The sequence below is a fragment of the Corvus moneduloides genome, chromosome 17 (genome assembly GCF_009650955.1).
Source record: "Corvus moneduloides isolate bCorMon1 chromosome 17, bCorMon1.pri, whole genome shotgun sequence".
Classification (NCBI taxonomy): Eukaryota; Metazoa; Chordata; class Aves; order Passeriformes; family Corvidae; genus Corvus; species Corvus moneduloides.
Window position 1 is genome coordinate 3,454,771 of NC_045492.1, and position 576,716 is coordinate 4,031,486.

At 43.6% G+C, this 576,716-nt stretch overlaps 1 protein-coding gene and 1 long non-coding RNA gene across 10 annotated transcripts; both read left to right on the forward strand.

Moving 5' to 3' along the window:
• The first annotated feature begins 6,578 nt into the window (after positions 1–6,578).
• PTPRT (protein tyrosine phosphatase receptor type T) lies at positions 6,579–438,190 on the forward strand. Of its 9 annotated transcripts, none has more exons than XM_032126644.1 (35): positions 6,579–6,817; positions 117,225–117,350; positions 164,449–164,720; positions 170,579–170,660; positions 173,791–173,906; positions 175,819–175,993; positions 214,787–215,080; positions 282,445–282,741; positions 284,004–284,113; positions 317,416–317,617; positions 320,966–321,068; positions 338,963–339,236; positions 347,659–347,695; positions 352,159–352,212; positions 361,292–361,427; positions 366,567–366,596; positions 374,589–374,636; positions 378,633–378,781; positions 384,703–384,780; positions 384,981–385,016; positions 394,345–394,532; positions 400,078–400,165; positions 408,852–408,928; positions 409,810–409,846; positions 410,795–410,892; positions 412,636–412,752; positions 414,052–414,206; positions 416,405–416,540; positions 417,730–417,879; positions 420,973–421,146; positions 424,150–424,281; positions 428,089–428,214; positions 429,536–429,699; positions 430,553–430,688; positions 431,385–438,190. In XM_032126644.1, the coding sequence occupies exons 1-35, from the start codon at positions 6,748–6,750 to the stop codon at positions 431,436–431,438; spliced, it is 4,521 nt and encodes a 1,506-aa protein (XP_031982535.1). In that variant the 5' UTR covers positions 6,579–6,747; the 3' UTR covers positions 431,439–438,190. The 9 variants fall into 9 exon arrangements, with proteins under 9 accessions (XP_031982535.1, XP_031982539.1, XP_031982541.1 ...); XM_032126645.1 differs by having other exon boundaries at positions 6,581–6,817; positions 352,156–352,212; positions 408,855–408,928; XM_032126643.1 differs by having other exon boundaries at positions 6,582–6,817; positions 352,156–352,212.
• A 130,629-nt stretch (positions 438,191–568,819) lies between these two features.
• On the forward strand, positions 568,820–572,675 carry LOC116452266. Its single transcript, XR_004243450.1, has 2 exons — positions 568,820–570,649; positions 572,427–572,675. It is a non-coding gene; the product is annotated as an uncharacterized LOC116452266 (long non-coding RNA).
• Positions 572,676–576,716: the final 4,041 nt, after the last annotated feature.

A 576,716-nucleotide genomic window follows, 5' to 3' on the forward strand; every position in this document is an offset into this window, starting at 1 on the left:
CAGCACCACCATGTCCTAACTAATCCCTGTCCTCAGTGCCACAGCCACAGGCTTTTTGGAACACTTGCTGGGATGGTGGTTCCACCACTTCCTGGGCAGCCCATTCTGATGCTTGGCTACCCTATCCATGTAGAAATTTTTCCTGCTTATCTCTGTTCTGCACTTCTGGGGTACAACCATGTAGTGATAGATTCTGCTTTTATACCTGCAGAATGGAAGTGAAAAACCTGCTGTGGGTTCGTGTGTGTGAAGGGCTGAAGGTTTCTGGCTTTCCCTTCCTGATAAACTGTGCTTTTCAAAGTTTCACCAGTTGGAGTGGTTGAGGCAACTCTGACTGCCATTTTTCATTGATTAACCTAAATGGCTTCTACTGGATTTTTTTTTTTTTTGTGTAACATGTACCTTGTAGAACCTTAGCTTCCAAATCAGGATTCTGCATTTTCTGGGAGGGAAGACAGAGTGAGGCAGTGGAAGAAGTGGCTGTAATTTGTTGTACTGAGCTTGATGTATTTTGGGGGGGAGAAATGACTTTCAGATATGCTAGCTGGAGTTAAACTTGTCACTGTTGTTTGTTCTTCCTTCTAGCCCAAAAAAAAAGTAAAAATATTTCTAAAAATTTTTAGAATTAGTCATTTTTTTCATTCATGCTATTGCCTGTTCCACAAAGTGGGCTTGGAGTAATCTTTAACTGGAATTCTCCCTTCATAGCAAATACTACTGTCAAATACAGTAGTTATTTCTGAATCCCAATAGATACAAAGATATAATATCACTTTTAGATGTTTTGCTGAGGTTTCCTATTGCAATTGGAATCTCTGAGTTGTCTGAGTTGGGTAGCAACAAATTTGTCCCCTACCTGGAGGAGCTGTTCTGTTTCTTGTGGCTGATGAGCAGGCACTTGCTACCCCATTTAATGGCAGCATCCTCTGGAAGGCTGTGCAGAACACCTGCTTGATGATCCAGCTGTAATCCAGATCTAATTCACGTTAATTTTATATCAAGCAAAACTTGTGTGGACACTTTCAATGAGAAAAGTGAGCAGCATCAAGTACTAGAACTTGAAATGTATCATGGTACACGATGGAACTCGGGTAAAACCGGAGTTTTACCTGCTCAGTGCTTTGGAAACCATTAAAAAGAATAGGATTAGCGGGAAAATATTCCATGCAGGGAAATGCACTTGAGGTCTCAGTGAGTCAGAAGGTGGCAGCAATGACACTGACATACCTCTGTTGTGCTTTGCCCTGACAATAACTTAAAGCTGGCACTGCAAGAGCTGCAAACTTTGGATAATAGTAAGAGCTCAGAGTGATCTGAAAAATATTGAATAAAATTAAGAGGTTGGCTAAGCAATCTGCCTGTGCCCATTCTGTTCCTCCAGAGTCAGCCTGTCCTCTCATCGAACAGTGCAGTGGCTTCCTGCAAATGCTGCACCAGCTATTCCTGGTGCTCAGAAAAGCCTTGCTGTTCCCTCCAAGGCCTGGCTGTGCATCTGCACTGCTGCTGATCTGGGCTCCCTTTAGCCTGGCTCTGATTTCTGTCCCTGCCGTCTCAGCCTGCACATGAGAGCTTTCCCCATTGAGCACGATCAGGTGTTTTCCAACAGGAATATCCCCTCTCCCAGTGCAGGTTCCACCCACCCTGAGTCTGCAGCCAGCACAAGGAGCCAGGTGCTGCCCCTTCTGCTGTTCAGCCATGTGTAGTAGAGCCAGGCAAACCAGACATTGTGTGTTACAGCTGTCTCTGCAGTTCCATTAATTGTGATCTATAAATTGAGGTACACCCAGGAAAAGTTGCACTTTCTTTTAGAAATATGCTTATCAGGGTCTTCTGACCCCTCATTCTATTATATGGGAAGACAAACAGTTTAAATTCAAAACTTGCTGCTATGGAGAACAACTGCTGGGGTGTTTGACATTTTCAGGCTATTCTGATGTTGCCTCCTTACTGTACCTTTCTATTTACTTGTGTCTGCCTATGGTATTAATATATTGCTTTTCCATGATCCAGCATTGTTGAGATAAACTGCTAGATCCAGGTCCTTTTGGCATTTCCCAGAAAGTGTCATTGTGTTCGTGTCTAAAGGTGAACTTGTATTTCTGAATAATTGATGGCTGGTAGTTAATTTCCTTATCTTCAGAAAGGAAGAAACTTATTAATAAGGATAATGCATGAGAGATCAATGCCAATGTGTGTGACATCGATTAATGATTTCAACTTGTACCCAGGTTGAAAAAAGCAGCTGGGCTCTGTATTTGAGCACATAATTATCTGTAATTGTGTTGACAACTTGGTGGGAGTGGAAAAACAGGTAAGGCACCACTTAAAGGGTACAGACAACTGGGCAGAGGTCTCCTCCCTGATACTCACTGAGCTGGCTTATTATTAACTCCTCAGTGGTTAAGGTGATGCACAAATGTGGTGTGGGCTTATTTTTTCTGTAGGGATGGCATTTCTGTATGTGCACATAGATATCTATAAAATATGGGTGGATCTGCGCAAAGAAGTGAAGCCAGTGTTGGAGAGACAGTTTTGTTTTTAATAATAAAAAACTGCAATCAGGAAGGCAGATGGTGAAGTTGCAAATGGTATCAGGAGAATGGCCTGAGGTGTTGAGTTTCCTTTCTTTAACACCCCCACATACCCATGACGACAAAAGCTCAACAGATCATGCTCTAGACCCAAACTTTCAGTTTAATCTAACCTTTGAAGTTCAACTAAAACTTTCACCCATCAATCCTGTTTTTAAACCAGGATGCTGCATAACAGGAAGCTCTGTAATGAAAGAAGTTGTGTGTATTTATTTGTAAGTACATCTTTACTGCTTGCCTTAGGGGAGAAAAAAGTTTCCTATCTTGAGCAGGCTGATCTTGGTGTGTATTGAACTTCTCAAAGCTGAGGTTCTCTTTACTGAATTTGTGGAATGAAGCTTCTCCTGTACCTCTAGGACTCTGCCTATAGCCAGAGACTTGAGTGGCAGTTGTGATTTGTGCACCTTCAAAGAATTCTGTAGAACTGCAAAAAGGTGTTTTCCTAACCCTCAGAAGCAGCACATGGGCTGTGGAGTACTTGTTTTCAGGAAGAGGAGCTGTGATGTCTGCAGCAGAGGCAGCCTGGCTGTGGTCTGTGAGTCAGCTTTGCTGGAGCTGTGAGATGTTCTACACACTGCAGGGGCTGGAGGAGTTCCTCCACCTTCCCATTCTAGCCTGGTAGTAGGATTGGATATTTACATACTAACATTTCTGTTAAATCCTTCAAAACCATACATACAGATTCAATTTTGTGAGCTGATCTTGTCTAATATATCTCCTTGATTAAATGCATCTGTTGTCCTCATGTGACAGTGCCTTCAGTTGTTTAGCACTTCATTCCTCACCCACAACGATACAGCTTGTCCCTGGAAAACAAAGAATTAAACTTTTTACCTCTCATCTTGACACAGTGAGGGAACAGTTTTACAGAGTCAAGAAGCCTCAAGCGACAGGCTCAAGAAAACTTCAGAACTTATGTCAATGTTTTCTTTTTTAAGCCACTTGAGAGTTATCAGTAACAGAAAAATAAGCTGTGGTGTTGTACACCAGGATGGGCTCAGACTTAGAACTTTTCTTTGCCATTTTTAGAAAATAATATCATGTAACACCTACTAGCCCTGAATTGTAGAAGTCTGGCAAGACCATTTTGTAGAGGTTTTAATTCTTCATGCCAGCTCCAAACCACTGATTATAAAAACCTCTGTGTGTGTTATTGCTTGGTGAGCACCAGGGTTTTGGAGCACAACTTGTCCCTGTCTTGCTTGATGGTTTATGAACCAACATTATGGCCCTGTTTGAATTTTAGGAGTTCCCTGAGCTGTAAATGAGTTATACTGATGGCATGTCTCTTTATTTTTAAATTACACATTCCTTATCTGCAGCATGTTTTCTCATTTCCCTTCTTCAGCCTTACAACTTCTTTTAATAGCTGGATTTCATCCCACCACTATATATCTAGTCCTCAAAGACGCTGCTGTTGTCTGGAAGGCTATTTCAATCCTCCTGGGTTTACAAATATCTATTGACTTTGTCATTAACTGAAATAATTTCAGACTTTGGGATTTTGTGCTTGTATCTGCCTAATTTCAGTTTATGCTGCTCTTGCTGCACTCATCCTGCATCTTATATTCTATTTTTTTTCCTTTCTCACAGACTTTGAGTTCTGACAATCCTTCTTAAGGTTTTTAGCATAATTTTAGTTCAGCCTAATGTTTGCACTATTTGATGTCCAAGACAGTTGTCTCTTGTCCATTTTTTCCTAGGTTCTTGTAGACAATTTATTTCTAAACTTCCTTCTCTATCCAGATCTTCCCTCTCACCCCTCTTCACCTTGCTTACGATTCAGACTTCTTGGGTTGAAAATCTTTCTTGGAAGAAATATTAAACTTCTCTCCTTTTCACTCCCTGAGCTTCTTGGACCTCAGGAAGTCACTTAGTTTACCAATTTTTTGTCATTCTGAACATGACTGCCAGATTTCTGTTTCTTTTTTATTGAGTTAATATGAAAACAACTTTTAGTTTGTTTTTATACAGCTGTTCTTTGCTACTGTTTTATTCACTTCTTACCAGCACCATCTCTGTTTCAATATTTTCTGTTCTTATTGCCTAGGCAATTTGCACTGATCTAAAAATTATTCCAGTGGTTTCCATGTCTATTTTGCTGGCTGGATCGTTTCTGCTGCCTAGCAGACTTAGTGAGGTTTCCTTCTTGTTCCGTTTTCTGCTCTCCCTTTATCTCCAGGTGTACTTGTTTGTGATTGTCCTTGTGCTGCATGAGAAGCATGCCTTAATCTCTGAAGTGATGCTGACACCTAAAGAGAGGGCCACACTTCATTGATTGGAGAGGGTTTTAGGACTGGGCATAGGATCTGATTGCTCAGAGAAGCTGTGGCTGCACCATGCCTGGAAGTGTCCAAGGCCAGGTTGGACAGGGCTTGGAACACCTGGGATAGTGGAAGGTGTCCTTGCCCGTGGCATGGGGTGGGACTGGGTGATCTCTAAGGTCCCTTCCAACCCAAACCATTCTATGTTGAGATACAGGGACCTCTCAAGCTCATCTCTGGCTAGAGCTCTGAACAGCTCAGGGGGCAGTATCAGCTGCAAACTGATGCTGTCTCTGTTGGCTCTCAGGGTGGTGCTCTTGCTTGACCAGGCAAGGATTGCAACGTGCAATTCTTCAGTGGCTACTCCGGAATCATAGAATAGTTCAGCTTGGAAAGGGCCTTTAAGATCATTGACCCAGCAGTGCCAAGCCCACCACCACCTCACGCCCCAAGTGCCACATCCACGTGCCTTTTAAACCTCCCCAAGGCAACCTCTTCTAGTGCTTGATCACCCTTACAGTGAAGAATTTTTTTCTGCTTATCCCACCAGGGCTGAGTCCCGAGGAGATCCCGGCCCTTAAGAAAATTCCATACTCCGGTAATTTTAACTCTCCGGAGCTCTCGTAGTATTTAGTGCCAAACGCAAACCGGTTGTTTTAAACACACATTTAGCGCCTTCGCGTCCGTGGCTTTGTTCCTCTCGCGGTTCGGGGCGGGAGCGGGGCCTGCCCGGGGCACCCCCGCGCTGCCCGGAGCCGCCGCCGGTCCAACACCGCCCCCTTCGGGCCCGGCAGCGGCGGAGCCGCAGGCACACGGGCTGCGGGGGAACCACAGTGGCTAACAAACGCGGCGAGCAGCGCAGGGCCGGCAGGGAACGGGGCCCTGCTACAGCTGCGCGCAACAGCGCGCCCGCCACCGCTGCAATGCCCGCTGGCAGCTGGGTGAATGCCCGAAGCTGGCCCCGCTGTGCTGGTGGCCGCGCAGGTGCTCTGCCCGCGTGGTTATTGCTCTCCTCCTGTGTGAATTCCAGCTCAGGTGACTGATCCATGTTGATCTGTTCCCTATTCAGGGCCCTGGTTCACCCACCCCCCCTCCCGTAGGACAGCCATGAATTTTGGGTCAAGAAGTTACCTGTGGACAGCAATTCTTAGAATTGTGCCTGGAATTGTCTCCCTGCCTGTGGCCAAGCCCTAGGGGAGTGCCCATTGCGCGGTGTGACTCGGTGTTCAGCAGCGAACTCTCGAAAGTAAAGTGAATAAGGATGGAAATTGCTATTTTCAGCTGTAGGTGCCTGTGAACTGCTCGAAGCAGCCGCCCCATCAAAGGCCCCCCGAGCCCCTGCCGTGTCTCCTCCTTGGCTCCAGCAGAGGGTCGCTCCCTCCATCCCATCCCCGCACCGCTCCCGGCCCCAATCCCACCCCCAATCCCAGCCCTCCGTTTAACGCCAGCCCCTTCGCTGCCTCGCCATCCCCGCTGCAAACAGGGCAGGAGCAGCAAACCTGGCTGCGCCGCGCGATGCTGTGCTCCAGCCGCTACCGCGGGGCGCTGTGCGTGTGCGCAGCCGGGCTTGAATAGGGATTCAGACCTCCCAAAGCCAGCCCTCCCCACCGGCCGCGGAGGCAGCCGCTCCCGGGGGAGGGGACCGGCCGTGCCCCCGCCGCGGCGGGGCAGCGATCCGGCTCTGCGCGGGCGCGGCCGGCGCCGGGCTCGGGGGGCACCTCCCGCCCGCCCCGCTGCGCTCCCCGCCCGCCGCCACTCCGGCGGCTCCGCCGAGCAGCACCGCGGCTCCGGCTGTCGGGGCCGCCGCTGCGCAGAGCCACCAATGCGGGGGATACTGGCGGGGAGGCAGCGGCTCCGCGGCAGCGGGGAGGGCAGGTGAACTCCGGGGAAGGATGACCGGCGTCGCCGCGATCGTCTTTCTTCTGCAGCTCTTGCCCAGGGTGAACGGACAGGTCTTCCCAGGTGAGTGGTGCCCGCCCGGCCGGTGCCCCGCTCCTCCATCCCCCGGGTGCCCCCGTCGCGGGCAGCTCTGCTGGCAGCCCGAACTCTTCGTTTCGTCCCTGCCTTCAGCCCCGCGGCCTCGCAGGGAGCTCTCGGTGCCATTCGGGGAGCGGCAGGGGATGGAGGCGCCTCGGAAGGCGCTGGCCAGCGGCAGCGAGCAGCCTCGGTACCCGCCGGTTCCGAGGGCGCCGGGGATGCGAGGGGCTCTGCCCGGCTGTGCGGGGCTCCGCGGGGTCCCGCCGGGAAGGGGACAGCGCCGGGGCTGGGGGCCAGGGGAGCTCGCTTCTCCGAAAGTTGCGTGTGGCAAGACGTGAAAGCATCGCCTTTATTCTGGGATTCACGATATGTGAGGCGTTTTTTGGTGATAAAGAGCGTTCGCGAGCCCAGGGCAGGAGTTGGCTGCTGCGGGATGTGCGGCGCGGGGGGAGCCCTGCCTTTTCCCTCCGGTCAGGGGAAGGGCTCTGGGCTTGGGCTGGGAAGTTTAGGGGCAGCTGTTTCACCACTTGCGTGTCCCAGCTCTAGGAACTTTCTCGGGGGGCTCAGTCACTCGGATCGGCTCCTTCCCAGTTGTCACTTTCTCCGCCGCTGATGTTAAGGAGTACTTTGCTCCCTGGCACGTGTACAGTAATAGTAGCTGGCTATTTTCCTACTCCTACGAGTTTCTTTAGGCATGGTTTGAATTACTTGAAGATGACAGGTGCTTATAGAGCTGCCTTTCTCCTCCTGTGCTATTTTGTAGGTAATCCAAAGCTACGTTGGTCTTGTTTTTCTCTTGGCTCTTGCGATACATTAATTTTCTCACTGCGGTTTGTGCTCATGCTAAGAATTAAACAGTTATAGTTTTCTTCTCTCGATTTAGTTTTAAAATTCTTTTTTTTTTTTTTACCTATCTGTACACTTAAGACGAGTAAAATTTCCCTGTGTTATGTTGCTTAGGGAACATAGGGATACATCTCACTGCTTGTGATTTAGGCGCGCTGGAGGCACGAAACTAAGTTGAGTTAATCTCAAACACAAGCAGGTTTTTGTTAGGTAAGACCGAGAGCTCTGATGACTGTCTCGCTGCTTTAAAGCAGCAGTAGCGGCGTGTTGGAGATGATGAACACCGTGTCCACCTTCCCCCGAGCCCTTGGGTGCAGGCTGGGCTCAGAGACAAGGCTGGCTGGAAGGGCCGGGCAGACCCTCGGTGGAGGAGATGTCATCAATCCGGCTCGCTTTGACACCAGCAGGATCTTGTTTACATTGCTAGGCAACTGCACAAAGCACAGATTTATTAGAGAGGCTGGGAAATCTAACCTAGTTAAATAGCTGCTTCCTTGAGTAAGCAATATGTGGAGCTATTTATTCCCCCCCCCCCCCCTTTTCTCTCCCTTCAACTGTTTTTGTGTTCTTGACACTTGTCATATCAATTGAGATCAGATCCTGGGCTTTTGATGAATCATTTAGCCAGATGCTTGGAAAGAAGAGTGTTCTGTGAAAATAGCAAAGTTTTAAGGGGGCAGAATACACTTTGTGTTTGAGGGAGATAATGTAATATGAGCTAAACGCATGAAAATGTAACATATTTCAATTATTTATAGGAAAGCCATGAAATATTGTTTTAATTATCAGTTCAGTTAGTTGGAAATAGTGACTGTGAGGTTTTTTTTAATGATTAGTATCCCTTTTTCTCTTATTTGAGTGTGCTTTCTACCATCCAAAGTAAGAGGCACTGATTTTAATAACTAATGTTTTCTGAGCTGCTTGTAGTACTGAAGTTAGAAGAAAGTTTTCTGCTCTTAAACTAAATATCTAGTGTGAAGTGTATTAGTCTGGCCTGTATCCCTATAGCTGTTGGTTTGATTTTTTTTTTTTTTTTTTAATGGTAAAAAGCAAAGTTTAGCAGGTGCACTTTGTCCCCGGAAATTCGGTGAAGTTTGGAGCTGCTCCAGCCATCGGCGTCTTTCCGCAGCTTCCATCAGGTGGTGCTCTCTCCATAACTTTTAGGAAGCAAATACCTTCCATCTCCGATTATTTTTCAAAGCCTACTGCGTTTATACAGCCGCCTTTTGTTAAACATCCCGAAAAATCACTCTGCAAGTTGTTGGCTGGGGTTTGGTTTTTTTTTTATTTATTAAGTGATCGCTGGACTAGGAATTAGGAAAGGCACAAGTGAAGATGAAATGTATTCTGTTCCTACGTGATTTGTCCCCACTGTAAAATTAGGAATACTACAAAGAGATAGCAGAACGCTCATGGCTTCTCCCTGGAATACCTCGTTTCCTACTGAGGGAGCTGGCTAGCACTCATTTCTTTATGTAATTTCTCTATGACTCTATTTATAACTCTTTTCGCCAGTAATTACTTCCACTTCCCTGCAGTCTCTGTATGTATTTGTAACTGAGCATATGCTTTTCGAGGTTCTAAACTTTTTGTCAGCTCTAGGGTCAGCTACTAATTTAAATGCTTTACTTTTCCATGCGAGACACAGAAGTAGCACCAGGTAATGATAGTTGTTCCCAGTTCTTTCAGGATTTTGGAGCTGAAGGAGCATTACTTACAGGGAAGTTCTTCTCCTGAAAGTACGTGTGCAGTTTTTCTGCCACCGAAGCATGTGGGGTATTCTTGTAGTTGCTGCACACTTTACTATTGTCTGTTTTGTGAAGGTTTTTAACACAACGGGGGGATAAATACAGAGATTTGTTATTTGCAGCTGTGAAAAAGCATTCGGGGCAGAAAGTAGGACAGAGGGTTTACATGGGGGCTGTTGACCTGAACACCAGATTATTTAATGCTTGTTTTTCTTCTTATGTGGGTGCTTGTTTTAATTTTTGCCCCTATCCTGCTCCTTGTCTTGCTGGCGGAGCTCCCGAGCGCTTGGATGTGTAGCTGGCTGTTTCCAAAGGCTGCTGCCACATCGTAAAGTTATGGCAGCTGAGAGTTCATTACACAGTGTTCGTCCAGAGAGGAGAGAAGATGAAAAGGGAGCAAACTGCAAGGAAATTTTTGGGGAAGCTTTAATTTAGTAGGAGTTCATTTGCTCAGGTTTTGCTGTCAGCAAATTGGCGGTGAAAAACGGGCCTTTCTGAGGGAGCTGCTCTGTGTGGCAATTGTTAACAATGCAGCCATTTAACTCAATAATCACTTTTCTCTCCCTCTGGGGAGCTGTTAGTGCCACAATTCCACTTTATTTTTATCCCCGGCTGGCTCGATTTGTTTTCTAATACGTAAACAATTAATCCTAAGAAGGTGATGATGTGAAGCTGCCTCTTTCGACGGTGGCAGCGAAAGGTCACTGTGTGTATAAAGGCGTTTGTGAATCTCTGAGGGATAATCCTTCTCTTTTACAAATGCAGAGCCCTTTCAACCATCCACCCTCCTGCAAGTCCCTGAGCTCCGCTTTTCTTGTTTCATTGTACTTTTAAAGTCTGTTGTGCTCTGCGTGGAGGCCCACGTGCTCTAGTTTTCATTAATATTACGAGAATGATTTGGGGCACTTACTGTAGAATATTAAAGTATATTTTTTTTCAGGAGGCACCATCATCTGTTGCCATGGAAACCTGAACAGTAGTAAAGATGTAGGTCTGAGGCTTTGAACCTCGAAAGCCACGGACAAGGGTTGTTTCTTATAGGAACAATTTCTTTTGTATATGAAATCCAGTTAAGTGGAGAGAAGAAAGGGAAATAAATTGATCTGTTCAGCATTGCTCTGACAATCCTCTTGAATAACATTCAGCACAGAAGGATCAGTGTCTCTGATTCTCTCTGTGTGTATAGTATGGGTTTTTTTTAAGCTCATTATTTATCATAATAGTTATTTTATGCCTCTGGTAATTTTCATTGTGATTTTATAAGTGAGGTGCACGATGTGTATTGGCAAGTATTGTTCTTTGCTTGAATGGAAAGTGCTGAATGTACAATGGAGAGGTGTGCATTGGAGCTTAAATATTTTGGCAATGGGCAAATTTGAGACTGATTTAATGTGGCCGTAATTAAAAAAAAAAGAATAAAAATAGCAGATGTTGTCTGAAATCCGCCTACCAAAATCTGATTGACGTATACATGGGTTTGCTCACTGACGAGAGCTTGCCACAGAAATCCTGCAGCCTGGTGAACATCTCCACAAACTCTTCTGGTGTTTGGGTGACAAGCAGCAGGATGTGTGTGTGCATTGCTATATAAAGCCCTCTGTCTTTTTAGAGAGACATTCCTTAATTTTTTATGGCAACTGCTTCAGTCTGTTTCCTCGGTGCCTCGTAATGCACAGATTAAATATGTGACTGAGCTTCCAAAATATGCTCGTAGGTACATTGATAGATGAGACTTTCCTTAGATGTATTTTAAAAAGCAGCAGCATACAGGGGTCACCTGCTGCTAGGAACAAGTTGTAGTCCAGGTCTCCATCTGTGATGCAGGAAAGCTTCTGTGCCTCCCATTGCCTCAGTACCAGAGGGCTCCACTTCCTTGAGGATGGGTTTGTGGGTTGACATTTCTTGGCTCTCTGTTCATATCCTTGATAAGAAGATGGTATATGGCTCTTACGGTATTTCTTGAATGTTTTATGGAGCAGCATTACTTGGCTCATTTAAGCCAATATATTTGGCCTGGAGTCACTTTTTTATCCACTCACATTTCCCAGTTTTATTTGTTGCTTTAGCTGGTGCTCTCCCTGTTTGTGCTGGATGGTACTACTTGGATGTACCTTCACGTAGATGGTCTCTGCTTTTTTGGAGACATCCTTACCTGCATCTTACCCTACCACCTTCCTGGCCTGGTGTTGTCTCAACTTTGAATGCCATTCCAGGCAAAGCCAGAGAAAGAGAACAGGCACACAAAGGTGGTGGATGTTGTTGATGGCATCAGTGAGGACTTCTCACAGCCTGGTCCTATCTTTCATTACGTAACAAGCAATTCCCTCTGGGACTCATTATTGTGAGCCCTAAAGATCATACATCTTTATGGTAAAGGAGACAATTACCGTGTCTTAATTGGACTATGCATCATTTAATCAGTCCTGCTTGTTTTCTAATATCCAATAAATACATCCTATCTATCACTGCAGCTCAGAGATGCCAAATACTTTGTACACTGGATGACAGGACATTGTATGTTCCAGAGGAAAATGCTGATAAGTCAGCTAAAGAAACCAAGGACCTCTGGAGAAAAGAAGGCTGTTAAGGTGTTGTTCAATGCCCCAGTTAAAGATGATATATTTCTGGGAAGTGTATCCACCTGGTAAAACAGGACGAGAAACCCCAGGAAGAAAGAACCTACTTAGTGCTTGGTCTCCTCTGATTTTCTTGTTTTCTTTTAACTAGTGCTTGTAAATCAATCCAAGGCCAGTTGCTTGATTTCTTTTCTCCAGCAGAATCCCCCTGGGACTGCAGCCTTGGGAATTCAAACTGACTTGGTGAATTCTGCTGCCGTTCGAAGTGGTGCAGCTCATGTGGTTGAAGAGTGATTGAGCTGCTTATGAATTTTGGGAGGATGGGACCTGGCTCTTGTTCATTGGTATTTTTGAGTTCATCTCTCAGGAAAGGCTGTGGGGTTTGACAGCTGATGATGTTGTGTGGGCACAGATCAGTGCTGCAGCCTGAGCACACTCCAGTTATGCAAAGCTCTTTGTGCAGCCATGCTGTTCCCTTTGTGCTGGAAGTGCTCAAAGTAAGTGTCCCATATCTCAAGTTTTCTTAGCTGAAACGGCTTCAGATCTGGCTTTACACAGGAAACAGAGTTTATCACTTTTTTTTTTTTCCACATACATCCCTGTCAATCTCAGCTTCGTTCCTGGTAGTGACTGTGTTGAATCACTGGGAAAGCAGCTCCTGGCTGTGAATTCTGCTGTAGAGTGAAGGAGGGCTGCTCCACTCTTGTCCTCTGCAGTGCTGTAAAGAACAACAAAATCAAGAGCGTTACCACTTAAGCCAGAGTTTATCCATTTCTGTGTTGAGGATCAATCCTTCCCTTTTTGAATTTGAAGAAAGCATCATTACCTGTGTGAGCAGAAGTAGGGCTTCATGCTGGGCTGGGGATATTATTGGAATATCTTGCTTTTGACTTCAGTACTGCTGAATTTGTTGCTGTTACCTTAATCTGAACATGTGTGGATCTTCATTCCCTTAGTACTGACTCAAAGCTCAGCCGTCAGTAGCAGAGGGGAGAAAAAAAACATCCTAAAGAGGCTAATAAAACAACTTTGTGAAGTGGATCTCTTTCAGGATCTCTTTTTTTAAGGGAAAAGTGTGGAGTTGGGGATGGTAATGGTGCCATGTGGTTTTCTTCTTTTTAAGAAGATAATGATGATTTGTAGAAGTGAAAAATGTGTGTGGTTGTGACCAACTAGTAGAAGTAGGGTACAAAGCAGGGGAGGAAGAAGGCAATTAAAGCAGTCTGGCTGCTCTATAGATGGGCCTTTCCTTCCTTTAGACATATTTACTGGAATTGTGGCAGCATTTGCTGGATAAGCAGAAGAGCACTTCTGTCAGCAAGATGAGAAGCTGCTGAGCTTGATGGTTCGTTTCTCCAGAAAAGGGATTTGCTGTCAACGTGTACCCACTTATGTGCAGGCAGCCCAAATCTCATTCTGCATTTCTAGGTGGGAATTCAGTGCTCTAATGGAAACAGTTGTTGCTGAAACCGTAAAGTGTAGTGCATTTCTACCACAGTCAGTCATTTCTCAGGGAAATATTTCATGGCTTTGATGTTGCTGCAGAGGTGTGTGGCTGAGAGGTAGGTTTAAAAACCACCAAACAGCTGAGCCAAGAGGTTGTGTGCATGTAACTCCTCACCACTGCTTTGGGTTATTATCAAGAAGTTTTATTAATTTTTTCTTTTTTCTGTAGAAAAGCACAAAGATACAAGTTAATGAGCTATTTCTGGTGTTTTCCATGCGTGTGGAGGTGTTGAAAAGAGGTTTATCTATATAAAAATCTGTTCTTTGCTTTGTCTGGCCTTTAGCTTGGGTGTGTTTGTCAAGTGGCTGAGCAAAAGTGCTTGGTACTTCTCATTCTGGACTCGAGAGGAAATTGCCAGCTTTTAATGGTCCCAACTCATCTCTCCTAATGAGCCTCTTTAATAGAAACTCCCTTTTGCCTCTTAATTGTTTATTAAACCAGAAGGGATAGCTTTGTTGTGTAGTAACTTTGAAACACTTGAGGAGCCGACTGCTGAATGCTTTAGAGGCACAAATTACTGGGGTTTTTTGATATCCTGAAGAATGTTTTCTTTGCAGTTGTATTAGAGAGAAACAGAAGTCGCAGCAGAAACATGAGCAGTGCCATAGTCAAGCAGCGAGGGTGGCAGCTGACAGGATCCTGGTGTTTGGGTGGGGGTTAGTGATGGAGAATGCGATGGGAAGGACAATATGGTAAATTTACAGCAGTAGGAAGAGAGCAGGTATGAAGAGAGATGGGAAGGGGGACTTTGCTGGAATAGAAACAGTGAGGAAGCAGACATAAAATAAAGCTCTGAAGTGGCTGGTGGATGCTCTCAGGCTGGGAAGGGTGGCCGGCACTGATAGAATCTCCCTTTATTTAAGCTAACTGTCCACCAGAGTCATTGTGAGAAAGCTCATGGCTGTAAATTTTGCTCCTTAGGCTGAAACCTGGGATGCAACACCTACTTCTTGCCTTTAATTTCACACTGATTGAGCATCATCTCTTCCCAAACCAAACTGGCTGGATATATTGAATTTACCAGCAGCCTATTCTAGGTTTGCTTAGAAAAGTGTATGTTTATCTGTTATATTTGCTTGTTGCTAATATTTTAAGAGCCTTAACCATGCCAGCAGTAGTTCTCCCTGTTGTTCTTCCAGCTCAGCTGGTGTTTCATAGCTCTGCTGATGTGTTCGCATGACAGTTGCACACTGTTTATTTCAGTAATGGAAAGGAATAAGCACGTGAAAGGAAAAGCCTGATAGATTTATGCTCTGAAGAACACTGCTGCCTGTATCAGGGTAGCTGATCAGGATATTCTGGGTACCTCAGTGCATCACTGGGCCTGGGTCACAGCTTGTGCCAGGCAGCCAGATGTGGCTCAATTGGTGCAGCAGCCAAACCTAATTAAACATCCAGAAGTCGTCACCCACCTAAAATCAGTCGCTCATCTTTGCTTCTTCCCTTCAAAGAATTGTTTTTGAGCCTTTCACTGTTGAGGCAGACTTTTTGTATAGCTCTGACTGCACAGGGTGCAGTCATCTGATGAATTTGACTTTCAGATGGGTGGCTTGAGCTCTCTGGGCCCCTGTGGTCTGGCTGCTGCTGCCAGCACTGACTCATTCTCTCTCTGGAAGGTGCCCTGAGGCCGCTGCTGCTGTCCTGCCTGGCAAGGAAGGTAAAGAGAGAGAGGGCTGGGTTGCTGCCAGCATCCCACTTATTCCGTGGCACTCCTGTGCACAAACACGTGCATTTTGTACTTGACAGAGATGCTGCCTGCTTGAACTGCACCCACGATTTCATTTGGGGAGGTGGAAATTTATTCATTTGTATAAGTTAAATCTAGGCCCACTTGAAAAGTTTTCCCCAAATATGATCTGAAGAATAGTTTTGTTGAAAAAGAGCTGCTCTAAACCGAGGGCTTCCCTGCAGTTCTTGAGGTTCAGACATTCCAGTGTGAATTGGGGAAGATAAATCCATATGATCTAGTGAAAAATAATAGGTTTTTTTAAAAAAAAATCATTTTAAAAGGATTTTTTTGCTATGCAAATGTTGGTTAAAACATTTCCCCAGCTTCCTGAATAAATTTTTTGTTGGCAATAGGGTTTCCTATGCAAACAGTAAATATTTTTATGATTAAAACATGGGAGATGGTGTATGTACTAACAGCTATCAGCACGTGGTAGGAATGATCAGAGAAGTGGAAAGCTTGGAAATAAACACAGTGTCTCTGTTGGCACAGGGATAACCCTGGAGACTGCCAAGGCCAGAGCCTGTGAAAATAAGAAAGTATAATTAATTGTCCTTAAATGAACTTACCAAGAAAAAATAACCCATTTAAAGTAATCACTCAACTTTGCATCTTTTATTATAAAGCTTTTCCATGTGCCAAAGATTTTAATGTTCTATAGTGCATTTATTAATATTCCTGTACATAGTTATTGTAAAAAAATTAACATACAGGGTATAGCTGCACTGGGCATCTGCTTTACCCTTGCACTTTGATTTCCTAGTAATACAAAACTATTTCTGATAATGGCTGGGAAGTAATGTTTGGAGTGTTACTTGGTTGTTTTTGAAGGTCACTTGGCAGTTGCCTATATTGAATCACTCCTGGGTTTTGGTGTGATTTTTGGTGTGGGTTTTTTTTGGTGGTTGATTTGTTTGCTTGAGTTTTTTAAGAGGTTTTTCTTCCATGCTGATGAGCTGTTACTGCTAACAGAATATTTAATAAAGGAGTGTTTAGGTGAAAGAAATACTAAATTAGTGTATATATAATACATATTAGTGTAATTCCCAGTGGTTACTGACTTCAGGGTGACTTGCAGGTATTGAAAACCTGAAACAACATGAACCCCAAACTTTTATCATCCTGCTTGCCAAGTGTAATTCATGCTAAAATTGCCAGAGAGTGTACAGGAGAGGGTTTGGGTTATCCTGTTTGGGTTCCCCATAGAGCTCTTCCTTGTGTAGGGGGTGGCATAAGGATCACTCATCAGATTCAGACTTCAGATGCAATTTCCATTGAAGTTAAGGAGAAAATGTAGAAGTAGATCCTTTTTAAGTTTTTTCTTAGTGATGGTAAACTTTCGCGTTTCCAGTTCTTTAAAAAATGCCAGAGTTGAGAATCTCAAGCAGAAATTTAGCACCAATCTTGAATAATGTTGCAATGTAGATCCAGAGTGAAGGTGTACACAGAGTGATTTTTGAGTGGATGAGGGAAATCTGGGAGTGATTAATGCTGAGATTTTTGAGAGGACTTACTGACAATTGATGGCATATTTGCATCAAACAGAACATGGAAAAGCAGTAACTGCACTCAGGGCAGAATATGCCACCTGCTGTGTTTGTATTTTAAAAAGTATATGTCAGGATGTTTTTTTCTGCCTGGAATATTCCTCCCGAGCATCATCTTATTTCCAGGAGTGACAAATTAAAACACTGAGAGTACACAAAAGCAACAGCAGTTTCTCTTCTTTTGAGCAAAGATTTACAGTATCTAAATACATTTAATTTCTGGATCTGTAACTGAGAATGGAGCTGTGAAGGGGAGAGTACCTCAGAGGAAAGGAAGGGGACTAAAGTCGAAATATTTAATGTACAGTGAAAGGAATAGAGTGAGATAAAGACAAGAAAAGAATTACTCTGGGCATTAAGAAAATCTTACTGCAGATCCATGAGGCTGTGGAATTGTCTCCCAGAGGAAATGGTGGAAACTGTCTGAGCCACTTTAATTTAGACAGGACAAAATAATTGACAATTTTTTTTTTTTTTTAGAGGGGTGAAAAAGTGGTGCATTCTATAAGAAAGCAAATTGAATAATAATCCACTGCTGGCTTTTTTTCCTCTAAATTTCTAACTTTCTTATAGTGCTGTTGAAGAGGGAAAAGAAGAGGAGGTATATTGAGAAAAAAAGATGCTGCTCTATTTAGCATAAGTGTAAGTGATAACAAGTACTAATGCTTCTCTGCTGTTCTTTAATTAATCTGATTATCTGTTGCCTATCTGTTAAATATCAATAGCATCATGGTGAAGGCAAGATTGCATCATCTGCCCCTCCAAATCCCCCTCACCCCCAAATCTGTATTCAGACTTTATCTAACCTGCAGGCAAATAGTGAGCGTGGGATTAAAAAGCCCCCAACCAGCTCAGCACACCACAAAGAAAACCCACAAAAAACCTCAGGCAAAACCCCCGAGCAAACAGAAAAGCAACCCAAACAAAACAACAGAGCCCAATTATAAGTGCAGGATATGGTTTGTAGGTGCTAAAGAGCACATAACGTACCAGTCAGAGAGAGGAGGAGTGTTAAGCATGTGATGTCTTATTTCTGTATCAGAATTCATGAGTGCTCGTGGGAGAGCTGTTGGAGAGCTGTGGCAGAACATCAGCTTTTACCCTGTGGGGGGATGAGCTGAGGCCCCCAAAAGGGAGTTAGATGTCACAGCTGCAGTCAGGGCTGCTGTGTTGGTTGTGCGTGGGGTTGATGCAGAATCCTGAAAATCCCTGAGCTGCAAATGGGGAATGTGATGTTAGCATGGGTTAATCCTTAATCTTTGAGTGCTCAAAAGGACAGGGTTGAACACAGAGCTCTGAGGTGGGGTGATGAGTGTGTCTGAATGCTGGTGGAAGCCCAGAAATTCTATAGCTGTGGAGAAACCTGAGAGGAAATTAGTAATTCTCTCCGTAGAGCTCAGTTTGCATAGCGTGCTGTAAATAATGCATGGGCCCACGGAGCTAACAGGAAGAATAAAACAAAATATTGAGTAGTTGCTCCTCCAGTCAGGGCCATCCATTTTTTGCATAAACATCAAAAGGTCCTGTGGCAGAAGTGTGTGATAGGGTGGTTTTTTTTCAGTCAGACCTGCAAGAGGATTGGTACAGGGTTTTTTGGATAACCTTCTATTAGTGCAACTAATACCCTTGAGAAAGCTTGATTATTTATTGATGTTAATATTCCTTTTTTCTTCGTGTTCCTTTGTGGTAGGGAAGCCCATCACCTGAGCTGGTCAGGAATTTGTGGGCTTCTCTTTTGGCTGCATGAATGTACTGTGGGGCTTTTGCTGCTGCTTTGCAATCAGGAGCTGCTGTGTGTAACACTGCAACACCCTTGCTCTCATCACTTTGTCATTACCCCAGAATTGATAAAGCAGGGATATGAACAGAAGTTTGCCTGTTTGGGCAGAGTAAAAGTGCTTTTCAGGTCTAAACAATTGTATGATTCTATGTCGTGAAAGGGAGCTCATGACAAGCCACAAAAGTTTAAGGGGAGTGTGTTGGAATCAATAGATTTGCTTTTTGCTGTCATAGATTTGGATTTCACTGGCATCTAATTCATGCAGGAGGACAAAGCTGTTGCTTCTCAGCCTCTGTGTCAGGATGGTGACTTAGTTAGTTAATTGTTCAGAACTAAATGGCACTTGAAATTCCTTCTTTTATGAGAATTTAGGATAGAAGTCTGGAAACTTAACCCGTAGTTTATTGGTGGTACATGTCTGTGGAGCTGTGCAGGCAGCTCCTCTCCGAGGTGATCATGAAGGGCTGCCAGGAATTTTATTGTGGCTTAGGAGGCAGTTGGACCACAATGAATTGGGATTTGAGGCTTTATGGTTTTAAATTCGTGTTTACTGCATGGTGCACTTGTACTTTTTGTCTGAATCAAAATCAGCATCATGTACACAATTAAGGTCATCCTGTGCTCTGCTCACTGACTGGAGTAGGAGAAAGCTGGGTGGGGAAACTAATGCTATTGCAATTAAATTGAATCATTTGAATCCCATTAAAGAAAAAAGGAGGAGAGAAAATACTGTTATTTATCAGTCAACTTGAGGGAATTAATGTCTTCTGAAAATCAGCTTCAATTCTATTTGTTTGCTATTGTTCTCAGCATTTATATTACTGTAGTCTTAAAGAGAACAAATTATAATGAGTTTCTTCAAAACTTTCTCCTTTTTCTTTATGCCCTCAGGCTTCCAATCCATTTTGCTGACTGCTCTCTCCTTTTGCAAGGCATTTAGTGGCTGTTCATTCCTGCTGTGTTCCTGCAATGCCCATTTATGTTAAATGAAAATCTAGGAGCTGACTGTGGCACAGCAGCAGGTGTTTGTGTGCTCACAGAGTGTGCCCAGTAAATCTGCAGATCAGCTCCTGTTCTGAGGCTGCCAGGGTGACTGGAGTTATTTAGGAAACCTCTAAACTTTCCCCTGTAACAACTCTGTTAAGAGAAGTAAAAAATATCAGCGGTTAAAAATGTTTTAGCAGATTTTTTTTTTTTTTTTTTAGCCTTTGGTCTTGAAAGTTTGACTTTTGTACATGTTTGATGGAGGGAAGACAGGAGAGTGGTGGTTCATGCCAAGCTGTTGGTACAAGGAGGGAAGCCCTGCTGGAGGGGGTCTCCTTGTGTTGCTGGGCTGCCAGCAGCTCATGGACTTTGTTCTTCTCCTCCTTGGGCTCATCCCAACCAGCCACGAGTGCATCACGTCAGGCCTGCCAGAGGCTGCTGCCTGTTAGGGAATTCTGTTGAGAATGCACACCAAGGATCTTGAAATCTCTGAAAAACCCCAGCAGGACCAGGGCAGTGACTGTCCCCGTGTGCTGGGCACTGGTGAAGACCCCACCTCGAATCCTGGGGACAGCTCTGGGCCCCATGACACGATATTGAGGGGCTGGAGTGTGTCCAGGGAAGGGAACGGAGCTGGGAAGGGGCTGGAGCCCAAGGAGCAGCTGAGGGAGCTGGAAAGGGGCTCAGGCTGGAGCAAAGGAGGCTCAGGGGGGACCTTGTGGCTCTGCACAAGTCCCTGACAGGAGGGGGCAGCCGGGGGGGTCGGGCTCTGCTGCCAGGGAACAGGGACAGGAGGAGAGGGAACGGCCTCAGGCTGGGCCAGGGGAGGTTTAGATTGGAGATTAGGGCAAATTTTTTCCTGGAAAAGGTTGTCAAACATTGGCACAGCTGCCCAGGGCAGTGGTGGAGTCCCTGTCCCTGGAGGGACTTAAAAAGGTGTGTGGATGTGGCGCTTGGGGACATGGGTTGAAGGTGGCTTGGTCAGTGCTGGATTAAGAGTCTGACTCGATGATTTTAGAGGTATTTTCCAGCCTAAACAATTCCATGACTCCGTGTTGTGGAAGAAGCCTGTGGCGAGTTGCAAAAATGTGGGAGAAACATGGTGGGATTAAGAAATTTGTTTTTTGCTGTCATGGAGAGAGACTCTACTGGCATCTAATTCATGCAGGAAGACAGGGCTGCCAATTCTTAGCCTGTCTGTCAGAATGGGAATTTGGTTAATTGTTCAGAAATTGATGGAACTTGGAACTTTTCTTTTATGGGAACTCAGTACGAGACAAAAACCTGGAAACTTAAACTGCAGTTTCCTGGCAGTACATGTCCATAGGACACAGTAATGAAATAGAGCAAAGTAATGGGAGCAGGAATTGCATCTCCAAGCTAAATATTTATGTATGAATTGACCTTGGCTCTTTGTACTCTCTTCCTTGCCCTTTAATAATTTAAAGAGGAAGTAAATGAAAAATTACTTGTTGTATTGAATACTGTTCCCCTGGATACCTCTCATTAGATGATAACTTTGATTCCAAAGATATTAGGGAGGAGGAAAATGTTTATGTTGCTGTTTTACAGCAAGGCAAATCGAGTACAAGAACATTATCTGTAATATATGTGTAATTGCACAAGGAAATGATTTAAAGAAAATGTATTTAAAGATGAGCATGAATCAAGGTTCCCCTCCCCCAGCCCCTTATGATACTTCACTGTTAATTAATTCTTTCAGACTTAAGGATATTGCAGCTCTCTGACTGCTCCTGCTTCTCCAGGAAAATCAAAGTACTGAGTCACCATGCTTGTATTTGGTAATCTCACAGGTGAGAATGGAATCTTGCCTTTTTTAGCTCACTTTAGCTCTCCTTGGTGGCAAAGCAGCCCGTTGAATGTTGCACTGAAATCACGCAGTTTGTGAGGCAAGTGTGCTCCCTTCACAGCACTTTGCACACTCCCAGGAATTTCTGCCTTGTGTGGATGCTCCATCAGGGAGCAGGTGAATCTTTGGTCCTGTGCTTAGATCAGGGATTTGGAGGCTCAGGTTCCCTGTTCCGAACTCTATCCCCACCTTGTTTTATAACTTAAGGCAAGTTAATTTTTTCCATGTCTCATGTAAGCCTACTGTAACTTCATCCTTGTTTCTTTTCTATCTCTCAGGAGTTTGGGGGTGCTTAATGAGCACTTGTGAAATATTTGAAGATCTCCTGGTGAAAGGTGATGTGAGGGCAGTGTGTTTTCAGGTTGGATCCTATTTCTCAATAGTATCAAATGATAACTTCTCAAGAAGGTTTGTTTAGATGTTAGCTGTCATCCATGAACACGTGTTGAATAAAATCAGTGGAGCTACTTCTTTTTCACCTTCCAAAAATCTCATGAACACTGAGTGGTGTCAGTTCTTTGTTGTAGAAGGAGATCACAGAATCACGGAGTGGCTTGGGTTGGAAGGGACCTTAAAGACCTTGTTCCACCCTTGCCATGGGCAGGGACACCTTCCACTAGCCCAGGTTGCTCCAAGCCCCATCCAGCCTGGCCTTGGACACTTCCAGGAGTGGGGCAGCCACAGCTTCTCTGGGCAATCTCCTTTATTCCTTCCCATGGACATGGATAAGATCCACATGAACCTTCCTGAGGCTGAGCTTTCCCAGCCTTTCCTTGTGTGTCAGGTGCTCTGATCCCTTCATTATTGTTGCCTTTTGCTGGGTTTGTACCAGGACATCCATGTCTGTCGTGTAGTGCTTGTGTCTGTTTTAATCCTGTGTGCACAGATGAACCCTAACACAAAACTGGTTTGTACTCTCACATGTGTGTATTTTATACATATATGTATATTTTAGGATTTATTTGGAGGTAGATGATGAATGGGGCAGGATTTCCCAGGTGATTCTTGCTTGATTAAATTTCAGTGTGTGCTTCCTCAAACATTTGGCTATGCTGAATAAATTGGTGTATTATGTTCATCCTGATTTACTGTCTCAGTGCTGTCCACTCGGTACAGAGAGCTAATAATCAGTGTGTCAGTAGCTGTTATATTTTCATTTAAGGGAAAGCATACTAATTCTTTTGTTGAGACAATACACAAGAGGAGAGATTTATTTTTTTTTATGGAACTACTTGCTTTTCTAGAATGTTTTTTTGCTGGAAGCTAAGGTTTTTTTTTTTTTTTTTTTTTTCAAGGCTTCTTGAACAATTTGTCTCTTTTTAAGAGCTGAAAATGCTTCTAATACTTTGCTGCATTGAAGTGTGGAGATACCCCTGCTGTCCTGGTGGCTTGGACACTAGGGCTAAACGTAGCTTAGAACCAAGCTTAGTGTGTTTTAAAGTTTGTAAATTGAAAAAAACCAAGTCAGTTTTGTCTCCTTTGCTGTGTTGAATGGGTTGGGGCTGTTTGTGGTGTAACTCACTGAACACATTTAGAGGGAGTGGTGCTACCAAGTGTAGTACTGCGTATTTGACACCTCCAAAGTCCTTTTTCTGCCAGCACTCTCTTTGAATCTTATTTTTGCTTTTGATCACATCTTAATATAGCATAGCAGTCTTTGTAGGAAAAAGAGGGTGGTTGTTTTTTTTTCATTGATGGAGCTGAACTAGAGGGAACTCTCAGTGGAGGCAGATTCCTGTTGTGTGCTGTGGATAGGGGCTGTCTGCCCAAACCATCCTTGTTAGCCTGGCCTAGGATGGTTTGCTCCTTTGGCTCTGTGTGTGGCTCCACTGGCACCTCTAGTTCCCATTGCAGGTTTGACAGTGCTGCTGTCTGTCTGCTTGGACCAATCTCGTTAAATTTAACGATTTTTGAAATATTACCCTGCCTGTAGTAGTGTGTGAACTGCAAGCACTGTAAGTATTCCTGGAAACAGGTTTAAGAGCATTTTAAATGTGTGCATTAACCAGGGTAAGAGAGAGCTCCTGTGCTCAGAACTCCCCCTGCTTTAGTGAGGAAAGGTGTGGGCATTGATCTGGACTTGTACATGTCCATGAGCTCGGTGGCATGGTTGGCGTAGTTCTCATCTTGCCTGAGTCTGAAGGAACTCCTGGTTTAGGATGAGGAGTTTAGGATCTTTGCTGGCTGAGCTGATTGCTGAGGCTGTGCAGGCTCCCCTGGCTGCACAGAGGCTTTGGTTTGTGTTGGAGGGCTAGCAAGGGAGCAGCCACAGTCGTGTCTGTAGCTGAGCTCAGGCACTGTGCAAATGGGGGCAAAAATAGCTCATTTACCTTGTTTTCAGCAGGGTTGGGAAGACAGGAAGAACATGTGTCAGTTTTCACTGTGTTCTTGCAGCACTGTTTACTTTTTCTGCAAAACTTTCAAGTTTTATATTACAGGAGGTAGGAATTGAAGTTGAGTATTTTACTGATGAGCAAAATCGGAATCGATACTCCAACACTTGTTGAGGAGCTATCTTTAGCAGAAAGCTTGGAGAAACCCTTTGCTTCAATTCAGAACAAAACATTACTTTGGAATGAACAATTAAAATCTATTGATTTTTAACTTGGAGGTATTAAAGTAAGGAAGTTTAGTGTCAGCTGCTAAATTGCTTTTTCTTAGCACTGTTTTGTCATATGGATAAAGCCTTGCATGTAGAGCTGACTGCTTTTTTTTTTTTCCTTTCCCCTGGCACCTTCTTCCAAATCTTTCTGCATCTGTGCTGAGCTGTGGATAAGCACAGGCTGAAAACTGTCAGAAATACCAATGGGTGTAGAAATACCAATGGGTGTAGTAAGAGAAGTGCTTCTGTGAAATCCCTGCTGGCTTTGGGAACCAGGTGAACTTTGGCAGGAGGTTTTGTCAGGTTTCCCTGCTCTGTGTGCATCCCATCCCTGCCCTGGGTATTTTGTACTGGGGGAAAAACACGAAGTTGTGAATTTTCTCCCAAATCAGATGATGAGTCAAATGATGCTCTTGGGGTTTTTCTTTGGGCTAAGGGATATCAGTCTGCACAAAATCTTTCCACACAAGATGGTGATTCTGAGCACAGATGGGAATAACCCCATTGCTCCCACAAAGCTATGTGGCAAGTATTTTACCACCTCAAAATAAGAAACTATATGAACAAATTTTGCATCTTGGGGTTGATTTTATTCCCCTACCCCCATAGTTTTAGGATTTAAAACTTAAAGTAGTTGCCTGTAATTCAGTCTGCTCTGCACTCTTGTATTTGGCTGAATGCTGCATGTTATTTTTGTCTTCATTTTGCAGCCCTAAAGGTTCAAGAATGTGCACACACACTTGTGCACAGTCCAATACAGAAGAGGTGACAGGCTTCTTGGGACTTGAAGAGAGCTCTGTTAATTCTAATGAAGCTGGAAAGTTGATTAGTAATCCCATAAGTATATGTTGTGATTTTGTTTGAATTTCTGTGCCGTTAATTATTAAAGGTAAATTAGTGTTTAAAAAAAAAAGGTTTGTGGAAAGATTGTAATTTGCATATATGGCCCAAAGTCTTTTTGGGTGTGGTAATTTCCAGTATAGCAAGAAGGGTGCTTAAGAAAAGGCTTGGGGAGGAAATAAATTTTTAGATTTGAAAAGAAAAAAATTCGGCTTTCTGATGTTGTCTGACTTTTGTTGTTGTTGCTCACAGAGGAAATGTAAGCAGCTAAACTTTGCCTGTGGTTTCAGCCATGTAGAGGAGACATTGAAGCATTCTTTGAATTTATGTGTAAAGGTTTATGCATTAATGACTGAGCAGCTGTGCTTAAGGATCTGCTTCAAAGCCCACATGTGGAAAAGTTCTGGTCACTTGTTGGAGCTGACCCACAGCCATCTCCTCCCTCCAGCTCTCTTGGACCAGATGACTCCCAGCAGTTTTAAGTGATCTTTCTTCTTGTGATAGTCTCCTGTGAGCATGCTCTCTCTGTTTGCAGACCTCTGACAGGATTTTTATTACCCACATTTCACCTGGCAGATGGTTCCCTTTGAGGAGGAGGGGAAGGGGCTCAGTTCAAGCCCCAGCAGGGATAGGGACCTTGCTCTGCTTTGATTGTGGATCCTCGTGCTCTGTCAATATTTGGTGGCTCTAATTCTCATCTGTTGGAATATTGGCCTTCTCAGGAGAGCAAACATTTGCTCTTCCCTCATTTCAATATTGGGCTGTGAGAGAAAGGTGGTGATTACTGCTTCATACCAAGGGTCTAAAAGGCATCTAAGTGCTGCTGATTTGTTTTTCTTAAATGCCAACTTGTTTTTCTGCTTGGATTGCTGAAAACAGTGTGTGTAGCTGCTCTGTAACATGTGCAGATGGAGGCCCTGACTAACTGTGAGGTTTGGGGAGTATCTTGGCCCTGAATTAGGAGGATTAATCACATGTAGGAAGTTATTCCTATAGTTTCACTTTTTCCAAATGTAAAGCTTCTCTGGTACATGCAATATATCATATTTGGGCTGATGGCCAAAAATAAAAAAAATGGTCAATAACAATTGCCCGTTACTCTGGCAAGGAACCAATTATACCATTCTGTTTCCATCCCTCTGTGCACATGTCAATAAATAATCACTCACCCATGATCCCAATCAACACTCTGATTAAGCATATGTGTGCTGAAAGCTTCAAAGCTCTTAAGTGGTAGCAACTATCAAAATGCCTTTACTTGTCTGGATTTCTTTCCATCTGTTAAAATACCTATTGAGGCCTTAAATTGTTTGATTGCACTTAAAGCTGGCTGTGGAAAATTGGTTACATATTGCATGGACTGATCCGTATTGACACTGAAATACCCATGCACTGTATGAACTGTGTAATAGCACTGGGAAAGTGTCTCAGTGTTGAATAAATGCAGTGCTGTGCTGCAGTAATGGGATTTCTGTCCATTTTAGAGCTGCTCAACTTTGAAAGTTGTACAAAGTGACTTTGTAGTTGTCCTTGTTTGCAAGAAGATTTATAACATGCTGTTCTGTGTGCCAATTATGCAGGCTCGAGACTTTCAGATAAATCCAAGATTAAAAGAATTATTTTATAAACAGTCAATAGATATAGTAATGGATTTTGATAGAGATGATTTTTGAGGCTGGAGTGGTTTTAGTGGTAGTTGTGTGGACAGCATGTTGCCAGCATTGTCTGTGCATTCCCCAGCTTATAATCATGCTCCAGAGTAATGCTGACTGCATCACTTTGGTCCATATCACCTGCAGCAGGCAGCATCAGATGGGTCCCAGGGCTCTGGAAAAGAGAGGAGCTGTTGGCTGTATGACTTCCAAACAAAAGTGGTATTTGTTTTTCCATGTGCATGCCCTGCACTGCATGGAAATATAGAGGAGCAGTGGTGACAACAGTGTGGGTGCTCCTGGGGAGCCCTTGTCCTTGTTCACCACTGCTGTACCCATTAGGACATCAAGCACTGTGCCACGCAGCTTTCATTTTGATGACAAGTTTTCCTTGGAGCGTTCAGGAGCAGATGTCCTTTCAGTTTAGGAGTTTAACATGTGGATGTTGGGAGAGCTGCTGGAGTACGAGGCTGAGGTTCTGTAGGCTGAGCCTGAAGTTTGCCAGGAGCAGAGTTTTATGTTAAATGTAAATGCAGGGCTGCAGATGGCATCCTCGGGTTCCAGGCATATGAATTCAAGCTGCTGCTGAGCTGGGTTTGAGTTATCTTCCACTGTGGAAAAGCTGAAGCTGCACGAATTGGACCTTGGGTTTGTCTTTGTTGGGAGGAGAACAGATTGCTCATTTTATGACTGACAGCACTTTGCACTGAAAAAACCAAGTTCTCACAAAGTTCCAGGTGCAAAGTGCCTGGGATGTGACAGATTTTTCCTGTCTCATTGCTTTGTTTACCTGATTGGAACCATGTTGTATTTCATGCATCAGTAATCGTTTAATTTGTAATGATCCTGCACTTCCATGAACTTTCTGTGTGCAACCAGACAAAATTTGTCTCCTTTTTAAAAGAGACTTCAGCTTTCTAGTGATTCTCTCAGGAAAAAAAAAAAGGGCTGTAAATAGTAGTATTCTACCTATTTGCATTGAGTTATGTCTGTTGGATGTGTTGGTTTTTTCAGTCCTTCCTCCAAATGGTTGCTGGGCAGCATTACCAGCTGTTCCTCCTGGCATATGCTGTTTAGTACAGTAGGATGCTATCAATTTAGTAAGCCTTTTATTGGGATAAATAAAAATGTTAAATGTGAAAGTTATGATATCTTGATTTGATGCTGTCTTGAATTTAGTAAAATTCTTGTTTGTGCTGTACAAAACTTTAGCTGTTGATGTTTGTTTTGCTCTTTTTAGTGCTCATATAATTGAGATATATTCACATAAATCAATTAGTTGAGATTCTGTGGTTTAAAAATGGGGAGGAGGGGGAAGATAAGGCTCCTATGGCAGAATTCCTAGCCTAAACTCCTAGGATCTATGTTGTGCTGCTATTCAGAGATCATTTCTTACAATCTACAGCTGTGTTTAGACCCTGACCTCAATGTTAAGGTAGTTCTGCTCTTAAGATCAGCCTACTTGACTTCAGTAGGAGTGAGTTTGAATATTTATCAAATGGCTTATTCAAGGATCATTTTTCTCTGTGTACGGGGCTTCCCCTGATGCTATTTTGGGGGCTTCCATGTTTCTTCCTCTCTCAGTTCATCTGGAGCTCTTGCCTGTGGTAGAACTTGATGTTATTTAGGAATAGCCTGGCTGCTTGCAGATGCTCTCTGCAAACTGGTCCAGTCAGTAGCTTTGACTGAGCTGCAGGACCTTTTTGATCACATATATTCTGTATGGCACAGCCCAGGTCAGGACACACTTGTTCACTCCTCTGTGAAGCTGCAGAACATTGACTCAAACCTTGCCCTGCTGTGCTGCCACAGCTGTGGGAGGGACCTGGATTGGATCCCCATGAAGGAACCCTACTCCCAGCACCTCTGTGCAGTCAAGACGCAGCTGAATTCCACCAAGGAAGAAAGAATGCATTTAAACTAAATATTCTTGTAAAGAATAATCCATTTTCAATGCCTGGAGTCTGAGAACTGGTGTTCAGGTTAGATTTCATCACAGGGCACAGTTGTTTCCCCTCTGGTACAAGGGATGTGTAAGGGAACAAACATCAGGCAATGAGTGTCGGTTCCTTAGTACACCAAAAACCTGCTTAGTTACTGCTGTGTTGTTCCTACAGTAAAAACCTTCCACACAACAGAAGCAGAGAAAAATAACTTGTAGAAGCAATTTTCTTTTATTGGAAGAAGCTTGAGTGGAAGTTGGATTTGTAGTTTTGTTGTGTAACTCCCTGAAAGTAGTTCAGGAGTTCAGCAGGAGTTATTTCTAAATTAAGGTTAAACAAGATGCGTAAATGGTTCTTAAAGCCCCCTCTGTGCTTCATAAAAGCATAAAACATTTTCATGTGTTGTCATTTGGCTCCTGAATTTTACAAACCAGCTCCTCTTTTGGGCTGCTGTGTTTGGGAGAGAGTTCACTGGCCATCCTGTGAGACTGGACAAATTGCTGCAGTTGACAAGATGTCCCCAATCTAAACAGGCAGATGCCACAGTAAAAATGATTTGTGTGTGAAAGAATGTGTGTCCAGAGGGTAATGTACAAAACAGTCAAGAAGTTTAACTTTGGGCCAAGTTAGGGGCAGATGTCACCGTGCTGAGTGTGGCAAATTGCATGATGTGAATGTACTCTGTGCCAGAGGAAACTTGATGGGGCTGTAGATGACATGATCAATAGAAAAAGAAATATGAACAGATCAATAACTTTAGATAGCTCTTCTAATTCAGAGAGAGGCATAGCATTGATTTGTAAAATAAGAGTATGGATGCAGCAGTTAAAGCACCCCATGTGTACATGTACTGGGTAGTAAAATAATGTGTAATGCCCTCAGCCTCAATCAAAGGCAGAGAGTAAATCATCAAATGTGTGTCCCCTTTGAAGCAGGAGGCTGTGGAGCATGTAAATGAACAAAATGCCTCTGAGAGAGGGAAAACTACACCCACAGAGGATGTTCATCAGGAAGATGAACAGTCCTTGCTCCACGTTGTGCAGTTGTCCTGCATGATTCCATGAGTGAATTAGAAGTGTCTAGAGGATCACACACACAAAAATCAGCGTTTGTTATTGTGGATGTCTCCAGATCTCTCACATGCAAATGCAGGCAGCTGTTTTGGGAGCTACTTAATATATTAAGTCAGGAAAATTCAGTTTTCTCTCCTGATCCTCCTGCTTCTTGCCCGTGTAGATATGCAAAGAGGAGTGCTGACTTTAACTGGGACTCACTGATGTGCCAGAATTTTAAAGTTTATTTTGTTCTTAGACTTCTGCTTATGGCTGAAGGGCTGTGACCTTTCCCAGCCTCAGTTTCCTAAGTGGTTACCTGATTTTTAGGGACAGATGTCGCACATGGGTCCCCTGGTAGGAGTGTCTGAAGTGGGGGAATCCAGCAAGGTTGCAGACACGGGTTTGGTCTGAGGTGAACAGCAGAAAGGTCCTCACCTGGATAAGAAAAAGTTATCACTGAGCAAAAATTACTGTCAGAAGAATCTTAGTACTACAAAAATACAGCTGCTTGTGTTCTATGGCACTTCAGTGCCCCTTCCACACACACTTTTACCACTGACTTTTCCTGTTGCTGTGCTTGTAGATGAGCATATCAGCTCTAACATGTGGTAAGTTACATTACTCCAGCTTTGGGTGTGTGTTAAGCTAAAGTAGATGGGGTTTGTCTGTGCTATGGGTATGTGCAAAGGTGAGTTATGAACTGCCTTTATAAGTTTCCTGCTCTGAACACCTGATTAAAATTGGGTATCTGAGGCCTGTGTGACACAGAATTGCTCAGAATTTAATATTGCAGCTTTTCTGGCAGTTCTCATTTCAGGTAGGGAGTGGCAATTAATTATTAAGAACAATACATTAAGTTGTGGTCTTTAATAACATTAAAGTTTCTTTATTTGGTGGTTTTTGAACATGGGCAGTTCTCCTGCCAAGAGCTCCTCTGTGTGTTGAACTGTGTTCTTCACTTGCCTTAGGGAAAATTTTATAATATTAGCGAGAATGAAAAGCTGCAGCTTTCTAGCTGTGTTCAGGGCCTTTGCTGCAGTGGTGCAGGGAGTAACTGTCCTTGAAAGGGTGGATTTTGCCAAACTCTTTATTTTCTGTCAGAAATGCTGCAAGGTGAGTGACTGAGTGTTTGTGCTATACAGGTGTAGGTTTTGTCTGTGTACTGGGAGGGGAAAGCCTGCAGATACTGAAATCAAATGGACATAAAGCTTTTCTTGTCCAACCATGTAGGACCAGCCTGTATTTAGGCTCAAAGGTCACACAATGTAAGTACTGTTGTTGTGGTTGTAACTTCACATAACAGAACAAGCCAAGCCCCACATGGCTCTGCTGAGTTGGGCTCCTTTGTGCAGACAGGGATGGCTTCCTGACCCTTTGCAAAGGTGGTAAACACTCGGTTCCTGCAGGCTTTGCAAAACAAACACTCCTGTGAAACTCCTGTGAGACTTCCCTGAGCAGAAACTACTTGAGGAGTTGCAACCTTCTATGCTCATGTTGGGATTGGGGAAGCCTAAAGCAAATAATCCTTCCAGAACAACTTCTAAATAAGCAGCTTTAGTTATTCAGCCTTCCCATGCATCTAAATGATGTGTTGTCGGAGATGGTGTAGAGAGATGCTGGAGTATTATAAAAACGTTATCGAATTAAAATGTGAGCACGATCCAGCCCAAGCCATTCTATAAATATCTTACTATGAAGGGCTCAGAGATGTTTCTCTTAGCAAATTTAAAATAATCATTAGAATCCTTCAGCAGATTGCTGTTAATTGGATTGAGAATTAAACAGCTTTGTATGAGTGCAAAGTTAATTAATAGCTCATTACTTTTTAATAAGGCAAATTCATTTGGAAATAAAAGAGGTGCCATGGAGTTTACCATAGATTTGAGATGAGATTGGGAGTATCAGCTATTCTTTGTGGGAGAAAAGATTTATAATTAAGTTGCCGAGGTTGGCTGGTGATGAGGGAGATGGAAGGGAACAGAATTGATTTTTGACTTCTCCACGAGCTGGAGCCCTTGAGAGGTCCCTTGGGATGCCCTGTGCTGTGGTGGAGCACCAGGCACAGCCTCCTGACCCTCCACCTCTGGGAAGCTGTGGAGAAGGGAGGCACTGTGGAGCAAGAATGGGGATCTAAGATGCCCCAGAGCATTGTGTAGTTAAATGTCTGGGAAAAAAAAGAATTCAGAAGTGCCTCCTACATAATAAAATGTTTGTGGCTTTTTTCCTTCCTTTGACAAGTATTTACCTCTCCCAGTCTCTTCACTAAAATCAGAACCAGCTCTTGACTTTCCCTATTGCTCCCTCCTGTCTCATGTCCCACATCCTCTCCCTGCTTCCATCTGCAGATTGACTCTTGCTTCCCTCACTTTTCCATGTCCATTAAACACTCTGGAGACCTCTCACATCTCAGCTGTGCTGGTTTATCTTTGCACCAGCAAACTGGGGGGTTAAGGAGCTGCACCTCCTCTTTGGCTCCTCGTGTGTGTGCCTTGGCAGCTGTGCCGAGGGAATGTTTTGTGCCAATGATCCTAAAGGAGGACTGGAAAGCCAAAATTGCTGAATATTGGAGAGGGAGAGGATGCCTTCCCCACGAAGGAAATGGGGGAGTGGTCCCTGCTCTGGGTTGTTGAAGCAGCTGGTGAATTGAGCAGGTGCCACCTCATGCCAAGGGAAATGCTCTGTGGAAGTTTGAAGTAACCTTGTCAATGCTTCCCCTTATTTAAGTAGTCTTTATGGAAGGGATCCTGTTAATATATCAAGGGCTTTTACTTCAGTCAACATGGATTTATGGATGAATTGCATTAGTTTAATTCTTTATTAATTGATTTCTGTATCAGCTATTCAGTTATTTTACCTGGGGCTGATGCCAAGCTGACAACTCTGTAGTTGCTTAGGTCATTTAATTTTTCCTCTAAAACACAAAAATAAAAATATGTTAACTGCACATCTCCTCCATCTTCTTCAGGCTAAGTCGTAATATTTGTTTTTTACTCAGTACATAGAAGTAAATCACATAATTACTTTATTTTTTTTTTTCCTCTGCAAACACACCAAAGATTTTGGAACTTCCTGTGTTCTAGAGCTGTGTTTCTCCCCCATTCCCCATTTGCACAGGCAGCAGGGATCTTCCCATTCAGTGGATGGATTGAAAAGTCTCACTTTTCTGTATGCATAAACCCAGAACTCTGTTTTGTCACCTTCCTCTTTATTTTCCTGTTTGGCTGCAGTTAGCAAAGCATCTTCCAGTCGTGTTGAAATAAGATGATATTTTGTACCACTTATTAAACCAGCTTAGTTTTGAAAATCAGTTTTTTTCCCCTTTCCCCTCTGAAGTCAGAGTCTCCATCTCTCCTCCCTTCCACCTTTTCTTCCTCCCCTATAAAATACAACTGTAAACCTTGGCCAGGTGAGAGTCTGTTATCATGGCTACAAAGAAATCTTTGTTTCCTGATACTTTGGAGGGAAGGAGATGCCCTTTGTGTCACTGTGCCATGGCCAGTCCTGCAGGCTCCTGAGCCAGAGCAGCCCCATGCTCAACAAGGTGCTTGTACAAGCAAGAACTGGAAATGAATCAAGAGCAGAAGCTGATTAGTTTTGTGGCTTCCTGAACTATGACTTTTGGGATGAGGTGGGAGATTTGATCTAGATTAAAAAAACCCAAAGATGGTTCCAAGTCTGGGGTGGCCTCACATGGAATCTTTAGGGAATGTTACAGCTCCTGATAAAAGCTGAGCATTAACAGGAGCTATTTTTAGAGTAAGAACAAGGAAAGCAATTTAAATATTAAGAAGCAGTTTTGTTCCTGAATGAAAGGAAGCTTCCTAGAACCCCCCCTGTGAACTGGTGTGTCAGGTAAGGAGTTCTGCCCACTGGGAAATACCTGACTGGGTGTTTCTGGCTGCATCCTTTTCTTCAAATCTTCAGCGCTTGCTGTGCCAAGGGATGTCCCTTGCAGATGGACCCATCTGTGCACTGACCCCACAGGTCTCCAGCGATCAGTGATTTGTCACTTGAAATCTCTGCTTAAAAAAAGTCAGAGAATACTCAGACACTTGGTCATCCCATCCCTCAGTTGATCTGTTACTAATGTTTGGAGGAGAGTTATTGAAATTACTGGGTTAAAAATGTAGCTGAGGATTTCCAGTATTACCTGGAGAGAAGGGAGGGGGGAAATACCCCAACCCCCTCTAGGCTTATTTAGGAATAATTAGGTCAGAACAAATGCCTGAAATATACAGCTGATTTTTCAGCTGTTTCTAGGCTATATTCTCAGCTGTATCCAGACTTATTTCCAGGACAGAGCACCCTGTTCCTGGGAGTTCTCTAAACTGATGTGGAGTGTACAGGTGAAGTGATGGTCACTGTAGTGGTGATCAAGTGTCCAGGGCCAGGTTGGGTGGGGCTTAGAGCAACCTGGTCTAGTGGAAGGTGTCCCTGCCCATGGCAGGGGGCGGCATGAGATGAGCTTTAAGGTCCTTTCCAGCCCAGACCATTCTGTGATTCCATGATCCAAGCCAAAACTTTCAAGTACTTTGAGTGGAGAAGTTCTCCCATTGAACCTGCATCCTTGCAGGTAGCAAATCATCTTGACCTAGATGGCAGCAGGATTGGGGGTTTTGCCTTTGATATTGGAATTTCACCTATCTGTGCAGGAGAAATCCCACATGCCTTTTCCATTAGTGCTCCCAGCATTTATCACTGCCCACTGTGCAGCCAGGGGAGAGCAGCACTAAATCCTGAGGTGATGATCCACAGCTCTGTAATTGCCATCCAAGGCAGGCACTTCTGGTTTTACCTATTAACATTGTTGTTTTGCTCCAGTGGTGGGAGAGATGACAGTGCAAAGATTGAGGATGCACCTTCGGGTGTGATGGTCTAATTAGAGCAGGAGGGAGTGGAGGAGCTGCACCTCGGGATTAAAGAAGCCCTGTTTGAGTGCTAGAGGCACTGAGAAGGTGCTTAATGCAGCTTTTACCACTTAATCAAGAAAAAGACATTGTCTGGGCATCAGTCTCACTTGTGGGCTCTCAGAGGCATCAAAGCTGGGCATTCTCTAAGCATTTTTTTTTTTATTTCAAGATCTTTTTGAAATAAGAGGAGCTGATGTTTTTAATTCAGATGTTGCATCCCAAGCTGTAGTGAAGGAGTGGCTTTAAAAGAGCCCGAAATAAGGATGTGTTTATTCTTGTGATATGGTGAGAAAAATGTCTGGCTCTTTAAGGCCTTCCTACACCTGAAGACACAGAATTTTTTTTAATGTAAGAAAACTATGAAATAAAAGTCCGTGAAAACTTATGTCTGAAGCTGTTTGTTATCAATTATTTTCTGACTTTCCAGAGAAAAAGGTTTTTGTGTGAGCATCAGGAGTAGTGAAAAAAACCAGGTCTGAACTAGCCTGGGCTTTCTTTGGCAGAACAGCCTGTGATTAAAAATTTGGGTTGCCATCCAAATAATCTCTCAATTTAGAGGTCAATGAGGTTTTTTCCTTGGTGATGTGTTTAAAAACCTGGTGAAGCCCCAATTAATGAAATTGCTTCCTCTCCTTATGTGTAGAGTATTTGTTGTAGAATTGGGTTTTGTCTGGCTTTTTGGAACATGTTTATTTTCTTTTGTGGGTTTGTCATAAATGTTAATGATAAATTGGGCTCATTTTTGTGTTTTGCAAACTCTCCATTGCAATTCTTACTAATGGTAGTAGGTACTTAATGCAGGTAAACTCTCTGAAGATCTCAGATTGTAACTGTTACTGTAAACAAAACCATTGCTCACCCTACAAGCAAATGAATAGGAATTGAAATAGCTGATGGTTCCGACAAGGAAGAAGATAAAAGTTCTTTTGATTTTAGTTTTTTGAAGTTTCCGTAGTTTTTGTTACACTTTTAATACATGCACCAAGCACGAGTTGTCCATATAAAATGTGTTTTGCGTTGGTGTGCAGATAACAACGCTGCCTTTATTAACTTTATTTTTGGAAAATGAAACCATCCTGGAATGTTTTTCAAGAGGAATCAGTGACAAATTTGCAATATGTCTCTCTGCCCAAAGCAAGTGTCTTCTGAGGTGATGAATAGCTGGCAAGATGAAATTTGCACCTTCTGCAGACTGTTTGCTGCCACTTACTTCCAGATGTGTATAAATCTTCTATTATTTCCCCCTCCAGCCTTGCTGTGAGACACCTCGGGTTTTTTATCTGGCATTTTCATCGTGCTCTGGGAATGCTGGAGAATAATTGTATTTTATCCTGGTGAACGTAGCTGGAAGATGGGCTTGGTTCCTTCATGGGTCAGCCTTGTCTGCTGCGTTTCTGATCTTTTCCATAAAATGCCAGCTTTCATTCCCTTAAATCTGTGTTAAGAAAAATCTGCTTTCATGGATCCCCAGGTCACAAATTGCTTTTATTTTAGGTGGCCGGTCCTAAACTGATACTCCAGTTGCAAGACCCAGTCATCCCTATGGAGGTGCAGGTGCTGTTGGATGTCAGTTTGGCTTGTCCATAATTTTGGTGGGTTGTGTGTCAGGGTGCCCACCATGGGCTTCAGTTCCACAACTTTTTTTTTTTTTTTTTTTTTTACAGCTTGAAGAAGGTAAATAACAATCACTGGTGATGAGTAATATTTGTGGTCTGAAGTTGGCACTTGAGATGAATTAGGTAATAGGAGCTTAAAGGCATAGAATCTTAAAATATGTCATGTTGGCAGGTAAAGGAGGCTTACCTGTGCCATAGGATGGTCAAAGGCAGCCCAAATTTGGCCATAAACAGTTGTCTTCTCATTAGAGCTGAGCAAGTGACCACAAACACCATGTGATTGGCACCCAGCTGACAGATGCTCCTAAATCCCAGTCTGCTTCCAGGGCTGAGCCACAAGGTGATGTGTAGGACAGAGCTGTAGAACGGGGGAGAGGCAGGGAGTTAAATGAAGGCTTGGGATCTGTTCTTGCCTTCCCATCAAGCCTCCTTTCCAAAAGAGAGAAATAAGATGAATGCTGCTTTCAGAGAGAATGATGGTGCTGGGGAAGAGATGTTTTGCCTCAAGGAAATACATTTGAATAGGTGCTGGCTTAAGCAAGTGAATAATTTATTTTGAGAATAAGGCATAATTTTGTGTGTTTCGAGTGTATAATTTTAGTCTTTCTCTTATTTGCTTGAGCAGTTGTAAATTTTATTTTTAAGGAATTAAAGGCAACATTAAGGGTTTGTCTGTTGGGTAATGCAGGGCTAGTTGTCAAAAGGTTTAATTGATTTCTACTCTGTATTTATTAGCTAAGATTTTTTTCACACATGGGCATTTAAAGAAGGAAGCACAAGATAGGTACCTACATGTAGTATGGGGCTTCAGTTCCTGATTTAACTATCTGGGCCAGCCAATTACTTTTTCTCTTTTGAGACACTTCCATGTCAAACACTTGGGCCTGTGTGAAGTCTTGGTGTGTGAGTTTCAGTTCTGTGTTTTTAAGGATGTGTATTTAAATAAAATAATGGTTTTCTTGTATCTTTTTTTAGTGTGTTTTGGAGAGGCAGAATGCAAGTCCCTTGAAAGCTGCACCAAAAGAGCAATAGAATCCCCCCAGCTAATCTGATTCAAAATCAGTGTTTCTCAGGATCAGTTTTCCTGAGGCCCCTGGGATTTTGGGTGAGGCATGGTTTGTGCTTGTGGTTAGTTTTTGTAGGGACAGGGAGTTAAGTCCCAAGTTGAGTGCTTTGTGAATTAATTTTGAACAAATAAGTGTCTCCTGTGATGCCTGTAACTGCTGCAGGTGCATTTGAATGCAGCAGGAATACAGAGACAGATTTGGGGGATAATTCCAGATATAAATGAACTTTACCTGTGTGCTGGCAGAGCTGCTCCTCTGCTGTGCAGGGCTTCTCCCACTTCACTTCTGGAATGCTGAACCATGCAGCAGCAGCTGGGATACAGGGATGCTTCAGACCAAGCAGCTGTCATTGCTTTTTTATTATTTTAATTTTGCTGGGCAGGGCAGATAATTGGTGATTCACAGGTCAGAGACGTTGCCCTCAAATTTTAAAACAGAAAGATCAAGAGTCAAGGGGCTTATTAAATTTTGCTCTAGGATTGAGTAGAGATGCTCCACGAGAAACTTGCATAACTAAACAGTTGGTTTTTTTAAACCAAGGGTTTGGATTCAAAACGTGCAAGGACAAACAGGAGGCGTTGTCCAGATTGAGAAGGAATGCCAGCCCCCTCCTGTGTGACTCTGTGCCCAGATGTGCTGTTTGATATCACGTGTCCTTCTGTCTGTCTCAGTTTCTGCCTCTGTGTGGTGACTTTTTTTTTAAGATGCATTTGGGCATTCAAGGCTGTGAACAAAACAGATGCTGAACTTATCCCATCTGGAAGGGGAGCTGCTCCCTCCTCTTTCTCCCTCACTGAGCTCCCCCCAGTGCTGTCTCTGCCTGGCTGAACATATCCATTTATACCTATTTAGCACCACTGACGAGGGCTGACCTGCCTTTGATAGATTTCTGGCACTCCCCACTCCATGGCATCTTTATTTCTTCTCTGTCGAAGCCTTTAACCGTTTAAAGGACTTGATCTACCTTTCCTTTCTGTGCTGAGCAGCTTTATCAGGACTGCTGAAGCTCTCTATGTTCTTGTAAATGGCAACTGTGGTGCCAAATGCCACAGATCCACTGGCTGATGCAAGGCAGGGTGGCTGTGGTGGTTGTATTTGCTAATAGCATCTTAGAGAAGTACTGACTATTACAGCAGGTTTGATCTGATGATTCTTAAATAAACTGCCTTGGCCATGCTGCTGCTGTGAATCCTCTCTCAGCTTTGTAGCTACTTCGGAGAGGGGAGCAGAATCTCTTAGTCCTAATTTTGCTCTGCAACCCACTCAAATGCCTCATGTGCTGTGTGCCAGATCTTCCCAAGAAAAAGAGCTGCTGGATCCTCTCCTGTGGATGAAATGAAGGACATGAGAGCTGAGCAGGATACCTGGGAGGGCAAACTTTCCTCAGGACTGTGGTCCTTGCCTGAAAACAGCAGCCCAGCCCATCATCTATCCTGCCTCTCCTCTCCCCCCAACACCGTTCTCCTCCCTATCCTAGCCTGGAATTATTCCTGGGAGCAAAACAAAAGCTCTGCCACAGGAAACGCCTCACTGCCATTTGCTGTGGATAACGCAGGAGGGGATACTCTGCTGAACAGGCTTGTAATGTTCCTTCTCAAATAGCATTTACTGGTTTTGCTTGCACTGGTAAAAGAACCATGAAAAGATTTACCACAGAGAGCTTGCTGGTGTGTATTGGGGGGCAGGGATTAAATTAATGATCCTGAATTTAAGGATGCTACTTATCTTTCTGCTTCTATTGCAGTCTTCAAATAAATGAAATTCATGAGGTTTATTGGCTCATAGTTATAAAGCATCAATAACATTCTCCTCGGCAGGCTTTTATGTGTGTGTGTGGTGAATAGAGGGAAGTGTAATCTGAGTTATCAAACTGTTTTACAGTGTTCTTCTGAACTGCAGAAACCCTTGGGAATATTTATGCCTCTCCTGGGTCTTATTACTGCAAAAATTATATGTGTATTTTATGGGATAGGAAATATATTGTACTCCTTTCTGATAATAAACAAAATAGAAATATGAGCTTTTACACACAAAAAATGTAGTGGATGCTTTTGGGCTGGTTTCAGTTTTTACATCTGTGATGCTTTTCCCTTGGTTCTGACACCCCTGAGTTGGTTCTTGGGTTAATTTGCTTTCTCCCCTTTTAATTACATGGTGTGAGCTGGATGTTTCTGCTCATCATCCCTCATCAGAGCTGCTCCCCAGGCTGGGCGAGCACAGGCAGCTACCCCAGACCCCCGAAGGAAAGTCGGGAGTGAACAGACACACAAAACCAAATGCTGATTTGAATTTTACTTTTCCCCCAACTAAACTGGTACAGCAGCATGGGAAGAGTTTGCAGATCCCCTGGACTTCCCTGGGAAGGGGACAACTTATTGGGATGCAAGATCAAGCAGTTCTGCCATGTGGTTTTTTTTCCTCTGGGCTCTTCCTTGGGTTGTGTTTATCCTGCCTCTGCCTGCGAAAGGATTGTTTAATATGTGAGGCTGCACTGCAGAATGGGCTTCATGTGCCCTTTTTTACCAGCTTATTGCCCCATCTTGGGTAACTGAGGACTCTTGGATCTTGGAAATGTGTCTGCGTTTAGGCACCTGCTTATCCTGGCAAAGCTGAGCTGTGGCTCTTGTGATCTATTTGCACGTGTCCCCTCAGGATATAAGTTCTCTCTTGTCCAAGGTTCCAAGCAAATTAATAAAAAGACTTGATGTACCCAGAAGCTACAGAAAAGGGGCTACATAATTAGTGTAGGTGTAACATCCTGTTGGAATGCCAGGTGACTCTGAGGGCCAGCATTTGGACATTTGAATTTTATCCATGTGAGTTAAATCCAGTGTGAGGAGTGAGGGCAGTGTAAAATAAACCTCCTCAAGTGGTTCCTCTCGATCTGCTACAGGTCTTGTCAGATGTGTGACCACAAAAAAGCAGTGGAGTTTGATTTCTCTGTAAGTGACAAATATGAGTATGTGAAAGGAGCCTTCAAAAACAATATTCTTTTTAAAACTGTATTTGACCTGAAATCTTCCTGTTCAGCAAAACTTAGAGGATTGTTCTCTCAAGATTATACTTATTGCTTGCTTTCAAGACTTGCACTCACTTGGAGATTGGGATGAAGTGGAAAAATCCTCTACTGGGCTGCTGATGTTGAGGGAACTCAGCTGGGGGGGAGTAGGAAATGTTACAGTTGTAGGAACATGAGAATTTGCCCCTTGTTTTTTGCTTTTATATAAAATAAACGTAAGAGCTTCACGTCCTTTCTTTAAAATGAAAGCTGGTACCTACAAATCAGGGAATAGGTTGTATTCATCTGCTGGATGTGCTCGTGAGTGACTCTTACTGCACCAAAGGCTGTGCTCACCTCATTGCTGATGATTTCTCCAGTTGATTCAATATTTTTCAACTTCTTTTTTTGGTGAATGCTGAATTGAAAAGGGGGAAAAAAACCTCAACAAAAACTGGACCATTCCTTGCCAGAACACAAAATCACAATGTAGCCTGGCCTGTGGTCTCCTGGTAACACACATGTGCTGTTCTCTTTGTGGGAGTAAAGCTGATGAGGTAAATTTGCTTTAAATGAACCTTTTATTAAGGAGGTCGCTTAGTTTCTGTGTGATACTCTGCCACTGCCAGCACTTAAAGGACTGTTCTGGCAGTAAGGGCTGCTCTTTTTTTTTTTTTTAAATCTAGCTCAGTTTCTCTATAAATATTGTTCCAAGTTCTTTCTTCTCAAGAGACCCTAATTATTTTTAGAAATTGCTCAGTACTTTCTACACTCTTTACTGTGGAAGTGCAGCTTCACAGAGTGTGAAGTGCAGTTCTTGCTCTGTCAGTGTAGAGCTACTCTGTTTCTACACTTGCTCCCACTGCTTTTGGGTTCTCCAGCCAGCTCTGGGTTGTTCCCTGTGGTGCTGGAAGGTGCTGTGCCAGCAATCCTAATTAGCAGTGCCGTGAGCCACAGTGAGGAACAGAGCAGCTAACTAGGACAAACAAATGTGCGAGTGACAGTGTAATTGAAGTTTCAGGGGGGGAGTGGAGCAGGAACAGTTTGCAAATGTCAATGAGAAATTCAGCAAGGGCACAGGGGAGAACTGTTACTCTCAATTTGCTGGAGGAGTTTTCTCAATGACCATGGGAAAGGCAGGACGTTTCTTTCGTGAGTTTTGAATTTGCTTTTCCCTTCTGATGGCTCCTGCATCCTCTTCTGACTTTCCTTTTTATCCCAGCTGCTGTGCTGGCTGCCCTGACCCTCTGGTGTCCCCAGCTGTCCCCACAGTCCCATGAGCTGCATGGCCCACAGGTGCTTGTTGGTGTGGGTGAGGTGGATGCAAGTCTGGGCATTCAGCACTAATTAAGCTCTCCTGGACATGAACTGCTTCACCAACTCTGCTTAGAGGATTTGTCTAATTGACTGAGGAAACAGTTTGAAGTGGAGGAACATTTCTTTCCATTAATGTTCAAATGAACTGCAAACGACTGAACTTCGAAGCCTCCATATTTCCTGAAGATAAAAGCTTCTTCAAAAATGGAATCGAACTTTGTTTTAAATCAGTAACAGATGTATTTATATTGGGGGGTGTTTTAAGTCATTTTCTGCATGAATAATTTGAAAGCTGCTAATGACTGGTGAAGATGGGCTGTGACATTTCCCAGTCTCAGACTGGACTATATATATATTTTTTTGTTTTATAGAGTGGGAACTCATTGGGAGAGAGCAAAGAAATTCCCTAGGCTTAGCAAATACCTCGTCATCTGAGCTGACTCTGGTATGGAGTTATTCCCTTTATGTAGTTGCCAATGTTCACAGTCTCTAGGATGTACTTTGCTATCATCCTGGAGTTGCAAAATTAAGGTGGGAATTGCAGAACCAAGATGTTTTTCTTATGGGATGGATTATCAGAAGAGGCTCAGAGTGGGAGGGAGGAGGGGGCAGAAGTACCAGACTAAGCATTTGACATGAAAACAGAGGCAGGTGGGTGCTGTAGAGTGAGTCACGGACTGATGCAAGAGGAGACCACCATCAGAACAGGCTCACTTTCTTTTCCGTGACCTTTTTGCTTCGTGATGAGTTAACTCTTGAAAAAGCCCACAAAAACTACTGCTGTTTTACCATATTTCCCTTTATTAAAATTCAGATACACATGGAACATTTTACGGGTAAATGTTGCTGCTCTCCAATAGAGGAACCTTAAGATCGATTTGATGGCTTCTTTAAATTTCCAGAGGCTGCAGCACCCTAGAAACCCCTCCCTGCTCTGGTGTAATTATATAAGGAACAGAATTGTTCCTTACAATGTGGGTTTGTCCTAATAATATCCTTGTATTGTTTTCCCCATCTGTTCTGCAGCCATTATATTCCAGTGCAGAGCTATGGAGGAGGAGCAGAGTCTTTATGCACAGCTAATGTGGATACTCTCGGGGGATATAAATATCATGGCTCTTTCTCTGGAAAGGGGAGCAGATGGCACCTAGCCACGTACACACTGGAATTTTCTGCAGGCTGCTTTGACGCTATCCCAGGGGGAAAGGGGAAAAAAATGAAGTTGAATTTTCAGCTGTTCTTGCTGCCCTCAGCAGCCAGGGGTGGTGCTGAGCTCCATGAGCAGGATCAGGGAGGACAGGGAGGTCCCTGCACACTTTTATCTCCGGGAGAGAGGGTGCCCTCACAGCTCTGGTCCTCTCAGGACTCCATCAGCTCGTCCCCATCCCTGAAACAAAGATAAAAGGTGTTTCCTGGGGAGAACAGTGATGCAATATTTACTCAGAAGATGGAGAGGCAGATAAAAGGAGCCGCTTTGTTCTTCCCCTGCACTGTGTGATGATGCTTTGTCTTGAAGAATGGTAAAAGAAACTCGCTGTTCAAAACAAAGCCTAAGGAAAAAAAGATAATAGGGATTGGCTTCTGGGGGGGCTTTATTCAGCTTCATAGCTCTGCATCTCCTTTTTATTATGGAGAAATAATCCCTGGTTTAGATGAAGCTAATGTAGATCTACACTGTGTTAGCTTAATTCTAATTTAAAGCACATATTTGATCTATCTTTCGAAGTATTTCACTTCTTGTGATGCTAATTCAGGTTTATAACCCTGTTTTTAACTCTGAACGTGGACGGTGAGCATTGATCTTTGACCCCAGAGTGGTGTTGGTGGGAGCTGTTGGAATGGAGTGAACACCTGTGGGCCATCACTCATTAACTGTATTTCACATGTGAAAGAAATTCTGTACATACTAAAGAAATTCACTTTTGAGATTATATTTTGAGTGTTCTGAGCATTGAGTAATTCCAGGTAACTGCCATTACTTAAGTTCATCTTCTCTATTTTTTTTTCTTTTCCCCCAGTGTCTGTTTGACCATTCCCTACACCAGGTTCTGCCCCTGTGCTTAGGATGGGTTTTGTTTGGTTAGGCAGCAATTACAGTTCTCAAAAGCCCTTGCCTGACTCTGTAATGAGAACCTGGGAGCCTCAGAGCTATAGGAGAAGCCCGTCAGCACAACAGCACAGATTTTATGTGTATATAGTGCTTAGCAGAGGTAGTTTTAGAGGCTTTTATCATTTGTCAAGGAAGAGTTAGGAAGGGAAAAAAAGATCAGAATGGATGGGTACTGTCAGAAATTTCTCTGGCTCTGTGTAGTGAGGAGGATGTGTTCAGTATTCCCTGCCATGTAGGTTCAGCATGATCTGGGATGTTTTTCCCTGGGCAAAAATGATCCCAGGATTATGAGGTGGTCTGAGAGAGGTATGTGAGGGAGGAGCTGTGTGGGAGCATTCTCCTGTCAAACCGAGCTGCTGGACAGACCCCAGATGGAAACAGAGCTCTGTGGGGGGAACGCAGCTTCGGGTGCTGGGGCTGGGCTTTAGTAGCACCGTGGGCTCTGACAGCTTTGAGCTGTGAGGTTCAAGTCACTAAACCAGTCTCTGACTCTGCTGAAGACTGGGAATTACGGTTTTTATTTAGGGGCATGCCTGAGGTGTTGTGTATGAGCATCACTTGGCTAAGAGCAGAGGGAAAAGTGGCGGTAGGAGCTGTGGATGGGAGCCCTTGTGTGGCTGGGGGTGTGCAGGGTAGTCCTGCAGGGCAAGATCCAGGAGCCAGAACCAGAGAGTTTCAGCTTGAGGAAGGGATCCTGTGTCTGCTCTCTGGGGCTGAAGCACAGCTGAGAGCCCTCAGAGGGTCAGACCCAGCCCTTGTTGACCATTAGTAGGGGAAGGTGCCACCAGCTCTGCTGTGGAAACTTCTCTTGAAGACTTTTGGGCAGCTCCTACAGCTCCAGAGGTTACCCACCCAGCTGGAACATAAAGTATAGGTAGCACTCTATTGAAAATTAGTTTTTTTCATGCCCAATGTCCTCAGTTCACTCATCTGTTGAAAGGAAATGATTGCAATAGCAGCTCTAAACGCCTGTAAGAGACTTTTTGTAGTTCCCGTGTAGTCACACACATCTCTCATTTTCCCCTCAAGGCTGCTGAGGAAAAGCCTAAATGACAAATCTGTGAAGACAAGTAATGGGAAAGTATATTGATTGTTTTTTCAGAGTGTTGCTTTTAATGCCAGTGGTCTGTGTGTCAGCTGCTCACATGCAGGTTGGGGGGTTTATTTTTTTAAACAGGTTCTGTTGAGGGGCCTTAGGGATGTTTGGAATGATGGCAGGCAGTGCAGAGAGTTGGTAGGAGCTTGTTTTAATTGACTTTAAATGCCATGTTTGTGAGAAGTAACAGATGATTCCAATTCCTGAGTGTCTCATTTCTGCCTGTTAAGTATCTCCAGTGTAAGGGTTTTTTTCTGGCCCTATGAGGACAACTTTTAGCACTCCTGATTTCAGTCTTTTGTGTTGATGGAAGGAATATTTTTCTGATGAGCATCTCCTGCACAGACAAAGCTGTGATATCCAGCCAAACAGTACAACTGTGAGGTAGATTCAGCTGAAAAACTTCAGCTTTTTTCCATGTCGCTGTGGCTCTTGCATAACACTGACTCCAGCAGGGTGGGCCCAAGGCTCTCTCTGAAATTTAGCCTTTGTCAATATGTCACAGTCCTCAGCATGAACACTTGGCTTCCAGAATAAGTGTAAAAGCTGGAAGTTTGGTTGCAGCAATAGCAAATTCCTGGCTTGCAAAGGAATGAAAATAAAACCATATTATGCCTTAATAACCCCACTAAATCTCTTCTCAGGATTTTCCAGCTTACTTTGCCATCCTCAGCAACTCAGGAGCAGTGGGGTGTGTTTCTGATGACAGCAAGCAGCTAAGTTGGCTCTCAAGCCTGGCTCGACTGCATTGGTGTTCACAGGTGCCCTTACAGCTTTTCCTGTGTGTCTCTAACCCAGCTGGGTATTGCCTTCCCCTAAATTCATGTTCAGCAGCCTTGATCTACTTTAGATGCAACCACAATATCAGTAGTAATTGGCCCTTGGCTGTACCTTGTTGCTGCCTGTGTACCAGAAGTTCCCTGATTTTCCCAACCCTTTCTCAGAGAGTTTCCCAAAGTGCTCAAGAAAGCATTGTGCTATTGCACAATTAGCATGAATGTGTACAGGTCTCCTGGAATAGAAATCCTACATCTACTTGCAGTGGAATAAAAATGATGATGCTTGTTGCCATGGGCTGCCCAGAGAGGTTAAATCTCTTACTGGGACTCCTGAGGAGAGATCACGGAGCACTTTTTTGGCTCCTTGAAATGTTGTCTTTAAAGAGCCCTGTCCCATAACTCCAGATGATGTGCTGTACAGCCACCAGCACTGAAAAGTTGGTGGTACTTCACAGCCTCAGATGTTTATCTTGAACATATGTTGTGAGAAAGGAAGAAAAGCCATTGCAGGGAAGAAACAGTTGAGGCTGTGCTGGGTGGGCTGAAGATGTCAGCTTGGTTTCACGTTGGGAAGTGTCAGAAGCGTTGCCTGAGTGTGGGAGAAATCACAATATTTGGTACAGGGTTTTGAGGTGCTTTTTTTTTTTTTTTTTTTTTCTCCTTGAAATCTTTTTTCTCTTTACCATGTGTTTTTGTGAAAGTGTCAACTGATGTTATTACACTTGGCATCCTGAGCCCTAAGGTTGCTAAAAAAGAAATGTGAAGCGTGCATTTGTTTTCCCTTCAATAAAGCAGAGTTTTTTGATGTTGTAGGCTCTTTGGGGCAGGTTCAGCAGTGTTTGCACACTGCCTGGTACAGGCAGTGCTGCAGCCTTTTCTCTGCCACCCAAATACAAATCCACCACCAGCAGCAGATTATTCTGAAGGGGAAAGAAAATATCAGTCTAGTCTCATGGCTTCTCACGTCTTTGACCCTTTGCAGGAGCAGTTTAATTTCTGGTGTCACCTTTTTCCTGTACTTTGAGATGTGGTCTCAGTCCCAGTTTATTCTGTCATGTATGGCAGTCTGGGTCAGGGCTCAGGGTTGGCATCCACAGCAGCCCTGGGGCTGTGGCACCCTGTTCTCTTGGCTCATGCAGGAGACATTCTCTTTGTGCTGGAATAGGCTGGATACTTGGTGCAGGGAGTGGGGAAAATGAAAAATGGAGAAGGGTCTGGAGGGGCACTACACGAGGAGTGGTCACAGTCACTTTTCTGGTTCAGCTGGAGAAGAGGAGACTGAGATCAGATCCCATCAGGGGCTGCAACTCCTCCTGAGGGACAGCTCTGATCCCTGCTCCTTGTGACCAGGGACAGCACCCAGGGAACGGCTGGAGCTGTGCCAGGGCAGATTTAGGCTGGATATCAGGGAAAGGTTCTTCCCTCAGAGGGTGCTGGGCACTGCCCAGGCTCCCCAGGGAATGGGCACGGCCCCGAGGCTGCCAGAGCTCCAGGAGCGTTTGGACAGCGCTGCCAGGGATGCCCAGGGTGGGGTTGTTGGGGTGTCAGTGCAGGGCTGGGAGCTGGACTGGATGATCCTGTGGGTCTCTTCCAGCTCAGGATATTCTGTGATCCTGTGAGGCTACAACAGTCCACAACCCGTACAGTTTGTGAGTGTGCGTGCTCCTGTCTTTACTCATTTACAGCAAAATCTCGTCTGTAAGAGCAGATTAAGTTTCAGGGTAACAAATGGGTGAATGTTGAACATTTAAAAACAAATTAAAAATGTCTAATTCCCTTAAAACCCAGTCAACCCAGTAAATTAAAAGCAAAGGTGCCCTGGAGAACTGCAGTGTGAAGATGTTGTGTACTTGCAGTTGCCTGCCCTGGAGCTGGGTGCTGCATCTGGACGAGATGGGATGGGAGGCAGCGTGAGAGCCCAAGTGTTCCCCACCAGGCTGCCCAGACAGGCAGGCTGTGTTCCCAGCTCCAGCTGCTCAATGCCAGGATTGTTGTGGAGGAGCACTGGCAGTGGCAGGGATCCACAGGAAACCTTCCTGGGGCTGCCAGAGATGCTGGGGTGGCTCCTGCCAGCCTCCTGAGTGCAGCTGGAGGTCACTGGGGGCTCCTTGCTGTGCCCCGAGGGTTGTGTGTGCAGTTTCCATGGGCTGCTGTCGGTTTGGGGTAAATGTTCTCATCCTGATTAGATGCAGCATTTCTGCTACCAGAGTTTAATGGTGTATTGTGTTTGCTTGTGGTCATTTGGTAGGGATTTGTTTCTTTTCCTCTTGCCTTGAAACTTCATAACCTTGCTTTTTGTTATGTGGTAGTCCAACCCCCTCTTTCATTTAAAGCTATGAACATAACAAAGCAATTATAATCTGTTTTATCCCATTATAGATTTGTGAATGCTACGGTAATGGTGCAGAGTGTACTTTCAATCTCTTGTTTAAAGTTGGAGCTAATCTTTTATTTATGTATGTACAGACTCAAAAACCCTAAGCTACTTCAACACCCCTCTCTCTGCAGCAAGCACTACTGAATTCCTTTCTGCATGCGGTGTGTGTAGCTGCATATCTGTGTGATCATCACTGCCAAGCAGCTAAATGACTTAAGGGAGATTTCCTGCTTCAGAAACGTGGGTTTACCTTGTGTGCTTAATAAAGAGAGTGTCTGCCAGCCCTTGCAGTGTTTTATGGCTTCTTGTCATGGTGTAACTCCACATAGCAATCAAGTCCCACGCAGAATGCTCACTGAGCCACCACTGGCATGGGGGAGAGGGTCAGAATGGGAACAATGACAGCTTTGAGGTAACATGAAGGCAGTTACCTTCAAAGCAAAAGATGTACACACAAAGCCAACAAGGAGTTCATTCCCTGCTTCCCATGGCTGGGCAGGTGTTCAACCATCCCCACGGGAGCAGGGTTCCAACACACTCAGTGGTGACTCCAAATGTCCTCCTCTTCTTCTTCCCCCACTTTATTTACTGAGTATGATCTCACATGGTCTGGAATATCCCTGGGGTCAGCTGTGGTCACTTGTCCTGGCTGTGTCCCCCCCCCAGCCTCCCGCACACCCCCAGCCCCTCCCCAGCGTGGCTGCACGAGGGGCAGAGGAGGCCTTGGCTCTGTGCAAACTCAGTAACAACAAAAACATCTGTATTATCAACCCTGTGTTCAGCACAAACCCAAAGCAGAGCCCCAAACCAGCTGCTGGGAAGGGAATTAACTCTACCCCAGCTGAGACCAGCACACTTGAGTGTATAAATGCATTCAGTGACTATGAGCAAGGTGTTAAACCAGCGATGCTGTTAAAATTTGTGCTTTAACAGGTGCTTTTCTTTCTGCAAAGATCTGGGCAGTGTGTGCTGTGCACCTGGGTAAGGGGGTATTTCAGCAGCTTGGGCTTTGGGGTGCTGTTCTATCTCGTGCTGTAGGATTGCTGTGCCACTGTTCCAGTTTATTTGTAGTGGAAACTATAAAATGAGAGTGGGAAAAGATACTGAGAATAGGCTGGGGAGAGGAAGGAATCTTTGAAGGCAAGGAGAGCCTGCAGGAAGAAGTCAGAAATGTTTCCCTGATAAGTTGGCAGTTAGAGGAGTGTGCAGGTGTGCTGTTGTACATCTGCTGTGCCTCTCAGTCAAGCTGAAGAATTAGAAACCAGCAGAGCTGTAGGTGATAATTTTTTAGCTGACCTGTGCAGTCACTGGTTTTATACCCAGCTTTTGGAACCATGAGAGAGAAATTCATAGCAGAGATTGTAGCCTGTGAATGGTTAATCTCATCTCCTCTTAAACTTGAACTTTAAAATTGAAACGGACTGTAATAATGCTGATATTGGGCTCTGCTGAGTTTATAGCCAAAGTAAGTTAATGATGTAGTCCTTTTCTGCCTCCTCATCACCGCCTTCATTCCCAGAACACTTCATCTGCCTGTTTTGATTTTCTTTCAAAATCAAAGACATCCATACTGGGAGGCACTATGAAGTCTCCATAATAAACAACCACTAAGGGATGACACAAAGTCATTTTCTTCAGTGAGAAAAGTCAAGGTCTATAGTAACCTTGCGACAAAAGCAAATCTGGCATCAGATATTCAATTTAGCAACAGCCAGCAAATTGGAAATGTGCAACAAAAAAAGGCAACTGACTCTGCCAAGGAGGGTGGCAGCACAGGAGTAAGTGGCAAATGTGAGGAGCTGCTGTATTGACAAGCATGGAGTGGCCTCTGTGTTCCTGGGGATTGTGCTGGTGCCTTTGGAAGTGATGCTTTCCAAAGCTGTGGCAGATTCCTGGTGGGATCACCAAGCCAGAAGAGGAGAGGAGATGGGAATTTTGTAGCCATGCAACAGAGAGGGGCACAGGGACTGTGAGCCTTCCCCCAGTTACACTGGGAAAGCTCCTGGTTGAAATACTGGTTTGAGTGGAAGTAAACATTTCTGAACAAGCAAATCTTGCTGTCTGAGGGGAACTTATCACAAGCTTTCTTCACTGTAATCGGGTTATTAATGTTCAGTGGATCCTGACACATCAAAGGGACTTGTGTGTCTGAATGCATCTTGGTGCAAAGCCTTTCCGAGGAAAACTCAACAGGGAAGTTCTTCAAAAGGGGGAACGTAAGCCCAGGTCAGCCTGTCACAAGGCAGCCAAGGGTGTTACAGCTTTTCCAGTCAAGTCTTGGGCTCAAATTTTAGGACTTGCATTTCTGCTCTGGCTCAATCCCCATCAGTGCTGTCGCACGAGGATGAGTCTGTAATATTAATGATGTTAAGGATCTTTCCTTAAAAAAGTCCTCATTATTCCCTTCCCTTCCCTTTGTTGGAGTGGCTGTGTTGGTCATCTTGGGATGGCCCCTGTGGGAGTGTGCCAGGAGCTGGGGGAGGCTGCACTGCCCAGCTGCTCTGTTGGTCTGGAACCTCCCTATTGCAGGTGCTCCCAAAAGTCACTCTGCAAGTCCTAGGAGGAAGCACTCTGTGAAAAGGTTTAATGAGACGGGAGTGAGAGGACAAATGATCCTTTTATGCAAGTGGTTTAGTGGCCAGCTCCCTGGGGAGCTCAGAAGTTGGGTACCAGGGTCTTGTCCTGGGGGGAATTGGTGGGAATACCTCACTTTGAGTGGCTTTATGGTCTTTAGGATAGAAAAAGTGGGGCCCCATAGTCCTTGTGTGCTGGAATGGGGTTTTTTAGTTGGGCTTTTTTTATTATTAATAGTTGGCATTTCTAGGAGAAGGGTTAACAGGAGGTAATTTGAGCTTTATTTTCAAAGATAGAGAAATCTCGTGTCCCATGCAGAACAAGTGCAGGGAGGATGGACAGAAAGATTTAGAAAAGCTCTCACAGCATTAACGTCTGATACATCTATTTATTATGCTTATTACTCGATTATGTCAAATGGCAAAGACAGTAAAAATTCTTTATCAAGCATTTCCAGCACACCATTAACTTCTTCAGACCTTGCGAGTGTTGTACAGCACTTATGGCAGAGAGACTCTGTAAATCACCATAAAAAGAGTACCAAGTCTGGAGGTGGATAAGCGTGATTATTCAAATAGGAAATCATTTTGGTCAAGGAAAATGCTAACTTTTTTTCTTTTTAAGAAACAAATTCTCTAGAGAATATTCTGTCGTATAAATTCAGCAGAGAAGATTATCAGTTGATTTGTCTCTGCCTCATACTTAAGTATGCAAAGCTGCTAAAGAGTTTTTGCCTTAAACTTCCCTGGGCTTTTTAGTCCTAATTTATTCTGTATTTCCAATTAAGATGTATGTTGCTTAAAAATAAAAGAAGTTATGTATTTTTCCTTTTTTGTTCTGAAAAATAAGTTTCTTTTCTAGTTGAATAAATCCCTAATGGAAGCTTCCTGCAGCCTTTATTAAGACAAAATTACAGTAGTTTTTCTGGAAGATCAAAATTGTATTTTTCACTCTGGAGTTAATGTGGTCTTTGCAGAAGTCAAAGATACACACTTGATGTGATTATTATAGCATTCTTTAGCCTAAAAATTTAAATGTGGAACACTTAAAAGAGTTTATAGTGTAAGAAAACAGTGTATTTAGGCTTTATTTTAAATTTGGGGGGGTAATTTCACCGCAGTTAAGCACAGCTGCAGCAATGGGTGCTGGGATCAGGATGTAGGTGGTTTTCCTCTTGTCAGGAATGACTGAAGGGTTGTTTTGGGGCCCAGGGATGGTGCTGTCCCTCAGGTGTGATGCTGCTCTGCAGGATTTCAAGATCTCTGTTCATTTGTTGGGTTTTTTTTCCTCAACCTGCCGTTGACACCACAATTGCAGGAGCTGAGAAATCACCTTTGAAGTATCTTTATTGCTGATCGCTAGGGCTGAAGTGGTGGCTGTAAGGGTTAATTGTGCATCCGTGTAATTGAGGAGAAAGTGGTGGTGGACAGGGCTGAGCTGTGGGCTATGGCAGAGGGGGAGGGCTCAAGTTGTGCTTGAACTGCTGAGGAGTTTTGCAATACCAGATAGGGGCTTGTTCATGTTCCCCTCCAGGTATAGGACTTCTTTAGCTCCCAGGTGTGGGTATTTCCCATAAACCTGCAGTTGATATATACCTGGAATGGTAAAGCCAAGGAGCTCATCTCTTAGAAGAAAGTAGGAAAATGGCTCTTTTTGAATGCAAATTCTGAGTTGGGCCTGCAGTGCCTGGGGTGGGAGGATGCTGAGATTAAACCTTTCCTTCAAGGTCTGTGCCCCAGGATATTTTCCTCACCGTGGGACTTCTGTCTGTTCTGTCCCAAGCTCTGTGTAGCCCTGGCAGAAGCTGCATCATTCTCAGTGTGATGTCCCTACCTGGGTGCCCCTGGGGACTCTGTGGAGCCACGAGTACCTCAAGGTAACCAGAATTTCCCTGTTATTATTGACTACTTGGATTTTTAGACTTTCAGGCTGTAACTTTTGAGTTGCTTGGCCTCAATGAGGGTTTATTGAGAATAAAATAATTGGAAAAGCAGGGCTGCAGTTTCAGGTGTTGGCATTATCAGACTTTTTTCCTAAAGCCGACTTTAAAGACAGGTAAGGACACTGCGTTTCTGTGTTCATGCAACTTCTCAATGTTAAGATTCTTTCAGGAGTGTGACACTAGATATATTTTATTAGATATATGTAGCAAATACTCAGTGATTTGCATATTGCTATCAATCATCAGTATACAGAGGAAAATTACTGCACAAGCACTTACAGGCAAAGGCAGGGCCCTTTCCTGATAATTACAGTATCAGTGCAGAGTAAATACATCGGTCTCCATCTGACAATGTAATTTCTGGCATGTCTGGAGCAGTTTGACTGCTGTACTTTTGTTCCCAGAACGATTTTCTAGGTGGTGCTGAGCAGCTGTGGCTCCTCGTTGCTGGAACTGGAGCTGTTTGCTCAATGCCCCTGGAAATCACACCAGCAGTACCTGCAGTTTGTGTTTGATTCTACTTGATTGATGAGTTGCTGAATTTTGGGAGTTGGGGATAAAACAAATTGGTTTATTTTCTTTTTTGAAACTCCCTGCTTGACTGAGAGAAAGAGGGAGAAATCCAGAAATAAAGATCCCTAGCGCAAACTTCTGGTGCCAGGTTTTTGACAGGTTAGTCACAAAAGTCGTAAATTTGAACATTCTGGCAGAACCTCTCCTGAAGACACACAGCTTTAGCCTTTCTGCTCTGACAGCGTGTGCTGTGAGGATTAAGTGTGTTACTGAAGGAACAGGGTGTCTCTGTTTTGGTTGTCCACCCTCTGTTTTCTGGCTGATGCAGTGTTGAGTTTTGCAGCTCCTGAAGATTTTACCACCCTGTCCCATTGGTGGTCATCAGCCTTTGGCCATCAAAGCAATATTGAGAACTTAGTGATTGCTTCAGTGCTTAGAACACAAGAAAATAGTGAATTAAAAAAATTCCAAACTAATGGGACATTACTTTTGCCTTTCCAGTAGCTCTCGTGTCTCTGGATTGGTGACACTCTGGAGTGTTTTGGACAAACTTCCATGTTTCATAGTGGTGGCTCTTGGGGAGTTACTTTGGTTAATTTAATTCTCTGTTTTTATAACCCCCACTTTTCTGCTCCTGTTTGTCAGGGACATTACTAACTAAAATGATTCCAACCAAACAAAAAATTCCCCACAAACCACACTTTATATGCTTTGTTGGTCAAATCTGTGAAATTTTAAAGTCATGGGACTATTAATTAGTGCCATTAAGATTCTGTAGTCTCATCATATTTAAAGCTAAGCCTCAGGTAATAGTTAATGGTGCTGCAAAGTATATTAATAAAATTACTTGTAGTAATTAAGGGAGAAAAGGAGGAGTGTGAGAGAAGTTTGGAGTGTTAGGTTAGGAAGGAATGGGAATGCAGCCCAAGGGGTTTCTGGCTGCTTGTCTCATCCTCCCCACCGCATGTGGCCGATCGTGGGGGGACACTCAGCTTCTGGAGCTGTGGGAGAGCATCCTCTGCTCCTCACTGCCTGTGCTGGGCACTTGTGTTGGCACAGAGGCAGCTCAACAGTGCTTTGATCCCTAAGTGTAAAGTAAGAAAGGATGGCTTTAATTCTCTTCATTTGCTCAGAAGAATTGGTCATGGATCATTTGCAATCGTTTTGCTGCTGTAGAGAAGCAGTGTCAAGACCTGCAGATTGATTCCTGCTGCTGCTTTTTGGGAAGCATCTCAAGGAGTTGTGTTGCCAAAGTAGCTCCAGATTTGGATGTTTTCTGTTATCAGCAACCTCTGGCACCTCTAGTCAGACATGTATGAACTTTGATTTGAGCACAGCTGACTGCCACTGGTCTCTTCTGTGTCCATTCTTCCTTCTGTGCATGTAATTGGGTGCTCATTTACAGCTAATCACTAAAATCAAGGGGGTTTTGTTAACCATATAAGGGCTGCCCATCTTGCCTGTTTGTTTATATAATTGATTATATAATCTATAACTTATTGTATCAGCCAAGCATGGAATTTGGCAGAGTGGAGATGAAAAGACACCTCTGTCCCATGCTGCTTTCCCTTGTGAAGCCCAAAGTGTTCCCTCCCAGCCCTGGTGGTCATTTCTGCCCCTTACAAACATCATTGCACCTGCTCATCCTTCACTCACCTGCCGTGATTGCTGTAAACAAGAAAAGGTGGTACCTGTATTGTGCTTTTCTTTCCCTGGCTTCAAACTGTGGCACTACTCACATTCCTGTAATTAAATGTTAATAGAAAAGATATAATATTTTCTTTGGCACTCTCTTTTTGAGAGAAAAGGAGAATTGAGCGGTAGTTAATGACTTGAGATGCTGCATGGCCTCTTTGCAATCCCATGCCATGCACAGCACTGTGCTAAATACCAAAACCTCAGCAATGGCAGTATTTTACATTCCTTTTGGAAGCTTCCTCCCTGTATTTGAATGAATTTTATCTTTCCTCTTGATACAATACCAACACTGAATAAAAGCACGTCTCCCTGACAGTACATGAATATCTCTGCTTGCTGAATTTCCAAACCATGTTTCTGTGTTCTGGCATTGCTTGTTGGTATTTGTAGCTTCCTCAGATGTTTTTGTTGGGAGTTTTTTTTTGCTGGCTGCTTCAGAACAGACAGGGGAAAAAAAGGCAATTGGAAGATTAATAACAATTGTAATTAATTCTAGTGGCCCATCAACCACTACTCAGCCTTAAAGGAACACTGAAGGGAAAAGAAGCTTCAATGAACAGTTCAAATATGAATTAATTCACAGTTTTAAATAAAAACTGTTTGGGAATTATTAATCATAATTATTTTGTGGTAGAAAGTGTTATCTTCTAAGTTTCTCAGTGGAAATTTGAAGGCAAGTTTGAAGACAAGCAAGCAACACTTCCCTCTTGCACTTTAAAGGAAACAGAGGATGCTTTTTTCATGGTCCATACAAAAATATTGCTTCTCGGATAAGTGTCTGAACTGTCTTCCAGTGGTCTCCTTTTGAACTGGAGAAATTGTCTGTGGCTTTGGTTTGCTCTGAGCTCTTCCCTGCCTGAGACTCGTGAAGCTGCTGAGAGCCACATCTCCTGCAGAAACATTCCCGAATTCTGATGGATCACCAGTGCTGGAATGGGATCTCCACAAAGGGCTGGTCCTGCCAGGAGAGGGGAGCTCAGGAGGAAAACTTTCCTTCATACCAGGCTGACTTGCAGCTTTGAGGAGTCAGAGAAGCGATTCTGAAATAACAAAATGTGTCATTTTGATTAAAAAAACCAATCAAAACAGAGTCTGACAAGTCCTGTTTCAGAGGTTAAAAGAAATTCAGCTCCTTACTCTGATTTGGAATGCAAATATTTTCATGTTTGAATTTTTTTTCTGACTCAGAAATTTTGAGCTTAATTCAGCTTCTATTACAGCTTGGCAAAAATCTCCAGTGCCTTTGATTCTTCTGTTCATTACAGAGACATGTTAAATTAAAATGAGAATGGCTTTGGTTTATCCAAATGAGAAATTTTCATCAAAGTTTGCTCTCAGAGCAAACCATCAATGTGAGGGCTTTCCAATATAGATCTATTGCCTCTTTGAAAATGCAGTTAGACTAAAAAACATAATCCAGATTGTGTTACCCTTCCCCTGCAGCAGCCTGGGAGGAGAGCGTGGCTGTTCAGCAGGCAGAGGAGCAGCAGATGGAGAGGCTCTGGGCTGTGTATTCAGTTGAGTGCTCGTCTGTCTTACGGCTTTTGGGCAAATAAATCACTGCTCCTTTCTTCATTTGCAGAGTGCAAGTAGTAGACCTTAACTCTGAGGAGGGTTTAATGTACTGATCTTTCTGCAGACATCCGCTCCTGCCACAGAAACAAAATGATAATAATGTGCAAAGCCAGATTTCAGCTTGTTTTGTTTAAGCTTGTTAATTTTAGGGTGGGATTTAAAATCTACTTGGTGTGGTTTAGGTTTTATTCCCCCATGCAAGCCTGTGCCAGCTGCATCCCAACTGGAGATGAACTTTGCTGGTTAGGAATCTCCCAAGCTTAATTTGCTTTAGTTACATCAGTGGAAAAAAAAGGTATTTAACAAGTAAACACTAGAAGATAGATAGCTTCCTTTTGATGTTTCCAATAGTATTATGTAGTAATAGGTTTCTAAATAATTATTACTCCCCTTTCTCTTGGGCTGACTTGGGCAGCAGTGGAAGATCTATGCTGCCTGGAAGGATATTGCTGTCTGGGAATCTTAGCAGCTGATACAATATTCATGGCACTGGGAGAAACATCCATTGTGCTTCCTGCAGTTGATACAGGGAGCATGGGAAAGCTGGCCCAGACAGAGCTTCCTCAGAGCCCCTGAGTTCACAGGGATTTGTCTGAGATCAGCAGAGAGATGGAAAAAAATTACAGGTGTGGTGAATGGAGGGATCATCTCTTGCTCTCTGCTCTGCCCTCAACTTGAGATGCTGCTCTTGCTGGGCAGAATAAAGTTTGGGATGAGGTTTTTATCAGGAAGGTTAGAAAAATGCCAGTTAGCTGTGTCTCTTCAAAGTGACTGCTGTGGATCATAAAGGATGTAAAGCCTTCATTCCTGCTGCCAATGCTGCTCCACATGCAGCACCACTCTGGATAGAGGAGAGGGCTTTTGGCTTTTAAATTCTAAGTTGCTGTTTTGATGCTGGGTAGCCTCTGAAAGGCCCTGCTCTCTGACAGCTCTCCTGTGGCCTGTGTGGGAATGATTTATTGGCTCCTGTATCCTCATTTTAAAATAAACACATTTGTTTAGTTCTGCTCTGCATTCAGTTCAGCTCTGACCTGGGATTTTACCTCTCTATGTGGTTTTTTTTTTGCTTTTTAAAGTATGTTTTCCACCTTAATTTCCTGTTGTTCCTGTTCTACAGATGGATAGCTGTGCTCAGCACAGGCACATTCTGCTTCTGGAACCTCATGGAAGTCTCTGCCTGGGGTTGCCTTTGGTGCCTGCCACGCAGCAGGTGAAAGTCTATTACAGCTCTGGCCAGGGAGTTGCAGATGGCTTTGTGTTGCTGTTTTTCCTTCAGGTGAAACAAAAGCCAGCTCAAGCAGGGAGAAAGGCATTTTTCCTTGTATGCAGAACCCTAATGCAAACAAGTGGCTGTGTCATGAGAGTGAACAGGAATCATCAGTCTTGGGGAGATGTGGGCTGAGAGAACTGAGCTGAGCTCTATGTGTAGCTTGGATGAGGTGTGAGGTAGAAATATGTCTGTAATGCACCATAGGAAGCTTCCTGTTGCAGCTTGGGAATTCTTCCTTGGATTATTTGGAAGAGGACTAATCTGGGCACTGCTCATTCCAGCCACTTCTGAGCCCTGAATTCCATTCCAGAGCCTAAAACAACCTTGTGTTTCCTTGAAAACACTGCCCTGTGCTGAATGGGAATTCACTCCCTCACTAGCATCTCACCAGCTGCCATCAGAAAAATCAGGTTTCAGACACAGGGAATGCCTGCTCTATATTCTACTTGCACTTCCAAGAACTTCCCCCTTTTAATGGCCAGCTTGGGCATTATGAGCTCCATATGCTTATGTAGACTGTCTAGAAGCTTTTAGACTTGTGAGGAGGCACTCATGAGCTAAATTTGGAGCCATGAAACCACAGCTCTTTTCCTGAGAGAAGTTTTCCTGAAACAAAAATGGGATTTGATCAAGATGTTCCTGTTTGCATTGCAGCTTTCATTCTCGGGGGGGTTATTTCATTAGCATGTGACATTCGCTGTGGGTTTGGAGAGGTGATCTGGAAAATGGAGGTAAAGGAAATAGGGGCAGATATAACATTCCTGTATTGGCTGGGAAGGAATGGGGCATTAAAGGGATGGGGCTCTAAAAGATGGAGAGGAGCTTAGTGGGCTTATAGTGAGAGAGAGCAGTTTGGGTTTGGAGAGTCCTATACCTTAAAGGTGTCTTGAATCCTTTCCTCTGATTTTGGGACATTGAATTGAGTGGAGCTGATTCTTGAGGGGTCCAAGGTCTTTTCCTTCGCAGATGGGAAATTATTGAATAATAGAATTGTTGGTTACATGGTGTCTCTAGAGATCCTTAAATATCTTTTCTGCCCTTAAAGCAGGGTCACTTGGAGCAGGTTGTTCTGGGCCTTGTCTAATTTTAAATATCTCCAAGGATGGAAGCTCCACAGCTTTTATGGGAAAATCTGTTTTAGTGTCCAATTAAGGTTGTGCTAAAAATTAATTCTTATGTTTAAATGGGAATAACAGCATTTCACCTTCTCCTTCTCTTGTCCTTTCAGTGGACACCAGTGAGGAGAGTGTTCCTCCATCACCTCTGTTCCCTCCTCCAGGTGAGTCAGCTGTACCTGTGACACTGCTCACAACAGTCCCTTTAGCACAACTTCTTGGTGTCTTTATCCCCTCTTGATATTTTGGCTAAATCTCTCTTTTCTTCCACTTACCTGTTGTCACACTCATGGGCTCTCAGACTTTCTCTCACCATTAGCTCACCTTTGATTTCTTTTACCCTGCTGTTGGCTCAGGTCTGAAACCAGACTCTTGTGTCTCCCTCATGAACATCTGCTTCATTTTTGTCACGCTGGTGGTCAAATTGAAAACAGATATAAGTAAATCTGGGGCAATTTTTGTGTTAATGCATGGAAGTGTGGGTGGGGATCAGTCACAGCTAGATGAAAATCTGGAGCCAGTTTATAATGGGAATTAAAGGCCATTTAAATGCTATAACAATAATCAGAGCAGATCCTAGAGCTCATCCTTCAGGGAGGTAGGAGAGAGTTCCCACAGAAGAATTTCTGCTTTATCTTCTCCACCCTTTCCCTAATAAAATTTTCTTTATTAGCATCTATGTTAAAAGGTTAAAGTTACATTTTAAATACTAATCAAAATTCAAATCTTTATTTCCTTTAAAAGCACTGTCTAAATAAACCTGGGTATTTTTGAGCTGTGACATTACTTAAGAGCTTTGGGTGCATTATCTTGGTAACCTTTGTGAGCTGTTATTAACAGAGCTGCACAGATTCCCAGAGGAGCAGTTGCAGTTTAGGAGGAGAGGGTTAGGATGAGGACACAAATGACAGAGCTCAGTCAAAATAGGTGGAGATATTTAAAGAGGAATTGGTAAATAAAATAACTGCTCAGAATAAATAAGGAGGGGGAAAGCTCTCCCATCCTTATCTTTACTATAAAGTGCAAAATAACTGCTTTCTTGCATGTCACAGTACATCAAAAGTATCTGAGAATGATTAACCCTTGCTGTCCGTGGCAGGTCAGAAGGCTCAGGAACGTTTCCTGCAGCTGGCAAAGGCAGGTTCACACCTCTGACCTGGCCGATTTAACCTGGGAAAAAGCCCGCAAATGGCAGAAGTGATGCTCATCTGTAGATCCCTTCCTGTGTATTATGCAGTTACTCCCTGAAAAATCTGCTTCTGGTCTTCTGTCCTTCACTAGGATAAATAAGTTGGGGGTAGAGTCATTTTTATTGGCCAGATGTGCCCAAACAGCTGGAGCTGCCTCACTGCTGCTATGTCAATGCCTTTCCCACTGATTGGGGTTTTTTTCCCCTTTAATATTCCCATTATGGCATATTTTCAGCTTAAGTAGCAGCAATCCTTAATCTGCCTTTTTTTTTTTTGCTTGGCATTTGGCGGCTGCAGGAGAGGCACTGGGGAGGGTAATGGGTCTCTTTCCAACTTCAGCACAGTTGGTAGTGCTGAGTTGATACTGAAGACCCATGGAAACTAACTCTGTAAATGATGCCCTTTGCTTCTCAGGGTTGGCTTTTCCCATTTTCCAGGTGTTTTCTCAGTTGTACACAACCTGTGAACTTCTGGAGTCAGGAACAGCAAAGCCAGCAGACTCCATCTTTGATAAAATAAACCTAAATCAAAGACATTGTGTTTTCTATCATGATTTACAGCAGTTATCTGTCATCCTTAGTGCCTTGTTTCCAGCTGTGTCTAACACTCAGTCCTTAAGAGAAAGGCACCAAGCTCCTCCCAGCAAGGCAATCCTTTGGATAAAATAATCCTGTCATGATCTGCCTCCTACAAGTGCAAATCTGAGTGTGAATCTGTATTTTCCTGTCTATATACTATGAGGAAAAAATGACATTTATGCCATTCTACTTTCAGTGTTAGGTGCAACCAATTATTTCAGCTGATGGATCTACTTAGTCTCTGGGAACTGTAGCTCTTTGATATCTAGTGGAAGTATTTGCCACTTTGAGTGCTTTACATCTTCAAAGTGCTGTAAACACTTAATTTAGTACAAACCCGCTAGGGAAGGTAAATAAATGAAGAATGTACAAACTTCGGCTTAGAGGACTAAAAGGCCTTTCAGGGAGTTGATGGAAAGTTACTCTTGCTTTATACAGCGTGTAATTTATGCCAGTGCTGGTTTGTACCTGGATATTGCCTGCAAGGGACACCTCTGGTCAGATGATGACATTAAAACCTCATCCACCCTCCTTCACCTTATTTTCAGCCATTCCTTTTATCCATGTGAAACACCTCACTTGATCCCCTGATAAACACCGTGGATATTCCAGGAAGGGCATTTGTTGGCCCACAAATTTCCAGCTGAAGCAAGCAAAGCAGTTGGACTTGGTGCTTTTAAAGGCTCTTTCCAACCTAAATGATTTTGTGATTCAATGAAAAGCGAAAGTTTCATCTTAAAAAATTTCACTGCTGATCTTGTGCCCAGTTTGTGTCCTGAGTAACCTTTAGCTGGTATTGTCAGTTCCAAGGTGTCTGGTTCATGGTGTTTCGTTACTGTGCTGAATGAAAGGTCCTAAGGAGCCTGTGGCTTATTTCCAGTGTAGAGCAAATACATTTTCAGAGTCAGATCTGAGAGCAAGTCCAGGCATCTGGAATAACAGTTCTTCTCTCCTGTACCTGCTTGCCTCTCCTTTGCCTTCAGTCGGTGTTCCCAGCTTTTTCTCAACATCAGTCTGTTCTACCCAAAAGAGTGTTTATTCCAGCTTCAAATAAAGGAGGGGCGATGAGTGAGCTTAATTTGTTGCAATTATAACTGCTGGTTCCCTGCCAGTTATGGGGGGACTGGAAGTATTAAACTAACTCCCACTGAACTTCCAGAGAGTTTCTTTTCTCGTAATCCAAGCAGAGACATGGAGAGAGGGATCTGTCTTCCAAGGCCCAGGATATTTTGTATGGTGCTCTCTGCTGTGTTTTGCAGATTACTCTATTTCTCTGCTGTAACTTCCAGTAAATAAATACCTATGGAGGCACAATTAGAGATGGGGCTCTGAGTGGTCACTGCTGGCTCCCAGGGCTTCAGCACAGGTTTTGGTGTGAGCTGGGCTGCCCAGGGATGGCACTCAGAGTCCTGTGAGGTGAAACTCATCAGTGCCTTTCTGCCACTGTCCAAAGGCAGCACTGGTAGCTGCTGTGCATATTCAGCTCCCAACCACACAGCTGTACTTTAAATCAATGAAAGGCTCAGAGCAAACAACTTTGAGCTCATGCCCAACAGACAGTGATACACAGTGGGATATATTTTTGCTGTATGACATTTGATTCTCAGAGGTGCTTCCATCCTCCTGCCAGTGCTGGGTTTGATGTGGTTTAGACATTAGTGCCTCCAAGCAGCTGTTTCCCATAGCTGTGCTCTGAATCCCTCATGGGTTTTGTAGTAAAAATCTAACACGAATTATCTTGCTAATCTATCTTTTGTAAATACCACCGCAAAAGAGGCAAACTTTGTATTCGTGCATCCTTTCATTATTATGATAATTAATTTCAATTTATAACTAATTAATGCTATTCTATGTCTAACCTGCCCCCTATTAGTAGTAGTAAGTGGGAATCAGTGAGTGTGTGAATTGCAGATGCTGGGCTGTGCACAAAAAGGAAAACTCCCTGGCAGCAGCCCCTTTGCAGGGGCAAGGATCCTGCAAGGAGCTGCCTCTTCTCTTCCCTCCTGTCCCACTTCCCAGCGCTGTAAACCACGATGGATGCATTGGGCTTTCATGGCTGTGAGGAGGAAGGTGAGAAGTGGGAATGCTTTGTAATTAAAAGTAACAATTTAGCTTGACAGTGTGATCAGAAATACAAACCTGCCTGGTGGAGCAAAGAAAGGGGAGGAGGAACTCAAAATCTTTCTGTGCACAAGGGCTCTTTGATCTCAGCTCTAATTCAGAGCAGCCCAGTCCTGCTGCAGGTGGCATTAGATAAGAGGATGAATTCCCTGGATAGATTTTGCTGGCACTCTGAAGCAATTAGCTTTTGCTTGTTTGTAAAGTGAACATAACCAGATATTCCCCCTCTCTTCCCAAAAGAGGGTTTGAGACATCCCCATCTCCCAAGTGGATTAATTATGGTTTCATTTTCCTCCTGGATCAATTATAGAAGTCTATGCTACTGGGTTTGCTAGGGGGGTTTCTTGTTCCCTTTCTTTCTTTCTTTCTCTCTTTTTTTTCTTTTCTCCCCTGAAAGGTGCTCCTGAACTGAAACCTCTCTTAATGGGTGTAAAGCAAAAAGTTCAGAAACTCTGTAACATTAAACTGAGACTCTGTTTCAGTTCAAGGGCCAGGAAGTTCCTCATTGGCATATGATGACATTCCTGAAGGTGGAGGAGGAATGGGGGAAGATAGGAGAGTGCCTTGGGGAAGCAGAGCTGCTGTTCAGGGCTGGGATGCTGCACACCCTGCTCAGTGAGACACCATGATTTTCCAGACTGTCTTTATAGTGGAATACAAATCCATGGGGCTGCTCTTCTGCTTTGTCCTAACTTTGTGCCAAACGACTCCTGCAAAGAATAATGATGTGTATTAGGAGCTGCAGCTGGGCTCCTGCAGCTGCAGGAAGCTGCTCTGGCTCTGTAGAGCAGGTGAGGCAGGTATGACACTGCTCAGGAAGTCAAACCTGCAACCCTGTGCTAAAGCCTCACTTGAACAGGTATTTTCTTGTTGGTGATCTGTAGGCTTGACCGAACACAGCCTGGGAGGCAGAGGAGAGGTCTCAGTTTGGGGGAGACGTGTGTTGCTCCATCAGCTCCTAGGGCTGGAGGAAATCTCCTGTTGCAGCTTAGAAAATGCACATTTTAAACAAACCTCCTTTCTCTGTGAAGACATTAATAGCTAAAGAGAGGTGAGAGTTCAGGTCACTTTCCTCATCTATTTTAGCCTTATTTTGTACATTCTGCAAGGCAGGTCCAAGGACTCTTCTGCAGAGTGCCTTAGGAAGCGCTGGGATTGCACTGGAGCCATGGCTCACCCGAGTTCTTACCTCCAGCAATTAGTTTAACAAATCAGCTTTCTCAAGATCCTCAGCCAGTTGCTGCCTCACAGTGTAATTGTGTGTGACTGTTCCTCGTTAGACAGAAATATTTACCTCCAGGGAATGAGGATTTCAGCCTGGGATGAATCAAACTTTGGCAAATGTCACTGCTTTTGTCAGGACTGAAATAAATGAGCCGGGCTCGAGTGCGCACGGCTTTCAGCACCTGGGTATTGTGTCACTGGCTGCCAGGGGGGAGGCAGGGAAGCTCTGACAAAGCTGATGCTTGGAAACCCTGTTCCTTTCCCATGGAGCAGGAATTCAGAGCCTGAGCAACGCTGGAGAGTGTTTTATTGTGCGCAGTTGGGTTCCACTGGGGACCAGTTGGCAGGGAAGCCTCATTTGTACCAACACTGCACAGGCTGCCAAACTTGTTAGCAGTTGTGTTTTAGGATATGCACATCTGTGATCCTGACTGGGATCCAAGCTATTTAGCCTATTTGTGCAGGAATGCAAGAGGTAAATTCCAGCTTTGAGCCTGAAGGTCGCAGTTCTCCCTTAGGTTCAGCTCTGCAGGGGAAGGTGGGAATCCTCCTCTGTTTAGGGTTTTAACTGAAGGGGGGTAAAGCCCTGCTTTGCTCGCTTAATCATGTCTTATGTTATCATTTTGTCTTTTGTTGCATTCACGCAAATCTGTTCCAGACAGTGGATTCTTATCTCCAGGGTCCGAGTGCAAGAAGTTAATGAACCGTTTGAACTCCAGTAACCACTGATCTCTGTAAACTGAACAACCCAGGCTGTAGCTGCCTGAGCTCCCCTGAGTGCTGCAGAGGGATTGAGGGGGGTGGCAGGGAGAGGAGGAATAGAGGAGTTCAGAGAAACAAACTGGTCTATTTTTTTTTTTTTTGACTTATTTTACCAGTAGTTCAAACTTCAGGGTTGGTGCTCTCCATTGAGGCATAACAGGAAAAGTAGGAAGGGCCCTGTGTAGGTAATTTGTCCCTACAAAGGGAGTTTGTTTCTTTTGGGCTTGGAGGGTATTTATCAGGAGATGTCAGAATATGGCTGAGGCTGCCTGGTGGCTGCTTGAATTTTTTCTGTAAATCTCTGGATGTGCTTTGTGGCTGGATAAGGGATTGGAGTTTCCATGCCTCAGCCTGGATGCTCCCTGCACCTGTGTGCTCCTGAGGATGCCTGCTGTTGGGATCAGGCCAACAGAACCACTGCCTTCTAAAGCCCTGATTTTTTTCAGAGTTTGCTGCAATTCTCATGTCATTCTCTGCTGTTTTACATTATCACTATTAAACAATAAATGGATTTTTCCTCATGGACTGGAGGTTTCCAAACACAGAAAAGAGCAGATAGGTATTTCTGTTAGGATACCAAGTGGCTCAGCCTGCCCTCCTCACTGGTAGAACATGGGACAGTGAAAATCTTCAACTCAGCTGTGGTTATGAACTAAAAAACCCAAACAAAACACACCAAAACAAAAGGAAAAAGGCAACAATGAAAACATCAAAACTGAAAGGTACTGAAAAGACTATTTACAACAGCATGGCTACCCACTGCCAGAGGGCAGGGTTAGATGGGATATTGGGAAGAAATTGTTCCCTGTGAGGGTGGGCAGGCCCTGGCACAGGGTGCCCAGAGAAGCTGTGGCTGCCCCTGGATCCCTGGAAGTGTCCAAGATTGGAGGGGGCTTGGAGCAACCTGGGACAGTGGAAGGTGTCCCTGCCCATGGCAGGGGGTGGGACTGGATGGGCTTTAAGGTCCCTCCAACCCAAACCATTCTATGATTCTAATGGAGCTCTCTTAGTTCAGGATGACCAGGTAAAGGGAGTCTGGTCATGGCTGTTCTAAGAATTGAGCTGGTGCTATCAAACTTTTTGCCAAATTTCAGCAGATGGGTAAGGCTTCTGACCCCTGAAGAGTGAGATCCATCTCTGTGAGGTGTCTGTGTCATGGGCAGCTGTCCTGGAGTGATTTCTCAGCTCCTTTTAGAGCCCCTGGAGAGGAATAGGTGTTCTCAAGGATGATCCATCTCACCAGGACCTCTCCAGGAGGATGGGATGGCATTCAGAATAAAAGTATCAGTTTTCTTCACTACCTGCAAAAAGAGCACAGGTGATGTGGGTATCTGTTATAAACATCTGAGACCTGGATAAATCCCACCTGATGTGATTTCTGTTCCTTGCTGAAGCTGGTGGGATTTTAAACCATTCAGTTTGATGTGAGGGATGTTCATCTTCACCAAATCAAGCTTGAACTGCCTGTGTCAGATGTGGAAGCTGTGCCACTTTTGTCCTAAACTTCTCTGGATGGCAAATGCGTCGCTTTTACGTGTCAGGTGAAAAATCACTGCTGTTTGAATTATGGCAGTAAGAAAAAAAACTCACTCTTTTGGTCTCTACAATAAAACAGGATGTGGAGATTTGGAAGGAGCCTCTGTCCAGTGGTATTTGAGCACAGTGTATCAGCTTATTAAAAGCTGGATAGATGCAGATATTCAGAATTCTCAAAGATCTTACTTTGTTACACTCATTTTAATGCTTTTCCAGGGCACCACAGTTCATTCTCTTCCTTGCATTTCACATGAAAAGCATCCGGTTTAAATACAAATTAGTCTGAAAACAATCCTCTTTTTCCTTTAAATTTTAAAAGCTTGGATTTAGCTTTTAGGCTCATTAATATTCGCAAACACTGCTTAGTTAAGCTTGCTTTAATTTCTCTGTGTGCTTTGTTAACAGGGATTATAGTGATGTTTGCATTTGCATGTGAGACTTTTAGTATTTTGCAAATTTTGGTCATTATTATGGAAAAAATGTTGAAAATCTGCCTCAGACTCTCCTGTAGTTTTTCTAGCTCTTGTACTTTTTGATAGCTTTGTGAGAGTGTTTCTTTCCATATTTATTAGGTGGGTTTTGCATTTCTCTTTGAAAGGTATTTGAGAGTTTTGGAACCCCAGAGGAGAAGGCAGGCTTTTGGTCTCCAGGTACGCCTTTGGCACTCAGCATCGACAGGGGAATGCTCCCCTTCAAATTTGGAAAGCACATCAGCCTTGGAACAGTCCCAACTTAGCACAGCCTTTCCCTCAGCCTGTAGGACACTGTCAGCGTTTGTCACCAGCCTTGGCCAAGTGAGCTGGAAAGCACAGCAGCGTTTTCATAATGATGATGTGGAGCCAAAGCCTGCTCCCAGCTAAACACCTGGATCTGCAGGCAGTGCCTGGCTGCTGAGACTCTGGAGTGTTTACAGAGGGATAATCCTATGCTGCTTTTTTCCCTGCTTAACTCCAGACACGTTCAGGGTTGTTGGAAAGCAGCAGATGAGTGGCTCCAGCAGCTCCAGCCCTCCCTGTCCTGGGAGATGCTCAGCCTGAGCAGTGCTGGCTGCTCCCTGGGAAACCCAGGGCTGTATGACAGCCCTGTCCTGCTGCAGGGATGGGGGCAGAGCTTCTCCGTCCCTGGCTGGGGAGGCAGTGAGTGCCCAGCTCATGGGGCACTGAAGAGCTGAGACCAAGATTGATGCCACCAACTCATCTCAGGGCAGCAACCATTGCTGTTGTTGGGTTGGGATGGTTGGGATCACCTTCTGAAGAATGGGAAGATTTGATTTAATTTTCTTTTCTTCTTTTTCCTGAATCACAGCTTTACTGTAGGAACTTTAGGTTTGGTTGTTGGGTTTTGTAAGAATACCAACATTTCCAAGGCGCATATTGATGCCTTAAGAGGCCTCCCAGAAACAGAGACTAGACCCAGAACTAAAGGAATAAAAGTAGGTATTTATTTGAAAGGTCTTCAAAGGTACCCCCTGGGGACTCTGAAGCTATTCTCAAAATGGACCCCAAGATGGACCCACAAGTTCTTCACTCTTTTATAGGTTTGGTTCATTTGCATAACAGGGTTAATTCTCCAATTAAAGCTTCAGGTTTCCCCACAGCTTGCCCCCCCTTAGTGGCTCTTTGGTTTATACTTTTGCCCTAGGACAGGCTTGGTGTCCTTGGAGAGCAGGGCCAGAGAGGCTTTGTTATGTCTACCCAGCACGAGAGAGCAGAAATGAACAGGCTACAAGAAACTTCAGAGTCATACACCAGGCAGTGCAGGATTTGAAAAATATAAAAGTTAAAACCTAAGGCATCAATATGGCTGTCACTGTAGTGCCTTCTTAATGCTTATTTTTGAAGTTCATTTCACCTCCCTAAGCCAAGTCTTAATTTCTGTTAGGTGCCACTGGCACCTTGATCCTTTACTCCTGGGGGAAAGGACAGCTCAAACTGGCTGGTTTTTTATAGGAACTCGGTGAAAAAAGACTTTGCAGCTGAGGCAGAATCTTGAATATGTGTCACAGCTGCCCAGGCTGCTGGGTGTGACAGCCCCTCCACCTGGGGAAAACTCACCACTCCTCTGTTGGAGTTGTGTCCTTGACAATGTCAGTGACAGGAGGGAGGTGCTATAAACCTGCTCTTCTGAATCTTGCAGGGTTTTTTGCCTGCCTGTTCTTGTACTGTAGCACAGTTTTATTTGCCTCCCCTGTCCCGTCAGCCTGACTTAGAGCAGCGCTGTAACATGGCTTTCCTGATAACTTTGGCCTCGATCTTGTAGAGAATCGGTTTTTGGCAGAAGTTGTCCACAGAGACTTCTCTCTCCTATATTAATGACATAGACAGCTCTGTCAGTCTTTGGAGGATCTCAGGTTATGGGGTTTTTTGTCACATCTTTGCTAGTAGGAACATCCAGGTGTGTGTCTGACTAACATTAACATGGGCTGCTTCTGTTCTAAGCTGTACAGGGAAATCACTGCCTGAGCAGAGGTTGTGCCAGAGCACCAGGGCAAAGCTTGAGCTGAGCAAAGCTGCTCTGCCTTTCTCTGGGCTTTTTAGCTTGAACTTGGTGCAAGTGGCTCTTGGAAAGTGGGAGAGATGGGGGAAGGGAGAGAATAATTGGCCGTGTCCTACTACAGGCAACTTCCCTTGTAGATGAAGAGTAGCAGGATACAGATCTCTGCATGATGCTGTGGCTGATCAAGAGGAGCAGGTCTCCAGTGTGTGTCATTTAGGATTAAGTTTCTTCTCCCTGCAAAGACAGCAGAGATCTGTCTTTTTACCTCCCGAGGTAAACCAGGAGATTATTTTGCTTGAGATGTTACTGATGCTTGTCTGAGCCCTGGGTTTGCCACTGGAGCTCAGAGTGAGTATTCCCTTTCCTCTCCTCCTCTCCCTGCCTAAAATATTCCAACTCACAAATCAGCAGCCAAGTGAAATGTGTACATCCAGGAACTTGCCATGCAAAGGGAATGTCTTTTTCTGACTTGTTTTGACTGCATCTTGCATATTGCACCTTCCCTTGGAATCTTTGAGAGCTTGTTCCCCTTAGTCTGTAATTTCATGCATCCCTGTAATTTACCACTTGTACAGTTTTGGCTTGTGTAGCAAGAGATGCAGCAGAATCCATAAATCAGATAAAACATTCCTGTGCTCACACAATAAGTGAAACCTTCATCTCATATATCTTCAGTGGCTCTTGGGTGTTACTTCTTGAGGGGTGCAAGGTGTTAAGGGGAAAAAATGCAATGGAATTCTCTGAGAGACCACCTTTTGGATTTGGCAGGAAATAATTCATTAATTGAGTACCAACTGTGTGCCCAGTCCCATTGTTGTGGAGTTCATCACAGGAGCGTGGAAAAAACAGCAGAGGAAAGTGCTGGTGTAGCTCTTAGGGATGTTCTCTTTCCCACTTTAGCTAGAAAGGTGCAGAAGGTTAGTGTGTCTTAGGATTTGTTTATTTATTTCTTGAAATTCAATCTGATGGATTTAGAGTTTTCCATTATCCATGTCAGTGTCTAATCCTTAGTTGACTCAGTAGCAGGATGCAGTTCTTTGTTTGCTCCAATTTAATAAATCGTGGGAAATGTTGGCAGGGGCAATAATAGTTTCTGTACCTTTTTGACTTAGAGTGCTTTATCTAAAGTCTCATTAAACTAATCTGTCCTGCTCAGAAAGAGGTGGGAACCTGAAGGCAACCAAAAAAATCTAGCAGAGAACGTAAATAATCCCTTTATTTAATAGAAATACCAATTAAAACTTAGGTGCATGACAGTCCCATTTGTAGTTTTGGGCACTGTTCTGAATTTGTGAAGGAGATGCATGTATGTTTTTCTTGCTCTTGCCTATTTACCTGCTCTATGAAGTCAAGTTGTGGTGAATACTGGGAAAGTCTTGTAAATTTGTGTGATATCTGTCCCTTTAAGTGAAGATTGTAAACTTGGGAGGTGCAGCTTGAAAACTATTGATTGCTATCTCTTATTCTCTGTTAAATTGCTTCCTGAGGATTCACTTTTCTACTTTTACTCTGTATTTATTCCTTTTGTACTGCAGTTCCTGCTGACCCTGAACCCAACTCTGGTCACTGATGTATTTTATTAGGTCTCTGTGGAGCCCTAGTGACTGTATTCCTACAGGTCAGCATGGAATGGTTTGGGTTAGAAAGGATCTTAAAGATCATCCAGTCCCACTCCTGCCATGGGCAGGGACACCTTCCACTGTCCCAGGCTGCTCCAAGCCCCGTCCAACCTGGCCTTGGGCACTGCCAGGGATCCAGGGGCAGCCACAGCTTCTCTGGGCACCCTGTGCCAGGGCCTCCCCATCCTCACAGGGAAGGATTTCCTCCTCATACCTAATCTAAATCTCTTCCCTTTTAGTTTAAAACCATTCCCCCTTGTGCTGTCACTATCTGTGCCTGTCAGAAGTCACTCTCCAGCTTTCTTATAAGCTCCCTTTAAGTACTGACAGGCCTCAATGTGGTGTGCCTGGAACTTTCCCTTCTCTGCATGTGTCATACGGAGTAGATTTTGGGTTGGGATTTGTGTATTCAAGCGAATAAACAGACGAAAAACCCGATTCTCTTGTATTCCAAACTGTCAAAGCTTTTGGGGAAAATATTGCACTAAAAAAATCATTGCTGGCTTTATTGTTGGAGTTTCTGGCTTTCAGATACTGATTCATTTGGGGTTTTTGTTGTTTAATTTTGGAGTTTGAGTAGCTCCAGCAGAGTAGTGGTTTGAGATCAGTGCTGACGCTTTACCCTGTCAAATATATGCATTTGTGTTTTTGAGTCCTGCTGACTCAGATCAGAGTGCTTGAGATGACGTAAAGGAATATCAGTAGAGCTTAAAAGGCCTGAATTAAAATACAGAATTTGTCATTCCAAGATAAAGTTAAAATAATGATGTTTTGAGATTTAAACTTCAACAAAATAAGGCGGTTGGAAGTGCAAAATCATAGAGGATCACCTGTACGGAAGTAACGAAAGAGGCAGAATCATTAAATCTTGCACAATTTGTTTTGGTGCAGCAAGCCCTGCCTTGATGGATCAAACTGAAATAAAGGATGATCTGAGAAATGGCTGTTGAGGCTGTGAAAAGACCTTTTTCATATGTGCTCCCTTCTCTTTCCCTGTGCACCCATAAAAGCTGTTCATACATCTTACCTAAATAGAAATTAATCATTGAATAACTGATAGAAATGTTAACTATCTTTTATTTAGAATCAGTGAGTCTTTACTGTGGATAGTTTTTGTTGTGGTATTACGGGGTGAAAAAAACCACCCATATAGTCCCAGTAGTAAGGGATTAAATACCTGAAACTTCACTGCTGCAGAGATTTTCTTTGTTTTGATTTAAGCATTTAAGTTTTATCAAAGCCACAAGGTATTATTTGCATCCAGAACATCTGAGCATGGGAATGATTTTGAGCCTGAGGCTTAAGGGATGTTTGTGCTTCTGTGTGAGGCTTAACGTAGCATCAAGGTTTAAGAATTGCTGTGTATGTGACATATCAATTTATTATTGTGAGAGAAAAGAAGGAATCTAAGAAGAGAATAAAGCTCCCAGAAGAACAGTGAAAACGTCCAGTTGCACAGATGCGTAAACTGCAAAGCTTAGCTCTGGTAAAGATGGGATTACTGGTTCTGAAAACATGTTGCAGTTAGGCACTCTGCTTTGGAGACCGTAAGTCCTTTCATACACTTTCTCATTTTGAGATGAAAACTGCTAAGCAACAGTGCCCTAACAGGATTTCTCTGATTACATAGAAAGGTAATTGCAAAATCAGGTTTTCTTTTTCAAAGGAACAACAACAGAACCTGCTTCCAAAGCAAAATCACTGTTTTCTAGAATTAATAAATTCTGAAATATTTTTCTCTAGTTAAATCTTTTCATTTGTGTGGTTTAGATCTTCGGATTTATGGTATCCCATGCAGGGATAACTGTTGCCAGACTTGCTCTTATGAACCTATGGTAACTCTGAAGAAGGGAAGATTTAGATATTTAGAAGAAATTTTTCCCCATGAGCCCCTAGCACAGGGTGCTCAGAGTAGCTGTGGCTGCCCCTGGATCCCTGGCAGTGTCCAAGGCCAGGCTGGACGGGGCTTGGAGCAGCCTTGGGACAGTGGAAGGTGTCCCTGCCCATGGCTGGGGGTGGGACTGGATGGGCTTTAAGGTCTCTTCCAACCCAAACCATTTTATATTTCTGCTTTGAACTGGTTTTCATAAGACAGCTGGGAAAACTGGCTGGGTTAGAAATACAAACCTTCAAGCCTGAGTTGAACTGGAAATGAGACTCCTGTGTGGATTGTGGTGAAATCTGGAGCACTGAGACTGAAATGTTTATCTTTTTTTCCTTGTCTTTGAGCTGAGTAAAATTCTTACAGCTCAGGACATTTGAAATCTTGTAGAGCAGCCAGAGAAGATTAACCATTTTATTGAATCCTCTTTGTTTTTGCTATAGTAATCACTTTTACTTGAAACAAAGCAATAGTTCAAACTATGGATTATTATACTATCATAAGAAAATGCTTGTCAAGAATGAAAGAATTATGTTATCTACAGTAAGACCATTTTAATATTCCATGGCTCTGTAGGCTTGAAATCTTAAGTTATTGCCTTAAAATCCTCTCACATAAAATCCATAAGCTCAGTGAAGAAAGGGTTCTTGTCTCAGTTTTTTCAGAAGTAGGTGCCCTATTCTGCTCCCCTTCAGCTTGTCACCACCCTAAGGAAAACCTCATGGAGTGTATTATGGGATGGGCTATGTCACACCTCTGGGACCTCACTTTTCTAAGCAGAAGAAGTTTTTGCAAAATTGTGTGTGAGAATAGTCCTTAAAACTCAAGTCACAGGAATTAGGCCCAGGAGGGGCCATCCAGGGGTACTGCACTTTGTGGTCCAAACCACTGGTTTTTGCTTATCTTCCCTCACTCAGAGCCAGAAAAGCACTGTAGCTCTCACCAAACCTAGCTTTGTCTAAACATGTCTTTTGGAAGCTTTTCACCTCAAACATTGAGATACATCAGTTCTAGTCCTTCTCTTTGCCCTTTGCCCCAGTGGTTAATCACCCATATACTGTAAAAAATGTCTCCCTTTTTCCTAGTTTGAAGTTGTCTGAGACTCCGTGGAACAGCAGCTGCAGATCTGACAGAACAGTGTTTCATGATCTTTCCCTGAAGTGATCTAATAATATTTAACATCTGTGGACCACTCGGGTTGCCAAGATTTTTAAAAGCCTGCAGTGAGAGTTTGCATTACAAAGGACACCCCACTTTTGTGCTGCTCTCATACATGGAAATTTGATGACTTTTTTAGAAATTAGGTAATATTTTGGTGTCCTTGCAGGTTTGCTGGACATTTACTGAGCTCTGCAGTATCAGTGTAAACATGTATTTGTTGTGTATCTTCATCTTCTCTCCCTGGATTCATTCTACGTTCTCTGTGCTGTCCTAGAAAAAAAACCTATCTTGGGCAGAAATAGTAACTAGGTTTGAGCAAACGTTGCAAGTGTTTTTCAGTCCTAGAAAACTCAGAATTAAAACCTGGATGGTGCACTAGTTTGTGCTTGAATTCAGGACTGATTTAAAAAACCCCAAACAAAGGAACAAATAAAATAGAGTCTTGTACTCTGAACAAAGGTTTGCAGCAGGTATGCCCATGCTGGTTTATTTTGCTTGTCACAAATAAGAGTTTTGGTGGTACTGGAAGTCAGAGCTTGTTGTTTACTGAGGCACATGTATTTGGTGGCAGGATAGAGGATTTCTGCCTGGAGGTTCCATGTTGTGTCTTCCTGGGTTCGTGTGATGCCCCAAAGAGCCTGGGAGGCAGGATGGTGCCAGCAGAGCTCCTGAGAGAGGAGAGTGGCTTTGGGGAAGTGCAGAGGGATGTGAGCTGTGTCTGAGCTCATCAGCATTAAAACCATGTGAGCCCCAGAGCTCTGTCAGGGGTGGTACTGCTGGAGAACAAACCTGGAGGAGAGAGCAGGGGGTGAGGGGATGAGAGCAGGGGGTACCTGAGCCCACTGCAAAGGCAAATGGGGCTGCTGGTTTGTGTGTTAACCAAATTAATTTCCTTTTTGTGGGGCTTTGCTCTGCTCTGGCAAAGTGTCACATACTGAGGGGATTGTTTGTGTGGGTGACAGCACAAGCTGCTTCAGAACACCTAAGAGCTATGTTGCTTGTGCTGGAAGCTGCAGAGCACTGTGCTCTCTGTTTGCCTCCTAGGACCCTTCTGGGGGAGTGGTGTGATCCCTTTGGGTCTATTGTGACAACTGTAGGAATATACTGATGGCTGGAAATGAGAGAAGGGTCTTTGTCCTGGAATTTTACTACTTGAGAAATCCAGTATCTTTGCTACTCCTAGGATTTCCACTTGCAAAGCAACTTCTTCTCTACAGGCTTAGCTTCTCTAGGGCTTTTGTGTCAGTGGCACGGTGGGGCTGGAACCAGATGATGGAAAGGTCCCTTCCAACCCAAACCATTCTGTGGTTCCATGAAATGCTGAGTATTTGTACTGTGTTGAGCCATCCTCGTGCAGCTGGGTGTCAAGGCTATGATCCAGCACTCATCTCATCTTCTCCAGGCGTTTTGGGACAAGAACAAATTACCTGCTGGTAGAGAGACTGGGTTTAAAGTGTCCAGATTCAGCTCTTTGATGTCCTCCGGAGGTTTTGTGCAAGTTTGATATAAATTTCCATGGTGTTAAGGACATGGGAGCTATACAGGAGTTTAATTCCTGTTTAAAAAAGGTGTTAAGTGATTAGTTCCCACTGGTTTTCAGTAGGAGTTATGTGCCTGGCTGCTGCTTTCAACCTTGCTAATTGCCATCTTACAGCTTTAGGCACATTTGCTACACATAAAAGTGTGTCTTGTGGTGCTTATATGACAGTTTTTCGCTCACACAATAGGGACAACGTTTCTTCGTTTCACTATAGTGACAAGGGAGAGCATGTGAGAAATTATGTTCCTGAATTGTGTGGAATCATGGGCTAAACATTTAAACTAATCCTTGGAACAGCACTTGATCATAAGCAGTTCACTGCTCATAACCTCAGTTGGCTTCATTTTCTCAGCAACACCTGAAAGATTTTGTTTCTCATTTGAAAGCTGAGTTTTGTATGAAAAAAAGCCAAGTTTTGTCCTCAGCTTGCCTCTGGAGCAAGGGGCTCTGAGCACAAAACACTGGGGGCAGAGGGAATGTCAGGGAGCTACAGTTGACACAGAGGATATTAAGAGGGGAGGGGTTGCTTGAATTAATTTCCTCTTGTTCCAGAATACTCAACAGTTCTGTTCTGAATCGCTGCAATCCCACTGTGCTTCCAGTGGCTTTGGAAGGGATGGGATTAGAGGAGCAGTGATTAAGATTATCCTTTCTTTTTAATGCTTGTGTTGTGTCTGCATTGGAATAGTCACTGTGATTATCCCCATACCCTGAGATGGATTTCTTGTCCTCAGATGATGGAGAAGGAGTGTGGCTTTTATGCAAACATATTGTGAGTGTCAAACAAACTCAATATTGGTTCTGAGCTTAGAGGATCTTTCTCTAGGCAGTGGTGTGATATAAAATCTTCTTGTATTTTGCCTTTACATGAAAAATCTGCCTCTGGCCTTCAAATACAATATTTTGGTCCATTCCTGCTCTTGGCCTCCTGTGATGTTTCTTGAAGTGGAATCAGTTTTTTACAGATTTGAAGTGCTGTTGTGTCGGATACCAGTCTGTAACGCATTTAGCTTCAAATTATGTTATATTAAAGTTCAGTGAAGCTGTTTTTATTTCTCTGCCAGTCAAATCAATATCCTTCATCAATTTGCCAATGGGAGGCAGAAAAAAAAGAATGGCTTATGTGGGTGGCAGTGCCTTGATTGGCACACGAGAGGAACAAACAGGAGCAGATAAATTGTTTTCTATTTTTTATGTTTCTTTGTTTTCCAAGTTCCAGGTTTTTTTCAGTAGGGTCTTAAGCGGTTCTCAAAATGATGGAATTTCAACTTCTGAGGAACACATGCTCTGTCAGTGTAGGGTTTGTTGTCAGCTGTTCCTTAGTGAAATCACTGAGGACCACTTGCTGCTGCAGGTGGCCCTTGTGCTGCTGGCACAGTCGATTTCCCTGCTGACACCTGGATCCTCACTAAAAGGTTGAGTTTACTTGGAAAGAAAAACATGAATATGGCCCACAGCTTAAACCTATTCCTGCCTAGAAGAAATGCTAAGAAAGCCTCTTCCGTTTTTAAAATGAGAGACCTGTAGCATTTTGTTATTGCTCTTTTAGAGTCAATTAAAGCTGAAATGCTGCTTCAGAAGGCTGTGATCAGAGAGTAGAAATTAGGATGGAGCTGTAACATGAGTGGTGACTGCAGCCATGGCACCCAGTGGAAGTATTTTAGTTGGAGGTTAAGGATTTCAGGAATATGCCCATGGTGCCAATTCTGTCGAGGTCAGTGGGGAGAGGCTCCCTGACATCACTGAGAGCCAATGTGAGCTAATGAAGAGCACTTTGACAGCTCCATCCATGGAAGAACTGCTGGCTGCTCTTGAGTCCTAACATCTCCGAGGTGAGAGGACACCTGACATCTCTTGTGCTCAGCCAGCTCTGGAGTGCCTTGACCTCTAAGTTTTAATTCAACATTTCAGTTTCTAATGATGACTGTAAAGCTGGCAAGCAGGATGTAGCCTTGTTTTGCTTTTCTACCTGGTTATTTTCCCAGGTAAGATTCTCAATGGATGATAAATCCATTGAAAGCTTAATTCAGGGTATATTCTTAGAGCTGAGTTTAGCAATGTTTAAGCTATAAACACTTACTTAAGCAGGTTTACAGATGGATGTAGATATGGGTTCTTGGTTTACTGTATGTTTCCGTTGCTGGATGAATCGAGTGTTATTTCCATTAGATTTGGTTGTTACTTTTGATTTGTCTGTGTGCATTTGAATTGAAATTGGGAAAAAATGGTGTTTCAGGATGATTAAGTACATAAAGCAGTTAAACTTACTGTCCGAAGAAGGAGAAAATAAGCTCATAAGATTTTTTTTTACATTAAAATTGATTTACTAAAGTAACTTGCTAGATATAAAGTTGAAATAGATGTAATATGATCCCTGCAGAAACTTTCCATTTATTTTCTTGAGTGTAACTTAAAAGCAATGGGGTTGTTTCTGGCTCTGTGGGTGGGAGAAGATCAAGAACGAGCAGGGAACTGTTGAGGATTCCAGTGCTGGGCATACTCCTGCCCTGCCTGGTACAGGTAATTTCCTTGGGCCAAGGAGCTTCATCCTGCTCTGGGATCAAGGGCTGCTCTCCTTTCCAATTCTCTCTCAAGTCAGTAAGCTTTTTCCTGGCAAACCATAATACCTTGCTAGTCGTCTTTAAAATGTTCTTTTGGGTGAATGCACACTCCAGACTTTTACTTAATTCCCACGTTTTCTCTCTGCTGGCCTCCTGATCACTGCAAATCCTCTTTATCCTGGCGAATTGTGAATATGGAAAGCTTCTTTTAAATAATGCTCCGTATGAGCAGGAGATAATTATGTTTATCTATGTCGTGCAAGCCCAGCTTTCACACCACATTAAGTCTGAGAAGTCAAGCATTTAGAAAAGAGCAGCATCACAGCTGAGCAGCAAATCTATGGGCTGTTACCACCACTTGAGAAGGATGCTTCTGCTAGCTCCCCCTCTTCCTTGTTTCTTCCTGTGATTTTGGTCAGCAGAATTCCTGCAAGGGTGGGATGAAAACTGGAAACTCTCTTTTCCAGCAGGGGCAACGTTGGCTTCTTTTATTGCAGTATCTGGACTCTTTGCATTGTTTGGATTCACCTCTTGGGGCTTTTTAAGAGCTGGGGAGTGGGGCTTGCTAGCAGTTTACTTTCCAAATCTCTATTTCTGCCTGACTTTGTGGAAATTGCACTTTTTTTCATTCTGGGTAGTCACAGACCTTCATCAGACAGAAATTATCTATTGGTGAACTCGGCTACCGATCAGGAACAAAATTTATGTGCTTTTTTTTGTTAACACAAGGCTTAAGATTGCAGCTGCCATCCCCTAAATTTTAAGTAAGGCTGCCGAAGTGGATTATTTTATACTTTGTGGAACAGCATAGAATGCAAACGCTTAACAAGATTGGGCCCAGCAGACACATCAGGCAGCAGCTTTACAGAGCTGGCGTGCACACACTGAAGCAAACATCAACATGGAAAGGCCAGATGTGCTTTTGAGACACATAAACCAGTACTGACTCGCAAAATAGGTGCCTTCAAGTGTTGAGATGAGCATCCAGACAGGTGTAGCTGTCCTTGATGAAGAACAGAGAGGGGTTTTGCCCTTTCGTTGATAAATATGTTTTTAATAACTCAGGCTCACTTCTGCTCCAGAAATCAATCATGAGGCTTTTACTCAGCCCTTTTGGTGACTTCCTACTCCTTAATGAGCAAGGTAGCTCTCCTCTCAGGCCTGGATTGTAACTCTGGGTGAGTATCCTCTCTAGCAGGGTTGGTTTCCACCTGTTCCATGTGGTAACAATTCGTAAAGGTAAATTCTGCTGTGTGTGATACAAACACAGCCAAGAGAATCTGTGCCCCGGGGTGTAACTTAAGGTGGGGAGAGCCTGTGGATTCTGATGCTGTGCGGAAGGATGCCTTGGACCCAGTGCTGCTTTTGTGTTGTCTTGGAGGGAGGAATGTGGGGATTGGGATGCTCTGTTGCTGTCAACAGGTCAAGTTTCTCCTGCTGTTTGTACAGATACAAAATCACTGCTTAATAAATAAATAAAGGGACTTGCATTTGTGCTGCTGTAACAAAGTAGAACCTTCCTCTCTGGGTATAGTTCCTGTGCACTGAACGGATAGTCTCAAACACTTTAAATACTGAAATTGTAGTACTTTTTTTGAGATGCTCATTTGCCAAAAACTAACCAGGAAAATGTGGGGAATGGTTACTGCCTTTCCATGCATCACCAGGGGAGAGAATCCATCCTTAGGCAAGCGGAGCACTGAACAGCTCAGCTGGAGACTTAGGAGCTCTAATAGAATGTGTCCCTTTCCAAGGACTGTCACCCAGCTGTGGGAAAAAACCTCCTCTGGACTGGCAGCAGTTTTGTAACTCCTACTCCTGAAGTCCAAGACTGAGAGCTGCTGGTGTTTCTGAGATATTTTCGAAATCTTGCCTCACATTTTGGTTTGATCTGATGCACTCAGTTCCCTCCTCTCAAACATTGCATTATCCACAAAGAAATAAAGCAGAGTTTGCATTGTGTGCTTTGTCTGCTGTTGGGTTTATTGGAACTCATAATCTAAATTGTGTATTATAAAAAATGGTAAATGTTGATACAGCATTTTCCCTTTTTAATTTCCTGCCTTTTCCCAGGACCTCAGCATCAATTGGTTGTTTTTTCAGCTACTGCCACAGTAGCCTTGACCCGAAGACCATTCCAAATGATGTTCCCTCTGTTCTGCCAAGTCAATATTTTCTGTCTGCTATTCTGTAAATACCTCATGTTATTAAGTCCCTGTCCTTTATTATGTCTCACTGTGGCCTCCCTCCTGGGATAGGACAAATATTTGCCTCCTTGGAAATGGAGAGAGAGTCAAATACAAAGAACGATCTGAGTAAGGGATACAAAGTGCTTTTTCCTTGTGCCTAATTAAGGTGGCTATTTGTATGTGTGTTTTAAAGCAGCCTAATTGGCCATATCATCCTGCACAACATCAGTCTTTCTTTAATTGTGCAGTTCACTCCTGTGCTGTTGGAGAGGTGTCCTCTTTGTCAGTGCGTTCTTTCTGTGTCTGCCTGGTGATGGGCATTTTTTGGTTGTGTCTGAGTAGTTTAGGGGTATCACAGCTCCAGAGAGAGCACTCGGGCTCAGTTTTGAGAATATGTGTGTTGTTTGGCATTTCCAGGGTGTATTCCTGCCCTGAAGATGGACACTGTGAGGATCAGCCCAGGCTAGGTCTTTTATTTACTGGAAGCAGAAGACAGTAGAAAAACAGCAGACACAGCTCTGTAGTAGTGCTAATGCCATGAAATTACTGCTCCCCACGTCCCTGTTCTGCAGCTTGACCTCTGCTTCCCAACGTGAAATAATTAGAAAGAAATTAAGTGTTTGGTTCTTTAAAATGTCAATGCTACTGAAATCTCAGCTCTGAGATCGGAGGACACTCGAGTGGGTTCTGTCATTTTAAGTGGCTTTGTTACCAGGATGCTGAGAACAAACCTTCATCTTCACTAGACGGTCTCAGCAGGGATTGGATCAGGCACATCCTTTATGGTGTGACCTACCTGAGCATCTCAAAGATCATTCACTGTGAACCACTATGTGTTTTATGTGTCTTGGGTGTGTGACAGATTTCTCTGCTGCTCTCCCCAAATCCAGGTATCCTCCTGGGGATTTGTTGTATTTTTGCCTTGATCACAAAGTCTGCTCCTTTCTTTTAACTGACGAAGTCTTTGACTTCCTCTGCCTTTCTTCAGTTATTTTCTGTGCACTCCAAACACAGAGCAAGGGAGGAAAAAGTTAATTTACAAACTTCTCAACAAACTTTGAAACCATATCCAAAGTTAAAAATGCAGTAGTTAACAATTAGGAATAAACACTGTGTGGCACCTTCTTTCAGAGTAGCTTTGCTGCTGAAGATGTGTTGGGCAATGAGTTGCTTGGCTCCCTGACTCTAGTGCACAGATAAGGGGATTAAAGTTGAAAATGGACTTACGGCTATTCTTTAAAGCTTGGTGCATCTAAAGCTGGTTCAAAAGGAATTATTAATGTCTACGTGGAGTGAGAGGACTGATCTTTTTTATTTTCTTTTTTTTTTTTTTTTTTTTAAACATAATTCCTATTACCCCTTTTGAAAACCTCAGTATAACTCAGAGGTCAAGATCAAAATTCCAGCATCAGAAAGACAAAGTATTTCCTATGGGCAGGCCCTAAGGCTCTCCCACTCTTGTTGGTTGGAATTGTCAGCTGCTAAGAGTGGAAGAGACTTCAGGCATTAAAATGCTTTCATATTATTGGATGTGTGGAACATCAGCTGAGAGAAATTTGCATATGCATAAAGTTTTACCTTCTGTTTCTTGTGTAGTTTGTGAGTTTCAGAACTTGAACTGTGTTTTTTCTTGTGTTTTTCAGCCCATGTTGGTAAGTTTGGTTTGATCGTGGTTGCTTTGCTGGTTGCTTTGCAGCTCTTCAGGTAACAAGTCTGAACCTTTTGGCAGCATCCTAAAGCAGATCTGTAATCAAAACCATAAAGGATTTCCCTGCATCTGAGGACACAGAGCTGGGGTCAGGCCACGGGCTTAGAGAGGGAAAATGATTTTTCACTCACTGTTAGCACTTATGATTTCCTTTAGATGATTTTTTTTTTTTTAGTGGCAGACAGGGCACCCATGACAAAGTCCCACTGTACATGGGCTGGTCAAGAGGAGAGAGGCAGAGAGAGTTCACGTGGCATTGAATCAGTGTGGAGAGAAAAGAGCTGCAGGGAGTTCTGCTGTGCCTTTGTGTTCTGGGGAGAAGAGTCTCACAAAGGAGAGGTGGATGTGGAGAAACAGTAATGAAATAAAATGTCACCTGTGAAAATCAGCATTGTCTTCCTGTGCTCTGTGGTAAAGAACTCCCAGCAGTGTTGGATGGATGGCAACTCCCCTGTTAAGTGGAAGAGGGAACAGGGGGCTTGTTTCAACCTGTTAATTATACACAGGACACAAAAATGTTGTATTCTCACCCGTAACTAAAGAACTTGGGGTTTTTTTTATCCTCCTTGTTCTGTCTCAAGTGAGATTGCACACATCAGCAACTCGTATGTCAATTTTCATACCTCTCATATTTGAATTACAATCATGTCTCTCTTTCCTGGACATGTTTTTGCAGGAACAATTTATTACAAACTACTTGAATTTGATATTCTGTGAGTTTAAAACTCAGAAGACACTGTGTATTTCTGTGAGATATCCATTCTATTTATAGTTACCACCCTTCGTTGTTTTTCCCTCACTTGAGTGCTGGGCGTGAGCTGCAAATCTAAACTCCAGCAAGAGCCCTCCTCGGTCCTGAGCCAGTGGAGGCCATTCTTGGTCAGCTTCTCAGTGCTGAATTTCAATGAACATGAGCACTGGGGCTTCTAAACTTTTACCTTAGTGGTCTCACATTTAAATATTTATTGTTCACTTTCTTAAGCTCTCTGGCTCTTTCCTGATATTAATATAAAACCAAAATGCTGTCCTAGGCAAAATGCGCTCCAAGGTGAAGATGAAAAAACAAAACTCAAGTGACAGATGTCAAGAGATAGTTAATCATGACATGGAATAATTTACTGGAAACCGAGCACTGATGAGGGCTGCATGAGAACCCCCAACTGCTGATATTCTTCTCCTGATCACAGAGGGCTGAATGAGTGTGCAAGGTAATTAATGTCAGTAGAGTGGCTCTACTCTCATTTACACTGACATTATTGAGCTAAAAAACATGCCCTTAATCATATTTGAAGTCTGGCAAACTGAAAACTTTTCTTGCAGATTGTAGTTGTAACATTTGAAGTAAAATCATAAGTTTTTCTTGCCCCTGCTGCTCTTGCTGCCCTGTCCTTTCAGGTTTCTTAGGGGCCTGAGGGGGCCCCTTTCATCTCCTAATTGAGGTAAAGGGGGATACTTTTTCTGCTGAATTCTGCTTTTACTTGCTTAAAAGCTCTTCCTTCAGGCAAAAGGCTGTGCAACACTCCATTAATGCCAAGTGGCAGGGGTTTTCCTCCAGAAAGAAGAAAATGAGCAACTTCTGTAAAACTCTGGAAGTAGATGATAACTTTTCCATTTTCATCTAAGCCTAGTATGCATGCAGGAGTTTCAGAAAAGTTAGTGTTCTTTCTCTAAGTTACAGAGAATTCCAGGGAGTTCTGGAGCTGGATGCATCCCTGTGGAGTGGATTTTGTTGTGCCTTATATGTACGTGTCTCTGCTGCTCTCTCAAGGTGTCAGCAGAGAAACTATGCAGTTTTAGCTGTTCCCAGGAGATAACTCTAGTTTTCCTTTAAGCAGGAAAAATTGCTTTGGTTTTCTTTTCCTAAAACTGTGGAGCTGCAGACTTTAATTTACGGAAGTTACTTTGTTGGAATAAAATGAGTTGAAATCTATTAATTTTACAGAACTTGGGGAAGTCATAGTGCAGCAATAAAACAACTGCCCTGAGTTGAAAAAGTTTGAATTGACAGGACCAGTGAGCAGGTTGTCTGTAGAATTTTTGGGTTCTGGTATTTTTGGAATGGAATAATTTAGCAGCATGGAGCATGTTCATGTTGGAAGTGCCTTGCACACGTTCCCTGCTGAATCCCTTTTTGCCGCTTCAGAAATGTGCGGAAGAATTTTTCTCGTTGTAGATGGGGAAATGGGGTCGCAGAATTGCTTGTTTAAAATTGTGAGGAACAGGTTTACAGGTAATTCAAAACATGAGTATTTAAAAATTCACTGACCTTTGCTTAGATTTCAGAAAGCAAGTCTAGTCTGAAGGGATGTCAGGCATTCTGTCTTGAACTTCATTGTAAATGCTATTGTTGATGTCAATGAATTTTGCATCAGGTCGAAAGGGTTATGTGATGGAATAAATTGAATTTTCATTAGTTTTGCTTCTTAAAATGTATTCTAGAGATGCACAAATCTTTTGTGTCTGTCTAGAAAGGAATTTTTATGTGTAATATTTTCTTGGAAGTTATCTCAGGTAACATTTGTATTAGGAAGCAGTTTGGGTTTGCAGTGTTGATTGTGAGAGCAATTTTGCACAGATCAGGCCTCGGACATTTATTGTAACTTGGTTGTTTGCCGTTACCTAAATAAGGGGGGGAAAAACCAAGGATTTTTCTCCCATGGAGGACAGTGGGATTTTTCAAGATCTTAACAATAAAAAGATCTTAGCACTCTGATCCCTTCTTGTAACAGTGGTGTCATAACCAAACAGAAGATTTCCACTGGTGTGCTGCAGATATTTGTATTCACTTTTACTGCCTGTTCATCATCTTTGGATCCTGTTCCCAGTCTCAGTAGAAGAACTATGAGAAAAAGTCATTTTGTGATCTACAAGTGTCCTACCACATCCCTGTCTACCTTCCTGTGCTCCTTGTGTTCACCAAGCATCCTCTCTTCCCTGGTTCTCCTTTCCAAGCCAATTTCTTCTGTGCTTTTTTTACAGTGCACTTGATTGATTAACTAATCTAGAAGGAAATGCAAGTCAGTAATCTTTAATTTTTGTGTCTTATAAAGTATACAAAAATCCATCAGAGAGAATGCAGCATCTGTGCAGTTCTTTTTAGCAGCTATTTGCCACTCTGGTAATGTGGGAACAAAAGGACATCCAAGAAATTTAGAAGGTAATGTATTTAAAATGGAATAAAAAGGAGCACACATTTTACTTGTGCCATTCTGTCTCGAGGCATTTCAGGAAAATAACTTAGCGGGCTTGGCAAAAGATTAGACACTTACTTGAAAATCTACAGCTAAATTATGTAGGATGAAGTTTTAGAAGAGAGAGAAAGCTGTCTGCTTGAAGATATGAGCCAAGCACTCACTGCCTGGGGTTAGGCACTGCCTTCCTCCCCAGGAGCCTTGTTACTGCCTATAATGATCCTTTCTGCTGCTTGCTTACACCTTCTGTCGGAGCCCGAGCGCTGGACAAGCTGCTGCCTTGTTCCAATCCAATATGTTCCTCTTACTTGAGTTTACCTCACTACACCAATTAATTGGTCATAAAGTCGGTCAGGCTTTTCATTAATAGGCAACGTGAGTGATTTACGAGGCCCAGGAATAACGTGCCAGGGCTGGGCTGTGGGGCTCGGGCTGGCTGCGCTCTCGAAGGCGCTGCATGGTTACACCACTTGCATAGCAAAGAGCTGAGTGCAGCCATTGGTATTCAAGGAGCATTGCCCAAAGGGAATTTAAGAAAAAAATAATTGTGGTGTTTTATCCTTTTCTTCCCCTCTTCCCATAGCATTTGCCTCCTTGATGGTTTTGAGGGGTGGCACAGGGTTCCTTCCCCCTTCTTGATATGCTTGGGCTGATTGTTGCTGCAGCAAAGGGAGGCTGGGGCTGTGACAGGGAAGGAGGTTACCACATCAGAGCCCTCATAAATACCCGACGAAAGCAGTGGGAAGGAGTTTAGATTGGGAGTAAATGACACAAAGCCCTGTGTTGGTTGTACACGTGTGAGGGGAAACCTAAACAATCAATCTCTCTGTGCTGACAATCGAATATTTCTTCCTTTTGCTTTACTATGGTGTTTCTGTTTCTATGGCAACCAGGGGTTTTTCTAGGCTGGCAAACTCTCCCACAGCAAATCCAAGGAAACAGATGTTGGCCAAAGCTTTTAGTTTTTCCAGCTATAGTCCCCAGAGGGGGACTTGGCCTCAGGTCTGCAGGGTGCTGCTTGCCAGGGATGCTGTGCCACTGCATCCCCATGGTCAGCGCAGCTCACAGTCTGTTGTTTTTAGGCTGAAGGTGGAAATCTTTATCAGGACTGCAGTTTTAGAGTATAAGGCAAACATACAGAAAGGATCAGAAAGCTCTGACTTGTCTTTCGTGCACACAATCTTGTTGTGTTGTGGTGTTTTAAGAAGCTGCTGTTTCTCCTTGAGATTAAATGTGGTCACTGAAGTTGCAAGTTCAGTCACCTTGTCACCTTCTGTCCAGGTGGTTTCATTGATCCACGTTGTTCCTAATAAGCTGCAGCAATACTCGGCACACATTACGTTTGGATGCTAAGGAGTGTAAAATTTGGCTTAATAAATTAGATCCAGAAATTGCCTCAGGAATCAAGAGTCTTGGCGAGTAAAGTCAGAACTGTGCTATTCCCTTTCTACATATTTTCTGATAAGAAAAGCAGAGAAATGTAAGCTTTTCTTAATCCTGTAGGCAGCCAGAGAGATCTCGTACCAGGGGAAGGAAAACTGTAAAATCAGGCCTGTGAACTTGTATCTCTAAAGGGCTTTGAGGTTTCTTTGTCTCTGTCACGTGTTGGTAAGAAGCTATATTGTACTTATTGCTACGACTGTAGTATTCTGCTCTCCGCATGATTTCCCTACTGCTGGATGTGCTGCTGAATGAGGGGAATTGGTTGAAAGAATCTTCTTTTTCTCAGTGTGTCTGTTGCATTGACAGCAAGAAGCGAGGTGTAAAGTAGTCACTAAAGAAAAGGTTGGTTTGGTACAACACGATGCACTTTTCTTGCTGATGAAAGAAGGCAGGATGAAACAACTAGGGATTGGAAATGGTTTGTTTTCCTCCCACAACGTTCAGTAATGTGAAGGTGTGAACTGTAAAGCATGAACTGCGGTGTGTAATGTTCAGGGAAAGCTGGCTATTGATGGCAGCAGACTTGCCTCCCCCATCTGCTATCCCCTGTAAAGTGGCTTTGGAGAGACAGGTGAAATTAAGAAATACTGATCTTTAGTGAAGTGTACGAATTGCTAATGTGTACCTAAATCTCTGCAGGGTTGGTCTAGGAGTGTCACTGGCTTATCAGGCTGTTGTGTCAGGACTGAATATGCTCTGAACAACCCTAACTGGTGAATTTGTACATATCTGTTTCAGCTCCTAGGTAGGCTCTGGAGGCAGAGGCCAAGATTTGGAGGAAATAAAGAAATTTGAGCTCTAAGGTGTTCGGTAGCAGCTTAGATGTGTGTGTTCTGTGTTTATGCCTCATGGAAAGAAGAAGCCAAATCTCAAACTACCCAACTACAAATGTGCTTTGCAAACAAATGTAATGGGGTCTTTATTGAACCCCTTTATGAAAAACTTTTCTCTCAGAATGGTTGGAATTGTGAATAGTTTGTACGTTCCGTGGATGGCTTTCAAGAAGTGCAGCTGTCTGTTTCCCGTGGCGTTGGAGCGTTTATTTCTGCTAGGCCTGAGGGCTGGCCTGGGTGAAGCGGCAGGGTAGAACCCCCAGCACTGGGAGCTGAGCTCTTTCAAGCAGGGGTGATTTGATTATGACCCTTCTGGATGTTGTCATTCTGTGGAACAGAGGGATTCAACCAAATACAACTTAGATAAAATGCCTTGCAAATAGTGGGGGGATTGGAAACACCTCTCCTGTTTCAGCACTGGCACAGGTTTCATGAATAAACATTTCTCTCTTACTGATTGCAGTTTAATTTTCTTGGGTTCCTTCCAGAACAAGCCTGTCCCCTCTGATTCTGGCTCCACCTCATCCTTGTAGGAGAAGAGAGCACCTAATTAAATTTCATGTTCCTATCTAGGAGCAACCTCTGCTTTTGGCTGCCACTTCACAAAACCACAGCAAGAGGGTGAGGGGGAGATGAGAGAATATAGCGATTCAGGAAGATGTTACAACTTTAAAAAGAGGAGGGGAGAAATGGGAACACATTATTTTCTCTAATTATTGCAGCAGTGCTTAATAGCTCACTTTTCTGGGGGGCATGCAGCAAGCTCTGGGGTACTTGGGACTTTGATTTCAGGTTAAAGATGAACATCCTTATTCTCAGGAGTGTAGAGCTCTCCGTGCCTTCTCAAAGCAGAGAAGGGATAGATGCAGAAAATTTAGAGCTAAAGGCAGAACACTTCAGACTGCTTGAGGAGATGGAAGGTATTCAGCTCTATTTTCGCCTTTTCCTTCACATAATATTCCCGGTGTGCTCTTTGATCCTCTGGCAGCTGGGAAGTACAGCCATTGCTCCCTGTTAAAAGTGACATCTTGGTAGAATTACAGGAAATTCATTTCAGTTCTTGGCTGAGAAATAATGAACAGTGAGTTTAGGGAAAACCTGAGTAATAAGAGACCTTAAGCAATGTGGGTTTTTAAAGCTGTGTTATGTACCTTTAATCTTTCCGAAGATTATAGGGTGACAGGATTTTCTAGAAATGGGCAGGCTTGTTAAAACAGTGTGTGGAGATCAGCTGTGAAATAACTACTTCTATCATAACCCCTCAAAGAGATCTCTCTTCATGCAGTTGGGAGATAAGCGTAGGCTGTACCTGGGAAGTTATAATAAATGCTAATTGTGTTTAAGAACTACTTCTAAAACTGCTGCTTTTTCTATTTCATGGGAGGAAAGAAGGGGAAGAGGGTAGGATGGTGACTCCTTTGAATGGTGACTGAGCTAATTGACAAAACATGTTATTAGACTCTGTGTGTAAAAATATTTTTCTGTGCTTTGTAATAGATTCCTCGAGTTTACAGAAATGCTCTTTGTTTAGGAACAGCTATGGTTACAGTAGAACTTGCTTTACCCACCCACAAGGCTGAAAACACAAATATACTATAGTGAGGAAAAGTACCATCATTCTCCATTTCTAGCTGTTTTCACCATACCTGCTGAGGTACAGGTTCCCTTTGCTGGAAGCAGACACCAAACCCCAAATGTGGCCCCTGCTGCCGCCCCATATGCACAGTTTCCACAGGTCTGCAGTGAGTGATGTTGTTCTGGCACGGGGCCGAGATGTTTTCTCTCAACTGACGGTGCAGGTTTGTAGATGTCTCATGGTGGCATCTCAGAATTTTCCTGCTTTTTAGTTTGGATCTGGGCAACAAACATGAGTCTTCTGGCTGACTAGTTGAGGTTTGGTGCCTGTGAAGCTTTGTCCTCTCTGTAGGTGTGATGGATACAGAGGGTATGTAGACAGACTTAAGAAAGGCATTATAAAGAGTAAAAGGCTGGGTCACCTTGTGATATGAGAGGTCAAAGATGAAGAAAATGGCTTGTGGACAAATTCTGCCCATCTATAAGGTTTGCAGGACAGTAGCCTCACAAGGGTGGCCTGAAGTGCTTTGTCTCAAGCCTGATGTCTTGAACTAAACTTGCTGACACAATCCAGAGAAATGTTTGCAGTTCTTATCCCAGGTCCTGGGCTGGGACAGAACACATCCTCCCTTTCCTAGAACCGAGGTGAGTTTGTCCTTTCCAATGTGTAACTGAATCTGTTACATCTTTGGGACCCTCAGAGCGTTATGTTGGAGCCGTATTTTTGCTGCCTTTTGCTTCCTTTACCTTGTAATTAATTCTGATCATCAGACATGCAGTGCCACAACAGAGTATTCAGAATGTAGGTTAGCATTAAGCTATTGGGAAATTGATCCCCCTCCTCTCGGTTTTGGAGGCTGGATGGATGTGCCTGCCAAGGAACTCTGTGCAAATTCTTCCCTCTGGATTGTGTGGCTTTCCCAGGAGCAGGTTTTGCTCCTGTTTGTGCTTTCCCATCCTGGGTGGAGGGAAGGAGACGGCACACTGAAGCCTGTTTTTGATGAAAGGAGAAGCATCTATGACAGCTAAATGTTCCCTGTGGGCCTTTCCAACTGTCAGGGAGAAAACTGTGTGTTTTCTCACAAAAATTCTACTGCAAGCACGTGCAACATCAACGGTGCTCCTGCTCCTGTCCCTCCCCTGTGTCACTTCGCCGTCTGAGGAGCTTAATGAGGCTCAAGTAAGTGGGAGGCTGAGAGATGTGGCTGTCAGTATCCCCAAAGGTGGAGCAGTGAGCTCTTGTGCCAGCAGCGACGGCAGGAAAGGGGAGCACTGCCTGTTTAACTTCCTATTTGGTGGTTTATGCGCACATACCCTGGGCTCTGCGGTTCTTTTTCCCTGCAAGCTGTCCATAACACCTTTGCTCCCAACACTCTGAACCCCTCCCCAGGTCTCGGTGTCTGCAGGAGCAGTGTTGCCCGCAGAAGGTGAGAGCTGATGCCTGCCTTTGACCTACTTGCAAAACTTGTGTTTGGAAATCCATCCCATAGTACTCATTCCCCTGGAGCAGACTTCAAGCAGAACGTCACTGTGCATAAAGCAGCTGCCGGGGAAGGCAGGAAATATCGAGTAGCTGATGCTAATGCATGATGCAAAGTGCCATGTGCCACAGAAATTTCAGTGTTCGGTGTGGGGACTGCGTTCTGTGCTCCCAGGCACAGCAGCAGCAGCTGGGGTTGGAGGAGCTGGGTGATTTTGTAGGGAATAATCCATGCCAGGCTGGATAGGGAGGCTGGAAACTAGAAAGGGAAAACTGCTGGTGGTGTGGAAGGCTTGAATTTTGCTTTGTGGGAACAAAGAAGGAATTTCTTGATCGGAAAACTTTATTGACTGAAAAAATATGGAAAAGTGGAAGTGTTTAGCACTTGTGGAGGAAAGGGAATGTTCAAATGGTAGGACAGCTTCATATTGTGTCTTCTGAACTTGTGCCAGATAGAGAGATGAAATCCTGCACCGATAAGAATGACTTTATTGTTAGTTTGTTACAGGACTGTTGTTTGGGGTCCTCCTCTGGGCAGTTCACTGGCAGAATGTCAGCAGTTAATTACTGCAGAGGTATCACACCTTTTATACTTCAGAAACTATGAAAATCGTAACCATTAAGCCTTATCTGTTGTAACCTGCCAATTCTTTGGTATAGGGACATTAACGCTGTGTGATCCTTTGGGCTTCTGTCTTCTATACTAAGGTCTTCATGGGGAAAAAACCAAAACCAACTAACCAAACCAGCAAAAAATTGCAGCTGATGGAAACAGCCACGTTTAACTGGGATTTTTTTGAGGCAAAAAGAAAAAAAAAGTTGTTTGCAAGGTGTAATAAGCACGTTCTTTTGATGCACTGGCTTAGAGTTTATTTGAGCTTTTTTATGTCATTATAGTAGAAATCCTGAGCAGCCCTGACTCTACAACAGGAAACTACTCATGACTAGAAGGAGCATAGAAATACAGCAGGTAATTTCTCTCAGGTCTTGAGAGAAAGATAAGTGGCTTGCAGAGAACGGGAGAGAGAGGGAAGTCCAATTTTCCTGTTTTTCTCTCCTCCCTGTCCATGTGAAGCAAATAATAGGGCAAAATTCTTCAGATGTAATTCTCAGTGGGCGGGTGTGCTCTGCTGTACAGAGGGCAGCTGCAACTATGGGACGGACCAAAAATGGGCTTTTGAAGCTTAGAACCCTTCCAATATAAAAAGGAAGATCTGAGACTTCTACATACTTGTATTTTGGATGCAGGATGTAGAAATAATTTGCAGTTTCACACTTCAAAATTCCATCCGTTTCAGACCGCAAGACAATGAGAACTACGGCTGTGTTTTGTATTTATGTAATCCCACAAAAGCTTGCTGCCCCCACTCCTAGCCTAGGACAAGCAGGGAGCCGTGTGCTGCTCTGTGGTGCCTTTTGAAGTTTCAGAGAATTTGGAGCAGCTCTGCAGACGTTTTTAGCTGGCCAGATCAGTTCTCTGTGACCTACTTGTCATCATGTGAGAACAGGTTCTTATCCGCATGGAGCCTGTGATCTGCCACTCCCGTTTGCAGCTGCTGAAGGATAGCTGACAGGAATGATGTAAGGCATTTTCAGTCCTAAACTTCGCTTCCAGGGCAAGTTATCTTTACCAGCTGTTCTCGGTTCCTTTTCCCTGATTGCTTTTTTTGAAGCAAATAACCAAGTTGAGCTGAATTCCAAATAGGATTTAGTCTTGGGTGGCATTTTGCAGTGGTGAAGGGGGAAGTAGGTAGGCAGTAGTGCCAAATTTTGGGTGTAGGTGCCAAATTAGTGGGCACCCAGCTGTGTTCAGTTCTGCTCTGCCTGGCTTAGGTCAGTGTTGCAGGAGGGAATGGGGAGGTTCTGTAATGAGGTTGTGAGGAGATAAAAGGAACAGCACTTTAGAGAGTTTATTTCTGCTGAAACTCATGTCAGGGTCTTGGTGATGGATTTTTGCTGTTTTGGTGTGTTTTAGTGATGCCATTCATTCCTATTAATTAACTTTACTTCACAAAACTTTATTGTTTTATTATTTCTAACAGCCATTTCACTAAGGCCCTCTTTTGGCAGCAATCTCGTGGTTCAGCAGCCATGGGGTGTGCATTTGTGCTCTTCTATTTCTGTACGTGTTCAATTTTAAAGGCTGGGAAGATTTTTGCCCTGTCTGGTTTGAAGTCTTAGGTGGCAAATGCTTTTTTGCCAAACTCCAGAAGTTTAGCTCTAAAACTACTTTTATGTTTATGTCCTTTCAAATTAGCTCTGTATTTAAGCACTAATTAGCATTCCATAAAAAATGCAGATGTTTGACTTCATCTCTGCAGAGGGTTTGAGCAGAACACACTCATCCTCACGATGGCTTCTACCCAACTGCTCCAAAAGTTCATTTTGACTCCACACTTCAGGTTGAAATTGCTGGTTGTGAGTGTGTGGAACCAGCAATTTATAACTCAAGGGCTTTTGAATCTTCCCAGGATGGAGACCCCCAGCCTGGCTCTGGCTTCCTGATCAAGTAATGCTTGTCTTGAGCTGTGATTCCTTATTTAAGGCCACTAAAGTTAATGCTGTTGTTAAATTTTCATAGCTGCTGCTTCTCTGAAGTCCTCTTGCCCCACCTTAGTATTTGGCATCAGCCAAACGGGAAAAATGGTAAAGAAGTCACAAGAGACTTCTGTTCTTTATTATGTGCTGTTCAACTCCCAGCTTCAGCCTGGTGAAGTCTGCTTGAAGGTGATATTTTTTCAATGGCTTCAGTGAACTATTGCAAGAGATTTTTACTTTTCTCTCATCTGAGCGGAACTGGCTTATCATCTCTTTAAGTAGTTTTGTACCTCTTTGTTAGAATGCAGGACTGCTAATGCTGCTTTGATTTCTGAGGTATGGCTTGCCTCTAATAACGTGTTTTAAAGAGACAAAACACAACACGAATCAACCCCCTGAGCCTCTTTTCCTGTCTCCTTTCCACACACAAAACAAAACCAAAAAACCAAATAAGCAAAACAAAAAAAACCCAGCCAAAAACCAACCCAAAGAGGTAGTTCCACCTTGAGTTGAGTGTTCTGTGGGTCTCATTAGCCTTTTGCCTGTACACTTTTGTGTGTGCGTGGTTAGAGACACCTAAATGAGGAGAGAACAGCTCTGCTTTGACAGCCACACGCTTTGGAACAAATCTGGTTATTACTTCTGCATTTTTAGCTGTAGTTGTCCTACAGTATTTTTGCTTCAGAATATATGTATGTTTCCAATCTTGTGCTTATTGCAATCCTAGATTTGTAAACAACTGATTATTTCCTACCTGGTTAAAAATCATCCCAGGCAGTACTACAGATGTAATATTTCTTATTGCAAGACAGCGTGCATCTGTAAAGATATTTTCAGCGAATATTTGTACACAGAGTTTAATGTTTTCTTTTTACAGAGAGTGTGCCAGGAATGACTGTATTTAAAAAATTATACACCTGGCATTGGTGTGATTAGATTGCTTCCCAGTGTTTGAAGGAATTTTCACTGTTTGCTGACTTGTTGCCATGGTGGCCGTAGTTTTGTTTCTGGAAATTTAGAATGTGTCTTTTTTGTGAAGGCCTATTGGTGCTATATTGACTGCTTAGAGTGCAGATTGGTTAAATTCCCATCGGTTAAACACGTAAATCCAAAGCTCTTGTACGTAAAACTGTACGTAACAGTTGTAGATAAATGTTTAAATGATTTGCCAGAAAATTACTACACCTGGTTTGAAGTTAATGGTTCAAAATAGTATTATTTTTTATTCTAGGTTTTTTTTGTTTTTGTTTTTTTTAAATTCAAACAAGTGAGGGTAATGAGTGAAGGTCATTTGAAGGAGCAGAGAGCTGTCTGCAGTGTTCTTTCTTCTTGTTCTGCACGAGTGTTAGGCAATAAAGAAAGCAAGAAATTGTTCTCTCCATCCTTTCTGCCCTGCTCCTTTCAGGAGCTGCATCATTTGACTGAAATGGGCCATGTGTCTCCTGAAGGTAAATCATCTCCTGGTTATAGCTATTATGGAGGAGGTGTTGGGGCAGCTGAGAAGTTCTGGATGAGTTGAAGGGTGTGGAGTCAGCGCAGTGAGAAGCAAATGTGCACGTGGCTGCTCAGCCCACTGATAACGCATTTAGGAGATTGGGTTTGTGACAGTGGGTGAGGGGTGGCAGAGCTTGGCTTTGTGTAAAACCTCCACACAGAAAGTGCTAATTTCTGCCTCATTTTTGCTGTGCTAATGATAAGCAGTGCTTTTGCTCTGTTCTGCTGTCATCCGAGTCTGGAAATCAAGGTTCCCTGCGTCGATGACGTTTTCTGCAGCACTGGGAGAAATGTTCTCCTTCCTACTGGCTGTGCCTCAGGGTCTGCTCAGGTGTTCAGAGCTTGAGGGCTTGGCTTGATTTGCTGTGTGCAAAACAGGTCAGGAAAACAGCTGAAGGTACTGATCTGTGCTTGTTGCACTGGTGAATAGGAAGAAGAACGTTTGTAATGAGACCTCCTCTCCTGTGGAGGATGTCTGAGCACTACAGTTTCCATGAAGGAGAAGCAATTTTCGTTGCTCGACTGCAGTTGTTTTTCCTTCTGTGTGTCTTTCTTCATGTAGATAAACGTGAGGAGAAAATAAAAGGATCCAAAGTAACAATTTAGGATTTTTTCTTTTTTAGCTAATATAGAAGTACTTTGTGCTTCCAGTAAAACATTTTTCCAATACTAAGGCTTGCAGCACTGATTTATAAGCGGGAAAGGAAGGGACAGAAATCCCAAGTGTCACAAACATCCAAATGCTCTTTGTTTCTAGGAGTTAATCCTGCAAATACATCTAGTTTGCCTTGTGATTTAAGACAAACTTCAGATTTCCCACACTTTAGATTTTGAGAACCTAAGTATTTTTATTGCTACTTGGATTCAGTACATGAACCAGCGGATCCTAATTCCCTCCCTTTGCTTTCCTAACTTGAAGCTGCAGGAGGTTTTACTAGCTTGAAGCTGCAGGAGGTTTGAATGGTGATTTTTCTGAATATTGACAAGTTCTCTAAGTGTTTCGGAGCAGAGAAACAATAGATTTTATGACTCCTGAGTTTAGCAAAGCTTTACTGGCTTTAGAGGCTTTGGAAAAATCATTAAGAATTAGGATTTGATCTGCACTTCCATTTGCAGGGTCACAGCTATGAGTACAAAACTGTCAAAGTTCAACGTGCGCAGAGCTCGGAGCATTCAGCAGTTATTTATTGTTTGCTGGTTGTTTCTCTCTTGCACTGTTGCTTCTTCACATGCAGTAATGTGATCTTAAGTGTGCTGGGGAGGTTTAGGAAAAGTTTCCTTGTGGAAAGGGTTGTCCAGCCCTGGCACAGCTGCCCAGGGCAGTGGTGGGGTCACCTCCCTGGCGGGAGTTAAGAGGTGTGTAGAGGTGGCATTTGGGGACATGGTTACTGGTGGCCGTGGCAGTGCTTGGGTGATGGTTGGATTCAATCATCTTGGAGGTTTTTTCCAACCTAAATGATTCCACGAATTTTAGAGATGGAACATAACTTAGCACTTCAACATGGCGACGCTTGGATTTGTGGGAATCATTAGAAAAATGGAGACTTTTCCATTTCCATGCTACTTGGAATTTCAGCCCAGGAAACAGTCACAGCAATCTCTGTCTGTGGTGTAACAGACTCATATCTAGCTCATTCTCCGAGGGGAACTGATGCCGTTTAATTTGAAAGATATTTCAAACTCACTTGTGTTCCTCTAGAACGATCAAATACTCTCTGAGGAATTCCCAAATTACAAGATCATGCCATTGCTTGAGTGCACTGAGCACGAGGATATTCTTTGAGGAGCAAAAGCTGCTTGGATTCCTCTGTTATGTAAATGCAGAAGAAATCCTGGCTCTCCTAAGTGCAGCTCAGAGAAAGTGATCTGTGCTCCTGATGGCCACGGCTTCTCTATGCCTGTGGTGGCTGGAGGAATGGCTGTGGTTGTTTCCCACCTCATTTTCTTTTCTAGATGATGCTCAGAGCTGCAGGTGGTGGTGGCATACGGGAAGCTCCAGTGCAAACTGCAGCAAAGCAAATGAATTTTGCTGCCCTGCTGTTTCCTTCCCTCCTAGTATCCCGTGGTGGTCTGTCTCCAGAGTGCTGCTTGTGAACAGCAGCTGCTGGCTGGAATTTTTATCAGGCTTTTGGTACTTTAAATTCAAGAATCTTCAGTTATTTGAGATCTGTTCATAAGGAAAAAAAACGTACAAAAACAACAAACCAAAGAAACCACAAAAAACCCAACCCAAACATGCCAAAACTCAGGAATACCAGATGCTTAATGCAGGATGGAATGTGGAGAAAAGAGCATAGGAATTTTAAGTAAACAAATGCCATGTATTTAACAAATATCACAGGATCATGGAATGGTTTGACTGGGAAGGGACCTTAAAAATCATTGATTTTCAGGGCAGGGACACCTTCCACTATCCCAGGTTGCTCCAAGCCCCATCCATCCTGGCCTTGGACACTTCCAGGGATCCAGGGGCAGCCACAGCTTCTCTGGGCACCCTGTGCCAGGGCCTCCCCACCCTCACAGGGAAGAATTTCTTCTTAATATCTAATATATGTTTGGAGGCAGCAGTATGAGGCTTCTTCAGGACATTCATAATTCTATTCCCCTGCAGCCCCAAAGTTTCCATAGTCAGCCCTTGAATGCACAGCAGGGAGGGCTTTGTGGGACAACTGTGTTCAGAGTGGCAGCTCTGTTTTTAAGCTACTCCTCAGCAGGGTTAATGTGAAGTTTTTGTGGGCAGGTGCACAAGCAAAATCTTTCCACTGTGTTCAGGTTTTTGCATCTAAATGAGCTCTGCCATTTAAATTGTGTTTGTGGGAAAGGTTATTGCTGTTCCACTGCATGCCAGCATCAGGAAAGGGATAAAAACACCAGGAGATTGTGTAACACTGGCAGAACGGGATGAAATTGAGTTTGGCACTTCTGTGTTCTCTTTCATGAAGTTGGTAACTGTCTGATATCTTCCTTGGAGTGCTGGAGAGCTCTCCATACTTAGCAATCTTTTTAAAAGCAATTTACCAAGGGATTAAATGACATTTCTGCTTGTGGAACTGGATTAAAACCGGGGACTTGCAGGGGTTCTTGTGCAATGCCATGACAAGTTCAAGTTCCAACATCTCATCAAGTCTGCTGCATGACAGTAATTGGAACCAGGGGGCATTTTCTTACACAGTCATGAAAAAATTGCTGTTTTTTGGTTTATTTTGTTTTGGTTCAATCCCTCTCCCCCACCCCAAGATATTTGTAATTTCTCAGGAAGATCAAGTGGTCTCTTGGAAGAAGAAGGGAAAGGATCTACACAAGAAAAAGCAGCATGTTAGGTTTGGGTGTGTGAACAGCCCTCATGAACACTTGAATGGATCAGCAGTGTCGGTGGAAAGGGTGAAAAAGCTTGTGAGAGCTCTGGGATGCTTTGATAAGAGCAGGTAGCAAGGGAAGGAGAGGGGAAGCTCACACTGTAGTATTTTGCTTTTTAAGTACCAGCTGTCCTTTCTGCAGCCCTAGAAGATTTATCAAATTAACTCCCTTCTCTCCCCATGCTTAGTTTTAATATGTCCACTTGTACCACTGAAAAAATGCAATTAAACCCTTGCTTTCACTCTGGCATCTGTACAGTGAGAACATTTTCTCATTTACAGCAGTGGCAAGGTCATGAGCTGCACACTTACTTCAATCTAATTTTTGTGATTCTGTAGTTGACTTCTTAACTGAGATTTTCAGCTCCATTAATTAAATTTAAGCAGTCATTTATTTTTTTTCTACCTAGGATTATCAGTTAAAAGGGAAAGTGAGCAGGGAGAGCACAAACGTTGCTCTCTGTTCCTACATCTTGATTTGAACTCTGTGCTGCTACTCCCAGAAGAAAACATGAAAGAGTCTGAAAGGTGAAACCCAGAGCTGCTGGTGACAAAGGAGTGGGGGTCATACAGCTCGTGGTCAGTTTAGTAAAGCAGGGCTAGAAAGGAGAGACAATCCAGTTGTGTCAGAGGAAGACAATCTTTTCAAGCAGTATTAATTCAACTCAGAGTTCTAAAAGTAGTATTGAAATTGTTCTTCAGAAAATCCATTATCAGAGGCCATTACTGGAGCTAAACCACACTTCCCTAATACACTGAGCAGTTGTCAAATGAGGTCTTCAAACTCTTTTCTCTTCATGTGTGTGTCCTGCTCCTACTTTCATTTACTTGGCTGACTAACTCTTCCTGGTGTGTGATGTTAGGGAGGTCTGCAAACAAGCCCAAATTGAAAGTCTCTCAGTATTTAAGTTTCTCACAGCTAAGTGAAAAGCACTTAGTAAAAGTAATGCAGCATTATCCTTAATGCCAGAAATTTCTGTTAAAAGGTCTATAAAGTAAGACTTGGAAGACTTTTTCACATAATCTAAACTGATGGTAAGTACTGACCAATAAAACATTGTCTTTTCCAGAAATACTGCTTTTTCTGGAAAAGAAATACTATTACTCTTCTATTTAGCTTTATTTTCCAAGGTAGAATTTGAAAGGGAAATGCCTGACCTGCTACTTGATAGATCATATCCATTATTTTAATGTAGTCACATCAGGAGGCATTTGAATTGTTTGTTGATGTGTCTGTCCCATGATTCCACATTGTAAGAGTGTTTCCAACACTGTTTGTCTTTCAGGGAATTTTAAACCTAAATTGTATGTGAAGGCTTTCTAGTCCCAGGCACTGTGTGCTCACTTGTGAATGTGACAGCAGCGTGCGCCTGGGAATTACAGCCTGGGATGGGGAGCGAGCTGCTGCTGCTCTCCCTGTGCTCAGTGGGAGCAGGACTGTGTTCTCCAGACCAGGGTGTGTGTGCATGGAGCCAGAGGAGCTGTTGGTATCCATCCAGGGCAGGTTGGGCTCTTGGTGGGAGCCCAGAGAGGCCATGAACTGCTGACCCTTTGCACGACAAAGGGCAGAGGGACCTGTGGCACGGCCAGGGGAGGGATGCTCAGATCCCCAGGCCACCAAGTTGATTACAGGGCTGGAATGTCTCTTATAAAGACAAGCTATGAGACTGGGGTTTGTTCAGCCTGAACAAGAAAAGCCTCTATGGAGGCCTTAGAGCACCTTCCAGTGCCTAAAGTGGCTCCAGGAGGGCTGGAGAGGGACTTGGGACACGGGGTGGAGGGACAGGACAAGTGGAATGACTTCAAACTGAAAACAGAGTGTTTTAGATTAGATATTAGATGGAAATGCCTCCCTGTGAGGGTGATGAGGCCCTGGCACAGGGTGCCCAGAGGAGCTGTGGCTGCCCCTGGATCCCTGGCAGTGTCCAAGGCCAGGCTGGATGGGGCTTGGAGCAGCCTGGGATAGTGGAAGGTGTCACTGCCCATGGCAGGGGGTGGAATGAGATGATTTTTAAGGTCCCTTCCCAGTCAAACCATTCCATGATTCTGGGATTAACTGCCAGGAAGCTTTAGAGCCTGCAAAAATGCTTACAGGGGCAAATCCATGCTCTCTCTTTTGGTGCAAACAAGCCTGTTTGAAATAAAAGTAAATGAATGATACAGGATCAGAGCATTTGATTTATTTGAATGCAATGTTTCATACCTCAGGGAGGGAAAAAAGAAACAGTAACTTTTTTTCCTAAAAGGTAGAGTTTTGATTGAAAATGAGGTTTGAATTTTATGTTGAAGATCTGAGATCTCAGAAGAAGTTAGTGATCCATTACTTTGTTGTTTTCCAGGAGCTGCAGCACAAGACTAAACCATCGTTCCCATAGCCTGTCTCTCTTTATAGGGGTTAAGGTGAAGCTGATGGTGGTTCAGACTTTCAGTCCGGTTTTTGTTAAGGCTTTTTGATCTTTCAGGCAGAGCAAGCATAATATTTGGGTGAGAACAGCAATGTGGCTGTTTCGAGGAGTAATGAAAACACCTGATGACCTGAATTAAGTAAAGACTGTGTGGTCTGTGTGGGGACAGGAAAGGGACAAATCTTCAGACTTGAATTCCTCTTTATTTTTCCTAATCTATAGTTGTCAGTGCCTGCAATCTGCCTTCCAGTGCCATGAAATGACAGTCAAGTCAGAAGGAATCAAAGCAAACAGCTGGAACCTTGAATTTAAAAGCCTGTGACACCTTCCTGAATGAGACTGGCTTGCTGGTCAGAATTGGGTGAATTGATGGCAACTGCTTCTTTACCTGCCTAGGAACAGTGGGTGTAAACTTGGGGGGTTCTCAAATGGGGAATTAAGGTACCAGCCAGGGGCTTGGCTGTTAAAAGCAGGGTGTGGATTACTTTTCTGAATGTATCCTACCAGCCTAAATATTTCATACTGGGGTGGAACTGCAAGAAAGAGGTGCTCTGACATTCATATATGATGCCTGGTTCCCAGAGACCTCTTTTCCAGGGATGTAACCTAAAAGGGAAAGCAAAGTTATGTCTAAATGCCTTGGGCATCATTATTGTCCAGTGCAGCTTCTAAACCGTGTTTGAGAAAACAAATTATAGCAGAAGTAAGATGGTTTATAATCCTTCCACTTCCCCCTCCAAAATGTCCCCCTGTCCCAAGGATTGCTGGAGTGGCCTTTTGCTCAGACCCAGGAAAGCAAAGTCTCAGCAGATAAATCAGTGTTCGCAGCAAATCTTTGCCTGGTATTTGGGTTCCTTGCATTAATCCTAAACTCTTGCTCTCCCAGCACACTGCCAGCATCTCATCCATCCAGGGAATCCATTACCAAGTCTCACTATGGACTTGATAGTGTAGAGTGTAATAGAGATTCCAAAGAAATAAAGAGTTTTAGCTCAATAACCTGCATTTGATCACATTCTTGCCATCATTTAGGTCTCTGGGGTGCTATGATAATACAGGTAATGGAAAGTTGCATATTCAGCTGGGTATATAGTTTTCATCTCTGGCATAAGGAAAAAGGATGAATATCCATTGCAGGGGACATTTTTGGAAAAGGCCTGTGATTGATATCTTAGCCAGAAAGATTTTAAACTCTTAGAAAACACTTTATAATTGCCTTAAAATGCTGGTACTGAGTGACAGCAATTTTAATAATTTAAAGATTAAAATAAGAATATTATAATTTAATAAAGTCTCTTTATATGCTTGTGGTGTGTGGGGTTTCAAGCAGATCACAGGTTTTTAAAAGTCACATAGAAAACGAACATAGTTTAAAAACTTAATAATAAGTAAAAAATGGGTTGTTCAGTAGACTGCTTCACGTATTTCCTAGGAACCTTTTCCTGTTTTTCAGTGTATAGAGTATCTTAAGAGTAGACAAAGCTCACAAAACTCATTAGAAACCAATAGAGGTTTTTTAGGCTGTTGTAGAAAATCATGGGTTAATGGATAAAATCACGTGACCTTTGTAAGGGTCTAGAAATTTGCTGAGCTAACTGAAGAATCTTACAATATATTAAATAAACTAAATTCCCTGGTAGACAGGGAATTTATCTGCCCAGAGCAGCTGTGGCTGCCCCTGGATCCCTGGCAGTGTCCAAGGCCAGGTTGGACAGGGCTTGGAGCAGCCTGGGACAGTGGAAGGTGTCCCTGCCCATGGCAGGAGGTGGAACTGGATGGGCTTTAAGGTGCCTTCCAACCCAAACTCTTTTGTGTTTCTATGATTGTCATGTGTTCAAATCTCTTCTTTTTGAGAGTGAGTAATGGTAGTACAAAAAGATGTGGGGTTGGTGTTTGTTGGTTGGTTTTTTTTTTTTCTCTGAGCAGTCTCTTAGGAAATTTTAAGTTTGTTGCTGTAGGTGACATTTCTTCCACTGAAATATAAACGCACTGTGCACCAGTAGAGGGAAACAGATATTGTACATAATTTATACTCCTCATTGCCACATCCCTGTTCAATTAGTAATAAGTTTATGATAGTCTGGTCCACTGGGATTCATCCAAATCACTTTAAAAAGGACTTGAAACATGTTTCTGTGCTTTGACAGTTTTTTTCATCATATACCAAAGATTGTACCTCACCACCTTGTTAGTCTATAAAACAAGTGACAGACCTAATGCTTTCACTAAGTTTCCAGGGCTTGTTTCCTGGCCAGGCACTCTCAGCTGCTGTCCTCAGTGAGTTGCCTGTTGCCTGCATGTTTGTACACGGGTTTTTTCACACCATGAAGGAAAATAACAATTGGTACCAGGTGTAATGCAGATTGACTCCCTGAGTTTTGCAGTCAGCAGAAAGAGGACAGGATCCTTCACTAGTCTGTAGATGAAGATACTTGTTTTATGTATATAAAAATTAAACTTGTAAAGCCAGGGTAACAACCAGCATTTCTGCTCAGAGTGTGCATCAGCAATATTGTGGAATTCTCCCAAAATTCAATGAGGCAGAAATCTAACTTTGTAGTAACTAGTAAAGGTACTTGTGCGTTACTGATTCTAGATTATTGATGCTTCATATCAAAAAAGTAACCACAAGTTTGAGGAAATCAAGAGGAGCTTGTTAAATGAAGGGTTTTAGAGCAACTCTGCTTGTTCTTATGTTTCTCATCACCTTCTCACCTGTGAAACACTGTCAGTTTGCCAGGACTGAAAATCAGGTTCTATTTTATAATTGCCCGCTTTAATTAGTACCAGCATGTTAGTGCACTGACTTTATCTAAGACATTAAATCAAATAATTGACACTTTCAATATCATAAAGTGTGGAACTGAATCGTGGAAGATTGGTCTAACAGAGTATAAATTTTTTCATTCGCTACTGAATCTTTTGATGTTGGTTGCTGAACTGGAGAGATTTAATTTAAAGTTTAGGTTTTTGGAAATACTGACAATAGATCCTAAAAGACAGACTTTACAAGGGAATTGGTACATGGACACACTGCTTACCTGGATGATACTGAAAAATTGTTTGTGTGCTTGAAATGCAGTGCCCAGGGATGGGCAAACCAGCCTAGTGGAAGGTGTCCCTGCCCATGGCAGGGTGTTGGAACTGGATGATCTTTAAGGTCCCTTCCAGCCTAAACCATCCCATGATTCTATGACTGGTTTGGAAAATCTAGCGTAGTAAATTTAACTCCAATTTAATAGCATTGTTGTAGACAAATGTATTAAATGTGTGAGTCTAGGACTACCCCTGGGCATTGTAAGCTTTTTCTGTACCTTTCTACTGGACCAGACTGGAGGAATCCTAACTGACATTAAAGGATAATTCTTGAAATCTAAGTTTATTTTACTGCTGCTCCACACATAAAAACAAGGAACATGCTGTTGTAGGTAGTCCCTCACATACAGCTGGAGGAGGATAAAATTATCAGACAGGAGGAATTAGGATTTTGAAATGTGATGAAATAAAAAAAAAATGGGATGTAATTTAGCATCACAGAATGCAAGGTCATGCATCTCAGGACTAATTGGTTTTTTTTGTTTAAGATTTGAGATCAGTTGGATGTGACAAGAAGCTGTTGGAGCATTAATATCAGGAGACTGAGACGAGTCTGAGATGTGCTTCTGAAAAGAGAATGTCTTTCTGTAAGGCAAGATGGCAAAATAGGAATGTGTTCTATAGATCAGAAATTATTTTATCTGGAGTGTTCTGGAAGGTGATTCCATGTGGACTGCACAGGTACTCCTTCAGAAGAATGATGAATTCAGCACATTGCAGATGTAAAGAAGGGCTGTGAGGAGACTGGGCATAATTGAGAATTTTTGCCGTGGGGAGACTGGAGTGTGTAGCTTCCTTAATGCAGCAAAACAGGAGGTGCAGTGAAGGAAAGCATGGAGTGCTCCAGCCACTCCAGCTTGGAAAAAGAATGGATTGGCCAGGCCTTCACTGACTGTGAAGATCCAGCAATGTCATCATAGGACTTCTAGTTCCCAAAGAACAAGTAACAGATGTCCAGGAACAGGGGGCAGTGGTTAGTAGCTGCCTTAGCACCATCCTCAGACCGTGTGGTTTGGATGAGATGTCTTTACTGTGGGAACCTCACTCTAGAACAATCAAGCTTTTGCTGCAGTGGAACTATGGCTTTCCAAACTGCTGGTGCACAAAATTGGTGTCCAAACTCCTTCAGAATGCAATTATTTTCTTTTCCTAAATAGCAATGAAGACTGCCTCACTTTCCTCAGCACGGTGTCTTCCAACCGTCCCAAGAAAGCTCTGGTGACATTGGCAAGAAAATAGCATTCCTTGTCATTGGTCATTTTTCTGTTGAGTACACCCCATTTATTGCCTTCATCATTCAAGGTAGGTTAAAAAAAGAATATCAGATCATTTAGCTGGGGATCTCCTAATAACTGTTGTAATTTTGACTCGAGGCACCCAGCCCGTGCTGTCACCATGAGTTCAGTCTTCCCAGGGGCTGCTGTCAGCGCTGAGGAAAGAGGTCACTTGTTAATAGCTCGTGTTTTCATTTCCTTGTTTTCAGCTCAGAGTGCCATCAACTTCCATGTTTGTGGTAGGTAATTACTCCATTATAGAAGTGTTGTGGCAATTAGCTCTGGATAGGTGAGAAATCTCACAGTGCAGCTGGCTCTGAGCTCTGCTGGTTGTGTGAGGAGCAGGGTCACGAGTGCAACTGTTTGAAAAGTTGGTGCTGTGACTGGAATTCAGGTCGAGTGTGCTCAGAAAAGTCACTGTTCACCCCTGTCCTGCAGCTGGATGCAGATGCTCTGTGGTTGTGTCATCTCTGCCTCTGAGGAAAGAGAACATTAAACCAAAACCTGGCTTACACAACTCTGGTATAATCTTTATATCTGAAACCACATCCACTGACTTGGATTCTGTTTAGTTTCTGGGCTAATAAAATTATAACTGCTGGTTAAATAATGCCTTTTTTTTTTTTTTTTTAAAGTCCATATTAATTGTAGTCTCTGTTCTGGGAAATTCTATTAGTTTTTGCCACAGATGAGTGTTTTCAGATAAACAACATCTTTATTCCAGCTGGGACTTCATCATCAAGTTTATCTTAATTATCTAATCCTAAAATAGTCTTAAACTGCTAGAAATGCCGCAGTATAGTCAAGTATCACAATTATTTCCTTCCCGTGAGACAGTGCTTTAGAATTAGAAAAAACCTAAACAAACCAAAGCTGATACTGATAGTCTGGTGAGAAGTCTGTCTTGTATGAAGTGCAGAATGTGATGGAAAGCAGTTGTGCCTCCTGGGTACAGCCTGCCAGGCACAGTCATTTCCATGGAAAAGCGATACACAGTAGTGCCTGTCTCATCCCTGGGCTGCTGGTTCAGCAGGTGGCAGATGCTCTCTCTGCAGTGCCACTGTCCCAGTGTGTGGCAGGCGGGCAAAAACCACCCCTGTCCCCTCTGTTTCCAGCTAACCCCGTGAAGGGGACAGCCAGAAGCTGTCAGGGTGTGGCAAAGGTGTAGAAGTTATCCTGGGAGTTTTATTCTGGAAGTGCACAGAGACTCTGAAAATGTTTGAGTATCAGTGAGGCTTGTCCTTGGAATCACAAAATATCCTGAGTTGGGAGAGAACCACAGGGATCACCCAGCCCAGCTCTGGGCCCTGCACAGACACCCCAACAACCCCACCCTGGCCATCCCTGGCAGCGCTGTCCAAACGCTCCTGGAGCTCTGGCAGCCTCGGGGCCGTGCCCATTCCCTGGGGAGCCTGGGCAGTGCCCAGCACCTGGAAGGTGGGAAGGTTCAAGGCTGGGAATGTGTTTTGCAGAAGATTCAGTGTGAATTTGTCCTGTTCATGAGTTTTCCAAGTAACATCTGGCAGGTGTCTGACCTGATCCAGCTGTCCTGCTGGTTTTAAGCTGACTGTGTGGAATTCCCTGTTGTCTTTCGCTTTGACAGTATATGCTGCTGAGGGGATTGTGAGAGGACTCTGGAGTAAAAAACAGTGGTCTGATGCCATAATTGTTATAATAGGATAAGAGTGCTTAGATAACAAACAGAGATACCTAATTAGTTTATTTTATTATTACTTTTGTCTTTATGCAGTGTGTTAAGGCTTGTACCTGAAGGGTTAAAGATTAAGGGAAGGACCATAGGACAGAGTCATAGAATGGGTTGGGTTGGGAGGGACCTCTTTCCACCCCCCTGCCACGGGCAGGGACACCGTCTTCTATCCCAGGCTGCTCCAAGCCCCGTCCAGCCTGGCCCTGGGCACTGTCAGGGATCCAGGGGCAGCCACAGCTTCTCTGGGCACCCTGTGCCAGGGTCTCTGTTCATCTGAGTAAAGAATTTCCTCTCAAATTCTAATCTGAATCTCTTCTCTTTTATTTTAAAAATGTGCTTCCAAACACTCTTTCACTTCATCTCTCTTACATTTTTGGCTGCAATGCCTAATGTGTAGTTAGCTCAAGTATCAGTATAATTGCACTGTGGTTATAATTGGATAAGTATATTTAATACCAATTCAGTTGATCAGAAACTGAATCTAATTTCTGAATGACTTAATGTCATGATCGTAATCTTTTGAAGAATCGCATATTTAATAAATCAGATTTTCACACAGACATCTTAAAATTTAAATGACTTGTATGAAAATGGACAATGAATTTATTAGAAATTTTATACCTAGTTAAGCTGCAGAGCTGAAACCTTGAGGAGGACACTTATTAAAAATCTTTGCTTCTGAGTATCTGCACTTTCACCTGGGGCTCTGGGAATGCATTACATTTTAATGGAGTTTCCTGGGCTGTTAAATACTGTATGCAGCTATACTCATAAATACCCTTTCATCTACCAGCATCAAGTGGAATGGTGCTTTATAGGGCTTGGCGAGGATGTGGATAAAGCAATATCATATACAAGGCATTTGTCTAATTTCTGGAGATGGCGTCATTCTACTTCAAGTGTAAAGAGAAGTCTTGAAAGCAAAGGCAATTATCTTCTTAGACTGCTGGTAAGACCTTATTTCTGGATGTAAATGTCCAGTAAATGAGCTTTTTGTGCATCTGAATTGTACTTACAATCTTTGACTATTTCAGTACAAGAGCAGCAATAAAGTTTGTCTGCAGTATTACCGAAGGTGTGGGGTTTTATACATGTTTTACACGATCCTCCAAGATTACTGAAGGGAGGAATTGAGGTACTGTCAGTGAAATGGCTTTGAAGCCTGTTTCAAATTTAGATTTTCAGGATCTGCCCTTTACTGGGCCATCTCTGCTGCATGTCCATCCTGACTGCAACACCAAGGGCAGGCGAGGTTGGGATAAAAAGCCCGGAGTACCTGGTTCACATGTCTCAATGGACCAAGGGTTAAAAGATGACTGAAACCACGGTTTATATGACAGAAAAGGGCTTCTTATTCCAAGCTGGTCATTCAGTGTCCTGAGAAGTGATTGCTTTTAGATTCTTTCACCTTATGCCTTTCAAGTCTTAGAAAGAAATGTTTTAAGCATTTAATGCTTCCTGGCAGAGTTCAGGCTTGATGCTGCTTAAAAGGAATAAGAACTGTGGAGTTCAGAAAACCTGTCTTGAAAAATATTTTCCCTTGGAAATGTATTATTCTAAGTTTCAGCCTTAAACTGGGGGTTATCTATTGCAAAGATAGGAGAGAGGCCTTAGATGATGGAATAAGAATATTTTTCTGTATGTTCATTGCCAAGCTGGTTTTGTATAACAAGGATAGTACTGCCTGAAACCGTTTCAAGGTGAAGTGCAGAGTGAAAATAAGATGTTGAAATTTTGTCCATTTTAAAGTTTGGAATTCCTCTAAAATCAAGAGCCTCAGCAGAAACTGACCTGTTCACATCCTGTCTTTAAAAAATCATTTTCCCCCATCAATGGATGGAGACTGGAGTGGCTCATGGGGACTCCTTCAGCAACACGTGGCTGATGAGCCGTTTTTGAGCCCACCTGGGACTTGTCACTGGCTGCAGGTGGCCAAGGATGTGTGACAGGGTGACACCAGGGGATGAGAGAGGCTCTGATGTCCCCTTAAAATCTGAACCCTCTGTAGAGATAACTGCACTTGCGCTGAAGTTACTCTGGATTTTTCTCCTCATTTCCATGCTGTCCCTCATTAATACGGAGTTTGGAATGCTGCAGCTCTGCTAAATGCACGCTCTGGGTCAGGGACTGCAAGAGGAAGATTCATGGCTGTAATTAGAGAGGCACTTTGCACGTATGCTTCTGTAGTAGTAGGAAATTTGGTTAAACAGAAGAGCAGCTCTATATATTTTCAAGAACTCACAAGTGCTGTTAGACAGAGACCTATTTATTCCTGGCACGTATTTACTCTGTGTTTTGCTCTTTGGGCAATGAATTTATACAGAGGAGTCTGGAGGATAAAAACAAGCGAATCTTCCCCTGGTTCTTATAGTTCCAGTGTGCTGCAGAAGACAGAGGGGTTTCCAGGGCTTGGTGTTTGCCCCACTGCCCTGGGATTCTGCACAGCGCCCTGGGTATTGCAGTGCAAGCGGTGCATCAAGGGAGAATATGTGTATGAAAGTGCAGGGACAGAATAAATGAACTGAAAAAAACCAATTAAAAGTCAGGTAAAAAAATGACTAAAATTCAAATCTGTAGCTGACTGTCAGTGCCTCAGCCATCAGACAAATGATTGAGCTTCACAAGAGCCCTTGCAGAGTCCAGGATTTGCCCTCCTGTTCCCAGTCTGACTCCAGGGCACCCGGAAGCAGAGCAGCTGGAGAGCCACTGTCACTTCTGGGGCTGACTTGCTCCTGACACATTGAATGAAGATCATGGTTTAACTGAAAACAATTTAAAATACGTGTCTTTAAATATCCTTGACATTGCACTTTAAATGTAATGTGAAACAGTAACTGTCAGCAACGAGTGAAAGGGCATTTGCAAGAGATAACCTTGATCTGAGATATGTATAAAGTTGAGGCTATAGGAATTGTTAGAACTCAATAAAAGTTATTTATACAGCCATTCTCTGGGAGTAGCTTCCAACAACAAAGTTATTAAATTTAGCATGATATGCCAGCTCAACACTCATTGCAAGTTATTACCATTGTATTATTAGCCAATTAGATTTTATTTGCTGATACTCAATAACAGATGATAGCTATCCTTTTATCTAAATCTGATATTTAACCACTGTGAAGCTGAACTAATACTTGTCAAACATGATAGCTCAAATATCAAGGAGTTTTTGGAGTCCTGCACAGTGCTGGATCTTTAATTGCATGTGTTCAGAAGCAATTTAAACAAAATATTTGTATTGTTTACCAAGAATCAACCCACCTCATTAGGGTCTTCTCCAGGAAAACATTTAAACTATTGCTAATTCTTTTTAACTGCTTAGAACCCAGGGGATGTGTGTGTACACATGGACATTTTTGTCCTCGTGCAGACTGTGGGTAGTGTTCTGGGAGTGCAAAAGTAAGATGCATTTTGGGAGTTCAGCACTGAGTTAATTTACTTCCCTTGGCCTCATTTGGGAAGACTGTTCAGTTAATGGAATGATTATGAAAATGCCAGGCCAGTAGGAACTTAAGTTCTTCTCTGAAAATGATACGTCTGTTCTAGTTGCATTTGATTGCAATCAGATTGTGTTTAATTTTATTCTGTGTTTGGTGGTGTGGCAAAAAACCAGACTTCCTACCCTTACTTAACTTAATCCTTGTGTTTTATGACCATCAACTTCCAAGAAAATATCTTAGCCACAAGGAGATCTTCCTCCAAAACAGGAGCCTGAACAGCAGAACAGGGAAAGGAGAAAGATTGGAAGATTTGTGGTTGCTGTTGGAATTCCTGAAATGGTGTCTGTTGAGACAATATTTTATTCATCACCAAAGATAATGTGAGTCAGTCAACGGCTGCTTCTTGCTTAAAGTTCAAACACATTAATTTGAAGTTTGTATAAAAGCTTATTGAGAAAGAGAGGCTTGCTAATGGAATATAAAATAAGTGAGAAACAGCTACTTCCAGACAGGTTTTTCTGCCTTGGTTGATAGAGTAAAACAAGGATGTAATTTAAGTAAGTGTGCAGCTTGAACAGTTATCCATGTGACAGGATAAAACACTGAAATGAAGCAAGTCAATAGAGAGCTGGGACTGATCAAGGCTCCAATGCAGCAGCCGAAGTAGAATTTAGTGAAAATGCACTACAAATACAATGTTAGACAAGCCTGTTAAGATCCACTGAATAATTAGCCTCAAGAATTTTCAGGGGCTGGAAGGAAAGAAAAGCAATGTTCCCTTTTTTTTTTAAGAAACAAATGAATACCCACAAATAGTTTCTACTGACAGATATAACTAAGCACATCTTCAACAATCATGGCTAATAATTTAAGGTGAATTTTTGGAATACAAAACAGGATTATTTTAGGGAACAAACACATTGTCCTGTGACTTAAGAAATGAATTGAAACAAAGTAAGGCTTTTTTTTTTTATTCTTAGTCTATAGTTATAGCAGCAAGTGTGTGCTACAAGTCTGTGTTTTTAAAAAGAAATCTTCATTCTGTCATACTGTGACTAAAACAGGAGTCTGCTTCAGTGGTGGAAAGCCATTAAATTTATACATTAAAAGATTATTAGTTAGAATCTTGAGAAAAATTGGTGGGGAATGTCTGTTTAAGAATCTTTCATGGCTTTGATAACCTGTGTTAATTTTACAAATTTCATTACCTTGGGACAGACAAGTCTGAAAATTCTTAGCATAAATCTTGGTGTGTTGCAGCAAACTGGAACTAACTGAACTTGGAAAATTGGGGTTCTTTGAAAAGGTGCGGGGTATTAACTGACTTTTTTTGTAGTGTGAAAGAAGAAACTAAATCAGATTAGAGATATGTACATATCTCTAATATTAACTTATGCTTAAAGCAATAAAATGTTCATATTGAGCTATTGAAATAGTGACAGCTCAGCTGTCAGGAGCAAAAATATATTCTTGGTATTAAATAAAGGACATACATTTTTGCAAGGCAAGTTAGATGAGTCATCCTTGATTTGGACATATACATTGAAACAAATGTCATTTAGTGCTAGTTTTAGTCCTAGGATACTTCAAAGTGGCTTCACTGATCCGTGGTGGATTATGAGGTACAGAATTAGTAATGAATGTCTGAGCTGGTCTAGGGCTCAAATGATGAGACGTGGAGGCAAGATTCAGCAAAGAGAAACCTGTAATGATGAATTTGAGAAAGAGAACTCAGCTTAAAATGACAAGTTCGGGGTATGGATCTTAAACACTTATTCCATGCATATCCACAATGCTTGCTCTGCTCTGTGGGATTAGGAGCAGAACTGATGAACTCTGTCAGGCTCTGGTGCACGTTTGGGACCAACACTTTCTGCAGGGAAGTGCTGGGAGAAGAACTTGTTATTACTGGGAGGGCACTTGAGAGTGTTTCACCTCACAAACCTTCACCTGTCTCTTACTGGTGATGTTCACCATGGACACCACACGTGATCTCACTCAGGGGAAGCAATCTTTTGATTGTAGCAAGGTTCCTATATACGGAGCAGCCAACTACTGATTTTATCCATGCATGTGGGACAGGTGTGCATGCAAACTGTGCTCACAGCTGCTTCAAAACATGTGGGAATAGATACGTAACACTGAACCTGCAAAGGTAGCAAGGTCACAGGGCATATAATTGGAAAAAGATTTAGCAAATATATCTATATATACACACTGGTAGTATGAGTGTCTTCCTTAATGGGTTGATAGCACTTGAAATCACAATTCCAGTTTTAAACCAAGAAGAGCTTTTTTAAACTGCATTCAGGATTTTCAAGGATTACATCGATTTAGGGAAAGAAATTCCCCAAAACCAATACATACATATTTTATTTCTAAAGAGGAATAATTTTCATTGCTGTTTTTAAAAATAAAGACAAGCTTTCTGTATGCTCTCCCTCTAATCTGGGTAGCCAGGACATGTAAAAGGAATGAAATTTAATCAAATCTAACAAGAATCCTTTAAACCTTGGCCAGGTAATTGTTACTGGTATCTCAGAGGATTGGCACCTTCCAGAGCGTAGATAAAACTGTCTCTGCTCACACGTAAATTTAGCAAGACTATGTCAAGAGTGAGATGGCAGGACAAGAAACAGAACTGTCCTGTGGTGGAGGAGTCATTCCTCGACCATGAGGACTGACACTTGCAGCAGAAACCAAACCACATGCAGGGATGTGTTTGAGGCACTGGAGAAATCACTGATGTTTGTTTCTAAACCCCAAACATCTGGATGCCTCAAGAGAAGCTCTTCTGTGAGCAGCAGCAGCTGAGTAGCCTGGGATTTGTGTTTAATGGTTGAGTGACTCACCTGAATTTGTGCAAGGTCTGAGCTCAGTTCTTAAACAACTGACATCAGAAAAAGAAGTTATGAATGCTTTACTTCAGAGTTTATTCCACACTGGAGAATCTATTCCCCAGCTTCTCCTGGTGTAGATCCTCTGTTAGCTAATGAGGTGTAAAAAATGATCAAAGCTTTCCCTGCAGTTTGAGGAGTCAGAGTATCTTTGTCTCCCTTGTAGAGTCTGAGTTTAAACACACCCTGAACACATGGTGCCCTTTGACTCAGTAAAGATGACTTTTCTCTCTGCAGAAACCTGTTCTTTGAAAATCTGTGGTTAGAGAACAAACATTTGGTTAGAATAATAAAAGTACTCATTGAAATTGGCCAGTTGCAAGAGCAGGTTGATGTGCACATGTCTGATGTCTTCTGCCTTCATCTTTCTAGATGAAGGAAGGACTAGAAAGCACTTTAAGGACTTACTACTCTTCCTGAGTGAGGAAATTCCAATGTTCCTTGATTTATCCCATCTTAAAGCAACTCAGCACAAGCTTTACATGAACATTTTCATTCTTTACCCTTTCCCACTTCCGTAAGAATATCCAACAAGATTTCTCAGGAATTTGCTATTTGAATTCTACAGTCTGAAAAAAAAGTTACGAATGGATTTTTATACAATAAATCCCACACTAGGTGTTACCTTAATGAGCCAAATGCATCTTTTCTAGCCCTTGTAAATGAAAATGTCTTTGGAAGGGATAAGAATGAATGATCAGAAACAGTGGTGAGTTAATTTGTGGAATTTTATGGTTCATAAGCACTGCCTCATCCTAACAGTGTTTGTTTCTTCCTTTACTTGCTTTGCATTTTGTGCGTTTAAGATAAAAATTGATAGACTAAATCTCAGCTCTCATGAACGTTTCAAAAGGGGTGTTTCCTGAAAAGTGTTCATGCTTTCTGAACTTTTGCCCATTTTGTTGTTGTTTGGGGATTGTTGTTGTTTTTGTTTGGTTTTTTTTTAGCAAATGAGAGAAGTAATGACTTCTTTTAGGAAGAACGGTGGAGTGGATCAATGAGACTGATGTTCTCATTGTCTCTAGCCCTTTCCCATTTTGAGATTGCTGTAAATGCCTGATCAAATTATATCTGCTGCTCTATTTCCTGTGTGTGTTTAGAACCATGGGATAACTGATGAGGCTTCTCACATCAGTGTTTCTTTATCCCTTTTTAGGAGTATTGTGTTTTTTATCTGGTGAGTCTGTGAGAGTTTGACATTGGATGACTTTATAAAACATTCAACTAATTGGATTTGTTAAAATAAATAAATCAAACACTAATTGGAATGTGCCTTGCCATTATTTTTGCTTACTGAATTAGATATTATGGCGTGAAGTTCTTTTTATCATATTTGTGCACTTATTTAAACACCCCCCTGGCGCACACTTCTGCAAATTCAATTATATATTCAAAGGAGCCATTCAATTTATGCAAGGCTGGTTTACATTTAATCCAGGGGCAAGTCTCAGTAACTGATGATAGGTCTGCTCAAGATTAATTAGCATCACTCGGATGAGCAGTGGCATTGTTACAAGCCCGCAGTGTAAAACAAGGGATATTTTATCCTTCTTATGTGAGGCATTATTTGCTTCAATATGACCCTTTTCAGGAAGGGAACAGCTTTCTTGTAGATTTCATTTTGAGAAAAGGGTTCAACACCACCTGTGTTATCCAGCACCATCAAAGCCATCTCCATTCCCTCTTTGCTCCCACTGAGCAACTGCATTTGTTTAATTTTTAGCCAAGCAGGAAAAAGGCTCCAAAAATCCCAATTTATTTTCCAGAAATCCTCATTCTTGTTAACAATTTATGAAGATCCAGAACTCCATTTTGGTGATGGTGTAAATGATGTCATTTTCCTCAAGCTACTCTATGATGTGTGGCTGAAATGATAACATGCAAACCTGGTAACTAAATTCATCCAGGGGTCTTCTTTTTCCTTCAACTTGAGGATTATTTTCTCAGTGTTAATGAATAGCCCAGTTCTCCCTCCAAGCAGTCAGATTTCAGCCACGGATGATTTTCTGTGGGGATGGATCTAACCTCTTCCTGCCTTTATGTTCCATCACGTTTGTGTGTAGCTCATATCTGAGTATCTGCATGGGTGGGGTGTTTTGGGAAATGTTGATATTAAGCTTATGCTGACATCAGTGAAAATAACATCTTTGCTTGTTACTATTCCTACTTCAGTGAAATCCTGAAATCTCTTAATTTTCTGAATCTGGGTGCTTGTAAGTGAAGCTGCAATGCCACATCTGCCAACTTCTGCAGAAAAGAAGGGCCACCACTGATGTCCTTGCTTGGCAGATATGGACACAAGTCACTGTGGCCAAGTGGCTTTACCAAAGGTTGGATATAAGGAAGAATTTTTTTTACTGTGAGGGTGGGGAGGCCCTGGCACAGGGTGCCCAGAGAAGCTGTGGCTGTCCCTGGATCCCTGGCAGTGCCCAAGGCCAGGTTGGACGGGGCTTGGAGCAACCTGGGATAGTGGAAGGTGTCCCTGCCCATGGCAGGGGTGGGACTGGCTGGGCTTTTAGATCCCTTCCCACCCAAACCATTCTGTGGCTCTGTGACAGTTAAAGTAACCCCAAAATCTGTGATATTCTGATACATTGTACTACTTTCACTTTCTGAGGTTTCTTTCCTGATCCATAATCCAATATGCACTGCATATTCACAGTGTGGAGAGAGGAGCTGTTGGCTTTTTGGCTCACCAGTCACTGTGGCTCTGGCTCCCAGCTGAGCCTTTGCTTTAGTTTTAATTCTGCTCTCAGCTGACACACCAGAGCAAGAAACCAGTGGGCACTGCCCCCCTCTTGTACCCAGGATTTACAAAGCCAGCTTGCTCATCTGAGCCTTTAAAATTGATTCCAGCTTTTTCTCCTTGTCCTCATTTCTTGCAAATTCACCTCCACATTCTAATTCTGCTGCCTTTAGTAAATTAATCCTTCTGGCTTATTGCCCTGTCACTCTGTGTTTGGAGGTTTTTGCATGAACCTTTTCTCTGAAGTGTAGGTGTCTTGCTGCTACTTTTAAGTCCCTCCATGGTTTATCCTTTCCTTTCCTGTTCAGCTGTGCTACAGGGTTAGCTTTGACTTTCAGGCAAGGCACTTTAATGCTTCCTCAGGTGTTGTCTTGTACTCCCAATTAATTTCCACAAGTTCTCACTGTGTCCCTTTTTCAGCTCCTCACACCCCACCTTCCTCAGCGAGGATAAAATCATCTCTTTAGCTGATTATGCCAAGCTATTGACAATTACATTCCCAGTTCAATGAGCACTGCTACCCCATATTTTGCCACTATTGTTTGTTTTGCTTCTGGGACTTTGTAGCGGCTCCTGTGCAATTTTCTCTGTGTACAGGACACCTCATACAGCAGCTGGGCTCGAGCAGAGAACGTGTTTACAATGCCTTCAAAGTAATAGCTCCCAGACAGCCCCATGCCTGTGTGCTGAGCAGAGGGAGGGTGGGCATGGTTTGTGTCTGAAGTTGTGTTATTAAAGGGAATCTGTCAAAAAGAGAATGCCCCGTGTGGAGGCTGAGAGCAGAGGATTTGATTTTGCCTCTCACTCCTGCTTGCTGGGATAAAGGTCACTTTCAGCTGCACTGCTCGCTCCCACACAGTCCAGGATGCCTGGATCTTCCCTTAGGTTTTTTAATGAGCCTGTTCAATATTGTAATTTTGAACTTTTTCACCTTAATTAGTTTAAAAAAAAAAAAGGGAAACAGTTTAAGTGTAATCCTGCTTGTTTTGACAGCGGGGAAGGCTTCATGAGTGCAGTAAATTAAAGGCAAGGATTATTATAATGTTATAAAATCATGACAGCTCAGAAATATTTGCAGAAACTACTGAAACAAGCAAGCTTTTAAGGGACATAAAATCTATTAACAGATCTATTTATAATGAAAATATGTAATATATAAATTTTTTAATTTTTTTGGGAAAGCTTGATCTTGTTAAACTTTTCTTTAGCAACAGGGTATTTTGAGGTGTCAGGTACTCTACCCAACAAATCTTTCTAGACTATAATTGACTAGAAATTTTTGGTGAAGTTTTGTAGAACCACTTAGATAATCAGCTGTAATCGGAGTGGGCGTACAATCACTTAACAGAATAAGGATTGGTAAAAAGGACTGGTAAATATTAATGACATGAAATATATTTGTAATTTGTGAGGAATTCCACAGGAACTGAGAGTTTAGAAAGTTTGGGCTTTCTAAGGAGATAGGGAATATGGGTGAAAACTAAAGAAGGCTTTAATGTCTGCATGGTTGGGTGATCCTTTATTGTGAAGGAACCACAGGTCAGTGATGTATGGGCTATTTGTTGTGTGAGTGTGGGCGGTGCAGCCTGTGGGGAGGAGTCAGGAACACCTCTGTCCATACAGCTCTGATTGGTGTCAGGAGCCATTGGCAGCTTGATGGCAGAGCAGGGGAGTGTTGCCCTGAGCATTGTGCAGCCCTGGCATGTTAGATGTGCCCAGTTGTCTTTGGAGGACTGGGATCTGCAGAGAAAAATGATCCTTTCTTCCCTAAGAGAAAACCAAAGCTTTATAGACACACTCTGGGCATGATTCGAGTCTAAAGTCAGGGACCCAGATCCCCTGATCCAGTGGATCCAGTATGAAATACTTTGCCAGACTAAGTTGGGTGGAGGTGAAGAGGATGGTGCACGAGGTCATAAGGGACATCAGTGTGGGAACATCCTAGGGAATAAACTGTCTCAGTTTCTCTGTGTGGCCCAAGTTTCAAAGATCTGCACTGCAATACAAAATTTCATTCCACAGTTCCGGGATTTCCCTTGATTCACAAGTGTTCAGACAGCTGCCAAGTTATTTATGAGAGTTAACTTCTTCCAAGTATTTCAGGAATTGCAGTGAAGATCTTGCAGTCAACAGTCTGGAAGGTGTGAATGCGAGTCGACATCTGCTGCTTCTCATTCTCTTGTTCAGAAACTGCAGGGCCATGCTCAAAAGTATTGACTTGAAAGACTTTGAGGAAGCTCCACGTGATGTTTAAGAGATGGTTAAAGCCAGGTTAAAGAAGATCAAAGCTTAAAAGTAAAAAGAAGTGAGGGTTCACTGTAGGAACAGTAATTCTGTGCTTGTTTGCCATTCACACGCCTCCTTCTATTTTCCTTTATTTTTGTTAATACCTTGGAGTTTCATGGAAATATTCCTGCATGGGGGTATCCTATGCAATTTTCCTTGAAAATAGCAGGTTGAAATAAAGGGGACTGATCTAAGAAACAGTAGTGTGGAGGGAAGGAAACAAGGGCTTCCAGCAGATATAAAACACAGAAAATACAAAGATATTTTTTGGACATCACCTTTGGTGCTGCATGAAAAGTAATGTTCAAGAAATTAATTTTATTTATTTTTATTTCCTGTGTGAGCTTGGGTACAAAATATCTAAGTAAATGGCCTGCCACAAAGAGCGAAATAATCCAGACATACTTTCATTTTTCTTTGCTTTTAGGTGGTTGTTCGTTTGATGAGCACTACAGCAATTGTGGTTATAGCGTCGCCTTGGGAACCAATGGATTTACCTGGGAGCAGATCAATACTTGGGAAAAGCCAACAATGGATCCTGCTGTCCCAACTGGTGAGTAAGGAGCCTCATCAACAATGGTGAGATGCATTTCTTGGAGAGAATCAGCTGTTGCTCCTATGTATGTGTGTACTGGCTCTGGGTACACACAACAGGGGAGGAGGATTTTACTCAGCGATAAAATGTTAATTTTGTGTTCAAAATAATCTGACAAAAGAATTCAGAGATGTGAGATGGCTTTTTGCAACATTTGCCATGGGCTATCCTTGCAGAATTGTTTTACATTTTTTATTCTTATTTTATTTCTTATTAAACAGAGAGGAAATGTTTTGGATATAAAACTCATAACGTTTGGCCAGCTTTTGGCATGTTTCTGGATGAGAGAGGTATCGGGGGAGGTTCATGTTGGACAGGACAGAAGAAGTAAAGCTTTGAAATGTGTGGAAATATTGGACATTCTAGTTACCATTTAGCTCATAACTGATTGCTTTAAATTCCAATTTTGAGAAAGACAAGAAGGTTCCTAGAGAATTAGTTGTGGTAGCTAATGCTTGATTAGGCTGGGACTCCAGACAGTAGAATTTTCATACGTGAGAAAAACATTTCCAGCAGAGAGAACTACTAGAGTTTCTAATTTATTGATGGGTACTGAGTATAGTGTAGACTTCCATGTGATAGTTAGAATATTCTTAGAAGAGCTCACAGTGGTGTTAATTTCCAAGTTTTGCTTTTCATTGAAAGTTACCATTACGCTTCATATGGGAGTGAATTCTCTAGCCTTAACATGCTGTGGAATGTTTTGTTCACATTGAAAAAGAACTTGATTTAAGAAAACACTTTAAGGTTCACTAAAAATCCTACTTTGTCCATGTTGGTTGCCACCTAAAATAGCAATACAAGTCTCTTTCAGGCACACAGTGGCAAACAAACCTCACTAGCCAGTTAAGACTTTGTTTTCGCTCCTAAAAATAGAATTATTTGTTCTGGTTAGTGCATTGCACTATGAGAGCATGAGCTACTTGGAAGAAATGGAGTATAATGATGTTCAAGACATTCTTATGCCTGTAATTATTGGGATAAGAGACTTGTAATTGCTTGCTGCCTGGCAAGGACACGGTGAGGAGCTGAGACAGCAATAGCTCCCTGCCACAGCCACTGACAGACAGCCCAGAATTCAGCCCTGGGTGCTTGTCAGTAAAAAACCAGCACAGGAGACACCAGCCTGGCTGGGCTTCCTCCAGCACTGAAAGCTGTTCTGTGGATTTGAAATCATTTCATCATTGGAAATTGTTCAGAACAGGAACCTTCAAAGTGTGTCACACCTGGTACCTCTTGGTTTGGCTGCGGCATCCCCAAAGGAGTTAATTGTGGAAGCTGCAGATTTTTGGTCCTGTCTGTAAGAGAGCATTTCATGATTCTGGATGTTGTTGTGTTTTAAGTGATGACAATTTTATCTCTGGAGCTCCTCAGCATTGGGTTCGTTGTTGTGTCCTTGGCAAACACCAAAGTAGAGAGACATGGCAGATCTCTGAGTTAACTGATCCCAGAGTGAAGGAGTAGGAATTTACACAGTTTTGATGCAGTTGGGAATCTGGAACAAATGGGAAGGTTTATATGCTTGCACTGGATGATTTCAATACTTTGTCAACTCTAAATGTTAAAGTAAACCTTTCCTGGCCTCCTTATGAAGGTGTATTGTCATCTGAAATGCCCTGGAACCATGGAGAGATCAACAGAAATCACAGAGCTGGAAAAGAGCTCGGAGGTTATTGACTCCAACCATTATCCCATCCCTAAGCCCTGCTCCCACATCTGTGTGTTTTATGGCCCCATGTACCACATCTCCTCATTTTATGAACACTTCAGGGGTGGTGACTCCGCCACTTCCCTGGGCAGCTGTTCCAGTGCTTGACAACCCTTTCAACCAAGAAATTCTTCCTAATGTCCAATCTAAACAACAATAGACAAGCAACAGTCTGGAATGGCATGATTAAAAAAAATCCAAACCAACAAACCAACCCAAAAAAAACCCCAAAACAAACAACTCCATATACACAAGAAACTACATGCCAACCCCAGAACATCACAATGTAATTTCTCCAAATACTTGTGGTTTTCCCCTTTCCACGATATCTGGAATCACGAAAAAATATCTAGACATACTCCAGCAGCTGCAAATTTAATTAAGGTTAGACCTCAAACAAAAAAATGCAGAGAACTTTATTGAAGGAAGAGGCAAAGGTAAAGCAGCCATCGTGGGAATGTGCTCATAAATAAGATGTAAAAAGGTTTTAAGGAGCATGAGAGGAAATGAGTCAGTTCCTGATGGGACTGATTGATGTTACAGGACTGTTCCCAGAGAACAAAAGGCAAAATCAGTAGGTGGAAGATCATTCACCGCGACAAATGGGTACAGAAGGGCCTGGTGTAACAAACCCTATGTTTTGAAGAGCTGTCCAAGTCATGCTAACCTTGGAGTAAATTACAGTGTTCAGTCAGACTGCCTGAAGCTGGTGGAGATTTTTGGAGCTATTATTGAGAGTCTATTGCTGGCTACAATTATGGTGCTTGTGTTGGTTACTCTTTGATAAGCTCTTTGGTGGGAATAAAAGTTGTTTACTTAAAATTCATGTCGCGGCAAAGCCAGGTGGATAAACTGATGAACAGCATGTTCCACTCCTACAAGCAGGGACGTCTTTAAAGCTGGAGTCCTAGAACATGTGATGACTGACTTTCCATTCCACTGAATTTCTCCATAGCAGCTGAGAGCAGCAGGGTGTAAATCCAGTGACCTGCAGGGTGTAAGAGGTGGTAACAAAGATGTGTTCATGAAATAAGCATCCAGAGGCACGACAGAGCGTGGAGAGTGGTGGCAGGAGTGCCAGCAGGGCTCTGGGAATGCACCAGTAATGCAGATTTTCTTTGTTGGGATGGTATTTTAAAAACTGGTCGGTTAAAATACCACATTGTGCAAAAGGTAAAAACAAAGAGCGAGCAGGAATGAGGTTGGTTCAGTGATACTGAGCCACTCTGCAGTGCTGGAAGCATGGCCAGCCCCCAGCTGCTTGGCCCTTTCCTCTGGAAAACGTTTTGGCTTTTGTAAGTACCAGCAGGTCCTTTTGAATTCAACCAAGCCCCAGAACTGTGTCCTCCTGAATGCTAATGATGCTCTCTAGCACTTCTTAAAGTCCTTTTCACTGCTGGATCTCAGAGTGCTCTTCAAAGGAGGTCAGTACCATGAATGAGAGCCCAAGTCCCCAGACCTGTGTGATTCTCTGCTGACACACTGCTATGAAGGTCTCTGCCCAGGGATGTCTTTCCAGTCTTTATTTTTTTAATTAAAATGTAAAAAAAAAAAAAAAAAAAAAGGCGATTAAACTGCTCCATTAGCAATGTAGAAGTTTGTAGGCAATTTGTTTTTCTCCATTGCCGTCAAATAAACTGTTTCCGTGAATTCTGTGATTAATTCCTTAGGGCTGGAAACAGTGTTAATTGGGGGATTAAGAACCAGATGTTTGTTGTTCTGAATAAGTGTTTCAAAAACGTGGAACACATGAATTGTAGGTATCCAACCCCCAGACTTCAGTGGGACTTTCGTTCCACCTCCTTGCACAATCACAGGAGTGATTATAACAAAATATTTAACAGATGGGTGTTTACTTAAGCCTGAATACCCTCAGTGATGAGTATTCTGCAGCTTTTGGGCTGCTTGTTCCACTCTTTGAATTATAAAGGTTCTCAAACCTTCATTTTCCTTCCTGCGGCTTCAAGTCATTATATATTTTTTTTTTTTCCTTTTTGAATAGGGAGAATAATCAGTTGTTGCTCTCTTACAACCTCTCTCGTACAGTTGTATGCAGTTAAATCTTTATTCTGCAGGACTAAATGTGGCCCAGTCCTTTTAACCTTTCTTAATTATCTTGTTTTCTTTCCTGTGCCTTCAGTCATTATTTTCATACCTTTTGGGGGCTGTTTGTCTGAAGTTGTGCTACAAGTGAGGATTCAGCACTCTGCATGGCAGTGCTGGCAAGAGACAAGACCAAAACCAGTCTGGGATTCTATGAAAGTAGGACTTGAGCTCTTTTGTGTGTTTTTTGTTTTTTGGGGTTTTTTTTGAGGCAAATGCTTGGTTAGCACCACAAAGAAATGTGTTTAAATCAACCAGGCAAAAATACTACTTTTACTTTCCATGTCACGACATTGCAGCATTCCAAGGAACCAGGACCTGGCTGCTCTTGCAGTAGTTGCAGGAATAATATTAATAATGAAAGTATTTAACATTTAAAGTTCAAAGCATTTTACTATCATTTGCTAATTAACTCCAATGGAGACTTAACCAGGGCTGACTAGACTGAAATAATTACTTTAATTGTATTAAATATGGTTCCATCTGAATGCAAAGGCATCGTGTCTTGTGCACGTGTGCAGCTGCATTCTTTGCTGTTAGATTTTAATCCCACATTTACTTTGTGAAGTTTCCCTGTTCCAGCTTAGCAGATAAATAGTCACACAGAGCCTGAAGATCTGGCCCCACCTGCCTGACTGCTCACTTCCTTTCATCTCTGTGGCACTTAAAGCAAGTGCTACTTTGCTTTCACAGAAATAAACAATAATTCTTCTCAAACAAATGGAGTACATGTGCATATAAAGATAGATCTGCATCTCTGCATGCTCCATATCACTGCTGCTTCTTGCTCAATTGCTTTCCAACTGGATGTTGTTCGTCTAGGAAACAGAAGTGTAGGTGTGGAGAATAAATGGATTAGCACAATGTTTGGAATAAATGGTAGTGTTCAGAATGACATCACTTGTATGTTAGCAAGTGCAAATGGCTTCACTTTGCATCCTTAGTCCACAGAGTCCAAACGTTTTCTGCTAAGAGCAACAGGACCTGTTGTTTTTGAAGGGTGATTTTGTGGTAGAAATTGGTGCATTTTTATCTCACAAGGAATCATTCATTTAGGCTGGAAAAGCCCTCTAAGATCATCAAGTCCAACCATTAACCCAGCACTGCTAAGGCCACCTGTAAGGCATGTCCCCAAGCGCTACATGACATGCTTTCTGGTTGTTTGCAGGGGTGATGCCCTGGACAGCCTGTTCCAGTGCCTGACCACCCTTTCGGTGAAGAAATTTTTCCTGATAACCAATCTAAACCTCCATCTAAATGGTGGAGGTTTTGAGATTGTATTTTCAGGCACAAATGAGTGCTGAGTGTGGCCTTGTGAGTCTGCATCCTGTGGCCCAGTGAAACGAACCCAGCTCAAGAGCTGTTGAGGGTGTGCAGTGTTCACCTCCCTTGGATGCACGGCACCACCCCACTGAGCAACCGTAGCAGAATTTCTGTCTTTCCTCTTGCAGCAGAGATAAGGCATGGGAGACCCTTCCCACACCTAAATGAGCGTGTTCCTTTGTTCCAGGAGCTGGAGGAGTCTCTGAGCTTCTCACTGGAAGAACAGAAGGGTCATCATCATTAATGCTGCTCTATGAAATACTCATTTAGCAGGCAAGCATCGAGATGTATCCAGGAATTCCAGATGGCCAAATTCCACTTGGGCTCCACTGAACTGAGGGTAGTTTTATGGGAGTCTAATAGGCCAAATGCTTTCCTGTGTCACCTTTCTCTTTTTGTGAGTGGCACCATGGAGTGACAGCAGGAATGAATAATTCTCAAATAGCTTTCCTTCTGGAAGGAGATAACCCTCACTGGCTGGGCAGGATCCTTTAATTCTGTTCAGGAGATGAGAGATGTGAAGCTACTGCTGACCTCTAGAAAGGCCAGAGACCCTCTGTGCATAGGCCAGACATTTGTCTCTTTTCCCTGCAGGCCAGAATGGTGCCAGCAGGAGTTAGACCCAACATTTGTAAACTTGAAAGGCAAGGCAGTAAAATTAACATTTTCCCCGTGTCTGAGTGTATTAATTCTTGCTTACAAGAAAATACAAAAAGAAACTTGTTAAAGGAATAAATTAGAATTCATCTGTGTATATGATGAATCATGATCCAGTTTTGTCTGAGAGGAAGAAAAAAATTTGGCTTAGCTGCCTGTATATTTTTTTTTCTCCAAAAATATTTTATGCAGGGGAAATTACTAAGAATGAGTCAAATATGTTTCTCCCCACTCTTTCACTTCCATACAAGTAAATAGATTAGTCTGTGGCTTGTTAATGAACTCCAAGTAATTTCTCAGCTGTTAAGGTCTAAAGAGAGAGGGATCTCTGGGAGGTTTCCCCAATGTGGTTTTTTTTGCTATTTACTCTGCAGCCTCCTGTCTGAGTTTTGGGATTCTTTCTTATAGTTGTAAGTAATTCTTCCCCATTTCCAGAACTCCATCCCTGTTTGATGCTAACCTGAGTTTTTTGGGATTGATTGCAGGTGTTGGGTTTACTGTAGTGGATGCCCATGCCAATGTTGAGGTTTCCAGGAAAGTGCACTGTTTTGACCTATTTATGAACGTAGCTTTGGGAAGAATGGAACCTCGCAAGCAACAACAGGGATTTTTCTTCTGCAGTTACAGCCTTCAACTGCTCTGTTTTACTCTCTCCAGACCCTAAAACATTCCTATAACTCATTCTGTAATGGCTGCTCACAGCCCAGCAGCAGGATTCAGCTGTCCTTTAGAACAATGTGTTGCCACCCATATCTTTTTTACTATCTCATGTTCAGGCTGGGTTGTCAGTAACTAAATCCTACCTCTATGTGCAGACAATTCTGCTTATTCAGCAATGAAGACCATGAGTTCTTCTGCACAGAACTGATTTCATACAGGTAGCAATTTAAACCCATTTGTTTTAAGAGTGATTCTTACCAAATATTTTCTCTGTCTCATGTTCCTTGGTGTTCTAACACCAAGTAAAAGCTTTCTTTTGGGATGAGGTGTACTAGTTTTGGATGGAATAGAAATGGGGAGGGACTGGTTGACCTAAGTTTGTGGGGAAATTGCAGGCCTGTAAATTAAGTATACCACTCTTAGCTGAGTACTTGCTTTTATTCAGTGATTTTAAAAGTTGATTCAATTAAGAACATCCATCTGTCTAGAAGACTTCTGCTGAAAGGAAGTTATATCCCAGTTTTTAATTCTGTGTCATTCACATTGAAAGGTGAGATAGAATTTCTTCTCGTGCTGTTGTCAGAGGTCAGCAGAACCATCCTTCCACTTAGAGGGGGTGTTTTGGTACTGAAATCAATCTTAGCAAGGATGTGCAGCCTTCAGAGCTCACATGGTATAAAGAAATGAAATTAAAGATCTGAATGGCTTCTAGGAAGTGTTTTAATGACCCTGAAGGGATTGCTGTCTGCTGGGAACACATGTAGTTCCTGCACCTTGATGTGTTAAATGGTACATTTGAACTGTTGTCAGGCTCTCTCTGACCCTTTCCTGCGAGAGCTTCCACAAACAGAGCTGTTTGTGAGTGTCAGGACCTTTCCATTATCACCATTAGTGGGACCACGACACTTTTAAAGCACTGCCACAACATCACTCAGCATCACCCTGGGAGGAAGGACAAGAAAGCTGCTGCTGTACTCATTTCTCCTGCATGGTTTCAGCACTGGAGCATTAATTTTTCTCAGCACCTGTTGGCTCTAGCAGGAACTGATGCCTTTCAGCATCTGAGTATGCAGCCTGTATTTTTTATAATGTGTTATTTTGAGCTCTGGTAGGACATGCTGTCCAGATGCCAATGTGTTAAAACTGGTTTTTGTTTGAGGGGTAAGTTAGGGAATTTTATAGCTACACCAGTGGAAAAATATTTCTTATGCACAGCTTCAAAATCTTCAGGAGTGGGGAAATAGAAGAAAGAGAGATTTCTTCCAAATAGATGAAATTTAATTTAAATTCTATTGAAATAAATGTGGTTGCAGGAGTAAACAAGGTGCATATGTAGAATGAGGGATGGGGAAGGTCTTTCTGACAAAAATGAAATACCAAAATTGATAAATATGAACTTAGTGGATATTAAGGAATACAGGAAAAGCAGTGAGTAAATAGGAACAGAAGTTTTAGGAGGAATAGATAATTTGTAGTGCTTTTGAAGGAACTGACAGGATTAGGGAATACTGCAGGTCTAGTGAGGGCTAAGAGATTTGTAACAATATTGGAAGAGTGAATTTTTGAGTAGACAGAATTCTGACTTTGGGGGTTTTTTCCCTCCCCTTAAACTGTGTACCTGCTCTGCACTGGGTACTTTTCCTTTTTCCTGGAAGGTTTGTTATCAGGCTAGGGATGGACAGGTCAACAGGAAAGAAGTTCCAAAAGAAGAGTGACCTGAGAACCTGCATGGGGCAGATGGCCAAAGTCAAGACAGACCTGCTGTGAAAGAGGGAAGGAGAAGGCCATGAATGAGCACACAAATACTGACAGAAGGATTTGCAAAAGGAAATGCTGGGGAAATCAGAGGAAAAATTACTGCTCAGCATGATCCAAGAAAGCAACTGAGGTGTTAAACAGGGATTCGAGGCACAGGGAGGGCAGAACGCAGGAAAGACAAGAAATGTCATTCAGGTTGTTGCTCAGCCCCTTGTGAGCCCTGGTAGCTCTAAGTGAATTTTCAGCTTTTTGCAGTTGTTTAACGTAGAGTCAGTGGAATTCTCCTGAAATCCCTTAAATTCAGTGGGAGCTGGGTGTAATCTCTTAGAGGGACTCTGTGCTGCAGTGCATTGTCTGGCTAATGTACTTTTTTTCCCCCCCCATTTGTCTCTTTTGCCCAATGAACTCTCCTATTTCATCTTTCTTACTTTTTTTCTTTGATTTTTTACTTCTGTCATAAACCATCACACCACTTAACAGATTCCCAGAACCTGAGTACAGAGCTATGGAAGAGTATGCAAGATTCCAGTGTCAAGAATTATTTAACTAATGCACTTTCTTTACCACAAACCCTATTCAGTGTGTAGTGAACTAACTGCAAGTTTTTCTGCCAGCTTCGAAATAAACAGGATGGAGACTCATAATGAGCAGATTTTCAGATGCTTTACTATTTAATTAGAAGGATACAGATTGTTTGATGGAATGATAATAACAACCTCTGATCACTGGTTCCAGTGAGAACTGTTGCTATTGAGAATTTGTGGGAGAGAGAGAGTTTATTTTTCATGCTTAGGAAATATTAGCATTTGCTATTGCCAGTATCAGATATTTAGTGCGTGTAATTTGGCACATGAAAAATGCTGGCTTTTAAATCTCTTTTCCAAAAGTCATTTATATATGTACAAAAGCAAGTTGATAGCAACAATATTAATATATTCTCATAGGAAAAAAATAACGTAGGCATCTCCTGCATAGGCAATCCGTGTCATTCACCTCCTTTAGAAGGGACTGGAAACTGTTGTGCTTGTATTCCTTTGAGATGTAAAGTTGTTATATTACAAATTATCACTTGTTTTCAGTATTGACTAGATAAATGAATGCAATTATGTTTATCAATGTTGAAAATTAAGCAACAGAAAGCAATTGTGTGTGTTTGAGGATCTTTTCAAATGAAAAGCTGTATTCACTGAATTCTCATCGGCTCTTTTTCTCCCTGACATGTTTCATGATGTGAGCTCTCAACTGAATGAACAGCTGCAGTAAAAATGGCACCGGCCAAGTCACAGGGAATTCACAGGAAATTGAGATGTTTCAGGCTGCAACACAAGCCATTTGGGCCCTCATTTACCTTGAGAAATGCTTGGCTTTTTGTTAGTGCAATGTCTATAAACACAGAAAGGTGTCAAGCCTTTTGGATGGGTAGAGAAAAGACACTTTGCTGGGAGGGTTTATCTTTCTGAAGGTGGAAAAAGCTTTTTCTTCTAGTCTTCTACTTTGGATTTACTTACAGTGCATGCATGAGGGGGTAATATGAAGGAAATGTCAGTGTTGGTCAGAAGCATGCGGTAAGGGAAGCAGGGTAAGATGCCTGCATCACGGCTCAGATGTCTTCAGAACCTCCTTGGTTCACCTCATTCTTCTAAAACAAGATCATTCTTCTGAATAAAGATCTGAACACATCCCTTAGAACTTTGGAAATACCATCTATTGCCTCTCATGGATGCTGGCAGAGTCAGGACGTTTTCTCCCAGCTTCCTAGCCAGCCCTGGCACACACCAAAGATGTGGCAGCACGAGGAAAGAACCACAACTTGGAGGCAGCAAGTGGCCCACTGTCTTCAGAGCTATGAAACAGCAGAGCTGTTTCTGATTAATCTTAAATGCTTTAGAACAAATGTTTTATGTCCTGAAAGCTTATGCAGTGCTCCCATTTTTAAATTTACTTCTGTGCCACTTTTGTTTAGCACCCAAGTTAGCAAAGCTTTAAGCAGCATGATGGACATTGTCATGAGATCACTGTTCCTGATGCTTCCTCACGAGCCAGTCTACCCCATAAACTCACCATTCATGGGAACATAAACCCTCCAGAAGTTTCCTTTCGCTTCATCCCTCTTGTTTTCCATGTATGTGAGACTTTTTGTATTTCTTTTTTTCCTGCAATGCTATCTTCATCTTACAATCTCCTCTAGTTATGGTAGTGAAGATCAAGCTGTGAAGAAATTTGGCAATAAACCCCAAATCACCTCCTCCATCATCCCCAGCCTAATAGGAAATAATCAAAGTATTAAAAAACAAACAAACAAACTATAAGCTAAATTAACTTCTTGCTAAATTTGTTGCAGTCTAGGGTGACTGAGTGAAGATATGAGTGGATATTGCCGCGCTTTCTCATGGCCAGTTTTACTACTCCATCTGTCCACAGCAGAAGAATCTCTTTCCCCATTTCAGTTTTATCGGTTTGAGTTGTTTAGCAGTATAGTTATGGGAATATTCAAAGGAGGAATCATAACCAGAGAAAAGTGGTTTAGCTTAGTTGTCATTAGCTGTTCATCTAGAACAGATTGCCTAGGATGGACTTCTGGAGTGTGTCTGATTGCTGCAGCATGGCGACTTAATGGGGACACATTTTTATCAGCTTGTTTAAGTGTGCCCGTGGCCAACTGACCTCACAGCTTGGTGTGCAGTGAATGAGCTCTAGAAACTATGGTTTCAGTCTAGGATCTCATTTGTATGTCCTCCTTTGAACTTCATTTGCTGTTGTGTATTTGTTTGGTTTGAATTTGGCATCTGGCATTGCTGATCTGAACTAAACCTCTGCCATCCATCCATAAACATTTGTTGTTCTTCAATCCAGCTTTCTAGTCCAAAAAATCCTAGTCCCTACATTTTTTCTCCTGTTTACTTAGCTCGGAACCTTTTTTCCCATGTAACATTCATGTTCCTGATTCTGCTTTGTCTAAGAACTAGGTTTTACTCTTTTACTCAGAAGTGTTTTTATATAGCAACAAACCAAGAAGCTTTCAAGCCTCACTACTGCAGCTTTAATTACATCATCAAGGCCAGGTTGGACAGGCCTTGGAGCAACCTTGTCTGGTGGAAGTGTCCCTGTCCATGGCAGGGAGTGGAATGAGATGAGCTTTAAGGTCCCTTCCAACCCAAACCTTTCTGTGATTCCATGACTTCTGCGTGTTTTGATTCTCAAGACTTTGTGTCCATTACCTTTCCTCCTTTGTTCCCTTCTTTGGCTTCGCCCCTCAGGATCTGTCACTCGCAGCCTCAAGCCCAGGGAGAGACAAATCGGTAAAAGTCTCTCCTTCAGCTTGCCAGGAAAACAGCACAAACACACTCTTGCAGCTGAGCTGAATTTGTATAGAAAGCATTGCTCAGCCTTGTAGCCTTTAAGTGAGAAACAGGATTTCAAAAGCTAATTTGCTTGTTTTCGTAGCACAATCTTAATTCTACAAGGGAGAGAAGATGATCTAATCTAATTTAATTTTGCTCTTTGAGAAGGGAGATCACTTGGCCAGCTGCTGCTCTGAGCAAACACAGGCTACGAGTCTGCACAAGGAGCGTGCAGGCTACAAGATAAGCTTTGAACTTTATCAAGTCTCTCGGCAGTATATGCTAATGTGTGCTGTTGGGAGAGTTCTGAAACTTTTGCTTCTGATTGTATTAATTAGTTTGCTGCTCTAAATGAGCCGTATCTCACTGTAAAATAAAGAGCTGTTACACATCAAGCTTTCCCTGTCTCTGAAGCTTTAGTGTTTGGGCAGAGTGGACTGTGATTTCACAGATCAGGCCAAAGCCACATCCTCACAGTACTGCTGCTGTTTTGATTTCTGAAACTTTAGGGATAATGTATTCAAGCTGTTGATTTATTACAAGAGGGAAAAGTGTGGTATCTAATCCTGTGTTTGAAGAGGAAGACTTTTTCTCTGCAAACATTTTAACTTTTAACACCTAAGGCAAGGAAGCATCTGAGAGCTTCTGTGGTCATACTGTCTAGATAGTGACAAACTCCTTCAGAAACTAAAGCCACTGTGGTTTAGGGCCACAAGGTTCTTAAAGTCAATCCTATCACTGAGGTGGATTTGTTGCATTCTTAAATCCTGTAGTTTCTAGATGAGGTAAATTCACCAACACGATGAGATGCGCTTTCGTGTCTGTCACTTTTACAGCAGCCTGATACCTCCCACCAGCAGGCAGTGCCTCAGACTCTCCAGACCTTCCACTGACTGGAGAGTGCCACCTCTGCTTCCACCCCTGCTGTGCATTCCCAGCGTGAGATCTGGCTTCCCATGAGATCTGTAGGGTTGTATTACAAGGTGCCGAGGGTTGGCAGGTGTGTGTTTGAGACACGCACAGTCATTGAAAAGTCATATATCCTTTGGAAAAAAAATTGGAGTTTTGTTGTGGTTATCATCTTGGCTCTTCTTGCTGATGAGCTCATCGAGGTAATTAATAGTGTGCCCTGACTCTGCATATCTTTGATCCTCTTCCATGCAGTGTTGTCGCAGGCTGCTTGACAGAGCTATCCCTGTCTTCAGGCAAATAAAGCTAACCAGGGGTTAAGTTTCAGGACTTCTGTGCTACATTTCTTAGAGGTAAGCAGAAGTCCATGACTGTTCCAAGAGAAGTCAGGGTTCCAGTGCTTGGGAGACTTTGCTGCAGCCTGGGTAAGCTGGGTGAGAACCAACACCCTGCGAGGTGACACAGTGGGGTCTCAGTGCGCAGAACCCCAAAACTGCTTACCCAGGGTGGGAGGCTGTGAATGTCTGAGGCTGGTAACTCCAGTCTGTCTCACTCCCTGTATTCCAGAGGTTCTTCTGTCTGCGTGGTCAATTTGGCAGATTTGCAGTCTGTTAGGACAAAAAGCTTAACTTTCTCTTCATTATATCAGCTTAAGGATGATATAATTGCCTTATATGTGGGGTTTAAATCAAATAACTGACTTTTTCATAATTTTTTTTTGTGAGCAAGCACAGGTCCAGCCTACAGCTTCACAGCTAGGCTGGCCTGTTGCTAAACTTGATACACCAAATGCCTGCAGGGTTTACGTTGTGCTCAGACCCCTTGGCCTCTCTAAGCAAAGAGATTGAAACATTTGGTTAAAATCAGAGTTTTGGCTCAAAGATAAGTGTGAACTGTTCAGAAATGCTCATTTGGATCCAGGCACTACTCTGTGAGAGCCTTTCCAACAGAGGTAACATGCTGGGAATAATTTTGGCTTTCTTATTCTACCAGTTATCTCTTCAGATTTCTTTTTCCATTTGTCTGAGGAAGACTTAAGAAGTAGATGAATTACCAACATCCTTCTTGTGAAATAGGGAGTTCATACCTTCTGTGTTAAAGATAAAACTTCATCTCAAGTCCTTCATAAAGACTTCATTCCGTCTCCATATTTTTGTGGAAAAAGAGAAGATCCTGACATTTCTATCTGAAATTAACTCTTTGCCTAAATTGCAGTCAGCCCAGTGATTTTCCCTTACTACTCTTAATTAAAGGAATGTGACCAACAGTAGGGGTTTTTTTAAGGCAGATTAAAGCTCTCTGCTTGCCTTTGCATTTCTTTTTTTTTAGCTCATGAGATAGCAGACTTAATACTCCCACCTGCTTTTCCTGAATACTTTTTCATTATTCTAAGAGCAAAGGCAATAAGCATTGTCTCACTTGATGATAGTTATATTTAAAGCTTTCTTAAACTGAGGTCAGATAAGAAGTCTGAGCAGCATAAACTGGGGATGTGAATGCACAGTGCAGCAGCCTGGACAGAACTCGGTGGGTTATGGCAAATCTTCTACAAGCACCAATCCTATTCTGTGTATTTGGTGTGTGTATTCACATACCTGTACTTGAGCTTAGAGAAAGTGATAAAACCTGTCAAACTTTAGGTTGGATGGGGCTTGGAACAACCTGGTCTAGTGGGAGGTGTCCCTGCCCGTGGGAGGAATGGAACTGGATGGTCTTTAAGGCCCCTTCCAACCCAAACCATTCTGTGATTCTATAAACATTAACGTCCATTCCATATTTTATCTCATAGGGGGTTTGGGGTAGTAACTGCAGCATTTTCATTTACTTTGTATATATTTATTCCTGGAAGTTGGTTGACTGTGTAGGTGTCTCCTTGTTCGAGTGGAGGGATGGAGCTCTTCCCCTCTGTCCCTCCCTCTGCCAGGTGCTTGGAGCAAGGCTAAGACCCTTGTCCACCTCTGTCCAAGTGTGTTTCTGCAGTGGGATGGGCCTGTCAAATGTGTGCCTAATTTGCTGTTAAATGTTTTTTTTCCTGTCATTACCTTATCTTCCAGCCTGTGATCCAAACCCCAACCTGCATTTTCCCCTTGCTTGTTTACATCCCTGCAACTAATAACGCTTTCACAAACCAATTACGCTTTCACAAACTGATTATGCTTTTATAAATACATGCATAATCATTTATTGTCCCTAATTGAAAGTTTGCTGCGAAGGCTCCATTATCTAGGCCAGTGTAACAATTTCTGTCGGGTTTGTTGTGCTGAGCTGGGATTGCTGAGGCAATCCAGCAGTGCTGTGCTGCCCTCTGCTACACCAGCATCGAGGTGATCTCAGGAAATCCCTGCACACAAGTAATAAATTCTGCAATCCTTTCATGTCAACAGAGCTACAGCTGTGCTAAGAGAGGGCAAGTGTTCAGGGGCATAGGTGAAAGCTGTAGGCTTGGATAACATCTTTGCTAATTAGTTCAGGCATGTAAGATAATTCTGCTAATTTTTGATTAGTTAAAAGTAAGTGGAGAATGGTGCAGAAGGGAAGGAAATTATTTCAGCTTCAGTTAACACACAGTAAACTACCTTTTCCAGCTTTTTCACTGCAGACTTCCTTGAGAATATTAACAGTTCAAAGTACTTAGCTCGAAAAATCTCAATGAACATTAGAATTATTTTTATTTCAGGATACTGGTCTAACTGCAGCAGCAGTTCAATCAACCTTACAGTAGAGCAATCTTATTGAATTTCTGCCAGGAATGTAAATGAGAAGCCATTCTGCTTTAAAAGCTTCAGCTAATATAATTAATTGCATTCATTTTCAAGGTGATGTCTTGCTTGTTTGGGCCAGTGAGCAGTAGGGGATAAAACAAATGGAAATTTCATCAGTGGTTACAAAAGCGATAGTGATTTACTAATTGCCTTTCACCTTTTCCTGACAGTTTGTATCTCTTACCAATCTGCCTCCAGTCACTGGAAACAGTTGTGTGGTGTGAGATTAGGGTAAATACACTGCGAGGAATTCTTTAGTGGTGAATTTGTTTTTCCTTCGTTGGTAAACTAAATTTGGCTCCTGTGCTTTGTAGGAAGTGCAGCCGTTCACCCTGGGCCCCCATGCTTTAGGTTAAAATGTGTTCCAGCAAAGAGAACTGTAGTTGGGAACAATCTTCCTGTGGACCTTGTTGGTAGCTGTGTCTCGTGTTTTCAGCTCCAGGAAACATAAAATAAATAGTGATTTACATCAGCTCACCAAGGTGCCATGGGATGCTGCGGATTCTGCCCATTTCCTCATAAAACTCCCACTAATTAAGTGACCACAATCAGCCTCCACAATCGGAGGTGGGTGTTGGATATCTAGCAGCTCACCTGCTGGGATGACTCCTGGTCCCTTTATTTCTTTGCTGCTGTGGAATTTCAGTGTGCCTGTGCTGGGGCAATGTATGAGCTGCTCACAGGTGTGAAGAAGCAGATGTTTTCCTTGGAATCCATGAGTGATGCACATTTAAGGAAACATTGCCCTTACAGGAATGTAAATGCAGCTGGATTTCCCCCGCCCCACTTCACAGCTGGGAAACTGGCTTAGATTTTGCCAGAAAGAAATTAAAAAGGAAAAGCTTCAGAGTCAGAGAACCCTAAGAAACAGGCATGATAGCACATTCAGGAAACTTTTCAAAGCTATTTAAGCTTTGATGCAAAATACATTTATACCTCTGATAGTTGTACTTCTTACTCTTCCATTTAAATGTCAGATTTTTCGTATCTACAGGAAACTCCCAGTGATATGGCTCAGTAGTGTCAGTGAACCACCCACACAGGCAAAGAGCACGAGAGTTTCATTTGAATCTCACCTGTGTTAGGGAAGGTTTGAACCATCACACACTGGCTTTGCCAGGGCAGTGGGGTTCAGAGGCTCTGTGTTTCCCAGTTCTAGACATCGAGATGAGAGGGGGCACTCCCAGCTGTTTCTTTACTTCTGGGGAAAGGCAACCAGACCAAAGGGAAGCCATGGGATGCTCCAGGGGTGCTCAAAGGCATCTTAGTCTCTCAGCAGAAATAGAGCTTCTGTGATCAAGTGTTTAACAACAGTTTCAACTATCCTCCTCTGCTCTTAATTTGCAGTAGTAATTTAGAAAGATTAAAAAATACCAGAATTTGGAAAGATTTTTCTGATCTCCTTTGCTATTATCTATTTGTTTTGCTAAAAGCAAGATTAGAGCTTGTTCCAGCCCAGAGTTTGGGACAACACAAGGTTTGGGAGTTCCAGATAAATGGGATTTCATGTGTTAGGGGACTGCAGCTGGGCCATGTGCTGAATCAGGGCAGTGGTTGCTGCAACCTCCCTTCTCTGCACTCTGGTCCACCCTCACTGGCAGCACGCAGATAACTCATTAAATCAATCTGTGTAACGAGATGTGTTTGGCTCTGTTTAATTTTGTAGAAAAGTGTATTGAATGTAGATGGAAGCAGGGAAGTGCCTTTGCAGACAAATGTCTGGGGTGTGCTGGGGTTCCTTCGGGCGTTTCCAGGTTTCACTTGCCTGGAGAGAAGGTGACAGCTTTGACCCGAGGGAATTGGCAGATCCAAATCCATCAGCCCGTGGGTCCAGTGAGGCAGAGCCCCTGCTGATGCTAGCAACATCCCAGCTCCAGGGGTTTAACAAACCACAACTGGAGCCTCTAAAGACTATCAGTAGATAAACAGAAAGTATCAGAAGCTGAATAAACACTGAAGGGTTGGACGGCGTAGTGAAAAAGATCACAAACAATGTTTACTGCTTCACTGAGGCTTAAATAATGTCCCTGTAGCCAGTTCTATATGGAAATGAATAAGTAAATACTTTGTACTGCAAGAATGGTTGCTTCTCTACGAAAAACAAGTTGACAGTTGTTTTTGTTTTTTTCCTGAAATACTTTTTTTCTGGGTAAAATCAATGCAAAAGAGCAGATAAATCTAGAAGTAACAAGGTGTTGAAGGTCTGCCTCTCCTACTGTTGTAAATATAATATGATTCTATGACATTTTCTCTTGGTTCTGCAGTTATCCTGAAGTACTTTGCAAGCTCGTTCTGGTGTAAATTTGCTTTGTTTTCTCCTGGTTCATCTGCTCTTCTTCTTGAGGGTAAAGTGGGCCAGGAAGGAGTGAAATGGAGCTCTCCTGCTGCTTGTGGAGTGTCCCTGTCCCTGCAGTTCCAGGCTTGTGCATTGCCCGTGTAGCCTTAAATGGTGGCAGAAATCTTAAAATACTTAAGACACTCATTAAACTCTGAATTCAGCATTTACTCGTTTCCACCCCAGCAGCTGTTCCTGACATTCAAAGCCCCTGGGCCCAGTTGAGTTAACCGTGGTGGCTATCGCCCAGTTGTTCTTCTTCCCTGCCTAACTGAGATGTCTCCCCTGAAAATAACACAGGTCTGGCATGCAGGTGGCACAGCTTTCAAATGTTAAAGCAGACAGCAATTATCCTGAGCTAGTCACTCATTTGCAATATCCCTAGGTTTTGGAGTTGGATTTCTTTTTTCTTAAAGCAGTAAAATGGTTGCTGTTTGGTATTTAAAGACCTGCTTGCTTTTACCTGGTTGCTGAAGTTGTGGACTATTCACATATATGGGGAAGGCTCCTGGGCCAGCCCAGAGAGACAGAGGGATAGAGGAACTTGGCTGCTTCTCATCTCTGGAATGGTCCAGCATATAACAGGGCACTCTGACCTGTTCCCACTCAGAAAATGAACACTATTTCCATTCAAATGCTGTATTTGCCACATACCACATTTCTCTGGTTTTGGAGCTTTTTAAAAGAAAGGCCTTTAAACCTGTAACTTAGAACACAAATCAAGGCAGGACACTCTCCACAAGGCCTGAAGATGGTTTGTGGAGCCTCTTGGCTCTGGAAATGGCCATCAGAAAGCTTTGGTCTCTCTCCCTCCTCCAGACGGGAGACACAGTTCTTGTAGCAGATGCAGAACAACTTTATTTTCATTTTATGGGATTTTAAAACAAAATAGTTCTGGATCAGTCCAGAGGAGTAATGTGGATTTTAAAAATGTGAGTACTGATTTCTGAAATTTAAAAATCTGATAATATTGTATAATTTCTCTGCAACAAAGGAAATCATCTCATCTGGAACAGGAAAATGTAGAAGAACTTTGCCGCCTCCACAGAATCATTCTGCCTTCTGTAGTTGCTCTTTGATCAGTGTGGAGTGTGGACTGCAAAATGAAAAAGAAGTGGGCAGGATTGTTTCATTTCAGTACCTTCAGGAAGATTTTTTCCAGTCTGTAAAACACACGGACACTTCTTTGGACATTCTGATTTGTAAACTCAGTTTATGTTTAATGTCCTGGCACAACCCTTAAGAATCCAGTTGGACTATGTAGCCAGTGGAAATAAAAAGTGCATTATTTCAGGTGTAGAAGTGATAAAAGAATAATGAGTGCAAACTGAAGCTGGAGAAGGAATTGCATCATCCTCTGGAATTAAGGCAGATGATTTTATACATTAAATAAACTCAGTAGAAATATTTATGGAGGAGGAACCTATCAAAGATCTGAAATCTGTGTTTGAGCTGGGCTTAAGTACACAGTTTGTCCCTTTACTAGGTAGTAGATCATCAGAATAAAAAACTCCTAGAAGTGGTTGTGGAATTTCTTACAGGAATATGAGTGGGAAGTCTGTAGTAAGATGTGCAAAATACAAACTTTAGGTTTTGTGTAAAGGTTACTTATAATCAAAGGAATAAAAAAATAATAGAACTTGCTCTAGCCCAGGGGTTAAGGCAACCTTTGGTGTGGGAGTTACAGGAAAACATAAGGAATTAGGCTGTAAAAGCTGAAGAGAAGGGAAATATAAGTAATTGTACAGTTAAAAGCAAAAAAAAAAAGGCGGTAGTAGAGGAAAGGGTTATAAAGGATAGAGCTGATGCTTTAATGCATAGCTCAGCAGCATTAAAATCACAATAAAAAGCAAACAAATTCTGGACTGAATGGGCAGAGTGAGGGAAAATTACAGCTGTCTCGTCAGGGCTGCTGGGCTGAGTGGAGCCCCTCTGTTATGGAAGGGCTGTTACAAAAGAGATGAGGGCACAGCAGAGGCCAAACTGGGATGATCTGGGGTTCTGAGTGTGAAAAAGTATTAAGGGATGTTTGAAAAACAGGAGTTTAATAGCCTTGGCAAAATAGAGGTGGGAAAAGGATTAACGGGGGCTCACTGATTGATGAAGAGGTTCTGCTGGGAGTAAAATGGGGCAGATGCTCCAGGAATGTCTGAGCTGGTGGGACATGCAAGGACAAGGCACTGGGAACTGGTGTGAGAAAGGGCTGTGCACATGATCATAATTCCTTGGAATAAAGAGAAATACACCAAATAGAGGCTTTCAGGGAGAAGCGTGGGGTGAATGCTCTAAGTACTTTTAAAGCACTGGCTAAGCTCTAACTCAGTGTGAGGAGGAAAAGGGAAGCAGTTTTCCACCAGACTTTCTTTGCAAGAGTGTTCATGCATCTAAACTCTGCGTTTTGTTGGAATGGTGCTGGAGAGCAGAGATGATGAAGTTCATGTGGCTACTGGGATCATTGTTGAAAATCCAGGCTGAAGAGGGGAGAGAGGCTCTGTCAATTGGGCACTGATGTGATTTAGCTGTTAAAATGAACCTCCCCCAAAGTGTGTGGCAGTTCTAGAGGCGTAGCGTTCTTACATGAATTTATTTCATTATATATGGCATCATCTATGGCACTACTGTGGTTTTCTATTCTCTTTTATCTTGTGGATTGACTGCTTTAATTATACATTAATCATCATTTAGACTACAGTCATAGTCAAAACAATGTGGTTTTAAATACTGTGTTTTCTAAACGTGACATTTGGCCAGGCTCTGTGTTTTACCGGTGGACGAGTATTTCATGGATTTTCAGTGCTAGTTTTAAGAGACATTCTGTTTATTAACTTGTCTAGATGCTTATTGTTTATATGTCAAACTTATCAACACTTCACTTGTACTGATGATGTTTTTCTGGCTGTGAAGAAGTTGCTTTGTCCTGAAGGAATGATTGTTGTTTGTCTTGGTGGATAAGAGTTAACATAAGTATCGTCGTAAACAGTAAATAAAACAAAGCCATAAATATTGATTCTTTTATTACAGAAATGTTTATTTTTTTTCTTTTTACACTGTTTCCAACCTAGTTCTTGCAGGCAAAAAGGAAACATTTAAGCATTATTTTTGTTCATGAACGTGTACATTTTCCCAGAATGTGGGCTTCAGGTTCCTGGGTTGATTTTGACATCTGTACCTAAGAATGCAATTACTACAGTGTAAAATTGTTGTGATATTGGAGAGCAGAGAAAAACAGCCCTATGACGCTGTTCTTTGGACACTAATAATGGGAATCCTTTTCCATCTGTTTGTCCTGCCTCATCCATATATGACTGGATATTTTTGCAATTCCCATGAAATGCTGCCAGTGGCAAACATTCCAGCTTTTCTCATAGGAAGTCAACTTCACTGTGAGAAAACATCATGCATTATCCACCACTTGTATTTATTGGGTTAGTTGTATCTCTTTGGAAGACTGTTCTACTCTAGGAAAAGAAAATAAATCTCTTATCTTGAGTGATTGTTTTCTTAATGATATTTACAAATGTGGGGGGTGGCTGCTGTTACCTCGAGCTGTGGTGGTAAAAGAGAGTAGAAGAGCCTCAGTTTGGAAAAGTCTCTTTGTCTCTCAGTGTGTTTTCACCTGGCCTCCAAAAGTGTGTTGTGAGGAGTGACCTGCCGCCTGGTCCCTTGGAGACCTTGTTCCCATGGGCTGTTTCCTCTTCCAGCAAGGAATCCCCTTAGGAAAGGTGGAGATGGTCATCCAGAAACTCTTGGGCATCAGTAAAGAACTGGCTTTGGTGGGTCTTGGTGAAATCCAGGATAATATGTGAGCCTTGGGATAATTTTTAAGGAAGGATGGGTTGTTCACTGTCTTAGGACAATCCTATCACAAACTTTGCTGTGTCTCTTTGCCATATGAGAGCTTAAATTCTGCTAGCAAGGAAGGAATTACACTTGAGAAATGTCAAAGATCTGTGCTCATTTTATCATCTTTGCAAATAACAAAATCACCATTGTCTCCTCGTGCTGAACTAAAGCCAAATGGACCTCTGTGAGCTTTTCTGTTTGGTTTTTGGGGTTTTTGGTTTGGCATTTCTCTTTCCCATTCCCACATGGTGGTTTCAGTACATCTCTTACCTCTCAGCTTTCTTGGAGTTGGAGCTTGGCCAGTTTGCAACAGTTGAGGATTTAATATTTTTCTTGAAGGTCTCTCTATCAATTGCAGTTGTTTTCCCGGGGGAAAAAAAAAAAAGATATCTTTTCCCATTCTGCAACCTGTCTTTCTCATTCCCAGTGCTTTTCAAAGGTCATAATATCTTTGCACATGCTAAATGTCGAAAAGGATTTAAATAACTTCAACATATGGAGTGGATCAGCTGTGAATTCCACTACAAACACCAGGAGCAGAAAGCAAACTGCACAAGGAAGGCAAGGCAGAAAGTAAATTAGGTGGGAAAAATTTAAAAATGTGGAGTTAGTGGAACAATGAGATAAATCAATACACCCATTTTAAATATTTGGCTAAAATAATATGCTTGAAATCAAGGAGAAATTACTGACTTGGCTTGTCTACGTCCACATTTATTTAATGTTTTCTGCCTACTTGTAACGTCCTTTTAAAAAATAATTATTATCTGTCCACATTTGACATAATTTTAAGTATTGACAGAAATGGGGACTTGCAATTTAAAAGTAATTGTCTTTATTAATTAGGATCCAGAGATGAGCCAGGTTGAACTCTTTTGTGGTCAGACAAGGTCCATAGACAACTAGTGAAGGAAGGAACATTTCCTTTTGTGGCCCCAGAAAACCCTGTGAAACACAAACTATTTGTTGAGGTAATCGAGGTCAGAGGGTGACCTGCTATTTAATGGTGTTTTGTGGAAATTTTTTCTTGCAGTTATTTCCAGTTGATGAAGTGTTCCATTATGCCTCAGTGTACAGTGAGTATATATATAGATATTGTGTGTATGTGCAGTCTTTGTACACTTATGAATAAAATATACACGTGTGCATACATATAGGCATTTTCTGCTGAGGAAGGATGGAACAGGCAAGTCTATATTAATGAATTTCCATGGAGGTTGTTCTGAATTCCACTTTTCCTGTTGACTCTTTCCGTGGCAATGTGTGACTCCAGCCTCCCTCAGCTGACCTGGTGTAACTGAGCGTCCAGAATCTCCAGTGCCACTCTGAAGGGTGTAGCTCTACATTCCCAGTCTGCCCTACTCTTGACACGTGGCTGGATGCCTTTCCAGAGTTGCAAGGAGATTGTTTTAAACACAAATTTCTGTATCTCAAAATAGGAAAAAAGCAGCTGAAGTGCCCGGGAATAGCATTGAGAAAACTTGTGGAGGTAACTTGTCAGAGGTTAATTCTTCTCCACTTCTAACTTAACTCTTAGAATCATTGAATGGTTTGGGTTGGAAGGGACCTTAAAGTTCATCTCATTCCAACCCCCTGCCATGGCAGGGACACCTCCCACTGTCCCAGGCTGCTCCAAGCCCCAATGTCCAACCTGGCCTTGGACACTGCCAGGGATCCAGGGGCAGCCACAGCTGCTCTGGGCACCCTGTGCCAGGGCCTGCCCACCCTCACAAAAAATTTCTTTTTCCTGATATCCAATCTGACCCTGCCTTCTGTCAATTTGAAGTCATTCCCCCTTGTCCTGTCCCTCCATCCCTTGGAAACACTCTCTCTCCATCTTTCTTGTCAGTTCCTTCAGGGACTGGAAGGCCACAATTAGCTCACTCTGAAGCCTTTTCTTGTCCAGGCAGAAGAATCCCAGCTCTCCCAGCCTTTCCTCCCATCCTGCTCCATCCCTCTGCTCATCCTGGTGCCTCTCTGGACTCTCTCTAACAGCTTCACATCCCTCCTGTGCTGGGCCCCAGGGCTGGGGCAGCTCTGCAGGTGGGGTCTCACCTGAGCGGGGCAGAGGGGAAGAATCCCCCCTTTTCCTGCTGCCCATGCTGGGGATCAGCCCAGGACATGGTTTCTTCCTTCTAAAATTTCTTCTTGCAGAGCATTCTGCATAGGTATGTGAGAGATAAAGCTTACTTTATTGTGTCACCTGGACTCTCTCACCTCGTGTTTGGTGGAAAATCACTGTCCCACTGAGGGCTTTTTTATCTCATTGAGTGTTTCTGGTGCAGTGAGTCATGGAGAAAAGGGAATGGCAGGGAATTGTTCTCTGGGATTCTTACATTCCAGTGAAAATGGTTTCATTTAACTTGTGACTTTTCCTTCCACTCAGGACTGAGCAATGTTCACTTGTTTGGTTTTGCACAAAAGGCAGAAATACTGTGGGTAGTTTGTCTCAATCACCTCTGGTTTTGACTTCAGCCCGTTGGAGCAGACCCTCAGAGGCTGAGTTCCTCTGGAAGCAGCAGGAGTTGGGGCTCTTTGGAGTTTATCCCATGCATGTACAATACATTTTACTTCACTTAATCTGGATTTTCCTACGTTTAACTGATCCGAGATGCTCTTGAAGGTGTTTGCTACCGGTGGGTCTCACTTTATTGGTTATCCAAAACAGAGAAGTTAAAGGGCAAATTAAAACTGAGTGAAAAACTGCTGAAAAACAAAGTGCAATAGGAGGCAGATATCACTGTATGTTTTACAGAAACAGACCTGTCAGAGGTGTTTGGGACTTACAGCTGAAACTGAATTTTCTAAACCATGTCAAAAACTTAAAAAATGACAGAGTGTAAAGACTTAAAGATGTAGATAAGCACAGAGCTTCTGTGTGGAAGCACAGAGAGGCTCTGTGGTAATTGTAGGAATAAATCCCCTCATGTGCGTGACAAACGTAACTCTAAAAGTCCCCTCATGGGTGACGTGTGTAACTCTAATAGCCTTGTCTTTTTCCTGTCCTCAGCTGTGTTCTCTGTCGAGGCACAGGCTGCACCACAGTCCTGGAGATTTGAACAGCTATTTAGAAGTGTGTTAGAATTTAAAAAAAACCAAACAATCTTGAGATCCCCATGTTCTGAAACAGCATCTGCAATATGGGCTGGCACTTGTTTCCAAATAGCTGTTACAGAAAACTTTTGTATGCGTTTCCCATGCCTGGGCACTCCTTTGTGAGCTGACAGCACAAGTGTTTCTCATGTCTGTGTGAGATTGGTGATGTGGAGACCTTGCAGTGCAGACCTGCTGCTGTCCCAGATCCCCATGGACAGCGAGGCACGGCCGATTGTCCCCTTTACAGACCCCCAGGGTGACGATTTGTGAGCACATTTGTGTGGGATGCGTGAGCTATTCTGTGTTATTGCAGTGATATTGGGCATGTTCCTGTTCCAGTGAGTTCAAGAGCACGTCTTCTGAGGGGGGAAAAAAAGACACAGAATGGGAAGCAGGACTTGTGCACCTTTGGGTGATGCCAGGGGCTGTGTTGGTGAAAAAGGGTCCGAATAGAACGAAAAGCTGAAGGAGTTCCTGAGAGGAGCACAGGGCTCAGTTGAGGCCCCCGCTAAAACATTCCTTAAAATAAGCTTGGAATTGGGCATTAAATTAAAGATTTGTTATCAATGGCATTGAAATCCACAGTTCCCACCCCCTGCCATGGGCAGGGACACCTTCCACTAGCCCAGGCTGCTCCAAGCCCTGTCCAGCCTGGCCTTGGACACTTGCAGGGATCCAGGGGCAGCCACAGCTTCTCTGGGCACCCTGTGCCAGATTTTTTCTTTTTTCTTTGTATTTCAGACCCCCAATCCATTAAAAGACAAATACTTTTAAGCTGATTGATACTGCATCTTCCAAATGCAAAATATGAAAAAGTAAAATAAAATGTTACTTTTATTAGAGTTGTTTTTTTGGTTTGTTTTTTTTTTTTTAAATTAAAGCTCTTGCAGGACTTTGCTTTTCCCACACTGTGTTAGGAATGTTTCGGTTGTAGTGTCTTTCTTCCCATGCATCCATCAGTGGTTACAGGTTTTTTTCAGTTTAGTTCTATCACTAAGACCAGGTTGGTGTTTCTTTCTGCCACTGAAGGACAAGGCTGGTTCAGCAATTGGAAAATCAGGTTTTTTTCTGTAAATACTTCCCCAGCCCCCAAAGCTGCTCAGTCCATTCAAAATCAGTTTGTGTGCTCCCTCTGGCACCCTTCTGACCCTGCTGAGGCTGATGGTTCTCATGCCTTTCTGAGGATGTTCATCTTATTCTCTTGATCAAGGACAAATAAAAATCAAATTGGACAGAGCAGGAGAGATATTGGGAAATCAATCTCAGTGTGAGTAGGTTTGGGGTTTTAGGAGATGGGAAGCTAAGAAATTTGGGCAAGTGGCTATTACTGACAATTTCAGAGTCTGCCTGAAAAAAATTCATCTGATATTTGCTGTTTGTTGTGGGAACAGTTGTTCCTCACTTGTAAAAGGCTCAGTGATCCAATCCTGGAATAGAAGCAGTGCTTTTGTTGCTTGGAGGCACATGTTGTGATGAGCAGAACTGAATAGTGAGTAACCCATCCACTGAAAAATGCCACATACAGGATTTAGGCTATTACAGAGCCCAAACAATTTCCAAGGTGTCAAGCTGGGTTGGTGAATAATTCATAAATGAGAGAATTGTCCATGTTACTGAGTAAAGCACTTGTACAGGGTTTTGCTGAGCCCCTTCTCATGGTGGTGACTTATGAGCTTGTGTAATCCTCTCTGCACCCCCACTACAAACCTTTTTTATTTCGTTTATTTCATAGCTGGGCCAGGAATTCAACTGGCATCCCAACCCTTCTGCCAGAATTTCCCAGGGACCTCAGCCATTGCCCTCCATGGCCTTTTCTTCAACAGATGGCCTGATGGGCTAAAAAAACCCCTAATTTACACCAGGGTGGCCACTTCCATGACTTCCCCAAGATCCTGCTCCTGTGTGAGCAGAACGAGTAATGCAAAGCATGTGCTGTCACATTCCTTCCAGGGGTTTGTAGAGCAGCATGGCATGGAAAGCTGATCCCGCATGCAGTGCTGGTGTGAAGAGCTGGGTGTTTGCAATGCTTTCACATTTTTCCTGTGGATTTTTTCCCATCTCTGAGAGATGCTTCATACCAAGAAAGTATGAGAATATTGGTGATTTATTCATTTTGCTGAGCATAACATCACCTTTGCTGAGATTAAATCTTCCAGGGAGTTACAGTTTCATGTTTGTTTGGTTTTTGATGTTGTAGCAATAAGCAGGAAAACTCTGGCCTTAAGGCGTGAGGAAAGCAGCTGGCCCATGAATGGCAGAAGCAGCTGAATCCCTGAGATATCTGAATAATTTCCAGTGTATTATCACCTCCTTTCTCGTTACTGCATTAGAGTTCATTAAAAAGACGGGGTCTTTGAACTGGCTGACACGGTGTTCTCTGAAATCTTTTGCCCAGCTCCCACCACTGGCTTGCATGTTAATAAGTGGAGCTCAAAGTCTGACCCTTGGTTTTGAAATCCTCTGGTAGCATGTCAGGACTGGGGAATAGGCTTGTAATTGGATTTTTAACAGATATTGAGTGTGTTTTAAGTCCTCCTTGAGCTCTGTGAGTAGAACTGATGGAACATGCCAGTAAATAGGGAAGAGGCAAGTAAAGACAGGATTTGGAGCACAGAGATCACTCTGTAGCCCTTAATTTCTCAAGGAATCTCTGGGATGCTCTTCCAGCAAGTGCAAATAACAAAGGTCAAACAGCTGCTGTGAATAATACTGGTGGCCAGTTCAAATGAAGATTCAAGTGAGACAGAAAGTTATTCTGGGTTTTTTTTTCTTTTCTATTTCATTATTCAGCATAGAAAATCAATGTATGTATGTATGCTGCATGCATAAACGAGGTGTTATTTGTAGCACCTGGATGCCTCAAGAGGAAAAAGCCCTGAAGGAAACAAAAAATAAAACTTATGAGTTATTATATTGAGATTTGACAACATCAGCCTTGAAAGGGCTTGTTATTAGTGGAGTAGGGCTTGGCTACTGTTATCCTAATGACTTATTCATTAAAGAGAAAAAAAATCTATATGGAAATAACAAGAGAAATCCATGTTTCTTCACAAACATATGCATCAGCACAGACTCCAGCAAGTGCTGTCAAAGTGTGTACTCTTCCCTGTGCCTGTCGTAAGGGACTGAATTATGCTGCCACACTCTGTGATGGAGTAATAGATTTGAGCAATTCTGACTTTGGAATGCTAAGGACATGTCTCTCCATTAATTAGGGAGCACATTCTGTTGTGTTTGCCTTTATTCAGGGAAGCAGTGCTGGTTGGACTCTTTGGGGAAGAAGGACAGATTCTTTTCCTTTCCTACTTTTTGTATCTGCTTTCAAATTTGCGACATTTTTGGGGCAGAAAGGGGCAACTCCCCAATGAAGCTGCGATATCAGGACAATGAAACATCAGGAATGTGTGTATTGATATAGGAAAGAAAGGCAGTTCTGAATTTTATGGTGTTGGAGATGACCTTCAGATCCTTGGCTTATTTAAAATTTGTCTTAGCAACGAATTCTCTGGTAGCACATCTTTGAGCAGTAGCAACTCTGCTGTGATTCTAAGTAGCTGAATAGAATTTCTTTCTCTTGTGATTTTTCCCTGTATAATAAGCCTAAAACATCTTCAGTTTGAAGGTTTCAAGGTTGCTAACTAATTACCCAGCCTTAGAAGGCTTTCTCTGAAAGGTATTGTACTGCAACTGTTCAGTATACGATTTCTTGTACTATTTTATTTGAAAGCATAGCTGAATCTAAAGAGAAAATACCAGACTAATTAGTTGCTTATCAAGTGGGATCTATCAATTTTTATATTCTTTATCTGAGGTAAAACCTACAGTTTCACATAGTTGGAATATAAAACAATAGGACTAATTTCAGGTTGACCTCAATGTTCACTCTGTCTTTGCTTTGAAGGAAAAACCGCTCTCCCAATATTTACATTTATTAGGAAAGTGTTGATTTTTAAGGAGTTTCTGGGAGATTTGAAGGACGAGGCAGCAACAGAACTGATTTCGTGGCTTCAGTCCTGCCTTAGCCATCAGAGCCACTCCTGGCTGAGCACTGACAGGCTCGAGGCTAAAGCCAGGTGGGGTTTATTCTGTGGCCCTCTTGGCTGTGTAAATGGCATTTCACACCTCCTATCTGGCTGTGATAAATGTGAGGACTGAGCCCTAAGAACCCTGCTCTGGCTCAGGGTACCTTGGCTCAGGGAGCCTTTGGCTCTGGTTTCACTGGGAGCTTTAGCAAGAGCATGGTCTGAGCTGGGACAGCTGAGAAGTTCAGTGAAAAAGTGGAATAAAATATATTTCTCCTGTGACTTGTCCCTGTATAATAAACCTAAAACTTTTTCAGCTCTACTTTGTTGTCAGTGTTACCAGCTTTCAGTGCTGCCACAGTGTTGGTCAGAATACTTGGAATTCGATATGTGTGGTTTGAATGTTTACGAAGGCTTGGTTTTTTTGGGAGGTGTTTGGCATGGGAAAGATGAGTGAGCAGGTGCTCCCCAACTGCCCAGCAGCTCCCTGGAATTGGCTGTGCAGCCCTGAGCATCCTTGTCTGGAAATTCCCCTGGCACGCTGCACGTGGTGCTTGGGAGCACCACGCTGAGGAGGGAAACCCAGAGATTGTGGCTTGACTTTTGCCCATGGAACATCTTAGACATCAAAGCAGTAATAACAACATTTCTGAGGGCTTAATGAGTAATTAAACCCATTTCAAAGTTACAGGTAAGCAGTGCTTCATATTTTAACACATCCTATAAGACTTTGGCTGTAAAATTGTGTGGTTGAGTACATGAAATCTTAGAATCATAGAAAAGCTTGGTTTGGAAGGGACCTTAAGGATCATCTAGCCTCAAAAAAAACCCAAAAGCCCACAAAATACTTCAGAATTTGGTGTTATGTGGAATTTTAGATGCTTGATTTCTAGCACCATTGTGTATGAAGGAGACTTGTTCAGTAGTTTCCTAAATAACTGATGGTTAAAACAATCTTTTACACTGAAGGGTAAGAAAACTATGTTAGGGAAAAATAAGTATTTCAGTGACTCAGAGAATGCCAGGGGGGTTAAGGATGTACTCTTTAGAAATACAGCTCTTAAAAAATGGATAGGGAAATGGTTACGTGCTGAGTGTGCCTGATTCTGGAAACGGGAAGAAATTACACTCCACCGTTCTTCCAAATTAGTCCCCTTGATAAAGGCTGTGTGAGTACAAAATAGAAACTGAGCCAAATGGGGCAAATTATCTTAATTCTTGTTGATTTGTTTATGCATTGTCACAATACATTGACTGAAAAAAAAACATGGAATGTGTAAAATAGTGCAATAATAGATCCAGTATTTTAGAAGAAAAGTAGGATAAGATTCTTAAAGATGATTTATTTTTTTTGAGGAAGGATTACATTTAGCATGTGGTACCTACAGCAGTATGAAACCAAAATTTCATAAAGATCTGCATTGCAAAAGTAAATCTAGGGCATGTTACCAGTTTGTAGTGGAATATGCTGAGCCTTCGCCTTACAAGGGTGAAACACATTTGTGTCTCAGGAAAGCACAAGCTACAAGTGGTATGTGCTCCAAATGGGAAGGTGTGTTTTAAATGGACTGCCTGGAGATTCAGAAATTGGATTCTTCCTTCTAGCATAACTAGGCAAACCTGCAGAGCGTCTGTCAGCTGGCAGGACTGCTCCAACTCGGCTCCTGTGGTGGAGCTCCGTGTTAGAGAGCACTGAACAAATGGAAAGGAGCTCTGCTTTTCCACAGGTACTTTCTGCATTTGCATTCCAATCAGAAGTGATCCATCTCAGCACATTTTTTACTCAGCCACTGAAAGTGGTGTTTGCAGAGCTGGTTTGAGCAGAGCATTAAGAGAGGGACTATCTCAAGATTTTTACTGTTCTTGTAAGCAAAGTGTTTGTTTTAATGCAGTATCTTGTCCCTTATGCCTTAGAGTTGAGAGGGGAACAGTTCTGTGTGTGGTTACAGCATCACTGTCCTCTGAGTTATCACAGTTCACTGACACAATTAAGATGCCAGACTTGAAGGATCAGTGCATCTCAGGGCTTTTATCAAATAACAAGAGGAGGCAAGCTAAATGCCCTTGCTTTTTTTTTTGGGGGGCGGTTTGAGAAATGTTGGTAGCTTGACAAATACTCAAGTTGTCCAGCATCTGATATAATTGCTTCTGACAAATTGATTATCCTGGCAATACAGTTGGCTACCTGTATGTGCTCTCTGATTTAAAGGAAAATATTATGGGTTTCATGAGGTTACTCCTCACAGTGAGTTTATTATGGCAGCGATCTCTGTGAATGACAAAGGCATGAGCAATTTATGCCGGTTACTCTGATGGCGTGTCAGCAGAACCTCCAAGGTAAAAACTGCTGCTGCCAACCTGTCATGGCCAAGGAGGTTGGAATTAGATGATCCTTAACGTCTCTTCCAACTCAGCCTATTTTGTGATTCTGTGATAAATATGGAGATCATTTCAACAGTTGTTTTTCAGGAGTATAAACTTTCTAATTCAGCCTTTGTTGGAGTTTGATCTGTGACTGGAGTGTCATTCTAGCATCTGTGTGTGAAGGATGTGTGCTGACCCTGCTCTGGTGCTCATGGAGTTAACACCAGTAGTAGCCAAGCTGTGGAAGGCTCCTCTGGAAGGGGAACTGTAAAAGATCTGTCCTATGTTTTTGCTGTTAACACTGCTGCATTTTTAACCACCTACTTCATGGACTGTGCTGCAAGCTTAAGTTATGTTAATAAACAAGATTTTGTAATGATCCTCTTTATGTTGTATTGAACTATTGGAGGAAGAAAACTTACTCAGTTATGCATTTGAAGGTGTTTTCTTATTTCTCCTGTGATTTTTGCTCCAAAGCTGTCTGGTCGAGTGCGATCTGAAAAACTACAGGGGCACTCAGTTTTCTTTTGGAGTTGCCTTCTTAAGCCAAGATGGTTTAGGTTCAAGTATCCTGCTGATTCTCATGCTACCTGTGTTCTGCACAGATCAGAAAAGAGTTCTTAACATTTATTTGACAAACACTTTGAAGATTTGGGGGATGTATCTATAAAAGATAAAGTTACCAGGGTAGTTTTCCTGCATGAAGAGATCTGAGAGCTTTAACCACTTCAGGGAAATACCAGCAACTTGTAACGATGACATGCAGAGGCACACGTGTTTATCAAGGGGTATTGCTGTATTTTCTTACAAGCCAGGCATCTCTTTGATGCTTAGTGTGGTATTGTGAAGACAACCAAAGGAATAAGTGATACCAAGTGGCGTTTCTAGTGCCAGAAGTACAGTGAATATCTGTCACACAGAGTATGATTTGGGTGAATCTAATGTACATCCCAAATTACAGTATTATTGTCAGTGCATTAAAAACTCTCACGTCCAGAGGCTGACAGGAACCTGGGGTGTGTGTTTGTGTGTCTGTATGTGAATGATAGCATCCAAATTTTATTGCTTCAACTCTTAGTTGGAATTTACCAGTGAAAAGCTGAATGAAAATGGTCCTGGTTTGCTCAAACTGTTTTAACCGGGTTCTGAAAATGAGCAGGATGCGGATGCTGGGAAGATCTCCATCCCCAAGTCCATGCCAGAACAATGTTGATGGTTGGAGCTGTCTAGAACAAAACTCTTCAGTAAGGGTAGAATTTGGTATACTAATCTGAGAGGAGTAGGAAGATGATTCTGGATTTAATGGGAAAACTGAAAGCTTAACTGCATCTGCATGCTTAGAAGGTCAGGCTGTTTGTAGGAATTTGAGCTAACTCAGTGTAAATCCTACATAAATGGCTTGTTTGTTTGCAGGGCTGTGAGGAGTAATTATTTTTCAGGGATAGATAATCCTACTGAGAAAATGCTTGTTAATAATTTGGTACTGATGCTGATCATGCTGAGTTCAGGGGGGAGGGTCATTTGTCTGGGTCATTTAAAGCAGGATCAGAACCCCAGAGAACTGCTCAAGTGTATTTTAATTTGAGTTCCTTCTACTCAAGGTGTTTACAGCCTGTTTCAACCTCAAAGTGTTGGAATTGTAGGATAAGCCTTGCCTATGGAAAAATCTTTGTTCCCTTTTGAAGTCCTGCCAGTGCTGAAGCTGCATTCAGGTTCTAAAACACGACACAAGTTTCTACCTTACCTCTTGGCCATCTGAAATGCTCTGCTGTAACATCCAATCAAGCCTCAGTGTTTTATATTGTTCCAAGACATTTAATTTAGAATTTTAGTTTTTATTCCTATTTATGCCAGGAAGATCTCCCTGTATTCTTTGTCTGCTAATGAGCAAAATGTGTAATCCCCACAAATATTTTACACCTGTTTAAATTACAGCAATTTTGATAAATAAAATTAGTGAATTGAAAGTGTGTCAGAGAGCTGCTCTTTTACTGAAGTACAGGCAAATCTTGCCACTGCTTCCAGTGGAAGAATTAAGATGAGTCTGCACACATGAAATTACTGCCAGTTGGAGTATGGATCTGGATGTGTATCAAACACAGAATCGTGGAAGAGACCCCAAAGACCTTGTTCCACCCCTCTGCCATGGGCAGGGACATCTTCCACTAGCCCAGGTTGCTCCAAGCCCCGTCCAACCTGGCCTTGGGCACTGCCAGGGATCCAGGGGCAGCCACAGCTTCTCTGGGTGCCCTGTGCCAGGGCCTCCCCACCCTCACAGGGAGGAATTTCTTCCTGAAATCCCATCTAACTCTGCTTTCTGACAGTTTAAAACTATTCCCCCTTGTCCTGGCACTCCAGGCCATTTTCACATGTCTCTCTCCAGCTCTCTTGGAGCCCCTTTAGGTTCTGAAAGGGGCTCTCACGTCTACCCAGGACCTTCTCTTCTCCAGGCTGAGTAGCCTCAAATCTCTCAGCCTTTCAAATAAATGTAAACTTTGAGGATAAAAATGGCATTCAACTTTCCAAAATGAAAAGGACTCTACTAAGAATAATTTCAAACTGTAGTGTAGAGAATTGAAATTGGGGTGAAGGGAGAAGCTCAGAATAAGAATAGGAGATTCTAGGTTTACTTAAATCTCCTAGTTGCAGGAAATGAGAACTGGTGAGTCAGGGAGAATAGCAGTAATTAGCTGCTTCACTTAGAGAAAAATGCACGCTTCAGAGGGTCTAAATGATTACTTTGCACTAGTTTTAATTCTAGAAATTACTGTGTCTTTTTATGGATCTTTCTCATGGATGTCAGACCGAGGAAGTGTTGGGCAAACGACCAGTTATCATTTTGGTGAGGAACAACAAGTCTTTGATCATCTGAGGAAATTTTGAAGTGAAGTGGCTGTTTTGCCAGTGTGTTTCTTTCATAGCTGTTTAATTGACCAGTAAATAGAAAAGCGGTGGGATATTTTTTCTTTGAAGAAAAGAAAATGGGGATGATTCCAGGAAGCTTGCAGGAAAAAGGATTGAAACAATAACAAATAGATGAATCCACTTAGGATGAGTCCAGCATGGCAGACTCATCACCAGAACCTTTGCAGAGGAAAATTATGGCTTTCTATTGTGCAGAAATTACTGTGCCAGTGTAATAACGGATTTAGACTGGATTTACCAGGTATTTCAGAGCTTTTGAAATACCTTTGCAGAGTTCATTATATAAAGTAATCCTCAGGTGGAAACAAAATTCCCTGTGGGTTTTGAAGACTAGTGGAGAGAGCAAATAGTCAAATGTGGCAGAGGATTAACAACTGATGGCCCAAATGCCCTTTCAAATAAAGCATTAAATTCCATTCTGTGAGAGAATATGGACAATTGCATAAGTAGAGTGGCACTGAGAGAAAAATTTGTGGGGAGCTGTGAGGAACTCAAGACAAGCTTACAGCTCATCAGCTTGGGGTAGGCTGGGGGCAGTTTCTCATGTAGAACATCTGATTTGTGGTGAACTCTATGAACTCTGCAAACTCGGTGTATTCCTGGCCATATAAACCAATCATTTTGCTGTGGCAGGAACCATGGGAAAAAGGTGGATTTAGATGGATCAAGGAAGTCAGCAGTTACAATATTTGAAGTTCCCATCCAAGCAGTGGTGTCAGGTCCATCTGCCACTGCCTGCAGAGCTCAGAATGGCTCTGGTAGTATCCTGCCTTGTTGGTTTTCAGCAGGAGGATCTGGACCAGAAAATGTGATTCAGTAAATACCATTAATTTCTAATAAAACTTAAACAACATGCATATAACAATCTTTATTTCTAAATGAACTGCAGTCCACAGGAAATAAATTTCTCTGTACTTTTGGGCAATTTAGTAAAAAATATTTACACAGGTATCCAGCTCAAAAAGCACATGGGAGTAACAGCCTTTGTAGATACTGGTAATCCTCTTTCTGCCTAATATCAAAAAGACCAAGAAGTGAAACATGATAAAATATTGCAAAATATGTGTCCTTTGATGGTACTTGAGCCTATTTGATTAAAACAGGGGCACATATAGAGTGGCTCAAAGGCAGCATGTTTCAAGCCACTAAAAAAGCTGCTTTGTTGCTGAACACAACTGTCAAGTTATTTCAGCAAAAATACTTGCCAAGTTTTGGTCAGAATCAGATGTTTCCTTGAACAATGATTAGGCTTTGGTGTAATGATGGATATAGTTTAATGATCTTGGATTATAACTTGTTTTGGATTTCTTTAAGCACAGATACTGTGTTGTAGTGTGAATCAGTCACCAAATTAATAATTTGATGGAGAAATAGCTGCTATTTGGCTTAAATTAATCTTTTATCACAGAGACTGGGGCACCTTCTCTGAACACCAGGACCAGCCACCGTTGGCAACTGAGCTGCTTCAAGGTGGCATTTCCTTTTCTCTTTTGAAATCTAAGTCAGAAACTTTCAGCTGGAAAACATCTCCCTGAATTGTACAATACCCTGGAAAAGAGGGTGCTGGTAGTAGCCCCCCTGTTAAGGTTGCTGCAGTTATAACAGGAGTTAAGATAGACAAACAAACACTGGGTTTAGAAGAAAAATCTGCTGTAATTTAGTTCCCATGAGAATGAGCAAATGACAGTGATCACAGCTGGGAAAGCCGTGGGTTGGAATGACTGAGGCTCCTTCCCCCTGTGCCAACACGCCTCCACTGGGGTCTGCACTAGCCTCTGCTTCAGCACTTTGGAGCTGCTCCTTTTGGGAAATTGTTGTGCTGCCATACTCTGTGGTGGCTTGTGAGATGGCCTTAATTATTTTGGAATCCACTCTGCCAAATTCCATCCTTGGCTATGCCGCAGCGCTCCCAGAATAGCAGCAGTGACTTCAGCAGCACCCAGTGCTCAGAAACTGGGCTCAGAAAGTTGAAAATTTGGTGCAAAAATATCTCAGCCTCTGACCTTTAACATATTCTGAGTTTCGAACTGTAGTGTTGATTTCTGAGATGTACACAGAAGTGACCATATGGTCAGAGCAGAGTTACGCAAAAACAAACTGTTGAAGACACAGTTCCTCTTCAGACATCATTTGCTCTGGTTGCCTTTTGGCGTTACATTTAATGTGTCACAAATAGAAAAGGTAATAATCCCTCTGCAGTTTCCTAGAAAATGTTACATATACAAAACATACGGAAATTTTACCCGAGTTGCAGAGACCATAAATGTTGGCTGGCAGTGGAGCTGCACGCCTGCTAATGAGACATTTAATTCTGGCTGACATGTAAACTGCTCCTAATACTCTAGAATTACGTAATAAAATATATTTAGCTATTTGTCTTTAATGATTAAGCAAACAAAGAGCCCAATGTATTGAAAATAAATATGTGCCTGAACCGTGGAGCTCAGTGTTTCCCAGGAAAGCGATGTTTGCACCAAAGTACTTCTGGCAGCTGCCTGGCTGATGCCAAAGGCAGTTCTAGAGTGGCTTCCATAAAGCCCTCATTGGTTCAACCTTTAGGGTCTAACTGGCCCAGCAATTTAGATTTGATGTCAGTTTTAATTAACCACAGCAGCAAGAAGATAAGCACAGTTTATTAGCTTACCACGAGCAGGAAGCTCTGGCTAGAGCTGTCTCAGCTGATGGTCTTGTGAGGCTTTGGAGACACAGAGGCTTTTTTTAGACACAGTAGACTGGAGCCTAGGAACCTTGAACAACACCACAGTAACCACCTGACAGCATTCAACCTCAGTGGCTTTAGAGCAGCCAAATTAAACCAAATTAAATGATGAATTATTATTATAATTGTAATTCCTTCTTGTGAACCTGGAGCCATTCGTCCACGCACCTCTCACAAATGAGGCTGCATACAACAGCTGCTGCATCTCTGGGAAAGGAGAAGGAGGCAGAATGGAGTTTGTAGTCTGTGCTTTATCTTCTAAAATGTTGTTAGAGAAGAGGATTAGGCAAAAATGAGAAGATGCGTTCAGAGAAAAACCAGAGTTGGAAAATAGGATCAACACAAAATAGAAGTTGAGAACTAAGGCTGCCCTGGCAAAGGACTGTTGTTAAATTTGTAATGGTTTAATTGATCAGCCATTACATCTGGGTAATGCAGAGCAGGCTATGAGGATGATCAGGTGTTATTAGAAGTTGTTTTCTGTGTCTCTTCACCATTATATATCTCAGACATTCATGGGATAGAGAGCACTGGAGACCTGGTTTTTTAATTCAGATTTTGTGCATGTTGTGTACATTTAGCATATCAAATCCTCTTTCTGGAGAGAGGTTTTACATTGGGAAACAACAGACTTTTTTGGCTCAGTCTTGCTGCCCCCTCCAAGGAGAGCTGATTTTGCAGTGGCTGAGATGAAGTGATTTAATTATTCAGTTGCTTGTAGTCACCAACCTAAAACATATTTTCTTTGCATCTGTATCTACCTAGATGGAGAGATGTTTATTTTTAGCCATAGGATTTTAACAGGATACAGAATTTAATTTTTAAAATAAGCACCATATTTGAACACAAAGCTGAGGCATACAGAATAAGTAGCAATTACTTGTTCAAAAAGTACTGACCATTACCTCTGAACTCCTTTCTTGTTGGTATTGAGAGAGAGAGAGGTGAATTTGGCAGCAGATTATGCCACAGGTTAAATCAGGTGAGGAGGAAATTGTGTTCTGCTGAATCCTGAGCCTTCTTGAGCAATATCTGTGTGAGCGCCTTTGAGCAGAGGTTGTGACTCACATCCCCACAACTCCTTTCTGTGGTCCTTCACTTTCAGGGTTCCGCTGCAATAAAGCTCTTGGGTGCTAAGAACAGGAATTTTGATGTCATTAAATGAAGATATTATGTTGAATTATGGCCATTCCCCCTATTTTTTTTTTATTTGCCCATTTAATTACATAAACATTATTAACTGTTTAAATCAGTTGCCTACATTTTACCAAAGTGGTAAGTTAGTGATTGGTAGGATAAGTAGTTGTTAGGCTATTGGAATTAAAAAGCAAATAGACCTATTCAGTTTGCAGGGTTCAGTGTACATTTTCTTCAGTTTGGAAAGATAATCATGTAACAAACTTAAATTTGCAGAGAATTCTTGACTATTGTTTACAGAGAATTGTATGTTTTTTATTATAAATGCCTTTACCTGATGGACTGGTGTAACTCCATTGCTAATAGACCCTTTTTTTTTTTTAATAGCACTGCCAAACAATTTATACTATGTTTATAAATAATAGAATAAGGACACTGTTGAAGGATGCTACTGCAGTGACCTTAGCAACATTGAATGCTGGCAATGAGTCTATTAACAGGATTTTTCACTGCTGAGATTTATAGAATTGTTTCTGATTCTACAGCCCACATAGGTTTTTGCTTCTCAGTGAATCCAGGCTCTCAGCCATGGCAATTGGGCTTTTATTAAAGAAAAGTTTATAAAATGTGGGAGGAACAGTCTAGAAATAGCTGTGGACTCTAGAGATAAGCATGAGAAATGTGCACATGGACACCCCATCCCTGGAAGGGTCCAAGGCCAGGTTGGACAGGGCTTGGGGCAACCTGGGCTAGTGGAAGGTGTCCCTGCCCACGGCAGGGATGTGGAATTAAATGTCTTTTAAGGTTCCTTCAAACCCAAATCATTCTGGGTTTCTCTGGTACACAGAACAGCTGCCACATGGCTGTAACTGTAGAGCAAAGGTGCTCGCCTGAATTCTCATGGACAATGAGTTGTGTTGTAAATAAAAATTTGAGTTTGTTGCTGAAGAGGAAAATGTGAGTGGAGTGCTGATGCTGTTCCAGCAGCAGTTCTCCATGGTGATTTTTAAGGAGGAAAGGACTGTGCTCTGGAGATGCAGGTGGAGAGCGATGCTGGATCACCTTGCACCACTGAAGTGAGAAATTTTCTCATGAATCTTTGTGATAAACTGTGCAGTTCTTGATATAGACTAGAAATGTTAGATGTCAGTGCCTTCAGGAGCAAACTGACTCAACAAAGGTCTTTAAAACAAACCTCTTGAAGTGTAGTGAAGTATCATTGCTGGGTTTGTATCCACAGAGATGAGAATTCATTATTTTGTGCTGATTTTCCACACTGGATCAACAGGTTCTTATATTGAGTACAGACTACTGGAGAACACTCTGGCCTGTAGCTGATGCCAGAAACAGACAGTAGAGAAAGGGCTAATTTTTTTCCTGCCTTTTCATTTCTGTGGTGTTACAGTCAGTTTTCTTGCAGTTCTAGATCATGCCTAGGTGAAAAACTGAGGCAATAAGTCCGTCCTGTGCTTAAAAGTGTCTTGTCTCTACAGTGTTGGCCACTCTTGTTCTCCCAAGTGCTGCTTTTCATTGCTATTTTTAAGAGTTGTCTTCATGTTTCAGTTGAATTTTCTTCAGTGCAGTGAAGAATAAAAACATCTGTCACTGAGGAAATGATGAAGTCAGAACCTGAGTCCTGAGTGTTATCTTTATATTGCAAATCTCTCAGTCTCTGTCGTTGGCTGTCCTTGTCAAGGCCACAGATGATGTGGCCAGAGTTGCACGTAATGTTACAGTGCAAGAAGAGTGCTTTTAACAGCATTCAGGGCAGGAGCTATTTTTATTATTGATTTAAATATTCTTGCAAGGTTAAAAGAGGATCCCATTAACAAATGGAGTCCTTCCCAGGACCCTGCTTCACAGCCTCTTGCAGAAATGCCATTATCCCCCTTAAAGCTCTCTGCTAATTAGGAACTTGTTGGCTTATTTGTCACTTGATCACTTCCCATATGGATTTTGTAGTTGAAGAGGGTTTGGTGACTCTGATCCACCAGCAAACCATTAAAATGGGATTTTTTTTCTTTTTTCTTTGTAATCCATGATGTATTTTTGTCTTGTTTGTTCTGTCAGGGGTAGTTTAATCTTTCCCATCCAGGTTGGTGAAGCTTCTGCAGTAGATGTTCCTTTCTTCAGCATTAACTACAGGGGTGGATAAAGAGAAGCTGCCTCTTGGCTGGAGACAATTCCTGGGTTATGAGAGCTTTCAGTGTCTGTGGGTCACTGTGATTCAGGCTTTGGAAAACATTTGTAAAAGGAGTGTAGTTTGATAACAAAGCACTTGTGTTTTATGGGTAGCAGTGTCTGGATATGCACTGGAAATGCAGCAGTCACTCGTGGCTCAGTCAGTGGAATCAGTGGGAAAGGCTGCAGCTGGCAGTTATGGACCTGTGGGAAACCTGGTTTTCCTAATTCTGAGTATGGTCCCATAATGATTTGATTTTATTTATAAAGCAAAAGGGTTGCAAGCTTCTCCTCTGCCAAGGCCTTTTGGAAGTGGGCAAACCAGACTCAGTTTTGTCACACACTTCATCTCTAAGGGAGGACTGGGGAAGTGTTTATGTCACAACCTACCCTTTAAATAATTACAGCAAATATTTGAAGTAATATGAGATCAGTCTTGTTCAGAAAAGATTTTTATTACAAAAATCCTCCAACAAAATAATTCTTTTTCATAACATTCATTTCCAGAAGAAAAGCTTTTTACAGATAGTAGACTGTCTCTTTAAAAAATTCTTCCCTATTATCGAACAATTTCCCAAGTGAATGAATTGTCCTCATGAATGATACTGAACTTGCCATTTATATTCATATTTATCAGTGAATCAAACACTTAATTTCACTGGTAGATTAATTCAGTATGACTCACATTTGAGAAATAAACCCCATGGGTCTGATTTTGCCCTAATACTTGGAAAAAATATGTGGTTATGAGATACAGAAATTCTGGGTTTGTACAAATGCTGCTGTCTGTAGTACATCAGCGAGGGAAAGAGATTTCTGAGCCTTGTTCCATTGTTATACACACACAGGGATGTAAAAATGTGGGAAGTGTGGAGCAGGTAGGTAATCGTAAATTTCATAAAAGAGGAACTACAAATTACGTGACAGAAGCTTAAAGTGAGTGGAAATATTTATTTTCCCCAGCACAATGTATAATTAAACTCTAGAGCTTGTTGAGTCTTATTCCTGACTCAACAAAAATGATGGGAGAAAGATCATTCTGCGGCTAATTAATGAGAGGGATAGATGCAGCTTTTGACTTAAAAAAAATCTTTATATTGCTGATTGTCAGAAGATTGAAATGGTAAATTCTGCTTCACAGCAACCTGATTCTCATGTTCTGCTTAAAATGGCTGCTTTGCCACTGCTGGAAACCAAGCGTTGAGGTAGATGGGCTTTTTGTTATATTGTCCATAAACGTATTTTGTCATACTTAACATAGAGAGTGTTCAAAGACTGTTCTATGGCCTTCAGGTTGACTTGAAGGTATTTCAGAGAGACCCTTTGCTTTGATCTGTCCCTCTGCAGCCATCCCTGTGATAAAGGGCTTCCAGGTCAGTGTACGAGGTAGTGAAGTGACCCTAGTGCTATCCACTGGGCATGGAACACTGGGGAAGGGTCAGAGCACTCCTGCAAAGCAAAGTCATGCCTCACAAATCTCTTCCTACAAGGAGGTTATCAGGAATACCGAGTTAGTTTTTACCACAGCAGGTGCCTGGAGGATGAGAGACAAAGGATCTAACTGGAAATGAGAGGTTTTGGGCTGAATAAAAGGGGAAAAAAATATGAGGGCAGTCAAGCAGTGGAAGAGGTTTTCCAGAGGGGATGGGCAATCCTCCTGGGAGGTGTGGAAGACTCAGTGATAAGCTCAGGCTTGATCCTGCTTTGAGCAGGGGCTTGGCCTGAGGCCCCTTCAGCCCAAATTATCCCATGTTGCTTTGTTCTGCCTTAACAAGGACAGGTCAGACTCACCTTCTTGGAGATGAGTTGTTTTTTGGCAATAAACAAAACTGCGTCTAAAAACACGCTGGTGCACCTGCTGGAAACCCGCTTCTTTATGTCGGGAAGAGTTCGCTCTTTAAAACAACACTGTATTACCTGAGTTTGGTTTTCAAGGTTTCAGAAGCCTCATTTTGCAGCTGAGCATTTTGACAGCTTTCTTTTCAAGTCTTTAATGGTTGCTGTAATTTGGCTTTTGAAGCAGCGCAGCTCTTCAAAGTCAGCAGTGAGACAGCACCAGCCAAGGTCTGCCGGGTGCTGCCGGCGGGTTCTCGGTGCCTCGTTCCTTCAGCTGTCATTTGTCAGAACACACTCATGTAATCTTAATGAACAATGTGCAAAGCCATTAAAAACTCAGTTACGGCCTTCTCTTTACTGCAGACGTGAGAGAAGGCAAACATAAAGTGCTGATGTGTAAACACAATAGCCACCATCTGCTGCAGAGCGCCGTTTCGGCTCCAGAAAGAGGAGCTATGTTGCAGATGCATCAATAATAGGACGCTTATCAAGGCATCATTATCCACCAAGCAGGGGAAAAATTGAAATTTATGGCCAACTAGAGAGCACTTCAAGGTTTAATTCCCCAATTTTCAGTGGTATGTTCAATAACTAGGAGAGAGTGGCGTTTTATGTTCCTGCCATTGGAAAGGATTTCTGAAAATGAATTTATTTACTGTCTCCCCATCCTCCTTGCTTCTGACTGATCTGAGCACAACACATCCATTTTTACGTATTCGGGATAAAAACAGCGAGATATTAATTAATTCAACCTGTTAATCCAAGAACACCATGTTTAATTGACCTTATACTCAATTTTCTTTAATGAGCTCATACTTCTCTGTTGAATAAACATAAAAAAGAACTTTTACCCAGAATAGATAATTTCTCCTCTCCCCCCCAAAATTCTTTTTTTCCAATTTATTGTAGACTTGGAATTTTGAACTTTCTGGAAGGAAGTAAACAAAACAATGAAACTCAATGATATTTTTGTTTCTTTTTTCCCCAGTTGGATATGCAACAATCTAAATAAGAGTTTCTCCAAGATACCTTTTGTTTTATTCATATTCTTGCCTGTAGACATTCAGGTGGCTTTCAGTCATCTGTTGATCAATAATTTCCATTTGTGACATGTTAATTCATTCCTTAGTCCTTTGTATGAGTGGAAAACGTGACAGGTAATTTGTTGGTGGCAGACCAGATTGTATCTCTTTTATTTGCACATATAGGCCCATAAATTGAGAATAAGTCCCATCAGCTTCAGCTCTGTGCTCAGCCTAAAGAATCTGTGAGACCCTGAATCACAGTATGTCAATTCTTATTAAGGATAATGAGGGAAACCACATTTGTCTTTAAAAGGCTGGCTTGTTTTTCATTTATTTTCTCCTGGTGGGAGCTGTTTTCATGATCTCTCACCTACCCCTCAGTGATGAACCTTGCCCACACCAGTTCCATGGACGTGGACATTTGTAACAGGACAGTGCATCTCATCTGTTGATCTTGGAGCGTACAGAGCAACCTCGTGGAAGTTCTGGAGGACAGGATACACGTTCAAGTTCACACTGTGAAAATAAAAATAAAACTCTGTGTGTTTGGGGCCAATTTATAGGATACAGGGTATCATTTATTCACAGCTGAATTCTATAGAATGAATATTTTATGAATTTTGTTCGTGTGCCTGACGTCAATGATTGTCTTGATGGGACTACAAGTTTTCAGACCCTAGGATGGCCAGGCTCGAGGTGTCTCTCTGGGATCCTGTGGGGTGGGCTGTGCCTGGGGTATCCCAGGGAAGGGTTTGTGGGGGAAGCTGCCACTCCAAAGCTCTGTGGAAACAAAGGCCTGTGGTAGAGCTCCTAGAGAACAAATTCCTTTAAACAAGGTGTGAGTTCTTTTCTCTGGCAGAGATGCATCTGTAAGTGGAAATTTTTCATCTTTTCCACCGTGATAAAATAATTCCTCTCATCAGGACTTTTCTTGAGAAAGTTGTGTTTCTTGTAGTATTTCCTCCTGTACCTCTAGACACATTGTGTAAAAAATCATATGCTACAAATAGGAAGCTGTGAATAATTTATCCATGGCGATTGTTTGGAAGGCTATTTCTTTAGCAATTAAGACTAATTATTTTGCTAAGTGCTTTTTGGTGGATGGGTATTCTTCTTGTTGGTGTTGTCAGTCGCTGGATTCAGGCTCCCCACCCTCCCCAGAATTGTCAGCAGTTGCACAAAGGCTGTTGTCACCACAAATAGCTTGTGATTCATTTTTTTGTGGGTGGCAAAAAATAAAATTGTAATTATTGCTTGGAACTTTTTATAAAAGCTGATGTTTTTTCTCCCAGAGGAAAGCTCATTATTTTTATATATGGATCTGTAAAAGTGAAATACTCCCTAACTTCTGGTGTCATTGAAGTTCTTACCTCCCCCAGCGCAGTTCAGGGCGGTACTGTGTTAGACAAAGCACAGCTTCAGAGTAGTCCTTTAGGGCAGGATAATCTACATATTACCCAAATTGAAAAGAGAGAAGTTGAGAGGCATGCCCAGAAGTGGAATGCTGAGCCAGGTGCAGTGCAGTCGATTATGGTGTAAAAATCCCTGTTCCTGGGTTCCTCCCCAGTGTAGGAGGCGCTTGGTCAAGAACCTTGTGAAGGAACAGGAGCTCTGCTGCTCTTGGAGGGATTCACTGGGCTGCACCAGCCTCCTCCATGGGAGAACTGGCAAATGGAGAACTCGTCTTCATTGTGCTCAGGTGGCTCTGAAATGCTTCAGGCAGAGCATTTCACAGCAGCTGCTGAGCTCCTCCAGACCATGCTGCCCTTGCTCAGCAGTTTTACAGTGCCTTCCCTCCCAAATTCTCTGCAGAAGAGTGGCTCTTGCAACTGTGTAATGCCAGAGATCCTAGAATCCCAGAATGGTTTGGATTGGAAGGGACCTTAAAGCCCATCCAGTGCCACCTCCTGCCATGGGCAGGGACACCTTCAACTATCCCAGGTTGCTCCAAGCCCCGTCCAACCTGGCCTTGGACACTGCCGGGGATCCAGGGGCAGCCACAGCTGCGCTGGGCACCCTGTGCCAGGGCCTCCCCACCCTCACAGGGAACAATTCCTTCCCAATATCCTATCTAAATCTACACTCCTTCAGCTTAAAGCCATTTCCTGTCATCCTATCACTCCAGGCCCTTGTCTGAAGGCCCTCTCCAGTTCTCCTGGAGCCACTTTAGGCCCTGGAAGGGGCTCTAAGATCTCCCCAGAGCCGTCTCTTCTCCAGGTGAATGCCCCCAGCTCTCCCAGCCTGGCTGCAGGCCAGAGGGGCTCCAGCCCTCATGGAACTGGGTGTCATCATCAGCCTTCCCACACCTGGCTGTGTCAGGTTTCCAGCCTGCTGCCTCAGCTGACAGGCTGCGCTGCCTCCCCAAGCCTGCTGGCAACTGTGCCTTCTGATAATAAATTTTCTCAGGTCGTAGAGACAGAACCCAAATTTCAGTTTCTCAAAAGTTTAGTTTATATGAGTAGATTTTTAAGAGTAGTGTGTATATGTTACATGTTGAAGAATGGGATTGCATGGTTGACTGTGAACAGAGTTACATCAGCAGTGGACATTTTTCAGGATCCTGATTTTTAGAGAGAAACTGGAAGGTTTGGATTCAGCACTAACATTTCTCCAAGTCCTTGCTGTGAATCTGGAATTCCTTGATTTGGGACCATTTTGGTTTTTGTTTTTCCTTCATTTCCACTGAAAGGTAGCATTGCCAGAGGCCATCTTGCCTATAAATTTTCTTGGAGTCTTTTCCTCTTCCCCAGCTGTGCTTGCATTGCACTTGAATTTTCCAAGGTCTTTAGAGTATGTAACCTTTTTTTTTGAAAGATTGACTTCCTCCTGTCAATCTTTTACAAAATGCATATCTATCATATAAACACAGAGAAAAAAACCCACAGTTTTGTGAGAGAAAGTTGTTTGTAGCTGCTATAAATTTATAATATGTGACTGTTCACTGCGCGGAATTGATCCAAATGTTTGCCTGGCTCATCTGAATCACCTGCTATGGTGAGGAAGAGGGAAAGTCAATAGGTCAGAAGTGAGGCAGGGCTTTTCAAACTCAGTCTTCTGTGAACTGCAAGAGGCCAGCAGACAAATACATTTGTAGCATGGCTTGGCAGCAGCATCAGAGCCAGGAGTGTCAAGAGGGCTGTGTTTGATTAAAAATTGTCATGCCTGGCTGCTGACACAAAGATTCCCCCTGCCCCAGTCCCGGTGTTTTCTTTAGCTCTTTCTGAGTGTCTGCACCCACATAAAGGAGATCCTTTCAGCAGAATTGAATCGAGTAACTCTCATCATGTTCTCCCTTACTGCTGGCATTCGTCACCTTGATGGATCTGTGAGGAGATGAGTGGAGACACAATGTGCTATAAAATAACTGCCTGATGAATCCAAATGTGAGTTCAACATCAAGTGCCACGGTTAATATGATGCAGACTTCCAGGTTAACAAACTCATAAATTGCATCAGTATACATTTCCTTCCTGAAATTCAGCCTACCCTTCCCTCCCACAAGAATTATTGTCCTGTTGCATTATTACGAGTCAAGATGTTGCTGTTCTGTAAACAAGCCTCAGTTGTTTGGGCTCTGAAAATTGGGGTTTTCTTAACGTGACCTTCAAAAGTTTCGAGTGCCAGGGTTCACAGGTATGGATTGGGATGAAGAGTGTTGGGGCCATGTGGGCAAATATCAGCTGAGAGCTTGGTCTGTTGTTTTTGTGTTGAATCATAAAACTGTGATGGAAAGGACCTTTATAGATCATCAAGTCCAGCCATCAACCCAGCCACCAGCTCCATGCTCACCACTAAACCACATCCTCAAGCACCACATACACACATTTCTTGAACGCTTCCTGGGATGGTGACTCCACAGTCTGTTCCACTGCTTTACAACACTTCCCATGAAGAAATTTTTCCTAATATCCAATCTAAACCTCCCCTGGTGCAACTTGAGGCTGTTTCCACTCATCCTGTCACTTGTTACCTTGTGTTGAATATGCTTTTGGGGGACTGTATGCAGCAGGAGAACCTGGTTGTTGTTTGAAGTGGGAATGTGTTTTTGTTTAGAGCGACTGTGTGATCACAAGGTGATAAAATAATACAAGCAAGACAGTATTTTTATTTTGATTTGCAAGTTATTTAATTAAAGCGGTTCTAGCTGGCCCTGAATCTACTGGTATATATACCCTGTAATTTTAATATCCTTTCTCTCTGTTACCTAACAACTGGCATCAAACAGCTGGTTCCTTCAGAGGAATGTTTTGTTTTGTGGCTTGCGAGGGAACCACTGACTTTTCAAACGGAGCTGTTTATACCAAAAATCCAAGCAAACCCACCCTTTGTTCTCTTCTTTCTTTGCTCTGCAGGCTCCTTCATGATGGTGAACAGCTCTGGGCGAGCATCGGGGCAGAAAGCTCACCTGCTGCTGCCCACGCTGAAGGAAAATGACACTCACTGCATCGACTTCCACTATTACCTGTCCAGCAGGGACCGCTCCAGCCCCGGCTCCCTCAACGTCTACGTGAAGGTCAACGGGGGGCCCCAGGGCAATCCCATCTGGAACGTCTCGGGAGTGGTGACCGAAGGGTGGGTGAAGGCAGAGCTGGCCATCAGCACCTTCTGGCCACATTTTTATCAGGTAGGGGTTTGTAATGTTTTTTCCTGTCTCTCTCCTTTGGATGTCTATTGTTAGTTTTGAAAATCAACACCTTCCTCCCTGAGTTTTCGTCTCAGAATAAATTCACCTCTAGTGGTTATATAGGAACTTGACGTATTCCTTCCCTCCTCACCTTTTTTCTGTAGTTGTTGACAGGCCACAGAGTGATGGATGAGAGTCAATTATTGACATGACCCACTCGTTCATGTTGAAATTGCCACTTGTATTGGCACTTCCTATGGCACTGTGCAACTGCGAACACAACAGAGTTTCTGGATGTGTAGCTGTACTCAGCATAAATTTGCCTGGATTATTCTTGGACCTTGGTTGGTTCCATAAGAAGGAACATTTGTTGGCTTGGCTTTGCATCTTGTGCCTACATGAGGGGTGTACGGACATAAGGTACTAATAAACTCTTGTACCATGGTGTCAGATGTGTATATTCTTCACCAGATCCTCAGTTCCTCCACTTTCTAGCACAGCTTTATTTATTCTAAGACTTTTTTTCTTAAGCAAGGGCAGAGCTGAGGAATGTAATGGCTGCCGTAGTTTTTGATTATATTAGTTCTACACCTACTTGTTAGTTGTCCACACTTCATGTGGCAGCTTTGCAGCCATTGTTTTAATTTCAGTTAGATATTTTGCACACAACAGGCTCACACACTACTTTTTGTGTTGAAGGAATACTTTTGTCTTGTTTTATATTCAAGACACACACCAAAAAAAAACCCTAGGAGGTAATTGCATCCTAAACCTTGCAGGAGATCTGATGTCCATGTGATACTAACAAAAGCCATGAGTGAGATAGGGACCAGGATAGAATGGGCCATGAAAAGGCAGCAAATAGTCTGTGAATAAAAACCAGCAGGTAGGAAAGCTTCTCTTTTTCTTGCTTCTAATAACTGGGTAGGAGGTCTGTAAAATCTGAGCTGAAGGAGGATGCTTTAATGTTCTGCCTCTGAAAGAGTTGTGGATACCAGAAGAATCCACAGAGTGCACCGGGCAGGCGAGAGGGAAGGATAAAGAGATGCAAATGTGTGGAAAGTGGTGTTTTAAGGGCAGTGCACAACTTGTGACTGTTCTGAAGGCACACTGGAGTGCTCCTACTCCATTCATATTAACGTGATCCTGGGCATCAACCAGAATTTTCTTCATAGCAGGTGCTCCACAGAGATAACAGAAATGATCTTTCACCAGAAAACCAGTGCTTGAAAAACCTGCAAAAGGCAGTCTGATCTCACACTAAGAGGGATCCTGCTCTCTGATATATCAATAGGAGGCTTCCTGAGCCTCACTTAGGTCTTTTACAAGTGCTTTGGCAGGTCAAGTTTGCTTTTCCTGGGCAAAAGAAAATCCTTTAAATCAAACAAGAATTTTCCACTGCAGCACAAAAATGAATGGATTAGAAGGCAGCAGTACCTGCCCAGGAGCAGTTCCTTCCTAGAAAATGCAAGGGGCTTCTTACTAACTTTGTGATGAGTGAGAGTGATGTTTCCTTCTTGTCATACTTGTATTTTTGTTCCTTAAGCATGGCTTTTAAAATTTGAGATCTGTCCTAGTATTATGGGGGTCTAGTAGACTGATCTCAGTCTCTGGTTTTATAAATCACCTTGTTGCTGGTCTGTAGTCCTGTGAATTTCTACATTTAAGCAAGGTTTAAAAAAAAATAAAAAGAAAAAAGAGAGCTTGAAGCTTGAAAAAAATGAAGAGAAAAAAATTATTGGTATTTGGCAGCCTAAAGTGACACTTCTGGCTAAATAAGTCCAGAGGTGGGAGGGTGACAAAACTTGGGTGTGCTGCTGCCTGAGGAGAGACTTGTTTCACACTCAGGAACTAGAATGAGCCATTGGAGTGTTATTTAGTAAAATCCTAGGATGGCTTAGGTTGGAAGGGACCCTGAAAATCATCTCATCCCACCCCCTACCATGGGCAGGGACACCTTCCACTAGCCCAGGCTGCTCCAAGCCCCATCCAACCTGGCCTTGGACACTTCCAGGGATCCAGGGGCAGCCACAGCTTCTCTGGGCACCCTGTGCCAGGGCCTCCCCACCCTCACATTTGTCATTTATTTGTCAGCTTTAAATCAAAATTGTATTCCTGGAGAACTCTTTTTACACAAGAGGCCTGACAGCATGTTCTGTATTTTGAAAAGACCGGGTAAAAACAACATTTTCCCTAAATATTGAAATCTGCATCAGGCAAAACGTCGGTTATAATCCTAATTCACAGAAACCACACCATCCTGGATTGGGATGTGCATCAAAAATTCAGCCAGTCAAAAAAATCTGAAGCTCTCTGCCCTGGTCTGGGGCTTTGTCAAGTACTTTGAACTTTGGAGATGTGGCTAGTGGAAAACTGGTACCCAAACCAGATGTCAGAGGTCGTGTTTTAGGTCTGGCAGTTCTGTGCCAGGGTCATAGGAGTCACCTGGCTGCAAAAGCACTTAGCTGAGATAGAAATGTGGGGAGATTTATCATGTCTACCCTGGAGTTACTTGTACTTGAATTCCCAGCCTGCAAATGTTTCTCAGCGTAGCGAGAAAAAGCTCTAATGGTTCTTGGAGAAAGGTAATGCGTGTAATCTTGAATTACTGCTTGCCATAAGGATGAACTCAGTCCCAGAATGCACCAAGGGCAGCACTGGAGTCTGCCAGGAAGGTGTTTTTTTGATGTATAGCAAGGAATGTTATTGATCCATGCCGGGAGAAAACTGTTGTAGCGCTGCAGATGAGCTGGGCTACGCTGCTAACACAGACATTGTTGGTAAATCACAGCGCTGCAGAGGGGCTCGTTTATCAGGAGGGAAACATGAAGTGACTTTGTATTTGCAGGTCTCAGGAGCATTTAAGAATGTGGGGTTTTTTTGAGAGTGAAGTTTTGTATTTTGTCAACTGTATTAATTTCTGAGAAGTACTTTAAATGCCAAGCGTTGTTAATAGCAAAGCATTGCATGTCTGAACCATTGTGCTGCGTTTCCAACTGAATTTAAAAGGACATGAGTGATACTGAGTGTGAGATTTGCAGAAATGGGCCCCAGAAACATTAATTCCTGCCTTTTCCTCACGCTGGGTCTCAATTCCCTGTTTTCAGGAAAGCCTGGGTGCTTCTGTGCTTCTCACTTTGACAGGGATGAAATGCTTCAAAACACACGAAAAGACAATAATGTGTAAGTTTGAACTGGGAAAGGGCAGGAACATCTGAGTGTGGAGCAGAACAGAATAAAACAGTCAAACAATATTGCTTGAGTTGAAAGGATTCCTCTACTAAGTGGATTCTGCAGCAGTGGACAGGGATTTTTTAGAAGCTGAGTTGGTTGCTCCTGGAATAATTGTATTGTGCTGTATTAAAGACGCTGTACGTGTTGGTAATTAACCAAAGGCAATTCTCCATATATTGGTGCTTCCTTCTGCCACCCACTCACAGCTGATGCCAATGCCCTGGAGAACTTTTTGAGTTCTTGACTTGCAGATAATTGAGAATTACTTTGTTGTGGCTTATGACTTTTCACAAATGCAAAACTAAAATAAGATTTTTGTAGCTGTAATGTTGCACTTGAATTCAGGTCTGAGGGGAGCTGCAGTAGAGCCTTGCATGACCTTCCCAGTAAATGTAATTTTTATCATGAATGTTATTTAATTGCTAAAGTAATTATGATTTCCATACTAAAGACTCCTATTTTATATTCTTATTTTATACAGTCCCTAAAAAGCCTATCAAGGACCTTGATAACACAAAACACTTGCTAATGGTTTTTTGGATTATTTTATCTTCCTAGTGTTTCTTGGGCAGCCTAATTATTGTCCAGTCTCCTCTGGAGGAGAACTTTATTTCTACATATTATGAGCTTTTCTTAGTTTGTCTTCACCTGTTTATTTTTTTTGTTCTACCCGTTTTTATGCCTTTGTTTCCTTATGGATGTCTTTCAGGAGATCTCACATCTATGTTTTGAAATGGGGGAAGTGACCTTAGGAAGTCATGGAAACTCAAGTAGAAACGATGTTCTGGAAGCCCAAATACAAAGAAAAATTAACAACAGCAATTCTGTAGTTCAGAAGGATATTTTGGGTCTATATTTAGCCAGGGCAGCATTTGGACAGTTGAACCTTTTACTGTATTAAGTCTTCTGATGAAGGAGATAAAGGGAAGGCTGAACAGTGACAGGCTGGGAATGCAACAGTTCAAAGAACTGTTGAAAACTGGCTTTAAATAGTTACCTCTGTGTTCTAGTAGGGAATTTTAGAAGTTAGAAATGACTGGAGTACTTTCTCCTATGGAACAAGTAGCAGCACCAGGACACTGCTCTAATGGCAATAGCTGTGCTGGCTGAACATGTAACTAACTCTGTCCTTGGAAACCTGATTATTTACTCATGCAAAAATGAGCAGTTCAGTACAGTGTGAACATTGCTTTAGTCAGATGGAGTCAGACTGGGAATTTCCCTTTCAAATGCAGAGGACAGCACCCATTACATCTCCACCCATTCATTTTTTTAACGTATTAAAGGATAGCACTTCACTCCTTTGGGAAGAGAATCACTAATTTGGGAGGTAGCATCACTGATTATTTAACATCAGTCTGCATTTTTATTATTATTATGGCTTGACATCTCTAAACTTCCCGTTCCTTGTGCATGACTTAAGTTGGAAGGGCCCCATAAGGACCATTAAATCCAACTCCCTGCTCCTTCCTCACAGGACTGTTGAAAACTCAACCATGTGACTGAGAGTGTCCTTCAGATGCCCCCTGAACTCTGCCAGGTTTGGTGCTGTGCCTGTTTCCTGGGGGGGCACTGCAGGGACAGATCTCCCTCCCACTGAAGAATCTTTTGCTAATGCCCAACCTGAGCTTGCCCTGACTCAGCTTTTCTCCATTTCTCCATGTCCTGTTGTTGATTCTCAGATTGAGATCTCCCCCTCCACTGCCCCACTTTCCAACAATTAACTTATTTTTAATGATCGCTATCAGATTTTTACTTTTTGTTGTTTGGATTGTTTTTTCTTTTTCCTGCACTGCTGATTTTTTGATAGTCCATCTATTTTTATAATAAGATACTTCAGGTCAATTTTTCAGGTAAAAATCACAAACCTACAGGAAAGAAGGAGATTTTTATTAATCTGTGATGAAATACCTGTATTTTCAGGCCCACATTACTGGAATGCTTTCATAATACAGGTACACAAAAAAGGAAAAGGTTGGTTAATGTACCATTAATGAGAAATTCTACGTGTTTTTTAAGAATATTCCTTCTCAGATCATGTTAGTGGAATCCAGGGAGAGGCAGAAACAACACCGTTATATCTGAGAAAATCTTATTTCAGTCCGGAATCCAGTGTCATCCTTTGCTTGTAATTTACTTTCTAGTACTGCAAGGGCCTGCACGGCAAATCAAGGTTTTCTCCAGCAGAATCCATGCATGGTCACTGATTCAGGAAGAGAATTCTATCTCGTGCAGTGCTTTCTCCAATTGTCCAAGGCCTGCTGAGAACAAGATATCAGATGATTATCCACTTAATGTTCTTGGACTGGTGCTTAGATGAATGGAGGGGGGGGGAATATAGCCAGGGCACTTTTTCCTTCTCCAAATCAGAGATGCACAGAGTTGTCCTATTGAGGACAATTGAGTGTTGCTTCTATTCTATTGAGTGTTGCTCTAAGTCTTTGTTTTCCATCCCCAACAGATTTGGTGTTGCATTCACACACTGAATTGCCCTGGTATCCCTTTGTTATTAACTAAATGCCTCCAATGACTCAGGCATTGGAATAACAGCGGAATGTGGCGACTGCTGAAATTACTCATGCAAATGTTCTTTTTCAGAATCTTTTTTTTCTTTTGTGTTTCAGGTGATATTTGAATCTGTCTCTTTGAAAGGACACCCCGGGTACATAGCTGTGGATGAAGTCAGAGTTCTCGCCCATCCCTGCAGTGAGCACTCTTTATTTTTCTGACTGTACCAGTGTGTTATAGGCCACAGCTTGTAGTGGAAAGGAGTGATTTACCCAGCTGGGTCAGCACTAAAATGTCTTATATTCCTCCAAGACCCCTAAGGACAGTCAGCCTCGCATAATTACCTACCTTTGCAAATTGAGCAAAAGGCAAAGCTGCTCTCAGTTTATAGCTAGTGGAATTCCCTCTCCTTTACTTGTTAATAAACTGACGGTTTTATTATTTCTTGATCTTATTGCTGTAGAAAACAATCTAAAAGGCATCTCAAAACAGCCTGTGTGGTCAACTTCTGAAAAGAACAACCAAACAAATTGTTTCAGTGTTTCCTTGGTAAGAGGCCTGTCCCAAAGGTGGGTTGGTCTCAACATATTAGACCTGCTCTGAAAGCCTGTAAAGAGATTAAAAATAAATCTTATTCAGACCCTGCACTTATACAGAAGTAGAAACTAATGCAGCTCCATTACACTGTTCAAAAATGTTAGTGCTACATTTCTTCTGTTGCAGGCACAACAATAAGCTGAGTTTTACTTACTTTTTTCATGTTTAAAGAAGCATTGAGCCTCAGTCTTTGAGTCTGACCTTGTTCGGTTCCTTTACACCCCTCCAGTGGGGCTTGAGGACTTTGTATATTTTATGGATGCAATGTACAGTTTCTTGTAAAGATTTTTTTTTTTAACAAGCCCTCTTTCTGGCTCATGGTTTCAGTAAGTCAGTGACAGCTGCTCACAAGAAAAGAATGATGGATCATATGGATGGAGTGAAATCAACTGGTTTTGCTGTGATCAGAATGTCAAAGAACATCTGCCATTCAATGTGACAGACATGGTTCTGCTCAAGTTTAACAGGACATTTTTGATAACTGCAGTATGCTTAATTGCTGCTTAAGTAAATTATATTTGTATTTACCATGTGCTCAGTGCTCAGGCCTTTGGGTGCATTTACTTCATTAAGAAATACTTACAGTCTGTATTAACCAGATGTTGCTGATAACTGGCATCATCCAGACAAGTCCCCAAATGGTCTGTGCCTTCCACAGCGTGTTGGGTGATCGCTGGTCCCTTCACTGGGAAAGAGGCCACTAAATAAACCACGGGGCAAAGCCTCCACAAGAAAATGATGGGATTTAAAGCAGTTAGGCAGGATGTTGTGTTATATCCCTGCTTAATTAAGTAAACTGATTTTGAATCCATTTCTTCAGGTCCTTCCTCAAAATTAAGTGTAGTCTTGGTGACTCAACACCAAAATGATTCAAACAGGGTTGGTTGGTTGGTTGGGGTTTTTTTTAATCTGTTTGCAACCCCCAGCACACAGAGCTCATTACAGGCTGCCAGTTCTCTGCAGTCTCTCTGTAAATGCTTCTCCTCTCTGGTTCCCAGTGCTGCCTTTGTTGTTCAGCTGTGACAGTCACCAGGGTAAATGTCACCCACGTGTTCTCTTTCCTTGTACAAGCTTAGCCCCTCAGATTTGTTTTACAATTGTTGTAAATCAAAACACAGGGACCATGAAGCTCCTGGTGACCCTGGAAGTTGCTGAAATCATTGGTCTTATTTCTTCATTTCTGCTTTACCTTCACAGATGGCAGCATAGCAGGCAAACCAAAGCCAGCAGAAACAGTGAAATGCCCCTAGATGACACAGTAATCCAGAAGAATAAATATATTGCTGGTGCTACCTCTTTTTTTCCCTTTGTCCAGTGAAGCAATGCACTGGAATATCCATTTTCCTTATGCTAAAAGCTCATTGACTCTGTGTGCATGAGCCCTTGCCATCACAGGACAACCCATGCTCCAGAAGCTGGGCAGACCTCAGGACCAGAATTTTGGGAGTGGTGGGACTCTACACCTTTGTATTTGTAGCTGACGTACAGCTGCCCACTGTAGACTGCAGGCAGAAATACTAGAATTATCCTGAAATGCCATGTAGAACGTTCTGCATCTCCCCCAGAGGGAGTTTTCCAGTAAATCTTGATGCAAATTCCTGCTGCCCAGAAAGCAGGATGGTACAGAGTCCCTGTCCGTCAGGAACTGTCAGTGAGCTGTGTGTTGGATGGGACGGAGAAGCAGATAAAACCATTTGACATGGTGTAGGGACGTGTTCTCTGCTCATGTGTCAAACTCTTGTACATCAAGTCTCAGCCATGCACAGCCACAGACGCCCACATCCCTTGGAAGTTTTGATTCCAATGGAAGAAGAGAGGTTATAATGTCCTCTGAAATTATGTATTTCAGTGTCTAATCGTACTTGAAAATGTACAGATGTTGGAAAATACGGACCTTTTCAGGCGTAAGTTTATTCAGTGTGTCCTACTGAAACTTCTCAAATGATGCACAAACTTTTTCTGAAGCCCTGCAAGAAATTAGTTCACTTAAAGGTGTTGCATTCACTGCTGTAATCTTGTTTATACTTTCCTAAGCTAAATAGAGACCTAACTCAGTCTGGTATTTAATCAGAAAGGTAATCCTCCTGTCTAGTTCCTTTGTGAAAAAAATCAGTGCCTGCATTTTTCATATCACTGGTTTAATTTTGAAGTAATGCTGAATTTAGTGTCAGCAAAACACTGGTATCAGTGATCTTAAACTAAACGAGTGATACAGTACTGTCAGTTAAATGAATATTTCATTTAATAGCTGATTTGATATTGATGATGCATTATTCTAAAGGTCTAGGATGTATTTGATGGTCAATAAAAGAAAAAGGATAAAAGGCCCTTGTGAAAATGAGGTTTGGGTCAGTCATGCTTGACAAGCACAAAAGCATTTGGCTTTTTTTGACCTTTTTAGAAACATAGTTTTCTGAAGAAAAGAGATTACTCAATTACTCTTTATAGCAGGCAATAAGAAATTGTGCCGGTGACCATGAACTTGTGATGTGATCCAAGTCTGTGTTTTGAGAGGTGCCAGGGCTCTCTAAGATCCCTTAGGCCACCCTCCCTCATCTCCATCACCACCTCTCTCTGCAGGGAAATGTTAAATGCTGAGGGGCAGCTTTATTTTGCAAAGCCACTTTGGCAAGGAGAGTCCCACGGCTTTGGGGAGTGTTTGGGTGGGTGCAGCACAGTCCGGTCCTGCCTTGCTCTACCCTTGCAATCAATCCTTTGTCTCTTTTGCCAGGAAAAGCCCCCCATTTCCTACGGCTGCAGAACGTGGAGGTGAACGTGGGGCAGAACGCGACGTTCCAGTGCATCGCTGGGGGGAAGTGGTCCCAGCACGACAAGCTCTGGCTCCAGGTACAGTAATGCCCTGGTGGTTTGTCTTGTTTAATTCAGGGGTTTGTTTGCTTTTACAAGTGAAATACAGAGGTAGAGAAAGATTGGTGATGAGGCAAAATCTTTTCATCGACATCCTTTGAAGAACTGCCTGAAATCATTTCTAGGCAAGAGTTTAAGGTGACAAAGCATGGAATTAGGGTACAGAAAATGGAAACAATGGCCAGTGACAGGAAAATTCTGGTTTCAAACAAATGCCCACATACCTGTAAACACTCAGCTATAAAGCAGAAGAGAGAGGAAGTGGAACAAGTTCTCTTGAGCTCTGTTATGCCATCTGCCTTCCTCTCACCCTCTAAAAATGTTCTCAGCATCCACTGAGATACATTTTTGAGTTATTCTGTCTTTTTTGGGTCCTTTCATTAAAATCTTTCCACTGTTACAATTAGTTGTGTATAAAAACAATTCTGACCTGTAGCAGTATGAACCCTTCCCTGTGAGAAGCAGAGTTTGGGGAGGAAATAATTGCTGTTGTTAGTGGAAACCTGCTTTCCATTCTCTAAAACGGCAACATTTAGTGAAAATAGCCTTGGAAACAACCCTAAAAACTGTTTACTGGAAACTGGCAAAACAGCAATGTGCTTTGCTTTGAAATTCCTAATAAACTGGACAAATGAGCAAGTTGAGGTGTTTGTACTGTGGAGAACAATTTCTGGCTAATTCTTTGTCTGTCCCTTTTCCAGTTGGAAAAATGTGGCCTGGCATTGGTAGAGAGGTTTATTGGGGAATGCTGGATATGCAAGGATGTCTGCTCATCCAACCAATTTATTTAAATTGGTCCAGAATCGGAGTTTTGCATCTGAAAAGGCCAAATTCACAGAATCTGTTCATTTGTAGTGTTTTCCCAGGTGAACACAAAGCCTTCAGCTGTTGTATTTTCACATCCAAGTGAGGCCTCTAATTACACTGTGTGGAATTGCACAGTCAGAGATGCCACTCTGCAGCCTTTGCAGGAACTAATCTTAGAGTCAGAGAATATCTTGAGCTGGAGGGACCCACAGGATCATGCAGCCCAGCTCCTGGCCCTGCACAGAGACCCCAACAACCCCAGCCTGGGCATCCCTGGCAGCGCTGTCCAAACGCTCCTGGAGCTCTGGCAGCCTCGGGGCCGTGCCCATTCCCTGGGGAGCCTGGGCAGTGCCCAGCACCCTCTGGGGGAAGAACCTTTCCCTGATAACCAGCCTGAACACCCCTGGCACAGTTCCAGCTGTTCCCTGAGTCCTGTCCCTGGTCACAGAGAGCAGGGATCAGAGCTGTGCCTCGGGAGGAGCTGCAGCCCCTGGTGAAAGGTCTGACTTCAGTCTCCTCTTTCCTACTCTGACCAAGCCAAGTGTTCTCAGCTGGCCCTCATATGGGTTCCCTTCTAGACCCTTCACCCTCTTTCTATCCTTAGAACACATTAAATGCCCAGATATATCTCAAATATTACATAGAAGTGTGAACTTAAATATATCATAGATTCACATAATGGGTTGGAAGGGACTTTAAAACCCACCCAGTCCCAGCCCCTGCCATGGGCAGGGACACCTTCTACTGCCCCAGGTCACTCCAAGCCCTGTCCAACTTGGCCTTGGACACTTCCAGGGATCCAGGGGGGCAGTCACAGCTTCTCTGGGCACCCTGTGCCAGGGCCTCAGCCCCCTCACCTATGTATAAGACTCTTTAAGGCCCAGCTCACACAGCCCTGTGGATTTCCCGAGGGAATGGCTGAAGTCTTCTCTTAGAAAGCTGTGCTTGTACGAGACCTCTCCCAGCAGTATGAACACAGAGCTCTGACCGATGTTAAACATCCCCAGGAATTAATTACACCTAGATGCACAAACGCACATCCTGCCTGTCTCCATTATTGCATTATTTTTCTCTGCCTCTGCAGCAGTGGAATGGACGGGACACAGCCCTGATGGTCACTCGAGTGGTCAACCACAGACGTTTCTCTGCCACGGTCAGCGTGGCCGACACGTCGCAGCGCAGCATCAGCAAGTACCGCTGTGTCATCCGCTCCGACGGCGGCTCCGGGGTCTCCAACTACGCCGAGTTAATTGTGAAAGGTACGAGCATGGAACCAGCAAATTCATGCAAGAGAAGTGTTTTCCTCCCAGAGGACGACTGTGTATAAAAATTGGCATTCTCTTGGATGTACTAGTTTGAAAACAAACCAGTGGGAGGCACTAAGTCAGAATAACAATTTAACGGGGAAATTAAAGAAAAGGAAAAAAAAACCTAAAAGAAAACACTGGTTCAAGCTGACAGAGTCAAGATACGACCCGAGTCCCTGTTAGGCAGGGTGGTGGTAGCAGTCTGGCAGAATGGTGGCTGCAGTCCTCTGAAGCAGTGATCCTGTAGAAAAAGGGTCTGTTCTTCCTCAGAAGTTCCAGTGGTGGCTGTGTAGCTCCTGTCCTCTGGAAATGCAGTGGAAAGGTTGTCTCTGGTGTTCAGAATCTCAGATTATATCCAGGATGGGATGCTTGGTTCCTCCCTCTGGGTGGAGCATCTCACAATGGGGTCATGAGTCATGAGGCCAAGTGTTGATTAGGCTCATTAACAGAAGATAGTCCGGAGGGAGTTATCTCTGAGTCATTCGGCAGGACAATGATGGGCCATGAACAGAAAGATAGTCTGGGGGGAGGAGGCAAGGAAACACTGCCCCACCTGATTTCAACAGCTCATGAGGATGGTAATAGAATACACTGCAACCCAGGACATGGACCTTCTTCTTTCATGCATGTTAAAATAAGGAAAAAGGGTAAAAGTGGCATGAGTTTAAGTTGGTATCTTGAATATTTGAATTTAAACTTTGCACTCAGCCCTCTTTGTAAGCTTTTGTAGTAAAATATGGTGGCTGTGGAGACTTTTACTGTAGTCAGCTGAACAGTTTGTCAGTCAGCTTCACCTGCTTTCCTTTCCAGTATTTTATCAGGCAAAAATAATCTTGTGATGGAGCACTGTGTCAGGAGAGGCTGCTCAGGGCTGCTGGCAGTAAATGCTGGGATTGATTCTGCTGATGCCCTAAAGTCCACAGTAGAAGTATCAGTAGTTCTTGAAGGGTGTTTGGATTTTAGCCATGTTAATTACCATGATTCAAGAGCCTGACACAGGCAAGCTGTGTTTCAATCTCACCTTCACAAGGTGTGTGGTGAAGGGCTATTCCCTATGCTGGGTTCTTATTTATTTATTTTTCAAACTTGCCTTGAGCTGCACCACAGGAATGCTCACTGGCTCTTAGGTGGTGCGTTCGGAAGGCAGCTGAGTAGTTCCTGAGGTACCCTGTGTTTGGGGTGAGAGGAATTTGAAGTCTGGGTGTGCTCACAGGGTATAATTTATTGATCTAAATGGAGGGTATGAAAATGGAGGGCAGCTGTTGAAATGAGATCAAGTCGTCCACTGTGCTACTTTCTGCCAGCTGATTCTGTCATTTGGTCATCAGGTGCCTCTGTAGTGCCTTGGAGTGTTGTGTGGTGCAGATGTTCAGATGACACAGATCATGAAGAGAATGCTTGTTGTGGATGCCAAGTGCTTTTAATTCCCACCCGGTGATCCTGTATCTTGTTCCAATCTGGAGGAATTAGTTCATGATTAGAACAGAATTGAGTTGCCAGGAGTGGCATACCTAGGACTGTACCACAGCTAAATAGAGGGAAGGCAGCCTTCCAGAGCAACCAGGTATCAGAGCGCTCCAAGCTGAGTTAGGTGCCTGGAACTTCATGTTTGTTGATACCAGCAGGGGAAAAAATAGAAGAATAACTTAAAACCATGAATGGCTGGATGTCCACCAGGAGAGATGCTGATGGCTTCATTGCTGGATTGCTCAGGCAGATGCACCCACCTGGAAGAAACCTTAAGAGAATAATATTGTTGTGGGAAGGTCCAGTCCTGCTGCTCATCCCTGATTAGGGAGCAGGTGAGGTTAAGTGGCTCATTTGAGGTCAGTTTGATACCACCCTGTGACATACTGGGACTGCCAACCAGCCTGACTAATTTTAGTGTGAATAATAGCAAATTTGTAATGCATGTGCACAGGCTGAAATGGAAGCAAATTGGAATTGTTTAATTCTGAAGAGATAATTATTGAATTTTAATAATGTACTTGAGCATACATTCAATTAGCCTGTAATTGAAGTTTTGCTCAATTGATAGTCCTGCTCCTAAACCTGCTAAATCCAAGCTAAATCTCTGCTTCTCATGTGCTTTTTCTTCATCAGAGGAACAAAAAAATCACAGGGTGTTTCTTCAGCAAAGAATAAGATTTAAAAGTGTGTCTGTGTATCTTTTTAATTGAAAGATCTGTTTGCTTCCCTATGCACAAGAAGTTTTATTGGAGTATTTAGAACAGAAACTAGTTTCCATTTTTCAATATTGAATGAAAAAGTTTGGTAGATATCAAAATAGAGGTTTTACTTTGAAATGCACATACTCCTACACCCCAAATCGGACAGTAAATACCTGCTCCAGCAAATGAAATGGTGAATGAAGTAAAATACACACCACCTTGCTTGTCTGTGAGCACCTTTACTGAGAGAAATGTATTATTGTAAAGTAATTACTGGCAATCTTATACAAAAGAACATAACTGTATTAGTTCTAAATTATTGCAGTGTGTTTAGTGGCAGGAGATACATTTGTAATCCTGTGAAAATGCTGTTCTGTAGGCAGCTATTTGCTGTATGTGCTAATGCTTCTTTGTCTTCCGCCTTGTATAAATGACAATACATTTATTCTTCTCTTTGCACTCTCCAGTCCTAACAGCCAGGCCAGAGAAACCTATCATTTCCACCTGCACCCCTTGCCATCCTTTGGTGCTCCAGTGGAAATAGCTCTTCTCTATTTCTTCTCTCTCACTGTTGCACATACAGTAATTTAATACAATTTTGTACAGGGCAGTTAAAAAAAAACAAACCCAGAGATTCTCTGTCTTGCTATACTGCTCACACCTGAATGGAACATCTCTTGCCTGTAATTTTCTTCTAAGTAAAAGCTGGGTGGCAGTTACTGGTATTCTGAGCAAAATGTAGGCTTTGATTGTGTAAAAGTTGTTTAAAGCACTGTGGAAATTGGCTCGAATTTTATCATTTAAGGTCTGTATTAATGCTGGTGTCCTTCCAGGACACTTGCCACATTAGGTAAGGCTGTGGATAACATTTTGAACTCTTTGGGGGAGTGTATGGAGGACTGTTTGCAGTTGTTTTTTTTTTTTCCCCCCTTGATTCCTTTCAGGTACTCTGGATACCCAAATTAATCACTCAATATATGGTGGGAATCCATGCAGAGCTAGCTGATAAAGAGGGAATATTACATCATCTATAACCTATTTTTCATGAGCCAGTTTTGCTGAGATTTTCACTCTCCAGAAGTCTCTCAAAATTACTTTACTGCTACCTGTTGCTACCTTAAAATTCTTCTAAGGCCCCTGGCATTTTCTTAGGGTCTGTTCTGCTACTACAGGGTTAGGAAGAGCCTGTTGAGCCTCAGCACAGCCTCTCTACAGACCTCTAAGGGTATGTTCTAGTTCTCTTCAGTTTTGTCTTAGTTGATTTTCAAAGTGTTTGGTTGAAAAAACAACCTGTCTCTTACCTGAGTGGATTTCTGTCATCCCTGTGATATTTGGGACAGCTTTTATCAGGCTTTTATCAGTCACACGAAGAGCTGATGCCTTGAGTGACACAAGAGGGAGAGGTGGGTTCCTTGTCACAGTTGTTTACTATTCTCTCTCTAGGTCTTTTCTGGTGTGATGTTTGTCACTGTAATTCCACCATCTGTTTATTAACTTACCAGGTACACCCTGAAATCTGCTTGAGTGATCTGAGTCTCTTCCTAAAAGCAGGCACTGGAATTTACAAGAAAAAAAAACCAACCCCAAACCACAAAACAAAGGAAAACAACATAGACACAAGCACTAAGCAATAAACTGAATGAAAAAAACCCTGTCAAGTTGTTGGAGTTGAAATACTCAGGTGTGAAAAACATGATAAATAATTAGCTATTTAAATAAATCCTTATATGGAAGCTTCTCCAGTATGAAATACACTGCGAAAGATTCAGATTTACAGTTCTAAGACAGACTCATCAAGGAAAAGCTCTGCAGGTATTTTGGCTGTCTCAGTATTTATAACTGGAGCTGACTCCAGAATAGTTCCAGTTAATTATTTAACAGCAGAAAGTTCTACTAGAAGAAAGAACTTTCTGGAGCTTAAAAGTCATAGGAAATGAGAACATCTCTGTTCTTCAGCTGAGCCTGATCTTGGGCTGCAGCTGGCTCTAGAAATGTCACATCAGGCTCTCCACTGACTTCTTGAAAACAAGCAGTTCAGTGTGGGTATGAAAATATGTGACTCATATATGTATAACATAGTCTGGAATGTGTTCCTGGGATGAAAAGAGAGTTGTCTTCCTTGTAATTATGTAGGAGACTCACCAACTCCAGTGTTTTTCACTTCCTATAGAGCTGTTCTGGACAGGTGTGATGAGTATGAAAAAGACCCTTTAAAGCTTTTGGGTACTGGTTTGTTTATTTTTCTAAAAAAAAAATTTTTCATGCCTGATACACAGATAGTTCTACACCCTGAGATATTCATGCCAAATGTGCCCATTGAAACTGACACACCATCCTTGCCATGATGGGGTAGTAAAAGCTCTGTTGGAGATGCTCAAGTCCCTACCCTTCACCCAGGGGGTGGGGGTGTTGATATGAAAAGTAGACTCTGCATTGCAACTGTCCTCTTTTGCCATCAGGGTGGCTGGGAGGCCACATCCCTCTGTCCCTTAGAATGCTTTGGGAGACAAGCTCAGCTGTGGTACATGTCTGGTTTAGATTTTACTGTTAGAAATATATTTTTTTCCCATGTGCATTAATAAGGAGCTGGAAGGTGTGAAAATTCCTGTCTGAATTTATCAGGTTCATCCAGATCGCAGAAGTTTCTGTGCATGTCTGTATTCATCTGCCTGAGTTCTGCACGTTAATCAAGGCCCTCAAAGTTCTCACCTTGTGAGCAGGAGTCAGTCCCTGGCTGGTGCTGCCAGCAGTGTCAGGACACTGTGATAATGAGGGTTCCCTGGCTGCCTGCTCTCTCTTTCTCTGCTCTTTCCCAGTTTACAGAGTACAGTCAGTGCTCAGAAGGTGATGTGCTGTGCTGTGAGAAGCTGAGTTCAGATGTGATAAGACGTGTGATGATGTTGCTCCTTTGAGCACTACACCAGCACGGAGTGGGAGAAGTGCATCCAGACTATTTATGGGCATTATGCTGCCTAGGAAATATCTGAATGAGGGAGAATGGCTCTGTCATTAATAGAGTGTCTGAAAAAAATCATTTCTTCTTTTATTTCTTTGCAGTCACAGCGGTGTAGGGAATGTAACACTCCCTTCCTTGGTGTTGGCTGATAATTACCTGAACTTGGCACTGCTCTGTTTAATTCTCCAGTGCAGCTCTGTAGCAGTTGCTTTAACTCAGTTTTAATCATTAGGTGGGTGTGTGGTAAGAAAAGGGGAGGCAGAGAGATTACAAACACCAAGCTTACCACGAGCTGTAGCTCCAATTTCTCTTCTTTCCATCCAACCTATTATCTGTGAAGCCAATGAAGGAGATGAAAGACAAAGCTGTTGAATTGTAGGTTTTCAGTAGTATGAAACATGAGTCCTCTCAAAAGGAAGCATTTCCCTCTCCTTATGTTTAACTTCCAAAACAGAGCTGGGAAGTGAAGCCATTTCCTTGAGAAGTGATTAATGTGCAGTTTATATAAAGGATCCAGTTTTCAGCATTGCATCCAGTGCCACACTGACTTGCAGTAAAGGTCCAGAATATGCTTTCCTTGTTTCTCTTGTTTATATTAAACAACAAGGTATAAATAAATATATTCAGGAAGAACACAAAGCTACAAGGGGTATGTGACAGGTTCATAATCTAATGGTGTGTTCTCAATTCAGTCTATATTTTTCCCAACTTCGTTGTTTCTCTCTTCAGTTGCTTTTTTGTTCCAGTGTTAGATGAGCAGGGAGTACTGGTTTAAACTTGACCTTGTTTCTAACACTCTGGGAAATGATAATGGCTTTCCTATCACACCACTGAGTGCCTTGACTAAATACATGATATACATGCAAACCTTTTAGTTTCTTGTTAGATTTATTAAGGAGGTTTAAGGCGACTGCACAGAAATTAACTCAGGACAGCTGATGCTCACAAAAGAACATAAAATACCAAGAACTCATCCCAGTGCCTTTCCTACCTGGAAGTGTTCTTGCAGTGGATGACCAGCAGATATGTGCCATTATAAAACAAACCTGGCAGCTTTTCATTCTTCTTTATTCCTTTTTAACGTACGAATTTTCATGCAAGTTAATTGTTAACGATGCTCACGTGACATTACAATTCATAATTACACTTTTTTTTTGCTTATGACTGAGCTTAAAGACTTAGCACAAAAGATGAGTCACATTCATTGTTAACTCTCTTCTGCTCATCTTTCCTCTGCCTGCTTAATTGTAGGGAAGTTATTAATGGGCTTCTCCTGAAAAATAGGATCTAAAGCTGTTCTTAATTTATCCATCCTATGGTTACAATGCTGTTAGCTGCTTTTGATTCAAGAAAAGTCTCTTGAAGTATCATCTGTCACCATTCATGGATGTCGGTGAAGATTCTGGTATGGTTCAGGCAGGACACTTACGGGATATAATTGTTGAGCATGACCTGTTACCTCAGCAGGATAGGGATAACCCTTTCACATCAAAATACATTTCTTTTGCAGCAGAAAAAGCCGCCACACTAAAAAAGTAATGTTTTACTTGATGTGAAATACAAGCTAAGATGCACCAGATTTCTTAGTAAGAACAGGTGATTGTTAGTCAGAGAATCTTTAAAGTGCAAAACAAAGGGTGTGTTTGCAATACAGTGAGACCTGGAGATCCCATCTGTGTGGGAGAAACCAATTAATTTCCAAAGAAAAGAGAAAGCTGTTTCTGTAGATGCAAATACCTTTTAATAGTTACCAGAACTATTAAAAGTTTTGTAGCACAAGACCCTAAAGAGGCTCAGATACTGATCTCTTTCAGACATGCAGTAGTTCCTGCAGCTAACAGGCTGTCTGCAGAAGTCTTGCATTTGTTGTAGGACACTGAACTAAAGAAGTTGAACATCACCTGTGGAAGGGAAAAATTCTGCCCTGAGCCAGGTGCTGATGAATTCCCCAGCTGTCTTTGCCTTGATTTAAGCTTTCATTTTTTGCTGGCAGCATCCTGTGAGCCTCCACATTGCACGGATGGGTTTCTTAGGATATGTGAAACGTGTGCCCAGAGTTAATTTTTATTGTTTTTAAACAAACTGCAAGGCAAGATATAAAACAGTTAAAATTATTTATTGCTTCCTTATCTTGCCCTGATTTATTGAACTTAGCTTTCTTTTGCTTTGTACATCTTGAAGCACCTTGGATTGTGGTGAGGTCTAACCCTTCCTAACATAATCTCTTCTTGTGGGTGCTCAGCTATCAGAGATTCCAGGTCTGCATGCCAAACACACTCTTCTCCCTCCTTTTCACACACCACTACAGACCCTGAAAGGTTAAACTCCTCTGCTGCTTTAGAGGTTGGCATTTACAAGCTGAGCCTCTAATCCTAAAGTAAAAAAGGTTGAAAGTTCATGAGGGAAAACATGATGGAGCTCTGTAAACACTTGACTGATGGGGCTAAGGATACTGGCATTAAGGCAGCTCCAGAGTCTTCTTAGCTTCCAATCTGGGAGACAGCAAAAGGCTTTTGAAGTCTGTGAGTGGTGCTGAATGGAGACCATTGTGAGAGTTCGTGTCAGGAGTTCAGGTGAATGGGATTTTTAAAGTTTGCATAGCATTTAGCTCTGAATGCTGGAGCTGAGCTGATTTGCTTTCCAAGCCAGCGTGACTGAACTCCAGGGAGCAGCTGATGTTGATTATGTTTGCATTTGTCCTATCTGAATGAAGAGATTAAAGAGCCTGTTGCAGTGTTAAGGAAAAAATGATCACTTTGAAGTTGGTTCACCATTCAACACTGAGATTGTGAGACAAGAAAACAGCCAGAATTGCAGTTTGGAGTGGAGACTTTGCAACCCTCTTTTTCCATCTCTACCCAACTGAAGAATGCTTCATTTTTCAAAGCAAATAATTTCCCAGCATCCATTCTAGCTGCAAGCTGATGAAATACTCTCCTCATAGAATCACCCCCTCAAACCTGTTGAGCTGCTTTCCAGCTTTGCTCTGATGTGCAGATTTTCTGCCATGGTAAATACCTCCTGTGGTGCTGGGAGACTGGTTCAGGCCTCATCCTCCCCATCACCCCAGCTGTGACTTTTAAAGATGCTTTAGATCTAAGACCAGAAATGTGCTGAGCAATGGGGTGATGGTTACAGCAAGCCCTGCGATTGTTTTATTAATTGGCCTAGGAATTTGAGAAGAAAACCCCATAATATGCTGTTTCCTAGCTCCCAAAAGTCCGTGCTGCCTGCCAAACAGCTGCACTATTACACCTCCAAGTTGAACAGGAATGGTTTTAAACTAAAAGAGCAGAGATTTAGATTAGATGGTGGGATGAAATTGTTTGCACAGAGTGTGCTGAGGCCCTGGCACAGGGTGCCCAGAGCAGCTGTGGCTGCCCCTGGATCCCTGGCAGTGTCCAAGGCCAGGCTGGATGGGGCTTGGAGCAACCTGGGATAGTGGAAGGTGTCCCTGCCCATGGCAGGGGGTGGGACTGGATGAGCTTCAAAATCCCTTCCAACCCAAATCATTCTGTGATTGTGCTCTGCTCTGGCACCAAGATATACAAAACCCCTGTCTAATGACATTATTCCAGTCCTCCTTCTCCTTTTGTTTCTAACCAGGTTTCTCTTTAGTACATCTCTTGCCTCTCTCGCTCTTTCTCAGCAGGAAACTTTCCATCAGTGCTTGTTTGCATGTGAGGAAGATGCAAATTGCTGCAAGACTGGGGCTCTCTCTGTTTGGATCCCATAAATCAGACTTTGCATATGCTTTTCTGTCCTATTTATTACCCTGCAGCTACTACTGACTTACATGACAGCCTACAACTTACAAACTGTTTGCTCCCTCAGCAGGGTACAGACACAAATTAAAATGGAAGAGGTTTGGATTACTGCTTCTTCTATAATTTTCTCTTTTCTTTCCTTCATAATACAGCAAATCCTTCTTTTGCTGCTGTTGGTGTTCACAACTTTTTGACTGACCCTTGTGAACACTGCTGACCATATCATGCTGCCTTTTGATCAGTAATGTGGTATTACTGAGTCTTGTGACCCAGGTTGCTCATCAGATAGTGATTTATCAGTATTTCCCATGATTTTTAAGTTGAAACTCTAAATATAAACACCTCTGTGCTTGCTCTTATATTGTTTTCTCCATCCTCCCTTTTACTTAACCTTACCTGTGCTCTACTTGAGGAGCCTTGCAGATAATTTGTTTTTCACTTGTGTCAAGAATATGGTACTTCAAGGATGACCCAGGATTTTGCTACATTGATTCTTCTGCCTTTTGGTTGAGGCCATCCAGGGCATGTAGCAATCCTCAGCTCGTGGGAGGTTTTATGATCATCGTTGTAGTCACAAACTCAACTGCTCTTGAGAACTGAAATCTTGTCATAAGCAAGCATTTTATATAAAATTATATCTATATAATGACCAGGATTCCTTAAGACTGTTTCAATAATTTCTCTTACAGGATTTAAAATGGAGTAATTAGGAAAAATACATTTTTTGTCTCCAAGATAGGACTTTTTCACCACATGCATGGTCCTCTCAAAGCCTGGCCACTGGGATATAATTCAGCATTAGTTGACGCTGCATTTAGTCAAGGAGATTAAGGAAAATCATTCTGGTATTGAATTACTCTCAAATTCACCACAATGTCTTTATATCTCATCTTCATGGTATCACAGTCCTGTTATAGTCTTTAGAGTGGGATTATTGGTGTTTCCTGAGTAAAAAGGGAATTTTAATAGCCTTCATTAAAGCTGTGATAGTTTCAACAGGGACTAGACTATTCTCCCTTCCAGGATTTACTTTGAACAGAGAGGATGAGAATTTTCTGTATGGCTCAGCCCCAGGTAGAGCAGCTCTACACTCGTAAGGAAGTTTTATTGTTTTTCATATATCTCACATCATTTACAGCTGTCATGACAGGAAGAAAAAAATGTTTAATCTCATTTGACCTTTTGTAAAATGCAGGCCACTGAATTTACAAGTCATTCTTGCACCATGAGCACTACTGTATAAATAAAGCAGAAGAGTCTTCAGAAAAGATTGTGATTGAAAGGCTTTAAATTATAGAAAATCTCACCAGCCTTAGAAAAGCTCTTTAAATACTTAATTATCTTCCCTGTGTAGTGCCTCTACCTTGTTTGAGTTGGATGTTTCCAACTTCTGCATCTAACAGATCTTAAGCCTTCCTTCTAAATATAATCAGTCTTGAAGTATTGAATGTGAACTCGTATTGACCACGATCTTGGCTTTGTTTGGTTAATTTATATGTGTCTTAAGCATCTTTGCAAAGTCCCTTGTTCTGTTGAAGAACTGCTGTGAGTTCTGGGGAAAACATATCAAACTGGACTTTCAGGTAGATTTGTGAAATGTTTTCTTTCGTTTCCACCATGAATAGTTTTTCTTACCGGGCTTGTTCTCATTCTTGCCATGGAATGGGGAAATTCTAAGCACATGGATTTTTATTAATATTTTTGCCCAATTCTAACACAAACCTCTTTAGCAGAGACAAGGGAAGGCACTATAAACACGTCCTACATGGTTAAGCAAAAACACTTGTTCCACAAGCAGTGTTTCATGAGACAGGAGATGGTCACTGCCATGGTGACTCCTTCACCAAAGAGTAACAAATAATGCATGAATTAATGAGAAAGTGTCCTGGAGACCTCAAAAATGACTAATGGAGACTTGATGGAAATTTTCAATTCAGGTGTGGTAAAACTGAACATTCTTATTTTAATCCAACAGCCTTTTGGTGTCAGTCCCAGAAAAAAATGCTTCGAGCCCACCCCAGAAGGGATTTCTGTGCTACAGCAAACCTTTCACAGCTGGGACATGCAGGATTTTTGTGTGTGCTCCTGCACCACGTTTCTGACCCTGCCTGCACACCATGAAGGCTGAACTTGTTCCCCAGCAACAAAATATGTTCCCTGGCATGTTAAATTTTGAGGGAATACAGGAAATCCTGCTCACCTACTGTCCCAAGCCTTTGGATCTGTACACGAGTGCCTTGGGAATCCTGTGCTGGTTTATTGACACTGACCTGTCCAGCAAAAATGTGAGCAAAAGGATAAATGAAGTGATATTGGGTGTGACCTTGTTGTTCTGATAGCTGTGATCTCCATCCCTGTTGCCTTTGCTCTCAGCTCCACAGCAAGTGCTGTGGAGTTCAGGAATTCATCCAGGACATAAATTGCCCAGATTTGTAGTGGGACTGTAGCAAAAGTTTTTTTCTGAATTCCTTCTGTTTCTCTCTGTATTTATGTCCTTTAACTCTGACAGGAATAAAGCACAGAAAGTATTTTGAGGACTGGCAACCAGACTGTCACCAGCAATGAGCTGAGCTGTAGCTTGGCCATTATACATATTCTTTTGCAGTAGACAAGTCTCAGATTTTATTTGGCGCTGTCTCTCCCACCCTTTTCCTTTTCCTTTTTTTTTTCAGGAATATTGAGTGGTAGTTTCAATCCTCCCCGATTTCTTGCAGGCTCTGGAATGCTTTTTGTGAAATACCAACACCTATCACCCATCATTGCAGCTCTCAGGGTGAGCAGCACACTGTGCAGCATATTGGAATTTCTAGCATTTATTACTGCCTCAAAATGCATTTTGTGAAAAAAGAAAGAATTGATCTTTTGGTGTGTAATACTGTGGAGTCTCTCAGAGGGAACGGCCTAAATCAAGAAGTATGTTTCAAGGCTGAGTTCTAAACTGGAAATAAACAGAAATATAGCCCAGAAGAGGGAAAGCTGGGAGGAGTGTTGTGGTCTGCAGGGTATTGTGAAACTTTCTGTATCATAAAAACATGAAATAAAAATAGAAGTATTGAGTGGTAAAGGAAGATTCACCTGGTTTTCATGTGACTTAACTGGTTATCAGGCACTTCTGGTATGTCTGCCTGTTATATATGTGACATTAGGTTTCTAGGGCTGGCGGTACTACTGTTGTTGAATTTTATGGGAGGTGTGGGGGATTTGAAACAAATCCTGAAGTTTGCTTCATCCCTGTGGTTTTTTTAATGTGGGCAGGGAGAGGGAAGGCTCCCAGCCAGAGTGATCTCTTCTGGATTGTTGGGTTTTTATTTGGTTTGTTTGCGGTTTTTTACATCCAAAATTTACTAATGCTTAGCAAAGGCTCTGTTTTTATCATTTAAGCTTTATTTTTCCTGCTTAGATCTCAATAGGTTGCCAGACTTAGCTGTGGGGTTGTTTGTTTTTTTTTTCTGTCAAGTTTGCCTTGATCATTTCAGAGAAGTGAACCTGCAACCTGACCTTGAGTGTGAGGGGGTTTTCTGTGGCTCACAGTGATTGAGACAGAGCCTCCCTGGTTGTTCCAGCTAGAAGAGAATCACATGGAGTGAAACTTTGGGGGGGGGGAAGAGCTGAACAGATGTATTTACTTGGAAAATACAACTTTAGTGCTCACTATCCCAGCTGGCATATGAATAGACATATGTAAACCATGGAGTGGCTGTGACCTCTAAGCACATGCAAAACACTCCAGAATATTTTTACACAATGTGCTCATATGATTTGCTTAACTCTCTGAAGTCTGAGCAACCTCGGAGCCATCTTTACTCAGTGGCAGCTGAACTTACTTTAGGAACCTGCATTTTACTGCTGGGATTTTTGGGGTGGGGGATGTTGTAGAGGTTTAGCAGAGGGTTATAATTCTGCTTCAAAAGCAGTTATAACTGGCACAGATGGATCAGATTTATCTGAGGCATCAGCAGGAAAAAATAAATGATATAAATGTATATCAGCAATGGACTTTCTACTTACCTGAGCATGGCTTCCACAGTGATCCTGCCAAGAACTACAGGCAAATAAACTTTCTAACACAAAGCATGACCTGAATATCACGTGAGAGCTTGAAGAAACAGCCTTCTGAACTTTATACTGTGCAGCTGGGGAGATGTTCTAATGGAAGCTATTTCAGGTGGCTGTATACAGTAAATTAGCAGCCTCCAGTATTTACTGCACTCAGTGGTATATACTGCACTGCCTGCTTGAGAAGCTATAAAAAAGGGAGGGTTCTGTCTCGGGTAAAACCATTGCAGGTATTTGTGTCAGAGCTGAGATTTTTATAGGCACCTGTTCCTTGCCTTTCTCATTAGCTGCTCTCCAGGGCAGCAATTGGAGTGACAGCTATAATGTTATCCACTCACAGACACCTCTGCCCACATCAAAATGTTTTGCTGCAGGTGAGGTGATAATTTTCCTTGCATCAATCAAACTTCTGTCAGTAAGATCACACAAATGGCCCTCTGGTTCCTGCAGCATATATTTATCCTGTTTTCAATCTGAACAGGAGAAAATACAGTAGGTAACTCTGGTAGAAGGGAATGGAGGAAATGGCTAATAATTGGCCAGTAAGACACTTGCACTGATAGGGTTATTCCACAGCAGTAGAGGTTAATTTGCAATTCCAGCAGTGTGAGTCCTTGTATGGAGTCTGTCCTATTGGTACGTGTGGCTCTGCATGTGTTTTTGTGGAAAGCAGAAGAGGAAAGGCAGTTTATTTCAAAATGTAATGTTAATATTGTATTTAAAATATGTATATTTTTTAAGTTGTTCCTCCATTAGTTTACAGTCTCTAACATGTGCTTTCTCTTACCATTTGTGTCTATTGACCAAGCCAATGTTCCAGGCAGTCGAATCACAAACCAAGAGCAAAAGAAGTTCAGTTTGTTGTTGGATATGCGAGATACTGTGTTTATATCCTTGGGGAGAAATGAGTCAACTTTCATGATCAAACTGTGAAGTGCTTTGTGACAAGATGTGTTTAAGTGACACAAACCAAAACAAGCCCCAGCGCTGTATTAGAACAAAGCACAGAAGTATCAGTGAAGCACAACTTTGATTGCATTCCTGTGTTCTTCTTGTCCCATTGACCGCTGCAGACACCACCAGGTTTTGCTTTTCCTAGAAGTTCATTTTTGGGGGAAAAAAGCCATCTATACTTGCCAGACCTGGACAGCATGTGCAGGGACTGGCCCTTGGAGCTTTGTGCTGGTGAAGGAACAGAACACCGAGTTCTTCCCTTCTGTTGTCTCCCAGGTCTTACCTCGTGGTTATTCAAACATATTTAGAGATAGAACCACAGAATCATTACGGTTGGAAAAGCCCTGCAAGGTCATCAAGCCCAACCTGTGTCCGATCCCCACCGTGTCACCCAGCCCAGAGCACTGAGTGTTCCTTGGACATCTCCAGGGAGGATCTTTAAGGCTTCTGAAAGGAAAAAGTCCTTTTGTGTGCACAGCAGAGAATCAAACTGGCTATGTGCTGAACTTTTGTAAGTAGATGGAGACAGGAGACAAACGAACAGGCAGCAGTTATGGTAGTGATTGCAATTCTCCAAATAAACAGAAATTTGCCTGTTAGTTGACAATATGAGACATTCATCTGCCAGAGCTGAGCAGAGCAGACCTTCCTTGGAGGACTCCAGACACCTGCTTTTCCTTGTAGAAGTGACTGAGGGCTTGATCCCTGAGGCCTCTAAAGTGAATGCTCAAAACAGCTGTACTTGATATCACTTAATGTGATTATTTCTGATTATTTCTAGAGTGGCTGTAGCTCTATGCCAGGGTAAACTTCAAATAACAGTGTGTTTAGGGCAGTGGCTGTAGGTATCCAAGAGTACAAGCACAGGTAAAGATCCTGCCATGCACTGTATCGTGTGTGAGAGCAAACATTTACTCTAAGCCTGTATTTGGTAACTTTTGTGAGGAACTGAACCCTGGGGACTTAACGTGATATTTAAATGACCACGATTGAGGCCCTGAGGCCAAGGGCATAAAATGTGCCTGTGTGTTAGGATCACTTACCTGAAATTATACCTCAAACAATTTACATGCTAAATGAGTCGTCTGATACCTAGGTAGGGTCTGCAGCCTGCTTTACATTGCAGATGTTGGTATATTCCTGTTTGGAACCATCCCTTGGAGAGGAAAACAAGAAAAACATTCAGCAAAACCTTGCTGGATTCTGTTCTAGGAAAATTAACAAATGCAAACCTCATGAGAGGAATAAAATCATGAAGGATGCAGAGTGGTAAATCTTATGTGAAATTAATATTCAGGAAGAAAACAAAATTTTGTGGGATGTACACAAGTGTGCTGCTCAGGTATCTGCACGTTGCTCTGCATGCCAGCAGTTAATCCAGGGCAGCAGGGACACATGTGGATGGTTGGTTTGAACATGTGGCTCAGGAACGCCCCTACCCCTTGTGAGAATAGGAAAATTCACTTCTTCATTTAGTTTTCTGTGGCTCATTTGCACTGAGGGTTGTTTTGGGATGAGACCTTGATCAATGTAAGAGGACTTGGTTGGATTTCTCAAACTTAGTTGTCAGTGGTCCACTTCTACCATCTGCAGGAGTGGTAGCCATTCCTATTTCTGTGCAGGGCTATCTCTGCACTTAAATCCGCCCTTTCTTACCTTCTTTTGCCCATCCACCAAAACAGAACTTTCCACCCTACTTTTCTTGCTATCCTATCTCTCCTTTGTTTCCCAGTGCTTCCTGCTTCACTGTGCTTTGGTGCTGTTCCTCTGTCCTGACCAGGAAATAGGTTTCTAATTCAGGGATAAAAGGATGAGACTGGGAGCTGAGTCCTTGATGTCCTTAGGGAGGAATTACTCTGTCTGGAGCTTTGTCCAGTCACATGAATAACTGAATGAGGGAAGAAGACGTTCCTCTCCCCTGCCACAACTTGTGCAAAAATAAGCAATTATATCTTTACCTGAATCCCAGAGTTTCTGTGGAGTGGGTGACCCAACCCAAAAGGAGACATTTTTAGATGGATATTGCTGCTTGTTGAAGTCCCTGTATCATCAAGCCACAGGCTAAAGTGCCGCGCTGAAAAGGAGGTTTGAATTCTCCAGTTTTTCCAAGGGAAGGACAGGCAGGCCATTAGCACAGGGCCTGGGATATCTGAAGGTCACATCAGTTACAACCAATTAGTGTTTTACTTATCAGTTGAAAAAAGCGATTTCAAATGTAATTAGTCAACAAAAACCTTTCATGTTCCCTAAAGACCACCTCAGGGAGTGCTGATTTTGGACAGGTTAAAGCCAGTTCATTTTTAATGTGATCAGTTGGAACATTGCAACAAAGTTTATTTTAGTGCAAGACGCTTCACTATTCAGCGGTCAAAAAGAAACTTCTTGAAAACAGCTTTTTCTTTGTGGATTTGTGGTGGAAAAGAACTCACAGTAAACACCGCTGCCATCTGTTTCAAAGAAGAAATGTTGGGCTATGAATGTCCTTGCAAAAGCTGAAAACCTTTTTAGTAGCTAAAAACGCATAATTTTAGAATTTTTGTTTGATTTTTCATTGATTTGATTGCATTGAACCAGATGGGTCTTTTTTCATGAAGAGCCTTCACCAAATCCATGTGTATGATGCTTTGAGAAATACATAGCAAACTTGGAGCTGATGATGAAGAGATTTGAAGATGCAGTGTCTGACACATTTCTAACGCTTAACTAAGGGAACAACGCAAACCTGCTCTACCACCTATCATGAATGAGCTTGTTTGTCCAAACAGATTTTCTATGTATAGTGCACATTTTTGCATCTGTCCACTCCTTTCCCTGTGTACTCACTCGGAAAGTAAAGGAACTTTGTTTCCAAAAAAGTCTTTTTTCCCCAGGGAATGGGCACGGCCCCAAGGCTGCCAGAGCTCCAGGAGCGTTTGGACAGCGCTGCCAGGGATGCCCAGGGTGGGGTTGTTGGGGTGTCTCTGCAGGGCCAGGAGCTGGACTGGATGATCCTGTGGGTCCCTCCCATCTCAGGATCCACAATGATTTCTCTCTCTGAGGGAGTATTCCTCGCTAAGATTTGCCATGTGAATGAAGAAAAAGCTATGAATTGACTGGAGCAAGTAAAACTTCTGCATGGGTTGGAAAGTGCAGATATAACCATGAATGGTTTTATGGATCTGGAAACAGTGTGTACCTCCAAAAGCTTGCTCATTTTATTTCAAAAAGGGAACATAAATAACTGACTCATTCTCCCATGCATCTGCTGTTCTTCTGTAGGAAATGCCTTTGCTAACAATACTCATGTCTCTTGTCTTTTTAATAATTAAATAATGCTTTCTTAGTAACAACCATCAAACAAATTAGTACAGATCATAAACATCTATTGTATTGGTCCTGATAAAATATGCTGTAATTCCTCTCTCTGATTCAACCCTGTCTTTTATTGATAGCTGTCTTCTGAGGAAGCTGTGCTCACAGATCTGCTTGACCTCTCTAATCTTCCCTCCCAGACTGACGTGTCACACTCCTTTGGGGAAGGATTTGAGTTCTTATTCTGTGTGGTGGATTAAAGAAGCATCCCTGGGTTTCTGAGTACCTTCCAGGAATTTCCTCTGAGTGAACCTTAAGTATTCTGTCCCTCAAGAACTGCAGTTCCTCTCGGGTGCTGTAGCTGCTGGATTCGGACGCAAATTCTCCCAGCTGGAGCCTGCCAGTAGCAGGGTTCAGCACTTCATTTATATTCATGGTGCACCTCCCCTTGTTCCTCTGAGCAGCACCTGGGGGCTCTCCCAAAGCCTTGGACCAGGTGTGTTCTGCACTGTTCCCCCTGCAGTTAATCTGATTTGGCTCCCTGATCCCATTCCTTTATTTGTTTCTTGTCACCAGTTGTCTCCTGAAGTCTGTTCCTGTTTTTTCTTGAACCTCCTGTCCCCTGTTAATGTGGGGAACTCATTTGTGGGTGGTCCTGAGTTCCCAGTGGTTTTACTGGGAATTTAATATTAATTCATACTTGGAGTCTGATGGGGTTGTAAATATATACAGAAAACCACCTTTTATTTTTAAGAGCTACATGTGCCATTATTTAACATCTATGAAATAACAAAATTTTCGGTACAGTCTTGCTGTTGCATTAATTTTACCTCAGCATTGTTTTCTCTGTTAATAAGGACAGCACCTGGACATGGAATAGTTTTCCTGCCTTATCCCAGTGGCAGCACAATTAGTGCATTTCTGCCGGCTGCTGACTTTGAACCACGCACGCTTATATTCACAAGCCATCACTGTTGCTCTCTAATCTATCCAGTTCACAGGCAAATAAAATATGCCATCTTTCAGGATTGAATTACAGAATGGAAATGAAAGAAAAAAGATTAGTAAAAAAAGGAATGCCTAAAGAGTAGCCTTATTCTTCAGGGAGAAAATAAAATACCTGCTGACAGCTCTTACCTTAATGATGTTCTTGCTTCTGTCAAAACATCAGACGCCCCATCATTTGCACTGGCATTTGCAAGACTCTTTTAAGAGATACAGAGGAAAGCAGAGTGTTTTGATGGGTGCTTTTTTTTCAGCTGGAATTTTTTTTCATGGAATCCATAGCCTCTGTTTTTTTGTGAAAAGAATTTTTTTTTGTTTTTTTTTTTTTCCCCATCTGTCCTCTCTCAGGTTGATTTGAGAAGGATTTGGGAGCAAGACAAAGTAAAGGGTAGATAAGGTATAAAATATACCCAGGGCACAACTTTCTCTGCCATAATGTAATCAATAGTGGGAATTGCTGCTGCACAATGTCATTGCAATGGGTGCAAAAAGAGATATTTATAATGTGGGCAAGCTGGCAATGGGAAGTGGGATAGTCTGCTAAAACCAGCCACTCTGGTGTGTTTGTATTTACAAGAGACTGCAGCTCCCCCTGGGCAGAGGTGGAATATCTTCAGAGAAGACCTTGGAGAAGAAACTTCAGCAAAGTTTCTCTCTCTTCTTCCATAGAACGTCACCTCAATAGGAGGTATGGTTATATCTGTCTTTGAGGGTGCCACCGACTGCTCTGTGCTGGGGCAGGACACCGCACTGGGCACTGGGAGTGGGAGCTGGGAATTTATCCTGAGTGCCTGGTGCTGCTGGAAAGGATGGCAGACTCACACAGCAGTAACCACTTTTACTTCTTACGTTCTTTAGCAAACACTCTGGGACATTTATTTTTCTTTTTTGTCCACACCCACTCACATGATAGAGAGAGGGTAAAACCACAGAGAAACCAGAACCACGGAGCCTGGGCAGTGAAGATGAGGGAGGGATTTGCTGTGCAATTCCCCTTTATCCACACAGTCACTGTCAGTCCCTGTGGTGTGACTGACTGCCAGGGAGGTGTGGGAAGGGTAAGAGGGAATCCACTGCAGGTGGACAGTGTTTTCTCTTCTGCAGAGCCTGTTCAGCACTAAGCTGCTTCTCCCAAAGCTGAATCAGTTTGTTCTTTACCTCAGGTATTCTAGTATTGATCTCATCTCCTCCCTCACTGTTCTCATGTTGGAGTTCAGGAATCAGAAACATTTAAAATTGATGTGCCATCGAAAGCAGATCAATTCCAGCCGACATAGAGTGGATTCTAATCTGATTTTGATTCGTGCCCTGGCTTGTGCTGCTTCCCACAGGTAGTATTGCTTTTTTAATTATCTGTCTCTTAGGACCTTGCCAAATCTATCCTGAAAAATTTCAAAGTCTACTACCCCTGGAAATTAAGATTCATGTTTCGTGGAAAGACAAAATCTTAATGTAAAAATGATCTGCTCTTCCTTTTTGGGCAGGTTTTCTGTACTGGAGGGTTCATACAGGGATGTGGTGAACAAACAATTCATTGCAAGCTGTGTGGTTCTTGATTCACTTGAAGTTTTCACTTAAATTACAGGTTTATGAAAAGCGGTTTTCTCCTTTAATTGTTTTTTACTTTCTTTCTCTATCTTCTTACTTGAATAGATGGAGTAAAATTCAAATATAGGCAACTCTACATTCATTCTGAGGGGTTTTTAAAGGAAATAACAGATCATGGGAAATTATATTCTTCCTCATCTCCACTACTCAGAGCAGATTTAGATTGCCTCATTACAAGTCCTATTTTCTTTACTTGGAGAAATTTGCCTTCAAAGCTTTGTTTTCCCTTTTATACCTCTCCAGAGTGGAAGTTGCCTTTCTACTTTCTGGCTTTTTTTATGTATGTTTTTAACAAGAAAAGTTAATAGGGCTGATAGTTTAGAATGCACACTTAGGAAATGCATTTGGGAGCTCCTCTGAATGTAGGAGATTGTCTAAAAAAAGCCTTTCTAACACTTTGCTTCTCATTGTTAAATGAGCAATTTTCAATAGCTGTCCCTTAGCTGCAAATTCTTGCCACATTTTGCAACCCACCTTAAAGGCTGAGGACCTTCAGGCCAGCACCTGTGGAAATGCTGATGAAAAACATGTCTTTATGTAAAGGCAAGTTCTGCTCTGACAGAACCACTGGATACTGGAGGGGAACAGTTGCTGCTGCATCAAATCCTGATATTCTGCCCCTGCTCCCCACAGGTTCCTCTGCTAGTATCTGTTTATCTGATTAAAGGAAATAAAACAAGCAGTCCTTTAAGCCACCGTATTGTACATAAGGGACACAGAGCTCTGTCAAACAACCAGAAAAGATAACCTGATAAACAAGCTGGCCTGAAAGCTGCATATTGCAGGCATAAATCCTGGAGTGTTCCTGTCAGTCCTTAATGCCACAGGTGGAATCATAGAATGTTTTGGGTTGGAAGGGACCTTAAAGGTCGCCTTGTTTTAATCCCCTCCTGTGGGAAAAAGAAGGAAGCTGTGCTCTTGTGATGATGGCCTGTTTAGTTCTTTACGCACTTCTGGTTTCTGCCAGCTTGTCCTTGGTTGGTATTTGGAAGTCTCTTGTATGGTGAACACATTTAAGCAGCATTTATGCTGGGTAAATGGCTGGGTTTGTGATCAGAAAAAGCCTAAGCTCTGACCATTTGTCCCCAGCTGTGAAGTGACTGGGCAGAGGGCAGCACAGAATCCTTTGGGAAGAGGGGGCAGAGCAATTCTCATGGGCCCAAGAATGAATCCCTCTCTGTTCTGAGAGCCTTGTAGGAAAAAGAGAATGGGATCATGTGTTTGACAGAGGTGGGATGAATCATTTAGCAAATGATCCCTGAGTCAAATGGATCCACTTGACTGCAAGTTGGACACACTGACATGGATTAATGAGAAACTATGAAGACCAGGTAAGGAGGAATGGCAGAACATAGATCCTACCTGTTGTGCCTTTTCAGGCTAAAGCACATCGCAGAATTTACCACTGGGAGCAAGTTTTTGTCATCATCCAGTCCTGGTGCTGGGAAAGGAAGGGATTCTAAGTGTGTTCCATATTCAGCTTGCAAATCTTTCCTGTTCCATGGGTGGCTTCTTATTTGAACCATCAGAAGTGGTCCTTGATCCCATTTTCCACTGCTATTCCCAAGAAATGAAACAATATGAATCCCATAATACAGATAATCCTGGGACAGAGGTAATGAGAAGATATTTATCCCAATATGAACCCTACTGCAGTTCTTTAGTGCTCTTTGTGTGTCAGATGGTACCTGTGCCATACTGAGTGGAATATGACTGTACTCAACAGTTGTGCCTTGTGCATCATTCATCGAGATTTTCCATCTTCTACAGGGAGGAATTCTGAAGTTTGCCACGAAATTGGCTCTGTAGGGGAGAGCTGTGGTATCTGAGTGCGGGTTTGAGTCATTGCAGTTGCCTTGTGTTACACTAGGCTACAGTTAATTCTCCTGAATACCTTGTAGTGACATCCTGAGAGATGTTTTTTAACAAGGAACACAAGAATCCCACAATTGCAAACCGACTTCTCATCACAGGCAGGTACTGAGCATTTCTGTTTGTTTACATGTAAGAACACAACGCCTTTAGATCTGTTCCACACCTAATTGTGAGATGCATGTGCTGCTTTCATCCCCATAAATTACTTCTCATTGAAAAATCTGCAAACACAATTGAGTTTAACAGCCAGGCACTTCAACTGAGCCATGAAGAAATATGTCCCAATGTGACATCAGCTTAAGCAAAATAACTCATTCTCTTTTAATTCCAATGAAACTGAGCATAAGACAGGCTGCTCAGAGGCAAGTTGGTGCTGCTGCCCTACCTCTGCTCACCTGCAGCAGTTTGTTGTCCTGAGAAGGGGGGTGAGGTGTGTCTTGATTTTCATCATTGGGTCTTTTGATGTCTGAATACTATGACTTCTTTAGAAAATGTTGATTCACAGGCTCAGAATCTAAATCTGTGATTTTTGAGGATAGGAATTGGATGCAATTCAGTGGCAAATTAATCTAGCTGAGTAATTAATCATATCAGATGAAATCTCTGAAATCTCCACTTTTGTGTTCCTGTGCTCCTTTCATGTGGTTACCTTGGGTCTCTTGAGGGATGCTGCTGATTGAAGAGGCAGATACTGCTGGTGCTAAACATGTGAAGGAGATTGAACTTAATGAATCAAAGAAATGAAGGGGTTTGTAACACCCAATTCAAGTAAACGCCACTTAAAAGATACTTGAATAGGGCCGCCATGTGGGTCAAGTGAGCTAATTGTGGATACCAACTTGTGGATTCTATTCTGGCCACAAAATACAGGCACAGCTTGGGATACCTGTGGGATTGTGCCACAGGAGCAGAGTGTGTGCTGCTTTCTTCATGATCTGTCACGCTGCCTGCTGTCTTCACACAATTAAAGCTTAGCAAAAGCCTGTGTGTGTTTTATGTTGGTCAGACAAACTGCACCACAGCCAAGTTTAAATTCTTCAGTATATTTTGCTTCCTTGTGGTAAATAATGCAAAGACATTTTTTTGTTTGGGGTGGTTTTGTTTAGTTTTTTTATCTTAATGGTTTTTTTTCAGGCAGCTGGGGACCTGCTCTTAGTTGTGAGTCCCTCTTGGCGGGTGTTGCAGGTAGATCTTTAAAAGTCCAGATCTTTAAAAATCAAACCCTTGTTTATGTCTGCAGTGAAAACAGGCTTAAACATGTAAGTGTAAATTATGCCAGCACCTCTGATGAACACGTACACAAAACCTTTATGGAAATACTGGTTTTCTGATGAAGAGAATTTTCAGTATGCTGCAAGCACAAACTGACAGTCTGTTTGTAGAGCTGCCAGCAACTCCCTACACCTGCTTTGACCCCTCTCTGGCTTCACAAGTACAGTATTTTCCTCAGTCCTCAGCAGTTTCAGGCTGCTGGTGTGTATATTTCATGGAACTTTTGAGTTGTGTGTGTCACTGTGAGCTGAGTGTGATCTGCAGAACCCTGGAACCAGCTCCAGTAATTCTGTTGTCAGTGGTAAGAACCGAACAAGCAACTTAGCAGGTAACACTGAGCTTTGACAAGGTTCTCCTTGATCCAGCAGTTCTCCTGGGCCACTCTTCTGTCCAGGACCCATGGGGTTCTTCCAAACAGAACCTTGAACAGGCCAAAGTCCTCTTTCCTGATGCCTGGGATTATGATCCTGCTCAATTCCTTGTTCCTGTCTCTCAGGGCTATGAACTACTGGAGGGTGTCCAGCTTCAGCTGCAGCTCTTACAGATGCATGGTGCTGGACTTCCCAGCACAAGAAACGCTTCTCTCTGCAGCAGAGGTGTCAGCAGACATTGTCTGCTGACCTTCCTGCTGCCCTGATCACCCTCTGGAATTTTACCAGTCATTTCAATGAATAAGATGGAAGAGGCAGCAGTGTCCTCTTTTTTCATCTGTTCTTCCCTGCTGTGGTAATGCCTCATAAATAAGGACCTTAAACTCGTTGTTAAGTTTAATAAGTGTCTGTAAAAGTCATTTTGGTACTGAAACCCTTTGTTGCGGGACAGAGCTCACTCACAGCCTCTCTTGTGTTCGCGTTTCCATTACAAAACCTCGGGCAATGTTCCAGCACAAGCACCCCTGATTTGGGAGGTATGATGGAATGTCAGCAAAGTGATTTCCAGAAATCCACAAGATTATCTGAATGTAAGAACTGGAATCTATACCTGGTGCCACAGGCAGTTAGGAGCTGTAAGTTAAAATTGCAGGGCTCAGTGTAATAGATTGGCAGTAATGCAGTACTTGGAATTCATTTGGCATTTACATGCACAGTAAATTCCAAATGAGCTCCTAAGAACCCTATAAAAAGACAAAAAGGGTGGATGTGAAGCACTTGTTTCTCCCTGTAGCATATATCCTCTTAGTTCTAGGTTATAACTTGGCTTTGTATCTTTGAGAAGTTCTTTTAATTTATACAAAGAGGCGATTTACATTCTTAGATAAAGTCCAGGCATTTCCAATAACATCAGGATAAGTGGACCACTGTTTTCTTTGCAGCTGAAGCTTGGAGGTTCTGTGTGAATTCATCTCAGTTTTACTGCCCGTGTTTCAGGACAGCTTGCTTTTATGCAGTGAATATTGGTAGATCTCAAGGAAATATAGCCCCAGATTTTATTACCAATGAAGGGAATGCCTGCCAGTGGCGTGGCAGATCGCGTTCAAACTGGCAGCTGGTGACAGATGTGCATGTAATGGCTCTAAATCACTGTATGGACTCACTGTAGTCCATATTTTACTCAACTTCCAATAAGAGTCGCACAAATAAATTAAAGTGCAGCTGTCAAGATCAGCAGCAGAGTTGAAGGCGTATGTATAATATAAAGTATTCAAGAGCTGGTGCCTTCTCCTGAAAAACGTTGAAATGTATTTTGTTAGATGAAAGCAGCAGATTTGTTTCCCCCGTTTGTTTTGTTTTGTCTGGCATTTAATAATCAAGAGCACTTGTAATCAAGTCTCAGATCTCAGAGGGGCTTGTTACAGTTTTGGGGCTGGTTCTGTATCTGTTCCATTACTCCCAGTGCACCCTTTTCTGGTTATTCCATCACTTAAACTCTGCTGGAAATGAAATCCTGTAATGCTCTGCTTAGGGAGGAGAATACCTGCGCATGAACCAACCGTGGCTGCTCAGAAGGTGCAGATGGGTTTAGCTCAGTTCTTTCCTTTTATGAAATTATTGCACACTTCTTAAAATCAGGAGTTTGTGTAATCTTGTCACAAACCATCAGCAGACAACTCAATTAAAACCCGTATTATTCTCCCTCTGTGCCCCAGAGAGGCCAGCTCTGGGTATCACCGATGTGTGCCTGTCAGATTTGTGAGCTCCACAGCAATTCCATTTGTCTCCAGTCACTTTTTATCCAGTTGGCGCTGCTTGCTTTGACTGTGAGCTTCTGGCTCTGCTCTTCCCTGGATTTGTGAGGGATTTGAGCCAGACTTGGAGGCAATGCTTCACTCTCTTGCCTTGCAACTCCTGTGTCAGCTGAGCAGTTCCTTTCTTGACTCTTTCATCGTCTCCTCTTTCGTGATACCCCGGGACCTGACCGAATATTCGTGTTGTGCTGGAAGGTTCAGGCAGCCATGCAATGGCTTCCTTTCCCTCGCCCCCACATTTTGTTCCTGATCCTTGCAGAGTTTTTGGCAGCCATCAGATAATGAAATTAGGACTCTTGGAATTTGTCTGCACTCAGATCCACAGAATCTTTAGAAAACATAAAGTATTTCCACCTAGCACCTACTCTCCCCTCCAGCCTGGCTGTAGCCACCTGTCCAACGAACTAAATTCATCAAGCCGTTTTTTAATCATGTTCATTGGGCTGTGGAGCTGTGCCAGGGTCCTACTAAGCAACAAATGGGTTCAGAGCAGGCACAGAGCAGATTCTGTTAGAAAATAGTTCCCTGTGGTGCTGGTTCTTATCAGCTTGCCTGTGAAGGATAAGGAATCATCAACATTTCAGATTACTGAGGAACAAAAGAGCAGAAACTTGGCTTATTTGCATCACAGTGGTAACTGCATTTATTTTGAACTTGTACCAGCATAAACTAGAGAAGAACTGGGCACAGGGCCAAATAATCATTGTATTTCTTAAATAATTAAGTGAATCTACAAGGAGCTAAGCTGGTGAATGGCTAACAAGCTATTCATTAAAGCCAAGCACTGCACCACAGCCTGTATCTGCCCATTTGTAACTGCAGAGATGTTCTACTGTTCCTAAGGACACCTTGGAAAGAGGAACTCTGAGTCTAGCATAAAGAATTTGGCTAAAAGCAAAAAGAATTTGTTTTAAATAGCCTCACCAAGCGGTAGACTTCTTTGGTGCAAGTATTTTGGGCAAGATTTGACCTACAGTATTGCTCCTCTGAAGGTGGTGATTATATCTAGCGATTCACTTCTAGAGTTTTGTATTTGAGAACCATGCAGGGAATATAAATTTACAAGCTGGAGTAACAAATGGTTTTCTGTGGCACTGAACAAAGATCTCATCAGGTATTAACTGGAGCTTATTTGGACAATGGAGGTTTCTGCTTGTACAGACAGGAAATAGAAGAAAAATGGAAGAACTGAATTCTTTGCTGTGCTTATTTGGGTCAGATCCTTTCAGGCAGTTGTATAAGATTGTTTGAGGTGTTTGTGTTGCTGTTCTTCCTACAGGTGCTTTGTTTCAGTGAAAATCTGCAGTCCTGTTTCATGTGGAGACGTGTAGGAATGGAATGTTTCACCAGGTACCTGACAGGAATTACTGACAGGATGAAGGGTGAATTTTGACCCCATGCTTGATAATTACGTAGTGATAAAATCACTAACAGGCATTCCTGGTGATAAGTGACAGCTTTATACAGTGACTCCTCTGCTTCAAATTTTGCTTTGATCTGCATCAACAGGAGTTCCACACATACAAAGTAAAGGAAAAATAAACCCTTATGTGTTCTAGCTCCAACTTATGAATATGTTATGTATGTAGCAAATGCATAATCAACGTTTGATATTTTGTTTCAATGTGAAAGATGCAGCTCTAGAATTCAAAACGGAGATTTCCAAACTCTGTGGCATTTCCTTGCTGATCTTCCTTTATCCATCAGTGCTTAAAATCACAGAATAATGGAATCAAACATAATAACTTTTATAGTGAGTGAAGAAATACAGTCCTTGTACCAAGTGATAAGCATCCCTTACAAAGGAAAAAAAAAAGTAATTTTCTAAATCATGATTTGAAATTCTAAAGTAGGAAGAAAACTTTTTGTACCTACTCCAATGTTGGTCACTTTGCATTTTTGTTGCTGATTCTTCAGTTTTGCAGGGTGACAACTTGTTCAGGCTGCTGCTAATTATGTGTTCACTATTGTGGTAATTGGCATCTCTCAATTTTGTTGTTATGACTACAAAGTACTTGGAGCCAGGCTGATGATGCAGGAAGGCTGCAGCCTCTCTTGCTGGCTGACACTCATCCCTGCTGCTTTCTGCTCTGCCTGGCCATGTGTGCTGTTACAAACTGGTGCAGAGACTCTTTCTAGAGTTCTTAGCACCAGGGTGTTGGAAACATCACAGAAATGTGAGTTCTGCAGGTATATACGTCTACAAACACATATAATCCACATTTCTCAGTCAGAAGTGGCCTTAAATCCACTCTACAGCAGTGAAGTGCTTCATAAGGCTTTGCCTTATGCTTAGGTAGTCTGTTGTCCTCGTTTCACCCAGAAAACTTGGGTGAGTTGCTGTTCATTGATGACCCTTGTCCTGTTAGGGAGCACAAGTATTTGGAATTGGCAGATTGTATATCAAACCTTGTATACCAGCATGCATCATCCTGGAAGAGTGGCCAGCCAGTATGACCTTTGTACTGTTATTATATATTATTATATACTAAAAAAAAGTTTCCCTGATGTCCTAGTAGATTTTCCATCCTCTTTTCCACCGTGTTTTTAGCTTTTGCAGCACATGCAGAATCTCTGGGATTTGGTCAGTATTTGCCTGTAGGGGACCAGACTATGTAAGGAACTCTCAGCTGATTAAATCGGTAAATCCAAATTGAATCTGGACCTTCTCAGGAAAGCCCAGGTTCAATTTGCATTGATTGGGGGAGTGATAATATACTGGGAGCAGAAAGCTCTGCACAGGGAAGTGCCTCACTGAAGAAACCACTGGCACTGGTTAGTCATATATGCAGATATTGCCTGGACATCTGCAGACTCTGCTTTAGGAAGACTTGTGGTACAGTAAATATTTGTCTTCCAGCTCCTTGAAAAAACCTTTTAACATATGTCTACTATTAGAGCATATATTTTGCAATAGGAGTCTTCTTTGAAGGAGCCCAATTCGAGGCCTTGGTGGATCTGCATAGAATTTGGTATGATGGGAATGAAACACAGCTTCTCCTCTAGATGGACAGATTTCCCTTACATAACCCCAAATGCAGGGCACAAAATTGAACTAACACTGGTTTTGAGATAAAGACTCATTAAAAATCACTTCAGTCCTGTAATTTAAACTCCAGAGGCCATAATGCATCTCTTTCAAACCTTTTGTCTGGTAGGAGAGCTTGTTTTTATTTACTCTCTCAGGGGTGAGACAGCAGAAGATAAGAGTAAATAAAGAATTCCTTAACTAACTGCAGACATTCTTGGAAATACCGGGAGTCCTATGAAAAAAAAGTAAAACTGTAACATCCAGGATCCTAGATCTCTGGTGGCCTCCAAGTCTTTAGGGTTAATAGGATCGACTCTGAGGTGTTTTTGCACTTCCACTCAGAAGCAGAATGTTTGGTCCTTCCCTTGGGGAAATAAAGCAGTTGAAATAGATCAGCTTTACTGCAAACATTCCGTCTTGGGAGCACACCTTTGTGAAGCAGGCAGGCTTTCTCTTGAGTGTGCTGTACACTGGAGACACTGGCACATGGCTTAGAGGTGGAAGAGATCCCTTTCTGCTCTGGAAATTGCCATGGAACTTGAAGCTGTTCTTCCTGATTTTCAGCTTCCTGGACAGTGATTGTTTTGGCCACCACAGGCAAAGGTTCTTGCCATGCAGATTTGGTAATAAACTAGTAGGTTTCTTATGCAGCTGTGTAGGCAGCATGGCTTTTGTGGCAGCAGAGCAGTTACTGGCAATGGACCTGGCTCTCTTTCACACTCTGTTGTCAAGAGTGGAAGAATGATTAACCTTTGTCTTGAATTTCTGGGATGAAATGTGCTACTTTAGGTGCAAACCATCGGACAGTTTAGGTGTTATTACTGGGAATGTTTTGGAATCTGCATGAGGAACATTTAAATATCCCTGCTATCCAGTTATTCAAGTACTTTCTTCAGGTTTCCCAGGGTGCAGATCTGTTCTTACCCCAGAGAAAGGAGTAAAGAGAGAAAACTTTTAAATCTGAATGAAGCGTAACAGCAAACCCTGCTCTTCCCTTGGGCTATTAATGTTCCCACAATCTGCCCAGGTCTGTAATTTCAGTCAGTTAAGGCAGGAGGAATGACTGCCCAAAATGAGCACTCGGCAAAGTACCTTTTGAAATTAGTCATGTCTGCTTCATCCAAGTTCCGTACTGAGATCAGAACTGTGTTCTTGCTCAGCTTAATATCAAGCAAACCTGCACAGAGGTGACTACCCACTCTGAGACTTGGTCGCCTGGATAGTTTTTTAAATGCTGCTTCAGGATATAGAGCTGAAAAAGCTGGAAAGTTCCTTGGGTTGAGTCTCCCTGAGATCCCCGTTGGCACATTTGTTATCTACTATTCCAGCATCAGCTCTTTTTTATGTTAAATTTGACTTGCCTCCTCATGGTCAAATGTGATCCATGCTTTTCACAGATCTGTCAGAGGAAAATAAATGCTTAAATGAGAACATTTTTCTTTGTGGACTGAAAAAGCCCTAAATTTATATGTCAAGCCTGGCAGATGCTTCTTTGTAGGAGGTCATAAAGTCTGTAGGCTGGAACACAAGTTCTGCATTCAGTCTCTGGCCCTGTAGCCGCCCATTAATCATTATTTCCAGTTATAAAACAATATATTCCCAGTTGCTTCACCAGGATTTTGTGGGGATTAACTGTGAGCAGAGCCTGGAAGTGCCCTGTGGTGCACACAGCAGTGTCCTCACCCTGAGTGGACCCAGCACTGGGTACTGGTTGTGTCTGAGAGAGGAGGGATCAGTGTCAGTGCCTGGGGACATCGTTGAGTCTGTGACTCCCTGCCGTGATACTCTCTCCTGGTTAACTCCAGCCTGGCTCTTTCCTCAGTTCTCCTTCCTGCTCTCCATCAGTCCCGCACATCTCCAGGTGGTGGACAGGGACGTAAAGGACAATGGGATTTTTCCTACCCCACTTTGCCTCAGATGAAGTGAAGCATCCTGCCTCAGGCTCTTCCTGCAAACCTGGCAGGTAGCTATGGATTAAGCTGCTTAATCAATCCAGACAAACCATTCCATGCTGCTTCCTGGTGGTCAATACCTCCAGTCACTTGCCATTTCAGCAGCTTAGGGACTAATGATCCTTCACTCTGCAGACAGAGATGTGCCAGGAAGCAAAAGTTGCTAAACAGCCACTCAAGAGAGAGCTTTAAAATCCTTTTGCCTCTGTCTTTTCCCACCACCATCAGCTGGTAGCATAGCAACTGCTGAAGCTGCTTGAACTTGAGTTGACCTGAAATTACATGTTTCTCAGTTTACATGTTTATTAAAGCCTTTCTACTTTTTTGGTGCTTGTTGAGTTTACATTTTTCAGTCCCTGTGGGAGATTAGCAGCTTGTTCATGCAGAAAGCAGAAATAGACTTAATAACATGTGATAGATGAGCTCAGATGGACCCTGGAATTAGAAACATGAGGGAGAGCTGAAGGTGGCCCTGAGCAGTGACTGCTGGAGAGGCCCCTGGTTTTGGTAGGATGTGGATGCAGTTTTCCATATCCTTGTGCAGACTTTGTGGAGCCACGAGGAAGAGCAGCATCCCCCAGGCTGTTTTCTCAGACTTTAGTGTTGGAGAAGGGGCTGTTAAAGGAAGCAGAGTGGATTGGAAATCAGCAGAGATTGATTGTAGTAACCCTGGGGTTTGTCACCTGGGGGAGAGAGAATTCAGGAACAGGTTCAGGAGTAACCTGCAGCTTGAATGATGGTTGGTGCAGGTGCAGTTGCAGCAATTTCTAGTGGAGGAATCAGTTTTGACCAGAGTTTCTGGAAAGCTCCTGTATTTCCATCTCTCTTGTTGAAGGAGAGATGGTGCTTAGTTCTCATACTTTTGTAATGACTGTATTCAGATATGTTCTTATGTTAAAGCTTAACTTGTGTTTCTTCATGGATCATTTCAAGATTAATATAAAACCTCAGTCTATACCTAGCTGATGGGCCTGTCATCAAGGGAAACAAGGGAAGTAGCAAAAATTAAAAATTGCTAATTGTTATATAAGGAAAATATATCAAAGATCAGTCTGCAGAACAGGTTTTGGTTCAAGCCTGCTGGCCATGCTCCTTGTGGAGCAAAATGGAGCAGTTAGATGCTGTGTGGAGTAAGTCATGGTCTTTTTATTTTTACTGGTATTTTGGTCAAATGAAAGCTGAACCATTTTTTTGTGTGTGGCACAATCTCAACAGATGGGACTAAGATGCTCCAGTCTCTGAACAGTCTTAGTAAGGGAATGAAATCCTTTCCCTGACAGGCACTTTGAGAACTGAATTATTAAATCAAACAGCATCACTGTCACCAGTGCACGCTTTGGCTGCATATATAAAAGCAAAGTGAGTTGTGCTCACCTTTTCAGAGAAAGGCATCATCATTTATTTTCATGTGACTGCAGCATCTGAGTTCTGCTGCCCTGAGAGAGGGCTTTCAGAGAGAATTCAAAGGGCTTAGAGGTGCTCAGTATTATTTTTTGGCTTTCCCCTTAATAGACTGATCCAGTACCTCTCTGTGTTTCACATAGAGGGCCGTGTGCTGAGAAAATAAAGAGTAAGGAGGTAAAATATATCTCACTTCTATTTTAATACCAGTCAAAAGATGGGGGGGGATCAGGGAGCAGTTAATTTTACCTGTCTTAGATATGTGCCTTAAGGTGAGCCCATTTCACTCCATTGGCAATAAAGGGAACCTGAGATAATTAGTACAGGCTGGAACATGGAGCAGCTACATAGTGAGAGTCAGGCTACTTATAATCAACTCATGGATGACAAGAAGTCCTTGTGCTGGGCCCCTCGTGGCCCATGAAAGATCCCTGTAAAGAGAGTGACATCCCACAAGCACACCACTCCTCTTCTCCGTGATGTGTGTTTGTAGCTATTTTGCAGCTGACAAAGTCAGAAAATTACAGGCGCTTTAAAACTGAGAGTTAATTGTCCATGATCCCAGCCCTGGGGAGCTTGTTGTTCCTGGAGATTACCTACAGAGCCTGCCTGAGCACTGTGGAGGGCAGCGCTCCCATCCATGTTGGAAAGGTGGCCTGCTGGCACAAGGCTTGGGAATGTGTTTGCTGCAGAACTGGAGATTCCTGCACATCAATACTGAGAGTCTGTAGCCACCTTTTTAACTCTGTTACAGTACAAATGATGACTCAAAGAGAAGCATTCAGGTCTAATCTATGTGAGTTGTTGTAATAAGCTTTACAATTAGAGCACAGGCTCTTCCATCTAATTCACTTAATTTACGCTGGGAAATGAGATACTGTTCAACTAATCCAATGCTATTTTCCTCTTTATTAGAGAATGAAAGCATCCTCTGAGGCTCTGGTGGGATTCAGACTAAGCTTCTGAGACACAAATAGTGTGAAATGCTAATGAATTAGCACGCTGCTGTAATTCCCACTTGGGATCTGGTGCCCCTCTCCTTCAGCCTCTCACACCATTGGAAGGGTTGGCAGGAGGCACTGGGCCTGTACCAGCTCTTTGTGCACGCAGGCTGGCTCTGTAAATGTTTGATAAGATGACACTGATACAAATGAACCCTCTTCAACCAGGATTTGTTCCAGCTGCCTTGTCTGGTGACTGCAGTGCTTTCAGGAAAGGGTTAAGACGTTTTCTCCTGCTTTGCAGTAACCCCTGTGAGCGTGGCTGTGTCTCTTTAGTCCGAGACAGCCCAGCTGCTTAGTTTAGAACACATTTGAGTCACCAAGGGGCATTTGCTCTGCTTCTTGAGGGAAAAGACACAGAGAATGCTTTCTGTTTTCATAAGGCTGTTGGATCAAGTTCTCCCTTCGTATCTGTGTACTACACCTGTGCTGGTGGGAGATGCTACAGGAATAGTCCGTAGTCTTCGAATCTGGGGGTTGATAGAAGGCAAGCATCCTGCCAAATGTTTGGTCTCTTGGCTTTCTTTGGTGTTACTGATTGCTGTCCCCTGGGTTCTGCTCATCCCATTTTCACTGCTGTTGTGCTGATTCTTTGTCCACTTTGTTCAATTCTTTCGCATTTTCTGGCTCACTTTTGCTTTCTCCCTTGCTTTTTGTACACAAAATGTGTGGCGAGTTCCCTGCAGACAGAAGCCCCAGCTCTTGAGGGAAAAGCAAAAAGACAAAAGCACATTACGTGCTGTGGCAAATGAGTATTTTATGTCACAGAGTACTAAAGTCACTCATTGCTGTGTTAGTGAATTCTGTGTTGGGAAGAAGCATCAGAGAGAGAGCAGTGACATGGAATTTGTTACATGATCTGTAGAACAGGGCTCCATCCCACAGTACAGGAATGCTCACGGAGGAGAAGAGCTGTATGGGTGATGTTTGTCTGCTGGGAATGCTCTGTCCAGAATGGGGTGCAAAACCAAACAGTAAATGCTTTGCACCTCTGAAATTTATAAACCTGTGAAACCACTGCCCCTTGGTCTACAGGCTGGAGAAATCCTAAACCTTCCTCTTCTCTCACTCCTCTGGGTTTTGGCTTTAATTAAATATTCAGAATTGTTGATTTCAGAATTGCTTCTGGGCACATTCCTGGGGCTCAGACAGACCATCTCATTTGCTGGTGCAGTTTACCTGGGCAGGTGAATTAATGAATGATTTCTTGCTGCTGCTGGCACACTCTCATAGCAACACGTGCCACTGCTGTCAGCCTGTTACAGTACTGAGAGACAGACCTGGATGTCCCTCTTGGACAGAAACTCTTAGTGCGGTGTCCGCGCAGTGAAATCTTCTCCTGCTAAATGTTGTGAAATCCAGGTGCCGTTTTTCTTGCATGTGATAAATGGAACTGGAAATTTGGACCATCACTAGACAGCAAAATTTACTTGCTGCATTTATGACAGTGAAAGGAAGTGTGAAAATAAGCAATGCTAGTATAAATATTGGCATTCAGAGCCCTGAAGGCTCAATGCTATGGTGCAAAACTAGAAAAGGTACCCCTGGATGCTGCTCAGATAGTCTGGCTATTGCATAGAAAACTATATAGTTACTTTTTGTTCTGTCTTTTCTGCTTAAAAGAGTTTTGAGAATCTTAAAATTTGGTTTCCTTGCCTTTCAGTCCCATCCTCATCCGTTTGGCAATCACAGTCCATAGCTGCTCGTTTAGGACATGATGAGAAAAGCTTTTATAATTCCCATTAGTAGGGGCATGAGCAGGATTGTGTTGGAAAACACAGATCCTACCTGTCAGGGAAAGGTCTTTGGGTAGCAGGTCCCATCTTCACATTTTCAGTCCCTAAAGAATAAGAACCACAGTGTCTCTTCTGATCTTATTTTAGAACCTGTGCTCTGTTGAATGCATGTGAGGAAACAAAACCCAGAACTTTTGCACTTGGTGATACACCAGAGTTTTGTGGCATTGGGGGTTCTTTTTGTCTAAAACCAGCCACAGCCCATCCCATGCAAATGAGAGTTTATGGTCACCTTGTCTGTACAGTTTATCAGATGGTTTTGTTATGAATAAGGGAGAAATTAAAAAAAACATATAAAATTCATAGTTTAAGAGGCGTATCCAGCTGGTTTAAGATTGCATTTTCTATAATATCTTTCTTTATGGATTATTTCACAGGAGAAAGTGGTAACAGTTGTTGAGGATTTTTCTCTAGTTTTTCAATTTTCCCAGTTGCATCTTAAGGATTCACGGAGCCAATTCTTCTTCCATCATGTAAAAATTGCTTAGAATTGCCTTGCTTAGAAAGCCAAATAGAGAAATATTCCAGCAGTAGAGTAGAAACACTCAGAAATATTTGCCAAAAAGTAAAATGCCTTTGTTTTCCACAACAGATGGAAAGTAGAGTGTTAATGGTACCAAGTGTAAGAGTTGAGGAGGTGTCTGGGTGATGCTCTTTGTCCTTGTAGAATCCCAGAAAGGTTTGGGTTTGGAAGAGACCTTAAAGCTCATCTCATCCCATCCCATGCCTTGGGACACCTTCCACTGTCCCAGGCTGCTCCAAGCCCTGTCCAGCCTGGCTTTGGACACTTCCAGGGATCCAGGGGCAGCCACAGCTTCTCTGGGCACCCTGTGCCAGGGCCTCCCCACCCTCACAGGGAAGAATTTCTAATATCCAGTGCCTCACCCTCTGTCAGTTTAAAGCCATCACCCCTTGTCCTGTCACTAGGTATGATCGAGTTTTAGGTGGTCCTGCAAGGAACAGGGAGTGGGACTTGATACTCTGTGGTTCTGTTTGGTCTATTCTGGTCCTTCACATTAATTTTGTTTTCTCATGCTCTTTGCATTACTAAAATTCACATCATTTTTAAGCTCTAACAGTGTTCAGCCTTCTGAGCTGTAGACAGGAGCTGTATTTTCTTTTCTAACAGGAGGGGAAAGGCAGACCCCCAGTTCCCTTTGTGTCTGCACAATTGGACCTGCTTTTAGAGTCAATGAAATCTACCTGTGGTCAATAACTCCCTTTTTTTTTTTTTGAGCCTGTACTACATATGTCTTTTTTTTAAAAAAAAAAAGTGAGCACCCATAAGCCCATTTTTCTGTGTCCTTCCCAAGTCTGCAATTCAGGCTGGATATTCCAGCTGCAGCAATCCAGCTCCAGATGTGCTCGTTGCTGGAGAGCCTTTGGCTTCCTCCTCTCTGCCTGGAGGAGGTGGGAGAGTGGCTGAAAGGGAGCAACAGTCCAGGCAAAGCTTGTGATAGGAAATAGTGTTGGGATGCAATGGGGCTTAAAATATAGTTGTTCACAATTACATGTGTACAAGGCCTACCTGTCACCATGTTTATTTAATTAAGGTCAAATTGAGATTTTAATTAAAATAGCAAGCTCATAACATCAGGCTGGTCATCTGTAACCGGCTTTTGTAAGAGAGAGCAAAAAAATGCTCCTCATTTATGTGCCAGTTTTGCTAAATAATGGGTAACTTGTTTAGATCACTTGCAGTAATTTGACACAAAGTGATATTTAAAAAACAGCTTTTGCTCCAGTTGGTGCCAGTAGGAAAGAATCCATTATTTTCAGTGAGGTGGGATTGATCCTCGAATAACTACTGGAAGAGTTGCTTATCTCTGTTCCTTAAATTCAGAAAATAGGAGCAACAACTTAAATTCCTAATTTTACAATATTTTGCAGCAAGCACCTGTTTTTCAAATGGTGTAAAGAAAGGGGAAAATGGGAGGAAAAATGGAAACCACCATCTTTTTTTTTTTTTCTGGTGGGGGTGATTTGGATTGGGATTAAAAGTAGGGAAGATGGGCATGCTGGGTGACACCGTAATTTAAATCAGTTTGGCAACAGTAGTTTCTAAACTTGCTAGATGAGATCTTCAAGTCTGCTTAGCAGGATAAACTGCTCTATTAATTAAGCTCAGTCCCATAAATCTCTTCTAACTTGCCATCAAATCCCAAAGTAACCTGGGTCACGCTGCTATTGAAGTCTGCAGCCCAGGAGAATGGAATTTAATATTTCATTTGTCTTGTGTTCAGCTACGATGTGACTTGTAAGATGTAGTTCTTGCATTGGGAATAAAAATCACCAAGTCTATCTTTTAATTGTCTTGCACCAAGAAACAAGTAATAAACTGCTGGTGATTTATAATAATTTGATTTTTAACGAAAATGTATCCACACACATTTCTTGAAAACAATTTTCTTGGAGAAATAGCTTTGTAAGTCAAAACATAATCAGCCTGGCATTTCATGTCAGAAAAGGATTCTGCCAGGAGTTATGGGAATGGTGCAGAATTAAAGCAGAAACAGACATTCCACAGCAAACATATCTGGCATCACTGATTATTGTTCAAGTTGGATACCTGCTGCAATTACAATTGAGATTGTTTTTTCTCCAGAGGTACAATGCACAACTCCTGCAGTCAGTCTCAAGGAGATAGAATGGTTTGTTGTGAACAGTTGAAGGAAATTAAATCAAGCAAAATTTCAGTTGATCAGTTTTTGTGCATTTGTTTCTCTTCACTGAGCAGATCTTAACCTGCAAGGATTGTCCTGAGGGGAAAATCCCATCTTCCTCCTATGATGTGGTGCTCAAAGTTCTTCCTTCCACGTTTCTGTGGATCCTGGATTCTTCCAGTCCTCTGGGTTCTTTGAGGAACTATCTATAGGAGGGAGGGGTTTAGAATGACTCCCACTGAACTCTAAATTTGTTATGTTGCAACATTTATGTGTTTCTTTTTCTGAGAGGGAGATCACGGGATAGTTTGGGTTGGAAAGGACCTTAAAGCTCATCTCATCCCACCCCCTGTCATGTGCAGGGACACCTTCCACCATCCCAGGCTGCTCCAAGCCCCGTCCAGCCTGGCCTTGGACACTGCCAGGGATCCAGGGGCAGCCACAGCTGCTCTGGGCACCCTGTGCCAGTGTTTTAAGCCCCTGTTGATAACAATATTCTTTTTTGTTGCCTGATTTTCACAAGAGAATAGAGTTTGTGTCCTCTGGGCTGAGGGCAAACCGCAGTAGAGTGTGGCAGAGGGAAAGCTCTACAAGATTCAGGAAATTGCTCATAATCTCGCAGTGTTCAGCTCAGGTTTTCAAAGGCACAAGGTGTATGCTATTCCTGTGGTTTCCAGTATGCAAGTGTTATTTACACTGATAGAAAGGGGAAGAAGAATAATAAAAATCAGGCAGGCAGCCAGAGCTCTGTAGGTTTTGTTTTTTTCTTTTCTTTTTTTTTTTTTTTCCCCTGTAGCTTCCATCAAAGGGAGCTGCTGAGATGTCTTTTATCAGCTTGCTTTGCGTTTTCTCACAGAGGTGATGCTCAATAGCTGGTTCCTGCCTCCTTGTGCTGCTTCTCAAACATCCAGGTGCTCTTCAGGTCTCATGCAGACTTTCTTGAGTACCTTTCCCTATGAAGCAAAGCAAACTTTGCAATCAAACACCATAGGAGGTGTTGATTCACTGTTGCCTTGGAGTTTTTCTTAGTTCTGAGCTACCAAGAGCCCCACTTAGAGCCTGTTGTAGCAGCATCCGGGCTGCTGGTCACGGGATGATCACTGGTGTTTAAATTTGCTACTATTTTCTCAGCTAGTGCTTTGATTATATCCTGGTTTTTATCTCTATTTTTGGGGAGATAAGATCAGAAAATGAACAAGTGATTTGAGTTTTCCACTCGTTGCTAATTTTGTCACGTTAAGCATTAGAACTTGGCAGAACCATGGCACCACAATCAGTGATTGGGGTATTCTGCTGTGTCAGGTCACGGGGCAGAGGAAGGGCTGTGCTGGAGCCCTTTTATTGATGGTTTATGCTAAGGCCACTCAGTTGTCTTTATTTAAGATTTCTTTCTCCCTCCCTCACCCTCCAAGGTTCTGCTGAGTGCTGTTGCTCATATGCTTACAAGAGGGAGAAAGTATAAACCTCATAATGATCTAAAAGACACTTCTGTGTTCCATTTAAGACAGAAGCTGCTTTGTGGCTCCTGTATTTTCACAAGTGTTTCTGACTTGGTAATGCTACCCCCAGCGCAAGGGGGCTGAAATTTAAGCACAAAAAACCCAAGCCCAATTCTTTCCAGTAGCAGATTAAATGCTTATAAAAGATTTGGTAAACGAGAGGGGAAATTGTGTTACAAAAGGCTTTGGGACAGCCTGACTGCACAGATACGTGATGGGAATTTGGATTTTCTGACTCCTTGTGATGTGTTTTTGCCTCCAGAGCCGCCCACCCCGATCGCCCCTCCAGAGCTGCTGGCTGTGGGGGCCACGTACCTGTGGATCAAACCCAACGCCAACTCCATCATCGGGGACGGGCCCATCATCCTGAAGGAGGTGGAGTACCGCACCACCACGGGCAACTGGGCAGAGACGCACATTGTGGACTCTCCCAACTACAAACTGTGGCACTTGGACCCCGACGTGGAGTACGAGATCCGAGTGCTGCTCACGCGCCCCGGGGAAGGGGGCACGGGGCCCCCCGGACCCCCCCTCACCACCAGGACCAAGTGTGCAGGTAAGGGTTCTGCTGCTCTCCCTCTGACAAATGCTCTGCCACGCGTCCTTGGTGCAGTGCTTCGTCAGGGATCTGAACTGGCATTGTGAAGTTTGATGCATCCTGGAGTATTTTGTGTTGTTCCACAGGCAGGTGTTTAAGAACTGTTGTTTTTATGCGTGTGGTTTATCTGACAAACTTTTGCTGCAGCGTGAGGCTGCTTTCTGTTGGAATAGGCAAACAGATGACCAGTCCTCCAGTAGGAAAATTGTTCTTAAGACCAAGCTGTGATAAAATTTTCACCTCTAAGTGCATAACAAAATTTATGTTGTTCTTGGATAGTGGTTCTGCAGTGGTTATTAACGAATTGACACCGATATCAGTTTGAGTGTCCCGTGGGGAAGCTGGAAGCATTTAGTTTTTAAATTACATTTTTGTGTTCCATTTGATGGAACAGATTCCCCTCCTCATTTCTGACAAAGGGCTGTGTTCAAACACTGTGCAGCACCTTCTTTTTCTCTTTCATATTGGAATGGATCAATTTTGATCCAGGGACAGAAGTAGTCTATCTTTCTTTCTAAGCCATATTGGACTGTGAAAAACTGACGGATGATGTTGCTCATCTTTCAGATGTATTGGCTATTCATCCTGTTGTCATACATTAATCATTAGCCATTAAGGGAAATCAAGCCCTGTGCCTGGCAAGGGGATGAGCAAAGCACTTTTCTCCCTCACGGTTTTTTTCCACCACAAAACTTCATTCTCTCTCATTTTTGTAATTTTTGCAAGGTCCTCACTGTGGTATGAACAAAGAACAGGCACTAAAAGGCTGCTCTCCTTTTGACACAGCCTTCTTTCCCTCCCCACAAATTAGTGGCTTGCAACATGTGGATTTAGATAGTGAAAAACTTACAAGAACATTCTGCTTCCTGTTACTCTTTCTGATCAAATAGCAAATCTGAAGTTGGAAGAAGGCATCCAGAACAGCCAGCATAATCCTGGGATGGGACTAAGCAGTGCAGTATTGGTGTTCCTCATCCACTTCATAGCAGGAACATTTCCAGCAACATCCTCTTTCTCTACCATGAGTGGAACCCTGGCAGGCTGACTGTGTTGTGGATGGCACATCCTTTATTATGCAGGTTGTAAATCAGTGAAAATTTAGTGCCCCTTTGAGAAGATTTGGTTAAAAATAAATAAATCTGAGCACGAGGCCCTGTTTGCTTTGTTCAGCACCTGTCCTTGGGTAGGACACAGACAGAGGCTTTGCTGCAGCTGTGTCGAAGGCATGGAAGTGATGTGGATGATGTCCTGGCCTGTTTGGGAAGTTGGCACATGTTCTGCTACTCACCTTCTGGCTTTCTTCTGCTTCCCTAATGTGGTCAAATTCTCTGGCATCATCAGAAGTCACTGCAGGCCTGGCCTGGGACTGTGCATTTGCAAATGGAAACGTGACGTGCTCAGATTTGGTCTGGAGTGGATGTGTTGTCACTTGGCAGTCACACTCTCTGCAGCAGCCAAACTTGCAAACTTCTCTGCCTTACCTGTACAGAATGCTGGTTTAATTCAGGGGTTAAAGTAAAAAAAAATGCTCACTTTGTGCATAATATTGTCTTGTCCTATGCCCCAAATTGCTGAGTTTCCTGCCTAGCTCAGGTATTGACTGACATCGAGAAGGATGATGTAGATAATCTGTTCAAATTGGCAAAGCTGAGGCACTTTCTGTTTCCCATCCTGTTTTGCTAATGAAAATCTAACTGGAGAAGGTCATTCTGTTAATGTTAGCTGTCATACAGGCCTTGTTGAGATTGATGGCGATGGCATTTGTGTTTTGTTTATGGCACTGGCTGGGAGAAATTGTAATGGTCTTGATCTAAGTGAGGACCAGGAGGAAGGGAGAGACTTAATAGATAAAGATGTACAATTTCACCAAATGCCAACTGAAATGAGAGACAAGAAAATGCAACTCATTATCCCAATTTCCATACGTCGTGGAACTCCTTCAGAACACCATTTTGAGGGTAATTACACAAAACTTTCACGGTGAAGATTTTCAAAAATGTGCTGAGCTGAGAAAACAGCTCTGCTGCCTTGATTTTCCTAAGAGTACCTAAAGAATGACATCAGGGAAAATTGAGGGGTTTTAAAATAGTTGAGGGATGAGCGATACTGCTTTTTTCACGTGATTTTTTTTTTGTTGTTGTTGTTTTATTATTTGTCTTTACCTTTTCTGAGCAAGAAAGAAGTACCAAACTCCTTCACATTTGTATGCAATCAGTAGGTGATTGGAGCTGCCCGGTTTTACTGCGCTGTTCAGAGTTGTGCTGTGTTTATTAAGCCCACAAATAAAGGTAACAAAATGGACTGCAGGAGTAAGAGTAGACAATATCACCTGTGCTGGAGGAGTATTTACTTATTTAAATTGCTAGAAATTAGTGTAACAATAAGCAGAAGGTGGCTGCAACCTCCTAAGAGAGGGAAGTCAATATCCCTTGTACTGAATGCTCTTCAAAGCTCTTTTCACATAGAGACTGTATATTTTTTGTTCTGGAGAGGCTGAGTAACTGCTGGCATAGCTTTCAGTTTAAGAACAGATTGTAATGAGATTCTTATTTAGAGATAAAAATGAAAAGATTTGGGAAGGATCATGCTGCTCTTCCACTTCAAGTAACAGAAGCTCATTTACAAAGTTGCCCTTGTCTGCTGTGTGTTTCTTGACTATCAGAGCAAAAGCATGGCCAGGATGGTCCTGGATGAGCTGAGGCATCCTGACAACTCTTACCAAAATCATTCTTTAGTTTCAGATTTTGATCAGACTGAATGGAAGTTGTTTGAAAGGTTTTGGACTTGAAAAGTTTGTTTTGATTAGCTAAAACCCATCAGATAATTAAGGAAGGTCTAAATGAACATAAAGAAGTTTTATTAAACTGGACAATACCTAAGTTTCTACTAGCAGTATGCACCCAGGCATCTGTTACCCCACTTTTGGTGTCCTACAGGACAGCATTACAAGGCTTGATTAATATTTGATCTATAGAAATAATACTGAAAATTACATCCCAGCCTACCTCCTTCAAGGAAAAGCCAACTGCCAGAAATATGGCAAACGCTGCACAAATGATTTTTTTGTTTGTTTGTTGTGGGCTTTGAATTTTGGATTTGAGTTTGTTTTTCTCATGGAGTGTGAAGGGTCATTACTTGGGACAGGAAAAAATTAAATGACCTTGAGGCATAACCCAGTAAAGTGTCAGTGAGAGGGAAGAGTTGCTCAGCAGGGAATGGGGAAAAGAGAGAGACTGCTTAAGGTTAAGACCAGACATGTGGTTGAAGGTAGGTTAAAGGAAAGATAGATAGGAAATATTAGTTTTTATCCCCAAAATAATAGGTTGAGGAGATAGCAGGATTAGAATAGAGTGTTTGAACACAGTTCCCAATAGTGCCTAGTATTCAGCACTGGTTTTCTAAGTGTGGGGCATTTTAGCCATCCTCTATAGATAAACAGAGCTCTTTAAAATCCTTGTTCCATGGCCTTTGTTCACAAGAGTGTGCTTTGGGAGGCTTGAGGCTTATTTTCTTTTTGCTTATTGACTATTCCCCTGCTTTTTTTGTTGTTGTTGTTGTTTGTTTTTTTTTTTTTTCTTTCTTCAGTTTCCACAGAAGGCAGAGTAGGGGAAAAGTTGTTTTTAGCCCTGGTGGGTGGAAAAAAGGGAAAAGTTTGCATTTGAGGTCATCATCATGCAGGAAATCTCATCTGAAAACTGCTTGCCTTCTAGTGGGGCCAACTCACATGAAAAACAAGGCCAAAGAGTAGTATTTAAATGAATATTAATAAAGGGACAGAGGAAAGACTTTCTTTGTGATCAGTACTTATTCCTGATTAAAATACTGCCCGGAAAAGCTGCCTTGAACATTAGGTCCCATTAGCTTCATTAGAACATTGGCTGATCTTTATTAGCTGTTGAGACTAAAGCAAAGGAGCCCCAGGGGCACCTTATCCCTCTCTAAATCTCCCTGAAAAGACATTGTGGCCAGGTGGGGATCAGGCTCTGCTCCCAGGGAACAGGCAGCAGAAGGAGAGGAAAGGGCCTCAAGCTGTGTTAGGGGAGATTTAAATTGGGTATTAGGAAAAAAAATCCTTACTGAAAGAGGTGTCAAGCATTGGAATATGGCTGGGGCAGCCATCCATCCCCTGGAAGTGTTCACAAGGTGTGTGGATGTGGTTTAGTGGTGAACAAGGCAGTGTTGGGTTAATGGTTGGACCCTGATCTCAAAGGGCTTTTCCAGCCTCGATGACTTTATAATTCTCTGCCTTTTTGGGTGATGACAACAGGTGACTTGTAAAATGGGGATGGTTTAATGACCTTGTGGCTTGGAAGCAGGAGAATTGTTTGGTGAGGAATGGGAGGGGAGAAGAAGTCCTGAGAAACCCCATCATCTCCCCCAGAAAACACATGGCAATGATTCCTCAAGGAACAGGCTTGTGGTGATAGGAAGTTTGTCCTCATATGAAAAATTCCCAGGGCTCACACGCTGCCTTTCCCTTTGGATGAGCTGCTGGAGACTGCCTTAATCAGCACAGGGTGATTTAGCTCCTGCAAAAAGGAGCAGTTGTCAAGATCAATACTCAATTTTTGGTGTAGGCCTAGGGAAATAAAAGTTAGTCTTGAATGATGGGGCTGAATTCAATACTCCTTTTAAAACTAGTCTGGATAAAGTGGCTGATACAAATGCAAATGATCTGAACATTCTGAGTTCGGTATGATGTTACCAAGTGGCTGGAAAACCTTTTCCTCTGGTTGTTAACAGGTACTTTGTTGCCACGAAATCTAGTGAAGTTTACCAGTAGTAAGCAGCTTTTGGCATTTTGTGTTGGTTTAAGAGAAGAGTTCCAAATTCATAGAAATATTTCTGTCTTCTGCTCTATTACAGGTGTTAGAAAAGGAGGTATTTGCACACTGTTACGAAATGTATGAACTGAACAACCACAAGTATGTGCACTGAGTATGAGTTCAAAACCACTTCTTTCTGGCTTAATATTAAGGTGATATCTCCCATTAAATAGGAAACTTTCACACGTTGATGCTGAAAAATAAGATTCAAGGTTGCCACCCTACTGCCTTCTTTTTTTTTTTCTCAAGCTTATAATAAAAAAACCAAATTAAAACTCAGATATATGATTCAAAGCACTGCACAAAAGGCATATCAAGCGATTTGAAAGAGTATTCTGTACAAGTGAGTTTTTGGTATTATTGAAACCACTGATTCACAGACTAATTTGACTTGGAGCCACTCTAAGCCTTGTGCTGAAAGATGCATTAATTTCCCCTATTAACGTTAAATTTTAACTCTTGGCTCCAGTCTCCTGTAACTTTACATGGAGATGGTGGGGGAAATAGAGGCTTTTTTAGCAAGTGAAGGAAAACTTTACCATAGAATTCTAGAATATCCTGAGCTGGAAAGGACCCACAGGATCATCCAGCCCAGCTGCTGGCCCTGCACAGACACCCCAACAACCCCAGCCTGGGCATCCCTGGGAGCGCTGTCCAAACGCTCCTGGAGCTCTGGCAGCCTTGGGAATGGCTCATCCTCGGGTCTGAGTTTGGGTCTGTGGATCCCCCAAAGCCTGTGAGACTGGTACTCATTCCAGGAACATTTCTTACCTTGATGATTGAAGCTCTGTTTTCATTCCACCTCAAATAGCCTTTGGCATGTGAGCCAGAGGGATTAGAATTACAGAAATACAATATTCCTTCATTTTGATCCTTGATCCCCGGTTTGTGCTTGGAAACAGCCTGGTAGCATTGCTGAAAGACAGAGGCTTCATCCTAACGGATTAAGTCCCTTTGCATGCAAGATGATGACTTTTCCCTGCAAAATTGATTAAATAGATAAATAGATCTTGGTTTCTTCTTTATTCCTTCCCTGTCCTCACTTATTCTTTGTCAGAGTAGAAAGACAACAGCTACCCTTTAATTAACAAGTGAAAAACATGGGAAAAAAAGAAAAGGTGATGTATTTCTTGATGACAAATGTCTTTCTGGTTTCTCTTCAAGTCACAGCTGGTTTCACCCAGGCAAAAGGTGTCCCTCTGAGGAACCATCAGGATCAAGTTATGTATGTGTTGGCTGTAGAAATGTGGTTGCCCTGGAAAGACACCTTTCAGAGAATAGAGGATAGATTGGATCTGTGAATTATTTACTGGAAAAGAATTGGAAGAAGAAGCAGCTCTGTAATCTGAGACATAACAACAGGGACAACCTGTATGGGACAGAAAGAATCTGGGAGGAGATTAAATGGTAAGGGGGAGCAGAGTGTTTTGGTGCATTTTGAGTGACTGAGGGAACACAGGACTCCTGAAAAACCAAACTGTTGGAGCTGACAGGATCCTTGGTCTGGTGTGAGGCTGCGATCCATCCAAAGTTCAGGCACTAAATTCCATGTGTGGGAAAGCAGCAACGTGCAGAGGCGAGGCTGGGATTTACTGCTGGAGCACATCAGTGTGCCATAAATCTGATCTTTGTTTCCAGCACTGAGCAATCCCTGAACATTGCCGAGTCTCACAAAGCACGTCCCCTATTGCCTTTAACCACAGGACATATGGTGAGGAATTTTCTTTATCCTGATCCTTGCAGAAGATCAGCTTTTTGTCCTGAGGCCTGGGGATTGATTGCCCTTATCTTAGTCTGCGTAAATACAGTTCTGAATATAAAGCCAGCCATAATAATGCTTTGGTCTGGATTTTTTTTTTCCAGAGGGATTTTGTTCATGATGGATTTAAATTCTAGGGATTTACTTTTTTATCTGCAAAGGCAGTTTGTTATCCAGAAATGGGTTTTTTTTTAAATTATTTTTATTTTTATTGTTTAGGAGGAAGTCTAATTATTAATTTCCACATCACACTCTTTCTGCCTGGTGCTGTTGCTGTTTAATTTAATACTTTTCCAGAATGTGGTTTGAATTTAGCATTATTTTTGGAGTGGGCAGGCTGGTCAGGAAGATGACAGCTTCCATAAAGGCATAAGGCTCTTATGCCAAGAACTGTTCTCACTAATGGTGGGATTTCACAACTTCTCCTAAAAGAAGTGAACCTTCCCAGCTCTTGATTTCACACCAGCTGAATTTAGGACACTGTTCTTTTTGATGTTTCTTGTCTCCTGAGTTCTGTCCAGGCTTCATCCCAAACAGCTATTCTTAATCTGGAGAGGCAAAAATAGAAAAGGAGAGAGGAGAAAACAAAACAAAAAAGCCTGAAACAAAACCAACAAAGCCCCATTCTGTTTTGTTGGACTCAGAAAAATCCTCGAGCACTGCTTGAATTTGTGGTGTTATAGATGTGAGGCAGCTGAACATCTGCTGTGTGCACACTGCTCTTCTAAGGGAACAGTGGGTTTGAATCAAATTTGGAGGGAATACAAACCAGCTGGATTTTTGCTGCAGTTTTTCAAGGATGTATTTCTACAGCTTGAGGTGCTTGAGCGTGTCCAGAGAAGGGAATGGAGCTGGAGAAAGGTCTGGAGCACCAGGAGTGGCTGAGGGAGCTGGGAAAGGGGCTCAGCCTGGAGCAAAGGAGGCTCAGGGGGGACCTTGTGGCTCTGCACAAGTCCCTGACAGGAGGGGGCAGCCGGGGGGGTCGGGCTCTGCTCCCAGGGAACAGGGACAGGAGGAGAGGGAGCGGCCTCAGGCTGGGCCAGGGGAGGGGCAGGGTGGACAGCAGCAGGAATTTCTTCCCAGAAAGGATGGTTAAACATTGGAAGTGGCTGACCAAGGAGTGGTGGAGTCCCCATCCCCAGAGGTGTTCAAGGAACAGCTGGCCGTGGCACTCAGTGCTCTGGGCTGGGTAACAAGGTGGGGATTGGTCACAGGTTGGACTTGATGAACTTTGGAGGTCTTTTCCGACCTCAGTGATGCTGTGATTCTGTTTGAAATATGCTGGGCACACATGGAGGCTCTGTACGAGGTCGCTGACAGGACAGGCCCACATGAATGATTCCAGATATTCAGGACTGGAGCCTGGACACAAGTGGCGCCCAGAGAAACCAACCCAAAATTGCCTCAGCTGCTGTGTTACCAAGCCAGCCTGGGTTAATCAGGGAACTGGATGCTTTGTGCACAACACGATGTTGTTTGAGTTTTCTTGTGTGCTTTCGGGTAATTGTGTGTTTCCTCTTTTCAGCTCACTTAACAGAATTGTACAGGGAGGGAAGCAACATAAGCAGATATTTGATGTGTTAATAACTGCTTCCCTACTTGCTTGTGAAGCTTCATTTCAGCATTCTCAATTTAAGGGTTTCTCCAGTGGGGTCCTAAAAATGTGACTGCACAGGGCTGTATCCTTAGCTCGTGCAAACCTGGCACTGCTTTGCCCGAGTCAGCATTTTACACCCACTGAAAATCTACCCCACCATTTGCAAAAACAGGCCAGGCATTTTCCCTCCATTGTCACTCAGTCCCCTGCTAAAAGCAATTTTATTTAAATTGCATGGTGTCTTTTAGTCTTCAGTTACGAGGCATCTTTCATAAAATCTCGTCCCTTATTACCATGTTATTACTGCTTCTGTTGGTTTTCCGAGGGTGCGCTGAGATGATCGTTTCCAGCTGTGGCTTTATCCGAGTGTGAAAAGCCCAGTTTAGTGGGAGGAAACTGGGGAAGGAGGATGCTGTGTGCCTGTTCCTGCAGTGCATGTGTTACCCATTGAATCGGGAGTGAGGAGGACCAGAGGGAGGTGGCTTTGCCTCCTCTGTGCCATAGCTCATCCCGGGAATCAATGACAGAGCCAGCCTTGCAAAGCATCCATTAAGGATTTGCATAGTCATGATCTCATCTTTGTCCTGGGACAAACGTTGCTTCCTGCTTGTGTTTCTCTTGTTGCTTTTCCAAAGGCAGCTGAAACATAAATGACTTTCGTTTTCAAATGTGTTGTTAACACACACAAGTCTGCATTGAAAAGCACTCAAATAATAAGTGATGCTGAGAGTTTATACGCTGAAAGTGGCCAATTTTAAACGTTTCAAAGAATAAAATGCACATTAATTGGCTTTCATGGATGCTTTAACATAGAGCACAAAAGCCAGGCAGAAGCAAAATGGAAGAGAGCACTACATTTTTACCATGCTAAGGCTTTTAACCCTAAGGCATTTGCAAGACATTTAGGAACAGTTTTCTTCCTTACATGTTTAGCTTGTTTACATTCTGTCATAAATATATTTTACCCTTTTATTTTTCCCCAGTGGACTCTGAAATGTTGAGATGAACATGACTTCTTCTTTAACACTGGGCAACTCAGCCAGATGAGCAGGGGTTTTGCACAGCTGGGGGACAAAAAAAAAGGCACGTTGGTATCTTAAATCATGTTGCAGAACCAGCAGATGGAGCATGAGAGTGCAGAACCTGGTTTGCAGTGGGGTGGCTGGCTGGCTGCACAAGCACGTGGCATTTTCATATTGTTTGAGCTTAAAAATGGACTTTAAAAAGTCATTTTTAGCCAGCTGTTCTGTCCGTGGGCATTTCTGCCACCTGTTAAAGGCAGTACCTGAACATGACAAACCCAGAGCAGGGCTCTTGTTGCCCTTTGGGGAGTTCTGGGATCCCTTTGCACTTACCATTGCACAGGTGGAGAAGCAAAGACCCCTGATCTCCCCAGGCCCTGGATTTGTGATCCAGCTGACTGCCATGGCCCCAGGACTGGATTGGGGTTTAGATACCTAGCCACCCTTTTAATTATTTGTTATTCAACTGAGCTCAGTGAGGAAAAGGAAATGCTTTCAACTCCTTTTAACTTCTTTTGGTTTTTTTAGTTTTGTAAGCTAAAAGCTTAAAAGCTTTGGGCTTTTTTCTTTGGGTTTTTTTTTAATTTGGCTGGTTTTCTTGAAACTGTGAAGCAGTGGAATTTTTTATGACTTCAGAAATAATACTGAAGTACAGACCATAGCTGTGACTGCATCAAAGTACTCCAATATTGCTGGGGAGACTTAGAGGCCTGAGCATTCAAATCAGCCTGACAGTTGTTATTACAATGCATTTTGCTCAGGATCCACAAATCCTCATTTCAGCTGCCAATAATCCTTCAAATTATTAAACTCAAATCTTGGTGCAGAGACCATCAGAAGGGGATTTAAAGCGCGACCACAACTCACAAGATAACAAAATGTGAAAGCCTGAACGCCGTCATTTCCTCCCTGTGGCACGTGGAGATGTTTTCTAGCATTCACTAGAGAAGAAAGAAAAAAAACCATGAAAACAAACCAGGAGGGAAGCAGGTCTTACAAATAGATCCAAACCAGCAGAAATTGATTTGTCCATTAATGAAGTTTGACGAAATTTTTTGGTGAGCCTGGAGGATTAGATTATATATCAAGGAACTCCACCACTTGGAAGATAAAGCCTTCAAGTGATAACTTTATTTAATAACATTTTTAGTAAGATGATAAACTGTTGACATGAAGTTGGCTGTTTTAACAGGGGAGGGACTGAGGCAGAGGAGTGGGATGCTGAATTTAAGACAAGGAATACTGCTTCAAAGGCAATGCTATGTGTGAACTACTGTATTTGTATAAAAAAAGTTCTTCACAGTTGGTTTTATCCCCTTCAGATGGATTATTTTTTAACCTATTACAGGAATAAATCTTTCCACCTTCTGTTCTATAGGTCCCTTTGCTACAGTGTTTATGTTTACATTCACAACACATTCCTCTGGGAAAAGATCCACATGATTCTTTTTCCTGGACAGAAAGAATCCCATTTCACTAAAGAAACTGTGCCTGAAAGGAGGTCTAGAACTGTGATGGTTTTTTATTTCATATGGAATTAAAACTGTCTTATGGCAGCTCAGACAAAGCAGTTGCTGCTCTAAGATTGCCCAAATGTCGTCTGAGTTGTTGTCTGATAGGAGCAACAGATTAAAATCCAGTTGTGAAGTGTTGAATTTTCATTCCATAATTTGATCTGTGGTGATGGAAGGGGTTTCAGGTGATAAGAGTTAAGTTTCTTGTAAACACTGATTCCCATCACATCTCAGCATGTACATTATCTGTTCCTTCAAAATCAGACAAGGCACTCATACAAGTTTCAGTTATAAAACTTCCCTTTCCTTTGTCAAAATTCAGCTTTTCTGACTCTGGTTTTTGTCCTCTCTTCTAAAGAAATCAGGAACCACAGAGTTAAAAGATGAAATTTGCAGCGCCTGACATAAAATCTGCAGAGTGAAAATGAATTTTATATCTACTTTTGTTGTTCCCATTTCTGTTCTGAAGCTGTTTTCAATAGTTGTTGCTTCCAATTAATGTTGTGTATGTGAACTCCAGATAGGCACCTTCTGCCAGCCTTCTCCTGTCTAGCAGAGGCAGTTCAGAGCTTTCCCCTGATCCAGCTGGCACAGCAGAGCAAATATTTACTTATTTTCAGACAGAAGTAAATAGCTCAGCGTAAAAGAGTTGGAAGCAGACTCTGTGCAAACAGGTGCTTCATATGATTATTGGTGTGTTACGCTGCAACCCATCAGGCATTTTTATAGAATTTTCCACTGGCACCCATGGGACTGAGGCTCCCAGGTTGGTGTCAGCACTCCTGGGGTTTCAGACTTGGTTAATTAATTTATACGAGCAATAGTTTGTCTGTCCCTATTTGTCCCTGCCTGTCCCAGTGTAAAAGATGCTCTTGCTTATAATAAGAAATAATCTCCAAACCTGCCCGTGGTGGCCTGTGCTAGAAGTGACTTTACCTTGTTAAAGTCCTCTTTAGGCTGTAGGAATGTACCTGTGTGCTGAAGGCACAATCATTATCTGCTTGTCATTCTGGCCTTTTGTCTGTCACAGGGGTGTCCCTTGGCAGTGAAACCCTGAGGTGTTTAAAAACAAGTGCTGGTTATCGAGAGAGGGGAAGGCAGAGCATTGTCTGTGCTCCAGGTGTGTTAAGCAAAGGTAACATCATTAAAGGTACAATGTCAGAACATTAAAAAAAAAAAAAAAAGAACTGGTGGGATATTTTTATTCTATAACAAAAACTCTCAAAATTCTTTTCAAGCAGTGCTGTTTGCTGGGGTGTGTGTTTTCTGTTCTAAATTGCTTTAGTGCTGTTGTTTTTCTTGTTCAGGGAAAGAGGTCTGGTTTTTGTGGGATTTTTTTTTTTTCTTTTTTGATTAGAGCAATTTGGGCTAAAATATTTGCACTGCATCACCTTAATTTTGAGCAATGAAGAAACGTGTTCATATGTCAGTTCTTAAACCACAATATTCCAGTAGCAATCAGGTCCTGTGGCTTCCTCCTCTTATTTGCAACACAGAGCTCTGAAACGTCCACTCTTTGCTGTATTTATCACAGAATGGTTTGGGTTGGAAGGGACCTTAAAGCTCATCTGGTTCCACCCCTGCCATGGGCAGGGACACCTTCCACTTGCCCAGGTTGCTCCAAGCCCCATCCAGCCTGACCTTGAACACTCCCAGGGATGGGGCAGCCACCAAAAAGACCCAAAAATTCCAGTGTGAATTCCAGTCTGAGAGCATTGTCCAAACACTTGGGAAAAGGACCTTGCAAATAATTCAGAGTTTCTTTGGAGAAGATGTCCCCGCCCACGGTAGGGCGTTGGAATGAGATGAATGTTAAGGTCCCTCCCAACCTAAGCCATTCTGGGATTCTGTGACTCAGTTCTATAACCTTTGGTCCCTGAGAAACAAATTTTCCTCCCTTAGGGGTGTATTTCCCTCACTGCAGCACCCATCCTGTGTTTACCACTCCCCCTGGCACAATCATTTTTCTCCATTCAACCCTTTCCACTTGGATTGCTCAGATCTTTTCAGCTGTCAGCAAATCTTAACAGTTCCTCCCTGATGTTCCTACCCAGACAGATGTGTTTGTGTGACCGTGTATTCCCCACTACAGGTAAATAACTCTAAAAAGAAGTTATCCTCCAGAGGTTAGGTGAGAAAAGCAGGATGGAATTAAATTGCTGCCTGAGTTACAGGCTTACAAACATCATGCAGAAATCCCTTGTATTCAGCACAGGAGGACAAACCCTTGCACACTGTGCAGAGATTTGCACAGGAGTCACGGAATGCTATTGCCTCTGATCATGTACTTGAATGTGTTGACAGATAGAAATGCTTTTAAACTCAAATGCCTTTAAGACTTTATGAAACAAATCCTACCTCGGGTTGTCCCCAGGGTTAAGGACCAGGGTACTAATGGTATATCACCTTCAGCATTTCCTTCAAATTTGTCTTCCTTAAAGGAGCTGGGCTGCAGTAGCAACTCGTAGCCTGCAGCACTCCATCTGTTCCCTCCTGAGAGCACAAGGACACCGGGAGATGCCCTGGGCCCCTTCACACCACTGCAGGTTTGCTTCTTGTGTATTCAGAGCACGGAAACGACAGTGACGTGGTCACATTCTGGGCAGCAAAGCTGAGTGATTCCCAGACTGTGTTGAGAGGTCTATCCTTAAAACTCCTTCCTGCTTTGCTTTTGTGATATTTATGAGAGTTACACTGCTGTTGGTCCAAAGAACTCAAAAACCTGAGTCAGAAGCCAACCCTCTCTTTCCCCACTCTGTATTCATGGACTCTCATTAAATGTGGTCTGGGTTTTTTCATGTTTTTAAACCTTCCTTTTGCTTTTCCTTTCATGAGTGTCAGGCACAAATCCCTCCTTCATTCTCCATGCAAAACTGCAGGCACTGACCCCCTGCTTCCAGGCTGCTGTCTGTGTTCTCCTGTCTGCTATATCGCTCCTCCTCAGGATGGGAAACCTTTCTGGAGTGGCAAAGCTGGCAGCTTTCCCTGTGATACTCTGGCACAGGAAAATGGGAGTTTATTTTAGTTGTGTGGTGCCTCCATGTCTACTTTGGGCATCAAGGTAGGGGCAGGTTGCTAAAACAACTCTGTGGGATCTGTTCCCTGTTCTCCCTCATGTCGAGCTCCAAGAGAGTCAACAGAGAGTGGAATGTGGAGCCAGAGCTTTGAGCTTGGCTGCGAACCTGGCTGGAAGTGCTTTCTCCAGCCTCAGAAAGCTGCTGAGAAAGAAGCTGCCCTCACTGCCCACATTTACTCTCTTTGCTGTGCTGCAGGGGAGCTGGAAGAAGCTCTGTTGCCTCACCCAGAGATCCCCATGGAGCACCAGGAATGCCTTTACTGCCGCAGGAAATAAGCAGCACTGTGGCTTCTTCTGATCACACTTAGCTCAAACAATTCCTCTGAGCTTTCTGGGTTTCTTTCAGAGGTACCCACCAAATTATATAGCTTGCTATAATTTTAGCTTTGCTTACACTAAAATACCACTCTAGACTATCTAGGGAGCCCTGCTCTGTGTTGTCTGCTGGAAGAGAAGCGTGGGAGCCTCAGGATCTGTGCCAGTCTGTGTGATGTGCAGAGCTTAACATGTCCTACATGCTGAGGCATCCATGAGGGGAGGTTTGACAGGACTTTCAGCAGGCGCTGCTTCTTGGCAGCCTTTACATTGGATTGTACCAGGTTTTTTGTGTATGGTGTGGTTTTGGGTGTTTTAACACTCACAGTTCGATTTAGAAGGGAGCAGCAGTGGATGTTGGGAATTTTATCAAGAGCACTGTGGATATAGCAGAGCTGGGTTGAGTGCTGTTCAACTTCTACATTATCATCTCTCACTTCTGTTTCCTTTATTGTCTTTAAATTTTGTTATCTCTCATCTGGTGGAAAAGAAGTATTTGAATTTCAGAGCTGAGCTGATGCTCCGTCCTGTGGGAGTAGGAGCTCAGCTTCTCCTCCCTCAAAGCACAGGCTCAGATCTTTGTTTCCTTTAAGTGCTCTCCCAGCTTTCGGCTGTCGAGTGCCTGTTTGCTTTGGACTGGTGTGTGAAGGGGGTTGTGAATCCTGCTGCCTTCAGATTCTAGGAATTGTCCTAGGAGGATGAGGCACTGTGGAATAGGATTTTTTTTGTCCTATAAATTGTGTTGTCTGGATAAGACTTTTGGGTTGTAATTAATGTTTTTAGAAACTTGCATGGTGTGTTAGACAAGCCATTTTCAAATAATAACTCAGCCATTATATCATTCCTTAGACACAATTTCTTAACTGGGGGGAAAACCACCTGAATCGCCTTGTGTATTTGAAAAGTTGTTTGTAGGGAGAGAGAAGTAACCTCTGAGTAAAATGCATCTCAATTATATAACTAAGTCAGGTCATTTGCTTAGAAGTGGCTTTGGGGAAGGTTTCATTATTTTATCCCATATAATGTATTTTTTATAATAATGTAAGTTGGAGACTTTTTGTCTCTGCAGAACCTTGGAGAGAGAAACTGGTGCTTGTTCTGTTTGTGTGTCTGTACTTATCTCCCTAAAGAATTTGCCACAGCACAAACTGTGTTTGTGCTCTGGCAGCCTGACCTGTGTCACAGCTCGTAGGCCCTGATCCAATAAATTGATATGTGCACAAACAGGGAGAAGGAGTCATTGGGAGAGGCCCTGTGGAGAAGCACTTAGGGATTCTCATGGGTGGAAAGCTGGACATTCTTATATGGACAGAGAGCGACAGGACAAGGGGGGAATGGTTTTAAACTGAAAGAGGCCAGGCTTAGATTAGATGCTAGGAAGAAATTTTTGCCTGGAACTGTTCAAGGCCAGGTTGGACAGGGATTGGAGCAACCTGGGATAGTGGAAGGTGTCCCTGCCTGTGGCAGGGTATTGGAATGAGGTGGTCTTTAAGGTGCCTTCCAACCCAAACCTTTTGTGATTCTGTGATTCTAAACACACAAAGAGGCGTTTTAAGATCATTGTTTTGTCATTGCATTAAAATCTGGAGGAGAGGATGCAACCCCCAGATATTGCAGTTCACTTCAGTTGCATTTCTAACTCCTGCTTCGTCAGAGAATCAGTCAAATTCATATAGACATGGTGTAAATATTTATTTATTTATACACTGAAATTGCCATCTAAAACTGAAAAAGAAGTGTGAAGATGGTTACCGTGTTCAGTGTGGCTGAGGCTGAAGTAGCAGATGAAAGAGGAGGAATCACCTAATTATTGCCTAATTCTAAGCACTGGTGTTCAAGTGTGAAGTGCTACTGATGTAATTAAAGTGTAGAAGAAGCAGTGCAACTTTCCTACTGTCAAAATGTTCAGCTTAACATACAATGTGGAAAATAACTTAACTTTGTTAAGCTTTCAATGTTAATCAGTGCTGAGGAGCTATTTTCTTCCTAATACCATCTGCAAGTCTCCATCAATACTGTGCAAGCGTTGATTGTGTGTTACAATACTTCATTTTAATTAGACTCCATAGGAGATAGTTAAAGGGTTGATGGGGGAAGATATTGTAGCAGTAAATATTATGGCACATTGGGAAATGGAGAGGGGAAGCAGAACATGTTGGCTCTGGTGTTGACATAAGTAACGCTCTGCACTCTGGGACACATTTGTCACTGCTGGGGACTGCAGGCACTCAGTGATATATTGCATTTCAGTTTAGCAAATCTTCCTTAGGGGACTGGTTTGTCACTGTAACACCCCAGTGAGGAGGTGCAGCAGCCGTGGCTGTGTTAATCAGCAATTTCTGGGTCACCCTGGCAGGTGAGGGAGGGTCCTGGCAGGTGAGGGAGGGCCATGGCAAGTGGCTGATGGCCATGGCAGGTGGCTGGTGGCCATGGCAGGTGGCTGATGGCCATGGCAGGTGAGGGAGGGTCCTGGCAGGTGGCTGATGGCCATGGCAGGTGGCTGGTGGCCATGGCAGGTGGCTGATGGCCATGGCAGGTGAGGGAGGGTCCTGGCAGGTGGCTGATGGCCATGGCAGGTGGCTGATGGCCATGTGGGTCACAGAGCAGAGCAGACCCAGCTGGATGCTGATCCAGAACCAGGCACCTCAGCGGGGTCAGTGCTCAGTCTCAATGTTCTCTAAGGAGGTTCCTTCCAGAAGGACTCGGTGACACGAGGAGCAGCTGGACAGGCAGGAGGGGACAGGGGAGTGTCTCTGCAAAAACAAAGATGCTCTCAAGTGACTTTCCCAATCTTCCAGTCCCAGAATCAGGCAGTGATGCTTTTATTGCCCTTTTGCTTCTATTTATTGATCAAGCTTTTCTGGCTCAGAGGCTGCTTGGAGGATCTTTACCCCTTTGCATTGTGTTTCATTGAACTCAGTTCTTTTTCTGGCTGTTTGCCTGTAACTCTTTGCAGGGTCAGCACCTTGCACTATTTATTCACACTAAATACTGAGCAGACACCAAAGCCTAATTAGAAAACAGAGCAGCTTTCTCCCTATCCCTGCACAGGATAGGGAAAGTTGTTTCAGGGAAGTTAAGTAACCTGGCCTAGCTTTTAAAAATAGAGACATAAATAAAACCTGTGGGAAATGTGGATTTCAGTGTGACTCCTGGGCCAAGCAGTAACTATCACATTGCTAATGCAGTGCAGGTTCTCACATGGATTCTCAGTTACTGGTTCTGCCATCCCAAGATGAGACAAAATGAGGTTTCGTCTCGTGTAGTAGGTGGCAGTTTGAAGCATTAACTGCTGTGGAAGAAGATTTGAAAGGCAATTTCCCATCTCAATTTTCTCTTCAGTCATTAAAATTCATCTTCCGTTCTTGAAACACCCAAATTTCTGTTCTGCTTAGGTATCTGGGTTGGAGATCTTACTGCACTGAATATCCCGTAAATTTATGGCAAACTGTTTGACACCATTTTACAAGCCATCCGTGCTTCTCCAGATTTATCTTTAGAAGATTAATTTTTCCCTCCCCACAAAATTGATGCTAATCTTGCTATGAACTGAGTTTAAAACTACTTAAACCTGAAGTTACTTCTTTGCTCTTTACTTATGAGGGTTTAGCTCTGCTCAGCTCCTTTCTTGTCACTTGTCTACAGGTTGTTCTCATTCTGTGGTTCTTTAATATGTTCTTCTGTGGCATTGATCACTCTGGCATCACTCAAGTGAGTGGTGTGAGGAGCTGAGTGTCCTATTTACTCCTCTATGCATTAAAAGCATCTGCTTGGGAAGTGAGGGGACTCAAAGTTTGTCCTAGAAGTGCAGAAGAGGATAATAATAACTTAATAACTGTGCCACCTTATTTGAATTTAAAATTGCTCTCTTTTTAATTCATAAAAAGAGAGTTGTCAGGCTTTGGGTGACAGAGGGTGATGAATTTGTGTGGGAGTGTGGACTTCCTGTGCTTCCTTTCTTTAGGAAGCTTGTGGAAGGGGAATAACCTTTTGTCATGCTCATGTCACATTTATTTTGGCTTAAGTCTGATGAGAGAAGAGAGAAATCTGGCTGTCAAGAACAGCTTGTCTCCTCCGTGTGTCTTTTTTGTTCCTCTGATCCTCAGCTTCTGCTGTTCCTTGGAGTACAGGAGAGGCAAAGCTCCAGCTGATCCAAGCAGAAGCATCTCTGGGGCTTTTCTTCTGGCCTCTGCTGCCAGCTGTCCTGCTCCCATCCCTGACTTCGACTGCTGCAGTGTTTTACTCTCATCTCTCCTTAATGCTGGCTCCAGACCACACCTGATTTTACTAATTGTGTTTAACTCCACAACCAGGTTAATTGTGAGCTCCTGGTGCTGTGTTAAATCACCTGGGATGTGGGAGCTGTGTGTGGCTTTTTTGTCTAGGTAATAGCCCTCATAAATGATAATTTCAAAGATTTAAAGTTAATCACAACACTCTTGCCAAGGTGCTCTGATAGAATTACTGGGGAGCGAAACATGGACACAGAGAGTGTTTATTTATGTCCCAGCCATGACACTTTGCTCTCCTGGGAGACACACGAGGGTGCGAGGAGATTGATGCTGGTCTCTGGCATTCTTTTGTGTTTAAAGGCAGACACTGAAGAAAAGGGTTAAATGAAGGGTGAGAATCTCTTCTTTTTTCCTTATTTTTTTTCTTTGATTGTGCCCATAATTGTGAGCTACTCATTAAGTAGCCAAAGGCCTTCTGAGAAGTCCTTTCATTTGAGAAAGATGCCAGGCAGAGCTGCTTGTGAAATAATTATAGAGAATGAGTGTTGATGCATGTTTTGACTCTGCTGCAGAAGTAATTCTGTCTTCTCTAGCTGAAGTAATTACATTTGTTTCTAAATAGAAGAAGAGAAATGGCAATTGTAAAAAAAATGCGTAGATCTCCCTTCTATATTTATGTAGTGGCAGATAGATGGGTAGCAAGAAACTAATTATGATATTAGTGTAGTCATTATTGTGTGTTATTTATTGGAGTGAGGTACCATTATTAAACACATCGAGTCAGGGAAGATTTGTGGGACTTGCAGACTCCTTTGCCTGATGGTTACTTTAGCACTGAGGAGTATAAACACTTTAACAGAATGTTAAGGTAATAATTAATTTAGGATAGATATCTGCAAGGACTCACTAGCTATTAATGACTTTTTATTTTCTTCAGAGAAAAAAAGGGTTTCAGTTATTATTATTCAGAATCCTCACATCAGGGAGGGCTGAGAGCTTGTATTTCTATGCATGGAAAGTTTCTTCTCAGCTCAGATGGCTAGGGAGGTAAAGTTGTGCCAGCAGCTGGGATGATGCCTTTGCTGGTTTTGGAGGGGGATGGATCTGCTGTGCTTTGTGTGGATCAGGAAGCAGTCATGAGACAACACCACTGCTGTTATGCCAGGCAGCATGAACCTGAAAATCCTGTCAGTCAATTCCCATTTCACCCTCTGCCTTTTGTTTGTTGTTCTCACCATAGCTCTTGTGCTATGGTGAGAAGGTGACCTTACCTGGACAGTCAACCTTGGCTGAAAATTTGGATTAAATGTTTTGGAGTAAACATTGGATATATTCTGGCCCAGTGTACGAAAGTCTTATTGGGCCTTATGTGAAAGCAGAATTAGGCACTTGGAATACGCAGTGTGTGCTTATGTGAGTTTTTTAGTGATAGATTGTTAATTATTGAGTGTATTGTTAAAGACAGAAGTTAAAGTGAAAGGGCATAAGAGGAACGATGCTTTGAGTTCTCGATGAGGTGCCTGATTCTCTGTTTAGTATCAGTTAATCTACATATTTCCTGGAGAGGCTTCTTATATCTCTGTCTTCCTAATTCTTTCAATCATCTGGCAAGATCAATTTGCATTTCCAGGACTTGATAATTAACAGATGTACCTTGATTTCAAACTGACAGAGGGGAAATCTAAGTTAAATATAGAAAAGAAATTCTTCCCTGTGAGGGTGGGGAGGCCCTGGCACAGGGTGCCCAGAGAAGCTGTGGCTGCCCCTGGATCCCTGGAAGTGTCCAAGGCCAGGTTGGACAGGGTTTGGAGCAGCCTGGGATAGTGGAAGGTGTCCCTGCCCAAGGATCCCTTCCAGCCCAAACTGTTCCATGACTTCCCTTCAGTGCAGTATCACGGAGTCAATGGACATGTATTGGTCAGAGGTTTGACCTGGCCCTTTTGCATTTCTGAGATCTGTGCTGATTGGGAACATTCTAAATCACCCTGCTGGTCAGGGAGCATGGAAAACCTGTCCACGTAAAAATCACTTCCAGGATTCCAGGATTAATTCCATGAGTTTGCTTTTTCTTCCAAAGAGGACAAAGTGTTCAGCTGCAAGCTGCCCTCTGTGTGGTGAATGGAGCAGCACAGGAGACAGCAAACCTCTCTGCTCCAAGCAAGACCCATATTAGATTTTAAACAAAAAATGAAACTTCTCTTAATTCCCGTGGCATTTTATCATCCTCCAGAATTGAATTCTATTTGCAAGGCAGTTCTTTCAATTTCTAAGGGAGGGCTGTCAAAAAGTGAGTCAAGAACCCTCCCTACATTTTGCAGAGCGGAAGGTCAGAGTCCTGAGAGTTTTGTTTTGGCATAAAAGTTTGATGAGTTGGCCAAACCACTGTGCAGAGTTGCATACAAATTGCTTCTTAGTGAGTCACAAAATAATACTCCCTTTCCATTTTTTGTTATTTTTTCTTGCTTGTGGTGGAAAGCTTTGGAAGACACATGATGCTGTCAAGCCTGTCAAAACTTCATACAGGCAATTTCAGGTCTAAAAAAAAAAAAAAAAGTTAACTAAAAAATACAACTGGTGTGAATGGGAACAGGGAGAATCTGGCAATCTCACTGACATCAAGGAATGAGGAGGGTGTTGAGAGATTCCCCCTCTCCAAAATCATGAGCACCATATGTTCAAGTCGGATTCTCTTGGTTTCTTGGGGAGTAAAACAAAAAGGCCATCTTTGCCCCTCCTCCCCTCCATGCCTGTGAAAGAAAACAGTGTATGTTACATTTCTGTGCTGGCATAGCACCAGTGGGGAGGAAGGTCTGCCTCTAGCTGGTTCCAGGTCATGCGATAACACTGGGCTGTGGACTGGCACGTGTGAAGGATGGTTTTGGGGTCTCCTGGAGGCCTGTGGGTTACTGGAGCTTCTTGGAAAAGTTGTTTCCATGCAGGAAGTTAATCACCACTGCTGGTAGGGCAGCGTGGCAGGATCCAAACAATCCGAGATGTTTTGGAGTGCAGCAAGAATCATTCCAGATTGCAGATGCTGAGTGAGCCAAAAAAGAGATTCTCAGTTGGAGCTGCTGCTCCTGAGCAGTGTGGACTCTGGGGGCTGGTGGCAGCTTTGGCTGCCGTGACCATGAGATGATGGGACGTGAGGTCCTGAGGGAAGTGAGGAGGGTGATGGTTGTGAAAAAGAGGATGGAGCCTCATAATTTTGGAGATGTGTAGTTGAGAGGACTGGAGAAATAATGGATCCGTTTGAATTTCAGAATTGAATGTAACTTTGAAGTTAGCTGTGCTTTTGCTAGGGAGTTGAATCAGATGACTTGGAAATGTCTCCTCCAACCTGAATTATTCAGTGACTGATTTTACTCACTTGCCATGGCCTTTTGTAGGGTATATAATAGGTTATTATCTTCTTGTTCAACAGGAATCTTTAATTTGCTGTTCCTCTTACTCAAAAACCTCATGCTTCTGTCCAGGAGTCTGAGTTCCTTCATCCTTGGTTTTTAATGTTGCAATATCAGCTGTTGGTGTGTGTTGAAAGGGGAGTGATGAGGGAAAGAGCTGCAGAATAAATCAAGGATTCTCAGTCAGGGGATGAGGAGAAATGGGATAAAAAAAGGGACTTCGTGGTCATCCTGTTAGGGCATTGTTGTTCCCACTGCAGCCAGGGCAAAGCCAGCTGTTCTCCCAGAAGTGTTGGGAATGAGGAGGGACATTCTGCAGGAAGAACTGCTCCAGAGATATTCATGCAAATATTTTTCTCTGTGCTGTTCTTCATGAACCTTCCCTGTGCAATTTTAACTCGGAGGGAATGACATTTTGTGTTAACTCTATTATGCAGCCTTTGTGAACTGCCTGAGCTCCCAGATGGATCACACACAGCTGAGGAGCAGCTGAATGAGGAGTGCAGTCCTTTTACTCAATGGGGAGCTGCATACACTGGACTTTGAAAGATTCCATTTAAGGGGAAAAGAAGAGATCTTCAAAGCTGGCATTTTTCAAGTAAATAACTCTTTAGCTTTGATATACTTGCTTCATGCTGCCTCGTCAGTGGGGAGGAAAGATGTACCTTAAATCAAAGTGGACAACTGAGAATGAAAGCTAATAAAAGATTACAATAAAAGAAAGGAATCCCTGCCACAAAAAAAATACAAGACATGGGTTTGTATCCATTGCAGGAAACATCCATAGGAATCAATGATTAAAGTACAGCCTAGCCTCAGAGATTATTGGTGAAGTTTTATCAGGTACTTAAAGTTCTGCAGAGTGATGTGAAAAATAACAGGGGGAAAATATCCCCAACCACTCGGTTTTTCAGTCACCTCACAGAATTTGCTAATGTTGCCATTAGAAAAGAAAAATCTCTAGTGGGCTAATACCAGTTTTGCTGAGCAGGCAAGTACACAGCACCTAGACCAGGATTCCTCAGCCTTTTATTTCGTACCTGAAATCATCATGATTAATATTTAGGTGAGCAGTAGCCCACTGACCCTGAGCAGTCCTGCAGAGGCCAGTCATCATCACAGACCAGGCGTGCAGGAGGCACCAGCGTGTTGTTATAATTGAGAGCATTCATCACTTTTGAGGAAATTTCAGCTCCTGGACTTGAGGGAGTGTTTCAAATGAGCAGCGACTGCTGAGAGCAGGGAAAACGAGCTCAGAATTTGCTGCAGCACTTTGCCATCCTGTTGTCTTTGGTTTAGCAGCTGCCGTTTCCAGAGAGCTGGGTGTATTCAGCACTCGCAGTGTTCTTCCAATGGGCACTATTTTGGCATTTGTTCCCTTCCTAATTCCAGTAATATTGTTGCACAGAGGATGTCAGGCCAGGTTTACATGCAGGAAGATTTAGTGTAATCTGTTGCTGATGGCAGTGAAAATTATTGAGGGAAGGGAGGAACCAGAAGACCAAAACCCCAAAGAAAACAAAAGGACAGAAAAAAAAAGGGAAAAATAAAAGAAAAGTCTTAGTGACCAGCTGGAAGGGGAAGTGATGCAAATCTCCCTGCAGTACCTCTGCAGTGAAATTCTACAAAACTTTGAAAAAGGAACTATGAACTTGTCATCAGGACCTTCTCAAACTCCTGGTGGGTTGCAGCAACTTGAGTCAGGGATTGTGCTGGCTGGAGAAGGTTTTGGGCAGAGTTGAGCCGTGGAAAGCCTTGGGACCACATGGATTGAGGCACTGGAGACACTGTGCACATGAGTGTCCTGTGCCTTCCCCTCCCTGGGGCTGCGTGACCAGCACCTTGGAATGGTGCATTTTCCACCCTCCACTTTCCTTGCCAGGAATTCTGTAGGAGAAGGTGGTACTATGGAGGAACTCCATAAATAACCATGTTATTCTTCCAGATAAACACCTTTATGACTTGACAGGGAAAACTGGATGCTGCAGTTCTGAAGCAGAAGACACACAGTGCTGAGTAGGATTTTGGCTGACTCTCAAAATGCTGTTGGTTGTTCTCTCTTTTACAGGGAAGAATTGCAACAAGTTTCACTTCTTTAGGCACAGGACCTGCAACAAAGGAGAGTCTGAAAAAGCAGTAAAGCAATAGTACCAGCACATCTCTCTGCCACTGATGCTATACACATCCTAGAAAACCATTCTTACAGTGTGTAAAATTGTCAAAGATTTCCAGGGTGCTTCATGCCAAACCGCCCCAGAACCAAGCTGCTCGGTCCTCTGAATGTCAACACTTATTTTGTTTTTACAGTCAATGTAAATGAATTAGTAATGGTTTGCCACTTACTATAAATAATGCCCTATTTTCTGCGTGTAGCTGTGCAGATCCTGCAGAAGATGATGTTTTTGACAGCCCATAGGCCCGACAGAGCTGTTTCTCTGGAGACAGTTTGGACTGGTAGAAATGGTGTGTGCGTGGTTTTAGGCATTGCAGATCTGGGAGCTGCTGGTTTTGACTTCCTTTTCTCCTGTGGTGTATCCTGCTCCATTAAAAAACCATGACAACATTCAAGTGACCAAACTGCCAGAGACTCAACAGAGACTCAGTTCTGGAAAAGTGAAAATACTGGTTCTTCAGGAGGGAGTGAACGTTGAACAGAGGCTGGGATGAAAGGACAGATGAGGAGGAGCATGAGGGAACAGTTTCATTAGGGAGAAATAGCAACAGATGCAGCGTGGTATATGGAAAACAGGTTATTTCATGAAAAGTATTGTTTCTCTGTGTCTCACTCCTTCAGTGGATTTGCATGAGCAGAAACTTGGCATGAACAGGGTTCTGTCCAAGCCCATGGAGCTCTGTTTGAGTCAGGTTCATAAGATTAGACCCACTGAAGTTTGAGGTGAAAATCTGCAAGGATGGCTTTTAGTAAATTCTGGAGCTTCACATAAATAATTTCAAATCATAGACTATATTATAGGTAATGCACCTTTCCTAGAAAGACAGGCAGAGAGAGTTGGGTTGTTCTGCCTGGAGAAGGATCTGAGGACACCTCAGAGCCACTTCTAGTGCCTAAAGCAAGCTTATAAAAAGATGGAGAGCCAGTTTTATGTGGGCAGATAGTGACAGGACAAGGAGGAATGGCTTCAAATTGACAGAGGGGAGATTTAGATTAGATATTAGAAATTCTTCCCTGTGAGGGTGGGCAGGCCCTGGCACAGGGTGCCCAGAGAAGCTGTGGGTGCTCCATCCCTGGCAGCGTCCAAGGCCAGCTTGGATGAGGTTTGGAGCAGCCTGCTCTACTGGAAGGTGTCCCTGCCCATGGCAGGGGGTGGAATAAGATGATTCTTAAGGACCCTTCAAACCCAAACCATTTTGGGATTCTCTGCTCACTACGGTGCTGCAAAGCAGCAGATTGAGATTACCCAGTATAAAATGTCTGGGGAAATAAACTCTGTCCCTGTTGTGCCTCACCATCCCTGGCTTGTTAAAGCAGGTGGGGGGAAAACACCATTCTGTATTAACAGGCTGTGCTGAGAGGAGCAGCCTGGCTGAGGAATGGAGACAGCAGCAACACCAGTTAAAGGTGCTCTCATCAGGAGATATTTGCAGGCTCCTGAGTTCTCCTTTGAGAGAAACGAATCACTCCTAGTGCAGTCTGTTCATTGGGAATTACATGGGGTTGGGATAACTTATCCCTGAAACTGCCTCAAGCACTCCCTAACTTTTTAACCTGCACTTGCAATGCCTAAAGGTTTATTTTGAGAGGTCTGGATTCAGTGGGAATGGCCTGGTGTTCTAAAATCAGTTGTTCCTAGCACAAAATGATCTTAAACCAGAGTACATTCAGTGCTGCAGCAAGCTGTGTGCAGTGATATCCGAGGGAATGCGTAGGCTGTGAAGTGTTTGTAAATGTTTTACTTTAATTTTGAAAAAAAACATGTGGTAGAGATGAGATAAATAGGGAAAGAGAGGTTGAAGCAGCTATAACAGTCTTTAATAGAGAACTGACAAGTTTAAATGTCAAGGCCATAATACCAATTAATTCCAAATGCTTAATTATCATTTTATAGCCAAGATTTGATCTACATTCCACAAAGCCAAATACAAATTAAATTGCCTTCTGCTGAAATATGGCCACTGAGAGACTAAGACCTAGCAAGTGTTTTACTCCAGGAACATTATATAATGACCCAAAATTTTGGTGAAAATGAGGTAGAAACATCTCTTAGGGCTCTTTTTTAGCACACAAAAAGATAACACCTTGGAGTATCTAACACAGCTGCGTTTTGTATTGGCCAGAATGGCTCAGGACTCACCTCAAACATGCTGGATGTAGCACTGGTGATGAATTTTTGTGTTCAGCTACATTTACAGCGGCACACAAATGCTTCCCTGCCCTGGGCTTTGTGGTGTGTGTTTTGAGAGGGAGAGTTTGTCAGCAAACAATGCAGCACATTCCAGGAGAGCCGGGAAAGCAATTATCTTCCCTGGCACCCCGGGTTCAGAACCCGGCAATATTGTGGGGCAGGGAGCTAATTGCTCCATCTGCTGCTCGGGGCCTCTCGGAGGGACAGGCTCTGGCTGCTGCATTGTCTGGTGCCCAGCACGCTGAGTGTGGAGGGCTGGCTGTCCAGAGCAGGCAGCAGCAGGCTCTCGTTGGAAATTTAAAGTGCAATTTTGCCATTATTGTACCGGCTTTATTATAACCCCAATGACTTCCAGTGCATCACCGCAGCAGCCGGAGTCCTTGTGTGGGTTATCTGTCAGCCTGCAATCACTGAGCTTCCTTGTTTGCTAGCAGAACTTGTGTTGGGCACATGTTTCTGCCTGTTGGTTCAGTGGGAGCCTGATAGAAGGTAGAGCTCTGTGTGCTGGGCAAAAATGCATTTTGGTGCCTGCACAAATGGCCACGGCCCAGTGTTGGAGCTCCATTTGCAAAGGAGCCCTGAGTGAACACCAGCTTGTACTGATGGGCTCTTCTCACTTTGTGTGAAAAATGCACGATGGCTTTTCCATCTTCAGACTCGTCCTGCAGTGTCTTTATGGCCTTATCCATATGGATGATGTTCTGATACATATTAGCATTGCTTTGTAATCTCACTCTTCTGAGCTGCTCGGGGATTCTGCAATGGCATTCGCAAGATATTTGTGAATTAAAATTACAGACTGAGCTGTTTCCTCATTTATGCTCTTTGTTGCTGTTCATGCTGCAGCTCCAGAAGGAAAAAGGCCTTAATGCACCTTTCTCAGCTCATGAGCAGGCTGAGCTTCTGGCATCTCCTATTACGGTTTTAGGAGCTTAAATTAAGAAGAAAAAAAATCAAAATTCAAGCCCTGACAGGGAGAATTTTTGATTATTCAGAGTTTGTATCAATGTCAGTTGGTAATTTTTACTGGTCAGTACCTTCTATTATATTCTTTAAAATGCTCATGAGCATAGAATCAGAATTAGTAAGACTGGAAAAGACCTCTGAGATCAAGTCCAGCACTGCAAAGCCCATCACCAAACCATGTCTCTAAGCACCACATCTGTGTGTTTCCTGAACACTTTCAGGGATGCTGATTTCACTGCTTCCCTGCTCAGCCTATTGCAATGCCTCAAAACCCTTTCAGTGGAGGTATTTTTCCTAACATTCTACTTTAGCCTCCTGCTGTCTCAGGTAGTGACTGAAAAGTGATGAAAAAGGTGGATTTGTATCACCTGATGCAAACAGCTCTCCTTTGCATTCATATTTCCTCCTGGGAGCTTCTTGGTTTAAGAGAAATGGTAAAACCTAGTTTTGTTCTGTTTATGAATGGCTGCTGGCAAAGTCTGTCAGTCACCTGCAGAGCAGACAGGAGAGGAAAGAGAGGCAGTTATTGATATTCAAATATTATTTACTGCCTGGATGGCTTTGACAGGACAGTGTGAGCTGTGGTTACACATCTCTGGGTGGGTAACCTGGCCAGGTCCAGGTGAAGATGTGTTTATGAAGATACATCCCAAAAGCTCTGGTGGGATGGCAGTGGGACTTCCTTCTCAGAATGAGAATATCTTGTTGTGGCTACACTTGTAAATATTAGCATTGGCCTTGTTAGGGAAGTTTTATTGGGGAATGTGGCTGGAAGGAAGGTCTTCTCAGCCTTTTTAGCATGAGCAAGGGGAGTGGGAGACCTCATTCATTATAGCAGACTTCAGTTCATTGTGCTGCCTCTCATATGAGAAAAGAGAGGTCCTGCAGGCTGAAATCAGTTAGTTATTATGAGCACAGTGGTCTTGAAACAACCAGAGATGGCAGAGCCCTGGAAGGATTGCGCTGCTGCTGCCAGTGCTTTCTGCTTCGTGTAGGAAACTCTTCACTTGTGCCCCATCCAGTTTAGATTCATAGAACAAGAAGGTGCTCACAAGGTGCTTGTAGAGTTGTGGGTTTTAGTTGCCTTTTGCCTTTGCTGCTTACATTATGCAGACCCCTAAAACTCGAGTCAATTCTGCTGATTAGCTCATCAAACAAACGAGCTCCTCAGCACCAAACTTTGATCTTTGCTGTGTTAGAGATTTAAATGATAAAGCGAGTCTGTGATTTTCTGTTGAGGAGTCAGAAATAAAAAAAAAGTACAAATTTAAAGAGCCCAAGAGGTTTCTTAGCACTCTAACATTCTATTTATGGTACTTTATTTTGCAATATGCTCCACTTAAGCCTCTCTCCTTCTCTAAATACAGTCACTAAGCCTTCCAGCTGTGGCTGCCCCTGGATCCCTGGCAGTGTCCAAGGCCAGGTTGGACGGGGCTTGGAGCAGCCCGGGACAGTGGAAGGTGTCCCTGCTCGTGGCAGGGGGTGGAATGAGATCAGCTTTAAGGTCCCTCCCAATCCAAACCATTCTGTGATAATTCTCAGCCCTTTCTGGTGGTAGCAGCAACAATTCAAAGAGTGAAAGTTGCATATCTCTGACTTCAAAGTTCCATGGTCAAAGGCACCTTAATACAAGGAGCTGTGACCACCAGGTCCCCTTTGTTGGCACGTGTTTGCAGCACACCCTGCTCTCCCTGGCACAGGGGGAAGGTGTGTGTTTCTAAGACTGAATCATTTCCCTGAGCCACATTCAGGGCACACACTGTGAATCAGGCCACGGTGAAAAGGCGAATTTTACTTTATTGAACTCCTTCAATTTTTATGGTTTGAGGTTGAGAAAAGAATGAGTTACATTCCTAATTTATGAGGTTAATTTTTAGAATTTATAATTTATGGGAGCGGGCTTTTAGGTGGATTCTGGTACTTTCAACTGAAACTTAGAAAGATCAAAAACTTAGCATTGGGGGGGTTAGTTTTCAATCTGAAGTTAAAGATATTTGAACTGGCTACAGGACAAAAAACAAGTTTGCATTTAAGGCTGATTTTTGAGGGATTGCTGGCTGTAGTAAATCATATTTATCTGGTTTGGGAGATGCCACAGTTCAGAAAGAGAATGTTTTATCCAGTGCCTGGTGTTGCAGTTACACAAGCAAAACTATGAGAAATACTTTTTTTTCTCCTCTCCTATTTTCATTGTCCAGGTACATAACTTAGGGTAATCTGTCCAACTAAGTGACATGGCTGCAACCCCTTGGCCCCTGTAATAATGGATGCAGGATATTCTTTCTAAAAGTTTCCAACCAACACATTCCCGAGGTGTGGGAATTCTTCCAGGTCATAAATTTGAGTTTGTTTAAAATGTAACAAATACCTGCTGCTTGAAATACTAAATAGCCTGTAAAAAATGTATTTAAACTAAAACCAAAGCAAGCAAAGTATGCTAAAGTGTTAAAGTACAAAACCCCCGAACAAACAGGGGAAAAAAAAAAAAACAACCAAACTGAAGAAACAACCCAAGTTTGCAGATACTGAAAAAAATTACCTCCCACGTGAAATGAGTTTCATGATGTTGATACCATTTTTGTTTACAGACCCCTGAGTATATGGGCACTTACTGGCTGCTGTGGCAGGAAGGTCTGTGAGGAGCAGATTCCTGAGGCTGAAGTCGCAGGTGCCTTCCAGTAGAGCTGCATCCAAGGAAAGCTGGAGCATCCCAACAAGGCACGTGGGGCAGAGGAGGGTTTTTGCCTAGGATTGTTGCTTTGCTGCCACCAGTTTCCACAAGAGTCAGAACTGAAGCCTCTCCTGTCACCTCCACAGATCAGAAGAAAGTAAAATCTGAGGCAACAACAATCCTTGGTTTGATTTTTGTAGCTCAGCCTAGAACAAACATGACAGGAACAAGCTTGCTCTCTTTTTTGTTTTCTTAAACCAAACAAAAATTTCGGTGCTTGAGTGTTCTCTGAAGATTTATTTCATGTGCAATAAGACATACAGCCTAAGGAATCAGGATTCTGGGGGAGCATGGATCACAGGGGAGAGAAACCAGACAGACACAGGCACAGGGCAATGCACACAGGCTTTAGAATTTGATTTTGTAGACATGAGAGTCACTGGCATGGAGTAAATGTGACCTGATATACTTTAAACAACTTTGTGTTTTGCTGGTGTTCCGTGTCATAAAACGTGAAAGATTTCAGAATGCAGATGATCTTGGCAGGGAGAGCCCTGACTCTTGGATTGGCTCAGGGAATATTGCCAGCAAAGGCATAAGAGGAATTGTATACAGACAAAGTTTCAGTTCCTGGAAGAGGCTTGGATAAAGGTGCAGATAATTTGACATTTATCAGTTTTGAATTTTGATTCATTTCTGTGGATGCTCTGTTGATGGAAGTGGGTGTGTGTATTCTGTGTATAAAGTATTAATTTCCAAAGCTTTCAGGGAAACTTGGGCATCAGGAAAACAGGATAAGCCAGGCTTCCCTGGTGGTGAGGATTTGTGCTCTTGGCTCTCCTTCCCCCCACGTCATGCCCTGTCCGTCTGCATGGACCTGCAGAGAGCCTTTCCCCCTGCTTTTTAGCACTTGTGCCTATAATTCCAGGAACAGCACTTTGCCTTTTTTTAAGTCCCCATATGCCCACAGCTTAAAGAATTAGGCCATATTTGCATCTCGGGCCACAGAGGATGCAGAGCAGAATATAGAAATCCTTTTAACAGCAATATTTAACAGCAAAACAGCATCTGTTTTGTCATAACCAGACACAGAATAGCAGCTAATTATCTTTCTTAAAAAGAAAATCCTAAATGATCCCGGATCAGTGACCCCGAATCCACGGTTGCTCTTTGAGATTCAGGATGGGGATTTAAATGGGAAACAAACACAGTGGTGGATGATATGTAGGTAGGTGAAAAAGGATGAAAAAAATGGCAGAAGAATAAAATGAATGTGTCAGTACAGGCAAATGTACAGCACTGCAGCATTAATATAGTGCAGGGATGGGGCTGATGGTAATGGGAATCCACAGAAAAACAACTCTGGGAAACAGCAGGGGTCTTTTTCACTATTAAGCCTATGAACCTTTAGGCTACTCTCTATTAAGGGCATGCAATAAAACACTCTCAGGTGTTTCCAGAGCACATTTTATGTCAGTGACCACAACAATATAGTGAAAGCATTGCCTGCATTTTATAGAGGCTTCTGGCAGCGTGAAATACTTGAGAAATACGTTGGAGAAGTGCTCAAAAACACTCTGGGTCTGCCCTCAGGCCAGGGCCGTAATGCTGGGCTGCCTTCTTCTCTCCTGCATTGCTGTTCCTTCCTCTTTCTGGGTTTCATGCCAGTCCTGCAGTACAGAAAATGAAACTGTCATCCATGACAAAGACGTTTGAGGAGTGTGTCTGTGCTGGCAGGGAGCTGCTGATGGCAGTGGGTGGTGGGAGCTGGGTGCTCACCGCCCTCTCAGCACCATCCTGTCTCTGCAACTGAAGATCATTAGTAAAATTAAACTTAGCAGTGCATTTTCCTTGGTTTTGAGGGTGGCTGAAGTCGAACGTATTTTGATGCAGGAGTCCAACTGGACTGCAGTGCCCTGTTCTTTTGAAATCCTTCATTAAGCAGTTATTTAATTGCCCCTGCAGGTCAGCATTACTGGTTTTCTTTCCCATCCATGCCTTGAAGTGATTGCTGAGTTTTTGGCAACGTTTCCTTTCTCCCCTGGTGCTGTATATTAAATTATGTGACCAATTGTGGTCTATTTCCCTATCAAGTGTTAAGTTTCTCACAGCAGTTGCATTTCAAACCATACTGAACTGAAAGGGGCACATCAACTGCTTTGAAAGGAACTGGCATTGGGTGGGAAAAGAATTTGATGTAAGTTCATAATTTGACAGTTCTGGCCCTTCTTTGTTGCCCTTGTGGCCCCTCAACAAATGCCATAAATAGTAAGTTTTTTTTTTTTTGGTTGAAGGATGTTCTGCTTCCTAAACATAAACTGAGTGCTTGTTATATTTTTGGATGTTTGGAAATGTGGTGATTGGATTTGGAAATCTTAAATGCTGTGACGAGTTCCGTTCAAGTAACCCCTTGTTTTCCTTTGTCCCCACTAATCCTGGTTTAAAACTGTTATTTGTCATGAAAGGTGATAGCTAGTCCCTTGTGATCACAGTATTCATAAAGTACAAGATGTAGGATGACAAATATAATTTCTTAGGGGAGTCAAAAGGATGCATCGTGCACAAGAACACCTGAACTCTTTCTGAGCATGTGATAAAACAACTGGCATTAAAAGGTTACAAAATCAGGGGATGGTGTGGGGTGGAAAGGAGGTCATCCAGTCCCACCCCTGCCATGGGCAGGGACACCTTCCACTATCCCAGGTTGCTCCAAGCCCCGTCCAACCTGGCCTTGGACACTGCCAGGGATCCAGGGGCAGCCACAGCTGCTCTGGGCACCCTGTGCCAGTGTCCAGTCACTGTGTTTTGTGGAGTCATTAATCTGTATTTAGCCCTTGTTGATGGGAAGCAGCATCTCAAGTGGTGGAGGGACAAAATTCTTTAGGAAAGAAAAGCCCATTTCACATATTTTTTTGGTGGGTGAAGAAGCTGGAGCTGAACAGCAGCATTGGGTCCTATTTGTAAATAGAGAAATAATTGAGTGACCCTGGGCAGCTCAACTCCACTTGTTCTCAGAATTTAAACATGCTGAAGTTACTGTGCTCTGCATCCTCTGCACGTGCTCAGACAACCTCTGTGAACTGTATCTGAAGAATTTATTAAGAATGAAAGTAAAGAGGTCCTGCAGGAATTACTTTAAAAACCAGTAGAAATTAATAAAGAATTATGTCTACTCCTAAAGATTTTTAAGGCCTCCCTATAAAATTCTATAGCAGGAATAAAATTAAGTGTTAGGTTCTATACAATGATATGAAAACAGTACATATAGAATGTAATAGAAAATTAAATATTTTGTAGGGTACTTTCTCATAAGGGATCACTAAAGAGTCTTCCTGGACCTTTAATCGATACGAAATTCAATTTGAAAAGGGAATAAAAGTGGTGACAACTTTCCTGCAAAGAGAAAATCACAATATATCACAGTCCTGGGAGCATAAGCAGTTCTGAAGCAGAGCAGAAATGTTTCAGCAGCAGAAAATGACAGGGGAAAATGTCCCCTGAATGGTATTTGCACACCAGGGAAGAGCTGCTGTCACAGTGCTCCAGCGTTTCATGGAGGAAGTGAAGTCATCGAGGATACAGAATGTGAAATGAGGGAAGGGCAGGCTCCAGGCTCTGCTGTGTCACACAGAGGTGACTTTTTTCCTGTTTTTGTAAATAGCCTCAGTAATTTTACCTGTGTTCTTCATTCAGCTGTAGAACAGTGACTGGAATTCCAAGTGGCTGCAGCCAGGCAGACCTGGGGACACATAAAAATTCAAATCTCCAGAAACACTCTGACTGCAGAGGTGGAAGATCCCATGGCAAGCACACCGTTATTTTTTGTGGAGAAGAACACTGGATATTTTTGGAGGGCTACTGGCCACAAACTGTGCCTGTTTGGGTTCTCAGTTACCTCAGTCTATGAGGTATTATTTTACCTGTCAGTGCATAAACCCCAGAAAGTGTGTTAGAAACCACATCCAAGTTCATGATCTGGGCTGTGTTGAAGGGATTGCATTTTCAGTGGTCTTTTCTGTGAAATATTCACTATCAGGTGGTTTTGGTTTCTTCAGCTGCTTTGTGAATTGACCAAAACAACCTCCTCCTTGTTGGGCACTTAGTTCAAAAAGCGCTTTTTGTTCCAGCTGTCTGACCTTTTCCAGTTCTCTTTACCATAAATGCAGCTAATGCTCAAGTTTCTTTAGTTACAATAAAAAGAAATGTCAGTGGCATCTTACGGCTGATTTGATGCTTTAAAAGAGATATATGAGAAAGGAAGAAATAAAGGAGAGAAAACACAATTTAATGGGAAAGTGGGCACTTGGAGAGGTTCCTCTTACCTGTCATTGCAGCATAGCCATACTGATGTTTTTTGATGTTTTCTTTTGCTTGTACTTCATCAGGGATGTGGTTGATGAGATGTATTTTACTCCAAAATATTTCAAATCACTTGATCCTATTTTAAAAACTAATTTTTGAAGCTGATGCATTAAAACACCACAAAGGTGTTCAAACATAAGGGCTCTCAAATGTTCTTGTGCTATTGACCATATCTTAATAATATCTCACGCTTGCCTCACATCACATTAAAGTCACATAAATCATTTCTCCCTGCACCCTGTCCCTCTCCTATATCAGAAATGAGATTGCTGTGTATCTGCAAGATATTTTTTTCCTTGGAAAATGGAAGCAGAATCATTCAGTAGCCAGTGTTTCAGAAGGAGCCAGTAGCATGGTTTCAAGGAGTTCTTTTAGATTTAAAGTAACTTCTGAGTAAAATCCACAAGTTTTTAACACTAAGGCCAGTACTGTGAAGTAGGAAATGGCAAAAGAAAAGAAAAGAAAAGATTTTATTCTTGGGCTGTGTGCATAGCTGTAAATATTTTATAAAGCCAAGGCCAGCCAACAGGTAAATATTCAGTTTGCCCACTGTGACTAATTAGGAGATATCTGAGCTTTCTACTGACACAGTGCCTTCAAACAGCAATGGCCAGGAGCACAGCAAAGACATATTCCTTATTGACTTGGACTGCTTTATGTTTTTATCTTTATGCTGTGCTGCTGCAGACAACATTAGATGTCTGTCTGCTCAGCCCAAAATCTAATTGAGCTTCCTGGTCTTGTCCTAATAATGTTAGAATGGATGGACTCAAACTTTGGGTTCAGCTCCCTGTGTATTTAAAATTAAACAAACAATAAGGAGCGAGCAGAATGTCTGTATTTTGTGGCTGTAGCTGCTGGCAAGAGCAGTGTTTGTGTCTATCAATTCTGTTTGATATTGTTGGATCTCTTATGTGCCAGCAAGGTTGAAATGAAAGAGTTGCTGCAGAGAATCCAGGCAGGAATAACATACCAGCCTAGTGGTGCCCAGATGTGGGAAGGTGGCCACAGCTTTGAAACCAAGGTTTTGGCTTTGTTTTCCTTTCTCCTTCCTCGAAGACTGGGAAAAATACATTTGAATGTAACTTGGTTGTTCATGCAACCTTCATTGTCTTTTTTTTTTTCTCTTTTCCCTCTACAAATAACTTGTTAGAGGAAAGTGTGGCTGGAGAAGATGTTTTTTAGATGCCTTTGAAGATGTAAGAAAAGCAAATGGAGCCTGCAGTGGCATAAACTTCAAAGATCAGCCCAAGGAAAATCAAAGTGTTTCTTTGAGTATATCAGCTTGCCCATAAATTGAAATTTTTCAACTCCTGGATGTATCCTCCATAGCGGGCACCTTACTATTGATTTTGATGCCACCCAAAGATAAAAGGATATGCAGTACTAAAAAACTGCTTTTTCTATAGAATTCTACGTCTCTATTCTAAAAGAGCAGTTTTGCCAAACTGTCAAACTTTTTTCCTTAAACACCACATTCTTAAAAGTTTGGGGGCACAGCCAGCAGCCTTCCTGCTGAAAAATTAAGAAACCAGTTGCTGTCATCCCAAAACTGGTCTTGGGTGATCATAGCAATCCATTTAGCTGGTTGAATTATATTCATTGGTTTTGGTGCAACAACATTTTGCTGTCAAATATTAAATGCCACATAGAGAGTGTGTGATATATAATAAATAGTTCAGGATTAAATGCATAGTAGCGCTAAGTCTTCTGGGCTCCTGATTTCTGTTAACGTGCAGGAGGAGATGTGAGCATGGCTTTGCTGAGGGGGGAGAAGGAAAGAGGAATATCCCACCATGAGGTGGACGTGGATGTAATGGGCAGTACAGGTTGTCAGTGACATAAAAACCCACTGGCAGCTCCCAGTCTTTGTCTCCCACAGACTTACTCCTGTATCAGGGCACTCGGGGATTGAGTGATGCCAGTGGGACATGCACATTACATTATTTTTGTATTATTATGAATGTTTTCCTCTTTATGGCTTTTCAGAGTGAAAAAGCAAACTGACCTCACTGAGTTCGACCTTGTATTGGTCACTACCGCCGTGTGACTCCAGCTGAATCCTTCTGTTTTGGGGACAATGATCTTGTAGGGGCAGGTGAAAGATCCTCCTCAGGACAATGCAGAGAGTGAACTCCCTGGTACTGAACATGAGGTGTTACAGGGCAGGTGATGGTTTCTTCAAGGAAAAGTGAAGTTCTGTTTTGACCCAATTGTATATAATGGTAATCTTTGGGTGTTCTAAACCACTGGGTATTAGTGCCAGGGGAAAATTGGTTTTTTTTAACGGATAAGAGTGCAAAGAAGAAAAGGAACAACTATGACAACTCCACAGTACAATACCAGTTTCAGGACTGTACCCAGTAAACCTGTGCTGCTGGCTCTGGCCTGGTGTCCCTGCCAGCCTGGCAAAAGCACTGTGTGATCCGTTAGCTTTATTTCTTCTGTAAATGAGAATATTCCTCTTATGTTCCTATCCCTCCCCAACCTTGCCCAGATGCAGATCAATCCATTTAACACCTCTCCTTCAGCATTAATGGAGTTAGGAGGGTGTGATAAATGGAAAATGTTGTTTATCTCTTTTCTGATCTCTCAGTCACCCAAGGCTGGCTCATTGCCACGTGTCCCTTGGTCGGGCATCCATGAGAAGGCTAAAGACTCCTCAGATGCTTGATCTTGTTACCATTTGCACTGCCTGAACTGAAAACCTTATTTCCTTTCCCCTCACCTCAAAAGCTTTTCCCCTTGTCCTCTGAGGATTTTACTGCTTTCAAAGCCTGCAGAGTAATGTTCTTGACCACCAGGTCAGAAGTATGGAGGAGGTTTTACAAGCGATTGGCTTGGGAGAAAGAGGGAAGACTGTGTGAGATTGGGTCCCTCTGCCAAGCTGGATTAGGTGGGAATGTCTTTCCAAATGAGCTGGTGCACGCTGGAGCATTGCTCCATGTCCTGCTGCTGCCCAGTGCTGTACTTCTCTTTTTATCAAGTTTTCCAGCACCATTCTGAGAATTAGTGAAGTATTTTTTTTTCCTCAGCTGGTGCTCATTTCAGCAGGTTCTTCATCACACTCATGAACAAATGCTGGTTTGAAGCTTTTCTGGTGCACATAGGCCAAGGTGGAACACCAAACCAAGGCACATCTTCAAAAGGCTGCAGTGACAGGAAGGACCCTTATTGCTTCTATCCAAGGATTTCTGTAATCCTGCTGTGGTGGGAGGCAGGAATTCCATGTCCCCAGACTTCACTCAGGGTTCACAACTTGCCTTGGTTTCTGTGCGTGTAACCCTTTTCGTGCAGCAAGCCCCTTCTCTCAGGTTTTCCTTTTGTCCCTTTTGTTAGGTTTGTCTTTTGATCTGTCATTCTCAACATGCTTTGATACCGAGTTTGTCTCACCAAAACAAGAGGCAAGGGGCTGTGGTGTCACTGTGAAACACTTTTTGTTCCTGGAGGACGAGGTGCTCTGCACTGCTCCACTCAGGGGTTGTGCTTTTCCCTAGAAGGGCTGTAAGTATGCAACAAATCTGAGGAACTTTTGTATTTGACAGTACAAAATACCCAAACTTCAGTTACTTATTGAAGACTAAAGGGCAATTTTGAAACTACCAGGACTGTTCAAAATATATATGGAGATGTGGCATAATTCAAAGTAGATTTTTTGTGTTGCTGGGAGATGTAGCATAACTCAAAGTAGATTATTTTGTTGCTGAACCAGTGTTTTATGTCATTTTTTGTCAGTCCCAATGAGATAGAAAGCTAATACAATTATGTGGGTTTATGAATAGAACTTGAGAAAAATCACCTCCTTTGCTTGGAAAAAAAAAAAGTGTGCACTTTGCCCTGGTGCAAAAAATAAGGCATAGAAGTGAGAGGTCTTAAAGCCAGAGAGCCTTGAACTATGGTGATGGACTTGCACATGGGTGCAAAGGAGCACTGGACCAAAATCCACCTCCAGGCCTCTCAGGAGTCTGCAAGGGAGGGTTCAGGGGGTTTAGTAGGTTTGTACTGTATCAGGGGTTGTTTTGTGAAGATTTCTCTGCTTTTGTCCTACAACAGTGGTGCTTTTCTTTCTCACTCTTTATTTTCTACACCTGTGTTTGCTCTGCTGAGGGGACACTGGGGGCTGAACTGGAGTCAGCTGTGATTGCTCAGTCACAGTGGGGTCCCTCATCTGAGACAGCAGTGCTCAAGTTGCTGGTAGAACATGATTAAATCTTGGGTAGCTAAGGAAGCATTGACTTCTTTTAATGGCACACAGCCCTAAATTACTCCTAATTACTGTGTTAACCTAGCTTTACAGGCATCCAGAACTTACCCATAGCTTTATGTCCAAGGATATCTCTGCATTTTTGTGCCTGGGGATGGGAAAAGTTCATGTAAGATTCCGTAATTGTTAAATTCCAATTAAAAATCTTCCAGACTCTGATTTTATGCCTCATGACTTGACAGGATTGGAGAATACACTTTCATTTAAGGAAAAAAAAAGAAAAAAAAAAAGGCGCTTTATTTATTGTTTGTGGTGTTTCTGTATAGGAGAGGTCTTTATATTAGATAGCAGCTGGGCTGCTTTCGAAGTGGGCAACACACAGCAGGACCCAGTAAGAACTTTTTTCTTTTTGTTTTTTTCCGTTTTTGAGCATTCATGTGGTTTGTCTCTCACCTGGAGGCGGTTGTTTATTGCCAGGTTCCTCTTTTTGTTCTCCTCTTTCTTACATGACGAGGAACGTGCATTCACAAATGAAACATCTTTATCTGCAGAGACGTGAGTTGTCCCTATTAATGCTCACATCAACACTCAGTGAAATTCAGGTACTTGGTGAGAATACAGAGATCATTCGAGTCCTGTTTCAAAGAATGTCCTCTGGGTCAGAAACAAGGGATCACACATCCTAAAGCAGTACAAGGATTACATGTATGATTGCTGGGAGATCAAACTCACTGTCCTCTATAGCAAATTGAAACATCTGAGCTGTTCGGAGAGTTCCTTTTTTATCACCCATGCTGACTGCAGGGCTTTGAACAAAAACCTCTTTTGAAAAGTCTTTCCCAAGATTACATTTGTTTCACTGTTGTGTGTTAGAAAAGGTGTGTATTGTGTGTTTTGGGAAGAGCAAAGTGCGGAATTAGGAAGGACATCGGTATTTTAAAGGCAAAACTCATTTTACATGCAATTCAAGAGGTGACATAGTTAAACCTCATGTCTGAAAGATTTTGATCTTATGCCTGTCTCACTGGAAAATATTTGGAAACTCAACTACATGAGAGAGTCCAGGGCTGGTAGAGTTCACTGAAGTTCAGTGTTTTTCTGCTGTGCCTTCACAGTCTCTGTAATCTGCTTTGGCAATTACTCTGCCATATCAGTGCTCAGAAATATACCTGATGTCACTATTTCAGGCAATACATTTGAATTTAGGGACCATTTTTGATCACTGATGCAAGTTCACTCCATGCAAAATCCAGGTGGTCACACAATTAATACAATAGAACTGTTTTTCTCTCCTACACAAATGTGAATGCTCTTGGTGCAACTGGCAAAAAACAACCCCAAGGAAACCCAAAAGGGGAATCTACAGATGTCACAGTCCCTGGTTGGAGGTGAAAATTGTTGCCTCCAAAGTAACAGCCTCATTTTCAGCTCTGTAGTTCAACTTGCCATAAACATTGAAGAGAAAATGATTTTTTCTTCCACAGTAAGTGCAGGCCTTGAAATATCTGGGGAAAGGAAGAAAGGAATTAAAATGTTTTTCTAGGCTTTAGACACTTTAGTTCAGCGTAAAGTTAGAAATTTGAAGAGTAGATGGGGAAGATGATTCTTTCTGATCACCTCAGGTGTGATGTTTTGGATGAGGCTTGCATGAGGTTATGTGTGAGAATGAACTGCCCTGTTCTGGTTTGCTGTATCTAGTAGAGAAGTGGCATCTTGAACAGGAGGAGAGTTGTGTTTTCTGGTGTAACCTGTACCTGTGGTGGCTGTAAGGACGTAGGAAGAGGTGAAGGGGCAGTACAAAACAACTGCATTAATGTCAGGAGTGGGTTGGTTGCATCCTTCAAGGATTAGATAAACCCACCATGATTTATCTCCTCTGAAAAGTGCTCCTGCTTGCTCCAGCATGTGAAAAAAGTGCTTGGAATTGTTTCTCTCATACAGTGCTTTAGGATATTTGCGTTATTTTCCTTCCAAATCTATCAACTTCCCATATTTTTGAGCAATGAAACATTTGTGTTTCTCCTTTAGTTACAAAGCCACTGCTCCTTTTTCACTTAGTCTGTCATGAATCTTGCAAATATGCTGGAGTGGATCATGACATCACAGACTGTGCGGGCTGAGGCTCTCCTCTTCTTGCTGCTTTCCTGGTATTCTGCAGAAACAGCAGTTCCTTCTCACTCTTTGGGGGACTGTCTTGCTCTGTGTTTGGTTAAATATGTTAATGAGACATTAACTAAATGAAAATCTTACTTCTGTGCTGTGTCACCTGAGCAGCCCTGTCCTTGGAATATGTTCTTTATTCTGTACCTGAGAGTCTAAAATGATCAAACTGAACTCTTTCAGGAGAGTGATCCCTGACAAGGAAGGAAGGAAACGAGCACAGTGAAAATCCCCAAAAGCGAAGAACTCTCCACCCACTGGGTGCATTTCTGCCTGTGTGTACTTTATGGTAGATTTCTTACAGCGAACTCTTTGAGCTCTTCCAGCAGATTTCCCCTGTCCTGCCTAGATCCATGACTTGTGTAATGACTGAATTAGATGCTGAAGAGCATCATTGCCCACTGTAGACCAGTCCTTGAAGTGCTCTGTGAAGACCTGGCCAGCAGCTATTTTGGGAACAACACAAACCCATGAAATTGGCTAAATATTCCCCCAAGGTTTTCTCCTTGTCACTGTTGCTGTTGGCTCGTGCTTCAAGGCCAGCTGGAGATGCTGCAGTTGCTGTTTGAGAGGCTCTGGGAGTCTTGCAGCACAATGTGCCTTGAGTTGAATCTGTCTGGAATGTGCTGAAAGAGAAACTGCCTCTGTCATTACCCTTTTTACCCAGTGAAAAGTGTTGCCTGGTGTTCTAGAGGAGGTCTGGCTGAAGAGCTACCAGATAACCTGTATGCTTGGTTATTCTGTCCTCTGACAAGGATTTTTGGATTGTTTATGGTTTTCTCTGGGACATTAAGCTGTTTAGGAGAGTTTTTCTTAACACAGTTATTCTTGACTGTGATAAGACTTTAATAATGCTTCAAATGAAGAACCTAATCCAGTTTTGGACACTGCAGACTTACATGTGGAAAGCAACAGAAAGAGCCTGAAGGAAAGCAGTAAGAGCAACCTGGAGGGCAAGATCTGATCATTAGAACAGTTTTGTTGGGATGCCAGCACTTCAAGAACACAATATTCTTCAAGAACATAAAAGGAAAGAAGAGAGTAATCTCTTCCTTCTGCCTGTAGTGGACAGGAATAGAAGTTAATGGGGTTAAATAGCAGAAAGAAAGATTCAGTTGAGGCTTTAAGGAAAAGCTTTTTAACAGCAGGGCTAATGAAACACTCAAGTGGATTGTGTGAGGAGGTTGTGCCACATCACTGAAGGAGAATTGAGCCAGTCACCTGTCAGGAATGACACAGCTAAAGATAATTATGGTGCATATAACACATGAGGGCTGTTTCCCATCTGTTTTTCCTGTGTCTCTTCTCACACTGGGCCTTACAGGCACTCAGAGCCTGTTGGTTAATGGAATGACAGCGCTTTGGCAAAGTGGGCTGCTTTACAGATGCTGACAAACCTTGGGAGGGGAGGGCTTGGGGACGGTGCCTCTCACCTGCTTGGAGCTGCAGGACAGACCCACATTTCCCTGCACAGGTCACAGCTTGAGCAGTGACTGAGCCCAGCAGGTGTTTAGAGGAAAGGGTTTCCTTCTCATACCCAAAGAGATTTGGATTTAGCCCCACTGGGCGGGGCTGTGATCACCTTGCTTTGAGTTGACTCTACAGAAAAACTCGTGCAGGAGAGCCCTGCAATTAGGCCTGATATTAACACAGAAAAGCCAAAGCTTGATCTGTAATTTCTACTTCAAGACCCATTTGGCAAATTTAAAACTATGCTCTGAAATACAATTTACTGTCATGCAAGAATTAAATGACATCAACGGGAAAAAAAGATAAATTATATTCTTTACCTAGGGAAATCTTTTGGTAGTTATGCTCAGAGATGTGTGTGCTTATAATTAAATGCCCAATTTAATATGAGCATCTCACCTTGGTAATTAAGCAATAAAGACACATCAGAATGCATTTCTGGGTGCTTATAACCTGGCTTGGGTGGCACTATAAGGCAGGAGGCCAAAGATCAAGTGGCTTAAACCACCTGAGAAATTAATTAATACCTAGAAATTTGCTGCTATTGAAAACTACACTTGTACATAGAACTGAGGAAAATGGATGGTGTTACTGGGAATTTCACACAGTGGGGCTGAAAGCTTTAGGACTCTTCAACACTGGGCATTTTAAGTACTATCAGAGGATCATTTCAGGCTTTAGTGTACTAATTTAGGACAGCAATCTAAAGGAATGGTGGTGGTTTTAAGGGCATGAGAACAATACTGAATACAATAATATTTCTCCATTTCATCTTGTTCCATTTGTCACCTTCCTGTATTCCCTTCACCTATTTTTTTTCCAAAACCAAAAGAATTACGTGTATGTTCCACCCAATAATATGCTCCTTGTATATAGCAGCAAAATCTAGGTGAGTGCACATGCATCTTGTTCCCGTTTTTATCTCTAACTCTATAAAACTTCTCTTAATATATCCCAAGTCAGTGATTTATCCCTGTGGCTTCACCAAGCTCTGTGCACACGTTGGTGTTCACCAGAGCTGGGCTCTCTGGGTGCCACTTTGAGAGAATCCAGCATCCCGTGCTGGGTATTGAGCAGAGGAGAGTGCTGAATGTTTGATTATTTTGTGATTCTCCGTGTCCACTTCATAAAACAGCCGACACCAGAGTCTGTTCTCTGGCATCCACTTTTCCACCAGAGCTCTGATGGTGATGGATTTAGGCTGCATTTACAGGCATGTAGGGAATCTGAAAAAAACAAGCCATTCTAGTATATTTTGACAAATGAAACCATTACACATTTTGATGGGGGGGGGGGGTTTCCTCTTTGATTCACTCAAGATTTATATTCTTTATTTCCCTCTGTTTTCATGCACATCCCCAGAATATCTCTCTAAAATTTTGTTTTCTGATTACTGCAAGGTAATGGATTCCTAGAACTAGCACACATACCCATGTACAGTTTTATGTCAGTGGGGACTTGATGAGAGCTGTAGAGATGATAGTTTTAGCTGTCATCAAAGATGTGATGCCTGTCTGTTTATTTTTGGTTGGATGAAATATAATTGCTCTTCTGGTTGACATTAATAAATGGTGTTGACTGGAGTGTGTTCATCTGATTGCTTCAGTGAGTGACATGTATCACGTGCTGATTTTTGACTGTGAAACAAATATCAGGAGAAAGCAGATTATTAACCTCTTGCAATGATGTGAGAATTAGACCCTATAAAATGGAGTATAGAAGGATCTTATGCTCCTTGGTGTTTAGTGAAGATGAAGTAACATCAGCAGGAAACTATTAATCCTCTCTCAATTCATGCTCCCAGGATAGGATATGTGCTTATTTTTTCATTTTGAATATTATTTAAAAAAATGAAACTGAGATATTATGTACAACACCACAAGAAATTTTGAGTTGAATCAAATTTATTCAGAAATCTCTGTTCCACTTTTTTTTTTTTATGCAAAACTGACATATCTCAGCAGAGATGCGTTTGCAGTTCCATAATTAGAACTGAGATTTGGGATGCTTTAAATGTCTTTGGTTACATTTTGGCCCAAGTTCTGTTTCATTTGAGTAAACAAACTTTGGAAGGGCTTGGGGGGAAGTGATTGAAAGGGAGAGATTAGATTTTCCTTGCCATTTCCAAAAAGAAATATATTCCAGGCTCTCTGTATTTCTGCAGTGTCTGAAACATTCCCCTTTCTCTCGTGGCTCTGCAAATGTTCTGCCTGGCACTCATCTCATCTCCCTCTGTGTTGGGTTTCTAAATTTATTTCCTAATGATTTATTTGTGACATTTTTCTGGGCTTACTTATATTCCTATAGCGATGCCTAAACTTGTGCACTCAAATTCATCTGCAAGTGCTTTTTCTCAGAGAATTTGGGGATACTGAGTTGAAAATGGGGGCAAATGTCTGTTTCTCAATATAATGGAGTACCTGCTATTCCTTTGGAATATCCAGAAATACTTCTCACACATGGATCTCCTGTGTGCAAGAATGTCCTGGAAGACAGCAAAAATCCTGCTTGATAGGAATTGAGTTTTTCCCACTGTTTACATAATCTCACTTAAGTTGTTTTATAACTTAGTAAGATGTTTTTATTTGTTGTGCTGCAGAATTTAGGGAATGCTACAGATCCAGCTAAAATGTTGGTAAGCAGGAGCAGTGCATTTTTTGCCAGCTGATATTTTTTCTTGTGCCACTTTTAGAATGTTTTTTTCACATTTATTCACATAATATTCTAAATACAACTTCTGGACCTACCAATCTTATAAGTTAGGAGGATTATCTAGTACTTTGGTTCAAAGCAGGGAGAAGGGAGAGAGGGAGAAATGTTCCTGAGCATATAATAATAATAATAATAATAATAATAATAATAATAATAATCACCAGTCATTATCTTTGAGATGATGAAAAACTGGAAGGCTTTGAAATAATAGCACTCAAAATGCTCAGGGAAATACAAGGAGATGTTGTGGGCTTAAAGAGATAATGAGACAAACATATTGTGCCTGTACTGGGCAGCATCTGGGCAGAGAGGACAAAATAAAGATTGTATGCAATACAGGCACTTGTAAACACTTAGGGGGAAGAGCACAGGCTGATACCAAGACTACAACTGTGAATAGCTGAGTGGGAATTAAGAAAGGAAAAAAGTGAACTAATTCTATTAAAGCTCAGTCCTGGGAAATGTATTAGAATGAGTCTCCTCTTTACCTGGGGTGTTCTAGCCTAGCATGGAAATTGTGGTGCCCGATCATTTCCTGCAGTGTGCTGTCCAAAGGCAGGGGGGATTATCTTAATGATCTGTGGGCCTGAGGTGTTTGTGAGTTCAACTTCTTGGTTCATATAAACATAAGGCTTGGGAGAAGTTGAATTATAACATTTCTCCATCACCTTTGCTGCTGTTTGTTGCTGTTCAAGACCCAATAGCAATATAAGTATTTGTGTTGGATAGGATCATGTAAGGTTATCACACCACAAGGTGTTCCTTTAGGAATTGTGCTTCTGAACCTCTTGCATGGAGCTGTAATGGATGGCACACATAATTTGAGCCGTGTTTGGTGACACCTGCCTTTGTTCATTGAGTAGCTGTACCATCCATTTGAGATTCTTCAGGTCAGAGCAATTTTTGAGTTAAAAGTCTTTGGTGAACAGGTGGCCAAAAAAAATTCTTAGGAAAAGCTGTATTTAAAAGTATATGTGTTGTAACCTGTGGCCTGAGGACTTCAGAGCTTGGCGTGATTGAATTGATCTCACTGGTACCTCTTCCAAGAATTTCCATCTTATCCTTATCCCTTCTGGTGCTATCTGTGCTATTGATCACGTAGTAAAGGTCAATCACAGATCAGTAGCTGCTAATTTACAAATGTGCTTTCAGCCTCCAGACCTCCTGACACACTAATGAGAAATCTGAGTGTCATTAGTGACTGTGCTGAGAAATATCCGAGGCATTGTCCAGGGACCATTGGAAAACAGCCACGTCAGTGTCAGCAAGCTTCCTCATGTAACTGCTTACATGGACTCTGCAAGGCCCTTTAGAAAAGCAATTTTGAGTGTGTTGCTTCCTCACTCTGAGGTTTCTGTTCTTCACTGTGTTTCTGGTGTAGCAGTCCTGGTACTTTCCTCGTAGTGCACTGGGCTGCAGTTTTGTGCTTCCTCGTGAGAAAAGTGAGACCTTGAGATGCATTCCTTGCTTTAGTTGCTCTGTGTATTCCAGCATGCCCCTGTTTATAGCATAATGTACGCACAAATTCCTATAGAGTGAATGTAAAATAGCCAGTGAAAGTAGATGGAAATAAATGTCTTCAGTTTGCATTCAGATGCAGAGGGAAAGTGTTCAAGACAAATTCCATGCTGCAGATTGCACACAAGCAATCCAGTTGGAAAGGGAGATTCCAGTGCTTTGGTAGCTGGCTGCCAGAGCAGGGCAATTACACAGCAACCTCAGCAGACTCAGCCCTGAGCCCTGGTCCAGGAGCCTGAGCATGGAATTGAAAAGCCTCAGATACACTGAAGAGCCACCTGTTTCCTCTCAGGATTATACAAGGATGTAAATATCTCACTTCAGAAAATCTTAAGAACACATGCAAGTATTTCCTGATTCATGAAGAATTTACCTCCAAGGTTACCTACCCTGTGCCATAGGTGGAGTCAAACACAGGATAAAATATTTTGTAAGCGGTGTGAAAACCTCAGAAAGTTGACAGTGGCTCTCACTTTGGAGCACAGCATGTGCTCCATCTCACACACAGGCATTGCCTTCCTCAGGATTCCCTGCGCTGCCCTTCCTCACTGCATATGAAAATCCATAAAGATTGAAGGCCCCTTAAGAAGGGTACATGTAAATCTGAAGAGCTAGAGATACTCAACTTTAATTTCTCTTTGAGCAGGCTGGAACAGAATGGTTGTCCTCTGAGCTGGGGGTAAAGTGTGTTTTCAGAGTCAGCTATCGAAAAATTGGAGAGCAGCTGTTTTGGAAGGAGTTGTCTGAAGTCTGCTTTATGTCCTAGGTCTGTGCTAAAGGGCAGACTTGCATTTTTGACAAATGGGACCATTATGCTTCTTGAATAATGTTTCTGAAAACTGCCTTTTAAAAATCCTCCCATCCTATTAAAACCATTTGAGATTTTAAATAGGTCAATGTAAATACATCAACATCTGTGATTATCAGCTGACAAAAGCTTTGCCTGCTTTGGACAAAATAACATCTTTTCATCATTTCAGACCTTCCTATTAAAGAAGCAAACTAAACAAAAGTTTGCTGAAAATTCAAAGGCAACAAAAAGCAATATGGAAGTGCTGAATGTTAAGACTACTGTTTTATTAATATTATGGCTTCCCTTAATCTCAGAATTCAATGGCAAATACAGAAACATTCAGGGGGCGGCTCCGTCAGGGTGGACGAGCCGGGGGCACTGTCAGAAATTAAGCAGCAACTTCACTTCCTACGCAGCATTCCATTCATAAAAACACCCCTTTGAGGACTGACAGAGAGAGAAGCTCCAAATGCCAATGTCTGTTAATATTTGTGGCTCTTGTCTACTCAGAGAACTTCTGCTGCCTTTCATCAGCATGACATGCTCATCAAAGAAAACTTCTTTTATTCCTGTTTGATTACTGTTACAGTTTTGGACTAGGAAAAGCAAGTACAGAGATAAAAGCAGACTGTCAGCAGTGACTGAGTTGTTTCCCTCTATTTCTGGTTAGCTGGAGACAGATCTCTGTGAGCACTGATGCTCCAGTGACAAAATCAGTCCATGGGCCAGGCTTGTTCTGTCACTTCATGCTCCTGACGCAGCTTTTTGGGACACAAGTTCTTGGGGGTGGCTCCCACAGAGAGGCCACTTCATTTCTTCTGTTGCTGTGTAACAACCAATTTTATTAACCTCCATGAGCTGATCCTGGACCTTTTGGTAAAACTGGAGTTATTCCAGTCACTGAGTCAGCTCTGGCATGGTTCAGGGCCTGAAAGGGGAGCAGATCCCCCCAGATAATCAGTGTATGATCCTGCTGCTTCTTACTCAGCAGCAGGATTTTGTCACACTCTCTGACCTTTGACAGGAATTTTAGATGAAAGAGAAATACATGAAGTTACAGCAGTTGTGGTGTAAGTTGGAAGCTTCCAAGCATGAAGCAGGGTGTCTGTCTCTAATGCAATGATTACAATATTTATTGTGTCAAACACAACCTTTTTTTTCTGTTCAACCTGAGGAGTTTTTTTCCTACAGGATACAGGTAGAAAGTGAAATCTGAGGCCATTTAGGTGTTCTCATTTCACATGGCAAGCTCACTCAAGACTATTGATGGATAGCAGACTTAAGACTTCAGTATTTTCCAGTACTCTATTTAAAAGTTCTAGGGAAAAAAAATCAAACCACTACCCATCACCCAAAAAAAAAAAAAAAAAAAACCAAAACCAAAAAAACCCCAAACAAACCAACAGCAAGCGGATTTTTACCTTGCTCTCTGTTCCAAGGAAGAAATTTTTTCTCCAGAGCATCAGCTTCTGAGCATGCAGCCTTCATCTCTGTCTCTACATACAACTTTGTACAATGAATTTGGTGTGTTCTTTTTTATTCTTTTGAAACATTAGACACAAAATGAGGAAAAAAAGACAGTTACAGACTTTTTATCTAATATGTTTAGATTTGTGCCTCTATTCAAAGCACAGACATCAAGTTTCTTGTGTCCTTTTGCAACAGTGTATTGTAGACAAAAGTACAGTTATAATTGCAGCAGTTATCTTCCATGGGAGACTCTTACCATATTAACATATTGAAGTAGTTTTGATCTGTTTTCTGTCTGAATCCTGTGGATCTTTATGCATATATAATGATTACTTGATAAGAAAATCCATATCATCCTTGAATCAGGCTTCAACTGCTGAGTGCATTTGATCTGCTTCACAATCAAGTTCCTCACTATTGATGTATTTGATTTTGGAACTGGCATCTTGGGAGCCTGGCACTTTCCAGCTTAATTCAGGACATGGAATCATGGAATGGTTTGGGTTGGAAGGGACCTTAAAGACCATTCAGTTCCACTCCCTGCCATGGACACCTTTCACTATCCCAGGTGGCTCCAAGCCCTGTCCAGCCTGGCCTTGGACACTGCCAGGGATCCAGGAGCAGCCACAGCTTCTCTGGGCACCCTGTGCCAGGGCCTCCCCACCCTCACAGAGAGGGATTTCTTCCTAATATCTAATCTAAATCTCTGCTCTCTTAGTTTCAAACAGTTCCCAGGGGTTTGTTTGCTGGTTCAAGCCCCACACTGCAGAAAGAAGCACTCTTCTAAAGTCAAGCCACTGCTCCAACAGGCAGGCTGAGGAGCTGGTGAACATTCCCAGTGCAGACAGCAGACTGGATTTCATCCACAAAAATTCCCCAGGAGAACTTCAGACCACTTGCTTCTTAAACTTTGAGGAACTTCTGCGTTCAAACAAGCAAACAAACAAGCCCCCAAGAATAAGAATTATTCACCAAAGAATATCAAGTTATTGCTCTGCTCTTTCACTCAACATTATTTTATGAAAGAAAGCTGTAACTTCCCATTCCCTAATCCCTATTTGCTTTGGAGGCCTGGACACATCCTTTTCAGCTCCCTTTTCAGCTCATTTGCATAGCAGAGCAAGCGATTAGCACACAGCTACAGCCTTACAAGAGCATTAGCACGATTTAATGAAGAGTCATGGCGGTCTCTTACAAGGGACATGAAGTTGTGTGTGCTCCCACACACTGCACAGGTCCTCCTTCACACAGCCAGTTCTGCCTGAGGAACACCCACAGCTCCCTCAGAGCATGGAACTGGAGTGGCCACGGCCACGTTCCCTGCAGTCTTCAGAAGGGAAAATGATGGATGTAATATCTACACAAAGTGTGTTGCTGTTCCGTTTTTAAGCTTTCCCACAAAGTCCTATATGGATACATTCATCTTGAAACTAAAAAAAATTGTAGAATCACAGAATATCCTGAGTAGAAAGGACCAACAAGGATCATCCAGTCCAACTCCTGCCCCTGCACAGGGCAACCCCAAGGATCCCACCAAGTCCTCCTGGAGCTCTGGCAGCCTCGGGGCCGTGCCCATTCCCCGGGGAGCCTGGGCAGTGCCCAGCACCCTCTGGGGGAGGAACTTTTTCCTGATATCCAATCTGACACTCGCGTCACAGCTCCAGCAATTCCCTGGGTGCTGTCCCTGTCACAGGGAGCAGAGATCAGAGCTGCCCCTTGGGAGCATCTGCAGCCCCCAATGAGGTCTGACCTCAGTCTCCTCTTGTCCAGAGCCCTTAACAAATTGAGCCCTGGTTTTAATGAGCACAGACAGGAAGGTCAACCCTAATGGACCTAAAAGTACATCCAGAGGATTGTTTATATAGCAGAAAATGGTCGTAAAATCTTTTAGGTTAGAAAAGACTTCTAAGATCCTGAAGCCCAACCTTTGCCCAAACACCACTGTGCCCACTAAACCACATCAGGGAGCCCTGTGACTGCTCAAGTCCTCATTTACAGGCAGATGGAAATGCAGAGGCTGATTTGCAACCCTTCCTGCTTCCATCATATCCCATAGGCAGGAGCAGGGAAGTGGTCATCCACCAGCTGGGAAATTCGGATCACGACGGGCACAGAGCTCTGTGTTCCTACGGCCAACAACTCCCAACACACAACCACAACAGCCCATGGAAGGGCTTGGACAATCTGCATGCACATGGATCACAGCTGGATTGACAAGAGGCACATCTCCTTCTGCTGCACTGCCCTCACCTGTGGCTTGTGAAACAGAGATGACAGAAACAAGGTTTACGGGGCTGCTTAAAATTACACTGCTAATGAGCAAGTTAGTCATGCCCTAAAAGTTAGGGAAAAGCTCATTTGTCCACATCAAGATCTTTTCTAGTTTAGAATGGGGTTTTTTTCTGTGTGAATAGAGTCTCTTCCAGTGGCTGTTTCTTACTGTGTATAAATAAATAAATAACTGAGAAGAGCTGAAGTGGAAGAAAAGCAGTGTGTTCTGTTTTCAGCAACTGTGACTTGATTCTTTGCTGCCATGGCTTCAGCAAGGCTAGAAGGAAGTAGATGGGCATTCGTGTGTAAGAAAAAGCCTATGTTTTTAACAGAATTAGGCAGCTGAGCTCATTTCCACCCCATTAGGATCACTCTATCAGACAGTGCTGCCCATGAAAGCACAAGAGATTAGTTTTCTCCTCAGTAGCTCAAGCAATGCTCTGGGCACCAACTACAGATCACGACACTTTTCAGGGATATTGCAAAGCTCATGCAGGGAACTGATCCAGATCCTGCCTTTCAATTTCTTAGCGAGGCCATTTCCACAGAAACACACCACTGTGCCCTGAAAGAGTTTGTTTGGAACTCAAAAGAAGAGAAAGGGGCTAGATGCTTATTGGAAATCCATTTGCTGGAAGTGTGTTAAGGAAAGCTAAGAGTTTCTAAGAAAAGATCTGTTAATAGGTTCCTGAAACCTTCCAATAACTACTGCCACAGCTTGGCACCACAGGTCTGCAAGCTGTAACAGCATTTATGGTGAGACACAGTTTCTGTTCATTGAATATGCCATTGAATTGATATAAAGAGCACACCTTATTCCTAACCTCATTTTCCTCTAATATTCCTACCTACAACAAGTGCTACAAAAGTCAGTTGGATGGTTGGTTGTTCTCCAGCTGTTAATGATTTCCTCTTGTTCAGAGTAAAGGGCAAGAAAGAAGGGCAGAGAAAAAATAATTACTGCTTGGCTATTAAAATAACAATATTCCTACCGGAGATGTGTTAGCATTTGCTCCCTGGGTGGTTATCACTTATCCTGAGAAGCAGATTAGAAATGTCCTGGATCTCCAAGTGGCATCCATTCAGTTCCACTCCAGATTTACAGATAAGACTGCTTTCTCTTCTCTCCTCATCTTGAGAAAATCTGCTGTGAAATTTAAAACTCAGGAGCGTCCCAGCTGCGAAGTGAAATGGGTCCGGTTAGAATGAAGACACTCAGAACCATTCCATGAGGATTATCCATTTTTCTCACGATTCAGGAGCAGCAGCCACTCTTTTTTCATCACGCACAAGGAATCTGTGATGGGGATGAGCTGATTCCCTGGCCTTGATGACATCTGGAGTGATTGCTCTCTACACCATTTCATATTGGCAGAAAACAATAATAATAATCACAGGAAAAACAAGAGCAATAATAACGGAACCCCAGTAACAACAATCTCAAAATCTCCAATTTCTAAGGCTGGATAGTTACTCAGAGCAACACAGAATATGCCACAACCATAATAATGACAAGGTTAGGCAAATGGGGAGTCCTCAGGAACATGGTTGGAAATCAAGCTGGGGGAAAAGAGGACAGAGATGCCAACTAGTTCCTTTCCCCAGTTATTCCCTTAACCAGACCAAGAGGTGTTGAAATTCCTGCAGCTGAGCTCTGGCTGCAATGCACTCCAGCAGCACGTGTTTATGAAGGGTCTAGATAGAATTTATGGCCAGCTGTTTAATTCTAATTTCATGCTCATGTCCTCCTTCCGCCGGGCCACTGAAGTCAGCAGTGCGATGCCATTGAGGCCATGGATGGTTAGCTCTTGTGGGAATGTACATATTTGAACAAATCTGCATTTCCAAATGCTACAAATACTTGTTGGGGTAGTGGAGGACAGATAAGAGTTTGCTCTGAACAAAATCAATGCACTGCATTTAGCCCAATAATTGCCCTTTTGCAGGATGTGCTTGCATTTTAGCTCAAACAAAAATAAAGCAAAACAATTTTGTGCCCTAGGGAAGTGCGAGTAGAGCAGAGTGGGAGGGGCAGGGCCAGCATTTCTTGAGCACCATTTTTATCTGATCAGCCTGACACTAAGAAAAGACCCTTAAAGGATTTTAGTAGAGGCATTATGTAGGAGAAAATACAAATAAAACAGCTCTTCGGAACCACTGTCAAGCGTATAAAAAGTATAGCTGCTAACCCGGCCAGGACTCTCAGTGTAATCTGACCATACAGCAGTGTCAGGATTACACCAGTCTGGTTAATATCCCCTAGCAGACATTTTTTAAAGTCTCACTGAAATCCAAGCCATTTTCTAAGTCCAAGAATAACTCTTTAAATACAGCAGTCTTTTAAAAATTATTATTATTATTATTATTTAAATGCAGCTGGAATAATTGTCTGCTCAGAAAATACTACATAATGCCAAACTGTTCTTAATACCTGTAATCTCCCTGCTGTCGTAGAGCCCCACTGCACATCCACAGGTTTCTATCATCACACATAGAATCATGGAATGGTTTGGGACGGAATGGGCCTTAAAACCCATCCAGTGCCACCCCCTGCCATGGGCAGGGACACCTTCCACTAGCCCAGGCTGCTCCAAGCCCCGTCCAAGCTGGCCTTGGACACTTCCAGGGATCCAGGGGCAGCCACAGCTTCTCTGGGCACCCTGTGCCAGGGCCTCCCCCCCTCTTCCAGTTTCTTTGGGTGCTGGAAGGGGCTCTGAGGTCTCCCCAGAGCCTTTTCTTCTCCTGGTGAACACCCCCAGCTCTCCCAGCCTGGCTCCAGTCCTTGGGGAACTTCTGTGGCCTCCTCCGGACTTGTTACACCAGGCCCAAGTCTTCCTTGTGCTGGGAGCCTCCGAGCTGCATGCAGTGCTCGCACAGTGCTCCTTCTCCTTCCCAGCACCTGAGCTGGCCAGGAATATCCATGTGCTGGGCAGAACCACCTCTCCTTGTGCCGGTAGAGCAGGCACTGAGCAGTCAGATGCAAGCTCCTCTCTCAGCTTCCCTCCCTGCCCCATGAGCGGTCCAGGATTAAGTGACAAGTCTGGCTTTTTATCACAAGGAAGTGTAAGATTGGAAATGCCAAAACATGTATTCTTATATGAAGACTGGCATTTCAGCTGATGAGCTAAATAAGGCTGATTTAGGGTTATTTCTACCTGGGTATTAATTTCTGCTTATAATAGAAGCACCAGACATGTGCTGTCCAGTGCAGCTGAATGCAGCTTTATTTCACGTCTCAAAGCCACCTCCTAGCAAGTTGGATTTGTCACATCTTGGATAGGAGGATTATCTTCACAAGAGTATTACCCATCTAGCTGAAAATTTCTGGTTCTTAATTTCTGTTTCTTCTTTCTTCATACCTCCCTTATTTCCTGGCTGACGGACTGTACACACACAGTACACTGTGGCTTTTAGCTCTTTGATGTTATTGCCTCCTGTTTGTGGAAGTCACGCTCAAGCTGGCTTTAAACTGCCTGTTGGAAGCATATCCCAGAAGAGAATGGGATCCAACAGGAAAAAAACAGCTCTGTATTTAATGAGTTTATTCAGTAACATTTGCAGCATTTATGGAGTTTAAGTGGCTGCACTGCTAAGGATGCACAGTGCCTGCATTTGAGAGCTAGGCTGGTATGGATAAGTATAAAGCAGACTGGAGAGGTAACAAGCACATTGCTTTGCACCCTCATTCCTGGAGATTAAAATTTCTTTCCTTTAGGAAGGAACAGAAAGGAAGGAACACCTTTCAGTAAGTGATCAGGTGTGTGTGTGTGCTTTGACAGTGGGGAAACTCTTCATGGCTTCGTAGTTTCACCAAGTTATCCCCAAAGTCTGCTGTGCTTCTAGTGCTAGGTTCTCATGCCCCTTTGCTTTAGATATAAATGGATTAAGCAATAAAATTAATTGATATATTTATGCATGGACATGTAAAAAAGGATTTCGCACGTTTTGAGGTTAACTGCAAAGATGTCCGGCCATCTAAAGCTTGGAATTTTGCCCGAACCTGAGCTTAGATGTGGCACCTGGGGACGTGGTTTAGTGGTGGGCTTGGCAGTGCTGAGTCAACAGTTTTACTCAGTGACCTTAGAGGGCTTTTCCAACCTTAATGATTCGATGATTCGAACATTCTATAACAACATTTCTCGTACCTCATCTGACACAGGGACGCCTTTGTTTGCGGGGTTGGCACTAGGGTGCTCCCAATTTTAAGTTGTCACCTGTAGCCCCTAACATCGATGGTTTTAAGGAATTCAGTTCGATGGGAGACCCTGCATGGTGCCAGGGTTGTTGCTTTGCTCTCTGTTCCCAGGCTGATGCCCTGGCAGTGGAGGTTGGTCACACTCCTCTAATGAGGCAGCCTGTGAGGGCATGACTGATTCAAACTGATGAATTTATCCCAGTCAGCTGCAAGTCTTGTTGCAGTAATAGCTTTGACAGAAATTGAAGTTAAACTGCTCTGAGTTGGTACAGAAATCTCCTTATGCTGCTCCCTGTATAATAACATTAACTTGTGCAGAAGTTGCTATGGGAGTGTATAAAGAGATTTGTGCTCTATGGGGAATCTGTAACTCAGGACTCTTCTCAGGATTTTTAACTCCTTGATTAACCCTAATGTGACCACTTGGCTTCCTATTAAATACACATTCATGGGATCATCTGTACCACACCCAGGCAGCACAGTCACGAGTACAAAGTGGGGAAATCACACTCTGACATTCCCATCATAGTCCCAGTGTGAGAAAGAACCGCTCTTTCTGTTCTGTTTGAATTTCCAAATAGTTGATGCTCGGCACAGTTATTTAACAGAAGTCTTTTCTGCATCAGTATAATGACAAAGGTCATCTTGTGAGCCAAATATATAAATGGTGGTTCTCATTTAAAATTAGTGTCTTGGGCCCCATGGTTTCTTTCCTGGTGGATTTGGGGATGGGAGTCTCTGGCAACATCACAAATCTCTGCAAACATAAAAAATTGAGGGTTCTAATGTGGAACAAGAAGTCAGAAAAAAATTTATCAGACCTCAGTTCACTCAGAGTGTCTGAGCAGTGCCTGATGCACCTGCTATGAATTGTAACTTACTTCAAGGGGTTTTCTCAGTTTTTTTTAATATTTGCATGTCAATTCATGCAACTAAAAACTCTCTCTGACACTATCAAGTCTCACTGCCTCATATTGCTACCCATTATTATGTAAAATCTTTTCATACAACTACTGAGGTTGACTTTGAAAAGTAAAGAGATTTTTTTTTTTCTTGAGCTACACTTTAATCAGAAGGGTATTTTTCCTGGCATTTGGAAATACGAGAGTGTAATTTTTATACTTTATTGGTTGTTATTTGCCCTTCATTTTCCAATGGAAATAAGAAAATAAGGGTAGACAGTTCTTTCCCCTTCCATCAGCCATTTTCCCCCTGGATCAGATCACTGGATTACATTGTGTTTGCTTTGGACAACGTGCTTCACCAGCACTGGCTGACCTGGATTCATTACCCAACACTGAGCTGAAATTGTGAGAGCATTGGGGGAAGAAATGAAGTTTACGATTCTTGATCCTGATTGATCTTACACACTGTCTGTCTTCTACATAGAAAGCATCACCACTACTCTGTGGCTCCAGGAAAAAAATCTTTTCTGTCAGGGAGTGCTGGAGGGTAAAACAAACAGAAGGCATGAGCATGAATGCCAGAGCAGAGATGAGGGGCAGTGGGATTGGCTGAGTTCATTCACTTTTGCGTCTGAAAGCCACCCCTGCCATACATCTTGTGACTATATTACATATGCCTTGTTGGGATAATGGGATGTCAGCCAGGACAGAAAGGATTCCAAAGCTCTAATCTTCTTCAGTGCTGAGAGCAGAATATGCCATGCCATTTCTGTGAGTTAAAATGGTGTACCAGGATGCTCAAACTGGCTTACAAGGACGCTCCAGAGCAGGATTTCTAACTGGAGTAGCTGGGCTTTGCCTGTTTTCCATGCGGATTCATGAAGATACTGGAACACTTAGCTGAGGAAGAACACAACAGCACAAATGGAGATGCAGGCTAAGCCTGCAGACACGCTGCAGTGGGCATGTGCTGGGTTTGCCCTTCGTGTGTGGTGGGTACCCAGCTAGTGAGCTGTGTCCAGGCACTTGGTATTCCCTGGAAATATCCCAGGCACTATTTGTGGGACGGATCACAGATTAAAACCCCAAACCTTGTTCTACTACAGAAAAAAATCCCCAGTGTGTTCTGCAGTTCATCATCCTGTAAAGCAGACACACAGAGTGTGTTGCTCCTTATTTCACCAAGAAGCCTGTTTAGTTGCTTAAGTTACAGCATAAAGTTATTCTACATTTTTACTGCTTTTTGCTGCTTTCTCTTCACATAATTTCTGAGCAAAATAATTCCATTTGGCTGATTGATTCAGGAATTTGACTGTCACATTCCAGGCATGACATTTGAAAATGCATGGTAATGGACTTGAAATGTGTTGCTGTAAGTTTTAAAGTGATTTTTTGTAATGTTGAGGTGGAGCACTAATATCCCTTTGGGTAAAATCTATTGCCCCTAGAAACAATATTTCAAAGTTCACTAATATTCATGACTGCCTTCCCCTTGTAATTGCACCACTGAAAGAAAAGCAATGTGCTTTCCAGGCTGGTTGGAAACAGCTTTGCAAAGATTTTTACAACAGTCTGTGACAAAAGACAAAAGTAGTTCCAGAGCAGATGAATGGTTGAAACGCAATAAAGATCCAGCTGCAATGGGCTGGAACTCCTGTGCTCCATCTCTGCCTGGTGTCAGAGTAGCTTTCTGGCCCCGTCTCTGGCTGGCCCTGATGCCCCTGGGAGTTCAAAGCACAGACTTCATCACTTCTGTGCAGGGAAGAGTGCAGGGCTGCCCTCAGAGTGCAGAGAGCAGCTGGATTGCCTCCCTGACCTGTTTGTGGTCGGGATGGTTCCTCTCAGAGCTGAGGGAACAGCAACTGGACAAAAACACAAACTGGGAGTGCAATTATTTATTTAAATTCATCATTTTACTTCACACATTCATGCTGTTAGTGGGGCTGTGCCTGTGACTGAGGTCACCTCTGATGAGTTTTTAGACTGAGGGCTGTGATCACTTGAGGGCAGCGCTTGTAAGCTGAACTGTGGTCTTAATGTCCCTGCCACACAGAGCACAGGAAGCATTATCCCAGTGTGCCATTCGTTATGGAATTATCCTGCTGGAATGTTAAGATTGCAGTAGTGTGAATTTTCATGTTTGAGGAACTCAGGCCATTTCTGTCAGGTGACTGCACAGCAAAACTCACCTTGTGAATGAGAGGAGCACCAGGCAACTGCTGGCTACACCGGCCTCTCAAAAGGGTAGCAAGAGCCTGATTCCAGGTGCTGCACTGCTTGTGACACGTGCAGCAAAATGAAAATGATGTGAGTCTGTGTGCCACAGTGAAAACAGGGTTGGCAATTAAAAATACCTTTTCGTTGTTGATTTTTTTTCTTGCAAGCAGAGCACGAAAAACCTTTGGTGAGGAATGAATGCAAACCAGCAAAATGACACTTTCATGGTCTCTTCACCACCACCACGTTTTAACTTTTTCAATAGTGCTACAAGTTAGAGGTGGAAATTGTGTGTTTGCAATTTTAAGTGGTGATAAATCACTAATCATATCAAAAATTAGCAGGCAGCTCACCTGATAAAGAGGAGATGCAGTCACTTTCTGCAGATTGTCACTCCTCAAGGACAAATAATGTGTTTTACAGGGAATATGCTTCAGCCAGAATAATTAGGGAAAATATAGATGAGAGCTGTATGTCTGATGGAGTTACCCTCTGCTGTTACTCTCAGAGGGCCGTCTTGAAAATCGGATCTGTAATGGATGTTATGGAGATTTGAAAGAAAATTTGAAACATGCGACTTTTTATCTGCTTTTGATGTTACATTCAGCTGCTTTCATCTCGGAGGATAAAAGTAATTGAACAATAATCCCGAAGAGAGTCAAATACACAAATCAATAAACTGCTCTCACAGGAGAATTTATTTTGATGAGCACACTGGTACCTCACTCCTCCCCACGTTCTGAGGTTTCCATTAGGTGGTCTTGTTCTCTTTAATACAGATAGTGCACCCTGATTGGGACCGTAAACAATGAATGAGGCAGATCTACTCGCTGAGTATCACCAGGCAAGAACAGCTTTTTGCCTCCTTTGAGTGATATCCTAAATTTTAATTGAGTGCTGAAAGCTTGGCACTGTCTTTTTATTTTTATGTTCTTTTGGGAAGTACAATGAAAGCCAAGGGCTGATGCTTCCATTAGACAAAGTGAGAACACAGGCTGTTCTTAGGCAAGATGCCTCTGTCGAGTGTTTTCCTACCTTGTCTGTGATGTATGGAGGAATTTTTCATCCTTTGTATTCCTTTTCTCTGCAGTGTTTCCAGTGATTTTAGATTTTTTTTTTTTTAATCTATTGTGATTTATTCTTCTGAACTATTTATATGCATTCTTTAATGAATCCCAGAATGGGTCAGGTTGGAAGGGACCACAGTGGGCTCATCTGTTCCACCTCCCTGCTCCAGCAGGGCCATCCCAGAGCACAGGGCGCAGGATTGTGTCCAGTCAGTTCCTGAATAACTCCAGTGAGGGAGACTCCAGCCCCTCTCTGGGCTCTGCTCAGGGCTGGCCCTGCCCAGGGCAGCAGTTCTGCCTCCTGGGCAGGGCAATTGCCGGGCTCAGGCCCTGCCCGGTGCTCTGGTGCCGCTGCTGGGCCCCGGAGCAGAGCCCGGGCCCTGCCCTGAGCCCTCCCTGCAGCCAGGGACACCCAGGGCTGAGGGCCCCTCTCAGCTGGGGCTCCTCTCGAGGCCTCGCCAGCCCATCAAGGGAGGTGATCCAGCCCTGGGGGCACCTCTGGGGTGCCGTGCCCAGCTCTGGCTCCTCAGCCCAGCAGGGCCAGGGAGCTCCTGGAGCGGGGCCGGCGGAGGCTGCGCAGCTGAGGAAGGGCCTGGAGCAGCTCCGTGCCCAGCACAGGCTGAGGGAGCCGGGGCTGCTCAGCCCCGAGAGGAGCCCCAGCTGAGAGGGGCCCTCAGCCCTGGGTGTCCCTGGCTGCAGGGAGGGCTCAGGGCAGGGCCCGGGCTCTGCTCCGGGGCCCAGCAGCGGCACCAGAGCACCGGGCACACAAAGCACTACAACTACATCATCCACTACAGAAGCTGCTTAAGCCAGATCAACAAGTAAAACTGGGAATATTTTTATTTTTTTTAAATGTTTGTTGTTGAAGAACAGGATTCTGAAGGAACATTGAGAATTTCTCTTGCACGTTGCACAGACAGAAAAAGAACCCACCGTTACAAATGAGAGAAAACCTGTCTGCAAGAGGAGTGCTTTTTTCTGCTGCTCAGAATAATTGAACAGCCCTGTGACTGTGTAGAGGAAGCCTCTGTTTTATTCACTATTTTGATTACCTTATTTATTTTTATAGAGATAATTTATGTTTTGTCAGGATCTAGCTTCTGTGTTACTCTAAATCTCCTCCATTTAGCCCATTTGAGGATAACAGCAAAGCACACAGAGGAAGAGATAATAAAAATAAATGCATGTACGTGTTAGTAAAACAAACAGTTAAAATAAATATTGTATTTACACATAATGAAATAAATTTGTAAAACTGGAGGCTTTACTTTTGTTTGGTAAACACCAAGTGGTTTACCTGCTTTCTAATCTCACTTTCATTAGCATATTTAATTATGCTATTGTATTTAATCATCAAAATGCTCAATAATGTACATTTTGTTCCCAGCCATGGAATGCCACTGCTGTGTGTATCCATGATAGATGTTTTTAATAAAATCAGTAATTACCCTTTATTGTTCTTTTAAATTGTTATTTTTAAGTGTGTTAGGGCACAACAGGTTTGGGGTATAAAAGAAAGCAAGTTCTCATTTTGCCATTTCATAATACAATGGAAAAAATTCCTTTAAATAGCTGCTAATAAGCCTTTTTTAAAAAGCAGTGCTTAATTATCTTGAAGTTGTTTACAAGTGGAGTTTTGGCAGCTCAGCTCTGGCTGCAGCAGTGCTGGGACAGGTGTTGGGAAGGCTGTGCTGGCAGCTCAGGTCCTGCTCTCCACAGCCTGTGCTTTCCCTGTGACCTTGGCCAGCACCTGGATTTAGTCTGGGAGTGTGACAGGCACATTTTGAAACAAATGGAGGGGTCCAGATAGATCTGGGATCCATTTAAGGGCATTGGGGTTGTTTTAAACTTGTTTTGTTTGGTTCTCTTTAGCAAAGTAGAAGTCCGCAATTAGAGGATGTTTGATAGGATTTGTAATGTATGAAATATTTTCCTTTTTATATATATTTTCAAGTCTTGGGTCTCTTTCCATGCAGAATTCTAAGTGAAATTTGCAACTGAAACTAAACCAGACCAATTAAAAAGAAATGAAGAGGATTTGCAGCTAACTGAATTTAAATTACTATGTTAGTGGTGGAGAGAGCTCTGTCCCTGGCTTACCTAACCACATACTGCATTACCTAACTAATTTCCTATTTCTATTATAATAGATTCATCAGTGTGGCAGCTTTCCTCCTTCTTTATTGCTTAGAGAATGCCCTAAAATAGCCTGGTTTAGTTTATCAGCTGTAATGACACCCATTTCTTTGTACGTGGCTTGAGCTTCAGCTGACTGTAGGCATCTCACAAACAGGTTGTTTGTTCTCTGGTGATTTTATTGTGTCAGTCTCACTCCTTTCTTCTCTTTTCTCTGTTGCAAGTCTTTCAGAACACACCTTTCTGTGTAATTGCCTACTTTCACCTCTGTCTGCACTGCTTTTGGACCAGTGATGATATCTGAAGTGGTTTAAAAGAAAGCAAAAATTAGATCCAAATATTAGGGAGATGTTCTTTCCACAGAGAAGGGCAAAACCAAAACACTTCCACAGCACTGAAAGACTGGTGAGCTCTGTTTAATCAGTGTTTTTGTCTGTCATGTCTGAAAAGGTATTTAGCCCACATTTTGGCTCAGAGGCATTGAAATGTGATGGGCAGCAGCTGTGAGAGCTGCGAGGCTCAGCAGAGGAGCTGTCACAGAAGGACACGTTGCACTTCAGGGACGGACAGAGTTGTCCATCACCCAGAAATGTCTGTGCATGGGACACGGCTGTGGGAGGTGCTCATGGGACAATTTGTCTGTCAGGATCTCTTTGAGGAGATGAGCAGCACACACTGTGGAGGGGCTTGGTTTACCCTGAACCACCACACACCTGTGAATTTTGCATTTAAGGTAAATCATTGATTATTTTTGTTCTGTTTGCCTTCCTACATTTTTTGGTGATAGGTGTGTTTTCCTAGACTTGTTTCATCCTGTGGAAATTAAGGGAGGAAGATGAGGAATAGGGAATAAAGGGGAGATAGAGAAGGCTTCAGCTTTTATCTAATACCTGGAGTAAAATCCTTGTTGGACACATTTCTGTTTGGTTTCCCATCCGTAGACCAAGAACAATATCTTTGAAAAACACAAAGGAAAACCTTCTAACTGCTGGTTCAAGGCCAGGTTGGGTGGGGCTTGCAGCACCTTGCTCCAGAGGAAGGTGTCCCTGCTCATGGCAGGGGGCTGGAACGAGGATTATCCTCAAGGTCCCTGCCAGCCCAAGGCTTTCAGAGGTTCTGTGATTATGGGTTTTGTTGCTTTTGCTTGAAAAACGGCCACTGTTTCAATTTATTGTGGGAGTGAAATATTCTGTGCACTTCTCCACTACCAAATTTATATTTTGTAAATGCAAATGAATTTCAGTATTTTCCTGGGCTACAGAGAGAGGCTGTACCACACTGGTAGCTGGGAGAACACAGGTTTTGGTGGCCTTACCAGCAACCAGTGCACCCAATTTTCTCCTTAACTCCTCCCAGTCTGCCTAGAGGAAGGAACTTTACTGGGGTGTGCCCAGGTTTTGGATGGCCTGGGCTGGTTGGAGTGACTGCCTGAGGACCTCAGTGTAGGTGTGCAGAGGGAAAGGCAGAATCCATCGTTACATCTGTTTTCTCTTTGTATCTGAAAGCATCAGTTCAGGATTCACACAAAGCTGCTGCTCATTCCATGCTCATTTTTCTTACCTTTGTGCATTCTCAGTCTCTGTAGCCTGCTGCTGGGAAACAGAATTTAATCAGTGCACTGCTAATAAACTCTGCCTCCTGCTCTCCATAGGGTCAGGGGACACAGGCACAGGGCACCAGACGAGGAGGGACATCTCCACTCCCTGTCATGTCTTTACTGACAGCAGCAATTTCTTGCAATTAGGCTCCTGCAGCAGGTACTTAACCCGGGGCAGCAGCTGATTGTCTGTATTTAACTTCACTCCTCGACTTGAGCTCTGTTAAAACCCCAGTGTCCCCCCACAGCTTCCTTTCCTCTGTTCTTCCCCTGATGGAGGGTTACAGAGCTGTGACAATTGTTATTGATAATCTAAACCAACCTTTTCTTTTCTATGCCTCACCTTGAGTGAGAGAACGGCAGAGAACAAAATGAGCTCTGGTACACTCAATGAGGAATGAACAAAACCGGCCTTAAAAGTCAGTTTTTGTGTGAAATTCTGATGACAGAAAAAGCAGTCTCTGAACATTGTTTGCTCAGTAATGTCTTTTTACCTGGACTGAGAACAGAGATCTCCCCTGGGAGAGATTCTTTCATTTGAGCAACTTAGAATCATCATTTAGGTTGGGAAAGTCCCTTAAGCTCGAGTCCAAGTGTTGACCCAGCACTGCCAAGCCCCACACTAAATGATATCCCCAGGGGCTACACCTACATGTGTTTTGAATCCCTCCAAGGATTGTGACTCCAGAAGTTCCCTGGGCAGCCTGTTCCAACACCTGACCATCCTTTCTGTGAAGAGATTTTCCTCTTGTCCAATCTGAACATCCTCTGGCACAACTTGGGGCTGTTTCCTCTCAACCTATCCCCTTGTTCCTTGGGAGCAGAGCCCGACCCTCCCGGCTGCCCCCTTCTGTCAGGGAGTTGTGGAAAACCAGAAGATGCCCTGAGTCTCCTTTCCTCCAGGCTGAGCCCCCCCCCCAGCTCCCTCACACACTCCTCATAGGACTTGTCCTCCAGACCCTTCCAGACTTGCCCATCCCAAGTGTTCCAGAAAAGTTCCTGGCTGCTGAGTGTTTGCTGCAGCCTACCAGAGTAATGAAAGGTAGCAAAGCATCCGTGAGTGACGAGGTATTAAAAATACTGTTCAGTCCTTGACTTTGATGTGAATGTTCAAAATGTAATTAATGGTTCAACCAGGCTGAAATAAAAATACAGCACTTGCACAGTGAAATCCCAGAGACTGCAATTTTCCTTGCGTGGGTTCAAGACTCATTTCAGTAGATCCCTGGCAGTTATTTTGTTGCTTAAGCTTCTTAAGAATTTCCTTTTTTTTTCCCCCTAAAATCTCAGGACACATAGAAAATTTTACTTCAGGTTACACAGTTTACACCAATATCTGATCTCTTAAGTATTTGAATTGGGCCAGTGTGTTTCTGTCCTGCTTTGGAGGGTATCTTTGTATGGTTGAAGCTGAGATACATACTAGCAGCTTCTATTCCACTAGCCAAGTGCAAAGTTACTACTTTTCAGATATTTTCTTGTATTATTTGGAAGCTATCATTCCAAGAATACAGAAATGGAGAATTTTGTCTCGTTTCAAATATCAGCACTACAGAGAATTGTAGATGAATTTTAAAATTTCCTTTTCTTTTGAAGGAAAACATTATGAAAAATGTTAGATGTTAGACAGATCGCAGGAATAGGTGCTACAGACCTTTTGAGACTGAAGACTCACAGACCTAACAGGCAGAAGGAATTATATAGAGAGGAGAGTAGGACCGCTGCCCCTTAAAAACAACAATACAAACTCTCATCTTTGAAGAGGAGGTTTCAATGGCTTCTGCTGCAGAGGAAATCAGTGTGGTGACAGGAAAATATTTCCAAAATTATATAGTCTCACTATTCAGAAAAAAAGGAGATTGAAACCAAGAGAAGAAAACCGGAGAGAATATAAAGCTTTCCAGGGTCAGCTTCTATTTGTTGATTTAATTCCAGTCTGGTTTCTCCCTCTCTAAACCTAAAATTTAAGTAGTTCTTACTAACTTATTCTCCCTCTGTTCAAGGATCTTGATGGCCACCAGATGTCAAATCTCTATGCTTGCAGCCAGGGACACCTCAGGATATGGGTATTTGAGACCTGGTTTAGGACTGTCAGGCTGAGGACAGATGGTTCTTGTGAAAATGTGGTGTAGTGGGGTCTGCACTATGGATTTTACCTTCTTGCTTTGTAACCCAAACTCCTCTGTGGTTCATAGGCTGGTTACTCGATCCAAAGACTGTTTCAAACTGTGTGTGTGTGATGGAGCTCACAGCATTTACAGCAAAGTTTTGAGCAGAATTAGCAGCTGGTTGAGAGAAGCTTCACACTCAGAGTTTGGGATAGGAAAGGAAAGGGCAAATGTGGGCAGGATGAGGAAGGAAGCTGAAAACTGCAGGAAGTCTTCCCTAGCCCAGCTTTGGGCAGAGGACTTGGTGAGGTGATGCTGGATCAGGTTGTTCCTTACTCACAGATACAGTCAGCATATCTGACATCGATTATCAAATGCCCTCTAACTGCTGATTCACTCCATAACATGACTGATTTTAAGACAATAACTGTAATTAAAAAAAAAAAAGGCAGTATAACATTAACATGGAGGTGAATTGCCATTTTCAGCTGCATTATTGTCTTGGTGTGAAATGTTTTTGCCATGTCTCAGCCACATTCTGAGCTGGGCTCTGCAGCTCAGCGCTTGCTGTAACGCAGAGTTCAGTAGGGCAAATATCTTCGTTTGCTTTTGGTTTTCTTTCCTTTGGATGCATCTTGAAATGAGGCTGGGCATTACCTTTACTGTTTCAGAAGCTGAATATTTTCAGAGAACCATTCTTTTGTTCACCTGATTTACCTGTACAACTCATCTGCAAATTCCATGGATTTATAGAAAATAAATGCTTAGCACCTAATGCTAAGCATATATGTGTATATTTCTGCATAAAAATTTCCTAATTTCTAAATTAGCTTTTTTGTTGTTGTTTGACACACAGAGTTAAAGACTCACATTTAAGAGGTGTTTTCTAGATGCTGAGGGATTGACATGATTTATAGGGAAACCTAAACCATTTGCTAGCTTTAGACCCCATGTCTTTTAATATCCATCCTGTTTCCAAAGAGTCTGCACACGTGTGTATCTATATAAAGATGCAGAATACTTTCCCATTGCCAGTCCTTAGGGGATTTTTAGCAGTGATACAGAATATGCAGGTTGTTAAAATGTATTTTCTGCTTATGCTTGAGTAGACTGAAGTCAGTGGCTGGTACATGCTTTACTTTCAAGAATTACTAGAAGGGTTTTTTCCCACTTTAATTATCTCTCAAAGGAGTGTGACTGGTATTCAGAAGTCCTTCCAACGTTTTTGTTCCCATGAAAACATTTTTTTTTAATAGGTTGAAGTCGTGAGAGAATATGAGAAGTGGGCAGAACCCTGAATTGTGCTATAAGTTAAGAAACTTTATATGAAATTACGTATTTTCTGATTACCTTGTTCAGATATATATTGAGCGAAAGAGCAAATACAAGTTGAAGAAATGTCAGATAAACAAACCAACATCTGTGGAATTTTTATGATCTGACTTATCTCAAACACTGATTTTACTCACTCATCCTTCATTCTTTATATCTACACGTCTAGTGACACATGCATTTATATTTTATATAAAGGGCAGAGTGTAGTCAGCGCATTTGAGTTAGGCTGTTAAATTAAGGAACAGCAGGTGAAAATGATTCCTCCACATGAATATTCAAAGTGTACCTCAGATACTGTAGAAAGAATAATAAAGAGCAAAGAAACTTTGATGGGACCAAGGCATGGAGATGATCTGAAATTAAAGTTTTATTGGCACAAGGTTGAGATGACTCAGAAAACTTACTCCAGGAGTGGCAGGATCTGCTTGTACACCCCATTGCCAGAACATCCAAGAGTTTGACAGATGAGGGGACACTGGGATGTTGGAAGTCCAGCAGTTGGTCCCTTAGTCTTGATTCTTCCACCCTGGGGCTTCAGTGTGAGCACAATGGGTGTGGAGGTGGCAGGAGGGTGTAGGGGCCATGGAGTTGAATTCAAAGCTGAGAGACTTGAGTTCATTTCTTCCCCGGGGACCATTTCCTGTGTGTTTGCATCACTTAAGGCAGGACTCACCAAGGTTATTAAGCACTGTCAAGTAGGCCATCAACTACTATTATTTTTAAAATTTTTTTTGTAAAAATGAAGAAAGAGCAACTTCCCCACCCCTTACCTGATGGAATCTAGTCACCACTGTTGGATTCAGTGAGGTCTCACAGGAATCAGGAGCATGACCACTGTTCAGGTCCTCACGGCAGAACATTTCCAGGCAAAACTCTCAGGAGCCAGAACGCAGTTGTGGATCTGACGCTTATTTCCGTATTACTTCATACATTCCACAGACAAGAACACCCAGAACTGTGCACTGCTGGGACACTGGAGACACGGGAGGAAGCGCATTAATGGATGGCCACCTTGTTTAAACATCAAATTCTATTTCTATTTCTTCTCCTGCTTCCCAGATCCCGTGCACGGGCCGCAGAACGTGGAGGTGGTTGACATCCGCTCGCGGCAGCTGACGCTGCAGTGGGAGCCCTTTGGCTACGCCGTGACGCGGTGCCACAGCTACAACCTCACTGTCCACTACCAGTACGTCTTCAACCAGCAGAAATTCGAGGCAGAGGAACTCATCCAAACTTCTTCTCATTACACCCTGCGAGGGCTCCGGCCCTTCATGACCATCAGGCTGAGGTTGGCCCTCTCCAACCCCGAGGGCAAAATGGAAAGCGAGGAGCTGGTGGTGCAGACTGAGGAGGATGGTGAGTTGTCGTGGGGTTGGGTGGTTGGGTTTTGAGGGAAGACTCATATTTCAGTTGTAAATAACAACGTAACCCCCTGTCGCACAAGACTTGCGTATCTTCTCTGCACAGTGTGTCTGTTTTGAGTGTAAAACTTGTAGGTTTAAATGATTTCCACTTCACAGCCACGTTCCTGAAAGGGCAAAGATCCCTGAAGTGCTTGGGCATGACAAACACCAGTCTGAGCAGCTATTAAAGAGCTGTAGGTTTGATTCTTTGTGTTCTGAACCACCCAGCAGCTTCCTCTATCATATGGGCAAATGCAATCCTAGTATTTATTGATTTTTCTTGTGCTTTCACAGAAGAAGGCATCCCAAAAAAAGGTATAATCCCTTCCTTTCCAGAGCGTAGCTTTTCTTAACACTGATCTTCTGGACATCACATCTTATAGAGATCTCAGAAGCAAAATTAATTGTGGATATAAAAGAACAGCTGTGGATATAAAAGAACAGTTTTCTGGAAGAACTGATGGAAAGCTTCAAAGTGTTGTTATCCCACCTGAGCTGTTTCAGACCAAGGACTACATTCCTCTGCCTGGACTGTAGAAGTTGCTGTCCTAAGTTTCTCTCAGCTGAAAGTGGCTCTTCCAGCCCAATAATAAATTACATGGAGGACACAAAAGGATGGCAAACATTTCAAAAAAATGAGCAGGGTTTTTATCAGACAAGCTTGGGAGTGCATTTAGTTGGTTATCTCCTACAGCATTCAAATTTTGCTGGAGTAGGTGAATTTTTGAACTGGCCTTGTAGCTGTAATGAAATTTAAATCCTGCACCATTACTTTACTAAGCAAATCAGCCTTTCCTATTGATTAAGGTGTGCAGCCCAGCAGCATCTCCATGCCAAGGTGCAGTCTGGCTGTTTAGGTGGAGAGTTCTGCTGTTGTGTGGGGGGAGGAGGACAGATTAAATTCCCTGCTGCTGCTCTGCTGTACTGGAATAAAATCATGCTGAAATTAGCGTCATATTTTCATGGGTTCTGATTTTATTTGTCACTTAGTGGTTACATTAGGGTACTGTTATTTGCACCAAAAGTTGAGAAATAAGCCTTTCATATTGATAGTAGCTTGGTAATGGTAGTGCCTTGAGGGATTTTAATTTTTAATTTTATTTATTTTTAATATTCAGCTTCCTGTCTGGTGGCCTTTTGGTGTCTCACATGCAGCTGGAGCTGGGGGTAGTTTTTAACAGAGTTTGTTGTTTGTTTTGGTTTTTTTCCCTGCAGTTCCTGGACCTGTTCCCTTGGAATCTATCCAAGGAGGACCTTTTGAAGAGAAGATCTACGTTCAGTGGAAGCCTCCAAATGAGACAAATGGCATCATTACACTCTATGAGGTGAGGAGAACAGATTGTTGTCAAGGCATACGTGCCACAGGGCCCTTTTCATGTGTGTTTAAGCCAATCCTGAGCTCTGAGACATCTCAGCAGGTGCTATAAAAAGCCTGATTAAAATAGATAAGAATCTTCAAGATAGTCTGCTTCTACCAAAAAAGTTTCCCAGTTCAAGAAAGAGAAAGATTTCTTTCCAGTATTTGCGGCAAAATGAGAGCCACACATTTTGCCGTGTCTCAGGTGCCCTTTTTCCTTCTGCAGAAGCTCCAAGGTCTGTTTTCTTTCTTTTTTTCTTTCTTGAGGTAAAACACTGTTAGGTTTTATACCTACACTCTGTAACTGATTCCTTTTTGCCTTTCCACCAGTCACAGCACTTCCTGGCAATATCAGCAGAATGGAAACATCAAATCTTATCTTACAGTGCTCTTTTTGAACGTTTCAGTGATACATTTGTCCATCCCAACAACTTCCCTGATGCCAAACAAAGTGTAGAGCAGGTTATGGGATGATCACTGACCATCCTGTGCTGGGTGAGAAAGAAATGTTTAAATTTGATCCCAGAGTGTATCAGAGGTGGTGTTTCTTGTGAAGGTAAGGACGTGTTACTGCTGTCATGTGCTCCTGGTGAAACTCTCCATAATGTCGTGTACGCCCAACTATGTGGAACAGAAATGCAAAAGGAGGAACCCTTTAGGGGATTGTGTGAAATAGAAGTCCTACAAGAGAAGGTAAAAGCGCTTGGATTCAATAGCAGAAAGTGGTGCACCAGTGCTGGCTGAGCATGTGTCAGTTTATGGGTTCAGCATTCACCTCCGTAAGATTAGAGAAAGTGAAACATAATTTTATTTTTATGGTGACATAAAACTCCTCACTGTGGCTTGTGTAGCGTTTTCTGACACAGAGGGGTAAGAAGCAATATTTCACTTTCTCTTGTGCTTTTTGTACAAACTCACTTTAGAAAAGCCACAGGTGCAAAAAGCAGGTCTCCCACCACCGATGAGGTTCTCCCTGGGTTTTCTCTTCCCATCCAGTCTCTCCATTTGGGACAGGATGTCCTGTGACGTGGCACTCCCAGATCTCCTTGCTAGCACTGGCTCTCTGTGTCACAGTCAAATGGAAAAAATGAAGCAGGTTTAACATCATTGAGATCTTAAATCACAGCATGAGCAACGGATGAAACTTTCTCCTTGAACTTCGCTTTTAGGTCATCATTTGGCTCACAAAGGCCAGACTGAGTTTGACACAGCAACACTGAACAGATGAACAGAAGTTCTTTTGGTAATTCAGTGTCATTTCAGCTGGGCTGAAATCCCTGACTAAGTGTGGAGTCATTGTTGGTCACTGTTGAGACACTTACAGAAATATGTGCAGGGTGCAAATCATCTGTCAGTGCTAAAACAGAACTAACCCTCATCATTTCATGGTTTTTGAAGGTGTCTGTGTAAGGAATTAGGCAATAAAACTGGGTGTATTTTAAAGGAATTAACCCGAATAGAATCAGTTACGAGTTCATTTTTTTCTGGCAACATAGGTGACCTACAATAGAACGTATTTAAAATAACCCAAGTCAAATGATGCAAATGATGCAGAAATAACTCCTTTTAATTTTTAAAGAAGCAGTCTCTTACTACAATATTGCCTTGGGCTCAGCTTGTTGAAAGGACTTCAGCAATCTGAGTAGCTTTTCTGGCTGAGCAGCTGCATGAGACACTTTATTGCCTGCAGGGTTGTGATGCATTGTGACAGTGCCTTTGCCCCTGAAGTCACATCATTGCTCAAGTCTCAGCGGAGGCACAAACAAATTTTTCTTTTCTGATAATGACTCTCTGCGTATTTGGCAGCTGGAGACAAAGAGAAGTCAAGGTGAATTCAAACTCTTCTTCCTCCTTTTCCTATTCCCCCTCATCTCCAAAAGGATGAACATCCCAGTGCTAGAAACACTGTGAGAGCCAGAGTGCCTGGAGATTGTCACGAATGAAAATGTTGTCCTTTCCTGTCCCTTCTTCCATATGAAAATTCCTACAGAGCCTTTCCACTGTCCATGGAACCCGGAGACAAGTCCATCAGCTGGAGATACGTCCAGGTTGCACATAACCTGGAGAGATGGCCAGGGTACTCTCAGGGTGGTTTGCTCCTTTAGGAACATGGGGATCCATGCAGATGGAACCCACACAATTCCTGTACACTGTTACTGGTGTCACTGGGAATTCTGCTCTGTCCTGGGAGATTCAGTGATGTTCCAGTGAATTTGCAGCTCTCTGGAAGCTCTGCAATTGTGTTGCTGTTATTAGGGAGAAACAAACACAAAGGCCTGTGAGCATTTATTAAAGTAAAATTCCCTGCAAAGTATTTATTAAGTAGTACCACTTTATGAGCTTGAGTTAGTGGTGTCAGGTCCTGCATTACACCTGGAAGTAGCTGGCTAAATTCACACTCGGGAATTGTGTAGCTGAAAGTCTCTCGAACCCCTCTGGGCACAAACCCTCCGAATAAAAACAAACAAAGCCCCACCTTCTCCTCCTAGGAAATAGTTCCCTCCTCACCATCACCATCACAATCTGATTTACTGTATCTGGGTATTGTATTTTCCCTCTAATTCTGTTTTAAAAAAAATTGTTGTAAGCTTTTAAAACGCTCTGAAATAATCACGCTGTCTATTCTATTAACATCCCACTTGCTTCCCTTTGGGACTGATTTTCTTCTCAGGTCCCTAATCATCCTTGCAGCTCCCTGCCAGATGTCCCTATAACCCAAATTGCCGTTGCAGTTTTCATATCCACTGCTTGGGTGCCAACTGGGCTGGGATTCAGCAGCACAACCTTCAGCAAGTCTTTTGGCAGCCAGAAGCACTAATTTTGTAAGGACTGAATACTTCTAAAGAGCCTAAACAAAACGGAAGGACCTTAATGAACCTTTTTGACTTCTGCAAGTCTCTTCTGATGGATACTTTTCCTTCAAAATGCCATTGTAGCCTTTTAACAAAGCAGGAGCTTTGCATTTAAAAGTGGTTTGAACCCCCTCTGTGTTCAGTTGAGAATTAATTGTTTCACTGGGTACAGAAACAGCTCGATTTTTAAACAGAGGGACCTTTTAGATCCCTTGTAATTGCAGGCCTAGATCCTTCTCTAATTGCAGTCTGTTTCTGGGGAGCAGAAACCTCTTGTTCAAGGCAACTTGGAAAGCTCCGGGAATTACAATTCAGTTAATCAGTGCTGGAAAGATTAGGATATGAGCTGGGTAGAAAGGGAGGATGGCACAGATTGTTCTGGGGTGCTGGGGAGCCCAGCAAAGCTCACAGGCATGTGGTGAGACAGGAGGTGTCAGTCTGTCTGTCCATCAGGAAAGCCAGTCAGGAGATGCACCGGCTGCTGCTGGAAGTAACAGAGGGAAAGCTTAAAGCCTCTAACAGGTCCCCAGGTGGCTTCAAGGTGTGTAGGTACCTACAGGGGGCAGGCAGATCAATCTGTGCTCAGGCAGCCAGCTGAACAGCGGAGCTGGGCTTTGCTGGTACCTTGGTTTGGGTAGAATGCTCCACACAGTTGGTTCTGCATGTGATGCTCATGCAAGATGCACTATTACACTTTTATTGTTATTATTGTCTCCAGGAGGAACCTGTGAGTGGCACAATTTAATAATATTTCAGTAATCCTGCCCATAATCAGCCTCCTGGCAGACTGAAAGCACCACAACTTGTTGAAATTTTTATTTTACATTTTTTTTAACCAGTCCTGAAAAGCTGCTCTGCTTTAAAATCCCTGATAAACAAATGTTGCTCATTGTCCTCACACCATGTGGGAGTTCAGCTTCAAAGCCTTTGTGTACAAAGACATGCAACAAAGATTTATTCCTTTTAATTTATTTTTTCCTAAGTGTGTGTAAAGTCAAACTACCATCAAACAGACTTATGCTCTCATTGGGCTGCAAGGGCAAGCAATCTCATTTAAGGTCATGGACCAGCTTTGGGACTAAAATTCTTCTGCTTTTAGATGACATGAGGCTGTCCTAGATGTATGTTTTGTGCAAATTTGCATCTAGAAAGTGTAAATAAAATTTATTTATATCTGCATTTTGCTGTTCCTTTGGGCAGCTGAGAGCTTTCGGGGCACTCAGTAAGTGATGCTGGCTTTTGCTTTCACAAATAAAATTTTTTGTTTGTATTCTGTTTCTCAGAATTGTCAGGTTTTAGAATATTTCACCCTTAAACAGGAAGGAAAAAAAACCAAGCACCTATCCTTGCTGTCTGAAATACCTGTCACATCGCCTGGGGGAAGGCATCCTTAGAGCTATTGCAATCCTAACAGCATTTAAAGGGTGGATCCCGAATATTCGGCTCCTTGGCTGGAAAAATGGCTCCCAGACTGTTGGAGTCCTTTCAGTGAGCCATGCCTAAAGGCAATGTTGAAACAGCAAACTGTCTTTTTAAACATTGTAAGGTGCAGTCCTGTAATCAGTTATGTCCTCATCTTCAGGATTGTTAAATCCCTGGTGGTTTGGGGGGAAAATAAGGATGTGTTTGCAGCTTCTAACTAGCTAGTTTTGTCAGTCACTGTTTCTGAAACGCTATAAATCTCTATTTTGATGCCAGGAACAATAATACAAGGGACTTTCATACACAGTTTCAGATCTTTAATGGGATGCTTGGAGCCTAGTGCATCTAATCCCAGTGGATTTGAGTTTAAATTGCACTTCAGAGGCTACAGATCCTCTTAGTTACCATGTAAAATTGCAGTCTGCCCTTCTTCATCTCTCCAGTTGCCAATATGTCATTCCTTCTCCATCACCTCACTCCCTTTTTCTCTGCAGGAGAGGTTGTTACATGCAAACTGCCTCTTTAGAGTGTCGTGCATAAGGTCAATATTTGTGGGATGCATTGCCTGTATTTATAAAAGGGCGGAAACAAATTTCTTCCACCCTTGACCCCTGAAAGTGCATGCTTATTATAACAAAAAGCAGGATTATCTGGTGTGATAGCTATGCAGGGATATGCATCCATTTCTATTCATAGCCCTTTTCTAAGCTATTCAGGAAACTTGATTTTTTTTAGGATTAAAATCTTTCCAGCTAAAAGGTGTTGCAAAAAAAAAGGGTTGCCCAGAAAAAAGCTGCAAGGGTTGGGAACTCAGTTCGGCTTAGTCATTTGTTTGTTTATTTAAAGGGTTTGGGGGGATTTTTTTGGTTCCAAAGAGTGAAAAATGGCTCCCACAAGAAGGAAAGCAAAAACCACAAAATCTTGCGACCAATTTATATAAAGCTCTACAGTCGAAATACTGGAAAGATGACAATTCTCAGAAATTGCCTTCAGTGAGAAGTGGCTTTGAATGTTCCCATGAAAATCAATCATGTTACAGCTTCTCGATTGCATTCCTTGGATGCAGGAGGCTCCTGGGACAGAGATTTCTCACTTCAACTCGCTGCACTGGGCTGTGCCACACACAGCTGGGGCTGCATTTAGCTGAACATGAGCAGAACATCCTGGAGAGCTGTCAAGTGTTCAAAATGCAGGCAATGATCAGTTAAAGATGGGGTGTTGGGTCTGGCTTTATCACTCATCTGCAGGGACCTTGTTGGGAATTACTCTCTGTTCATCCACAGCACTAATGCTGTTGGCCTCTGACACCAGATTTTTAAGATGTAGTCTATTGTTTGTCCAGAGTCCATGAAAGTCAATTGCATCAAGAATAAGGGGTCTGCTGCATCTGTGCTGTATTGAATTAGACTTCTTTAATAATCTAAACTAGCAACGGAAGTGTGTGGCCAAATATCGTCTGTTGAAGTTTGAAACTCTCAGCCCTACAGGAGGCTGTGTCACCCTCTAAGTGACATGTAAGGAAAGCTGTTCACATCTACTCAGCTCAATTAGTTCTGGAGTTTATGGCTCTTAGTGAAGAAGGGCCCTGGAAGAGGGCTGGGCTGGCTAAAGAGAAATTGTTTATTTTATGCCTGCTGACTGTGGTATTTACTGAGCACTTGGTGAACAGGTTGGTTAAATGCTGCCGGTGTTCTGGGCTCCACCTCATAAAGATTCAGGCCAGAATATGGGAAATGAACAGTGCTGATTGCACTGATTTATTATCATTTGTTGGCAATTGAGAAGGATGATAAATCTGAGTGTTGCTCGCTCTCTCAGTAGCTTGGGATGCTGTGCTAGTCACAGATCCTGTGGCTCTGTTTCTGGAACAAGGCAGGACTCAGACAGCTTTCCAGTGAAATTTGAGGATCCCAAGGTCACAGGAAATATCTTTCCCCCCACCCCACAACCAGTGGCATCCCACAGAGAGCTTTCCCTGCCCCCCCCCCATGCTGTTTAATTAATTTTAATAAATTAATAGGATTTATAAGCTCCCCTGTCAGCACTAGAATTCGAGGATGTGCTTGAGTGACCCCCCTGCCACACACAGGGCGTTCATTTAAGGTGGCTCCCCTGATGCTGCAAGGAAAGCACGATTTACCTGTGTGCAGTAACACGGAGGGCAACAAATGCAGCTGCTGTTTTGGTGAAACAGGACGGTTTTCTTTCCCCATCACGTTTAGAAACATCAAATGCCGTGGCAGGACTGAGGTTACTTGGAGCTGTGTTGACTTAAGGCTGCTGTGGGGAGCTAACAGGAATTAGGCTGGGCTCTGTCTGCATGGCACGTCCCGGGGTGATGGCTCTGCTTGGCTGCTCCTGCTCCTCCAGCTAAGGAGGACAGCAGCAGGGAGCATGCTCCAGATGCAGGCTGGGGGTTTACTCAGGGGTTACTCCCTGTTGGAAAGAGCCTGCTGTATTTTATAGCTCCTGTTCCTCTCCATCCCGTCCCAGTTACTATAAGCTTAGGGAATGTTTAAATGGTTTCCTAATTAGGGATGCTTTTCTGAACAAGCACCGCAAAGAGCTTTTGAACAAACTTCTTTAAATTATACAGGATTCTTAATTGTGTGTTACTCACTTGCTGTTACTTGCAAGATGTGCTTAACTTGGGAGCATTTGTTAATGATGCTTTTTAAAATCCTATAGTTTCCAGTAACATCTTAGGGAGAAAATGAGAGAGTTTTTCTGAGAAACTCAGACGTCAGGGTTTTTCAAATGCATGACAACCTCCAGGTAAGTAGCATACTTGTGCTATAAATAGAATGAATCAAGTGTTTAAAAAAAAATTGCTTGATCAAGCTTTTCAGAAATAAAAGCATAATGTGGTCCCTTGAGCACAACAATTTCTTTGATTACCTTTTTATTGTTCTTTTGAAGCCAATAGAAATGCAGTGATATAAATCCCATGCAAATGAGAAGACATTTGGTTACAACAACAGTTTTTTTTTAAGGAGCTGAATTATTTTAGTGTGCACGTTGCGCTTTTTCTAAGCCAATAATAATAATATAAATTATAACTGAAAAAAACCTCTAACTTATTCTTTCTTGTAATGAAGTTCAATTTTAAAGCATCCTTTTGTAGATACATCAGCATCTTGACTTTCTGCCTTCCAAGCTTTTTTTTTCCCAGACAAAAAATACATTTTCAGTCTATTCTTCTTTCTTCTCTGTATTGCTCATCCAGGAGAACAGCTGATCCTTAATCCCATTTCCTCCATCTCATCTTTTCACGTGGCAGCGTACCTGTGCAGTTAAAGTACTACAAGGCTCTTTAACAACTCCATTTTCACATCTTGCAGTATTTTGTTTACCAGAATGTAGCAGTTACCTAAGTTGAAAGCAAACTGCAGATGCATGTTTACACTTCCTTCCTAGATTATTGGGGTTTTTTTTCTCACTGTTTCATCTTCAGTATTGTTTAATTTAGAAAATATATATGACTGAATAATTCAGTTGTGGTGGTGGCTTCATCCTGTTAATGGATGCCACTGAGGAACTTTGTAACAGGGGAGAAGCCAGTCAAGGTGATCTTTGCATCACCTTCAGAAGCAGTATGTGTGTGTGGATGCACGGTTCCTTCTGGGAAATTCACCTTGTTGCTGTCCTTTGTGCTTGTGTCTTAGAGCCAGTCTTTATGATCCTGCCATCCAGTGGACAGGATGGGTTTGGGTTTAGTTTTCTGTGCCCGGCTCGCTTACCAATTTCTGTCACTTTGAGTCCTTTGCCTCCTTTTTTCCTTCTCCATTTCTCTTCCCTGTTGATTACCACATTTCCCTGATCCCTGCTCTCACTGCTGTCCAGGTGGGATTGCTGGCAGTGGGGGTGGGATGGCTGCCAGAAGGATGAAGGCTTTAGCACAGGGAGAACAAATTTCCTTTCGTTCTCAATTCACCTGCTTCAGTCTGAAACTGGGAAAAGTGGCTTAGGGTGAGCTTGGATGTGGTCTGGAGCAACCAGGCCTAGTGGAAGGTGGCAGGGAGTTGGAATGGGATGATCTTTAAGGTCCCATCCAACCCAAAGCATTCTGTGAGGCAGACACATGGAGAAAAAGTACAGATGTATAGCTTACAATTCAAGTGACTAAAACTACACCATCTCACAACTGTCAGCTACACCAAGAGCTAAGACTGATATTTGATCTATAAATGTGGCCAAACCATTTTGTCCACACGTAGGCCTTGCTCCTGCTGCTTTCTGGTGTGCAGCAGACACAGAAGCTGTGTGTGATGCTGGTCACACCCCATTGTGTGGTTTGGGGATTTGTTCTTTGCCCACAGCTTTCCCTGCACCCATGGCAAACCACAGTGAGGTGTTTCAGGCAGAGCTTTCAGCATCTCAAGGAGTAACTGAGGAGCAAGCATGGAGATTGAATAACCACCTCAATGCTGCAGTCCTATCAAAGCAATTTCTATAGTTGTCATTTTCTGCTATTAAGCTGAACAATGAGGCTCTCCAATAAAATCATATGAAATAACAGCTCATTAAAAGCTCTCCTTAATATATAGCATGCTAATTAATGTCAGTGGGGTGCAAGCTTGAATGGCAGAATAGACTATAATGTTTAGAAAGTAGGTAAAATAAAGGAAGATATTTTATCATTAATGACCTTTTAGTAAACCTAATGAAATCCTTAATGGCCTGAATACATTACTGAGGCGCTCCCAATTGCTTTGCTACCAAGTCCATTCTTCCTCATTTTCTCACAGACATTAAACTTGGCTTTGTTTATAGAAAACAAAAAGCAATAACATCCCAGGGAAATATGAACAGGAAGAAAGAGTCAGTGCAAAAGGAGAGCAGAGGAGGCTTCTCAGACCTGCTGTCCCTTGTCCTGGGCAAAACTGGGTGCAGGAGCATGTTGTATCCTGCCTTGGCTGTGCTGTCTGTGTTTGTATTCAGGTTTAATTGCCCCCGTGTTTACGTGGCTCTCAGTAAATAGGCCAGGGAGCAAATGGGCCTCTTTTATTCCCGGGGTCTCCCTGGGTTAAATTCCATATTCATTCCTAATGAATAGCTGCGCTCTGTCTTTTTATACTCCTACCAGCCATGCTGGGCTTGTGCTGTGACTCAATTAAAGGACTTCATTCTGCAGGGCTTTTAGTCTTTCACGTGTTGCCAGCCTTAAATATAACTTGCAAATGCTGATTAACTCTGCCTTAACCTTATCCCAAAAGAAGTAGCACAAGAATGGAAAAATGGAAGGCCTTTGCTTCCTCCCGTTTCCTGGATGAAATTTAGTGGGCTGGGGAAGGATGTAAGTGCAATAATCGCCTGGCTTAAACTGAGTTTCAAGATGGAAAATGTCCCCATTCATCTGGTCATAAAATACATTCTTCAGTTCTTTACTTTTCCAGCACTGGAGAAGGATCAGGATCATTCACTAACCTGTTCACCAACTCTTTCCTGTCATTAGAAGATAACTTCCTTCAAATTACTCGCTTTGTGTCATACTTGGTGCAATTAACTTTAGTCTCCTCCCCCAGAACGTCTGAAACTCCCTGATAAGATTGAACCTAAATCCATCTGCAATCTGAAGTCACCTGCAGTAATAATTGTTCCTAAGAAGCACGGGCGATTGGGGAATCTCAGAAAAGAGCCCCTGGCTTGCTGTGTAATCATGTTTCAATCAGCTTCATGGAACCATGAAATGGATTGTCCCCCTGACGTTCCTACACTCCAGAGCACACACTCTGCTGGGCAAATTAATTCCTTGTTTGGCTCCAGGCACAAAAAGAGCTTCTGGTATCCCCTCCCATCCCAGCAAACCAAGGAGGAAAGGAACACAAATCACCTTGAAATCAGAATTTGAGAGCGTAGCAGCATCAGCCAGCCCTGTTTTGTTTTCCCAATCATCCAGTGAGAAATGTGGTGCTTTGGGAGAGAGATGCCCAGACTGTTGACTGCCTACAAGGGGGCTGGGATGAATGACAAAGCCAGCAGTGGTGATGACCAGGTGGTGATCAAAGAGCTGCAGGAATCATGAAGGTCTGACAGGAAGGAGAACCCAGCCAGTGTGTTGTAAATGTCCTCTTGGATGCTGGAGTCAACTCCTCTCTGGAGCTGGGAAAAAGATGCTGTGAAGGCACAGTCCTGCAACAATGAAGGATATTCTTTTCCAGCCACCTGCAAGAAAGATCTGGTCATGTGTTGACAGAATTTAATTCCCATTTCATATTCCCTCATTTCAGGAATATTTTGGTCTTTCAAAAATAGTGAAACTTCATTCAAAACAAATCCAAAATCAGCTCACCAGTGAAAATTCTAGGAACTCTTTCTTACACCTGAGTCTTGTCCCTGGAAGGTTTAACATGTCTTGACAGCTTTGTGTTTTGTGTTGAAAGGTTCCCAGTTCAGGGTCACTCTGAATTTTAGGTCCAAAACCCTTCTTCTGATGGAAATGATTAATTAATCCCTGGGCTTTCTTGAGCCAACTCTAAAGTTCACAGGAGGGAATCAAGAAAAGCAAGGCTATTGCTGTCATCCTTAAAATGCTTTTACAAGGCCCATATTTGGAAGAGGAAACTCTGAGAGAGGACACAAGCTAGAAAATATCTAATAATGAAACAAAACAAAGCAACTTCACCCTGCCAAAACAGCAAAAGGTTCTTCTACCCAAGTTTATGTTGTCTTTTAGAATGAGTGATTTTCCTTAGGGCCCACACTTCGGTGCTTTTCCAGAGTCAGGAATGTGGTCCCCCGAACTGCAGGGCAAGCTCAGGGTTTTTCTCCTCCCTGAGCTCCTGCCCAGGACAGGTGCCATGTGAGGGTGATGTCCAGCTCTTCCCACGGCTGCAGCCCTGGCAGCAGAGAGATGGGAAGTGGTGAGGTTTATTTGTTTATTTTCTTTTGCACAGAGCACAAGGGCCTTGTGGCTGCTCAATAATTATTAGTTTGTCTACTGGAGAAGAGAAATCCAAACACAAGTCATGCATACAGAACTCCTGCATGTTACTGTCTAGAATATTTTTCCTTTTAGTGCTTGATAAGTTCCTTTTTCCACTGAGCCAAAAGGTTTTTCTGAGCTATTTAACTTTGTGACATTGTTGAACTTGCACTAAATTAAAAGAGGAAAAAAATTGCATATACAGCATTACTAACTTGCCATTTTCTTATTTAGGCCACAGACAAATTAGAAATTATTCAGGTTATCCAGACAAAAGCTACATCCTCACCAGCCCATCATCCTTATTACGGATGAACTTTGTGAACCCATCCATGCAGCAGCTGAGCAATCACTGCTGCTTGGTGGCTGCAACTCAGTCCTTTCCCTCACACTCTAATCTTTGTTTCTCATTATATTTTATAAAACCTGTCTTTTAACACCCCTCATTCCAGAAGCATTCTGTCTTCTTTCCAAACTTCTCTCTAGAGCAGAGAACAGGTTTCCAGCTAGATAAACCCATGGCTTCAGCTTTCAGAGGAGTTGCCAGCAAGAGCCAAGTCTGTGCTGGAGTGACACAAGTTGTAGCAACCTTGGCTTGGGCAGGAGTAATGAGACACAGCCCTGGGCTATAAATTGCATTGCCTTGGGAACGAGGGGAATTCGTTCTGCTTTGCCTGAGGCAAAGGTCTGCCATGCTGTCAGCTGAGTTTCTCAGACTCTCCTTCTCCTCTGTCATGATAATAAGCACCAAGAAAGCTGCTTGTGAAAGACTTTTGGGGAAATCCCTTGTTACTTGCTACTAGTTTAACTTGTGTAATCCCAGCAGCGGCAGCAGAGGGACATCTATTTCTGGCTGCTTTGCTGACAGGTTTAAATAAAGACAGTGGACTTTGTGGGACTTTGGAACGGCCTCTCTGGACCACAAGAAATTCTCTGCAGCTCCAGTGGTTTGCCAGGAGTTGTCAAGGGAAGGATGACAATCGATGAGCTGCAGTTCTGCCTGCTGCATGGAGATCTTGGTGTTTTCCTTTGTTGCTCTGAGCTCCACAGTGGCAGGAGAGAAAAACTGTGTCAGTGTGTCTGACATTTCTAATAGGAAAACATGACTCTTTTTTTCCCCCAGCAAATCTGATAAAGAGGAAGCCCTAGTGAAGCACTCCTGCCCAGGAAAAACCAAGATGTGCCATTTACCCACTGCTTTTTCACGTCATTACATGATTGTTTTAGCAGCTTCCCTTCCTCACGGGCTCCACGCACATCTCGGTGACCAAGTTATTTGCTGGGATTTAACACAGTGCTGACTAAACAGAGTATCTGTGAACATAATCCTTAATGATGTGCTGGGAGCACACTCTGCTTGGGGAAGTCTTGCCTGTGATTGATCAATTAAGCATAAGATAAACCTAACAGAGTTTTGGTAGACGATTTGAAACCTGCCGAGGCTGAACGTGCATCTGTTTTGTTTGCAGTTCCACACTGGTGTTTCAGTGTTGTCTGAAATTAGATAAGCACAGAAATGGAATAACTCTCCAGTTGGTGGGTCTTTTAGGAGTGACAGCAGCTGCTTTTGGGAGAAAGCCACCTTTTTGTACCAACAGTAACATTTATTGTACAGACCTGGGCAGCGGTGATTTGACACTGCTGCCAGTGTGTGTGCAGGTGGGTAAGAGATTGTGGTTTGAGTTTGCTGATCTCTGTGTTACTGTGTTGGGCAGGCTGAGTCCTGGAGGAGATTGGCAGGATTGCCATCTGGTCAGGAGATCTCAGAGTTCTCACCAGTCCATTACAGGTCTTTTCTAAACTTATGAGCTGTGTCAGTGTAGGCGAGAAAAATAATGGCAGCTCTTAAGCAGTGAAATGTTCCTGTTGGATGACACTGATCCCTTTAGGAGCCCTGCTTGCTGTGAGTCCACCCAGCAAAATGCAGATGTGCTGCCCCTGAGCACCCAAGCGTTGGCATCCTGTGCAGTGCATGTCTCTACCTTCTCCCCAGGTGAAGAGAGGGAAGCAAAAGAACGGCAAAAGCAATTCAAAAGCTTTGAATTAGTTGTCATGCTCCATAGTAACTGTTGGAAGAGGTGGCGTTTCAGAAGATAGAGATGCATTTTATTTTTTGTCTACTTGCCTTCAGAAGATGTGATGGCTCCTGCTGCTGATGTTGCTGGAAGTTCATACTGAAAAAGGACAACTATTAATTTATGGGAAGACCACTTTCCTCTGCATCCTGTTCTCACCTGCAGGGATGCAGGATTTGGGCAGAACACTCTGTGACATGGTTTGTGCAGCTTTTACCAATAGGACAGTCTCTAAATTTACTATTTTTAAATATTTCTGCGTATAAATTAGTGATTATAAATATTGCCTGCAGCTAAAAACAATCTGGTACAACCCATTCAGGCTTGTCTGCCCCTCAGAGGGCCATTGTTTTGTTGAGGAAGATAACAGATGAGGTGACAGAGCTCTTCTCTGAGGTGACACTTGTTTTTCCTACTTGCCATTGCAGGCAGGTATGTCTCTGGATATAAATGTAGAAGAAGATAGGTTGCCTTCTGTTCAGCAGCTTTTCCTTTTCATGCTCAAGCCCCTAGAGGGAAATACGCTTCAGTGGATTGGGACTCTGGCTAGGCATCAATGCAGTCTTCTGCTATTAAATTAAAATTAACATCACTGCCAAGAACCTGCTGTGTTCAGGAGCCAATGTCACACGTTTGAGGCAGGGACAAGAGATGACCACAGAAGAGCTGATGGGTTCCTGCCTTCTTTGCAAAATTTGGAAGCTGAGTTGATGGCTAGAGAAGTTTTGTAGCTCAAGAAGCCGAATCTCTTTGCAGATATCTGTGTAAATCTGACTTGAGTCTGACTTCTAGAGAGATTTCTGGGATCATCCCTTTCATTCAGGACACACACGCTGCAAGAACTGCCTGGGCTGTTGAATTTTTGGGTGCACTTGCATCCAAATTCTAAATATTATGATGGTAGACTCATCTAATAACAGCAGACTTGGAGTCTGATCATCAGTTTCACAGAACCACAGAATATCCTGAGTTGCAAGGGACCCACAAGGATCATCAAGTCCAACTCTTAAGTGACTGGCCCACACAGGGGTTGAACCACCAACTGTGGTGTTTTTAGCACCAGGCTCTGACCAGCTGAGCTAATCTCAGGGTCTCTTCACTAAAACTGGCTTTTCTTCCCTTTTCTTTCCCCCGGTTTGTAGCTGTGGTCCCTGTCCACTGCCATTTCCTCAGCCTCTTTTGGGTGTTACAGACACTGCAAAGGGAGAGTCTGAGTGGGGGACCTTGTGTTGTATCCAAATGTCCCTAACAAGTGTTCCTAGCAGCTGTGTTCTCAGTTCATTGATTTTTGCCGATGTGACAGTAAAAATAAAAGTAACTGTACCAGGGAGTGAAAAAGTGTGAACAGAAAGCCCAGAAACCTCCCAGTGTCTGAAACTAAGCCAGTCCTCGCTGTGAGATGGGAAGAGTCCTCTCTCTGCAGATGAGTTCTGTGAGCAGCAGGTCATGCAGACATCAGAGCCTATGAAATAATGACTTTGTGCCAGTGTGGCTTGCGCTCTTGTACTTCCATTACTTCTCTTCCCACTCGGAGTACTCATTGTACCATACTTCCAACAGGATAAACATATCTGGAGTGAAAATGCCTGGCTGTATCCTCATAGAGGAGCTCCTAAGTACAGGAGGGATCCTGAGGTTATGATGACAGTGCTGCATGGATGCCAAGTGGTACTTTCCAAAAGGGTTCCTACAGATTTAATTCTGCCTTGTCTTGCATCTGTCCACGTCAGCATTTTGGGGTCAAGTTGTTTTCCATGATGGGCAGGTTTTCAGAGGGCATCCTGACTTTTCCAATGCTCTGGGTAGATCTGTCTCACCATTCTCACTCTTAAGAGATGAATATTTGGAGCTGCAAAATGCAGGTTATTAATAGCAGCTCTCCATGGATCTATTTGTGACCATAGTGCATAGCCTGGACGTAGTAGGTGGATGTTGTTTGGGAAGGTAGATGCAGTTGTGAGAAATACCTCAGTAAAATAATACTCCTGGAGGGAGCTGGACTGTCTTTTTCACAGACCTTTCAGCTGGACATGGTGAGGAATGAAAAGCTCTCAGTGAGAAGTTGTTGCCAGCCTTGCACAGCAGCACCCTGTGCTTCCCTGACCCTTTGTCACAAGCTGCTCACGTTGGGTTTGTGTGACACAGCTCAGAGAAACGGGGTAAAAAAAAATTACAGGGCACATTTGGCCTGCACAGCCAACATTGGAGAGACAGGGGATGAGCTGGACCTAGCTTGGCACTTGGAGTAGGAAGTGAATTTGCAGGGCTGGAGCTGCAGAGGTCAAGGGCTCTGCAAACACAGCTCTCATGAACAGCCCAATGTCGGGAAGGTTTCCCCCTTTGTTGGGTTCAGTATTTTCTTTGCCAACTTCAATGCAGGTTATTACTAAATTCAGGCCATTTAGAGTGAAACTCTGCAATTCATGTGTAATTTTTAAAAATTGCTTAAAAATAAGATCGTAATTAGTTCAGCAGGAGGCAATTTTTAAAAAAATTTATTGCACCATGAAAACTAATAGAATCTTGATGCAATATTCAGCATGCCTGGGCCTGGTTTTTTTTTTGGGTTTTTTTTTTTTTTTTTTACTGTTTTTAGTAATGCTGGTTTTCTCCAGAAATGGCCCATAAAAATTTATATTATTTTAGAGCTTTAATTAGCTAAGTATGTAAACTAAAATAAATAAGAGTTTTGGAGACAGAGGGGAAGAAAAGACAATATAAATGCTCTTTCTAATTATTATTTAGATGAAGAGTATTTATTTCCTTTGATGTTAAATCACCTTTTCTTTTTCTCACTCGATCCATGAATTTTCTCTCTGCTAACAGAACCTTGGGATTTTATTCCCAACACTTTGGCCCTGTCATTCTGCTTTATTAAACTGGCAGTTTGTTTGAACACTTCAGTTACTCATTAAATTTTACATTTTCTCTAGCTGTATTAATCACTGCTTTTTACGAAGTGGGAATGTAAATGATCCCTTTGCCATCTACGCCGTGGGATAATTTGCCTTTGTAAGAGGCTCCTCAGCATTTCATGCAGTTTTCCTAGTCTTGTAATAAGTGGGGTTTTTTCCCCTTCACTGTAAGATTTACTTTGGATCCTGCTTTTTACTCTTGTTTTCCACAAAGCAATTCCCCCCAAAAGTCAGATTTTCATAAAACTAACAGTCCTGTTTACATGCTGCTCTGGCATTAAACTGTGCATATGCAAATGGAAAAATGCAAATGTGGGAATGTGCTAAAGGAGCCACTCTGTGGCTTGGGGAGAGCAATTGCTTCTCTCAAATCCCCAAATATTCCAAGCGTGCTCACGCAGATGGAAACTGGCTTAAATCCCTTGGGGAAATTTAGCTCCCAGAGATCAATAACGTGTGAGCTGTGGCACAAAAAGCCTGCTAGAGAGATTCCATGGCTGATAACCCAGCTGTGGTGTGACACAGGGACAGCAGCCAGGGGATGTGGTGAAGGCAGGGAAATGTCCGTGTCTCTCTCTTGGTGTTTTACACTTGGCTGTTCCCAGCAGATTTCCTCATAAACGTGAAGGCTTTGTAGTGAGGAGCTGCAGAAGAAATGGCCTGGTTGTCTCAAGAGCTGGGAAGGGAATCCAGAGTTCTGGGTAGGGGTTAGGATCACACAGGAGTCTCATTCCTTGCCACAGAAGGATGAGGATACAATCAGAGAATAAGCTGAGTCTGAAAGGACCCACAAGGATCATCCAGCCCAGCTCCCAGCCCTGCACAGACACCCCAACAACCCCACCCTGGGCATCCCTGGCAGCGCTGTCCAAACGCTCCTGGAGCTCTGGCAGCCTCGGGGCCGTGCCCATTCCCTGGGGAGCCTGGGCAGTGCCCATTTGGTCCCACCCACACTCCAATTAAATTCTGGGATTAGTAGCCCATGGCACTGTCTCTGTAACTCTGGCTGTAGGGAATCTGGCACTGAAAAGGAGATGAAGTTTTAGTTTAGGAAATGTACACAAGTGCCCCAAGTTGCTCCAAGCCTGCTGTAATTTCTCCAGTATCGCAGTTTGTCCAGTTTTATCTGTGAAGATTCAATCTAGGTTTGAGAACTGCCAAACCTGGAAGAATTGAGCAGCTTCCCCAGGGAGCAATAGGCTTCCCTCGGCAAATGGTTGTGATGTAGAAAGCACCAATGCTTTTATCTCTGGAACCTACACTCAGATGTTCCCTGTGCTAACCTGATCTCCCCGGGATAGTTCAGGTCTTCTCTCTGTTTCCAAGAGCTGGGCAACCTCATGATTCTGTAAGGACAAAATCCACTGACTGGGGGTCCTGGGACCTACTGAAGCCAGAGGAAAATTAGATTTAATTGCTTGGAAGGGTCAGAGAGGATGAGAATGACCAGACCACTCGTGATAGAATAAAAGAGGGGGGGAGACTTGAAGTGCCAAAGGATTGACCTGTCTCAGAGCAAAGGCTCAGGACCAATTGGTTTTATCTTGCTGGATGCTGAGGGAGTGACTGCAGAGCTGCTGCTCTCTGCGCCCACCAGGCTCTGTGTGTGTGTTTGAGTCAAATAGATCAAAACACACTTAGGCTGCTGTGTCTTTCGGCAACATCTTTCATGCAAATTGTGGCTTTTTTTTCAATAAATTACCCTTAATTTGAATCAATAAAAAAATCTGCCTTTCCATTACTGTGTGATGACTCTCTGGCTCCCCAGTGAATTCACAAATCAGTTTCGTGTTCAAGCCTCTAAATTATTTTGATGAGAAATAAGGCAAAGCAGTATAAACTAAGTTTTCTGCATGACTTTTCAGGACCAGGTGTCTGCACTCTAATTTGCCACATTTTGATGCCACCCTCCTTGTGTTTTAGACGTGGGAGCTGAAGCTGAGTCTCATTTAAATTTGTGTTCTCATTATTGCTATTCAGAGCCTGAATATTTATTGGTGAAAGGCTCTAATACTCCAGTAAGTCCAGAAGCAGCTGCTAAGTCTATTTAAATTAGACTTTGTAGCTCAAATTGTCAATAAAGGATCTTTCTCCTTCTCTAAAATGCCCTGATATTTTTTTGTAAGGGTAAGTTTAGGCAGCAACCACCTGAAGGTATTTTATTTATCTTTTAGGTGTGGGTAAGCATAATATTTCTTACACTTTTTATTTGAAGCCTATTGCCATCTTCAACTGACTTACCAGATTTGGAAGACTCATTTCAGGGTTCTGTAAAATCCTGAAATCAGGCTAGAAGAACTGTGTGCAAAATACTTTATTCACAGCTTTGATATGTCCAATAATAAGCAATTATTTTTATGTTCTTTGAGGCTGAACCACTATGAGGCTTTGAGGTTGAAACCATGGATCACTTGAGACAATCAGAAAATAAAGGCTTGCACTGATCAAGGGCTTTTACTCCTGAAATTACAACTCAAGATTGACCACAATTAGACATCCCTTTTCTAGTGATGGCATTTAGATTTTTTGAAGTCTGTATTGTGAGTCCTACCGGAGTTGGTATATCCTCTATCCATTCCAATTGGTGGAAACCCCTGGACTACTTTCGTTCTCCTGGAATATTTCTTACAAAGGTGCAGACCACTATACAGCAAATTTAACTACACTAGCTGGCTTGTTTTTTAGTCATCTTTAAAATAGTCTGCAGAGTGTCAGACGTCCAGAAAAAAAAAAAATTGAAATAAATGATAGGATTTGAAAGTGTGATCTGGGTGGATGAAGGAGAATGTGGCATTCAGAATGATTTGCTGCATGAATCACTGTGACTAAGTGTCCTTGACGTACTTGCCTGGGGTTCCAAAAGTCTGGAATCAGAGCCTTAGGGGGGTTCCTGCCTTTTCCTCCCCTGGCCCTGCTGCAGTCATCCTGCAGTGTAGGAAGCACAGCTCGGGGTCATGGTGACTGGATATATGGGACAGTGTGGGAGAGAGTACTGAGAGAAATGTCTTAAAGAGGGAGAGAATATCCACCATTTCTAGTTCTGTGCTCCTCTAAATGTGCTTTATAACTGGAATCTAATGAAGTACACTTTGAAAAGCGCCCGAGCCATTCAGGCTGAGTTTTATTCTGTGATTTGCAGCAAGGGAAGCCCAAGGCTGCATCTGCAGCAATTAACCTTGGTCACCTCCTCACCAGGACAAATTAGAAACTCAGGGCTTCCTCTGGTTGCTCACCAAGGCCCCACTGCTCTGCCCCTGCCCCTGCTCCAGCTCTGTGTCCAGCTGAGTTGTCGGCACTGTGGCTTTCCTTGGCACGGAGTGACAGTGGCACCGAGCAGTCAAGCTGTTCTCTTCCCCTTCTGCCCTCTCCAAACACTTCTGGAGTTACAGGGAAAGCAGGGAACGCAGAGCACTGCACCAAGCAGGAGAGACCAGAGCATGTTCCATGTGGTGCTCCTGGAGAGCCCCTTGCCAAGGGGGAGCACTCCAAAAGAGTCTCCAAAGAGTCGAGGTACATTCTTTATGGAGGTTTTTCTCCTTATTTATAAAGCAGAGGTGGAGCTAGTCAGACTCATCTGATTTTACATCTCATTAGCGAAAGGGAAGAAGCAGCAGAGCAAGATAATCCGAAAAGGGGAGTCGGAACAATAAATTGGATTATTTTAAAGTTCGTCCGTTGAGACTCTGAGCTGTGAAGACTTTTAATGCCAACTAAAGCAATTCAGAGTATCTTTGGACCATCACAAGGGTGGAGTGAAGAGTGCTCAGAATATTGCTGCTAGTGTGGGGAACAAAGAAAAGGGAGGTTGAACCAATCTCATGGATTGTCCAATAAACACAATTTATGGTTGGCTATATTCCTACAGATGAAGTAGCAGGAAAATCCAATAGACTATTAAAAAAGGGAACAGAAAAGTATCTTTTCTCACTCCGGTTTGGAACTTGAGAGCAGGCAAGTGTAATGAAGTACAGCAGGTGCATTATGCCAAGAGTTTTGCAAAACGTTTTTAAAGTGAGATTGAAATGTTTTTGTGTGGATTGGAAGTTGATTACAGAACAATAAAACCAGAACTGGAGGTGAGAGGTATCTAAAGATCTTAGCAGTTCACTTTTCATTTGTGAGGTCTCCACACTGTGCCTTCAGAAAACAAAATAACACAGCTGAAATAAACCTTACAATGTAAAATGGACCATAATGTGCATAATACAGTTATTTTTGGGCTAGTCAGTGTTTGAGTGAATGCCCATGTTTTCTCAAATTGAGTAAAATACAAAAATCAATGTAGCATGGGGAGAAAGGTCTAGAGCTGGCTTTAGTTTGTCCTTGTGTGAACAAAATGAATCAGCCTCTGCTCTGAGTGCTGTGTGAGGCCTTTGCTGACGTGGTTCCTGGAGCTGCCCATTTGGACACGTATCCCACCCTGTTGGACCAGCAGTTGTATTTGAAGACAGCTGGATTTTAGGAAATGAAGAGATGTTTATACAGAACATTACACAAAGAGCTGGGTCATGGTATATTTTTCCCCCTCCAGCCTTGTTTTTAGTGGATAAGGGGCTCATAGGCATTGGATTTTTACAACAACCCTGTCTGGCCAGTCCTTTCAGTGTCCTGTGCCCAGGTGAGTGAGATGCCCCCAGTGATCCTGGAGCACTGTGATAAGTTGGGGAGGAACTTCACCTCAGCTTCTGACTTTGGAACACATTTTCTGCACTTGCTGGGTGTTTTCTCCCTCTACAAAGAGTATTTAGTTGTTCAGTGAGACGTAACTCAACTTGGAGCTAATGGATAGCTCAGAGACACCTTTGTGTGGGAAGTCACTTAAAAAAAAATTGTTTTGGTAGGAATTTTTAGCTTGCTTTATACACTGTGGATTTTACAGCCTCTGGCTTCTGGGAAAATATAGTTCAGGTAAATAAAGCAGAGAACTTACTGCAGCAAACCTGATTGGAGATGACCTCTTCTACAATAGTAATGGGATTTTATTCATGTAGTACCTAATGTGTCTGCAAAAGCTATATCCCATGTATTTACTCCAGAGCAGTTGTGTCCTGAGGAACAAAGGATGTTGTTTTTCCAAGGTGATGGAGGATTTCCAGATGTCTTCTGACTCTGGATTATCCCCAGGACATTAGAAAATCAGGTCCAGGATTTATTCAAGAGGGAACCAGCAGCAGTGAGTTTATTTAGCAGAAGTTGCAAACAGTCAGGGTACAAATGGAAGGCCTCTGGGTGTGAGCACTGGGACGTCTTTTAAAGGCTCTGTTATGTCGGGCACAGGATTTGTTCTTTCTGATAATATGTTTTTATTAGAGAGGAAACCAAAATGGCAGCATCAAGCCATGTGCCCCTGAGAGAGGGAGGGAGCAGAAACTTTCCAGCAGGGCTGGGAAGAAGGAGGATGTTATGTGAGGAGTTCAGGAGTTTAGGGGAGTTAAATGGGTTTTTCAATGAATCCTTTAAGTTCTAGCTGATGCAATATGTATATAGCTGAGATGTAGAAGGAAAAGGTTCAGAAAACATTTTTGGGATTGGGCCAGTGGGCTGTTTGCCCTTCAGGTTCAGCATCTGTGCTGCTCTGAGATGGGGTTTGGGGAGCTCTACCTCCCCTTCTCCCTTTCCCCCACATCCACCCCATGGATGGGCCTGGATCCTTCCCCTTTTATCCCACTGTTACAGCAGGATGGGGCCAGCAGAGAGCTCTGCAAACCCCTGCTCCTCCACCACAGGCTGAGCAATATTCATGAGAACTTCAACCTTGTCTACCTTTGCAGAGCTGCTCAGGAAAACATGCTCTGTCTTGCTATAAATACCAATATGCAGGATGTCTTCTTAAGCACTAAATTCCAAGTGAATATTTTGCATATAAACATTTATTTTCTTCACTGTTATCTAGCTCAAAGCTGACCATTTTTCTTTGCAGAAGCAACTTGGCTTTTTTTTTCTGCTGGCTGAAGCAGTTCAGGTGGATTTATTTGCTATTACTTAGGGCATTAAAACAAGGTTTTGTACGTTGGCTTCAGGGGGAATTTCTTGCCCTCTTATTTATGGCAGGTGTGCATTAAGGGGGGAGATGCTTTGGCTTCCATTCTGTTTTGTAAGGCTGATTTAGACTTGCAGCAGTTTTCAAAATCTTTGCAACTGGCCAAACTATTTTTGGCAATTATGCTAGACAGGAAGGGTGAAGGTATTAATTTAAAAATTTGAAAAATGGGTTGGAAAATTGCACATCCTATTTTCATCCTACACTTACTCCATACAGGGTTTTTGTTTTTTTTTTTCTTTCTGATGTAAAAAAATCCAGAGTTGGGAAAACTTGATGGTGTAGCTTGAGAGGCAACTGTGAAAAGTGCAGTCAGAGTCATTGTTTTAACACACAATGTCAAGAAATGGTTGTACCTGCTCTTGTGATGCTTTGTCTTTCTGGTAAGGCAAACTCAGTATGCAAAGAGCATGGTGAGGTACAGGCAATCAGATTATTTTGTGATTAGCAAAGCATGGCCACTTTTGCATATTTATCATGGGTACTTGGGGTTTGAGATGCTTTCAGTTCTGCTCTAAGTCTGAAAATTGTAAGATAGAGCGCAAAAAGAAAGGACAAAAAATAACCAGAGAAAAGTACATTTTGGTTTAATAGGTGTCAGAACTGATTTACAGGTGAGTTCTCATCCTTAGAACTGATTTACAGGTGAGTTCTCATCCTTAGTGCTCTGCAGTTCCTTCACTGAAGAAGAATTTTTAATTTTTTGTGTGAGTGCTCACAGGTTGATTTTGGGATAAGAACAGAGCTCTGGGCTTGATTCACTTATCCTCTGCTTTTGAGATGAGCGTGTAGAGACACACTTCAGATCCCCTTGGCAGGAAAGGAGGCTAAATGTGTGTTTGAGGGATTTGCTGGGCTCAGAATATTGGCTTAGATGCTTCCAGCTGGTGTTCCTGTACTGAGTGCTCCTCCTGCCCTTCATCCCTTGCAGATGTATCCAGGTGTGCAGCCAGGCTTCTTATGGTTCCTGTGTCTTAAGAATATTAAGGCCTTTGAAAGACTTTCCACATGATTTGGGGTTAAAGCTGTGATGAGTCTGTGCTGCTTTTGCTTCTGTGTAGATCACCTTCTGTCTGTGGCAGGGCCAATAATGTTCACAGAATCATGGAATGGTTTGGGTTGGAAATGACCTTAAAGCCCATCTTGTTCCAGCCCCTGCCATGGGCACATCAAGCAATCAGGGGTCAGCCTGGAGGAGAAAAGGCTCTGAGGAGACCTTAGAGCATTTTCCAGTATCTAAAGGTGCTATAAGGGAGTTAGAGAGAGGCTTTGGATAAAGCCATGGAGTGATAGGACAATGGAAAATGGTTTTAAACTGAAAGAGGGCAGAGATTTAGATTAGATATTAGGAAGAAATTCTTTACTAAGAGGGTGGTGCAGCACTGGAGATGGTTATTGAGAGCAGCTGTGGCTGCCCCATCCGTGGAAGTGTCCAAGGCCAGGTTGGGCAGGGCTTGGAGGAACATGGGACAGTGGAAGGTGTCCCTGCCCATGGCAGGGGGTGGGACTGGATGGGCTTTAAGGTCTGTTCTGACCCAAACCGTTCCGTGGTTCTTTGCATAGAGTCTCTACTCTTACATGCCTTACATTTAACAGCCCATGGGGTGTTGTAGAGGGATCATGCCTCTCTCCTGTTCCCTTCAGGAAAACAAGCAGCTCTGATAATATATGTGGAAAAGAAGGGATTCCTTATGTTCCTCATGCCTTATCTTTCACACCCAAGTGAGACTTGTGCTGGAATATGAAAACAGAGGTGAGCTAGACAAAATATTAGCATGCTTTGATGCAAAACACAGATCTGAGTCCTCCACCTCCGACACTCTCGGCTTTGAACTTGGAATCAAATGTAGAGCCCACATTCTGGGCCCTGGTTGTTTATGAATTTACACTCTGCTTGATACCAGCCTTGGAAATGGAAGTGGCAAGTGCTACCAGACAGTCACACTGTAAACAGGGATGGGGACTGTGCCAGCCTCCATGTGGCTGGGAACCTGGAGTGGAATCTCTATTGCAGGAGGAGAATCTCTGTAGCTACTTAAAATGATACAAAACAATAATTATACTTCACCTTTGGAAAGCAAATTATCTTTGTCTGCTGAAACTGTGGTTTGCCAAGATTAAATGTAGGATTAATGCCTGAAAGTAAAGATTTCTGCACAAAAAGCAGTATAAACAAAGTCTGGGCTTTGTCTCCTAGACCTGTACCTGCTTTTGGCTCTTGGGTTCAGCAGGCAGTGACTCTGTAATTCACTCCCTGTATTGCATCAGCTCCTTAAAACGCTGATAGTTGTCCAGGCAGTGGTGTTTTACTGTAGGACTGTGGTTCTGGGAGTGACCTCAAGCAAGGGGCTGTGGGGGAGAAAAGAGCTGATTTTCATTCTCCAGTGAGTTTCAGGCTGGGGAAGGTGTTGGCCTGCCAGGTTTGAATTCAGAAGTGCTAAACTGTCCTTTTCCAGCTTGGTGCTCAGAGCTGTCACAGCAGGGGAGGGGGCAATTAAACCTTCATGGCTCAGACTGGGGAGGAGCCAGATCCTGCCCACTGCTGGTGCTGGGCTGATCTGTGTAAGGAATATGGTTATAATTTTAAAAGTATCTTATGGATCTTGTTGTCATGGCCAGGTAGAGAGCAGGAAGGGAAGGCTGTGGCTGGGGATGGACGTTTCTTCCTGTTCTTTTCTATTGAAATCTGAAGCTGCTCTTGATGTTGGGTGTCTTAGGAGTGACACAACTCAGGTTCAAAAAGATGACTTTTGGAAACTCAGTGTTGACTACGTGAGCAAAAATCCATGTGTAGTAAGAACTATGGAGAAGCATTGCAAAATTTCTGGAAGGTCAGTGGTGCCCAAAATGTCAGTGAGATGTTCAGAAGAACATCTTCACCTTGGACACCCTCTGCACATGCTGAATTCTAAATAAAACATTTCCAGCAGACACCCTGAGCTATGGCTGGTTTTCTTCCATCATAAAAACCTGGTCTAGTGGAAGGTGCCCCTGCCCACGGCAGTGGGTTTGGAACAAGTTGATATTTAAGGTCCCTTCTAAGCCAAAACATTCTGTGATAAAAGTAATTTTCATGGTTAACTCACATTGCACGTGGCATCTTAACACCTGCCTGGAGGAACACTGCTTCCCCGAGGCAGCGACTAGGGAAATGAATGGTTATGTTTGTATAACTTTGAGTTCAAGGATATTTCTGTCAGACTTGAATGCATCACTTGATTTGTGTTTATTTTTGGGATACGGGGGAAAATGAAGTTTTCCTGTAGGCTTTATTAGAGCATGGAGTGGAATATGTAAGGCAAGATTTAAAACTAAATAGCCTATTGTTTCCTGAGGTGTTTTCAATCATGAAGCCTTGCAGTTGGTTTCACCTCCCCTCCATCTGCAGTGCTGAACCCTGTGAAACACATCCAGCTCTCTGCTGATACCTGACTCCCTTATCTCTGCACTCTTATGAATTGCAGAATGTTTTCCAGCCCTGGAAAATCACACTTTGCCTATGACAAAATTCTTCCTCATCTATTTGTGAAGTCTTGTGCCTACCCTGTTGTGAATTTGAAGCAAGTGGCGTGGCAAAGCACAGGGGAAGGTTCCTGGTTGCTGCAGGTGCTGGGCAGGAGCACAGCCTGGCACTCGTGGAGCTCCTCTGTATTGGGTGTGAGTGCACTGGGGCTGGGCTCCTGGCAGCTGAACACTGAGCATTTCTAAAGCTGTCTAAGGAGGATTTAAACACCACTAAGTCAGGCTTGTTCACAGCTGAGTCTGCCTGGGTGTCATCTGGTTAAATAGAAGTGGCTTTAGCTCCTGAGAGGATTGTGCAGTTGGGACCAAAGTGGTTTTCAAAATGAGAATTGTAGCGTCCCAGAATGGTTTGGGTTGGAAGGGACCTTAAAGCTCCTCTGGTTCCAACCCCCTGCCATGGGCAGGGACACCTTCCACTAGACCAGGTTGCTCCAAGCCCCATCCAACTTTGGACTTACACACATCCAGGGATGGGGTGTCCACAAACTCTCTGGGCAACCTGTGCCAGTGTATCTCCGTTCTTATAATAAGGAATTTCTTCACAATATCCAATCTAAATCATCCCCCCCTGTCCTATCACTACATGCCCTTCTGAAAAGTCCCTCTCCAGAAGGCTCCACTTAAAAAAAAAAAGGCAGAAATTAAAGCTGGGACTGGTCTGCAGCTTTAATTTTCTGGGATGCCAGCAGCTTTGTTGTTTCAGTGGATTTGGTCCCAGCATTTTCCATCAGCCGAGCAGGGTGGTCAGCAGCGGGACTGGAGGGACCTGGTGGCAGGACACAGTCCCACGGGGCAGGGGAGGCTGAGCCCAGCCCTGATGTGGGAAGTGACAGCAGACAATGGAATTCTCTGGTCGAATGGACAGGCTGCCTCCTCCTCTCCCACCTGCTGAGCAGTGCTGGAGGAGCTGACATCTGTGACAGTCACTGGGATCCTTATTCCCAGCGCAGCCCCCCTCCCCATGCCCCGTGTGCAGCATGGTATGATAAGAACCAAGGGATAAAAAAGGTCTTGATTCCAGGTCTTGCTTCACAAGGCAGGAGTGAGTCCAAAAAGCAGCAAGAAGTCGGGAAAAGCTTTTCTTCTGACTCAATAAAGGGACAGACACCAGGCAGGGTGTCCCTGCAGACCCTGCTCCTGACCTTAGCACACTCATGCATGGAGTGACTGTGTCATCTTCCTTGTTCTGCCTCCTCTCTTGTCCATAGCAAGAGATTGTTTTAGTCTTGAGGCATTGCTAAGTGGAAAAGGGGAGAAAAACCACTATTTTATATAGAGTCCTACTGCAGCTACCTGTCAGCTCCAAATCATCCCCAGATGGGAGGGGTTGCAGGAGGGGTATGGAGAGGCAGAATGGGCTGTTTTATAAGGACAGGCACATAAAATGTCGCTGGGAATGTAGGGGAATAATGCAATGGATTTATAGGCTTCAAATGGCTTCCCCAAACTGCTATGCAGGCTGCCACTAAAATGGAAAATAGATATGAGGTTGTATAATGTATCCACAAAGTAGTGTGTGATTTAACAGCAGTACTTACCATTTGCATTGAAACAGGCTGCAATTGCTAAAATCAGAGGGGAAGCTTAAAGTCCCAATGTTTGATGGTGGATATGGCTGTAGAGAGCAAAATTCTGCTCACTGGGGTTGATTAATTCCATATGACAAAAGATATAAGATAAAGTGGTCTGCATACTGGGATCAATTGCTGTGAGAAGAAACATATGAGCATTTTTTTTTTCTGTTGACTGGCAAGCTCTCAATCCCAAGACATTGGAGTGTTCTGCCCGCAGTTTTAAGGTTATGAACACACAAAATCCTGACAACTCTGTTATTCATCAGGGTGAAATCCTACTCATATGTACCAAATGTATGGGGAGGCTAAATGGATCTATCAGCCGTGATTTGAGCAGAATATTCTGCCTTGTTAATTTATTTATTTAAGAGGATTAAAGAGAGTCTGAACAGCCATCCCGGGTTCCCTGAGGATTTTAGTAGTGCAGGGCAAGAAGGGCCATTACAATGGAGTGATGAGATCTTTATCACAATGTGTTCTTGTCTTAAGCTTAGGGCCTCGTGTTCCTGCCATAATAGGTTCTTCCAAAGGAACTTCTCAACCCAAAGTTAATTCATCACGTCTCTTGATGGTCTATTTCACTGCTTAATTACCACATTTTTAACAGTATGTACCCTTTTTGCTATAAGGATTTTTTAACCTCTAATTTTCAACTCTTGATAGCGTTTCTATTTCAGAAAGCACAGGATAAAGCACTTTTTTCCTCCACCGTGCAAAGCAGGAGTAAAATTCACCAGATTTGCATGCTTGTGCACTTGCTTGTTTTAAAAAATCCAAGTGAATTATTTTTGGGGTTTTTTTTTTTAATTATGTGCTTTTTCTCTTGCAGTGGGTAATAAACTTGTGCTTCCTAGTTTAGTTAATACCTCTGCTATAGTCCCTCCCTTCCCTAGGAAAGTTTATGTCCTTGTAAGAGAAATTCTGCAGTCACAGACGATAACAGTTAGCAAAGTGTTCACATCTCCGCAGAAAATTGTGTTAAATTGGGCTCTGTGAAGGGGAGAAGAGCTGTGCTTATGCTCTCAATATTACATCTACATCTCTGGGGTTGTTACCATAGCTCAGTGATTTCAAGGAGTTAATATTCCGAGCTTTAAAAGTGGATGGAAAAACAGAGGGAAAGGTGGGACAAGAGGGGGTGCCTTTGGTCAATGGGGACTAGAGTGCACTGGCACAGGTTGCTTAAATAACAACCAGCAGTGAACTTGGTCACCAACCTACTTCTTTATGCTGATCTTTTCTTATTTTATTCTCCAGTCTACCACAGCAGTTATACATCACTGAACACCTGGACATTAAACATAGAAAGCCTTTTTTGATAGTTTCCAGTAGACTCAAACTGCTTCTGTTGACCTTTGCGTTTAACAAAGACTTTGGACTCATGTAGCCAAATTTTGCACAGTTGACCAGGGATTTCAGCATCTGAGACCTCATGAATCCATCACTCCTGTGCAGCTGGGAGGACCCCGGGCTCAGTGTTCTGCCCCTCTTGTGCTGGTGGGAAAATTGCTGTTCTTTATTTTTCTGAGTTCCTTCACCATTTGATTTTCTGGTTTTACCAAATTTACTGCTTTTATTGCTTCAGTATGAGAAGCATTTAATTACCTCAGTGAGAGAGGTTCCAAGGAAGATTTAGGATTTATTAATGTGTATTTCTTTGCCTAATTTTGCTGGGTTTAGAACCACAGCAGTGTTGGCCACTAAAATTTTCCTTGGGATCATCGGGTTCCCCTGGAGCTGATGTGTAAACTCTCCATTCTATGGAAACCCTGGACAGACATTCCAGTTTGCAGAGCAAAGACAACTTTCCACTTAGGACAGTGGCTGGCCTGCAGAGGAGATCAGGAAGGTGGTTAAAAACCATAGAGTTTCAGTCTTGTGAGAAATTTCCTCATCTTTGTATATGCATTTATTCTGCGTCAGAATGCAAATAAGTATTTTCAATATTTCCAATCAGAATTAAAGTTTAAAATATATTTTTGGGTATTTTTCTGTTTGTTTTCTGTCTATGCTTTGAAACTTTAAAATTAATAATATTGTTTCTTTTTTTTTTTTTTTTGAGAATACAGAAGTATTAGATGGCTCAGCTTGTCTTTAAAATAGATTATTTAAAAATAATTTAGAACAGCTGCTTTCGAGCGATTGAGTCATCTCATTTTTTTAGATTAGAATCTCTTGTTTGTTTTGTAATGAAATGCTTTGACACTTGGAACAAGAAATTAAGATAAATATTCAGCATACAAACCACAAGACAGGTGTTTTCTGCAGCATCCTTCTTGTTCCAGGGAAGTGCCATATTTCTTCTCCAGACACATTTTTGTGCTTTTATAAATTACTCCAGAGTTGGAAATTTCCACGGTTTCTTGAAAATTTTTCACTCTCTGATTCCCTGAAATTTCTCTTGCTTCAGAAAATTGAGTTTAAATCAGTTAAGAAGACAGGAAACTTTTTTGATGCCCTCCTTTTACCAGGCTATAATTTGGTGGAGGACACATTTATACATGAAAATGAGCATAAAAATGATATCTTGATTTCTGGAGGAGGAATCTTCCGACCCAGGGCCATGGATCCACACAAACCCATGTGTGTGGCACTTCTCAGATATTCCAGCGGGGAAATCCCACTGAGTTCAGCCCCTGGAGCTGATGCTGGCAGTGAGGAGGGATGCAGAGCCTGGCAGAGCAGGGATGTGTGCCAGGCCAGCCCCAGGACACGCTGCTGGCAAGGGCAGCTGTGGCTGCAGCTGAAGTGGCAGCTGCTGTCGCTGTGCCTGGAGGTCCAGAGAGGAATAAGGCTGAAACAGAGCTCTCAGATGTTAATCCACACTCAGGGCAGCACTAATAGCTAAGAAACAGCAGGTAGCTCACTTGGAAGAGAAAAATGGTTGGGTTTTGGTTTTTTTCCTGAGCTGGAAGAGTTTGCCTGGTTTTCCAAATGGACAGCTCTGTTTCCAGGGCCGCTTCCTCTGGTTCACCTGGGGTTTGGCTGCTTAACCAGCAACACGCAGCAATTACAGAAAACCAGAGATTTCTCAGCCACACAAATGTTTGTGTAGAGGAGTGAAACAGCCCTTGTTTTACAAATGGCAGCCTGGAGACTCAGAGAACATCAGCTCCTCGTGGTGGTGAGGAGAGTCCTGCCAGAGGTGGGCACACAGCCCAGGGCTCCTGGCAGTGTCTGTGTGCACTTTCCTGCCCACTCCAGTCATTCAGAGCCCTCCTTGTGGGGAGCAGAGAAGAGCTCGACCCTGATGAGAGCAAGGACTGGCTGCTGTATCTGCACCATTTGCACTTACCAGTCCTTAAATATTCCTGCTGGTGGACTGGGTGAAACTGGACACAGGCACAGCTTTGCTCTGTTGTGTTTCTGTTCTCTGTGCTGCATCCAGGTACTGTTCATGTGTTAGAGTCAAATGTTCTGTTTTGGGGACAAGGGTGGCTTCCTCTGAATGTCCTCACATCACCTGGTTTAACAGGGTCCAATTCTACTGGAAAGAGACCCGGCTGCAGAAAAAGTAAACTCACATTTGGCTGTGCCATAGGTCTCTCTGCTGGAGTTTACATATCCTGAAAAGAGTCTTGGGAAATACCAAAGTCTGATTTGAGCGAGCAGTTGCTTTGAAAATTGACCTACATTACGATATCAAATTGGGGACATTCTCTCAAGTGCTGTTTCCTCCTTCCCTGCTTCTTGTGAGTTGACCCAGGTTGTTTTAAGGTCCCTTATTCTCTGCTGTAGTCAACAGCAGATTGGGTTGGTGTGTTTGTTTTTTAAAATCAGTGAGTTGGTTTCTTCTTCGGTTGTTTTTTTCTTCTTGAAAGCTTTTCTAGCTCTTTTTGCCTTAAGGGGATAGGGTTTTCTGAGGTTTTTTTTTTTTTTTTAAATAAGGAAAAATAACTGTTTCTATAGTGATTTTAGAACTGCTGAAGTAGCTGAATACATTTATTCATATGGATGGAGATCAAGGACAAGTGCATCTTGCTCTTGTGTTTATAGCCTTCTGTATAATGTGCTTGAAAATAAATGCCATTGATTTTGCATAGGCCACTGCCTGGCCTGGGCATCCTGTGAATGTGCTGTTCAGTGTCCCAGGTGTAGGAAGTTCCCTTTCTTTTTCCCCAATTCCTATTTTGCTGATTTCCCTTTGTAGTTTTATAGAATTGCTATTTTTCTAGCTCTGGAAGTAGAGCATATGAGATTGCACTGGCCCATCCCTACATAACATTAAATTAAATGCATTTTTCTTTCTGGATTTTAGCTTGGGCATGGACAGGGTCAAATGTCTTAAGTATTTGTTTCTCAATTTGATTCCAATGGTCTTTTTACATATTCCCTTGTCTTGAAGTGCCTTGATGCAATAAGAACTCTCAAAATACTGTCCTATGCCATGCTGGTTCTTGACTCCCTGAAGGAAAAGCAGTGGGTGTAGAGAATTTCCTCCTGTTTTTAATTTTTTGTTTATTTTAAGAACCATTATGCTCAGATGTGTCTCTTTCTCAGATGTCTGGCATGCAATAAAAATTTAAAACCAGGTTGTAATTCCTGGAAAAATTAGCTGGTTTTCAATGAAATCACCTACGAGCTGTCTAATTATAATTCTTCTAAGAGTTTTGCTTCTGTACTTTTTTGTTGCTGGTGTAATTCATGCCCCTTCTCTGTTACGCTGCCTTATCTTGGGTGTCAGCTCTGTCTAAATTGTTCTTCTCTGTCCAAATAACAGGATTCACATGCCCTCACCCTTCTCTGGTGTCAGTAACATCAGTCTCAGTCTCTTATTTATGCTGTTATTATTAAAGCCTCCTTCTTTAAACACTGGGTATTTATTTTTCCTCAAAATGCAACATTTTCCACCTGTCATAAAGCAAGGGACTTAAAGATTTTCAAAGGCTCTTTCAGAAAAGCTGGGAATTAGATTCTTGTGGAGACCTTAATAAAAAATTGAAGACTTCATGTATTAACATACATTGATTTATTCATAGTGTTTCATTACAAATAAGTGAGGATCCCATAATATCAAGAAAGGTTAGGAGAGCAGCAGAGCACGGTCCATTATATTGACAGCTCTATTGAAATTGAGCTGCCTTGGGATTGAATTTGGAACTCAGGCAAGGAATTGGCTGGTAAATAAGTCATGAGTTTTCCTTGCAAGTGTCTGTATATCAGGAGGGTTGCCATGGATGAGCAGGCTGAGCTCAAGCAGGTTTCAAGGTGTGCTGGCACCAGCGCCAGGTGTACTCAGGTCCCTCCAGGTCTGGAACCCTCCTGGTTTATCCAAGGTGTCAACCAGGCATTGCACCACGTGTAAACCAGCACTCTGAGGCTCAGAATGAGGGGTGGGAAAGGATGGCAGGAGCTGCTTTCCACAGAGAGAAGGGCTTTTGTCTAAAGACGTGATGATATTTATTTCATTTAAACATAGCATTTCATTTCAGCCTATTCTCTGTAGCACAGGAAAAGACTTCCAAAGCTTTTGTTGTCATAAAAAGGCTGCCATTGTTTTCAGCTGCCTTTTGAGGATATGGTTTGCCAAAAGGAAATATATCCATGTTTGCACCAAGGGTTTTCATAAGCTGTGGGGGCTTGCATGGGTGATTCTCATGAAAATCCTGCCGGGCGTGCTGTGTGCTCTGGTTTGACTACAGAAGTTCTGAGCTTGGGAACAAAAAGCAATTCTTTGCATCTTTTGTTGTAAACCAGCACATGCTGAGGCTTTAGCAGAGAGAGGAAATTAGTTTTTCCCTAAGTAAAGACTTGGAAAAATTGTCATGTTTGTTTGACAGCACCCAAATATGAAACCGCTCATGGGAGATACTGAAATAATCCTGAAATAATACCTGTCCTTGTGTTTGCAACTGAGCCTCAAGAGGTGAGAAAACAGGGCAGCAGAGAGAAGCCAGGTGCAGAAGGCCCCTCATCACCTCCTTTTCCTTGTTCTTCGTTTGCAGATCACATACAAAGCTGTTGGGTCTCTGGATCCCAGTGCCGACCTGTCCAGCCAAAGAGGGAAAGTCTTCAAGCTGAGGAACGAAACCCATCACCTCTTTGTGGGATTATACCCAGGCACTACCTATTCATTCACCATCAAAGCCAGCACAGTCAAGGGCTTTGGGCCGCCCATCACCACCCGGATTGCAACTAAGATTTCAGGTACTGCTTTGGAGAAGAAGAAAAAAATCAAACTTTCTAGGGATTTGTTCCTTAGACTCAAAGCTGATGCATAAAATTATAAAAAATACTCAGCTTAATGTCTGTCCCAAGTTTCATAGGGCAGAGTTTTGAAACAGCCACAAACCTTTGTTTATTTGGGTTACAATTACAGGGGTTAATTTGTGGGTGCCCTAAATATCCCTGGATATCTGTGGAGCATTTTAAATGAGAATCATCATTAGTTCTACAAATGAACTACCCCTACAGTAATTATTGTTAGCATTATCTGCCTGGCTGGGGAAGCTCCTTCCATAATGTGGTTTTTATTTTCAGGATGTACCAAAATGGATGTAATGAAGTATTGGAATTAATAGTGCAAAGAGACTAAAAATAAAGGAGGAAAGCTGTTTTCCTTGGGGTTTTTTATGAGTAAGAGCAGAGGGAGGGCTTGAGGCAGACAAGAATATGAAAGGCACTAAAATAAGGAGGCATGGCAAAGGGAAGGTGTGAAAAAAAAAAAGAGGAAACAGGCTAAAAATATATGGATAAAGGGTTGGTAGTGGTGGTATTGGGCAGATACACGTGAATTTTAATATTTAGTTGATAGCACTAAAATAGGTTCTCTAACAGAGAGAAAAGCTGTCATTTTTTGCACTATTTTAACTATTTTTTCAGTAAAGTCAAAATAAACGTCTGGAACATTCAGGGCTCTGGTATAGCTTGAAATTATGGCTGGTTACTGTAGAAAAGAGTGCACTACAGTATAGATTTTTCCACTGCCCTGTTTCAAAATCGGTTAATAATAGCAAGTTGTGAGCCATAAGTGACAGGGTAAATTTTAAGGAAGCAAAGTGTATCCCTTCCCTCTGCTCAGGGGTTGAACCTTTCACATTTAGCACTAAAGCCCCAAATCACTTGAAGTAAAAGCCATTAAGTGTCCAAACAGCTCCACAAGCTGTTGGGGTTTCTGCAGCCCTGCTGTGAAGGGGCAGCACAGTGTGCACTTTATTCCCTTGCAACCAGAGAAATAAAAAACCACAGCAATGGTTTGGGGGCTTTTCCCCTCTGATTCCATTTCTTTGCATTTTATTAACCCATGAGTGCTCAAATTGTGTTAGCAGCCTGCATGAGGACCAGCTATATGCACACTGAGCTTGGTTTATTGACTTTTTACTCCCCCATCTTCCAAATATCTGGCTCTCAATAGGTGGTAACAAACTCCATGCAAGCATTTGGGTAGTCTCTGACATTGGATTATCTCATTGCGTGGTCAAGTTTTTGATACATTTGCCAAATAATCTGAAAATTACCATTAAACTTGCTCTAAGAGGCAGCCACGAGGTTATTAGGGAGAAGAAGGATTTTTGCATTGACAGGAATGTCCTTGTGAGGCTGTATTTTTTTTTTCAAACGGGCAGACACCTGTGCTGTAGCAGTGTGTGAGTGGATTTGTTTGTGTGGGTGCACTAAGCTGTGCTGTAGCACCGTCCCCTGGCCAGAGCAGGGGCTCAGCAATTCCTGCTGTGCCATCGTGGCCAGCAGGTCGAGAGAGGGGATTTTTCTCCTCTCCTCTGCCCTCACGAGACCTCACCTGGAGCACTGAAAGCAGCTCTGGGGTCCTCAGCACAGGAAGGACATGGAGCTGTTGGATCAACTGCAGAGGAGGCCACGGAGATGCTCTGGGGGCTGGAGCCCCTCTGCTCTGGAGCCAGGCTGGGAGAGCTGGGAGTGCTCACCTGGAGAAGGCTCTGGGGTGACCTTATTGTAGCCTTCTACAGTAGTGCCTAAAGGGGCTCCAAGGGAGCTGGAGAGGGACTTGGGACAAGGGCCTGGAGGGACAGGACAAGGAGGAATGGTTTTAACATGAAAGAGGGCAGGGTTAGGTTGGATGTTAGGAAGAAATCCTTCACTGTGAGGGTGGGGAGGCCCTGGCACAGGGTGCCCAGAGAAGCTGTGGCTGCCCCATCCCTGGAAGTGCCCAAGTCCAGTTTGGAGAGGGCTTGGAGCAACCTGGGCTGGTGGAACATGTCCCTGCCCAGGGCAGGGGGTTGGAACTGGATGATCTTTAAGACCTCTTCCAACCCAAACCATTCTGTGATCTCTGGCATCTCCAGTGATCTCTGGTGTAGAAGACCACTGGTGACGAGTCTCCTTTCAATGAGTCACTGCTTCCCCTTGATGCAGAGCACCTTGTTCCAGAGAAATCCTTCTTAAGCTGTTGACATTCATTCTGAACGTATTCCCAGCTTATTGACAGGGAAGCCAGCAGCTGAGCTGATAATAGCAGCCCCCATTCTTGACAGTTTCCAGGCATTTAGATAAAAATCCTGATTGTAAACAGGATTACAGTGGAAATCACTATGAGAGGATTAAATATGGGATCCCCCACAATGCAGCTTGCCCTTGTGGGCTACAGATGAACTACCGTATGAATTCTTCTGTTTGCTTTATACTTTAAAGTTATTCCAGCAAAACCTGCATCTTTGGAACAAATTTGGTGCTGCTCTGACCTCAGGATCCCTTCAGGTCTTCAGCAGTAAAACTTGTCCCAAGCAGATGCCTGCTCCTGGGGAAGGAAGACGTGATGTAATAAGTAAAATAAATTTCCTAAGGAAAGCTGTCCTACTTTCATGGAATGGTCCTAAGAGAAGATAACAAAGCAGAAGGAGAAACAAGAGTTTAGCTGAGTGGGTTTTTATTCGGTGGGTTTCTGTATTGCTTGGGGAAACACATCAGAGAAGGGGATGCCATGGCTGGGCACTGCCCGGGGGTGGCACTGGGATCTCTGCAGCTGCCTGTTGAGTCAGCAGCACTAAAGCACCGGGGTGAAATGTCCTGGGTTTGGGAGCTAGTTTGTGCTTCTCTCTTTTAATCTGTTGTGCTTCTTAGCACACCCTCCAGCTAATCAAGGGGACACAGCTTAAGTCTGTATATTAAAAAATCTTAACATGTGAGGGGACTAATCCACTGATCAGAACAGGGAACAAGATTCAGGATTCAGGGGTGCTTTTCTTAACTCTACCACTTATTCACTCATCGTAATACTTTGGGGTTTTTTATAATGTCTATGCAGTTTTCTTTCCTCACCTTTAAAACTGAAGGAATGATCCCATCTCAAAGGATTAATGATTCAAGATAGGATTTTTAAAGCCAGCTTGAAGATTGTCCGATTCCCATTAAATTGGAACAGAAAAAGAGTGCACAAATATTTAAGCAGTTTTGGTCATTCTGGTCATAACACTGGGAAGTATTTTGATATTTTGTTTGAGAAATGTGAATATAATGTTGCCATCACTACCAAAAGCAGTAGCTGGTGCATAATGAGCATGTTTCTTTGTTCTGCTGCAGCACCGTCCATGCCGGAGTACGACACGGACTCTCCCCTCAACGAGACTGACACCACCATCACTGTCATGCTGAAGCCTGCTCAGTCCCGGGGAGCACCTGTCAGGTAGGTGTTTTGTCTTTTCTTTTCACACTTCCCCCCTTCTCCTTCCTCCCCAGGCTTCCCTCACTCCTCTCTCATTCTCCTCTGATAATGGAGCTGCTGAAAGCAAGTGCTGACTAAAAGGCCAGCTCAGCTGTTGATTCTGCCTTTCATAGTCTCCTTTCATGAATGCTTCAGCCTCCTTGCCTCCCGCTGTTAACCTCCAGGAAGGATTGCTGCTGGCACTCTTGGGATTATTACCCTCCCAGCATCACTTCAAATGCCTCTGCAGTGCTGGAGTGCAGCGGGATGTGGAGCTGGGTACTGAGAATCCCCACGTGAGAGTGGAGGAGGCTCCAGGGCTCCATCCTGCCCTCTCTTCCATGGTGACCAAGGCCTGCTGGTAACTCTTGCAGGAATGCCTGCAGTGTGCTTAATGCTTGTGGGTGTTTCTGCTCAGTTTCTGGATTTAACACTTCTCCAGCTGTGCTGCTGGGCTGGCTGTGCAGTGAGGCAGTAATTTAGTCCAGGAAAAAGGAATACTGGTTTAGCGAGGCTTTGCTAACGTAGACGAGCAGGTCCTGCTGCAGAGTAGAGGATTTACAGAAACACAGAATCATTAAGGTTGGAAAAGACCTCCAAGACCTTCAAGTCCAGCCTTTTACCACTCACCACCTTGTCAACCAGCCCAGAGCACTGAGTGCCATCTTCAGTAATTTCTTGGAACACCTCCAGGGATGGTGACCCCACCACTTCTGTGGGCACCCCCTTCCGATGCCTGACCACCCTTCCTGTGAAGAAATTCCTCCTGACGTCCAACCTGAACCTCCCCTGGCACAGCTTGAGGCCATTTCTTCTTGTCCTGTCCCTTGTTCCCTTGGAGCAGAGCCCAACCCTGACTTGGCTGCCCCCTCCTGTCAGGGAGTTTCAGAGAGCCAGAAGGTCCCCCTGAGCCTCTTTTTCTCCAGGTTAAACAACTCCAGCGGCTCCTCACATGACTGGCTCTCCAGCCCCTTCCCCAGCTCCATTCCCTTCTCTGGACACACTCCAGCCCCTCAAAGTCTTTCTTGCAGTGAGGGGCCAGAACGGGACACAGGACTCAAGGTGCGACCTCACCAGCACCAAGTACAGGGGTGCCATCCCTTCCCTGGTCATTGAGGGGCAGGGAGCTGCCCAGGCACGCACGGAATAGCAACATTGCTGCCTCTCTGAGCTGGGTCCTGCTCTGAACGCTGAGATGCTGATGTGGGATACTCACCTGCGGGTTGCTCCCTGACTTAGAGTTCTCTCATCACTCTGTTCCACCTCAGGGAATTTATGTTTGGTGCAAGGCACCAGCACAGATGAACAAATTTCCCTTCTGAGCCCACACTGCCTCATCTGCTGCTGGCAGAAGTGCCAGCTGCTCCTTCATCCTGCCACTCATCCTGCCAGGCTCCTCTGCTGACAGCAGCAATTGGAGTCACTCACAAAAACAGTGGGTCCTGCCTTGTAGAGGGGTCCAGCAGGTATCCATTACCTCCCTGTGGGATCTTCAAGCTTCTTCCTCCAGTTTTCACAAGAGACTCTTCAAGTTTTTCCCATGGGTGTTATCTTAAATACACCACAGTTCCTTCTTTCATAATGCTTGGGTTTCTGTGTCCCACTGACAGGTTCTTACTGCTTTTGAAGGATGCCCACTAAGTATTCAAGAACAAATTGCTCCAGATGCAAACTACTGGATTTAATTAAAGATCCTGTGTCAGCTGGTGGTCCCCCAACTGTGTTGTGGCTTGGCCCCAAATTACATTGACAGGCTCAAACAAACAACAAAAAAAAAAATCTGGTTTTTTAAGACTAAGCACCATCCCTTTTCTAGTGTTTCTGAGTAATGTGTCTCAAAGTTTGCCTTTCAATCTCTGGTACTCCATATGAGCAGATTTAGGAGCCTGTTTCCTGAGTCCTTTAGGGATGTTTTTCTGCTGGAAAAGAGCAGTAAAATCACACAGCTTTGTTTTGTTTTATTTCTTCGTATGGGGGAACATTCCTGTATCTCATTTTACCACCTGCTGTCTTAGCAGTGTTGCTATTTTGTCTTTTTATTGAAAAGTCTTGTGATTTTTCTCAAAGTCAATTTACTGCACTTTAACTGCATTCAGTGAATAATGCCTTTTCCAGCAAATGCATCTGTACATAAAATTGGTAGAGATTTTTTGTAAATTTTCGTTCTGATTTCTCTAATTGCATTGTAGCCTATTACACACGTTTGCAGAGAGTGCATGCCACATCTAAGTGATAAAATTATTTCCTATAATGAGTCCATTTCATTGACTTACAGATGTGTGCATGAAAAACAGAAGGGCAGGGGTAGTAAGGGGGAGGGAGTCTTGGGGAGAGTTTTAGCTATTTATTAACTCTGACAGGCTCAGAATGTGGGAATACCTTCTTCTGGATAACCATCCAGACTGTTCTTAGGCTAACCTTAATACACCCAATTATTTCAAGCTTCAATTTTCCCAACCTCTTCCCTTTTCTTTCAGTCTGTTCTGCACACTGCCCAATTTGTGAAATTCACTCAAAATACCATTTCCAGAAGCAGGTCCCATTCCCTCAGAGGGAGATCAAAAGAATAACACATGAATAACATATTGTGAGCTGCTTGTGGCACCCTTAACACACAAGAATGAGGTGGTTTTTCCTCCTCAGTGTGTTTTATTCATTCAGCTGAGATCAAATGTATCCTCTTTGCTGTTGTCTGGTGAGGTGTTCTACCTTTTGGTTGTGTGGGGTGTATTTGTCTGTTATTAATTCCTTCTTAGTGTGATGCCATGCTCTGTCCAGGTGCTGAAGGCGTTGAGGCAAGCAGAGATTTGAGACAAAGGACTGAGCACAGCAGTGAGATGGTGCAGAGGATCCTGTACAATGTAAATCCTGGTGGGGTGCCTTCTCCTGGCCTCCCTGGTGGATGTGACCATGCTTTCCTTGATCCCTTCCCCCTTGCACGCTGACCCTTCATCTCCCAGCCTGCCTCAGATGGCGCTGAAGCAGCTCCTGAAAGGAATCTGAAGTAGATCTTCCTCACACCTTCTTACAAAAACTCTGCTGTTCAGAGCTTTCTCTGGGCAGCAGTAGGTTGACCCCTTATCCCACCAACCTGACAATTTCTGCTCTGCAATTCTCCAGTTTTTATTGTAGTCCTTCCAAACTGTGAAGATGAAAAACAATGAATAGGCAGTAATTATTCTACTATTTCCTCTTCTGTTCAGGGGATGGGGAGTTGGAGAACACGTAGGGGTGTGACTGTAAGGTAATCTTTGTACTTGGTCTTGAGGTATTTCATTCTACTCTTGCACAGAGGTGGAGCATGGGCTGCAAGAACATCTTCGGAGTAATACCAAAGGATATTTAAGATAAGATTAATTGTATTTTCATTCATCTGAAATGCAGGTACACCAAATCCAAAGTCACCTTCAGCATTAAGACCCTTCTGATGTTCCCCAGCGCTGATGATAAATAATTTAAGTGTGGCTGTTTATAAAAGTAACAGTCATTAACTCGGCGTTGTTAACGATCTATAGATAACAATGAGGATGCTTTCATGCGATCTAATAGGATTAATATAAACTTAGATATTTTTTGATCTATTTTGTCCTATTGCCAAAAGAAAGGTGAAGCCTCAGCAAGCAGAAATATTCTCCCTTGTGGCACAGGTGTTTCATTTTTGCTGTTATTTTTCGTGGTATAACCTGCAGAGTTTGACTCCACACTGCCCTTTAAAAATAACTTTTAGGTGTTCTTATATCAATCTAAACCCTGTGAATGGTGCTATGATTGATTTGCTGGAGGCTGACATTCATCTATAATACATTCACAAGAGGAAGGAAGAATGCAAGTGTTCTCAATCTTTACTCCTCAACTCTTTCCTGAAAAGCTCCAGTGTGATTTTGAGGATATTTCTGCCTTTGAATCTGTTACTGTCAAGAGGGCTGAGTTAGTCCTTCATAGATTATTCACATATGACATCTTTAGACCTCTGTTTGAGAATTTATATCCCACTCTCAGCTTGGAAATACCGCTGTGAGGGGTTTTGCCTGCAGGACATGTCCAGTGGGCTGGATTTTGTGTGTTGGATGTTTGAAAGTCCATCTGCTTTATTAGCACGCAGTTGGTTCTATCAATCTACCTATGCTACTGTTATAGAGCAAATCAAATTTCCAGAGCATATTTGAGTTCTGAGGATTTCAGAGTTTAGATAAATGCTCCCCTTAGGTGTGATTGCCTTGTCAATACCCTGCTCTGCGTGGGGGAGCTGTAGGACACTGCAGAAGGACATTCGAGAAGAGCCTGCAATTATTTTGGGGTGGGGTTCAGGAAATACAAAACTTTTCTGTTGGAGAAATATGGATTTAGTCTCTCTCTCTTCCTGCAGTTCTCAGAGGTGTGTCAGTAAATAATCTGTGATATTCTTTTGTGTGCTGCCAGCACACAGGTACAGATGGGTCAGTTTATTATCGCACATCTTAAAGGAAATAAGGAAATCTGAATAAGAGAAGAGAGTTTAAATATTTAAAATATATTAAGAAGTACTGAGCAAAGGTGAAATTAATATTTTCATAGCAACAGCCAGCCAGAAGGAGAAATTAATTTCTATAGACCAAGCCCCATGTTACACTTGAGTATTATTATTTGATTCTTGATCTTCCAAGCATGAAATAAAGGCAATTTTGTTCTACATGATGCTAAAAAAATTAAGAGAAAACAGCTGTAGTGTTATTTAACAGAACACCTAAGAATAGTGGGGTTTTTTTTTTTCTTGTTTTATGCTCAAGCTATTCTCCCAGGAAAAAATTCTGTAGGATGTATCTGTGCACTTAATCCTATATGCAATAATGAGTAAAACTTTCCTGGGAGGAAGGGCCATGGTGTTGCTTCCATTTTATGTTGGAGAAATGAAAGTAGCCGAAACTTGCCTTTCTATCTGCAACAGAGTAAAAATGGAGAAAATTTGGAGCCACAGGCCAGAAATTAAATCTCCAGGTAATTCTTTATTTTCTGTGATGTTGGGCATTATCTGTCCATCCTGAGCTTGCCTTTCCTGCATCCCTCCCCTGGCATCCTTAGTCTGATTTTGCCTTTACTGCACAGTAGTTCTTACAAAGGAGTGGTTTGCAAGCCCAATGACCTTGATTCTGTGGTGGAGAAACTATAAATTCACAGTATTTGCTGGTGCTTTTGTTTTGTTTTGCCGATGGTGACTTCGGTGTGTAGATTGCTAGAGAGGGAGCATTGCTGCTCAGATCTCTGCTTTGCAGCTTCTTAGTGGCATCACATGAGCCTGCCTCAGGCATTTATGCTGATAATTAATTCATTAATGCCAGAAAAGGGTGGCAATTTCTTGTTCTCAAAACTCCCACGCAGTGTACCTTGTACGTGGAAATACAAACTGGAGTGAAGGAGCAAAGGAGCAGCAAAACAATAAAAAGGGTGCTAAGGGTGAAATTATCATGCCCTTGGTAATTCAGAAAGTTAGATTCCCTTGATAGGCACGTTCTTAGTACTTGGAAAAGGAAATTTCTGCTCTGCTTTTTCTAAGCTCATATTTAAATGTCTGCATCACGTGAGTTGGTTGATTGAATACAGGGCAAGCAGCCGTCACTTTAGATCTTTTAATTTTGTAGTATTTAATGAGAAATGAGATTATCAATCTAGGCTTCTGATATTATAAGACTAATTATCTGTATTAATTAACATCTCCTATAATATACCTCAGGGATATTGTTCTGAAATAATTCAAGCTGAGTTTCTCCCTCCTGACATTCTGCCTTCAATTTAGCTAAGAGTTTGAAGGTAAATGAAGTTTCTTCTTAGAGATAAACCAGATCTACATTTTCTTTAACAGTGTGTGAATGTGAGAGAAGGAAAATGAGAATTTGGGTGAAAGGCATCGTGTACTTGAAATTATTATTAATATTAGAGGTGCTTTGCCTATTGTATGAGGAGAAAAGCAAAATGGAGATACAGGTATGTAAAGTACAACCAAGAGTATCAGGAAGGAATATTTAGTCTTTTATGCAACATGGCAGAATTAGTTGAATAGGGGTTTAAAGGTTTTGTTTAGTTCCCCTGAAGAGTCAGGTGTTAGCCCCAAAAAGTGAGGCTAAAGGGCATTTTGGGTCAATTTTCTCATCTGGTACAGGAAATGCATTTTCCTACTGGATCAGCACACTGTCCAGTTGAGACTCAGTCCCCTAAAGGGTCACAAATCTGCCTTTTGCCATCTATCAGAGCCACAGCCATTTTCAGAGCCTCAGTGACCTGCTGTATCTTTGACCATTCCACAGGGAGCTTTGGCAGGGGACAGGAATGGGAGAGGAAAGGCATAAAATTGGTGTCTATTTGAATGGTAATATTTTAACAATCAAATTACATGTGGAGCCAATTCTTCGGTGTCAAGCAGCATTTTATTAGTGCCACAGGGAGGCTTCTGCTAACACTTTGTAGTGTTATGAAGACCCGAGGATAGTGAGTAGGGGAAAGGAGGGTTTTTGCATAAATCTTTTATGCTGACTATGTAAACTGTCAGATTTAATTCCAGCAACCAACAGGTTAATGAATTCTGAGCTTTAAGCTGAGATTCACAAATTGATGGCCATTTCCTCACATCAACCTGTCAGCCAGTTAGATGAGGGGACAGGAGAAAATACCCACGGTTGCCAGTTTGAGGGTTTCTTTTCCCAACACATCTCTTTGCTTCACAGCTCTCAGAGCCACTGTGCTCCTTCCCTGTTGTCACAGAATGAAAGGGTAATCACAAACAACATGAAAGATTTTAAAAATCAGAAACTCTGACTTCCAGGAGATGCAGTGCCAAGCCCGTGAGAGCTTTTGGATCAGACCCTTTGATGGAATGAACTGAGCTGGGCCACAGCTGCTCAGGAGTGGGACCTTGGCTTTTTTGAAGGATCACCAAGGATGATTTACTTAATTGAAGCAGCTCCTTAAGGCACTTAAAATGAGAAGGGATGAGTCTGAGCACAAGTCCCTGGCAGTTGTCCACCCCTCAGGAGCAGTGGCCAGGCTCTTCTGGGCCCTTCTCTGCTGCACGTGGCAGGAGATGTTTACAGAAGCAGGTGCCCCTCGATGTGTCTATAATAACACAAAAACACAATAAAAGGCAAGATGAGCAAGCTCTGCTTTGCTGTTGCAGACTAAGGCATTTCAGGATTTAATTATACTACAGGTATATAAATTCCGGAAACATGTTAATGCTCCCGTGATTAAAATTATAGAGCGCCTAATTGAAAAAGCATAAACTGAATTGAAGAATTCCTAATTATAGTTTGCTTTGAGGTGTTAATTTCCTCCATAATGAATGCATAATTTCTTGGAACTAGAAAATGGGGTTGCTTCACCAGCGCGTGGGATGCAGATGGAATGATGGGATTATCTTAAATGCGGCCAGACAATTCTCAGGAATAAACCTCTGCAGCCATGATGCTCCTCTGCCTTCCCATAATTTCAGCTTTCCTTGCACAGTGGTTTTCCAAAGCAAAAGGCAGAGAGCTAGGAATGGTGAAGGATTTGCTTGCAGTGCAAAAGGAAGGGGAAGCAGGACGGGTGTAATTCAAAGTAGTCATGATGCAAAAGGTGAGGAGAGAGGCAGAATGAGGAGTATTTCTAGTGGGAAAGTCAAACAGTAAAAGAGGAGGAAATGCTGGCAACCCTTGTAGTCTGCCTTGAAAGATCCCTAAGGAAGTGCAGGAGCTGATGATGCAGATTGAGGGCTTTTTTTCTGTCAAAGGATACAGCCTACGTGTAATGTTTTCTCTTCTGTAAAAAATACTCTTAGTTTTGAAGGCAGCTGGTGAACTGCAGGATTGTCAGACACAATCTCCTAGTGTTTAAATCTGTCCCATTCCCACTGTGGTGGGGGTGGGAGGTGTTTATGGAAGGATTGCTGCAGAGGAGTTCTTATCCTTGGGACTTTCCCACTCCCCTTCCTCTGTCCTCAATTTCCCTTCATTCTGGGGCAGGAGATGTTGTAGTGAAGGCACCATTTCAGATCTCTCCCTGGTGTCAGACGCATGAAAACTTTGCTCTTTCTGAAAAGCAAAACGTGCAGAAAAGGTGGAGAGAAGCTGGTGGATACTCCTGCAGCTTCAGGTGCTGAAAATCTGTGGTAGCCTTCCCCAGGAGAGCTCATCATCATTGCACATTGACCAGAGGACTGCACGGGCCTTGTTGAGTAATGAATTTTATCAGAAGGTTGTAAACAGAGCAAGTTCCCTCTTTTTTTTCTAGTGTTTTTCTTAGCCTTTTAATTTAAAAAATATCCAAACAGACATGACACCAATAAAAGTATTTTTCTAGTGTTTTCTAGTGCTCTCTCTTAAGAAAGACAGCAGATTCTTCTGTGTGGGTTTTCCCTGAAAAGTCTGGTAGCTGCAGTTGTGGAAAAGGCAGAGGAAGCTTTGAATTCCCAACTAGATTATTTCTGCATCCAAATGAACCTAGTGTGATGGAAGCCATTGGAAAAACCCAAATGAATTCTGACTGAGAATATGTGCAAATATCCCCATCCTCTTGTTCAAGCTGCTGCTTTTATGAAGGACATGGCAGAAGGTTCTGGACAGTCCCAGTAAGTGCGTGCCATGGTCTCTCCTTGCTCTCCAGGTTGTTCAAGAACCACTTTGGCTCTTCTTGTCCTTGAAACATCCTCCTGGTCTTAAACCAGCACTCGCTGAGGATGACAGGACCTCAGTCAGCGATGCCTGTTTAATACAAAGCAACATTAACAAAACAGAGGTTGGGTTTGGCGTGGTTTTTTTGTAGATGAAACAGATGGCAGGTGGCTCGGGAGGGGAGAAACACCTCCAAAGCCGCTCACATCAGCTCCTGTTGCAGCGAAAGCTGTATCTGTCTGCACTCATTATCTTTAATCTGCCAGCAGAAAATAGCACAGAACTGGAGAGAGGGACAGGGCCAGTTCCACTGGGGAGCAGCAGCTATTGTGGCTAATCTGGGTTGCAAGCCAGGCCAAGCTTATGGAGATGGTCGAGATAATGGAACACAGAGCTTTGAAATGCCCTCTGGTTCTTTGCTTTTTAATTGCTTACTTCCCAGAAGATTAAATAGAGAATTTAAAGCATTTAAGAGAGTACCAGTAATACGACATATGTACAAGTAAACAGATGCAGGAGCAGTGTTCTGGTGGGCAGGGGATGGTCATTCTGTGAGTATGAATTGCATCTTTGATGAGGCCAAATGATACAGCTGAGGAAAATGGCCTTTTAAGTACACAAATCCTTCTTTATGGTCAGTGAATACAGTTGTATTTTGGACAACTCCTTAGGTTTTGTGCGTGTCCACGTTTCTGTTTGCTGTGGACAGGTGCTGTGGTGATGGTCAGAGTTGCTCAGAGCTATATGGGAATATTTGGATTTTTGGATACCTTTCCATGAGTGTCGTGGCCTCTTCAGTCAGAGAAGAGTCATGGTGGGTGGAACATTACGAGGTTGGAAACACTGGTTTTAATAGATGTATTTATGTAGGTACACACATAGGTGCACGCAGGGGTGTTTAGATGTGCTCATACAGAATCATGGAATGGTGGTTTGGGCTGAAGGGACCTTAAAGTTCCCTCATTTCCAACCCCCTGCCATGGGCAGGGACACCTTCCACTAGACCAGGTTGCTCAGAGCTCCATTATTTAAACCATCACTATTGGCACAATGTTGTTACTGGTGTTTATGGTTCTGTTCCCATCTTTTTTGTGCTGCAATTTTAAGACAGAGCCAGTCTCCAAGCACCTCTTACTCAGCACTGTCTGCTCCTCTTCCATTGCTGCAGGTCCCATCTCTAGTGATGCCCAGAAGTCACATTTTTCTCCTCTTTTTCCCGATTTGAAAGATTTGGTAGGAGTAGCATGTGTTCGGGCTGGGTGCTCCAGACTCCTTTAGACAGGACATATTGGCTGGTGGGTGGATGGAGGAATATTGGACAAGAAAGTGTGGATTTGTTTACATACAACTGATACTGTGAAATCAGGCAGAGTCACATGCCCCATGCCACTGTTTATGTATCTGCAACAGTGGGATAATTATTATTGTACCTGAGGGGTCTGTCAGGATGAAAACTAGGAAGGTCATGGAACATTTGACATTACATTGTCAGTTCTTCTACAAAAAAACCCCACCTAAGCACCACCAAAAACCCAAAACCCCCAAGTGACTCACAAACAAACAAACACACCCCTATACACACCTTCCAATAGAGTTTTCATTTTTTCAGCTCTGGGAGTTGTAGGTGCTGCTGCAGTGAGACTGCAAAGGAATGTCAGACAAAGTATCCTGGCCACAGACAGCGTTTGTTAGATTGGCACTGGCAGGGTGCTTTTCTGCAAATACAAACATTTTGTTTGGGTTTGCTGGTTTTTTTCAGGCTTGACACAGTGCACAGTTCCTGAAATAGATGCCACTGCCTGTCCCACAGGCAGCTCATCACAGCTCCTGCTGCTGGCTGGGGACAACACAGGCCCGTGTCTCTCTCCTATGCAGGGACCATGCAGTCATTAAACTTCCTCACTTTTTCTAGAGGCCATTTCAATCACGAGGGAAATTTAACAAAGCTTGAAATTTTAGTGATAAAAGAATGTGCATGTGAAAAGCCTGACTCCAAATGGTTTTATCCAAGTGTGAAATCGCTACCTTTTGTTTCATGAATTTCAGGGTCTGACATGCCCTGGTAGTAAATCTGGAGCACTGAGCTGAATATGAGAGTGGAAGAAAATGTGAAGAGACTCTTTTCCCAGCCTTCTTGATTATTAAATGGATTTCATTATTATTGGCTCCATCTCAGCAGGTTTTTTTCATAGCAATGGCAGTAATTACCATCTCTTCTTCCTATGCCATTTTTTACAAATTTGGCTGAATTTGAATATTTTCTTTGGTATTCTTCAACTTCAGTGAATGTAGTAGAAGAGTTGTTTAATTTAAATGACTGTTAAAAGAACACGCAAAAATAACTTCAAAATGAAGGCTCTGGTGTGAATAACTTTGCAATATGAGAGACTATTTCCTCAAGTAGCATCACTATTACCAGCTTTATTTTTGTGAATGCTTTGCAGATGCGAGCAAGCTGATTGATGACAGTGCAGCCCAATATTCATAATGGGCTACTTTTTAAGTCTTTGAAATAGCCAAGCATATTCCAGAAGATGACACTGTAGAACAATCTCTTTTTTTCCCCTATTTTCTGCATGAAACTGTTTATTGAAAGCAAACCTTCACTTCAGCAGGTTGTATTCTGCATGGAGCTGTTCCAGAGTGCAGTGGAAACAGTAGCAATCTTTAATTGATTTTAATGTGTTTAGAATCAGTTCTTAAATAGACAGAAAATTGCAGAACAGAGCACTGGGTCCTGTCAGTGCGTCCTAGGTGGCTGTGAAACGCAGTTCATTATGTTTTGTAGATTAGTTTCAGAGCTTCTGATTAAAAATGCTTTTGGAGGTACTGAGGGTGACATTTTAGAATATGTGAAGGCAGTAACTCAATTCTAGGAATATATTGGCACCTGTTTGCACCCAGAAAACTTTGTGCACTTGGAAACTGTCTGTGGAGCCAACTTTTGGGTGCCTGAACGTTTGCAGGAGGTGCCTGGTCAGGAGCTATTCACCCTTGGAGCCCAAGGAAAGCAGTGCTGCAGTGGGTGCTCAGAGCAGTGAGTCTCAGCATCAGCCTTTTAGGGCAGCTGTCCCTTTAGTTCTTGTACATTTTAGGAGAATGTAGGCTATATAAAGCTTTTTAGGCTTGGTTTGGGTTGAATGTTTTACAAAATCCCCTGTGTGCAGGTTCATGGTGGGGCTGCAGGCACACCATGAGAAGGATCTTGCTCACAGTTTAATGTCACAATCTTTTAGGATAAACTATATAGAGTACTGATATATGGAGTACCTTTCTTTAAATTTCCCATTATTTTATTTATTATTATCTCTGTGGCAGAATTCAGGCTTTTATCTCGGTATCTTTAAGAGGGGGAAATAAAGATGTTGATGCTATTCTTCTGTCTCAGCGTGCATCACTGAAGGCAGCTTGGCCATAAAACAAGCATCTGCACATCCAATGGCTAATCTGAATTCTAAATGTGGGTGTCAGGCAACACATCAAACCCTCTCCCATTCCAGTATCCTGGGAGATGGCTCCATACTGTCAGAATAAATGTGATGAACCTTCATGGATGTACACAGATATACTTACATTGGCTCAACCAAATTTAACAGGATCATAAGTTACATGGAATAATCAAATGATAAAAAAAGCTGCTGCTCAGTATCTGTAGATGGATAAAGGAAAAGAAGCTGAAGTGGTTGTTGGTCCCTCTACTTATTGTACCTCTGTCCCTGTTCATGTGCTGCCAACGCCTTGTCTTTACCTCTGTGCAGCACTGACCCCTGTGGATGGATCAGACAGGATTTGGGGTTTATTTTCATGGGTTTTCATAGCCTTTTTGGAAGAGTTGGACCTGTTCCTTCCATAGAATATGTGCAGGAGTGGAAATTCAACGTCCAGCTCCATGTCAGCTGCTACATCCCACATGGGGAGGTGCAAATCTTTTCTATCCTTCCTTCATTTGCTCCTTTTTGTCCTTGATTCTTTGAATTAAAATAGCCACTAACAAGGAAACCACTACTTTCTTATTTCCTGTAGCCTATCAAACAGTTTTTCTGAAAGGAATGTGTTCATTTGAGCTAGAAGTGGGAAGTTCCTGTTCTCTGTAGGATGAACAACAAAACCTGCTCGCAGTAGTCTGCTAAAAAAATGCACTACAAGATCAAACTGTACTAATTGCCACTTATTTTTGGTCCCTGGGAGAAAATAATATTAGAAATAATATACGGCTGATAATAAATTTATGTGTTAAGTGAAAATATATTAAATCTTTATATGATGTGGAGGAAAGTTTAATAACGAGATTGGTCCAGAGGGAGTACTCAGCTGCTGAAACATTGTTTCTTTTAAGCTTTAATAATTCAGGCGAATGGATCACTGTAGGGTTACAAAGAAATTATATTCCTTTTCCTGCCCCATCAGTATCAAGGGTATAGTGAAGGTTTCACCTTGTTGATGTGTCAGGATACCGAAATGCCCAGGCCAGACGCTGGATGCTTTATGGAGAGCTCTGACTCGGCTTTTCCTCCCCACATTCCTGCACATCCTACATTCAGAATTTGACGCTGATCTAAATACTTAATTTGTGGGCAAGTGTTGCCTCAGTCCATCCTCAAAAAGAAATCAAGAGCAGGGAAAGGAGAAGCCTGAGGCGAGCAGAGAGATCTCCATCACAGAAATGGGCTGTGATTTAGAACGTTGATTTTTTTCACGCTGAATAGGGAACTCACCATTTAAAAAATTACCTTGTAGATGGTGATAAGGGCACCTTTTGTTCCTCTGCAGACAACATTTGTGCTGTGGCCCATTATGGTGGGTGCTTTTATCAGTGATTTACAGCTGAGCTGTCAAAAACTTAAAAAGCTTCTATTAAATTGATGTGGATTTATCTATATAAGACCTTCGAAATTTATAAAGGAACCCAGTTTTGGCCTCCTTTTCTAATCAGAGTGTACAGCTGCACACAGGGCAGTCAGCTCTCCAGCCTTCTAGGAGGTCAGGCATTTGTTTTGTGGCCCAGATTTGAGAATCCCTCGAGAGCTCTCTGGAGAGCAGAGCCTGTGGATGTTTGGAAAGCAGTCCCCTGGTGTTTTGTACGGGGACAGCAGCATTATTTGGCTGCACAAAGCCGGGCTGGGGTGGCACTGGGAGCACAAACCCCCTGCTACTACTGCCCTGCAGCACATACATGTGTGGGTTTGACTGCAGTGTTTCCAAATGTGTCCTGACATTAAAAACTGGAATGCAGGAGTTAGTGTGGCTGTGTCATCTTTCATTTCACTGGCACTGAAGTTGTTATCTCATGTAGGAGTTTGAACGCTCTGTTTTTGTTGTCTCTTTTAATATCATTTCTATGTATGACACTGACACTTGTCTCCAGCTGGGCGTTTGCAGCAAGGTATTGATTCCTGCCAGGAAAGCCATGTTAGCTGATACTGGCTGGGAGCAGCAGCTTTGAAGCCTGAGTTGGGGAGAGCCCCAGGAGATCCACGTTACTGCCTGCCTGGTAGCTGGAATAAGAGCTATTAGAAGAGTTTGGAGATCTCCTCCCTTATTTCCATTGCTCACTTGCTTTTTTCATCCTTCCCTCCAGCACCACTTTTTGGAGTACTACTCCTTCTTTCCCTTGGCTGTAATGGTGTTACAAAATTGTCAGGGATAGCAAACTGCAAAGGGTAGACCCTGCTCAGCCCTGACCCAGAGATGTGAGTGCAGCTGAAGGGCTCTTTCAGGGCAAAAGGGCAGATCCTACTCACCAAGTTTATCCTGAGTCAGTGACCAACCACGATCTTGGGGACTGTAGTGTATCCCCTCAAGTTTCCATCTTCTGGAAGCAAAGTTGGATTAGTTTTACTCTTTGAGAAATGTTGTAGTAATGCAGATGGCTTGCTAAACTTTAGGGTGGGTAATTGGACATTTTCTGCTCAGAATTCCCACAGCAATTCCATTTGGGTGTCGGATTGGTGGGGTTTTGCTCCAAGTTGTTCCACACCTCAATGCAGGTGTGGAAGCACTTGCTGTGCTTTGCAGCACTTCGCTGGTTAATGCAGAGAAGTTGGTCTCTGAAAATGACCTAAAGGCAGGCAGGGAAATTCTGCTCCTAGGTGTAAACAAAACAGGAGGAGAAAAGCATAACTCAAAAAAACCCCCCAAAAACAGTGATAGGAAAAAATAAAAAGAGTCTGTAGCACTCTGTGTCCTTGCTGGGGTGAACTGGGAATCCTGCCCTTCTGGAGGGTCTAGATGGATCAAGATACTGGGATCAAAACAGAAAGTGAGACTCGGAGTAACCATTTGAAAAGGGAACCAGACCTCAGAGTGATAATCTTCAGCCCAAAGTAAGCTTTGGACTCAGACACGCTCTTGGCTGCTTGACCACTTCCTTTGAGAGTGGCCTCTTGACCAGTACCAGGCTCAGAGAAGAGAGTGAGGCTGAAGGACCCCAAGCCAAGCAGGCAAAGCAAAGCCGAGGGTGCTGTGTCAGTCAGTGTGAGCTGGGGTATAAAGCAGAAAAATAAAGCAGAAAAATGCCAGGAGAGCAGTCAGTGCCCCACCCTAAGAGGAGTTTTTTTTAGGCAGAGGGAGCAATGAGAGCAGTGCTAGCTCAGATACCTGTTCCAAGGAAAAGGAGGAAGGGTTTGAGCAGGAGATGAAGAGGATTTTAACTTGAACACAAATGGGACAATTGTTACACCCCAGCTGAATGTTCATGAACATACTGTTGTGCTTCCAGAGGAACCTTGATTAATTTCAAAAGAATAAACATTAAACGTAAATTATCAGGTAACTACAAATGTGAGTTATCCCTGTGAAAGGAAGAAGTATGTTAATAGCTAAGTGGGAAAGAGAAAATGTGAGAGAATAGAGGCAGAAGAGGATCTGTGACTGGGTTCTGTATGTGTCAAAACTCCTGCTCATGATAAAAAAAGTGTCTGTAGTGCTCTAATGATTTGGGAAAGAGTTCAGTTACCTGGCAGTTCATGTCCCTGGGAGCTCCCCTTCTTCAAAGACAGACAGTCCATGGTTTCATGGCTTGCAAGTGGGATAACCAAGAGAATGAGTGTCACTCTCAGGGCTGGGGAGAGAGAATGAGGGAGTTCTTGGTCTCTTTGTAGGATGACAGGAGATTAATATATGTCTATACATAATTTGTGTATGTACCTAAAGGAAACATTTTCTATAAGAAGAAAATGCAAGTGTTTAGGATTGGATGAAACAGAAACCATGCGTTTTGAGGTTAGAAGGCATGGGGCAAATGTCTGTAAAAGTGGCAGCTGCAATTTTGCACACGGCTGACAAACAAAATGACAAACTTTCCCAGCAGTGTAGATTATTATTATTGCCAGAGAGAAGGGTCAGAATACGAATGTACACTCTCAGTAAACAGTGGCCAAACCAGCACGGTAAGAGTTGCTGTCGCTGAGATGAGGAGAGGGTTTGTATTGAAAAGGCTTTTGCTTACAGCTCCCACTACATCCTCAATGACAATACTTAAAGTGTTGCTTGGAAACCTGTTTTTGTCTTTTTGAAATTGTAACATAAATATCAGAGAAGGTCTAAAATATTTTATTAAAGGCTCTGATGAACTGTAGGATGAGGACAGCTTTCCAAAACGCTGATGGGCCATCATTGAAGGCTGCAGTCCATGCAGCTGGTGCTCCTGCTACATTAGCTGATGCCAGTGTAAGCACAGCTTCAGTACTAATTCATAAATTGCTCGTGCTTGTACAGATTAGCTGGGATTGTGTCTAGCAGTGGGAGCCAAATGGTTTCCAAGTGCCTCCCTGACCGCCCCACTGTCAGCAGAGCACGAGCCAGATCCCCACGGGCCCCAGGAACTGGGAATTCAAACAGGAGCTGGGGCTTCTTTCACTCCTCCGTGCTGGAGGTGCCAGAAGCCCGCTTCCCACAGGAGCATTGATAAGCTATTGTTATGCTAGAAATTTCCCAGACCAATCTTTCTGCAACAATGAGCCTGTGAAAGCCGGGACAATGATACACTGTGGGCTGGTCCCAATCTTGGAATCGATCTCCCCTGTCTGCCTGAACAAAGGCCCAGCCTGACACAGACAGGTGAGGGCAGCACATCTGAATAGCCTGACACGAAGTAAAATGACTGCAACCCTATCTTTCTTTGTCAAGTGTGTGAGTGGTGTTAAACAGACAGTAAACCTGCCTGGGCTGTAGCAGCATCGAACTCCAGGGCTTTGTTAGCTGCCTGAGGAGGAAAGAAAAAAAAAACAGACTGCATTTGAATGCCTTTTCAGGCTCTTTGAGCCTGGAATAGTAAGCCAGAAATAACAAGATTGCTATTATATATCATAATGGCCAAAAGCTTAGCAGGAATCCAAAAGGATTACCATTTCATAGAGTCAGAGAGAATATGAGGAGTTGTTGTTTCTTGAAACAAAAGTGGATTGAGAGAGCTGTAAAGCCACCTGCTCAGTACATAAACAGTCCTTGAGGGATAGAAGGTAGAAGGAGATTTGCCATTTGGAATTAGAGAACTCTATGTCACAGGATATCCCAAAAAGAGAACCTAGAATCCCAGAATGGTTTGGGTTGGAAGGAACCTTACAGACCATCCAGTTCCAACCCCCTGCCACAGGCAGGGACACCTTCCACCAGACCAGGTTGCTCCAAGCCCTGTCCAGCCTGGCCTTGCACATTCCCAGGGATGGGGCAGCCACAGCTTCACCAGCCTGTGCCAGGGCCTCACCAGGTCCTTATGTGGACATCAAGATATGAGGGAAGGCCAAAAAAAGTGATGTTTAGAAGATTCTTTTTGGCCTAAACAGGTTTTTGCACCCTGAAACTATTTCCAAAGGCACCTGACACCATTGCCACCTGCTCGTGCTCTCCTCCACTGCAGTCAGTGTTTGGCCCAAGCAAATAGTTCATGTTTCACTTTGGTGGCTGCAGGAGAAACCATCTGCTTCCCAACATCCAGCACATTAAAAATTCATTCTGGACTGGATATTTTATTAGTTACTCCTTTTCCTAGAGAGTGACATGATTGAAATCTGCTCTGACTTTCACCAAGGTTTATCCTGACTTACTCAATTAAACCAACAGAGCACATGGCCAGCATCTTGCCCCCACAGTGGCTTTCAGTGGCCACTGCCACTGCTACTGGTGTGCCAGGAGCTGTGCCTGCTGGGACACCTCAGCTGTGTGTTTCTGACTTTGCTTTACTCTTGTCCTTTCATTGGAAAGATTCCTGACATTCAAGGCTCTGGGATCTCTAATCTCACCTTTCTCTCTCCCTCCTAGCGTCTACCAACTCGTTGTCAAGGAGGAGAAGCTGCAGAAAGCCCGCAGAGCTGCAGACATCATTGAGTGCTTCTCTGTGCCAGTGAGCTACAAGAATGCCTCCAGTCTGGACTCTCCACACTACTTTGCAGCCGAGCTGAAGCCCATCAACCTTCCTGTCACACAGCCCTTCACCGTGGGCGACAACAAGACCTACAATGGCTACTGGAACGCTCCCCTTTCCCCCCTGAAAAGCTACAGCATATACTTCCAGGCTCTTAGCAAGGCCAATGGAGTAAGTGCAGGGAAAATTGAGCTGGATCTGTACATGTGGCTGCCTCTCTCTGTCCTCCTCATCATTCTTCTTCCTTCTCGATTGGATGCTGGTTTAATTTCTCCTTCTTATTACCCTCTTACAAAAATCTGATGAAAATCAAGCATGCCATTACTTGTCCTTCACTCAAATCTCTCTCTGATGCTCAGATCCAATGAGAAATCTGTTGAGGACCCTGATTCTGCAAAGGCACATGTTGCCATGTGATTTACTAAACGAGCTGCTTAGAATTTAGATACTTTTTTTTTACCCTTCCATAAGCATGAATGTCAGAGCAGGGGCTATTGTGCTTTTAAAAGACATAATTGCCATACCTTGATAGTTCACAGTGTTTGTGATTTTGGAGGAGATGTTATGAATTTGGATTACCTTGGAGCTTGCACTTGGCCATATCATAATGCAGCACTTGTGGTTGGGAGTTTCAGCTTGAGTAAGTCACGTACGGCAGAGGGAACTGTCTGCATGTCTGTCCTACCCCTTTGGAATGCTGTATTTCTATATATCTTTGCTCTGTGATACTGGGTTTAAAATGCAGACTGCACAGGAAACATAGCCTGCCCTGTTCTCAGACTCAAATGACAAACACACAATGCCACAACAGGCCCCATCCCACCACAGGAAAACAGGAGGCCTCTCTTCTCTCTTCCAGCTGAGGATAATTTGTGACCTTTTACCTCTTCTGTTTCAGGTCACTTCAGCAGTGTTCAGGCCAGATCCAGCCTCAGTGGATCACCTTCCTCCCCTTTGGCTCCCCAGCTGTTTTCCATTAATACATAACACGAGAATTTTCTACTCTGCCCTCATGAAGAGTCTTAGAGCATTGTTGGCACACCATTTGTGACAAGGCGTCACAAATTTGGGTAGCAGAGTCTGCCATTATTAGTGTGTTTGCCAGTGCTTTCAGGAATTTAATTTTAACGTAAATAAATTCTCTACAATATCATCCCTGAGAGAGCAAAATTACAAAAATCAGTCAAAGGTGAATGGTGCAGGCTTTAGCGGCTTTTATAGCTGAAATGCAGCTGCACATTGCAGAGGACTGTGATGGTTACACAGGCTGGCAGTGCCAGCCAGTGTTCACAACACATCTTAGTGCTTTACACCCATCATTTATCACCATTTTCTTCCAGAGCTTCAGCTGTGTGGCTGACAAGTACAAAACCTCTTCAACACTGTGCCGGTTTTCACCTTGGTTTCCTTTCTAGTCAATACAGTTTCCTTCCAGCACGGCTCGATTAATTCAGTTTTGGATTTGCCTTTATAAAGGAAATTGTGAAATATATGTATATGTCTCTCTGTTTCTAGTTAGTTCCCCCATGTGTGATAGTTAATTGCTAGTGAATGGATCCCCAGGGAAGAAGGAATTTTATTTGCTTAAGTACAATATGATATTCATAACTGGGTTGTGTGAATGGCAAGGTAGGCTTCCCTTGGCATTCTGGATTCAGGCAGCACTGGTGTTCCTGCTTTCCCTGCATCTCTGGAGCAGGCAGGTTGCAGCTCACCCTACATTGCAGGTGCTAAGGACTCAAAAAAGGATGACTTGCCTGGGCTGTCCTAACAGGAGCAAGATTCTAGAGGGCTTTTTAAGCATAAGTTAATCAAAAGAGTCCTAATGCAACAACGAACAGTTCATGACAGGATGAGAAGTGTCCAGCCAGACACGGTAAATTCCTATTTGAGAAAGCAACTTCCTCCTGTGGTAATAATTTATATTTCTAAAGTATATGCTTATATATCCTCGAAGGATAGAGGTGTGGGTAAAATATAGAGTAAATGTCCAAGAGTGGAATATGGATCTTCAGAGGAATAGCTGTGATCCCTTCTGTTTCTTGGTAAAATCATTAAACACTACATGTCAAATATTAGGGTCTTTTGCAGCTGTGAATAGTAAGTTTTTGTTCCACTCCCAGAATTATTTACAGGTACCATTTGTATTTAAAGAGTTATGGGTTTTTTCTTGTCTTTAACCTGAGCAGCTTTGGCTGGTCTTCAAAAAATCCTACAAATAATTATGGGTGCACCATGGCATTTCTATCCCTGGCAGTGTCCAAGGCCAGGTTGGACGGGGTTTGGAGCAACCCAGGATAGTGGAAGGTGTCTCTGCCCATGGCAGGGGATTGGAACTGGTTGATCTTTAAGGTCCCTTCCAACCCAAACCATTCCATGAATTTTGATAAGACACATTGCAAAAAACCTGAAACTATAACAATTTAGCACAGTTAAAGTAGAGCCTTTTGTTCCCTTACCCATGAAAAGCTTAACAGAACATTGCCACTCATTTTTTAATTAGGATTTCCTATAGTTTCATTAATCACTGATGGTTGTGGAATGATGAAATTTCTTTCCACACCTGGAACCTGCAATGAGAAGCCTTCACGCAGTGAACCAGAACGTCTTCCTTTGGAAACACAGGGCTCTGGGGAGAGCTTAATTTGAAGAAACAGCCTGGATTTGGTCAAAAAGCTTGATTAGGAGGAGGTTAGGAGTGTTGTAGGAGTTCTGCATTGTTTGAGCTCCTCTGTACATGGAGGGTTGTGCTCATTTGGTGTTCCCGTCTGCTCTGCAGCCATTAGCTCTGATTGTTACACTGAAAGGAACGTAATTAACAGCTGGATGCAAAACAAGTGTCGCAAATTGCTGCAGAAGCTTTTCTGCCTTCTCTTGTGCACGGTTTTACTTGTCTCCGAGTCTGAATGAAAGAGCTGTCGCTGCCTGGATCCATCTCTTGGGCCAGTTTGGTCACTGTGGTGCTGCCTCCAGACAGGAGTCTAAGCAGAACACGTGTGAGACAGAGTGGTTTTCAGCTTTGTTAGACAAAACGCTTTCAAATCATGTGAATTTCCCTCCTAGGCACTGTTGACAGCCAGATGCTGAGCTGAAATGCAGCAGAGTTTGAAGCGAGAGATGTTTGATTGTCCCCAGGTCTTTATCTGTCTCACTGCAGGTCTCTGGTTGCTGATCCAGCACCACGCTCCCACGGGGAGAATTTTTGGCTGCTGTGTGAAACCTGCCTGAACTTTTGAACAGCTCAGAAACCAGAGCTCCTTAAAAAAGTCCTTTCTGGAGGTGCATTTTACCTCACTGAGTTAAAACGAAATCTGTAACGGTGTAGTTGCAATCAGTAACTCTTGGCCATTTTTCCTCGAAATGGGAGATGAGCAGGAGCCTGTGTAACACAGCTGGGGATGACGTGGGGGATGCTGCCAGCTGCTCTGCCAGCCTGGTGGTCCAACAGGTGACTGATGTCTTCAACCCAGAATTGTGAAAAGTAGCACTGCAGGAATCAATGAGAATATTATTTTTTTTTGAGGGAATGATAGACTCTACCGAGATTCCTATTGATTTTTTGCCTCTCTAATGACTTGTACTACATGCACAATTTGGCAGCTCATTATTATCAGGGGACTTGAGGCTGGATTTCTTGATGCTGACAGGTCTACTCCCAGCACACAGCATTATTCTTCTGGGACTTTTTGGAGGTATGGATAGAGCTGCCAGCAGAGAGGTGCCATTCATCCCTGTGGAGATGGGCATGAAAAAAACAGGGAGGTGTTTCAGTTCAGCACGAGCCGTGCTCTGAAAGATGAAATGGCACCAGGGTTGCCTGCATTGCTTCTGTGAGCTACTAACCAGCTTTGGGGAGCTCTGTGTTCGGGAGGATTTTGGGTGTACAGTTTATCCACTTACATTCACTCCTTCTTAATCTCATCTTGGAGCTGCTGGCACAGAAATAAAGCAGCTGTGGAAACACTTCACTCTTTGGAAGCCCCTGTTTCCACATCTGGTTGACCAGAGGATGTGGACCTGAGTGTTTTCTGCATAATAAATAAAATCCTCCTCCAGCCTACCCCACTTTTGAGAGGTTGAGAGGAGTGGGTATCCAATGATCAACTACAGATCGTTGAAATAACTTCCTACTGTAAATAATAAAAGCCCCCAACCAGTTTGTTAAACCTCCCTTCCCCAAATGACTCAGATACTAAAAAAAGCTGATACTAAAAAATTGCAAAGGCAATAATAGGTTTGGCTTAGTCTCTGGAAGGAAATAGCAGTTTCCTGAAGCTGGCAATAAAAATTATAGGGGAGTCCATTGGCCCTGCACAGACATATGTTAAGACTGCAGACCACTGGCTGCAATGGGATAAAAAAACCCCACACAACTTAGAGCTCTCCTGAACTCGGGAGAAATTTATTGAGGACCAAAAAATAATTCCTTAAGGTTGGACAAACCTATGGCTTCTACCCTGTGTGAAGCAGGTTGCCAACAAGCTCCGTGCATAGCTCTGGGGCGTGGGAAACTGAGGCTGAGGAGAAGAGTGGTGATTCCTTGTCTGGTCCATGCACCAGCAGCAGATAAAATTGCCTGTTCCCAGTGTGAGCTGCCTAATGAAACTGTTCCTGTTGTAGGGCAGCTCCAGTGGCACATCAGGGGATAGCAGGCCCCGCCGGTGCTGGCAGGTGGTTCTTCAGGCAAGGCAAGCGCTGTTTGACTGCTGTAAAGTCATCATCATAGTAAAGGAAAGGAGAAATGGTGGGTGTGAAAACAGATGGAGGAAAAAGCTTTGCTGCTTTCATTGTTGTTCGTAGTCTGTAAACAGCAAGCTGTCAGTTTAAAAGAAAAGGGGGAAAAAAAAGATCATGTGGCCTTTTAGGTTGTGAAGACGCAGCTGTCACATAAACATATGTCCTGCTGCCCTCGTAGCCCTTTTCTGCAGAAAATTTTTCCCATCCAAACACTGAAGAGACAGAGGCAGAACTTGTCTTGTTATCATCCATTTCACTTGAGCAAAATGTGCATTTAGGAACCTCAGTAATTAGTAGACAGCAGCAGCTCCTTCGCTTCTAAAGTGGAAGAATAAAGCTATATTAAAAGAATGTTTTAAAAAGCCCTGGAAATTCAGGGGAATGCTAAAGCAGGCTCATGGTGTGCAGTTTCCAGGCTGTGGGCAGGAGTTGTGGGGGCAGAGGGGGCTTGCCCAGCTCCTCAGCACAAGACTCTCTCCAGAGGGTCCCCAGGTTGTGCTGGTGGTAGGTGCAGGTCCTCCCTCCAGGAACAGGCTGCCAGCACCCTGAACCACAGTGCTCATATGTGTCCATGTGGTGTGTGGACTTAAAAATACAGTCAGGGTTCAGCCTTGAGTGAGGGTGCACCGTAATCTTCTTTTACTTACAGGTAAATAAGCTCCAGAGAACAAATCTCCATAGACAGGTTGAGGTAGACATGGATGGGCTTATTTTGCAGTGAGCTTTCAGGATATGGAGCATGTTGGAAGGTGGGGGTTGGATCAAAGGCTGCAGGATGTAGTCATGAAGCATTTTCTTGTTCCAGGATCTCAGTGAAAATGTGCCTACATTGTTCCATTACTGTTTAGCTGTAAAATGTCTGCCTCAACCCGGCAGTGATACAGAACTGGAGCAGTACTGGCATCTTAATTTAAGGTATTCCTGTGAGTTCAGCCATAATATGAAACAGATATGCAGAATATGCAGGCTCTCAGGTCATCATTAAGATCGTTGTAGATATATAAAGCCTTGTAAAACTTCTGTGGTGTCATGAAATGGAAATCAAGTATTGCAGCATTTGAAAGAATGTTCAGAAACAATGCAGAGGCTGAAATTTGGGGAATTTTTTTTTTTCTAAAACTTCCATTATTATCCCTTTATTTAATTATTTTTCTTGCCATTGCTTTAAGCAGTCTGGATGGATCATTGATAATTACCTGCATTGTTTATTCCTGCTTTGCTGGTGGCTAAAGAGAAGCACCTGGCAGTGATAGAACAGGAAGTAGTGTGTACAAATTGAAAGATGGGAAAAGTAGATTAGGAAAACAACAACAAAAAAAGCATTGTTCCTGCCTATGGCACTTTAATGTTCATTCCAACCCCTTAACATTCTATGATCTTTACTGTGTACAGGAAAACACCTTGAAGCAAAAGTAATATTTTTCATAAAATGAACATGATTGCAGGAAAGTGGTTTTACTGGTTTGCTTGGGGGGGATTGGGTTCGAGGTTCTTTTTTTGGGGGGGGAAGTGTTATTTATTTTTTCTGTTTCTTGTTGAAACATCTCATGGAAACTTACAATTCTCAGTATCAACCAAAGAAAAGTAGAGTAAATTTAAAGAGATCTCGTTCTTATGAGACACCAAAGAGATGAGCAGTGGGGAGATGAGTGGAAAGCAATGCAATATCCAGCCCTAACCCAGAATATGGACTAAGTTCAAGTCTTTAAACTTCAGCACCCCTGGGAGCTGGAAGCCTCGTGTCTGTGCAGGTTCTTTGATCTTTTCCTTCCCAGCAGATGCAATTTGAAATGAAGTTCTGAAGTCCACGTCTTGTTCCTCTAGCCCTTGCTTTTGGCAGTGCCAGTTCTCCTAACAGCTGTGGTTGTGCTCAATGCAGCGATCAGTGGATGCAGATGCAAGCAGAATAAATTCTGTCTTCCCAAATCACCCCGTGGGAGGGTCTCGTGCAGGAATACCCACACATTCAAATGAGATCACTCTAGACTCTTCTTTTTCCAGCCTTGACTAATTTCTCCAGCTTTCTGTTACACTCTGAAACCAGCAGAAAGCAACAAATACACAAGAAAATTTTCCTCAACAAAATGTGAGCAAGCGTCCACCTACTTTAGACTGCAGAAATCCTATCTTGTTATTTTTATGTTACTCTTCATTGCTGATTTTCCAGGTCACCTTGTTGTAGATCAGAAACTACATCAGGATGTCTCTGAGTTCTGGTTCCCAGCATTATGTGCAGAGCCAGCTCTGAAAACAAAGCTGCGCTTTTCCTTTTCCATACATCACAAGTGGCAATAAAGACTTCGGATTTCCAGAATAACTGGCAATTCAAACTCGTTACCCACTAGGCAGAGGGGAGTGGGGAGCTGTGTATGCAGCTGTGGTGGCTTTGCAGTGCCAATGTTTGTGCAGGTTGTGCAAGGAAGCTGCCTTTTGAGGGACAAAGGGGTGTAACCAAAGAGATGTCTCTGGTTTACTGGGATAGGCAGGGCTTCAGTCCCACTCTGGAGCACACACGGCTGGGAAATAGGCATGGTTTGTCCTCAGGGGTCCAGGAATTCCTTCAGAGAGTTTGAACGCAAAGCCAAAGGGAGGGTTTGTCCTTCTGAGCATCTCGTTGTCTTTAGACTGCACAGAGGGACTTGTATCCAGATTGTGTGGCATCAGAGGGAATTGCTCCTGTGAGTCCCGTATTTCCTTGCATGGATTCTGCAATCATCCCCTTCCTATGAGCAACAAAAGTGTGAGGAGAAAAGCACAGTAGGGCTGGGTGTGTCTGCTCCAGCCAGGGAGGATTTGTCACAGACAGAGCAATTTTCTCCAAGAGCAAATTCAGATTTCCACAAGGTTTGTCCAGGTGTTTGAGGATGGGAGGAGGTGCTCAGCAGTGCTTTGCTGGGTTGTTGTTTCCAGAGCGCAGACAGCATCCATATTAATGGAGCATTGTTAACACAGTAATTTATGCTGGATTCATTACACCTGAGACATGTAGAGGCATAAAGAGCTCTGCAAAGCCTGCAGCAGATTAGTGCCTGACAGAGGCAGCTCTTCAACCAAGCAGCACATTCCTGTTTGGATGGCAATCACAGGCTGGACAGCAGCAACCCCTGCCAGGAAGGGCTGTGCAGTGAGGAGCTGGGGACTCCACAAAGGTTGTGTTTGCAGCGGAGGTGGCCTGAGAAAGCTGCCGAGTTTGAGCTGTTTGTGAAGCCAAATACAACATTCAGATCCGAATCCTGTTTCTGCAGCTCTGCAGGCTCCAGGGTGGGTTGAACACAAAGCGTTGGGTTTTGTCCCAGCTCTGCAATGAGGAGCTGCAGTGGTGAGGGTTGTTAGAACAGCTTGTTTGGCAGAGGCAGCAGCACAGAATGTTGGTCTGCTCCACATCCATCAGAGAGCTGAAATATTCAGATGACTTCTTCGGTGTCTGTTTGCCATGTGTTTAAATAAATACCCAATTTGCAAAATTTGCAGTAATGGTGCATGAAAATGAGATGTACAGTGGCGTGTGCTTCTGACCCAAGGCTTGTCAGTCTATTACAGAGCAGGTCATTTAACTGGGAAATTCTATTAGCTAATCAGGCACTTACGTGGGACCCATCACTCACACATGGAGCGTGGAGAAACGTGTTGTCACTCCCAACTTTTCAATACTTAAGAGAACCAACTGCAGGCAAGTCCAGTAGTGTGGAGTGTTTTATGCAACAAAAACTGTTGGTGGTATTTTCAAGGATGAAGTGCAAGAAAAGATACATATATTTTTAGTAGCTTTTAAAAGGAATGTGTGTTTATTGTTGATGGGCAAATTATACACTGTGATGTTTTCCTATATATTTTTCTTGTGTTTTTTATTTTTCAGGAAACAAAAATCAACTGTGTCCGGCTTGCAACAAAAGGTATGTGGGTCTCTCTTTCCTGCAAAACACAATGCCAGAAATGTAAAAACTGCAGTGGTGGCACAACTTGATTACAGTTCCTAGCCAAAGAACCAGCCTCTTTATTTCCTCTTTTATTTTATATTTTTTAAAAGGAAGATTGCAAAGGCAGAACAACCATTTCCAGGACCACTCCACTATATTTGTGGCCTCTGTTATTTTTTTAACGCAGGGTATAATTCTCTGTGGTTCTTCCTTTCCCTCATTCTGTTGACAGCTTTTCTGTCCTGAGGACTGTTCTTGCTGTTGGCAGAACATCACTGAAAAAGTGACATTGACTTCCTATTCAATTTGTTCTCTCCACAACTGTACAAAGTAGATAAGAGGAGATCTCATGTAAGCCTAACCTTGTACACAGTGGGGCACAATTCTTACATCACAGCATTTTCATGGTATAATTGAACAAACTAGGAGAAAGCGTTCCTGATTTTCACTGTGGTGAGCTCAGAACAGACCAAGCTGACGGGTCACACAGCCCTCAGTGAGCAAACCTGAGACAAACAGCCCCAGGGTGGTTCACAAGGTGTAGCTCTTGAGGGACCAACAGTGAGAGTGTCTGAGCTCCTTCTTAGTGTTTACAGCTGCTTTTAACTCTTCTAAAGATTTCAAAATCACCCCAGGGGCTACTTCTCCAGAAAAGATGTCAGACACCAATTTATTTGTAACACAGAGGAGTAGCTGTAAAAAGATTTCCCCAGCACATGTTGTAGTCTCCCAAGGAGCTGTAGGGAAATGCTGGGGTACTGCCATGGGCTGTGCTACAGATGACTCCCCATTCCCAAACTTTGCTTGGCCAGCTTTCACGTGACAGCAAAGCAGCCAGAGTGCAAGACCTGCATGGCTGCCTGTGGAGGCTCCGGAGAGTTCGCCAAAATTGGCAGGAACCAGAAATCCTTTGAGGAACCATCCCATTTTTTTCTAGTCTTTTCATTCCTTTCTGACTTGTGGCAGAAGTTAATGACTTCAAGGTCCTTTCTCCTGATCCTTTCTGCACCTGCACTTGAAGAGGAGTTGGGAGGGCTCAAAGAAACCCCATTAGCCACTGGATAGCAGAAGAAGATTCTTCCATCTCCCTGTGGAGACGTCCCCAGGCTGTCACAGACAGCCAGGCACTGGGGTGGCAGGTGCTGTGTGAAGTTCCCACTGTGCAGCTGTTTTCCCTGCCCAGACTTGGTAATGCAGACTGGTGGGGCTGTAAGCAGTTGTGTCACCACTGAAAGCTGAGGAGGAGGAGCCATTTCTCCCCTTTCTCCTTCTCATCTGTGGTTCTGGTGCTCCCCATATCCTCTTGTTCCTTTCCTGTTTAAAAGTTCCACGTAAAATATTTAAGTCATTCTCTGGGTTACAAACATTCTATGTGTCTTGGTCTATGTGTCTCATTCCTCTCCAGTTTTCCCATCTGGTAGTGATGTGACCATTTCAAATACCTGATTTTGGCTTTCTGGTGGTAGAAAGAGCAAGAGCAGGACTGGGTGAAATTAATCTCCACAAGCTTTTCCAATAGCATAGTCTCTTCAGGAGATCAGAGATACTGCACTAATTAATTTTTGGAAACCTGTAGTTCCTTCCATTTCAGTTGTTCATTTTTCTGGAGCTGTGGAAGAATGTTGTCATGCTAGCAGGAAGTATATTTGTTCTGTCACTATTCGAAAGAAAATAACTTAGCTTGAAAAATCCCATTCTGGCATGATTTTGTGTGCACTCTCTGATTTGGGTATGTCAGCAAAGTGTCCCATAAGTGTTTGACCTTCAGTTGACTTCTGCAAACTGAGATAATTTTCACTAACTTTGTTAGGTCACCAGCAAGAGTCACTGAGGCACCCTCATTCTGTTGTTTCTGAATGCCATCTCTTTTTTTAAAAAGAATCTCCTGCTAGGATTAATTTAATAAGAGATACAAAAGAGATGGGTAGAGCCTGACGATGTCTAGAGCCACTGCTTTTTGGTGATCTTATTCTTTAGCTTTTTCTTTATTGACTTGAATGGAAAAGGACAAGAAATGATGGTAGTTCTAGTGTTTATTCTCGCTGTCTCAATTCATATCACTTTCGATTTATATCACTTTTGATTCGTATCACTTTTGACTTATAGGTAGATGTCTTATTCCTCTGTGTGGAGTGCAGAAATCTCTGTGGAAATTCTTTTCCTCTTGCCCTCACTCTGAATTGCAGCACTGTAACTCCCAGTGCCTGGCCCTCAGCACAGCCCCTGGGATGCCCCAGCTGTGGCTGGTTTGAGGCAGGTTTAGCTCTCCAAAGGAGCAGTGCTGGGCGCAGCTCGCAGGCAAGGCAGTGCCACAAGCTGGGGTTGATAAAGTCACAGGACCTGCCGCTGCTGGCACCTGGGCAGGGCCAACAGCTGAGCAAAGTGGTTCTGTGAGCTTTCCCATAGTTTCAGACTTCCATATGTCCTGAGGCTGCATTCCCACCATGCATTAACTCCATATGGATAAAGGGGCCAGCCCCTGGAGAGGGGTGTTGTACCTGCCCTCTCTCTGCAGTGTGCCAATGCACAGAGACACAAAACTGTAATGACACTGTGTCCTGATCAAAGGCTGATAGCTGGGATGTTCTAGATGACCTCCTGTGTCTGTGCTGTCTTCTGTCTGCTCATTATATTGATTATCCTTAGTGGCATCGCTCTGAACTCCCCTTTATTTGCATTGGTGTTTTTTTGAGGATAGAATAAGCAAACCTGAAGTCTGCCTTGAACAGAATCAACAGAGCTGCCTGTGAGGATGCCACTCTGGTGTCTTGGGTAGGAATTGGGAAAAAAAAAAACAAAACATTTTTTGTAGTCAGGATAAATCTCAGCATTAAAAGCTCTGCTTTGAGTTGGCACCAGAGGGAAAAAAAAATTGTTTTGATGCAAGAAAATAAATACATAGTACTGGTGCCAGACTAAATGTTCATTTTGGAATAGAGGCCTAATTTTCCCATTCCTAGATATTTGATACTGCAGCAGCTCCATTAGCACCAGTGAAATGAGTTCTGATTTACACCACTGACAGGAAGATTAGAATCGAGGCGTGTTTAAAGAAGGCAAGTATTCTCTTGAAGTACTGGATTAACAAGGGCACTAAACGTGAGTGTGGGAGTAATCATGCAGTGAAATGTGTTAGGCATGCCTTACTGGGGGATTGTAACACATCCTGGGTGTTGCTGCAAGGCACCTGCTCAGAAGCTGAGTCGCTTTAATTACTCGAGAGACGCACGGGGCTGTTCCACTCCTCCAGCAGGCTGCCAGGGAATTAGCTTTTCTGTGCCACAGCACCAAGAAAAGAAAAGCAGAGAACTCCTTAAAAAGTGGTTTAGTCCACTAAAGCAAAAATTTTGGAGGTTTCCCAGTTTTCTTCCCTCCTCTTTAGCAAGAATCAGGCTGCTCAGATCAGCCCCTTTCAGCTCAGCCCAGCTTCCCAGCTCTCCTGCAGTGCTCTCTCTGCATGGTTCCCTGTGTGCTGCTCCTGGCTAGATGACCTTGATCCTTGTGGTGGCAGGAAAAAACTCTCAAATCCTTTTGTATTGGGTTATTAAATGTTGGGAGGAGGGGGGGGCATCAGCATTCCAGAGCACCCGGTCCTCCAAAGCAGGGCCAGCAGGTCCCCAGCTGGGCCAGCACATCCACTGAGCTCATTTCCCTCCATCCAGTGCCTCCATGTAGGGCTGGGTGGTGCCTGTGGGAAGGGCCAGGGGCAGGGACTCACCATCAGCCTTTGCTGGATGATCCATCAGAAAGCTCCCTGCGTTTGTCCAGTCTGTGTAGCCATCCCACACTTCGCCAGCATGTTAAACACTATTAACCTTTTGTATCTACATATGTATTTATTTTCAGATTCATTGGTCTCAGATCTCTTGCCACTTCTCACATGGGCTACTCCTTTTTTTTTTTTTTTAATTACTGGACTAATGTCATCTTTCACAGCATTAGGCACTTGGATGCATCTCATTAACATAAAACACTCTTTAAAAATGTTTATAATTAAACCCCAATTTATCAGCTCTCTGCCATACAATTTTCATTCAGACGGGTTATTTATAGGTTTTGCCGTTTGGTTTCCTTGACAGCATTTGTTTTAATATGTCCCATTCTTTCTGAATTAACTGACTTGTTCTCCCTGTCTTAAAGCAACATATTTGTATCGACACTTTATTAGAGAAAATTGCAACCTCTTTACAAGAGGTAATCGCTTGCTCTTGGTTTCCTAAAGTGCATTAAATCAATTTCACAGTGTAATTGAAACCAAGGCAGAGGGCTCATTAATGGTTCCTTATCTCCCGATACTGATTTCTTCTTTCCTTAAAATGTGAGTTCTTGCAAATGAAAGAATGGAACTATAATAACCATTACGAGGTACATTTTTATTTTTTTTCCTTTTTTTTTTCTCGTGCATGCTGCCTGGGAACCATTTTGCTTGTTCTTAGCAGTGCTAGGTAGACAACAGGTGACCACGCGAAACCCACCCAGCCTCTTGAGCACAGGTGATTATCAGTTCAGGAAAAGGAAAATGGTCAAACTTCCAGAGGTCTGAGCAGCTTCATGACTTCTTGTTTAATCCTTGTTTTGCATGAGAAATTACTTTTCCAGTTACTCCCACTACAGTATAAAGGGGGGCAGTGCTTTCATGGTGCTCCTTCAGTGCCGCGGTGGAGATCTGCCTGTGATGAGGGTCAGCTGGGGGACTCAACACCTCTTAAATCTCCACAGGAGCACTTGAGTGTGATGGAAGAGCCCCGTGGATCCCACTCTGCACAGGCTGAGTCTCCCCCTGAGCCTGTAGGGAGCTGAGCTTGCATTTCCAATTAAAGGAGCTGTGCCATTTTCTGGGGCTGATTATTGCGCTTATTCTTAGACAGCTGGGTCCTGCTGTCAGAGAAATGACGGCAAGAAAAGAACAACTTGATTCTGTAAGCCCTCTGTAGAAGAACAGAGGAACTATAGAAACTATAGAAACTGTAGTTTCTATAGAAACTTCTGCTGGAGCCAGAGATGCTGCAGAATTGAGCCTCAGCAGCACCAAGTCATTCACAGTGGGGACATTCAGAACCTCTCAAGGGTTTTGCAGTTTCCATCAGAATGAGCTTGGAGGTCTGTGTGCCATAAAATTGCCCCATCATATGTAACACTGGGACCAGGATCATCATTAACTCCAGAAAATTTAAATACAGAGAGGAGATCCCATCAGCATGTGGAAATAGGTTCTTCTGCTTCAGGCTGATGTGCATAGAACGAGTGGCTGGGATGTTACAGTGTTACACATGATTAATGGGAAAGCAGGGCTGGTTTTTCAGTTTTTAGATGGATTACATTTCTCTAGGAATAGTCCTCTCCCAGTGCTGCATGGTTATTCCTGCCTAGTTATGACTTCCTCACCAACAATTATTTCAACTGCACATCAGGACAGCTGTGATGATACAGGGGCAAAAAGGTGCTGGGATTATTGGGAAGTTCAAACGTACTGGAAAAAAAGGTTTTGATTTTTTTGTAGTGCATCAGCACAGGAAGAAGGAAACTTCCTGCAAGAATGTTGAGATCTCAGTGAAGAACCTGGGTCTGAAATGTGACTTGGGCTGGGGGGGGGAGACTGCAAAAAATCAGTGGAAAATGAGGAAGGTAAAAATTCCTGCTGTTCACACCCAGTTTTGCCGCACATGAAAACTGTTCATTTAATAACTCCTGCTCCCTCAAATTCATTGAAGAGGCTTCTTTGTTTCCTGAAATACATTCTGGTTTTGTAGACAGATAATGTATTTTTTAAACAGATCTAATCCCACTTCAAATCTGTTTGTTACTGCATTTTGTCTTCTAACACACTGGAATATTATTCCTTTGACAGGTTTATTCTGTTTTGCGCTATTTATTTCAGATGAGTTTGTCACGCTTTTTAAGTTGAATGCATGGAAATGTTTGGTTGGTTTTTTTTCCCCTGAAAAATCTCTGCCTTCTAAAAGTTATTTTTTAGCACCATTTCGTGTATCACAATCCCTTTAGGGGCTTCTTTATGCCAGGGAGCTAAAGGCACAGCTTTGAATTAGTGCAGAACCTGGTGCAGAATGGGGTGAGGCCACGAGTGAGCTGAGTTTGGTATCTCCAGCCCAGTGTCCAGAGGACATTGCCTACTCCAGAGCTCTACTGCATTGCCAGACCCTAATCTTGGGCTCCCCAGTTCAAATAAGAAGCTGGAGGGAGGGGGAGAAGAGGCACAGTGCTTAAGATAAAATTTGGGATAGTTTAGCAACATGAGAGTCTGACAACATCACTTTTATCATTCAAAGCATCCACTGCCAGGTCACACTGGGTACCTTCAGGGGAGAAGGGTCTTTGGAGAAATGAAAATAAAATATATTATAACCCTCCAGGAATCAAAACAGGCAAGGATTTACCTGGAGCTGTGTGGAGGTTCTTCTCCCTTTTCAAGACCCACCTGGTGGGAAAGGATGCTCTTGGCCATGGTTGTAGCTGGCCAAGAGCTGATCCAGTGCACATTCTTCTGTTTGCAGATAGATTGGTAGCCAGATAAAGGAGTGGGAGTTAAAGAAAAGTCAGTAGATGGACATGAAAGCCACAAGTGAAGGTCAAATTAAGAAAAGATTTCCTTTGGTTTTGTTTTACTTAGTTTGAATGCAGGGAGCATTGGACGATTCCTTGCTTGTGAAATGTAGGGGCTTGTTTTTCATCTCTTCTGCTTCAAAGTTTGCAGGAAGAACTCTTTGAATATTTGTCCCTTGAAGCCTCTTCTGCACAGGGGCTGAGACCTGGCACAAGGAGGGGGCTCTCATGTTTTAGAGGACAGCAGTGTTTTGTGTTCCTGACCTTCACACCCTCATACCAACTCACTTGGGTGATTTTTTTGTCTCCATTTCCTGATATCTGCAGATCCTTTCTAAGGTGGTCAGCCACTGGGAAGGTATTGCAGATCACTTTAAATGATTTTCATAAATAGATTATCATTGTCAGTGTCCTTTAACAACACTTCCAAAGGCATTGAGAGAACCAGACTGTTACAAATACATTATGCCTGTTTCATTAAATAGATTTTTGGATAAGCCAATATTCAGAAACAGGGTTGATATTAATGAGCTTCTGAGCTTCTTACATGAGCTGGACATTTAAAAACTGTGTGGTTCCATTAGGATATGTGATAAAATCACAAGGTAGGTGTGAGACTGTTTTGTAGTACTATTGTAGAGGAAAAAAGAAAAATCTTCATTCCAGACATGCCTGAAAGTGCTGCTCCAGCTTGGCAGAGCACAGGAAGTGTGCTGGTGTTTCATGCAGCACTCGTAGAGTGTGTGTACACAGACTCCCTAACCCTGCCCAGCTGACTCTCTGTTGCTGGAAGAGGGCTTTTGCTGGAAGAGAGAGTTCTCCTTTCCATGCTGCTCGCTCAGCTCAGGGTGAAGCCTCACAGGGCAGGTTTTTGGAGGTCACTGTGGTACTTGAAGCACCTTCGTCCAGTTGGGCTCAAAAGGTGGTTTTATTTCAGTGTTCACTTTCTGCCCAGCCCTGGGCTTGGCTTTGCTCACTGGTTTTGCAGCTTCTGCAGCTGCTGTGGGTGTGGAGTTTTCATGATAATCATGGTGAGAGCAGGGTAACTGCTTAGAGGGGGCTGACTGGGGCAAAAGTCAATAATTGTGGAGAATCTGTTCTATACCCATAACATTGTCAAGCACTGAGAAGTTTTTGCCTGTGTCAGTCAAAAGGTTGATCTTCCTGTGTCTAAGACTTTACAAAAATTAAGTCAAATCTGTAAATTTGAACTTGTCAAATTGGTAATTGGACTTGTTTACTATTTTTATAATTTTGAGCTAGTTTTTAAATACAGTTCTGCAAAAGTGATGAATTAAAACAGAAACATGCTCTCACCCCCCGAACCATCAGTTGTTGGCAGCTCTTTAGCTGAGCTCTTCCTTCAGGGAAATATTATAACCTTTCTTATTCTTGGGGACCATATATCTGCCTTTAGCACAAATTAAGTGCTCCTGTTCTGAAGAGAGAGGAAGAAAAACGGGAGGAGAAAAGCAAAGCCCTTGTGGTGGATTTGCCTGGAATGTCCAGAATCAATTATTCACTTACAGCTATTTTTTAATTCTCATTCAGCTTAGCAATGCTGATCTTGATGCCTCACGGTGTGTTTACCCTCATCCTCCTACAGATTCCACCTGTAAGCCTGAAAATCCCTCATACAAATTCTGGTCTGTCTTTCTCTCCAGGACTGCTTTGTTTTGCTGCTCTCTCTGCTCAGAATATAGTTGAAAGCTTTTGGCTCTCATCATTCTGTCTATTACTTTTGAGCTTTGTGAAAGGAATGAGTGTGTCTCATTATAGGCTTAAGCTTGCACTGCTTGCAATCTTCAATAACTGGAGGTGGAAAATTGGTGTAGTGACGTTGTGTGTGGTGATCCTCTTCGTGATATTCATTTTTTTAATGAATTGCAACAAAGAAACATCCAAAGTGGAATCTGGCTTCCAGATGTGATGAGCTGTTCCAGTCTGTTGGCTCATGATACATGGAGGCACCAGCATCCTGCAAAGTTTTTTTTTTTTAGTCCTAATACACTTCTGGAGGGTGTGGTCAGCTGACACCCACGGCTGGTGCTGGGTATTTCCACATCAGGATGTAAAAAGGTGCCTTTCCACCTTTATCTCAGCGTTATCACTCCTGGAAGTACCTGTCTGCCCTTGTGTTTGCACGTCAGACTGTGTTTTACAGGTACAGATATTATCAGGAACTGAAAACTTGAGGGAAAAGATTTCTTCATGCAGAGCTGCTTTAATAATTTGTAGGCCCCTCACATAGAAAGCACCATAAAAAAATAAATAAAGGAAATCATGTTTACAAGTGATTCGAGAATAGCTCTTTTGAATACAAGCCTCTAGGTCTATTAGGAGATTTTACATTCAGCCCACTGCCTGGCCATTATGTGCTGCAAAGAAATTACTCTGATTGTGCAGATCATTTCAATGCATAATGACAGGGAACCTGATATTTTTCATTAATTTCTCTGGGTTAAATAATGCTCTGAAGTAATTTTTCTGATTGTTTTTTGTTCCAAGAGTGAATTTCTCTCTGAAGAAGCTGTGTTCTTAGGTGTTACAATTTTGAAACCACACCTCATCATTGCCACACTTGTTTCCTTGCTGGGTCTTTCCTGTCGCCTGGTGATGGCTGAACCTCCCATTTCTTGTGTTGCTTCTCTCAGTTTGTCCCTCCCTTCTTCACACTTGCATTGCCCTTTTCTTGATTCTGAGTATTTGACCCAGCTGCCCTTAGAATCATTGATTTGCTTTCTTGTCTCCTCTTGTTAAGCTTTGGGATGCTTCTGTCTCCTACAGTGTCTTAGCTACTGATGATTGTGGTACCACTTCCATTGCAGGACTTTGTTCTCTGTGCCTCACCTGGAAACTTCACATAAATACCTGACTTTTCCTCCTGCTTATGGATCTCTTGAATTTTTTTTGCTGGCAGTGTCATTTTTTTAACATGCAATATTGTAATTGCTGCCTAAAGTAAAGAATGTTTCAAATTGCAGTTTGTGAAATAGGTCTTGTGGGAGAAACCTGTATTATCAGCCCTGCTCAGCTACATGCACTCAGTAGTCATTCTTTCCTGGATGTTTTTCAGAGTGCTGCTTCCACAGAGGAGGTTGCTTTATATCTGGTGGCTTGTTTTCAAATAATAGACCTGTGCAGAAATTGCTTGGAGTGAGATTGCCATGGTGTCTTTCCCTTAGATGCCACTGCTGGTTTTCCCCCAGAGGGCACTGCCCAGGCTCCCCAGGGAATGGTCCCGGCCCTGAGGCTGCCAGAGCTCCAGGAGCGTTTGGACAGCGCTGCCAGGGATGCCCAGGGTGGGGTTGTTGGGGTGTCTGTGCAGGGCCTGGAGCTGATTTGATGATCCTGATCTGTCTCTTGCATCTCAGCATATTCTATGATTCTATGAACCAACAGCAGCATGGCCAGATTAGACCTTAATTAAAACCTTAATTAAACCATCAGTGTGTGATGATCCAGAAACCTGACTTCTCATGGGCTGATGAGTTGGACCGCTCTGGGAAATTGGCCCTTTGCCCCTGCCCTGCTCTCCTTGCATCTCTGCAGCACCACCAGAACTGTATCTCCCAAGAATGTGCTTCCTGTCCTGTCTTCTGTCTCACTGCAAGATGCTGGATCTCGGAGTTTTGAAAGGGATTGAGGAGAAACAAAGTCAGTTGGGTTGCTAGGAAAGGACTAAAATGGTGACTGACCAATGGAGTGCTGGGTGAATGTCAATGCCTGTGAAAGTCAGAGTCAGACCACTGCTCTGGCTCCTGGGATGGTGCATTTTGTACAGTACATAAATGAGTATCTCTGAGAGCAGTAGCCTGCTGGAGTAGATAAGGCACAGATAGGGAGTCAGGGGACCTACAGCCTTCACTCCTCTGGCGCTGCCTTCTATCATTTGCCTTCCTTATTAAGAAAGCAAGCTTAGGGCAGAAAATTGTCCTGCTTTGTGTTAGTGCAGAGTAATGGGGTCCTGACCTCGGTGGTCACACGCTAATAACAGTGGTGACCCGCTCTGTGTCTTACTATTCCAGCATCCAGCTTCTGTTACAAGGAACATTTCATTCCAGGAAATGTGGTGGAAGTAACCACTAGAAAATACAGTTGTAGTTTGTTTTCATTCCTTTTTAATGCCAGAAATATATAAACATGATTTTTCAGAAAAAAAAGGGTGGCCCCTTAAGTACGGTAGTGCAGAGCTTTGCAAGTGTGTTTAAAGATGTTTGTATGAAATGGCCATCTGAGCAGTTTTCATGGGCTGCTGTGCTCAGAGGATTTCAGATCCTGCATCTCTATAAAGGAGAGAAGCAAAACTGAATTCTAAACCAGCATTTCTGTCAGGAGCAGCAGAAGTCATCTCCTGCAAGAAACAGCTCACAGAGCTCCACCTGCCAGGATAGGAATGTTCTTACCTACAGCTGGTGGTGAGGCAGGTACAAGCAAGCAGAGAAGATTTAGGCATCTGCAAGGAAAATATGCCAGAACATCAGGAAAACAATGGACTTGTGCAGTAATGTTTCATTGCAAGGCTGTGAGAATCCCAGAGCCAGGAATCTGCTGACACTGTCAGATTCTCCATCGCTAGGCACTATTAGCTGAGACAACTTACAAATGGTTGGGCTGGTAGCCCAAAGGAATTGTTGGCCTTTGCCAAGAGAGATAGAGTTGCCCAGAAGATTGGAGTGGATCTGTCACTGCAGTGTGGAGGTGTCAGGATGGATAATGAGCCTTTCTTCTCCTCCTGGAACTGCAGGAGCCTGCAGTGGGCTGGGAAATATCAGCTAAAAGCACTCTGACCACACATTGCCTGGAGTAACGAGCAACAGCCTGGTAAAATCAAACCGATCTGGTGGATTAGAAGATGGAGTTGACAGCACATTCTTACTTCTTTTTACACTGCTCACACTTTGTGGGGGTATTCAGATGGTACAAAAATGAGGGGCATCTGACTGTGCTGTTTATAGTAGAAAACCATTCTCCAACACCTATTATTTGGGGTCACAGGAGTAACTGCAGCTCAGCTGAAGGATAATTTGGAGTACTTCTGACTTGCAGTGCAAATGAATAAGAGTTTTAGCCATTTTCAGGGAGAAATTGTACCTTTCTCATTGCCTTTGTTGTGTGACAGCCTGGGGATTGCCTGTCTGATGGTGTATAGCTCACCTCTTGGACACGTTCACTGCAGGATTGTGGGAGAGGTTGTCAAATAAAGATGGAAATATGCAACTGATACGTTATTTTATTTTCATGCTCAGGAGTCCCATTAATGCATTTCAGACATGTGAGCACAGAAGTTATCAGTGAACTCTTAACTGAATGGGCAATTTGGTGAATGCAGCAGAATAGTACAGTTGTCAGGGGCAAAAGCTGAAAATTATATGTGTGAGTCCAAAAGCCAGCCCTTTTTGCTTGGTAAATATTGTGTTTTGCTCTGGCTAAACTAGATTAACAGCTTAGCTGTAGGAGACTGAAATCATGCTTTAATCACTGCATCATCTCTTAAAGCATGTGCAGTTTAATGTGTGGCAAAGAGGCAAAACAATAGCACGGTGATGGTAACACTGCTGCCTCGCCAACACATGGACTTGATTGAATATTATCTCCCTGAGCAAGTGACTTCATGAACAGACGTGATTCAGATTTCCTGAAGGTCAGCAGCACAGAGCTGTTAAAAGAGCAAACCATTATGGTCTTCTGATGTCAGTCCTCTGTGTTCACCTTTGATTCCCTTTCCCTACCATGTTTAAGCTGTAGAGGAGGACGTGGCTGGCTCCAGCAGCAAAGGTGAAGCCCAGGATAAGAGTGGGTCTCATGTAATGTGAATTCGTTTAACTCGGTGAACTGCAGTGGTGATATTTTTAGGAGTAGTTAAATGTAACAGGAATATAATGGAGATAGGCTTATTTAGTCTTTAGAGTAGCCACGACTCAAATCTTGTGGGGCTTTCTAAATCAAGCTCAGTGGCTTAAGCTATATCTGGAAAAATTCTGTGCAGCAAGTGGTGAAGTCAGCAGAGCTAAGATCTGTAATGAGCACTATTGAAATGGTCTCAGCAACAGGGGAGAGGGCAGCTTTCTCCAAGGTGCTTATTTAGTGCAGGAAGAAAAAAGCAGAAATGCTGTGCAAATAATGTTCCTAAATATGTTTTATTTTCAGGTGTGTGGATTTCACTTGTTAAAAAAACCAACAAAAAACAACAAAACCAAATAATTTCAAACAGAAATTATGCTCTCTTGTTTGGGCTGAAGTAGTCATGCTGGGAGTACATTAGGTGATGTGTGAGGGTGCTCAGGCACTGGAGTGGGTTGTCCAGAGAAGCTGTGGCTGCCCCATCCCTGGAAGTGTCCAAGGCCAGGCTGGATGGAGATCCAAGGTTCAGCCTGGCCTAGTGGAAGGTGTCCCTTCCCATGTCAGGGGGTTGGAATGAGATGGGCTTTAAGGTCCCTTCTAGCTCAAATCATTCCATGATTCTGTGTGGAGGGTGCTCTGTATGTTGGATTCATGCTTGTTACATGTATAATTGTAATGGGATGTTTAAAAAAGCCAGGCCTCCAATACACTGAGAAACACAAATGTGAGCTGATTTTAGAGGGGAAAAAATTTTCGGCCAGAGGTATTATTATTATTATTACTACATGTTACTGTGCTCACTATTCTGATGAGCAAGGACTGCAAGTCCATTTAAACTATTTGAGATTAAAATTAGAACTGGTGTTCTCCTGTTTCTGGGTGCACGCTGAGTGCTTCAGAAGAGCAAATGCCCCGTTACAGTATAACTTAGTAAAATATTATAGTCATTTACACTACACTGGGATTTTACACCCTATTACTGCTCTGAATTATCGGTCATTAGCCCTCATTAAAGGCAGATTTGGTTAGATGGACAATTGTCTATTGCAATTTGATTGCAAATATGTTGTTAGGCTTTCAAATGAATATTTAAAGTGGATCATTGCACAGTTTCCCTACAAATTCTTTCTTTTTTATCTTGTCCTTCCTCTCCCTCCATCTTTTAAGGAGCTTCCACCCAGAATTCCAATGCAGTGGAACCAGAAAAGCAAGTTGACAGCACGGTGAAAATGGCTGGAGTTATAGCTGGTCTCCTGATGTTTGTGATTATCCTCTTGGGAGCAATGCTTACCATCAAGAGAAGGTAAGTTTCTGCTTTGCTTCCATCTTGAGCCTCCTGGCTTTTTCCAAAAGAAGAATAAATAAAGATAAAATGTTCTTTATTTGTGACAGAGGGCAGCAGTTAATGCCTGGTTACATAAGACCGACAGTAAGGGTTGTAGGCCCAGAAGAAATGCCAGTTCTGGGAGATCCAGCAGCAAAAGAATGGTTTTTACTGCAAAGAGATAGTGATAATTAATTGATAGTTAATGTGAAGGGATAAGTCACGAGGTAGCACGGTGAAGTGCAAAGGGACAAAAGGAGCACCTCTCCTAACAGGAAAGGCTGAGAGAGTGGGCATTGTTCAGTCTGGGGAAGAGAAGCTTTGGAGTGACCCAGTTGTGGCCTTGCAGTACTTGAAGGGAGCCTACAAGAAAGATGGAGAGAGACAATTTACAAGGGCCTGGAGTGCCAGGACAGGGGGGAATGGCTTCAAGCTGCCAGAGAGGAGGTTTATATCAGATATTAGGAAGAAATTCTTCCCTGTGAGAGAGCTGAGGCCTTGGCACAGATTGCCTAGAGAATCTGTGGCTGCCTCATCCCAGCCATTTTCCAACACTTGGTTCTTCTGATGTCACGACTGCTACAACGTAAGTTGTTATCTCACAGATAGCACAGACAAACCCCCAAGCAAAATTACTCATAATGCAGAACGAGTTCCAGAGGTTGGAGACTGAGGATCCATTTGCTCTGTGTGGAAGTTCCCAGTCTCCTGCTGAGCTGAGCTCGCCCCTGAGACAGTGCACAGGACCTTCAGCTGAACTTGCTTTCAGTTCAGCAAAAACTGAACTGGTCCCTGAAGCAGCAATGTTTGGTGAATTTGGGTGTGGTGTCCCACGGGCAGAACTTTGCTCTATCTGGTTTTGCCATAGGCTCTGGAAACCTGGGCAATTTTCTTCAAAGTTAACATTAGAAAGGAAGTGAGTGGGACTATTAGAAATCTACATTCTCCCTTTTTTTCCCTAGAGCTGGAAAATTACAGTTTCCCTTGTGTTGTTTCCACAGCCCCTCCCAGGGCAGACAAGCAAAATCCCTGCAGTCTGTATCTCTCTTTGTTTGCTGCAATTTGCAAGGATACCTGCCAGAAGACACACTGAAATAAGGAGTAAACTGGCTCATTGACTTTAAAATCTTTTCCCATTTAGAAGCTATGAGTGCAAGAGGAGCTTTGGGAGGCTGTAGCACACCTCCAGCACCTCCAGAGCTGCTGATCACATCAGTTCTGGGCTCCCTTGGATGGGAACCACCAGCCACATCCAAGTGAGGCTTAGAGCTACATATGGACAAGTGTTCCCTGAAGATGAACTTCAGCCTGTCAGGCTCATTTCCTTTGTAAACTAGTGAGGGTTGGGACCAGCTTTTATAAAAGGAGAAGCTGATTTGGACCACAAATTGATTGAAACTTCTGGAGGAGCGGAGCTGAAAGCTTGAGCTCTTCTGAGACAGCAGTTTAACAACAAAGTTCTCTTTCCATTTTGCAAACAGAAGTGTTCAGAGCTTAAGCTGTTGCATTCCATGTTTGCATTAGCCTCACTCTTTAAAAGAGCTCCCTTCCCAGTGCACCAAGGCCTCGGTGTACAGTGTAGCCTTGCAAGGCAACAATTCAGTAAAATAATTTTATGAGTTTAACTTGAGACATTTTCTTCAAATGGAGCCAGAAAATATCCCAGTGACATTTGTCCATTGTCCAGGGCATCACAGCTCACTGGGAGCAGGCACTGTGGTGGATTTCCCAGATGAAGCATTTTGTTAATCAGCGCAGAGAGCAAAGGGAGGAGAGGGATTAGAAGAGAAGGAAGACATTGGTTTGAGATGAGCACTGGGATCATCAGGAGCCTCTTTTTGTTCCTGTGAGAGTCACCAAGCAGGCTGCTTGGAACCTTTCAAACACAGGGCATAAGCAAGTGGTGCCCAGTCGCTCACAGTTTCAGCAGAACAAATTGCAAAAATTCCAGGAACTCAAAAATTTCTGTGGGCTGATAAAGTTTTAGAGGGTTTAGTGAGATACATGAAGCTAAATTAAGCTTCATTATTTTCCACTGTATAAATACAGTGGAAAACTTGGATTTGACTTTATGTTTGTTGTCTGAAAGTTTTAGTTGAAACTTGAAGTTGTCTAAAGTCTGCTTAAGTTTCCATATGCGTATATCTACGTCAAAATTGTGTGTGCATATAAATTTCTGTTTTAAATATGAGTGTATTACAGTATTTAAAATCAAAGCCATTAACAAAGTTTGTTTTCTTGGTTTTGGGAACCCACTAACTCCATGAGTTAAGTCATGGTATCATCATTACGTGTATATGACATAAAAATTGCTGCCACATAATGGAGGGAAACTTTATACAAGGACAGGTAGTGACAGGACAAGGGGGGGATGGCTTCAAACTGAAAGAGATTAAATTTAGATTAGATACTAGGAAGAAATCCTTCCCTGTGAGGGTGGGGAGGCCCTGGCACAGGGTGCCCAGAGAAGCTGTGGCTGCCCCTGGATCCCTGGCAGTGTCCAAGGCCAGGTTGGACGGGGCTTGGAGCAGCCTGGGACAGTGGAAGGTGTCCCTGCCCATGGCAGGGGGGATTGGAATGATCTTTTAGGTCCATTCCAACACGAGCCACTCTGTGATTCTATGATAATTTAGCCCGTTAATTTAGAGGTGGTTATCAGTGCCCACATGAGTGTATGTGCCCACAAAAGGCAGAACCACATTCTTTCATTAATAGAGTCATATCTTGAAATATCTCATTTTTATTGTATGAAAATGTTTTTAATTCTCTAAGGAGCTTTTTTTTTTCCTTAATATTAGTTAAAGACATTTGTGTAATAGAGAATACAGAATCATTTAGTAAAAACAAAATGAAGCAAGAAAAATAAGATATTTTTTCAGGAGAAAATACGCTTTGACTTTGCCACTCCCCAGAGGATTTGATTTTGGTCAGTTCTGATTTCATCTGAGCAATTTTAATTCTGGTGTAATCATGACACGTATTTCCCGGGAGTGAAGAATGTGACACCTCTCAGGCTGGTGTGTTTGAGCAGACAAAGCCTCCACTGACCCCTTTAAATATAAGACTGAATAAATAGGATCGGACAGCCTGTCATGGGTGCACCGTAAATAAGTTCTTTAAACTGCTGTTGGTAGCAAAAAAGGAGATTTGGGGCTATGTAGGGTCTAGGATTATTTCCTCCTATGAAAATTCAGCTCCTTATTCTGGATTAGGATTTAGGTTTTTACCTTAAACTAATTAAATAAAACCCCAAAGTCTCTTGGGCAGAACATACTATAGGATAGATATTAGGAATAGGATAGAATTAGGAAAAAGGGATATTTGCACATTTAGTGACCCATGTCCCTCATGTGTCCCTGTTTCAGGTGGGAGACAGGCAGGGGTTTGGGTTGTGTTGTACATTCTAGGACCAGGTCATCTTTTTACTGAACCATAACTCAGACCAGTTTTCACAGTAAGCTTTGAAATATTCTGTAGTAAGTCCTTATTTCAGGCTGCGTGTTTTTGGAGAATTTGAGCCAAAATGGACTGTCCAATTCCAGAACATCATCCTCCTTTTGTTTGTCTTCCTTTATTCTCTGTCCTTATGGAGCAAACCTTTCTGAGCTTTCCTCTGCAGCCTGGAGGGATGTGCAGCTTTTTAAAGAGGGCCAAGAGTCTGGTGGGATGCCAGATGTGTGCAGCCCAGGCAGGAGAGCAGCAAGGTGCTCAAGGGAACAGCTGCAGTCAACAGTGCTGTGTGAACCCTGGCCCTGGCCTCTGAGAGCTTCGTTTAGTTTTGGGGATTTCAGGGGTTCAGCTGTGTGGGCTCTCACCTTCTGCATCTTGGTCATGTTTCCCTTTGTTTAGAGGCTCAGTGGAACTTGGATTTTCACAGGGAAGCTCAGTGGCAAACACTGCACCTTAGCTGGTGCATTGCTCCGGCCTGTAGCACTTCTGCTTTCAGGAGATAATAGCATTTAGTTAAAATGCATCCAGGTGTATCTTGGAATCAGTGCTATTCAAATAACTCGGCATACATCAGGAATCTGGCCGAAATATCAGGTTTAGAGCAAAGGCCATCATCAGGAACACCATCAAACTTCAGTTTAATCCTCATGAGCTGTTCTTTACCCCGTGTGTGCACAGCAGAGAGGGTGACTGTGCACAGAGTGACTGCACTGAACCTGGTTTCCACGTGTGCTTATGGAAGTTGTGTTCAGAGCAACCATAAAACTGAACACTTGAAAGCTGCATTTGTATTTCTAAGTGATTCCTAATCTTCCTAGTGCCTTCAAGGATGGGATTTTAAAGCTATGCAATAGATTGATGTTTGGGTTTCACTGTTTTTCCCTGTCTTGACCGCTGCTGCTGCTTTTGTGGCTCCTTGTGGCTGGTGGTAAATCTCTCATACCCTGGGATAGGTCTGTTGTGAACCAGTCTTTTCAGAGAAGCCCCTTTCCAGTTATAAAAGGGGAAACGTCACCTCTTAAGCTACAACTGATTGCCAAGGCTCAGTTTGTGGTGCTGCTCAAAATGTTGTGAAATGAATTGTTGAGAAACTGTGGTAGAAAGTGCTTAATCACAGTGATGCAGAAAGCTACTGCATGCCCCCAGTGCTCAGCTATAAATATGGAGTGATGCTTGAATTGTTAATGAACTATTTGCATTTTAGAGTTTGATGAAGCTTGATTTATCATTAGACAATTTGCTCATTGTCTAAATATTCCAAAATTGTGGCGTTCTTACATTGTCACTTCCCTATTTATTGTTATTTATATTAATAGCTCTGACATCTTTCTTTCCATTTCAAAAATATCAAAGCACTTGAGAGGCAAAATTAAGTCTCATTGCCCATGTTACTGACATGAAAAAGTGAGGGAATTAAAGGTGAGGGGATTTATTCATGGTGGCAGAAGTGAAAACACAACCTTCAGTCTCCAGTTCAGTATCTGTTTATTCCTCACCGGCGTACAGCTCCTGAAAGAAGCATAGGCAAATAGTAGCTCAGTACAGAAAACAGTACAAATACTTTGTATATTGAAAAAGGATCCTGGAGTTCATATAAATCTAATTATGTCCTTTTCTCTTTTTCTCCTTTTGGATATTTTGTTCATCTGACCGGCCGTCAATATTTAGAAGAAATGCATATTCCTACTCCTATTACTTGTAAGTACTTGGCTGGGGATGAGGTTTTTAGAGCATGTTCACCCTGTGGTAATTTTATGCTTTGTTGTATTCTTTTCTAATTTTTTTTTTCTTTTTTACCATTCCATTTATCCTTGTCTTTCCAGATGCTTGTGTTTTATTTTCTCAGTTGCATGCTGTTGTTTTCCCTGTTTTACCACTGCACCTGTAGCTGTGCCTGCAAACACATGAATGTCCACAGATATGTCAGTTATGGTTTATGGTTCTTCAAATTGGATATTTCTCTCTAGATTGGATATCAGAAAAAATTTCTTCACCAAAAGGGCTGTCCAGCACCAGAATGTGTGGCTCAGGGAAGTGCTGGAGTCACCAGTGAGGCATTAAAAAGCTGTGTAGATGTGGCACTTGGGGACAGGGGTTAGAGATGGACATGGCAGTGCTGGGGGAACAGTTGGACTTGATGATCTTAGAAAGCTTTTCCAACATAAACGATTCCATGATTCTGTAAATGGTAATAGACAAATACAGAGTGTCCCCAGTGCATCTTTTTAATTGTCCATCACTCATAGCCAGACATCAGGAAATTCACACCTGAAGGTCATCATGGGGAATTTCTCAGCCATGGATGTAAGCTTTCTAAAAATTTTAAGGTTTCTGACAACGGGGAGTTGACATTACCCCAGCAAACATCCCTGTTCCTGGAGCTGCCAGGTTCTGAGTGTTGGTTTAGATCCTTGGATGATGAAGTGGTTCAGATATTCAGATCTAAATCACCTGTCCAGTCCTAATGACAATGCTGCATAATTAAGGCAGTTGTTAAGGCACATGAAAATGCTTCACACATCGGTACTTCCAGAGCCATCTGTTGCCTAAAGACTGAGGGGCTGGAAAGCAATCAGGGCCAAGCTGTTTGTGCCATGATGATAGTTGTGTGAGGATCCAGAGGAGGAGAGGGCTGGATCAATGACGTGAGGAAAAAGTCCTGGAGAAGTGAGTTGGATGCCTGCGCTGCCATCAGAGGGCTGGGAGGGGTGCAGAAGGCAGCTGTTGCTGCTGACAGGAACAGCTCTGCCCTCGCCAGCTTTCAGAAGCATCCAGAGCCCTATCACTGACATCAGCCTTTTTCCAGAACCTGCCAGGCTTGTCAGGGCTCTGAAACCAAAGGGCCACACCAGCCCTGACAGCCCCTCCTGGTCTGCTGCTCCAGGAGCTGCCTCCTTTGCCCCTTCCTGCGGTTCCTCTTTGTCTCATCTTGGCACTTTGTTCTGGGAGGTGTTCAGCAGCTCAGCAAAATGAGTGGGTTAATGTGCTGCCATTTCAAGGGAAGCTGATTTCCTTTCCGTATTAGTTGCTTTATGTCCAAAGAACGGGGCAAAGGAGGATCCCTGCATGCCACTGCCTGCAGGGATCAGTTAACTTGAAAATGTTCAGTGAAGAAAAGGAAAAAAACTATGTGCAAGGATCTGGAATACTGGTTAAATGCATTGTAATACATCAAGGCAGAAGGACACTGCTGAAAATGGCTTCTTTGACCATCAAAAAATAGCTCAACATTGCAGAAATGTCCTGTTCTCATAGTATTATGTTTGCATTTTTAGACAGGTAGTTGCAATTTTTCCTTCCGGGTAATGGAACTAAACTGTTGCAATTATTTATCTTTTAAAATAAAGACTTTTTTTTTTAATCTAGAACAATTACCTATCTAGATGATTTTCCTAGATATCTACTTTTACAGACTTAGTGTTTTGTAAAAATAGTATTGGAATTATATTTTTAAACCATTTTTTTTATTTAAAAGTGTGCAGCATTTCAGAAGACAACGTATTTTCAGACCTGTATTTTGTTCCAAGTGCAAAGCATAAATTTTAGTGGACTGTTGAAAGATTCTGTGGTAATTGCTTCTTCATGACCTGTCAGAAAACTATTGAAAGAGGAACCTTTCCCACTTCCCAAGCATGTGAGGAGCCTTAGGACACCATCACGAGTCTTGGCTTTGCCCGGGGATGTAATTGTAAATGCAGAGTAACTCTGTTTGCTCTAGACGTCACACTGGTCCACCAAGAACTGAACGTGACTTCAAGTAGTCAGATTAAACAGGAGGTTAACTAACTGTAAAGTAGGTGATGGTTTTAACCCAAAGGTGCTAGGAGCTAGTTGAATTTATTATTGGAACCTTTCCTCTTCTGCACATCTCTCATGTTTTACTGTTTGGTTTCCTTACAACCAGTAGCACCATTGCCTGAGAAATTCAGTGCCAGGTTTTCCTTTATAATTCTGTCTTTTTCCAGTAGGCAGTATGTGGTCAGCATGTTCCCTGCTGTATTTTATTTTGAGATCTGTGTGTTTAAAGAGATGAATCAACTTCCAAGCCCTCTGTGACCCATTTTACAGCTGCACAGCATTGCTTGAAGCAGTCAGCTGAGGATTGCTCTGCCAGAGCAAGCACAGGGGTCCTTAAGGGGTCTATTTGCTGTGGGTCAGTTTGCTAGACCCTTTTTCCTCAAGGAGCAGTGCAGTGAGTCAGGAAAAATGAAGAGAGAGCCCTCTGGAGGTCACCCAAGCCTGGGGTTGCAATGAGCTTCAGCAGAGGCAGAAGGAAGGGCTTTAATAAGGTTTAATGAGGCAGATGTCCACCATGCAGCACATCACACCAGGGAAAAGCCAGAGGTGCCATCAGGCAAACTGAGTGTTCAGAGGAGCAGGTGGAGATTTGAGCTCAGCTTGCAGAAATCACAGAGCTTTTCTTCCCCAGTACCACACCCAAAATTTTCTGCAAAGAGCTCCTTCTCAGCTCTGTGCTGATGGTGTCCCAGGGACAGCTCCGCAAGCTGGACCATCGTGGTAGTGGAGGCAACACATCAACAGTGACCTCACAACAAACACTTCCTTCACCAGGCTCTGCATTTTGGTTCACACGGACATTGGGTCTGTTCCCTGAGCTGGGAAAACCAAGCTCAGCTGTTTTTTCCCTTGAACAACAATCAAGGTAAAAGGGATGTTCCAGCAGTGAGGCAAGAAAGCAGGAGAGTCCATGAAGGAGCACACAATGAAGTTCTACTCAGTTTCATGTTTCAAGTTTCACATTAAATAGAGCATTTCATTAGAATTGCAGATGAAGATCTGAAATTGCTAAGGACTGTGCAATTCTTAGCCAAACTTGATTCAAATTGCTCTGGACTCCTATGAGCAGAGAGGTTGGATTTAAGTTTATTTGAAATGTTGTGGAAATAACAGCAGCAATATGGTTATATACAGATTTTTAAAATAGAATTGGTTTCCATGCTGTGACCTTGCATGAATGATTTAGTCCTGAAGCAAAATTCAGTTGAATGAGTTACCACTATTGAAAAGCAGGTTCCCAAATAGATCTGCTGGCAGATCTTTAAATGTGACCATATGGACTGTATCACTTCATGTTTGGTTTCAGTTTCTGGACTTCAAAGCTGTGTTTCTTAGAGCAATTCATGTCTGCTTTCAGATAATTCCTCCCAACTCTCTGTCATCTTCTATACAGGCATTTCTTCTTGCTAAGGACCAAAATCTCCAACCCTAACTCTTCCAAACAGTTCTGAATGATAGTTCTATTAAAGTCACAGAGACTTATGTCAGGAGTACCTGGTCTTTACAGAGACGGGCCATAGCACTGTGGTAATCTCTAGACTGCAGTTCTGCCCTCAGCCAGTCTTGTGTTCTGCTGCAATCCAGGACTGGAAAATTGGATTCTGTGAGATGGCTGAGTACCTGCAGGTCTGACTGGTGAAACCAGTCAAAAATACTCACTTATAGAAGCAGCTCTTTCAGCTATTTTGGGCATACATAGTTATAGGTAAATAGTACGGGGTTCTTGTATAGCAACACTTCATAGAAAACTTCCTACAACGTATAGGAAGGGATGAAAAAGGCCATAAAAATCTTTAATATGCTTTAAGGGGAGATGCAACCCAGGAGGCCTCAATTCCTAACTGGTAACTCATCATGCAGGGTCAACATCATATTGTGTACTTAAGTTCACCCATCAGCAAAGGCTAATTGTTTATGAGCTGAGATCCTGTGTGGAGAAAGAGATGGAATTAGGAGTCCTGTCCTGGCGCACTCCATGCATCCCTGTGCCCAGGATGGTGCCTGAACCTTTTCAAGGAGTTACTCTGTATTTACACCAACACAAATGGTGTCTGAGGTTGGGAAAGAATTGCTGCTGTCTCTCTGCACTTAAGTTTAATGGGCAGTGTAAGATATCAGCTCAGCCAGGTCTGGAAGATGCTGGTTTTACTCCCAGCTGAAGCTGTAAAAGACAGCAATTCATCCACTTTCCAGGAGGGTTTGTATTTAGTGACAGAAACCTCTTTTGCAACAGTATTTTCAACTGCAGCAATCCATATCATGATTTTATTATTTGCTCACCAGGAAAAGAAATGGAAATGTTTTCTGTGTGTGGGTTGTTTGTTTTGGTTTGTTTCTTTCTCCTGGGCTGGGTAATGGCTGCAGAATGAAATTTAATCAAGAGCAATATGAGACCAGGGAAGAATTTCTGGAAATACAGAGATTCGTGTACGTGTTACAAGCACTCAGTTTAATGTTATTTATGAGAAAAGGGCACTCAATGGCCAAGATGTTGTTTTCCTTTTCCCCTGCACTGGCCAGAGCTCCAGGGACATGATTGCAATGTAGGAAGCCCCTTCAACTCCCACTGGAATTTCACACCAATTTTAATTGTTGGGTGGTATCATCTGGGAGTTTCTCTCCATGGGAGAGATTGTCAGAGGTTATTAAGCTAAATTTATATTTATATTTTTTGAAATAACAGAGTTTGTGCTGAATTTCTTGCCACCATCTGTGGGACATTCAAAAAGAAAAACATCCCTTTATTTTATTTATAAGCATACCTCTGTATAAACACATTCACACTTAAATATCTCCATATATTTCCATGGATGCTGGGATCTGCCTGCACAGGTCAGCTTGCTAAATCAGGATTTTAAGAAGAAACATTCTCATTAGGTGATTTTCTCATTAGATGATGGAAAAACAGAATCGTTAATCAGTGGCTATGCCCGTCTAATGAAAGCAAATTAAAAAAAATAATATATCAAAATGCAGAAGTAAGATGAGCTGTTATTTAGAACATGTCTGTGTGGTGATTGCAAGCCTAAACTTTGCAGAGGGCAGGGTTTGTAGCTCTCTGTACCAGCAGAGACTTATACCGGATGGCTCCTACATGCACCTGGCTTGTCTAAACTTTCTCTGGTTGTAAATAAAATTAAAAAATAAATAAAAATAAATCCTCCACAAATAGTGATTCATTTGATCAAGTGAAGCTTAGATCATATTCTCAAGAGCCTGTGCTTGTATACCCACAGTGCAAAACACTCAGGGCATCTTTTGACTTAAACCTACTTTACTTCACTTTCTCCTGTCCTGTGATGTTTGCTCTGTGGTATTAGCACTTGTTCTTTACTACACCTTTACTACACCTTTACTTCCTCTCCTCCTGCCACAACCTGCACTGAGTTTGGCTTCATCAGGGCAGGCGTTGAAAGCACAGTTAAAGCTGTCAGAGCACGGGCTGTAGGTGGGGATTTGCCCTTGCAGTGGCTCTAGGAAAGCTGCCCGGGTGCTTAGGCCAGAATTGCTTCCCAGCCCTGCTCAGGCTGCTGGCAGTTCCAGAGGGGCAGGTGAGGAAGCACAGATTCAAACTGGACCACGGGAGCAGATCCACCCAGTGTCAGTGTGACAGACACTGCACTGCTCTGAGCTCTCCTTCCTCTGGCTCTGTTCACACCCCTCTAGTGACCAGGATTTCCCAGCCTGCCTGCCTCGCTGGCTTCCGAGACTCCTTCATAGAACTCTCCCCCAGTTTGAAATGAACTGCCTTTCCTAGAGCCTCCCATTCCCCAGCCCCTGCAGGCAGAGAGAACAGCTCCCCTGTGGTGTCTTTTCATGTTTGAAGACCCATCAGCCCTATTTGATTTCCTTTTCTCTAGATTAAAGATCCACATTTCCTTTGGCCTTTGCTTGTAGATCATGTTTGCCAGCATCACCTTTCGTGTCCTCCTTTGTGTGTCTGATTTGAAGAGCAGTGTTGCAGCAGAGCCCTCTCCAATCCTCAGTCAGAGCAACAGGAGCACCCAGATTATAGTGCTGTGCTCTTATTTTTCAACCAGCATGAAACCATTCCTCCAAATTGGATTTGTCGTCTGCTATAGGTTTAGGGCGTGGAGATCCTTTCCAATAGATCTGCTGTTTGACCCATGCTCCCTGGTATTTGCATGGCTCATCACTGCCTGCCTTAATTTGGAGCAGATTCCATCATAAATTACATGTGTACTCCTAGGAGTTTGCCATGCACAATTCTCTAAAAGGAATTTTATTTTTTTGGCTTTCTCAAATTGCTTATTGAAAATGAGGGCAATGTGCAATTCGTGTCTGTAGAAGGAAATTTCACGTTTAACTTACATGATCTATACCTAATGTCTAAATTACCTGTGCATGCAAATCTACCCCACAGTGTACATAATCCATCCTGGCGAAACATCTAAAATTAAATCTGTCAACGTGCACGCACAGGAGTTCTCGAGGAGTGGCAGTTACAGATTTAATGTTCATGCATGTAAAATTGATAGAAAAAGTTAGAGAAGAGTTTGAAGCTGTTTATAAAAAAAATAATCCCTGACAGTTATCCAAACCTCCACGAAACAGGAATCTGATCCTGCAGATACTTCTAACAGAAAATATTGCTGGAGCCTCCTGATTAATGCTTGTGGCAGTAAATGGTTTGTGCTTGATACCAAGTTTGCATTCCTTGACTGTTTAAGTGGAACTCCCACAATTTTATAATATTTTTTAATATAGTGCTTCAGATTTTATGTCTAGTCTCTGACAGGAGTGAGTGGAAGTTTCAAAAATAACCGAATCAAATCTCCATCATTTTTTCCCCCCAGATTCACACTTAGTTGTGTTCACTGCCTATAGCTTTTCTCCTTGCTTTAGTGGGGCCAGCATCAACTGCCTGATTATACAGCTGGTTTCACTTTTTCACTCAACTTTGAGCATCTTTCTGTCTCATCCCTCCTCTGTGTGTGTGATGCTTGCAGACATCATCTCTTCATTTCAAAACCCTCTCACACTGAAAAGGGTGACCCAGTAAACTCCATCCATGGACTCCTGCTTTCTTCTTGGCACACTTCCCTTACCCTTGAATGTAAACCAGCATTGAGATATCTTCTTCACATTCTGACATTCTGTGTTCATTATATCAGGCTCTTCTTCCCAATAGCTGCCTGGTCCTTTATTTCCTCCCCTTTTCAGCTGGATAATGCATGAGTGGGGAAGTGTGTGCTCCGTGCGGGGTGTCAGCTGTGCTGGGGACACGCTGGGCACACGGCTGGCCCGTGATTGACACTAATGCTCCCACAGCAGCTTTGTGGGGCATTGCAGTGGCTCTGTGCAGGGCAGGCTGGGCAGTGGGGACAGCGGGAGCTGTGTCACCAGCATGGCTTGTCAGTGATTCACAGAGATCTCTTGGAGCGCCCTATTTTTGGAAACAGCATTTCTAGATAAACGCTTTTCCAATTCCAAAAGGCATTTTGATGTGCTGGGAAATAAACCTCTACCTAGCTGTGGGTTTTAAGTCACATCCCTAACATTGTGGAAAGTGCTAGTCATTTGATTTTATAATCTTTTCTATGAATTATAATGATGGTAAGGACCAAATAGGCTTTGTCCTGTGCTGCCACTCTCTCCAGATACAGAACGGCAGCAGAAAAGGCACGTTTAGAAACCCAGAGCCCCTTGATGTGTCTGGCAAGCTTAGCTCTGAAATCCTCAAAAGAGATCTGTCTTCCTTTGCCCTCTAATTTAGATGAAGAATTTCTGCATTCTTGGAACAGAGAGGGAGAAAGGTGGAAACTGATAAGACACGGTTGAAAGAAAATTGTAGCGTTTTCAGATGCAGGCCTGGGTTGTGTGTGCGAGGTAGATTGAGAACTTTAAACTCATATCACCTTTTCTTTTTAGGCATTCAAGCCAGTGTTTTAGGGGCCTCTCTGTCTTCTACAGGACCAGGTAGAACTCCTTTGCATAGGGCTGTTGTAAGCAGGCCTTTGGGGACTAAGGGGCTTGGGTTTGGGGTCATTTTTTTCCTGCCTAGGACATGCAGAAATGTTGTTGCTCATTCGCTCAAAGACAAAACAAGTTTGCCAATTCCAGCTCTTTGTAGCCTGTTGGTGTTTCTGAAAAGATACCAGGCAATGGGGACTTACAGATAATTACTGCCACAAATAATTTAAGTTGCATTGAATGAGGAAGTCGCCCCTTTTGACTCACCATTTTCAACCATCAGGAGTGGTCGTCTGTAGTGGCTCACCCCAGCAGTCCAGAGTGCTTGTTATTAAGGACTTCTGCATTTTGGATTAGTGTTTCCCACTGAGTGATTTTAATTTCGGTTGCCAAAGAATTCACACAGGCATGCACAATTAGCAAATCATCAGGATTAAAAGAACCACATGGCAGGGTTAACACACTTCAAGACTATTGTAGTTACCTCAGGTACCACAGCACAAAAAAATAGGGGCTCCCATGTCCGCAGCTCATGGTTCCTAAATCTGGCTGTGCCAACGCTGCTGAACACTGGAAGCAAAGCTTTTAACATCATTAACTGCCAGCTTTTTGTTTCATCCCTCAAGGACTGCTCCCCTCTTTGCATCTTCATCTGCACAAGTGGGTACACCGTGGGGGTTTTGGGAGATCTGAGTAAGCCCCCTGTGATGATGGACCCAATTTGAACAGCTCTGGGCTTGGATTGGAACCACTGATTTACAAATGGCTGAACCCCCAACTGGCTGAGCGGATGAAACAGATGTGTTTGTTCAAAAGTTTGCAACAAACATCCGAGTTTTCTCCATAAATTTGTGCTCTCCTGATCTGGATTATCTTGCTTTAAAATAGGCTTTTCCCACAGACATAGGCAAAGGATTTAGCTCTCTTTGACCCTTCTTTGCAAACAAGTATAAGTGGCCATGCTGCCAAACTCCTGGAGGCTGGAGCTCAGCTGTGTGCTTGCACTTGCCTGTAAATGCCACTCTGAAATGTTCTGTGCATAAATGGAGCCTGTTAGGTTATGTTGCAAGGAGCACCTTTTTTTTTTTTTAGAATCTAATTAAGTTGAAAAGATGGGTAGTACTTACCACAGGCATGTTGTTTTAGAGAAGGAAAACCTCTTTGCAAAATGATTTAGTTGTTAGGATTTTTTTTCTTCTTTGAGTTGGAGAAAAGAAAGAAAACTAAAGCTCCTTCTTACAGTAAGCTGTTTTTCTCCCTTTTGTTTTATTTTCTTATCTAGGGAAGTCGTGTAAGCAAAGTTCTTTGCTGGTGCGAGGGATTTGTGTGATATTTTTTCAAGGCGTGGATTGTAGAATGTCACACATTCATTTTTAAAGGGTTTTGCTCTCTGATACGAATGAAGCACAGGGCAGTCAAATGTCAGTGGAAGCTTAGCAGCTCACTTTTCCTGCTTCTCTCCATTTTATTATTCCCTGTGTTTGCAAAAGAGGAGCCTCTTACGTTCTCAGCTTTGTTAGTGTTTTCAGAGCAGGCAGCCTTGCTGCTTTTGACAAAGTTTTTGCTGTCTCCTCAAAACAAGAAAAGACCCATTTTCCCAGAACAGGGGCATATTTGGACCTTGCTAAAACAACTTCAACCTTTAAACTGCCCCACCCTTCACTGCCGGGGGATCTCCAGAGCAGTTTGAGCATGTATCAGGAATCAGGAGGCTGATGCCCTCACTGCTCTGCTTGGGGACAGGACAGAACTCTGCTCCAGCTCTCAGGTGGCACAGAGCCAGGTCTCACACTCCCCTGGAGCTCTCAAAGAGCATCCCATGGGGTGGATGCAGATGTCCTGCTACCTTGGAGTGAGCGGTGCTCCCATCCCGAGCCCTCTGCTCCTCCTGGAGCACGCAGCACCCACTCCAGGGGCTGTACCCATTGCACCCTGTCCAAGGCACCCGCTCCAGGGGCTGTACCCATTGTACCCTATCCAAGGCACCCGCTCCAGGGGCTGTACCCATTGCACCCTGTCCAAGGCACCCACTCCAGGGGCTGTACCCATTGCACCCTGTCCAAGGCACCCGCTCCAGGAGCTGTACCCATTGCACCCTGTCCAAGGCACCCGCTCCAGGGGCTGTACCCATTGCACCCTGTCCAAGGCACCCACTCCAGGGGCTGTACCCATTGCACCCTGTCCAAGGCACCCGCTCCAGGAGCTGTACCCATTGCACCCTGTCCAAGGCACCCGCTCCAGGGGCTGTACCCATTGCACCCTGTCCAAGGCACCCACTCCAGGAGCTGTACCCATTGCACCCTGTCCAAGGCCTCTGCTCCAGGAGCTGTACCCATTGTACCCTGTCCAAGGCACCCACTCCAGGGGCTGTACCCATTGCACCCTGTCCAAGGCACCCACTCCAGGAGCTGTACCCATTGCACCCTGTCCAAGGCCTCTGCTCCAGGAGCTGTACCCATTGTACCCTGTCCAAGGCCTCTGCTCCAGGAGCTGTACCCATTGTACCCTGTCCAAGGCACCCACTCCAGGGGCTGTACCCATTGTACCCTGTCCAAGGCACCCACTCCAGGAGCTGTACCCATTGTACCCTGTCCAAGGCACCCACTCCAGGAGCTGTACCCATTGTACCCTGTCCAAGGCACCCACTCCAGGGGCTGTACCCATTGCACCCTGTCCAAGGCACCCGCTCCAGGAGCTGTACCCATTGCACCCTGTCCAAGGCCTCTGCTCCAGGAGCTGTACCCATTGCACCCTGTCCAAGGCACCCGCTCCAGGAGCTGTACCCATTGCACCCTGTCCAAGGCACCCACTCCAGGGGCTGTACCCATTGCACCCTGTCCAAGGCACCCACTCCAGGGGCTGCACCCATTGTACCCTGTCCAAGGCACCCGCTCCAGGGGCTGTACCCATTGCACCCTGTCCAAGGCACCCACTCCAGGAGCTGCACCCATTGCACCCTATCCAAGGCACCCACTCCAGGAGCTGTACCCATTGCACCCTGTCCAAGGCACCCACTCCAGGAGCTGTACCCATTGTACCCTGTCCAAGGCCTCTGCTCCAGGAGCTGTACCCATTGTACCCTGTCCAAGGCACCCACTCCAGGGGCTGTACCCATTGCACCCTGTCCAAGGCCTCTGCTCCAGGAGCTGTACCCATTGCACCCTGTCCAAGGCACCCACTCCAGGGGCTGTACCCATTGCACCCTGTCCAAGGCCTCTGCTCCAGGGGCTGTACCCATTGTACCCTGTCCAAGGCACCCACTCCAGGGGCTGTACCCATTGCACCCTGTCCAAGGCACCCACTCCAGGGGCTGTACCCATTGCACCCTGTCCAAGGCCTCTGCTCCAGGAGCTGTACCCATTGTACCCTGTCCAAGGCACCCACTCCAGGGGCTGTACCCATTGTACCCTGTCCAAGGCACCCACTCCAGGGGCTGCACCCATTGCACCCTGTCCAAGGCCTCTGCTCCAGGAGCTGTACCCATTGCACCCTGTCCAAGGCACCCACTCCAGGGGCTGCACCCATTGCACCCTGTCCAAGGCACCCACTCCAGGGGCTGCACCCATTGTACCCTGTCCAAGGCACCCACTCCAGGAGCTGTACCCATTGCACCCTGTCCAAGGCACCCACTCCAGGGGCTGTACCCATTGTACCCTGTCCAAGGCACCTGCTCCAGGAGCTGTACCCATTGCACCCTGTCCAAGGCCTCTGCTCCAGGGACTATACCCATTGTACCCTGTCCAAGGCTGAGGAAGCACTCCCACTGCTGGGGTGATGCAGGTTTGTGCCAGATGAGTGACTGGGAGGGAGAGCTCCAGGCTGGTATCACGATATTTTTGGTGCTCCACAAGTTACATTAAAAAGCCGTGGGGTTTCCTGGTTTGTCACGTGCCCTGCATGTCTGACCAAGTGGGGTAATTTTGTCAAAATATTTTGCCATTGCTTTGCTTTTAATGAGGGCAAACTGACCTTGCTTTCTCCCCTCTCCAAACCACCCCAAAGGAAGCTAGCCAAGAAGCAGAAGGAGACCCAGACCAGCACGCAGAGGGAGATGGGTCCCGTGGCTACTTCTGACAAGACCTCCACCAAACTCAGTGCTGTTCACAATGAAGAAGCTTTTTCTTCCAGCTGCCAAGATGTTAATGGATTCAGTAAGTTTAACTTGCTTGCAATGGATATGACCCCCTTGGAGAGCTCTAGGTTCTTAAAAGGACCTATTCCTTTGGGCACAATGTTGAGGAGTTAGGAATGGCAGTGATAGAGATCGTTGCAAAAGCTCCATAGAAATCTGGAATGTCTCTGGCACTGCCCCTGGTTTATCTGTCAGACAGGTGGAGAGCATTCCTCTGGGTCCAAATCTACTGAGAATAATTTATAAAGCCTGTTTTAATAACTGCATCAGAATAAGAGGCACGTTTATTTGTTGTTTAGAAGTAACTTTTCCTTTGTGAGTAGAAGAGTCAAATCACTTAGCTGCTTGTAGGATGAAATAACATTTTCTGTATGAAATTGTTATGAAAGAAGGTCTCCTGGTCCCCTGGCTAGAGAACTGGAATGGAAAGACAGCATTTCTTCCTTTGTCTGTGTCCTCGGTTTATTCTTCACATGGGTTCAGTAAAACTGATCTTAGTTAACATTTGTAAACCACTCAGACCTCTGTAGCTAAAAGAGTTTTGTGGGTAAAGCAGCACAAAGTCCTACTTTAGCCTCACTAGATCCAGGTTGAGTGCATGGTGGATTGCATGGCGGATTTGTAAACTTTTTTCGTATTAAATAAATTTAAACTTAGACACTATGGGCATGTCACTCCTTCTTTTGACACTCAGCCTGTTAGTTTGGACAAGGGACAGCTCTGAAACTCAAGTGTGTCCTAAAACTCTTTATTAAGCATCTTTAGCAAAGGGGTTTTTCCCCCTGATTACTAAAATGGAAATGCTCATGGTACAAAATGTGGTTTATCATTGAAACCTCCCCTTGTAATCTCAAATTGAGTGGGACAGGTTGAGTGAATTCTTCCTTTCCCTCTCTCTGCAGGTCATGTCAAATTCCATCTGCATGTGCTGCTACTGCCACTTTGTGTAACACACCTGTGAGATGGATAAATAGGTGTTTGGGACAGCCAAGGCTGGCAGGGAACACTTTTCTCTGATATTAAATTTACTTCAGTCAAGATCTAATTTTCTCAGGTGCTGAGTAGCTCTATCTCCTAAGGAGGCAGCAGGAGTTCTGTGGGGTTCATAGCTTTGAAAGCCAGGACAGCAGCAGACAGTGTTGTATCAGCCATCCCCAAAACAGCACAGGCAGCTTGGCTGGAATATGTAGGGAAAAGCAAGTATTTAACACTTCCCTCAGAATCTGGATTTCTAAAAGTTTGGGGATTCTTTCTCCAACCAGAAAATTAGAAAAGAGACAAGCTTGAAATGTGACCTCATTTTTCCCCCCCCATGGTATTTTGACAGACTAATTAAAACAGTTGAGTCATTTTCTTGAAATAGCAGCTACAGAAGATATGAGGTATCAAATTTTGTAAAGAAACATCACTCCGGATTTTCAATTTTTTTAAATCAGTTAGACCTTTACTTGTCTGACTTCTCTGCAGATTTTATCACTGCCTCCCCCTATAACCTGAGTCAGTCATGGGAGAATTCTTAAAACTCTTTATATCTATGAGAAATAATTATCAATAAACCTACACGATTTCTCCAAATTTTTTACTGCCAAGTCCAGGATGCTGAGGTGTTGGAGGTAAGTTCTGTGCGGTAGTGTGCACATGCTGATACAGGAATTTTCTAGGTAAAAAATTTCTTAAATAAATAAATAAATAGCCTTAATAAAGTTTAATACTTCTGGGTTCTGTACAGGCCTACTTTGGAGTAACATAATAGGATTATTGCTTAACCCTCCTGCTAACTAACAGAGTTTTACAGGGTTTATCCACCAGAGCTGTTGAAATCAACTGTCTTAAGCAGCAGTCAGATTCCTTCTTAAATTGTTTTTTGCCTGCCAACAGTAAATAGCATTTACAGCATCTGATGATGGGCAGTCCCCCTCTCCATCCTGCCCCTCAGCTGTGGGAGCCTGAGCTGGCTGTAGCAGGGACATGGAAATGCCCCTCTCCTTTTGGAAGAAGAGCCCCCCAAGAGAAGCAAAGTGTTTCCAATGCCAGGATCACTTTGCCAGCTCACGAAACAATCAAACAGAGCAGCACAACTTGCTAAGTAGGACCCCTCCGTTTTTGGATGTCTTGTAAGCAAGTTCACCTGCTGAATACAGTGTCCTTGCAGGGCTTGTGTCCTTGCCTCCAGTTTATGTTTTCTGTCACTAGAATTCTGATAACTTTTCAGACAGAACAAATTCAATGAGTCCCTATAGAAGCTTTTCTTTTCCCATGCTCTCTCCAGCTGGCCACTGGTCTGCTTCTGGGTGAGCCCTGTCCACCCTCCTGCTGTTGCTTACCCCATCCCCCTGCCCTGTCACCACACAGGACTATTTTTTAAAATCAGGCAGATTTAAAAATCCCACTCTCAAGGGTGTTGCCTGATGCTCTGCTCCATGAGGGAGATAAAAAATGAACAGCTGCCTTCCTGCTTATCAGGCCCTTGTTTTCTGTTGGGGCATCAAGACCTCAGGTCTTGCTGAAAAGTGGAAGAGAATTGGGCATTTATCTTTTCTGGCCCAAAGCAAAGCCTCTCATCCCTCTTTCCATGCTGCAGTGTTAGTTGTTATCCTAGCAGGATTCTCACTGATACATACAGGTGTTGAAATGAAAGAGATTTTTTGGACTTGGCCTCTGTCTCTGACACTCTGCAGAATCAGAGAAGGTGTTTGCTGAAACATGGATTGGTCCATGGCTGTTCCAGCTTGTCTGCTTTTACTCAGGGATTATGAAAAACCACAGTTAGTTGTTCATTTTCTCAAATATCTTGGGGTTTTTTTTTAAATAAAAGTATATCCTAACTCCATTAATGGCAGATGATGGCCCTGGCAGTGGCTGAGCAGTTCCCTGGTGTGCAGGAGAGTTGGGAGGCAGCACAGTCACATGTAGATATTGGCTCAGGGCAAGGTTCTTATGAAATAAGATGGGAAATGGGAGACAAAGCAGACCTAATTTTGCCCCCCAGTGCCTGCCCTGAGCAGAAAGGTGTGCAGGGCGTTGTTGCCATGCAGAAATCATGTGCAGTTTGGCAGTGATGGGGGAAGCAGCAGTGGATCAGCTCAGCAGTGATGCACTGACCATGTGCTCTGCACAAAGGAACTGCTCTTCTGGCTTTGCAGTGCTCAAATGCTATGGACCAGCCTTGTCCAGGAGAATTCCCTGTCCCCAGCAGAGCCATCCTGACATCCTTGCAGGGGTTCTGACAGAAACTATTTGATTCTGAGGTTTTAACCCCTTAAAATGCAGCCAGTTTTGCAGGAGACTGATTTATTGAGGTGTGCTTTACCCTTGTGACATCTCCATTTGGGGGGAGACAGCTCTCCAGACACCCTTGAGGAGGGACACTGATCCAGATGAAGGAGTGGCTTTAATGTTACAGGTACAGAGAGCATTTTGGAAGTGGGGGACTGAATTTTGCAGTAGTAACCACAACTATAAATTACCAAGTCAGTGGGATTTTACTTACGAGAAGAAGATGATGAGAGGGAGGTGTAGGCAAGTGGCACGCAGGGTTTAAAGGATCCATTTGTACCAAGCAGCATCAAAATTCACACCTTTCCATAATCCCCTATGTTTTTGTGATCAGTGAGATGCAAAGGTCTTCACAAAAGACAAATACGGCAAGACATAGTTCTTATTCCTACCCCACAGATAATTTTCACTCATAACTAGGTTACCTGCTAAATGCAGTCTAAGGACTTGTAGGGTCATGGATATGAGATGTTTTTTCTCCAGTAAAAAAATTCTTAAAATAATTTTAAAATAAAAGACAAACCCACATTTTATCAAAAGCATAAAAGGAAAATATACTAAAGTCCCTTTTACTGGCTTTCATGGGATTTTTGTGGGGTTTGCTAGTTTAGGAAATATTATAAAAATTAAAGAACAGTTTTCAGAATAGGAAGGAGCCTTCACCACTCTGCATGACTGGAGGGATCCGTGTGGCCTCACGTGCCACTCCAGGGAGCACAAAGAGAATTTTTAATGAAGTCTTAATCTCTACCCTGATGTGAAATCCTCCCTGGACGTGTTTCCTTTGATTACAGACCCGAGCGCTGCTGGTTAGAAAGCAGCACTGTGTACACATCTCATTATACAGCCTGACTGATTTCGGGAATAACTTCTCCAAAGTTTCAAGAAACTTCTCTTTTGTGTTTGTGGGTTTTGGGATTTTGGTTTCTTTTTTGTTTTAGTTTAGTTTTTTTGGTTTGGTTTTCATTTGTTTTGGTTTTGGGTTGGGTTTTTGCTTGGATTTGGTTTTGGTTTTGTTTGGGTTTGGTTTGGGTATTTTCCCTCCTTTTTAATCTGAATCTAGAAGTCATCTCCCTGTGTCACAAACACAGCTCATTTAATAAACCTCAGCTGGTAACATTTTTAACCAAACTCACTGACATGAGATGTTTGGAGTAATTCATCCTCAGCAGCTCTGGAAAGGCAGTATGGCCCTATGAGTTCTTTTATACTCCCAAATTCCAGAAAACTGAGTCCTGCTCCAAGCCCTGAGTATTGACTTGCCCTGTGACACTGGGCAAACCAATTGCTCTGTTTAGATCTTATTTTATGTACCTGCAAAAGTGGCCATGTCCTAAGTGTGGTGAGAGAAGGGTCTGATTTAGGCTGACAAACAGCAGAAAAGTGTACGAGGCCCCAAAGCAGAGGAAATTTATGTCTTAAGGCACCTGGGGCAGAGCTCCAGCTGACCAAACTGTGAGGAATTTGATTGTTTTAATGTGTTTCCAAGTCATGTAGGTCTGAAAATATGGTGGGAGAATGCAGAACAAGAGGGAGTTCATGAACTAGATGATTATAAACTGCTTGGGAGGTAATTCTGACTTTATGAAACTCCCTAGACCAGTCACTTCTTTGGGTTTCCCCACAGAGTAACTTGAAATTTTTAAGCTGTGTTTGCTCCATAGATATGAAAAATTGCTTCTGAAATTACTTGGATGTACACTGAGTTTTATCTGCTTCTGTTGGGCTATGGAATAGTTTTCCTGTGTTATCTGTTGTCATCTTTCTGATGTACTGAGATTTGTATTAGCTTGTTTCCCAGCATTCTGAGGAGGAGATAAATAAATGCCTGTAACTCTGAGAGTGAATGCAGAGTGATAACAAAAGAATATGCCTTCAAAAATGATGGATTACCGTAAGCATGTACATGTTTGCTATTGTAGGTATAAACCAGCCTCATAAATTTACTATCAAGACAAGAATCTACCATGAAGATGTTGAGCCCTTCCTCCTTTCAAAAAAAGATTTGATTAATAGGGAAATACTTGATTTGATTAATATGGAAATTTCTGGATTCTTGTCCAGAGAAAGCTAATGCCATAATGGGAGAAGGCGAGGATGCTTGTCCTGCTGAAAGAACCCAGCTCACAGGGGAAGGGATTATAGGATTTGCTATGAACAGTCCTGGGTTGAAGAACAAGTCCCTTGTAATCTTGTGATGTTTTAACCAAAAAATTGCTATCCCACCTGTGTATTTTTGTGGTACATGGCGTTTGAGTAGGTTTATTTGACTGTCAAAATACTGATTCTCTGTAGTTTGTATTTTGGGGGTCATTTTTGAGGAATTTTCTCTTAGAGACAAAACCCTAAGTTTGCTCCTTCGGTTAAAAAAAGAACATTTAGAATATAGACCTGTGAATGTAGCTCTGTGTGTATCCTGTTTAGGAACACATTGATTTACAGTAACTATAATCCTATATTTGGGGTCTAGAGTGCTTATATTAAAGAAAATCCATCATGATGACAATGTAATAAATGTAATATGCATGTTGAAATGAAAAATATAATTCATTTTGATAAGCCTTATATATCCCATATTACTGTGTTCTTTGAGGAACATTCTCCCTGTTCTTTCTCTCTCTTAATATATGTCTAAAGTCTTTTCCTTATGTCTTTCCTACCTAGCATCACCCTCTCCTTGTTCATTTTCTGTCCAAAGCAAAACCCTTCAGAGCAAATCTATGTTGAATTCCTACTACTCAGGTACTAGTGCCAGACTTTTCTTTCATTCCTAAATTTTCTTTGCTTTTGTACGTTACCCAAAATGACCTATAGACTGAGGCTTCTGAGTGTGAGGCACAGCTAACCTTGTTTTCATTCTCTGTAACTCTTCTTTTCCTGTTGATCCCCTGTTGATTTCCATTGATCCGTGTCGTGTGGGTGAACGGAATTCCATCTCAAAGTATCATCAGACACCGTCCCATCGACCACGCTGTTAGGTAAGAGGACAGGTATGGTGTACTGGGCTGAACTGGAGAGCAGACACACGCTCAGTGTCATGAAAATAACCTGGAGAGAGCACTGTGGAGTGTTTGGCTTCCAAAATCAGAATTAATCCTGTGGTCATGTGTTAATCAGGAAACTTCTGTTTCACTCATGTTTTGTTATTGCTATTAATTGCTTTCAAAGGAAAGGAAAATTCAGAAATTAAGGTTTAGTCCTTCTTTCAAGTATTTGCTGTCTGGTTTTGTGACTGAGATTTGGGGTTCTGGGCCACACTCCCACACGCTGCCTTGCCTCAGGCTTGGTTCTGACTCCTGCAGGTGGTTGTGCCTGTGCAGCTGACATAGAACCACAGAATAGTTTGGGTTGGAAGGGATCTTTAAAGACTCTCTAGGCCAATCCCTTGCCATGGGCAGGGACACTTTCCTATAGACCAGATTGCTCAGAGCCCCATCCAACCTGACCTGGAAAGTTCCTAGGGATGGGGCATCTTGCACCTCTCTGGGCAACCTGTGTCAGCACCTCACCACCCTTTTTATATAAAGTTTCTTCTTTGTATTTAGGCTCAATTGCCCTCTTTTCATTTAAAACCAACCCCCCTGTGCTGTGTGTGAGGCTCAGCTGTACCTTGTGCCTCAAGGGTTGCAAATATAAGGGAGGATTTGCATGTCTGCAGCAGGTGGGAACCTACAGTTTTGGATAAAGTTGCATGTTTAAAGGTTATTTGGAGAAATTCCTGGCTGGGGTTTGGGAAGTTGCTCCACCTGAGAGTTAAATGCTAAATCTTTCAGGCAGCCAGGTATGGATTTGAGAGGATAACAAATAGGCAGGTCCTGGGAGGCAGAAGCTGTTCTGTGGCTGTATTAGAGATTAGAAAGAAGTTCTCCCCTGTGAGGGTGGGCAGGCCCTGGCACAGGGTGCCCAGAGAAGCTGGGGCTGCCCCTGGATCCCTGGAAGTGTCCAAGGCCAGGTTGGACAGGGCTTGGAGCAGCCTGGGCTAGTGGAAGGTGGCCATGCCCATGGCAGGGGACTGGAACAAGATGGTCTTTAAGTTCCCTTCCCACCCAAACCGTTCTGATTCTGTGCTTTATGAATTCCTCTGCTATGAAGCAGAAGGATGATGGGTGGCTGATCAGAATCTAGCCAGCGGGATTTGTCATTTTGGATTATCTACAGTAAATGTTCCCTCCAGACACAGTAATCTACCATGACTGCTCTAAACATCACTCAGAACATGTGGAAGGGCTGCAGTTAGACCAGGAACAAGTGACAACTGGTGGCTGTTGCTTGGTTTACAGCCTGGCACAGAGGCTTGGAGGGGCTGCCCACAACACACACATCCATCCTGCTGCCTGTCAAAATGCTGATGGTAAGGAATGAGGCCTCTGAATGGGGTGGGGAAGGAAAGGACTCCATTTCCCAGAAGGTTTGGCCTCATTTCCCAGAGAGTCAGTGTTGTCAATAGAAAAACCTAAGTGCAGGTTTATCTTTTGGCTGTACTTCAGAAATAAGGCCCTGACCTGCAGGTTGATGGAAGATGTCAGACACTCCCAGTCTGGTATTTGGCATCTGGGAAAACCTGGCCATCCTTTGGGGGAGCTGCTTTCTCCCTTCTGCCCTGATGGAATTACGGAATTAACTGCACACTTGGTACTCTGAAGCTCAAGGAGTAATGCACAGGTTCTCTCTGTGCTTCTCATGTCAAAACAAAAGCCCCCAAAACTTCTAAAACTCCGAATTTTGCAGAGGAAAAAAGAGGAAATAGGAATCTAACCAGCCTTGTGCTTATGTATTCAAAACTGTTTCAAATTTCTACTATGCACTATATCTGAGTAAGGATTGATATCCCTGTTTTACACATGGGAAGTGAAGTTTAGAGCGCTTTTAAGACATGAATTACACAGACTGGTACCACCCCAGTTCCACCTGAATTTAACTGCCTGTGAAACAGCCTCTGACATTGGAGAAATTTCTATCTTGTGACTTGCAGACAAATTAAAACCTTGGCATTCTGGTTTCTCAGACAAAACCATCAGATGTTGGATGTTGCTGTATGAGCAAAATAAGTTTAATTTTTGATGCTTATTAATATGAATTCCCAGGGAAGAAAAACATACCTTAAAAAGGGCATCAGTCATCCCACTACCAATATCTGTCTTTGGGCACTACCTGCAATTCAGTACTGTTTGTTCTCATCTATTACGCCTTCTAATAAATGTTCTGTATCTTCAGTATTGCACAGCTCTCCAGGCTTGGCTGTGACATGTAAGATACAGGAGATTTGGGATTGGCCTCTATCCCAATTCCTGATTCATACTTTTTTATGTAATGCATGTTTTTAGGAAAGTAATTTTCTCTTCTAGTTGTGGACAACTCTGGATTTTAAATGTTTTGCTCAAACTTCTTCACTAGAGAAGTGAATATCTAACAGTAAAAAATAAAGGAGGTAGATTTCCACTTGAAGATGAGGTAGCATGAATATTTTTGGGGAAAATATTCATGTCCAGTAGCTCTTGAAGATGTTCTGGGGATGTTCAGATGTTCTCATCAGGACAGTCTCTTCAGGAGAACCAGCGTGTCCTTCCCTTGCATCCGTTGGCATCTCCTGGCAGCAGGAAAGGACATTTAGCCTTGTTCTTACTCCAGCTGCTCATGAGGATCCTCACAAGAGTCGTTGCCCTGCAGAGAGGACAGAGATTTCAGTGCCTTGCAGATGGGCAGAACCAGCAGAGAGAGCTCTCTGTCACAAAGCCTCAGACAACAGACTGGCTGTGCTTAGAAAAACATAGAAATTTTCCATGAATTTTAGACTTCTGTAGCTTTTTTGCCCATCCCTAATCAGTCTGCTGTGGGTACATCCCCAACCTAGTCTGAATAACTCAAAACTGTTAAAAAGCCAGCATTGCTGCTTTAGCAGGTGCCTCTGCCACTGGATTTTTAAATTGTAGGATGAGTTACTTTTATGCAATGGGTGCTCAAAACTTCAATGGCTTGACCTGTTCAGTTGCATCAGAATCCTCCCAGGCCACGTGAGCCTCTAATAAGGAGCTGTGGGAGAGGTTTTCCCACCACTTCACTGTGCTGAGGTTGGCCAGGGGCAGAATGAGCAGTGGGGCTGCAGACCTTGGCAGGCTGGGCCTGGAGTGAATTTCTCTTACATTTCTTTCTGCCTGCAGAACTGGAAAACTCTGTCTTCCAGTCTTTGGGGCTCATAGTTTCATGTGCTGTTTTGAAGTTTCCAGTTGTTTTCCAGCTGTAACTGAATTGCTCTGAGTGGTGGGTTGATCTGGCAGCCTCTTTTCACCTAGGAAAAGAGAGATTTGACTTGGTGAGGTCCACACATCCGAAGAGCTGCACTGTTACATTTGTACCAAATAATCCCAAATCATTGCCCACCTCACCAAAACAGTTTCTTTGCATCTTTAACAGGGTTTTCTTCTATGTTAACTGGTGAAGAAAATGTATGCAATAGTTTTTATAAGATTAGAATACTCTTATGTAAAAATACTCTCATAATATTAGAATAATATTCTTATTAAAATACTCTTATAAGATTAGAACACTCTTATGCTTGGTGATAGCCAAGCAATTCTTACAAAGTTCTAGAAGCTAGAAAAAAATTACTTACTTTTTAAAAAAATTATGGGCATGTGCCAGCTTCTTCATGCCTTTGAAATGAAAGGTGCACCCTCTGCTCTCTGTCAAGCCTGCTGTCAGGCGGCTTTGTTAAGGAATGTGCCCTTTCAGAGCACAGTTGATATCGTTAGATAAATGATGTTTTGCCTTTGGTTTGCCATAGCACTGTTGGTATTGTAGATGGAGTATTAGAGCTGGGTATTTATCATATAATAAAGCCTTGACACACACAAAAAAGAAAATTATTTTTCATCTTGCACCATATCCCTGGTGTAAGGGGAAGAGGTATTAGCCATGCTCTAGTCACCCTCGGAAGATGTCAGAGAATTGACAACCCTTACTCTGGTGTGGAGAGACTGGCTCTGTGTGTAATTAAATCCATCACAAACACCACTCCTAACATAATTTATTTTGTGCAAAGGGTGTCACATTGCATCTTATCACTTGCCAAGGCTAAGAGAATAAAAATATAAGCAGATATGATAGGCCTGTCATTTCAGACACAGGAGGAATTTCTGGCCATTAAAGCAGAAGTTTTGAGAGAAACTTCTCCACATGTAGAAGAGGACACATCAGTGCACCTTTACTTTTAGTCGTGAGAGGCATGGGTGAGTTTTCTGGTCAGGAGACAACATCATACTCTGTGCCCAGATACCCATTTCTCAGTCTATGTTTACAAAACAAATGATCTCTAGAAAAGCATCTAAAGCTTCAGTCCCCAAAGGTGCTCTGGATGAGCAGAACCCCTCCCAGAAGCCTTACTGGGATGTTGCACAGGGCTCTGATCACACAGAGCCGCTTCCAGACTGGCAATCTAATTTCTCAGCTGCTCTTCATCTTATCTGTGACATTTATGGAGAAGTTCATCAGTTTTTCTGTGGAGGCAAACATATTTATTTTACTTCTCTGAGTAGCACAAAAGTATAGAACACAAGGTGGTGTAGCAGCAGGCAAGCAATAATAACTCACTGTCAGGGCTGCTCATCAAATGGGGGAAGATTCCACCAAAGCGACCTCTGCTCCAGCTCCTCTCTGCGTGCTGGACTCCATTACTTCTTGGCACAATAAGACCTCAGAGTTGATTTCAGCAAGTTCATTATTATTTCCCCAGCAAAGACACACACAAAAAGCACCATTTCTCAGGCAGGGAGAATTTGTGAACATGTGAAGTCACCATTGTTAAATTTGCTCATCTGCAGTTACACACTAGCTAACATGAGCTGAGATAACCAAAGAGTTTCCCAATCAGCCAAATTATGTGAGAGCCAGGGAATCATTAATTTACTGCGTTCTACAAAATTTCAGAGTGTTCTTTGAACTCTCAAGCTGATCACAGAATGGTTTGGGTTGGAAGGAACTTTAAAGCTCATCTCCTTCCACCCCCTGCCATGGGCAGCAACACCTTCCACTGTCCCAGGTTGCTCCAAGTCCCGTCCAAACTGGCCTTGGACACTTCCAGGAATGGGGGATCATGAAAATGCCAGCTTCCCAAAATCAAAACATCTGAGTTGGCAAAGGACATCTTAGTATGGGGAGTAAGTGTGGCACTGAAAAGTGTTAACAAACAAGATGACAACACACTTTGCTGTCGCAAGCTGCTGATATTAGAAACAATCCTGTCACAAACAGCATGTTGCCAGCAACATGCAGAATACCTGCCTTATTTACAGCTGCACAAATAGAACTGTGGAAAATTGGAAATTGTTCCAGGAGGGAACCGGGGCCCTGAGCAGCCTGCCCTAATGGGACTTCAGAAGCTCTCAATTGATTTACTTTATCAAAGAGAAACTGAAGAAGCGATTTGATCAGTGCCTGCATGGGTCAGGATTTCAAATGCTCAGAGGGCTCTTTAATCTAACAGAAGGTGTAATAAGATTCAGTGCCTGCAATCGAAGCTAAGCAAAATCAAATTGCAATTAAGAAATATTTAGACAGCAAGGGTAATTAACCATTTCCACAGTTTTGGGGGTCAGAATGGAATCACCACCTCTTGAAATGTTTGTAATTTGAATTATTTCTTGGAGCAGTATTCCATCCGTGGAATGCAGTGAATTACGGTGGTGTGTGTTCCTATGAAAAACAAAAGGACATATGACAAGGATAAATGTGCATATGAAACATAGTCCAAAAAAACCCTGATGCACGATCCTGTGTGTTCAGTAGTTTCTGAGTACTAGAGCAAATTATTTCACACAACTTTCCCATTTAAATAAAAGCTATTTTCTTGTTTTGCTTTTCTCACTGAAAATTCACCAAAGGCACATGTGCTTTATAGACACTGCCAAAAATTTAGTGAAAAGTCTTGGCCACTTTGTCCTGCAAAGTCATCTGCATTTGCAAGGGACTGGGGACACATTTGTGAGAAGCAGACAGAGAAAAGGGACTGTGGAAAGTTACTTTAACTTGCCTTTAGTGCAACAATTAAAGCAGCAGCCCTGACTTTGCTGGAATCTTTGTTGTCTTTCCCAGTAATAATGGTGCCAAAAGAAATGAGATGTGGTTTATAGCTGCAAACAGAAGGGAAAGCAAAGCCTGTTTGCCGACCCTCCAAAGACTCTTTTGGTTGACTGTCCTAGTGAGAGCTCAGTTTGCTGCCACCTCCCCTCCCACCTGCATTTTGAATTGCTCACAAAATTGCTGCAAACACATCCTGAGAGGTGCGTGCCTTTTGTGAACGCCTCATTACCCGTGCTTAGCTCCACACTCGTGGGGTGATTAGATGGAGAGGGAACAATGTGTTACTTGCATCAAGCTTTATTAGCAGAACATGGAAGTGTTAAGCTCAGCTCTCACACAGCAGTTTGTGTCCAGAAAAGCCCCTCTACATTTTACTTGGCCCAGATAAAATTCTGGGGGGAGTAACTGAGAGTCCAGAGCTGCTGCTGCTGTTGTTGGGGTTGGGATTTTTTTGCAGGTAGCACAGGTGCCATGCATGATGTGTTTGTCACGGAGGGCTGGAGGAGGTGATGGCCTGAGCAGTTTCAGCTGTGTGTCCCAGGGTAGAGAGTGGGGTGACCCACATTGTGTGGTGCTTTTCCTTGAGCAGAAACACCTGGGTGAGGCACAGAAGAGGGGCTGCCACAGATCACACTTTGCATTCTTCTCTGTGAGGGTGGGGAGGCCCTGGCACGGGGTGCCCAGAGAAGCTGTGGCTGCCCCTGGATCCCTGGAAGTGTCCAAGTCCAATTTGGAGAGGGCTTGGAGCAACCTGGGATAGTGAAACGAGATGGTCCCTTTCAAACCCAAACCATTCTGTGCTTCTATGCCACAAGAGCTGTTCCTACAATCAGTGGGATTTGCACTAATTTTTATCTCATTGACCAAAGAGACCAGCTGTCACTATGGACTCAAAGGCCAGAGACCTCTCTTTGCTGCTGAGCACCTTTTTCTAGTCCCAGCTCCATCCCATGAGTGCCTACCTTGAGGAAAATTATTCTGGAAGGGAGGGGTCACCACTTTCCTGGCTCTCACGTCTCCCTGTGACGCATCTCTTTGAGAAGAGAGCCAAGTACACCAGAATTAAAGGAACTGATGAAGAGAGAAATTAGTAATTGCCTGCGAAGGAGCTGGCTGATCTCAGCTCCATTTTACAAGTCGCCTATGCTCTGTGTGTGCCCTGCCCAAATTAGCACCAGAACCACACGTTAGTTTTAAGACTCCCTTTCGAATTGGGATCTCGTAATGTTTTTTAATTGGGGCTGATAAAAATGCGGCATTACTTGCAGGTTCCTCAGAGAAGCCAATTGTGAAATTGGGTTTGTATTAAACCTAATGATGGAAAATTAAGCATAGTGCGTCTGTCGGAAATGGTCCGCAATAAAAATCTTCTCCTTTTCATTACAGGAGGTTAATAGGGAATAGGGGAGCAAAGATGCACTGGGAAAGTGAATCCAACTAGGGGAATTAATAAGCCTTGAAATTCCCTCTGTTCAGAGTTCTCACACTGTCATTAGTCAGAGCATTAGGGATGATTATACAAATGCTTTGGATGTTACTCTTCCTTAAATCCCAAATTTATTCACATTTTGTATGTGAGGGTTGCTTTGCTTGAGCCATAGTTCCGTAAATTTCTGAGCGTCCTGGGACTGTGACAGTGTTTGTGAGAACCTGGGACTCAGAAATCCTGAAATTCAGGAGTCTAATCTTGAAAGCAGGTGATCACTGTGCTAATTTATTTCAGAGGAGCAGGCTGCGTTTCAGCAGCTCTGATAATTCACCCACCAGCCGTTTTTATGTCACGCTGGTGATCAGCTTGCCCTGCAGCAGTGTCCACTGCTGGCATTCCTGTCTCCTCACAGTCCTGCAGCTCCCAAACAGAGCATATCCCTGCCTTCACATCTTCCCCATAGCTAACAATAAACCAGCCAAAGTGCTGTGTGTCAAGTCTGTGCTTTGCCAGCTGCTGAGGGTGCAGTGTGATGCCCTCAGCTCTTTGCTCCTGCCTGCCTCTACAGGACGGACATGGGGAGCCCCTGCCCAGACTCCACGGTGGTTTCTCAAGCAGAGCAATGTTTACCAGAGCATTGCAAGCCTATTTCTGCCTCATAAAAATCACCCTGAAATTGCAATTTGATATATTTAATCTTCATCCCTTTGAAAACGTGGCCGTAGTGTTGCTCTCAAGGGGTGGTGTTTCAGCTCTTTGTCTGTGAACTTGCTGTAACAAACAAGTCCTGTGTGGAAGCTCCAGGAGGGTTTGTGAACAATGTGAGGGAGGTACTTTTTCTGTTTGCTAATACCTTGGTTTGGGTAAGGCCAGAAAGAACTGATGCAGGTTGTATGTGTGAAAGGACCTGAACATCTCAGATCCCTGCAAGCACAGGAAAAAACAATGCTGTATTTGGCCAACCACTTAAATTTGGTCGGCTCTGCTGGATAAGACATTGAATTTTTAATTTAGTCTGAGTTCCTGTTGTTAAAGATTGTTCCAGTCAATTGTTTGGTCATTGAAGTTATTATTTAAGTTCTTTTCTGTTAGTTCACTGGGAGTATTTTGTTGTGCATATAGTTTTGCTGGGATATGAAGTTGCAATTCCATCTGCATAGTGATGGATTTCTTTAAATCCACTTCTTTCAAAAAAACCTGGATTTTCTATTAAGTTTACATATCTGAAATTTAAATTTCTGCATGCAAGATAACTACATTTTTATGCTGGTTTATTTTTTTTTCCTGATGATATTACATCTTTGTCAGTGACATATAAAATTTTAGGCCTGAACTAGCAGAACAGTTGAATTTTCCTCAACATCCTGACTTATTTGAAATGCTAATCATCTGCTTGCTGTTCACTTGGGTCCCTCTCAGTTATCTCATGCTGTACACCCCAAATCCTGCCTGAATCTCTTGCTCATCTGTATGTATCTCTGAGCCGTGTTCCTTGCAGGTTTGGGAAGACAGCTACATAGTTCTGTTGGAGTCGCTGTGGGAGCTCACCCTTAATGTGCCATATCCTTGTTAGCCTGACTGGCTGTTCACTCTCTTCCTGTCTTTTTGGATTTGTCTGCTTGACACCAAGTAATATTCAAGTGTGATTTAGTTTTTCTGGGCAAGTGTGTGCTTCCTGTTCATTTCTTCACTTCCTTTTGCCTGCACCAACCTACGGGGTGCTGCTAAATAAACAGAGTGAGAATGAAGCTGGAAATACCAGGTGGTTGAAAGCTTGTTTTGTCTCCCTGTCTCTCCAACAGACAGCAGCCATGGCGAGATGGCCCAGCCAACCCTGACCATCCAGACCCACCCATACCGCAGCTGCGAGCCCGTGGAGATGTCCTACCCCCAGGGGCAGTTCCAGCCGGCCATCCGAGTGGCAGATCTGCTGCAGCACATCACCCAGATGAAGAGGGGACAGGGCTATGGATTCAAGGAGGAGTATGAGGTGAGAGGAACCTTTCTTCACGTGACTGAGTAGGGAAGTTGCACTCGTGAGGGATAGAAGCTTGGGAGGGGAGGGTAACTGGTTGTGAGAGCTTCTTTTCCTTAATTCACCCTCTTAATCCTTTTCTTTCTGATTTTGGTTTTGAGGGCAGGATTTCACAGCGCTGTCAGTCTTTGGAGGCCCTCTGTTCCAAAGAGAAGGTGTTTATTGCAGCACTAAGTGGGTGACACTGTGCTCATCCCCCTGTCCCATAAAGAGCAGACAGTAAATATTCAACAGGTGCTGAACCCAACACAGGATGTGCAGTCCCTTCCTTATCGATGTGTTTCCCTTGAGCAGTGTGAGCCAGGCTGTGAGAAAAGGAAGGGGTTTTGCCTGAGCTTTTTGGGAGCTCCAAATGCTCTCTCATAATTGATCAAGTTAAATCACAGAGCAAAGACCTGAATGCAGAATTGTTAAGTCAAGGGCAGGTATTTGTGTAGCTTAAATGAAGGTGAAATTTTCCAATATGATCAAACCTCTGGCTCAGAATAGGCTTGACTGACATCCTCCTCCAGCTCCATGTGGGGAGAGGAGTAAAGGGTAAGCTGGAGAAATGAAAGCTGCCCTCCTTCCCCTCACCTCTTCCCCCTGCAAGCTGGAATGACCAGGAATATAATCCAAATGACCAGAAGACATGATGTTGGGAATGATTTGGAAGAGGAAAACACATTTAGAGGAGAGCAAACAGAAGAGTGAAATATCCTCAAACATATTACTAGACTCGGCTCTAGCAAGCAATAATTATAATGAATGTAGTAAGCTTGTGGGAAGGCAATAAGCAATTAATATGCATAGTGGCATTAAAACTATTTAAAAATAATGTAACAGCTGTGAAAATAAGTTACTTAATGAAAACAGCTCACTTTTCCACCCTGCAAGTGAGGGTCCGTGGGGTTTGTGTCCTCAGTGCTGGGGTTTGCTGTCATGGAGAGCCCATCTTTCCCTGGTCCTCACCAGGGAGCATTTTTTTAACCGGATGGCTTCAAAGACTGTCACAGCAAATGTTTCTGGAAACTGTGTGTTAACCAGGTCTAGGCACTCTTGCCCCATAATCGAGCATGCTAATTAAACTATCAATATAAAGAGCTTTGTTTAATATTGAAAAAGGGTAATAATTCTCTGAGGAGATTTATTTGGCCCCCCTTGGCCTCCATTTCCATGAAGAGTACCCAAAACTACATTGAGCTCAATTACAGATGCCCGAAGACCCAGTTCTTGATGTTCAAGAAGAAAACAGGTGCTGGCATATAGTAATTTTCTGGCGCTGGCATCGCTAATTATCAAAATAGCACATTAGCATGAAAAATGTCAATGCAACTCTCAGCTCCACGAGTTCTGCCTTTCCCAGAAAGTGCTGTCTACAGACGTATATAACAGTGATGACATTACATAGATTTGCATAATTCCTTTCCTTACAAGGACTGGCCTGGAGAATGCCACAAACTCACGAATCCCCTGCACCGTTCCCCCTTCCCTCAGCTGTAATTGCAGGCATTTTCCATGGTGGGGTTTGGGGGCTGGAGCATGGGATGGAGGCAGCGCTTCAGCTCCAAATAGCAGCAGGGAGGATGTCAGGGAGTGTGAGAGCTCCTGGAAGGTGGGAGGTTTGAGCTGGCTGAGAGTGGGGGCTCAGCCTGGGATCTGCAGGAGCACAGAGCTGCAAAATTGGCTTTGCAAGACGCTTTGCGGAGCAGCTGATAAAATCTCGAGAAAGAATTTGATGTCTCTTTTAAAATGTGTTTTCAGACACTAATATCAGTGTCACCTCCAAATATGCTTTTTTTTTTCTTCTAAGGAGCTGATTTTCTACTTACTTTGCAAATTGATAGCATAAATTGCAGCCTGTTTAGTGACATGTTACCAAATAATTTTACTCTCATGAAAAATCACTTTGAACGGAGCGTATCAGTCACACATGACAATCTCTTATCTCTGTGCGTTCCCTTCTCCGCTGGGTAACCTGGAAATTGCATTCCATATTTGTTTAAAGGATGCTTGCACCTACATGTTGTAGCACAGACAGCATGTTTTGTTGAGGGCATCCAGAAAAATATTCCTGGTGGCTGCAGGCGGAGCTGAGAAGCGGGATGGGATTGTGTGAGGGGTGTCAGGGCTGGTGTGAAATGGGTGATAACTGGGTATGAATAACAGGAAACTGTCAGCACTCCCCGTGTCTGTGTTATTTTGGGGCTGCCTGCTGCACCTGAGGGCAAAGTGTGACTTTGGGCCTTTTTGGCTGCTGCTTCTGTTCAGTGATAAAACGAGTGGAACAGAAGAGAAAAATCTCTCAGTGGCGCTGGGGGTAGATGGCACTGTTTGGGATTAGGAGGAGCCATAAACATTTAAACGGGACACATTTAAATGTCACCGGCTCCTTCTCCAGAACGTATCAGCTCTGATTTGTTGGGAGCTGTGGGACCAGTCCCATGGACTTATTGCAAGCACCAATTACTGGCTAAGGAGATAATAAGCTTAATTATCCAAACTCATTTTCCGTGATGATTTAGGATGTCACTAATGTACATTCTCCTGCTGCATTACTGAGACTGTTTAGTTATTTCAGATTTTGTGGCTCCTTCCTCAAGCCTTCATAGTGACAGTCTTCAGCTTGTGGAAGTCACCTCTGGATTTTAACCCTTTAATTTCTGCCTACCCATTTTCATGTGGCCAGAAGAAGATCTGGTGGTCTGGTCTATGATGGGATGCTGCAAAATGAATGACTGAAATTTTTTTTTCAGATTATGGGTTTTTGCCCAGGTAATTTTTAATTCTGGCTCCCAGCAGATTTGTGGGAACAGTTTTTCCACCACTGCTGAGAAGAAGATGGCTTCAGGGAGAGGGCCAGGACTCTGTGGCACACTTCGGGATGAACAGGAAGGCTTTGAATCGATGTCGTTGCCTTTGGCAGTAAAACTGCAGCATTGAGGTGGATCAGTGCAAATGAAGGATTCGAGTTTTTGTATTTAAATTAAAAGCAAACAGTAAACTAGCTAAGTTCATCCATTCAAAATTCAAATTGGCTTGCAGTGAGCTTCAGTTTAATGGGAGCACAGTTATGTCTGGGCCATGGTTCTTAGGAAGCTTGATTGAGATGAAGCTGACTTTGAGAGATCTATCCTTGTAATTTCAGCTAAAATTTAGATCAATTTAGTTTAAAAAGCTTCGCTGTAACCTAAATTCCACTAGTGGGAAGATATTTCAGTATAAATTTCACAAAACTTCTCTAAAAGAACTTTAGAGAGTTTTAAAAGTAGAAAAAGCCTAAAAATCAAGTATAGGGTTTTTTTGAACACTAAAATTCTGCTGTTACCAAGTCAAGGAAAGAAGGGGGAGCACTCCTGTGAAAAATGGATTAAATTCCAGTGCCTGAGTGATCTGTCCTGATTTAACATTGCTGATAATGCAGATAGAAACAAGACTCTTTTTACAATTATGGAGATACTGAGTGCACCAAAAAAACCTGAAGGAACAAAGCATTAGCTGTGCTCCTCATTTTCTGGATGCAAGCCAATTATAATCCATATTCTTGCCTTTATTTTTAACGTCGTTTCAATTCTTGGTGCTGCATTTTTAGTGATCTCACAGAGAGATTATTTGGGCTGTACATGGAGTTACTCCGATTTGTTCATCTGGTGTTTATAAAAGTAGGGATATAAGGGGTGCCCCTGCAAAGGTGCTTTGTGTTCCTCCCCAACCAGAGCTGTGCTCCCTCCCTTCAGAGCTGGACAGTTCTGTGGAAAGCAGGGATTTCTGTGGTATTGAATGAGATGAAAAATCCTGGACTCCTAAATCTTCGGAGGCTCTATCAGCAAATATAAAAACATCAATTTCAGTGGAGAATTGCATGTTCAAGTCAAATGAAAGGATACGGTTTGTTGAAAAGGGATTTATTTGCCCTGAATATATTTTCTCTGGCCAAGATAGCTTTTCCCGTGTGGAAGTCAGGAGAAAGGATTTTCTTTTATTTCTTTTTCTTCTCAGACAGCTCTGATTAGGCACCTAATGACTGTTGCCATTCTCTGGTCAATCTGCTGTAATTCGATATTAGTGGAAAAATAAAGCACCTTTTTCCTCAGTCTTTGAAGATGAAAATGAGCCTTCTTCACCTCTTTTCTTTCACTGGGGGATTTTTTTTTTGTTGTGTGTGGGTTTGTTGGTTGGGTGTTTTTCCTCAGAAGATGAGCTGCTCTCTGGAAACAACAGTCTGCAAAGGAAATATATGTGTGATGAAAGCCCTCACCAATTACAGAGTTATTACTCTTTCTCCTGGGCTTTTGAATGGGAACTTGGTGTCCCTGTCTTTGTCAGCAGAGCTCATGGCAGTGCTGCAGTGCCTGACATTTTCTGTCCTGGAACCCTTTGGGGGAAATTCACAGCGATCTGCTCTGCCAGGGGTTTGTTCATATTAAGTTTAATTGTAACATCAGTGTTGTAGATCCTAATTGTGTCTCTCTGCTATTCCATTCAGGCACATAATAGACCTGGGTGGCTTGTGAAGATGAATATAAATTCATTTGCTAGCACAGCTGTGTCAAACTACCCGCTGCTGGCTGAGGCAGATGTGATTCTACAACAACTGTGGTATAAACCCTCCATAATCCCCCAGGGACCAGAAATAATACAACTTACAGTGTTGGTTTTAGTGATGTAGAATCGTGTTGGGGGGTACATCTTGGGGGAGGCAGATCTCTCAAGGCAGTTCAGGAGGGGCTGTTCTCCTCACCCATGATTTTTCTGAGGAAGGACCATCCTCCAGCCTTGTCCTTTGTTGCCATCTGCTGCTTTCCAGGCTCTGCCTTGAAAATCCCTCCTGGCCATGTCTCTAGGATAAAATGGCTCATTCAAGGGTGTCCAGAATCGTTGTAGGGCTGAGCTGCAGATAGGGTGGCACTGTGTGCTGCCAGTTCCTTTTCCCCATCCTTCCTCAACTGAAAGAACACATTTTAGGAAAATGGCTGTTTATTCTCGTGCTTCATGAGCATGTTTTACCTCGTTTTTTCTCTCTTCCTTACACATAATCTAAAACCCTGAGCTTCTTTATCTTTCCCCAGAGAAAACCAGTAAATGCCTTGTATTGCATCACCCATTATTAACACAGAAATAGGTGAAAACACTCTATTTTCAGCTTAAATATGAAAGGCTGAGCACTGGGTTTCAACCATGTGGGTTTTCCTAGAGGTGTAGCCAAATGAAATCTCCCCAAGCCTTGTTCTGCAGGGGAAATGAGGTTAACCTGGGACTGTGCAGCCAGAAACAAATTCTCCTGATCTTTTTAGAGGAGAAGCAGCAGGAGGAAAATTATTCTTGCCTGGGAGAAGCCGAGAGATGCAAATGGTCTGCACTGAGCTCTGCTTTTGCCATGAGTGGAGGTGCCCTTTCCTTGGCCAGCTACTGAATCATTCAGCTCCTTTATTTTTGCCCTGCTCTTCTTCTTTAGGCCTCTTCATCCACTTGGAGGCATTGGCCAGGTGTTTTAAGCCCTCCCTTGTTGTTTATTTTGCAGGCACTCCCTGAGGGGCAGACGGCGTCCTGGGATACGGCCAAGGAGGATGAGAACCGCAACAAGAACAGATATGGAAACATAATCTCCTGTAGGTGTAAATTCACATTAAACTGAGCTTTCTGTAAGATCTCACACGTGTGCTGTGGAGAAGGCTGTGTTTGAGAAGCTCACCAGGAGCTGGCTAACAGTGCTGAGCGTTCAGTAGTTCAGTTTGTTACAGGCTTTATTCCTGGGATTTATTTTATTTCATGTTTTTTTAATCATGATTTTACATAACATCACTGCATGTTGTTACACATTTTCTACCTGCCTTGCTTTTTGCTTTAGGTCTGTAGCTTGAGGGCTAAATCCTTTTGTCACAGTTTATGTGATGATGTCCGTTTTCTGTCTATTTTTACTACAAAACCCAGAGCTTCCAGTACCACAAAAGGAGCTGCAGATAGATCAGATTTTTAGCTGTGGCTGAGAGGTTGGGTTTTCTCCTTCCTTGTGGTCGGTAGCCAGTGGAGCAGTCACTGCTTGTCCCCAGAGTGCTGGTTTGAAGGGTGGGACAAGCTTAACTTCTGCCTCAGAATCATAATAAGGCAACTGAAAATGCACTAGAACTTCTTGGTTCACTTCTTTCAATGATCAGTTCCTGTTGATGTTACAGGAATATCAATGCATAGCAGAACTGCAGGGCAGGGAAGACTCCATAAAACCATTTAAGTCAGCTTTATTCTCCAAAGCAGGAGTAAATTCACCTTCCTCATTTTTATCAGATATTTTTGAAGCCTCTTCCAAAGTTGCTCCCCAAAGCTGAGCTTCCCACAAGCTCTCCAGGCAGTTCACCACAGTGTTTCACTATTCCTGATAATGACTGGGGAGGGGAGGTGTGAGAATTCATTATTTTCAAGGGCTGCTGAGCTGCATCAAGTTGGAGAAGGCAAGCTTGAGACCATCAGAACAAGAAATCAGAATATAAATGAATGTGCCGTAGATTTTCATGACTGGGAGGATCTGTAGAATGCTCAAAGAGCAAAGTTAAGTCATGTTGAGTGATATATTTCATACTGTATTTTTTTTCTTGGGTTAAAAATGAATTTCCTCTAGAACACATAGATTTTACTAAGGAATTACAAAAGAAAACCCCAAAAAAACCCACCAAAAACCACCAAAACAAAACAACAACAAAAACCAACTTCTCTATAATGAAACCTCACCTCACACATAACTACTCCTCTCTTTGAAGCCTTGAAATAAATGATTCATGTGACAGTTTTGGGGAATGACATAGAACAGCTCAGTTCAAGGACCCCATGGTAAAGATGAAATCTGGAAATGAAGATTAAAGTTTGTGAGCCCTGATGTGATGATTCCAGTTCTGCTGCTGGCTTTGTGTTGGTTGTGAGCAGGTCACCAAGTTCACCAGTGTTCTTTATCCGTGTGGAAAATGGAAGTGACAGTACTGGAATATTACAATTAGCATGAAAGTTGTCTCCCTTAATTTCAGCTCCACCTCACTGTGATCTTTCTGTGCCCTAGTGGCAAAGAGAGACCTCCAGACAGAGGCTCTATTTATCTGTCTATACAATTAACTTCAATTAAATGAGTCTAAGACAGATGAATCATCCAGCTATAAACACGGGATTGAAAGTGGAAGTGCCAAGGTATGATAAAAGGAAAGAAATGTGAAAGACTTTGTTTCTCGGTATGATTTTGAGGAAGCACTTGGCATAATTCAAAAGCAGAGGCAAAAAGAAGCAAAACTGTGTGCAAAAGCCTCCATCTCATTTATGTTAAAAGTGGTCATGGAGAAAACTTCGAAATCCAAGTGAAATGTGAGGAGTTCAGGAAGCAAAATCAAGGAAGATAAATGGGATGTTATCTTAAGGGAAGGTATTCACAAAGACAAATTGTTCTTTAACAAAGAGTGACGTGAGCCTTTTAGCTCTAAATACAAATACAGCAGCAGTGCAGATAGGAGGTGATGAACTTGAATCAGGGAATGCAAAATGTAATCAGAGCTAAGGAATGAGAATATGCACGGGATAAAGTGTCAGAAAAGAAGCTCAAGTTTGAGGACTGTTGGGAAAGATTTCAGAATGGGGATGAGAGGGTGGAGTGTGCTTTCTTCTCTTCAAATATATATCAGAACAAAGTGTTTGAGGAGGAGACAAGGGCTCTTCTAAAAGTCAGCAAGGAGAATTTAGAAATTTACAATAGTGATATTGAGAAGACTCAGAAGGGAGAAGGAAAGAGGAATGCCTAAGGAAGGAGCATATCATTCATCAGATGTTTTTGTAAAACCATTGCAAAGTTATCAGCTGAGCCTGGAGCCAGACTCCACTGGTGGGCGAGTTGGGCAAAGTCCCTGAGTGAAGTCAGGGGCAGGGTCCAGAACAGAGGATGGAGAGCAGAGCTGAGAATAGCAGGGCAGTGGTTCCCTCCAGGCAGGTCATGAAAACAAACTGGGCAAAAGCCTGAGCAGAGGAGGTGGAACACGGTTATACCCTGAGCTGTTTGGTTGTACCTCAGTTGTGGTGGCTGGTGAGACCCAGAGCAGGCACTGGTTGCCCCTGCCCCTTTATCTGGTAAAAGGCTGCACGTGGCAATTAACATTATTTATTTAACCAGGGCTGCCACTTCATCACTCCTGGAACAACAAATCCGCTGCATTTTGGGGAGTGAATTGGAAAGTCAGGTTGTACCAGTTTGGCCAAATTTAGAAATATATCCTCTGAGAGAAGGCAGGTTACCACCCCTCCCCCCACGAGGTTCGGGAAAAATAAGTTTTCCTCGAAGGAAAGTGAAGAAGATAAAACTATTTATTTACCAAACACATGGGAAAAGGAAAATAATGCTAAATAATAAAATCTCTCGCTGTGGAGAAAAAAACCTGGGAAAAAGTGTTCGAGTCCTCCCTTTGGTCTCCTCGGAGCTGGGGCTTAGCCCAGGGCCAGGCCCTCTGTGCCCGGTGGAAAGTCCTCCCGATGTGCTCTGAGGTTGAAGCAGTCCAGCAGAAAAGGGAGAAAATCCAAAATTCGAGGGAAGGAAAAGCAAAGTTCAACTCTCAGTCTCTCTCCGGAGAAAAAAAGAAACTGAACAACTGGCCAAAAGCTGACTGGAAAGCAGCAGGCTGGGTGCTGCCTCACTCCCCTGCCGCAGCTGAAAAAAAAGCCCCTATCTCTGTGTGACCTTGAACAAGCTGCAAACTGCTTTGAGAAAGTTTTGCTCAATTTTCCTTCCCCCTCTCAGGCTCAGTTTAAAGGCATAGAAAGGCACAAGAATTAATTTCTGGGCATAGGGCAGCGATATGGGATACACATCACAAAGTCACCCCAAGACACAGGTTTTGATCTGCCTTCTGCAGCGGCTTCAGAGACTGGTGTTAAAATGTGGCTTTGTAAGCCCTTGCAACAAGTAGCACTGCTCAGTGAATCACAGCAGATTAGATCTTGTCTTTCCGGCCTCCTGGGTAACAGCACAGTTACAGGACTGTTCTACTCGGCTCACTGCTCTCCCAGAGCTGCACTGACATCGTGCCTCTCTCTGAAAACCTCGATCATGCTGCCAGCCCCAACACCTGCTCTTCTTACATTTGCCAACCAAAGCTGCAGACCAACCTGGGAGCTGATCTGTTCATGCAGAGGAGAGGCAAGAGAACTCAGAGAGCTCTCCCAGCTTTTCATGGTTCCCTCCCATCTGGGACAGGTTTTGGAGCAAGAGAAAAGCGGAGCAGTGGATTTGGGGTCTGCATGACCACAGAAATCCCCTGTGGATGGTGGGAAGATGCAGACAGGCTTACCATGCTGGAGGAAACTCCAACTTGAACCTTTTATTATACGAGCAGAGTCCCATGAGCTTTGCTCCTGCACTTTTATAAAAGCTGTAAAAACAAAGACAGTTGTGGAGATGCCAGGTTTTTCTTTAGGGGGCAAGCGTAGGCAGTGTACCCATTTATGTGCTGAAGCAAAATGACTTAATTCTGCTTTAGGGCCCAGATATTGAGACCTTCAAAGAGCATCAGAAAGTGGTTGTTGGAGGAGGGATCTATTGTTGTTGGAGGGAGCTGAATCTATTACAGAGAAGAGAAAATGTCCAGAAGCTATGTGGGACCTTTGGTTCTATTTGATTTCTCTCCATCTTGCCCAGCTTTAGAGCCATTACATTATAGGAGAATAAAAACTCTCAGATGAGAGCTGAGGACGAGAAGAGGTAAGATTGTGTTTGCTTCAGCTGATGGAGAGCACTTTCTGTACTTTCCTTTTTCCCACTGAGGCACCCTGGGTTTGAAGTCTCATGATGGTCCACGAGAAACTGTGGGGTTGATGACAAAAGACACTAGAGGAATTTGCGTTGTTTCCTTCATGCTCTGACTGCCATATGCTTTGGGTTGGAAAACTGTGAATTAATCAGAGAATTTTGGGGTGGAAGAGATGAAGAAGCTTTCAGCTGGCACACAGGTGGAGAGCACTTCTAGCCCACAGACAGGGATAAGGCATAAAATCAAAAAACCTGGAATTCCAGACTAGTTTGGGAGAAGAGGCCTTAAAGCCCATCCAGTGCCACCCCCTGGGCAGGGACACCTTCCACTACCCCAGCTTGCTCCAAGCCCCGTCCAACCTGGCCTTGGGCACTTCCAGAGATGAGGCATGAACAGCTTGTGCCAGTGCCTGACATCAGTGTTGGATTTAGAACAGAAATCTTTCAACTTCCAAGCATTTTTATTCCATGATTTCTTCTGTGTTGCTTAAACTATTGCATGTCTGTGCGATATCCACGGACTATGATCCTGAGAGGGTGGGATTTGTCACACCTGGATGTTACCCAGCTCTCATGGCGCAGTCCAGGGTCAGTGGGGGCAGACAGGGGAGGACAGAGGGAGGTCAAAGCATCCTTTAGTCCCAGAACCAGGCTGAATCTCCAGAGCTGCCTGTGTTTCTCCATTGCTGTGTGGGGAGCCCTGACAGGCAGTTTAGACGAGCTGTGTAATGTTTAGGTGACGAAAGTTGTGTGAGATTAATCCAGCGCTGGTGTCAAAATGAGACGTGGAAAAATTGCAATGATACTTCAAATGATCACTAATGGGAATTTTGACAGGAGTTTAAAATGGTAACAATTCTGTGCTAAAATGGGAGCACGGAGCTTTTCAGTGAAATTCTTGTCATTTTTGAAGTCTGTTTTAAGACCCATTTTCAGTCAAACTACTTTTCATATAAATTTAGAGTTCTGGTAACTTGCAGAAGGACTGTAGTAAACAGGGAGAAATAAAACCATTTACACATTTGTTAAAGATTTTTCTATTTTTTTGTAGTCCTAAATGCAATTTGTTTTTCTGTTTCTCCTTCCATATTTAAAGTTTCTTAGAGTCCATTTGTAACACACAGGGATATGATGTCTGATAAATTTAGTGAAGAGTTGAACACTGCTTTCATTTCAGCCTGCCAAGAATCCTGTGTCCTTGGCTAGAGGAGTCCAGTGGATAAAGAGAAGAATCAGAAATAAGTTTTAACCACTGGGAGAGGATATAATAAAGGCATTTGCTGTTCTTTAAATAGCCCTTTAAAGTCTCTAGGCAAAAAACCCCTAAGTACAAGATCCTTACTACTAGGACCATAATAATTTGCTTTTTTTTTTTTTTTTTTAAGTCAAATCCCAAAGTTTTTTTGTGGAAAAAAGAAATTTACAAGGGAAGTTATTTTATGAACTTTTATCCAGACTGTTCTCCTAAACTTTTGAACAAGGTTAAAGATACCATTAAGACATCATTAATATTTTGTGTGCTTTGCATATACACAGATTTTTTTTTCCTGCTGCACTGTTCTCACTTGTAAGAGCAATAAATCTCCCTCAGGAATTAATCTCATTTTAGTAAAATACGCAATGAAATATCTTGAATTTTGTCCTCAGAAAGCAAAGTTCAGCTTAAAGCATTTTTCATTTGGTGTCAAAATATGATTGGACCTGAATGTCTTCTTTAAAAAAAAAATAGCATTAATCTTCAGTTCAATTTCTTCATCCTTTATGTTTTTTGTCATATTTGGCTTTAAAAAAAAAAAGGGAAAAAGGAAAACAAACCAACAACACTTTTTTGCACCTACAGAGCATCTTTTCCTTAGCCAAAATTATCCATAATTGGCTGAAATCATGGCCGGGCTCTGCAGTCTGCTTCCCAGGTCTGCCCCATTCAGCTCCCTCTGGATGTGTTCATCCTGCCTGGTTTAACTTTCTCTCTAAAAAGTGGCTCAAGGTGGTGAAACTTAATTTTGATGTTTGGCTCTGTTAAATGAGGAGAGGCAGGTGCTTCCTCCGGGGTTATTCAGAGCGCTCCAGCTACAGACGTTGTCTGTGTCCCTCATTAAAAAATGAACCTGAGATTCTTCTCCCCTGTCGTTGGGGGCATTTTTGGTCTCATCATTTTTAGTTCTGTTGTTGCAATGAGTTGAGACTTCCCCAGCGTTGTTCTCTTGTGAAGAGTCAGTAAATGTTCCTCTCCCAAGCATTTGCTCCAGGGTTTGCTTTGCTTTGCTTTTGTTCATGTGGCTCCTGACAAGCTTCCTTTGCTGCTGGAATTGCAAGTGTGAAATTGTCTACGGGAGTTTCCCTGTATTTCATCCACGTGTCCGGTTTAATCAGCTCTTTGTCTGTCTTTGTGAATTGCTCTAAGTATAAATTCTTTTGTTGTCTGTCTAGCCACATGATTTACTGCAGCTCCTCGTGTAGTTGCCTTGAGTGCAGGTAATTGGGAACATCAGCACTTGGAGAAATATTCCCCCTTCCCTGTGTCTACAAAGGTTATATTTATTAATACAAATATAGCAGAGCTTTTGATGGATTCACCTGCAGAACCTCCTTTGAATGCAGATATGGGATTTGATAAACACAGCAATGTGGTTGTATTTTTTTTAGGTGTGTAAATCTCACCCAAAGAATGAGCAGAGTAGAATCATTCCTTTACGCAGCTGAATGAATATTTAATGTATATCCAAGTCTTGGTTTTCAGAACTGCTCACACATCGGTCTTCACAATTATTATCTGATTCTACATTTAATTAAGACATGACTAAACCCCTTTTGACTGAGTTACTGCAGAATAGCACCTCATATTTTTATGTTTCGTTGCTATGATTCTTTTTAATTGAATGTAAATCATGCTTAGGCCTGCCTGTGTTTTCCAAAGTGCTGCTAAACATTAATGCCTTTCTGGCTGAGAGCTATGCTCTATGGAGCTGGTAGGGAGGAAATAAACTTAATGGACTCAATATTATACTTCTTTTAAAAAATCATTTGAAAATGAGCGCAGCATGGCCAGCAGTGACCCCCATAACCCAGTAGCCCCTGCCAAGCAACTGGCCCTTAGAAGCAGATCTGCAGTTAATTGCATACCAGTGCTGGGACTGCCAGAGCAAATCACATCAGCAGCCTGGCTCTGGAGTATCTCCTGTGACAGAGCCCAGCACCAGCTGTTCCAGAGAAAGATCAAAATATTCCCCTGGTGGAAAATCATGACATAATCTGCCCGCTGGGGTAGTTCCTTTCTGCGTCTGAACCGTGGAGCATGCTGGGAGATGAAAAGATTGATCTCTGCTATTTTATTGCCTTATCTAAAGTAACTTTGAATCTGCTCAAAAAGATGAACATTTCTGATTTTGTTGGTTTTTTTCAACACTGCCTCTGATGCCATGATGATTTTTTGCCTTTTCTTTTATACCCCTGTTATACCTTTTTACAACTTCTGTATTCTCAGTGCTTTTTGCCTACATTCTTGGCCTTGTTTGTCAAGCTGGGAGACTGAACATTTTAGAAGCTTCGTAGCTGGGGATCAGTGTGCCCCAGACCCCAAGGTCCTCTCCAGAACACGTTCTGTAAACCAAGATAGAACCATCCAGGGGAAGGTTCCTTGGGGAGGGAGGGCTCACTTGAGCCTCTCATTGGGGAGTCTTTGATAGATCTGCTAATTAGTAACACCTCTAATGTGATACCCGATCTTCGGGGGTGTGCATTGCAGCGTGCACTTCGGTGCATTTGACCTGGACGTGTCCACCTTAAAATAAATACCAAGGTGAAATCCCTTTTTCCCTTCTAACCATGTTTGACTCTTGATTTTAACACCAGGAAAAGGCATCACCTCGATGCCATTTTGCTGCCTCACGTTCTGTGAGTTGCATAAAGGAATGATGCTCCGATTTCATTTGTATTTCCTTCCAGCTTCTAGGTTTTTCCATTTCTCACTTGCAGGGTTTTATTGCTGTTTTACCCTCCTAATCTTTTATACCTCTGTCATGACCTATTTAATTATATCCTGGTCTTGTCAGTTTTAGTTCTTGTCTCAGTTTCTAGAGATCAGATGAAACCAAGGGAGTTTGTAGCTTCCAAGCAGGAAAACGGTTTTTGTCATGGAGATCCACCCTGCAAAGGTCTGTCCCAAAACTCCCAAACCAGGCAACACTTGCAACCTGTCTCAAATCTCCGTAAAGATTATGGTGACAGCAGTGAATTTCATGAACACAGAGCATGACTAACTCAAGGATCTAAACATTACATCTTCAACACAAAACAAAGAGCTTTTAGGAACAGGAATACTGGTGATGTTAGTCCACTTTTTATTATTGTAAGTGTTCAATTATTCAAGCAGCATGGTGGGATTTTTGAGGCCAGGAGTTGCACTTTGTGTGTCCCTTCCAGCTCAGGGCAGCTACGATACCACACTTGCAGGAGTCAGCAGATAAAGCAGACCACTTAGAAACTCCTCTTTATCGTTGCTGTCACTTTTTTTCCTTTCCTTCTTTCAGATGATCACTCAAGAGTGAGATTGCAGCTGCTGGATGGGGACCCTCACTCCGACTACATCAACGCCAATTACATCGATGTAAGGCTCCTGGACGTTCCCCCTGTGACAAACTCTCCTGTGACAAGCCTGCTTATGAATTTGGTGCCTCTGACACAGGGACAGACTGTGGCTCTGATATGAATGACAGCTGAACGTTGTACAAACATCCTGTTGTGACAGGGAGAAGGTTCTCAGTCTCCAGTTTATTTTGTCTGACCAATCTGGACAGATGGAGATTTCCTGTGTTTGACAGATCCACCAGCATAAGTGGGATGTGGGCTAAATATGATGGATGCAGAAATCAATATCAGCCCCTCACAATAGCATTAGTTGATATCTGAGACTTGCCAACTACTCACAAAGTTGTGGTGCAGAAGGCATGTATGTAAACAGATTGACTATTTTTAAGTGTTACAAAATGACATTGGAAAAGCAGCCTCTGTCTCACACGCAGAGCGATCCAGTGAACATGCATTTCTTGAATGCAGCTCCTAAGTCACAGGAACAGGAAATGTTTAGAATAGTTTCTTGAAAGAACAAAAGATGCCCTCAGAATTTTCACAGAGACAAATTCATACCTTTCTTCTTTTCAAACAAGAAGATGCAGTGCTTTGCCTATCTGTTTTCAGAGTTACCCTCAGGTAACACAGGACTTGTGTTTCTTTACGGAAATAGTTAAAAAATGCCCCATTCCTGTCCTGTCTTTGGCATAAAGAGATTGTGTTACTCAGCCTGAGTGAGATAAACTCACTTAAAATCTCTCAGGGCAGCCCAGCTGCCCATTCATTCATTCATTCATTCCATGACCAGTTGTACATGGTCAGAGTGCAGCAGTTGGCACCTGCAAAGTATCAAATCCCTGGTGGGCTTTGCCTGAGGTGTGATCTCACAGACACTCATCTATTTTCTCTTTTTTCCAGGGCTACCATCGGCCTCGCCATTACATTGCAACTCAAGGCAAGTTCATTCTTGTATGTCTAAATATTTATGAACCCACTGCTGGTTTATGCTGCTGTAGGAGCTGTTTATAGGGTGACATCATCTGTTTTGGGGAACATCTGAAAAATTTTTATAGGGGCAAAAAACCAGGAAGGATATAGAATTTTCCAAGATCTTCAAGGCAACTCAGACTTAAAACCTCAGCTGCAGGAATAAAAAATGCCACAGACTTAGAGGTGGCAGTAGAGCCTAGAATGTGTCGTTTGTGCATGAAGTATGAGAGGGGAACTAAAGGGGACTTTGTGGATCTTGGATTTACCTTCTGGAGTGAAATGGCTGGAGGTGGGCAGTGAGAATAAGCTGTGAGTGATGAGCCTTTGAGGGGAACTGGTAGGAAATGCACTTGAACATCACCTTCTGTAAGGTACTTGATGAATTTCCTTTAAGAAAGGAAATAAGGTCAGGGAGAGGCTCTAGGCTGACAAACCTCTTGTGAGCACTGGCACTTCGGCTGTTGGAACCTGGAATTTTTCTGGTGGAACTTCAAAAAAGGGCTAATTTCTGCATGTTTCCTTCCTCCTTCCTAACTGATCAATATTAAAGTGTGAAATGAGGGAATATTAGTGCTGCATCTGGTGTGAATTACAACACAGCCTTAATTACAGGTTCAGTGTAGGGTACTTCCATGTCCCATCGCTTATACACAGTTACCTGCTGGAGCCATCCCCACTGGTACCATACCACCATCCTCTCTGTGAACCTTTAATACCTGCTGTGAGGAAGGGTCTGATCTCCCAGAGAGCTCCAGGCTGTTTGTGTCTGTAACCCTGAATCACAGGGGGATGCTCTGAGAGGGAGAGCAGGATCCTGTGGGACCAGCACAATGGCAGGAGAACAGCAGGAAGGAGTTCTTGGCATTCCATGCACTCTCTTGAGACGTCCTTTTTGTCTTCTCTCCTGCCCCAGGGCCGATGCAAGAGACAGTGAAGGATTTTTGGAGGATGATTTGGCAAGAAAACTCTGCGAGTGTTGTCATGGTCACCAACCTGGTGGAAGTGGGCAGGGTAAGGTGCCACTCCTGATGTGTAAAGCCAGACCAGGGCTGGGTTTAACCCAGAGCTGCTGCTCAGGAGAGCTCAGCAGCAAAATGCCTTTTGCTTCCTGCAGTAAGGAAATGAATTCAACCACTCTGGGTTTTTCTGTAAAATGCTGGATTTTGTAATGCTTAGCTGCTTCCCTTCTAGACTAATAAGGATCGTGTTCCTGCTGTAAATCTGGGCTTTGGCACAGTTATACAAATTTGTGCCAGCTCAGAAGCTGTCTCCTTCCTCAGTACAGAAGGAAAAATGTACTTCTGTAGTAGTTATTCTTTATCTGATGGTTTGAACACTTCTCTAAAAATCTGGAGGAGTGAGGATGTGTGACTGGTGCTCCAGCTATCAAAAGACCTCTTTACAAGACAGTCCAAAGCCTGGAGTTCCTGAGGTCACTACTCCTGGTGGATTGAGGTTTTTGTGGATCCTGGGACCACCCAGCAGTGTTGGTCTCCTAAACACCCACCAGTTCCCTCTCCTGGACTGACCTGGACCAGACATCCCTGTGTCAGCACAAGGCAATTCCCAAAGCCCATCATGGGACCAAACATAAAAAACTCAAAAGATGTAGGCTAAACCTCAGGGAAAAAGAAGGCAGAATGTCTGGGGTGACTTTCCCCAGCATGATTTTTGTTTCAGAGACTTTCTGAGCCAGAAACGGGAGGTCTTAAAAAATTTTGTCCTGATGTTTGTCACTTTCCATTGCTTTGGTACTAAGAAAAATTTAAATGATCCTTTACTCCGAGCCATTAGTAATTCAGCTGCTTTGTGTTTGATTTCCCTTAGATCTCATGGTTGAATGCCAGCTGCTTCTGTTCATTTATTGCTATTTATTCTGTTTTACCTTCTACTGACACTTCAGCTCAAAATAAATGCCTCTGTGTAAAAGAAAAAAACCCAAGCAACAAAAAACCCACAACAAACCTACATTAATCATATTTAATATTTATAAAACCCCTTTCAATTATGACTGGAACTGGAACATGAAGCCTGCTTTGCAGCAGCTAATTGCTTCAGCTTTAGGTATCGTTCCACTCTTTCATGCTAGAGCATTTAATAACCTGATAACCTTTGTTAACCTAAATATTCCTTCTGGAGCTTCACTGCCTTGCTTTTATTTCTTCTGGTAGTTTTGCACATGGCTCCTAGAGCCGGCTAAGCTGGGATATGTTTACCTGCTCAGGAGATTTCTCTCTTGAGCTTTAGTTGGAGCCTGTCACAGCTGGTAAAATGCCAAGTTTGTGTCCATATCTGATAAAGAAAGCTCAGAGTCAAACAAATTTAGTGTCTCAACATGTATCCCACAATCCCCATGAACTGAAATTCTTTGTCTAAACAGGGAGAGTTCAGAATTACAGGAGCAGTAGCACAGATTTTTCTCAGAAGGGATGGTGGCAGTGACTGCCAGGTGTTCTGTACATCTGATATGGGCAGGGCGTGTATGGAAATTCAACGACTTAAAAAGAAAGAAAATATCTAAATGCATCCTTTGCATTTGTATGGACAACAAAGGGAACTTTAAAAACATCCCCCCTGTGGTTTCTATGTATGATAGAGGAATTTTGATCTAATTTATACAGTTAATTTTGGCAATTCTGCACATCAGAAGAAAGCCCAATTTGCACTGGCTTCATCTTGAAAGTGGAAGAAAATGTAGGTCAGCTCTGACTCAACTTGAACGAGTTCCTCTCAATCTTTTGCTTTTCCCCCCAGGTGAAGTGTGTTCGATACTGGCCGGATGACACAGAAGTCTACGGAGATATTAAAGTCACATTAATTGAGACAGAGCCATTGGCAGAGTATGTCATACGTACATTCACTGTCCAAAAGGTAAGGAGGTCTTCAGGAAGCTGAAATTGTGGCACACTTCCTTTGTGTTCAGAAACTCTGGGAAACACATCCGGAACACTCTTGGAGATGGGAGCTGTGCTATTTGGACAGGCTGCACTTCAGGAAACTGAATTTTTGACAGGGATTCCATTTTTTGGACAAATGATTTTACAGGAACATCTTGATGTAGCCACAAAAGTAGAATCCACAGTGCATAAAGTTTAACTGCATCCAAAAGCCAGCAGACAGCTGATGGCATGCCAGGAATAATAACTGCCTTGTTTCACAGTGGCAAATGGCAGAGGAAAAAAGGTACCAGTTAAACTGGATGCCAGGCAGGGTCCCATTTCAGCAGAAATGAGACTATAATAAAAGCAAGAGTATAAAAATTATCCCCAAACTAGCAAGATTTGGAAAATTTTGTTACTTGTAATTAGAAATTGGAAGTCTAAGTGTCAGAGTATTCCAGGTCTGTCCAAATTACTTTCCAAACACTCAGTAAGTGGTTTTAAAGCTTTTCCAAAGTTGCTGCTCAATGAACTTCAGCCACACTGGGAATATTGTTTCATTTTTCTGATACATCAGCTCCATATTTCATTAAATCATTGAAAAACTTGGTGAGAAATGGTAATGCCAAAATCTGACAGGTTAGAGGAGCTGCTGCTGGATTCCACCCGCATTTCCTGTACAATAAAACCCAGCTGACCCACAGTTCTGGGTTACCCTTTTGCAGGGCAGATAAAGGTGTGATTTTCACATACCAGCAACTTGCTCTCACCAGAAAAGGTGGTTCTGGATACCAGTTTTTGCCCTTTTCACTGCCAGCAGTATCTCAACCTGAGAATTTTTGGCAGGAGGTGGCAGAAAAGCTGCTGTTACCTGGGGCATGTCCACTCTCAAGGTGTTCCTTCCCCAGGCTTTTGCTTCAATGCCACGAGTAGGATATAAGAGTGAATTTTTGTTGGTTTATGCTATGACATAAGAGGACGTGGGTAAACACAGCCATGGGATGCCGGGGCTGAGGTCACCCTGATGAGCTGGGTTTGAACTCTGAGACCACAGGTTGAAACTGGGAGCTGGTAATAACCTTCCCAGGCCTCATGTGAGCGTTACCCACTTCACTGGCAGCTGGAATTTGGCTGAAAACCTTTTCAGAGCGAAAAGCAGCTTCAGACACGTTTCCATGCTTAGCGAGAGCTCAGTGCTTGTTATCCCTCTGCGTGAGGGAAGGCAGCAGGGAGCAGAATACGCTGATAGGAGTCTGATGGAAGAAAAATAGAGGCTGTGTTGTCTCCTCAGAAAGGCTACCATGAGATCCGAGAGATTCGGCAGTTCCACTTCACCAGCTGGCCGGACCACGGCGTCCCCTGCTACGCCACGGGGCTCCTGGGCTTCGTGCGCCAGGTGAAGTTCCTCAACCCCCCGGAGGCAGGACCCATCGTGGTGCACTGCAGGTAGGCCAGCTCTCCACCCTCCTCCAGCAGCCTTTCCCTCTCTTTTCTCCTTGCCTGGCAGCAATCAACAGCTGTTTAAGGGTATCGTTTGTGGGCCTCACCGGGAAACAAAGGGAAATGTGTTTTTCTTCCCTAAAGTTGGCATGAGTTGGAGATGATGGAAGTAGGTCAGAGAGGGCCTTTCAAATGTAGAAGACCTCCCCAGTGGCCTGTGCTCTGTTGGATGCTCGGAGCAGAGCTGGGAAAGTGGTGAATGTCTGGGACAGCCATTCCAGGCCCTCAAACCTCATGTGGCAGAACGGACAATACTGACAAAAAGGGAATTTCAAAGCAACTTTGCTTTGCTGTACCCACATGTGCTGCAGCTCAGCTTTGTACCAGCATCAAAAGTCTTACTTAGTCTGGTGGAAGGTGTCCCTGCCCACAGCAGGGGAGCTGGAACTACATCTGCTTTAAGGTCCCTTCCAGCACAGACTATTCTATGATTTTATGTTTTTATGATCTGAAATATTTGTCTGGCTGGGTCTGGCTGCCAGACCTTGGGCACCTTGGCTTCCTGAAAGCCCAGGAGTTGGGGTGGGAATCTCAGACTAAAAACTTGCCCAGTGACTTCCAGCTAGTAAATAAAAGGGGTTAAGTGACTTCAAATGCGAGGAAAGGCATTGCCGCACACCCAGAGCTACATCTGCAGGGCTCATGGCACGTGGGAGTTAAAGAAGATGTGGCTTGAGCACAAGGCTAGAGAGCAGAGCTGGCTGTCCCAAAATCTCACCCCTAATCCATCCACAGGGAATTGCCTCTAGATCCCACTCTGTGTCTTGAGAAAGAGAGAAAAAATACATCCCACAGCTACTTTAAAAAGGAAAATCAATTAAATCTTATCTTTTTTAAGCAGTTTTGGATTGGGTGGGTGTTTTGTTTTGTCGGATTTTTTTTTTCTTTTTAGCAAGCAGTGAGTCAGTTTTATAATCAAGTACAGCTAAGGCTGTGGAGTTGGCAGAGGAGATTTCATTTAGAGCTCAGGGCCTGAGTTTGCTGCTTTGGTGCCATGACATGGGGCTGGCCCTGGAAGGTGTCTGAACCTGAGTCATTGTCACCAAGAAAGCAAGGGGAGATTTTTCATCCTTCCCATTTTAATGAATAAATGTCATTTCCTCCCTGTTATTTATCTGCTTTTGAATTTTAATGACTTGCTTTAAGTGGTAATTACCAAATTCTCCCCACCGATGCCTGGCTGGATAATACCACTGTTCGATATTTATGAAGTGCCAGGATCCTCTAAATATAGAACTGTTCTAACTATTTGTTAAAATTCTGAAAAGCTGAGAGATAAAGGGAAAGGAAATGCCACTTATTCATTAAAATTCTGCAAATGAAAAATATCTTCTCTCTATTCAGCAGTTGATTAATCTGGTCCATTAATTTATGGTCATTCATATCTCCTTGCTTTCGGCTCTGGTAGAGTTTTCAATGCAGCTGAAGTTTCCCTGGTTTGAGCAGAGTTTTCCTGCTTCCTTCAGAGTAATGTGAAGAGACGTTCTCCTCTCTCTATCCTTCACACCTAAGCAGCTTGGATGATTTCCCGGAGGGGAAGGAGGACACGATGACAACACAGTTTTGCAGGAGATGGCCCAATTCTCACAAGCAGTGGGGAGCTCTGAACTGAAGGGTTTGAGTAGCCTCGAGCTGCTTTCTCTGTAATTTACAATCCATAACTTGAAATCACCCTCCTCAGGATCCAAACTCCTCTGGATTAAAAAGGGAAAATAAATGTTTGAGGTGGAGGACTGAGCTCCTTTCATCATGCCCACTGGAGTAAATGTGTGCATGTCATCTAAAGAGTCCCAGGGAAGAAAATTTCTGGAATTGTGTCTGTTTGCAACCTGGAGGCTGCTGTCCCACACCCTGTGTGATCAGAGGTGTGCAGGTGACCTGGCCTGTAAAATTATAATGAATATTTTTTGCAATATTTTGTTGATGTTCAATAACACGAAGCTTTTGTTTCTCTTCCCTTTCATGAAATCTTATTTCCCCTCATTCTCTTAAATCCTTAAACAGAAAAATGAATCCAGCAGGGAGCGGGAGCAGCTCCCTGGAGGAGACAGCATTTTGTGTGCTGCTCTTATTCTCTCCTCCACAGAGCCCTGCCTCTCCACAGTCCCTTGATCACCAGACCCTCCTGGTTTGTTCTTTTCCAGTGCTGGGGCCGGGAGGACAGGGTGCTTTATTGCCATCGACATCATGCTCGACATGGCAGAGAACGAAGGCGTGGTGGATATATTCAACTGCGTGCGAGAGCTGCGCTCCCAAAGGGTCAACTTGGTGCAGACAGAGGTGGGTGCCAGCCGCTCTCCCTGCACGAGGTGCTGCTTTCCTGTCAGCTTCTCTGCCCAGCAATTCATTAAGTCAACACTGGCTCGCTCTGTGCCTTGATTATGCAGAACTTTCAGTGGCTAAACATGCCCGGATTTGCACCGAATCAATTCACTGGCAGCTACTCGGGGCCTCCAAGACAGGAGGGCAAACCTTGAAGTTTAGGTCTGTGCATTGCTGATTAATTTTATTCTCATAGTGGGAAAAAAGAGCTCCTGAAGCCTCTCATGACTCATTCATAGCAACACTGCAGGCTCCAGTAGTACCTAGTGTATATCAATTACAAGCTAAGCAAACAAAACATCCTTGATTCAAGCTCTGGGTGCTGATTAAGCAAGCTGCTCCATCACACAGTGCCTGGCAGCTGCACAGACTCCTGAGGAGCTGTTATCCTGTTGCACAGGTTTTATGTGTGTCCTTAACCCCTTCCCCTCCTGAGGGACAGGACAATAACCTGGAACAGAGAAGGACTGTTAACTTTGTTGGACTTCCCATATTTACTTGAGGCAACGAGCTTTACCCAAAATACCCAGAACCCAGGGTTCTGAAGAGACAGATGGGCGTGACCTGCTAGTTCTGTACAGTTGTGCCAGGGAAGGTTAAATTGTACATTCGGAAAAATTTCCTCCTTGAAAGGGTTGTCCAGCCCTGGCACAGGCTGTCCAGAGCAGTGGTGGAGTCACCATCCCTGGAAGGATTTAACAGACATGTAAATGTGGCACCTGGGAACATGTTCAGTGGTGAATTTGGCAGTGCTGGGTTGGACACAGTGATCTCAGAGGTCTGTTCCAACCTAAACAATTCTATGATTCTTGGTGTTATTGGAGGTCCATCCCTGACCATTACTTTGTGAACAGAAAGGCTTTACACCCTGATGTCCTCCTCCGCCCACCCCCATTTTTCCCCAGCATTCCTGAGAGTGCTGACTCCCCATTTTCCATGTAAATCTGAAACAAACATGTGAGCCCTCACATTCAATGATGGATGAAATATGCTCACAAAGCTGTCACACAGCACACAGTGTAATTTGTCTCCATGTGAAACAGAGCCAAATGTGCATATTGGGCATGACTTAAGAAAAAAGAAGAGCGGTATTTCATGATCTGTATTCCAAATATGACTTTAATATCTCCTCCCCTCCCCTGTGCAGGAGCAGTACGTGTTTGTCCATGATGCCATTCTAGAGGCATGTCTCTGTGGCAACACGGCCATTCCAGTCTGTGAGTTCAGATCCATATATTACAACATCAGCAGATTGGATCCACAGACCAATTCCAGCCAGATAAAAGATGAGTTTCAGGTAATTTCATATGTCTCAGTCACTGCAGTTGGTGTATTGAAGGTGTTTAATCAATTTCTGTGTGTTATTTCGTGATTTCCAGCAGAGCAGAGAAGGGGGACACTGAGCCAAGGTCTGATTTCAGTTGATTTTTGTTGTACTACTGGGTCAGGCAGAGGTTTGTTTTTGAACGTGGACTACTCAACCTTGAGCAAGGAAAAAACTGTTCCCATCGTTCCAGTAGAGCAAGGGTAGTAATTGTCACACATAATGCTGTACTTCTTATTTTAATAAGTATTGTGTTGTTCATTTTCTTCCATAATTTATACAGAAACATTTATGCCTCAAGGTGCCTTATTATCCATTCTTGTGGCTCTTATGGTGCTTCCAAGCTTTGACAATCAGCTTGTTGACAACCTTCCACGCAGGGGAGAGAGGGAAAATTAACAATTTTGGCTACTGTTAATTTTCAAGTAAATGTCAATGAACACCTCAGTTCACTGTCCATGTTTTGCCAGGTACCTGGTGACGAAACCCAAAATGATGGACAGTAAAACTCTCAAGTGCTCCATTAGTGCTCTTTGCCCAGGGCAAGCAACAAAATGGGGGCCCCTCCTTTGCTTCCTGTCGCTGTTGCTTTTCCCACCCTGGTAAATGGGCTTGGGACACTCAGCCATGGGCCCTGTGCAGTTGTACCTCTCACACCATGGAGAGTTCACCCAGAATTCTGAACACTGTTTTCCAGTCTTATTTCCCATGAATCTGTAATTCATTACTGCGAGGCTGAAGAGAAACTGGCACAGGGTGCCCAGAGAAGCCGTGGCTGCCCCTGGATCCCTGGAAGTGCCCAAGGCCAGGCTGGACAGGGCTTGGAGCAACCTGGGATAGTGGAAGGTGTCCCTGCCCATGGCAGGGGAGTGGAATGGTTGGGCTTTAAGGTCCCCTTCGAACCCAAACCATTCTGTGGTTCTACGATTTTGAGCCAACATCAATGCAAGGCAAAAAACAAGATTGTGGGAAATTTGGAGCAAGGTGAGTTTGATGGGAAAGAGAGAGACATCTACTATTTGTTGAGTTCACTCATAGAGTAAAAGGGTGGAGATTGCTTTAATTGTAGTAATTCCCACCCCCTCTCCCAAGCAAAGTGTCTTTTGCAGCAAGAGAATGTCTTTTGGGAGCCCCAGCCTGAGTCAGAGGCCTCTTTTCCTCCCTCTCTGTGCAGAGGGAGAATGTGTGTCTTTTATCTGAAGCCTTACAGGGAATCATCAGGGTTGGTATAGTGAGATAAAGAATGTGGATCCCAACTGATGGCAGTTCAATTAAAAAAAGATCTGGTTCTATCAAGTGATAGCAGATCTGTAAAAGTGTTTCTGCTTCTGAATGCTTGGCATGAAGGAGCCAGAGCCGAACTTCATCAAATGCTGTTTAAAAAACCCACACTATTAAAAAAAAAGCCACTGCTTGCTGGGTGCATTTTGTCATGATATGAGACGGGATTTGTCGCCTCTGTGCTTGTTCTTTTGAGCTGCCAGGGGCTGGCAGCTCCTGTGGGAAGGAACTGTTCTGCTGTGCTTTGCATAAGAGGTTCGGTGTCTGTCTCGTTGTAGAATCTATTTTTACAGGATTTTGGCTCAGAGCGTTCCTCAGCCCTGATTGTCTGGGTTTAATGCAAAGCCTCTTTGCTGCAATCTTTAGGAAGCAGTTGATCTAACTATAGACCTGTGCTTGCAGTTTGTGGTATTTAGGTCCCACTGGCCCTGAGGTAAGGCTGGATGTGTTTCTCATGCTCTACATGTTGTCTGGACATACAAAAGCTCGCTCTGGAGAGTTTTTGTAATCTGAATCAGTACAGGAACAAGGGAGAGGGGGCAGTGGCATAAAATAGGCAGGACTAAATCACTAGCAAGTCACCTGCCTGATTATCTGCACTGTCAGAGATCTGAGATTTCCTGTTGTCTCCCCAGCCAGACTCCCTGCCTTCCATCTCCAGACCACGTAGAACCTGAATCATTTAGAGCAGCTATATTATCTCAAGTTTCATACTTTGACACCTTCTTTTGTTTTGGATTATTTGACCTTCCTCTTTTCTTCGTTCATAACCTCTCTGTGGCAGAAGTCCAGTTCTTTGTAAGATTTTTTTTTTTTTTTAGCCCCTAAATATTTTGCATTCTTCTGGCTGCAGAGAGTTCACTGTAGGACTCCATGGGCTTTGCTCAGCAAGAGGAGATGTAAAAGTGAAAATACAATGACATCAGACAGCCACTGATCTACCACCACTTAAGCACTGATGTTAAGATGCATTCACTTTGATTTCTGAGTTTTGATCCTTGCTGACCAAGCTGGACTGGTTTGTCAGGAGGCCTCCACAATGGGGAACACAAAACAAAAATAAATTTAAAGAAACGTAGTCTGTCAAGCTGTGGAAAAGACAGACAACAGTCAAAGACTGAAAGCAGGGCCCCAGAGATTGGGTATGACTGTGTAAGTGAAGCATCCTCTGTGTCACTTCAAAAGGAAAGTAGCAATCTAAATAATGTATGAAACAAATAGACTTTTCTGTTAAAAAACCTCAAAACAACATTTGATCTTAGGTTTTTATAAGATAAGTCAGTAGCTTGAGGGATCACCAGAGGCTCTGAACACAGTCTGACCTGCTGGGTGGTCCTCAGAGTACACCTGCACAGGACCCCCTTGCAGAGGGAGAAGGATTTGTGCTTCCACCCTAAGGATGGTTGAAACAGGAGGAGGTTTCACTCCATCACCACCTCAAACTGCATCTTATACCTGTGACACCTATTTCCAGCCTCTAGGAAAGAACAGAAATGTTGTCTGGCTGCTCTGGGGGTTTAGAGCTGGAAATGCTTGGGAGGGGTATAGTGCTTTCAATTTTTGCTGGAGCTAACAACATTTGGACAATCTGCAAAACGCAATGTGTTAGAACAGCAACAAGCTTCTTAATGCTCCTTCCTTTTTATCTCTGGGATGCCAAAGCTCTGCCAGTCTGAGTCCCTTTCAAACAAACATACTGGGCATATGGCATCCTTCTTGGAAATGAACTCCGAGGCACTCAGCCTGTTTGTGTCTTTGTTTCCCCTGCTCCCTGCCCCTGCACAGACCCTGAACATCGTGACGCCGCGGGTGCGGCCGGAGGATTGCAGCATCGGGCTGCTGCCCCGCAACCACGACAAGAACCGCTGCATGGACGTGCTGCCCCTGGACCGCTGCCTGCCCTTCCTCATCTCCGTGGATGGCGAGTCCAGCAACTACATCAATGCTGCACTCATGGATGTAAGCACTGCTCCGGCCCCACCCGCTTCATTCCTTCTCAGGATGCTTTTCTGAGAGAATGGATCTGAAGAAAAAAACTTACTTAGCTGTAGTTTCTGAGTCTGGTATCTCCAAACCGGGCAAAGCACGTGGATTTTCTCCTCAGCACCAAAATATGTCCTCTAGACTGTGATTATCCCTGGGAGGTGGTCACAGCACCAGCCTGACAGAGTTCAAGAAGCTTTCAGACCATACTTTTGGGAACTCTTGGGGATGGTGCTGTGCAGGGCCAGGAGCTGGACTCAGTGATGCTTGAGGGTCCCTTCCAAGCCAGCCTATTCTGTTATATTCTGTTATTCTGTGATCACACACCCTTAGTTCTGCACCACACCATGGAGAATTTTTGGCAAAGACATCCCTCAATGTGCAGTCTGAGGCTGGATCATAGAAAGGCAGATGCAGGAAGAAGTGGTGGGACAGCTCTTCCCATAAGTTGGTTTTTGTATCCATTGGGAAGAGAAGTGTTTGCCAGGTCAGCTCTTTGAAAAAGGATCATTTTCAGTGTGGCGCGAGTGATTGATTTGATCTTAATGCAGTTAAGAATGTGGGAGTGCAGGGATCAGATGTGCAAAATACTTCCAGGCTAAAGGATGTGAGTTGAGCTGATGTGACTCTGTCCAAAGGCATTTTTCCTCGCTTTGTTTATAGCCTGGAATTTCACAGCATGGGTCGTTTGTGGAGGATGAATTATGTTGATGGCTTCTTTTTGCTGTGGTGCCTTTGGACACAGATGTCTTTAAAGCCACTAATTATTGCACTTGGAGTATGTGTAAATGTGATCCAGGGTGAAAAACCTTCATTTTTTCCCTGGCAGCAACAGGGTCACTGTTTTTAATTTTGTCTGTTCTTCAGTCTTTGGGAAACAGCGATGCTGTTGCATTTAAGATAATTTGGTCAAATGGTCACAAAAGTTATTTTAGATTTTTTCTGCAAGATTGTGATGTTTTCATTGCAAACATGCCTGAGGAAACTTGTTTTTTAAAGTGTGTTCAGTGCTTTTGCACATCTGCAGAAGCACAATCCAGTCTTTGCTTTCTTAGGGATTGGGAATGTTTGTACATTTCAGCCCTCATTGCCTCAAATCACTTTGCTAATATTTGTATCCTTCCCCACAAAATTCCAGTGGATTAATTTTTTTAAGTACAAAGCAATTTTTCACCTTCCATTGAAATTCAGCTGCTCTCATGTTCTCTGGCTTTTCTCTTTCTTTCCATAGAGGAATCAGGAACTTTGGGGGCAAAAATAATCACAAGGGAACAGCTAAAATCCTACATTTTCGTAGCTGTTCTTGCTGAGAACAGACCTTGTAAATTCTTTTTTTCCCTGGTAACTTCACGTGTGAAGTCTTGTACTGACCATGGACCCTTAGAGGACACCCTCCATCCCATATTGCCTTGAATGGAGCAAAACTGTCCCTCACCTTCCCCTAAAACAATGGAATGCAAAAAATGAGATTAAAGGCACATTGTGAGTCAAGCCATGTAGAAGTGATGATAGATTTGTATTTAATCCATGGGGTTTGGAGAAAAACATGATTCCATGTGCCCCTGACATCATCATTCCCCCGTAATCCCACACATGTTCTCTTGCATGAGTAATTCACACCTGTGTGTCACCTTCCCTTTGAAATAGGACAGTGAACCTGGTTCCTCCCCTGTATTAAATATCTGGGGAAGGTTTCTTTTTTCTCCTAATGGCAAACCCCACAAGCACTTGTGCCCTTCAGCCAAGGGTTTAGCCAGGTTTGCATTTTGCTGCTGGCACACCATGAAAAAGCCACAGCAGGAACACTCTGGTGTTTAATTAAGAGATAAACCTCACTGTTTTATTTGCCACTCTGGTGGTCTGGTCTGGTACTTCACAGCTTTTGACCCATACTGGTGTTTCTAGATGTGAGATGCAGAGTGGGGAAAAAGAGAGAAGTCCATTCCAGACTATAATTCCCAATAAATTGTTTCCTTTTCCTTCTCTCTGTGTCATGTCCCATCACCCTCCTCACACGTGCACACTTGCAAGCACCTTTTTCCCAGCATGGCCTGCACAGCACTTCCACCCACATCTGCCTCACGTGGAGGAGAAAAGGCAAACCCCCATGATGGGCAGCTTAATGCTTCAGGATTTTATTTATTTCTTCACTTTAAATCCAGAATTTTATTCTGTTGGAGGGATTTTTGTGCTCTTTTGTTTTTTTACCCCAGAATTAGTGTGCCTTTTGATTCAAGTCTGCTTCACAGATGTACAGCACAAAGGACTGTGCAGTTTCCAGGCTCATTTAAGCCTTGCCTGCCGTGGTTGGAGAACGATAAAGTTTACAGCTTGTGGCCTTTCATCCCTGAGAGCCTCACAAACATTCATTAACTCAGCCCCACAGAGGTTGGGAGCACAGCTCCACCCCTTCATGCTTAGGGAGGCTGAGGCCAGGGGGCCTTTCTGAGGTGAAAGAATGATATCAGAAATTAAATGCCAACGTCACAGGCTCTGAATGCTGCCCCACGAGCTCATAAAGGATGGCTGGGATCCAAGTGTGCCACCTCTGTCACACTGCACCCCCAGGCAGCCACAGCAGACTGGGCTAATCCCTTCTGGAGATCCTCGAGGCTACCACAGCATAAAGGAGAGCATTTGCTTCCAGCTGTTTTCCTTCCAATTATTAATATTACTGATAGTAGTAGTAATAGCAGAATTAGCATTATTTGCTGTGTCTCAAAATATAAATAATTGATTTGGGTAATCTCTGCTCTTGTGACACTTCTTTAATGAAATGTCTTCATTGGGAGCAAAGGAATCCCATTACGAGGCGTTCATTCATTGCAGAGCGATAACAAGGAGCAGGATGTGTGATTTGTATAATCTGGTTAAATGGCTCAGATTGCCTCCCCACAGCCTCCCGGGTATAATATTCCTTTGAATAAAAGTTGATTGAATTTTTTTTTTTTTTTTTAACTCATCTTATTCTTTTGTTAGAGCCACAAGCAACCTGCTGCCTTCATTGTCACCCAGCACCCTTTGCCCAACACCATCGCAGACTTCTGGAGGCTGGTGTTTGACTACAACTGCTCCTCCGTGGTGATGCTCAACGAGATGGATGCAGCACAGGTGAGTGGCTCTTCATTCCTGGCATGTCACTTCCTTCTCAAATCCAGGGGGTTTCAGAGAGTTCCTGCTCCCATTTTCTTTGGCCCTCCCACCCCAATAAATAAATGAGGGGAAGCTGGAAAGTAATAGGTGATGTTTGGGGTTTAAATGGAGAATAAATCCACATGCTTGGCTCTTTGTAAGCTAATTCTTGTTGCAATTAAAAGGGATCACAGAAGGGTTTGGATGGGAAGAGACCTTAAAGTTCATCTCATCCCACCCCTGCCATGGGTAGGGACACCTTCCACCAGCCCAGGCTGCTCCAAGCCCTGTCCAACCTGGCCTTGGACACTGCCAGGGATCCAGGGGCAGCCACAGCTGCTCTGGGCAACCTGTGCCGGGGCCTGCCCACCCTCACAGGGAAGAATTTTTTCCTGATATCCCATCTAACTCTGGCCTCCTTCAGCTTAATGCTATTCCTCTTTTTCCTATCCCTCCACATCCTTCTGAAAAGTCCCCCTCCAGCCTTCCTGTAACCCGCTTTTATGTACTGGAAAGTTGCTATAAGGTCTCCCCGCTTATTATATAAATACTTTGATATAAAATTATATAAAGTTGATCTATTTGAAAGTATTAAAAAGTTTTATATAAATACTTTATATATTACAGAATTACTTTGTGTTTCCAGCCCAGAATTTCCCTCCCAAACCCACTTTCTTCCCTTTCACATTTTTGTCTGCATTTGGTTCAGGAAAGTGCTCCCTACCACAGCCCCAGTGTGCTTCACACTTGCCTTTTTCACAGAGTATTTCCAGAAGAATAAAACCAAGAGAGCTGAAATAATTTGAAGGATCTTTCCCCTGAGATTTCTAGCACAATTCTGTAATACTGAGAAATGTGCTTTGCACAGTTTGACAAGAACATAGTGCTTTGTATCCTTTTTTTTTTTTCTTTCTTTTTAATTCCACATCTAAGTTGGGTTTTGGCTACTGGCCACACCATGATTTTCAGGATTTGAGCTTGCCAGGGAGGAGCTTTTGCCATTCCTTCTGCCCTGGTGTCTCCAGCCAACTTGCTGATGAGTGGCAGAGGATAACAGCTTTCCAAAAGGCACAATCATGCAATTTGTGTGGAGAGTACATTTGGCATGGCTAATTCACCCATTCCAGCACTTGTTCTATGAGAAGAGAGGAACCCTCAAGCAGTTGGTACTTCATGGATTCATTTTTCATTTGTCTCTTCCCAGTCTTACCACACATGGAGGCAGTGAAATTACTGGTCTCTTTTTTGGATGGTGATGGAGAAACCAACTGCCCCAGTCCTTAAGGGGATGTCCCATCAGGGGGAACTCTGTGGGATTCCATTCCAGCTGCAGGGAGAGCTCTGCTCACCACTGGGCTCTCCTGGTGCCCTGCAGAGCCCCACCTCTCTGTGAGCAACCAGAGATCCTCTGGATCGTCTGTTTCCCTCTTCCATCCACCCTCCTTGATTCTGCATCTTGGCATTCAATCCAGAGACAAATTTCATCTTTTTTTCCTGACACTTCAAAGCCAAACCCAGCTTTTTCTGGAAATGACACACTTTCTCACACTTGGTTCTTGGAAAACACAAACCTTTCAGTCTCAGCCAGTGTTATTCTTCTGACTGTCTTTCTACACAAAGCTTATTTCTTTTCCTAGCAAAGTTTTGCTGTTATGATGTGGTCTGTAGGCACAGGAAAGGGGATTTGGCAGTGCATGAAGTCACTTTGACAGTTTCTGTAGCACAGTGTCACCTCCCTCGAGAGTGCAGCCAATGCCAGAACACCCAGGTGGCACTGGAAGTTAAGGAGGATTTTAAAGTTTGTATTGTATGAGCTACCAGGACCAGGTGTGGCAGCTTGATATCATAGAATCATTTGGTGTGGAAAAGACCTCTAAGATCATTGAGTCCAACCTCGATGGAGTTATCTCAGCACTGCCAAATTCACCACTAACCCATGTCTCCAAGCGCCACATCTACATGTCTTTTAAATCCTTCCAGGGATGGTGGCTCCACCACTGCCCTGGGCAGCCTGTTCCAATGCCTGACCACCCTTTCAGTGGAGAAATTTTCCCAGTATCCAATCTAAGCCTCCCCTGGCCCAGCCTGAGGCCGTTCCCTCTCCTCCTGTCCCTGTTCCCTGCGAGCAGAGCCCGACCCCCCCGGCTGCCCCCTCCTGTCAGGGACTTGTGCAGAGCCACAAGGTCCCCCCTGAGCCTCCTTTGCTCCAGCCTGAGCCCCTTTCCAGCTCCCTCAGCCGCTCCTGGGGCTCCAGCCCCTCCCCCAGCTCTGTTGCCCTTCACACAACCACTGTGTGATTGAGCCTCACACCAGTGGCCTCAGCCCATCAATCCAGATCCCTCTGCAGATCCTTCCTGTCCTCCAGCAGATCATCAGATCCATTGTGGAGATGCATTTTCTGGAGGGGGACTTGGCACCGTGCCCACCCTGTCCCTGCATGACAATGTTGTCATCACCTGCCTGTTGAGCAGTGCCTGATCCCAGGCTGTGCCCTGAGCACAGGGAAAAGGTGCAGATAAACCCACGTGGCGGTCAGAGCACACAGCAGCCAGTTTTCAGCAGTGTGTACACCTGTGTGTTTGGAGAGGTGGCCATCCACACACCTGCTCTGGGAGAAGCAAAGTTCCCATGCTAAGGGAAGGTTTAATCTTTTTCTGCTTTCCAGTGCACCTTGAGGTTGTTTGCTAAAGCTCCTGCTCGGCTCACATCTCCCTGCCTGTGGGACAGATGCTTTGAGAGGAGATCACTAGGCAGCTTGAAAGTCTGAATGAAGAGTAAAGAATCCCTTCAAAGGACTTGCTTGTGTGGTCGTGGCTGGCTTGCTTAATCTTGAAAAACCAACAGGGGCAAAGATGCATAAGATTGTGTGAATATCCCACCCAATTTCAATCCTATGTGATCAAAGGAAGAACAGGAGTGCAGAATTAATGCAGTTGCATGCACACTCGACATTGTTGCTGGCAGTGATTGAACTTGAAAAGCTTGAGATCAAGTTCAAATGAGCATCTGGGGGTTTCAAAACTTGTACAAAATTACACTTGAAAACAGGAAGGAAAAAAACCCACAAAGAAATACAATCTTAGCAGAAACTGCTAATGAGATCTCATGCAAAATATTTTTGCGCCATGATCTATTTCCAGATGGATTTAAAATCCTTAGATTGTAATTTGTGTGCATAGGATGTTTTTTGTCCTTTCAACTCAATGATATCAGCACAAGAAAAAGACTTCCAGCCTGCTTCACAAACTTCAGAGATGCAGTTGTGGTTCACCCTGAAACCAGAAACTCAATCTCCTTCCCCTGCTCACTTGGTAGAGCCAGAAAGATAAAAAGTTCATCTTGCAGAAAAAAAGAAATTCCAGTTTGTTTGAATTAAGATTAATTTTCTTGGTGCCTGGACTGTTTCCTCATTTTTACCAAATCTTTATGATTCCTATTAAATTTATCTACAGACACTAATCTTCTAATGTTCCTTTTCAATCTCTACCTTTACAGAAGCTTCATTTGTCAGCCACCTTCTCTGCACCTCTAGACCCAGAATTCAATCCGTTCCAAATTGTGTTCATGCAAAAATAAAGAGCAAGAAAAGTCCAGGCCCTAAAATATATTTCTTTTTTTCTTCATACTCAGGATATAAAATGTTTTACTGAGCTAGAATGAGATCTTCTCTGAACAAAGCCACATTATACAAGATTGGTGATGGATTTTGAGCTGATTATAAATCCAAATGGAATGATTGAGTATGTTCATAATTAAGATTTCTGTTTGGTTTTGTTTATTTCCTAGCTCTGCATGCAGTACTGGCCTGAGAAGACGTCCTGTTGTTACGGCCCAATCCAAGTGGAGTTTGTTTCCGCAGACATTGATGAAGATATCATCAACCGGATATTCCGGATTTGCAACATGGCCAGGGTAAGAGAGGAGAGATACCACATTTCCTGGTTATTCTCAAAAACACGTTTTGACTTGAGGAAGAGGCAGAGCCAAGACTTGTGGTTTAGAGATGCAGAATCCCTCACCTAGGAACGAAATTCCACTGCAGCTACTTCCTTTAATTAACATTTAATCAGCCTGCATTGCTAAAGGACTCTTGGCTGAAGGCAGCAAGTGGATGATATGAGCTGAAAATCTGTATTTAAATGGTGAGCATTTTTCTGTGTGTATCTGAGAACAATTCATCACTTTGTAGCCAATACAAAGCCATCAGTATTGCAGGAAATAAACTGGGATGGTGTCAGCAGCTCTCCATCTGTCAGCTACCAGGCAACATCTCTGAAGACAGATGCAATGTTTACTGGCTAGACTGGGATTCCCAATTGCCACTGCTTTCCCTATAAATAAGCAACTGCCATTTCTGTAAGCAACTCTTTGTCTGTGTCCCTCAGCCCCAGGACAGCTGAAATGATAGAAACAAAGTTTATCTGCACACTGAGCCTTGGCAATCTGACTTCAGGGCTGCAGGAAAGGGCTTCAGCAGAGGATTTTTCTCTCATTAGTTGTTTCCCAGATTGATTAGGTTTTCTTTGTTGTTCCTCTTTCATTTTTTCTAATCAGAAATGGAAGCAGGCTCCACAAATTGTATCTCCTTGCAGTTTAACACATCAGTCTCCGCATGGTCAGAGCCTGGGCAGCAGTTCCGTTGTGGCACTGCAGAGGGAACCTTGTGGTCCAGTCACAGAAATTGATAAATTGGTTGGATATTAGGCACATTCCTGTGTCCCAGTGAGAGCCTGGGGATCATAAAGCTGGTCAGACCAAGGCTCTGTGACTCTCAGATGGAGCTGGCCTGTGGATGCAGGGCTGGCAGGGTGGGTGCTGTGCACTCATAGCTCTCTGCACTCATCCGTGTCCAACACCACGGCCACTGCCAGCAAATTTATGAGGGTCCTTTCCCTCCACAGTCCCCAGAGAATTTTTGAGGGTCACCTTTACTTCTTAGGGCACAGAACAGGCAACCAGGAAAGAGATAATTTGATCTGTTTGTGCATTTTGATGAAACTTTATTCTGGAAACCAAACAGGGGTCCCATGTTCTTGGTGTCTGCCTGGCTCTGTAATAATCGTTATCCAGGCTAGGGATCAGCCCTTGTTTCTGCACTGTGTCAGGTACCCAGAGTGGACAATGCTAACAGTGCAGAGGCAGAGGGGAGGATGCTGTGTCACCAGTGCCCCAGCTCTGCCCCGTCCCTGTGCCCTTGCCCCGTCCAGCACCCTGAGCAGGCTCTGTGTTCCAGCCGCAGGACGGGTATCGCATCGTGCAGCACCTGCAGTACATCGGCTGGCCGGCTTACAGGGACACCCCTCCCTCCAAACGCTCCCTGCTGAAGGTGGTCAGGAGGCTGGAGAAGTGGCAGGAGCAGTACGACGGCAGAGACGGGCGCACTGTGGTCCACTGCCTGTAAGTAGGGCTGGAAAATGTCTGCAGCCTCACGCGGTGCTGTGTGAAGACAGCTGGTTGTGGATCTAGAAATCTGGTGGTTTGCCAGGCTTCAGCTGGAGAAAATGGAGTTAAAGTACGTTTATCATACACTGCAAGTTGAATATTGTACTGCATTATAGTATCCTGGCCCAGGGATTTTACTGATCGCAGTGAGAAATAGCTCCAAAAGCTCTGCTACATTGTGGGTCCTGTGACTGGAGCCCAGAGAGAGCTGAAGCAGCTCTGCCACGTGCCCAGCTCTGAGCACAGGGCTGCTGTGAGCCCAGGGCAGGGATTTGCAGCACTGCAGTCCTTGAGATTCCCTGTCCACCACTCCAGGAGTCCCTTAGCCCTTCCATCCCTGCCTCCTGGTCTACAGGTCTCCACTTTCACAAACTCACAGAATGGTTTGGGTTGGAAGGGAGCCCAAGCACCACTCAGTCCTAGTGGACACCTGCCACTGTCCCAGGTTGCTCCAAGCCCTGTCCACCCTGGCCTTGGACACTTCTAGGGGTCCAGGGGCAGCCACAGCTTCTCTGGGCACCCTGTGCCAGGGCCTCCCCAGCTTCAAAGGGAGGAATTCCCTCTCAATATTCAACTAACCCTGCCCTCTGGCAGTGGGAAGCCACTGCCCCTTGTCCTGTCACTCCATGCCCTTGTTCCAAGTCACTCCCCAGGCCTCTCAGAGCCCCTTTAGGCACACAAATCCTTGAATATCCATGACCAGTCATTACATTAAAGACCTTCCCCAGTGTCCATGGGGTGTGAGCTGTGGGCTCTCCTTCCCTCAGCCTCACCAGCTCCACCCTCACCTCTTTTCTCCTGCTCCCAGGAACGGCGGGGGACGCAGCGGCACCTTCTGTGCCATCTGCAGCGTGTGTGAAATGATCCAGCAGCAAAATATCATCGACGTGTTCCACATAGTGAAAACACTACGAAATAACAAATCCAACATGGTGGAGTCACTGGTGAGGCTTTTTTCTGCTCATTCCCCCACCCACTGTGTGCAAGGCACTTCAGGATAGGTAAGAAAATGTCATGGCTTAGTTCAGGATGAATCAAAATGAATCAGAACATGAAGGCATCAGAGTTAAAACTGGTCCTGTTTTAGCATGTTCAGTGAATCCTCCTGCTTCTCTTTTTGAGCAGAGGGGATGCCCTGGCAGAGTGATGGGCACACTGTCCCATGCCCAGCTGCCTCAGGTCAAACCCCACAGAGCTGTCACCATGGCTGTGGGAAGAGTGGGATTTGTCCTCCTGTCCAGCCCAGTGCTGGGTTCTGTGACGTGCCTTGAAACCAGGAAGGTAGAACAGTCCAGCCCCCAGGCCTGGCTCCCTGCAGCTCAGGAGATTAAAGTGTCCTGAATTCAGTCATCTCCATCGATCACACTGAGTCCGTGCCTCAGAAGCAACACGTGCACTGAGGGCTGGAGGCAAATAATGAATAGTCCAGACTGAGGCTGTCTCTTTGAGTGCTTTTCTCTTCCATTGACGGCACCATCTCCCAGCAGTGCTTGCTCAGGATCACACAGGAACACAATCAGTGTTTGCCTGCTCCTGCCAAAGGGTATAAGAGAGAGGGAGGAGGTGTTTTTGCTTGTAGAACAGGGCTCTGAGGAATTTACCCATATCCTGATGCCATTCCTTTGTGTTCTCTCTTTCAGGAACAGTATAAATTTGTATACGAGGTTGCACTGGAATACTTGAGTTCCTTTTAGCCCAGCCAAGGGAGGGGACCCCACGACGTGCCAGACCCCAAACTCTGGCGGATGCTTCTCCCCTGTCCCGCACTGGAAGGCAGTAACAAGTGTGGGAAGGAAAACAACTCCTTCCTGGAGCAAGAGACTGAGGCTGCAGAGACCTCCCTGGAAGCGGAGGCGATGCCTGTGTGTGCTGCTGCCTGCTTTCTATCAGAACATCTACTGCTTCTTAAATAACCTACTGTAAAAATTAGCAAAATGGGAGACAGGCTGAAAGACTGGACTTTCTAATCCCCTCTGACTTCTCTCCTCTTTTGGATTGTATTTTTGCTCTGCTTGCTGCAGAGTGGGGAAGGAATGAAACCCTTAGGAAATTCTCTTTTAAATGTCTCCTTTTTAATTTATAATTTTGTTCTCAAATCCCAGCCTTTTAATTTTTTAATTTCATGCAGCAGTCATTTGGGAAAAATGAGATAGCCATAGGGGATACATGAAATGTTTCATTACGATTTGTCTACCTTATCTGTTTCCTTTTATTTGTTTTTCCAAATGAAAAGGCCAACACAGACACAAAAACAAAAAAGAAAAAAAAGAAAAGAAAAAGCTGGGGTTCTCCTCCCATGTGTAGTCCCTTTAAGCATGAAAATAGATGGTGGAGATGAGAAGCTGTTCATGGATTCACTGCCTCCACACAAATGTTTCCTCCCAGTTTCTGCTCGACTTCCAGGGCTGTGCATGACCCAGTTCCATCCCTCTGGTCTGTGTCCTTTTGCTGCTGGTGAAGCCACTGAGGACTTTCCCAGCCACTAGAACCTGAAGGTTAAATATTTGCATCAAACCAATTGCATTTGTCTTGCAACCTCGGTAACTTCGTTACCGCATTTTCCAAGTATTTGCTGGGGTGCAGTGTGTCTGACAAACAGGGTATGAAGTAGGTATTATTGCTCATATACTATCTATGACTCTTTTTTATTTATTATTTGTATTGCTGTAGAACTTAGGACCCCTAGTCATGCCAGGACCCTGCTGAACTAGGCACTGTGCAAACAGACAACAAAGAAAGCTCCTGCTCAAGAGTTTAAAGTCTGAAGGTTCTTAAAATTGGGTTTGGGCAAGATTTCCTCACTATTTCCAGGCCCTACTAGCTTCAAAATTGTAACCCATCGGAGCTGTAGGAAAGGTGATGTACATACACAGGAACCTAATCTGACACCTGTAAAGAGAAGTGTTAGCCCAGCACAGCAACTTCGCTTCTTAAGCAAAACGGCTTTTGTTTTATTCTGCAAATTGCCTGTGCAAGTCTCCTTCTCTGAAACAAACACCAGATGTGTTTTGCCATGGCTCTGGACCTCATTCTGATATCTTAGCAGCTAAGAAATTGCTTTTCTGAAAAAGTATGTTGAAGTAGTTAATCACTAAGGTCTGCGGGGTAATCTTGGAGAAAAAAAAAATTGAATGAACAAGACTTTACAATAATTAGTATTTCAATTTAGCCATTTATTTATCTTGAGGGTGAGGGATATGAGGTTGCTCTGTGTGTAAATTAGATTCTGGCATGTATGTTTCTTCAAATTCAGACTTGCTGAAAGATAGACTGAAGTTCAGAGTTTAAGGAAACTCCAATTTTCTTATCACCCTGTAGTTTTCCACCCTCAGGTAAATACTCGGAGGCTGCTGTGAGCTCTGTCCTGCCTATGCCAGGCACAGAGCATGCCAGATGTTCAAAATGCTTTGCTAATTCTGTCTGTGAGTTCAAAAGGCACCTCTGTTCCATGGTCATTCTTTCTGCAATCCCTCGCCTTGACCAGGAGGGATGGAAATGAAATCTGGCAAAAGCAGCTCTCGACTCAGACACAGCAGTGCCCAACCAGTGGTCATCCACCAGGACCTGCACCAGCTTAGGGAAGGATGCTTGGAGTTTCATTAATGCCCCTCTTGATAAGCAAAGGAGGGAGCTCACAGGATGCTGAACCACCTGGGATTTTTCTAAGGAGCTTTGGATTCTTGGCTTTAATATCATGAAGGCCTTAACTGATCATGAACCACCTTCTCACAGGAGCCTCTGCACTGTTCCTGATTGGTCCTTTCTGTTGCCTGCCAAAAAGTCATGAAATCATCTTTAGTTCCAGTTGGGGCTGTAGGTGGGTGTCTGGCATCTCAGGCTACTGGTCTGAATTGGGTTTTTCTCTTTTTGCAACTAAAGAACACAATTCAGCAGGAAAAAAAAACATAAATAGAAGGCAAAGTAAAACTGAGATAAAAATGAGAGGAAAGGTATAGTATTGGTGTTATGATTACAGGTGGCTGGATGGAATAGTGTAGGTCAGGAGCTGGGAGCTATTAGCAAAGAAGAGGGAAGAGGGAATTCTAATCTCAGGATGGGGTTTTTCAACAAGTGCCCCAGTATGAAGAAGCTACAAATCAGCAAAGTGGTTTTGAGTCTGCTCACTCCAGAAAGCCAGAGGGAACCACTCCCTGTGGATACTATGGAAATATTAATTAGTATTTAGCAGTCTGTTAATTTCACATGGAAAGTAGCACAGTGACAGGTCTCCCTCATGGCTTCAGGGAGTGAAGCCAGCACTGAGGGTGACAGCTGGGATAAGGGAACAGAGAGGTAAAGAGATGCCAGCGTCACTGAGGTGTGAAGTGTAGGAGGTAATTTAGGCTTAACTTAAAAGAAAGTGGGTTGAAATGCCAGAGTCAAGCCCACAGGAGGGGTGTGTGTGTGAAGGGAAGGAGGTGTGGGATGAGCAGAGCAGAACAGCACTGGCAGTGCAGCTGTTGAGGGTCTGGAGGTAGGTTTGAATGTGTTTTATGGTATGAAAAGTGCTACTAAAGGATCAGGTACCTGCATCAGCTGGCCCACAGCAACTCACTGTGTGCTCAGCCCTCTGCAAATGCCAAGTGATGTTGGCACAAACTGCAGGGAAAGATACTGAAGCTAAATTTTACATTTTATAGGAGCTCAATGGAAATGCTGGTTACCACAGCCCAACTGTTAGTCACAGCTTATTATGTGGCCACTCAGCCGTGTGTCTGAACCTCCTAATGTCCAGCCTACAACCCATGTGGAAAGATGCTCAGCAGACACTGCAGATTGTGTTGCCAAACTGTTACAAATTCCTGCAGTTACGGTGCTTTTGGGGGACTGACCCAGCTCCAGTCTGCGTTGGCTCAGGGATCTTCATGCTGTTCCTCCCTGCACTGTGCATATATGCCAAGTGTGAATTAATGATGAGGGGAATTGTGTGGAAAAGCTGACTTTAAATCACTTTATTACCTTGAGGTTGTTTAAACCCTAGAGAATAGCCCCTAGTGAAGTAAGTAATGTGTTTGAAGCAAGATTATGGGCGATGGGTTTGTTTTCACGGTGAAAGAAAGAAATTATGGGATGAGATAAAGGAGGTTTTCTCCTGGAAGGATTAATAGTCAGTGTGAGCTTTTCAGCCTAAGCATCCCCTGCAATGGATGGAAAGTGATAATGTGCAGTAAAAAAAGGTGAATTCCTCAGTGGTTGAATTTTAGGCTGGAAAAAAAATATTGGCAATATTTGGATGGACATAGTGAAGATGAACTTCTTCCCATGGAGACATCCTTCAGGGGTGAGGGGGCAATGTTTGTGATAGCACAGAGTTGGTGTGAAGTTTGGTCAGAAATACAAGGAACTAGAAATAGGTGGTTCGGGGTCACTGTCTCATATAGAGGGTAACCAACATCTTAAATTATTAAGGGATGTAACTGCAGCAATGAATTCCACTGGTTATCAGTAATTTCTAACCTTTTATTCCAGAGCTGTAAACTCCCTGGGGAAAAAAGAGTCCAGTGGCTACAGAGACCCCACAGCAGTAGACTTAAGCCTGTGGATGCTAGACTGGTGTTTCCATTTAGTTTCCAGAGGCCCTTGAGCAGTAGTTTGGTGGATTTCCTTTGGGAATCTCAAGCCAGGGATTGCTGGTCACTGCTCTTGGTGTGCTGGAGAGTCAGAGGAAGGAGAGAGGCTCCTGCAGCAGGTGGTTCAGGAGGCAGTTAAAGCAGTTTCCATCTGGAAGAGAAGGAAAGGAGAAGAAATCTCCTTTGGGAGAAACCAAACATTGGAGGAGAAGGCAGATGAAATGGATCCTGAAACAGGTAGGAAATTTGCACCTTGCTCTCTCTCTCACTCTTGGCGCAGCTGCTCTCATCTTTCTCTTACTCTTCTGAGTTCCTGCCAAGATCATAAAAAACAGGTAATGTCACATTCCGTGCTGTGGAGATGGAGCACTCGGAGTGTGACAGAGGGAATAAATCCTTAGGGACAAAGATAAAAGAAGATTTGCTTGAGAGAGGAATCTTCAAATATGAGGTGCTTCTATCTGTCCCACTTGCAGAATTTTTAGTGACGTCACAGGGCAGTGCACAGTCCTGGCATGGGTGTGCAATGCAGTGGAAAAGTTCCCCTTGGGAAACTTCACTGTCCTGTAATAAATGTGAACAATCCACTCCATGACTTTGGCAGCACAGTTAATTTTTGTGATCTCCCCAGCCAGTGCAAGGGGCATCTCAAGACCATGGTGTGAAACTGCTGCATTTTCATTTGAGAATCTTTAATTTGTCTTAAATGTACAAAAGACAGACAACCCCATTTTTTTTAGGGAAATAAAGGGGGCCATGTGGCAAGGGTGGCAGCATTTATTTAGCATAACCACTGCCACTGGGTCAAAAATTCCATATTCCTGCTGTGTGAGGGCAGAACAAAGCACTGCAGCTGCCCTGCCCAGGCAGAGGAGCAGGAGGAGCCGGCTTAGTCAGAGAGACAGATGTGAGTCATGAGGATTCTGTTAACCCTCCTGTGCTCCTGTTTGTTTAGATTGCAGTCTTCTATAGCCATACATACATAATATACAATTTCAATGCAAGTGCTCTTTCTTTCCCTGTTCCCAAAAATACCTACAGCTCTTTTTCCTTGAGGGTGAGCCAACAGCGTAGCGAGCAAAGCCCAATTTCTGCCGTTTTGTCAAGGACCACTAGGAAAATCCATCATGTATTATCTGTTCATTGACTTGGAAAAGGTATCAATCATCTCCCTCATATGCATACTTGAAGAATGTACAATTTGCTCAAACTGTCAAGCAGAATCATACATTTTAACATACCAAGACAAAATCCTGGTGGTACAGAGTGTGATTGAAAGAAAAAAAAAAGGAGACAAAAACTTGCTGACCTCCAGTGACCTCTACTCTATAATATTTGCTGTGTTAAAATATTTTAAAAGTTTCCCTTGTGAAAAAAAATAAACTACGCTCAGAATATCCTACAATTTAATGTTGGACTAGCAGAATGTGAAAACCTGGCAGCTTTTCCAGTTTGTAAAAGCATGAGAGATCTAAATTAGTCTTTCCATCCTCATCCCAGTTCATGCAGCAGATTTTCCACCACTATTCTGTTTTCAACCTGAGCCTTAAAAGACAAGCTAATGCAGCAGACTGAATGCCAGGTGCTGGTGTTCCCATAGTGTTTCCTGGCAGGGTAGAAAAAAACCAAAACAGAATGAAAAGGAAAAAGAACAAACTAAAATGTTTTTTCTTGGAATTCAGTTCAATGAGCTGTTTCTGAGCAGGATAAACAAGAGCCAGTCCGTGCCACTCCGGAGGTACAGGATGAAGACACGTTGTTGATGTCCCTTAGGGACCAGTCCTGGTATTTCATGTGTGGGTACCCAAGAGTGTAGTGGTTCCTTTAGTGGAGGCAGTTGTCACAGGAGGACTGTTTCAGTGGAGATCTGTTACCCTGAAATGCCGCTCTTCGGGACACCCTGTGAGACACCTGAAGTGTCCTGCACTGTGGAGATGTGTGAGCACATCATCTTTCAGTGAGGACCTCCAGGAAATCTTCGTGGTGTGAAATAATGGGAAGGAGTGTGTTTTGGGGGATGGAAGAGGAAGTGGGGCCAGCACTTTACAAGCTTTCATGAATTTAGGTACTCTTAAGTCTCCCCAGGACAAACACTGCTCAGTTTTTCACATTGCTGTCAGTCAAACCAAACTTCATGTGCTGGGCTTCCATGTACCTGGAGCAGAACTGGAATCACCCCCTCATTGCCCCTCTAGCCCTTTCTTGCATTGCCAGCATTTAAACACTGTACTTCTATGCCAAAAGTTTGAGCTGCATCCTTAACACCTCCTTTAACCCATCCCAACTAACCACAGCGACAAAATTCACTCCCACACTGATTTAATCTCCTCCCTTCCCGCGCCGACCCTGTTGGAATTAAAATGTGCCAGCATCACTTCTTGCCAGACTTGTCACCACTTCACACAGCGATGCTGTGGCTGCCTCTGGATGAGCAGTCTCCCATTCCAGCTCCCTGGATGTGTTTTTGGGCAGGGAGGAGTGCTGCATGAGAGCGAGTCTCTGCTGTTGCGATGTCGCCCCATCTCCTCCCCCCGGCCTTTATGGATTACTGGTGAAACCCACTTGTACAGTTTGGATGTTTGATAGATAAAGCACGTATGAAAAAAAAAGGAAAAAAATATAAATACAAAACTCTCAACACTGTGCATTCAGTGTCTTTTCTTTCTAGCTTAAAAGAAGGAAGGTAAATAATGTCAAGTCAATGAATATCAGATATATTTTTTGACTGTACATTACAGTGAAGTGTAATCTTTTTTTTACAACTGCGAGTCCATCTTATTTATTCTTGTAAATGTTCCCAGACAATGTTTGTAATATGGGCTGTGTTGCAAATCCATAAAATAAATCTGTGATCTGAGATTAATGTTTTACTAAGAGACTCTTGTACTTGTGCCTTTTCTTTGCACTTAAGAGGAGACAGGGCATTGTGAGCAGCACTGCTGGAAATGATGAGGTGATTGCATGACAAAAAATAAGACCAGCATCTTGTCACAGTGATGGGCTTTGCATCATGGTTGTCATTCAGGAGATGAAGAGCAGCAAAGAGAATTCAGCAGGCACTTCAGCCTAGCTGCAGATTTTGTGTCAGTCCTCTCAGAAAGCCTGTGGATGTGAGCTAAGTAGTTTTGAAAATTACAGTCTTAGCAGCATGGGTTAGAGCAAAGCATATTTTTGCAACTTTTTCTCTCTAACAGGTATTACTGTATTGTTTCCTTGGTACTCAGTGCTGAATGACAATTGCTGATAGGTTCCTGAGATTTTTCTGGTGGCTTCTATAGATAAGACAGATATTTTTGTTGTTGCTGAGCAGGGATTGCAGAGCCAAGGCCTTTCCTGCCCCTCGTATGGCCACACTGGGGAGGGACTGGGGGTGTGTGGGAGGCTGGGAGAAGGCACATCCAGGACTGGTGACCCAAACTGACCAAAATCAAATCCCAAACCTTGTGACGTCATGCATAAAGTGAGGGAAGGAGAAAGAGAAGGGGAACATTTGGAGTGATGGTGTTTGTCCTCCCAAGTAACCAATTAGTGTGACAGGGCCCTGCTCTCCTGAGGATGGCTGAACACCTGCCCCGACATGGGAAGTGACGAAGGAACTCCTTGTTTTGCTTTCCTTATTTGCACAGCTTTTGATTTCCCTGTCTTTATCCCAACCCACAAACTTTCTGGCTTTTACCCTTCCAATTCCCTCCCTGATCAGCTGGAGGGGGGTGAGTGAGTGGCCGTGTGGGGCTTGGTGGTTGCTGGGGCTAAACCATGACAAAGAGCCATAGAAATCATAGAATCATGGAATATCCTGAGTTGGAAGGGACCCACAAGGATTGAGTCCAAACCCTGCACTGACACCCCAACAACCCCACCCTGGGCATCCCTGGGAGCTTTATCCAAATGCTCCTGGAGCTCTGGCAGCCTCGGGGCCGTGCCCATTCCCTGGGGAGCCTGGGCAGTGCCCAGCACCCTCTGGGGGGAGAACCTTTCCTGATATCCACCCTAAACCTCCCCCAAACAGTTTCATGCCATTTTCTTGAGTCCTGTCCCTGGTGGCAAGAGTGAAGAGGCTGGAGCTGCCCTTCCACTGTCCTTGTGAGGATGTTGAAGACCTCAATAAGGTCTCCCCTTCATCTCCCCCTCTCCAGGCTGACCAAACCAAGTGACACAGAAATGGAAGGGATCACTTGTGCTGCCAAACCCAAGCAGTGGATATGGGTGTCAGCAGTGAGTGTTTTCACGTTTCCTAGCACACACGTCCCATCTTCTGGTCTTCCACAAGTGTTCATGAGCAGACACCTGAGACAGTGGTGGCCCCTTCAGCCAGTGCAAAGCAGGAGACTGTAGGAGAGGAAGCAGATGAGGCTGCCCTGCTCTGAGGACCACTTTATTCCAAGAACACAGGCAGGAGTGCATCGAGATTCAGAGCTAAAGTGTCAAAACAGGAGAGTCCAGCCATGCTACACCCGTACCACCCAGCTGTGGTAAGAACTACTCTTTTAGGCATTGTCCATTAGCCTCAATTAAAAAAGGATAAATTAAAAATAAGTCATCTTAACAAGAATGGCATCGTTTCTGGTTTTGTTAAAGGAGTTGGATTCGGTGATCCTTCTGAGTCCCTTCCAGCTCAGGATTACCTTTGATTAAAGCATAGTAGATCTACCTTGGAAGTAAAATTTACTATTTCTTTCTAAATCATTATTTTATTTTGAAAATGCTTCATTTTAATTCTTCATTGCTATAAAGAAAACTCTGTTACTGCCCTGGGAATCAGTGTTTGGCTCAGATATGGGTGTTTTGCTTTTTTTATAGGCCTGATGAAGCAAATTCCCCATTGTAATCGTGGTGAACATTCAGATACAACAACTGTTTCTTTGAAGAGCTCCTTATAATGAGGTCAGACTGTATGAAACACCCTTCAGAGTTATTGCTATGCCAGGGAGCATGTTACAATAAGTTGATACCAAAAAAAACCCCTCCTCACTGCAGTGTCAGATTGAGAGGAAGTTTTACTGAGAGTCCCAACTGTGTAACAGAGACAGTTGTGTGTTCATAGTGATTAATTGCACTTCAGCTTGGCACTTTATCCAGATTTATCCAAAATATTTTGCTGACACTTGATATCAACAACAGGTTGCATTTAGGGAAGGTAAACAGCAGAGACAGCTCTGCCATATTCCAGATGGTCCTGTAAAGATCCACATTGAAGTTCCAGCACTGAGAAACGGCCCCAAATTCACCTTTCTGTCCTCTCGTCTGCCCAGCACAAGGATAACAATGGGATAAAGCTGCTGGGGAAGACAGATGGAAAAGCCTGAAGCCAACTGGGGTTCGAAGTGTTTCACACCCTGTTCCTGTTGCTGTGACTGACCTGTGCCAAGGTGTGAATCCACAGGAATTTTATCCAGGTCAGTCGCTGCCTGCAGTCAGCAGCTGCTTTTCTATCCATCCCTTGGCAGCCAGGATCCTCATCCTGGTCCTACTGCAAGGTCTGTCAGGTTTGACAAACACTCTCTGCCTGAGCTGCAGATCTTTGTCTCGCAAGCTGAACCTTTAAATATCAGCTCCCACACTGAGCTGAGTATGCAGCTGTTGTTTTCCAGCAGACTCCAAAATTGGGACTTAGGCAGGCTTGGTTGTTTACCTGATAGTTAGAATCATAACATTGTTTAGATTGGAAAAGACTTTTAAGACCTTCAAGTCCAACCATTCTCCCAGCACTGCCAAGGCCACCACTAAACCATGTCCCCAAGTGCCACATCCACATGGCTTTTAAATCCCTCCAAGGATGGTGACTCCACCACTGCCCTGGGCACCCTGTTTGAGGATTGGACAACCCTTTCTCTGAAGCATTTTTTCCTAATTTCCAATCTAAACCTCCCCTGGCACAACCTTGAGGCCATTTCCTCTTGTCCTATCACTCATCATGTGGGAGAACAGACCAAGCTGTCCAGCTCTAGAGAAAGAACACAAAAAATGACCTTGAAGGTGAGAAAAAGGTCTCTCCAGAGGGTGAGTCTGTCTTGGATAAAGCAGCCTGAGGCACATGGGTTGGATTGCTCCTTAAATGGGTCTGTTTTGCTGAGTTAGCTCAGGGACAAGCACTGACTTGGGCACCTAATTTTCAGATGGCTGCAGTGAGATGTGAGGTGCTCCCTCATCAATAGATACTTGCAAGAAAATGACCTGTGTCATAAATGAAATGGCATAAAGGCAGAAGGAACAGATTTAATGCTTCTTGTTTGTGCTTGAAAATTCTTCTGAGCCATCTATCTTGGCCATTTCAGGTTTTCTTCTTCTTTTGTTGACTCCCACATTTGAAATACAATTGAAAAATCTCTCTTTTAAAATTCTACTCTATGCTAATTTTACTTCCATATGCTGAGGTAGAACTTCAACTTGCAGAGGCTGAACCAAATAAAAAGACTTTCAGTCTTTCTCCTAATGACCTTGTTTCCTTGTGAGTTATTTCTGTGTCTGTTTGGGAGTGTGTCATATTTCTCAGTAAGACATTCATTTTATAAATGGCTTGTAAAGGTTTATCCATAAAGTGCTTTTATATATATATATGTAGTGAATCAGTAGCTCCAGGGCTTTTATGTTACAGGTCAATGGGGTTACTTAAAAGTCTGTACCATTTACTGATGTGTTTATAAACACCGATAATGCACTCTTTATGCCAAAACCAATACAATATTTAGCACTCCTTTATTAGTACATTGTAAATGATAGACTGTTAAGATAAACTATAACCTGATGGAATTTTCAGCAGCGTGGTGAAATAGCTTTTTTATTGCATATATAAATGTTTCCCTCTAAAACAACTGTGAGAGACAGCCTGGCATGCATAGAAAAATCAGTGAAACATGCAGAACCTGATTCTGGAGATGGGGAAACCCAGAAGTTTCCAGCAATCATCTTCTTAGCAGGATGAATGTGAGCCTTGGTCCATGTAGGATCAAGAGACTGAAGAGCTTGTATTAAATATCCTTTTATTTGAAATTTCCAGAGGTATTCCTGGGAGCATCCTTTCACTTAGCTATCATGACTGAGTGTGCTGAGAAGGTGGGAGAAGCCAGCAGTTATTTCCTGAGTCTGTTACATTGGGAACACTGAGTGCAGCTCTCAGATCCACCATGGATTTACCATTGGTTGTTGAGAAAGTTGTGTTGCTGGTACACAAAATGATGAGTTTACAAAGTCCTTTCGTGGTCCAGTGCCTGAGCATGGCATGTCACAACTGCGAGGTGATACTGGATGGATTTTTCTTCCAAGTAATGCACTGAATTTGAACTTGGCTCAAACTTTTTCCATCCACAGCATCCTTGTAGGACTTCTAACACCCCAGCTGAGCATCCCAAGAGCACAGACAGCAAGAATCTCCATTCAGGATCTTTGACCAGGAAAGTAGGGAAGCAACTGTGTGTGTGACTCTGTGTGTATGTGTGCACTCCCCTGTGTCTTCTGAGCAACCTGGCCTAGTGCACCCCACTTGTTTCAGAGGGCTTGGATTAGGTGACCCTTAGAGGTCACTTCCACCCCAAACTATTCTACGGTTCTGTTACCTCCTCCCAAAAGCTGAGCACAAATGTACATCTGAACCCAGCACCAGTGCAAAGCTCTATCCGCGGTGATTACACAACCCACAGTGCTGACAACGAAAGAATGGGTTGTCTAGGAAAATGCTGGCGGATGTGCAAAAATCCGAAATTATTGTTTATTCTGGTGCTATGGGAACAATCTTGCAAAGAAAAATAGGCTCTGACAAAGGAGGTAATGAGCAACCCCAGTTCTCTGTGCTTGTGTGTACACGCAGTTGAATTATAATTGCAGCACGCGGTGGAATGTGCACATTCACCACTTGTAAGCAGCCAGTTCCCAGCTCATTCTGTAGTAGGAGAACATCACAACACATGATACTGGCTCCTGAGTCACTTGGGATGTGAAGGATTAGCTGTGGCCTGAGTCGAAATTAATATCAAAATCCCAGATAAGCACTTGGTTTGCTTTGTGTCTGCTCTGGATCCTAAGGAAATTGCTGTTTTTTCAGAAGCCGTGTGTAGAAATTATGTCAGTCTTCACAGATTTGTTTTTTGCTTATTCCGTACCAATTGTAGCACTCTCTCCATTGCTGCAGACAGAAACTTTGCTGAAGAAACTTGCATGATACAGAAGAAAGGTCGGTTTGATGTTTGGGGAGGGATTTACTTCTTCCAATCCTGCCAGTCACCCACACGTCCTGTAACCCATCTTCTGCACAACACTGAGACCTGCTGCTTCCTCTTGTGTTGCTGAAGAAAGAGCCAAGTGCCACTATTCTGATTTAGTAACATTTTTACACCAAAGTCTAGAGCCTGCAAGCATTTTATAATGAATGGGAGCCGCTGTGTGTGTTCACTGCTTGCTGAGTTACTGGGATGTGATCCTTTGGTTCAAATATGGCTCACTTCAGGTTTCACTGTCTAAAAATGCCATTTTCCTACCAGGTGTTGCAAAAAAACCCCTACCTCTAGAATTCCTGTCACCCTGCAGCTGGGTCAGGACTGAAGTGTGAACCTGGGGCTTGGCCCAAGCTCCGGGATGGAAGATGAGAAGCAAGAGGGCCTGGGGAGGAGGGCTGTCCCCACATCAGCTCCCTCCATCTCTCAGGTAAGTTGTAGCTTCTCACCATCCTCCCACCCTCAGCTGTGGGCAAGCAAATTGTCCCCTTCCTTCCCATCCTCCCAGCCCTTTTTTGGACAGAACAGCTGCAAAAACTTGCATTGTGCCATGGACAAGTATTAAGTCAAAACTCAATTTGGGCCGTAAACATGCAAATAATTCTCTTTGACAAACCCCTGCTGCTGCTTCTGCTGATTACATGAATCAACTTTGCAAGTCTGGAGATTTAATTTGTGCAAATTGCAGCTGGAAAACCATAGGACCAGGCTAAAAAGACAGACTTACACTGCAGAAATATGAAGCAGACAGTAGCTTGCTGGAAGAGAACAGATCTCTGTCAGTACCTGTTCTTTTAACAATTTGGGGGCTGAAAGGATGTTGAATAATGTCACAATGGATCTGCATTGGGCTGTGGAAAACACTGCCCTTTCTTCAATGCTGCCACATTTTCTTTTTTGTTTAGAGCTTTTAAAGTCATTTTCCTGCTGTGGTCCCCATGTGAAAGTGCTGGAGCACTGGCAAGCATTGGAAAGCAAGGTCCATGAGGAGATCAGAGAGGAAGGTTTATTCTTGGGAATTGTACTGGATTTTTAGGGAGATAACTCCATCACTTCAGGATGTAATTATTTGCAATTTTCTCCCTCTTTCACAGACTTATGAAAAAAGGAGAAGCTTAGAAGTTATCAGTCCCAAAGCCAGCTCTGAGGGGTTGATAAGAACATGCTGCACCCTTTGAACCTGAGGGGCAACCTGAAAAAAAGGGTATTGCAGATGGATTTAACCTTTCTGGCAAATGCAGTGGAAAGATGGAAATGAAATGTTTTCCTAACACGTTCTATCCAATTTGAAACAACCTAAGCACTGAAATCACTTTCTGGTGCTTTTCCCTTCCCTGGTTTGGTGGTCCTCACTGGAAAGCAATTTTCTTTGGTCATTATGTCCTTGTGGGAAACTGCCCACTTGCCCAGCTGGTGGCTCAGGCAATAGCTCAGCACTGGGTGCTCCAGCAGCCTGGGCACCAGGAGAGGGAGATTCCTGGGCATTTGGATTAAATATCACTTTGATGTTGCTGGCCTTTTGCATTCACTCTGGGGCAATTCAGGCTTATTATTATTTTTCTTACGAGTTGTGTAAGTACTGGCTTGTGTCAGGAAATGCATCTTTATGCCCTATATAGCTACATATGTGTATAGAACATATAAAAACAACTTATACACGCTGCTTGTATATGTGTGGAGAGATGCGTGTGTGTAAATAGCTTTTATGCTGCTTGTAGCTTAGCATAAACATGCAACTTGTTATTCAGCATGCCATATATATCTATATACACTTCTATTTAACCTCTATTTACACATATATATGTGTGTGTGTGTATATATGTAAATACTGTTATGCTGCTTCCCATGGGGTTATCCAGCAAGCCAAATGTTATCTTGGAAAGGTGCTATCCAGGCAGGATGCTCAGTGCAGTGATACCTGGTGGAAAAGGGGCGTGTATGGGGTTTCTTCATCATGACAAAAGCCACATTGGGATATCTTGGGAATTTTCTCCCAAACCTTCCCAAACTTTGCACGCATTTCCCTGCATTCCTCCTGACCCACAAGGCTGAATCATTATGTGCCAGTACCTTGTAACCACAATGTGATACACAAATGCAAGCCTAAAGTGTCCTGGACACCTTTATAGTGTTAAAAATAAGCATTAAACCAGGGCTCAAACTCCCAGATATGTTTAAATAGTTCTTGTGAATGGGTTAACCCAGGTGTGCCAGGGCTGTGGCTGATGTGGTGACAGTGACTGAGTTTTTCTTACAATCTCACATCTGAGTGTGGAACATCACAGAGGCCTGGACCCCTTTTCCCTTTCTGCTATTCCCAAGCATTTCCCTCAAGCTGCAAGTTGTGACTTTAATTTACACCCCTCCTTTTGGAGGAATATTTGTGCTCTAGGAGGGGGCCTTGTTTGTACATCAGCATGGCAGGAGCTGTGTGCTGAGCAGCAGAGGAGGCTACCAGGTGGTAAACAGAGAATTTAAATTTCTGAAAGCTCTCCTAAACCTGTTCAAATCTCTGCACTGTGTAGATAAGGCCAAGCTGTTTCATGAGCTGACACAGTCGGAACAAACTTCTGGCATATGTGCAGCAGTTACAGAATTAGAATTGTAAAACACTTATTTCTCCCCCTTTTTTTTTAATCAAGGTAGGAGCAAGTTTGAAAGGATGATTTGTGTTGTGTGTTTTCAGCTACAAACAAGAAAAAAATCAAGGGGGGTTGGAAAGGAGGTGAGGAATCTGAGCAAACACGAGGAGTCTGATCTAATTAATCTGGTTGCCTCAAATGTCATCACTATTTTACCTTAAATACATTTTAGTCTCAGGATATTACAGATGCTAGTGTTGTTTAAATGAGAAAAAAACCCAACCATATAAACTCTTCTCTGATGGAATCCTTCCTTCAAGGAAGGATTAACCGAAAATCTGTGCCTCCACTAACTTTTACCTTTATCTTGGTGATACAAATGTACAATACGATGGAAGCAAGTGGATTTGGTGTTTTGATAAGTGGCTTGTTTGGGTTGGTGCACGCAGGTGACAGCAGGCACTGGTTCTGCCACCTTTCAGGATAAAGGGTTTGTTTCCTGTGCCTCCACAACCATGTAGGAGTCTAACACAGTTAAAAACTTTAGAAACTCTGATTTCCACACAGAGAACATCAGCATATTTTGAAATTCAGGTCTAAAACATATAAAAAACAATCATTGCTGTCCTGTAAGGACGTGTTGAGTGTCACTCCGCAAAACACCTCCCAGCAAACTCCACTCTCCATCTGTCCCATTTCCTGCTTCCCTGTCCTCCCTGAGACAGACTAATTGCAAAGCTCTGGGTTGTGTTTGATGTTCTGCCTCTAAAATCTCAGTGCCATGGTCTGGCTCTCATTATGGTAATGCTGCAGGAAAGAAAAAGAAATGTATTCATGCAGTTTTTGATTGCAAAGGTACTAATTGAATCTGAAACTCAGGTATAACCATACTTCTTTAGAAATTTATGAGTCGGAATTTTCTGTTTTGATCTTGAAAAAAACACTTGAAAGGAAGAGGAAAAACACTGTGTGTATAAGGTCAAGTGTGTTGTTCTGTGGATGTGCTTTCAAAGCAAAATCCTGGGATGTATGAAGGTGGAGAGAGCAGGGCAGGACCTGGAAATGCTGTAAAATGGACAGAATCAGAGGAAAAGAGTGAAGGGACTCTGAGCAATTTCTTTAAAAACGTGGGCCAGACATTGTGTCAGCTGGATTGTAAAGACAACCTCTGACTGTCATTTGGGGTGGCAGACAAAGCTGTTTCCCTAGACCTGCTTCTTTAAAAGGGGGCCACAGCCCATGGGAAAGGACCAAGGGAGACCCCTGGGCTCTCCTGGCCAGAACTTCTGTGTGTGAGAGCTCACAGTGATGCTGCAAAGCTGGGGCATCCCTGCAGGCAGCTGTTTGAGGGAGACACCAAAGGGGAGCACCGACATTTATCCATCTGTGGATGATTTAAAGCATAAATATGCAATGTCTAATTAGGCAGGAGGTGATTTGGAGGCCACTCTGGGCTTCCAGAGTCTCTCAGCCTACCCTTGGTGCTTGGTGCTGTCACCAGCGAGTGCTCTGTGGGTGTCACCAAACCCATCAGTGTCATAAGGGGTGACCTTGTACCTCTGGTCTTGAGGGGGAATCCTTGAGCTCAGCAAAGGAGAAGAAGATGCTGATGGCTGCTGTTGTCACAGGACTCAGATATCAGCAGAAGAGGTGGTAAAAATGAACTAAGGAGTATTGTTCACAAAAACAAAACTGCAGCCTCTAAGCCAAGCTTTGCCAGCTTCAGTTTTCCTCTCTTTCAGATCAATATACTGATTAAACTATGACCAAAGCAGAAAATGATGTAATTTTATTTTTAAAAACAATAGCATTTTGTAAGTGCAGCCATTTCCCTTTGTCCAGAAGGAAGGAGTATTTTGGCTCCCTCCACAAGATGCAGTTGCCAAGTGGTGTTCAGCTGCTGTCCCAGCTTCATGATCCCCACAGCACTTATGCCCCCAAAAATGTAATCCTTTTGCTATTGTCTGCCTGTGTCTCTTTCTGAATGCATTTCCAGAACAGTTGGAGATGGGGACATTTTTTGGCTTTAAAACTTGCTGGATGACAGCTCAGCCTGGCTTCCAGCACAAATGATCAGGGGAAGAACTGATTCTGCCAGGGAATATGAGGTCCCACATTCTCCTAAGAAGAATTCCGCTGAGCCCTGGGTAAGGCTGTCGTTCATTTTCTCCTGATATTAATTTACTCTGCTGGCTTAGCACTGTTAAGACTCTGCACAAACTTGGTTTCCTTTTGTCCCCTATTGCTCTGACTCTGTCCTGAATACAAGAGGCTTTTGGGAAGAAAATCCCACTGGGCTGTTGTGTTGAACAGACTCTATATCCAGATAACAATGCTGGGAACTCAATTATATGGGATCGGTGGGGAAGTAAGAATGATTTTTCAGCAAAATTCATTGCTTTATAGCACTGCAGACAATCAGAAATGCCTGTTTCTGAAATTGAGTCTCCCATTCAAAACACTGGTGTTTGGTGGTGGTGATGTGTGTGCATTGGAAAGGAAAAATACTGGCAAAAATCAGTTTTCTGCTTTTCCCTTTACTGAAAACTGTTTTCCTTCTATTAACTCTCCTGAAAGTCTACAGCTGCCTATTAGCTTGGACTGCAATGGCTTCAATGGAGTTTTATCAACCTTTGGCCCTGTCACTATAAAACCCTTCCATGTTTTTGCCAAACCTCCCTCCGAAAGATTACTTTTGCTTGGAGAATGCCAATAAAGGAAATTGCTTTTGCAAAGAAAGAGGCAGGAAGACAACCCTAGACCCCTTCATTTGGATTTCCTCCAATCTCAAATTTATTGGGACTGAAGAGCAATCCCAAATACACTATAAAATGCACCGTGGTCCAAGCGCTGAGGTCTCTCTGGGCAGTGTTTCAGCGCCTCCTGCCCCTTCAGCTTTTGAGCAAAACGTTTCAAAGAAAAATAAATCAAACCCCACCCAGGCAGCCGAGGTACAAAGCACTTGGCACAGGACTGTGGTGGCCACAGGGAGGGGACGAGCCCTCCTGCCACATGGCACAGCCGCCATCCGTCAGCTGCCCGCGGGATGAGAAATCCCAGATGGTGAACAGCAGACCTGGATCCTGTCCCTGTGTGCAGGTGGCCCCGTGCCACTTTCTGCCGTCACAGCAATTCGTTCTTTCTTTAGCTCTGGGGCTTTCTGCCATTTTTCCTGTACCCCAAATCCCTCTGTACAACCTGAGCAGCAGCCCATGCTGCTGGACCAGTTGGAGGCTGCTGCATCGTGGCATAAACCTGGAAAGACGAGGCAGAGAAGGCGCTGTCTTTATGCACAGACTGGAGCCCGGTTCAAGCCGAAAAACGAACAAACCCGGAGAGTCAGTGGGAGTTCTGTTCCTATCCCAGCCAAGCCCAAAGCCAGGCTGTGCAAACGAATGAACGTTCCCTTGTTCCTGCCCAGATTTCCTCGACGGAGCCTGGAGAGCTCCAAGTGGCGCCGGGAGCTCCAGGGGAGGTGAGAACTGCCACAGGAGCTGCACATGGCTGCGCCTCCTGCTGCTGCCAGTTCTGCTCAGATCCTGCAGCCCTTCAGCAAGCTTTGTGGCAGGCAGGCAGGCACAATGTGTGAGAGCAGCTCTCGGCCCTCTAGTGAATGTGAGGAAATCTCTGTGTGGTGTCACCACATCCCTCACCTGAAGTCAGCTGCAAGGACACTCAGGGCACCTTTTGCTGCCCAACTTCCAGCTGGACCAGCCTCTCATGCTGGCCAAGCCATGGCCTGATAAACCACCCAGAGTGTCCTCGGTGGTGTCACAGGGCAGGTGAGTGAGGAATCAATGCTGCACACACACAGATACTCCTGCACTGAGAAGTGGCCTTAAAATGGCTTTTATCTACATGGAAAGGGGCAGGAATGCAGCTGTGATAAATCCTTCATCAGGGAAGGGAAGGGAAAGGGAAGGGAAAGGGAAGGGAAAGGGAAGGGAAAGGGAAGGGGAAGGGAAGGGGAAGGGAAGGGGAAGGGAAGGGAAGGGGAAGGGAGGGGAAAGGGAAGGGAAGGGGAAGGGAAGGGGAAAGGAAAGGGGAAGGAAAGGGGAAAGGAAAGGGGAAAGGAAAGGAAAGGAAAGGGGAAAGGAAAGGAAAGGGGAAAGGAAAGGAAAGGGGAAAGGAAAGGAAAGGGGAAAGGAAAGGAAAGGAAAGGAAAGGGGAAAGGAAAGGAAAGGAAAGGAAAGGAAAGGGGAAAGGAAAGGAAAGGGGAAAGGAAAGGAAAGGAAAGGAAAGGAAAGGGGAAAGGAAAGGAAAGGGGAAAGGAAAGGAAAGGGGAAAGGAAAGGAAAGGGGAAAGGAAAGGAAAGGAAAGGAAAGGAAAGGAAAGGAAAGGAAAGGAAAGGAAAGGAAAGGAAAGGAAAGGAAAGGAAAGGAAAGGAAAGGAAAGGAAAGGAAAGGAAAGGAAAGGAAAGGAAAGGAAAGGAAAGGAAAGGAAAGGAAAGGAAAGGAAAGGAAAGGAAAGGAAAGGAAAGGGGAAAGGAAAGGAAAGGGGAAAGGAAAGGAAAGGGGAAAGGAAAGGAAAGGGGAAAGGGGAAAGGGGAAAGGGGAAAGGAAAGGGGAAAGGAAAGGGGAAAGGAAAGGGGAGGAAAGGAAAGGGGAGGAAAGGAAAGGGGAGGAAAGGGGAGGAAAGGGGAGGAAAGGAAAGGAAAGGGGAGGAAAGGAAAGGAAAGGAAAGGGGAGGAAAGGAAAGGAAAGGAAAGGAAAGGAAAGGAAAGGAAAGGAAAGGAAAGGAAAGGAAAGGGAAGGGAAGGGAAAGGGAAAGGGAAAGGGAAAGGGAAAGGGAAAGGGAAAGGGAAAGGGAAAGGGAAAGGGAAAGGGAAAGGGAAAGGGAAAGGGAAAGGGAAAGATTCCTGTGAGTTCCCTGAGGTGCTCAGAGAGGTTGAGTGGAGCTGCCTGGCTCTGCCTTCAGGGAGCTCTTCCAGAGCTGAGCCCTCCACTGGTACATTCATCACATCCTGTGTTTTTCTGGTCTGGGGTTGGTCTCCTCTGAGGTCAACTCAATCAAATCGCTACTATTCAAGATTTGAGAGTGCAACAGAAAAAACAGGGACCCCATTCTCTTTTGATAGCACATTCTTCAGGTTTGCGTTGTAGTTATCAAGATGATTTTCTATATGCATCAAAGCAGGAAAAATCTCTTTTCTTCTTTGAGTAATGATTTTGTCTTTCACTTTTTTCAGTTACATTTATCTTCAAGGCATTGATTTCATTCCTTTTTAAATTTTTTAAACGTCTTTCTCCTCGCCCTTATTTCTTAGTGATTCTGAATGAATTATACTGGCTCTGTAATTATTTTGAATAGACACTACACTTAGATGTAGTGCCCAAAAAAAGGTAAAAACCTTAGGCTACGCTCTTCTAAGGATAACTTCCCCTGCACCCTCAGAAGGTGTTTTGAAATCCTGCTTTGGTTACACTGTCACTGGATGCATTAACTAAAATAATTGATTGTTCCCTTGCTCCTTGGAGTCATTCCTAACCTTTCCACATGGCAACACGCACAGGAGTCCCTCAGAGCTTGGTGTCCTCCTTTGCCTGCTCTGGGTGGGACTGGGTGCCCAGGGAGTGCATGGACAAGGGAGAATTACTGGGGATCAGACAGATTTAATTCTCCCAGATTTCTGGGTGGAAGACTGAGCCAGCAGTTTAGCTGGGTGAGTCCCTTGGAAGTTCAGGCATCAGGCAGCAGAAGGGCTGGGAAGAGGAGCCAGCAGAGGTGTTCCCGTCAGGGCGGATTTGCTGGGCAGGTGCTGAGCTGCTTGGACTCCTCAGAGCAGCACATTTGCATTCAGAGCACACAGCCAATTGTGCCAGTCCCTGCAGCCACTGGGATAATTTATTTACATAAGTTTGGTTTCCAGGACTGTGTAGCAAAGTGAGTGTGGCCAGATCAGATTATACAACTCAGGACTAGAGCTCTGCCTACAAGGCATCCTATGGTTATTGCCATGGCTATTCAGTGCCACCAGAAGAGCAGACCCCTCCTCTGGGACCCCAAATTAGGTGGCCTAGAGGCTGGGCATGGCCAAATGGACCTCCTGGACTTTGAGAGTGTTGTGAGCTGTAAGAAAAATAATAACTCTTCTGTGATGGTACAAACTGTACCAGAGAACGTCCCTAAGTGCTTTTAATTTTTTTTTCACTTCATTATTTTGTTCTGCCATCCTTTAATGTTTTATGTCATGGTTCTAAATGTTTCATTGTTAGCTCTGTTCAAACATAATTTTGCACAGAAGAACCAGCTGACCACCAAATCCCATCATTTGAGATGTAATATTCTCTGTAATAACAGCTCCATCACACAACTTGTGACAGTGATGGCCCTGGCTGTTGTGTCAGGAGAGAGGCAGCAATGTGACAGGGACGGGGGTTCTATTCTGGTGGAAGAAAAAGCTGTAAAAAACTGTGTGCATGAATTCACATCCATTTGAGTAATTTCACAAAACTACCAGTGAGAAAATTAACCCATTCGGACCTAGAAAAGAGGTGTTTGAAGCATGGCATACATTTGACACCTCAAGACATGCATCTAGACCTCAGAGAATCCAAAATAGCAGTTTCAAATGCTGAAGTATATGTTTCATGTCCAGAAAGGGGCCTGATTATGGAATAAACTTCCAGAAGAAAATGGACAAGGCCAAATTCTGAGTGACTCAAGAAATTCCTGCAGCTCCATCCCCTCAGGCAACACTGTAGGAAAATGGAGTTTGCTTTCAGCCTCCCTGGAAATCAACACATGTGGACTCCCTTCCCATGGGATTCTGCATACACAAAAAATGACAAAGAATCAGGAGCCCCACAGGGACTCAGAGTTTGCTAATCTGCTTTACATTCCTGATGTTCTGATACCATGGTGATGGGCAACAGCAGAAAGACCTAAAATAGAGTTTAAGTGTTTTCAACAGCTTTCTCTTACTAAGTGCACTTCATACTATCATGAGAAAGTCCTCTAGGTTGTTTTTTTTTTCTCTTTCTCCCACTTCAAAAAAAGGCCATTTTGAAGAACTTTGCTTTTCTGCAAATGACTGGATTTTGTAAAAACACTGCATATAAGTGACAATTTCTTGTGTGTCTGTATTTAATGTCTTCCTAAGAGAGAGCCTTTACCAATTTCCTCAAAAAGAATGGGGCAAGGGAGAGAAAGGGAGAGGGAGGAGACTGTACTGCATTTTCTTTCTGAATTTTCCATGAATCTGGAACACAGCAGGAATGAATATCCCAGAATAATTGCTGTAATGTTAATAAAGAAGACAGTCAAAAGCCTTGGCTTCTGAAACCCCTGTTTGTTCCTCCTCCCTGCAGTGTTGTGCGTGGCACCCAGCCTGGCATGTGTGCAGCTTCTCCAGGGAGTTGCACTTGAGCAGAAAGTTGTGAGTTTTGTGGGATTTTGCTGGTTTTCTATCAACTTTTATTTTTCCCTGCCTTCTGGAGGTAATCTTATCCCTGGCTTCAATCAATTTGAAGGCATTTGAGGACTCTGTGTTAATTGAGGGGTTCCGCTTATTAATGCTTCTATTTAAATCCATGACATGATGCCAGGGTGCCAAACTGGCAGCACTGAGAGGTGGCACCGCAGGTGTAGGGCTGGCTCCCAACCTGCTCCACACAGCTCAGCCTCTGTACACAACAATGGGGTTTTAAGGCCTGAATTTAAAGTCAAACCCCATCACTTCCTGCTAAAGAGGCATTCTGTGTGTGTAGGATGTGCTGAGCCTCTTGCTGCAGTGAGGTTCCTACCTTTCACTTTTTTTCATACCTTTCTCTTCCCTGTTTTCCCTTCACCTTTCAATTTTCCTCTCTGTGCTCTGGATAACTTTCCTTTCCTTTGGTGGTGTTGCAAAGCTCAATGGCCCATTCTAATGCAATATTTAGGTGCCTCCTGGCTGTGGTTTAAAAGTTTCTTTAACATTTTCCACACTAACATGGATTTTTCTTATAGCCCAGCAATTCTCAGTTCTTAGCCCCTTAGGCTCCTGGAGCTCAGACTTCCGGAGTCAAACCAAAGCCCTAGATCTCAGCAGCTCACATCTCATTTTCAGCATCAGGTGCTCTATCTGAGAGTATTTTGTCTTTTTGCACCATTCAGAGTTGTTGGTGATAGTTCCTTCTCATTTTACAAGTGCTAAATGGCACTAGGAGGCAGATGAGTGTTTATATGGAATACTTGCTGTATCACTTTTGTGTGTGTAACAGAGGTTGAGGCTGAGTGCGAGGCAGGCATTTAAACCTGTGCTGACAGAATTTGAGAAGTCTGAGAAAGCAGAATTATTTCTTTTGCCCCTGTGCAATATCTAACAAATCTCCCTGGTTTTCTGTCTCCTACTGAGGTCCAGGAAAGAGCAGAGGGAGAGCTCTCAAGGCCTACCCGAGATTATTCTGTTTCAGATGTCACTGAAGCACTGCATAAATTGCTCCTAAGAAAGCACAGGATCACTTGACCTTTCTGAGGCTCCCAGTGGCTGCTGTGCCATCTACTCTTCATTTCAATGCCATTTCCAGGGGGGTGAAGCCTTTAGCATAATCTGCTGCTCCAACATTTGGGGCAGTGCCCTACTTGCTTTCAGGCCTGTCAGTCTTGGCAGGCGAGGGGAAATCTCTGGGGAAATGTTGGAGCTCAGACTTTAACAGGCTAATCTGCACCCCAGTGGAGTCTTTCAGTGCTTTCCAAGGACTTTGCTTGAGGCCTTTGAAGTCTGTGATTTCAGAACGTGGGGGATAGGTAGCTATTACAGTTTGAGTTTCTTCCTCGCACACTCCCATTCACAGAGTCCCAGAGTTGTGGTAATAAAATGCTGGCTATGGATTTATCCATGCAAAGCCGGGCAAAGCTGGGATATATCAATAACCCATTTTGCAGAAAAAGAGGTTAGAAGGATTAAATGATTTCTCCTGATTAACGCATGTAGGGTAAAGCACTGCTGAGAAAGGCAGCTGAGCTGCAGCTGCTGAGCTCTGTTCTGCTCAAAGGTGTGATCCTTCCCCATCTTATTTCTCCTTCTGGTGAACCCCAGCCTTGCTAAACCCTTAACAAGTCCATTGAGCTGAAGAACACAATTATTTTCATTGATGAGCTGTAGGTAGCAAAGGGCTGCAGGGTGAGCTGAGGGTTGAATGGGAGTGGGCAGGTGTCTGGCTAGGGGATGACCAGGAGGTCATAAACAATTTTTCCAGTGGCACAACTTTGAGGATCAAGACTGGATGTCTTCCCCTATCTCCTGTCCTTCCTTCCCAAAGTTCAGATAGGATTTCTTTATGAAAGGCACCTGGCTCGAGTGAAGAAATAGGTTGTTCATCCCAAATTCTGAGACCCAGCTCTTTCTCCATCTTGGCCTTTCAGGATATGTACTGTCATGCAAAGGCCTCATTCGGTGCTGTCTTGACTTGTTCCTTCAGCTACTGTTTTGTCCACAGGATAAATGATATTTACCACTGGTGGAGCAGACCCTTTTCCCTATGTTGTGGCCACCCAAGCCCACGTGGCTCCTTCAACGTGAGGCACAAGCACCATAACAGGTTTAGATTGGATATTAGGATGAAATTCTTCCCTGTGAGGGTGGTGAGGCCCTGGCACAGGTTGCCCAGGGAAGCTGTGGTTGTGGCAAATGTGTTCCTGCAGCCGTGCCCTGCTCATCTTGTCCCAGCCAGCTGAGCACAGGGACACCAACAGTGCACCCATCTCCCTCTCCCGTGCTCCCCAGGGTGCAGGCAGCCCATCTTTCTGGCAGTGTATTTCATGAGGTGGCATATTTGTAATCGATTAATTCCACACTGGAAGCACACCCATCACTCCTGCACCATATGGCAGCTAATCTCTCCTTAAGCAGTTAATTAGGCACCATTTGTATGCACGTCGGCCTTTGCACGCCAAAGCAGCTGCGATTCCTGCAGGAAGCTGTTTATTCTGGGCTGTCTTTCTCCTTTGTGTGGAAAAATGAGATGTTTCCTACTCCTTTCTTTGTGTATGTTCTTTTTAAAGAACAGGTGTCCTGAGATGCTGCGCTGGGGTGAGAGAGTGAGCCGGTCTTTAGGGCGCTGGGTGCAGGTTGAGATGAGCAAAGGGTCAAATTTTGGCTCTGTTCATGATTCATAAATGGTTTGGGTTGGACAGGACCTTAAAGATCACCTTGTGACCCTCTGCCATGGGGAGAGACACCCTCCACTAACTAGACCAGGTTGCTCCAAGCTCATCCAAAACTTCCAGGGAGGATGGGGTGGCCACAGCTTCTCTGAACAACCTGTGCCAGGGCCTCACCACCCTCACAGGGAAGAATTTCCTCCTAACATCCAATCTAAACCCACTCTCTGTCAATTGAAATCCATTCCCCCTGTCCTAACACTACAAAGTGTATAGTGTTGCAAAAAGCCTCTCCATCTTTCCTGTAGGCTCCCTTCAGGGATTGAGAGGCTGCCATTAGGTCACCTCAAAGCCTTCTCCTTTCCAGGCTAAACAACCCCAATTATCTCAGCCTACTCCTGCTGATTACAAGGGGGTAACAGTTAATTTGGCAGGAATTGTCCTCCCTGTGCTCTAAGAAGGGACAGGCATGAGGTGCCTTGACAGATCTGATCAGGAAAACTTATTCAGAAGGCACTTGCATCTTTAAGGAAATTTACTAGCCAGCATTATTTATTTCTAAATTTATTTTTAAATTAAATTTTAATTTAATATTTAAATTTCTAAGTATTATAATCTACTGTATTTAAAACTTAAAGGATGTTAATCCTTGATCTTGAGAAAAAAAAAAAAAACAAAAAGAAAAAAGTGCCACAAACCACACAGATTTGTGCAGGATTTGGACTTGATGGTCCTTGTGGCTCCCTTCCATCTCTGGTTATTCTAGGATTTTAAGTTCTGCAACCCCAAAATTTGAGCTCCTTTCTGTTAGGCACTCTCCAAACCACCCCATAAGCACAGTCATCTCTTCAGGGTGCTCCTAATAAATATGAAAGGCCAGGAAAGTTTGGGACTAGAAATGGGTTTGCTTTTCCGTTATGAATGGGGAGGTACAGCAAGGATAAATTAAGATCTAGGGGTAAACGTGGGGTCTGGATTCTTGAATGTCAGATCCAGTGCTGCAGCGAAGGATATCTTTGTTCCCTGGCTGAATTTCTGGTTTACTATCATGTGTCTGACATCTGGATGACATTCTGAGAACTTCAGAAGGAAAATGTGTAATGGACAATCAATAAACTGTTTGTTGGGGAAATTTTCTCCTACCAGGATGATAAAATCAGCATCTGAAAAGGCATGGGAAGACATCTCAGAGCTGTTCATCAATTATCACTGCTATTTATTTCCTGAAATTGAATGGAAAGTTCGGTGCCTGAGTTGGTTTGAAGACACAGAAAGCGAACCTTGTTCCACTGCCTCCAAATTTGGCAGACCCCTTGCAAGCCTGTGACAAATTACTAATCAGTCTGCAATTCTTCACTCCTGTCTTGTCTCTGTTTTGCTGTGCTCTGGTGTGATTACTGCGTGTTCCATCTCCCAGCACCCTGTAAATGATCTATCAGCCCTATTGAATGCGGAGCTCCCTCCTGCATCTGATGAGCTGAGCCCAGCCTGGGCTCCCTGCACGTGGCTGAGCTTGGCATATGCGAGGGCTGAGCCTTCCCTACTCCCTCCGTGTGGGAGGCAGATTGCTAAAGTCAGGATTGTAACTAAAAGGCTCAGAATTCCCCCCAGGAAGCTGAATTTCTCCCCTTCATAATAACAGTGTGTAGTGTTTCAAGTGGCTTCAGACTTTTCCCTAGTTTTTACTGTCTTCTATTAAGTTAAATGTCTTTTTTCTTTCAGAGCAAATATAAATGTACTAACTCCAAGTAATACACAGCAAAACAATGTTGTAACATGATCGGTTTGCTTAATCTGCCTGTGAATGACTCTTTCCCCACCACCAACCTCGTTAATCCCATGTAATTTTTGTCTCTTTCCCACTGTGATTGGTTTTTTGTTGTACAGAGCTGATAAATTCCATTCTTTCAATGTAATAGATCACAGATTTCTCTATGAATTCTTCAGAATCCTTCGGAGGAAAGTCTGAGACCCAAGGTGCAGCAAGAGCAGGGGCAGCTGTGAGGGGGCTTTTCACGATCCTCACTCCATCTCTGCTCACCTGGATCTGGGTCCAGCTGATGTGGGCACCTCATGCATGTGAGAGGAGGGCACTGGCACCTTTGTCAATGCCTCTACAGGCTGAATACCCAAGAGAGCTCAGGTGCAGGGAAAGAGAAACTGATGGGAAATCCACTGAGGCCAATTACTGTGAAGTTCCTAGAAGAGTGAGATACAAATAGTGAGAAAAAGCAGCAAGCTACAAACCAACATTACAGGGCACCTTCATGTACCAGGGACAGATAAATGAGAGAGAAACTTGGTTTTTATTTTTTTTTTCTGCAGCCATCACTGCAGTGTCTCCAGGCTGCTGTGGGAGCAGCTGACTTAGTGCATCACTTAGCAAATGGGACACTTCTGCTGCCTTTTGGAGACACAGGTACAGCCCCAAGGCTGCCTGCTTTAATGGGCTCTCTGCTCCCCACCACATTTATGCCATTCCTGAGCAAAGGGGTCCTCTGTGGGGTGAATGGATGATGCTAAACAGCCAAGAGCTGTTAGCTGACTTCCCCTTGGAGTCTGAGGGGATGGGACCGCCGTGAAAGGTGGCACAAAGGTCTCTATCCCAGGACAGAAGGTCCTCGAGGCCGCAGAGAGCAGCACAAAAGCAAGAAACCCTCAGTCATGGTAGGAGACACTGCACAAAGGGGGCTGAGTGATTAAAGAAGTCCTGTTGGCCACACTCCTGCAGGGATGAAGATGTGCTAGAAGGAGGTTTGGAATCACCCAGCCCCCAAGTGAAGGAAACAGACAGATGGGATTATGGTAGCAATGGCTATTTGTATGCCACAGTGACACAAGGATGAGGCTAAAAGGCCAGGAGCTCAGAGAGAAGTGGACTCTGTGTCAGCTGGGGAAAAAAAGGGATGAGGAAGGGAGAAGGTGGTAAGGGCGAGGGAGCTGAGAGGCTGCTTCAGCTTGAAGAAACCATTAGAAGTGCTATTCTATTAAATGAGGAAGGGCATCAAGGGGGAATATTTTGCTTTTTCAGAAGTTTTGAGGAACTGTACTAATAAAGTGAGGTGAGCAGGCAAGGTCAAGGAGGCCAAAAATGAGCAATGAGGCAGCTCTACTGGTCTGACAGATACATGGCTGTGCACCTGCCATGGCCCAGATGTGGGACAAAGGCGTGAAGCAAGAGGGAGAAGATAAATAGTGGTGCAGGAAGCCTTTAAATTACAAGGGATCAATTCCTCTGACATAAATAAAGTTTCTTTAACCTCAGTTCCCCCATGAGTCAGCATTTTGAGCTGGAAATGATTTACAGAAAAACCCAAGAGATGTTTGAGACGTGATTGCGAGAGGAGAATGTAAATTTAAGGGAAGCAGTGCTTAGTGAGGGGGGGATGCAATAAGATGCTGCTAACAGTTCTGTAGTTTAACAGGTTGTTAGGCTGTGAGTATGGAATATTCAGAGGGCATTGCTCCCCAAATTATGGCTCCAAACTTCCTGACTTGGAGGAGTCTTTCTGCTCATTCTGCCTCTATTAAAGCTAAGATCTGTTTTCAACCAGGCTCTCAAGGGACTGAACTTTTCCAGGCTCTCATAGATCCACCTCCTTTGCAGAAGTGTGGAATGCTGACACTTGCCTATTAACCCATGAACTTGGCGTGAGCAGGGACCGACCTCCACTGTGCTACCACTTCAGTTATCCAATTTTAGCTCATTTGCACACATAATTTTCTGCCAAGGTGACATTATCGAGCACTCCTGATGATGAGGGCGTTATTTAGGCCAAGGGGAAAAAAGCATAAACACAGGCTGGAAATCTGAGCTGAAGATAAGGTTGTTTGACAATGAAACACAGCATAGGGATGGTTGTAGGGCAGAGCTGCTTTGGTCTCTGGTTGAGATGCCTGTAGGTCATAAATCCATGTAGGTCAAACTGCCTGGATGATACCTATGGCCTGGTTTTAAAAACATTGCCACAGATTTGTTAAGCATTTATTTTTGCCATGTAGGTTCTGGGTTGTTGTGGGTGGGGTTTTTTGGTTTGTTTTTGTTGTTTTGTTGTTGTATTTTTCCTTGCTTGTTTTGATTCTCAAAAACTGGGGAAGGACCAGTGCAGCTCCCCCAAGCCCCTGACTGCCCCAGGCCCAGCTCAGACTGAGCCAGTTGTTACTACAAAGTAAAACATAATTTTACATCCATTTGCTTTAAAGGTCACATTTTCCTGCTTACAGTGTCTCAACTATGTGTATTTTACCAGCCTTTAGAAGCCCAAAACACCTTTCAGCCTCAATGGTCCCAAAGGATGGAAAACTGTGGAGGAATTTAAGCTCACTGCCCACATTACTCTCGTGATCAGGAATGGTGGGAGGTCAAACCGAGCAAACAGGATGTGGAGGAGCTTGTAGGAACTGCTGGAGTTGAACTTCTCAGAGCATTCTCAAGGTCAGAAATCCCAGCTGCTGATCACAGCTCATGCTCTCAGCCTTGGTAAGACCCAGGATCTGCTGGGCAGGAGGTCTCCTGGAAGAAGGAAAAAGTAGAGGAGAAGGGCCAGAAAGGCTGGGATGGATCTGCCATTTTTTGTCACTTCGAACTATTCATATAAATGGGGGGAAAGTGCCCATTGTTAAATGTTGAAATAAGTCTCAATAATTTTCTATGCTTTTCTTGATTTTCCAGCATTAGCTGTGAGTACTTTTAATGACTCTTTTTATGAAAACCTCTTCTGGTGTGGGGGAAGTTATTAAGCCTGTTACAAAGGGATTTTATGGTTTTAATTATAAACAGGTAATAGAGTCTATGTAAAAATTACCTTTTGACTTTGCAATAAAACCCATTTCCCCCAAGGTAAGAACTCCATAAAGAGAGAATTACACAGCAAGGGAGTGGAGAAGTCGGCTCTGAAATCACAAGGTGTGTCCACAAGAGCAGCTTTGGAGAAGCCCTAGGGGTGCACTGACCTTAGGGTGCGTGTCTGTCTGTCTGTCTGCTGGAGGCCAAGGGAACTGCAGAGGGAAATGCAAAGCTCAGGCTGCCCAGACTGGCTCCTGTGCTGCCTTACAGCAGCCTCAGGACTCCACTGACCTCCTTAACAGTCACATCTGGACCACCCAAACCCCACAGCTGGAGACTGGTGCACAGTGGAGGGATAGCACAGCTCTGCTTCTTCCCTTTCAGCTGTGCAGTGATGCCACGGTTGGAAAGAGTCACTCTCTTCTTTCTTTCTGGATAATATTCCTAGATTATCCATCCAGGTTTTCTTGCTGGGACTTGTCAACTCTGCAGCAGGAATTGCTTGTGTCTCCACCATCGAGAAAGCCCCTGTATGGGAAAAGCTTTCTCTTTCAGTGTTTGCCGCCACAAAGAAACAAGACTTTTCTGCTAGCCCTCTTCTGGGGAAGTTGGTCAAGCTCTGAGCTGTCGCTGCAGCCAAGGCCAGTAGCCACCACTGCCCTTTTCTCTGGCTTGAAGGGAAAGCACTGTTTTACCTCCTGATGTCAAACATACATTTTCCTGGTTATTAGAGAAGGCATTTTCTTGGCACACAGTCCCAGTGCTGGCGTTCAGCACTGAGCTCAGCCCTGCTGGTCCTGCAGACTCCTTGTGCCCTTGAGTGAGTCACTAAATTTTCCTTTTGCTCATTGTTTCTCCCCTCTTCCTTCCTTCCCCTCCTCGCCTGTGCACACGGAGGACAAGCCTTTGATGAATGGGTTGTCTTTTAGCATAAGGTCAAGTGATCCAAAGAGACTGAGTTGCTTAATGAGTTAATTACGTCACTTGCCTCTCAGCAAGACCTGAGGGAGGTGAGCTCTGAGCTGGCTCCTGCCGGGAAACACAGCTCAGTGGTTTAAAAACCGAGTTTATAGCGTTTACAAGAGGCTACTGGATTTCCAGATGCTCTAGTCCAGACCAGCTATCTGTGCCACCTACTAGAAGTGGTTAGTTATTTGACTAAGTTAATACCCAATAAGTTGGTCAATATAAATTTTAATTCTTTCTTTCAGCTGGAAGACTGAGAAAGAAAGAGGTGAAGAGGAAAAAGCACAGCAGTGGAGACTGTAATTTGCTGTCTTTTAGCTCTCCCTGTATATCATTTATAAGGATATATAGACTGTTATGGCTCATCTGTATCCCTCTAATCATTAATGAGGTGCCTTCCATGCCCTAAAGTTAAAGTCATAAAAGTAAAGTGTGTTTTCTACGGCAGGTCCATTTCAGTTCTTTATACAAATGTTCTATTGCCCTTTATAATGTATTTGCTATAAATCTTGACAGCATTATTTGTTTTGTTTTTCTATCTAAATGCGGTGTAGAGTGGAAATGGCCTCATTATCTCCCTATTTCTAAAGAGAATTCGCTGTCTTTAAAAGGTGCTCTATTAACAGCGCTCGAGATAGAAATCCCTGATCAGAGGGAAGAGGCACAACACAGGCAGGCAAACCCAGCCTGCCCTTCCTTGCCGAGCTGTAAGAGGTGAACGAGCTGTACTTCACTGATCTGTCCTGGACTCGTGGGTTCAGCAGGCAGTGTGTGCTCACCCACACCTCATCCTTTCCCTTGCTAAAAGCAGTGCCAGCTGAAAGACTGGCAAATCCAGGGAAATAAAAATTCATTTTGTACAAACTAGGTTCCCTCTTTTTTAACTTGGAGACAGTTAGCGTGTAACAAGCTGAACCTTGATCTATTTTTTGTGATAATCACAATATTTGTACTGATCACAATTGCACCTGACAGGTAACAGAGTTAATACTGCAGCAGACTCCTGGGTTCTTTGAGGTCTCACTCTGACAGTGTTTCTGTGGCTCTCTTGGATGTTTCCTTGCTTTCCTTTCCTGCACTTTGCTTTCAAGCACTCGAGCAATCTGCAGTCCCAGCAGTCAACATCCATAACCCTGCTGCAGCACCCAGGAAATTCTCCAGGTCACATTCCCCAGCTCCTGGAGGAGCCTGCAGGGCTCTGGTGTGGGCAGGGCTTTGCTCAGCCACAACTGGAAGTGAAGAGTTTATCTGTCCCAGAACTGATGTCCAGGTAGATCCCCAAGTGAGATTTTCCTTTCAGACTGGAGGCTGAGTGCTCAGCTTTTCCTCCTAATCTCACTTTTACCTTTCAATTCACCTGCTATCCAAAGCAAAACACATCTTTCATAAAAATGGATGTTTACAACTAACAGGCATAATTTTTAAAACACAGTGGTTGCCAGAGCCTGCTGAATGAAGAGCCAGATAGGGAAGTTTTTCACAGCTTTGGAGCTAATGAGTTGTAGACATTGGCAAATACTGACTTTTTAAATTAGAGCTGCTATAGTTCAAAGGAGACAGATGGTTTTATTTATGAAGAGGGATTTAAGGACCACACACAGAAGACTCTACAGAAAGACAATGTGTTGTTGGAGGCCATATATCATAAAAGGTGATATTTAAAATAGCTCAAATTTCCAATTCCCCTTTTCCTCCTTGCCAGCCAAATCTGATGCAACAGCTTTTTGAAATCCAGGAACATTTGTTCTCTGATAAAAACAAACACAAAACAAAAAGGAACTTTGAGAGGTCACCTTCAAAGTTGAAAATATTGTAGAGGTCACCTTGGGCCTGATTCCAACCCCTTTGAACTAATTTCTGTTAATGACAGTGTGATTCTCTTCCATTCAATACCCACCATCTTGAACTATGGAGGCTTGAGTGATCAATACTTTCTCTTGTTTCCAGGTTCCTCTTACACAACAGTTAAGGCATCTGGAGCACAGAATTCCTGCTAGAAAGGCCACAACAACCATTTGCCAGTGTTGTACTTAAGCCTTGCTTTAAAAGAAAACTTGATCATAGTTTAGGCCAGAGTTACAGAGATTTCAGCTGCTGTTTTTCAGCAGAACTCAAAGCAGTAATGGGCAACATGTTTTGGGGAGCAGCGAAGGAAAAAAATCATTCCTGTTCAGAAAATGGCCCTCATCTCACAGGAGAGGTCAGAAATGGGATAGACATGGAGAGGCTTTTAATTCATCCACAAAGCATCCAGATCTGCATCAGCCTGCACAGATTCCAGTGGGAAAGAGCCCCACTGGAGCCACTGCTGGGAAAGCTGCTCCTGCACAGAAGGACAGGGAACGTGCTCATAGAGTGATGGGCAGGACTATAAAGCCCGTGCTTGGTTTAAAATGAGGATCAAATCATAGCCCAGACTGGTGCAGAGCTGTTCGTGCTCTGAGGGGACCAGCTCCTCGTAGGGGAAGATATTTGTCTCCTGCTGCTGTTATGTTCCTTGCCAGCTTTAAGAAAACTCCAACAATCTCTTTGCTGTCAGCACAGCATATGTCTGCTCTGCTCTGCTGTTATCTGAACCGAATGCAGGATGGAAGCAATTTCCAGAAAGCACAGCAAATATTAACACATGCAGAAGTGCAGGGCACGGGGAAAAAAATATCCCAGCAGTTAAATGACTCTCCTAAATATAGTGTGGCAGCTCAAAAATTCATCAAGTTCATACTGCTCCCAACAAGGAGGCAAATTCTGAACCTTCAGTTATACCAAGTGAGTTGTTTGCCTGTCTTGCAGCCTTCATATGTCAGTGTTCCTTCTACAAGTGCCTGGTTTAGTGCCCACACCTCCTGCAAAGCTGGGCAGCCTGCACTGCTGTGTCCCTGCATCAGTCTCTGGTGCTCCCATGGCCATTTGTGGCTGTCTGAATGACAGAGATCATCTGTGGAAATCATCTTTTGTTTTCTAGAGTGTGGGAACAGCACTGATGCAGTGGTGTGGGTCCTGCAAAGGACTCCAGGGTAGTCAGGAAGTTTAGAAATCTTCATCTCTGGAGACCATCCCATCCCAACAAGTCAATGAGCAGCATGCTCTGATTACACCTGCTTTGAGCTGGGACCCACAGGCCTCCCTTTCAGCCCAGCTTGATGTAAAAACCAGTGTATGGCAGTGGCTGAATTTTTGTCACCACACTGTCCTGAACAAAATGCACCCACACAAGAAAAGCTGCTGGCTTCTGCTGGCAACCTGTTCCAGACAAGGAAGGATTATTTTCTCATCCTAACCCAACACACTCCTGTCAGCCAAGCACAGAACTACCCTAAACCATCAGTTTCCAGCGCTGCTTTTCCCATGTCACCTGGCAGATGTGTAAAACATCTGTAGAGGGGAGATTGGAGCCTCTGTGCCAAGTGAACCCTCAGTCCCCAAGTAGCAAAGGAGCCATCAGCGTCCTGATGGTGCCATCTGTGCACCCAGGAGGAGGTGACGGCCACCACTGCACACAGAACCCTGAGCACCCATCTCAGGGCCACTGCCTGCAGCTGTAAAGTCCTCAAACCATGGTTCCAGCTGGAGCCACCATCCCCAGACAGTGTCTGAGGCCAGGAAAAGCCTGGTTTCTGTATAAAACCTCATTCTCTTAGGCTTGGTGGCTGCTCCACCACCACTGGCGTGGTCCACCCCTGGAAGAGCTCAAAGTACATGTTCATGTGGCACTGGGGGACAGGGGTTAGTGGTGGGCTTGGCAAGGGTGGGTTAATGGATGCACTCAAGGATCTTGGAGGCCTTTTGCAACCTAGAAGAGTCTGTGATTCTGTGATTTGTGGGCTGGAGCTGGAAGACCATTCTCAAACTTGTGCTGTCCATCTAATTACCGTGATGGAAGCGTTGCAGCCACCACAGACAGACACACCCACAGTGTCTGCTGCTAATTAAAGATCACTTAGGAAATCCTAGGCTGGATTAGTGTTATTCTGGAAGAAAACACAATTAATACGAATAACTCCCCACTGGAAAACAAGACTTGACACCACAGGGACGAGCAAACTACTGTGAAGGGAAAGGTCTGTTGAGTTTGACATTCTGTAATCTTTAAATAAAGCATAATTTAACCAATGAATAGGAACTCTTACAGCTTTAACATGAAGACCAATATGACTGCTGGCACTAAGTGTGGCTGGGAATAAAGGCAGTAACAAGAAATTGCAGGAGAGTAGCATAGGAAAGTTTAATTTTCAGCAAAGCATAAGGAGAGGGAGTGTGTGTGTCCATTTATTTTAGGATTATGAAATTGCAGTTGGTTTGGCTTTTTTTTTCCCTTAACAAGATTCCAGCAGAAGAGGATAAATGAAGATAAGTGGCTGACTCAGGCATTCTGAAATTAGCACTGAAGCTCTCTGTTATAGGCTGTCATTACTCCGTGGACTTGCAAAGCGAGAAAAAAATTGAAGTACTAAGTGAAGCTGCCATTGAAACACAATGTTCAGTTATAAGGGCTAAAAAGCAGCTTGTTTCTATTGGCCCTTACACATTTTTTTTTCCCTACTCATTTCTTGTTATACAAGGCACAGCTCTCCAGAGAGTGAGGGAAAAGAAACACACAACCTACTGACCTCTGTCTGTATTTAGAGTTTGTGTATGCATTACTATGCCACGTGGATTTATTATAAACTTATAAATAATATCTTAGAGTTATATAACACCTTTCTATTCCCAGAGATTCCAAAGCACTTTGTAAACAGCAGGACTTAATTGTCTTCTCACTTTGCTTTTATGCACTCTTGACTTCAGGGGGATTGCTCTTGATTTACCCTAAAAATATACAAGAATTGGGCATATTCCCTCTGGACCAGAGCTAAGAGGAGTCATAGCAATCTAGGATCACTTAGAAGCATGAAAGGCCACTTAAGACAGAGGAAAAAAATTAAGGATTTTGACTTAACAGAAAGAAAGAGTTATGGAAAAGCAAAATATTCTAAGCCTCACCTGGAATTTGGCTAGGAGGTGAGACTCAGAATGATTTTGTCCCTTCATCATCAGTGGCCATCCTTGAGTTAATATCTCATGGAGAGAGGGCACTTTTGGGACAGCCCTGGACCGTCAGTTTGGTGCCCGTGGCTGCTCACAGTCACCTCCTGCTCACGGCGTTTCGCTGCAATTGTCCCTCCCTGTGTGGGCAGTGCCTACGTGGGCCTGGGAATTGATCAAATTCCTTTCTATCAAAAGGCAATTCCCTGGGAAACAGTATTTGAAACCAATATTACACTTTTGTCATTAACCTATGAAGTGAGTATGTTCTAATACGTGTAGCACAGAGATCAATGTTCTGTAAAGAGGACAGTTCAAATTGCACTTCTGAGAACAGTGACCTTGGCTGGCAAAGTTGGTTTTTTTTTTTATCAAAACACTTTAAAAGAGCAAATTTCCGTTTCTGCAAAAGCTGATGCTTTAAAAATCTTTGCCAAACCATTCAATCCACAAAGAATTATTCATTAGAAGAGAAATCAGAATACTATGATGTTTAAAAATGTTTTACTATTTTGAACTTTTCCCTTCAAGTGACTTTTTTGTCCCACTTGATATTTGAAGTGGTGTAGTGCAAATAGCATTCAACCAAAACCAGGACATAGGGGGAAATCTAACTGCTCTTTCATCTTGTTTGACTTTTCAGGCTTCCTAAAAATGGAATATCTTTATTTTGATTAGAAACACTTTTTATTTCCAAGGATTCCAGCTGGTCTCCTCATTATCTCAGTTCTGCCACGTGGTGGTTTGGTTTCCTAAAGATGGAAATGTAGACAGTGTGGCAAAGATGGCTAATGGATGACAAAACTCATTGATAATGGACAGAGCTGCTCAGGAAAACTGAGATAACAATGTCAGGGAAATTAATCCACAAACACCAGAGGTTTATGTCCAAAAAGGAGACAGAGGAGTCCTGTTACTTTATTCAAATAAAAGGAGAGGCCATGGGGCATTTCCCCTGGGGTCTCTCAGATTTTTGGAGGGCGCAGCCTCCTTTTTATCCCAATTTCCCGGCCTCATTTCCCTCTCTCTTTCCCCATTGGCTGAGGTACTCGAGAGGTACAGGCTTCCCAGAATGCCTAAGACTCCCTGCTAATGTATAACCACCCCTTTATTTTAATTCTTTTGGAATTTATGGTTCTTCTCATTGTTTCTTTCATCTCTCAATATCCAATTTCATTTATCAGCAGACCTATAATCTATCTGTAAAGACAAATCTCTTTCTTTCCATTCATCGATCAGTGGAATCCTTCCCATTGTTTCTTTTATCTCTCAGTACTAGTTTTATCTTCCAGCAGGCCCACAGCTTGTTTGTAAAGAGAAGTCCCTCATTCCTTTCACAACATTCCTGCAGGAAGATCCTGCATTCCCTCTCCTGTGCAATTTTTGTTTTGAGCAATATTTGCCCTTGAGAGTTGTATTCAGCCATAAGCTCAGGTTAGCACATGAGGACATTGATGCTTTCAGGGCCACCAGGGCTGTTTTTCAGTCACTGTGTAAACAACAGCTCTTGAGCTGGGCTGTGATAACCTGACCTGGGCTCCCCTCGTGTGCCCCATGGAGAGAGAATGACTTCAGTCAGAAGCATCAGTGGGTTTGGCAGTGCTGGTGCCCTTCCATGTACCAGAAGATGAGCCCAGGCCAGGCCTCTGGTGCCCAGGTGGGGGGATTCACTCAGGTTAGGGTGGTGTGCCAGAAACTAGAGTTCAAACTGCAGACACAAACTGTGGAATAGAGCACAGGTGCTGTGGTGGTGGCAGGAGGAGGAATTGTGAGCACCTGACACACCTCCAAAAACTGCAGTGAACCAAGCATGGGCTCTATCCCATGGAAAGGTCACTGGCTCCCTCCAGAGAAGTACAGGGCGGGATGTTTGTTTTGGCTCCCTCCAGAGAAGTACAGGGGAGGATGTTTGTTTTGGCTCCATCCAGGGAGGTACAGGGGAGGATGTTTGTTTTGCCTTTGCACCTGCACAGCTTCCCTGTCTCTTCCCACCCCCACTTTTGCTGTAAGGCCCCAGGTTTTGAAGCAATTTTGTCCAGGCCCCCCCCCCCCCCCCCCCCCCAAGTCCAGCAAAGAAACAGAAAAGGTTTGGGAGTGGAGGTTGCACCTTCCCTGAGGAAATGGGGAACGATCTGCAAAGTTCACAGCGCAACACATGAGAGCCACCGGCTGAGGGCAAAGTGCTCTGGCTATTTCAAAAATATACTTGTTTGTTCTAAAGAATGAAGTGGTGCTTTGGAGAGAAATAAAACCAGGACGAGGAAGCAGCAATAAACCAGGGCTGTTGTGCAAGTTGCCTTCCCAAAGGAGCACTTACAAGCCCTACTGACGTGTGACAGACTCCTTACGGCTCGGAGCTACCAGCTATTGGAATAAAAGTGGCCTTGGAACAGCTGGGTGGGAACTCCTGGCTGAGGTCTGACTGCACTCAGCCCTCCGGGGAGAGGATTTGCCTTGGATCTGGCAGGGTCTTTGTCTAAGTCTGTGTCTTCTCGCTTGCTATTTATTGATCCCCAGGGAGAAGAGTCCATTCAGGGTGTGCAGGGTCATTCCTCACTGCCAGCTCGTTAATGGCACAGGGCAAACAGCAAATACGAGCAGAAGAAAGAGGCTTTAATGAGCAGTTCACACCTGAGATGTGAGGGTTCTTCACAAATTAGAGGCTGAGTAACTCCTGAACTTCTGCACAGTTTTGTGTCAGATGTGTTTGCAGTGTTTAGAGGTGGGTTCTAACAAGGGGCTCCAGTAGCACTCTTGAAAAGAGATTCAGCTATGAGGTGGTGGTAAATAAAATACTTGCTCTCAGGAAGCATTTACAGGTAAATTCTGCCAAAATTTTTTTCAAGGCACAATAAAGAGTTTGACCCTTTTCTGTGCTGAATGCCAGCATACAAAAAAAATGGTCAGATATAAATATATGGAACTGTTGCTTTTCCTGAATGTACCTGTGTTCAGTGGGTATTAAACCAAACTGATTTGCTTCAGGCAACTCAGCCTGCCATATATTTCAAAGAGCTGGGGAATGTAAATTTGGTACATTCTTGCTCAGAGCTCTTATTTTTTTCTTTTTTTTTTTTTTGGTTGCAGGAATGACCCATAATGGAAAGGAGACTTGATGTCCCGAGCCTGCATGAGCAATGTATTCAAACCCCAGGGGAGCCCCTGGTGTGGCACCTGCTTCAAGCCAGTTCTCTGATGCTCACAGAGCATGGGCATGTCCACGTAGGTCTGGTTCTCCCTCTCCATTAATTGATGAGGGAGCCTGGGAGACTAAACAAACTGTTTACGTGGCAAATGTTATGTGACGTGACTCTGTGCCCTGAGGAGCTCCTCATGGCCTTCCCAGGTTTTTGGCCAGGCTCTCAGAAAATAAAGACAACATCCTGAATGATGTGTTCACAGCTGCTCTTTGCTGACAGTAGCCATCTGCATTGCCAGTGCTAAAAAAACATTTCCCTGTTCTCCCTACAACTGTGGGATATCATATCATATCACAGTACCATACAACTGTTGAAATCCTGGTGTTCCTTTAGCAAATGGGATGTCATGGAACATTGCCCCCAGAGCTGAACTTACCAGCTCAGCCTGTCTTTAGGTGCTAGTTAATGTTGGAGGAGAAGGTCCAGAAATACCCACAAGTGATGTTCTAAGAAAAAGGAAGTTTGGTTTTTTTCTTTTTCTAATTTAGAGATACATTGGAGTTCTGCAATTACACCAACACACACAGCTGTGGGGGTGCTTCTAATTCACTTCTTAGATGGTGTTTATCCATATTCCCTTTCAACAGCTCATTAACTTAGTTATTCTTGGGACACCTCTGCAAAGGGAAACTGAGTCACAGTGAGCCTGAGGGATCTCTCTCTAATTACATAAGGATTTGGAGAGAGATGGGAGCTAGTCTCAAGTCCCAGTGTAGTTACCCAAGCACTGAGTCTCCCTCCTGTAGCATTTTGGGACAGCACTGCAGGGTTCCTAATAGACTTGTGACACTTCACAATAGTTCTACTCCTCCTGCTTGCGCAGTGCTCCCCTTGGAAGTGCTTTGGCTGGAATTCTGAGAGAATATTTTCAGAAGTGATCACCACTTTTTGATCCTTGGAGTTCACAAAACAAATCCAAGAAGTAGGAAACCTAAATCTTTCTCCTCCCCCAGAGGAGAAAATTCCATTTTCCACAAGTTCCTGTTCATTACCAGTGTTAAAATCATTACCAAGAAACCAGCTGGGTAGTTCACATGTTTTTCACTCGCTCTCTCTGATGCCCAGGTTGCAGAGGGTGTGGATGGAACATCTCCTCTTTGTTGCTGCAGTCTATGGAGATTTCAAACCATTTTTTTTATCAAGTAATTTTGTAGTATAGGAATGATAATGCTCTACTGAAATAATATTATGAGCATAATTAAACAAACTCCCAGAAGAGAGTCAGCAGTCTTGGAGAAAAAATCAACCTCATGCAAACAATAATATCAAAGGGCAGGACAGAGGCTTCCAAGTGCTTTTATTTGTGTTGTCTCTGTAGTATTTCTGTAGGATTTTTAAAAAAGACTCTGTAAAGTGATTCTTCTCCACCTGAATGCCACAAAACTATGCTTTAATAGTTGAGCTTTCAACAGAAAATGGAACAAAACATGGTCTTGTCTCGTTCAGCCATGGGTAGGAGCATCACATCTGCACTCTCCTAAGGAATTGTAGAATCATTAGGGTTAAAAAAGACCTGGAAGATCCTTGAGTCTAACCTTTAACCTGACACTGCCAGGCTCACAACTAAACCATGTCCCCAGGTGCCACAGATCCATGGGTTTTGAACACTTCCAGGGATGGTGATTCCACCACTTCCCTGGGCAGTCTGTGTAAGGATTTCTCTGCACCCTCTCGCTCTGGGGAAGAAGATGTGTGTGCTGTGTTCTCACCTGATTGCAGCACCTGGGCTTTGCTCCCTATGTCCAGAGGGGGGATACCTTCAGCCCTTGTCTCTCTGCCTGGCATCAGCTTCTCTTGCTCACTTACTGCTGCATCCCAAAAGCTCACAAATAACACTTGGGTGGCTCTGTGCTCTCCTGAAGGCAAAATGGGGCAATGGGGAAAAGGCCAGACCAAGATCCTGGGGGTATTTTCATGCACTGAACCTGAAAGCAAATGTGACTCTGGAGTAGGATTTATTATTTTGGTTTGTACACTTTCATACAAACAATCACATTTCAGTAAATCAGCTGGATAAGGCCTGACAGCTGTTGTGGGTGTTTTTTTTCCCCTCAGGAAAACCTGTGTGACTTAAACTTTGTGACCAGCAGCTCCCTTGCAGAAATGAAGTTGGCTCCATCTGCATTCAGCTACATGAAACTGATACAACATAATGGCTCTGCCAATTTATTCATGCAGCTGATATTTGCTAATGCGCTTTGATTTATTGGCTTTCTCGCCTCACAGTAAAGCTGTATTTTTATATACTTTATTTCCTCCACAATCCCCAGCATGCACAGTTCCTGCTGGGCCTTCACAAATTAATCTCTGAGATTTTTTCCTTGAGTCTTGAGCAAGCAGAGAGCACCATCCATCTCAGTTTGAAATTGGTTGCGCTCCAACTTTCTGCTTCTCCTTTTTCTCTTTTAGGCTTCTGGTCCCGTAGCACTTTCCAGTGTGGATTTGTGTGTGTTCCCAGCAGACATGGCTCACATCAGTGTGGAAAGGAAGGTTGTTAAACCCATTTGTGTGTCCAGGACTTTGAGGTGCACTTTCAGAGGGTGCTCAAAAAGAGTTTGACTGGGGTGCTGAGGTTAGGTTTAAATGTAGATGGAATTGTCTCTTTTTGCTTGTACAAAATCAGAGGGATGATAATATCTAGAAAATTTGCCTTGCTGTGCTTTGTTGCTGCTGCTGTTGTTCTTTGCAAGCACTTTGGTTGTGACACACAAACACAAAGACCTGAAACAGGCAACGGGCATTGTGAGCTCCATTCTGGATGCCCTAGGAAGGAAGGAAGGGTGTATGGGAACAGCAATAAAAGCTTTCATTTTCTCAACCATGTTTGAAAGCTAGAGTCACAAAATAGTTTAATGGAAGGATTTGGATGTTGGATTACTTCTTCCCCAACCCATTTAGATGCACTAAGTGAAAGAGGGATAATCAAATTTAAGTGACTCTGCTTAATTCACTGGAAACCACATGATCCACCACTGTGACAGCTCTTTTACAAGGCTTGGGCCATTATCCCAAACAATTTGGGACTCCCCATGTACACAACTGTGTAGAGCAGAGAAACCCAGCAGGACTATTTCCCAAAACTGCTGGAATTTTTATGATTGCTGTATTTTAAACTACTTATAAACACACTGTTGTTCTGCTCCCAAGTACACCTGTGCTTTAGGATCAAGGTAAGTGTGTTGGAATGCAAACGTGGCTAATACAATGCAAATTGCTTTAATGAAAGGGAAGCTGCCCTTTGAGAACATTGGCATTACCAAAAGTAGTGCAACTTGCCAGAATCCAGGAGCTGGCCTTCAGAACTTTCAGACCCAGAGGCTCACCAAGGAAGGTGCATTCAGTGCATGAACTATAGGAAAGTACAGTGAAAAATGAACAGAAATGGGAATTAAAAGAGATGAAAGGGAAGAGGAAGAGACAGCAAAGAGAGAGGGAAAGAGGATGCTCCAAGGATCAGCAGAAGATTAAACTTGTGTTTGGTCACAAAAGAAGAACTACAGTGGTGCAGCCTAGATACAGCAATATATATACATTTAAAGAAAAATGAGTGTGTGAGGGAATGGGTTTAAGCTGACAGTGGCTTGGAATGAAAATCCTGAGGCCCCTCCTGTTCCAAATCTGAACCTGAGCGAGGTGGACAGGACATCCCCCAGTGCTCCCCAGCAGACAGGTCTGTCCCTGGCTGGCTGCACATTGAACTGGGGCTGCACTGTGAACCTGACCCTCTTTTTAATCTTTAATGCCAAGTCTGAAATACAAATGGGAAGAAAAATAATCAAGACCTCCTCCATCCTCCCCTCCCAGAAATCCAGAATGAATCCACTGACAGTGGGATTTTCATAGGAATGGCAGGAGGGTTCTGGTATCGTCCCTGGTAATCAGCAATATTCTTGTCTCACTCTATCACTGTGTGAAGGACAAACAGTGAGAGAGGAGCCCTGTTTTCCCTAAGGCCACGCTGGGGCTCTTTTCCTGTTCCATGAAGCGCTAAAGTTCATGCATCATCCCACTGACTTTGGTGAAAATGATGCAAAATTTCACTTTTACTTTGTGGTTTCAAATCCAGTGATCAAAAAAACCCCCAAAAAAGTGTGAGGAACAAGTGTGTCAGAGGGAAAGAAGGGAGGCTCACTGATTCCTGCTCCAGATGTTTTCTTCACCCTGCCATTTGGTTTCTGCTCTTTCTAAGCACCACGAGTTAATCTTCTACAGTGAAGTAACAAAAGCGAGTGACAGCTGCTGCCAACACCTCTCTGCACAGCCCTGGAGGGAGAAGTCTGCTCACAGGTCTGGAGGGTATCAGTGGTGACATCCTGATTTACTGCTACTCGGGTTACATCTCTGTGAGGGGAAGGGCTGTCTCTGCCAGCTGGGACAGGGAGGCAAAGACGATCACAAGCTGGCGGGGGTGACATTCTCCTCCACAGCTCCACGGAGCTGCTCTGCAGCAGCAGAAAGGTTGGATTGCAGCACGTGTGGATCCCCGGCACTCAGGGGAGTGTAAATGACATCGCGAAGTTTTTTCTGTAATAAAGTCTGTGGGGCCAGGCTGGTCTGAAACACGTTGGTAGGAGGCTGGTGACAATGACACTGTCATGTGGACCTGGCTGATTTCCATGGGCCACTGCAGGAAACTCACTGCAGGAGTTCTCTGCTGAGCAGAGAACTCTGCAGGGTCCCAGTGGTTAAAGTTCAATGTTGGCATCAGCAGATTTTTGTGTTGTCTCTCAGCTTCCGTGGTGATGTATTTTAAGGACATTTTTGGCTTTGTATGTCTGTAAAAGCCATCTGCATGAGAGTAATGGAAATGTGTGTTCCTGTCTGGTGTCTTACTCATCTTCTTAGGACAACTGGGAGAAGGAAGAGGCAGGGCTGGGAGTGGGGAGCAGTCACTCCTTGTGGATAAGAGGGCAGTGGGGTTGCTCCTCACCCTGGCCTTTCTCTGTCCGCAGGCAGCAGGACAAGGCAGGACAGTTTGTTATCACAGCAGCTTGCAGAGAGATCCCTGAGCCAAAGAGCAGGAAGCAAAAGGGTCAGCTTTAGATCATGGCAGATACATGGACAGGCCTTGGACACTCCCAGGGATGGGGCAGCCACAGCTTCTCTGTCCATCCTCTGCCAGGGTCTCACCACCTGCTCAGTAAAGCATATTTTTCCTAATATCTCATCTGAACCTACTCTCAGTTTGAAGTCTTTCTCCCTTGTCCTGTCACTATGTGCTCTCATAACAAGTCCCTCTCCATCATTCCAGTGGTGCTGTAAGAGCTGGCAGTGCAGCAGTGGGGCTCTGGGCAGGTGCTCTGGCCTCTGCTCAGTGCCTCCCTCTGCTCTGGATCTCGAGTACCAGGAGTGGTGAGGAAGCACCGAGCGCTGCCCTCCAGGTGTCAATGCCAGGAGCAGATGCTGTGGCTACTCCAAGACACTGAGCCCACTCCCAGGCCTCTCCGACAACTCAGGGAGCATTTCCAGTCCTTTTCATTCCCTTTTTTTTCCCCCTAAAGGTTATGATGTAGAAGTCGGTGACAAAAGCAAGCTTAAAGTTTGATATCTTGCTCCCAGGATATGCTGCCCCTTCCAGCACTGGATTACCTATAAACTGATGGATGAAGACAGACTGCACTCAGCTTTTTCCAAGGAGTTTGCCTTCAAAAGCTGATTCCAGGACAGCAAAACCACACAGATCCTTACCCTTTCCTTTCAGGCCCTTTGCTGCCTGGAGGACACGGCTAGAAAACCTGGGAGTCTGGGCTGTGGTGCTGTGGACAGAGAAGCACAGAGGGTTAGGGCAGGAATGAGAATTCCAGCTCTCCCTGCTCTGGCTGACAGCGTGAGGCACCAGCACACCCTGCTCAGTGCCTGTGCTGTGGAAGCTGCAGCTCTGCAGTCGTATGTGAATCCTTTCCTGCAGGGTCAGAAGTCCTGGAGTGAGATAATCTAGGCTGATACCAGTTTTCTGCTCTGTTGGTTTTCCTTGTAAACCCGTTACCCAGGATTGAGATGAATGCTTTCCCATAAGAACTTCACGTTAAGGCAGATTCCCCATCCACGTTGAGATTTCTGGGTCTGATCCTCCCTGGTTTCCAGATGTCCCAGAGACATTAGGAGCAACATGGGGAGTGCAGGAGGAGGGATGAAACTCTGTTGTGTTTCTTTTTTCCTCTGTGTTGTCAATTAAACAGGATTTATGTGTTATTTCTCTGTTCTGTAATTACCCCCTGGGATTTATTTCAGATAGCTGGAGAAAACAATATACTTCCAGAACTTTCTGGCTGCTGGGGAGAGTTATTGCTGCTCTTCCTGACTGTGTAGCAAAATCCAACTCCTTTCATTACTGGCTTTACCTCAGTGAAGAATGAGAGAATATCCATTGTAATTTTGTTCCCTTTCAGGAAGGGACATAAGAGATGGCCCTGGACATGCCAGGTATGGTGATTCTGTAGGACAAATGTAATCACGGGTCACAGAGAGTATTAATTAACCCCTGTTAGGCTGTGAGAGCTCCCCTGTGCTTGTCTGCAGAGTCAGACTTCACAGCAGAGAAGTTGTCATTAGTGATGATTGAAGACCAATCTGTTGTTTCTGATTAAACACTCACTAATGATGGTCTGATTTTACAGGGTTTTTTTTATTTTGTGTTCATTTCAAAAGGAAAAAAAGAGATATTTTCTTCTTCTACTTATGCTTGGAAACCTGTGATTGACTGGCACTTTAAGAGGATATGTGGTTGCTTGATTTTTTTTTTGAAAGCTGAGGGGTGGGAGAGGGATTTGTTTGCATGTGAAGGAGGGCTTGACAAAAAAAAAATGAGAGAAATATTGACATAATTTAGGTAACACACACTGTAAACAAGCTGCTAGGTTTTGCTTACAATAATTTACATCCGTTCTTCCGCAGAGCACAGGCTGTGTATTTCTCCTCATCCAAGACAGAGCCAATCATCCTGACTTGCAGGCTTCCTTGCACATATTTCTGCCATGTTTGCCCTGACCTTTGGGGCTGATGAAACCCCCATATCAAGCTCTGCTGAAGTCACCAAGGGTTTGATCCAAGATAACAAATCGGCTTTGTTTTATTCATGCGTATCTCTGCTTCCTGCGGCTCAGCCGGAGTTGGAGGACAGATTCCCTTCCAGCACAGTTGTTTGGATTGCAGGTTAGCTGGAGGTCATGCAGGTCTGCTGCTGGAGAAGGCAGCCCAGGAAAACACGCCCAGTGGGAATGTGCAGCCTCTCCTTACAAATGCAGACAAGTGGTTCTGCCTGCAGCCCTCCCACCCGGCAAGAGGGTCACGGCAAGGCTTCCACTGTCGCTGCAAGCAGGGCCACCCAGACACAACTGCAGCTCACTGAGCTCCTGTGGGTGCTGCTGGGTGCTCTCAGGGGTTAAACATGTTTGCCCAGGGGGATGCTTAGGCCTTGGACAGGACACGTGGATGGGCATGTGGATTCTCCCACCCCTTTGGCTGTGCTGGCCCCGAGGTGGGACTGGCACATGTCCTTGTCACTGCTGGTCCTGCTTTAGTCCTGAGGGAGAACAAGACAGATTGTGAGGAGCATCCTTGGCAGAGGCAGTAGAACAAATTGTCTTGCTCCTGCCTTTAGATCCTGAGTCCTCCTGCTCAGCAGAACACTTCTGCTGGCAAAGGCAGGCTGCAAGGTACTGCTGTGCCTGTAAAACCTGCCTCACTTGCTCCAGCCATAAATTACACTGCAGCTCGTCTCTCAAGTTATTTTGCCATAGCTCAGGTCTGAAAGGCATGATATAAACCCGAATTATTCTCTTTTTCTCAGGCTTTCTGTAACAATCAGGCCCTAAACAGGTCCTCCACAAGGGCTGTGTCCCCAGGCAATTTGTCATGAGTCCCTCAAGGCTGCACCGGCCTTTCCCCATGATGAACGTCACTATTTGCCTTTTTCTTTCTGGGTTATTCTTCCTCTGCTTTTCATAGAATGAAAGGCTGGTTTGGGTTAGAAGGGACCTTAAAGATCATCTTTTTCCAGCCCTCCGTGCCTTCCTGGAAGGGACACCTTCCACTAGACCAGGTTGCTCAGGACTCCACCCAACCTGGCCCCAAACACTTAATTTTGGGGCAGTCCCAAGGTTTGTGTTCTACCAGTTTTGGGAAAGACACCATCATGTCCCAGAGGGCAGATGGAGATGGCTGTTGGAAGACTTCACCTTCATCAGTACTTAGGGAGGGTTAATGTGGATACAAATATTGCTGCTAGCAAGAATTTCTCTTGTTTCTCTCCAGTCCCATGAGACACTTTTCTCTCTCACTGAAGATATCAGCAGAGTTCTATAAGCTATGATCACCTGCAACCTTGCCAAGCTTTGTTTATGGTAGAGTAGGAAAATATTTTGACAATGGATGTTTTAGGATTTTAGCCAATCACCCCAAGGGGTGGCTGATCCTTCGACCAATTAGACTATGAAGAAAAAAGTCTTTAAAATAGTTGTAAAATAATTAAATCGATCAATCATGAATCTTGCTGCACAATTCCTGCCTGCTGGATCTCTCTTCTCCTCCCTACCACTGTGGGACACTGCGATAGGTTAAAGTAGTGATGGTGGATGAGGTTTTCATTGCAAAATCAGTGGGAGGGAGGCCCATAATTTCTGACTTTGGTGTTTGTTTCTATTTATGAGTAGCTCTAAATTAAAGAGGAATTCAACCCTGTGCTGCCTCCAGAAATTCGACCCTGTGCTGCAAAGGTTACTCTTGCTATTAAAATTCTAGGAATCAGAGTTGTTGCTGCAGTTTCCTGCTAATTATCTCAGAAGATGATGCTCACATCTATTTGTCATTCTGGGTGGGGCTTCTTTCAGAAGTTCTTGTGACAAAAATTGCTGTTTGCTTGTTAAAAATAACTGACTCGAAAGGTACCTGGGAGTAGCCAGAGAGAGAACAAACAACTTTTCTTTAGTGTTATTTCCACATGAAAATGAAAGGTCCAAATTAGAGCTCTGGCTTGTATCTGTTGGAGTCTTCATAAACAGTGCTCATACCACAATCAAAATTACAAATACCACACCTGTGAGATCCTTCTCCTGTCCTCATGCAGTGTTTGTCATATTAATGTTTATTTCTGAAAATGTTTGGGCTGAGGAGCTTCAGGCATTTTTATTTCTTGTTATTTCCCTACAAGTGTCAACGAGGTAATAAGTTCTTCTGGTTTTAACACCTCTCTCCTTCTTTTAAATGTATCTATAAGTAACCATCAGGCTTTCTGGGAAAAACAAACATTAGTATTTTCATCTAAACAAACAAATAATAAACTGGCCATTTTCAAGCTCCCTTTTAAGGCATTGCTTTATATTTTCTTTCGTGTGGTAACTCCGGAGCCAAGTTCAGTGGGTCAGGAGCTCTCTACAGTGAAACTGTGCAGAGTAAATGGCAGCAGAGTAACAATGTCTCACAGTCTATATTGCAAATCAACAGGGACACTGACACCCTGAACTGGACTCTTTGCTGAAAAACAAATCTGGAATGGATGTCAGTGTACTTTCCACCCCTTGGAAAAAAACCTTTCATTTGAACGGAGGTGAAAGAAAGTGTCGTTTCCCTCAAATAATCAGGTGTAGAAAGTAGATTCCCAAGCCCGCAGTATCAGTATTTCAATACAAATTAGATCTGTAAACAAGAATTGGGCAAAAATAAGTAAAGAATTCCAAAATTCCTCTGCAATCAGAATTGTCACAGATTCATCCAGGAGTTGGGGGGAACAACTCCTCAGGCAGGTCCAGAGAGTGCCTGGAAAAGCTGGTGTCTGGAAACAAGAAACACATCACTTAGCAGCCTCTTTCTGCATTTCTGTCCTCAGGGTCTGTGGGCTGTGAAAAATTCCTCCACTGCCTTGACATTTGCCTTACTACACAAACAGAAACATTCAGGTTTCTGCCTTCACTCTCTATGTCTTCATTCCCTATGTCCCACAGAGGGAAGGGAAAACCTCTCTCTTATGCTGAGTAGCTCAGGAACAGCTGGCAAAAGTCATCAGCTGGGGAGATTTAGGATGGGTATCAGGAAAGGTTCTTCCCCCAGAAGTTGGTGGGGCACTGCCCAGGCTCCCCAGGGAATGGTCCCGGCCCCGAGGCTGCCAGAGCTCCAGGAGCGTTTGGACAGCGCTGCCAGGGATGCCCAGGGTGGGGTTGTTGGGGTGTCTGTGCAGGGTCAGGAGCTGGGCTGGGTGATCCTCGTGGGTCCCTTCCAACTCAGGATATTCCATGATTCCATGGTCTGCCACTGTTTGCTTTATGTGCTGTGGAAGGGGGGTGGATTTTACTGGGTTTGGTTCTTATCTGTGTTGTGTAGGCAGTCTGAACTCTGTGAGCAGTGTTGGAGTAGAATCCTGAGAAGATTGGGTAGAGGGAACACAGCAAAGATGTACCATGGACAAGAATGTACAAAGCAGGGAGGGTGAAAGTGGAAGGCAGCAGATCTGAGGGGGTCATAGGGAAGCTACAGAGCAGCCCAAGGAGCTGCAGCAGGAGCTGAAAGGTCAGAGATGGAAGAGGTTACACCAGGCATGGGAAGCCAGCAGCTGTGAACCCAGCTGTCACCACCCCTTTGGAGTCACACCCAGACAGCGGTTCTGTATTTCCAAACTTGTGGTAGGACTTCTCAGGGAGCTCAGACCCAGGGCTCCTTAGGAAAAACGGCAAATGGCTCACACAGGTTTTTCCCTGTGACTTTGGATTCAACCAAGATTTTAGGCAAACAATCCTTCCTTGCTTCTACATCCTGTAATCTGTTGTTGCTGTTTCTCTTTGTATCAGATCAACACTGAGAGAAACTGGAACAAACCTTGTGCAAGATTTCCTCTCTCATATGGCGAATTCCTCTGCTTCATATGTTGGTTGGGTGGTTGATGAAGAACACCAGGAGGAAAAAAAGCAATTACATCCAGCACAGGCACTCACAGCTGGCATCACAGCCATGTGTTCACAGTGATGGTTGCAGTACTGCTGGGAAGCCATAACATTTACGGTTTCCAGTCATGTTAAACCCTTCCCATTTAAAGCCACAATGTTTTTCTCTTCAGAGTTAAACCCCCAGAGCTGGGCTTTAAAGTCACCACACACCCCGAGTCTCTCTCAGGGAGTGGGGCAGCCGCGCTGTGGATGGCAAGAAAATGTAATTGCACGGATTCATGTGAGGCTCATCTGCTTCAATTATCTCTGCTCTTGGGCAATTACCATCTTCCTTCGGATCTTTCCAGGTTGCCTGCTTCTGCCACCCACATTTACCGTGGACAGGCAGATTTCTCAGCGCGCTGCTCCCACTTGACATGTTGTCAAATGACTGCTCCAGAAGTGAAAACGGCACAAAATCTCTGCAGTGGATTAAATGATTGTTAGCAGGTAACTCCAAATTAGACTGTGTAGGTAGGCAAAAGGCAAGGAAATTTAACACTTCACCGGTTGCCATGATGAAAGGTTGGTGACGTTCAACAAGGGACTACAAATGCTTACAAAAGTATGGCAGTCTTGAAATCCATTGCTCTTCCTCCCCTCAAGATTTGGGACATTTCTCAAAGGTTGTTTGTTGTTTAGGTTGGATGTCAGGAAAGGTTCTTCCCCCAGAGGGTGCTGGGCACTGCCCAGGCTCCCCAGGGAATGGTCCCGGCCCCGAGGCTGCCAGAGCTCCAGGAGCGTTTGGACAGCGCTGCCAGGGATGCCCAGGGTGGGGTTGTTGGGGTGTCTGTGCAGGGTCAGGAGCTGGGCTGGGTGATCCTCGTGGGTCCCTTCCAACTCAGGATATCCCATGATTGCTTTCCCATCTTCTGTCCCCTCTGCTTTCCCTTCCCCTCTCTCCCATCTCACCCCTGTGACATGAAGAAGTCAATGTTGTCAGTTAAGAAATGGGGTGTAAGCAAACATAAAGTAGTTTTTTAAGAATACAGATGATACTTTGATTTTCTTGTAAATAATTTTGGACACACTTTTGGTAGGTTTGCAGCAGATGGGATCTCTGCTGAATTGTAGAAGACCTATACCTGTAGTGCCACTTCCATCGGAAAATGCCCATAGCAATGGGACTGACAGGTCTTTCCCAGGGATGTGTATGGGATCGTACTGCACTTGATAAGGCCAGACTGCAGATCCCCAGCTTTGCTTTCTGCCATCATAGAACAACAGAGTGGGTTGGGTGAGGAGAGACCTTGAAGATCATCCAGTTCCTGCCATGGGCAAGGACACCTTCCACTAGCCCAGGTTGCTCCAAGCCCTGTCCAACCTGGCCTTGGACAATTCCAGGGATCCAGGGGCAGCCACAGCTTCTCTGGGGACCCTGTGCCAGGGCCTCTGCACCCTCACAGGGAGGAATTTCTTCCCAATATCCCATCTAACCCTGCCCTCTGGCAGTGGGAAGTGATTTCTCCTTGTCCTGGCACTACATCTCACAAGAAGGTTGGGCAGCCCCTGGCTGCTGCACAAAGCCCAGGAAAGGGTGGCTGCCAAGGTCCAGGTTTTCTGCTTCATCTTTGCCTGTAGGAGCATATGGATATCTGAACCTTGCACCATTAAATTAGTCCAACCCTTTGGCCTGGGAAGGAGGGATTTGCTCACACGGACAAATGAATTATTAATACAATTTGCAGGAGATAACCTCACTGAATCACTCACACGGCTGCTTCTTTCCCTGTATGTAAGGCGGCAAAAGCAGCAAGGTTAATACAGAGCATCCATCATTTTCATTAATAGATGGCAGAACTGTTTGGATCCCTCGTGTGGTCTGCCTTTAATTATTTTTTAAGGTGGCCTCTGCATATTTCTTTGCAGTGAAAGCTGAGGTGGAGGATGGAGGTCAGGTCTGTGGACTGACTGATTAAACCTGCCCATCACACCTTCTGTACAGGGATCTTCCCAGTGCAAATAATACCTTGTAGCAGGAGAAACAGGTAGGAAAATTATGCTGGTCCAGCCTGTATTTGTGAGGAGGCAGATTTCAAAGGGTTTTTTTTTTTCCTCCTTCCAAAATATATCAGGAACACTGAGCTGCCTTTTGTGACTCTAAATCCCACGTGCACCAAAGATGGACAGAACAGCACCACTGTAGATATCCTTTGTTCCTGCCCTGTTAGTGGTCAGGACTGCCCTCAATTCTTCAGTTTAACAATATAGTTTATAGTGCATGTTAGATTTTTAAAAGGGCGTCTGTTACCTGGGAATGAAATTACATTCAAAGATCTGTATTGCTTTTATCTGTCCTCTGGGCACCCTGTTGACTTCCCGTGATTTACACCACATGCACATGAAACACAAAGTATCTGGGATTTACTAGATTGTCACATTTTACCTCATGTCTTTTACAGCAATATTAACAGGCAATAGTCCATCCAGAACATTTCTTACTTATGTACTGCTCTGACCAAGAAGGAAATGGTTCATGTGAGGCCTGTGTGTGCACAGGTACTTAAGAAAAACAAAAAAGAGCATTAAAAGTAGCAGTCTAATAAATTCACTCTACATCTACAAACCATATGAGTAGTACATAGAGAATAACAGCAGGAACAAGACCCCTGGCTCAGACAGAAGGAGAAAAGAGGGGAAAAGGACTGGAGGTCAAACTCAGGTTTCTATGGTAGGTCTGGCTCCTGTTGTCATTGATTTAAGGCTCTTTGTATTTGCCTTTACAAAGGCCAGTGAGGTACAACTGGATCCACTGCTACAGATGATCATGCCAAGAATGAGAAGCAGTGGAATGGCCTCAGATTGATTCTTGGCTCACTTCTTCTGGCACCCAGAGGAACCAAGAGTGTTTGCACTTGTCCTCAGTGCCCAGCTCAGTGTGTGCCATAGAGCCATGGGCCACGTGTGCAGCTCCACTCTGGAGCATAAGGGCTCTTCCACCACCCTCTGGAAAGCCAGGAGAATGGGGTGTGTATAGCTACATCTGGACAGTCCTTCTCTGAACCCAGCAAACCCTGCCTGATGTCAGGGGCACCAGCACATCACTGCTGAGCCCAGCCCTGGCGTGCTGAAGGCATCTCCTGGTACAGGTGAGTGAGGGATGTCTGTCTTTACTCCTTCTGTCTTTGTCTCCCTATAGGTCTGTAAAAAATGGCTTATGAGAGAGATACATGGCTGACAGAAATCTGGTGAGCAGTGTAGAATGCTCTCATCATGTGATGGACTAAAAATTGCATCGCAGAGCATTGGGAGCTGCTTCAGCTTTCCCGGCTGGACCTGTGGTTATCTCCTGGTATGTTTTACCTGCTGCAGCTCAGGGTGTCACAAAGCCTGAGTCAACTTGTTTGCAGAGGATGTGTCTAATCCACTGCTCTGATCATCCCAGCTCGCCAGCTACTCCCACACCACTGAATAATATCCAACCTCAAGTGAGCACAGGCTGCTGAGGGGTCATTAAAATTCCTCCTCAGTCCTCATCATTAAACAAACCATACAAGAGGCAGACTCCATACCTGGGAAAAGTGGCACGTTAATGGAGATGCACCCAGCATAATTGCAGCCATCCATCACCCCCGGCCCGCTGCTATTGACAAAGTGCAGCTAAATATTTAAATAAGCCATTTTTCTTCAGAAGCCAAAGGATTAGATGCAGCCAAATTTCTCAGTCTAGTCAGCAAACGATACAAATCCAAGGATTAAGCAGGATTTTCTGGAGTGAATGAGAGCTGCTTCTGCATTATGCTTTATGAAAAAATATTCTTTGCTGCCAAGACTGTTGCTTGGGGCGAGAAGGGGAGGAGAGACAATTCTCCTTCCTACTGGAAGCAAGAAAAATAGAACTAGTTTCTCTTTACTCAACACTCTTGATTTACTTTGAGTGTGTAGTTGAAGGAAAATGTGGCTTTCCCAAGCTCCATTAGACACCTACATTTGTTCTAAAAAGCAAAACATATGAAATGATGATGTAGGTGTTGCAAGGCTCTGTGCATCTGTTTTGCTTCAGGGTCAGCTCCTTGGAAGGCTTGCCAGGTTGCTCTTGGTAAAATAGCAGATAAACGCTTGCTGAAGTAATTTTTACTTGGATACATGTTGGTATGCTGCAGTTTTCCCACATCTGGAGAGAGGTATATTGAATTTATTGGGTGAGATAGGAAGTCCTCACTGAAGCACTACAGGTACTTGTAGAGGGAGACAAGAAGGATTTACAAACACAAAAGATACATTTGCTGGGTCTGGTTGGGAACTTTTGGAACAAAATTCCATTTCATTTAGAATGTCTCAATTCGTGAAAAGTGAATAAAGTTATTCACAGGAAAAATTGGTATAGATTTTTTTTTTTTTTAATAATCAATGTGTAAATTTCTAAGGTTTGGTTATTCTTTTTTCCAGCATGAAATAACTTGGTTTTATTCATTTGTCCTTAAACTTAATAATAATATGGTTAAAAAAGAAAAAAAAAAAAAAAACCAGAGGAGCAGAGTGAACTGATTCAAATTAAACAGAACAGAAATATTTGAAAATACCCAAACCATGAAAGGCAAAAATCTTGAGTTTTCCACACCGATGTGAATTAGAAGCTTTATATTGATTTTAATGCCATTATCTCCCATCCTTCTTCATGGGACAGAAAAAAAACCCAGTTCTTGGCCTTTCTTAGTGGTCAACTCAGTTTGGCAGCTCACAGGAGTGATTTGTGGGTTATTTTTTCTGAAAGTGTGAAATCCCTTTAAGTCTTGCTTTTTCTGGTGGCTGTGTGTTGGTGGAGGGAGGAAGAAGAGATTTGTCTTTGCAGTGATAGCAGAAAAGTTTGCACGTTTTGGCATTTTTCAGGAAGTGCCCCAGATTTGTTGGTCTGGCTGATTTGGAAACCACAGAAAAGTTCTGTCCATTCACTTCAGGCGAGGTGTGAATCCCAAGAAGAATTGTCATAAATGAGTTGTCCAGAGCTATTCAGTTTGTGCAGGACTCAGGAAGGCTTTTTCTCCCACCAGGTTATTTCTCTTTACATATTCACAACAATTTCCCACAGAATCTGAACTCGGATAACATCTGCCCAGGACTGTTCAAGATACAAATATGACTCCTCTCTCTGGTACACCTGTCCAAGGATTGCATGGGCTCGCCTTGTCAGATCAAATGGTACATACTTTTCCCCCTTGAATCAATCAATGTCAGGACTCTGAGCCTCATGCCCATCTCCAGGGAAAGACAGCAGCATTTATAAATCATGGAGAAAAAAAATTAAAATAGTAAGATAAATTATTTTTCAGCTCAGGCTTGCAAGGGAGAGAGAGCGAATATTTTCCCCTAAATTATGAGAAATAAAACTGTTCTATCCTTACATCATAGAGAGAGGGTTTGGTGGAAATTAAGTAGATTATTCCTTATGGCTTTATTGAAATTCTACTAAGATGTCTAAAAATCCACAAGCCTGTTCCTTTGCAAGTGAATTCAGCGTTTCATCTTTGTGAACTGATAGTGCTACATAAATGTCAGCTGTACTGAACATGTCTCCACTGTCTGGCTATCCAAACAGCATTAATTGACTCTCTAAGTCCTGTTCCAGCATGCATTTGAGCTCATTTTAAAACTTGCAGTAGAGCAGTTGCTGCAGAAATGCAGACTAGAAATATGGTGCACGTTTGTAGCAGAGAGTAATTAACCACTGAAATAAATTACCCAGCGGCAAGGTGGGTTCTCCATCATTTGAAGCCCTTAGCCCGAGGCTAAATGTCTTTGTGAAAGATGTGTGGTAACAACAGGAGCTGTAAGCTTGGGGCTGTGAGAACATGTTTGTGTATTTACAATTCTGTTGAGCAGGGTCTGTAGGAGAGTTATCCCCGTTCTGCACCCCAGCTGCAGGAATTCCTGGTGGAACACAGCTCTTCTGCCAGCTGGGAGCAGGACCCTACATTTTACCTCTTCTCTGGAAGATTCTCAGGAAGAAATCCTGCCCTGTGAGGGTGGGGAGGCCCTGGCACAGGGTGCCCAGAGCAGCTGTGGCTGCCCCTGGATCCCTGGAAGTGTCCAAGGTCAGGTTGGATGGGACTTGGAGCAGCCTGGGCTAGTGGAAGGTGTCCCTGCCCATGGCAGGGGATTGGAATTAAATGATCTTTAAGGTCCATTCCAACCCAAACCCTTCTGTGATTCTGTGTTGCCCACAGTGAAACCAGCTGACCAAGGCAGAAGGTTGCTTTGCTCACTGTATTTCTCAACTGAGCTGAGCAGAACACGAAAATCTGTTCAATGTCACCAAAATGGAAAATGCTTCAGAAATAGCTGAAGCAGATTTTTTTTATGCTTATTTAGACTGAAGGAAGTCTGGCAAACCTTGATGGGGGTTAGCCTGGAAAAGTTGTGAACTGGCAAAAACATAAAGTACTTTGGATTTCATCTCCAGGAAGCAACAGGATTTCACATAAAAATGTGGAAAGGAATCAGAAACCCTCTTTCACGTGGTACCTGTTTGCTGATGCCCTGCTTCTGTGCACCTGGGTGAAAAGACTGTGTCCACACGGTGAGAGGAAGGGAATAGGCAAACCCAGCAGCCAAATTAGCAGTAAAGGGAGCAGTGTGGTGCCACTTTCTGAGGTGCTAAGCCTCACCTGGGGACAGCAGGAATACCCCAAAGCCAAGTGTGTGGAGCAGCAGCAGCCAGGAGGCAGCTCCTGTGATCCCCACAGCGGGTCCGTGTCACATAAGCCTGTCTCAGCCTCCCCGAGAGCTGGCAGATAATGTGATTAAACAATAAATATTTTGTCACAGTAATGAATCCTGGCATCCATCTTTCTGATATGATTAAATCAGTCTGGAGACAAATTCTTCATTTCTGACACCAGGTCACTGCACAAGTATGCAGGTTGGGTTTCGTTCTTTGTTTATTTTTGTTTAAATACTGAGTTAAGCAACGGGCTGCCAGCTGCAATGAGGTCACCCTGGATTAATCCCTACCTTGTAAATGGCAGGGGTCACAGAGCTTTTTCTTATTTGCTCAGCTGTGGGTGTTCACGAATCTCTGCCTGGCAAAACGGGGCTGGATTCTTCCCCCAAGAGGACACTCACCCTGCCTGCATAGACAGGTAGAACTGTGTTCTCCCCATTCCCTTGGTATTCCTTGACTCCAGTCACCAATAACACCATGCAAAGCCCTGTGGGAGTAGCTGCACTGGGTTATGCCAAAGGCACACAGAGAGCTCTTAAGGGGCTGTATAATTGTTGTCATTGATGAACAGTCCCTTTCATGGCAGTTCTGCTGCTTGCAGGTGAAAGAAGGCTCTGCAAATACACCATCAGCCATTCACAATTAACTTGGTTATGGATGGCATTCCATAAATATTTAAAAACACTGAAGGAGAAGTAATAAATGGTTGATTTGTTTTCTTGACTGCAGCTGCTGCAGGCTTGCGCTCTTTGTGTATAATTCTTTATTCCATTTAGCACCAATGGATATATCTTCCCTTGCCTCCCCCTCCTTTTAAACTTTTATCATCTCCTGAGACGTGTTTTCAGGTTCTTTCCTGGCCACTGCACTTGGCTGGAGGATCTGGGGTGATAAAGAGAAAGTCTTGGCTCTGCCATCTGTGGAATGCACTGCCATTAGCTGGTGCTCACATATACACCCAGCCCTTCTCCAGACACCTTGTAAAGCCAAAATAATCTGCATTTTCCTGCCCTCGTCTGGGGCTTCCTTTCATTCATCACTATCTGCAAATACAATTTGCACTCAGGTGCAATTCCCAGGAACTCAAGTGCCAACGAATGAATTTTGTCTTAAACTGGTCCCTTCTTTCTCTTTGGTAGCACCTGTAGCAATTCATAGGGCACAGATTGCAAGTTTGGCTATAGGTTTGGAAAGAGATTAAAAAAAATGTGATCAACAAGAAATTGTAACTTTTGAGCTGTTAAATCAGCAGGCAATGCTGCTGCACATCTTAAAAATAACTCTCCTTGCTCCATGTCCTTTTTCACTTCCAGCCATAGTTTTAGATGCTTCTAATCACTCAGTTTGCTTTCCTCTGGGCTGGCAGGGGCATCAGCTATTGTAAAAAATAGTCCATCCAGTGAAGGACAAGATTATTCTTCATTTCTCTTTAAAAAAAATCCTCGGGGAAAGGGAAACGTTTGCTAAAATTCCCTTCAGCCTTGCTCTGTGTGTGTTTGTATTGGTTTGTGGTGCACTCTCCCCTTCCTCCAGCCCTCGGGGCACCGAGGGCTCCTCACCTTCCAGTTAAAAAGGACAGATCAATAATAGCCACAAGCTCCCTCACTTTTCTAGTGCTTGACAAGCCTTTCCATGAAGAAATTTTCCGTAATATCCAATCTAAACTTTTGGTGCAACTCAAGGCCATTCCTTCTGGTTCTGTAGCTTGTTACTCGTGGCAAGGGGCCGACACCCACCCGGCTTTGTAAGGTACCCCCTGAGCCTCCCTTTCTCCAGGCTGAGCCCCCTCCAGCTCCTTCACCTGCTCCTCATTCAATTTATGCTCCAGACCGTCCCCCATTCCCTCCTCTGGACATGCTGTGGACCTTCTTGCAGTGAGGGATCCAAAGCCAAACCCAGGATTCGAGCTGTGGCCTCACCAGTGTTGAGTGAAGTGGGACAGTCACAACACTTGTAGTCAAACACAGTTGGCTGCTGCACCTGGGGAGGAAAAGTGCTGATGGAACCACAGAATGGGAGATTCTGTCTGGGAAGGTGATGGCTCTGGGTTGGAGTTGAAGGTCATGGTGGGCATCAGGCACAAAGGGAGCTCTCAGCTCTGCAGCACGAGGACAGCCCTGTGTACATGGAAAGAATTAAGTGGAATTAACCTCATCTCTGACCTGAGGACTGAGTGATGGCTGCTGGAGACTTGCACCCACTTCTGACTCCTGCTGACTCCTCAGGAGTCACTGGAAGGTCTTACACAGACCTCAGGGGAAGGCTAGGAAAATGATTCAGGGTGTGGAAAACGAGTTACATGACCTGATCTTATTAAAAGATGGAGAGATTTTTATCGTTAGTTTTAAGAGTATCTACATGGAGAGGAGTCTTGAGAATAAAGGGCCTTTTGACCCTGCAAAATAGGGCCTAACAAGAGGGCTGGAAAATGAGTGTGGAGAAATTCAGCCTTGAAATACGACAGCATTTCCCAGAAGAAAATCACCGAGCAGAGCTGGCGGTGGGCTGCCAGCAGATTGTGTATAATGAGATTTGGTATCTTAAAAGAAAAGAATTCCCATCCAATTTCAGTGAGAATGTCTCTTCCTTGTGCTGGTAGCAGCCAAGATTGCTGGGACGCTCGTGCTGTGTCAAAGCCTCTGAGCCACAGTCCCACTGCACCAACCCTTTTCTGCTGCCTTCTGGGCTAAGCTCAGTCTGTCCTCCCCAGCGCAAAGAGCAGCATGCTGGAGAACTGGCACAGGCACAAAGGGACCAGAACATCTGACCTCTGCCTTCTTGCCTTTATTTGATGGTTTTTTTAACTTTAATTGAGCTGCAATCCTGGGCATTTTAAACAAATTTGAACCTTTCCTTACGTGGTAGCAGCAGCCAGGGAGAAGAAACAGAGAACTCTGCTCCTCTTTGCAGTCTATTTTCTTTCCCAACTACGTAAGTGTAGGCACGAAGGGAGGCACCAGGCATGAACTGAACCATTTCCCTAGAAGGGTTTTGGTAAATAGCATTAGCAGGTCGAAAATCATAGTTGTGACTCCTTATCCACAAAACCTCACTGCAAAGTGGAAGCACCACGTACTGACCTGTAGAAGGGAAACCAGGAAAAGGGCGACAAGACAGGCCTTTATTTAGACTCAGTTCTTTGTTCTTTTCCCTTTTTTCTCACCATTTCACTTGCTCAACAGCTTAGATCTAAACAAACTATCAATACACCCCAATGCCTTACACCAGGGACACGTTTGACCCATTTATTTTTAAGTGCTCTCGCTCTCTTTTTGGTATCTGCTCCAGTGTGAGCTATAAAAAATAGCAGCTTCATTAAAGCAAAAGGTATTAAAAAAGGTGCCTGTGTGCAAAAGAACTAGTTGGGAGCTAATGGGATCTTTCAGGGGACTTGACTGTACCAGTGATAATTGAAACAAACAGACCTCAGTGGTCTAAACCAATTCAGAGGAGCTGTCCTCCTGGCTTTTATTACACAGGCAGTAGTTCAGCACTCTGCAGCTCCCCACTGGCATGAAGAGACACTTACAGCTGTTCTCCTCCCCTGATGCCAGCACTCCGTGGAGCTAATGGGGGGCTCCCAAGGCCTGATGAAGTGCTCCAGGCTCCGACTGCACCAGGCAGAGGATTTGCCATATGCCTGGGGAATTTCACCTCTGTTCGGGCTCAATTCAGCCCCAACTCCCAAGGTGAAATCCCATTTAGGTCGGTACATTTCAGCACTAACAATTACAGTGATGTGCTGAACGCCTTCTTTTATTTCTGCTGGGCTGGTGTGTGTTGGGTGTAACCAGACCCACGCTGCCTTCACCCCTGCCGTGGTGACCCCATTGCAGGAGGGCAAAGGAAATTGAGATCTAAATGGGGAAAACTCTTCTTCAAATAAAAATAAATGAAAACACAAGAAAAACAAAGGCTTTTTGTGCTGATGTTCTCTGCTGCCACTCTCACAGAACGGGGAGAAGAGGAGTATAATGTAAGATTTTCTAACCCCTAACCACCTATCAGCACAAAAAAATTCATTTAGGAGGTCTTTATTCTTAAAAAACCCTGGGTGTGTGCATTTACAGCTGTTTCTCTGGTGCACTTTTGGCAGATTGCATTGGAAAAAGCTCTATTTTAATGTGGGGCCAAGAGAAATCTCCCACTTTGTGCTGTGTTGGCCTGGCTTGGAGAGCAAATTTCCCCAGACCTCATCTTCCCCTGGCCCCATTTGCTGCTCCCAGGGAGCCAGGACTGGATTTTGTATAGAATCAGGGGCTGGGTACTTTATAGAATCAGGGACTGGATATTTTATAGAATTTTGGGTCTGTTGGTATCACCTACATCTTTCTGGGTGCAACATATCTGCTACAAACCTGAACCCTTCGTGGAGGTTTTAGCTCCTTTCAGGTCCGATGCTGTGTGCAGCTGCTGTGAGCAAGGGAAGCTGTCTCTGACCTTTTGAAACCGTGACTTCCATCACTCATCTCTCACTAATTGCTGCTGCAGTTCATGGCCCCGCATGGAAGGGAGAGCGGGACAAAACCGCCCTTGCAAAATATAAATTATTTTAATTACAGTCAACAAGCACTTAATGGGAAACACAGTGAGAAAAAATTTCCAGATGGTTTTTTTTAGCTGCATCTATAAAATTCACATTTTGGCTGTGCCAAAGCTGGGTGTGCTTGTGGGGGGGTTACTGAGGGTCTGTGGGCTCTGGAGCTCCTTCTGCTTCAGTGAGGATTGTCCACTCAGACAGCAGTCAGGCTTGCAAGTTTTGGCAGATATAAGTAGGAAAATGCTAAAAATGCAATCTAATATTTATAGAATCATAGAATCATAAATAGTTTGTGTTGGAAGGCACCATTAAAAGTCATTTAGTCCATTTAGCTCTTTAGTTTTTTGGTGGTTAGTTTCTCTTTTTTTATTCTTGCTTTTTGCTTTTGGTAGATGGGTATCAATATCAAATATTTCTCTGCTGAGGTGATGCAGCCAAGTAATAAACTTCCCTGCAGGCTCAAGATCATCTGACTTCACACCACTGATACCTTCTTTTTGAAATACTGACTTTCCTCTGTAGCAAGGTTCATCAGGAAAGGTGCAGGAACTAACCTAAAGCCCTGGCTTGTAGTTCATTCCTATCAGCCAAAGTTTTTAAGCACGTTTCTTTACTGAAAGCCAAAGATCTGCATCAGTCTTTGCTGAATAGGGATTGATTTAAACTTGTGCTTAAATACCTTGTAGAAGGAGGCTCATACACAGGAATGCACAGCTGGAATTACTCTTCATTTGTACTGATATGAATGAGGCAAAAATTCCCTGAAACTGGTGCTGCATGTGGGAGAAGAATCAGGTCCTGGGCATTTTAGAAATTAGCTGTGAATAATTCAATTGTCTTACAATACTAACCTGTATTTGTAGGACACTAAAATTATCAGCCATAGCTGTGCTGCAGGAATCAAGCCCTCAGCTGCCAGCAGCATGGCCCTGTTCATTATCCCATATCTCCTTCCCAAAAAGAAGTATTTAAATGCTCATACCATCAAGCTATCAAGTTGGCTGAGCATCCCTCAGAGCTTTCTAACACACAACAGTGTGGCCATCACTTTGTGTCTAATATTTCATTAAAATGCCATCTACTTTCTTGGCTTCCCATCTTCTTTAATGAAAGGTTGCAGGAGTTTCACTTCCAAATGGTTACTTTACCAATGACAAAAAAATGAGGAGGTAGGATCCTACTGTAAAATGCTCTGGGGAGGGAATTGGGCATCCTATTCCCTGAAATACCTCAAAAGCAGGAACATAATGAGTGTGTTATCCACCACAGTCACCATCACATCTCATCTCTGCAGTTAGATATGATATTTGTGTTTATGTTTACCATTCCTTACATCTCCCATGTATAAGCACACGAGAGGTGCTGGGATTTGGCAGGTTTAGCAAGCCCCTACTTGGGTGATGTTCCTCCCAGGCATTAATTAATGTGACAGAAATATAAGGATAGGTAGGAATTGGTACCAGCAGCTCCTGAGTAGCACACAGAGCTGGTGTTTGTTCCTCCTCTTGCCTCTCTGCCCGGTAATGTTGTCCTGTGTATTCAAAGAGAATTTCTCGTGGGCAATTACCTCTCCATGCTGTGCCTCCTGCTGCTCTCAGGAGCAAGCTGAACTCTGGTTTCTGAAAAATAGGCTTGTGGAAGATTCATTTTTTCCCCCCCCAATCATTTCTGATCCCTGCCTCCGTTTTTATAGGCTTGGAAAGGCTACAGTCATTTATACTCTAACTTCTTCTGGTTGAATATTGAGGGTACCTGCCATTGCACATCTCTAATAAGTGGGCAGACATCTGAAAAGCCGCTCACCATTGCTGTGGGTTCATTGACATTTGGAAAATGGGCTTCTTTTTATCATCTCCAAAATGCCTTCCCCTGCAAACATCACACTTAGAATGATTTATTAGCCTTTCTGGAGATTTCTTGGGGTTTAATGCCTGCTGGGGAATTTTCCAGGAGATTGCAAGGGTGTGAAAAAATTGCACAGGGATATAGGTACACCTATATGTGCGTAAATGTGTGTTTAGAGCCACACCTGGCTCACAGCAAGAGGAAAAACCTTTTTTTAAGGTCTGCAAGGAGGAACTGATTTGAGAATAGATATTTTCACATCTCTGTCAACGCTTGTGTCTGACTTTTTAGACCCAAGTGTGACTGAAGCACTCATAGCCTTTGTGCTGAATCCAGGCTCTTGCACAGCTGAATCAAGGCACTCAGTGAGTCTGAACAGGTTTCCCAAGAGGGAGTGCAGCTCTTCTTGACACACAGGATCTCTGACTGCTCATCAGCGGAGTTTTGGTCTGAAATACTTATTCTTTTACTCAAGGAGCAAACTCTGTTGACTCTGAGCTAAGGATACGGCTGTTGAAAATTCAGATGCTTATCCATCAGTGTTGGAAATATAAAAACAGTGACTCCCATATGTCTGTCCAGATTTCCTCCCCGTTTCCCAGATGGAAATGCAGATGCTGTGCTGTGTTTCCAGAGTCAGCCCACTGAATCCAAAGAAGACATATTTCGGGCCTTTGCAAACCCTAATACCTCTGGAAGTGTTGGTGAGTGCACACAAGACACACATGTGCCTGTTTGTCCAGACTGGCCGAGAGCAGCAGCCCTGCCTGGGCTATGAATGTCTGAGAGGCTGGACAAGTGTCCAAGAGAGCAGAAAGGAAGCCAGCAACATGTGAAAAACTGTGATTTGAAAGCGGAGGACAAAATGGCTCATGGCACACGAGCCCAAGAGAGGGCATTTTGGTGAGCTTCTAGTACAATATTTACCTTTGCCATCGAGGAAAGGGCAGATTTACCAGTTCTCTGCATGACTTGTGCTGTTGGGGTGACACAAAGAGGCAGAGTGTGATGCTGCAGCTTTTCCCTTTGCACACCTCTCCAGACCCACAGCAGCACCCTCTGCACCACCCCTCGCTCCTGTGAACGCTTTCTTTAACCTTAATAGGATTTCCAAAGACTTGAAGCTGTCTGGCAGTCTTCTTCTTCTTGAATCCTTTTGGAGATAATCAGGCTGATGTGCTAATCACATTCGTGCTGTATTTAAAAATAGAGGGATAAAGTCTGAAAAGTGCTGAGCAGCACGATTCACCTGCAGCTTGTTTACAAAGGAAGCAGAAAGGGAAGAGGTGGTGGGCAGCATAGCAAATGGGGATGTCCGGGTGCTTTGCATTTGAATTAGAAAATAAGCTGAACTCTGATTATTCACCTCATTGGGGCTCCTTTGCCATGGTGGAGGGTGAGCAAGGGAGAAAAGTTGTCTCAGCTTGATCACATCTGAGGATAAACACCCCAGACTGATCCTTCCTCAGCCCCGTGAGCAGGCTGTCATCTGTGGGATTTATGCTGCACATGATTAGGCATGAAATGGAGAGGAAGTTTATTGCAGAGCACCTGGCATGGGCTTGGGGAGTGAATTGATAAAGGGGACATGTACATTGTCAGCCTGGATGTTCTTAATTTACAGAAACCCTGAGAGCCATTACTCAGTTCCAGCCGTGCAGTTCTCCATGCCAAATTCTACTGTATTTATAGGAATAAATAAAATGGAAGAACTGGTTAAAGACATGCAAAATGCTCAGGTTTGAATGTCTGACAGCTTTTTCCTTGATGAGAGCTCTTACACCACAAACTAGCTGATGTAGAGGTGTGCAGAATGAATTAGTTCTCCAGCCTTCCTTCATTCAGAAAGTCCCTTGGGTGTAATACCAACCACTCTCCCCAGTCACATAATTGGGTGCAAAAGTGGAAGGAAAAAGGCAATACACCTTAAATTTCCTAACTATTAGAGCATATCACATCCTAAAATAATCACCCTTGATCTCAGTGAGTGCCTGCTCACAGTGGGGTTAAATCTGTTATTCTGTCTGGCAGGTGCATTTGGAGCTGCTCAGGGTTGCAGATCCCTTTGTGCTGCCCTGCTCTGGAGGAGGCCCAGAGAAGGAAAAGGCTGCGGCTCTCCCTGGTGCACTGTGGTGTCCCTCAGCCTCCTGTGCCCACAGTCTGGGTCTGGGCAGCTGCACATGAGGGCACTGCACAGGAGAGGGAGGATGCTGGGACAATCCACAACATCCCAAGTGCCCTGAGAGTCTCTGCAGTGTCATCTCGAGCCGGAGGAGCTCCAGAGCCAGGAGGTGCCCTGTTAGTTTGGGATGTCTCTGTTAATGACTGTGATTATTCTCCAGCTCACACGTCGCCTCCCATTACTCTGTAGCACCGCCTGACAGCCCGAACACGTTCCCTTTCTGCTCTGCATGGGCAGCCCTGCTGCAGGAATGGCAATGCAAATGCCTCCCTGATAGTTTTGTCACACCGGATCTGATCACATTTATCCGGTGTCATGCACACTCACATGCACACACTCAAAGACTTCTGCCCTGAGGCATCAAAGCCAAACTCTGCTCTCCTCGTTGAAGAAACCCAGCAGGAAGTTGTCCAGAGTGCTTGTGTGTGAAGTGACCTGTTTTATTCAGTTTTATGGGCTGGCTGAGCTTTGTGGTACAAAAGCACCGGTGGCAGTGAAAAAAAAGCACTGTCTAGTGGTGTGCAGGGAATGGATTTGGGACCAGCCTTAGCCACAGCCTTGCATAAATCACTGTAGCTCTGTGCCTTGGTTTGATAAACCTTCCCTACAGGTTTATATACTGAAGGCTTAATTAATCTGTTTGTCATGTCCTTTGAGATGGGGTGTGCTCAAATCATGCCAAGACAACAGTAAGAAGAGCCATTTCTCAAACCTGAGCTTCCTAATTCCAGGTCTAAGACATGGATTCCTGAGAGAACATGGCAGGGTTTGGGTGGCATCAGTTCCACAGGCTGAGCACTGCTGGACTTGTTGATGTGATTGCCTTTCTCAATTTCCTTCCCTTCTCAACAGAGATCCCTTAAAGGCTTTTTTTGAAGCACAGAGCTGTTCCAGACCTTGGGATATGAAAGCCAGGCTGAGCCATGTTTTGAGAAGGGGCTACCAGCGTTTGAGCCCCACTGCCAGCTTCTCCTCCTGACATCAAATCCCATCTATTCCCATTTGCTATGGCCTCCGTATTTCAAAGGGTGACTAATTCCATTTCCTGTCACCTCTTGAGACCTGTAGTTTTGCTTCCCAGCTGTTTGAAGGTTTCATTTCATATGTGCTGTTGGAGGAACAGGTGAAACTCCATTGTGCCAGGAAGCTGCTGGCAAGGTCCAGCTTCATTCAGCCACTAGCCCCCATCTAAAAAACTGTGACGTGAAATCAGAAGAAATCAGACTTCCTGAAGGTAAGCAGAAAAACCAGTTTGGCTTCCTGTGATAATGGCAACAAACTCCAACTCTTTTTGATGTGCAGAAATGAAGGTAAAAAGCATTCCCTGCTCAGAAGTGAGGATTTTTCGTCTTTCTGATGGTGGATTTAAGTTTGAATGTTCTCTGCGATGTGAGCCCAAGCTCCAGGACTCTGTGCAAGCCTAGCAGCTGGAGCTGATATGAACAAGGCTTTAGCTGAGCTCTCACCATTTGCTGCTGTCTTCAACCCAGTGTGGCAGTGGTGATGCTGGAGAGAAGCATTGCCCTCCACGCTGCAGCCAGTGCAAGGCAAAACAGAGCATTAACAGCTGCTCAGCCTAATGCATCTTCATTTCCAGAGCATTTTATGCAAAAAAAATTAAACATTAACTGCTATTTGTGGGTGAATAGTCCTCATTTGGCATAATAGCCCTGAAGGACCAGTAAAACTTTAATCTGTTGCACTCGGTGACCTTACCAGGCTCACACAGATCTGAAAAAGGGCAAGGAAGGGAACATTGTAATCAGGGGATTATTGGTTGCCTTAAAAAAAATAAATAAAAGGGTTTGTGCAGTGGACATGCATCCTTCTTGTCAGTCACGAGATGAGTCAGACTGACAATGAGTTTGGGATTCTCAGTCCACTGAGAGCCGTGGTACGGCACCAAGGCAGAGGGGCTGCAGAGAAGTTTGCTCTGGGAGCACATCCCAGAATATCCTAAGCTGTGGGAGAGGGTGGAAGGGATAGTTTGGGGGGTCAAACAGGGTGGCAACACCCAGTGCCCTGGAGGAGCATGAGACTGTGTGGCTGAGAGGCCCCGGCGAGCAGAGAGTGCCTTCCCCTTCTTCTGCTCCCCTTTTCAACCTCAGGCATGGGTGACTGAGGTCTGACCTGGGCAGGGAACAGAGTTAAGCTGCATATTCCCACCTCAGCCTACCCTGACAGGTGCTATCTACAGCCAAACATTTAAAGTAACTTCACCAGCCCTCAGGTTCCTTGGGGAGAGGAAGCCTCTCCGAACTGTTTCGTGGCTGCGGGCTGCCCCTGAGCAGCACCACTGTCTCGGTGACACGCTGATAACATTTAAACTTTCCCTTGTGGGCTGTGCACAGGCAACCCTTTCCAGTTTTTTAGTCTCCTGCAGCTCCTGAGTGTGTTTAACCCCGCATGAAGCAAGTCTTGCTTTTCTCTCACTGGTGGATGTGTTGATAAACATTAATGTGCCTGCTCCTCTCCTCTCTCTGTCCTGCTCTGTCTCCTTCCTGCCTGTCCGTGGGAAATGATGTCCCTTCCTTCCTTCCCTCCCTTCCTTGAGCTCAGAGAATGGTGTCTCTCTCTCAGTACAGAAACTAGCCCCTCTTTCCTTGATAAAGACACGGATCAGATAATCCCTCACCCCACTGTCAGTGGTTGGACCCCGAGATCTCAGGGGTGCTTCACTCAGCTGCTCCCCAAATAATGTGCAGCTTGTCCCTGGAGGGTGGCTTCCCGTTCTGGGGGTTCAGGGAGGCAGTTTGAGGCAGCTTAGTTCCATGTTTTAGTTCTGTTACATCTGAATTCCTCCTCATGCCCAGATTATTTTATCGCAGGCAAACTGGTAATTGTGTCAGATCTTAATATATGTGTATAGAGATAGGCATCCAGCTGATGTAAATCATTGCATGCTCCTGAAATCAAAATTAGGAGCTGGCCAAGTGTTGCGTAAGTCTGTGTTAGGCCATTGATTTTGATTTAATTATTTTTTGAGGCGAATCAGGCATACCCTTCCTAGAGCCCAGGAACTGCCCTATTTCCCAATTTTTCTCCTGCTTTTCCCTCGCTGGGGCTGGGCCTCTGTTTGTGCAGGCAGAGGAAGAGCAGGGCTCAAGGGTGATGCTCACAACCCCTGCAGCCCAGCAGAGCTGAGGAGGAGCCCAGTAACATTGTAGGAAATGCTGCAAAACCCAGAAGTACTGCAAAAAACAATAATGCTGCCCAAAAAAATGTCCCAGAGCTGCTTTAGGAGATCAAGCCTGGAAAGATAGCATGGGGCTGCTCTGCTTTATGGATTGTCCTTCTTGCTAATTGTATTTCCTATTCTGCGCTGTTTCATCTACCAACAGTGTGTGAGTTTTTGCTTTTCATGTCCCCATGGAGCTGTCAATGTGGAATACACATTTCCACACTAACTGGGATCCTCTGAATTATGCAGAGATTTCCAAGCTGCCTCAGCAGGCCTTTTAAGTGAGTTTTTACTTCTGGACCTGATCAGACACACAGTGTGGCAGATCTCAGATGAGCATAGGCTGTGTGGCTCCAAGTTGTACCTGGCATTTACACAGCTGAGCAAGGAATGAGGATGAAAAATCCTGTCCAAAGTTTTCTGGTCTCCTGTTTGGCAGTTAATATTTTGGAGGAGCACGAGGTCAGATCAGGTCAGACTCTGACAGCAGTGACATGGGGAACTAATGAAAAAATGAGGTTTCAGCAACATCAAAAGATTGCTGTATCAAAGTGCAGTAATTACCAGAACAGGAGAGATTTGAAATATCTGATAGCTCCTTTATGCGATTACCAGTTATCAGCAAGAGGAAAAAAAAAACAGAACTGAAATACTGGTGCAGAAAATGAGGAAAAGGCACAGAAATGGTAACATGGCATCTTGGATCCTGTTCTCAAAAGCAGAGCACTGGTAAGACAAAGCCAGCACTGAAACTCTAATAGAGACATTAGCAGTCCTTCCAGACTGGCAGAAGCTCAAGGATTTGTATATGTCTGATGGAAGGATTGTTCACTTAATATCTATTTTTCCATGAGGAGATGATCCTGGCATCAAATCCAGTCTCATCCGAAGCCATCCGAGTGTTTCTGTTGCTATGAGCAGGTGGAGGCTGTTTCACACTGCAGGACGACCCCGCTCTGTGCTCAGTGGCAGCACAGGAGGTGACACAGACTTGGTGAGGAATAAATCCTCCAAAGGAAGCTGCAGACACTCAGTGACACCAGGCAAAATGTTCACTGCATTTATCACAGGATGTGCAGTTCTTATTCAAGGCAGGTGAGGCATTGATGATAACTTCCGAATGCAGAAACTTAATCTACATCCAGAATAGTTTTAATTAACACTCTGCAGCTACAAAAGGCAAAAAATCAGCAGGTGATTTATCAGTTTGGTGTCAGTCCTTGGATGATACCAGGCTACAGGGCTTTCTTCTGCTTTCTTTTCACTCCTCGTGTCTGCTCCACTAAGTTGTCCTGTGCAAAGTGAAGTGATGTGACAGAAGTGGAGTTGTTGTCTGTCAAATTGTGCAGGGCATAAATCTATTTCCCTCTTAAGTTCAGGAGAAAACACATATGGTGAAAATTACAGTCGTTACTTCACTATTGTTTCATCTGCCCTCCTTCAATACCAAGTGCTAAACCTTAACTTTAGTGTCTGAGGGTGACAATGAGCACATAATTGTTAAATATATAAAAAAAAAGGGGGAGAAAAGTAAAAGGGGGGATATGGGAATATTAAATGATCTCATCCTCCCAAGCTCTAATGGAAATGAATTGAGGCTGCTAGACAGCTCAGGAAGGCAATTACAGGGAAATAATCTGTGGTGTTTAGTGAAGCGGTGATGTGGGGCATGCTGAACATGATGGATCTGGCTGCTGCTTCCAGTTAATAATAATGCACTTTTAGAAAAGGCGGTGCTGCACATGTTTGTGCTTTTGTGTCTGTGTAGTCGAGGAGCCTGCCAATTTTTATTTATTTATTTTTCCTCCACTGGGAATTGCCTTGAACCCAGTGGCTGGAGTGGCTTGCAGCAGCAGGAATTTCCCCTCAAGGCAAAGCTTCTGTAAGGCAGTGTTTGTTTTTGTGAAGATCTTGGCCTTCTTTCCAACAATCCAGCTGCTGGAAAAATGTGGCTTAGGGAGCTGCTTGTTCTTTGAGAGTTGGGATGTGCCCTGGTGGATCGCCATCCCTGGCTGAAGTCGCTGATATAGGTCAGAACCAGCTGTGAAAAATAGAAACGCATGCACCTGGAAATAAATGCACTTATTAATAGAACCAACCAGGGAAAGACTTCTTTCTTCTTCAACTTCAGGTCCTCCTTTCTGCTGCAGGGCTCTGGAGGCAGTTGAACAAACTGTAACAAAACTTACAAACTCAAAACTGGCCTGAACTATTTACTGGGCTTGAAAAATGGGGTTAGATTTGCCCTTGGTCTCACTTGAAGCAGGAACAAACATCACCTGTAAGAAGGGCAGCTCAGAGGAGGACCTGGAGGGCTGCAGGTCCCACAGCAAATAAACTCTCTGCTTTTATAAGAAAGATGGAGAGGGACTTTGGACAAGGCCATGGAGTGACAGGACAAGGGGCAATGGTTTTTAAATTGACAAAGGATGAGATATTAGAAAGAAATTCTTCTCTGTGAGGGTGGGCAGGCCCTGGCACAGGGTGCCCAGAGAAGCTGTGGCTGCCCCTGGATCCCTGGAAGTGTCCCAGGCCAGGTTGGACGGGGCTTGGAGCAGCCTGGGACAGTGGAAGGTGTCCCTTTCCATGGCAGGGGTGGAATGGGATGAGATTTAAGGTCTGTTCTATTCTGTGATTCTATTTTTCTACTTTTCTAATTTCTTCCCCAGTAGGCCCTAAATCTGAGGGATTTTTCAAACACCATCCCTTGTCAAGCCAGCACAACCACCAGGCACCACTAATTTATTCTGCATTTAGTTTGTGGGCTCTGTCAAGCTGTTTCAGACTCCAAAATCCTCAGTCTGATTTCCAGGCCAAATACATTAGACTAAGCCCAGAGAAATGTAATAAAGACAAACACATTTAAATATTTATCTGGAATGAATGGAAAGAAATTCCGAACTCTGGAGATTTGCTTGTTGCTAATGATTTGCTAATAAGTCGGTCTGAGGCAGGCTGACAGGGAAATACTTTCCCAATGATATGGGCTTGTGTTCTTGTGCTTCTGTCTCATACTGATTATTTTATGGAAGAGTCTTCTTCACCTCTAAAATCCTGGAATCAAGGTGAGAAGGGGAAGAAAGAATCAGTGGATAATACCATGCAGCATTTCCAGAAGATGCTTCGCAGTAAAGAGAATTCACGTTCTTTTTGTCCAGAGATTTGCTTGTGAATAATGTGTTGTAAACTCTCTATCTCCATCTCATTCCAGGTCTGAAAAATGTTTCATAATATCCCAGAGATGGAAAACAAAGCAGTGTCTTATCTTGGTTTTCTACAAATGCATTTGTGAAGTTAGTTTGGTGCTGGAGAGGTGCTGCAGCTGGTTGGATCTGCACTGCTCCATGAACACCTCTGCTCTATAATTACAAAGAAATGTATCAGTTGATCTAAGCCGGACTCCTCTAGACTTTGATTCCCCCAAGGATGGTTAAGGGGAAAAAAAATGTAACCATGAGGAATGGATGGCTGTTTACAAGGAGTAAATGTGAAAAGACCCCAAACTGAGAATTGGAGGGAAGAAAATTATACACAAAATAAGTTTCAACTCAGTGCATACCTTTGATGGGAAGAAAGAAAGTACAAATGTGGATTTTGAGGCTGCCATTACTTTTCTTTTTTGGCATTTCAGAACATTGCTTTGCAATATCTCAGTTCTAAAATACCCACTTTTAAAAATTATCCTTCATTGTAAATATTTTTTGAATCATCAGGGAGTAAAATGAAGGCAAATTTCTAAAGGAATACCAGATATTGGCTGGTGAAAAAAGTTTTCATTTCTATTTCATCAAACACAACTCAAAGTAAAGTAGAGATTTTACCTAAATCTTATTTTTTTTCTCCTGCTTTTAGAGCAAACTGTGAGGTTCATTGTCCATCCAAATCTAACAAGAAATTGGGTTTGAAGACAGCATTGATTCTTTAATATCTATATTATTATTCTGATTTGGATGGGTAAAGGTTAGAATAATTCATTTTTCATCTGGATAAGTTTTCTGTGGAGATTTATTTCACGCTCAAAAAAAAAAGAAAGGAAAAGGCAGATGTGCTAAAGAATGTTCTGAGCCACTGGTGGAGGTGAATGTCCAAAGGAGACAGAACAGGAGAGTGGGAGAAGAGACCCTGTCCATGTGCTGGGTGTGGAGAGAGAGCAGCCTTATGCAGCAATGAAACATCTGAAAGGGAGCTGAAAGCAGGTGAGGCCAAAAAAAAAGGAAAGGGAATCTGGCAGCAGGGTTTGGTGTCTCCAGAATAAACTGTCCCAGCTGTGTTCCAAGCTTTCAGAAAGTCAGACACCCCTAAAATTCCACTTTCCCCCATGGCCACAGCGCTCTGTAAGCGATGGGGAAGGGAACCTGCGGGAAGGTAATTCCAGCCCAGTGCCAACAGCTCAGGCAGAGCCTGAGGAAGGGTGTTCAGGCAGCAGGGATGGGATGGGGGGCACTGAGGGCAAGTGACAATTGCATCACCCTGGATTCCCTCTCAACTCCTTTAGCTTTGCCCTTTGATATCCAGTCTTGATCCCCAGACTCTGCCACCAACACCTGCCCTCCCGGGGCCTCTGGCAAAGGATCCGCCTGGAATGAGGCCCAGCCAGGAGAACGCTGTGCATGGCTTGTGTTCTGCATTTTGGAGTCATGCCTCCTGCTCCAGGAGTGTGTGAGTGTGCATGTGTGTGTGTGTGTGTGTGTGTGTGGAGGGGGGATAATCGTGCCGTTAATGATTGCTGTTTTGATTACAGGATGCAATTGTCACTGCGGTTGGAAGCCAATCAATGCGTTGTGAGTGGGAGCCCGCTGGTGCTTTCCAATGGTCCTTGATTAAAAAGGAAGCTCTTGGCTATCTTCAAGCAGCAGGAGAGGAAACAGCACGGATGAAGGTGAGGCAAGTGCCAGACTCTCACTCCTGATGGATCGCAGCTCATTTTCACCGCAGTTTAGTCACGCAATCTGCTTTCCTCTCAACTCTGAGGCCTCCTTCCCCCTTTGCTCCCGACCTGACAATGGCTGCAGCAGCCTCTGCTTTTCAGGGACCAAACCTGAGTGCTCAGATTTTGGTTCTAGTGTATTTTCCTACAAATTGAATACACACTACGCCTTCACAATCCATCTCCAGTTTATGTACACCATTCCTTGCCTTTCAACTCACCTGTTCTCCATGCAGTTGCAGATAAGCAAGTGTGCAAGTGGAATCCAGCTCAAAGCCAGCAACAGTTTACAGGTGCACTCTTTTAGTCCCACAATAGGGCATTTTCATTAAAGGGATGTCTGAATGGAAAATATGTGGTGTTTCTCTCAGATTTTCTGTGGGTTTTCAGACAGCAGAATTCCTTCTATCATGGAAATTTTCTGGCACTATGTGTGTCAAAACTTTTCCCAAGAGGAATGGAAAAAAAGGGGGGGTTGTTCTCCTGTTGCTTGGGGGTTTTTTTCTCAAAACAAATGAGAAGAAGTGAGTAAACTCATCTAAATTTCAATACCAGACTTAAACCACAACTCAACACTGTTATGGGGAGAGGAAGGAATGGGGAGAAACTTGCATTGAAACTGTCACAGAGTTTTGAGTTGTGTCTTTTAGTCCTATACATTTTAAATGAGGCACCTAAAATATCACGTCACTTTAGGTGCTGCAGATGCACACACCCCATGGCCCCACAAAGCAGGGAGTGCTGCTGAAGAGCAGCTGAAATCAGTGTGCAATGCTGTAATTCTGCTGAGGTAATTTTGTGTGTTTAATAAATTTGGTCTGCCCCAGGATGTAGGAGATTCACAACAGAAAAGTCACAGGTTCATCCTTGGGTTCCACACTGCTGAAGTCTCAGGTGATGGATGTTGCCAGGGCTTTGAAGGGTGTGATGTGTGATGGGGATACAGGGCTGAAGCTTAAAGCTTCACTTAGTGCTCTCCCCTCCAAGCAGATACACAGAGTAGTAATCTCTATATTGAGAAAATTGCTATGATTTTTAATGGACCAATGCTGATATCTTGTTTCTAGTAACTCCTGGCTGAGAGGTTGGCTCTCACTCCAACCCACTACAAGGAGTTCAATCCTCTGGTGGAAAACACATGGCCTCAGGTACCTGGAGGGTTCCTGCCTGGCTGGGGAATCGTGACCTTGTGTTTTGCTAAAGCTAAGTGAAAGTGGGGATACATTTGAAATGTAAAGGTGTATGCTCCTGCATTAGCAGTGTTAAACATTCATATGGATTTTGCTGCACTAGGGGTGTCATTTCATCCCATAGCCTTGGGTCATGATGTGTTTATTACATGGTAAAAATACAGGACAGGAACAAACCCAAACTGTCCCTCAGGTAAACTGCAATCACCTGTATCCTGTGCCTTCAGAAACACTCACACAGCAGCACAGGGCACTAAACACTCTACCACACTCTGTTCCCCTTAGAAATCCTGCTGATCTATCTGTCTTTTTAGCTTGTTAGATATGGGAAAAGGCTGAAAGGTAAACATCCAGATACAATTGTCAAAGCACAAATAATAACAAAGAAACCCCAACTCACAAGCTCCCTTGAGATCAGCAATAATTACATGTCTCCAGTAGCAGATCTCAGGCTGTTTTCTGTACCCTTTCATTACCCAACCAATGTGACAAGGCAACCCACACACTCCCAAACAATCCTGAAACAGCAGCCCCTTATGGGATGGAGCTGGGAGCCAGCACACAAAAAAATGATGTCTTTGTTCACTGATAACGTGCGTCACCTACCAGGGAAGTGGTTTCAGCAAACACCAGAGTCACAGAGAAAGAGGAAAGGGATGGAGTTGGATCAGTTTAGCAGCTCTGAGGGGCGATGGGGAGGAAAGCAGGGCAGAGACTGAGCTAAGCCAGGCTCAGGGAGTGGTAAACTGTTCCTGTCTTTGCTATCTGGGCGGCTGATTGGGATCTGCAATTAACGGCTGAGGAAGGCAGCACAGCACTGCCTCCCTGCCAGCTATCTGCCATGGATAATCTGCTCTGGGAACTAAAGCCTGAACACAAAGTGCTGCAGAAAAGGGTCCTTTTGACTCCAGTGGTCTTTGAACAGGGGCACGAGCAGGATGTTTTCTGGATGTCCTTCACAACCAAGCACCTTCCAAAAAAACTCCTAATCCTTTTACAGTATCAGGAAAGGAAGAGAGGGCAGGTTTGAGCCTCATGGTCACAGTTCACCAACTCTCTTTGTCATCACTTTTTTAGCCCCCGAGTCTCCCTATTGATAAACATCCCTGGTTTCCCACACTGAGTTTGACTCCACCATGACCTTGTCCTTTCAACAACCAGTTAACTCTCTCCAATGACACCATTAAGATGAGGAAAAATTGTTTTTGTATACAGATAGGCAATGCTTTCTTTAACTAGACCCTTTTCTGTATGGTGTTATGTCATGTCACTGCAAAGAGAAAATGCCATCCTGGTATAATGCAAAGTATACTGAAGACATAATGCAAGCAATCTGAGGTATAAATGGGTATAAAATCCAGAATTATTGCAGCCTCCTACCCCTCTCCAAGTCCAGCTGTGGCCCAGCTCCCCTCCAGGTACCTCATGTGCCAGGCAGGCTCAGGAGGTGGCCGTGCTATGAAATTACTCCCATGAAAATGGAAGAACTGCTGTACTATGCTGGATCAAAGACCAACTCCCTGTCTTGTTCCTGATGGGAGTAACAGCAGGTTCTCTAGGATGGAATCTACAAGAAGAAAGGTAATTTTAAATTGATGATTTTCCCAGCTTCTGGAGTTCAGGGCTTTTTGGGCTTCATAATGTGTAATAGATGTAATAGCTTTGTGCAACAACAGCAGCTTATCTCAATGAATCTTTTTCCAATCTGTTCACAGTTTCAGCCACTGAAATATCCTGGGACAATGAGCTCTTCAAAGCAATTCTTTACTTTGTGCTAAAAATATATACTTTTTTATTTACTTTAAGCCTGCTTCCAATTCTTTTCATTATATACATCCCTGTTTTAATAGTGAAAGAAATGGAATAATCTCTCCATGTCCATCTTCTCCCCACAGCCAATAATTTCATAGGTTTATCTCATCTTTTACCCTTCTTCATCCACTACAGTTGAATCATCACTGCCTATTTAACACAGTCCAGACTCCTATAATCTATCCAGTCATAAATTCCCTCCCAATGTATTTCTTCTACTATTTTTATATGTTCTGGGAGATCTATACACTTGTTTGAAATAAACTTCAAGTCTGGTTATAACAAATACATTTCTACACTCAGCAATTTGCCATATTCATCCTCATTTTGAGGTTATGTAGAACTACTGAATGAAAACAGTTCAAGCAGACAACCTTTTACAGCCTTGTTGAAAACCAGTAAAAACCATCCTTACCTTTTGTTCCTTATATTATAAGCAGTTGTTAATGCACGAATTGAGCAGCTCTTTTATCCCATGGAGGTCTCAGTTCTTTAGGACCCCTAGTGAGGAAATTTAATGGAAATCTCGTGGATATACAACTGTGCTGTGCTGACCAATCCTTTTTGTTTACAAGCTCATAAACACCCTCAAAGAACTCCAGGAGATTTCTGGCCACAATTTGACTTAACAAAAGCAATATTGATTCATTCTATTTATTCACATCCCTACTTACTGTTTGCTTTATTATTCTTCTACAAGTTGTCCAGTACAGATAATTATTTCCCTGATAAAAGAGAAATAAGGGAAGAAATTAGTCACTATCCTTTAAGGATGAGCAGTATCTCCAAGAGAGCACATCTTGTTATAACACTCGTTGGTTTTGTGTCTGCCATTTCAAGGAGCTGGAAGGAGAAGGAGCATCCAGGACTCCCTGATGGAAATATAGACAACGATACAGTTGCTTCCACTGCCATTGTGGAGGTTAAAGTAGGGGGAAAGTGATCTGGAAGGGGAGGAAAGTATTTTACATCAACTGGAAAAAATTTTCATGGCATGGGCTGAAGTCCTTCTGAAGTTTTTCTGTACAGTAGAGATGTTGGTAGTAAAGTCAAGATCCTCTGATGTGAAAATGCTTGTTTGGCTTTTAATTTTTCTTGAACATTTAACTTTTCTGTTACTGTACATTTATTTCCTGGGTTTAGTTTGCCACCTGCAGACAAAGTACAAATGAGAGTGCTGTAGCACCTGCCGACGTGTGATGGATCTTGGTAGGTGACACATGTTTTGCAAGGAGAGCAGTTATTGAATTTGGATTTTATTTATTACTTTTTACCCAGAAATCAAAGCTAACGATAAATGCTGATGGTCTCAAGTTCCTTAACTGTCATTGAGTAAATCTGTAATGCTCTAATAGGGCTGGAGGAAGCCTGTCTTGGTTGGAAAATTTAATTTGATGCTTCTCTGTGGCTGTAGCAGTAAATATTCCTGGGTAGGAGGTGTCAGAGTGTTTAGCCCTATTACAGGAGAGAAAGCACACGAGCAACAATTCTGACAGCCCGTATAGACTTTCACCCCAACACAGCATCTACTACAGCACCAGGGTGGCAGGAGCAATAATAAATCACCAGCTCAGACTGGTCATCTGGAGCAGATTCCTTTTAAGCTGCAGCCTGTACTGCTCCTATTAAAGTCAGCTGCTGTTCTCTGCCCTATTTTTTGCCATTGATGCAGAAAATGGACTTTTTCAGCCTTCAGATAACGTCTGGTATCCACAGCGCCAGATGCACTTTCAGAACTGTGTTTTACTCCATCTGGCTGATGTACTGTCCTTAAAAATGAGGGATGGGTCATGTGGGCAGTGGGTGCTGTTACAACACCTCCTGCAACAGAGTCTTCTAGAAAAAAAGCTGAAATATTGAGTCTTCTGAGCTCTCAAAATGATACTGAGAGCAGTGGGTAAAGTTCAAGAGCAGAAAAGCAAATCAGAAAAACTGGCTGCTGCATAGTTCTCACGTGCTGCAGGGACTTGCAAAGGCAGGAGCACAGTCAGGTGCCAGAGCTTGAAAGCTCTGCTGCTGGCACTTTTGCCATTTTCATGGATGTTTTCCTGCCACATGAAACCCTCATGGTGCCATGAGGGTTTGCCAGTCCAGAAATGAAAAAAAAAAGAAGCCAGCTTTGAGTATTTGTGGTATCAGAGGATTCACTTGGATGTAAACCATTGTTCTGATTTTTAAGTACAAGCATGATAAGAGAGAAAAAGAAAAAAAAAGAAAAAAATGGTCTTGTTTCACATTAGACATAGCAAAATAACAATTTCCACTTGCTTCAAGATTTGTAGCAAGGCATTTCAGGGACAGTTTATCCATGAGCTGAGTGTTAAAGACCAAAAATTGTCCCTTCTCCTTAGGAACAGATGCTTAAACGGGAAGGACAAACAAGGGAGTCCATATCAACGCCGAAGTCAACCAACTTGCAACCTGCCTAAGGATACTGGGATTCCTCACTGAGTAGTTGCAGTATTTCTCCCTGTCATGTATGAACACCTTTCGCCTGCATAAAGAGTGAATTTGGACCCCATTGTGATGGGAAAGTTTCTAAAAGGATAGGGGAAAAAGTAAAATAAAAAAGAAGCATATTTGTTTATAGGTGGTGTCAGGAAAAGAAATAACCCCTGCAACAGTGTCTGGGTTGCCAGGGCTATGAAGGTGGCATTTTCCAACTGCACAAAATGTATGGGAAACATAAAACCCAACAAGGAGAAATGTATCGTTTGTGCTGAGAGTCTGTTGTAGACGTTCTGCTGGGGAGTGTAACCTCCCATGACTCCTTTCCTTCTAATGCAGGACCACCTCTGGTATTCCCATCTAGAAAGAGCAGCTAATTAATCAGGGCCCATCGTCACAGTGTTGGATTATCCTCTTGCGTTCCCATTTGGCCACAAGGAATTGGCTTCTTTTCCAGGGTAAGAGGAGTTGAGATTTACACGGATTTGTGAAAGAGCAGATTTGTGGGCAGACATTGCACTCAGTGAACAGCCTCTAACACCTTCTTGGACAAGGCAATTTATCTGAGCAATGGGTGGAAGGATGCAGAGGGCGAGGCTTGGCCAGGAGTGCCAAGATTCATTTGATCTCCTGTGTAGAAGTACATAATTTCTAGCTAGATTCAAAGAGGACCATTACAATATCCAAAATTGTAATAGTTAATCAAGAGGGAAGCTTCTGAATGTATTAAGAGTTTCAGGGCTCTTCTCTAGATTTACTCACTATTACTCTAGGGATTTGTTGCAATATTTTCTTGGGTGGCAGGTTTTATATTTCCCTATGAAGTTTCTGTTTTGATCATTTGCAGAGGTAAGTCACTTGGTGAAACTGTCACTGATCCTTATCCACGCTGGCAATTGTCATGTTACTTTAAAAGCTTTTTGAAAAACTGTGAAGGAAAATGATTGTAACAGTGACCCACGGCTGCCCTGTCCCAAGCTGACTTTGCAGCACCGTGGAAAGGAGCCTGAGCACAAATGAGCTGAGCTGCACTGCCCTGAGCCGCCAGCAAAGAGCTGAAACCCAGCCCTGCTTTCAAATTCTTCTCTCTGTGCTTGAAGACAAAAGGAAACCAAGGGCAGAAAGAGAAAATAGAAGGTTAGCAGAAAACTTACAGTAATAGCAGAAATATTTTCTGTGTTAACAGAAAGGAGAAAAAAAATCTCAGTTCTGGAGAATAGATGTGTTCTGTGTTGGACTCATTCTGCACTACAGCTGCAGGCTGAGGCTGAGCTATGAGCAGCAGGAGAACCCCTCTCCGACATAATCCCATTTCCCAGCACCACTTGCTTTCTTCCCTACGCCATGGTCATTCCCTGCTTGGCTGTTCATTATCTCATCCCCAGATCTCCGCACAGAGAACCCTCCCAGTCATTTTGTGACAATCATGGAATGAAGATTTACCTGAAAAACAACTTCTATTAAACAATTTTGGCCCCTTTTCCCACACTGTGCAACCTTCTTTCACTTGGGGCTGCTTCTGGAAGCCTGGCATCTCTGCAGCTTTTATAGAACCATTACTGTTGGAAGAGTGAACTTTTCCAAAGGAAAATTGATCCTTATTGTTCGAAAAATGGACTTCTATGCTCGTCTCCTCCATGCCCACATTAATTGGGTCTGAAATAAAATCGTGGTTCCCTCTTCTATACAAAAACAAAACATTTCTGAGTAGAGGAGATATTGGTGTTGCATGGTCTGGTTAATTAAATAAATGAGATGTTTTAGATTTCCATTGTCTCCCACCATCCCACTCACAAGATATTTCAAAGACTCAAACAGAAGCTGACTGTCAGGGCAATAGATTTTTCTTTTTTTTCTTTCCCCCAGGACAAACTCTTCTATTTATTTCTCTCTCCAGTATTTGTAATTTGTATCAGATATGTCTTTATCATCCATCCCTAACACATGTTTGTCTGAAATTACCAATGGTTTAAACACTGGTCCATGTGAAGAATGGTTCTGTGTTGAAAGCAAGATTCAAGCATCCCAACTGAATTGTGTTCCCAGTGGTGATGCAGATTTTCCTTGGGAATATGGGTCACAGCCTTGTAATGTCCCTGAGCTGGTGGAAGGGGCAGCCAGTGCATGCACAGAGCGTGACAGAGCTGAGTCACAACAGTGGCTCTGGCAGCACTTCACTCCTGAACTTGGATACTTTATGTGCCTTTAATCCCTCTTCATTTCCATTTAATCTCTGTAAAATCAAACCAAGAATTGTCTTCTCCTCCTTGCCCGGGTTTGTGCTCCATCCACGGGCAGCAGCTCTGCAGTGAGCAGACATTCCTGAGCTGGGACAGATCCGCGGGTGCGTGCGGGCGAGTGTGTTTAACAGATTAAGTTAAAAACAATCTTCACCGCTTCATTTAACTAAAGCATTTTTCCAGACAACTTCCTCTGCTTGAATGTTCCTTCTAATTATCATTTTCCCTTTACAATATGTTGTGTCATGCTGCTTAGGAGAAAGCTCATAGAGAGAGGCAGCGCTGGGGTTGCGAAGGAAATATGTCCTGGCTATTAGGAAGTTCAATGAAGCGCTGACTTTTATATCATCGTGGAGGGATGGGTGAAACAGTCCAGAAAAAAACACCGCCAGCTGAGCAGCAATGCAGGGCTTAAAAAAACCCTCTGTTTCACAATGTTTTTTTAAGGTTTTTCCATCAGTTGCAAGATTATTTTTCTCCCTCCAAGTGTTTTATCTAAACTGATTGGTCTTGGAGGTGGAATCTGGGTTGGGTGTGGAATTCCAGCCTGGCCAGGCTGATTGCTTTGTGCCCTCAGCACCAGGGGCCTGCTCTGCTCAGGAGGAATGATTTGGAGTCATGTTCATTTGCTCTCATCCCTTTTCTGTGAGTTGTTTGCAGCTGTTAATTTAACAGTTTAGTGCTTCCATCTTCCATGGGCAGGAGCAGCCGCGCCAGTGTCTGAGACATCGAAACTTCATTTCCAGTAACAGGACTTGGAGGACTGGGAGATGGCAGGAAAATGCTTTTGCTCCAGTGAACAGGGACCACATGGTGGGCACAGAAGTCAACAGAGGGAGATTTAGTAAAATGAGCCTCTGCCAGCTACAGCTCTACACGGATGAAACAAGAAGAGGAGAAAAGCCATGAAAGCAAATCCATTTTGGGAGAGGTTTTCTGGGGCAGTGTCTCTGCAGTGCCAGGGGAGCTCAATTAGCCCAAACAGGGAAAACATTGGGCATAATCTCTGCTAATGCAAATAGGGTGTGTCCCTAAATACCCACGAATTCAGGATTTTTCTCACACATCAAACTGAGCTTAGGACAGACCCCATTTCCAAGCAGAATTTGCACCAAAGTGCTGTAGAAGAAAGAGTCAAAATGCTCTATGGCACCTGCTTGTGGAAGAAAATATATTTCCATTTTATATCATCTAAAGAACTGATAAACTTTATGGTCATGAAGTTATATCTGAAACTTCTTAGCCAAAAGTTATTCATGAGTCAGTACCACTGAAGTTAAAAGGAAACTTTCCAGTGATTTCAAATTCTGGGTTTTTTCCCACTTCTTTTATTGAAAAATAAATATTTTGTTTGATTGTTTTCAGCCTTTGTGGTAACTTGTCAGGTCTGTTGTCAGGCTGTGGAAGAAGTTGAAAACTTAATCATTATGCTTCTTATTTTTATTTTGAATGGTATTTATTTAATCTTTGTTTCACGAGGTTTTTTGTCTTATAAAGGGGACGTCATCCTCCAACATTGTTGTAAAATTATTTTCTAAATTCTAAATTTTCCATTGCAAACACCTACGCTTGCCACGAGAAGTTCTCCCTTTTAGCACCTCTGCTGTGCTGCTCTGTCATACCTGTGCTCTGATTTGAATTCTAGAAAAATAGATGTACCCAGGATTTTTGTGTTAATTGTCACTTTTCATTTTGCTTTATTTTGCTAAGCCATTCTACAGCATTTGAACAACATTTTGTGCAGTGAATTTTTAGCAGCAGCTACTAAAAACCAGCAGCAGTTGGAAAGATTGTGCAATTCTTGTTGGATGCAGCTCAAGGTCTTTTACACCTCCCTGGAAATTGTGCTAATCTTTCTGTTCTCGGGCACTTTGCAGGGTATTTGTACCACGCACTTTCAGACAGGTAATTTAATCCATTCCCTTTGCTACCTGATCTCCTTTACTTCCCTCTGTAATCAATGGGGAGTAGGGAGAGCTCTCAGAGTGTGACTTGGAGCAGCTAAATTAGGTTCCTGGTTGAAAGGCTGCTTCACAGCGTTCAGGCTGCTTCTCCTTTAATTACAGAGTCAAATTAGCCCAGCTCATCATCTCAGGCTGGCCGGTGTGAATTCCTGCCTTTCCACACTTCCCTGTAAAAACTCTTGAGTCCTTCCACAAACACACTCCAGATTCCTCTGTGGCTTGCCACACCAGGCAAAAGCAGGAGAGTGTGATGCTGTGAGAAGCCCCTGTTTAACAACGAAGTTATTCTCAAGAAGCCATTGCACAGCCTGGTCAGGAGAATGTGCTGGTGGCTCTCCAGAGATGTCCAGGCTTCCACAGTTCCCAACCCAGCCTTCCAAGAGAAGTAACTTGGTCTTTCTCAGTTTTGACATCCACATTTAGGCAATGTCAGGCCAGGTTGGACAGGGCTTGGAGCAACCTGGGTTACTGGAAGGTGTCCCTGCCCATGGCAGGGGGTGGAACAAGCTGAACTTTAAGGTCCCTTTCAACCCAAGCCATGCTGGGATTCTGTGAACACTGAGTTACAATCCCCTGAGTTTTCACTGATTCGACTTCAGTTCCTGCCCTGTCCTACCCTGGAAAATGCCAGTTCAATATTACTTCAAAGCTCAACAAGCTTGTCATGAGGCTCAGCTCCTGGCTTTATATATTTCTGCGTTTATGTACAGATGCTCATTTCCAGGCTGCTCATTAAGAAAACCCAATGACCTTTTCAGAGTCACTGGAATATATGGGTTTGTCCTCTTGGGAGCTGCTGCCAGGGTTGTTTAGGATCTCAGCATTAAGAACATTGGTTTTCCCTCTGATGTGCTTGGTAGCTCACCCTGTGCTTTTAATATCAGTGTGTTATTTATTGGCAATTCCTTATGCTTCTATAATTCTCCTTTGAATGGTCATTTGCTTTGCTGGCCAGCTTTTTAGTCCTGAGATCGGTGATTTTTCTCATGGCCCATAAAATAAGAAAAGTAATTTTGTACTTTATTTCTGCCTGGTGGAAATCCATATCTGGAAAAGTGGAGCAGGCTCACGATTCCCTGGCAACTTATACAGAGGGAACTCAAACCGCAAAATATTTTTCATAAATAGGTGTGCACTTTTTTAAAGAATCCATGGGATCAGCAGACTCCTCTAGGTTAGATAAATAATCCCTCAAAACAGAACTGTGGTGTGAATATTTTAGGTTGCCTGCTCAGACAGATGCAGTTGTTATATGAGATGTGATATCTGATGGGAATTTCCCTAGGCTTTATTGATTTGGATTATTTTCGAGTGTTTATAATATCTCAGTGCTGTTCAGATGCAGTGGAATCCAAGCATGAAGCTAAACAGCTTCTCCAATATTATCTATTTATCCATCTTCTTGACAGACAAAGGACAACCTTCTCCATTCAAGGACCTGCTCCTGCCTTTCAGCTCTGCTAAGTGGTAGGTGGTGTGGGTTTTCTGAAGTGGGGGACCTTGGGGTCGAAGGAATTCAGCATCTAAAAGCCTCTCCCAGCAGAAGGAAGAGGAGATGTGTGGAGAGATGATGAGTCACCAGAGAGGCTGGGGACAGCCTGGGCAGAGGGGACAGGCAGGCTTGTGTACAGCAGCTTATTATTTTTAATGTCACTTTTCCCTGACAAGCTTTTATTTTAATGGACGGTAAAATATTTGAAAAGACTGATTATGCAGTCTTGGCTGCTTAAAATTTCCTCCACGTTGACCATTGTGCTGATGAGTGTCTGTCACATGAAGGAAGAGCCAAAAGCCTCAGCTCTGAGTGGGGAAATGAAAACAGGGACCTGAGGGAGTGCGTGTGTAGCTGGTCTGGGAGCTCAAGTGCTGTTTTGTGTACCTGGGCTAATTCTAGGCTTTGGAATGACTGTTAGACTTGCTCATGGGAAACAGCTCCCTTTACAGAAATATTCCTAGAAAGGGAATGCTGAAACTGAAATCACACCCCTTTCTTTTTCTTTGGAAACCTACTTCTAAGGCAACTGCTCATCCCAGAAGAAACCACAGAGCTTCCAGGTCGTCTTTGCATCTTATTGATGCATCTTCAGAGCAAGCACTGAAGATCCCAAGGAAACTGCTCACTGGCAATGTATCAAGTGAGAATTGTTTACTGAGGCTATCCAGCAAATAATTCTAATAGTGAATAAATAAAACAAAATCACCATCTGCCTGAGGATAATTGGAAAACAGAACCAGAGGCCAAATTCACAGAGCAGATTATCCCTCCAGCTCTGTTAGGAATGCTGAATGGGAGCTGGTCATACTATTCTTTCTTCTAGACCAAATAACTTTTAACTTCCATGAATGTCAAATTAACTCCCAAGCACCTCAGCTGATTACAGACACCTGAACCTGTGTTCTTTAGTTAACCAATGTGTTTACACACCCATTCAGGTTCCTTATGAGGTTTCATTCATGAACCCTGGAGCAATATTTTTTTCATTTTCTACTCAGTTCTGTTTGCTATTCTGTTGACTTTGGGCACTTCCAGAGATCCAGGGGCAGCTACAGCTTCTCTGGATAACCTGTGCCAGGGCCTCACCATCCCCACAGGGAAGAATTTCTTCCTAATATCCAATCTAAACCTACTCCCTTCCAGTCTGAAATCTTTTCCCTTTGTCTTCACACCTCTCCTGGTCCTGCCTCTACGTTTGTGCCAGTGCCAGGATTTGGGCAGCGAGTGGGATTCTCCAGGTCCTTTTTCCATTACTGGTGTTGACTTTGAGACTTATTCTGGTGATGAAGTTGCATATTTTATTTTGGGTACAAATTAATCCTGACTTAAACCCCACAGAAAAAACCAAATATCCCAGTTTGAGATGCTTTGGGATTCAATCTCATAACTAATTTTATTGAAGTTTATGGATTTTGTGCGTATGCCTATTATTCAAGGTTTCCTCAAAGCCTGGGTCTGGCATTGAATGATGAGACTTCTGGAAAGAGCACTCTGAGTCCTTTTCATGCTTCTTTTGGTATTATAACCTGAGATGTGTATTTTTAATTTTTGGGGTTTTTTTTACATCTGGGTCCAACTTCCAGCCATGATTATTTTTATAGAAGAATAGCAATACTCATCTCAACCCCAAGACTGCAGAAGCTTTGCTTTTTGGGGAAAATTGCAAAATTTTCACTCTGACAAGGCAAAACAAATATTCAATAACAAAGGACTGTAATCAGAAACCTCTTGCTTGCCATCAACCAGCATTAAAATTGAGTTGAAATATTTTTGCCCTCAAGGTGAAAAGGCAGATTACATTCTGCCATCAGCACCAGTGTTTTGTGCCTTAGAAGTCAAACATTTGGCCCTGTGACTGCAGATAATCATTATTTTATCACTGATATCATATAATCTGTGTCTGTTCTATAGATTCCATTGCAATGGAAAACTGGAACAATGCTTTAATAGTGTTGACAGCTATGGAAACCATATTTGATTACTTATGGATTCTGCTCTTAATATTTTGTCTAAGCAAAAAATAAGATTACTGGTCACAAGAAGAATTAGAGGGACAGAGGTTTTCATATTCAGAGGAATGCTATAACTTGAGGAAGCATAAACTGGGAATTCTTGAAAAAAGAATTGGAATATATAATATATATATTGGAATATGTAAGTCAATTTGTCATACAGACAGGAAAAAAAAGGCATTTCAGTGAGCTGGGAAGCGAAGCTCCTCTCATGAGTTTAGAATTAAAGACCGGGAAAAAAACCCTACCCCTTAATTCTGGTCCCCCCAGTGCTTATTCAAATTTATCACAACAAGGTGGGTAATAAACAGGAAGGTAAACATCCACTTCGGCAGCCAGATGATCAACAATAATGATTATTTCATTTCATTATTACTTCTAACATTTAAGCAAAGAGAAAGACTTTTACTTTGCCTATTGTTTCTTTTAACAGCAGTTTTGCTTTGTTTCCTGTCCCTCTTCTTCTTGAATATTTAAAAAAAACTTACAGCAAGTGGCTTCCAGGGTTGCATTTTGCATTAAAAACATAGACTTTTATTTGTTTGTCTAATTTTCTGTTCACTTCCTTTTCATTGCATGAATTGGAAGGTGACAAATGACTCTGTGAAGGGATAAAAGCTTCACAGTGACATTTAAATTTGAACCCATGCTTGATGGCGTGCGGATGATTTAAATACATGTCAGCAATGCACAGCTCTAAAAGCAGATTTTAAAAATGCTTTTGCTTCCTTTATTGCTGCTTTAACATGCATCTGGAGAGTGCTACGAGCCAATGGAGCCATTGTAAATAAGCTGCAACCATGTTTTAAAGCTTTTTTTTATGCTCCTCAGGTGAGAGGTGTAGGGGTTATAAATAACAATTAGAATCGGAACACTTATTATGCAGATAGAGTTGGCTGTGCTAAAGTCACCTCACAGGCCACACTCCTGACCCTGTTCCCAGGTTTGCTGTTCAGCAGGGGTTCCCAGCCTGTCAAACTCCCATAATTCAGAACTCCACATCCACTGCCAGCAAACGTATTCCTCCTTCCTCTGACCATATGCAGGGGCAGAGCTGGGATCACCAGAACTTCAGGTAAATTACCCTCTGCTATCAGCACGTGCTCCACACGTGGGCCTGACCTCCTTTTGTCGATCTCAGAAAGGTCTCCATCCTTCTCCAGCTGCTGTCATGCCTAAATCCGGGAGTGCTGCTCTAACATCCTCTCTTTTCTTGTTAAGAGTAGGTTTGAATTAAATTCAAGCACAGACTGACCACTGACGTTTGGGAAAGTTTGGATCCCTACCAGCCTGTGATGGCTTGGGCCTCATTTGATTTAGTGGTGAAGCAGAGAGGTGTGTGTTAATGCTATTGCTCACTAGCAGAGCCAAAATCAAACTCTGAGGTGAAAGCCCTCCAAATCCAGGGCTATCAATGTTTAATTGGCACAAAAACCCCAAAGTTCCCTTGTGGTTTATTATGTGCTGATCCACTGTGGTTTGAACAGACTTTGCAGACTCTATTTAACAACCTCTATTAAATAAAGACAAATTCAACGATTAAATGTCTCAGGGTACCTTGTGTGAACTTGCTGAGACACTAACGGTGTGAAATCTGAATATTTCCCGTGAATTAACTGATACAAATATACGATATGATGGTGTCGCAGAAGGAATAGTTCAACACCTTTTTTCTGTAACTTCCCTTTGGGGAATGGGAGACAGAAGGGGAAATGGCAGTTGTGTTTCAGGAGGAACACAGATGATACCGAGCAGCAGCATTTCTGCTCTGTAACCTCTGCACAGTGCCTTGACCCCCCGTCTGAGAAATACAAGCCAGGAAAAAAAAAGAACCTTCAAATGTTTTAATTTTTTTTTTTTTTTTTGTAGTGAGTTGGATTGAGGGTCAACAAGTCTCCTGTTCTCCCTCCCCTGACCCTGACACATCAAACAGCTCAGCTCTCTCAGTGCTCGCATGGACGGTGAGGGCTCCTTGTCACACCAGAGCTGCACTGGAAAGGCAGCATCTGTTTTCAGCAGGTGTTTTCATCCTTTTGCTTTGATTGTGAAATGTCTATCAATGTATGCATACTTACTTAAAGTGAGACTCCTCACTCATTAACTCAACTAATCCCCCGTTTACCTCATTCACAATACGAGAAAGTTCATAAGCCACAAAGTTACCTCCTGTCCTCATTAGGTAAGAGCTGGCCTTTTCTGTCTTTCGACATGTTACACCTCTGTCTCTGCTCCCAGATCATCAATTCTATTTTATTGTCTTTTACTGGTACCATGCTGAAAGAAACCATTGGAATTTTTGCTTCCTATGCCTGGTTAGCTCCACGCGATCTCCAGCAAAGACCTTTCCAAATCTCCACTGTTATGTCCAGATTTTATATTTCACAGCCCTTTTATTCTCCAATTCCCTCAGTCTCTTCTCTGTCAGTGTTATTCCTTCAGCCATGCTGCCACTGTTTTGGACACATTCTTCTCCTTTTCCCCAGACTGCCTTTCCTCTCCTCTCTCAAATCCATCATTCCCTCCAACAGTCCTTTCCATCTCTTTCCCTTCACCCAGGTCTCCCCACTCCCTCCAACCCTCAGCTATTATCTAGCATGCTGCTTTGGCTTGTCTGACTTCGCTGGAAGCTCTGCTGGGCACAGACTCTGTCTTATTTCATATTATTAATGGGGTTGGGAACCCCAAGTGGGAGGATGAATTTCAGGTTTCCAGGGCTGGATTGCAGAAATACAGGATCACCACTTGAAGGTTGTTTCTTCTCCCCACTGAGACAACTTAGGACATGTTTTATTGGTCCTGAGCATCCCTTAGAGCAGCAGAAGTGTCCACTCACGAGGGTTATTTATTTATTCTAGAGATGGCTCAACCATGGCATTGCGAAGCCAACTGCAGCCAGCAAAGGCAATCTGGCCCAAGACTGGAGCAAAACCTGCCAGGATGGCTTGGGCAAGGAATATTGAATCTTTGGACATCTGGGCCCGTGGATGGAGCGAGGAGCAGCATGGGGAGCTGCACACAGATAATCGGGAGGAGCCAGCAGCCAGCCAGCTCAGGCTGCTCCAGGGAGATGCTGCAGCAAATGGAATTGGAAGGGGTGAAGGTGGCAGACAAAGGGAAGAGCCTTTTCACGAACACAGAGCTTGAGGTGGCTGTTCCACTCCCCATCTGCTCAGCAAACCTGTGGTGAGCTCAGCAGGACTGACTGGGCCAGAGGTGCTGAGCAAGGAATGTCACACCCCTGGTGTCACCAAGGAGAGGCTGAGCCACACACACACCGTGGGACAGACCTGTGTCACCAGGCTGGGACAATGTGAAGCCCAAAGTGCCCCAGTCTGCTTGTCACCAGAGACTTTCTGTCAGATCTCTGGCTCTGCACTGGGGACTCAAAGCAAGCAGAAAGAGCTGGTGCAAGATGTTATGGAGGTGCTAAAATTCCTTTATTTCCCCCTGAAAATGCACGCCTGGTGCTGTCTGTCTGAATGCCATTGAGAATCTGGATGGACCCAAACACATCACACACGAAAGGACAATTTGGGACAGCACAGGAGAAAGATTCATAGACTTGAGGGCCAGGAGGGACTATTATCATCTAGTCTGACTTCCTGCATAATACAGCTCAGGAAGCTTCAGCTAATAATTTCTGCATCAAGACCATAACTTCTGTTTGAGTTATAGCATCAATTTTCAAGAGACATCCAGTCTTGATTTAGAGAGGATAAACTTCGGGTTCTTTTTATCTGTCTTCCAGTGTTTGAGCCTTGAGGGTGCACTCACATCTGGTTTTGAGCTCTGTCTGAAAAACCTAAAGGCTCGATACTAACTTATCAAAAATAAATTAAATTAAAGCTGAATTTTTTGTGGTGCTCTTTTTTTTTTTTTTTTTTTTTCACAGCCATGACTTGGGGCTTTAAGCACTACACCCCAAAATTTGAAGCTTCTGATAAGAGCCCAACTTCTGGCAAAACAGTTATCTCTTTCCCAGAGATAAACTGGATTAGTGGTTTCAGAAGGCAGGCCCTGTTCTGAAGATTTCCACCCAAGAGGAGGTGACCTGGCAGGCAGCCCTGGCCCCCTCATGCAGCTCTTACATCCCGCCCGAGATCCGACTGGCTTTTGATCCAAAGCACCCAGAGCCGCTGATTAAAGAGGCATAAAAGGGTCTGAATAAAAGGAAGGTTAGTAGATGCTGATGTGGGAGTAACCAGGGCTGTCACGGAGCGATTAAGCTGCCGGATAATCTTCCACCTGGAGCTGTCAGGCCGGTGTCTAATGTTTCATTCAAAGAAGGAGCTCTACATTCCTGATGAGTAAATGACAGAGAAGTTTCAATTAGAGCTGCTCTGTGACTCAAACCCTGACATAACCTGATGGTTTACTTTCAGTTCTCCCGCTGTTCTCCGGGGGATGCCGACCCGTTAATAACACCTTTTAGGATGGAGGGGGGCTGGCTGCCGTTGATTAGCGGGCAGCCATCAGTGGGGAGGCAGGGCGCACCTTCCCCGAGCCGTGAATTGCCTTTATTAGAGACATTTGGATGGGGCAGAAAGGAGCTCCAAGCTGCTAATTTGAGGGAGGTGGTGCTGTTATTACAGCCGTGCCCGGGGAGGCAGGGGCGGGTTCCTGCAGTGCTGTTAATGCTTCTCCATCCTGGCCACACACTAGGGCGGGAGGGCTCAACCTGCAGAAAGGTTCCCCTTCACTTTTCCGCGTAATTCAAAAACAACACAAAATAATTTGCAAACTCGGCTTGCATTAGAGCAGAGTGCCCCAGGCGAGGGCAGGAAGGTAAGAAAAAACTATTCAGCTTGACACAAAGCATTTTGCTTGATTGGTATTTCTTGTTTTGAATTTAGCATGAATTAAGAAGTGGTTGAGTACTGTGGAAACAAAATGAAAGCTTTCATTTTGGGCCAAACAGAATGTTTCAGTTGATTGAAGATGAGTATTTGCTCCTTTTCTCTCATTATAGTGGAAAAATATTTCAGGTCAACACAGAACAGCTCTTGTTTTGTTTTCCAAATGAACTGAAAAACCCATTACACTCACAGCTGTACCGGCAATATCTCGGCTACTCTGCTCCTGAGGTCCCCTATGGAGCTGTCAGCAAAACACAAGACAGATTAAACTGTATTTTTTTCTTGTGTGTTCTTTGCTCTTGTAGAGAGGAAAGTGAGCCACACCTCACAAACCTGAACCTCCCTTTGGATACCACCGTACTCTGACCCGTGTCTCTAGACAAGGTTCAAGTGAAGCCCAGCATTTTTACCCTCATTTTTAGTGTAAAATAATATATGAGTGGACGTGGCTCACCCCTGTTACTGCAGGCCATGGTAGAAACAACCAGCCCAGGAGAGTCCCCAAGGCATTTTTGTTCCCTGCTCTGTCTGTCCTTGCATCCCTGCTCTTGGCTGTGCTCCGATCCAGCTTCCTGTGCATCACCAAGCTGCACCTTGGCATCGCTGGCTGTCAAACCCGGCCAGGACCGATGCAGGGACTGGGTTTTCATGCTGGGACACGTGAGGTTTCTTTCATGGACTTGGAGGGACAGATTTATTAGGAATTGCAGATTAAGAAAAGACTTCCAGAGTGGCTGGATTTGAAGAAAGCAGCCTTTGGTGCTGTGACTTAGGAATGTTTGGATGCCCCTGCAACCTGTGCACGGCATGGAGTGGGGAGACTTTCCCAAGGGATGTTTGTTTAGTTGGAGAGTGGCCACAGGTGCAAAAAGGTGATTCAATAAAGGAACTCCACACAAGTGTCAGAGAAAATGACATGTTTCACAGGTATCCATCTCCCTTTGCATTTTGGCGACTCTCTCCTTGCTCTCCCTTGTGACTATCCAGAATACTTCAAGCTGCAAAGTACGCAGAGAGCTCTTTGCTCTTTGCAGCAATTTGCACCCAGCAAAACCCTGCAGGAGCCCTCCGTTTCTCATGTTAGGGGGTAACAACACGCTCCTGCCTCTGCTAAGCAGCAGAGCTGCTGTTGCACCCTGTGCTGCTCTGCCTTGTGCCATCTCCTGGTTAATCCCTCTCCCACTGCCCCGGGGGCTGCAGCGCAGGCAGTGACTGATGGTCTTGTGAACTCACTGTGAGCTAGGTGAAAATCATTTCCCCACTCTGTTAAACTTGAGAAAAATGGTTCTCACGCTGTTTTTGCTTCTCAGGGAGCAGTCCGGTGTGTATCCACCACGTTTCCGTTCGCCTCAGCGCAAAGCCATGGGAAAGCGGGTGGCAAACACTGCTGGGTGTGAATCTGTGGAAGGTCCACCTTGGAAGGTGGACATGAGTGCAATTTTCTTTTCCTTTGGACTGTGAAAGCCCAGCCTGGCTGAGAACAGCCCCGTTATACCTCTGTCTCTCTTCTCAGCACTCCTTGGCTCATGCCCACCACCAGTCCCTGCGTGCAATAAATCTCAGTGAAGAGGAGTCAGTTCTGTCTGAGCTTTGCTTTCTTCCCCATTCGTGCTCTGCAAAGGGACTCGTGGGAAGCGGCACCTCTGAGCTCGCTCTGGACCTCAGGAAATGTTGTGAGGAAGGAGCAGGATTTTCTGACTCACTCTTTCCTCTTCACTGGGCTCTGGAGGCTCCGGCCTGGATTTATTGTCTTGTTCTCTCTGCTGTCCATCGGGCCTCACTTTAATGAGCACTCAGAGGGTCATTTGGAATTACGTGGCTGTGCAAAGGGGCACAGCCTCAGTCTGAGGTTTAAGAGCAGAGCCCCACTGCTGCAAGACTTGTCCCTACCACAACTTCAACTCTGTGGACAGCACTTGATGTGTAAATCCCAGTTAGGAAAGTGGATATATTTTTCCTAGCTTGTAATGATGCTGTGCATCTGGGAACAAAACTGTTCTGTGAGCTTTCAAGTTGTCAGGATGGACTCACCTGGGGAAAGCAAAATTTGGAGCAAGTGTGCTGTGGGCTGTCTGGTACCTCCTGAGCCTAATCAGTGGAAGGAACACAGCCAGGGACAGGGATTTCCATTTGCTCAACTCATCCAGAGCACGGAAAGAGCGAAGAAGAGGTCCAGGGTCTGGCTGGAATCTATATTTTCATTTTGACTACATAGGCATTTGAATGACAATAAATACCAAATAATTCCAGTGATAATTTCTGGCTTCTAGTATTTTTAGAAAGCTATTTGTAGAAGCAGAGGCAGAGCTGAGAGCTTCTTTCCAACAGGCTCCTGGAGACTAAAACCTCTCACATGTTTTGGAAGGCAGCAGTAGGAAATGCTTTGTAAGTTTTATTTCTTTTGCTCCCCCTCTTCTCATGTCTGCTCATGTTACCTTTATCTTGACCCTCAGAAGGGCTGCCATATTTTTAGTTTCTTACCTCCCGAATGCTTCCTGCCCTGCTTTTCATGTCTAGGGCTGCATCTGCCCCATTGATCTCAGAGAGAATTGTGTCATTCTATCTAAGGGATGCACGTTCAAAACCAGACCCATGGATGGAAAAGGCTTGTGCACCTACCACGAGTACACTGGGGTTTTTGGTATCCCACTGTGCCTTTTCCCAAGGCGTGCTTCCCTTCTGGAGTGAGTGTGCTTCCAGCATTCCCACACATTAGGGAATGAGGTCTGACGACATAAAATGAGCTTTGCTGTCCTCACAGTGATGATGCTCTTAGAAATAGCCTGTGATGAAAGGTCTTGTCCCTGGATACGAGGCGCTGCTGTTTCTTTCACTTTTCAGCTCCCCCAGGCCATGCACTGTGTGTACCCACTGATGGGTTCAGTCTTTGGGATGTGCTCATAATTCTGGGGAGTGGGAGAGGCACTCAAAGGATCTCAAGAATGGAAATCACAGAATTATTTGGGTTGGAAGGCACCTTCAAGCCCATCTCATTCCAAACTGCCTGCCATGGGCAGGGACACCTTCCACTAGCCCAGGGTGCTCCAAGCCCCATCCAACCTGGCCTTGGACACTTCCAGGGATCCAGGGGCAGCCACAGCTTCTCTGGGCACCCTGTGCCAGGGCCTGCCCCACCCTCACAGGGAAGAGTTTTTTCCTAATGTCCCATCTAAACCTCCTCTCTTTCAGCTTGAAACCATTCCCCCTTTTCCTGTCACTCCAGGGCCTTGCAAATTGTCTCTCTCCATCTTTCCTGCAGGCTCCCTTCAGGGCCTGTAATGTCACAATCAGGTCACTCTAAAGCCTTTCCCAGCTTTTCCTCATGGGAGAATTGCCCCATTTCCCTGCTCATCTTGGTGGCATCCCCTGCACTTTCTCTAACAGGCAGCTGTCCCTGTGTGCCTTCTCCTGCATCTGTGAGTGACCTGTGGTTGTTCTGTACCTGGAGGTCAGCAGCATATTAGACAGAATGAGGCTTTGTTCATTCAGTTATTTTGCCCTGTCCTGTCCTACTCCCTTTCTGAGTGTCTCAGCAAGGAAAGGCAGGATTTGTAGTGGCTTCCTGTGGTTTCCAACACCTGCCCATGTAGGGGAGGTTTTGCTCCTGTGAGCATCACCCAACCCATCCTTTCAACGGAGTTCCACAGGCTCCAAGTGATGAATGGCTATCAAAACAGGCTCTTCCCAGGAATATCCCAATGTGAAAAGATTATGTAATACATGAATATTTATTTCTAAGGAAATTTCTAGATGATGAGTATGGATTTCTTTTTTTTCCTGAATAGGACATGGCAAGACAAGTGTTAAAGTGAGACTTTGCAGACTCCAGCTCGAGGGCTTTAGTGTTGCTAACAAGTCTTGGCTTGGACAGAATTAAGTCTTAACTGTAGAGTGAAGAGTGCAGGGGATTCAGAGGTGGCTGCTAAATTCACAGGCCACATCAGTCTGGAAAAAAACCCTGAGATAAAGGAGGGTGAGGCTGGAGTGGTACCAGGACCACCTCACGGGGCTGGGTGGACACTTGGTCTCAAGTCTCTTGACCCTCCCTGCATCCCTGACAAAGACAAGTCTGAGAGCAGATGTGACAAAAATCAAGGGCAGAGAGAGAAAACAAGAGGCCAAAGTGGAAGTGACATCCTTCTGTCCTCATGTCTCATCTTCTCCAGCAGCATGTCCTGGGGGAAAAGCAGGGCCTGTGCACAGTCAGCTGTGAGCAGGGAGAGCTGGGGGTGATGTCCCCTGAGGGAGTCACTGAAGCAAACATCTCTGGGCAGGCTCTTGGGTCACCTCCCCGGAGTCAGTGCCTGCTGTCCCTGCTCACACTGCTGAGCCTCACCTCAGCCTGCTGGCATTTATTTAGGGCTTTGTTTTGTTTTATTTTAGACGGGTGGCAAGAGGAGACTGCTGTACAGACAACTCTGGAGTGGAGTCAGTGTGCATAAAAACCCCGGGAGATGGGAGGCATTTGTCTCTTTAATGTTACCTTGACTCTTTCTGGAGCCATCTATCTGCTGCCAGTGTGTAGGTCCACAAGATGATGAGGCAGATAAAATGGGATGATAAGCTTGTGCGAGAAGACAACCTATCAACAGGCCTGTTGATGTATTGCACTTCTCAACTCAGGTGGATTTAGGGGCGAGGGGAGGATAAATTTTCCCCTAACTTTTTTTAGATATCCATTAGCTCTCCACGGACCATGACTTTCATTTCCCATCAGCTTTGAATGACTCAGTCTGGGACTGAGCTGGAAAGTAATTTCAAGAGACAAAAAAAAAAAAAAAGAGGTGGGCAGACCCCCATTTTTTAAATTTAATTCTGACTGTGGCTGGCTTAAATTCTGCCCTTTATCAGGGCTTGCATCAAAAACAAGCTGATGGAGGTGCTTCTATGGGGAGATGAAAGTTTTGCCGGGATGGTCAAGGAATTGTGGACCAGTTCTGCAAGGAAATTAGAGTGACCAAAAAAATTCAGCAGAGGTAAAATCAGTATTACCTTCAAGATAAAGGCTTTGGTAAGTCCAGCCATGTAACAGAAGATGAATAATACACTGATTTTTGTGTATAACTGCAGAGGGACCAGGAATCTTTTTCAACCATTTTTAACAAAGGCTGCAAGTACCATAAACCCTTAAACTTAGAGGGTTTAGGAATGGTTATGTTCCTCCTACAAATTCAGGCTTTGTCTCTCTCCTTCACCCTGAAATAGTGCTTAAGGACAGAAACAAACCCACTGCTTCACTTGGAAGAAACAAATGGCTCTACATCTCCTGTGTCCCCTCTAATGGATTTAAACCTCTTTCTGAACTGCAATCCAGACCCTCTGGGCTGGTTCTCACACCTCCTCAGCCATCCCTCACCCCGCTGGAACCAGCACCCTGTCAGGCAGGGAGCTGGGACTCCACACAAACACCAGCTTTTACTTTCCTTCTCAGTGGAGCTTTTTCTCCACAAACAGACACAAAATTCTGTGTTATTTTTCTGACACTGCACAAACAGGAACCCGTGGCAAAGATTTAACAAGGTCACGTAGGGCAGTTTAGTAGTGGAGAGATGGTCACCCATGATGAGCATAAAATCAAAGAATCACAGAATGGTTGGGGTTGGAAGGAACATTAAAGATCACCTCTTTCCACCCCCTGCCATGGACAGGGGCACCTTCCACTAGCCCAGGCTGCTCCAAGCCCCATCCAACCTGGCTTTGGACACTTCAGGGATCCAGGGGCAGCCACAGCTTCTCTGGGCACCCTGTGCCACGGCCTCCCCACCCTCACAGGGCAGGATTTCTTCTTAATATCCCATCTAAACCCTTCCTTCTGTCAGTTTGAAGCAATTCTCCCTTTCCCTGTCACTCCATGTCCTCTGCAACACTCTTGCAGCCCATTTAGGCACTGGAAAGACAACAAAGTGGAGCAATAAATAAATCAGGAATGGGAGAAGAGGTAACAGAAGATTTACCTTATTCTCTTTCATTGTTTGCTTTCGCCTCTTTGGGGGAGATTTCTGGATTGTCTACTACAAAACAAACCCCACCAAATGTGTGACCTGGTTTTACAGCCTGAGAGTGTCCCTGCACTGACAGCCCTGCCTGGTGGCTCTGTGCTGGCTGTGCTGGTGGCACAGTGAATCCTGGCTTCAAGTAGTGGCTCTTGTCAAAAATGTAGAGGGGCACTAGAAATTAATGTCACTCATCACATGACAATGGTAACAGCACACTTTAGGAAGCGTTGTCAGTGTTTAGTGGCTCATAGTTTGCTCAGTGAAATTGCTGTTGAGGCTGCTTTGCCCACTCCTATCCTGCCCATTGCTTTCCTCTTCCCCACTCAGTAGAGGAAAGATAAAATTCACATTAATTAAAAGCTAATTGATAGCAAGTACAGTACAACAGTCCACGTTCCTAAGTAACAACGGGCTCCTAAATACCACCAATCCAATTTTAAAAAGGCAGTGTCAATATTCTAATACCCGAAAACTGCTCTTACTAATTGAGGAAAATGATTAAAAGGTGCAGCTTGTTTTTTATCCGGGTGTGGGATGTGCACAGGACAGAGCCAGGAGGGGACATCTTGGTAGGGTGAGATTTGCAGCTCCTGATGATGCTGCCAGGCAAGGAGGGATGTGGCAGGAGCAGAGCTGCTGCTCCCCATCCCAGAAGGGATGTTCCCTTGTAAACACCATCCTGAACATGCCAGTGAGCAGCAGAGCCAGCCAGGCTGTTGTGGGCTGTGGCACAGGTGCTGTGGGCAGCAGATCCAGGCCATTGCTGCTGCCCCTGGCAGTGCCCTGCTTGCCCAAGCACGGAGCTGGCTCTGCCCCTGGGCATGGCTGCAATCACAGCCACGCTCACCTCGCTCAGAGCAGCTTTGTTCAAGCTCCCTTGGAGACCCCGTGAGCCCCTCCATGGGAGAAAGGCTGGAACACTGTCCTGGGGGGAGGCCAGAACTGCCTGTGCTGCTCGCTGGCTTCCACAGTCCCTCCTGTCCTGTGCCAGGCCAGGCAGAGCGGGGTGACAGAGGCATCCCAGGCTGGGACCAGCGGATGCTGCTCCGGGACTGCAGCAGGGCTGGGCACTGTCCCATTGTCCCCTTGCAAATGTTCCCTAAGCCCAGGAGCCTGCGGCTGGGTTCAGATCATTTCATCTCAGTGTAAGCTGCAAACCTCCCCATGTCCCTCCTTGCTCAGCTGAGAGCACCAAGGCTCCTCGCCGTGGTCCTGTGGCAGCTCTGGGAGCTCCTTGCTGGAGATCCACGTCTGGCATCCAAACCTTCACAGTGGGGTGGCCCCAACGTCCCTTCTTTGTAACAAAGATCTATCTCACAAGGGTGATGCCTTTGAAGGACTGAGACAATTAAGTTAAAAAAGAATTAACTCTGCTCCGTCTTTTTCTTGAATTCTTTTTTGTTTGTTTTTTATTTGTCCTGTGAGTCGACAGTGCTGGGTCTTATCAAGGGAAATGTGCTCTGACACATGTCAAAAGCAAGGTTTCCAAGTTTTCCTCTTTGTTTCCAGGACCCTGTGGGTTGTGTTAGGATCTGGGATGGGTTGGAGAGTGAGGTGCTTCGGTTTGGCTGGTCCCACTCCTTACTGTGGCTCGTGCAAATTCTTACACACTGCTTTGGGATCCAGCAGTGCCTAAATGTCAAATAGTCATTTTTATAAATGTTCCTTGTGCCCAGGTGGGAAAGTGACTTCAAAACTATTCCCTGAGGGGTTTGGTCACTGTCCTACAGATGGAAAAATACCTGCTCAACTGGGACTTTACCATGCCTGGGCAGCACACATGGGACCCATCTAATCCTTGGGAAGTCTGACCCTTCCTTCCAAATGAAGACAAATCCATCACACCCTGACTGTGAAGGACACTGGCTGTTGACAGATTTGGTGTTTGCAGTGGCTGAGGGATGGCTGAGACGAGGGAGCTGCTTCTGCCATCCCACAGCAAGCCAGCACACAGGGGTGGGCAGCAAAGCCTTTCCAAAAACAAGGTTTAGCACCTACATCTGGAATCTTGGTGGGAATAAAAGGGTCTTTCTGGAGCTTCCCTGCTGCATTCAGGATTTTTGACAGGTCTGTGCCAATATCCAGCATTCCCAGGGCTGCTGTGGGAAACAGAAGCAGCCAGGTGAGGCTGCCTTTTGCTGCTGACGTCCAGACTCTCTTGCAATTATCCTCTTCAGCAAACAGCAATAAACTTTGCCATTAACATCTTGCGTTGTCAAAATCACGCAAGGAAAAGCATTCACTGACCTGTTCCATAAACTCCAAATGGTCCTCAACACCATAAAGATTGACAACTTGATAGAAAGGCTAGAGAGAAGCACTGCAAGCTCTGTTGTGTTTTTCATTAGGGTTTTTTTTCCCCTGTCTGTATGTTTTTCACACACACAGGACTATGCATTTACATGTATTATACAGAGAATAGCTACAATCATGGTAGAATTTTTTTTTTTAATCTTCATGCAAAAATATTATGGGACATAAGCAAATTGTCAGAATTAGAAGGAAACATCCCATTTTGGATCTTGTGTTTTCATGTCTCTTGTGGTGAAAATGCAAAGTGAGCCTGGGCTGCAATCTAAATTTTGTGGTTGACAGAAAATGAACCATGTGGTGAGGGTGCCACATGAACTGAACATAAACATGAATTAAACCCTGCAACTGTGAAGGAGCGAGGGCTGTTGCAAAACTAGTACTAAAAATGTTAATTTGAAACCAAAAAGAATGGATGGAAAGAAGATTTAATTGCTTCAATAAAGGGGTTACATGAAAATTATGGGTGTCAGAGAAGATGAAATGTACCTCAGAAATCAGAATAGACTGTTAATGTGTGATGGATGAACGGCAGGAGCCTGACAGAAGGCTATTAGGCAGGAGCAATTACACAGAAATTGTGGATAAGTGGTTAAAAAAAGGTAAGTGGAAGGCAGGTGCTCTTGCTGGGTGCAGCAGGGTCTTTGCATCGTGCTGTGACCTTGGGCTGGGTCTCTTTTTGTGCATGTCTGCTTGGAGTGCTTGGAGTTCCACCCTTGGATCCTGGGGCCTGTGTAGGTTTGTACTGCTGGACAGGGCTGGGAGCAACCTGGCAGAGTGGAAGGTGTCCCTGCCCATGGCAGGGGGTGGGACTGAGTGATTTTTAAGGTCCTTTCCAACCCAAACCATTCTGGGATTCTAGGTTTGTACTGGCTGTGTCGCTCCCCCCTAATCCACCCTTTTCTGTTTGTATCTCCTTCTCTTCAGCTTTGGGGAAATCCTTTTATCTTTGCCAACTCCTTTTCCCCACAATTTACACCATTCCTGACTCCAGTCTGGGGTGTCAGCATCACACCCAAGTCACTCTGCCTGTGGGTTTCCTGCATCCTTCACCCACCTTTTAAAGCCCTTCGAAAGCTGCCACACATGAAAGAATTGCGGGAAGCCATAATTTGGGAAGTTTTCAGAGCTGCTTGCAGCTTTTTTGCCTGCTGCCATGCCTGAGAACTTGAACTGGTGGAATTATTCATTAGAAACAAAGCATTTGAGGAATAGAGCTATTGATTGTTAGGAACGACTTATGTGTTATTTATGTTGCTGTAGTCCCTAATGAGTCCTTGCGGGTTGGGGCTCCACAGGGTTAAGCTTTGCACACCACAGCACTACGACAATGTTCAGTCAAGGATGGTAAAACAGGCAGGTGTGGGGAAGGACAGGTAGGGGCACAATCAGATTTGGTGTAGCAAGTGACTGTCACAGTGCAACCTGCTCTGCGAATGTTTTGTAGGCGTCTGTCACAGGTAAATTTTAATGACATATTTGGAGGTGGACAACATTTGCATTCCTCCCGTGGACTGCATGGTAATATACAAAAAAAAAAAAGGCAAAAAAACCTGTTAGGAACTATAACTGATGGGCAATCAAAGGTGATGTTATCATCAGAGCAGGACGTGGGCGTGGTGGTTTCTACCTGTCTGCAAGCAGGTTGTCTTTGGGGCTGGTGAGCTGCTCATCTCTCATGGCTACCTGGTAACTTTGAAGTCCATCTGTGCTCTCTCACACACATCTCAGCCCACAGCCTGGCTTGCAAAATCACACTTATGCATATTAACAGTTGGTTGTTCAACCCGTGCGGGAGGATTCCAACATTTCTTGGTGCTGTTTCAAATCCCTGTATTGCACACTTAGTCCAGTCCTGTCTGTTTGTGAAGGACTGAGCTTCATAGCTCTGGTGAGATTAATGAAGTGAACTTTTGAAGATGACAGGCAGGATCCTTATTCAGAGTACTCTCAATTCAGTGAAAATAACTCAGCTTTGTTGAATTGTAAAAAAAAGAAAGGCCCAGTTTCTCCCTGGAAGATTAGTATATGCCCATAGGGATAACTGAGCCCAGGCCAGGGGCTGAAGCAGACCCCAAAATAATAAAAGTTATATGACAATGTCAGGAAACTGGGGGAAGCAGACTCTGAAATTACAAAAGTTAAAGTACAATTACAGTAAACTGGCAAATTTGATTTAAGTAATATTAAGGAGTAGCTTCTCTGGTGCCTCATTAGCTCTGCCCAGGTAATCAGCTTATTTGTTTCACAGGTGCTCTTCCAGCAGCCCCATACAATAAGTCCTGTTTTCAATTAATATGAAACAACAATATATTAGATACACAACAAAGCCTCCCACCTCTTTCTGCATGTTCAGTGTTTTCCCTGAGTTCCCTCTCTGGGAACACTCGTATGACAATTACTGCATTGCCCCTAGCTTTGCTGTTTTCTTTCAGGTCCAGAGATTTCAGTGCCTTGGCAGAGCCCTTAGTAAAGACATTTTTATTTACATGGCTATTATGTTTCTGTCTTCCCTCAGGCTTCCACCTGGCTGGGCAGTGATGAAGGTATTAATCACTGGGGTGTCTGGACACCCACTCCAGAATGGGAAATTCGGAAGTTCACTGCAAGATTTTACATCAGATTTCACTGCTTCAAAGGGATATTGATTTTACTCAAAGAAGAGGAGTGAATGCTTTGAATGTTTTAATGATTTCACCTTTTTGGGTTTTGTACCTGTTTACCAAAGCTGGGCACTTTGGCTGTTTCAAATGGGGTTTTAGTTATATCCTAAGCATCCTTATCCTGAAAAACCTCAAGCATGAGTTTAACACATGGAATTTAATATGCTTCAACAAAAGAAAAAGGTTTTCAGTTAAAAAAAAAAATCTCCATTGGATTATGAACTTCCACGGGCTGAATACTTTCAGAATTAGGACCTGTGTGCTGGAACTCCCAGCTACCAAGAAGCTTAATACAAACATAAAGTCTCTGCCTTCTTTAGCCCTTGAATTCATGGATTTACAGGTTAGCTTTAGGCTTTTGTTGTGTGTTTTTGCCTCGGTATGTGTGCAATTGCTGAACTGTAGCTATTATTGAAAGCAATATAACATCACTGAAAAGACATCATACACCAGAGCTGAGTGTACTTAACAAATATCCAAAGGCCATCAAGAAATGATTTTGACCATGCCCCTGAACACTGAAGTTTGCCTGAGAGTAAAGATAGAAATGAAACTTAATTCTGTAGCATCTGGTCTGCTGCCATCCAGCAGCAGACAAAGAGGCTTTAAAAAAAATAAAAATAAAACAAAGCCTGAGATGGCTGAAAGCAAAGCAGAGTGTGAGGGTGAGGTGGAGCTGTTCTGGCTGATTGCTGAGGCTGGGAGGGATCTTCTTAAAGAAAATATGAAACTGTAGACCAAAGGAGGGGTTTTTTACTGTTTTGAACTGCTTTGGAAATCTACAAGTGCTGATGGGAAGGAGAGTGTGAGAATACCTCCCAGGAGAGGAGGTGTGAAGGCTCAGAGATGTAATTTTTGAGCTGCAGAAATCCTTTTGCCAGGGAAACAGAAAAGAATTGAGAAAATACATTTATGGAAGGGCCTAATGTGATTTCTGTGTACAAAGAAGAAAACACGCAAGTCATACTGAAGGAAAAGGAAAACAAGAGAGAGTTAAAGCCCCTAAGCCATCTTCTAATTCTTGGAGACCAAGGTGTGTTGTGTGGGTCATCCTGCAGAAAAAAATTTTGTTATTTTAGTAAGATCTTTGATAAAAGAATCAGATTTATGTAGAAACTCCAAGTTTTCATTGAAAAAAAATGAACCTCACCTCAGAAATAAATTCAAAGCACATAGGCCAATGCTCCTGCAGGACCAGAACTGGCTTCACAAACCCAACAAAATGTGAAGAAAAATAGCACCACAGAGAAAAACCCAAAACTTTTACAAACAGCTTTATTGCTTCATTGTCTCAAGCTCAGAAAAATATTAGAAAGTTCCAGCGAGATTAATATCCTCCGTGTTAGCTCTGTGTTTGAGGGTACCCTGCAGATTTCCAGATGAGCCCAGCAGTTTTGCCTCACACCCAGAACCCCCAAATCTAACTGCAGTGTCTCCCTGGCATCAAATCTTCTTCCTGACTTGGCTGTTGCCACATGAGATCCCCAAAGGGGTTGTAATGGCTTATCCATGATATCTTCTTTTGCTTGCTAAATATAAATTTGTTCAACATTTCCCCTTAAACAAGAGCAAAGTCTCCTTAATAATTCAGCATCATAAGAGTAATGAGTTCATTAAGAGGTGCTGTATGGATTAAGTCATGCATGAGGGCTGGTGTTATAGGACAAGAGTTAAACAACCCATTGTATTACTATAATTGGAGTTATAGGGGCTGTAGTAAAGGAGAACCAAAAGGTAATTTCCATTTTGGCTAAACCTTCCCTTATTCCCTCTGGCCACAAATTATCATATTTCTTCTCTGAAGCAGACCTCCCCTACATTTTCAAGCTCCTCTAAATTCCATGTCATTATAGTAATCTCAAATCCTCACACAGACCACTGAAATTCTCTTTTATTTTTTGTTTACACGAGGTCATTTGTGAGTTATAGACCGCTGAGAGTCTGATCTTGGCTTTGGTTCAACTGATCAGTAGGCATAGAAAGACTTTTAGATTAGAAAGACAAATAAATATTTGAAACTGATTAAACTGAAGGAAGGTTCAAGCGTATAATGTTCTGGGGCTGATTGAGATACACGAAGTCAGCAGCAAAGAGGAAGAGAACGCAGCAATCCCTGGGTCTGAGGTGTGAGATCCTGCTCTGAGGTGCTCTCACAGGCTGGGAAGAAGGTGAATTTAAACTTACACAGTTTGTTTAAACTGGCAGAACTGTACAGAGCAAAGGCAGGTGGGGTAAATCTGCAGCACACCAGTGAGATCTGCCCCTGATCTTTATGTTTTGTTATTCTGAATACATTCCACACGTGCAGAGCGTGACAGCAGGTCCTGAGACAAAAGAATAACTTATGCTGGAGGAAGAACTCGTGTTTAATAGGAGAGAGATGCACGTTTCAGCACTTAAACTGAGCTTCCAGGGAAGGTGCGAGGAGGATAACTGCATCTGCAGCTGCCCTTGGTGAAAATAATGAGCGTGCAAACAGCACGTGAGGTTCAGTTTCCAGTCTAGGAAATAGGTCAGCATGATCTATCTCTGTGGCCTGTGCTCTGTGATGGTTCTGCAGCGAGTGGAAGGTTTCCAAAGACGTGACATATTGGCTTTTCTGCCTTTTAGCGGATACTCCATGCTCCATGATAACAGTGACATATGCAGTCCGTGTTCCTGCCGCTGTGCATCGCCCTTTGAGGGGAGGCAAAACATCTCAGCCACTTCCTCCTCTTTTTCCTGAGCGATCCCTCAATTCGCACTACAATCACCCCGAAATGCATTCAGTAAATCATCTCTGATTGCACAGTTAAAGAGCACTACTCTCTATTGGTCATTTAAATCATCTTCAAGGGTTTCATTGATGAAGACTTTCCGAAAGGAAAGAGGTAACAAGGAAGATCTATTGAATTTGGAGTCACTGGATGCTGGTGAACTTAAATCAGATCCAGCATTTCATAGGGAAAGGAAAACAGGAGAGTGAAGTGAGATAAAGGGCTGTTTATCCATGGGGAGACGTGACGTGTGTGAGAAGAGCCGCCTAACAAAAGGGTGAGCTGTTCAAAATGCCCCCTTACAGAAGATACAATTAGCGCTTAATCGCTGCTTGCTGCAGTTCAAAGCTCCCCCATCTCGGCTAATGAACACGTGTGCCAAGTCAGCCCGATTCGTACCTGCCTTATCTCGACCATTGAACAGGGCTGGCTCTCTGCTAACGCTGCTGTTCCGGGAGATCGCACATCCCTGCGCGGGGGCAGCGCTCCTCTCGGGACCGAGGATTCCGCTCCGCACAGGCTGCGGAGGATCAGATGTAATTTCTTCCTCCTAAGGAGATCCTAACACCTAATTTAGAAATAAGTTGATAAAAGGCTAATGGATGCTAAATTAACCACGAGAGGGCTCGGGATGTGTTGCCTGGACCGCAGGAACAGAGCGGGGAATTGAAAGGAAAAAAAAAAAATCAATGGAGAAAGGAAGTTGGAGCCCATAAAGCTCAAGGAAGGTGCAAATGTCACTTGACAGCAAATGCAGAGCAAATTGGTTTATCAATGTGCAGCGCTGCACCGTGTGTTTGAGGCTGTTGCATGTCAGGGAGGAGCTGCAAGAGGAATCAAGCTCTCAAAGCTGTGCCTGAACTGGTAAATTAAATATTCCCAGTGTCACTGTCTGAGACTGGGGCTGGCAGGCTCATCTCCACACATCCAGCTCCTTCTCCTGCAGTGCAGGCCGCTGTTTGCAGGATGCTTGTTGAAATAGCTCTAGCATGTTAAACCGTGAATCTTCCTTGGGAATTGTCTAGAAACAGGTTTGTTAACCGGGGTCAAAGTTGGGGATTGTCACAAAAACTTTTGTCCAGCAGGTATCTGCCACAAGTCCTTGGGGAGGAAGGAGAAGGGACAGAAGTGACCACGGGCTGAGCTGTGCTGGAAGGTTGGCTGGGACCTGGAAGGAGCACATTTGGGATCACTGAGCCCCGATAAATCCCCAGTGTCTCCAGGCTCAGACACGCTGTGTCGCACTGTCAGGCACAGACTCAGGCCTGCCTCCAAAGCTGGCTCTTTCTCAAGTGCCAAGTCCCAGCCTTGTGCATGAAGAATCCCTTCCTGGAGTAGGGCTTTTCCCTTTTGCTCCCCCAGCTCAGTTTCTCCTTCCCTACTCCCCGCACAACACTGCCTGTTTCTCTCCTGCCGCTGGATGTTCCTGGGGAGCAGTGCTGAGGCAGTGTGCCAGTTCCTGAGACAAGTAGTCTGGCAGAATTTAAATGGGCATGGCTTTGGTGCTGGCCCAAATGATCCATTGGCCACATCCACCCGGAATTGTGCTGGCCTTGGGGCAATTTTGCTTTGCTCCAGGTAACTGAGCACTTTCCCCTTGCTCTGCACGTACAAGACATACACACACCCCACATACTCTAACACACAGACCCCTTGTGCAGGCTGCAGGCTGTTCCTCAGTTATGTGCTGACATTTCCATAGGATTCTCCTTAAACCTAACCCAGCAGGGTGCTCCAGGCGTGGTGTTTCTGTCGGGGCCATGCCCGCAGGAGTGTGTGCTGGGTTCTTCCATTTGCCAGCACACTGGCTGGAGCTGCAGCAGGACAGGAGCACACACAGGTCCCCCACATGTCAGTTCAACACTTACAAATCGATGCCCATCACACTTCATCAAACATGTTTTTACAGCCCCCAGGAGCTGCTCATTCATCCCACAGCCCAATAACACCCGCAGCACCCAAGGTTTCTTGTAAGCAGTGAAATCCAATCCCCAAAGCTTTGTAGTAGTGATGAGCAGAAAATCACAGCAGCGGGTATTGGAAAAATAGGAATTCAGCTAAAGCAACAGTACCTTGACAACACTTGGCACTGCAAACATCACTTAACTTGACAAACAACCAGTAATAGCTAGAGTGAAAATAAAGGGTTAGGCAGGTAGAGAGATAAAGTATGAAGAACATGCTGAGCAAATAACAGCCTTTTGAGAATCAACATTAGCATAATTACTAAACATAGGTAATTGCTGAAATAGCATTTGCTGGCAGCGTTTCTGTTTCTAAACGCAACACTTTCTCTCTCTCTCTTCCCTACGAAATCTTCTGCTAGGACTAGAAAGTGTGCTTACACTGCTTTTAGCCGGGAGGGAGCTGCTGTGCAAATTGGCTCCATCTGAAAGCCGAGGGCACAGGGAAGAACAAAAGCACTTAACACCTTGGAGTCCAACCATCCTTCTAAACAAGGTTGTCATACTATGGGCTACGTGCCTTGTTAGATGTTATACCACCAGCTCAGCCTTTGTCCCAGCTCGATACTTGATAAGGTTGGACATTGGCAAATCAATTCCTATTGATTTCTCACTGCTGAAATAGGATAAGCATGTGACAGACAAAACGAGTGTTTAGCACAGCAGAGCAAGCCATGCCAGCACTAGAAAACAACTTGCTTGATAAAAATTATAAGCAAAACCCCCCAGCAGACACAAAAGTAATATCATGAATAACCAAACATCCTGGCTACAATCAAAAGCATTATCTGGTTCTGCTTAGAAAAGCATTTGGACACAGTGTTGCTGGAAGGTAAGGTGGAAATTAAAAAGAAAAAAAAAAAGAAGAAAAGGAAAAGAAACAAAACATCCCAGCAACAGATGAGGTTACATCTGTGAAGGTTATAGGGCTGATCTGCAATTATTCATGAGCACTGTATGTGACCTGAGTACTGAGATGGTGCTTTCTGCACCTCTCGCTGGGTGTTGCTTTGCTGGGCAGTGAGGAAGCTGTCAGAGGCACTGGCTAGCCTCTACCTAAGAAAATTACCTAAAAATGCCATAGGGAGGGGAAAAATTACATGTGCACAATTATTTGTGATGATTCTGCCGGAGAACAAGAAGTACAAAAGAGAATCAGCCTGGGTTTTTTGAAAAGCAGTGAAAAAGTGATTGCAAAGTAACTGCAGAGGGCAAAAATAGGAGCAAGGCTGGCTCAGAAAGGACAGGACACTGTGGAGACAGCCCCCATGGAGATGGCTGCAGCAGTCAGGCCTTCTAAACCATTGACATGGTGACAAGATACAGACGAGTCATCAGTTCAAACAGTGAAAAAACAGGCTGAAAATGCCTTATTGTTTTAAAAAACTGTCATATTCTTATTGTGAGGTTAGTAGTTGATATTCACCTCTGGACCACTGATCAGAGCCCCCTTGGCAATCATGTCAGCTGCATGAATTGAGGGAAATGGGTGTCATCCTGGCCGTGGATCATGGGATCCCAAAACCTGCAGCAAAAGGATGAGTTCTCCCTCTGATAGGCAGCCCCACAGCTCCCAGAATTGTGGCCCATGGGCTCCTGAGGAGTCTCTGAGGGGTTTCACCACCACCAAGTGTCTCATGCAGCACAAACTGCACTCTCCTCAGGGATATCTCAAGCCTTGGAAAGTTGCACTTGCACATGCTCTCCTCAGAGGAAACTCCAACCTGGTAAGCAGGAAGCAGGAGGCCATTTGGTGATCCTTACATAAAGAAAGAGACAAAAAATGGCAGACCCTACAAAAATAAACCATAAAAGCCTTCCACTGCCTAATCCTTTGGTGCCATTTAGACAGATGTTTCTTTAGGCAAGAGGATCAGTATTTCGCTGTCATTCATTACGGATTTACCAGTTTTGTATTGATTTTGTTGTGGCCTCCTATGTACTTTAATTGCTGCAATAGAAAAACAAGTTGCTATACATGACATTTCCTTTCTGGGAAGCTGGCAACAGAATTGCGTGGACCACTGGTAGATTCACTGATTTCCCTTGTGAGCCAGTAATAAAATGATGACTGAAACAGCTTGTCCTTCTTTCTGTTCCAAAACAGCTTTTTTTTTTTTTTTTTAGAACTCTCGGTAGCTATGGATTTAAAAACAGAAATCTTCCTAAATGCTGGATAATATGGTAGACTTTGCTCTAGTGTTTTGCAGTTATTAACTCCGAGGTGTTATCGATTTATTGCGAGGGACAGGCACCTTGGCTCGAGCAGTTGCTCAGGCTGCAGGTGAGGTGCTCCCAGGGGTGGCCAAGGGCAATTGGAATAATTGATAAAGAAGTTTCTGGTGCTCTCATTGTTAGATTGACACACAGTGCAACTGTCAGGAGTGTGGGTTGAACAAGAAGTGCTGCCTTCCTCTGGGATATGAGCCACCAGCTCTGATCCAAGGCTCCTTACCTGCGAGAGTGGCAGCAGCTGGAAACCCATATGGTGTGGGGCAAAAAATGTTACAGTGTGCTTGCTTGCAGACTGAGGAGGTAAGTGGTTGAGTTACCTCACCTCCTCCTTCTATTCTCCTTAGGCTGGTGTGGGTCCCACTGCATGAATTAATGTGGTAGGAAAAGAACCACCAAATTCTCCCCTCTTGCAGCTTGGTGTGTGCATATTTAGGTCTCATAATGAGAGGTGTTACAAGGAAACACAGGTAGATGAGGGCCTGTGAGGTGATCCATTAAAATAATTCTGTGTGTCCATAAATAAATTCAGTTCTGCGACAACCCCAGGAGGTAAGCCAGTATTACAGGTGCTTTTGAGGTGGATAAACTAGAATCCTGGAGATGCAGATGGTGATGACTTGTCTCAGCAGCATGTCAGAGGTAGAACCTGGGCAATCCCTGCTGGGATTTTAGAAGTGTCAAGGCTGCTGAGGAAGAAGAGGATTTGTTGGAGTTGGGCAGTTTAATAAGAAACAATTTTGTGTAATTAAGCAAATTAAAGTGAGATCTGACAGGTCTGGAGGTGCATCAGGAGGCTTGGAGCAACCTGGTCCAGCTGAAGGTGTCCCTGCCCATGGCAAGGGGCTGGAATGAGATGAGCTTTAGGGTTCCTTCCAAGTCATTCTCTGATTCTGGGATTTGTACCTGTGTTTTGCAGAGACACAGGGTCTACTTCCTAAAAAGAGTGATTGACAGAAGTAACAAAAACATGCTCAGCCCAGACAGCAGAGGTGTGCTGAAGGAAAAAAACAAAACAAGACCAACTTTCTTTGCCTTCTGCTGATGGTGCTTCAGATCTGAGCTGCTGGAAAGCTCCTCAAGGAGTATTTGCAAGCTGCTCTGCATGGCCATTTCGGCACAGCCCAGCTGGTTAATGATAGCAAATCTGGGCTGGTAACAGCTCCTGAAATAAAACCCATCTTGCCAGAAGAAGAAAGTCTAAGAACAGAAAAGTCTGGTTGTATTTTTTTCCATCATTGCCTATGTACTTCTCGGAGCCGTGTAAACAAAGCCAACTTGTTGATGAGAAATATGTCAATCAAAGAGCTGCTGAATGTTCTGGAGACAGTTACCACTAGATGTTTTGACTAAATGTCTGAGAGCTCATGCTCCTGGGAAATTTCCCAATAGATCTGAGGATAAACACACAAGCTCTTGGCATCTCTCCTGCCTGGATGAGAATCTGAGAACTGATAATTATTTACACTTAGCCTGTGCACCTTGTAAAACCTGTGGTGTGTCCTTTAGAAGGCAGTACCAGAGCATTTCATGGCGGTGTTTATTAAGGACAAAGTCCCAGTGAATATTTAAATTCTGCCAGACTACTTGTCTACATTTCAAATCATGTCAGAATAAAAATATTACTCTCTGTGTCACATCCATCTACAGTTATTTTGGTCACAGCTGAAATACAGAGGTAGCAAAAATCAAATGAGTGAACCTGTTCTGGAAAGCTCTGCACCGGGGGGTAACATCACAGGCACTTGGCGAGGCAGCAAGGAGAAATTTGGTATTCAAAGCAACTTTCATAAGTTTTCATTTAAGTCAAGTGTTTAACGATCCCCTGCTGCTACAGCTGTGTGCTGCTGAATGATCCTTCTTTCGGGCAGAACTCTGCTAAATCCTCAGGTTTGGGCTTCAGGGAGGCAAGATGAATTACTGAGAGGTTGGCTTCAAACAGCAAGAAGTAAAGATTCACAAGCAGGCACCTGCAGAAGCACCAAAGCAGCGAGTAGCAGATCGCTGCTGGGGTCCTCTGCTTGATTTGCTGCACAACACTCTGAAAATGGGCTCAGTTCACTGACATCCAGACCTTCTCCCAAGGAAACTTGTGCAGTGACATCCTGGGATGGCTACTTGAGCAAGGATGTGGGGCACTGGAGGGCAATACAGGACAGTGTGTAAGAAAATGACACCCTCATAATCTGACCAGCAGATAATATTTCTTTCTTATTATTTTCCTTTTGATGGGCAGTGTGTTTTGTGCAGAAATCCTGAGGAATGGCTTGAACCCAGCAGATGAGTCAAAAGCAAAGAATTTTAATCCAAAAGCTCAAATTTTCACCTCTGCCAGCAGTGACCTTTCTGATTTGTTTACCAGGAACATGCACAGGAGTGATTCTTTCTGTCGTTTGGATGACAAGAATAACAGTGCATAAGCAATCTTGTTCCCCACCTCCAGTTCAGATCACTCATTTTAATTTTAGCTTTTACAATCAGCCTCTCCTCTGTAGCACCCACCTGACTGGCAGCAACTTAAGCCCACACAGCCCACTGAGTAGTAAACAGAGCTGTGAAATGTCACAGCAGTAACCAAAATCTCACAGATCAGCACAAGCAATAAATATAATGAACAAATGGTTTGCCTATGAGAATTAACCAGTCTCCATCAGTGGGAGTAAATGACTGCCTGACTTTATTCCTGGAGCCTGTAGAGTTGTGTAATTCTTTGTCTCAGCCACGAGCCTGCCACTGGCTCTGCCCAGGCTCTGCATCTTTCATCTCAGTTAAGTCAACAAAATCATCTGGTTCAGAGTAAGCTCTTACAGGTACACAGTGCATTAGCACAAATATCATTGCACAGTTTTGCAGCAGGATGAGCATTTCCTCTGATCTGCAAAACCATTCTGTCCCCCAGAGCAGTCAGAAGATGGTCAGTGCAGTGTGCATCGCACTGATCATCTGCCTAACGCAGCCTGGTCAGTGGGGGAAATGATGCTGACGTTATTTATACCCCAAAAGCACATCCCTGCCAGGACACTGCTCCGCTCTGACTGTGTGCGTGTGGGTACAGGTACTTCCCTCTATATGTAGGTATAAATATGTATAAAACAGGCCACCAGCCATGCAGAAGTTCAAATCCAGAGCTCTGCAGGAGGAACTTTATTGGCAGGTTGGTTGAAGGATTGAGCTCCCATTTTTGTAAATTTGTAGCTTAAGAGATCATTTCATTGCTACCTACAAACACCCACCAACGTGTAGGACTTCTCATGACCCATCAGCAAGACCTTGCCAGAATGAATTAAATACATAACCTGAGTGATGCTGTGCACTGTCTTCACTTTGGCCATGGGCTCACACATTTATAGCACAAAAGTCCCTGCTCTCAAGCCTTGGGAACTCACAGGAGCCCTGAATGGCTTCGGTGTCCACAGCACCAAAACTGAAAATGTCCAGGAATTGCTCCCCCAGGACAGAAAGATGGCCTTGACCTTCTCCTGGAAGCCCATCATCTGCACCACCAACACTGGGGCTAGGTGCTGTCCTTGCCAAGGAAAGATGCTGCTACCCCATCTCAGGAGCCCCCTCCAGAACTGGAAGCATCCAGTGATTGCTCCCACTCAAAAGGTGCCAGAACAGAAAGCTGTTCCTGGCCTTTTCCTCCCTGGCATCCACCTGCCTTCCAGGGAGAGCGCAGGCAGCGGCAGAACCCATTCCTATGCTCCAGCTCTGACCCCACAGCTGAAATAGCTCCTTCTCCTTAGTTCCTTCAGTCACTACCTGAAAAACTTAAATAAAGGGAGGGAGAGCCCTGCACAGGCTCAGTTAACACCTTACACAGACTACTAGTGACACCATCTCTTCCTCGATGACTTTGCCTGGTTCTTGTTCATCCCTGGAAGCCAGGGGTGCTCCAGCTGGCTCCATCATATCCACAATACTAGTTTTGGATCGTATTCCTCCTTTTCATCTTAAATAATCAATGTAGGCCTGAGATGAACAGAGACCAGCTGTATTCCCATTCTGGCACAGGAAGTGATATGAGCTAGAGCAGGAGGACAATGAGGGGGTTGGGGCTTTCTCCTGCCTTTTTCCAGAGTTCCAGCCTGCAATCCAAGACAAGGTGTGGGACCATTCTGGAGCTGAAAATAGTCTGTGTTTGCTGATCTTTAGAAGTTTCCACAAAGAACACTGCTGAGAGAAGAGTTATCCTGGCTGAATGTCTGTGTGCTTGTACTGCCCTGGGTAACTGTTCATTTACAGTGGTATTATGGGAACAGTTAATAACAATAATTTGTTTGCATAAAAACTCTTCTCACTGCCTAGATCTAAACACACAAGTTTCATAACTCCTCAAAATTAAACAACTCCAGAACAAACAAGCACAAATGATAATTAAGTTTCAAGTCTTCCAGCATTCCCAAGCCACTCCTGGGACTTGCCAGCCTTGTCAATATTTTCACATGTTCAGCAGCTTTCGAAAGTAAACAAATGGCCATCAGTGGGTAAGCACTTGTGTGTTTGTTTTGCAGAATTACTTGCTCAGGTAGGTTGCATGTGTGTGACAGACCGAATACATTTGCTTCAGAGACTAAAACCAGGCTTAGGCATGTGGAAATGCTGAAATCTCAAATGTGTTTGTACCAAGCTCGAGCTCAGATTACGAGGTGCTTTCTCTACCAACTAATCATCAAAGCACCAACACAGGGCAGATGGAAACCAAGGACTCAGACATATCAGTCTGCCTGCCTTCTACTGACCTTTAACAATCTTTTCTGCTAGTATTTCCTTTGGCAGATAATGGCAATTTCAGAACAGGTGCACAAGGAATCAAGTTCAGTGGGTGCAGATTCAGCTTGTAAATCCCTGAGAAAGAATATTCTGAGTTCCAAGTGGCGCCGTTGTCCTATGGCTTTTCAGATTAAAATGCTACGTGATCAGCACTGGCTGCTCATCTTTCAGGACCCAAAGTCAGTGAGGGAAAATCCACATAAAAGTCATGAGAAACAGATTGCTGATACTGGGAAGAAAAGTTCATAATCAGACCGCAGCTCGATACAGGGAGTGAAGTTATAGGAAGGTGGTTTGATGTGGACAGAGATGCCCCTGACAGCTGGGTGCACCTGTTGGTATGAGGTGGAATAACCAGTGAGGCTGACACAGTCCCAGAGCAATCCAGCTCACACACCTCTGGATAAATCAGGGCCTGTCTCCTTGGATGAGAAAGCTCCAGAGGATGCTAAGGCAGCCAAGTTATTTTAAGTCTTTCCTGCAGAGCCAATGCTCTGCACAAGGCAGTTCTTTGCCCTCCTACAGGTAACTCGTTCTCACATCCAGGCCTTGGCTCCAAGGGGGAAGGCTGCGAATGCAAACACTGCACCTGGATCAGGAATTGCCATCCTGCCTGCTTTGCTCACCATGTCATAGAGTCATAGAAAATCCTGAGCTAGGGAGAGCCCCAGGATCACCCAGCCCAGCTCCAGGCCCTGCACAGACACCCCAACAACCCCACCCTGGGCATCCCTGGCAGCGCTGTCCAAACGCTCCTGGAGCTCTGGCAGCCTCGGGGCCGTGCCCATTCCCTGGGGAGCCTGGGCAGTGCCCAGCACCCTCTGATGCAAGCAGTGCAGTCAAGTCCTCTTAATTCTCCTTCTTCCCTATTTTTATAGTAGGCTGGAAGAGGCTCCCCACCTCCCCTGCATCTCTGTGCCCCTCACGGCCTGAATTGTGCTCGATTGTCATAAAACAACAAATGATGGATCCTTGCTATAAAAGCTGACCTCATGCTAAATCTCAGTGTCCTGCTCCAAGGCACCAGAAATGTTTTACCTGGACAAAATCCATATATATTTGTTCAGAAATAGCCACACCAGCAAGATGCAGGGTTTTGGTTTATAGGCTGGTGTAATTCTGGGTCACTGGAAAGAGCTATAAATGTGTAAGCACCAGGCAATTATAATAACAAACAGAACTATTTCAGGCACAACACCACTCACAAAAGTCAGTGTCTGGGCTTCTGTAAATATACTGATCCATGCTTAAGTATTAAAAGCAGCAATGGACTGGGTATGTATGCACAGGATATAACTATGTAACCCCCCATTACTACATTTAAGCACATTTTCTTAATTGCCATGTGAAACTGCTGCCTCCTAAAATTCTGTGGGTGGTGTGAAGCAAAATATTGAAGATTAATAGAGTTTTAAACTAGTAAATTACTTCTTGTGTAGCTTAGTTTAGCTTTATGTAGCTGCAATAATAGTGTATCTTGGTGATATGTTGAATATTGCATTACATATTAATATTTTCCATTGTGCTGAATTATGTTTTAGCATTTTCCCACAACGTAAGATGACAGAGATCAATTACAAACCTATTAAATGTCAATTAACATCTTTGCAATCTGAATCCCAAATGAACTTGTTAAAGCTACCTTGTTATATGTCACTTACATGTATAAATGCTGGTTAAATGTTTAATGAATGCATGAGAAAGTAATCACCTGTTTACTGTTTATGTAGCAGCAAGCTAATCCCATTACTGTTAGTTATGGCTACTGGAAAATTAACACTGAATTTGCAAAACTGAGTGGCTAAAATGGGCTCTGAAATGCATCATTCATTAATCAGGTGCATTTCTATGTAGTGCCTAAATACAGATTTGGGAATCTAATTTTCAGCACTTCAGCAGGAGTATTTCGTCCTATTAAGCTGTGAAGTTATTTTTAGTGTGGTCTAGTCAACACTGGTGATCCTTACTGTAGAGTTTAAGTGTTGTGCAGCATCTACAAAGCCTTGAGCTTTCCTGGAAAAGGTCGTCATCACATAAAAAATTCATTCTTTTTAACAATAACTTAGGTTAAAATGTAGTCAGTACAACAAGGTTAACACCTCCACTCGCAGGAAAATGTAGTCATTGCCCTTGGGATAAGAACTTTCCCCTTGCAGAATATTAAAAATGGGATTTTTATTTATTACAAGTAGTCAAGACTTTGCTTTGGCATCTCAGCTGAAAAATGGCACCTTTAGGAACACTGCAGAGATCACATTGCCTGCTTCACTTATCAATCTCTGCTGCCTTTGCTGACGACCTGCTCTCTCTCTCTGGTCCTTGGAGAGCTCGGAAATGCTCCAAAACAGGCTCTGGTGGCAACCAGACTCTCCGTTGGCCACAGGGGACACCAAAGGGGCTGAGCCTCCTGAAAGTGGCACTGGTGCTGAGGTGGGTGAGGTGGGAGGAGGAGCAGTGCCCATGTCGGAGCAGACGTGTCCCAAGGAAAAGGCACCTCTGTGTTTGCCTCACAGTCAAAGGAAATGATTTTATTTCCCGTGGTTGTTGCTCACACATCTCCCTTCCCTCTCAGAGGAGTTATTTGGGCAGGGGTGAGATCAAAAGGGCTGTTGAAAAGCCAAGCCAAAGCAGGGAGTAAACACCTACAAGAACAAAGCGAGGGAATTCTTCTGCCTCGCCCTCCTGGCTGGTGAAGCAGGGTCTTCCCAAAGCTAAGCTGAGGATCAGAGTGGGATACTAACCCTTGCAGATCACAGGAAGTGCACAGGGAGGCTGTCAGATGGGGCAGGCTGGCAGATGGAGAGCTGGAAAGAAGCAAACTCTCAGGTTCCTCAGGCAATGCAGAACTCCATGGACAAGTGAGTCCATGGCCAGCTCCTGAGGGAGCTACCAGCCTTCAGGAACAGAATCGAGTCAGCTACATCTCATTGTGCCTTGCAGCCATCCTTCTGTTCTTCTTGGCAAATACAACATCCTTTGTATTGAAAGAATTGTCTCTTTGTCATCAGAAAATCCAGTTATGTGTCAAAAGGGACAGAGCAACCTTGAGAGCACCAGTGAGAAAAACCCCACACATGAGGCCACCAGCCTGAAACATGGACCAGGAGGAATGACATCCCCAGGTGTCAGGAGCCTGGACCTGGCTGTGGTGCAGCATGGTGATAATTTGGAAATAAAACTGCACAAACCCCACAGCCTGTCTTGCTGAACAGGGTGCTAGCCTGGGGCAAAAGGGAGCAACAGGCTCAGAGGTGCTTTTGCTCCTGAAATCTGTAGCTCAGGAAAGGATTTGCTTGTGTGGATGGCAGAATTTCCATCAGAGGAAATAACATTTAAGAGTTTTGTTCAGAAATGGGTCTCTGCTGAGCAGATCTTGCTCTTCCATAGCTGCTGTTTTGGTGGAGTCATTCTGGTGGGTCTAATGACAGCAGATGTTTCAGTACAACTCCCAAGGAAAAATACTGGGTGTTTGGGTTTCTCCCTCAAGAAAAGAGCCACCAAAGGGGCTTTTTTGTTCAGTTGGTTTAGGAATGCAATTTGGTAATTCAATTGCTCGCCTGATAAATGTCTGCCCTCTGATCCCAGCTACAGGAGATGGAATAAAATGTAACTGGATTTGACAGACAAAATTAATCTGCTGTGTTTGAGGCATGGCAAAACAGCCTGGGGAGAAAAACATTACAGCAAATTATGCTTCCTTATCTCCCTATGCTAACAGTGCCAGGTCAGCTCAGAGCAGTGAACAAGCCTTTAAAAAGACAGCACACACCCAGCTCAAACAACAGCACTGCCCTGCTCTGACTCCAGAGCTGGGGAAGCTGCTGGGAAGTCCCAGGTAATTTGCTTTCCCTTTCTGGTCTCCCTCCTGTGCTTAGTTTGCAAGTTTAGGGCAAGGGATTTCTTCCCACCTGGGCCCTGCATGGCTGCACTGTCCCCTCTCTGCCAGGGCAGTGGACAGAGACGGCAGGGCCATGGGCAGGGAAGGGCTCTCCCATATGTTTTGCAGCATTTTTCAGTGTTTTTGGAATGCTCTCACTCTGCAAATATACCCTCAGCAGATGCCCACATGCCTCAGCATCAGCATAGCCATCACACTTCCTATTTTTTTTTAATTTGCCAATGCAAAATATGTTTATTCTGCTATTAGTTTTCAGGTCAATTCAGTTCCAAGAGTTGGTTTATAGCATCACTAAGCACACGTGTTAGCTGGTGTTTTTATTTCATACACACTCCAGTTTGCTATGAACTGAGCCTTATTTAGGAGCAGTGGATGGCCATGAGTCCGTCTGGAAAGACTGGACTATCCCTTGCTGAGCCTGCTCCGAGCCTGTGGCAAATGTTTTCTGTCTGCCTTCCTGCCTTCTTAGTGGCTTTGTGTTCTGGGGATGGATGATGTTGAGGTGTGAAAGTCACACATCCAGAATTTTCCAGCAGTTTGCCCAGGGATGACCCAGCTCAGCACCACTACACTGGATTCCAGCCACAGGTGTCCTTATACTGGTGGTTTTTTAGAAAGTGTCTAGATGCCCCAAAAATTTGTCTTTCAAACAGCCAGAGGAGCGTGGGTAAAGGAAAAACCCTCTTATCCTCTCTGGAAGAGGAAATGTTGCTCCAAGGTATTGCATCCCAATTCCTAATTTCCCATGGTGCCATAGGGACTTTTCTATCAGTGTGGTGACTCTGATGCATCTTCAAAGTGATGGGGAAAGAGCTGGAAGTGATCTTTTTTTTCCTGTGTTCACCACCTGAATTGTAACTATCTAACCTGACCAGATGTTCTCCATTTCTCCCACGTCAAAGCCTGTCTGCTCCTTCCCTGGAACATCCATCACACCGTGGGTCAACTCTCCCTTGATTTGTAGGAGATGGTTGCCCAGTCTGCTTCCCCTTTAATCATTCCTCTGACAACAGCTCCAGAGATGAAAAGCTGGGGGGGATCTAAGTAATCCATTTCTAAGTGTAAAAAGCCTAAAAAAGTGAGGGGGAGAGTGGAAGAGAGCGAGTCTGTCTGCTGAGCAAACAGACTGATTACGTCAAGGGACAGGAAGAGCAGCTCCTGGAAATCAATAGGGATGAGGCTTTGAAAAGGTTGACTGACTGCACTGGATTAGCTATCGATTTTTGTCATTTTCACAGCCAGTGCCACGCTCTCCACCCGTTGAGGCCATTAAGCTCCAAGGCCTTAAACTTCTAATCCCCCACTAATAACAACAAGACAATGCCAGGCAAGCTGAGGACCTAACGGGATGTCCAGCAGCTGGAGAGGGTGCCAGCACCCGGGGAGCAATCGTGGGAGCCCGGACACCCAGAGTGGGAACAAAACACCCAGAAGGATCCAGATCACGCTCAGGGGTCAACCGCAAATCCGTGTTTCTTGGCAAGAATTTCCAACTGGTTTCCAGCTAGCACCAGCAGCATGGCACACGTCATTTTTGCAGGACCACTCTCTCAGCATTGATTTTTGTTAAAATAACCACAGAAAAGAATTTTTTTTGTTTTCAGTATCACCTAGGCAGAGATGTGCAACAGTGTGGGCTCCAGCAACTCAAGGGCTGCAGGTGCATTCAAGCACCTTAGCTTTGTAGTTCAGCACACGCAGCAGTAAAGAAACCCTCAGCTTACTTTAAGGTAGAACTGTAAGAAAGAGATGTTGGAAGGAGCCAGGTCCTGGCCCTGCATCCTGAGACAAAACACAGGAAAGAATTAATGGCAATGCTCTTCTGAGATGGATGGGAAAGGTGGCTAAGGAGTGGCTAAAGAAATGGGCAGAAGACATCTGGCTTTGAGGGAGTGCTTCCAGGGCTGGGGGGCTAAGTCAGCTTCTTCCTGTAGCACCTTTAATATAGAGTAGAGTAGAGTAGATTTTCTAGGTCATGTCAAAGAGCTGATCAATCCCAGCTCGATTTCCAGAAAGTCTGCAAGTGCCAGCTCTTGTGTGAACATCCTCATGGACGTGGTTTAACAAATTCCTTTTGCACAGCTGGTCTACATCTCACCGGAAATAACCTATTTGCAAACTCTGGAGCCTCAAAAAGAGTTCAATCCCACAAGCAAAATCATCCACATCCCTCAGCTTTGATCCCTTGGCTCTGGATGTGGTGAGGAGTGCAGCTCACTGGGGGAGCACCCAGCCTCCTCTGCCACACACTTCCCAGCTTCTCTCCCTCTCCAGGGCTGCAGGGACTCAGTGCAGCTGGGACTGAGGGGCAGATCATGCCCAGCAGGAGAGAAAAACCCTTGGAGATATGCCATGTGTCCCTTGGTCCTTCACACAACCACACTCAGCAACACCCCCTCCTTGGCTGCAGCCCCACATCCTTCCTCAGATGTTCTTCCATGGTGAAGAGCACAGCCCTCCACCAGCCAGGCACCTGCAGTCCTACAAGGCCCAGTCCCAAATGTCCAGACACTGCTCAGGTTTGTTTATCTGAGAACCTGGGAGATGAGGATGGAGCCAGGGCTGCTGGCAGAGCCTGGGTGCAGTGACAGCCCAGGGTGCAGTGACAGCCCAGGGTGCAGTGACAGGCGTGTCCCCAAACCTCCCACATGCAGCTGTGGGAGCAAACAGCCTCTGGAAGCTGGTGGGGCAGCACTTCCAGCAGCCTTTTCTGCCTGTGCTGTAAATGCTTTGCTGAGTGAGAGCCCAGCTTCTCAGAGAATCTCAGTCAAAATGTTGATGGTATTTATTTTAAGGGCCTTTGTGGTTCTTGGAAACGAAAGGATTATTGTCAATATACAAAACAAATGGGCTCTGCCAGGTTTCATCCCTTTGGAAGCAGGGAGATAATGTTCCTGCAGGGGTAATCACTGCTGCCCACCCAAACGGGCAGCAAACAAAGGCTGAGGGATGTGCAAGGGAGCAGATAGAACTTCTCCATTCACCAGCCCAGTGCTGTGCTCTCCCCTGATCCTTTCCTTCGGCACCCGGCCAGCTGGCAAAAACAAGGCAAATTGAAATGTTTCCTAACATTTTCTTTTCAGAGTCTTCCTTCCTAAGTGCTGATACAAAGCTTCAGCCTGCACCTCCTGAAGTTTTCCACAAACACTGGAGAGGCAAAAGTGCTGAACAAAGCAATAGGGACACACGGAAACAACTCAATTTTTTCACTTACTTCGGTGCACCTAGAGTATCTGCCCTGAAATCAATGAACCTGTTCAGAGCCAATATTGGAATAAAGGATAAAAAGCTCTTTAAGGTGAATGTCTTCAAGGCTACTGAAGGGAAAATAACCCTGCTTATAGTGAGCTTTTATTTTTACTTCTTACATTAACTAATGTTTATTTTAATCATAAAGATAAACAGTCAACAAATCAGCATTGTACATAGGAGGTAAACTGGGTGGTCGCTCTTATAAACATTTTAACTTATAAATAATATAATTCTTCCTCTTAGGAGTGGCTGGAGAAGATGTTGTATGTAAAGCTTTATTAAATCCAAAGTGAACAGTAGTGAAAAATTTTATTTAAAAATTGCTTACACAATTAAAAGAAAAGTTTCATTCTACCCCAAATTATTTTTGTCAAAACTGAAGACAACAAATCCTTTAATTTCTCAGCTCTCATCAACATCGTCCCCTGGAGGCTTAAGTAAAATGGGCTTTACCAGAGTCAGTATTATCTATGTTTATCTAGAAGGCACCAGGTGTCTTTGTCCCCATGGAGGGACTCAGGGTCAGCTGAGTCCTTGCCCCTGCCTGTGTAGCCTTGCCACCCTCAAAGTAAGAGGAAGGTGCAGCTTGGTATTCGTTTCACAAGAGGCAGAACATTTCTATTTTTTGTTTTATCTCTTTCCAGACAGTTGGCTCAGTTTAATGGACTGTCTTTCAGCCTGTGCATAATTCTTCTCCAAATTAAATTCTCTTAGAAGCCCAACATAATGCAGACCGTGTTGTCAGCTCATTACTTTTACATCCTTTCTTGTTCTGTTTATGTGAGCAGAGGTTTAATTAACTATAATCTACTGCGTAGGCAAGAGGGGAAAAAACCCACTCTACTCCAAAGTATGTATTTATACCCTATTCTATTTTTTAACATTTTTGGAGGCTGGGGGGAGTTAACCTTTTTGTCTATAAGCCGGGCTGGTTGCTTTATGTTTCTGTGCAAATGCTTGGGGAAGTGTAAGGCATCCCTGCTCATCTGCCACCCTCTTACTCACCCTCAGCGGCCTCTTACTCTGCAGCGGACAGTGCTTAAATCTAAAAGACAAAGCACAGCCTTTGCCGTCTGCACCTCAGCCTGTGCCAGCTCGCAGTGCATCCGGGGATGGCAGGGCAGGCACAGCCCCTGCTGAGCCACAAACACTGGCCAGGGGCCAGCTCAGTGGGACAAAGGGCCGCTGCTTCCTCCAGAGGGACACGGGCTCGGTGGGAGGCAGCAAGAACCGGCTCTCACCCCTCTGTGCATCCAGAAGGCAGCAAAGTGCCCAGCTGCTTTGCTCTGTGTACCCTGACTGGCATGTCTTCTGCGTCTGTGAGGTCATTTGTCCTTGTCTACCGTGGCAAAAACCCCACAATTTCCAGCTAATAAAATGAGGTTTATAGAGGCACTGCTTGGATTTCTCAAACCATGTGTTAGAAAGCTGCAGAAGTTTTGCTGGTGACAAGTTTATAAAACAGATGCTCTCCCCCAGAATATTTATAAAATGATCTATTTTATCCACAAATTAGGCTTGTACCTGAGAGCCTCGAGTGCCTAAACAATCCCACACACATTGGCAGAAGGGAATTCAGCAGAAGGTGCTGATTTCTGCACAAATGCAAGGATTAGGTGTCAGATTAAAGTGGGATTAGATAGGGGCTGACACTTGTTACTTGAGCTAAATTTAGACCTCACCAGGCAGATTCCAATTCCCTCAGAAATTCACAGTTTCTATTCAGAAGATAACAGGAAGCTAAATTAGCATTGCTTAGTATTAGTTTCAAAGATTAAATTAAGTAATTACAGTAAATTTAGAGAATTTGTTCCTATACATCTCTTACCATTGTGCAGTGATATTTCTGTTTCATATGCAATCAGGGACTGGGATTTTAAAGGTTCAGTTGGCTATTCCACTGTGCCAGAGGTTCAAAGGAAAGCTATTCCTCATCCCAGCTCTACCCAACGAGCACCAAGGACATGGTTCTGCTGGCAGGGGTGACCCTTTTGCATCCATGCCAGCTCTAGCAGGGCTGGTGCTCTCCTGTGACAGCTGAAAAAACCCCTCCTGAACAAGTTTTTACTGGAGCCATCTGATGTACATATAAAGCTGTGCCATGTGTTTGAGGATGTTTGTTGTATTGGTTAAATGACAATCAGATTATCCAGCTAAAATCACAGTAATTTTACAGATAATTTATCTCCATTGCCAAGGTCAAAGCATCGGAGACATTTCTCAAAATAATCTTAACATTCAGTCTCAGCCCATCTCACAAATAAATATACACAAATAAAAATGAACTGGTGGCTTCTGAGTCCAGGGCAAATCATCCTGCTCCCCTATCCTTTACACTTAGCAAAGCTCTTGTCCGATGAAGCCCCTTGGGTGCCTAATTCCCTCCTCCTCACCTCCCCATAATTGCCAGAGCACTTCAGCTTATCAATACTGATGTGTGTGCACAAAGCCAGCTCTGAGAGCGAACAGAAGGCTGTGCCCACAGTTACAGGGGTTGTTTGGCCCCCAGTGCATTTCATTATGGTTTTCCAAACAGGCAAAGCTGGTTAGATGTGACCTGGTAGGATGTGATTCCCCAACACCTTTCGGGTGGTGAGGGCGTCAGCAGCACACAATCATCATGTTGGAGATAACTTCCCAGGAAGTCCAATAGTTGCCTGTTACGAGAATCATGGCCAAGGAAGAGTGTGTGCAAAAATCTTTACACAAGGTCTGGTCTCTTGGAGTTCTTTGGCTTGAAAGCTCTAGCCACGGATGGGGGGAGCTGCAGGCATTGCTTTGCACTCTCACCATGAGCAATTTTCGACAGCTATCCTTTCCTCCCACCCATAAGCTGCTCACAGGGTGCCACCTTTTTCCTGGCTGCTCAGCTTTATGCGGATTCTTCCCTTGTCCATGGGCAGAATGTGAGTCCTAAACATTTAGAATTTAGAGATCTGGGGTCGATCACACATGGTGGATGAGTTCCGTGTTCCCTGCCATGGAAGAGTGACCCATGAAGTGGACACTGCCACTGCACGTGCTCTCCCAGGGAATGGACACTGCGCTTTCCATTCACACTTCCCAGTTTGAAATGTTCACCCTCCAAAGGGCCGCAGGACTGAATATGTTGGTTCTCATATTTACAGAGCACTGCTGCATGCTCCAATGAGCAGAACTCTCTTTCATGTCAATGAGCACCAGTGAGCTTGGAGCCAATCCTTTTTAATATCAGAGACTATTCATGCAGCTACTCCCTGGCATTGCTTTTGCTCTAATTACAGCTGCGCTTTCCCCTGCTTTTTCTTCATTAATGAACAAAGACACTCAAGACTTAATTCACAAAGGTATTTAGGCATATGAGTCTTGCTGAAATCCCTGGAGAATCTGAACATTAGGCACAGCCCAACTCGCTTGTGAAATTACATAGGGACTTGCGAGGTGTTTGCTCCTGATTTACACTGAGCTTGGGTGAGTGAAGAAACAGATTCTCTGTGTTTTGAGGAAGAGGAAGGATCACTCAGTGTTTGAAATCCTAACAGGGAGGTTGGGGATACAAGTGCTGTTTCCCAGGTCAACATCTGACATTGTGAGTGACCTTGACTAAATCACATCACTCCATCTCTGTTTGTTTCCACCCAGCATGTCTCTGCCTCACAGGTTTGGGAGGTTCTGCTTTCATGCTCATAGATAGTCTAGTCTGGGCTTTCTGCAAGGGGACTGGATGTTTATGTCCCTTTTGGGACTCTCATTTCCTCAGTCTCTTTGAAAATGCCGATATTGGAGATTACTGCAAGGAAACAGCAATAGGATCCGGAGAAGGAAGGAAGAATCTGTCACTCAACTTGGTGTTCCCATCTTTAAAAAGAGTAAAGAGGACAGCACAAAAAACCCACAGGAAATGTTAATTGCCGTATGTTTATACTGGAGGATCTGGAGTTTCCCCTCAAGGCTGCTCATTTGCCCACATCTGTTCTTAGCCGGAGCTGGGGTCTCCCAGCGCTGAGTGACAACTCTGAGCATGGGATTCAGCAGCAGCTGTGGGCAGAACCTGTTGGCTGCTTACTGCTCTGTCTCTTGCTTGTCTCAGGCAGCTTTTCAAGGGAAATATTGGCCAGTAATCATGGGTTTTGCCAGTAAAAGGCTGTGCTTTAGCTGAAGTGCTGAGGAGTTGATCCTCCTCTGTACAGCACTGCTGTCCCACCATGGAGGGGAGGGCTTCAGATGCACTCTGGTTTATGGACCTGTTTATTGTTCCTGTCATGCCCTCTGTGCTGTTAGGTTGTATTACACTACACATTCATTAAGTCATAGAGGGATTTTATAGTTTTTGTTTCCCTCCCTTCATGATTCTGCCTTCCAGCCATCAGAAATGGTCAATCTGGCCCCACTTCACTGGACAACACAGCCTTGAAGTAGAGAGGAAGCACTGCTAACCCCCAGCTCAGGTAGTTCTATTCTGCTTGAGTCTAAGAGTCCATCAAAAAATTCTTCAGGAAGCAAATTTCAATAATTACCTCTGAAGTGCATCCTCTACTTCCTTTAGCTGACTAAGATTTACTTTCTTGTCTTTGTAAGGCCATAAAGTGCTTGTTCTCCAGCCTCACAAAACACTTAATTGTATGATAAGTGACACAAGAAGATGATTGCCTGGAAGTCACAGAGGACCAAAGTGCAAGATCAGGGAGCAGCCAAACCCAAATGTTGCAGTGGGGATACTGCAACACGCATATATCAAACCAGGAGTCCCGTGGAAAGGAAATATATATGGACAGACAGATTCTTGCTAGATGTTTCAGAGATGTTTATTTCTCCAGCCGCATGGCCGGAGCTCTGCCCAGGAACTGCTCCAGTCACGGGACCAAGGGTCCTTCTGCCCGTGCAGGGAACACAAACCAACCAATGGGAACGAGGCTGAGCAGGGGCAGGGAAGCCCCGTGTCTGTCCCCTCAGGGCCCCTCTCCCAGGGCTCCATGGCAGGGGAAGGACCCCAACACCTCACCCGTTTTATTTTAATAAAAGGAGAATGAAAACAACTGGATAAACATAACAAGAACAGTTTCAAAACAAAACAAGCCACCCTCCTGAGTCTTTAAATGTCCAAACAGATTCTCTGGAACATCTTAGGGCTGACAGAAGGGAGACAGAATTCTCTGAGCATGCTTTGTGGGGAAACTGAGGCAGGAGAGGGTTTAACTTCGTCCCTTCCCCTTTTCATCCCCCACTCGGCATTGGAAAGGGATTTTTGGGGAAACAATTGGCAAAAGCATGGTTTTGTGAGGGAAACCATGGATGAAAAAAAGGATTGGGAATACACTGGGGGTAATAGGACATAGGGTAAAAGGGAAAGGTGGGATTAGGAAAGGGAAACTGTAGGGGGGGCTTACAATGGAGATACTGTCTAACATGACTACGATTTTTTGCATATATACTGCCTTTTACAGAAACACCATCAGGCCCAGTGACCTGCGATGCTTGTAACCCTTTTCTCCCTAGTACAATATTAAATTCCACCACCTCTCCATCTCCCAAGCTTGGGATGCATTTTTCAGGGTTATTCTTTTTAATAGCAGTTCTATGCACGAATATGTCTTGCTGGTTGTCACACCTTGTTATAAAACCATAATTTTGCTTAACATTATACCATTTTACTATCCCTAAGATCTTAGTTTCTATGATCTTTTCCTTTTTCCGAGTGGCTGCTGTTTTCTGTCTCGCTGCGTCTTTGCTCTCTCCTTCGGTCGCTCCCGTGTTGGAATTGTCGGGGCTGCTCGTGCCTGCGCGCTCTTCCCGGGGTCGCGTTCGGGGCTGCGCGGGCCGGGCCGGGCCGCGCCGCTCAGTTCTCCGCGCGTCGCCTCCTCTGGTCGCAGCTTCGCTGCCAATGCCGGGCGCTGCACCCACGTCTCGGCCGGGCCCCCGAGCGACGACCCCCCCGCGCCCTGCTCCAGCGCATGTTTCGGTTCGGCGCGGCTCCGTTCCACCGCCACCGCCGCCAGCCGCCGCCCGCGCGCCGCCCCTCTCGGTCGGGCGTTCACGGGGCTCGCTCCACCACACGCTGCACGCGGCCGGGCAGGCACTGCCGGGTCCCGCCGCGCCTCGCTCCGCCACCGACACTGCGGCTCGCGTGGCTCCGCCCGCGCGCGGGAACTGCCTCGCTGCTGCTCGCAGAGCGCTCGGTGCACGTGGCCTGGGCCGCACGGTCCCTGCGCCAGGACACAGCTGACATCGCTCAACAGTCTCGGTAACTAAATAATATTCACGAAAATATTCTTCCATCGGCATATATTTTGACTCCAGTATTAACTGTGTCCAAACGGTTTTCCAAAAGCCCTTCGTAAGAATTAAATCCCAAGAAACATAGAAAAAGTTCTTAAATAACCATGCCAGGAAGTGTTTCAGTTCTTTCTGAGCTTGAATCAAGCTAAAATTTACAAATCGTTGTTCAAGAATCATTTTAAGTTTAAGATAAATGTCCATATGCGGCTCTGAGAGCCAAGAGTCTTCCCACGGTTCCTCCATAGTTTAGATACGGAATAGCAAAGCAAAACCAAGAAGAGGAATCCAAAGTTTCCAGGGTTTACTCACACAAATCAGTCGCTTAGGGATCGGGGATCGTTCTGCCCGCATTCTCCACCATTTGTTGCAGTGGGGATACTGCAACACGCATATATCAAACCAGGAGTCCCGTGGAAAGGAAATATATATGGACAGACAGATTCTTGCTAGATGTTTCAGAGATGTTTATTTCTCCAGCCGCATGGCCGGAGCTCTGCCCAGGAACTGCTCCAGTCACGGGACCAAGGGTCCTTCTGCCCGCGCAGGGAACACAAACCAACCAATGGGAACGAGGCTGAGCAGGGGCAGGGAAGCCCCGTGTCTGTCCCCTCAGGGCCCCTCTCCCAGGGCTCCATGGCAGGGGAAGGACCCCAACACCCAAATTCTTACAAAAGCCTGAACAAATGTGCTCATCCTGCATCAGCACAGCAGAGGAGGAGGTGCTGGTCCTGGTGGTGCTCGGCTCCCCACAGCTCTGGGCTCAGGTTGGCAGGAGCAGGGGGCTGTCACAGACCTGCAGGAGGTGCTCACAGTCTTGCAAGAACAAGCCATAAATTCCAACCCAATGAGGTTTCTGAGCAGTCACACAAGACAAGGAATGAATTACCGAACCCATTCATGCTTAGTGAGTTATTAAGTGTAAGGGCAAAGACTGCAAGTGCTCTCTACGCAGCAATGTCTGAGCTAATAAAGCATCACTCAGCCACTGCAGAACCTGACTGCAGAGCTGAGTTGTTATTATGAAATGTCTTTTTTTAATAGTCATATTTGTTCGTTAAGGGAAGGTGTTCAGAGGTTCTGTGCAGTACATTATCCCGTGTCACATTCATCTCTCCTGGTGCCCATCAGCCAGCTCTGCTCCCCTCATCTCTGCCTGGTTTCACACCCAGGGATGGCTCCTTTGAACACACTGTGCTGGGGGGCAGCTTAGGGGTTTGTTGTCTCCTCCACAGAGAGGATCAGGAAGGCTCTCTCCAAGCAGGGGAATAAAACAGCAAAGAGGAGGCTGCAAGCAAGGCTGAAGGTAAGGAAACAACTCCAGGTCACTGTCTGAAAACAGGCTCAGTCAGACCTCGTCTTTCCTCTGACTTCCTCTCCCTCCTCCTCCGTGTTTTTTGTGATTCAGGGGCACCATTTCAAGAAGACCCACAGATCCTTACAGCTATCCAGACAACCACATAACTCAGTCTGAAAATGCTGGTGAAGACTTACAAATCCAATAGTCTCTCTGAAACCACAGCAGTGGAAGGCCTGAGATCCAAAACCACCCCATCCTTCAATATCTCTCCTCCTTGGGTAGCAGTTCTCTGGTGAATGGCTGCACAAACTCACCCACAGAAAAATTGGTGCTTCTTAAAAATATTCTAAATGAGCAGCAAACCCAAATAGAGCTCATCTGAATACCCTGATAACTCCCCAAGACAGCATGAAATATCATAGCTTAAATCTTGCTTTTTCTGAGATGTTGTCCCCTCTTGCCATCCCTTATGAAGCTCATCTCATACCCTGAGCAGTTTCCGCCCTGCCTTCTCCACCTGCCTTCTCCACCTGCCTTCCTTCCTAAAATTCAGAATTTATAATCTGTAGCAGTTTAGAATCACAGAGATGTTTTATCAGAAGCACTAAGCAAAGGAAAGGCTGGAATATTTGTCCTCCGTGCAAGGACTGTTCTTGCCCAGTGTTTCTGGTAAGGTTGCCTAGGATCTCCATGGGGGCTCCAGATGCATAAATATGGTTTTCAGAGCTAAAATTATCTCTCTCCATCCTTTCTTCTCAGCTCCCTTCAGGCACTGGAAGGCCACAATGAGGTCACCCCAAAGCTTCTCTTCTCCAGGCTGAACAATCCCAACTCTCTCAGCCTTTCCTCATAACCATTTGCATGAACCTCAGCACATCTTAGATGGAGCATCAGAAGTAAGTGGGCAATGCCTTTGGATGTTTTCCAAATTAATTATTTTGGGGGTTGTTGTTTAGTTTTGCAAACGTTATGGCCTTCTGATGCTTTTGGTGAACTGTCACGCGTCTCTACATATTTCTGCCATGTCCTATTCCTAGCCAAGACAAATTCCTTTAGCCTGATGCACTCATAACACAGTAGAAAGTCTCTTTCCAACCTCAGAATAATTCCAAATCTCAGTATTATTTGACACTTCAAAACAAGGATTTTTACCTACATTTTGAACCTGCAACTTGTAGGATTGTAATGTCCTGGCAAGATTTTCAGTATCTTTTTTTTCCCTGGTGAGTTTAACAGCCCCATTCATTGTTGTTAGAGGAGCTTTGAAGCTTTCATGCTTATGCAAAAATTCAGTGTTTGCAGTGAGAGTAAATTCATTCTTTTCCCCTCAGCTTGACAGCAGGTATGTCATCCAGGAACTTTGTTTTATGGGCTGTGTTAACTATTTCAGAAAAAAAAAAGAAATGGTATTTTACAGCTGTGGGCTCCCTCTAGGGTGACATTTCCTAACATGGCTGAGCACTGTTTTCAGCGGGGGTTAGTGTGCTAAACACCTTTAGAGATTTGGAGTCAAAATCTCAGATGTGAGGACATACACAATGGAGCCATGAATTTTGATAGGGATAGCACTGAAATACCTGTAGTGAATAAGAAAAAACAGAAGAGAAGTTCCTCAGGCAGAATATAAATCTTTCTACACCCTATGAGATGCGTGGATTCATCATTTTTATGATTACATAAAATAACAGAAGAAATAAATAATGGCAGCGTCACAGGGACACGAGGTCATAGGATGGTTAAGGTGGGAAGGGACCACAGGAATTCTCCAGTTCATCTTAAAGCAAGGTCAGCTGTGAGGCCAGGGCAGGAAGTGCAGGATTCAACCTGTTTGGTCTAGAAAATTCCCAAGGACAGACACGGCTCAGCCTTTCTTGCTCCAATGTTTGACTGCCCTCATGGAGGCAATTTTTTTCTTTATATCCAGTGTGAGCTACATTTGGAATTTACACCCTTTGAGTCTCTTGGCCTCCCCCCTTTTGCTGCTGTGATCTAAACCCCCAAAACCTCATCCTCTCCCAGTTAAACCAGCCCTGGGCACTGGGACCCCTTTGTATGCACATGGACCCCACGGGTGTTATGTTGGGGAGAAGGGAAATGCATCCTGATGTCCTCAAACCTTACCAGAAACAGAATAAAAAACTGTTGCTCTGGTCTCACACTATTCGAAGCAATTAAAAAATTAAATTTAGCACAAAATAACCACAGACAAAATACGGTAATTAATGTCAATTACCCTGGTTGCCATGGAAACATGACTGAAACAAGTGGACGTTACAGATAAGTTCAAGGTGAACCACAAATGTAAATGGCTGGTATGTTTTTTCTCTCTAACTGATTAGGACTTTAACTCTTCTGGCTGACAACCAGTTATCGATAGAACTTAATCCATTTAATAATCCCATAATCACTTTAATCCGGTTGGCTCAAAGTATTTAGCAATTGGTTTCTCTAACTGACTAACAAGTGTCTTTTAGGTAATAAATAAAAGCTATCTGTGCCCGGCACAGCAGCATTTAGCACAGGGCTGGTTCCTGCAGGGCGAGATGGAACGTGCAGCAAAACCTCTGTAGTTTATAAATGCACAACCCCAGGGCACAAAGGGCTTTTAGGAGTCTTTGATTTCATTAACAGGCACCAGTATCTCTTAAGCTTTTGCACAGTATAGCTGGGAGGAATTTGTCAAAGGACAGCCCCTCCACCAGGTACTCTCAGATGCCAGTGTGCAGTGAGGGCATCAGCGTGAGGGAGGAGTGAACTCGGATGTCTCAAGGTGCCTTGGAGGCCAAGGGCAGGCAAGACATTCACTTCACTCCTGATCTGCCCCTGTTTTACTGAGAGGTGCTGAAATGGTGGCCTGATACTTTTGTGGTAAATGTTTAAGAACTGGTCTGGTTTGGAATGACACTCAGCTATTTGCAAGACCTGTTGTAAACTATAAATTCCTCCCTGGCCCCTCTCCCCTCCCCCTCACTATTTCTGGAAATTCCATTTCAAACACAGCTTATGGCTCAGATGAAAAATAAAGGTGTTTTTAAATCATTGTAATTTTGTAGGGCATTTCACATACTGAGAGAAGGGGCAACACATAATGAGACATCTCAGGTTTGTTGAGGCGTCATTTCCTGGTGGAAAAGAGTTTAGATGAAATTATGCTGACCAGGCCTGTAATCACATACTTTGTCAAATGCTTTGAAATCTATTGGTGAAAAAGAGCATTTTATACAAGATCAGTATTAATTATTATAATGATTATTTGGTTGCTTAGCTCCTGGACATTTTTGTGGTGCTCTTAACTCCAGATTTACTGTGTGGTGATTTATGAGCCTCAGGATCAGTTATAAATATTGTCTAGCCAGTGATTCCTGTGTATCTGTACAACACTCAGGAGCTCAGATGTAGCACTAGCAAGAGTTTGATTAATCACTCTGGCAGTTTGTGAGGCTGAACTTGTTAAAAGTTTTAAAGAAAGAGATTTCAGAGAGATTCTTTTTCGTTTGGGCTCTATCTCATCATTTGAACTTGCTGCAGACAGCTAGCATGAGAGGCAGTACAAAGAGATCACTGGGCAGCTTGGATTTGCCAGCTGAGATCTGAGCCATTACCTGGAGTACCTGGGAAGAGCAAACAGCTTAGGGCGTATTTCCTCGCTTATTTGAGGTGTTTCCACACACCACAGAAATCTTTTAGCCATCCTATGCCAAGGGGAGCTTTTGTCTGCTGACACCTCTCTCAGTTGTCAGTCATGCAGACATTAAATGCTGGCAGAGGTTGTAGAGCCCACAGGAGCAGATTCAGGGACTATCTCTGCTTATTGGGCTCAACTCCACGAGTTACACAGGCTCTCTCAGGCCAGAACAAATAGAAAATAAAGAAGACAACACAGATCGATGGCTGACTTGTGTTTCCAGCTGTAGGGAGTTTTTGGATTTCATTAAATTTCCAGCTGAAGTTTGGGCTCAGTTGAATTTAAGACCACAAGATTCACAACAGGATTTCATCTCTGGATGGAAATTGGTCTCTGGAAATTGGACCCCAGCCCCCAGTAATCTTGGGCTCACTCTTCAGGGGAGGTGGAGTTCATCTTGACTTTTGAAAGATCTTCATAAGCTGTGGAATTTGGCATGAGCTGCTCTGGAGGCAGGATAAGAGAGAGTCCATACAAAAAACAAAAAACCCACAAAAGAGTTGAAACAAAATTTATTTCAGGCCAAACTGAAGTAGAATACACTTTGAAATCCTAGGTAATTTTTTTGGCAGGGATGGGGAGAAAAAGGGTTCATGAAATAACCATCTCTTTTTGGTGAAAAACCAGAAAATAAAGCCTGAATTGCAAATGTTTTGGATCAGCTGAGAGCCCTTCATCAAAGTTAAAAATTGTGGTGTGTTTTTCTTTCCTCCATTATTGAAGCCTTTTTTAAACTTTGAAAAATCTGCGCCAGAATTATTTTTAGGAGTCCAAGAGAAAAAAGAAGCATTTTTGAAGAAAGAAATTGTTTTTATCGATATTTCTATTTCTACATCAAAAATGTTTGCCAAACTAGAAGAAAGAAAAAAGCAATGTATGAACAACTTCCTCCTGGAACTCTGTTTTTCTACAATTTCTGCTTTGGTAAATTAACCCAATTATTGCAAAAAGCCTTTGCATAAGAAGGGAGATTCAGTCCAACTTAACTTTGTGCTGTTGCTTCTTTGCAGCAATTGCTATTCTTGGCAGATCAGAACAAAAGAGCTACAAGTTTATTTTCCCATGTAACTCATGACTGAGTGGGATTAAGTGTCCTTCCCCACTGATGAAGAGATCTTCCACATCTCCCTTCCCAGAGTTTGAACTTATCTATAGTTTCTATTAATTCCCTCAAATGAAAAAGGGATGGATTTGCCTTTGTTCTGCTTGTAATGAACATTTTCTGCTTCTCCTTTGGGGGAATTATGGCGCAGAATTAATGGGGCTTTTAGGCCATAAAGCAGAGTACATTTTGGAAGTGGGTTACTTGCACCTTGGTTAGTACCACATATTATTTTATAGGTGTAATAAAGGGAGAAAAAACTCCAAGCTAGTGCTCAGAGAACTTTCAGGCTATTGTTGAGACTTGTTTAAGGTGCTGTTTTACTGAAGATATTTGCAAAATAATGAAAAATAAAAAGAAACAGTGTTATATACTATTTAGTACAGGTATGGAAAGGAAAGGGCTTTCTTTTAGTGGGGCTTATGTGAGGAGTGGAAGGAAAGTTTGGCCAGAGAATGGGAGGTTGAACAGCTGAGTGTGGAGACAGGAGCGGCTGAGAAGGAAATGAACTGAAAAGCCACCTAAGTATTATTTATAGAAGTGAAGCAGGGGCAAACGAATTGGCAACAGTCTGTTCTGGATAAGAAACAAAAGCATCACCTCTGCATTAGGTTGGGAAAAGCATCCAGCCACTCTTACACCCTATCAGCCAGTCCTGATCCAGATATGGACAAAGCAGACTCACTGACTGCTCTCCTGCTCCTAGAAACAAATCTTTATACGTGGCTTTCTCTTGGTCTGGGTAAGCACTTGATAATTCCAGCTCAGTCTGGAAATTCCAGTCTTTCTGGGGACTGCAGAAGTAGGTTTGATATTATAAATGAGTTCTAGGACTTCCAGATATTTGGCTACCTTAGGAAATACCAGTGAAAGGGAGGTGAAGGAGCGTGAAAAGAAGTCCTTGTTTGAGCTCCCGGTGAAGTTTGCTCTCAGCCCAGTTAATTTTGGGTCACTGTTCTGGTCGGTTCTTACCCAATTTTTCCAGTTTCCACTATTCCTGAGAACAGCCTGGGATAGAAAGGGTGGGATCTGTGTGCTTGGGGTCCTACACCCTTGCCGTGCCACCCCTGCTGCTGCTGTTCCCTGCACGCCCAGGTGACCTCGGCTGTGCTACACTCACGTTGTGGGACTGGTGCTCTGAGCAACCTGAGCCATCTGAAGATGTCCCTGCTCACTGCAGGGAGGCTGGAACTAGATGGCCTTTACAGCTCCCTTCTGACCCAACCTTCTCTGTTATTCCATGGAATGCACTCTTCACTGCTTTACCAGTTCTAGTATATCACCCATTTGGCTGATTTTCCCCTCTGCACTGACAGTAGTTTTTATGCAAAGATTATAAAGTGAATTTTCCTAGTAAGGAAAACATTGTTCTGTAGTTTTGTTTGCTTTTTACTTTTGTTTGCTCTTTATTAATTCCTCTCCCCAGAAGCAGCGACATCCTACCAAAGACAGCTTGGAAGAATCTCACAGACATAACTTTCCAGAGAGTTTGTATTTATTCTGCTTGCTGGCACTTACTGATGCCCAGAAACTACTTTTGCATGAGGCAAGCACAAGGCAGCAACTCTTTGCCCTTGCAATTACTGTGATTGTCTGCACAAATCAAGTGGGTTTGTATGCAAATGGCCAGCGAGTAGCGCCTGGGTGCAGTGGCTTGAATTTTAATTTGCAGTGAAGAGCCGCATATGCAAACACAAATAAAAACTGTGTTTGTGTATTAATATCTGACCAATCACCAAACTCCCTCTCAAAGAGTTTTTTCGGCTTGTGTCAGTTAAAAACTCTTGGCTGGGCCACATGTAACCCCTGCAAGTGAATGGTGGCTCTTCTGAAAGCAGTGATTATTGTTAACACCCAGGCACTATAATGCTTCCAGATAAGCTAGGAAGCTGATTCCCAATAATTAGCAATTAGCAGTAACTATTTTATGGAGCAGAAAAGAGTTGATTACAGTTGTTGTATCAGCTGGTATAATAATAGAAAATCTTGTCTCAGAGAGGGGAGAAAAAAGGGATGATTTCAGAAAGTTGGGTCTCGCTTGCCAGCCGTCCATCACCAAAACAACAGCTTCAGGGATCAGGAATTACTGATTTTGAGGGGATTAACTCTCAGCTACAGATAGTTCAGTTTCAGGGCATCATTTGTAAGCTGAGCTGTAGCCACACACCAGCTGGCACAGGGGGCCTGGTCCAAAACTCCCTCAAACGATTTGGACAGCAATTTCAGGGACACCTTTGGATTAATAAGTCCCCAGCTTGAGAAGAGTCTCAGATCTCAGAGCATCTAGCACCAGGGAGAAGCCCATTTACAGACAATTTCTTCCAAGATGGAAGAAAAGTGATTTCTGAAATGAGGAACAGGTTTTTTCCATGGAAGTGAGCTGTGAGGTTTGCAGCTGGCACACATCGATTCCTGCACAGCCCCCAGTGCCTTCTGAGCCAGCTCAGAAAGTGCAGACAGGTAAATAGTGTCTGCAGACACCAGACTCTCCCTTCTAATGCTCACCCAGTTAATTAATTTTTGCTCAATTTGATTTGACATTCAGATCTGTGATATGTTTATCCTCCTAATGGGCACTTCTCCATATTCCTGGCTTTCTCTGAAAGGTTTAACAAATGGCAGGGACTTTTTGGGGTGGGTAATGAGCCTTTAATTTTGTACTTATTTATTCATTAAGCTTCAGTGGTATCTGGAAAACAACAAATTGAAAGACTCTCTGTGTATTTAGTCTCTGTTCTTTAAAAAATATACAAAATAAACTGCTTGCAGCCACAGGTCTATTATTGCCCTGGAGAAAGTTAGAGCTAAGATATCTCAAGGATTGCATTTGTCACACTGCAACCAAGGCATTTATCATTGTAATGAGGCACAGTGCCATGAAAACCTCCCTGGCTCGCTCAGCCCCTGGGCTTTTTCTGCAGGGACCTCAAACAATTATGCCAAGCAGCAGTGGCTCTAAATGTCCTTGTGCAGACCTGAAATGAAACTCATTCCCTGTTTTCAGCTGATTCCTGCCCATTTCTGTTACCAGGATCTCAACCTGCATGAGGAGGTCGGAGAAGGGGTCTGTTCCCCTTTGAATCCTATGGGTCATCCCATAATATCACTGCAGAAATGAATATGGTTATTGATAGCAGGGGGACTGTGACTTGGAAGAGACGGAATGATTTAGCAGTGGAGATTGAGGTGACAGAAAAAAGAAGATGGCAAATGAGAGAGGTTTGAGACAATGAAAGACATGAGAGAGAAAAGAGACAAAGGGCTGGGTAGAAAGGAATAAGGAAATAGAGGCCAGAGCCAACCCTCCAAAGCACTTTTCCTTGGTGACCATCGAGACAGGACATTAGGCAGGATAAGCCACTGTACAAATCTAGTTGGACAAGTCCTAAGAACTGCAGGCAGGCAGAAAAACTATCCCACAACTGTAATTTTAGATCTGGTGATGTTAGCAAAAGCTGGCAGACAGCTGGCTACCAGGCAGAGGCATTCAGCAAGAAAGCTGACTGGGAAATTATATTTTTTCCCTACAGATAATTTGTCACAAATAATACTGAACTGTTCCATTTCCTTGGAAAAACTTATTCTGTCCTACATATGGAGAGGACTTAAAGGAGCTCTATTTAATTTTATTGAACTGTTCTGCCGTGGAGCACTGATTCTGCTTCCACTACCAGGGGGCCTCCTGCTCCTCACTTGGCTGGGTTAGGAGTCCAGGGGCCTGGAGCAGGGACACCAGAGGTGACAGTCTGAACAAAGCCACCACCAGCAGCTCCCACTTCACCCTCCTGCTCCTGAAAAGGTGAGTATTGCTGTGCTTTAACATTATCCAGCACTGCTTAGGAGGATGTCTCAGATATTGTTCATGACACCAGAAGGGTGAGGTGCCCTTCCAGGGGAGCCCTGTGGTAGCTGGTGTGGGGTCTGTAGCTCAGACCCAGGAAACCATAACCGGTCTGGAGAGATGGTCCCGCGAGGAACCGCCTTCCCAGGGTCCGTGTAGTTCTCCCTCAGCCACCAGAGTGCCTTTGCAGAGGGGCTACCAGCTCTTTAGTGATTCTCAGCTTGTGATTTCAGCTCTTGCTCTGCAGGGCAATCTCCAGGCCAGACCAGGAGGGGAGAGACGGGAGGCTCGTATAGCGATTTCACATGGGGCAGCTTTATTAGCCCGCACCCCGCAAAGGGACGAGCTCTCTGATCCCACAGGGGCTGAGGGCTAGATCTTACAGGGGTACAGGGGTGGGTGTGAGAGGGTAAAAGCCAGTGGGTTACAAAGGATCTGCATAGGTTCTCCAAGAGGATCACGGGTCTGTGTCCTCTCTCACGGTAACTGAAGGGTGGCTGCCTTTTCCAGAGGGATTCTGCTGGGAGGTTGTGCAATCTCCTTATCTCAGCAGGCCTCCCTCCAGGGCAGAGGCTGGGCATACCCCACAGAACCCCATGGCAAGGACAGCAACGAGATCATTCTGAAGGTCCCTTCCAAGCCCAACCATTCCGTAACTCTACAATTCTACGATATTCAAAGAGGAGCTGAGTCCCCTGGAGACACCTGTACGTCCCAAACCAGCCCTTCAAGCTTTACAACCTGATGTTCTGCACCTGGCAAAGGCAAACCAGAGGCCCCACCCACCCCCAGCCTCCTTTCATTTCAAAGCAGCTTCATTTTCCAAGCTTTGCTAGTCCTTCCCCACCATCCTCAGTAAGGTGGGTTCCTGCCTAATTCTTTCAACTCTGCTGTGTTTTTAATGCTCTGTGTTGGGAGTGTGTTTGTGTGTGTGCAGGTGTGACCCAAAGGGTGCCGTGCTCTCCGTTCTGTGCCCATCCTGCTGTGCAGAACAGCTCTTGGGGAGCTCTCAGCTAATCAGTGTTATGCACTTCGAGGCTCAACCCTCTCATTTTACCTGCTGGGAGGCTCAGGCATGGCTGGCAGTGATTGGAAGGAACACAGTGTTTTGATTGCTAATTGTTCTGGGGAATGTTGCCCTTTACCTTTGGAAGTGTAGTTTTTGTTCCTGATTTTGGACTTGTGGCTCGTAGGGTCCATGACCATGGGGGGTTTCACTCCTTGTGCAACATTTCCAAAGCAGAGCTGGATTTGTTGGCTATTTTTGCTATTTTTATCTGCCAGACAGCCTCTGCAGCCTTTTTACTTTGGAGTACTTATGATCCACGATATGCTTGGAGATTACTGTGTGCCTGTTGAGACTCAGAAAAGGCCAAAAAATAATGTCTAAAATTTTGTGGGAGGAGCTGGAGGTTCTCCCTCTGAAATTTCAGAACCCAGCAATGAGGAGTGAGTGTGTGTCCCTGGGCTTTTCCAGCACCTGTAGCCATCGCAGCCCCAGGAACATCAGCAAAAGGCTTCCTCAGGTGCTGGTGGATCACGGTGATCCATGACCCTGGACGGTGCTTGGTGCTGTCCTTACCACCTTTGTAGCACTTTTGCTGTGTTCCTCACTGCTCTCCTGCTCCTTGCACCCAGCTGGGAATGGCACTGCCTGATTTACCATTTGTTCATCAATAAGAGATCCCTTTTTAGTTCAAAAGCCTGATTGTTTACCAAAGCATTTCACAATTCCCCTCATAATTTGCCTAGAAATTAGGCTGTGTATGCATAGCAGGAAGCCAAAAGCATCTGCCCTGCTGTTAACACAAGAGCCCACCCCCACAGTGGATAAGAACTCCAACAGGAAATAAATCCAGAAGGTTTATCGAGAAGGCTGCACGGGGAGAGGGCTCAAGGCAAAGTCCCCTGGAAAGGAGAGGGTCTGAGAGTCCTTTTGGCCGAGCAGGTGAACACCTCACTTGCACTCTGACATTATCTTGCTTTCCCAGGCTTGTGGCAGGATGCAGCAGGCTGTGCAGTGGGCATAGGGAAAGGTGACCTGGCTGCAGCCTCACTGTGAGCCCCAGCACCCACCCCAGCTGGCCTGGTAACTGGTGTCTGGCCTGGTAATTGGTTTCTGACCAGTTTCCTGGCTCCTTCCCACAGTCTGGGTCTCTGTGAAAGGTTCTGTGAGGTTGGCAGCAATGGGCAGAGCAGGTAAGGACACCAGGAAGTTTCCTGATGGTCACATAAGAAAACAATCAGGAGTTTTCTTGCCCCACATTACCTCCAGACCATCGTGCACCATCAGTAACACCACGGGAAACTTCCTTCAAACCCTGTGTTGAGCTCTTTGATGTCTTTCTCCCTGCTGCCTTCGTGCTGCTTTTCCCCACACATGGGGAGCTCCTTCAGTCCTTGTCCAAGCACTCAGGTTCCTCCATCTCTTCCAAGGGACACCTTGGGCTGCATGGTTTGACTTCTAATTCAGCACAGCTTGTGTCTGGTGGCAGCTCCTCCAGCCTTGGCAGCCTCTTTCTGTGCAGATTCTCAGCTCCTCTGGGATCCTTTGGGTGGAAAACCCTGCTCCAGCCTCCATGACACAGGACACAGCCTTCCAGTGCAGCAGATCCCTTCTCCTGTGAGCACCACAGCACCATGTGAGCTGCCTAGGGAAGCACAGGGAAAGCACATCTGTGCTCACCCAGTGTGGCACAAACTAATAGAGAGGGGAGAAAAGATGCAGTCTGAATATTATGCCTGAATTTTCTATTATTACTGTATCACTGTGTCAAAATTGAAAGCAGTGTAAGATTTCTCAAGAGGAGCCATCCATAATGCATTGCAGAGCTGTGTGTAGGTGTTTTATGAAATGTATTTTATTCAAACCAGTACATACAACACTAACATTATTGAAAGAAATTGAAGGCCCAGTCTTCTCTCCTTAAAATATTCATTATTCATGTTATAGTCCTTTAACAAAAACTAAAGCCAAATACATATTCAATTTATTTTTTCCCCATTCAGACTTACATGCTATTCATCTCTAGTGTCCAATGGAGAAGAAATTTCTTCTTATTATTCCTGTATTAGCTTCTGACAGTTCAATTTCTCTGAGTGCTGTGCTTGAGACAACGCTTAACAAATAGCCATAGAGGTAATTGCTCTGGTCCAAATTTCTTGCCAAATCTTGTAGATCTGATGTAGATCAGAGGCAGTGGAATGTTGTCACGTTCAGATCCAGCCCTGGCAGCTGCCTCTGTGAGGCCTTTCCTTCTGATAAACATTATTAGAATAACTTTCAACATATGCAGTTTTCATTCCTTCCAAATCAGACCTTGCCAAGGTATTGTGCCAGAAATGCTCTGCAACCTTGTTTCTGTCTTTGTTTTGGATTCACAGAAATTATGAGGGTATCCAGTGGGTTTAAATTGCTGTTTCCTTCCAGGTGACTTTTTGGAAGAGAGATCATCTCACCAGTTCCTATAATTTACCAGCACTCTGAACACCCAAAGAGTGCCTTTCAAAGGAGGTTGTACAATGACTTCATCCCCCAACAGTTCAAGGCTATCCTTCACAGTGTGCATTTCCTGATGAGAGTTAAGGGACTCCTTTGACAAATTCCCTCCTGGAAATCTGTTTCTTGCTTTACTTTATTTTTGCCTCTCAAGCATATTTCAGCCCAAACTTCTTCACGAGGTATTTCTGTTAAGAGCAGCAGTTTGAGGTGCTTGGCAAGACTGGGAGTATCCTGGGCAAAGCACTGTGTGTTCAGACAGCCAAAGCTGCCCTTTCCCAGGGTTACAAGCTGAGAAAATAAAGAAATTCAACAGGGGAGAAAGGAAATTTCACCACTTTAGAGCAGGGAAACTGAGGCAGGGAGCGATTAAGGGCCACTGTTCTCAAATTGCATTTAGAATTCCAAGCTCCCTAATTATTTCTTTTAATGGAATCTAAATTATTTCTTTTTTAGTGGTGACTAAATTATTTTCAGGATCTAGGACTCCAGTGGGCCATTTTTCTCAGGAGGCTTCTAGGAGAGGTGGAGTGTCACAGCGAGCCCTCAGTTTTAATCACAGGCTCATTAGCCCTGCTGCAGACTGCCATAATTTTGCTTTGTCCCCTTCAGTGGGATTTTGTGTTCCAGAAGATTTTGCCTGTGATGAGCTACTATTGATTTTTCCAGGGTACAATTAATCTTGCAAGCACTTTTAAAATAAATTAAAAAATCCTCTGGATTATAAACATGTGTCTGTGCCTTTGTACCACTGAAATCCAAGCTGAAAATGCTCTGTCTCCTACCCAGCCCCTCTCCCTCACCTTTCCCTTTGCTAGGTGCACCTACATCTATCAAATAAACACAACAAACCCTCTGGCAGCAAGGGCTTAATTACAGGATCTCCAAAGGGGCAGGAAGGCAAAAAAGAGACAGAAAGACAAAAAAGAGACAGAAAGACAGAAAAGAGACAGAAAGATAAAAGGAGACGCACTCCTGGACTGTCCTTGCCCTGCTGGCCCAGCCCTGGGTGTTGTACAGGAGTGGTGATCCACTGTGCAGGACTGACAGTGCCTTCAGTGCCAACAGCACCTGATGGGGAGCTGGATATGATGGAGAAAAATTACTTTTCCACTGGGAACAGTGGTTACAGAGGTGTAGCACTTACCCCAGTGTCTGGAAAAAGCAGCTAATGCGTGTCCCAGAGCATGAGTGAGGAAGACTCTTCGCTTTCAGAGGGGCCCTCAGTGCCCTTGGCTATGCAAACTTTATTTGCCCACAAGTCCAAAGCCAGGATCTTGCTTTTCCTCCCTCTTTCAGTCTAAACACGAGCAGGAAAAATGTCTGTCTTGAATTGCAATGGAAATATTAAATTTATACATAAAAACCAGAGCTGGTGGGCAAAGCATTAACGGGTGTGGGCTGAGAGCAACAGTCCATTGCATTCACACACCAGAGTAATGCCTGTACAACAGCAGTGGTACAGACTCTTTGTGGTCTTCTTTCCCCAAAAATGATTTAGGGACTTCTCTAGTCCCCTCTGTGAAGCACAAATGCCATTGTGGTTCCCAGTTGCTGTCAAACTCTGTTGTCACTTGAGTGGTGCCAGGCTTTAGCAAACGTTGAATTGCATCTGTTACAGGTGCAGGGAAAAAATGTGGGGTTGGTTCTTTAATAGAAAAAAAATATTATGTGAATATAATATATGCCATCCATTTTTTCAACTACTAAAAATCAATGGGATACACAAAACTGGGTGGAAGTTTTGTCCTTAGTTGTTGTTTTTTCCCCAGAATATCCATGGAATTTTTGAGTCTAACACCGCTTGGGAAAGTCTGCTCAGAGCTGCAGTAAGGGCTCATTTGTACAAGACCAAATGTATCTTCTAAATCTGTCTGTCTGAAAGGAAGTAAAGCTTTAAAAAATAATTAAGATTTCTTACAAGTGCCTCATTCACAATAGAATTTCATAATATAGTTACATTAAGAGGAAATGAATGCCACTCATTTGAGGCTATTACCACAAATGAATTAAATGACCAGATACCTTTTGGAGACTGGCTTTAAAACCTGGATTCTGCTCCCAAATGGAGCAGTTCCAAAATGCTCTGTTAGTGCCATGGCACACGAACAAGGTGTGTAGTACCCAGGTTCTGGTGGCCAGGTCAGGAAGACACCACTCCATATTTAATGAGTGTGTGCTGGTACAGCCTACACCTCATTACCAGCAGCTCTTGGCAGGGGGAAAGCAGCGACTTTACGGCACAATAAACCAAATGAAAAGATGTTGGTTTTGAAATAACAAACCTGGAGTGGTCCCAACAGCTCCCAACCTGACCCTCCTGAAATCAGGAGAAGATGAGCACTGAGCAGATGTCCTGGCTGGGATGTGCACGACTGGATCCGCTGCTCTCTTGGCTCTGTTTCTTCTCCAATAAGCTGTTCTGAAAAGCAGGTGGATAAACAGTGTATTGAATCAGCTATACCTGATTGCCTTGGCTAAAAATATTTACTGAATCACACAACTGGAGTAGTGTTGGTAGTTGAGCTGGTATGAATTACTCTGTATTTAATGAGAATATTTTGCTTTTCCTCGGAGAATCCCAATGCTTATTTTTAGGGAACCTTTTTCTTTAACTTAAATATCAAACCTGCTCCTCAGCAAGCCAAAACCCTATCCAGAGAAAGGTAATGGCTGCTCTCAGCTCTTCCCTGGAGGGATTTCAAAAACATGTAGATGAGGCACTTGGGGACATGGTTTAGTGGTGGCCTTGGCAGGGCAGGGGAATGGTTGGATTTGATGTTCTCAAAGCCCTTTTCCAACCTAAATGATTCTATGATTCAAATACAAAGAAACGTTTTTATTTCTTTCCTGGCTTGCTAGAGCCTACTCCAAGCAGCACAGCATTTCTGGGGAGCAAGGCAGTCAAAGCTGGAACTCAATTTGTTCAGAACACTGGGGTTTGTAAGAGTAGCTGAGTTGTTTTGCAATAAATTCTTTCAGCTTAAAAATTAATACCCAGAGTAAATACCTCCTTATGCACTTCTCCTTTGTGTGCAACCCATCAACTTCAGGATTTATAACCTTCTTAACAATTAATATCCAATCTCCTTGCAGTAGCTTCTCATTACAGTCAGCTTTTGTCTTCACACCTGAAGGTTTTTTAAATACCATTTGCTGAGTGTTCTATGATTTCCTGATAAAAGCCATTAAGCCTGAACCTTGTCACTATTTCTGCAAGGTGATCACTGTACTTCAGCCCTGTGCTTTGATATTACCATTACTGCACAAAAGAGATGCTAATTCCTTAGCTGTGTCTGCTCAACGAACAGAGGAAGGGTTTTCAAAGAAAGGCCAAATAAATAAGTAAAATACAGGTTGACATGGAGACCAGTTTATTAGCTCAGTAAGTGCATCTGTAAATAAATATGTCTCTTGTGTTCTCTCAATATTTGAAACAAGATGATGCAGAGAAGGGCACAGAGCCTACAGCCCTGTGAGGCTTGGCTGCTGCACAGCCATAAAATAGAATAAAATAAATATATAGCTGTTGCTTCTCACTTCAAGGATAAACTGTGTGAAAAGGTACATAAGGGCCTGCAATCAGCTTCTTAATCAGACTTAAATAATAAAATAAAAAACCCCACAAACATCCAGACAACCTACTTGTGTGTAACTGATATGCTTGATTGGTGAGAATTATGGGCAGTAATCATATTATCATTTCCATTAAATTTTTCTCTTCCACAGCTTTTATAACTCAAGTGATTCATCTAGCAGATGAATATACAGACACAGACAAATACTTCAAAATGGTTTTTTGGAGCTGTTTATGTTTAATTTGTCACACAACAAGTTCATCTCCACTAATTTTCCAAGAGCTGGAGTTGTTATTACCAGCACGAAGACATAAAGAATGCCAAGACCATGGGAGCTGACAGGGAAGGAAAAGCCAGGAATAGGAAGAGGGGGGTAGGAAATAGCAGTGTCTGCATCACCTACTGAAGGAAGGGTGCAGTGGGAGAGGAAATAAAAAGGAAGAATCGTTCTGAAGAAGAGGGACCAGGTTTTTCACAGCTGGAAAAATGGGAGGGGTCTGGGGTAGAGGAGGAAATGACAGCAAAGGCCTCGGTCAGGAGTGCAGCTGGGCAGGGGACACAAAGGTGCCTCAGCTGCCAAGACTTGAGGGTCACATCTTATTCCACTGGAAAGATCAATTCCTCAGACTGGCAACAAAACCACTGCTTTTATCCAGGACCTTTAAAGCTGAAGCCAGTGATGCTCCCTTACACCTCAGAGAGGGGGGAAGCTCGACAAGTGGAAACAAACATTTTGTTCTCTTTTGTGTGAAATATTCCTAGAGCATTATTAATTTCTGATGATACTTGCAATCAGCAGAACTCATTCATTTTTTAAGTTTCACTTAGTTGCCGTGAATGGATCTGTTTCTCAGCTGGGTGGCTGCATTCATTTTGCAATAATGGTATTTGTTTGACATCTGAGAAATTAACAATGCAAATGCCTCCATGTCTTCGTAGTACATTTAAAATAAAATATCTTCTCACACTGAATTGATGGCATGACTGTAAAAAGGGCTCCATAACAGTCAAAATATTTTTCAAAACCCATTATAATGCAAAGCACTTGCATGTGATGGGATTGTTTCTTGGAGCCAGGCTCTATCCACACTGTCCAGATGAAGGGAAGCCTGGGAATCACGGTGTGACTCTGTGGAAGGGTTTTAGCCCTGCTCCTAGGGCTCCTAGGGCAGGCTGCAGTGGGGTTGCA

Excerpts from the sequence above, each read along its gene's own strand:
- PTPRT (XM_032126643.1), top strand. The coding sequence starts at position 6,748 with ATGACCGGCGTCGCCGCGATCGTCTTTCTTCTGCAGCTCTTGCCCAGG. Across the intron at positions 339,237-347,658 it reads CTCTTAGCAAGGCCAATGGA|GAAACAAAAATCAACTGTGT; the intron begins GTAAGTGCAGGG and ends TTTATTTTTCAG. Across the intron at positions 428,215-429,535 it reads GGATTTGCAACATGGCCAGG|CCGCAGGACGGGTATCGCAT; the intron begins GTAAGAGAGGAG and ends TCTGTGTTCCAG.